At 41.9% G+C, this 576716-nt stretch overlaps 8 protein-coding genes across 16 annotated transcripts; 6 read left to right on the top strand and 2 right to left on the bottom strand.

Annotated features, from left to right (window-relative positions):
* Window positions 1-108311: 108311 nt before the first annotated feature.
* sec24d (SEC24 homolog D, COPII coat complex component) lies at window positions 108312-475717 on the bottom strand. 2 transcript variants are annotated; one of them, XR_011585946.1, is made up of 24 exons: window positions 475632-475717; window positions 474312-474518; window positions 473470-473572; window positions 473090-473226; window positions 472592-472885; window positions 472123-472244; window positions 471602-471713; window positions 471138-471265; window positions 469412-469550; window positions 469107-469222; window positions 468131-468255; window positions 465944-466135; window positions 465536-465629; window positions 464591-464707; window positions 464191-464361; window positions 463459-463555; window positions 463220-463365; window positions 462989-463127; window positions 462228-462346; window positions 461890-462069; window positions 461422-461613; window positions 460754-460843; window positions 459575-460391; window positions 108312-108322 (listed from the first exon to the last, which is right to left on the bottom strand). XR_011585946.1 is itself a non-coding variant. In XM_070854889.1 (23 exons), the coding sequence occupies exons 2-23, from the start codon at window positions 474460-474462 to the stop codon at window positions 460251-460253; spliced, it is 3105 nt and encodes a 1034-aa protein (XP_070710990.1). In that variant the 5' UTR covers window positions 474463-474518; window positions 475632-475717; the 3' UTR covers window positions 458317-460250. The 2 variants fall into 2 exon arrangements, 1 of the variants encoding a protein (XP_070710990.1); XM_070854889.1 differs by lacking the exon at window positions 108312-108322 and having other exon boundaries at window positions 458317-460391.
* ppargc1a (peroxisome proliferator-activated receptor gamma, coactivator 1 alpha) lies at window positions 145869-183452 on the top strand. 6 transcript variants are annotated; one of them, XM_070854883.1, is made up of 13 exons: window positions 145869-146063; window positions 148840-149019; window positions 162710-162904; window positions 163877-164002; window positions 165219-166554; window positions 167452-167497; window positions 167705-167778; window positions 171167-172397; window positions 174140-174232; window positions 175240-175360; window positions 177211-177335; window positions 177661-177812; window positions 180164-183452. In XM_070854883.1, exons 1-13 carry the CDS (start codon window positions 146016-146018, stop codon window positions 180265-180267), a joined length of 3831 nt encoding a protein of 1276 aa, XP_070710984.1. In that variant the 5' UTR covers window positions 145869-146015; the 3' UTR covers window positions 180268-183452. The 6 variants fall into 6 exon arrangements, with proteins under 6 accessions (XP_070710984.1, XP_070710985.1, XP_070710988.1 ...); XM_070854884.1 differs by having other exon boundaries at window positions 177214-177335; window positions 180164-183451; XM_070854887.1 differs by having other exon boundaries at window positions 162713-162904; window positions 165219-165570; window positions 180164-183449.
* LOC139223013 (cytosolic beta-glucosidase) lies at window positions 285303-288620 on the bottom strand. Its single transcript, XM_070854938.1, has 5 exons — window positions 288560-288620; window positions 287919-288143; window positions 287004-287806; window positions 286358-286481; window positions 285303-285520 (listed from the first exon to the last, which is right to left on the bottom strand). The coding sequence occupies exons 1-5, from the start codon at window positions 288612-288614 to the stop codon at window positions 285303-285305; spliced, it is 1425 nt and encodes a 474-aa protein (XP_070711039.1). The 5' UTR covers window positions 288615-288620.
* On the top strand, window positions 291592-319635 carry adgra3 (adhesion G protein-coupled receptor A3). Its single transcript, XM_070854857.1, has 19 exons — window positions 291592-291797; window positions 299843-299914; window positions 304885-304956; window positions 309989-310060; window positions 310204-310275; window positions 310485-310645; window positions 311450-311663; window positions 311780-311944; window positions 312674-312875; window positions 313054-313203; window positions 313758-313916; window positions 314032-314199; window positions 314379-314586; window positions 314787-314995; window positions 315105-315229; window positions 315663-315786; window positions 316310-316455; window positions 317044-317139; window positions 317886-319635. Exons 1-19 carry the CDS (start codon window positions 291592-291594, stop codon window positions 319324-319326), a joined length of 4062 nt encoding a protein of 1353 aa, XP_070710958.1. The 3' UTR covers window positions 319327-319635.
* Window positions 406260-455512, top strand: kcnip4a (potassium voltage-gated channel interacting protein 4a). 2 transcript variants are annotated; one of them, XM_070854491.1, is made up of 8 exons: window positions 406260-406410; window positions 446747-446871; window positions 452447-452516; window positions 453079-453149; window positions 453828-453935; window positions 454870-454974; window positions 455093-455155; window positions 455240-455512. In XM_070854491.1, the coding sequence occupies exons 1-8, from the start codon at window positions 406353-406355 to the stop codon at window positions 455285-455287; spliced, it is 648 nt and encodes a 215-aa protein (XP_070710592.1). In that variant the 5' UTR covers window positions 406260-406352; the 3' UTR covers window positions 455288-455512. The 2 variants fall into 2 exon arrangements, with proteins under 2 accessions (XP_070710592.1, XP_070710591.1); XM_070854490.1 differs by lacking the exon at window positions 406260-406410 and adding an exon at window positions 429940-430051.
* A 1195-nt stretch (window positions 475718-476912) lies between the features above and the next one.
* On the top strand, window positions 476913-495544 carry LOC139222533 (synaptopodin-2). Of its 2 annotated transcripts, XM_070854318.1 has the most exons (5): window positions 476913-477103; window positions 483941-484092; window positions 485231-486027; window positions 487777-490739; window positions 494800-495544. In XM_070854318.1, the coding sequence occupies exons 1-5, from the start codon at window positions 476996-476998 to the stop codon at window positions 495397-495399; spliced, it is 4620 nt and encodes a 1539-aa protein (XP_070710419.1). In that variant the 5' UTR covers window positions 476913-476995; the 3' UTR covers window positions 495400-495544. The 2 variants fall into 2 exon arrangements, with proteins under 2 accessions (XP_070710419.1, XP_070710418.1); XM_070854317.1 differs by lacking the exon at window positions 494800-495544 and having other exon boundaries at window positions 487777-492800.
* A 3258-nt stretch (window positions 495545-498802) lies between these two features.
* Window positions 498803-506482, top strand: LOC139222932 (myozenin-2-like). The gene is made up of 6 exons (XM_070854841.1): window positions 498803-498982; window positions 499654-499743; window positions 500589-500755; window positions 502656-502791; window positions 505146-505329; window positions 505939-506482. Exons 2-6 carry the CDS (start codon window positions 499662-499664, stop codon window positions 506162-506164), a joined length of 795 nt encoding a protein of 264 aa, XP_070710942.1. The 5' UTR covers window positions 498803-498982; window positions 499654-499661; the 3' UTR covers window positions 506165-506482.
* A 14537-nt stretch (window positions 506483-521019) lies between these two features.
* LOC139222814 (inactive ubiquitin carboxyl-terminal hydrolase 53-like) lies at window positions 521020-545224 on the top strand. Its single transcript, XM_070854691.1, has 16 exons — window positions 521020-521692; window positions 523624-523716; window positions 523904-524038; window positions 525389-525499; window positions 526554-526636; window positions 526852-526936; window positions 527183-527329; window positions 528947-529096; window positions 531457-531625; window positions 532919-533065; window positions 534317-534463; window positions 536369-537158; window positions 538190-538257; window positions 542760-542826; window positions 542914-543647; window positions 543745-545224. The coding sequence occupies exons 1-16, from the start codon at window positions 521549-521551 to the stop codon at window positions 543819-543821; spliced, it is 3147 nt and encodes a 1048-aa protein (XP_070710792.1). The 5' UTR covers window positions 521020-521548; the 3' UTR covers window positions 543822-545224.
* Window positions 545225-576716: the final 31492 nt, after the last annotated feature.

The following is a 576716-nucleotide window of genomic DNA, read 5'->3' as shown; positions in this document are numbered from 1 at the left end:
GGATGTGTATGAAGACTTTGATAAGAAGGAGAACACCCTCTGTTTCTGAGCCAAAGCACCATACAATGGAATTCTCTTTTATGAAAGTCCAAAACAGAGGTCAGCCTTGCACTTTTCTGCTCCCAGAGATGATGCTCACATGTCCACTTGATGAACAGAGGCTTGGAAACTCATCATCCCTATCAATCCCTTTCCTCCTTCAAGGTTCCCATTATAATCAAACCCCTGAAACAGATCAAGGCCCAACCCAACTTGTTTTCTCCCTTCAAGTCGATAAATCAGACGTGCCTCCTCGGCCAGTGGTCACTTAAAGGCAGCTTGTGGACAAGGAGAGAAAAGTAGCGGCACGGTGTGGCATGTCCTACAGACCATTCAGCCAGAATGCAGCGCCTGAGCCGTGAAGTGTAGCAAGCGACACACTTGAGTTGGATCTCCGCCTCACAAAAAGGGGAGAGAAGGCTGCTGTAAACATGTTCGCCTGGCGAAGGAGTAGAATGGGGCTGGAGAGTGATATAAAAACTGAGTACTGAGCCACAAGATTGGAAGAGGGGATTTAGGAAAGAGGAGACTGTGCTTACTTGTAAATGTACATACTAATTTTTGTTGGATTAACACAGAGTTCAACAGAGGGGGAGGTGCACCATAATTTACAGCAGGGCAAAGAATAATTCAAAGTACTGCGTACCTGCATTCTGTCAAAAGGGGATCATTTGTTTTGCTCCATCCAGTGACTTCAATGGAGTTAAATCTGCCAAGAGGTTAGGCTGTTACACAGCATGCATCTGTTTTGTCTGCGCTCAATCTCCCCATAAGCACAAATACAGATGAAGTTCTTTTATGAGCTCACCGAGTGAGAGGCACCCATTGTCTCTGTATGAGGCTGATTCAAAATGGCCGCCCTCAGCACTCAAATTGATCATAATTGTATTCCCAAACTCTTGCTCAGCGGGGCATTACATTTTGTGTTATTGACTTTAAAAACACATTCAGCGATTCTACTTGCAATTTCATTACACCGCTGTCACTTACCACTCGGTGAACAAAGCATGCCTGCAAATAAAATGTATGAGGTAATTTTCCAAATGCCACTTAGGAGGTACTGCTGTCTGAGCGATGGGCACGTTTAATTTGGGCACTTGCTTACTGCAAATCTGGTTATGCATAGGCAGCCGTGCACATTTCATTAAAAAAACACAGGAGACTTGGGGTGATTGCCCCAGTGTTTTCACATCAATACAGAAACCGCTGGCCAGGCCCAGGTAATTAAGCATTATAAATGTTTGAAAAAAGGAAATTCTTTATCCCTATTTTGGTGTTCAAAGGGAATGCCGGGTGAGTGCAGAATTTATGAATCATAAATCATGCTAACAAGAACAATTACCTTGCACATTCACTTCCTCGCTTCTGTTTTAAGTGTTTGTTGCCTTCCCCTCTCCAGGGTGTCCTTCCCACTGCCTGAAATGGGAATTAAACTGTGCCACGGTGCCTATTTTGGCAACCTTGTGTCAAACCTGTGGTGTCACCGCTTTTCCATTTTACACTGGCTCTACAATGGTTAAACCTCTCGGCTCTTCTTTTTGTTTTTAAAGAAGGGAACTGGAGCATGATAGAACTTGTGCGGTGTGTGTGTGCGTATATGTGTGTGTGTATATATATATATATATATTTGTCTTTTATTCTTGCAGAGATATTTGCTCATATCGTCTGTCGGCTAAAATGAAGAGGTCGTGTGCGTTGATGACAGGGTTAGAGGGCGGTGAGCTGCTGGGGGTCACTGATAAGCACTTCAGAGAAGGAATAACCACCCCCAACCCCACTATCCACCTCCAGCATCATCACCTCCACTATTTCCCCACTACAATTACAGTAAAAAAAGAAACTAGGGTACATGTGTATTACAGGCTTGGGCACATACAGTAGAACGTGACTTATAGCAGTAAATTCACTGCCATCCACAAAGTGTGAAGATTAGTGATTACTATGGCGTGTGTGCGAGTGTATGTTCTCTGTCTGCACATTTGATGACTTTGAAGGATACCGTGTTTGTCTGTGTGCAGTCTTCATAAAGGAGAGTGGAGCGACAAGGGCTTTCTGAGCCCGGCAAAAAGTGCTGAAATGGGCCATATTGATCGTCAGCGAGGGGAGTCAAAACAATCACCATGAATTAAACTCCTCAAGGTCTTAGGCAAAGGGGATTAACAAAATTATCTGGCCCCTATTCTGGCCATTTATTGCCGGTGCTGGTGTTGACAAAAGCCTGGAAAGGCAGCGAAAGCAGACGAGAGTGAGGCAGAGGGGGAGGGCGGTAATGAGGGAAGCATTCTTGATGAGAAACTAACAACAATGTAAACACAGCAGATAAGTGCTTTCTTGGCCCGGCAGTATTGATCATGAATAGGCTTGATGCTCAACTTTACAGGGTGAATTGTATTTTCCTGCTGGGTTTTGATAGCCAGCTGTTAACACACTGAGCAATTACTGACTGCGAAGACTGCTTTTTTTGGTTTTGTTTGTTGTGATGAGAGGAGGGAGGCTACGGTTAAATGTGTAGCCTCATTACAAAATGCGTGTAAGTGGATGTGAGGCGCAATTAAAAAGTGAAACAAAGCCTTTGTTTCAAATCATCAGCAATGAAACCCGAAATTATCATTAGCGCCACGGGTGTGTTTGGTTGCAAAACGTTCTTGAATCAAATGGTTTGCCTCTGCTTTTTTTTGGTGATTTGGCCTTTTTTCCCCTCCTTCTCTCCTCTTATTCGTGGACTTGACGCAGCTAATTAATTTGCAAATTTTATTCTCAATAAAGTGCTTACAAAAAGATAATTGTGACTTTATTAACAGTTTCTTGGGCAGCAGATGGTGTTCTGCAGGCCTGCCATGTTGAATTAGTGATGACGCCGTCGTTTTATGTGCTCTCTACTGTGGCAACCCATAAAACTCCTAATTAAGGCTACAAATTAATACTACTTCTTCCCAACATTATACCCAGCCATTTCACCCTAAATTTGCGTAAACAAATGCAAATATACAGGTAAGTGCCCCATTAGTATGCGTCTTTCCTCTGTTTACAGTAGCTGCATTTATGTAAGGAATCCCTGTTATTACCATCATTTGTTCTATATTAAGAGCAATTAAATGCCTATTAAAGATGCCAAAGCATTTGTTGGCTTGTTTGTGCTCAGCATTTATAAGACATGCGGTTCCTCGGAGCCAAATCTCAGTAAACTCCATCGACTTAATCCCTCCGATGTTTTATTAAAAACAAATTATGTCTGACTTCACCGCCGGTAATCCAGCGCATCAAGTATTGGTAACCGCCTGAAGGAGAAGTGCTTGCATTTTAATTAAGAGCCCAAGTAACGAGGCAGCAAAGTGTGCGGATTAGTGTGTTTACTCAGGAAGAGCAGGAGACAAAAAAGATCTTCATTTCATTTTTTAATCTGGTTTTGGATCAGCTCCAAGTGTACAGTGACTTGACATATTTGAGGAATTGAGCCACTGATCTTATTTGGCACAGAACAGAGACCTGCTAGGTGTCGGAACATCTTCTGAATTTGTCTTTTTTTGACGCCCAGGTCCTTTTTATGACATTTTCCATTCACACTGCTTCATTTTGTTTACTTCATTAGATTTATTTATTTAACGTAAAAATATTCTCACACTAATAGTGTTTTATAAAACTCTTCAGACTTGACACAAAAAAAAAAACCCTCCCCCACACACTGATGTCATGTACTTGAAACCTTGTGGCACTTGTGTCAGATGGAATTTGAACCTGCATTGAGGCTTTTGTTCTCGATGGCTGTTTCTTGATCAACCGTGGCGAGAATTGTTCATCACTTTTGACAAAAGCTCTGCCCAATGAATAAGTGTAAATATAAACATGTTGAAATTGTATAATAGCTAAATGCTTTGGTGTTGTGTGGCAAAGCTCGCATTGAAATTTGAATTTTGCATACACCTGTCATTCATGTCAAGTTTTGACAAAATTGCCTCCACAAAAGATCCACTTACTAGCTTTATTGGAAGCTTTCTACCATATCTCAGTCTTGATTAGTGAATAAGGTTTGTATTGTTGAAATGATGTTGGTTTAGTCGTTCTTGGCCATGACTGAACTAGTGTCACGTTCAAATTATTTTGTGTTCATGTTAAATTTTCTTAAATGATCATGTATAGTTCCACAATTAAATTCCACTATTTGATTACCCTCTATTGTGTGGTCACACATTTTTATATACTAACAAACTCAAGCCTCATAAAACACTAAAGCTCTTTTTTCATTTGTATATGTAGTGAAACAATCAATTATATTTGTTTCAAATGAAACACGATCAGCTGGCACATTGCACCACACAATATATCATAGTTGTAGTTTACTTCCAAGGGCCTGTCACAATGGCATTAACACTTTAAACACCTGAAATGTGAATGTAGAACAATATAAAGCCACCAATATATGCTGTTAATGTTTTGATGTTTCTTTATATTGAGTTTTTGATGTTTCTTTATATTGAGCTTTTCTTGGCACAGACACCGTCCATTTTGCGCTAAGATGGAATCAGAAAGCTGCAGAGATTGGCAGATCCTACCCTTGAGTAGCTCTGCGTACATACTATAATTGACATACTCAGACATAATCCCTTGTGGGACTTCCACACTGTTCCCAGACTTCAGTGGGAGATTGCTGCTTCTTGAAGAAGTCATGACCACTGTTTGATCAAAGGGGCTCTGCTCCCAACGCCCACTGCTTTCTGCCAGTGCTTGATCTGGATCGATGCAGGGGTTAGTGTACAAAATCCCCAGCTTCCTAGAGCTCTGAAAACCCACTTTTGCCATTCAGAAAGGGAAGTCATGTTAAGTTCATGTGCACACTCGTTCTCATGTATTTCTTGGCCATGTGGTGTTTGCCTTGATGTGGCACCCTCAGCAATGAGGCAGTTTTGTTGTGGAAGAGTCTTTTATAGCAAGACAAGACTCTATTTCAAATGTAGATTGTCTCCATCAACTGACTGTTATTAAAAAAAATATTGGCCAAATGAATCAATCATGTTCCTTCATGAATGCAGCAGTTTATTTTGCCTCCTGCCGTGGGATGTTTGATACCGCTCTATATGCCCTTCTGCCTGCAATCACAAACCAAATAGTTCTAACAAGCATTTTTATTGTTTCTCTTAACTTTCCTAATAACAGGCACAAAGCCAGACTTGAGTTCATATAAATGCTTCCTATTACCGTTAAAAATCTGTCTTTAGCCCAAGAACGCCAAACCAGCTCAGCTCGTTCCTTTATCAGCTTACAACCAGAGTTCTCTGGGTGCTTATAAATCCAGTGAATATTGTTCATTGTGAGTTTCCCGTCTTACCAAACAAGAATAACAAGAAAAGGCCCATAATTACAGAATTTACTGCAGTTTGAGAACTTTACTCAAAACTTTTCCGTTCCCATTAATGAAAAATATGGTAATTAGCTTTTCATACTGTCTCATACATTGGAGGTTGATACAACTTATTCATGACAGCGAAAACAAGAATTGCTGTTGTCTGTCCATTTTCTTTTAGCAGTGTTAGACGGAAGCAGGGGCTCAACTGATTTGAACAGCAACTGAGCCTTTGCCTATGTCTCCCTTTTGGTGCGATACCCACCCCCACCGGATATGAATCAACAGCAACATTAAGTGGGGTACTGTGTCATCAAAGCGCGCGTGTTGAGCCGAAAAGATTCTGAGGGGAACACAATCAGGTTTCAATGAAGGTTTTATTTATTCCAAACAAAATCGAATTACTCGGCCTGTTGAGTGACATTTATGTGTGTGCCACCTGCAGCGCTGACATGTTTATGAAGTGACTTAAGTTAAAACAAAAAATACAAGCACTGGTTTTGTTCTGGAGATGGTGAATACCCTCTGAACCTAAAAGATAAGGCTAATAATGTTCTTCCATTTTTTCTTATTGTCAGCAATGCCTTGATTGTTCAACAAAGCTTGATTGTTCTTATTCCTGTCTGCCGTGGTCTTCCATTGTTGTTCATAAACTACATCAGCCACTGATGGTCTGGGACATGTTCCTTTTTATTTGAATGAAAACAATGCTCTATGTGGCAGATTTTTTTAATGAGTTTTTTGACAGTATTGGTTGTAATGATGATTTTAAAATATAACAGTCGTTAAAATTCAGAATAAATATCCAAAGCCAGGATGCTGTTATAAAATGTGATTTATTACATATGTGATATATTACCTAATTTAATACAGTTTCGTTTTCATTTTATGTGCTATAGCAGACTATAAGGCCAAAATTAAGCATTGAAAAATGAAACCCTGCTGTGTAAATTGAGTGAAAGAAAATGTAGAATATTGTAATGTGAAGCTGGAAGTTCCCAACTAATGCACTACTTATCCTCATTTAAGGGATTGTTGTGAAGAACTAAAGTACCCGTTTTAGAAAATTACTAGTTTTGTTTTAATGAAAGCACTGTATATATTTGTGATGTTTTCAGTAAGAATTAATGGCCTTGGGGCTGAGTGCCACAGACAGGGTAGGGAAGTCAGAAAGTGCTGAGAGACAGACTAATGCATTGACTTTTGGTCTGCTAGTGGGATTTGTTGACAATAAGAAACAGTAAGACTAAAACTAGCTTTATCCTTTAAATACACCTACATCCTGTACACCCATTTAGGTGCGGTTGGTCCCCTGTATGGATTTATATAGTATTTTGTTTCATTAATCTGCTTCTGCTCTCACACCCGCTTCTCCCCTCTTGATGTCACAGCTCCCAGTAAATGGTCTCATGTTGTTAACAGACAATTGCTCATTATCTACCACTCCTCGATCCAATTCTTGGGGATTATTCCTCAATTAAAGGTTATTTCGCCTCTTACTCGAGGTGATGTGGCCCTGGATTGAACCTGCTCGAACGCCAGAGGATAAGCGGATGACCCCAGAGAGAGAGAAGAACAAGTCTCTCTGTTTGGCCTCTTCAGCATAAAAAAAAAAAATACGATGATATGTAGTGTAAAAACACTCAGGCAGCCATTCTATAAATTATATTTAAATATAATGGCTCTGTTAACACTGAAGAGGCAGTGCTGGTGGCATTCCTTTAACAATATGACTGTATGGGAGCTTCCTTACTAATGAAGAGGTGGGTAGGAGTTGGACGCGGGCGACGTAGCACAGCGAACAATGTGCCATTGTCGCCGCAAAGGCTCGGCTGTCACACGGTGCTCTGATCATTACTTACCCACAGACGTCCAATGTCACGCACAATATCCCCAGGTTTGCCCTTCATAGGTTGTTGTGCATCCTCTGATCGCTCCAGCTTGCTTAATGATAACAGGCAGCAATTACACTCACATGCCTGCACACTCACACACAAACAAGCTTGCACACAGTACTGTACTGCAGGAAAACAAACACATTCCCCACCTGCCTGCTCGCCTTCTCCCATAGCCTTTTTGTTTAGAAAGGAAGATAAATATCCCCATAATAGAAAAAGCCTGCCCCCGATGCATTTTCAACAGTCCACTGCTTCAATACATGTATTTACTTACAAGTCTGAATTTATTCTCTGCCCACTGCAGTCCGATTTGTTTTGAATGGTAAATGAAAAGATCTCTGGTGCTATTGTGGCAATATTTTAAACGCTTTGCCTCGCCAGCACACCTACCAATGAACTTTGTGTGCGAATTGTTTAATAAATCAGCTGCGGGGGTGATGTTGTAGAGACGGGTGGTTTGGGTGTGCTGCTAGTACTGCACAATGAAAAGAACAGTTTATAAATTGCAGTCTCGTCCGTATGAAAGACCCCTACAATACTATCCAGCGCTTAGGGGAGGGGATTAGAGGAGAGGCCAGGATATTATTCACCCAGGGTGTATGAGTTGACACTGTACTGTAGGAGTGTGCAAAGTAGTCACACTATCGCTTTCCCAACTAGAAACGTTGGCAGTATGCAAAGCCATCTTTTGAGCCACAGTTAGATTTCATGGGACTGTATGCATATGATGTCAGAGTATGGATATCAGGGGACATGACTGAGCTGGAGCGCTGGTAGGGTGGCACGCTTATTGAGATCATGATTATAGCTGTGTCTAAACTCCGGTCCCTTTGTGACAGAGCCATTAGCAGGCTGTCACACTCTTCAGCGCGCTCTATGTATGTGACCGCTAATGCTAATACACTGACTGCAGCTCACATTCACAAACTAGATTATACCCTACACCGTGGCGTTGACCCTGGACACTTTGATACTTTTAGGGAAAATGCAAGTAGCATGAAATCATTTTTTAAAGTTTAATTAGTTGCCATTTTTGGCATGTATGTTTTTGCTCAGTGATGGATCAGGTGTCATACATATCCATGCTTGCCTTTCCACTGTGCCTCCACATGCTTGCTCGCATGCTTGCTATTACTCTACATCACTGGTTTATACAAGCTGGGCTGAGCATCACCAGGCTGCAAAGTCACATTGCCAAATTGATTGCCCATTTAAAAGGATTGTGGCTTTTACAAGGTTTGGCCTCCTTCAGTTGAGTGCAAATCGAGTGCCACTATATTAAGTGGTAAGACCATAGTGCTGATAGATTACCTTTGGCCACTCTGTTTAATTGTTGGACTTTGTTGGCAAACCTGTTAAAAGAAAAAGGGGGGGAAAAAAGGACAGAGCTAAATCGAGAATGTTAAATATTGAAGTGGTTGCCGGAGGGCTAATGAAATTAACAATGCAAGTAAACAGCCTCCTGCAAGTGCCAGTGCCACATCCTCCTCCTCCTCCTCCTCCTCCTCCTGTGCCTCGCTTTGTCCCTCTCCCTCAGTGGCTTATCATGAGGAGAGCTTGAGGGCTGAGTGTGAGGTGGGAGTGTGTGTTTGTGCTCACAGGTACCCATGCATGGAGGGTTTAGAGAGGGTGATCCAAGGTCAGAAACCCCAGTATTAAGACCATCTCCTTTCCACCAGACCAGATCTCCACCATGCTGCATCAGCTCTATAATATCGTTAACCATAATCCGCCTCCCTGCCTTTACCTCTGGTCAAACCGCACAACTGTGCTTTAAGGCTTCATAACAAAGCTGAATTTATGTATTTCTCTTTCTTTATCTGAATACTTGTTTGCATCCCTCTTGCTTAGATATTTTCTTTCATCACATTGAAAAAGATGAACAATTACAATATGAAGCTCCCTCTGAAACCAAGTTGCAATATTCTGGCCGATAACTCTGTATGCTTTCTAAAGACTTCAAACAACACTGATCATAACTGCTTTTCTAACAATTTGCTGTAGTAGAGAGATGAAGCGCAGCCATGTTTTCTTATCTTTGTAAAGGCTGTGATTGAGCAGTGGGAGAGCTTTGACAATTGTGTTACAACTTGAAATGGCCCAGTGTGACATAATTATGTCAGCGCGGGCTTATTTCTGCTGTTTTCTCAGATGGAGATGTTGTTAGCTGTTGGGCAGCTAGCTTGGGGCTTGGCCCTTCTGCATATTTTTTCTTTTTTTTTTTTTTTTTTAAATTAACACAGGCCACATGCACTCGTACACACACACACTCTCTCTCTCTCTCACTCACTCACTCACACACTCACACATACACACACCTGGAACAGATCCACAGTAAAACCCCTGGAAGCCAGGAGAAGGAGCTTATCCCCATTACACATTCTTCCTGAAGGCAGCACTGGACAGCTGGCACACATACTGTACAGTGCACATTGACACACTCACATACAGTACACACACAGACATTGATCCACATGCGCACACTCATTCATCCTTGCAATGCCTGCACACTGGCACGTGTGCACACTTAATGTAGATTAGCACAGAAACTACATTCAGATCCAGTTGGTGGTTGGTTGGCTTTGGACGACTCCCAGTGGAGCCTGGGTTGGAGGGTCCCCTTGGTCCTGAAGAGGACAGGCTCAGAGCAGATGTGCATCTCGGGGGCTCGTTCCTAAATCCTGTTCGACTGCTGCACCCGTGAAAAGAGAGAAGCTTAACAAATCAATTCCTGCCAGATTAATCTGCTTTTGCATTCTTTTGTCATTCTCACTATTGTTTTTGGTAACACTTAACACGAAGATGCAGAGAACCTTGAGTTACCAGTGAATAATAGCAAGTCAGGAACTAACTGTTAATTAATCATCAGCTAACAAGTAGCTCATAAGTAATGCCTCTCATCAAGGACCGTACAGTAGATAATAAGTTACTAGAACAGACTGCAAGGCACAATATTAATAGATCAGCATGCAATGAATAGTTTAGAAAACTTTGTATTCTTCCTGCTGAGCTCAAATGAAAAATTAATCATTAAATGCCTTTTGTAAATGTTAGTTGTAGTAATTGTAACTAATATTCCCATCATTTCTCTTTGTAACATTTTAGTTATTGAAAAAGTAATTGAAAATCCTATACTCAACAGCAAAAGGAATTAGTTGCATTACTTATGTTACTTCCGTTATTTAGCCCAGCTCTGCCTTAAACATCTCCAAATCCTCCACTCCCTCACATATGTATTCTGTATTGAGCATGTGTAGAAATAAAAAAACAAGATATTTAGGTTTAGTCTACATTTCTGAGGAATTGACTGACCATTTACTGACAGCTAGCGAAGCCATGGTGACAGCATGCTGCACTACAGAAGTCTTGTCCTCACAGTAAAGCTGCAGAATTCGCAATTCCAAACAAAACGAGGCCAGACCAAACCAATAGATTTCTTTCCACTACTCATTACTGAGTCCTTCAGTAATCTGTAATCTCATTTTCAACTTTCCCTGGACGTGTACATGGCTTGTTGTGACTTTTGACACACATCAACAGAAAACAGATCTTTACAAGTGAATGTAGGAAGTGCAAACACAAAACGCAAAATTGCATAAATACTCAGGCTTAATAAGTCAATATTTGGCAGCAGTTACACCCTTCAGTCTATATAGATAGGGCTGTGTCATCTATAAACATCTTGATGCACATCTGACTACTAAACTACTTGTTAGTTATACATTAATACATTATATGCAATCATATATTAATTAGAAGTTATTTTATCATTCCTTGGTAACTACTCAGAAATGCATGTTCCTTTTTGAAAAATGTTACTTTAGTCAGCCTGTAAAATCTGACTTGTCACAGATTTAGAACTGTACATTATATTTTTCTCTGTTTTCTTCACACTTAAGGCCATTAGATTCACACTTGGGGACACTGAATTAATCACTTCAGTGCTGCAATTAACAGCTACGAAGGATGGAGGCTTTTTACTGACCCACTGTGCTCATGCACTGGGTTTGGCTCATGTTTGCCAAAGAGGTAAACAGCACTTCAGCCATACTGTTTCTTTGACGCCAGCCTTTTTAGCATCCTTCTCCACCACTGGTGGCAACCATCTTAGCAGGCTGGGATCCAAGCCCCCTCCAGAGAGTGGACTCTTTTCTCGAATATGAGCATGGGATTTGGTTTCACTAACAAAGCCGTTTTCACAGTTTGTTGTGGTGCACATGAATATTCATGCATTATTGCTTGGCTCTGTTTGTCCTCATAAAAGACACAATGATTGTTACTTTTTCTTTTTTCTTCTTCCTGTGTTCTTCCATTGTTTCATGAGTAGTGGTTAGGCCGGTGGTTAGATTTCATAGGGATGATGGAGGTAGGATTTTATTTTTCTAATATTAATTTTTGCATGGATATTCCTAAGCCAGTGTTATGAGGGGAAAATATTTGATTCTTTCCATTAATTATCCCAGCGATGGCTGCTGATACATGTCCTGAACATTAGCTTTGCATTTAAAAGTGTAGTTGTCCTCTTTTTACATTATAGCTGGCACACTGTTTGTAGTTGAATGTATTTGGCACATAGTGATCTGATCTTTTTTTTCTTTTCTTTTACTTTCAAAAGTACCTTGAAGTAAAGTATGAGAGCAATAGTATAAATATTCCGCATCAAGTATCAATGATGCTTTGAGAACACGCCAACTTTATTTACATACCAGTTTGACAATATAAGGTGAAGGCTTGAGCATCTAAAACTTCATTTTAGGTCATTACAGTAAAACTGTTTGTGACTGCATGGCTAAATGAAAGGTGATGAAGGAAAAATTGTAAACATGTTTGGAAAACTTACCTTACCTACCCAGTTGCATCACTTGTTTTTGATGTACAGTGTGCAGTAAAAAGACCATGTTGTACATCAGGGGTAGTAAAAGAACAATATCTACAGCAGGGGTAGCCAACCAATGAGTTGGCCAAAGGACTTGTTCCAAAAATAGTATGAATGTGCAGTAGTGCTTGGTCTGAAAATAGCCTAAATAGTTAAAATTGGCAATTAAGGCTAAATGTAGAAAATAAGTAATTCAACGCTGCACTTAACATTTTAAACATCCATTTCTTATGAATGTGTAATGGATAATTCTCACTCAATTATTTTATGCCAGCTAGCTAGCATGGTATGTAGGTATGTAGCTACGTTGATGAGCTAATAAGGCTGTTAATGGCATATACACAATAGCAGAAAAGCGGAAGAAAAAAAAGTACCACTTTCACGTGCAGTGGGAGGAAGAGTTCTTCTTCACAACAACAGTTAAAGAGTGTGCGTCTCATTTATCTCTCGATGCTGCCGATGACAGTGGCACAACATAGAGATGCAAACCCCTTGTTCAAAGTTGAGAAGAATTAGCCTGAAGTCATCTTCATTAAATTTTATCATTTCATTCTGATATTATTCTACAGAAATGTAAAGAAAATTGATATTGTAAGACTTTCAAATGTTGAAACAGATTAAGATTAACAGAAAAATCATTACATTTTCATAGATATCTGCGTTTTCCTATAACCACTTGGTTATTAATAATATTGTAAGGAATGATTATCAGTAATCAGTGAACACAGTCATCTTCTAACATATGTAGCCCATTAAATGCTTAATAATCACTATGTAAACGTAAACCAAGCACATTTATATTATTCAGGAAGATTTTATCATAGTAGTACACTCCACCCTTCAGGTAGCTCTTCATTTCAAAAAGATTGGTGACCCCTGATCCACAGTATGCATCAGATGTGAAATTTTCTTAACGTCTGAATTCAAACCGGAATTTAAATTGCAATCAGCATGTCTTAGACTGTCTTAGACAGAGAGCCAAAACCCTTAATTCTTGTAGAAAACAGAAAAAAAGGCTCTGAAATACAAACCTTGTCCCCCATTTTCATTATTTTGAAAGCTGAGTGTGCTGCTTGTAGGTGGTGATTGATTTTTTTGGCCCCTGCTGTTTGTGTAGCTCCCATGTCACACTATCTGTCTTTCTTTGTAGAATTTGTTTTTAAACTGACAATGGTCAGTGAAGGCAACACACCCCAAAGCCTTGGCCTTGTATGTTTATCAGCTCCATAAATGAATAATGAACAAATGGCATTTGCCTACAGCACCTTATTTGCCCCATCAATTGGTGTTGAGGACATTTCCAGGCTGTAGTACCAACTAAATAATGGTAACTCAAGTGTAAATATCAAAGGCACTCAACATGTGGATAAGATTACCAAATTCTGATGTATTCTTTTTTACTTCTTTTTATCATTATCTTTTTTTTTTTAATCATTTTTATCAATTTCTCATCTCATATATAATTCCTTAGTAGGCTGCTTCCATAAACCACTAAAAGTTTTAGTGTGACCGAAGTCGGCACAAAACTGAAACATGGAGAGTTGGATGAAATTTGATTCACCTCATCCTTAAATGGTGAAACATTGAAACTAGACTAGGAACACAGATATGATTGTATTCTAGTAAGAATTAATATGTATAACTTAGTATTGCATCAACAGATCTACATTTTACACATTTACAAATTTTACAATGCTAAGGTTTTTAAATTTGTTGACTCCCGTAGTGAATGCTATTTGTTTTCTGTGTCTGACTGTGTGGGGTTACAAGGTTGAGTATGCATTTGGTCTTTGAATCATGCCAGAAAATATACCTCCGGCTGGTTGAAAGACTTTATGGTGATTCCTCTTTTTTTATACACGCCCTGTAACCCCCCATTTCCTCTTTCTCACTCACCTCCTCTGTTAGCTATCTAGCTCTGCATTACCTTCAGCTGTTTTTAGTCAGGGATTAACATAGCATTAACAGCTTACATCGTTTTCCTCTGTTGGTCTCACTCTTTGTTTTTTTCCCTCCCTTCTCCCCAAACCTTTTACTTTTCAGAGTTAAAATGGAGGATTTGATTTTTCATGCAAAATCAGAGCAAAGCCAAAATGAAGATGCCAGTTACATTAAGAGATATTCCACAGGGGGCTGGAGGCGAAGCGCGCTGCTTTGACTGAGAAACAGTGAGGCACTGCACGGCGCCCCCAGAGGACCAGACTAGTGTCTGATGTTGATTTAGCTGTAGAGCGCTGGTTATTCCTGCACACCACAGAATCCAGTTATAACAGTGTTGAATTAATTTGGCAGGCCTCTAAAGAGAACTGAAGTGACAGAGGAAATTAAAAAAAAAAGTTTTATTTAGATTGAGGTAGAGGAATAAAGAAAGAGTGGTGCCGTTTGGAGCCATCAAATATGAGCATTTCTTTGAGCAGATTTTTGAGATGCACATAAAGTGGATCTCTGTGCAACATTTATAATTTTAAGTGTGTTTTAATAAATCACACTTTTAAGTAAGTAAGTAGTTTAAGTAAGTGGAGCCCAGTCCTGCCTGCAGCAAAGCACAGCAACCTGGATTTTAAACTCTTCCACTGCATGTTAATCAGAAACTAATTTGCATTTTCTGATTACATGTGCACCGAAAACTGCCCTTATTTTTTTTTTTTACTATAGTTAATAATACCAGCTTTAATGATGATGCTTCTGTATAATATTTGCAAAAGGCAGGGGAAGGCCCAGTGCTTTTACTGTTTACATTCATAGCAGGCTTTGCAAAACCTGTTCCTTTCCTGCTGTGTTCTTACTGAATGTGCACCTGCTGTAGGTATTTTAATCCATTTCTATTGTTCTAACATACATTTTTAGGGCAGGCAGGTATGCAGCTGTAGGATTGTTTAAAGCATAGCTAAAGAATGCTGCCGATTACGTGGGAGTCTGTGGAGAGAGGCATGTGTTGCCGTCAGATACCAATACTGTGTTTACTATAGATGTGCTTCAGTTTTCTACACAATAGAATGTTGGATTATTTTTGCTCCCTAGTTTTAACTTGATTTGGTGTCATTTATGTCTGTAGCGCTTTAATTTTTCCTATCTGTCCCGTCCTTTAAGGTTGCTTGCATGTGCGTATGCTTTTTACAGCCTGTTTGCGTCAGTGAATTCCAACATAAGCTGTGTTTAATTGCTCTTGATGCACAGCGGGTAAGGATCCCCCGGGCCAGGCCTGTATGCTTGGTCGCCCAGGGAAGACATCTGCCCCATCAACAACCTCAATGCCACAAAACACACATCCCCCTTGTCCTCTTCAGCCACACTGAGAGCTCCTGTGGGCCAACATTATGTGTAACGGTTCCCCACAGAATCTCTCTTCATCGACTCTGTAACACTCAAGTTAAACACTTGAATTACACAACCTAGGAGTGTTTGTACTGATTAAGTGCAATTACAAGGTGTAATTAATGGCCTTGAATTGTTAATTGTATGCGGACCTATTTCCTGCTGTCACTTAAACCCTTCCTTAGTTTTTTAATATTATTTCCCTTTTGTTAGTGTGTGGGGGCAGTAGTAGACTTTAGGTAAGTAGCTTTTATATGAATGAACACGCTGCAATTTTTAAATACTTCAGCCTTTTTTTAATACATTCGTGATTTGTACCCGTGGTGTGCTGTACTGTATTTGCAGTGCAATTTAACAGCAGGCAGTGTGATGTAAGGTTGTATTCTATGGCAATCGTGGCCCTCTTCTGGAAACCTCCAGTGACTTCAAAAGCAGGGGTCAGAGGTCAGTGGCTCTCATAGTCCTCGACAAGCTACAGCTGATTGCCCTTGTTTCCCTCAGGAAAGCTGAATGCCACAAACACAGCTCCCCATGAGAAAACAAATTGGCCGCCCAATGACTCCTGTCATTTTGAACACACTGTAAAAGCCTGAATCACTGGCTGAATCTTTATGGACACCAAGTCCCTGCTCCCTGAGCTGGAGGGCGATTCCAGTACTGCACTGGGAAATGAATTGAGATGCATTTATCATTCAGGATTGCGTGGAGGTTTGTCAGATACACAGACAGAGAGAGAGAGAGTGTGTGTATCTATGCGTTAGAGTTTGAAAACATGGCATGAAATGAAGCATCTGTCTTTCTCCCCGCATTGCTTCAGGGTGTAAAGAGACATTTATAGCAAGCAGCGAAGCAACAGTTTAGTTTGTCATGTAAGTTACCGCAACCCCACGATAAAGTCATTACTTCAGGGCGCCAACCCCCTCCCCCATCTTGTCAAAAGCTACACAATGTCCCTGTAAGCACAGTAGTTTTATATGGCATGTACCAGGAAATAAAGTGCAATCATCACACCAGCAATGCACCCGACAGGAATAGGTTCCAGATTCATTATGACAAGATGAAGCTGCATGCCTTTTTTTTTTTTCTTCCCCTCCTACGTCTTCGTGCTCAAATGGTAAGTCAATTTGTTGGCTTTGTCAATCCCAGGGGACCTTTTTGAATGTGTCACATCAGCGTTAATTGCCGTAGACATATGAAACAGCAGCCCCCTCCTTGCTGCTCTGCTGCTCGACAGCCCCCTCCCCAGCGGCAATGACACTAAGTGCACCCGTGTGTTCCTCTCTGCATGGCTCCTCTGAGGATGTATTCTAAACAGGCTTTGACAAGGCGACTTATGTTATAGACTATGATGATCACCTTCTTCCCTACTCGACAAGACAGACATTTTGTCAGTAAACAAGGTGGAAAGAAAAAAAAAAAGTCCTTGTGTTATCTGATCCTGTGGAGTTCAGCATATTACAGGGAAACTGAAAGATGAGTTTCCTTGGCGATAGCACAAAGGTCAAGAAAAGTTTTCAGTCTCAGGAAAACGGCCTAAAAGTGTAGAGATGTGTAGGCACAAGCCCGGGGCCGGAGCCATGAGAGAGAGAGAGGGGTTTTGGGCTGGCAGGGAAAGAATCATGTACCCAAGCCATCATCACAAGACAGAGGACTTTCTTCACCTTTTAATTAAACATGGAGGAAACAGAGTGGCGCCAGAGGCCCAATGCCCTTAATCAAGCACTGTAAGGTCAATGGAAAATGCGGGAGTACTACTAAAATGGAGTCAGTCTAGATGGTAGACAAAGTGAGAATGAATGAGTAAGACAGGAATGTACAGGGCTTTTAAGAGCTCAGATTACTGTGGGTCGTTTGTGAAAATGGCTGCATCCAGCATATATTAGTGAGAAGAAAACCAAGATGCAGAGAAACAAGCTGAATTTTTGTGTAACTGGGAGGAAAAAAAAACTGTCTTCAAAAAATGTCATTTGACCAAAGTTAAACACAGACTCCCCAAAATAAACACTGTCTCTGTTTTTCTGATCTTGTGAATGCGGGAGCATTAATAGTAAATACAGGGAATAGTCTGTGCCGATAGGGCCAAGCACAGAGCTTCTAGAGACAGCAGGAGAGATTGTACACTGATGAAAAAAGGGTGAACTATCCTGCCGTAAAACATAAAGAGATGGTATCTGGCATGGTGTACAGGAATAGGCTGATGGTTCCGGCCGCTGTACAACTGTATGTATGTGTTTGGGAGGGGTGTGCTGTGATTTATTACAATTTCAGGGCGCAGCAACAAGTCAGCTGTTAGTGTTTTGACCAGGTGGCCAGGGACAAAAAGGGCATTCCCCCTCGAGAATAGGCTAGGATTCAAACTGTGTGTGTATGTGTATGTGTTTGCGCATGTGTGTATGCAAATCTGTCTAATTTAGTTGTCTCCGCAAGGACACGTGGAATCAAGCTGCTCTTTCGCAGCCTACAGCGACAATTGCACCGCAGTGCTGTGCATACGTAGGGAATGGCATGCGGCGGCCATTTCCTCTAAATGTGTCAACAGGATGCTGTTCTCACACTGTGGCTCCCAGAAGATTGATAATGAACGATTGGCTCATTAACAGAGACTATTAGCCATGTCCACATGTGCAGTCCCATGAGTGGGTAGAACACTCGCTGAATGGACACACTACAATATGAAGACTAATTGCCTTTGAAGACGGAGTCTGTATTTTCTCCTCTAACTCTCCTAGGGCTCACAGGCGGGCCTTAAGACAGCAATAATTGCTGCAATTTTCAGTGTCATTTACTCATTTCCAGAGTGACATGAGCATTCCAAGACTTGTTCCTCCACAACATGTCAAGCTGCCTCTTCTCTTTGTTTAAGCCTTGATCTGAGATCATTGAACCTGGTCCTTGCTCAACTTTGAATGCACAAGAAACCAACATGAAATCATTTATTTTCAGTTTTAAAGCTGCTTATGAGTTGGCATGAGGATATTTGACAGTTTCCAAACAGAGGGACATAGAAGATAAAGTCATCTTTGGCAACTCCTAATGAAGAAGTTGCTTGACTCGCTTTTGTCTTTCAACACACTGAACAAAAATATCTGGAATATAATATAAATGTCAGCACATCATTTTAATTGTATATTAAATTCTTCCACCATGTCACACAACCTTTACAGCAATCTCACATCAAATTTTACCAGGAAAATCCACCATCCCCTTGGTCTCACTGACTTTTTCAAGAAAACCAAGCCTTTGTTGTGTTTGTGCCAAGCTTACATGCATTCGACCTCTGACTCAGCTGACCCCCAGGAGTCAGATACTGAAATGCTGACAGACGAGCAGCACTGGGAGATTAGAAAGAAAAACAGGGAAAAAAAGATCTCTGCTACAGGCTTTGTTTATGGGTAGCTGGTATTGCCATAACAACATATGGCCACCAAGCTGTAGATTCACTGCGCTCGGATGTGCATTTGGTTGGTCAATATTCCCTCAAATGACATTGGCGGGTTTATTGTGTGAGGAATTAACCAATTTGTAGAGCTGAAAATCAGGCTGTTGCGCAGTTGTTTGCTGTAATGTATCGGTACAGAACCAGTTGAGAGGTTTGAACAGGTGCTCAGTGCTGGAGCGTGTCATGCTGGAGCTAGATGGAGCTCCCTTATTACTAACACACACCATGCGATTACAAATATAGGGAAAAGTATACCTGCTGGTTCAATGTGGTAGAAATGGCGAGCAATGTTGTGACAAAGCATTGAATCAGAGGGGACGTAATGTGAGAGATCTTACTAAGAACTCAATGTAGCCTTCTTTGGGTACAGATTCTATACCAGGTTAGCAGACAATGATTTTGGCTTACACAGCTTCACCTTTTAGATGAAAATTTGGAGGGACTGTAACAATTTATTTAGCTTTCTGAAACTGACAATCTGACATTAATGCGTACTTAAAGCAGCGACTGGCCAGGTAAGACATGAGAGGTTTTATTGACTGGCTAGGTACACGAACATGACAAAGTAAGCAATAGAAGTGCCACACTTTGCCTACTAGGCTTTGAGGAGTGCATCAACAAATCAAGGCTGTTTTGAAATCGAGAAGTTGCCATTGGATACCACTGGAAAAGCTACTGGGATCAGATGAGACCCAAATATCACAAATCTTAGAACCAGACTGGTGGTTATGGATGACTGTTCTTGAACAGAGCCTGAGCCTGCCCCCCCATCCTTGCTCCCTAGACAGTAAAGTGTGGAAACAGGACTTAAGCTTGCATCTTTTTTCCCAGTGTGACAGGTATGATAAATAACAAGTCATGTCTTGCCAGTATGATATCAGGTCTTTAGAGAAAAAAGGGCATTTCCCTTCTTTCTTGTCTGGAAATGACTGAGAGTTAGAAAAGGCAACTCTGATTTTCTGTCCAAATTCTCAGTGACGGTTTGGACACATGAAAAGACATCTTGCTGCGTGAGAGCAGGAGTGAGACGAGACCTTGTCGTCTTGAAGCCCCCCTGTGGTAATTTATGACGTCCATTCGGGGCCTGTCATTACCTCTCCACCAATGCTTTCTTCCCCCGTCCATGAAGAGAGACGGCGAGATAATTAATGCGTTTGTGAGTCCTCGCACTTCCCTGACACACTTGACTCCATTTAATAAATGATGTCCCATATTTTCCCATTCATTATAATGTCATTAAGACATATTAATTCCCCCTGCTGCTTTAACCTTTTAGCCCACGTTACCACAGTAGCCCCTCTCCATGGCTAGCCCCAGTTCCTTGTTTTACACCTCTCACATGTTGTACCATTTAAATTACAGGGTCCTCCATGGGCTGTTATGCAATAAGCCCATTTAGAAATAAATGAGGACAACACTCGGTGGCGAATACGAACACTTGCACAGAAAGCAAGCATTTCAGATGTTTTACAGAGTGCATGAAAGTCAAACTTGAGAGACCGTGTTAAGTGCTTTCAGCCTGCAGGTACAAGGAGAGACTCCTTGACAAGAAAAAACTCGGCAACAGTCTGTTGACCCAATTTGAAGCCCACACTTTCATGGAGCAGATGTAAGAGATGCTCTTTTTAAACACTAAAATGTACAGTGTTAAGATGCCTTTGGCAACACCGGGTCTGGTGGTTATGAAGAACATTTGTGATTCATTACCCTGGACAAGGATGACTCTACTGGAAAAAAAGTCGCTTTTAAAGAGTCATTTACTCCCACTTACATGTTCAGCGCAGTCAGTCTGGTTGTACATGCAGTAGAGCAGATCTGCTCATTTCCCCGCAGTGATAAATGTTCTTTTTGGATTCTCTTTTGGATTGCCTTCATACAGAGGGAAATCATAGACCATCCATCGGCCCAGTGACCTGCCAAGTGTACAGAAGCACCTTGCACACACTCACAGCAGAGAGTATGGAAATCTAAAAGGGGTGGGGTGCCTTGAAAAGAGAGTGCTAGTGTGTGTGTGTGTGTGTGTGTGTGTGTAGCTAGCTTATGCCCTTGAATTGGCCTGGGACCACCAACGCTTGACTCGTTAAACTGCTCATTTATAACAGGTGGGCAGCATTAAACACTGCAGGTCCAAAGTCTGATCTCCCATTCCCTATTCATGCCTTAATCATAGCCGACTAAAAACCTAATCTGTCTCCAGATCAGTGGCCAGGGACCCATTTTATCTAGCCGCGCTAAACATATTGTGCAGAAGCCCATTTGCTGTAAATTGCAGCTATTAATCGTCAACTCAAACAGGCACCTTCATTGTATTTGGGCATATGAATACAATGAAAGGTTCATTCAGGAATCAGGTAAATTCAGGTATAGTTGTGACGCCCTCACTAATAAAGGATCTGGTGCAGTACATTTATAAAATGTTTCCTCATTATTCCTCAGAAGGTGGCAATAAACAATTAATCACACATTTTATATTCTGTGTATAGCCAGAGGCCAAACATTTCCCCAGCTATTTCAGGCTGCTACCTTATGCATGTTCCCTATTTTTGGTCTTTTGTACATTAGGAGAAAAGTTGTGGTCCCGTCTGCACCCCCATAATCTGAAACATTCTTCACTACATTCAAGGACAGTAGTTACTACAGCATATGAATCCTTTGCCTTGGGTGTGCCATTCACCAGCCAGCCCAGTGCAAGATATTACATCTTTTCTATCGCCGTTATAAGGAGAAAAAAAACCTGCTCTTGGACACCTTCAATTAGAACCTAGCCATAATAGTTCTCCAACTCATAACTCATTCTGTGTTAGATATAGTGCCAAATCTCATTTTATACTGTCTGATAGACTACTGTGGGATTTGAATAACGTCTTTCCCTTGTGTTCTGGCACTACCTCAGCTTCCTCCAAAGGCTCTAACATGAATTTTCATCTGCAGTCTTTGCCCCAAATAGACGCTCTGTACTCCTTCCTTGTTGTTTTCTTTTTAGCTGTCTATATCACAGTGTAACCACTAGCATTCTTTATACAGCTTGAAAATACAAGATTTATCTATTTTATCTCAATCTGTGTGGGGAGTTAGTGGTTGAAATAGACACATTATCTGTACCTTTTTCAGAGCCTTTGCATAAAAGTTTAATTGCAAAATGGAGAGACTGGCGAAACTTTGTTGTGCAGACTAAACACTTTTCATAGACTAGTCTATTAGAATGAAGATTTATAGAATTTATAGATTTATAGAAAATAATTATTACAATCATCTTTAATTTCTCAGACTGTAGATCCACAACTTTTACAGTTTCAAGACCAGACCTGTTATTTAAAGCACTGAAAATGTTGCCCCATAAAATGAGCCCATACTCTTTCAGCTCCACAAGGTATCACTTGAACCACTTGTGGTGTATGTGAAGTATACCAATAAGCACACTTGAAACAAGTCGTCAAACGTACCTTTGGCAGTAACAAAATTGAACATTTAAAAGTAAACTAAGTTTGTCAACTTCTTGTTGTCAAGTATACTTTAAATACCTAAGTTTGTTACTTGTTTCCTGGAGGACACTCCTTACACATTAGCTTTTCTGAAATGTTTAAAGTGTCTCATTACTATATAGCCTTAAATTTAGAAGGACAGAGTCTGTGTTGTCCTAGAAATGGAAGAGTTTTTCTTCCTTGACTAGAAATGCGCTTCATGTTTGTTGCAATGCTTTTCACTCAGGCTTTTGACAAAATAGCACCCCTTGTGACCTAGTTTCAATAGACCTCATCAAACTCTATACGCTTCCTTCACATGAAAACACCTCTACAATTTTTCCACTGAAAGAACACTCCCAGTCTGCTGTCTGGTGTTTCTTATTTAGACATTCCCAGGATAATTTTTGTGGGAAATCTGTACACAATGGCAAATATGATTTCAGATCTGTCTCTTGCTTACACAGAAATAATCCCATATGTCAGATCCATTGTTTGGATCGCCAAGGTGGCAGTTGGATCCCCCGGTTTTTGGCCCTGTGTAGTAAATTTACTTAAGCCAGATTTCAGAGAGTGGCTGTATATTACCCACCATCATTCTGACAGAGGTGTCTCCCTGCATTTTATGCCTTGTTGTCCATATGGGGCTATGACGCAGTATTTGGTTCTGCCCCACTGTGTAATTTATCCGAACTCCAAACTGGTACCATACATCACTGCATGTATTATTCATGGCTAATATGTTCCCCGTAAATGACAGTAAATATACTGGTGGGTGTGAAGAATGGTTTGGCAAACTGCCTCACATTAGCTACCATCACACCCCCCCCTCTCACTCATTAGATTCTGCTGTTTTGTGGCAGTTGCCTGGTAGACAGCTGGACAATCCCTGGATCTTCTGTCACTCAACTGTCGCCTCAGTGTTTTTTGCCCAAAGCGCATTAACCCTAGCAAGACTTCTTTTCTCCCACTCTATTCATTGTAATAGTGTCTGCAGCATCAAACTGCATGTGCTACATTCTCACGTTACAAGTGACTCAGGCGTGAGCAAGCTGAGGTTCCTTTTGGTATCCAGCACAAAAGCTTTGTGCCACCTTCATCCTGAATGTTCCATGTGTGCGTGCGTGTTTGTACGCACATGTGCATGTGTACATGTGTGCATGTGTGTACATGCTGCATCCAGTTTCAGAGGATCCTTGACATTATCACGCAGCCAATAAAAGACCACCTGTTCCAGTGTGCTAATCTAATCTGGCCTTGCACAGACTTGACGGTATTTCTTCCAGTGTCACGTTCCATCGGGGCCCCCTCCACCACTCCATGGCAAAAGCCGGGCCGAGTTGTTAACAGAGCACCCCTGACACACAATGTGACAATTTCACGCCCAGCCCCTAATCCAGCTGACACGGCTATCGACGCTCCTTTAATTGCCCTGTAAGTTTTTGCTTTTTTTGAACATGTTGAGGAATAGAAAGCACCGTCAAATCTGTTCCTGTGCCTCTGCTTGTCTGTCAGGCTGGCTGTCACCTTGTTATGATTAATGTATTCCCAGGCATGCACATTTTTATTCTGGGAAAACACACCTTTCTTTAGACGAAATGCTGCTGTGAAGTCCTATCACGTTTTCTCTCGCAGAGAAACCCGATATTGCACATGGCAAATACATATTTCAGAAACAACTACTTAAATTCATCTTTCAGGGTGTTGAATCAGCTTGTCTCAGTTTAATTCAGTTTTCTCTCAGGGCACTTTTGGAGTGGAGTTGAAGTGTACCAAATTGAGATATGGATTTTTCTGTCTCTTTGAGCAAGAAATAAGATCACTTGAAGAGTTTGTGAGAGGCGGGTTAGGGATCATATGTGTTAAGTTGGAGATTGAATTTTGTCTTTTGCACCTTTTTACACAGTGAGGCATGCACATAGTATACCATGCATACATTGCATAGATATTCTGCACGAGTTATTGTCTTGCATCTGATGCTTTAAACTAAATGTTAAATACATACCTTAAAAGGCGTCTACATCCATTTTATTACAAAGGCATACAGTCTACATTATACTCATTTGATTGAAAAAAAAAAACACCATGCTAAACTGTGTGTATGATAAATGGTAGTCTTGTGGATATAATCTACAAAATGCATTCCTTTTTTTTTTTTTTCTAATGTTGCCATGCTGCAAAATGCACATTTCTGTATAGCCAGCAGCCACATTGTTACAGGTAAGTATGATCACAAGATAGAAAATATTGCATGTATCAGACCATTTCAGCAGCATTCATTTCACATCCGCTCAGAAAAAACACCCATTTGAAATGAAGCCTGTATGAAGCGAAACAAGAAACAGAACCTCAGATGGCTTCACCAATCTCATTCTCACTGGGGGTCTTACAGGGGCGACTAGCTACTCCTCCCCGAGCCTGCTAGCAGATCAATACCAGGAATCGGGCCATTATGATCCTTTTGAAAGAGCTACGTGCACAATCGATATGTTATTATTTTTCATCTGCTGGCTGTATTTAATACCCTCATCATTATTTCCCCTTACTGAACAGGGAGGAAGCTATTCCGGTCCCAACTTGAATCATTTTTTTGGCTGTCTGGGACTGGTCCTCATTTACATGTTTGTGGAGGTATATGTAGTTGTGCGCTCCCTGTACATATTTATGTGAGTTTTGTTTGGAGTCCTTTTAGGATTGCTTGTAGGTTGTTAGTGACAGTGTGTGGTCTCTTTGGCTCTAGATGAATATTTTGCTTCTGATGTGAAAACATCCTGAAGAACTAGAGGATTAAGGGACGATGGAGCCACCTCTGAAGATCGTATAAAGTTCACTTATTGTCATGAACTACGTTTGTGATATGCATTATTGGTTTTCTCATTTGCTTTAAGCAAAACATCGTGACTGTCCTTGACTGCTGAGGATGACTGACAGCTATGACCAGAGGTTAACTGAGGAAATGAGATTCAACATAAATGGCCCTTTAGTGGTCTATGTTTAATTCAGTACATAATCTTTAATATCCTCTTGGACTTATCATGTTTGCAAGGGCAGTATGGAATCATGATATACGAGTTACACTCCATGGTTTTCTTTAATCTTTATGGGGAATCGCAGCAAGATCAAATGTGCATTAACTCTCCTGCAATAAAGCACTTGATGTATGCCAAAGCTACCACGAAGCAGGTGTGATCCGAAGCTCATGCATGACACATGCTGTGTCCAAAATGTATGGAGCGAATTAACCGGTAATACTCATTTTAATATAAATGAGCTCTCTCATAATGATGTGAAGGTTCCCTCAACACAGCGGGAGAATGGCGTGGGGAGAGAGAACGGAAGGGCCCAGTTAGCAAACGACAGTTTGGTGATAAATCATCTGTAATTAAACACTTTGGAAATATACGGACCACAGCAGAGGGTGGGGGTGGGGGGGCTGTTCCACGGTAGGTGGGTGGCGTGGTTGCCCATCCTGGTGGCCTGTTAATGAATGTGAAGGAGATGATTGGAGGAGTTTGTGGTTGAATCTTTCTGATCAGATAGCCCGGAGCTTAGCCTTTGTGTTCATTAATCAAAGGCGTGTTCTGATAGATCTCTCTTGTTTTACCTATTAAAACCTCCTTTCTATATATTTAAAATTTGGCAGAATCCAATCCCAGGTTTTTACTGTGTTTCTCACTCCTGGTGAAAGATTAATTGCTCTCGATCAAAGTCGTCAAGAGGAAGCCGCACCAGGCGTAATAGACTCAGAAGCGAATGGCTTTCTTTATATGGGGTGGAGGGAGCTCCAGGTTCCTATTATCTTGTCTTTCTTGTTCCTGGTGCAGGAAATTTAATTCTTTACCATGCTTTTTACTTTCTGCTGGTTTGGAGAACAAGCCTTCAATGTCAAGCGGCGGTGCGGACGAAGGCTGAACATGGAGCGCTATCACAAAGTAGCAATTGAAGTGGAGGCCATAGACTGGCTTATTGGGAAGGAGTATAAATCAGAGAGGACAAGTGACAGAGATTAATGCCAGCCAAGCCCACGAAATAACCCTTCCATCCCACTCCAGCCTCACCCTACAACAACTTCCTGATAAAGCCACCAATGTGACACTACACAAGGTGCAATAATAGAAATGCATTACTCAAAAGCCCTTTGAGACATGTAGATAGGAGAACGGTGCCAAAGAAGAGATGTAGAAGACTACCTGGGCAAAATAATATTTTTATGTCCTTCATAGGACAAATGGTGCTCCTTCAGACAGTAAGAATGAGTTTAGAGGGTTTATGGCCCCTATCACAGTCACTCTCCAAGCGGATGTTCATTATGTGGTCATATTTATGATGTCCTTTAGTAGAGGCCAATTTCTGTGATATATTTTAAGTAAGTATCATAGGTAGTTAGGCTGTTGCTGAATTAACAATGGGAAACAATGGGACAGACATGCTGGCTAACTTAAGCTAGGTCTTTTACTTTAATCAGGTTCAATTAATTTGGCTTCAATAATGCTGGTCTTTGGGACTCTTAATCGCTAAGTATTTAATATATGTTTAGCCCAGATTGTCAACTTTTCCAATATGTGCACAAACTTAAATCCTGCTTATTTTGTTACATAGCATTGCAACGTTTGAATTTTCTTTTTGAGCCTTCCTGACTGACTTAATGTACCCACCACTTTTCAGCAACCTGCCTCAAATTTTCCTGTAGGTTATTTTCTGTGATTAAAATATTTCCCTCCTCTTGTGCTGGATTTAGACAAATGCCCTGAGAAAGCCTGCACAATTGTTTACTGCCTAGTAAAACTGTAATGTGTAGGCAAGGTTCTTTCTCTCCTCTCTCTAGTCTCAATGCTTTTGGGGTTTTACTTCAAAGTCCCCTCAGCTCTGTATTTTTTGTATCATTCTCATGAATCTCTCCTGATCATAATCTGATTTTGCGGCTGATTTATGTGCAACAGAAAAGGAGAAGTGAGTGGAAGCTTTTCACTGAGTAGCCTGGCAGCGGGATGCCGCCACTGGGCAGCACGCAATCAGCTTGAAAATGAAGTCCCATGTACTCTCCCTGTGCTCAATACACACAAACACGCGCAAAAAATCTTCCCCAATGAAATAAGACAATACTGCAATTTGATCCAGCAAACCTCTCAGCTTACCTTCTCTTTCAACTTCTCTTCCTATTCTCTTTTATTTACAGGGGCTGTCTCGCCCCCCTGACAATCCAGATCCATCCATTATGTTCTTCCACTCTTTAATTTGGTGGGCAAATTTAATTTCCAAATGAATACCGTGCCGTTTTAATGCAAGCCACAGAAGATAAATGTGCTTTTGTGCTGTGCGTGTTTGATTGCTGACTTTGAAGAAGCAGCCTCTTTGTGTTGAGTGGCTGAGAGACTGACCCGGTAGTCCCAAGCTGCTGTGAGATGAGATATCATGGGTGTTACTACTATGTCATAGGGCTGTACGATATCACCATATACTAAATTGTGTGACTGTATTGTGCCCTATCACTTATTTAATTGTGTTTCAAATCACACTCCTATTTTTTTTTTTTGCAATTCAGACGAAGCTTTGCGTTCTTCCATACGGCAAGGATGCAGGCAGGAAATTTGCACTAAGGCAACTCAAACAATCAGGGAGGAGAGGAACTTGACATAGTCGGGTAATTCCAAATACGAGAAGCACGTTGGCCAAGACCAAATGAGGAGCTCGTGCCTAAAAGAGAGACTACTTCTGTTGCATGGATGTGGTTTGGGTAGGAAAAGTCTGACATGGACCAGAAAACTGTACTTAGCCAATTATGCTGTAGACTGGTCCCCTTAACAGACACCAACACCACCAACATCTTTTACCACCTATGCAAGCATCACGTAAAACATTATGGAGATTCTACAATGAGAGTCACTAAAGCACAGTTGATTTCTCAAAACAAACCCAAGACTCAGACGTTACAAGAGGCTGAGTAATTAACATTTATTTTTGTCGAGTACAAAATTCTAAATGTAATCAGAATTAGGCCTTTCCAAGTAGTCATTATACATAATCTATTTATTCTTATGCTATATCATAATATACATCGTCTTGATATGAAATAATATCGGGATATAAGAATTTTGGTCATATCACACAGCCCTAGGCGTTGCTGCTCACAATCATACCTGGTTGAATCAGACGTCCTTGTCCTTCTGCTTAAGCAGCTTAGCGTGCTTTGTGCGGCCGTCAATCATGCCCGTAAACCTTAGAGGAGTTCTCAGAATTGTTTGGATCGTTTTTTTTTTGTTTGTTTCTGACAAGCAGCTCAGTGCATCACAATGGCAAACGTGGGTCAGGCAGACTGTCATCCAGTGTGTGTCTGCTCAGAAATGAGGAGAGTTGGAGGGCTTGATGCAATGCTAAGGGCATGTACTGTATTACGTCTGTGGTTAATATTAATACTGCAGTTTAATGCCATGTAGTGAACTAGGAGCCAAACCTTAACTCATACATGTCGTTGTTGTATTGTTTTATTTTTATTGTTGGACAATTACACTTGTCACATGAATAATTGAATAATAATAAAAAAGATTGTCTCTATTTGGAATTGTGTGTCAGACCTTATGTTCACGTTTATAGAATGACTTGTCAAGTATCACAGACATAGCATGTGCCTTTCTGTGGTTAATGCTTTAGACAGAATTTTTTCCCTTTGAGTTATCTGGGCCCGTTGCCAGAGTGCTAGAGAGATTAATTTATCTTGTTTGATGAACTGCAATTGTTGATAGAGTGGAGAGTGAAAATGGTTTAAAAAATCTCCAAGGTGTAACTTTCTAAGAGTGCTCTAACAAAGCGAGGCGAACAGAGACATGCGGAAGGCCCAGCGCGCTCTGATCATGTCGGCGTCGGCAGGTTTGTGAAAAGGCATTAATTGGGGAGCATCAGGTTATCAGGCTGAGGAAAAAATCTCCACAGAAGTAATCAAACCTTGATGAATTAAAGGAACGTGCTAAGCCCTTGTGTCCGGCGGTGATAGAACTGACCCTCAAGCTTAGCTGATAGCTTTATTCTGATAAAGAATTAAACAAAAAAACAACACAAATCCAGGCTTTATCAGCATCAGCATATTAAGCATTGTCGAACGAGGATAAAATTGCAGATGGTGCCAAAAATGGAACAAGGAACTTGAGTGGAATGAAAATGTAATCACTCAAACACTCAAAAGGTTTTGGAGAGGATCCTTATGTAGCCCACATGCTGATGATCTTTGGTAAATTATGTTTGTCAGACTTAAAACATCTTAGTGGTTGATTTGATGGCTTGATTGACTTGATGAAAACAGCGCAATCTATGATAATGGGAATCGACAATATTTTTGGCAAATACATCCCACTAGTGTAGAACGTTTGCATCTAATTTGTCTTTGTGCTGATACTGATTGATGCACACTTCAGATGTATCATGTTGTTGACTTTATACTGCTGGTTAGACTGACATCCTAATCTTAAGAGAAGTGACATTCAGAGTAATGAATGTAAAGTTTTGTTTCTCCTTTATTTTCCTCATTATGTCCAGTTTGCCTGCACTGTGGTATATGCCACTGCAAACTCTGTTGTTGGCACTCCCTCTTATATAAAAGATGTCACTTCAGTGGTGCCACACATGTATTCTCTTTTTAAAAAATGTTTCCTACCTTTTTTCTTAATTGTTAATGGCAGTTCTCCCCACACTTCATTTCTGATTGCTGCTTACTAAACTATTGACCTAGCCGGGGTTAAGTCAGCCGAAAGCTATCTGCAATTTATCAGAAATCACTGGACCCCTTTTAATAGTGTCAGAATGCCACAGACTCTCTCTGCACAGCCTCCTATTCCAACCAGAGGGAGTTTCTAGAGCAGCAACAGAAACATGATACCTAACGAGCCTCTCAGCCATGAAAACTGCCAATTATGTTTGATGTGAGTGTTCTCACCAATATAAATACAGTATTGTTCAAACACAACTTTTCGCATTTTTCCCTTTAGTGTTTCCAAGTTATGCTGTTGCAAAAGACAACCAGATCAATGCTACCACTAGCTGCTAGCTACTGTAAAAAGCAAGAAACAACCATAACCATTCCAATTTGAACCAGTGGAAGAGTGTGTCCTAATAGTGATAACATAAGCAGTTAGCTTACCAACCCCTGGCAACAAGCTAAAAAGTCTCTTTTTAACCTGCTACAACTCATCCTCCACTCCATTTTTTATATTCTATCCGGTATGTGTGTATGTGTATGTGTGAACTGCTGCTGACAACAATGTGAATTTCCCCACTGTGGGATAAATAAAGGCTTATCTAATCTAATAAATCCATCATCAAACCCTCTGGTCTGAGTTATGTCCATAAGCTAGACATAACTCCATGAAGTGACATAACCAGATACTTTGTGGAGCTTCACTAAGCTTGTTTATTAGTTGGTAGAGGCATCATCTAGTTGTATTTTCATTGGGCTTTTCCTATAAAGGCTCTACAGTATAATTCTTTATATACTTGTGTTAATTTGTACCTTGTCTTCGTGTGGTGACGCACTTCCCTTGTACCATAAACAGACCCTTCATGTTTCCCATGGAAATCCATCACGGTGAAAGGCAAATGTGCATAGTGAAAGCCAGGCATTTAAGGAAACATTCAAAATGCAGATGGTGTCATTATTCTATAGCCAATACACCATCCCATTAACATTAACATTAAGTTTAAGCAAAAAGTTGACTACTTCCTCTTACAGGTCTCTCTTACTGCTACTGAATATGTTCAAAAAGCTTTTTGTGGCACGAAAGGGAGCCACACAGTTTGGTAAGTCAGTTTGATAAATTGCCTTAAGTGATGTCACATGAGGCAGTGTTGGTTCGGGCTGAAGACTTTAAGTTTAAAAAGGAGAAAAACCTGGAGTAGGTGTGGATTGAGAAATAAATGAGTTTACCGGACCCAATCCTCACCCCAGTTTGAGGCTAGTGGGTTCTGTGGTTCAGCTGTTAGTGACCTAGTAGCATTGTTGGTAATGTAGGTGTCAGGCTTTGAAAAGGAAGAATGCAAGGGTGCATCACTGGTGCATCACAGGGTGCAACAGCTTAAGTTATCCCGTGATGATTGCTCTAACATTGTCTAACATTGTTAGACATAGTTAGATAAGCTAGTTAACTTGGGTTAGGAGAGCAATCAAACTGTTATGTCCACATACATAACATGAGGTGAATAAGAGTGCTATGATAAGAAGTACAAGATGTTTTCCGTACCATAACCAGGTAGTTGGGTGTACTTTTGCCAAGACTGTAACCAGGAACTTATCAGTAGAAAAAATGAAAAACATGCCGGTTAATCATGCTGGTCATTGCGGAAGACACTGATAAACAACGTATTTTGTTGTTCAGGTTTCAGGACTTGTTGGTTGGATGAGGTGATTGGCCATGTCGAAAGTACAACTGTCAAGGATTGAGCTTGGCAAGAGCCGTTTTTCTTCACCCGGGCACGTCTGTTAACAGAGGCCTGCCTTTAATTGGCTGTGGGATGTAATTATCAAGGTTCAGAGGTCACGATTGTACAAGGAGAAAAGACCAGTGGTCGACACTCTACACACTCATTTATTGTGACACTTTAACCTTTCTTCATCACACATGCTCAATAATTCAGTCAATCTTTTCTTGTATTTTTCCTCAAGTACACACTTCAAGTCGCTCAACTCTAAAATGCCAACCCAACAACATACCCATATCTGTTTTTGCATCTTTAATATGTAAGGAAACCTTGGGATTTGCATATTGTTTTCTTCTTTCCTTTTTTTGGCAACACTAATGCCAGTGAGTGTTGAAAGTAAGTCTTCATATCGGTCTCATCTTCTCACCACACGTATCTGAACACGAAGAAAGGAAGTGAAGGACATCAGGCAGCCAAAATCATCCTGTTTTTTATCTAATCTCTCCATCCAATCTACCTATCAGGAGTGCCACAATCACTGGAGGCAGCATTTCATTTAAAAACAAAATGCTTAGATTTAATTTCAAGCTCTTTCAGGGAGATGATGTGCCAATACATATGCTCACTATCTGTGTCAGATCTTGTGATGTTCACATTTTTTTTCTGCTGGAACTTAACTGGGATGTCATGCTTCTATTTCTTTCCTATAAAGGGCTGGAAAAGATTGGAGGGAGGAGAGGTAGAGAAGAGGGGAGGGAGGAAGTGGTTAGCGAGTGGATGCTGGCGTTCTTGCTGCGCAGGCCTGATATCATTAAGGACTCTCCATGCGTTCTGCCTTTACTGAGCTCAAAGGGCATGTTAGCCCCAGGTTCATCAGCCAGCTATTGTGTGGCGCCGGCTGAGAAAAGGCTGCGCAAGTGGCTCTGAACGGCCAAGGAGGAGGAGGGTGCGAGGGGGGACACGATACAGGCTGTGTTTCCCATTTACCAGCAGGGAGGGGGTTACACAAACAATTCAGCCCGCTTTCCCACACATGTACATGCAGACCTCTCTCCTGCACTGCCTTATTCTCTCTTTCCTCCTCTGTCTCACACTCTCCCTTGCAGTTTAGCACTCAGTATATTTCTGTCACCCACTCAATATCTCTCTCTTTCTCACTCCTCCTGTTTTCTGGCCCTCAGTTTCTCTTTTTACCTCTTCTAAACAACACCCCCCCCCCCCTTCTATTCTTTCCCTTCCATTTCTTTGCTGTGCTGTCTCTCCCTGCCTCTTGTGCTGTGTCTTCGTCCCCTGATTAGATTTGGCCCCGGTGCTATCTCATTTGGCCCCCGTCTGTGGCGGTGTGCTGCCGTGGCTCGCCGAGTATCCTGGGAAGGCTTTTCGTCTGTGTCGCGGCAGCCGTAACCACGTTAGCTGTGCTTAGGATGTCACCGATGGTTTGCCTTACAGACATGCATCCGCCTGGGACCACTCTCAGTCCCATAACAGTCTAATCGCGGCAGTAACAACAACAACAACATAACTGTATACACAAAGAGACACAAAGGTCCCAGTTATGAACATGTATGCATACATATCTTTAGGTGCAACAAATGATGATGGTGATGGTAAAAAAATCTTCAGATTATATTTCTTCTAATTTACAGTTGAAACCTGAAAGATATTCAGTTTACTGTATATAAAACCCAAAAGCTGCAATCGAGCAACACTTATTTCTTGATAAGTAACTTTTACAAGAATGGATAAGTAATCAAAAGTGTTGTCAATCATTTCAATATTTTGCTAATCAGTTTAATGACTAGTAATCATTTCACTGCAATTTTGTTGAGTTATGCTCTTGAGGCATGTATTTCGTTCTCTGTGAGTTAGAGTGTAGTGGAATTAGCAGAAAGATGTTTTGTCTGCTGTTTGGTCTTGAGATTCTGTCAGTAATTAAAGCACCACCGGAGGTAGCGGAGTGCTGATTTGATGAGGGTTGCCAAAGATGAAGAGAATGGGCTTGATACAGCAAAAAAGACCATTATATCACCAGCTTATTGCACTATTGTGCATTCCTCCTATGGGAGCTGGGCTTGTGTTTTTTCCCCTTTATCACACTCTCTCTGCTATCTCTCCCTTTTCTTGCACGCTCGTTCGCTCCCTCTCTTTCTGTTATACCCCCTTCACAACCTCTACTCCAGCAATAGAGCCTGTCAGCGCTTTTTACACTCTTAGTTGTCCCTTTGTTTTCTCTCAGTTACTGCACTTTCTATGTCTTTCCTTTTTCTATAGCACAGCTGAAATGTCTAGTAACCTTACAACAGTCGCTGGAGCTAATTTATGTCTTTTTAGTCTTGGCAGAAGTACAGCATTGAGGAGGGTTTTTTGTCTTATTGCTCTTGTCTTATTTAACAATTATAGCCTGAATTTCAATGTATGACAACAACCCAAAATGTTTGAACTAGACTGAGTATGCATACATGCTATGTTCCCTTATCTGTATGATTAAAAGCTGCATGTATCACCAGCCTAGCCAAGAATATATATTTGTTAATGACCATTTCAGCTCACTTAAATGTATTTTCTTCACTCTACGATTTCTCAATTATAACAAACCTTCAGTTTTTACTGAATTCACCTCTTGCAACAGTCTTTTTACTCTTTTCTCGTTTCTCTATCAATTTTTTGCCCACTGGATATCTTTCCCTCTTCCTCTGCCTTTAACTCTCTTGTCAGCTCTTTCACTCTCCCTCTCATGTCAACTACACCTCTGTCAAACCTATCATTTTAGCTTCCTCCTCCTCTCCTCCTTCTCTTGCTCTCCTTTTCCTTCAAGCTATTTTTTTGCCTGTCTAATTCTCTTTCTCTTCTTGTGCCCCTCTCTGTGTCCAGTTATCTGTTTGCTCTGTCAACTCTTCCTCCATCTCGATATCCCTCTCTCTCTGCCTGGCTCCCTCCTTCTATCTGCGGTGGTGTGGATGTCCTGGCTCTGCCTTCTGTGGATATTAAGCTGTAACAGGCAATGCACTGCGTTGGTCTCTGATGTATGTATGACCTGCTTTCCGCCAGACCCAATCTCCAGCAGCCAACCTGCCTGCCTGCCTGCCTTTTCTGGGTTAGCCCCTGCCAAGAGTAGCAGTAGTCTTAGCCTGCATCCTGCAGCCAGCCTCACGATGTCAGTGAGGAAATAACACTGAACTGGCAATGTTACACCGAGACAGCTTTTATCTAGATACTTGAACAGGATTTGTAACTCTGCGTGCATTTGTAAATAGTAATGACTTAAATGTATGCAAGAAAATGTTAACAATGTGTGACAATACTACTTGTATTATTTGCTGTATAATTATATCGTGCAGAGAGAAGCAAATTATTCGCTTACTAGGAGAGCAAAAGTACATAAAATGTTTATCATTTCTCTTTGAAGTGCTCTCTTTCTTCAGTCTCTAATTGTTCCTCTTTCTCTTGCCCCCTCTCTCACTTCCTTTGTTATATATCCTCTAATCTTTTATTTTCAAAAAAAGGAAAAAAAACCTCTCTTTTCCTGTCCCCAGCACTTTTTGTTGTTGCTGACATGCATCTGTTTAAATTAGAAACCACTATGCAGTCCTCAGAGCAACCAATCACTTTGTAGTGTACAGAATGTGATGAAGACCCAGACTGGCACACGGGAGGCATGTACGAAAACATACAGCCCGTCTACACAGTGGGTTTATTATTTTGGGCTGAATACATCATTGCCTTAAGCATATCTAAAGATACAAAAGGTTCCTTCCTCTCCTCATGATGATCTGCTCTTTGTTGCTCAAAGCAAGATGAGCTGCAGGATGTTCGGTGACCTACTCCTACTTTCAGCCAGTAGGGGGCATACTATAAGGACACCCTGCAGCTACCCCGCAGAGGGTCATCTGCTGTACCAAGAATCCCGTGGGGACCTTATGTTGAGTTCTTTCCTGCCGTCTCTCTGTCAGGGTGGCCAGAGCTTGCCCATGATTTCACCTCCCTGTTGTTCCTCCTGCATCCCACTCTGCTTGCATTGTTGTGCTACAGAAAATAACGTGATCACCTGGGGCAATACACAGCTTTGTTGATCAATGAGACACACAAGACTTTTCAGAAGAGGAATAAACTCAAAAGCATGGTGTGTTGGGAATTGGGGACTGGTATTCATTATTTTTCACGGGTTTTATAGAAGCCTATAGAGTACGTACTCTCTGAAAGTCACTTTAATAGTGACATTGCACCACAGTGTTAAATCTGCCTACATTTTGGGAAGCACAAGTTATAATTATTATTATAATAATAATTACAGTGAGTAAATCTGCAGAGAAAATATTATGTTTTAGCTTACCTTAAGTTGGTTTCCTGTTGGATTGTGTAATGCAGACAATCTCAAACTGTGCTCTCCATTAACCCTACACCTACAGATACAGCTGTCCTATTCTCTAACCCCACCCCCAGAAGGTGTCAACAGGCACCTGTTTTGTATGCCACCATCCTTCATCACCATTCAATGAAGATCTCCAACAGCAACATGTTTTTCCCCCATTTCCTTTAATCCAGCGACTGAGCCACCCACTGGAGGGAAACAAGGATGAAAACAAAGTGGGAGAGCCAGGGGTGGCATCCTGTGGTCTCTCAGTCCACTGGGAACCAAAGCATATGTTTCTCATGCCGCTTTTAAGTTACATTTGTTCCATATGCCATGAACACATATCTCCTTGTGAAGAGGAGGTAATGGATTCACTTCAATACATTTTACAGCTGTTGTAAGTCAGTGACTTACACAGCACTTTTGTTTTCACTTGCACTTTGTAACAATAACCAATGCAGTGCATGACAAGTACATTTTTCTTCTACAATTGGTATGTTATTTTGTCAGCAACATTGTTCAATGGGCCACCGAAACTGACAGTCTCTTTGGATCTCGAGCTCTTTGCATGCCAATCCTGCAATCAGTGCCTGGCAGCAGCATAAACATGCATCTCAGATGCTCATCTGGCAGTCACAACACGCCTCCGCTGTGTTTTTCATATGGCAGTTGTGACTCATAGCTCCAGTGACCCCTCTCCCTGGGGTGTAGCTAACATGATCTGTTCATCCCAACACAGTCCTGATAAATTTCTTGCAAACTTGCTCAGATGGCACATGATGGTGGTGGGAATGGGGGGGGGGGTCAGTCCAAACTGATGCTCCCGAGGGGCCTTGCCTGAATGTAGGAAGGCTGAGCTGCTTCATAACAAACCTAGAGCGGTGTGGACAAGATGGAGGCAACACATCAGTGTTATTTATGGTGTACAGGAAGATCATTACGGCCGCTTCAATCTTAGCCTGATGGATGTCTCTAAGTGCCTCCTCTCTTGATCTTTAATGGTACCTTGTAATCAATGGAATACCTGACCCCTACTGGCCCCCTCAACTTAATCCTCCTGCCATCTTATTTTTTTAAAGAGGGGTCCACGTGGATTGAGTTTTAAAAGGAGGTAATTAAACCAGTGGCAGCTGAGAACTTATTATGCCGGTGAAAGAGGAGCTGCCTATATGTTGGCCTGCTGATCGTTCAGAAGTTATCTTTAATCCCCCATAACATTAAAGGCTGGCCATTCATCAAGTCACAGGGCAGCTTTGTGCACTGAAAGGTTCCTGTCGCTGCCTTTTTTCCTGGAACATAATTGAAAATTTTCCCCCTCTCTTTCAGCAGCACTCTATGGAGCACTTCACCTCAAATCGAAAACAAACTGGTATCAATAAATTATGGCAACATCTCAGGATACAGTAAATTAACTGTTGCTTTAGGGCCCTATTTCAAACTCTTTCCTCTGCCCTTACAAAATAAAATTGTGAATATCAAAGCTCATTGTTTTTCGGTGAGTTGTAGGCCCACTTGAAACATTTATCCAACTCATCGTAATTATAATTTTGTAATTAAAACAGCGGTCAAGTTGGGAGATCATGCAGAGGTTGCCGCTGTTGTTTAGCTGTATTTCCGCTGGCACACAATCATAGCTGAAATGCCAACGGCCACTAAAAGGATGTTTTCATGCTTTAAATTAGAATATTCATAAGCTGTGCAAATGGGTGGGATTGAAGAGTATTGTGCTCTCTAATATGAGGATAAAGGGCATCGTTTATTGCAGTGTTTTGCTGTGGAGCTCAAACAAAACAGAAAACAGTATATGATAACTATTCAAATTGTTTGTTTAGAGACCTTGATGATTAAGAAGTGCCAGCTTTTTGCCCTTTAGTTTTTTCATTCTCAGTTAATAGATCCGTTTTTTTAAATCTGTGTCTTCCAGTTTTTGTTCATTGAACGTACTTTACAGGGTTGGGTGTATTGGGTGTATGACCTGGCAACCCACCATCCCCTATTAAGCATGCAGAACAGTGTTACCATTACCACTGTTGTTTATTCACATGAGAATGCTAATGTGGGAGACAATCTGGTTCAGGCGAGGTCTGATAGAACATGACTACCCCGAAGCTATATCTCCAGTCAGATGGGGATTGGGACTAGGGAGTTCTTCCATGTTCCCTTTGTGGTGAGTAACAAATGTTTCTGCTGCTGATGTGGTAAAAGCTTTTCCTCCTTTGTCACCTCCGCTCTTGGTTGAGCCGTGGCATCCCAGTGCTCCATCACGATACAGTTTGGCCTGGGAACCGGTGACCCATGTTATTGGTTGGCAAGACTTCTTCTCTTGAATGGGAGTGGGCTCTTTTCCAGCCTTCTCCTCTAATCCGGCAGCCTTTTCTGTGTTTATCAGTGACTCATGATGAAAAAGACCCATAGGTATCGGCGAACTGTAGGTGTTGTTGAGGAGACAGCTTGATGTATTGTGAAAGCTGCCTCTTCCTCTCAGTCTTTTTTGTATTCTCACCACTTGCCAAAAAGTTTTAGACAACATGCTCTTTCACTCTTCATCAACGTGGAGTTGGGCCAGAGAGAAGGAGAGAGAGCGAGTGAATGAGAGAGAGAGAGAGACAGAATGTAAGTGAGAGAAGTTTGGCGGCTGTACAGCCATGAAATACAGCCCTCCAGCGGTTATTGCTGCAGTAAAGGCAGATACATAAAATACAAAACAGAGACTGGCGTGTCTATTTATGGACCAGATTATCGGTGCATTAATCAGCCCAGCTATTTGGCACTTGCTGTACCAACCCCCAGAAGCCCGGGTTACCAAAGTCTTAGGCTGCTTTATGGGCTGCGTCAGATCGATGGGTGATTCACTCGCACGCCAACATTCAGATTACTTATTTCTGAAACCACAAAACTCTACCAGTGCCTATAGTACACTTATTTTGGGCAAACAAAATAGTTAAAGGATAATTCTGGATTTTTGGTGAAAGGATAAGCGGGTTGTACTACAGGCTAGTTTTTATGTTCAAACAATATTGGAGCTACTCAGGGGCTACCCAATAAGTGAACATGCTTTAGTTCACTCCTCCAATAGGGTCAGGAAAAAATTTGACACAACTTTCTGTCACTGTAAAACATGCCTCCAGTCCAATGGAGTCTTATTCACTTTTTGGTGAATTTCAGTCTTTTCCTCTGTGTAGAGGCCAGAAAAGAAAGGCTTTCCTCCTAAACAACTGTGAAGAAATTAATGTTCTACAATTTTGTCTCTCCAAGCAAACCAAAAAGTCAGAAAGTAAAAGTATTGCATGGCGATATGTGCAGTATGGGGAGAAAGGGGGGTTGAAATTTGCTGAGATTTCAGATTGTGCAGATGAAAGCACCACCGATACTGTATATTAAAGATTTATTGAGTTTATGTGGTATTCATCTGATTCCTGAGAACTCAAAAAACACTACGGATCCATGCGTTTAGTTCAATTATTTGAAAATGTGCAGAAATAGATAAATTAATAGAGGAAGAGGCACAGAGGCTGCATATACACAGGGACATGATTTTCATTGTTAAAACAAGTAGTCGGACAGTGAGCAAACAAACGTTTTAAAAGTTTTGCAATTTTTCAAGCAAACGATTTTTTTGTAGGAGCTTGGAACCATCTTGGTAAAAACAATCTTATCACAGATAGGACTGATGGCCCAAACCATGGAAATAAGACCTGAACTGTAATAAACTGAAATAAATTCAAAAGGTTTGTTGCAAATAATAGGAGGTGTGAGTTAATGGGCCTTAAGAATTGATGGGGTTAATTTCCCTCCCAAACCAGCTCTGAAGCCTTGTCCATTATGTGGCATTGTTTAGGCTCTGTCAGTCTCGCACCAGTCTCCTCTGTCTCTCCCTCTCTTCTTTTTCAGCTCTCTCCCAGCCTCTATAATATTATCTCTCTCAGTGAGGCTTTGGGCTCTATCTCTACTAATTAGAATTTAATGGACCAAAAGTGATTGGTGTACTTCCAGAAATAAAGTGGGCTATTCATATGTAAAGCAAACAAACAGTACTTGGTATAGAAGTATTGTTTGGGTGCGTCTCTTGCCAGAGTCACAATGACGCAGAAACTAGGGATTATACTAGGCTAAGAAGCATATTTAAATGCATGAGTTTTTTTCTGTTCTTTTATCACATTTATTAGGAGCAAACACATAATCTCTGCAATTGAATGTCTTGTAATTTTTCTTCAGCATATACTTTGCTTCCTGTCGTGTTTGCTTGACTTTGCTCTTTTTTTATGCTATGGCCCCTGAGTGGGTGCCCATTCCAGAGACCCTGAGTAATCATCATTATAAAATGATAAGAACCGTACCCTGACTGCTCCCCGTGGAATGAAGCATAGGAGACATTTGTTCTTAAGGTCTGCCCACACAGTGGTCTCACTGTCTCACACTCTCATTAACACTGTCTCTCTCACTCTCATTTTTATTTTCTCTCCTCTTTTCTCTCTCTGCAGTTTGTCTAATTTTCTCCCTGTGACTGTTCTCTGCCTCTGTAACATTGCCTCACTGCTCCCCTTTCCTTGTTTCACATACTAGCATAACTGATGGCTCTAATTTGTGTACTTTAAAGGGCCAATTCATAGAAGGTACTTAGGCTCGATAAGGAAATTGAAATGAATGACGGTAGCCTTATCAAAACCCTCTCCCTCCCTTCCACTCATCCCTGGGCAAGTGAGAGGTTTCATTGCATTAGAAGAACACCATCACAGCGAGAATATAAATGCAAATCTAAATGCCTCGACGCTATTGAAGGGCCCTCTTTATAGAATCAATAATCATATGCAGACTTGGTGCAGAGAGACCAAGAATTACTACGGGGAATTGATATACACAAGGTTGTTTACATGTTGCTGTAAGGGGGAGGGTGTGCACACAGGGACCGGAGAACAAGACTGCTCACACACCGACACCAAAAGATGTGCATAAACACAATTTTGTAAAAGGGTTGCAGAAAATATAGATTGTCACTTGCTTTAATTCAGCCATTAACAAGATACAGCTGGGTTGTTCTCAGAGTGTAAATGATGCTGTCCAATTTTCCATTAGCTTGAGTACATGAACCAAGATACTTGTACTGTATAGTGTCTTGCTTATGATGCATAGGCGTTGTACACTGTTGTGTACACTGTGAAAAAAAATGCAAAAAATCTTAGGTAATCTAGAGAAATTTGCGACTATCCAAAAAAACCGTGGCTAAGCAAAAGTGACTTGATCAGATTTCTAGTAATTAGCATATAAATCAGACCACAACCAAAGACTTTGTGGCCTTTTAAACTGGTTGGTGTTTTGATATGAGCAATGTCATAAAGATAAAGATGCGTGACACTGATAATTTCTCATTTAATTGCGTGAAAATCTCAAAACAAGGCTACAGAGAAGAATCTGAAAATCTTGAATTGAGAAAAGTTTTTTCTCCCTTAGGTCTTGTTCAGATTGATTTCAGCACTGCATGAAAAAACGCAATCCTCCCATTAATTTCAATGAGACCACTTCAGTGGCACAGTGGGGATGCTGACGCAACCATCCAGACAGAGAATGAAATGATTGTTTTCATAACTTTCCAGAGTTGTGACAGCTTAGTATCAGAACTTGCTGTGCAGTGTTTTGACATCTGATAAGCTTTCAAGCTCCTGGATATTTTACTCATAGTGGCCTTTTAACCTGCAGGAGTACCTGGAATGCAAGGGACTTTGTGGAGTTTGCATGTTTGCTCTGAGCCTGCGTGGCTTTTCTTCCACATTTCAAAGACATGTAGGCTAATTTGCAACTCTGAATTGCCCGTCGGTGTGAATGTGAGCATGAATGGTTGTCTGTCTCTGTGTCCGCCCTCTGATTGACTGGCAACCTGTCTAGGTTGGATCCTGCCGCTTGCCCAATGTCAGCTGGGATCGGCTCCAGCTCCCGACACCCTTCAAAGGATAAGCGGGTGTAGCTAATGGATGGATGTATTAGGCTGTTGCTAATTAGATAAAATGAAAGACATTCGTAGTGTTGTTGTCTTGACTAGTTTGGTCTGATTGTTGAAGAGAGCAAAGCCATCTCGTCCTCTCTTAATAAATGTTTGGAACATTAGTATGACAACCATGTTATCCACTTCCCAGACATATTTCTCATTAGCTCCAAATTAAAGATAGATTATCTTAGAAATTCTTACTAAGACAGATCAAGATCAGTTACCTTGAAACAAATTTAATAACCTAATGCAAATGATGCTTGACAACATTATTTATCCTGGATGTAAAAAGACGAGATCTTGTTATCTTGAACAAAGATACTACAACTTTCTTAAATCCCTTTTTTTTTTTTGGCAGTGTTTGGGTATATATTGCCATGTTCAAAGAGCCAAATCCCCTTTCTTCAGGCAAATAATCAAGTAACCCCTTAATGCCGTGTGATATCTCTAAATTTATCAAGGCATTGTCGGAGCATATAGGTCTCAGCACATATCTTTATACAGCAGTGTCTAGTCAAGTGCAACGGCATGTTTTGACGCCCCGGCCCGGCTCAGCACGGCCCAGTGCCCAGTAATCACTCCGCTATTGGAGGGCTGGCATCAGCGGCTGCACCCTCCTCACCCCCACCCACAGCCCAAACAACAGTCAGAGAGCTCTTGACAAATTGGAGCGAGTTAGCCACTCCTCAGTTCATTGCACAGCCCTGAACGCTAGCGAAACAACAACAAAATATAAAGGCACATAAAAGACAAAGAGAGCATAGTCAGTTTCTATCTCTGCTGGCTGTCTCCTCTCCCCCCTCTTTTTCTTTCACTCTCTTGTTCTTGATCCCCGTACCCTCAGCGCTTGTTTCTTTCTACCTCACGCACAGACACAGTCCTCAGAACAAGAGGTGTTTGCGCACATCTCTGCTCTCTTACTGTGTCATGCTCAGAAATCAATCAGGGGTTAAGCTCACACCTTCTAACGAGCTCTTCTCAGAGGTACGCCTCAGCCATGTGCTCGGGGCAGCCTCAGCCAAAGGTGCAAATGCCCTCGAAACACAGTGCAGAGCTGGGGAGACGTGCACTGAAGAAAGAGAGTGGATTGGAGAAATGAGAGGGCAAGTTGAAGTCTGATGGATATGGAAAGGGAGAGGGTTTGTTCAGGCAGAACAAAAGGAAGGAGGGATGGAGACAGATGGAAGAGAAGGAAGCAGGGGTGAGGGCATTAGTCAAGGTGCTGGGCCCCCCGCCTCCCTCCCGCAGCACACAGGTGTGTGGTTCACCAGCCTCTCATTAGATATGCACCTGGGCCCTAATGGTGAAAGGTGTCGGGATGAACTGGGTCAGCAAGGGTGCAGTCTTTTCACTGAGGAAAAGACAAACACATTCCCTGATTTATCCTCATGCAGAACCAAAAATGATAACCCATCCTGCAATATTAAGTGCATCAAACAGGAGCCATTTTGTTTTGAAAACGCTCCCCACCCCAAGAAAGTCAGGAGAGCTGTTTCTCTTACCTGGGGTTTATTTTCTTGTAATTCGTTTTATCGTTGTTGTTCTGCACCTCAGCCCAGCTGTTCTCATTGAGACTGGCAATTAATGTAATTTATTCTTTTGTGAGTTTAATGGCCTTAGGTGTGACCGAGACACAACAACAGCAGAATGAAAAATGCTGGCTGCTTGACAAAGGGTTTTTCCGGTCTGGGGCTGAGGCCTGCACAGGAGTTGCTTTGACAAATACCGAGCCCTGGGAACCTTCATCTCACAGTTGGAAAGGAATTCTCCCAGTAAGCAGGCACCAGCCTTGTTCTTCTACTAAAATAAGACAGGAAGGATTAAAGGCGAAACACAGGTAACACTTGAGACAGCAGAGTATCTACTGTTAAAGTCTACCGTTTTCTTCCGCTTGGCCCTCCCTTCTTCCTCTCCACTTCAGTCTCTTCTTGCTTGCTTCCGCTGTCTCTTTCATTTTATTTTTATCTGTAGATGAGTGACTATAGCTGTCAATGTTTAGACCGGGTTAAAACTTTGAGAGACATAGAAGATCATTCCTTTCATACTGCCTTATCCCTTAAACCGTTTCTTACTTGGCAATCCGGTGTTGGCCTTCAGTCTCAAAAAGTTATTTATTCCACCATTGTGTGCAGTGTAAGTATAGGTGTCAAGTGAATAATATTGATAATAACAGACTGATATTGTATTCAGCACGTGTTATGACTAAATTGTATAATTATTGACAGTGTATGGCTACTCACTGTCACATGATTGTCGAATCACTGTCACGCTCTTCAAAGCTGTTGTGTTACCGTAATTGCTGCCTGGATGATCGTAGCGCTGTCACCCTGAAAGAGACCCGTCCTATCACCAGCGAAATGCATCATGGGATGAAAGTGATTGCTCTGCATTGTAAGTGATTAGAGTTTGTCTAGACGTCTCAGGGAGTGATTGGATTGATTTGATGCCAGGGAGTAGATCGGACACTGGCACAGAATCACTTTTAACCCTTCGCTCTGTCAGGATTTACACTACTGATATTGTTTGGTTTTTTTTTTCATAGTACCCTGCTTACTTTATCTAGTGATAGTTCTATTTTTTCTGCAAAAAGCACACATATTTAGCAGTATTGGTAGCAGCATCATTAAGCAGTAGTAGCATTAGGTTGCTGATTAATAAACATGGCACATTAAATGTAATATCTATTGTCTTATCCTTAAAGAGGTCTCCAGTGAATGGCTGCTTTGCTGTTAACGTTATCGTAGTTTGTTAAGTCTGCACTGGATATAGGACCATTAGTGAAGTGCCCTTGGCATGTCCAGATTAATGCTTCAAGTGTCTATAAGACTGTGTCTGGTTGTTTCTGGAAAGCAGACGAGAATGCTGCCAAGTGGCTCACACCCAGCAGCTTGAAGATGTTGGGTGTCATAAAGTGTACTATACTTTAAGCTGAAGCACCTCAAAACAGGTCATTTAACTATTGCAATTAACATTAAAGTCATCCTGTTCCACTTCTGACACCATGTTCAGAAATGAATTAGAACGTAGCTGACATCCTTTTATAGGTTAAAAGGGATAATTTACCTGATGCACACATCGGAGGACTCTATTAGGCCACTTGTAAATCCATTCATCTGTTTGGGGATGACTCATTTCCCATCCTGTGCGGCCATAATTCTCCCTACTTGCCAATCAAGCACATGTTCCACTTTAGTGAACGTGTGGCTCTCATTTTACCTTATATTACATTCTACAATGTATCCAGAAGAAAACCAGTGCTGTTTGATTCTTCTAAATGTTCTAATCAGGTTTGTCAAATAGCTTTTTAGTGTGAGAGAGTGATCAGAGAAAAAAATCTGTAAAACAGGCAAAATCTGCACTGAAAAAAACAGGATGTTTTCTTCCACTTAGCTCATTTGTCATGCATGGAACAAAAGCAGAGACGGGTTTCAAGGACAAGGTTTTAGACACGTCTGCTCTATTGATTGGTTAACGAGCCTGCATTCAGACCACTTCCACATCGAGGGGTGAGCGCCGCACAGACACAATGAAGCATATTTCCCCTGTTCACAATGCGGGCATGCAGCGGTCGGCTGCCTGCTGAGGAAACAGGCCCACACTCAGGCCCTCTGCCAGGGGAGAGGATAGAGAAAGGGAGAAGAGTCGAAGGGAACACAGACAGAGAGGAGGTGTGGAATAAGGATGGACACATGGAGAGCAAAGAGAGGGGAGAAAGGAGGAAAGTTTAAGGGAGAGGGATGCATGGAGTGCAGTGAGAGAAATGGTAATCAAGATGAAGATGGACTGAGGCGGCATTGGAGGTAGTGGTGTATCAAAAAAGAAGTGAGGGGACAAGGGGGGATTGATGAAGAGGAATTAAGACAGAACAAGGAGAGGAGGCTAAAGTATTTTGCAGATGGGAATTGGGAGATAACTCGTTTGCACACAATAGTAACATAGTCTGGAAAGAACACTAAAGGTTTAGAGATGAGAAAGTTACTAAAGGCAAAACAGAGCTGAAGTAAATGATGCATAAAGTGAAAATGTACAAAGCAATGCACCCAAGAGGAGGATAGAGGACTCAGAGGTGACTTCATTGTAATGGATTTTTGACCATTATAATCAGTGTCAAAAAATGTCAAACTTTGCAGGTTCTCAAATGTGAGAATATGCTTCCTTTCTAAAGGCATTATGTTTGTGACACATTTGCAGAAATTACCCTCGAGGCGTTCCTGAGACATTGTGCTGAATGGAATGGATGAATGTAAGAATGAAGAGAAAAAATCAAAAACGTCCACTTTGATTTACGGTTGAACCGAGTGGAATTTGGTGGTCAAAGGTCAAGCTCACAAAACACCTTTTGGGCCATAATTCAAAAATTCATATGCTAATTATGACAAGACTTCACACAAATGTCTAACAGGAGAAAATTATGAAGTGATGACATTGTATATCCAAAAGGTCAACAGTCAACTTCACTACGACATCACAATTTTCTACAAAACTACTTTTCTGGCCATTATTCAACACCGTAACTCAGGAACAGAAGAGGAGATTGTGACCATATTTCATATTTGGTCAGATATTGAATTGGTGACATTAATCTTGGGTCTGGACAGACGAGGACGTAAACTGCAACTTGACTGCTTGGTTACCATGAGATGCTAAACCTCGTCATCCAGACCAACTTAATTCATGAGAGACAAAGGGTCTGATGACTTCCTCCGTAAAAATACAGGCACAAGCTGATGCCTGTAAATATTATATTGATGTATATTATAACATTGAATGATCATTCCCGAGGCATTAACATGTAACATGTTTAAATGTTGTAGGTGGTAAAGCTGGAGCTAATATCAATTATTTTACATTTTGTACATTTTGGGTGGTATGATCTATCTTGTATGCCACAAGCTGGTCAGGTATTCAAAGTATTAATAAGTAACTTTAGTTGTTGAATAAATGTAGTCGACTGGAAAAAAAAAAAATCAAAATTCTGCTGTAAGTCAATGGTAAAAATTTAATAGACATATTTTGCACGTTGCACTGGCTCCCTTCTCTTTCTCCAGCTTTCTGTTTCCTTCACCCTGAACCCATTTTACCCCACACCACCTACTGTCCTCTCAAGTCTTTAAAAATACAGTCCATCTTGTGTGCTTGCCTTCATTGCATGTGACACACTCCTGTTTCTAGCTCTCGCCGGTTAGCTGCACTGTGTCCTCCCTAGGCTTGTCTAAACTGTCTGCCTTCCTGCCTGCCTGTCTGTCCATCTGTCTGTCTGGAGTCTGAACTTGTCCTGCCTGTCTTTTTCTGTATGTATCTTTGTCTTTTTCTTCAGCTTCGCCTTTATCAGCCTGTCTCTGTCTATTTTCTCCCTCCTGAGTGTCTGTTTTTATTGTCTGTCACTAGCTGTCTTGTCTCATCCTTTTGACTTTTCTGATTGTTCTTTTTCCTTGATTCGTTTCGGGTTGAATCAAGGACCACCTCCCATCAGCATTGCTTTCTGTCATTTGAGATGAAAAGTGTTATATTAAACCGCATCAAACTTGTAGCTCATACATTTTTCTGCTACTGGGCAGATTTTGAATGGTCATCTAACCAAGAGGGTTACCGTGGCTTGAAATAAAGCATAACATCTGGAAAAAATGGCAAACACATATGTGACAGACAGAGAGGAGAGACAGTGGGGGAGAGAAAGCAGGCAACACCACAAGACTTGATTTGTTTTCCCCTCTCCTTCCTCTGCAGGCGGCTCACTTTGTACTATAGTCCTGGGGAAGGGGTCATGAGCTCAACTCAACACTCAGCGGCTGACCTCTGTTTTTTGTGTCTGATGGTTTTGTGCGCCTGTGTATGGACCACACAGCAAGCTCTCAGCGCCCCCACCTCGCTCCTGTACTCAGATCTCATTTTCGTGGGCCGTAAAACATTGAGTTGTTAAATTTCTTTATGCGTCCTGCTCCCCTCGCGCCCCAAGGGCTCCTGGTGCGTTTTAAATTGAATGATTGCCTGCAGCTCTCAGATTGTTTAACCTCTGCAGTGGCACCAACTCCTCTGTAGGACTGTATTTTTAGAAGTTTTGCTCATGTTTCCCCTCCCTCCACCTGAGGTAACACGGCGGAAAAAAATGAACGATGGCCGTTTCTGGGGAGGTCCTCGATTGCAGCTTGCTGCGCTCGACATCGTTAGCTTGCGTGTGTGTGTTGTGTGTGTGTGTGCACACTGACAGCAAGGAAAGAGAAAAAGTGCCTAGAGCTGTGCATGCACGAGAAATGGTGCATGTGTGTGTGTGTGCAAGCACGTGCATGTGACAATGACTACCGCTTCCTTATTTATGACCCTCACCTCCGTCCGGGCGGCCGATTTGTCGGCGGAACAGAGGGAGGGTAGGCATGAGGGGAAAAGAGAAAAAAAAAAGCAATCGGGCGATTCTGAGGTGAGCGCTGTTCTGAGCCCGTTAGCTTTTATGGCCCACTAAAGAAGAAGATAGAGAGAATGAACATCCTTCCTGTCTTGATTGACTTCTCCTCCTCCGCTTCCCTAGCTCTTCCACAAGCTCCTTTTTCGCCACTCTCTTAAGTAGCAATAATGGATATTCTCATATCTACCCTGGAAGCATTTCTCCAGGCTATAGGAAACCAGCAAAAATAAGTACGACAAATTACCTCCAATAATCATACCTGCTCTATGAGGTTATTATTGTAGATTTAAACAGCTAGACTTTGATGTCACACATGGGGAGACGGCCTCTTGGGCCTTATCGGGTAAGCCAGATATGTAATAAAGAGCAAGTAAGTGGTAATTACACACTGATAACTTTGGCAAGGACACAAAGAGGTTTTGATGTGAAGTTGTAAATGTGACATGACGGCCATGTCCTGCAACAGCGGCGGCAACTCTCTCTGTCTCCAGGCTTGTAAACCTCCTGCAACCGCTGTTTTGTTTGGTCACACTTTTACTTGAATCCTCATTAAGTCTTATTAGACTTATTATAGTTCCAATGATGTGATGAAGATCGTTACAGTGGAAAATGTGACTTTGATCCAGTTTTTCTGTTTTTCTTTTAGTCCCACGCCGCTTGTGTTATTGTGCGTGTTTTATGCGATGTATGCACATCTCTGGGCCACTGTATTTGTATTTATCTGCAGTTTTTGACAGCATCTTGTGGGTTTGTGGCTTATATGAGTTTAAATTGCCCCCCATTCCTACAGTATGCAATATACGAGAGTGCAGGGGAAAGAACTCGGGCCACGCTTGTGATTCAATGTGCACACCCCCATGGACCAGGGCTTAGGGGAGTGCATGTGCTGATGAAAAAGTAATGTACTGTGTCTGCAAGGTACTGCTTGCTTTTCCCTCTCGCTTCTTCGACTCCAAAACCTCGTCTCCCATACCAACCTGGGACCTCTTTAGCTAAAAACAGCTCCCCAAAATGCTTTCCTGTCTGATTGTCTTCGTCTCTTGTTCTTTTTTTCTATATTTCTGGGGGAGAAGGCTGTTTAACATATAATTATGAATACAACATTAATGGCATAAAAAAAACACGAGTAAGCATAATATTTTCACAACTACAGCCAAATAATCAACAATTCTATAATCTTCGAACATTTATCCCTCAAGTGTAGCTAATCTGGAAGAAAGAAAAACTTCTCTCTCTCTCTCTCTCTCTGTCTGTCTCCCTCAATTATCTGGATCCACATACTTGAATAATCCACAGTTCTAATTTGTGTGCTTTGAGGGGTCAATTCATGGGAAGCTCTTCTGGCTAAATTGAAAAAGTGAAATGAATGGCGACAACCTCATCAGTATTGTTTGTCTTTCACTTACACCCTACACTACCCAGACACTTCCCCTAAGAGTGCCGCTGACGAGAAACAGTAGCCATATCTAAGAGTGTCACAAGTGAGTCACTTAAAGTAACAGCAGCCCTGTGATTGATGTCCTCTATGTGTTTATGTGTGTGTTGGGGGAAGGGTGGGGTGGGGTGTAGGAGTTAAAAGTGGGAAGGCAGAGGGCAGACGAGGGATTGATATCGCACAAGAGAGCGGTGGGCTAGGTGAAAGAGGAGAGGAGGAGTGGGTGGTAGCAAGGGACTTGTCCCGCAGCAAGTTAAATCTATCTTTCTCACTCCGTCTTCAACCACAGCCCTTCTGTCCTTGGATGCTGAGTGCTGACTCGGCAGGGTTTGCCTTTGTCCCCCTCCAAAAACTACCAAGACTGCAACCTTATTACAAAAGTTTACTCAAGGACTTGGTGTTCACAAGAAACTTTTTTTTATTTAGACTGTTCACTTAAACAACAGTGCTGAATGAAAATGTAGATTAGACAAGTGAGATCCAAACTACTGTCAAAACAAAGTCATCTTTAATGTCTTGGTAAAATTGACATATGGAAAAGACAACAAATCTTACTGAGACTTCAGTGGTTGTACTGGATAAGAACTGTACCCAATGCTGCTGCTAATTTATGTCTCTGCTTTCTCCTTTTTAATATCACCATCAGTTAATCTGCATTGTTCTGCAAACATGATCCTTTCCCAACATTCTCCCAACAAACCATTTCAGTTCACTTCCACAAGTCGCTTGCCAATTTCCTTAAGCATACAACAGTGTGGAGCTGTCTTGAATTCATATGCTGCGTTATGTATATTCAGCATCGCACTGTCTCCATGGGGAGTCAAAGCCCATTTGCTGGCCGGGCTCGTTTGGCAGTCATGGCTCCAACACATACAGAACAGCACATTAGCATAAAATCGGGCACATGCGTGTGGCAAAGCCAGCCAAAAGAGACATAATTGCTATTGACAGAATTAACAAACACATTAAATCCCCACATTAATTAGAAAGTCAAATGTAAAAACTGTCAGGAGTGGCAGACAGCTGTCATCCATCATCTCTCTCATTGGAGTTTCATGGTAATTCATTTTCCGACGGCTAATTTGCTTCATTTTGCCATGGACTTAAAGCACAGCATGTTTTAATTATTGTTTCCCCTTACAAAGTGGTCACTCTCATAACCCTGGCTACCGTGGAGCAAATATGGTGCTGTGGTCAAGTACTGTGATGACCAACCAGATTAGCTTGTCAAGGCAGTTTAGCCTGCAGATAGCTGATTGATTTATTATTTCTCCTTTTAGACGGATGACAGTTTGAATCACTAGGTGTAAAATAGACATAATCACACAAATAAATATGTCTATTTCAATCAATGATCAAAATGAATACAAGATCAGATCAGGTGTCAATAAAAGCAGAGCCATTGTACGTTTAGTATCTTGTAAATGTCAAATTTCTTGCTTAATTACTGCCTTTCTAATGTCATTTATTGATCATTTTTTTCCTGTCTTCTCTCTTCCATGTTCCTGTTTGGCACTGGTGGACATGAACATTGAAACACCTTCCTGTCCATTTCTTTTCTCAGGTAGTTAATTTTTTCTAATTTCTTTGTCTTTGTACTTGTATTGTCACACTGTGTAAACTGCATTTGAAAAACTGCACAAAAGTTGCTGAAATTAAACTCAGAAACAAAAGCAGCTTAAAGAACTGGTCAAACAAAAGCTTTGCTGTGCTTATTAGTGCATTAGAATACATTATATTACTAGTTGTGCTGCTATCTTAGCCCAGCTGTTACATATGTGGCCCCGACCTTTAAGGAATTGTAGTCCTCAGCCCTCTAAACACATTGGGATTCACACACATGGACAATATTTCCCCCACAATGACTTGTAATGCAGAGGAGAAGGCAATTGCAATGAGGAGAGTATTGCTGCCCATCATTTACCTCTTTGTAACCTTTGACACCCTCCCAAACACACGTCTACAATACTAAGCAAAGGCAGCGCCACAGGGGATACGTGCGTGTGTTTGGGCTCACATGTAAATGCATGTTTACAGTGTGTATGTAGGTTAGTGGTTGGTTGGGCGCACCTGTCCTGGAAGTGTCCCCTCAGGTTGACGGCCACTCTGTCTACACAACACAAATAGTGCAGGACACCTGGTGACCCACAACAGCGCACACAATTGATCTTATTCATGTGTACCTGTGCTCACTCTGTCTGCCTCCTTTACTCTTTCTCCCCCCAATCCCCCCGTCTTTCTCTTCCTGACCTTACATGGCGTCCCTTCGTCTCTGTGTAGTCAAAGGAATGGCAGTCAGCACATTGATCCCTCTGTACACAGAGGCCGTCGCACCGGGCATGCTAGCACACTCCTCCTGTCAAGGAGGTTAAGATCACATGTTTGTTGGAGCTGAACCTCCATCGCGGAACACGTGCTTGGCAACAGGGCTGACCTCCGACAACACGCCTGTTAGCCCCACAGAAAGCTTAGCTGCCACTCATCTGATTGTACATGAGACGTTCTTTTGCTGATGATAACAATACAGTTTTTTCACAGTTTCTATTGGTCAGTGTGCAGCTTATTTGACAGTATAAATGTTGCTCTACTAATCTCTCACTTTACTGATATGCAGGAATTAAAAATCCACCTGTTTGTCTTGTCTTGTATTGTATTGGATTGTTTTTCTACAATGTTGTTTCCACACAGCACCAAGGTGATGTCATTGTAAGTGAAACAGACCCATATTATTGACGAGATGGTCGCTGTGATGTCAAAAGAGATGCTACTGGGATACAGCGCTATAGAAATGATGAATATTTGAGCTACTAATCAAACTTGAGTGACCAAATGGACAGGATGTAGAAACGGTGTTATTACCTTTCGTAAATATTCCTCTGTTCATCTCTTTCCTTATTAAACCACAACATGATTGATTCAGGCCTGCATAAAATTCCCATTGGTCGCTGCCAATGATAAAGTGACCGTATTTTTCATTTGAGGACTCCCCAGACGTTCGCCCTTTGAGAGAAAAGGTGAAAAAAAATCTCAATCTCTTCCCCTCTCAGAAAGATCCTCTCTTTTCATCCTTGCTCTCTCTTTACATGTCCAATCGTTTATCTATCCGACGCCAAATTCATTTCAATTAGAGCCTGTGCCAGCTTGCTCCCTCTTTATCGATTGCTGCCCCGGGCAACATGGGGCACAAGTGCTTTCAGACCACCACTGCTATCTTCAGAACGCACATGCATGACTGGCATGTGTGTGTGTGTGTGTGTGTGCGTACGCACTGTTTAAGGGCTTCACCCTGGTCTTCGACACAGCGGGCACCTTCGCAACTGCGATCAACAATAAATATGAGCAGTGGCAAACAATTACCCCCTTAACGAGGGATTAATTGTGTCAAGATGGAGTGAGGTCAACACAGAGGTCGGTTAACGCCGTACATTCCTAATGTGTTTATTTTCATTAGTTAGGAACATTAGTCTTTCCCTTAGTGGCACCACTGTCCATTGATTTCCCTCCCTTTGTTTTCCAGACACTGTATGAGAGCGTGCGCGCCTCTGTGTATGTATTTATGCACATGCAAGTGTGCACACTGCTCAAAGTAATATTATGAGTGCCTGAGCATAGAGCTGGCTATTGACTCTCGCCAGATCAATATTATAAATGCCTTTAACGGTGGCAGTTAAACTCATTTGTCATTTATTGGTGATGGTAGCGGGGGGGCGACAGTCCTCAGAGAAGCGACAAATGTATCAATCTACTGCAGCACTAACTTCCCTTGCCGGCCTCTAAGTGTGTCATCATCCAGGAGTCATAACTTGAGGCAAAGCTCTGTCATGTTCACTGACGACAAGTGATTAGGTGGGACAGTGTTGTGGCGGGGTGGGGAAATGAAAAGACTGGTCATGTGTTTCTGGGTGGTAAAAGTGAGGCGGTGCACACAGAGCTGCCACTGCTGGTCCCCTGTGGCTGATGGAGACACGCCGTCTGCGTGTTTACATTTGATTTGTGTACATGTGAGAGAGAGAGAGAGAGAAAGAGAGAGAGAGAGAGAGAGAGAGAGAGAGAGAGGGAGCACGAGGAGGCAGCGGGTTGAAGGCTCGCTGCGAGGGGAGCAGAGTAAAGCAGGTCTTAAATTGAATCACTTTCTGGTTGCTGGAGTTGACATTGTTTAGGCTGTATCATTGACAGGCTGTTGTAAAGCTACAGTGAGGCAGGATAGATGCTGGCCCTCCAGGCCTGTAATGTATTGCATGCTGGGTAATTCACTGCCATTGTTCGATGTGACAGAAACAGTGGCCACGCAGGATAGAACTCAAGGTTTGTTTCCATTACACTTAGAACACATTTACCTATTAATTTACATAAATGGATTTTGGGGACAGTAAAAGGCTTTTATTCATTCAAACACAAGTTAATTTAGTTCCAACAGACATAAAAACATTTTTACAGCAAGGAAGTTGCATTCAGGTCTACCATCTACATTACCATAGACATATGCACATTTTCTGCCTTTTGTGTTTATTGTTTAAGTCAGAAAACTTTCTTCAATTGTTTTGGAATAATGGGACATAATTTCATCTCACAGTGAGTAAGGTAAAAGCATGGCTACCTGTAGGTATGGACTAAACTGAGCCAGTGCTTGTTGTTGCTATCTGTACACTCATAACATGCAAGATGATGAAATATATCGTGTACAAACGCCTGGCGAATCATGGAAACAGTGATAAGGTAGACCAATAATTCATGAACAGCCCACAGCATGTTAGTGGCTGCTGGCAGGGAAGCAGTTTAAGGCAGCAGTAGTTTAAACTAAACAACATAAGTGAAGGTGGAGCTGGAAATGCAGTAGTGAGGAAAGACCATTCAGAAAATCAATATCAAAATGTTCCTTTTGGTTATTCTTTCCTCTCCTGGTTTGCAAGCGAAACGTGTGCGCCTGAGCATCCTTTAAACCAACACGGAGCGAAGATTCACATTAGTGTCTACTTATAAACTACATTACTACTACTACATTTGTAACACAGCAAAAGGCTTTGACCCTTTTCACAGCAAACATTTTGAGTCGTGAAAGATGTAAATAATTACATTGTCAGTGAGTGAGCATGTACAGGTTCACCTAAAAGGAATCTGACCATCAGTAATGTTGTGAGTTCCACCTCTGCTTTTCCTGCTTTGACAAGTCAAAATGTCAGCCCAGAAAAGGGTCTATTCCGAATCCTGCCACTAAACTTTCAAATTCATCTGCCTGGAATGCTTTTGGTAATGAGGTAAACTATACATAGATTAAGATGAATGTGTTAAACATCCAAAGCCAGCAATATGGGCCTTATTTACAGACAAGAGATTGTGTGCCATCACATGCTATCATGTTGATACACTTAGCACATGTTGATGATGATGGCATGTACTCGTGCTGTTTCTCACTTTGCCTTCCATTCACACTCTTGTCGCTCCTATACAGCTATAAGGAACCTGACCTCTGTACTGTGCAACACACCCCAGGCATCTAAACCTCTCTCCATCCACATCTGTGTGTGTGTGTGTCTGTGTGTGTGCTGCGTGCATGTTCGTGTGTCACTTTGTCAGGATGTGAACATTTTCACGTCTTTGCCAATGAGAATTGGCACTGAAACTTTTTTCTTTCATGTCAGAACATTGTATATGCAGCATATTTGTGTACGTATATGTGTGTGTACCTATGAGCACAAAATGTGATCTCCAGGGATCTTTCTTCTCCTCACCCTCCCCTCCTCCTCCTCCTCTTGGCACTCTCTTCGTTTTCCCCTAAAGCTGTAGCCAGCTATTTATAGTGAGAAGAAGGGAGAGACCATCAAAGCTGGTACCATATATCAAAGCCGATCCGATCATCTCCACTCCTCTCCCTCCACCATGTCCTCCTTCCGAGCTCTGCTGTTCTAAAAAGGGAAGGCAGGGAAAGCCCCAGAAGAAATCCTGCTCCCGCTGCCCACCAGAGACCTACCGGTGGGAAAAAACACTCTGGAGGGGTGGAGGAGGGTGGGAACGTGTGAGAGAGAGTGCGAAAAGTGAGTGACTGAGCGAGTGGGTTTCCGCGTTTACGCTTGCATGTGCACAAACCTAGGTCTTTCTCCTCTGTTTACGTGGATGCGTGCGCTGGCTCGTGGGTATCGGCGGCCCAGGGGTTTGATGTGTTGATGCGACACGACGCTCATTGTCGCCACGGCAGCTAATGAAATTACAATGAGATCTGGGAGGCCCACAGTGGGCAGGCCCACAAGGCGCCAGTGCCTGAATCCATATTAAACGAACTGTTTCCCCTCCAGCACGCACCGCCTCTTCTGTCCTCGTCCTCATACAAACACATAGCGAGGGGAAAAACAAGACTAGCACTCCACAGAGACATGGCATCTAATGTCGAGAATCTAATGTGGCTTTAATAGGAGTGCAGCCTGAGTTAATTCACAGATGTTATTGAGGTGACTGCTTCTCTTTTTTAACCTGCTGCTGTTGACATCGTAAGATTGAAGTGACGCAATCCAGGTTTGATTCCTCCTTAAAATGTTTGAGTTTAGTGCCTGTTGAACGTTGCTTCAAAAATAGAGTACACAACCTACTTATCTTTTATAGTTGTATTTTGGGAAAAACTCAGAGACAAAAAAGCCAGTAATTTTGGAAATACCCAACAAAATATATTTTTCTTAGCCCATTTGGGGATGCGGATATGAGGTTGTATTCATTTATTTGTTTGGCTGGTTTGTTATCAAGAGAGACCAGCTACAACAATGCCTCGTACCCTAGGAGAGGAGGAAGAAAGTTCTGAAAAGTTCAGTCTGATAAAGCAAACCTCAAAGCATCCTGCTCATCTAAAGTTATAGCACCTACAATGTGCTGTATGTATATTTTTATTTGATCAGCACTCCATCGCAGTTACATAACCATCCCCTTTCCTAATCCTAAACAGAGATTTGAAATCTTAAATGTATGTACAATAGATTTGACATGAAGTTTATAGTGTAGTGTAGTAGTACAACAGAGTACACACAACTGTGCAGTACTTATATACAGTAGAGTCCTGTGGGACCTTGGATCTACATGGTAAATCAGATTAATATAGTACATCAAAAACTTGGACATAATATTAGTTCCTATGCACCTAAGCCCTATAACCGCTAGCTAGTCCATTGATTAAAACATTGTAATGTTCAGTATCAAAGACAAAGCAAATGTCGCAGTTGCTTAATTTTTATACAATGTCACTTTTGAAATTCAAAGCAACACATGAGAATTTCATTTCACCTAAATGTAGCCTTTGATCATTTCAAGCTCTAAAGAAACACTCTAATATATCAAATCCTAAAATCCTTAACATATGACGTCTGGCTTAAGATTGAAAATCCTATGTTCTTAACAACAGTTAGAGGTATTCAATATGTACCAACGCAGTCATTATTCAAAATAAAAGAATGTGCATGACTCTTAACAATGAAAAATAACCTCACCATCCAATTTCCTCTAAATCCTAATCTTTCTACACATATACTGTAATCTGGACACCCAAAAGAAATCCTGCCATGAAGGTCAAGTCATTCATTCAAAAGCACATCAGAACAACGGACACCTCTGTGTTACCAAAAAGCACGTCTGACTTTGACTTCACTCGCATGACTTTGCAGGTCATGTGACTGAAGTCCAGACTTCTCAGCAGTAGCTCGGCGGTCCGTAGTCCTGTATATGGGCTTTATGCTTCACTCATTTGCAAATGAGACCAAATGCAGACCAAGCACAATGAAAGGTGTGGCACATCGGTGTGTGTCAACTGGGCGTCTCATCGGACGTGTAAGAAGCAAATGCGACGCACAACTAAAAATCTGAATCAAGCATTATTATTATTGCTCATATTGAAAGTACTATGCACTTTGTTGCCACTTTGTAGTTTAAATGAGTAGCCTGCTGGAGAGCAGCAGTACCTATTGGCTTGCAGAAAGTGATGCTAACAGCACAGGTCATTTTAGGGTTAGCCGAATTCTAGATACAAAAGCTTTTGTTTCTTTTTTTTTCTTAGGGCGAGCACAAAGATGTCTGGAATATAATATACAGTGTGTGTTTGTGTGTGTGTGTGTGTGTGTGTGTGTGTGTGTGAGAGAGAGAGATACAGGTGTATAAATATGAATGTGTGTGTTCGGCTCATGTACTATGCTGTACCCTACAGCAATTACATTGTCTGTTTATCTCAAAGCTTTACCTGTCTTTGTTGTACCTCAGCTTCCCGGGCTTGCCAGGAATGCCGTGATGGCTTTCCCTGTCTTCAGTTCTGCCTACAGTGACTTCTGACAGAAAGAGATATATTCCAGCACAATACTAACATGCATGTATGCTTTTGTGGCTGGTCTCGTTATAGTTGAATATGCGAATGTCTGTGTTGAATATCTTTTACCACAAATGGAGCTCTGGCTTCAGTTTAGGATACAGTATGCTTTCTTTGCGTCCTATAAAATTAATAAAACCATCTCATATAGAGCGACCACATATCTTAACTGAGAGCAAACTTTGGCTTTTGGGAAAGCACATGACAGAATAATTCTAGTTTCAGTTTCCTCTTGCAGATCACATCTAGATTGTAATTCTGCTTTGTATGCCCGTCCCTAGAGATTGGCTGATTTCGATAGCCTCAGAAATCCCTGCACATGCACAAAAATGTGCAATGTGATGTGATTTTTTTTTTTTTTCTAAAGAGTTGGAGTGTCTGATGTAGACATTTATGAACTCGTGTGGAGAGATTGCTCGGAAATAAGATTTTCTAAAAGAGCCGAGGAGGTGATAACAAGGAGGCAGAGGAGGAGAAGGAGTCAAAATAAAGGAACCAAGGAATAACAGGGGTATAACTTCTCTGTCACACTTGCATATAGGACAAAGCTTTTTGTTTAGTTTAGCTGCTAGTTAGAGTCAATCCTTTCAGGTTCTGTAGTATTTCTCTTCCTTCTCATTTTCCTCCTGCTCCTGTCAGAGCTGTGTGTCTTTGGGGTCCCTGCAAGATGCAAAAATCATAGTAGAAAAGTGTTATTTTTAGATACAGGGCCAATTAATGTTGTTGTTCGGGTTAAGATTAATTAACAGGTCTAAAATAGAAAATAAAAAGTCAATACCTGCATATCCTCGACAACATTAGGCTCTCAAATTGTGTGTGTGTGCCACCGTCTGCGAAAGGAAGCAGCATCATGGACCCTGGATGCAATTAGGAGCCTGTCAGGCTGGTGTCAAAGGTGCACACATACCCACCCGTGCAAGCCGCCCCCCTCAACACACACACACACACACACACACATGCACAAACAAACACGTACGCACAAACGCACCTGACTCCTGCAGACTGATGACAGTGTGCACCCTGCGAATTGCACGCTCTATGTGTGTGGGAGGTGTGCATGCCTGTATATCTGTCTGTGTGTTTCTCTGCATGTGCACGTACAGCCTCACACATGTTGAAATATGGCTCCCATATTTCACTGCACCCACAGCATTTGTAAATGCCAACTGCTTTCCTGCATCCCCCACCCCATCCCTCTCCTGCGATTGGACCATCCCATGGAGGCTTTGGCTTTTAACAAATTGAAGGAATAATCCACCAGGAATGGGGGGGGGGGGTTGACGGGTGCGGGAGCACAGTGAAATGGCTGCACAACAGAACCCCCATGCCTCCAAATATCAGGAAGATATTGTAAACAAAGACAGATGCTCCAGTGAACTACATGGAACGGAGGTCATTTTTTTCTGTGTAAAGATCTTCCTTTTTTTTTGAGCCAGCTAGAAGCCCTGAATTGGCCAAATTGAGACAGCAGCTATTTGTAGGGTTTGAAGGTTTTATGTTGTGTGTATGTGTACAAAGAGGGGTTTGTGTCTGTTGGTGGTACCCATAAAAGCACTTTTATCACAAAAGATGATGGGAGACAAAGATCAGATAGGTGCCACCCTCCCCCCCGGACATACCCCTCTACCTTCATCTTCCTCTCTCTGTCTTCTCCTTCCACGCCCCTCGCCACACTCTCTCAATCCCCTGAACCGTCACAGTAAATGGCAATCCTGGAGTAAATTTATAACTGCCACTTCAGCTGACAATCAAATGCTATCACTAGATTCTCGCTGTCTATCACTTTGGCCCCTGCGAGTGAGGCAGGAGAAGTAGGGGGGGGGGGTGAGGCTGTGATCAGGGGCAAAGGAGGGCTGAGAGGAGGTGAAGCTGGCGTTGCCTATCTAAACTGTACCCGATCGATGGGAGGTTGTAAGGAGTGCTCTTTCTCCGCCTCCTCCTCCTCTCCACCTGCCCCACCTCATTATACCACGCGCTCTTTCTTTCTTCCCTCTTGCCATTTTCTTTACACTGTTTTTCTCCATCCCTCACAATCTCTCCCTTCCCTCCTTGTCTGAAACTGCCTTCCCTTTTTTCTATTCTCCTGCTTCCCTTGTCCCTGCTTCCCCCTCGCAGCCTCTCCCTGTGTGGGCTGGCCCATGTCAAGGCCTCTGTCTCTCGCCCTCGTTTGACATGCCGTTCATAATGGTCAGATGGGGGAATACCACTCTCTGCATGTCTCTCTCCATCTTCTCCCTCCTCTATTCTCCTGCTCACCCTCTCCCCTGTCAGAATGTCATGCTGTTGCAAAATGGAGAAAATCAATTGAATGTAAGCTCTCTGAAGGCTGTCTGTATAGATAGAGCGAGCAGATTTTTCAGGCATAGACGGGTGTATACATTTGGATGGATCTGCGTGTGTGTTTGTGCATGCATGTGAATGGAGGGAGGAGGAGAGGAGAGGAGAGGAGAGGGAAAAAGGGGGGGTTACTGACAGACTCAAGCTGGGGACGTTTGTCGCCGCTCGTCACTTTCCCCGTCAGCCAGCGGACATGACAGCCAAGGCGGGTGAGAGGCGAGTGGCTGGCTCTCAGGACCCGAGCAGGAATGAGCACAGAGTGACAGATGGCTCCTTCATGCTCAGGCCATCATGATGGGACTGGGAGTGGAGCGAGTACAGCGATGGACAAAGAAGAATGGCGGAAAGGGGAAGGAAGAGATGTCTTGTGACAGTATCAAAACCCACCAGACACTGTAGACACTCTTCAGCAGTCTGTCTGTCAGCTTTTCTTAACAGGGTTTGCCACTGGCTCAGTGGTGGAAGTACCAGCGAAAACTTGATACAGGAGAAAGGGTCTGATTCATGATAGTGAAAGCATACCGAGTTCTCTCTGAAACAATGGCTAATTTGTGTGACAGTAAAATACGTCAAACTGGATATGCAAATGTTTCTAATCATACATATGATACCCGATTGCAGATTATTTCTTACTAAGTGATACTTTACCCAAAATCTATCTTTTGAGGATTAAACATTCACTCCCTTCAGGCTTGAATGGCCTCTGATGTTGAGCTCACGTGCTTTGTATGCCAAAACATCCACCTCAACTTTGACTTTTCCCGACAGCATAACGATGTCTTGCTGCTTCCATCCGCATTCATTTTACAAAACCAAAATATGGCACATTTAGCCAAAATATTTAGCTGTGAGTGACATAAGACATCAAATTAACTAATATACCATGATGCAGAGTAATTGGGGTGTTGCTTTTGGAAAGCAGGATACATTTTCACAGGAAAGGTCCCTAAGAATGGCTTTGGGCCTGATTGAGAGATTAAAAGTAGTTGCGACAAAGACTGTAAAATGGACGTTGACAGTTGCCTTTGAGGATCACTCACCCACCCTATCACTCCCAATTATGAGTGGAGGAGGACAAAAGGAAAGGACATGTTCTTAAACTGGGCATCAAGCCACATGTTGGAGCCTTTGGCGGGGGAGAGAGCTTCTAGTGACATTGCAAACTGACACCTACAGTACATCCACTCCTCTGTACCATGATCCAGCTGCTAGTACGCTACCACTAAGCTCTCAAAATCTATGAGAGTGTTTGTTGAGTGGGTCTTGTATATGCATCTGAGTGATGAATGAGTTGTAGCGTTTATGGCTTAAAATGTCTGAAAATTATTATAGCAAACGCATAAAGAGGAAGAAATAAAATTACATTCACTTCTGGCTATCAGAAATGATCAGTATTTATAGAAAACAGGATTTAACAGCAACTGTAATATTCCACACACACAAACAACAGAATCAGATTCCTTATAAGTCACTTACTAATGCATACATGTGACTGAAATGTGTGATGAATGACAAAATGAAACCATACTGGACCATGTTTGTTCAGTTCTGACTTTTGGAGTCAGTGCCCAGAATGGAAAAGCTTGCAAGATTTTCCAGACTAGGCCTTCGGCTATTTCCTGGATCCGAGACAGTTCTGCAAGGTGAGGACATTGCAGCAAAGAGGCTCAAAGGGACAACTTCAGGGTGACGAAAGAAGAACAAGAGCTTGGCAAGAGTGTTACAGGAATAAGAGAGTTGGTCTTTTGGGGGTTTCCTGTCGTTATAGTCTGCAGGGGGGCCTGTGTGTGGAGCCAGTTTGCTCCTCCCATGCCTGCTTCTCCTCTGTATCAATTATTTTCTTTATGAACTGATGATAAACAAACCATCTCACCACATCTAACTATTACATATAGGTGCATTTGACCTCTTTAACAGCTGAAAAGACTACTATGTTAAACTGGATATTATAGATGGTAATTATCGTCTCCTCATTGCAGTTTGTCATTCTGACAGTGGAGGTTTGCAACTAAATTCAACACATGCAAACACTTATATGAATATGCATATACTTTTATTCTATGTAACCTATAATAAAATCAGTGATATTTACACATGCATATTAACTTTCCTCATTCACTTAACTAAATAACAAGACCCCACGTTCCATCTTTATTTCATCCAGATTAGCAAATAGGTGTGCCTGGTTCTTCTTGTTCAGGCTGTGGGATTCCGGCATCAAAATATGTATGTTACATAACACAAAACACAACACTTCATGTTGAATATACCACAGTATACTTGTAATTACAGACTATATCAATTAAGTCATTTATTTGTGTATTAGAGCACTTTTTTATTAGAGTACTTTGATTCCTGAGTTCAGTTCAGGTGGCATAGTGTGACTTGCCAGGTTGCATTTCAGTAGGTGAGGGCTGTTACACTTGACTAGTTGGTCCCTAAACCCTCCTTTAATGTCATGTTTGAGTCCCTGCAGTGGTTGTTATGTGACCCAGAGTCATGTAGAGTAAAAAGGTTTAGGGGGAGATCCTGCTCTCTGTGTTGGATTCAAAACTGTACCGTCATCCAAAAAAGTTTAGTCTCTGTACAGGTGGAGAAACAGACGGGATGCAATTTTGAAATATTTGACATGTAATGACAAATAGTAGAATAATGTACCCATGGAGAACAATTAAGCAAAGGAACAACTAAAAGTGACTGACTTCTTGACTGAGTTACAGAAATCCAGTAAATTGGACTGATAACAGGCTTTAATCAAACCAGGTAACCAGTAATCTAAAGTAGTATTTAAATTCTGGGTGGCACTTAAGGGGCTTTAATCATAAATAACACACCATCAAGGAAGGGAAATACATTTCTAACACTTCCAGGCAAAAAGGCAAGAACTTAAGATAAAAGACACACCATGAAAGCCTCTTTTCTATTTTGATTCAGGTCACTGAAGGCGAAGCAGAAACAAAACAGACACACACAACCTTGTAAGACAAATAGGTTTTGTCATCCCCACAGAAGGCTCCCTTTTTGTCAAAGACCCAGAGGCTGCGGCTACGATGAATTGTGACATAGCCTAATTCCTTTGGAATTGCAGTACAGTCGATAAAGGAGCAAACGGTCTGGCAATGACCTCCAGGATAGTGTTATTGACCTATTTTGCATACACACTGGGTGCGAGAATGGACAGGCGCTTTATTTGTACCGTTATTTATTGGCCCGCAACATGACTGTAATGCCTGTCCAGGGACTCGGCTGGAGTGCAGTTATAGATTATCATGATTGCTAGTTATTAGTGTGTGTGAGAGTGCATTTGTGTGTGTGAGGCACACAAGCGCACACACACACACTCTCACACAAGGGATGACAGATTAGTCAGAGCCTTTCTGTTTGAATAAAGAAGACAGAGGCAGTCTTGTGCAAATTGTTATTGAAATAGTTTAATGCCAGTCGAACTTAACTTCCAAGGACAAAACTGGTCCTGCTGTAGCTGATGGTTAATATATAGATATTAAGTGTATGTATGTACTGTGTCCATACTGTCTTAAGACATAATTACAGAGTGAAAAGTGGCAAACATTTACCTTGACATTCAGTTCTTAGTGTGAATCAATATTTTGCTATAGCTAGATAGGACTGAAATCCAGACACACAGCTCTTTTTCCTCCATGGCCCTAACAGAGACACAAGGCGCAGGATGGAGAGCCATTTATTCAGCTACATGTCACAATGCCAGATACTTAAGCCATGCACTTGTTGTCTGTGGCACTGAGATGAACCCTTTCCTCTCACATTGCAAAGAGAGCAAAAAGACAGGGGCCACCCCTCTCCATCTCATCCCTTTTTCATTGCCTTCTTTCAGCTCTGAATCAGCATCAGTGTTGCACTTAAGAACACTTCTTGGCATCAACTCAAGGTCCTTTTTGCCTCAGTCCATGGAAAGTCGCCTCTATAGTGGGCCATGTAATTTACGTTGACACTGGTATTGACTATATTTAACAGACTGATGAATGGCAAAAATAAATAAGACTTCCAGGAGAGCCCTGCGGGCCCCCACAACAATACGTTGTAATTAGGCCTTCAGAGAATGAAAAGGCTAAAGTCATCCACAAGCAATTAGCTGGAAGTTTCAAAAGGAAAATGGCAAAAAACGTACTTCAAAAATAGGGCTAAATCTGTTGTCAGCATGCAAACATCATTTGTGTGCAGTTTGTTGGATTTCTCTCTATTTGAAATATTAATATTCATCATATCAAGTAAATCTGATAAATTAAGGCAAGTTGAAATGGTAATTTGCTCCCTATTTTACTCTGTTCTTTTCCCTTCTTCCATCTAAGTTTTTGCAGGTACATGGTATCTCCGTGGGATTAATTGCTCATTATGCAACTCTTTTTCATATTTCACGGTTGAGAGAATATCCAAATTAGCTTTGCCATCAAAGTTCACTTCTTTCACTGGGGCTTGAATGACCACAGAGTAGGACAGCACACTGAGCCAGTCAGGCACTTGTAACTCATCAGCTGGGCGGGACAACAGCTGAAGACATTGTCCACTTCTTGGCCCTCTGTTAGTGAGTTGCATTGGAATGAATTGTTTTGGGGGAGGATGAGGCAGATTCATTGAGATTGGGGCATTCAGGCCCTTGTTATTATGGAGACCATTTATTTCTTTGTAAATTAGAGTTTGGCTAAAAGCATCACAGGGTACTAAATGGACCCAGTCGATGCTGGTCTGGTAGACTGAGGGAAGGGCAGCAGGGTGGTAGGGTTGCGACTGAGCGGCAGTTATTATTCAGATGTGGACAGCACAGTGGCGGGTGTGCTGGAATCGACCTAATGGGGTGGGAAGGCGCAGTCGATGACTTTCTCTGACGCTCGGCTGCGCTGATATCACTCCTTCTTTTCTCTTCTTCCACCCTCCCCCCAGCCCGCTATCCATCCACACTGACGTATTTTGATGACTTGTGTCATTAAAGCTCACGTCCGCTGAGGAGGTAATTAGCCAAAGTATGGCATTAATCAGTGGCCAGAGCCCCTTGCGTCTGCCGGGGTGTCTGGGACGTGCTTTTTGCAGCCCCGTTGGCCTCCTGCGGCCCCCTGTTCCACACATGGTGGGCATTAACCTTCGGAGGCTTGGTCATTTATCTATGACGGGCTCTTGCTCTCTTGTTCACAAGCTTTCTGTCTGTATTTCTGCCACTGGAAGGACCCTGTAAATGCCAGCGCTGCATGGTCATCTGTAGTGGGAGTGGTGGAGCATGCCGAAAGGACACAGAAGAATGTAGCAGAGAATACTTTTGTTGTTTTTCAGCAGCTGTTTTAGACAAGCTACCAAAAATATTTACTAGTTTGAGCCATAAAGATGTGGCATTGTTGGAATTTGTCAGCTATCTCTCACCTGTTGCAGTCTCAAGTGGATTATATGAAACTTTGTACATACGGAGTGGATCATGTCTTCAAGAAACAAATGCCTTCTTTGACAGTGCAGTTTTGAAGCCCTCTGTAAGGGCAACTAAGTGAAGTCTGTTTAGTGTTGACCGATGGGTCATTTCTCTGTCCTCCTGCTCATCAGTCCTCCCAGGCAAACAAATCACCGCTGCTTTGCCAAAACAAAATGGCCTCCATCAGTGCGTGCACAGTGACATCTCCATCTGCTGTCAGACAAACCATTAAAAGTGCAGGGCAGAATTTCAGCCCTGTCAGTGCATATAAAGTCTCTCATTTCTCTCTATCAGCACAGTCTACCAGTTCCGCACAGTAGAGATAGACTCAATCTAAAAACGGACTCCCATACTGAACATTTTGATTTCATTACCACCCGCCACTGAATATTCATATACTTTTTTTTAACTGCTGTGTCAAGTCACACCTGGAACCAGCAGGGCGTCATACATTATTCATTAGTGAAAGGCAATGGGGTGTGGTCTAATAGAGTTTACTGGGGTGCCGACAAGCTCGGTCTCCACTTCCTGATTCATTAATGATGCATCTTCTCCCACCAGTGGTGTCGAGCTAACCTCCCTTCCATGCGACAAGGCCCTGGGGTGCTGGAGAAACTGTTCGGCTCTCCTCATTTAATTGTTCTTGTGCCGACCTGACCAGGAGATTAGCACAAGGAACACGACGCAGGGAGGGAATACTACCAATCCTGGATTTCACTTTTTAGCCTCAGCCAGTCCAAATCCGCTGCTTGCTGGGGAATGGTGCACTGAATGTGATATCTGCCTAGATTAAAGAAGGCTCCTGCACAAAAAATCTGAACGCAGATTTGACTGACAATATGTAGAATTATAAGAGAAAAATAAAACATGTAAAAATAAAGACGGCGTACACAGGCAGGGCTGAGATCTTACCCGGCTTGTGGTTTCTTGACCTCAAGACTTTCAGTCCATTCATAAATGTCTAATCAAAGTACAAAGACTTTATAGTCAGTGACCAAGATACAAAATTTAATTTGGCTTTAAGAAATTACACCAGAATACTAAATCAATCAAAGACATAAAAATACTGAAACTGGCAGAAATAGGTTTAAACATTTAAACCTGACTGAGCATTAGATAATCTAAGAGCTTAATATAAAATGTCACTTGATGTAAAATGAAATAAGTTTTCTCCCATTGCTGGAGTTGTACAAGGGTTCAGTATCTAGTGATGACAGAGGCAACAAGAGTAAATAACCAGTGATCAGACAGCTCTTTGAACACTTGATACCAGAAATATTCTCAGCGGGACAGCATATACAGATATGATTTGGCCTACTCCATACTTCCTCAGTAAATTAGCACTTTCTTTTCTTTTATGTCTGGCAGGCAGCGATCTTAAACTTTGCAACTCATTATGGTTAACTATGCTATAATTCTGCTTTAGGTGCAGACACTTTAATTGGCTGAGGCATGTGAGGCATGACACATTATTCTCAGAAAATGCCTAGACTCAGATCTTATCACCTATTTGCCCATTGCCCTGCCACAATCTGCTCTTACCCACCACTGGGGAGAGCAGTTCCCCCAGGCCTAGATGGCAGAAGAGATCAGTATTCTCTCTCACTGTGTCACACACATGCCCTCCCTACCCTTGATGGTCACATGCCACCAGAAGTATCTAACATACATAGAAGGGTTATGGTCCCGGACACTATTTTAACTGGAAACAACACGTCAGTGTCTTCAAGGAGTATCAAGGATTTTACCACCATCTGTCATGAGCTCCTGCTCCTGACCTTTTCACCCTAGAGAGACAAAGGTTGCGCTGTGCATTAATCTCTTAGGTATTAAAAGCTTTGTTCAGGGTCCCATTCTCATGTCAGACCTGAACACCATAGCGGAGTTGTAAAGCCAATGCAAAAGTGCATTAAGCTGCATTTCCTCTTTAGGTTGTACGATGCTGATTTGTTCAAGAAGTCCGAACTTTACTCTTAAAGGAGCTAACCTATGTGTAAGAATTTTATTATCAACAGCGTGTGAAGAGAACAGTTTTAACTTTATGTCAAAGTATGTATATTGTATTACATGTTTTGTGTTGCAGAGATATCTACTGAAGTTAGCATACTAACCAATTAACCCCAGCCTGTCCTGCCTAATAATAACGTTACTGCTTTCAACCTCAATGGTGCAGAGCTACCATCCGCGGGCAGGGAGAAAGGGAGCAGCAAGCACTTAACCCACAGACCTCAAAGTAGTGAGGACCAGGCAGGGGTTGCTCTAAAGCTACGACTCCCATGCTTAATTCAGAAACTAGCAAAAAGTGATACAGTGAAATGTATATGTGTCTTTTGTTGGGTAGGTGGTGTTAAAAGTTCTGTCACACACAGTAGTGACTACTTACACGACACAGTCCCTTCAAGGTAATTGTACCATCCACTCCTGCCTCACACCCAACTACAAATCATACTGCATCTCTTCTGTGGAGCGGTTAATATTCCAGAAGAGCAGGATTATATAAAACAGGATGTGTCACTGCTTATGTCTGCCCCCATTTTGGACTGTCGGAATCTCTGCAATCCATCATAGATCATTGTTGAAACAACGTACAATGATCAATGGTGTCAGAGGACAGGTGAACTTTCTGCCAAAGCAGACTTGAATTTACTTTGTTTATGCAAGGGAATCCACCATTTTTAATAAATCCTAATGGATTAGTCTTATATGCTACTGTTGTAATTACTGGTATGACTGGGATGTTTTAATCGGCCTTACAGATATTCTAGGCCGTAGGTCAGCTGTGGACGTTGCCGCTTGCCTGTTCCAACTTCACTCCTCCTTCCCTTTCAGTTCAAATTTTCATATTGTTGCTCATAGTTTCTCTGCTTTAAGGTTAAACAGAACCATTGCATGGTTTAGTCATTATGCTTTTCTTCAAGTTGTTTGACATCAGACAGCAGAATAACGCTTATCTGCTAACATGTGAAAAAGGTAACATACATTTTTTTTGCATTTACCTGACCTGTCCCTCACAGTGCAGAGTGATTGTCCTTTACACGTCTGTCTGCCCTCAGTCCCCCTTTCCTATCTAAGATGGAAGTGGAGAGGCACATGTAGGTACCCAAGAGTGCTGCGATGCTAACTTTATGTCTGTCCTCTGCACCCCCTGAGACTGGGCTTTGTTTGAGCAGCGGCTGGCTACTCAATCAAAACCTGACCTTTTCTTTCCTCAGACATCTAGCGCACCAAATGCACTATTTTTTTTTCTCTCTATTAGCCATTTCATATATTCACTCATTTTGAGTACAGAACTGCTACATCTATACAGAGGAGGAAGAGTAAAACAAAATGGCTTTCAATTATTGTGGTATTATATCAGACAGGAGGACTGTCTTTGCACTTTTGACAATACAGTATAGAGACCCAGTGAAAGAAATGAATAGATGAATGGAGAGAGGGGGAGGGGGCATTATTGATCATGTTTTATGAGCTCGGCAGTCTGACTGGTGAGGCGACGGCGAGAAGCTGCCACTTGTGTTTTTGTCCCAAGATCCTCCATCACAACACTCATGTCCAAGGTAACAATCAATCTATCAATAAAAAGCAAAACAAACAAAAGGCAGAAAATGATGCATCACTATAACACCCCCTCCGCTGGCTGCAAACAAAAACAATGACAACCAAATAGATTTGAGCAAGCACGCGAAGGCCCTACTGCAAACAGGGGTTGGAGGGTGATGACGCTGGAACACAATTCAGCCTTATCGCATCTCGTAGGCTTCCCTCCCTGAAATGATTGTTTCACTCAAATAAACAGATTGAATATATCATGCATCCTTGGTGTAGATAGAAATAAATCTTTCAAATCAGCTTTTTCTTTTTTTTCTTTTTTTTTTCTACAAAGCAATTTCTTAGCGTGCGTCCCTCTGACTGAGGAGGCCGTCTCTCATAAATTCACTCCGGCAAGTGCATAAATCTCCGTTAGAGATAACATCAGGTGTGGATTGACGAGAGCTGGAGAGCAGCAGGGACATGGTAAAGTCTATGCATGTTTCCACTGCGGGCATGAGTCTTTCCGGGTGTGTACACATTTTCTAAGCACCTGAGACTATTTATTGTTTGTGTGCATTTTGTTGCAAGGTTTTATAGGTGCATCTGCTGTCTGTCGTTTATTTTCTACCTTATACATGTGTTTGCAGGCTGTGTGGCTGATTTATACCATTGATTTTTAACAGGTGATTATCCACCTGCCACAATGCAAATGATCTGTCCTAATTTCTTAGTGGACAGCTCGGCCTCATCTGCACTTGTTTTAGTTTGGTTGGGATGAGAGTGTCGTTTGTCCCTGATAATACATTTAACTATATTCAACTTTGTCCAGGATTGTCCTGCCCCATTTCTCTATTAATCCCCATCATCTCTCCCACACTCTCATCCTCATCCTTTTGTCTCTCCTTTTCTTTTCTCTCCCTCCAGCTTCCTCCCCCTTCCCGTGCCTGCCTCCCCCTTGTCCCTTCTTCCTCTTTCGTTCTCACTCTCTGCCACCATGCAGCCCCGCGGTTACTTTCTGACTTGTGTGCAGTTTAATAATCATTAGGACGGAGCCCCTAATGAATAAAGTCACTCGGACTAATTGCATCGCAGTGTTTTAAGATACGAGAGAGCGTGGAAGGGAATGAGAAAAAATGAGAATGTGGCTGTTTAATAGCTTGTTGGCTGAATTTTAAAGAGGTAATTAGATGCACTTACAGTAGGATGACCACACACCGCTTGTTTGTTTTTTTTGCAGTACATGATAAATCTTTTGGTTGATGAAGCGAGACAGCGCTAAGCCTGGGAGAAAGAGTGTGGTTGAAAACGGAGAGAAAAGGAGTTGCGCGATCATTCTGGTTGAAAATTAGACCACCAGGAACAATCGGCGTATTTGACTGGGTTAAGCATGACAGCCACTTGCATAGATACATATTTAGCAAGTCTGTGACCACAAAAAAGACGCGTGTTTTGTTTCGTGAAGTGAATTCTAAAAGTCCCCATTACTTTTGTTTAGTCGTTTAACTTGCAACCTTTAACAGCATCAGTGTCGAATGGTCCAAAAGATCTCAGTTATGTCTTAACCAAATACATGTGGGGATTATATGACGTAGTCAAGCACATACACTTGCAAGCGCACATACACACTTCCATCAACCTTCAGTAAAACCCCAGTTAAACCAAGAATTGAAAGTTCTGTCCCCACAACAGAAAATTGTAAGCGTTGTGAGGTGAGGACCCTGTCACTCTGAATCAAATGTATTAGTAGCCACCTAAGTGCAGGTGGACAGGTGTAGCTTAGCCCTGGGGCGACACAGTGTCCTGGAGAGAGTGCATGCTAGCAGAGCAGTGTGTGTGTATGATTGTGTGTGTTTGTGTTGTTTTCCTCCAAACACTCTCAAAGGAGAACGCAGGTGTATTGATTTTCAGCACTAGCCATAGAAGAGAGCCAGATATTGGCATTAAACCCTTTTGACATGTTGCTCCCAATGAACACCACATTGTACACTTGATGTGACACACAAGTAAAGGACTTGTGCACAAGCTGGGCTCTGGATATCATCAAGTATGTACAGTAAAGACACGTTAAGTGTGCACATGGAGCAGCACCCCTGCAGGAGTTTCTCTCTGAGCTCAAACACAAACACATCCACTGCTCAGATTCAGCCAAAGACAAAAATCACTCAGACTTCAACAAAAATATACACACCCAAACATTTTTATTTATCACACCTGCGAATTGTGCACAGGCGTACCTCCTCACCCGATAAGCCAGGCATGCAAAATGGGCTGCCTCTTCACACTAAAACATGGCCCAAAGCTTATTTCTCTCTCTCTCTCTCTCTCTCTCTCTCTCTCTCTCTCTCTCTGTGCCATTCATCTTTTTCCACTATCAAGGCATTACCAATTGGAGGAAACTGATGTTTCCTCTTGCTTCACATCCTGGCTAAATTTCTTTGCCCTTTGATGTTTCTTCCTCAAGTGGCGACCCGTATCCCTTCGCTAGGAACGACCATCATGACAAATACGCACGGATTTCAAGTATCTTTGTTCCCTAGCAACGGAGGACGATATTGTCCCCCCATCTTCATGCAAGCAACCTCGGTTTCACTAGCACCCTGATGAAGGTAATGCCCCCCATGTGAAGATTGCTTCCGAGCCTGACAGGGCATGAGAGTGGGGGAGGTAGGGTTACTGCTGGGTTTGAGTGTCCATCAGGGAGATGATGGGATAGGACAATGGCGTGAGGGGGTTGGGGTTATTGGTAGTTGTTGATGGCCATTTGTCTTCTACTTAAGGAAGCCGATATGTCAAGAGCTACAGTCTACCACTACCACTTACTACCCCCTCTTTCGCAGGTGCTTTTGTTTCATTCCTCACTCTGAAAGGGTTAACCCAAATTGGAAGGAGACATGTTAGCTCATGTACAGATAGTTTTGGTTTTATTTGGAAAGATTTTTAGATATTTGCCTCTTACATTTCATAGGGACTTCTTTCTACCAAAGAAATATTCCCTGTGAAGACTCAGTTGGCATGTGTATCAGCTGGTGTTGCACTGTATTGACACAATCAAATTATTTTCATAGGCAGACATAATGGCAAACATTCTGCCCCCATAGTATTTAGATAGGGTCACACATTTTGATTGCTATTATCAAAATATTAACACAAGTTCATTTACATAAGTATCTAGGTCTTCTCGGTGCACAAGAAAGCATTCCGATACACCTAAAAAAAAAAGCACTGCTTTAATTTCTGTGCTTTAAGGACTATACTTGACCACCAACAAACATCAACATTGCACAAATCTGTCATTGTAAGACCCTACACTAACACTGATGAGTCACTGTTCTTGTTAATGCACACATTCACAAAAACAGCTGCACATTGTAAAAAAAACATCAAATGCACTGATTTACATTACCTGTTTTTCACTTTTTTCACTCTCTCACTATGGCCTATTTGTTGCCCTAGAAAAAAAACCCAGAATGCCATATGTATAAGCATCAGGGCCAGTGTTGTTGTTTGCTCAGCCCCCGTGGCGAGCTCTATTTGAAAAGACTCCTTACAACGGCTAGCTGCCATACTTTTAGCCCCAGGAGAAAGGCCGTGGAACATACAGAGCCCACTGTGGGGGCCCACTGTAAAATGGTGAAAGGCAGACCACCTCAAATACAGATGGGTGTTTGTGTTTCAGATTGTCATTTGCTGATCATATGCTGGGTGTTAGCAAGTAATTACAGATTAAGGATTTGTTTAAGGGAATTGATCTAGTAAATGTGATTTGTATGCATACACGGGAAGAAGGGGGTTGACACATGTGCACATTACGGGTTTGTTCACATGAGCCGTGAAGCAGGTGGTGACAAAACAATGGACAGAATGATCCTCCTTGTAGGTCAAGAGTTCTCTTGTGTCGCACTGGTCCTGGTCATGCGAGCGGCCCTGCATGCATGGGCCGGCCAAACATGTGCAAAGATCAACACCACACAAGCAAGCTTACCCTGTCAGTTATGCCAGACTCTCAGTGTCCTCTTACCAGTGCTCATTCGGGATACATTGTGAGCTACCTGTCATTACAACCCAGCAACACTCATTTAACTCCATCTGTTGTGCTACTCAAAATTGATATTGGAGGGTTTATTGTAATTGGTGCATTTAGTATTCACATGGAATGATCAAGTGGAGGTGTGTTTTGATAAAGAATGTTAATGCACATAAGGTTTTTAATCTTCAGACATACTGCTGCTAAATGGTTGTCATCTCAAAAGAAGACTTAGGAAACAGGGACACAGTTGTGCGAATCATTTTGAAGTGATACCACCAGTTAACTGAGGTGGTCAGCCAAAGGGTGGAACAGCATGTGATTGGTTGCAACAACTTCAGGCCATAAAATGTGATCTTGTTTGAGCAGTTGTAGCCTTTAATTCCATTGCCCTGAAGACTAGTTGATAAATTGAGCTGGTTGCCTTAGAGAAAAGTGGCAGTAAAAAAGAGCATTTCTAATGTTTTCATGGCAAAAGGAGGCCCGCCTGTGAGAGCCCAGAAATAAAAACAACCCTTCCTTTGTTGATATCAATTACCAGGTGACTGTTAATCAATTGCACTGACGGCATAATGATTTGTTGTCAGATGTTTGAGGAATGAGCAATGGCGGCCTGGGTTGATTTTCTCCCTTTCTCCTTTTCTTTCTTTCTTCCTTTTGGGTTCCGGTTGACATTTCCCTCTCAAGACAAAGACATAGTGAGGTAAACAGTCTCCTCTTGGGTTGGTTTCATCTCCATTTGGATCCCCCTGTTGTTGGGCAACTCTTTCTTTTTAAGTAACAGAGGAGAAGCTGATTGTTCTTTTGCTCTGTAATTTTCTGCTGATGGGCTCTGCCAGCTCCGTCTGCAGCCACAAAAGCCCGCTTGACAACTCGACAATTACCGCCACTCAATCGGGATAGAAATGCTGCTGCCTGTGCTTGTTGTTGTTGTCGCACTGCTTTTCCAGCCTTTCAAATCACACAACATTAAATGCATCTGGATGCAGATTCAAATGCGATTCAGCATACTTTCTCTAAAAATTGTGTTATGCTGCTATGATTGATTGGTTCATTGAGGCACAATAACGATTAGGATAAAAGGCTGCTCAGAAATGCATCTTTGTAACACAGACTCAAAGTTAGAAAAAACTCCTGTTGCTGATATGTTCGCTGAGTGGTTTCCTTCATTTCCTGCTTCCTGATATGCAGATAGAGACTCTACTTTATGGTTAGTTAGATTTGATGAAATAATGGGGCTTTCAAACAATATCGTGTGACAAGGTAAAAACAGGTGATCAGGATACTTCCACACGGATCACTTGTGCTAGTAAGGGCTCAGCTTCTCTGTCACTACTAGATAAACAATTTGGTTGTCACTATCGTTCCAAAACACACATGTATTACTTTTGAAAGTGCTGTACCAGTGGTTTCCCATGATAGACCTCAAGTTTGACTGGTCCTCCTCCCTCACACTGTTCCATTATGCTGCTGTCTCCAGAGCAGGAGCATAGTTCTATTTGGAGCCCAGCAAAGCTCTCTGCTAATGCCCCCAGGGATGCAGCATCATATCTGGCCAGGAGCGATGCAGAGACGTCTAGTGGTGGAGGCTTTGTGGCTTGCCTTTTACCAGCACATCTGGCTCCAGAAGATTAGTGTGCTACTGGACCCCAGGAAAATACACATCACGTGTACTTAAAGGAACACAAAAACAACAAGCCTTGGAAATGCTTTCCAGAGCGGTTTGCTGGGGAAGAAATAAAGCCCTGCCATAAACAGATTTGAGTATGTCAGAAAATGAATAGAAATATAAATGTAAATATGCAGAATTAGATTTTTCAGAGAACAGGGAGTTAATCAAGTGGAAGTTGCTTTAAAAACATGCCATCCGTTGCCTGGGGTTCCTCTGTCGTCTCACTTGCCCTCTAATGTCTCTCAGCACTTTAGGCTTTTAATGCGCGTCTTTGAAAAATGCTCGTCTGACCAGCACATCCATTTTTCCTTTCCTCCTTAATGACAATTGTGTATTTATCTGTCCCTGGTTTGCTGCAGCGTTGGTAAATAATACACTCTAGAATGATGAACAATCCATCGTTGGACATGTTACGGCAGCCTCGTAATGAACTGGAGTCATTTGTGTGGCAGTAATTACACACTCCTCTGATTAAAGATGGCTGTGCTGGATAGTATTTGGGTAATTATTCCCTTTTGCTCTATGTGATAAGCTCATAATGTCCAGTCAGGGGGGTGCGGGGAAGGAGAGGAAGTTAATGACATGCTAAGGCTGGTTGGAGTGAATATCCAGTCGCTTTTCCACAATCACTCACTCCCTTGGCCTCTGTCGCCCCTGCAGCACGAGTGACTATCTTTATGTGTAGTGTCCCAGCATGTCGGCACTAGCCGGGCTAAAGTAATTGCTACCGAAATGGCCTGGTTGCACTGAGCGCCTCGTTATATGAATGCTAATGACAGCTAGCCTTAGCTCTTTGGGGTTAACACTAACACGTGACTGCTCCACCAACAATGCTAATTAAAGTCCGTTTTTTTCCCCCTCTTCTCCCTCTAATTCCATGCTCCATGGTTGACCTAATCCCTCTCCTTATCCCTACTTGCTGTTTGTAATTAAGACTTGCCTCCCTCATCTCTCTATTTAGCCACTCTGTCAGCTCTGCCTGTTTTCTCCTCAGCCAAGGGCCTGCTTCTCCTCCAGCAGTGCATACCTTGATTTTCACTCCAGAGTGGCATCCTCTCATCTCGCCAGAGGTTATATTTTCCTCAGCCCAGCCACACCCCCTGGAACTACCTTCATCCATCAACCGCACACACACAAACATCCAATCGGTACAACAGCATGACCCCAAAGACACAGTAGAGGCACAGGGGAGTTGAGAGCTAGTGAAGTTAGTGATCAGTCAGCTTCATTTGGAATTTTTCTGGCATTAAGAACTCTAAGGGCCGAGTAGAGATGGCATGTTACCTGTCACACCGGCTTCCATGTTCACCTCAAAGCGCCGAATGCACCAGGTACCAGATACCCCTGCTGTAGAGGTCATTGTGTTGTTGTTGGTGTGTGTTGTCTTGAGCATGTTTGTCATCTCCATGTTCTGTATGCTGTTTGAGCTCAGGGTTAGCATGTTGACAATGAAGGATCTAAGTCAGCCAGGCGCGAAATGAGAGAAAGAAGGTAACCGCTGTTCCCCTAACAACGATCACGCCACAACCCTAGACCTAACATTTCTTAAAACCCTATGCCACAAAAGGGCAGAGAAGCTGTGGGACAGTGGACTCCCTTCAACATATATGGTGATATAATGAGTCTAAAAGAATCAGAACAAGGTTAAAGTGAGGTGATTAACCCCACTCTTTCAGTCTCACCATCTCATCCCCCACCAGTGCTGCAGTCTTCCATTTACAGACCGCTATCACAGATGAATATGTCCTCATCATTAGTCTTACATTGCAATGCATAGAATACATATTGTTCTAGCAGGGCTAGAAATGATGCACCTCATGCTTCTGGCCCATAAGTGCCTCTTAAATACAGCAGTTGTTTGACTATTGGAATGCTAAACTGAGCAAATTGTCCGCTTCCTGGTTCATGAAGTTGTGCTCAGTGCTTTACCTGCTCAGTTGAGGCCTGTACCAAAGCCACTGGAACACACAAAGCAGGTTCAAATGCAGTTTCATATGGTTGCCCTTTAAGAGTTGGAATAGTGACAACCTGCACCGTTTTAACTCAAAACAAACAACAAAGAAAAAATAAAAAGCCAGAGTAAAGACCAAGACAGAGACAGCATCCTGCCAACAGACCAGAGCCCAGTGCCCACAGAGGGGTGCTGTGGGGCGCCATCTCAGACAGAGAGCGGCACAGGGAAAAGCAGAAGAAAGCAAGGCGAATGGGCAGTGAGAGGTGGCCCCGGTTTATCGGCTGCGGCAGGCTTGGCGCAGCTTCCCAACGCTCTAGGGGAGCCCAGTGCTACCGTTTTAATGAATGTAAACGAGGACGGAGGGGACTTCCGTTAATGCTTAGCAGCGCTTCGGAAGATGCCAGGAACAGGGGCTCCACAAGCCATGGCGGACCTGGCAGCGGCCGTGGCACATGCCCAGGAGAGAGGCGCCAGGAGCCGTTTGTTTGACAAGGCCCAGAGATGGAGCTCATGCTAAGAACAGAGGGGCTTTGTAGTCAGGGCCAGATATGTTGGAGCACAGGCAGGCACACGCACTCACACATATGGAGAGAAACACAAATACACATTTGTTACACACATTTGATGGACCTACAAGCTCACAGAACACATAATACACAAGGTATTTTTTTGGCATTCTCACACAAGCATGTATACACAAAAATTGCATGAACTCTCCGATCTACTGATATACAGTCATATCACACGCTTACACTAAGGGTAGAAAAAAATAGAAACAATAAACTCCACTGACAAGCACACTTACACATGCTGTTAATCCCTCTCTGTGCATGCACAAACACACAGATGCACAAAAACCTCTCCGGGCTGTGGTCATTTTCCTGTCATGATTTAAACAGTTGTTCCAAGGCCTCTTCCAGCCACTCATCCACCGCTACTCCCCATCCCCATCCCCCATTCTTCTTCTTTTTCTTCTCTCTCTCTCTCTCTCTCTCATCTCGCCGAGAATGAAAGTGACATTTTTGAGCCTGCATCCCTCAACTCGCACTCTGCCGCGCTCTGGCTTGACAGCGGCACATTCAAGGCAGTGTCAGGCTGAAATTATACTGTCTGTGAAGCTCAGTAACGAGGCAAGGCATACACATGCGCCGAAGAACAAGCACACCCTGGAGCTGTGAGAGTCAACCTTCGCCTTTTGAAGAGTGATGAGGAGTAGTAAGAAGAATCAAGTGGATGAATGAAAAGGAGTGTTTGTTTTTATGCCACAGTTTATGGAGTCTGTTTCATCTGATATTTGAAGATTGCAGGTTCAATACAAACGCTTGCAGTCTTTTAATTTACCACAAGTGCAATTTCCCTTTAGTGGTAACACTTTGATTAAACCAAAAGATGGGGATTCGATTTTGATATTGTGTGCCACAAACATAGCTATCATTTCAAAGGCAAAGATATTGAAAACAGGTGTAGTGCTTAATTAAAAAGTACTTAGTGTGTGCTTGGAACACATGCAGTCTCCAGGAGAACAGCTCTGCTAACTATGTAAATGAGCCAGAGGATGACATCACAGTTAGCAAAAGGTCAAAATACTCCACTGAGCCTCCAGCTTCACATCACTGACAGCTGACACTGAGGCGACCCTCCAACAGCAGGAGCACTGCTTTGTCAGTGCGGTGGCTGCACATCGCTGACTGTCACTCTCAGCATTGGCACTGCTGCTCGTACAACTGGGATATGTTGTCAAAGGTTGTGTTCATAACTCAAACTACCCTCTTGACCTTAATTTGATTAGGAACAGTTTAGAATATCTAAAGGTGATGGTGATATTAGTATACTGGACACAATATTTGTAACTGTACAAAAACAAATCTGAGCAGGAAGTGCTCAAAAAGTGGAAAGTAGGACTTCTCTCATGGCAGGGTAGCAATATCATCCTAAGGAGGTATAGTGTATGTGGCTCTTCCTTATCTGGCAGTGAATGTGCTGTTGAGTCATTCCCTTCTACTCTGACTCAAATCATGTGCCACATACTGCAGGCTAACCTTAATGGAAGATTCTTACTCAATCCTCTACCCATGACGAGCACTCTCCCCGGCCAGACTGCAACTGCTACTGACACAACTCGTGACACAGCCCAAGAGGGAGCCAAATGTAGGCACAGGGAAGGAGATAGGGGCAGATACAGAGGAGGGGCCAGTGCATACCATGTCTTTAGCCTTCTATAAAAAACAAAAATCAGTGGCGTATTTCTGCCGCCATGGAAACGTACCTTGTGACAGCACCTGCCCTCTGCATAAGCTGCCCCAGCCGTGACCTGCGGCATTCCACGTCAAGCCCGAAGCAGCAGGGGGAACAAGTTAGATTAGACAACGACATAGAGAGACAGGAACATGAGAGAGATTACGCACCCTGGGATGAGGCTAGAGTTACAGTCAGCTGGATAGGGGTTAGGGGGTTTGTGATGGTGGTGAGCTTGGGAAAGTGAGTCGGACTTCTACTAGAGATAAAGTCTCGTGTTAGGAAAATGGGGGACACTTGAGTCTAAAGTTTCCATGGATGAATTAGTCAGCTGGCGTAAAGGACATGTTAATGTTCAACGCTAAAATCTGCACAGTGTTAAAACTGTTACAAGGGCCATCACTTCAGGGGAATGACTTCTGTTGCTATACAGGTTTAAATACAACAAGAATGGTGAGAAACAATCACCTATACATGTGCCAGTCGTCCTGCAGACATATGATATAACTATTGTTTAATGTGTCTATTTGCCAGAAAATATCTGGAAACAATTTATATATAGCCAGAGTGAAGTTTGATTGCCTTTACCTGATGTGTTATTGCAGAAATATAAACTCTCCAAGTTGTTTTGCTGCATTTGCACTTGGCTATTCAGTCAGCTCAAGACTCATGAATTGGCTAAGTGTATGTATGTGCCCCCACCCAGAACCTCCTCTTGAAACAGATTGTTGAGGCTCTACTTTCCAGAGAGCGGATGGAGTTTCAGTCCCATGACTGAGCTGCCAGTGTGGAATTGGAACGCCAGCTAACATTGGTTGACTCTCTTCCAACCGCCAGCCCTCACATTTGCCTTTGTGGGGGGTATCAGTTCCTGCTCTGCTCTGCTTGTAGGCACGCAACACTGGCCCTCCACTCCTCCTCCTCCTCCTCCTCCTCCTCCTCGCACTAACACACACACACACACACACACACACACACACACAGGCACACGTCACCCCTGTCTGCTTTCTAATGATATGTCCTACTCTGCCCCTGCAAAGCGAGACCATGAATGGGCTGGAAAAGTGGGGCCCCACAGAAGTGTGTTCCCCCCATGACGTGTTCAGCAGGAGGAAGCTTGAATGGGACAGTGGCATGGAGAGGCCAAGGGATTAAACTTTTAGGCAAAGAAAGAATTAGAAGAACATTAGGGTTTCAGGCTTCTTGAATGCGACCTTGACACACTGTGAGCATTTACATTTTATCCAGCCAAGAGATGTTCTAGTGCTTTCAGTTCTTCAGCATAACCCTACGAAACCGTCTGTGTTTTTCTGACAGTGCGGTAATTGATAACAATTCTCAAACGCTCATAAGTTAGTGTCAAACCGATGCTCAATGGGAAAGAAAGCCAACATGCTCAATCAGTGCGTCCCTGGGATCGACACTGAGATGCAGTGCACTCCATTGCTTTTGACAGAGCGTTCCCTAGTAGCCGCACAAGTCAACAGAGTTGGAGCTGGAGAAGCTTCAGTGTTAGCGCTGGGGATCTGCCCTTGCCCTTGGTGGACGTGTGTTTAAGACAGGCGGGCAGCTGTTGGCGCCGGCTGGAGGAGCTGCTTTAGAGGCAGGGGTCCATCCCGTAAATGGAGCCGTGCGGTTCTGATGGATAAGCACATCAGTTCCCCTCCTGCAGGGTCAAACAAATGGAGGGTAGCACAGAGCCTGTATCACTCATAATGAAGGGAGCAAGGGGTGGGAGGGGTGGAAAGGACTAGGATAAGGAGAAAAATCTTTTCTTTTTCTTTTTTTTTCTTGGGCATGCACAAAGTTTTAGAGAAACGTGATTGATCACCCCCAAGACCGAAGATGGAGAAATAAAGGATGCAAACTAGAAATTAGTCAACAAAAATATCATAAAAGACACACGTGAATTGTTAATAAAAAAATATATGAACCCTTTGTTTTTAAATGGTACTTTTGTAATTCTCCGTTGCATAACATATGCTATATTTCCACTGAATTCAGCTCTTCACTCGTCAATGATTGTCATTTGGATTATAACAGTGAATCATTGCCACTAGTGAACTTTGGATCCTGTAAATAAACACTGTAGATAAAATAGTATAGCACATGAAAGCCAGATTTTGCATATCATCCACAAAATTTATTTCACTACTGTTAAATATTATCCTTTGGCTGAAGACCTTCAATCCAGGGAGGAGAGATTAAGTCAAACTATATGGAGGCACAAAGTATGACATGTCAAAGGGGCAGCTATAGATTATAGAAAAACAATCAACCAGGTTTCATTGTTAACTATTTGGCATCATAGTTTTTGTAACTGAGTTAGTTTTAAAAACCGTTTTTAATTTAGTCATTTACTGAATTTCTGAAAAGATAGAATAAACACTCGGTATATGGTGGTCCAGCAAGTAGTGCTCCCCCTGTGCTGACAGTGAGACAGTGATGAAGAGGAGACATCCTTTCCCTCCAGCCCATCCCCCACTCTACTGCCTCATTTATCCATCCATTTCTCCATCCCTGTATTCTAACCAGCCAGTAATTCATGTTGCATCATCGGGCTCCTGTCTATATAAATCAAGAGCCCCATCTATGAAACATATCTTTTTGATAAGGCTGCCTCTTCATCAAGGTCTTTTGACGCTCCGTTACTAACCATATTGATTCGTCCTCAGATTATTTTCGGCCACATGAGCGTTTCTATTTTTTCCCTCCTTTTTTTTTTTTTAAAGCATGACAGAAATGGATCTATGATAATCATATTCCATCTGTGACACTGCGCTTGGTCCATTACTATACACTATCCTTGCTTAACCCTGAGAATTTCTCTCTCTCCCACCCTCTCTATCCAATCGTACCTTAATTGTGCTGTTAGGGAAGCAGAATCTAATTCCGAAAAAAGCATCTACACGCTTACCCTCCCTACTATCTCTCTTTCCATTCTCTGGCCCCCCAGCTCACTCTCACACACACACACATGCGCGCATACACACAAACTTTGGTCGACGGCAACTCCTAGAAAGCAAACAGGCCTTTGGCTGGAGGAGCCAGATAGGAGCTGGTTGGCTCCCACCAATCCTTTATCTGAGCCAGTGCTGCACATCAATAACACAAACACCACCATCCCACCTATTCCTCCTCCTTCCCCTCCCTCCATCCTCTGTCACCAAACACCCTCCCTCCCCTCCTCCTCCTCCTTTCCTTCCAGCTTGTACTCCTCCACTTTTAATCTTTCAAAACAAAACGGCAAAGCCCCCTAAAAGAAACTGCATCAAGCTGAGAAAGTGATAAAGCAGTTTTTTTTTATTTGTAAGAGGTGTGGCTGGACCAGTGGAATTATTTCCACATTTCAATGTGCTTTTTTAAGGTACCATCCTGGGTTTATGCTAATAACCTGTTGATCTGGGCTTCTGCTCTGTTTGGCTTCTATCAACTACGACTCCACTGCACAGAAGTGGGTAGACGGCCATAAACAAGCAACCTGAACATCAGTCACACAATACCTTTTAAATGCCGTTGTGTTATTCAGTTGTGTGCTTTTGTTGTGGTATGTGATTCTCACTTTGATTGTGCTTTTTGTGTCCTGTGCTGCCTTTTTAATATGATGAAGAATGGGATCATTTTTCATCCTTCAAAATGGAAGAGCGATAACAGCATATATTCGCCCTGAAATCATCTGGAAGCAGCTCTAATTGCAGTCAGGTTGTTTGATCTCTGTGCCCAGTATCCAGTGAAACTCTTATTACATGCTAGATAGCAACAATGTGAGGATTTTGTGCGTCTACACACACACACACACACACACACACACAGATGAATCACTGGTTGTTTCTGCCTGTCTTCTGTTTCTTTGTCTTCACATAATGTGCTCCTGTTAAGAGTTTTAGCTAACAAACCTGGCACATTGCTGGCCCTCAGATAGAGCAATCAGACAATTTCCCAATACCCTAAATTTTCCACTACACATTAACTTGTTTTTTGGCTCAGTTAAAGTGAAAATTCCTTAAAATGGCGTGTGCCTGTGCGTGCTCATGTAGCCTTAGGGTGTTTGCCTTAGGGGGGATAAACACTACAAAACTTCCTGCAGACTCCTTGCACTTGCAAAAAAAAGTCATGTCCCAGCCAAATGTGCTGCAATAGTCCCTGAAAGCCTCTGAGCAAAAATGTGGAATTCCCTTTAAAACTGTGTTGCATAAATTAAGTATAAAAGAAATATCTGTGCACTTTATACAGTACGAGACCTTAAAACCAGGCACCATGCCACTTATGGGCACAAGGTCTCGCTCTAACTCTGCTAAATCAATAGTGCAAGCAAAATGGCACACTAATCAACATTCCATTATTGCTATTTGCATATTTGATCCAGGATTTGTTCAATGGATTATACATATTACCTGCATGATGTTTAATTGCCTTTTTAATAGACTCTGTGATTAAACAAGGAAGTCGGGATAGGCTGGTGGAAGAAACAAAGTGGGGGCAAAAAAAGCAAGTGCAGAGAAATCTTATTAGAACAAGTTGCTTGCATCTTCCGGAAGAGCGTCTGAAGGTGCCGGAATGAAATAAAGCAGAGATCCGTCTTGTGATAGAAACAGCAGTGGCTGTTCAAAATTCATTCATTTGCCTGGTATTTGTTTAAGGAGATTGAAGAGGAGGCAGCTTGTTCCCGTCACAGCAGAGTTTTATATCTTATCATGTTTTGACAGATGAGGGGGCGTGAGGCACTAGAATGCACACACGTGGAGTATTGTTGCATTGTGGGTGTGCAAATGACTGAAAGTTTATCTTAAATGTAAAGTTTTACGTTACTTTGGAATGAGGGTGAAAGCACATGGTTGCAGGGAGTCTTACCCATAAATACAAATACGTAGCATATAATCATCTTCAGTGGTATGCAACTGATCACAAAAACACATGTCACGCAAATGTGCTTTAGTGGCTGTCAAAACTGCTTACCTGACTTTTTTTTTTTCTTTTTTGAACCCTTAATCACAGTGAAAGAACAAAAGGGAGACTGGAAGCTAACAGTTACTGTACCATTCAGGCATTAAGACAGAAACCCAATGCAGCAGCCTATAAGCACTGACAATGGACTCTCTTAAAACACAAACAATGGACTCTCTAATCTTCAGTTGTATTAGCGCCAAGCTGTAGGTAACCCAAGTGAAGCACTACAGAGTTTCAGAGTAGGCTGAGTGTCTTATATGTCAGGCACCACAGTGCATTTGAGGTTGTGTGTGTATATTTGATCGCGCATCTCTATAAGGTATGCATTCTTTGGTATCAGGGCAGATGAGTTCAAAGTACACGCTTTCTCCTCCTTGTAAAGTGAACAGCCAGTTTGACATATGGGTGTTCACGGCTTAGTCCAAAGGTACACGCAACCATAGTCACATTGTACACACATAAGGGGAAATGTGGCAAAAGCACATTGGTACATTTTGATTACATGATCGCACATTGTGATCTATCATGTGGCATTTCCCTAACAAGGCAAGGTTAAAAAAAAAAGTCTGAGTGAGGTCACCCTCTCCTATAGTTAGCGGCCAGTCACCTGCTCTCATTAATAAGGAAATTAATGTTGCATTCCGTTTCAATTAACCTTCCGTGGCTACAGGAGCAAGACTGGGAGGGAGGCCCAGGCACCCGTCGAGGTCAAGGTAATTGAATCAGAGGTACTGAGATGACAAGGCCAAGGAGTTGTTGCTATGGTGTTGGGGGCAACTGTTAACCCATCATTAGGTTGGAGGTTGAGACTGCTGTGTGTCAGGTTGTGTTTGTTGTATCTCAGAGATGTGACAGTCACCATCACTGACATCAGCCTTTGTGAATATCAGGTAGCAAATCAGGCGTTTGTCAGGCTTGACTGTTGGCGGTAGTAAATCTGCATAATGTCTGGAGGTAGTTCATAGAATGCTTTAGTGAAATGTTAAGCAAATGATGGAATGAGTTTGGGACTGAATGGTGAAAGCAAGAAATATGGCAATCAGAAGTCTGGTTCTTAGCTGCCTGGTGTTTGTAAATCACATTAAAAGAGGGGATTGAACAGAAAGGTACTCAACCATTTTATTCGCTATAATGATTATCCCAGGGATCGACACTGGTGATCATTGCCATGTGCAGATGCACCTCCGTCATTACAACTCTACAACCCCACCTGATAAAAATTGCATTAATACACATGACATTTTAACTTATGTTGTTGGAAAAACATAGCAAGGAATTACTTATACCCAACGTGTCTGCAAAACGTTAGCTAACAGTATATTTCATTGGCAACTAAAGGACAATGTCAGCGAAAAGCACTTGGATGAGATCAGTACTGGGACGCTGACGTGAAACATGAGATGAAACGCATTGACTATTAAGATATTTAATGAAAACCACAATCTGTCCCTCACCTCAGGTTTTTTTAGTTATCTAAATTTTGCTTGTGTGGCGGTAGATGGAACCTGTAGTGCATCTTGATGCTTTGTACAAATCCCCGTTCCACCACTGATGACTTCTGTGCACTACAAAGATGTCACACTTCACGGATTGGAAAAGAAACAGTGAATGTAATCCAGTTAGCAGTGAAGTTTTCTCCAAAATGTATTTGTCAAAGCAAATTAGTCGCATATGTATTGGTGATACCCATTGTGACCACTTCTTTGTGTATATTTCATGGGACTATTTCTTTTTTAAACTTGCTCTCATTTTGTTACTGTAAGATTGACCCTCCTTTATCCACCTCTCTGTTTCGCTCACTCTCTCTCTCTCTCTCTCTCTCTCCTCCGGTGTGTCTCTGATGATGGTTGTCTGCTCCTCGAATGCGCTGCTGAGCATTGGCCAACAGTAAAACACACCTGGGTGTGTCCAACCATCTGATGAATGACCCTGCGGCTGGCGGTCGGATCGATACAAAGAGTGTGTGTTTGTGCATGCACGCGCCCGAACGTGTTGGGGGGTGTGAAACGAGCAGGCGCATTCTGCTGAGCTGGAAATCCCATTAAATCCCTGCTATCCCACACACACACACACACACACACACACACACACACCCACACGAACGCACTTGCTTTAACACACTACATCCTCCACTAACACACATTAGTAAACACACCCACTTGCTATCTATGTCTTTACTGACACACACCAGCCCACACAGAACACCTTTCACAACTGTGGACCCACACACACACAACACAGGCTCTAGCTTTGTTGTAAGAGGCCAGCTATAACTCATTGCTCTGCTGTACTGTACCAACTAGAGCGATGAAAAGCTGCTGCTCTTCTCTCACTCCCTCAACACAACCAGGCAGAAGCCTCAGATCTTCTCCTTTTTGTCAGGGAAATGTCAAAATGCCTTTAACGGCGGCACTCAAGCTGCACAATATGTTTGTTTGTATGTGTTGTGGCGTAGTGATATGGATACTATGACTCATGTCTCTGCAGGCGCTCAGCAGGTCTTTTTGGCAACATGTAGCTGTGTATGTGTGCAAGTCTGTGTGTGTTGTGTAAGCAGCCACCTTGCTGCCCTTATGCCTGCGCTGAGAGTGTGAAGCATTGGCATTCGAAATAATCTCTTTCTATCTGTCTCCGTGTGCTTATCCCCCCTCACTTGATCCCTCCATTCCATCCTTGTCTCTCTTTCTGCCTAACACCTTCAATCCACCTGTTTCCCTCCATCCTGCTTTTGTGCACCACACTCTTTTGTCGATCTCGCTTCATCTGTCATCTCTCCCCTCTTTCATCCCTCCCTCCATCCGGGGGCCTCTAGCGTGACATTCTATCTCTGACACATCATGCATGTCCTGCTCCGATGATGCCAGCGCACTGACAGATCAGCCACAATGTGTGTCATCTGGCTAGAGGAGAGAAAGAAGCAAGGGAGGGGTGGGAAGGGACAGATAGACAGGGATGATGACCCACTCCCTCCATCGCCAACAACTGTCCAGTCAAACCACAGACAGTTGTGTTGTCTACACTTCCAGAGGTGGCCTTTTGTTGTGACTGGAGCATTTTTGAATGTGGATGTAGTACAAGTATTGTCTTTGTGTGCTATGTCTGCTACTAGGTATCCATGCATATTTTCATTGCAAGATTAGAATTCTTATATCAGAAGGAACTTCACAAAAGTGGCTGTTAAATCTGGCGTTTAACAGTAAAACACAACATGCATGGGGAGTGAAAAACACCTTAACATAAATAATGGGACCATATATTGTGCTTTTTTTGTTATTGTTTACTGTTGCCTGTCATTTTCTGAAGTGGTTACCCTGGTCACTCCCATCACTATTTCCACAAGGTTGCACACATATCTAGCCTACATAAAATGCTTCAAAGTTAGCCCACAGGTCTCTAAAAATAGAGAAATGATCAATTCCAAAGCCCTACATGTCTTTGACACAAAGAACGCACGCGTAACTGTATGTGCAACAAAAGACTAGGATCCATAGGAGCTGCAGTGTTCCTCAACCCCCACATTGCCAAGTTGTTGGATGTACAAAACAATCAACATGGCACTTTTTCCATCTGTGTGAGAGTGGGGAAAAAACAGGTTTGTTTAAATGTACTTAGAAAATTTCACAGCAATCTACCCGGTAGATTATGAGAAATTGTTTGAGCAAAATTTACATTTTGGCCTGAGGGTTGTATGGGAGCAATAGGAAGCCTCGTGGTGTTCCTGAAATGTGGGCTGAGTAGAGGGCAACACGCACACCACTTGCTCTATCTCTTTTGCAGTGCAGGGAATCAAAATACCCCAAAATACATTCCAAAGAAAACAGTCGATTGCCGCACATATCCTTTTGACCTCTCCATTGATTTATTGGAAAGTCAGTCAACGTTTTGGTCAAAAGGACCATTCTCAAATCAACATTTGGGTTCTCAAGACATCCTAAAATGTGGTGCATAAATGTATGATTTGAGATATTTCTAGTTTTGTGCTGAAAATGTGAGCTGATGGTGAAAGGTCTGGTGGTCATCAGATACGTAGGGATTAATCCTCAGTTTACTGTCAATGTTGAAGTTTTTTGGCCTGATTATGGCATTAGATGAGATGATATGGGTCAACAAAATTTCCATCCTGGGCACCATGAAAATTTGCTCTAAATTTCATGGCAATCGGATAGATAATTGTAATAATATAGCAAAAATAGTACAATACTATTGCAGCAGAACAGCTGGTTATATTATATTTGTAATGTCACTTTATTTGAGAAGGGATAAAAAAAAAAAAGAATCATGTTAACTCCAACTATCCAATTTAAAAGGACGAACCCTGGCTAATAAAATTACTGATCAGTTTGATCACATCACTGTCCCGTTAGCTCTTGAAATACTGTAGTCTTAAGTGACTTGCTGTGTTTGTCCTGACGTCTTTCTCTCCCTATGCTTCCATATTGTTCCAGTATGCGTTTCTGTTTATGGAGAACTTAATCAATTAATGCATGCACATGTGTATCCTATACCACAGCACACATGCATACATACACACAGTACATGCATACAGGCAAGAAATTATACATAATGCATATGCAGAATGCCAGAGCTTATTTACCATGCCATTGGCCACAGCCTCATCTCTGACCTCTTTAACTGCCACTGGGTCACACCAGCACTTAAATGCCTGTTAGTCAAAGCAATCCTATCAGTCATGTCACGCAAAGATGAGGGGCTTAAAGACCTTCCTGCCCCCATCCACCCCCCCTCCCTAAACCACCTGGCCTTGTGTAGTCTCTTGAATCCCTACATGATTCCCAGGACGCAGTAGACACTTCCCCACGACAGCTAACCTGGATCTGAGTAAACCAGTTGTCTTACTGCCATTACACTGCACCTGTGGAGCCTGGCATGTAGTCTGCTTCTGTGACGCCCTCCTCACTTACTCTACCATTCTTGCCTGTAGCTATCTAATGTTGTATAACCTAAATTAGCTTAGTGGAGCTCCCACAGTAACAGCAGAGACACTAATGGTCTACATTTCCCGAAAAAAGATCAAGCTGTGCCAGTCTTGAACTGAGCCTTGCTACTACAAGGTGCCAGGATTGCCTACCACACTGTACTATTCTTTATTTTAGTTATTTTATAAACTAATTATTTTAAGCTATACTTTTAGTAGAGCCACCTTAATTGCCCTGACATATTTTCAATATTGCAATCATCATACTTTCAACAGAACATCAAAGCAGCATATATAGTGGAGACAGAAACACTATCCCCTCTCTTGCATAGCGCGGATAACTTTAGGCTGATAAAACCTACTGTTATTCTAGGAGGGATAAGTGGTTGATTGAAAGAATCACATAATATCCCACAGATTCTAATCCTCCATCCTACATTAGCCTGCACATATAACAGTTTACTTGTGGGACATTAGGGGTTAAAAATGTAGGTAAACCACTTTACCATAGCACCTTGCATAATATGTTTGTGTGGCCTTTGCAGTGAGCCGTTAAACCTCAAGGAACTGATGCATTACGTTTCAGAGAGGCACAGTTGTAACATGTCATTCTGTACTGTGCATATTAACACACACACACACACACACACACACACACACACACACACACACACACACACACACACTCAAATTTACCACTCTGCCCCCACCATCCTCTCCAAAATCACACAGTGCATAACTTGAAATGCTTCAGCCTTGTGCAAATGCAGATCCAAAAATCGTTTCTGTTTAATACTGCACTTTGACCATGGCCTGGAGTGACTGTACTTTCTCTCCCCTTCATCCCCCTCTCCTTCTGTCCTCTCTCACTATCTGTCTCACTCACTCTCTTCCCCTGGAGCTTGTTCAGTAGTAGCCCGGACCCCTTCGCTCTTTTTAAGCCGACTGGATTTGTGCCTCCATAATGAACTCAGTCAGTGCAAGAGAATGAGCAGGATTAATCCAGCCAACGGCAACGAAGGGATTTGATGATGTCATCCGTATGAATGAACCAGTTAGCGGATTATTCCCTCCGAGGTGGAAGCGATCCAAATAAATGAATGTGAACGCTAGGGCAAAGGGCGGAAGAGTTGGAGAAGGAATATTGAAAAGGCAGATGTGGATTGCACTCTGGAAACAAAAAAGGAGATGAGATGAAGCGAAAGACTAGGAAGGAAAAGATAGCAGGGTAGGACAGAGGAGAAGATAGAGACACAAAGTGAAAAAGTGAGGGTGAAAATGATTGATGGATGAGCCAAATCAGTGGAAGAAGATATAGGTTGGTTTCAGACCTCTGTCTTTCCATCTGTCAGGACAAATGGCATTGTGAGAGGTTGGTCTGGGCAGACAGTGCTTAGTGGGAGGTGTCAGCTTTGAGCTATGGGAGCTCTGGAGGAATCTGTACCGGAGACCCCAGCTGTGGCAATCACTGCTCAGTGGGCCGCTGGGCCAGAGCAATCAGGCCACCAGCAAGCCATCAGCTGAGCTCTCTCCCTTCTGTGTGCGTCACCCACCTCTCCCATCATCCTGATCACATACATGTAGTTCTGCAACTGTGCACATAGCAGGTGAATTAAACACCTGGCATCGTAATCCATCTCTAGTAAGCATCGTAAAAATACATTTCAGTTTATTTGAGAAAACTGCCCTACAAATCATCTGCTCAAACAGAAGTTATGTCCCTAAATGTCAAATGTAAATACTTTGCTTTGCTTGTCATTGGAATATACTTTAGCACAAATATTTAATGGGATGAAGAGGGAGTGCGGCTGTCATAGTTTCCACTTGTACATACAGTTTGTACACACACAAGCTGTCATTACGAAAGTGTGGAAGTCAGCAAGCAAATGTTTGTGCAAACACTCAAAAATAGCACAAGAAAAGTACATTTTTGTACCCAAAAGCACCATACCATTTATCACAGACGGACCATCACAGGCACATGCAGTAATGGTCCCTCCTGAGACCAGATGTGTACCTGCTGAACCACCATAAATGGGTAGTTTCTGATTGAAGGTACCACTTCAACAATAAAGTAAAGGCGTCTAATATGTCATGGGGTAGCAGGCTATCTATTCACCATGAATATTTGATATTATTAAGTATCATGTTTGGGTAATCCAATGCAGAAAGCTTGAAGGGTTTTTGATCCCATTGAAATCAATAGTTGGAGTGAGTTTAGGTTGCACCACGGGAAGAAAAGGGCTCATCAGGCACTATAGCGATACTTTTTGTCCAGGTTTGCCAAACACATCAAATATATGTAACAAATGGGCCCAGACACCGCAAATAAAAATAATCCTGTCTCACAACAAATTGGTTTATTCTCCACCAATACCACCTTTAATTTTAGAAATATTAGTCTCACTTTTGATTATCATCCTAATGTCAGTCAGCTTGTTAAAAGCATTGTCCAGCCTTGTTTTACCCTGTTAGGCAGAAGCTCTAAGATCCGGCCCTTTTTGTCTCCCTGGAACCTGGAAATTATCATTCATGTATTCGTCACATCACGTCTAGACTATTGTAACTCACTCTGCTCATGATTAAGCAAACTCAACCTATGAAGACTTCAGTTAATTCAAAATGCCGCTGCCAGAGTCCTCACTAATTCCAACAAAAGAGTACATATAACCCCAATTTTAGCTTCATTACACTGGCTACCTGTGCATTTTAGAATCAATTTTAAGATTTTAATATTCACTTTTAAGGCTCGGATGGGACTGGCCCCTGAGTATATCAGTGAATGTTTAATCTCATAGCGTAAGTGTAGCCTGAGATCCTCTGATAGGTTCATTTTTTCCATTGTCCAGAGAGATCAAGCAAGCCACATCTTTATCCTCTTTTAAACCTCTTTTTTGAAAATTAACTTTAGCTTAATTCCTTGCTGTGTATTTGTAATAATCAGTTGTATTGTTTTATTACTTTGATATCTAATCATATACTTTTATTTTAGTTTATTCTTACTGTTATGTTCTTTATATAATGCTTTTCATTTCACTGGATATCTTTATTTTGATGTTGTAAAGTGCTTTGTAATTATGTTTTGAAAGGTGCCATACAAATAAATTAGATAAAGGGATGAACCTCTGTGTGCATTGAAGGAGCCCCTCAGGTGAAAAGCAATTGCCATCTTCACGTGTATTGGAATAAGTGCATGGCTTTCTACATGCTCCCCTGTAGAGCAAGTTTGTACTGTACATAATTTTAAAATTCAGAGAGAGAAAGCTGCACTTTAACCCACCATTGCAAAGTCCATTAAAACGTGTGCTAAAACTCTAAAAGAAAGTTCTAAAAGAGACTGATATACAGATGCATATTAAGAATGCTTTCCTGCTCTTTCCCTCTCTCCTGCTCTCCCTCACTTTCTCCTCTCCCCTTCATAAAGGTCCTAATGAGTTGTCGGCGGAGCTGAGGCAAGACATCCGTAATGTGCCATGAAATATGTAAGCCAGGCCTTTTGGAAAGTGTCTGTTTCATGCCCCCTCCTCTATCTCTTTCTCACTAGGAGAAGGAGAGGAGGTTCCTCTTCTCTGATTAATGTCCACGGCAATGGCAGCAGGGGCAGGTAAGGGGGCGAGGCACAGCCCAGTGTATGAATCCATACCGACACTCTTCCTTTCCCCCTAATTAGATTATTGGACTGATGAGGTAGCACCAGAGATTAAGTCCTTCATCAGTTCTGAGAAGGGAGGGAGGGAGAAGAGACCAGGGGGAGGTGCACCATCCACTCTTCGTCCTCACCACATCCACCCGCCCACTCATTCCCTCGGTGCTTCTCAACCACTGTAAATCTGCAAAGCAATAGCAAGTGACCAATGAGGAAGTGAGAGGTTTCAAACACGAGTGTGGTCTTTATTAATCTGCCGTACTAATAGCTCGGAACAGAGCTGCATCTTCAGTAAAGAATCAGAGTTACTATCTACCAGCTGCAAACATGTAGGAGCAGAATCAAATCGTGATTTGTGCACGGATGTATGTGTGATTCATTTTTACCTGCTTCCTCATACCAGGACAGGCAATAGACTTTCAGCAATGAGGGGTCATTGAACACCTTGCATAAAAAGGTCCCACTACCCCTTGGCCTTAATTTATGGGCTAGACCTTTCTGGTTCTTTTTATATACGCCCAATATACATTCACCCTCTGCAAACTGACATAAATCCCCCCCCCACCCCCACCCTTAAGGCTCTGGTATTTTAAGGCCTTGTTTTCAAAGTTAGAATGGCAAGCTCAGGGCCAAGCAAGGGAGCCGGCTCCTACCACTTTCATGTTTTATGACTCCAGGGTATTTCTTTTTCTGTGTTTCAGCAACTGCTGAAAGGTTTGATCTATATGGCTGGAAACTATATGATCGGACAAAACGTGTAGAAGCTTGAAATTGTACTTCTAGATCAGATCTCTGGGAATGTACCCCTGGTGTTGTTGGAGGGATAACATGTATCAATGCTGTTTCATGCAATGTGCCGGATCTAGCAACAATTTGTCCTCAGCCTCAACTTTTCCAGCTACCAAGCAGGCTTATAAATTACCACTGGCTGCGTGGTGGAATTTTGGCTTTGCAGCTCACAGAGTGACTGGCAGCCACCATCTCACGCCGTGCATAAACTTACATGTACAAATGTGTGCTCTACTGGCGTGTGCACAGCTGCTGGGGAACTTCATTGGGGGGATCGGAGCATTGGAAGTTAACAACTGCAGACAGCTTCTAGTGCATTTACCCTCCCCCAGGTTTCAAAGGCTCCTGCATGCACATTAATGTTGTGCCTTAACAGTGAAACTATATTTGAATTTAAAAGTGGCAGCATACATGTCATCGCTTATGTGTGTATAAGAGCATGTGAGCACGTGTAAGAAAGTGTCTATGGGTTTGCCCTCTTGCCCTGTCTGTTTTCCATGCCACAGTTGGACTTTGGCCAGCACCCCTCTTCCTAAAATATTCTTAGAATTATGACTCATGATGACTCTGAAAATAAGACCCTTGATGTGTTGTCGCACCTCCCTCTTGATTGCAGTGTCACCATTTTATGAGAGTGTCTATTTTTATAGAATGTTGCAGTTGGTGTGCAGTTGCCAGAGTCCAGATGACAGGTCAGGTGATGTCCTTGGCAAACATAGTTGAAACAAAAGGTGTTAGTGCTGATGACCCAAATCACAAATCATTTCATCTACATGTGGTAGATACTGTACTGTACTTACCCAAGCTTAGATTTGAACATAAAGGTTATTATTTTTGGAATATGATAAACACATAGCATCCCATTGTGGTCTACTGCTAATAGTTTTTCATTAAAGAACCTTACACCTTCATAATCAGCACAAGTTGAATTGGCCACAGTGAAGTCTTGATCTACAGTGATCCATGCAACATAGTTAAGGATTTTTTAAATCCAGTTGTCGTGTCTCTATGAGGCTGCAAATTATTTATGACCGTTGTCAGACAATGTGCCTGTTTTTGTGTATGTGTAGTCATTTGGTTGGAGGGGATGCCGTGGTGGAACTTGCTGGATGATTTCCAGAAAGTTGTCGGGTGTGTTTTTCTGTATTTACGGTTTGTGCGTGCACTCCCATGAATGTGTCCTCTTTTATTAGGGCAATATCTGTTTTTAGATACAGAATTTGCCACAAATAGGGAGCACTATCTCAAGGACCGTGCACTATTTTAGAGAGAGGTCTGAATTTAAGTGTGCATGAGCGTACATTGTTTCCTACAATGGAAATCACTGTAATAGCTATAGTTTAAAATGAGTATTGTTTGTTGGCACCTATTGTAGATTGTTTTTCCTCTTTTGTAGTGGCTTTGTGCCTGCAGTTGATTGGCTTAGCAGTGTGCCAATTTGTCTGTACCAACTTTAAAGCTTGTTTTCAAAACACATGCCACCTCTGAAGAAACATATTAAGGTTTTTGTCGAGTTTAATTTAAGTTTTTATTTTTCACTATGTCCTTACAGTCTTTCCAGAATAATGTCTGCCAATCTCAAGAGTTGTCAGGATCTAAAATACAGCAAATGTGCAATTTTGTCAGTGGTCAAGGAGCTTACATGAAAAGCAGGCCTTTGATGTAAGTATAGTCTTGAAAGTGTGGAAATTGTGTAGTATTTGGGAAAGGAAACATTAGCATTGTTATTAACTTCCAGTATTTGCGTCCTTACTGCAGAATCAGAAAATGTAATGTGTTTGTCGGTAGGTGTGTTTCTACGTATGTGTCTAACTATTTTTGTAGGTTATTAGGTCAGAGGGGACGAGTTCGTTTTGAAACAACTGGAGCTTCCCTGGAATATTTCCCGGAGTGTGTGTGTGTGTGTGTGTGAGAGAGAGAGAGAGAGAGAGAGAGGAGCATCTTGGATGTCAGCACGCCAGTCCGTGAGTTATTACATGGTGACAATGTTACAACACCTCGGTCCCTTGTAGCAGGCAGCACAGCGTCCAGCACAGTGTCCAGATATGGCCAGGGTCAAGTAAACCAATGCTTGTGGTTCATCACCGCCAAGCTGAAATAGTATATAGGCACAATTTTTCTTGTAGGACAGAACGTGCTGTGCATGTTGGATCAAGAAAACGTATGAAAGGACAAGAGGTCATCCAATACAATGGATTTCTGTTTGAGTATGAGTGTGCCTGCTTCTTGGACATCAAATTTACAGATTTTATATTGCTTTGTTTCACAAATCAACCTTTTTTTCATCGGTCTGGCATGGTGGATCTAAATACTCCAAAACCCAGTACTTAGCCCGCATAGCATTGGAATGGAGGTCAGTTGGAGGCTCAAATCAGAATCCAAAACTGAGCTGATTTAATAAAATGAGGAATAATCTTTAGCTTCAGCTCGGCATTAGCTGTGCACACAAAAAAAATTTAAGCAAGGTGAATGGGATTTATTCTAATGAAAATACTCTATTGGGGATTGTAGTGGACTTCTCTTGTTACGCTTTTATGTACACAAGCTTGTACCTTTAACTTTAAGGAATAAATATGGTATTCTTGTCTCTTGTACTGATTGTACTGATTGTACTGATTCACCCAAGGCAATTTCATGCCCAACCAAGCCACAGAAGAGCTCTAAACGCCAGATGCCTAGCATGTCTGTATAGAAAATTAATGCTTTGCTTTTGACATGAAAATAACCTAACTTTGTAACTCTATATTGACCTCTCCACCCAACAGTGCACATGGTTTTAAATACACTTAAGAGGTATGCCCACACAGTGGAAGAGTGTATTCAACAGCAGAACGTGAATGGGCACACTGAGGCCTCGAAGAGAAGAAATCAACTTTTATTTTATGCAAATCCAAATCAGGCTTTTTATGTCATTCATTCATAGGTCCTGACTGTGTGTTTTGTAGCGTAACCGCACAACATGAAACGTGGGAAAAGAGAGAAAGAGCACTCTCCCCTCCGGCGGTGTCTCTTGGGGAAACATGCTGCCTAGATCCATGGTGAAAATAAAGGAGTACAGGGAGTGTGTTTTTTCCATTTGCTACCCCCCCCCTCCACTTCCGTCTCCCACTCTCCCCAGGGTTTCAATTACTGTCTCCCTTCACCTCTCATTAGCGCAAGCAGGCCGCTCATTCTTAATGCTCACACACGCACACATGCGCAAACACACGCACAAACACACAAACACGGAGTGGAGCACACATCTAAACTCAAATGGAGCATAGTCAGGTGTACCACGCACCAGACACACACCCCGCTAATTCTTATATGTTCCATGTTGAGCGCTGTAAACACGGCGCTGTGGTTTCCCCTGTGTCTGTAACTTGTGTGAAAGGTGCTACTGATAAACACCAGTTCCCTTCCATCATTCATATTCATCATTTTCTATCAAATTCAGAGCATCTTACCTGGAACCACAGAGCATCTTGCATGATTGATGGTGTTAATTATCGCAGGCTGATGTTTCACTTTCTTTCTCAAGGCGGATAAAGTTCCAGCAAAATAGTGAAACTTATGTTGTTGCCATCACTTCATGCATCAGACTTAAAACTATGCTGGCATCACTTAATACCCCTTCTTTATATACTACTGATTTCCCATTTTCCTACTTAAGCAGTCAATTTTCCCCACATAACAGACATTCAGTTGAGCGAGCAGTCATCAATGCTCAGAGAACCAAAGTTACTGTTTTGACCGACACAGATGAACAGGGATATTGTGGTGGATATAGCCACTTAATCTCAATTTAACACATTTTTGATGCAGTAACAATACGTTCAGGGTGATATAAAGCTTGAAATTTGAGGTAAATACATGAAATACACCATCCTCTGTACATTTGTGTTTACCTCTACATTACCGCAGATGACCCTGCACGTCATCCTCACGCAACTCTCAGTGGCCCCGCATCCCCACATCACTCTAGTGGACAAGGAAAAGGGGTCTGGTTGAGACATCTGAGTTAGCCAGCAGGCTAATTCTGCTAATACAGATTAGCTCCCTTGGGAACTGCTGTATTGATTGGACAACAAAGGCTTGGAGAAAAACGCTCCAACATTCAATTATCCACACCGATAGACATAATTCTACTCCTCCCTCTTTTCCTCCCTCTCCCTTCCCCCTCTTCTTTCCCCTCTCTCTCTCTCTCTCTCCCCCTCCTTATTCCTATTTCTTTACTGGAAGAATCAGGGAGGTCAGAGGAAGAAAGCAGACATACATGCGTGTGTGTGTGTTTATCTTATTGTGATCCTATCTTTGATTGAGAGCAGGGGAGTGTTTGGGTGTTTTTGGTCTTCAGCCTCTCTCTCTCTCTCTCTCTCTCTCTCTCTTTCTCTCTCACTCTCGCTCTCTGTATTGCTTACTTTTATTCAAATTTCCATTGTTTGTTTATTTCAACATTTACAGATGTGATTTCTAATGTTCAGGGGAAATTGTGTTAATTCCGCTCCTATGCATCAAGTAATGATAAGGATATAATGTCAACATGTGACATATGCAGTCCTGATTTCCCTTGAGGATACAGTTGTAATGGACTGTCTGTGTGTATGTATGCGCATACAAAAATGTTAAATGGGAGAATGAGGGAATGATGTTTTTGTGCATTGTTGCATGTTAGTTGCATTCTAATCAGTTGAATATGACAGGATGGGGTTAATACATGCAATTAAGAACATTTTGAAGATAGTTTGCCATATGAGGAACTGCCCAGGTTTTTGAGATGCCGTTTTAAGGGTACTTTAAGTATTTTATTCAACACTTTTAAGTTCCCTCCCTACTGTTTCCCCACCTCAATGCCAATACAGTTTAAATAAGTCATCCATTTCCTGTGTGTAATGTGTGTGTGTCTGTGTGTGCTTGCAATGCGTCAAAATCAACTGAGCATGTTTGCATCGCCATGGCTCTGCACCCTCTTTACACAGTCGCAGTGCTAGCCCTCACTCATTAGCTCCCGCCGTTAAAGCTAACTCTGATTGCCTCCGGTCAGAGCTGTGCGCCAGCTCCTATTCCTCGGGATGGGAGGCTGAGAGGCGAAGGCTTCTCATTTCCCGCAGCCAATGACACGTGAAGGCGGCGCAGGTAACAGATGCATCCGCAGAGCATGTATAAGCACACGCACGCTAACACACACACACACAAAAGTTTCTGTCACACGCACACACCCGGGTCATCACCATTAGATGAGCGTGGCGGTGCCTGAGTGAGTGAGGTAAACGACTCATGATCTGAGAGAATTATTAGCTAATGGCTGGAGCATGTGGACAGGGTGATCTCTCAGAGGGTTAGGCAAAAAAGGAGAAAAAGAGGGAGAGATGAGGAGGAGTAATACAGCAACGCAGCTAGAGGAGCATAATCAAAAGAATACTTGCACACTTGGATCAGCATCGTTGGGTTACATTCATATGTCTGTCACCTAATGTGAAACTTGATTGGTCTCTCTTTTCAGAAATGACGAGGCTTATGGACAGGTTAGAGCGTATTCTTACAACAGAGGTTGTCATATTGCTTGTGCCTAATTCATTACCCATTACAGAAAATGTTAACAAAGCATTAATGAGCTGCTGACTTCATCATCCTAACTTTAAAGAACGATGTCAAGGGAACATCCCGTCCCACTTTGTATGCCATTTCAGTCTTCTGAGCAGAAATATGCTACACAGCAGTGTTTCCTCATAAAATCAGTTTCATCTTACACCTGATATGGTTGCGGCTACAACAGTGTAAAGCTAATTGTAATGTACTTCCATGGTTTGTACGCAGTTTAATTGCTTGACAAATATAGCAAGGTTGGTAGATGAAGGTCTGCTTGGATTCTTGCAAAAAAGAAGTGCCTGATGAAACACAAAAACTGTTTCTCTTCAGACACAAAGGGAAGGGTGAGGTAAGCTGGAGGATGGGCTCAGGGGACAAAAAATATCGGTCAGTTGGTCCACCACTTCGGTCCACCCTGAAATATTTCATCAACTATTGGATGCATTGCCTTGAAATTCTGCACAGACAGTCATGGTCCCCTGAGGATGAAGCCTACTGACTTTGATGATCCAGTGACATTTCATCCAGCGCCACCAGTAAAGGTCAAAGTTTTCACTTATCCAGTAAATATCTCTACATCTACCAAGATGGATGGATACAATTGTTGGTATAGACATTCATGGTACCCAGACAATGTATCCTAATGGCTTTGATGATGCCTTCACTTTTCATCTTTTTGGCATTGAGTAGAGATGTCCTAAGAATTGGTACTTATTGGTACTATATTTTTAATAGATCAGCACTAACTAAAATGAAGCTGACCAAATCAGACCTTCTCTTTACTGTACCTTACTATGTGTTGCCCACCTCTGCCTGCTGATGCTGCAGCTGTCTTTTACAACAGCCAGCCTCTACAGTGCAGAATATGGGAGTGAAACATAATGTGTGAATGTGACAACTCATTTAGGTAAATATAATCATTGGATCCAACGTGGATTTGGCAGATCCCCAATGTCAAAGGATCAGGGCCTAAAAAACTTGGGACATGCCTTGTTTTAAGTAAACTGTGTCAACAACTGTTACATTGATTGCCATGAAACTGGGTACAAGCACTTCTAGTGCTACTATGCATAACTAAGATGGTGAATTCGGCAAACGTTATACCTGCTAAACATCAGCATGTTAGGATAGTCCTTTTTTCCCATGGTGTTCACATTAATTATGACTCAGCAGGCTGCTCAAGTGGGACCAGTATCACTAGAAGTTGCACCTTGGCCAATAGCATTTTCATAATCTGTTTTGTGGCCCCCTTCACTCTTGGCTTGAGCCAAACAAAACCACTCCAACTGGACAGAGGTGTCAGTCCAGCATGAAAAGACGGCACCTTATCACACTAACGCATCACCCCTTTCACAACCACCCAAAAGTAATTTCAGGGTTAGGGCAAGGGAGCCAAGTTGTCCAAATGAAAAGGCCCTCGATGAAGAGAGGAGGCCATTTTCCCGAGAAGCCGAATTGACTGTTGCAAACAAGAGGCATGACCGAGATGAAATTGGCTCACCTGAATCCATTCCTGGAAAGGAGGGGGGGAATGGAGAGATGAGAGGAGGGTGAAAGCGTGACAGAGACTGGCAGAGAGAGACACAAGAAGACAAATGAGACCATGAAAGAGAAAAAGGAACGGGTGCGGGTTCAGGGCCAGCAGAGAGGAATAGAGATGACAGGAGAGTAAAAGAGAGGAAGAGGGGATATTATATAATTATATAGGTAGAGGATGGAAGACTGAATTTTCCCCTCAGTGTCATTCATGGTCTTATCTTAACCACAAGAGTTGTTATAAAACCTTTGGTGAGAGTAATATCCATTTTACCACAGTCTCTAAGCAAGAGCCCCCCACCCTCTTCATCATAATTAATAGAACCTCATCCCAGAGTCAAAATGAAATATTTACAACTCATCTGCTGTGTGTACTGGGTGAAATCTATTCATGCACATTCATATAGTCATATTACTCTGATCAAATCAAGGGATTATGTTTGAAAACGTTATCTTATTGAGATAACTGATGGTTTGAATTTTTGCTCTGTGTACCAAACCCAAAATTCATTGTGTAGATGCAGCCATTGTGTGTCTCCTTCCAATCACTGTCAGTCTTGAAAGCTGCATATTTAAACGGATAGTAGCCTTGATATGACCAGAGATAAAAGCTGGTGTAAGTATGATGCAACTTTTTCCCCCCATCTCATGATCATAATTGCACAGCATGTTTCTCAAATGAATTTAGAGTCTGGAGTCTCTCCTCAGCAACTTGGAAACTCAGTGAAAGTTTTTGCTTGGCCAGTAGCAGACTTTTATAGCCTAGCATAATTGGGACCATAAACCTGGTCTGAGCCTCATTCAATAATGATTCCTTGCTCCAAATACCTGCTGGCCTTTAGCAGAATATTACTTATTAAGCACTCCAAAATCTAGCGGAAGTATTATCTGTAAGGTCAAGCGTGGAGAATCTTTCAGAGAGGCAAGGCTTTATGAGCTCGGCTTCTCTTACATCTCTACGCATTGCAGATGGCATGCTAATGGGAAGTGGCTACCATTCGTAGGTTGTTTGTCCTCTCCAAGATGCAGGCAAATATACGTTTTCTCTCTTAGAACCATCTAAAAAGTGTCCATTGCCTCTTATTCACTTACTTGTTCCATGAAGTTCTTGTCATACCTTGTTTCTTAGTATAACTGTTGATTGTATTGTAATGATGCAATAACCATCTTGTTTGCTTTAAATTTCCTCTGAAGTAGCTTTGCTAGCTTTGTATTTTTTTCTCACTGTGTTCAACAAATGTCACGCATATCTCTATACACTTCTAGTAGATCACACTTATACTCAATGAAATATTCAAATCCAAGATGCCATTTTTATAGCTCAACAATTATGTCTGTGTAATTCAGTCCAATGGAAACCTTTACTGGATATCTTGTGCATAATTTATACACATTTCACTGTACTTTGATTTATTTGCTATGAAAGTGAAATTTGAACAATGCTTATCTCCATGTCATGTTGGCACAATGATGGACTAGACTGCATGAGGTCTACTTAAAAGTAGAGCAAATGGACAATGTGGTTCACAGAGCAGAGATATAAAGGGACAACCCACAAGGAAAGTGATTTTTGAAGCATCTGTCACTCATGTAACATGTAACAGAACACATCTTAAGTTTCCATTTGATTACATTTAACAGTCCACACAGATGCCAGGACACGGACATGTGATGCATGGGACTTCTTTTCTTTGTTCTTTTTTCTCTGCTGCAAGCATAATCACAACTGGCACTTGTCCAAATCACACAAATCTTCAAATGGCTACATGTTGCAAATGTAACTATATCTATTATCAATTATGGGCTTCAGGTTCACAATGAGTTTTCCGGCATCACTATGGATAGATTTGCACTGCCGACGATAAATGATAACAAATACAATGATCAATCCATGAAGATGTAATGGTTTTCTCCCTGTACTCTTCTCATGGAGCCTACTTGAAAAGTACTTTGTTCAGCACATTTCAGATCCCTCTCAGGATCCTTCTTAGGAGCTTGACAAGCAGCTGTTTCTGAGGTTGAAAGGAGGTTAAAAACGGTGTAAATTGAATGTATAGATGCTTCACTTCGCTTGTGGACTCCCATTAATGTTTAACCATCAAAGCGTGTGCTGGGTTGTATTCTCTAAACACGCCATCCCTGCTGAAGTGTCTTTAAGCAAGGCACTACATCCTTTTACAGCTAGAGGAAGGCTGTTTTATAGTGAATCCCAACTTTTGAGTCAAATTCCTGTTGAGGATCAGAAAGTACTGAGAGAAAAATGACACTAGCATCTATAAAACACAATATAAATTCATAAATTTGCAATTTCAGTTCTACTCTTTGTTTAAATACAATTCCTTCCAGTTCTTGATGGATTCTATTTGTTTGATTCAGGAGCACACACTCCCACACACCCACACACATGCATGCACACACACTCCCCGATGCAATTCACTAAAGAATTGTTTGAGATAAATCATCCCTGGTGTAAGCAGGGTTTCATGTTCAGAGGGTAATGTGTGTTGGTCTGCCTTGTGACTGTTATACTATTTCCCTGATTGCCTCATGCTCCAAACATAGTCATTTGACATTGTTGTGTTGTATCCCCGTCTCAAGCAGAGTGACGGTGGATTTGCTTGATTTCTTTAAGACAAGAGTTCAATCATCCCTCCAATCCCACAGTGTCACATCAGATTTTATCACACAGGATATTCAAGGGTATGCTGTGTGATTATCCCCTGACAATACAGATAAAAGCTCTCTCTCTCTCTGTTTCCCAAACACATTGCTCAAAGACACACACACACACACACACACACACCCATGATACACAGTTTTGAAGGCTCCCGCGTGCTTGTATATACACCCACACACCCGCAATGAAAACCAAACCTTTAATGGTGTATAAACCATCCCCCCCATGGGTCAACAGAGAATACAGGCAGCCCATGGAGGAGCAATTGTTTCAATGCGGGACCCGTAGTGTACCCATTGTGATCCAAGGCCACTATCATCTGAGAGACGGAGAGGAGAATCATCCCTGAAAGAATGCCACAGATCGCTTCCCCACCCTCGGCTTCCTCTCCCGGGAGACTGGCAAAGAACAAGGCGAATCCATCCGATCGAATGTCACGCAAATACACAGCCCCCACGTCCAGCAGTCCTGTGATTGCTGTTGGTATACCCTGGTTATTGACCCGTGCTGTGTGTGATGCGTGAGTTCCTGAGACTGTATGTTTAGGGCCGTGCATGTGTATGGGTGTGTATTGTTTGTTTCTGACGGATTGGAAGGCCATCAGGCGCTGAGCTGACCCTATCTCCAAGGCTCGGAGGCTGCATGGAGAGATCAGAGCGAAAGCCAAGCCCACTGTCTCCTACAGAGATGGAGGAAGGATGTGTGTGTGTGTGTGTGTGTGTGTGTGTGTGTGTGTGTGTGTGTGTGTGTGTGTGTGTGTGTGTGTGTTTAGAAACAAGATGACATAGCCCAGAGCCCCTCTGCAGCCGAGTCCAAAAGATAAGAGAGAAAGAGAGATGGGCAGCTCCACAGATGGTGGAGAGCTCTGGTGAAACTGTTGGCGTGCTTAGATGTGCGAAGGATGACACTTGGTCACATGTATATGCATATTTAACCACATAAATCTTGACAGAAACTTAAAGTCAAATGCAAAATAGGGCGTCTAGTCACTTCAGGCTGACTTTACAACAAGGTGATTTTACCTGTTATTTAAATAATTTAAAGGCTGAGCCTGACTTTATTGTATATATTTCTTATTATCATCAAATCCCATAAACTGACCAAAACCAACAATGTATGTCTGTCTCTCAATACTTTCTGACTTGTTTACCCTGTCTGTGGCACTCAGCCTCAAGCCCATTCATTCCAACACAAGACACAAATCCTAAAAACAAATCACAAATATATATTTGAAATTATTCAAATTCATAAGTAATTTCTTTAAAAAAGTTGGGGATTTTAGCAAAAGTTTCCAAAACAGGAGTAACAATCAGAGCTTTATCATTAATGTCATAAGTCCACATAGCAAGCAAGCTGCCAACCTGTGTCCATGAAAAATAGTGATAGAAATATGGCGACAAGAGTGGATGAGACTAGTGCAGCTATACAGGTTGTCAACTATATCCTCCCTACTTGTGTGCTGCAGATGTACAGCACCCACACTCATATAACCGGATTTTATCCATTAAGCTAAACGTACACACAAACATCTTGCAGTGAAAAGTGACTGGCACCCTGGGCAACAGCTGCTGTAGGCCTGAGGCTCCCCTCACAGCGCTGTCTAATCCTTATGCAGGTTAATCCAACTCTGACCTCCTCTAGTCCTCACTGACCGATCATATCTCCACCTCTTCCTCTCTCTCCCCCATACGCTCTGCTCATACAGTCATTTTCAGCCACCCTTGTCTCCCATCACTCGCAATCTCTTTCTCACCATCCTCCCTCTATCCCTTATATAGCTCTTATCTCTCTCTCTCTCTTTCTCTCTTCTACTTTTGACCCCACCTTGCTGTCTCTCTTCCTCTCCCCACCTCAGAGTTGCCTTAAGGAGATTTCAAAGCCCATTCGGCAGCAGTTCTAACTGCCAAACTGATGGCCAGATAAAGTCCCCATTTACCTTGTCCTCAGTTTCCCATTAAAGCCCATTTTTGGGGACCATAACTTTAGAGGAAATGGGACGGAGCGTGGAGAAAAAAGAAATCAGCCACTCGGCCACCCTTAAGCCCTTTTCGCTGTTTATTTGCAGCAACATGAAGGAGGAAAGGAAGTTTTTAGAGGAGGAGAGGAAGGGAGAGAAGTAGAAATAGGACTGAAAAAGGTGACTTGAAGTGTCAGTGGCCCTGTCCCCATAGGAAGGCATTGCAGTGCGTAGCTGCACCCTCGGGCAAGGTAGCTTCATTGGCAGCAGAGATGGATGATCCGGAACACTGTACACTGTGTGCGTATAGAAGTTACAGTCTTTTTGCCAGCACAAGGGCATAAGGCACTCTAAGTAGCTCAATTAAAATGTATATTTTCCTCATTTACTGCCCTCCTGGGTGAGCTGGAAAGATGACAGTAAGGTTTTCTAAAGGTTGCACGGGCCGTTGTGCATGAGGGCATTTTGGCAGGTGAGCGCATTTAAAGGGGCATATTTTAGGGCAAAGGCAGGGGGTAGCTTGCTTGTTGGCACAGATATATACCGTGCAATGGTGCATGCCACATGTGGTCCCTAGAGAGACTGGGAACGGTGCCAGCCCAAGTTGGCACTGTCACCTTCAATGACTTGGGCATCACTGCCACCATGGGGGGCCTTTTTTTTTTTTTTAAACAATTTATTTGCTCCCAGGGGATTGGCACATTTAAGTAATTATGTGTTACAGTAAATTATTTTCGCCCATTAAGAGGCAGGATTTACGTTTACTCTGAAAACTGATAACCTGAAAGCATTGCTGAAACTTTATTAAGTCTCACTCCACTGAAATGTGGCTCACCTTAACCATATTTTAATTAACCCATACAGACGAGGCAGTGTACACGGAGCACAGTGCATTCCACAATGTAACCTCACAACTATCTTGTGTGTTCTACACTCTGAATAATTACACTACATTGCATAGTTTGAATAATGACATAAAAACATTGCCTGAAGCAAACAAGCCTTCCAAATTAAGTATTTGTTGAAAACGTCTCTTTCCCGTCCAAACGTTTTACATGAGCCAAAGCTTACAGCTAATCCAGAACCTTAACCTGTTGCTGTCTGTCGAGCATGTCAATGACCATGTGTGAGCTTTTGCACCGTATGTCTATAAACAGAAAAAAGCTTGCCATTCTAACTGTCAAGAGGGAACCAACTCAAGCAGCTGAGGGTAGTCATAAATATTTGCACTGAAACCACAAGGCCTCATGATGAAAACCCCATGGAGTTCTTTTTTTAAGAGACAGATACAATCATATCTGTGTTGGGTTGTTTCACACGATTTTAGCTAATATTTGTTTGCGTTGACTACCTACCTTTGTGCAGGCCGAGTGCTCGAGCTCAATAATGCTTTGGTTGGTTTGGGAATTAAACTAGAATCTCGGACTACACAGCAATCGTCAACCCATCAACCTGTGACCCAAAGCATTGAACTGAGTGACTAATTAGGATCAAGATCTCTATTAGGTGTTGAAGCTGTGTGGTCTGTTTACCCTAAATGTAAATTAATTTGTCTTTAATGACAAAGTCAAATAAGAACTTTACACACTTCTGTATCAAGTATACTGACAATTGAAAAAGGGTAAAAGCAGTGTAAAAACCATTATTGTATCATAATTCCCCAAATAAAATCTATTCCCAAAAAAATGAGAAAATTAAGGCAAAGAAAAATTATGAGTGAAAGGATTTTTATTCCCTGGAAAACTGAGAATTGGGATGTATGTAAGGTGCCGCCACACTTTATCAGAAGGATATCATATATCATCATATTTTATATACTTTGTTTACATGGAGGTTAGACAAAGATCCAAATATTGTATGTGCTGGCTTTTATGTGAAATCAAAGCCCTCCCGCTCCGTCTGCTCAAGGTCCTTTATACCTTATTATTCAGTGAGATTGTTATTGATGGCCACGATTTAGGTGTGAACAAATACCCAATACCCACAAATAATAAAATCAACCTTTCTTTCACACTCTCTTTCTCTGTCCCTTCCCTCACCTCATGTATGCACATATGTAGTCATACCCACAAATATAAATCTTACCTGGGTCCCTTGGTATCAAAGGAAGACTATATTTGTCCCCTTGGGCTGTTTTTCTGTGCAGTGCAGCAATCAAGGGCCAGAGAACTGGCTGTTAGTCCAGGATTAAAGCCAGCCCTCTCCACATCCATCAGGGGATAAGGTTACACACAGCCCTGCTACTCAGGAGAAGACAGACTGTAGCTCTGTCTTTGGACCAGATTGATCCTCCGCAGCAATTTTATAGATTGTAGGCAGTGGAGAACTGGCTTTTTGAAGGAATGCTACCCCTACTTCTCAGTTAGTCAAAGAACAGACATGGATTCTCTCTGAGATGCACATGCTATTTACTGTAAGTCTGGAGGTGTTAGGTGAGGGAGTCAAAAAACACGACATGACATACTTTTTTAGGGATTTGGAAACTTGAGTAACTACAGGATCACATTAATGACAGGTTCATAATGGATGCCTCTCCAGAGTTGTATTGGAGACCAGGGGTTCCATTACTTTGGTAGTTCGTGGGTATTTATATGGGGATTATTGACAAATGACAACCCGACAAGAGTTTCCTCCAATGAAATGTCAGTCAAGAAAACTGAGATTAATTTGACATTTTTGCCTCATTAACGAGATAATTTGTTTGAAATTTGTCCACTTAACTGAAATATTCTTGAGGAAAATAGTCTTTGGTCCTGGTCAGCTCACATATCTGCAGCTATCTTTCTCTGGCAGCTTTTTTTTATTCTTTTACCGTCCTCCGCCTCGCTATCTCTCTGTCCCCTCTAGGCCTGGGAAAGAGGGATTACCGCTTGTTGTCACTGAGCACCCCATGCTAACCTGAAACAAGCTTGCTGTATGATAGACCTCCCCTTTTTTCCTTCCCTCTCTGCATACTGCCACGTTGCCCCTTTCAAATGGAGGGCAAACCAAGCAGATAGCCTGGCCTTATCTTATCCTCATTCCCTCTTTCCCCCTGACAAGATGAAGAAAGAACAAGGCGCTGTAGTGGGGGAGGGAGAGGAGTATCTGATGCCTTAACACTGTCTTATAGTGGCTGAGGCTCAATGCGTGCACTGGTTGCGTGTAAGCACTTCTAATTGCACACTGGGTTGAATGTCCGATACATTATGCATTGTGTGCATAGATAGCTGGAGCCTTTAAATGTAGGAGCCGTATATACAAACTAGCACGCGCATGACCATTCCATGTAACATCTCCCCCACATGCAAGTACTTGCTCTAGTTGAGGGATCTACACCTCAGGGTGTTCAATGCTTAGAAGGCCTCTCTCACCCCCTCTACTTCTCTTTCTGTTACCCCGCTCTTCCTTTGCCTTTTTTGTGATACATGATTGATCTATGTGCTGCTGGACTCAGGTGGGCTGTTTTTATGCGAAGCATTTCTCAGAGAAGGCTTGTGCTTTAAATGATTTATGGCTGCGTGCTCTTTTAGTGCAGGTATCTCTGTGCATTTCTGTGTCCTGGCATGGCTGCATGCGTGTTAACTGGCATGTTTGCAGCACTTTTGCATCATAAAACATATGAAATATATAACGAAGGTCAGCACGAACACAGTGAGCTCAAGGAGCAAAGATTGCTCATGGAAACAAGAAAATTTAATAATGTGGACAGAGGTAACATAATGGACACTAGTCAGGATTTGAAATGTATTGCCATAAGAGCAAAAAGGTCCATAGTTCTAGGAAAGAGCTTGAAAACACAAATGAAATATATGGAATTCCTCAAGGCTCCATTGTAGGCCCAATCACAAACCACCGGAATCCAATCTCAGAATAATAATAGGAATTTCTCTCAGCTTGACAGGCAAGTCCGGCAAGTCTGGCAAGCTTAAGGTTGAGAGAGTTACTGCGATGTAGTGCAAAGGTCCTGATCCACATAGAACACTCCTATCCATTAAAAACCTTGTCAAAAGACCACTTGGTTCCCAACAGAGCCAGCCAAACTAGGGCATGATTCTCACTTATACTGACCACCCGCTTTTTGACAATCTGCCAGAGAGAGAGTGAGAGACCCTTTAATGTAGGCCCCCAAGCCCTGTGAATGAGGTCAATCCATTTCCTGGGTGTGTATGTGTGTGCATGTGAGGAGTGGAGGAGGTGAGAGTGTATGTGGGTGGGTTTCCCCATAAGTGCCAATTAGTGGCTAAAGGTATAAGCATCAGTCACAGGAGAGCAGGTGGAGTGCTTTTGGAGATATCTGTATTAGATTTGTGATTCACATTTTCAGCATTTCAGTGAATTCTGAGCTTATGAGAACCCTAACTGTTTGATTATCTTTTTTAAGATTATTTTTATGGCATTTCAGGTTTATTGGACAGTAACGTAAAGCAAAAGCAAATAGGGGAGAGTTGGGGAATGGCTTACTGCAGAGAGTGATAGCTAGGCTTTAACTTAAGATGCCAAACTCAGACTCATAACCACACTATATAGCCTTATTATCCATTGCGGCATGAAGCAATCCCACTGTGATGATGTTTTCCTTGAGCCTACAGTGCCTCTATGCTTTTTCAAACTAAATTATCTTTGTGACTCCCTTCTCTATCTGTCGGTTCCTGTCTGTCTGTACACGCTATGTGGAACATGTAGTCTCTCTGAGCATTCAATCTGTCATGACACTGCTACACTTCAGTTCTGTTTTGGCACTCCACTCTCTCAGCATGAGAGAATAGCCACTCCCTCTCACTCTGTCTTCCTTTTTGCCTCCTTGCTTCCTCTTGTTGTGTTCCCTCCATCTCTCCCTGTCACTGTGAATCTAACGCCTGCGAACACAGACAGCTCAAAATGCACCACAAATAAGAGTGTTGGTACTGTATTTATTGGCGTGTTAAAGGAAAGGGGGAGAGGAAGGAACCAGGGGTGAAAAGCAGTGAACGCTATGATCAAGTAGACACTAAAGACACAGACATACACACCAACTACATTCCAAGTAAATGTCAGCCTCTTTGATATTCTGATGGTTCACCCTGATTTCTCTAAGCAGATGATGCGTGGCCACTGCAAATGAGAATATGTAGCAAGCACGTACTATTTTCTCTCATATGTCCTGTTAATTCAGCTATGAGGGAACACAGAGCCAAGTTGGGCCACTTTGCAGGCAGACTTGTGGGACCCGCATGAAGTTTTTAAAAAAAACACTTGCACCATCCACATAACTGTGGAAGTAAGAGCAAGTGGAGATGTAAGGTGTGAACGTTAAAAGGTTCACAGTGTAGGTGAGAATCAGACTTATTCAAATATAAACTTGTAATAAATTGCCTGGTTCTTCTCTTCTCTCACATTATATAGTGTAGGACTTCCACAAGCACGAGAATCACATTAATGGTTAGATTTTAGTTAAACAACACAGCATATCATGGCCGAGACTGATGGTATTTTTGTTGTCTATCAAGTTATTTGCTTGCCTACGTGTTCGTGTGTTTGTGTTTATTTTCACCGTACTAAAAATGCCTTGAAAGAAAAATTAAAGCTTCATCAGCATATTCACTATAAGGGGAATGGTTTTGGTTGAGCATCATGTCACTTCACCATGTGCCTAATTGTTGATTTTAGTTTAGTTAAATGCCTTGATAAGCCAACATGGAAAATAAGTCCTTAAAGTTCTCTAAAAGTCATATACAATTCGTTAACAATCTTCTTCCTGTGCAGTTCATCAATCTACTTTTGTATTTTGACATTTTTTTTTAAATGTTGTACTTTTTTACTTTGAAATCAGAGTCTGGAAGTGGCTGCCAATGTTCTGCCAATGCTGTAGATTGCTTACTGCCACCAATATAATGTCTCAGATTTACTGAAGAAATTGTGTTAATATGTCTTTATGCTTGTTAACCACAGTTGGAAGTTAAAGGTACGGCTGTAGCACTGTCAGGCTCCCAAAGCAATACCAGCTGCTTTGTTTTATTTTTGGCTTTTTTGCTCAAAAGATATTGATGTTCACAGTGCACATGAATAATTGAAATAGTGACATGATATCTTTTGGTTTCACACAACACATTTTTTAAGTTTCTAACATTATGACACTTTATATTTTCTTTCATTAATAGTTAATATTCTTAGTTAATATTCTATTGTCATCAATTTATAAGGCTGCTTTGGTTTAGATTTTATGTCATGTTTTTGTTGTTGTTTGCTGAGTCCTCCAGTGGTTCATAGATATGTTGAAACTTGAAGCAGCCTTTCACTGAAAATATCTATAAAATGGAAGAACTAAAAATTTAATGGAGATTCTGTCCATTTTGGGGCTGTTTTGTCTTGAATGTACTGTAAACACTAATAACTCTTTGGTTTGCGTGTGTTAACTTGACTTTGCTTTGATTAGCTCCATAGAGCCTGTATCTCACTAAATTTTGCGTCACCACATCATGAGTGGAAATGGGTCCACACCCATTGCCAGAAGACAATTATGAAAAATTGAAAACGGGCTCAACATAGATTCTACCAGGCATCTTTTTTTATTTTGCTATCAAGATGTCAGTGTTTGTAACTTTACACAATACAAAGCTTCTTGAAATTAAGAATCAGGTTACACTCAAGCTAGCTAATATTCTGAGTGTAAAGTTTTTTTCAGTGCCAATCTGCATATTCAGAAAAAGATTAGTTTATGATCTGAGAGAGAAAAGAGAAGGATCACAGCAGGCAGCTGATAATGCCATTGGAACTTCAGCTTCCCTTTGCCCTGGTAGACGTTGCCAGACTGCTCTCTGCACCCCCCGTATCTCTGTCCCCTGCCAAAGTGTCACATCACTCACTCCGTATGTTGCCAAATATTTGTGCGCGCGTGTGTGAGTGCATGAGGAGGGGGGTCTGGATATTAATTCCACCACTGTGAGACAGTCCTTTCGCTACCTTTTTCCTTCTCCCTCTTTCCCCACCTCTCATCTCTGTCTGGCCCGGCTCTCCTGAGCTCAAGTGAGCCAAAGTTCAGCTGAAGGGCAAACTGACTTTACAGTAGTAGGCAAGAGAGTCATGTGTCTCACTGGGGCTGACGGGCTACACTCCTAATTGACCCCCCCCTTCTTGGACACACACACATACTCAGTGATTTTTTTTTTTTTTATCTGATTCCATTCCACCAAAGCTGGTGTTGACAGCACAGAGCGGTTTATGGGAACAGCACGTCCATTCTTTCTAACGCCTCCTAATCACTGGCACTCCTCCTCTCTGCTAAACCTGAGAGGGGAGAAATGAGGAGAGACAGAGGGAGAGAATCAAGGAGTATGGAATGAGATAAAAAGAGGAAAAAAAGCGAGGGCTGAATGGCAGGGAATACCTGCAAAGGAGAGACAGGAGATTGTGAGAGACAGAGGAGATAAAGAGGAAAGGAAATGAACATGTCCTATTAGTTTTTTTTTGGGGGGGTGGACATACATTATGGAGTAATATTTAGGTGGGGGATAGCGTTGGTGATCAAGACCCTGTCTGTTTCTGTTATCATGCCCCTTCTCTGCTCGCCCATTCCCCATCCTGAAGCCAAGAGGTAAAGCCAAACCACCAGTCAATCTAAACAGATACAATAGCTGCAGGCCAAAACAATGCACAGAGGAAAAGAGAAAAAAAGCAGTGTAAGTAGGCAGAGATTGGGACAATGCGCGAGGGAGGCTGCTGTGAATTGCAAATGTGGTTTGGATGCTGATATGCACATGCATTGCTCAAACACACAGAGACACAGAGACACACACACACACACATGCTGATGATGATGGGAGAGAATGACATGCTGAAGCTAGGCAACGTGTGTGTACATGGGATCATGTTTTCTGTCACCCAACACACAAACATGCACACTCTTCACATGCACTTGTCGTCCACGTCCCTGCATATAAATGCACATTTAGCACTGAAAGAAATTTTGAAAATTGAGTTACTGTTTAAAAGAATAGTTTGACATTTGTCTCCCTTGTGCTCTCTTGCTCTCTTGCTCAAAGTCACATGAAAAGATTAATATCAGTTTCATATGTGTACGTACATTTGAAGCCACACCCAGCAGCCATTTAGCTTAGTATGTAGAATGGGAGAGGGGGGAAACTAGTCTAGTCAGTTTGGCTCTGTCCAAAATCCGTTTACCGGCACCTCTAAAGCACACCAATTAACAACTCATTTGTTTTTTTCATACAAAAGCCCAAGTGTAAAATGACAACTTGTGGTTTGAGTGACTTCCTGGAGTCCTGTCGTCAAGAAATTTGAAATGTTACAGAATATGCAGCTCTTAATTCAGGAATGCCAGATTTTGTCACAAACTATTTCTTGCCAAGGTGAAGGCCTCTCTCTCTCTCCGACAGATCTCGAGAGAGTTATCCATGCTTTTATTGCGTCTTGGTAAGACTGTTGTAATTCTTTGTATGTGGGTGTAGTACAGTCATCTGTAGTTCGCACAAGATGCAGCCGCTTGCTTCTAACTGCCTCTTTTCACTGGCATTCTCAGTTTTTATTGTTTATGTTCAAGGTTTTAAATGAGCACCACCCTATCAGGCAGAACTCTTACATCATCATACCGCAGTTAGAGGTCTGAGGTCGACCAACCAGAAGCTTTTGGATTTTCCAAGATCGATGCGCAAACATACAAGCAACCGAGGTTTTGCTGTGGCTGCCGCTGATCTCTGAAACAGCTAACCTGTTCATATAAGATCTGCTCAGACCCTAGAAGTTGCTGCTGAAGACCCACCACTTCACAGGGTCTTTCAGTTCAAGTTGAACTTGACACCTTGACTTATGTTATTCTTAGCATGCTCACTGTTTTCTTTTACTTTTATTGCCCTTTATTATTTGCATTTTTTTATCTTGGTATCAAACCTTCAAACAAAGAGCAAATGAGCATATTCTGTCCAATCTAAACAGGCTAGTTTTAAGATTAATGAAACACAATCGTACCATGCAGTGATCCCATACCACATTATATTATAAATTGAAAAAGTAATAACAATAATGCAAATAACATTATATCAGTGTAAAGAGGCATATGACTTTAAACACAAACACTCGTGATTCAATTTCCAGAACATTCCCAGCCACCTCAAACTTAGTGACAGATTCATTAGGCTGTATGCATGCACACTGATCTCATGCTGATTCCATGGCACGCAATACAATGGTTTGCCATCGCTAATCTGGCATTAGAAGCCAGGCAGCATATTTTGCAGTCCTGCAACGCAGCTTATGTTCTCTCAACAGGGAGTCGAAGGGTTCTGGCTGTGCTTCCTCTCTGTTTCTCTGTATCTCTCTCTCTCTCTCTTCCTCTCTCTATCTGTGTCTGTCTCCCCCACTCTCTAAATCACACTAAAACAAACCAAGGCCAAAAATACTGCAGTCTTGCATTGTTCCTCCAACTAATTACAAGGCAATGCATGCTCAACCTTCATTTATTAGGGACAAAAATAACACCAAGATAGAGAATCACAGCACTCGTTTGGAAAACATGGTGAGACAAAAGGGAGTTAATTAGGACATGAGAAAAAAGAAATGGAGAAAAAGTGAATGAAACAAAAGGCAGTCATCAAAACTATCCCTTCTCTCGACTGTGCTGCATGAAAAGGGCATGTCAACGAATGACGGTTGTGGGAAAAAAAAAAAAACAAGTTTTGACTGATTTCAAGAATTTGACAATTTTGACTGGCTGATCATCCTTTGCTAAATAGGAAATTTTTTTTTTTTTATGGCTCATGATTTTCAAAGAGTGACAGTATGAAAAGTGAGCGTATCATTAATGAAGCCTGTATTAACAAGAAAACTGCAGACAAGAATCTCATCTTCTCCTCCCTAACAAGCGGCAGTTAATTTGACTGGCTATCTCCCCAATTTAATCTCCATTTGCTTGTATCTTCACTCATTTCTATACGTCACATAATTGATTAGTTGGACTAATGGTACATGGGTCTGTGTTTTTTAGATGTTAATCTGAATGAAACTGAATACATAATTCATAACATCACATGAAATTGCACATGAAAATTATGTGTGTAGAGCTTTGAAAAAGAGGGAAATGCCTGCATATAAATGTGAGCTAAAGTGCCAGCGTGTTTGCTAGTGTGACCATTCCCTGTATCAATTATTCAAACTGACAAATGGCCACAGGCCGCCTGGTGTTTTGGCCAATTACAAACGGGCATACTGCGGGGCTAAACAGGGCCAGTTTTTTGCCTTGGGCATTTCTCCTGACGCCTCTCACACAGTGTGACAAGTCAGGACCCAAAACAGAGTCATCGCCACAGGTGGGGTTGCCGCCTGAAGTCGACCAAAACAAACAATCCCCAAATGTCAAAAGTAGTGTGGGTTGCTGTATCAGTGTGTCCATGTTTGCTACAAACAAACGTGTGTGTGCATGTGCAGTGTGTGTCACACTGTGGTGCTAAGAAAACCATGGGCCATTTCCATGTGATTCAGTTGGTGTGTGTGTGTGTATTGCTTTCCTCTTTTCTCTCATAACTGATATTTTTGCCGTATCATGACATTTTCGGGAGCATACCTCAAGGCCTGTATTTATGTTACAGTGCAGCTACTTTGTATGGGTAACAAGACATATGCACATTGACATTCTAATACACAATAACTTGGCAAAGAGCTGAAGTTTCATCCAGGAGAGGAAAGAAAACATGTCTTTTCTTGAGCAGATAGACCCAGTCTAATCTGATTGGCTGGTCACGTTTGAAGCTGTTGTAAAACGTCCAATAAACACACACCTTTGACCGCATAATAGTTGATTTAAATATTAATGCACTAGCCAGAAATCATCTCTTATGTCTCTACTATAACTATATTGCTCTGCGGGACAATAATAGTTCATACAAATATTACAAATCTAAAATAAAAGATTATGTTCTTTTTATATTACATCGCATTACACTTGTTACTTTGGCTTTATAGAAGCTGTAAGCCACAAGAGGCCATGCATTAAATTTATTTTAGGACTGTTTCTCATGGCGTATTGCTCGATTTTGATCTAAATTCTTTACCAAGCAGGGAAAAAAGACAAAAAAAAGAAAAAAAATCATCCATTCTCACTTGCGGTGTCTTCACTTAGTCTGCATTAAGCACCTCTTTCCAGCCCACCAGCTCTGGTCAGGTTTCGCAGTTGGTCCCTTCTATCCATAACGCATGGATTTGCAAATGAGCAGGGGATGTGGGGTGGGAGGGGGCGTGTGGCGGGATCACTGATCTCATTTGCATAAAGACCCCTTCTGTGCAGTGTCACTCTCATCACCTCGCACCCAGCCTGTGAGAGGGAGAGAGAGAGCAAGAGCGTGTGGGGGAGGTGGGGGGAATGGGGTGGGAAGAAGAAAGAGAGGGATCCATCAGTCGTTCTGTGAGGCGTGGGAGTGGGAAAGCGTGGCCTGTCATGAATCACCTCACATTCGACATCACAATGGAGTGATAGGTCCAAAACAGCTGGCCCTATGATCAGTATTGATTTTTCTGTCCTCCTCACGGTATGTGTGTGTTTGTGTGTGTGTGTGTGTGTGTGTCAAGGTTTGTGCAAGATGAAATTTCTTATGAGTGAGAGAGATAAGTGAGAGAGTAGGCGGGGAGGAGCGAGTGTGAATGATTTTCTTCCCTCTCACGTCTAGTGCTGTGTGATTGTGTAATTGGCTAGTATTACTCCACCTCCGTGTATGAGTGCACTGTACGTATGTGTGTTCATCACTCCACTATAATGTTTGCTCAAGCCTGGGCCTGGTGACGTCTGTGGGAGGTTAGTTCTCCAAGCCAAACAGCCTGTTAGCCAATAATTCAGACGGACTAAGGCCACTGTGGACTTTTACCACAGGGACGCTCAACCCCTGACCACCTACGAGCTTGCACACATGACTGTGCATAAATGAGTGTAACAACTCCAAAACCTCTGTTTGGAGCTTTTTCCCCACTGTTCATCTGTTCTCTTTTGAATTTGACTGTACTGTGGAGAAATGTCGTAGGATTATTTAAGATAAATTGTCACCCAAGGTTCAAAATTAACACTTGTCATCACCTAAACTATCACTTGTCGCCAGTCTGCTGCTAGCTACCGTATTATTATTATTATTATCGTTAATTATTATTATTTTGAAATAGGGTAATTGTGGTAGAGAGTGAGGAGACAGAGGAGGATAGAAGTTGATTAAAATGGTTAATTATCTGATAGCTTTACATAATCTTCAAATTCATATTTATGATGGACCCTGAAGTACATTTAAAAGCAAAAACTTCAATAGATACTTCTTGAGTTGTATTCAAGCGTTAATTGAGTAAGCTTTAAACAATATATTAAAATATAAGTATTACTAGTGACTCTATTTAAATCTGATTTCAACATAATTCAATAAAACAAACTAATGTAATGCATTATTTTTGCCAGTACAAAATAAGCGTCTACCAGTCCCCTTGGCCAGTGAGAGCTTATCAATATTTATATAAACACAATATAATATCTCTATTATGTCTTGCAGTGCCTCAAACTGCTGCAGGCTCCTCCAAAAAAAACACCAATTTTATTTTACATGTACATGTATTTTATTTTTGTAATCATGCATTCATTTTTCTTTTTAGCTGAAGCTAATATAATGTTGACATCGCATGGTTGCACACTCTGGGTAAATGCACTGTAAATGATAAATGACTAATTGCCAATTCCCTTCTCAGTCCACTCAATGGCTTTCATTGGAGTGTATTGACTCAACTAGTCTCAGTCTGCCGGCTGGTAGAAAGACAATCCCTTCCTGACACAGTCTCACACACACACACACACACACACACACACACACTCCCACGCACACGCACGTGCCGTAATGAGTAACCCCTGGTGGTCGAGGGGTCAAGGACCTTGTGTGTGTGGAAGATAGACTCAACATGAGGGTTAATGACTGTTGGAAAGACAAGAGGGAAGTACACATGTCACTGTCTAACCAAAGGAAAAAACTTTCTGCCCTGTAGCAGGGTGTGTGTTGAGATGTCAGAACTGTTGCCTTCACAGCTGTTTTGGAAAACAACCTTTTCTCTCCTCATCTCTCTGCTCATGATAAATTAATAGAACAGACTAATTTATCATGATCTTCTGTAAGTGAGACTAGCACAAATAGTTTTAGTTTCTTGTGAGTCACACACTTAAAAACGCAAACAAACCTTTTGTCAGGCCCCTGGAACGCAGCAGGGCTGCTGTGAAGAATAGCTGTCTTAATTACGGCCAAGGTGAGATGTGAGGTGGCCAGAACTGTTCAGAGATCCTGTGTTTTTTTAGGAAGCAGAAAGAGGGAAGGGTTTGGGGGTGGCATGTGAAGTGAACATCAACACGGAGCCCAGAAATAAGGCTGAGACCACCTGCCCTCCCTCAGGCGACAGATGAACCAACATTGCAAGGAAATGTCTCTCCTGTGCTCAGAAAACAGTCCAAGATTCTGGCGCCAGCCTCTTGCTTTTTCTTGGCATTGCAGAATTATCAGTGTGATGCTGATGTGAAATTCTGCTCAGAAAAGTTCAAGCATTTAAACCATATATAATAGGATTACACTGTGTAGGGTCTTAAATCATTCTCCATACCCAAGCAAGAGTGTATACTATACATTCCCTTAATACATCAAACAGAGGAATATGTATTCTTTGGGACTACAAAGAGAACAATGCTATCCCTGCCACATCTAATAATAGCTCAATTACCATATCCTTCAGGGCTGTATCTATGGGGAGATGTGTGCTGGCGTGTGCAGTGAGATATAGCATGAAACATTGCTTAGCGTCATTTGAAAAGCAGTCATCTAAATAACACCGGCACAAACAGACCTATGATACTTAAGCGGTCCCTGCACACACACCAGTAGCACATTCCCTTCCCGCCCTCCTCAAAGGGTTTGTCTGCAGATTTTGCGACAATGGATGCGCTGTTAACCGGCGCGCCTGACTGAATGTTGAAGCCAACGCAGTTGAGGCAAAAAAGCCATTGACGTGGCCGCCACCATGCTGGAGTGCAGACTGGGTCGAGACAGAAAAACGGAGAGGACAGAAAGAGCACCACTGTCTGTGAGTCTTGTCAACTTGGATTTGATGAGTTTGTCTTTGTTTTGCTTTCTCGGAGCAAACTGTGCAGCGTTTATCGGATAAAATGGGCTCAATCTGAGCTTATCTCCACGGCTGCTGAACAGCTTTGTCACATTTCAAGATGCCCCGTCCTGATGGAGTACTTTTCTCACCCGCTCCTCCATTTTTTTCCCCTTCTTCAAACAAATCAATACCCCCATAGTTTAGCCTTTCATAGGAAAGATTACAGAGAAATGGCTATTAAGGGCTTAGCCTCTATCACTTCTCCCATCTCAAAGCCACTTAAAGACTCTGGCAGTCTTGGGTTGGGATCCGGGACCCGGTGCCCCATCGCACTGCAGGGGTAGTGAAAGAACCTGAGGATCACTGTGACTTCAGAGATGCACTTCCTACTGTGTGTGCGCGACCGACTTCACCTCAGGCAAAGAACTTCGATGGGACGTATTCACAAGCACAACAAGAAGGACAGACAAAAAATGGACAAGGGCAAGAAAAGAAATATTACAGAAATTGGCTTTTTACCGTTGTTGAAGTTTTTACTGAGTCACCAGACACTTTTCATTTCACTTAGATTGACCACTCCTTCAAAATGGCTTCTTCCTCTATCGTGCTCTGTGTGTGACTGGAATGAACAGTAGGTTGTCTGCCCTAAGCAACCAGGGATTCAAAATAGCCACCACAATCAGCGCAAATATGAAAGGCAGGCCACTGCTGCTGCTGGCCTCTAAAAGGAAGCAGCCCAGGTGACTGAAACAAGCAGGCACCCTCTGCATATATCTACTGAAGCGCTACAGTAGCACTAATGCTAAATGTTGCCCAGGCCTCTCAATCCTTGTGCTGAGTTTTACTTTATTTTTCAACACACAGCAATAGCCTTTAAGAGTTACTCATGCATTGGCAGCGCTCGCTGTTGCTCACACAATTAGCTCTCCGCAAAACGGCTACATCAGCTCTCGTTTTCTTGCAAAGTGATGAGAGAGAACATGAATAGCATATAATTAGGGATGTTGGCATTGCTTCCTTGTCTTCTAACTGTTTGTTCTATAGTCTTCTTTTCACGAGCCTGAAAACCACAACGTTCATTTGAACAAAAAGAACAAGATTTGTGTTGTTTTGGAATAAATTGCTGTGGCTTATTTGCTCAGTATTTCTGGCACTTGTGATTGGAATAGTATTGTGCTCTCTCTCTTTCTCTCTCTCTCTCTCTTACTCTCTCACTCACTTACACACTTAATCCTCATGATTTAAAGTGCAGCAAATAGGTTTTTCTCCCTCTTTTTCTCATTTTCTCACATAGAAAATGTGTTGTCAGAAATGAAGCATAAATGATCACCACCAGAAAGCAGTGAGGGGTAAAATGAAGCTACTGAACCACACTCATGGGCGGGATTAGCATGCAGTCAATCATTCACTGATGTAGTCCAATGAACACTCCTCAATCAATAAATGGCCCTGCTCCCTCCAGGTGAAAACTTTTAGGGCTACTACCTCCAGTGACCTCAGCACCCATTTAAAAGACTAACCTTCTCTGAAACCAGCACTTTGAAGAGTAATGTTGGATTATTTATGCTCAAAAGAAGGTTCAGTGTTCAGCACAGGCGTCACGCTAACTCTTATTTTGAAATCATAAGAAATAAATCCACAAATGTCTACATCAAACAACACCTTGACATATGCTGTTTGTTGTGTCTGGGAATGTCAAACAGTGTGTGAGGCAATGAATATATACACCAGTTGCAAATATGTGTGCATATTGTGTTTTACAGCAGTCAAGGGTGACCGAAATAGCTTTAACATCAATAAAAAATGTAATGTGAATATACTGGGTTGGGTTGAGGAACACAGATTGATTTGTGTACCACCTTTAAAAGACGCAAGGGTGACATGTACTTGTTGATGTAATTGATTGTCCCTTTGAATTCTCTTATCTTATCAAGCTTGATTGATTTGGTCAGCAGTATTCTACATGGTACAAAACAACAAAGAAAAAAAGAGTTATTTAAGATTTAATGGAATAATTTAACATAAGGACGCACGCATATCTGCTTTTCTACTTTTCTGTCGAATTAGATGACAAGAATGATGCCACTCTCACGTCTGGACAGTAAAATATGGAACTACAAAAAGCAGATGATAACAAAATCCTCCTATCAGCATCTCTAATCTCTTAATTTGTACGTTTTTGGGGTGCTGGCTAGTGGTTTATTTTATGTTCGTCCAGAGCCAAACTAGCTGTTTCCCTGTTTACATCCTTTGTGCTAAGCTAACTTCCTGCTAGCTGGAGCTTCGTATTTGGCATACAGACATAAGATAAGAAAAGGTAGAACTTTATTTATACTGACATGCTGGCTGTGGTGATCTCCATCTCTAACTCTCAGCAAGGAAGTGAATGAACGCACATCCTCAAATTTCAGACTAGTCCTTAAAGCCTTAAAAGAAACATAAGGCAATGGACACAAACCTTCGCTTTGCTTCGCAAAAACAAAATACAAAAGGATTTGATTCCGAGTGAGACAGCAATGGCTTACAGTTGGATACATTTCTGCATTTTCTATAGAGATATTATTGAAAATGCCTTCAAGTTATGCACAAATTCCCCAGTAATCTTGAAGGATATGCATTTTGAAAATGATATTTCTGTATGCAGCTCTGTATTTCAATTGAAATAACACTTTGGTTAGCGACCTTTTTTGGTAATTACATGCTAATCAGCTCATTGTCTTTCCTGTCTTGTCATTGGCATTTTAGATATAGGAAAATGTACACATGGAAGGTTTCTGCAGATGTGTGTGAGGCATAAATGTACTGACACTGTGACAAGAATACAATAGCTGTCTGAAACTAAAGCCCTGCTATGATTATTTCTACAATATTCGACTTCCCAGCTGAAACCATACCATTTTGATCCAGCTCTCTCAGATGGCAATATAGAGCAAGTCTATGGAAAATTGTGCCCTAGAGCAGTACACCACACTACTGTTATGGCACCCACATTTAAGATTGGTGTTTGGGTGCGGGTGGGGGAGAGCTTTATGGGCAGTTTTACAGAGAAAGTGAGAGGATATCTTACTTTGGACAGTTTTTGAGTGAGGGCAATGTCACAAAGTGGTTGCAAGCTGGGCCTGAGTTGTTGTGATCCATGATATTGCCAGATTTAACGCTATTTCCAGGATGCTTAGGTCACTGTTTTTCTGGCATTTTGCAATCCTGGCTCATCTCAACCTCTGAAGTGTGTGAGTGTGTGCGTGAGATGGAGAAAGCAAGGAGGAGAGTCATGAGAAGTCAGAAGTGAGGTGACTTGACTGTAAATCTCCAGACACATGCATGCACATACATATTAACACTACAAATATCCTCATACTTTCAAAGAGATTTCGCTATACCAGAAAAAATCCAGTTGGTTCGCTCTTTTCATTCTTTCCATCTTGGATCTTCCCCCCTCTACCTCTCCCTCTTCCCTCTCTCTCTCACTTCATATCCCCTGCTCTGGCTGCCTGTGGCTCTCTCTGGCCGGGGGTAGCCAGGAACACGAGTGCTGTGATATGGACAGCTGGTCGCTCCATCTCTCAGGGCCCCAGAAGGTGTGAAATCTGGGATACCTTTCATAGCACATTACCCTCATTTTGGCAAAAAGAGAGAGACAGCACAAAGCCAGGAGAGCAAAACAGAAGGGAGGCAGTTATTTATACTGGAGTGAAATCTCTTACTTTTTTAGAGGACCCTGGATCATGGATCCTGTCATCAATAGTCCTTCATTGACTAGTTTTCTTAATTGATTGAGGGAAAGGAGAGCTAATATTTGTCATTTTGACATGTCCATTATGGCAGTGCAGCCTTGTCCACTGGAGCTTTAGATGTGTCAATAGATGAGGATGAATTGCAAGTGAGCTTTGGCTGACAAGCATCTGAAGACCCATTGTCTGGTAATAGGGTCATTTTGAAAAAATATCACTATCCACTGCAACCGCTGTTGTTGTTTTAAGTTACATGGCCAATTTGCAAATGACAGCTTTCAGTTGTAGACCATAAATATGTCAACTGGGATCATATTTTTTGCCACAGTTTGTTCTTCCCCCTCTTGACATTAGAGTGAAAAACAGTTCCTCACCTCGTGTCAAAGATGCTAGAAAGGTGAAGTTATTTATTGTACCACTGCTCTTTGAAGGCTGGTTGAGAATGGCATCTGAGCGAATTCAACAAGTGCGCAGGTCATTTCAAGTGCCACATAACAAGTTCATCAGCTGTGATAGTTTTGTTGTTTTGACAAATCTGGAAGCTGTAAGACGCAATAGCTAGTGCCATTTTAGAAAACATGATAACGTGATAATATCTCTTCTGTATGTGTTCACACTTCACTTTTCATAATGAAGGAATTTGATTCTTGTGTTTTGCAAACCCAGATCAGATCCTTATTGTGTCAACCCCCCTGCTGAGAAGGAGAAATATATGGTCTCATATACCAGAGCCAGTGGAGAGGGAAAATGCAATCCCATAGTGAGCAAATAGATGATGATGATTTATCCACCCGGCGACACATCCCCCCCACCCACCCCTCGGTGTTCACTCATTACAAAAAAGATATCAGAGACAACGTTGGTGGCAGAGAATGCCAAAAGGGGAAAGAAAAAGGGACCAAAGTTTGCTGATGTGTGAAAGCAGATAAAGTCGGGAGTAGCATTGCAACTTTCCCTTATCTGATGGTGGACCTTTCTAAATGTATCGGGAGCCTCCTTGGCTCAGTGGCCGTCCAGCTCGAGAGAAACTGCACAAAGATTCTCCCGTCGATACGGTCAGTCCTCATTCGATTAGTGCACCCCTCATCCTCCTCCTGTATTTGGATTAGTGGTCGGACTAGAGCGGGTGTTGCACATGTACCAGAGCTTCTGCGTGTTCCATCCGCAGCTTGTCAGTATGCGCGAGACACCGTGGATCAGTGTTTATTGAATCATTTTCCAAATAGGGGAAACGATAATTACAAGAAGTGGCGGCTCTGCACATTATGCAAGTGCTGTGCCATGACTTTGGAGCCAAACGGGTCTTCTTATTAAAGGCGGCTGGGCCAGCGAAGCTCCTAATCTATTTCCAGGATTTCCGAAGCTTCAGCAATCCAGGGATTAGACGTTTTCTCACAGATTTAGACCCCTCTCCTCCACCCCCACCTCCTCCTCCCCTCCACCCTCTCTGCTCAGGGCCCCCTCTCTCTCTCTTGCTCTCTCACTCTCGTACTGTTGGCGTCTGCAGTTTGTCAACTTGAACCCTTTCCATTCTAACACATTCACACACACACACACACACACACACACACACACAAACTCAGACATATCCTTTAAATATGGAACACACTCTCACATGCCTGTCTCTGTGTGTGGAGTCATGTGGGCAAACGAATATGGACTTTGCGATAGCAGTATCAAAGTCACAGGACGCTAACCTGCCTCCTGACATTGGCGCATGTTGCTAAACGATGTGCACAGGTAGTCAAACACAGCATTTGTGCTCACTCGGTGACACGCCTCTGAGGCCAATATACAGTGCTGACCTGCCACAGGCACCCACCACTATTTTCTTTACATGCCACTACCAACAAAAACACGTACAAATGAGCACAAACTCACAACTGCATTTTGTAGAGCAGACAAGATGAAACTCGTAGTCCCTAACACCTCATTAAATCACAATTTTTGTTTTTTTGCATGAATTAAATAAAGGGAATAGAAAGTGTTAATTAGTGAGTGATTGAGAGATTCTAGTTAGTTGATTTTGTTAGCTTTGCACATAGCCTGGCTCGTCGTTGTCCCGTTACCAGTACACCTGTATTATACAGTCATTTACACTGACACATCAAATGAGTCACTAGAAAAGATAAGAGGCAAAAGAAAGTCTTTTTAACATGGGCCGAAATTGTGAGAAAAAGACGAGTTTTCATATTGAACTGGCTTTATGTGGGTGTAGACTCATGTTCAGTTTGTTTGTCGGTCCTTTATTTTCTAGTTCAGTTTAGGCAGTCTTGTGGGGAAATCTCTAAGTCTCTAAATCTCAAGCTATCACATCATCCCTGTTTACTAAAAACGTAAAGAGAAAAAAAAAGTAAAGGTTAAAAAAAACAATTCTGCACTGCTAAGGTTAGAAAACAAATGATTATTATTGTATCACACTAGCCTTTATATTCTTTTTTCATGGTGATATTTTATTGGTCACTGTGGGCACCATTTTGCTAACTAATCATTGGTGTTCATTACACAGTGGATTTAGAGGTAAATCCAAAAGAAAATAGGTTCCCCAAAAGCTTAAAGACTCAACAACACTACTGTGGAATATAATTTCAGAGGCAGACAGCTGTACTCAAACTACAGGGGTCAGAGAATGTGAAACATGGGGGACAAGCGGCCTTGTGTTGGTTACTGAGGTGGGCGAGAGGTTTAGCACCGGTTGTAATCAGCTGCTCTCAAGCTGTGGTCCGGATGTCACAGTGAGACAAGTGAATATAAATACAAACAAAGCCATAAATATGAGCCCGCGTGCTAACACACAAGCAGGCACATGCACGCAAATGTCTGACAAAGATAGATACATGTACATTGTCAGGCATGCCCGCTGGTACACATGTGCTACATGTTTGTCGGAGTTGTTGTAAAATAATGCAAATCAGCATGATTTGCTGTCACACTCACATGCATGAATTGTCGCACCATAGAGTTATCTTTACTCCATTTCTCTTTTTAATGGGATGCTGCTTCAACCACTTCTCTTGTCTTTTCATTCGTCACGTTCCATACTTTCTGTCTTGGCGACTATCTCACAAACGCTCAAACAAATCTCATCAACCGGCACTCAGCGAGTCGTGAGGCCGAGGTGTGGAGCTTTTCGGTGAGCTTTTTTTTTTTGTCACTTGGGGGGTCTTGAGTCACCGCTGTCAACAGGGTCGTGGTGTTCAAAGTGCTCTCACACCTCATGGGTTCGGGGAGGTGGGGTTGCAGGGATGGGCCTGGACATTTCCACCACCTACTGCTCTCCAAGCTAATCATGGAATGACTAACCCACACGGCTTCCCCGCTTGAATTGCAGACGCACCTTCATTGTAGCTTAGAGCACTCCCAGAAATGGTCCAAATGAGATATTGGCTGCCATAAAGGTTCTGCTTAAGTTGACACTTTCATATTCAAGGCTATGAAGAGGTTGAATGTTTCTAAATGGAGAAAGTACACAGTTTATTAAATGGAGATTTGAGAACAAAAAAATGTTGAATAAAGATGAGAAAATGTGGAAATAGGAGGAATACGGGAAATTGAGCTGCAGCTGTAAGCCTTTGGGGTGATAAGCTTATCTTGGGTTGAACCATTTTAATTTAACAGTTGAAGCAAACAAAAAGAATATTTGATAAAATATTGCAGAGGTAGGCTGACCACTTTAAAAGGGGGGCTATGGCATAGTCAGACTTCATATAACAAGCTACTCCAGGGATGCAAACTGAAAATGACCAGATGAGACAGTTACACACACTCTTCCCCTTCGCAGAGTCCAACCCCCTGCATGGCGCTCAGGTGGGACGTGGCCTCGGACGAGACATGTCATGACTCGCCTGATGGGATCCATGGAGCGGAATAACCAGGTCCGACAAACAGTCCCCCACCTCCGCCTGCCAGTTTCCCTGTTCCCCCTGTTCTTCTGAGCAGCCCAGACTTGACCAGCCATGGGATGTTGGGGAGGGACCGGGGAGGGGGAAGTTTGGATTAGACCTGATCCCTTCAGCTTTCAGCACAAGCTGGAGGAAGGCTGGAAAAAGAGGCATTCTATCAGCGAATTAAACTAAGATTCATCCAGGGCTTATGTGATTAAAAGGGGAAGAGGACAGCATCAATTAACAAAATCCCTCCCCAACATTTTCGCCAATATTTGTTTGAGGACGTGCTGTCTGCGATGTAAGCCCCTTTTGATGCTGTGCACAAATATTTGGAGTTTATTTCACTGGGGCTTCTCATAAAAACATGAGCCTGTGGCTTTTAATGGGCATGGGAATTTAAAAGAACACATTACTTGGACATGTTGAGAAACTGACATGTTTACGCCTAGATTATACCGACTAGAAATAGCAACAAAACAGACATATTGTGTCAGTTAACTTGACAATGCTATTTTCCTATCTGAGTAACATTCAAAAATCCATCTGTAGCATTTGCTTCAAAAGAAAATCCTGGCTTATATTCTTCAGGAGGCAGGTTAACTCAGAAGACCTTGTCTTTGTGTGTCACCTCAATATGACCCCTGCTGAAATGTCACAGCGTGAGGGCTGAGCCATCACAGAGAAAGGATTTTATAACACCTTTGTATACAGTGTGTCGCCATCTCATTAGCCCTACAATATGGTGATCTGACATCCCTGAGGGCTCTCGCCGCTCCCTCAGACGTTTGTAATCTCGGTTGACACAACTCCCCCGTTCATTGTTTCTGGCACCATTGTTCACCCGCCACATCATCGACTAGATAAACCACAGACATGTCAGTTACAATTGGATCCCCCTGATTAGCTGAGCCGACAAACACACAAATAACAATCGAGCGTTCACATGAGCATTATTAAAAACCACACTTAAAAGTCACATGCAAACAAGTGGCATCTCATAGCCGTGGCCTTATTACTGTACAAGTGCATCCTTAAAAGTAGCTTTTTCGACTATTAAGCCTAATTAATTGGCCTGGTGTGGAAGGGCGATAACCACTAAACAGCGATTATCGGCCAGCGTGACACTCAATAAAGAGCCACTCTGCACACAAAAGCCTTGGCCGCAGTCGACGGCTTGTGGCTGAGAGAAAAAGAAGAAGAATAGAGGAAAGGGGGAGGAAGTAGGAGAGGAGGAGCAGAAAAGGGAGGAGTTAAACATGAGTGATGGAGGCAGGCAGTTGTTAAAACAGATGTGGTTGGAGTGATGCTGAGAAGGGAAGAGAGGAGGGAAAAAACAGGGTTGAGAAGAGAAAAGGGTCCGTTATCCCTGAACCCCAGAGAGTGGACTAGAGTGTGAGCAGCCAGATCAGAGGGCTCTGCCAGCCATCAGGGGGTTCACGCTAGTGTGGCTGCAAAGCACAGGCTTCTAAGACACGCGGAAGTGGCCCCTGGATACATGCTGGAAATAAGATGTTACAAACAGGTTTTGGGTATGGCTTTGAAAGCCCTGAGCTTCAGCCAGTGACGACTTTGTCAATCTATCTTGTTTGCTGACACGCCCCAGCCTCTGTTTCTTCCACTGTGTATTAAACTACAGACAGTCTCTATTTCATGGTTTTGTTTTTATCTCTTTTTGGCTCCTGTACACACTCGCCCCTTCTAACCTGGATACATTTTCAGAGACAAATCCTGCCACGACTGCAGCAATTCCAAATTCATTTGGGTTTGATCAGTCTGTCCATTTGTTGCAGTAGAGGAGGTGTCAATATTGTCTGTTTTTAGTATCACCGGTGTGAAGTGTGTTTGCCATGACAGGGTTGGATCGACACAGCAACAGGAAACAAAACAGAATCACAGTAACAACTTCATTTTCACCCGCTGGTCACTGTTAATGAATTTGATATTTCTCTGCTGACATCAAGCACTCTCTGATTCACTGTGTTAGTAGTACAGGCACTACAAGATGAAATGCAATGTGGCAAGTCCACTTTGAGTAACCCACCCACAAACAATAGGGCATATCAGACTCATTAACTAGTACTAACACAGGTTAATTCCTACCATTGTTACTGGAAGCAATCTTACATTGCTGCTGTTATTAGTTGAGTATTTGCTGCTGTTTGAATATGCAGAAACAGTGCACAGTTATAACATCATCAAGAAAACACATGTCCGATCTATTTATACTGCATATACTCTGTTATTGTTGATATGGTCACTCATCAGCACCAAGTGAAACTCTGTCTACTATTTGTTGCCAATTCACAAGTCTCAGCAGATCATCTCCTGCTTGTTTGCTGGCGATGTGGGAGTTGTCAGTTCATTGATGTCAAAGAACTGGCAACACTGTTATAAAGTAATCACTGGCAGATGCCGTGTTCAACTCTGTCGCAATGGCTGCTCATTATCAGGGGTGTTACAGAAAGCATGAAAAACAAGTCTCATGGCTTATCAGTAACTGCAAACAACATATACACATAATGAATCTTTGTCCCTGAATATTACTGAATACACATAATAAATCTCAGTTAATCTCAGCGTTACCTGATTTATTTATGTTGAGAGAGTGAGACATACAAGTCTGCCTATATTGTTTCAGAAGCTCGGGTTACAAGTCACTGCTTACCACTCTTCCTCTACTCAACGTGTCCATGAGAACATAGCTGAGCTTGAACCACCAAAAGCAAATTCTTTTGTAAAATACTCTTCAAAGCAGATACATTGAGAAGTGCTCGTCTTGCTTGAGTCTCGTGTGGATGGGGAAAACTGAGCTTCTTGTAAATGCTGACATGTAATCGTCATGTGATCTAGCGTGAAGCCTCTAGCTCCACTGGCCCTAGCCATCAGATATCAACAGCTTTCTATTATTTTGGCATTTCAAGGTAGCAAACTTTGGGAAACAATCTTGGGAAAACGACATGAGCAACACCTTTTTGCAACAAATTTCAAATGTATCCACATTACTGTGGAGGTGGCATTAAGGGACCTAATGTGTGAAAACTTAGGGCAGGGGGTGACACTACAAATGAGCTTGATGATGGAGACTAGTCTGCATATGAACGGGTCATTAGGAAGAAAGGAGGTACACTCCTTGCAGGATCTCACACTCCATCAACAAGCTGAGGCGTTGCCTGGCGCAGGCCCTCATTTTGCACAGGGCCTTCTCAAACCACATTCATCCCGTGAAGGTGTTTGCCAGGGACATATGGGCCTTTCATCACCCTCATTCCCTCTGTTTTAGTGGGCTTTTAACAGCTCAGTGTGAGACCACCTTGAAAACTGATTCAGGAAGGAGGAAGCTGTTTCTCCTCGAGGTACAGTGTTCCTTTCTATGTTACTTTAATTTGATAAACAGAGCACAGACACACAAGAGTGACTAGCTGCATGTTTGTGTGTGCATTTAACCATGTTTTCAACACATTCAAATGCAACCATGTTTGATCCGTGAACTAAGAAGAGTGAGATGGATTATTTCAAATCAAGAGAAGCTTGCCTATGATGCTAACCAAATAGAGATATAACAAAAAGACTTGCTCATCAATCATTTAAAAAGAACATCTAGGTGACATTTTCTAGTCATGGGTCTGTGGGTGTGTGCGCTTTGGTCTGTGTGAGTATTTGCTGGTGGGGTGTGTGGGGGTTGTCGGGGTGATGTTGAACAAGCCCAATGCCTCATAGCCCCTAGAATCGTTTTCCTGTTTGCGATTACATGCGCATCAGAGTCTAAAGCAGCGCTAACTTTCACGTGATGTGCTCTATGACTCTGGGTTGCCAGTTCGGCAGATACCTCCAGCCTTGCTGTGCCAGGCAAAGCCAGTTTCCCCAGGCTTCATATTTATTAGCCCTGATGTCTGTGTGCTGGCGTGCAGCCGAGCGAAAGCGCAGCGGACGCAAACCATGCTTGACGTGGCCATCTCATGTGGAAGGCGAGAGTAAATAAGATTCCAGCAGGGAGGAAAATGCACAATCATTGCCTGGGAACTGGGGCCTCCCATCATGAGATTTATGCAAACCTAGGAAGGCTCCTGCTTTGACTCTTGACTGAGGCTGAGTTAAAGTCCTTGCCCAGTTAACCATTCTTCAGTGGTTAAGAATTGACTTAAGGAATTTGCTAGCTTAGGTTAGACCTACGTATGTTCGCTTACACCACTGCAGCTTGTGCTTCAGAAATCCACCACTGTCCTCCCCCTCCATTCCTAAATGTCAATCTCCACAATATCCTCCCAGTACAGAAATGTTGCCCTTCAGCATGACTGCATTCTCTCAGGGAGATATGTGAAAAGACACAAGGAAATTCACTGCTATCAATAGAAAAGTGTCCTGTGTTATTACAACACTGTGTGCACTCAAGTACAGGCTATAACTTAATCTTCGTGAGGAAATGGTGTTTGGGGCCTGGGAGAAAGGTAATTTGCAAGTCAGAATAGTTGCTTTAATAGAGGACTTGAAACGAGGTTACTTGATATCGAACAAGTCAAAAAATCTGGTTTCCCGAGCTATCTTGTATGAAGACCATGCATTACTTAAAATAGCCAGCAGAAGGGCCAATCATAATACTTTATTTTGAGGATGTAATTTTCTCATGCCTTGCCAGTAATTAACCTCCACACAATAAGGTATTGGAAGCACCACAGACACAATTCCAGCCCCACAGTTTGTTTAAAAGACTGGGCTATATGATAGGCTGTGTGTGACAGGGGAATGGAGGAAGAAGGAAAAAAGGAGCCAAGATTCGACTTTATCTTCTGCAGGGAGCCTTTTCTTTTGCATTCTCTGCCTGGTTTTATTCAAAACTGCTGTTTCTTCACTTCTGCTGAATTGGGTTTTGTTCCTGGCTAATTCCAGCCCGTCTCAGTCCAGGGCTCGTGGGAACTGCCGCGATCGCTTACAATCACTTCAGTCAAACACCTGGGAGATAATTGACTGGGCTTCGGTCAAACTTGTTTTTTTTCCCCTCTCTCTCTCTTTCCCTGAGTCTTCACAATGGAGACAAAGAGCATAGGCACAAAAAAAGATCAGAATCACTAAATCCATTCCCAGACAAGGCACTGTATAGATGGTCCGAGAGCCAAATTGCCTTGCCCCAGTCTGGGCCAACTGAATGTGAAAATGGTTGAGGAACAGTTGTGGTTTGAGCTTGGCAGTCTCCAAGGAGATGTAGTATTGGAGAACATAGCAGTGCAAAAAACATAGACAAATGCATTATCTTTTTCATACCTCAACAAATGCTCCCAGACCCCAATTCCCAAACCCGGAACCTGTAACATAGCAGAATTGTGTACAGTGATTTCTCATTTGTGCAAAATTTTGCACCCTGGCAGAGTGATGTCGCAGTTGGCCGAGATGCAAGAACATTTAAGGTTTGTCCTCTATGTTACCAACTGTGGCTTATAATACAGTAGGTGCTTGTCAATTTATGTTGGAACATTACTGAACTTTCTGTGTGTGCACGTCTACATATTTGGCCTGGTGTACATACATTTGCCTCCACCAACACAAAATGATCAAATCCTGTCATATCTAATTTAGTTCATCACTAAAAAAATCAAAATTATTACAGTTGAAAATTGTGATTGTGAAAACTGTGTCAGCATGTCAGCATGTTTTTTGTTTGTTTTACACGTGAGGTGTTAAATTGGGATAGAAATTGACACACTAAAAGCAGTTGAAGGACACACTAAAAGCAGTTGAAGCTGCTGTATGAACATCAACAGTATCCCCTAGAATTTAAATAACGCTGGTGCAAGTTGGCCAAGTCAATTATTCCATAATAATATCATGCTCACTGCCCCCAGATTTGATGGCACGCATTTCTGTTCAAGAAAGAAAGGGAACTAACTAATCTTTTTTGAATTAGTCCATGGTAGCAGCAGGAGCAGCCATTAAAATGACACTGCTATTAGTCATTATACAGTGTTTAGACTTTACAGTTTCACTTTTAAACATAATCATGTCCTAGTCTCATTATCCATGGGAAGTATTTATTATGAAACAATTCTGCAGTGTGCTCTTATCAGTGAATGCAACTTAGTGAATTCATGTTATTGACTCGCTAATCTTATTCAAGGTCGTGATCCACTATAAATAAAATCCATAAAATGGAACCTTGTAAACAACAGTGGACCGAGTTGAGTTCTTATCTTACACTTGGCAGCACAGCAGTTCTCATACATATAGAAAATGATTTATCTTCCATACCATGTGGCCACCACCTGATGAGAAATCACATTTTAGCATGGAGGTGGTTATATCCTTGGCCTGTTTACTCCAGCTGCCTGTGGGGCAGAGGGTAAATTGAGGGTAATTATTATTAGGGTATGGAAATGTTGACAGCTTAACATAACCGAGCCTCCCTTACTCGCAAAATGAGTCACAGGAACACACAGTGACACAGTAACTCACACCTGTTTATTCTGTATGGGAGGCACTCTAGCATGGACTGAAGTCTCTGGAGTGATTTGACGTTGTTTTAGAGGATCTGTTGTCCTGATCCGTCTATTCCTTCTCGTCTTTGGACTGTGATGCCACTTTGTAGACAATGTATCCTTTCATTATGAGCTTGACCTCATTATCCATTTATGTGGCTAATGCTGTTATCCCTTGTGGCTTGGCATGCACATGGAAAAATAAATGGCTATAAGTAATTCTGATATGACCACTGTTACGTGCTACAACAATGCTCTGCCAGTATCAATCCTTACCCTCTCTGGCTGCTTTATTGATGTTTTCCCAACAAATAATTGTGTGGACCAAAAAACTATCCCATTCACTATTAAAAGCTATACCGATGAAGTCAAAGAGCTAACAAATCATGATTTCATCATATATGTGCATCCTGTTAAGGGGTTCTAGCAATGGCACAAATCCAGGAGCATTTATATGTGCCAGCTTTAGACCTAAGAAGAAAAAAAAGTTGTTGCTATGAGATGGGACGATGCAAGCTATGCTTTCCATCCCTTTGAGCAATCATCAAAGTCTTAAAGAGTCTGCACATGTGATCTCTCTCGACGTTGTAACCTACTCGGGTTGCAGTTGAAAGCATGCGCCAATGGCTTGCATCTTGGCACTTCTCCTTGAACCCCCTGCTATAAGAAGTTCATACAGCAGGCATAATGATGTCATGACAGGCGCAGTTATTGGATGTCCCCCACCTTGTACCACATCAACAAGCATGTTACCTTCATAGTCCAACACAATCACCCTTAATTAGCTACCTTTTATGTTGGGGTCATGCATGTTGAATTACTTGTACATTCATATTATCACAGTAGCATTTGTCTCCACATATTAGTATTATGTTAGCTTAGTTATGTTTCTATCATGATATGCTTATACCTGATTTTCAAATCTATATTAGGATGACTGGTGTCTTGAAATAAAAATTGATACCTCAGAGATGATTATCTGCAACACTGTAGATAGAACATGAACAGATTTTCTTTCCATTATCAGGCAGGAGCAAGATTAAATCATGTCATCTTCCAGTTCCATATCTATCTTAGTGCTATGGACTACATCCTGCCTGTTCTCATATAGGGCTTGCTGGAGGAATTTTTTCACATTTCTGGCCCATTACGCTCGGGTGGGCCTTGATGAAGCCAAAAGTACCTGCTTTAATTGCTGTGTTTTATAGACTGTACACAAGGCTGCCCTCGCTAAATACAGCATGCTTAGATTAATGGGAGCGTTCAGCGTTAGTGCATTTTTAATGAGGACTGGAGGCTGCCAGACTACTTTTCTATATGATGAGGCACACTTTCCCCTTCGTTTGTGACACTGGCACGATACGTTGTGGCGCCCCAGTGCCCGCCAGCTGGTATCCAGTGTGAAGCCAGGAGAAAGCTGGTGTGCCTTGTAAAATACATCCCACCCAGCAATGACAAGCAAACAAACAAGGCACTCTGTTTGGGACATTTTTTAGGCAAGCAGTGCAGCTTGAAATGCACTGTCTGTGATGTAAATACCCACATTCACAGACACACCCACACACACAGATATACACACATACAGAAAAAGCACAATGCACACAGACGGTTCGGTATTTTTCCACGTTTGCACACAAGAGTGCACCTGTTGTTGCTGCAAAAACACACATAAGCATGCACGCACACACACACACACACACACACACATATATACAGAGCTTATCAAAGAAAAACAAGAGTTTACAGCCTGATATGTGACAGGATACAGGGTGTGACCCTGATTTACATTTGCATGTGGAGTGCAATGGAGTACAGAGAGTAGAATCGGCAGTCAGCAGAGAAGATAACCCCAAACATTCACTCTAAATTTATGCCAGGATCCTATTCCCTCTCACTGAATTAATGCTTTAATCTCTCCCTCTTTGTTGCATGTGTACTTGGGCTCAGGGTGTGTGTGTTTGTGTGTGTGTGTTGGGCAATGGGAGGTTGGGGGTGGGGGATTATATTTCTCAGCAGCCACTGTTTTAGTAGTTCTTTTGGAATGAAAGAATTTACCATCGAAGTCCGGAGCCTAAGAAATTGCACCTTTTGCCATTTCAGTCTTTCCTCTATTCAAAGTCACACCAATAGTCCCCATCAGTTCTGCTGTCTTTGCATTTCTCCTCCACAAAGAAATAGCTAGTATTCTTTAATGGAAGATTACCTTCAAATGCAAGCTTAAAAGATTATGCGCTTTCATATATGTCTTTGAGGTCCATTATTCGATGTCATTTCTTGAACGTTCAGTCTTCTCCCTCACTTTCCCATCTCTCCTTCTCTTTTGGTTGTCCTCTCATTTATCTGTGTGTCTTTAATTCACCACTTTATCTATTCAAATAATACTCGCCTGCTCATATTGCGCACTGAAACGTCCTCTTTTCTTGCCAGACACCTATGTCAAATCTGTGACTTAACACACTGCATCTTTGATCCTGCGGCTCACTCTGCATGCAGTACCACCAACATGTCTGCTGACAGACCATATTCATAATTTATTCCATTCTGAAATGAAAAATCAAACGAGTGCTGGGGAATATTCATTTTTCCCACTGCTGTCCTGCCACCTGACTCCCCGCTTTATGAATTATTTTGAATATTGGTAATGATGTCCTGTGTTGGTAGGCCATTACAGGAGAGGAACTTAATTCACCAATTGTTAATTAATTGCTTCATTCTTAGCAGGAGTAATAAAAATGCTATTAAGTAAAATACCTCTATCATTAACCTAACTTTGTTAATATGGGTATCAGTGGGGCTCAATAAACAAAAGCTGTAGTGCCTACCGCCACACAGGGGTAATTAAAAATGCACTATCATTAATTATATTGGATGGTAGATTGTCCAATGAGTTGGAGTCTTGTTGACTATTCCCTTCCCAAGCAAGAGCTTCATCAGGCGCTCAGTGAAATCACAGCTTTTTCATCAGGCCTGGACTTCCTGCTGTTTATATCCTTTGTACAAGTCTATACATATAAACCAAATATATCCTGTAGTCAGACAAAATATGTACTATCTGTACTTTTTAGCCTGCAGTAGTGTGTTTGCTTTTATAATTATACAACCCTGAGTTGGAGAGATCTGTGCTGCTGTATCAGTTGATGCCTTACTGTTGAGTCATAATGCCGCATAACACGCAGCCCGTCTCAAATTCTAACAGATGAAAGACGGGAATTATGCAAACTGCTCTAAAAAGCAATTGTCAGGTTAAATGTGCACTGTCCCAGCTTGTACAAACAGATGAGAGAACTGCAACACCTTTTGGAATTTAGTGGAAGATCCGTTTTTTGGATTTGGTACTTTTCCTCAGAGGTATGACATACACCTTGGGCAATAAAACAACAGGGGTACAAGCAGCTGTAGTTGTATGACTTGACTGATTAGACTGATTAAAAGTGAGAAAAGTGCAGTGAAACAGTGGGGGGAAAAGTCTTTATCTGGAAAAACACAGGTTTTGCACTTTGTTGTGCATTGTCATTAATTATGTGTATACTGTAGAACGGAATTCATCGGTGATGACTAAGCTGCACTAAACGGATAAGTAAGGTCATATTTGCTCATTTCAAAGCCTTATTGCACGAAGAACAAATGACTTCTTTTAACTATCCGCAAACATACCAGAGAGTAAACTGCATTGCTGGAAGAACTTCTGTGTTGCATCAGTAAAAACAGAAGTGGGAGAGCAATATTGTCAGTGATGATATTAGCTTGTGAGATATTCTCATTTGTTTGTTCATGAGACAGCTATGACAGCTATGAACAGGCGTTGAGATTAACAATGCCAACTTCATGTTTCTCTGAGCTCGTTGTTTTCTTCCACTTCACTATCTCCTCCATCCCTGTTTTCCTACTTTTTCTTTTTCCTCCCTTTCTCCATCTTGTCACATTTCTGAAAAACTGGCGGCACAGGCGTGAAATTGATGTGATGAAAAACAACTGGGATATCTCTATGAGCCATTTGCTTTGCCGTTATGGCCACCCTCTCTCCCCTCAGCGTGGCTCTAGGCTTTCTGTTGCGATTGGGGGCATACTGCAAATTAGCCAGCAGCTATCTAAGGTTACCAGCCAAGTGCATCACTGACCTCACACCCTGCCATGCTCACCCCTACTGGAACCAGCTCCATACTCTGCTTCAGCACAAACTTTGTTTCAGTGATGCTGGGCTTTCTTTATTCTGAGAGCCTCTCAGAAATATGTATGAGCCATAGTAATCATTTTCTTTGGCACATCTTTAATATTCCCGAGTTAACTGAATTTATAGAGAGGAGGCGGTGCAAGTTTGCCATACCTAATGTTGCTCCTTAAGTTAATGTAATTCTAAATTGCCTTTACGCTGACAAATGGCTGTGAATACTCTAAGTAACTATGAAATAATAACAAATAGGTATGCGTCTATGCCACGTGTTAAGATAGAGCATCATACTAAAGCTTGGTGGTGAATTTCCTTTTTATTACTGACTTTCCTAACAATCGAGGAAATACAAGGTGCAAGGGCAAATAAGAAAACTCTCCCCCCACTCATGTACATCCTAACGTCTCCCTCATGAGCCATGAAATCGGGCTCTGACTTATCCCGGAGCCTCACGTTTACAAGGAGAGATAAGGGCAGTTCAGACCTATTGTTGCAGCCAGCATGACCCTAAACATGAAAGGGCATCTTGGCCATCTCCCATTGTGTGCAGCTACAGTATATATTGAGCTGCATAAACCCATTCTTTTGTGTGAAGTGAAAAGAGAGTGGCCTCTTCATTAAGGAAGCGAGGACGTAAGTGACTTCCTACGTGCATAAATGAATACTCAAGAAAGTAACTGTGTCATCCTGGATGTGGATAAATGAATAAGTTGCTGAATGCAAACGGCAGTAAGTGGGTTAGCATGTAAATAAATGAATAAGTTAGCAAATTAGTGTTTAAGTGTGTTAGCATGTAAATAAATGAATAAGCGAGTGAATTACAATGTGAGGGAGTTTGTCGGGTGAATAAAGACGTTAAGGAAGTGTCAGCAGTCCAAAGGAAGTTATCTCTCTGAATAAAGCCTGAAAAAAGAAGACACAGTTGTTCAAGCGCCGCTTGTTGCGGGGCGGCACGACGAGTACAGCTGCCTCGTGCAAGTCATATTTCCTCATGTACAGATGACATGCCAATTACTTCTTAATTACATGCGTCATCTGGACCAAAGTGCCCAATGCCAGCGCTGATTAATCCTGTTTATTGTGGCAGTGATGACAGTCCCGGTGGACATGGAGCACCACAGAACACACAACAAGGGATTATGTTGGAGAAGGCTGAAGGGACAGGACAGCCAGGGCAAGGGTTGACCGAATGCCTGACAGTTAAGCTCGCGCTTGATTTCCACCATTGATGATCAGATATCATAAGAATAAGGGATGGAAATCATTTTGTTTCCGGAAAGTGGAAATGGCTTGAGGCATAACAACATTTGACTGAAAAAAAAACAACAAAAAAAGCTTCAGTTGCCAAAAACACTGACATTGCCTACTGGCGAGGAAAAGCTTCGACATTATTGCTCAGCATAATCTACAATATGCTTACGCACACTTTCACGTTGATGGACGGCTGCCAAGTCATTTGAATATCATGTCCAGTTAAAATTCCGATTTTACACAAATCAAAACCAATTACTTTCTGTCATCTTCACATCCGTATCTCATTATTTCTTCCCATTTAAAATTGCTAACAAGGCAGAGAGTGCATTTGCAACACAATTTTACTTCCCAAACGTGATAGTCATGACGGGGCAATGAGGTCATGCTAGCAGTGGAAGAATCTGTGTGTGTGTGTGTGTGTGTGAAAATCTAGACCTTCCTGTAAATGAATACGCAGCACATGTGAGCCAGATACCCATCGTAAGCAGGCAGATCTCAGACCGTGACCAGAGTATGCGGGGGAGGGGAAGGTGGTAACCATTAGATTAACACTGAGATAGTGGACATGGTAGATGCGGCGCTGGGAGGCCAGCGGGGACAGGGGTCAGCCCCAGCGATGGGGACGGTGAGGTGGTTTATCTTCACGAGTGATGCAATAGGTGAACGGCTCCGGAGCCTGGCAAGGTGGTTTCTAGCCTCCCATCGGCCTGACCCTTTGTTTCAGTACACACTTCCTGTCCCCAATCACTCCTCCTCGTACTTAGCTTCCATCTTCCGTCCCCTCCTTCCATATCTGCCTCTAATTCATTCCCCGTCTTTGTCCAAATCTTTCTATCATTCACAGCGGCTCACTCCCTCTTGCTTTTGTTGCTCCCTGTCACACTCTCTCTCACCATTAGCTCCATCTCCATCCATCTGTTCCTTTTGTCTCTTTGCTCTTGTTCACTAGGATGCCTTGGCAAAAATGGGTATTGACTGTGCCTTCTCTTTCCTCACATCCCTGCTCTGCTTTCCTTTTTTTTCCCATCACTGTGTACTCCAGCAGTACATGTTCCTTTTAGGAGGTGATGTGAAGAGTAGTAGAAATGCACCCTGTAAGGGGAAAAAAGGTGATGATACAATCAGTTTTATTGTGCCGTAAGGATTTTTTCAGGCTTGTGGTTATACACCCCGTATGCAGGCTGTATGAAAGAATTGCAATTCGCATGCATTTTTTCTCTCTCTCATTCCCCTTTTCCTTCTCTTTTCATTGCTCAAAATAATTAGACTGCAGTCTGGACTCAGGGGTGTAACGTTTCTGCTCACGTTTCCATGATACAAGAGTAAAAGAAAAAAAAACTGGTTGTGCTGCTCCAGAAATTTCTACCTGTGTGTCACCCCCCCCCCCTCCACCCCTCCTCCCTTCCCTGATGCTGTTTTAACGTGGAGTTCCACAAGGCACAATGCACTTCAGCTGACCTAATTCTTCCCTGGCGCTCTTCCAGTGCTAAGAGTACATAAGGACTGCGCTGTCAAGGTATTCAGCCCTGCCTCTCTATTATTTTAGAAATCAAGCAACATCTGTTGTGCTGTGGGCCCTCCTCGTGACTCACAGGAGGTCTTTGCAGTGTGCAGAAAGATGCACCAAAATTCGCCTGTAGCCAGTGATGAGATCTAATTAATGTATTTTTCACATTCCAGAGTTCATTTTGACTTCTACTGCTGGTTAGTTTTCTAGTCAAAACATGCATCTTGTTATATGTCTTCAAAGTTGTTGTTCATAATCCCAACAAGATGTAGTAAGCATAAGCATGTCAGAAAAGTAATAGTAGTAGTAGTAGTAGTAGTAAAGGTAATTTCTTTAATGCCTGTATATTACCTAGATGACACTGCTGCACACATGATTACTTTTACGGGCCATGGCTTTTGGCTCCGTAAGTTTAAAAAGTGCCTTACAGAATATTCGGCAAGACAAGTAGAACTATTTTCCTGCTTCCTTTCAGTAGAAAAATATTTAACTGCATCACCGCCATAGAAGTGCATCCCATCTCCTCTAGTTACATTGCCAGGCATGTGGCATCTGTTGGAGTTTTACAGCAATTTCTAAGTTTGGGTTTGTAGCATTTTACGTACAGGGAATGTTCAAGTCGTATTTATGTATGTGTGTTTGCAACCCAAACCCTCATGGTCCATAAATTTTAATATTCCTTGTGAGTGCAATACCCAAGCAAAACACAAAGTGCCTCACAAGTCCCTGCCCAGAGCGCTAGTTTAGCACAGTTCTCCAGCAAGACGCATCACACACCAGGCCTGTGCTCACAGCTCACCCTCTTTCTGCCACCACTTTCCACATGCATCTTGCATGACTTGCTGGTGATTTTAAACAAGCCCAATAACAGCCTTACAACACACAGCTCCGACGGGAGACTCCGACTCGCATCACCATGTGACCGTGATATTATTCATCTGTGGCAGGGGGGGCAAGGCTGCCGCTTTTCTCCGCCTGCTCCAAAACAGAGCTGGAGTAGGGGAGGGGAGGGTGGAACCGTCCTGTGTTGCGCCCCAGGCTCCTTTTTGTGTTTACCTGCCCCTGCATGGGACTGATGCTATTTTCAGTTCCAAGGCTCAGCCATGGCTAACTGGCCCTAGCCTCTTCATGCCATTTGCCTTAATAATGTAGGCTGGACTCTCTGCGGGGAAAGTAGCCGCCATCCTGAGAGTGGCTAAATGACACAGTGGAGTTCATTGATGGAAAGGATTACACGCTTGCATGCAGGGCGGCAAGGCGACGGGCTCTCTGAAGGGCACTACAAAGAGAGGCGATGTAAAATCTTCGCAGGGGAAGAATGCTCTAGCTTACTGTATGTCAAAGGGCGAGCGCTGGCATAATTTGTGGCGTCACACTGTTTATCTTGTGGCCTATAATGCATGAGTTAGGAGCCTATGGAGGCCAAATAAATGTATGGACTGAGATGGATCCTTCTGTGCTTCTGAAAAGTAAGGGATAGAAACGAGTAAAGAATGTGATGTTGAATATTTCAAATAGGAGAAACAGTTTTATTATGACATATTAGTTTATTACTGGGTTCTTCTAAAGCAGTCCTGCGTGATCATTCAACACCACATTAGAACCTTATATTGGCACTGTGTATCCGCTTACATTTCCTGTACCCAGTTTTGCATGGCCTTACATCCTATGTTATTGTAGAGCGTTTGGCTATTGTGAAATGTGACCGCTTCCTCCACTATCCCCTAATAAGGAGAAAACAATATGACTTGTCAAGGGGACCCCCCCCCCACCCCACCCCATCCCACGACTCAAAGATCTGAAAGCCCATCAAATGACAAGCAGGAGAACAAAGCATAAGCTGTCTTTTAACCGTCCCCAACAAGAAATGAATATATGTAGCACTCTGTTTTACCCCTGCCCTCAATTAATTCCTATGAATCCAGCCACCATGTATTAAAATGGCCAGATGCTAGGATAGATTCTGTTGGGAGCAATGACATGCAACAAAGTGATATGAATCATCCCCCCACACTGTGCAGCAGCACACTCTCAGAGGGCCTGTGACACAATTTATGGAAAAAAGGAAAACCAAGACACAGCCACTTGAGTATAGATAGACTGTCAAAACCGACACTTTAAAAAAAAATAAAAAATCACACTGTATTAGAATTGAACATGTAACCATAATTTCCACCACAGGATCAATACACATTCAGCTCTTGGACAGAAATGTTAATATCGGTTTCAGTCTGAGACCAGAAATGCAAATCTGAGACTCTGTACCATTAGTCAGGCCACGTTGAATATTCAAACACAGATAATTATCTGTGGATTAGCCCCGTTTTGGCTTTGAGAGCTCCACTTGTCAGCTGACTCTTCGGAGAAATTGTTTAATCATTAAGACCCTTTGCTTTCTGAGAACTGCCAGCAGCACAACCCCGATTCAAGTAAGTCTAATTGTAGTTTGTCCACACCGAGGAGCTGGGTATATTCCATGTGCATACAGAAAAGTTGGCACATTGCATTATTTCTGAGTTGTGAGTCATTTAACAATTAACCAAGTCACTTTTGATTAATTTGGATTTCAGGGGTTCCTTTTGAAGTATATTTGCCTGCAAGGTTATACTCTGCAATTCGCAATATGCAGAGCCTCAAGAACACGGTACGCATCAATGGGTGTGAACAACTCTTCACACTCCATCCTATAGATTCAGCCCCCTTGAGACGTGATATCTATAAGAGCTGCAAAATGCGAGGGCAGTGTGAAAGCAAGACCCAAGGCCATTCTTTGGAGCAAAATGATCGAACACGCAGTGATGCTGGTCCCGTCGTTGGCAGTGCTGTGGCCCAAATACCACCTCTGATGCAAGCTACTAAACATTATCTATTTCTCATTCGGCACCAGTCTGTGACAATCTCCCTATACTTATCTGTTCATTAGCAGCTCTCTACAACTGAAACAAAAGCTGTGGCATTTCAAAGAGTACCTGTGTTTGAGCGGAGCTGTAAAACCCCCTTTTTTTGCTGTAGAAATGATTCTTATATCTACAAATCTCTACCAGCGCATACATAAATATCCAGCCTCTAGCAAGAGGGTGCTGGCAGAAAAAAGAATCAAAGGCCATTCAAGAAAGGAAATCATAACATTATATCTATATTTAGCTTCCGTTGTCTTAATTGGCATGAAGAGTACAATCAGATAAGCCTTTTGACTGTGACTCACATGCCGCTTCAGGAGAGGGAGAAATATCATTTACCAGCATATATCTCCTGCCAAGATTTTTTTTTTCTTTTTCTGTTTTTGGCAAGTCTGTGTTCATTATGGCGCTATTACTCAACTTGTGAAGACCCTATCAGAGCAGCAGCTACTGTACCTGCAGTTAGCTACATCTGTTGGACACATAAACCCCATGCAGAGGCTGAGAGGTTAGTTTAACTGCACTCTCTCATCACTTAAATCCCTCTTGTCTGAGTGTTTTTTATTTCTGCCGCAATCACAAAGCCAGCAACCATCGAGCTCCATGTCACTCCCATGTTGCCCCTATATTTCGCTCTCAGTGGTACTGGTCCATCTGGGCTCTGTGAGGTCACTGCACACGCCACCTGCTCCGATCGGGTTTCGCCGTGGCTTCTGGGTAGCTTCTCTGGGCATGCACGGAGAGGCAGATGTATAGATTTAGTGGTACAAATGCCCTCGGATACCCATAAGCATAACAGACGCACATATAACGTCTTAGTGCACACACTGGACAAACACTGGCATGCTCGCACACAATCTGTACAATTTACGTCTCCAGTCCCAGAACCTTTTTACTGGTTTCTGTGCAATTTTGTGTTTAATGAGACTTACTGTATGTGGTTCACTAATTTAGGGAGACAATTGCTCCTTGCATGCTCAGGTGGACTTAATAGGCTTACACGAATAAAAATTGGATTGGGAAGTCTCTTTTGACAGAAATGTATTGTCAGAAGCTAACTTGGGTTTTTCCTGAAAACAATGTCGAAACAGACAAATAACTCTCCTGTATCCTTTTTGCATATACTATTTTTTAAATATCTCTGCAGCAGTGTAGGTTTAGATCAGCATGATTCATACAGAAAATCCCTATGAGGCTCGTGATGATTTCCATATAGACTGATGTTTGTGTTAAATGTGTGATCGGAGGAAGACAATAACATTCCTCCTGCAGTGAGCCCGTCAGTCCGCCCAACAGAAAAACCACATTGTTTGAAATGTCCACAAAGCTTCTGTTTTTATTTAACGGAGGTTAGTGTTGCCTATACACGTCCTGTTGACACTGTATACATGGTTGATACTGCCACCTGTCCTTTTTATTGCCTGTGAATGGACAAAGAATACTTTCCAAAAGACTGAATTACCGTCTTTGATATTCTACACGACAAACATTTTAGGTTACAGTCTCCTCTGGAGTTATTGCAGGAAAGGAGCAAACAATGGAAACTAATTATCATGTAAATGGCCGATAATTTAATTAAACATACATATTTTCTATCATTAGTGCTCAGGAAGACCTGTAATTACACAACTCAAACTTTAAGGGTGATTTAAATCCACTGCAATCCCCTCACTTTTTATTTAAAGAGATGTTTTACCTCCAGGTTTTTTTTTTTCCTGCAATATGTGGTCTGTTTGTGCGTGCGGGGATTTCGATGCGCATTCTCGTATAGGACAGCCATGCAAAGTTTACTAACACTTTGTTTTGGTTGGGTCGGGGGTAAAAAAGATCAGGTTTGCTCAAGTCTAAGGTGCCATAAAGTCCCATCTGCTCCCAGTAGATCAAAAGCGAGGAAGGCATGGGGGATGACTGATGATGGGCAGTAATTCTGTGACAAATTATCAGAGGGCGTTCGCCAAAAAAGAGCATTGATCCTGAATGTCCATAAATATTCTTGACAGTTTCCTAGTTCAGTGATTAAAACCTACAATACAAAATTCACACGGATTTAGCCAAGAGATTTGTGCGCATTTGACTTCACACTAATATCAATTTTAAGGTCACTCTATTTATTTATTGAACAATTTGTCGCTTGTTTTTTTTTTTTTGGAATATTTGTGTATTTTCAAGTATTTACCGTGAGTATCTAGATAAATAGATCGTGATGTGGTGTTAAGATGGACATTTTTTGCAGTGCACGGAGAGGATTTTACTATGTGCGCAGCCAGACTCCGCCTGCTCACCGCGCGTCACTGGTGAGTAGTGTGGACGCGGAGTCACTCCCCTGCCTACTTTTAATAGCTTTGTCATGTGATGGAAAGCAGTTGTAAGACAGGTGCCCTCGGTTCATTCTCGGCGAGGGGCAGCAGTTGCCTGTGTGAGAGCGAGTGGGAAGCGTGTGTGGATTTCTTTTTTACTTGATTTCTTTCTTTTTTTCTTTTTTCTTTTTTTTTTTCTTTTCCGGGCCGTCATTCAGTGGCTGGATGGCGTGGGACAGGTGTAACCAGGACTCGGTGTGGAGAGAATTAGAGGTGAGCGCATCTAAAAATCCGACTTCTTTTTCATCTCTCTAGCCCTCTGGACTTTCTTTTTGCCTGGATGGACAACACTGGCTATCCGAGACAGTGATTTCCACATAAGTCTACGCTCTCTTCCCCTCTGCTGCTGGTGCTGCCGGTGTAGTGCGCGTCTGGACACAGTTGAGGATGCGGGGAATATACAACACGGGGATGTGTGACAAGTGGAGGGAAAGTGCGGAATCTCCCTTTTTACCTCAGTTAAAGCTGTAGTTGTTGTAATGCGTGCACAGGCTCGGGACCATTGCTCTCCTCATAGGATCTCTGCTCAGTCGGAGTGAGTGCTTGCAAGCTGGCGGATATCTCTCCAGCCGCGGACTGTACGCGCTCCGGTGCCGAGAGGGTTTTCATGCAGAAATGACTGAAATGTCTCAAAGTCAGGTATTGCGCTGACGCATGAAATCCAGCGACGATAACAATCCCTTTGATGTGCTGTGGCGGGATAGCGCATGTTATATTCCGGAGCAAAGGTTGTCCACACAGAGGGACCGCTATCTGGCATTGCGCAGGAGCATCATAATACTAACCGTACCGGGCACGTCTGTATGCCAACATCCCGGCTGGAGGAGCGTTGCACAAGGCTGGAGAGCAACATTGCATCCGGCCAGACGTGATCATTTTACGTTAGTGCGAATGTAATTCCACCCTCCATGTAATTGGCTCTAATTCGCTCCCGTTGTCTTTTTAATCTAGTTTACCTTTTCCTCTCCGTCACGATTAAAGTGCACACAGACACTAAGGCACATCAAAGGGATACTTATTCGTCCCCTTTTCCCTCATTTTCCGAGTCCGTCTAGCTTGTTATGGACATTTAGGTCTACCTGGCTATACTTAGATACTTGTCTGCATGCAGGAGCTCAGTGATGCTTCAGGAAGGTTTTCACAGCACCTACATGATGTGACCGCAGTCTGGCTGCATATTTGTGCTCAACCAGGCTGCGTGATGAGAATATGGGGGGAAAAAGTAAGGATCTGCTATTTCCGACCGATTTTATGGATTGATTTTCATTCACATGCGCACCTTTGCACTTTAGTCGCCGCTGCATACACATGCTCCGTCACTTTAGCCAGGTAAGCCTCAGAAGAGAGACTTTTCGCCGTTTAGACTGCGATAGTGTTTAGTTGTCTGCCTGTGTCAATCCAAGAGATGCACGCGTTTTCTTGCTCATTTTACGAAATATGCACGTAGACGCAATAATATGCGATGAAAGCGTACTCTTTGAAAGAGAGAACTGTCATCAAGGACCACAGTCCTTCCTCTAATAATCTTCCCCTAGCAGGTGCTTTTATGTGCGGTGCGTGCGTAATTCAGTGGAGCGCTGTGGTGCGTCCTGATTGTCTGTCTGGCGGCGCTATTTCATTAGTTCACCAAGAAGTCCATAAGATAATTGGACTTAGGACGTCCAGCCTCTGAATGTCCTAACATATTTGCCACCGTTTTTTTTTTCATTTCGTGCCTTGTCACACTGGATCATCACAGAGGGAAGCCTAAGACGCAGCGAGTCTGTCCTCGTCGCTGTTGCGGCCGCAACATAACGGATTTGTCTCATCACAGTCGAAGTCATCGTGTATTCGTGTTGGTGCGAATCCGACGACAGATGAACTGTGACACCGGTGTCTGGGCGGTTTTTCCTACTTGGCACAGCATCCGTCTCTGAGCTTTGCCCTGAGCCGAACCCGACTCTCATCCCTCTGCACTATGCGAGCCAAACGTCTCCCGGCTTCGCCCGGGGATATATATCATATATCTGTCTTAAGGCCATCCCGTAGCGCTCTTACATCGGCTGACGCGTTGTCAACAAAATTAGGAGCGTGTAGCCTGTTAGCCAGTAGACATAAAGCTGTGCTCTCAGGCTCGGATTTGCATGTGCACAGTCACAGAGTGTAAACACGCCTCCACTCTGGTGTGTTTGTGGCTTTTAATGAACACTGACTGTCGAGCTCAAAGTTTGTCCACCTTGCATGGAGCGCAGAGAAAGATCTGCCTGACTGCTGATCATTTTAGCTGTTGGTTTCCTGCCTGTGGGGTTTCATACTGAAATGAATACATTATCCATAATCATGAGTATAATTTTGCTGGGCAAAAACAATTAATACCGTGCAACATCAAGGGGTATGGACTCTACATGGGGTAAATATCTATCATTTAAAATGATCCTGCAAAATCAGCCAAGTCTTGTAAACTTGTTGCCCTCTTCGTCTGCTAAAACACCTTTTCACATCACCCTGTTGATTTCCAGTCCAGAGCCCCTCTTGCAGCCAGTACAGAGCAGCTGATTTGTGTGTGGAGGAAGCAGGAACAGCTGCCCCATACAGTACACATTGGCTAGATTACATAAAAGTGGCTGGTGCATAACAAAATGTCAACAGGCAGCCTTTGGCAGCACGGAGGCCACCGCCAACCGCGGTGCTCAGGGAGCGATGGTGGGAGGACACGGTGCACTGCAGGTCGGATAGAAGCAGAGTGGAAACAGGTTGCAGGTTTGCATGTTGTTGTGGTGCAAAACCAGCTGACTGAGCTCGAACTACGTAATCATTTGATAAACAAATGTATGAATTTCCTTTGTTCAGGACTAAACAGAGGGTTTTATGAAGACTTTTGACTCCTGTCCAGATTTTGATTCCCCCATTGTTTTCAAACTTGGCACAAAGAATTCAGTCTCTGATTTGCATATGAAAGAGATGTGATTTTCTTTTTCCTGACCATCCTTGTTGTTCTCTTTTTCTCCAGTGTGCTGCCTTGGTTGGTGAAGACCAGCCCCTCTGCCCAGATCTCCCTGAGCTTGATCTCTCAGAGCTGGATGTCAGTGACTTAGATGCAGACAGCTTCCTGGGTGGCCTCAAATGGTACAGTGACCAATCAGAGATCATTTCCGCTCAGTACGGCAATGAAGCATCCAATCTATTTGAGGTAGGTAAAGCTTACATTTGTTTTTTGTCACAACATCTATATATTTTTGTATTCATTACTGTCACCTGTATTTTTTCTTCATTGCACGTGATCACTTACAACATGGCAAGTTGCTGTTTCTCAGCGTTATGGTGCCAAGGAACATCTTTGCGTCCATAGTATTTCATGATATGCTCTCCTAGGGGTCAAAAGTGAGCAGGAATACTAATAAACCCTAGCAAACACAACATGCTATCACACCCTTGAATGCAAGCCAAACAAAATGTACAACTGTTACCAGTTTACAAACATGCTTTTGCATTGCTCTGAAGTACAAAAGGGGAGATAAAGTGAAGAACGATAAGCCCAGGAGGACCTTTGTCCCCTTGTTTGGATCCTGGCCGTGACGGTAGGCTCCCTTATCAAAACTTTGAGCATTTATTTGTGTCCAGAGTCAGTAATGCGGCACACATCTGAAAGAACACTCTGGTAGTAAACTCTGGACACAGTGGCTATATTGCAAAACCCTTCTCAAAGGTTGCAGTGTAAAACTTTAATCTTTGCTTCCCCCTCTCTCTCCCCTTTTTCTTACTCTTTGTCTCCTCCTATCCCTCTCTTTCCATCTCCTCTCTCTTTCTGTTCTCACCCGGTGACAAACGAAGTCCACAGAGGGTGATGATCTGGCCAGGGCCATAAAGCCATCGGTCTTGGGACTGAGTTCCAGTCCCCAGTTCATTATAAGCCTTTATCAGTGCCAGAGATAGACAAGAAAGACTGAGATTGGATGCTTTAGCCTCGCCTCAGGAGGAAAAACCCTGTCTGAGAAGACAGTGCGTGTGTGTGTGCCTATGGCCTTGTCATGTAGTCACGTTCTCAGGCTGTCTGTTGTGTGTTTTGTGTGTGTTTGTGTGTGTGCCTCCTCAGTTGTCTTGCAGGCAACAGTTGATAACAGACTAAATTCTTTCCACGTTTGACCTCCTCCCCACCACCGCCACCTTTTTCAGAGTCTCTTTATATCACCACACATTCTACCTCTGTGGACCACCCCAACACACACACACACACACACACACACACACACACACACACACACACACACATACACACACACACACACACACTGGAAGGGGGGCTTTAAGTACTAGCTGGTGTGACCATGGCTCCTCTGTCGTCTGAGAGTGATATGGCTTGCAGCCACTGAGTGGCTCTGGGGATGGATAAAAATACCAATGAGAGAGTATGCATGTGCTTGTGTGTGTGTGTGTGTGTGTGTGTGTGTGTGTGTGTGTGTGTGTGTGTGTGTGTGTGTGTGTGTGTGTGTGTGTGTGTGTGTGTGTGTGTGTGTGTGTGTCATTATAAAACACAATGGAACTTAGCACCCACTGAGGACCCTGATGAGGGAACTAGCTGTGAGCAAGAAGCCGTGTGTGACTTCCAATGTGGGAAAGAGCTTGTATTTGTGTGCCAACACGGGCACATGCTCCTGCACAGCAGTGCACATGTTTGCATCCACATGAATACTGTACATTGCAGTAAGCAGGTCATGTTTTCTCACTCTCAACAAGCCAGTAGCTATTGTATTATGCTGAGGATATGGAATGGCTTTTAATCAACCAGGGAAAACTGGGGGTTCAAAGCAAGCAATACATTTCCCTGACCAGGTTTTTTTTTTTCCATCTTTGGAAAGTTTCAAGTCACCATATGAAGTGCTCAGTTCATCATACGGCAGGACCCAGCTAATCCTACTTAATCTGACAGGGGAAAGTTTGCCGCTCGGCAAGGATCAGAAAGCTAGGGCTGCAGCTGTACTTCCTGCACCCTCCTGATTGGCCTCTAACACAGGGCAAAGAAGCATCCAATCAAAAGTTGAAGATTAAAGAACATGTTAATTAATGTTAACTGGCCAGATTTAAAGCCTGCGAGTGTACTCTTTATTTTCTTGCATTTTCCCTTCCTGTCTTACACACACTCACTTAACAAATCAGCATGCATGTGGTTAATGAAAAAGCAGGTAGCAGATTATCATGGCTGTCCTGAGTAACACGTGTAACAGCTGCATGCAGCTGTCACGCAGAGGCCCCGCTTTTTGAAAGTCCCCGTCAAACAACACGCTCTCTGAAAGTCTGAACCGGCTTTCATTAGTTCAAGTAAGTCAACTTTTGAAATGATTTGCAGCACAGACAGAAAGGTTGCAGTTCCATGTGACCAACAGTAGCAAATGAGTAAACAGAGTTTGGTTATACAGTACAGTTGGGACTGGAAACGTTGTCAAATCAGTGAAGGTCTTACCATTTACACCCTGTACAAGTATTGTGTATCATAAGTGTGTGTATGAATGCGAAGAAGCCCATGTTTCTATCTGTGCATGTGCTTGTGCTCTGTTCTGCTAGCTGTCCCCTGGCTGGCCTTTTGCTCCATTCCCTGCCACTGTCCTAGCTGTCCCTACACAAAATGTGGAGAATGGTACACCATGCGCCCCATCCTCTCACCTCCCCCCCCCACACACACACACACGCGCACACACACACACACACACACACACACACACACACACACACACACACACATAACAGCTATCGCTCCTGGCACAGTGTGTTTGACACCTCTTCAAAACGGGCCGACCGTGAAAGTCCACAGTCTATTTTGGGCTGCAGTTGTTAAGGGGTGGCTACTCCAATAAGTTCCCAATGTACTGCCAAAGATAACAGCATAGAAGCGTGACCCAATGTCTTTTTAACTGCAGGTCTCCACTTAGACTTCATGTCAAGCTTGATAGAAATGTTGGTTTTGGCTTACTGGGATGCAGCATGACCCCGCCAAACGTATACAAATAAAGACATATACAGTTGGTGGTAGTGTCCGTCTGTGTGATTAGCAAACCGGCACTGACTCCCCCCCGACATGTTATCACTGCTTTACCCTGATGATAGATGGACATGGTGGAAAAAGGGACAAGGGCAGATAGAGAAAACTGAAACACAGGGAGGTGCAGAGATGGACAGAAAAGGCCAACAGATGACAAGACAGAAAGACACGGTGACAGATGGGTAGTGAAAGAGACAAACATATAGAGCAGGCGAAGCTTGGACTTGTGCCAACACAAATCAAACCCCATGGATTGGAAGTTAAAGGTTGTGGGCTTTGCAGGTAGTAAAATAAGATGGCCAGGCTTAAAGCATTACTCAGATATTGTATAGGAGCAGGCTGTGAACGAATGCACGTGAGCGCACATATGTGAGCAGTGTCGGTCCTGCAAACTCTTCATATTACTTCAACAGGATATGGTGTATGATGGCATCGCATAAGGCATTATGGTGCTTTGTCTTTTCTTGTTTGTGCATTTTTGGACAGATGCTCGGGCGCTTATTCTTAAGCAAAGGCAGATTAGATTGGTTGGGTCATCTTTAGCAGGCTTTGATAAAACATGCTGCGATGAAATGTTTTCCTCAAGCCGTCCCTGCAAACACGTGTAGGCACAGATTAGCTCCCACACTTGTTGGTGATAGACGCTCCTATGAGCTGAAACAGGAGTGCACGCAAAGTCACAGACCCTTTGAGAGGAACTGTCACGCCCACATACACACACAAACACACACACACACACAGACAGCAGAGACCCTTATTGTCCCTGTTCCTACTCCCTGCTGAGTGCCGGTTGCGTTTATTTTGCAAATTTATGCTGACATTTGAGAGTACACCACCCGCACCAGTTCACCGCTCCAGCAAAGGGTGTATGAATTATCATATTCCACTGTATAATATGATTTTCTCAAGTGAGTTTTATTAGAATACACCATACTTTCCTCATCTCGACTTCCCTTCAGTTTTTGCTGTGCTGATACATTGTTTGCACTGTCTGATGGAAGAAATCCTCCATCACTGTCGAACTGAAGGCAAACCGCACTTCCAGACCCGCGGCGATGCTGTTTCAAGATACACAAATGAGAGGGAGCGCAGACAACTAGGCGCAGACGTATAGTAGAGAGATGCAGACTTGGGCTGTCCAAGCCTGTGTCATCTCGGAGCGTCTGTCAGATCCACTCCACAACAAGAGCTCTCAACCCGCCGCCCCACAACACTGTGGGCTCTGCTCTCTGCCATGCCTTCCCTCCCTTCCTCCCTCTGTCTTTTTCGCTCCCAAGGCAAAGCATTTGTTGCTGGCTGATGGGAAGTTGAAGCTGCAGTAGCTAAACAAATATATTCTGGCCCCCAACAATTGCTTCTGGATAGAAGGGGTTGGAAGGAAGCAGGGAGAGAGGAGGGGGAGAAATAAAGGGAGAGGGAGCAGGAGGGGTGGATATGGCCAAAAAAAAGCCCCCTCAGGGAATGTTTGGAAAAAGAGCAAGGGAACATCCTTTGGTGTGGCGGTGGCTGCTTGGCTGCCAGTCTAGCTCTCTCACACTCACACACACACACACACACACACTCAACCCACGTTCCCAGTGGGCCGCTGCTGCTGCTGATTGAGGCATGGTTTGGTGTTCCTGCCCCAGCTGATCCCCTGCCCCCAGTGGATACCCGTCCCTCTCATTGCATCAGAGCCACTGATGTGTACATGTGTGCGCGCGTACGTGTGTGTGTCTTTGTGTAATTGAGACACCATGTTCAAAGATCAGATAGTGGTCTTTTCTGGCTAGACACAACACTTTCATTGCTTTCTGTTTTGTGTGTGTATATTGGGTGGGAATGACTATTTTTAGTACCTGGGGTAATCTCCACTAAGAGCCTTTCAGGGCTGTTTCACTTAAACCTAGCCAAAACACTAAGCCAATAATCCACCGCCCCCCTGACTGATACTCTCACACACACACACACGGCAACATGTTGCAACGATGCCATGCGATAAGACCAATCTTCCTTGTAATATTTAATAGTGTACCCCTCGGAGTGGGAGGAAGGTATAAACAGTGGATTCCTAGAATGCTTATATACTCTTCCCCCTTATGCAATGAAAAGAGACAGGGGAAGTACAGGATGGTGTTTGCAGATAGATGAGATATATTGATCAAAGAGTGACAGGGAGAGGGGTACAAAGAAAAGAGTGAAAGTGATAGCCAGTAGTGAGAAAACAGTATGAATAACAGACGAAAAAGGGAAACGTCGACAGGGATGGAGAGAGAGGGAACAGGATGAGGAGAGGCCTTCAATCAGTGAGTGCCATGATTTGTGGTGAAGCGCTATCAGTCTTGGGCGATATGCTGCTTCCCCTCTCCAGGAAAGGCCAATCAATCCCAGGTGTGTGTGTGTGTGTGTATTCTGTGCCAGCATGCCCAGCAGTGGCTCGGCCAGCCCTTCTGCTCTGGTAGTTTGCCATTCTGTCAATCTGTGTTTTGTAACACAGCTTCCAGAAAACTTTGTTGATTTCGAACAATAAGTCGTAATTTAGAGGACAAAGTATGTATCTTGGCAACAAATTCAAAAACTTTTGGAAGGGGGGGGGGACTTGATACCGAAAAGAAAAGAGGTGTTTCGCTGCCCTCTCTGGTTGAACATTGTCTGAAGTCTGCTCTGGTGCACTTGTAGTCTCACCTGACAGTGGTGTCACGCACTACATGTGTGCATCACTGCAGCAAGGTGAGAAGTTAAACAATAGAGGTCAGCAAAATCAAGATCAGCTTGTGTAAACTTGCACTTCAAGTTAGCTCTGATTAGAGCTTCAGTCTAGAATTCAATGTTAGTGCAGTTCGAGGGTAGGGCTTTTTCCAAGAGAGCTGTGAAGCTTCCCGTGTATGAGATCAGAGAAAAGGCATTTGATAAGTACACCTTAGTCTTAAGCATGTTTCATGTGTGTGTGTTTAATTTTTGGACCTTTAGTAAATTCGACAAGTTGATTTTAACTTCTTTGGCCATGTGCCCTGCAGTCTCGTACTGTACGTGTGAGGGACTAGTTTTCCCTTGTCCTTTTTAAGAGCTTTGTCATCCATGCAGAAAAAAACCTCCCCATTTTAACTAAGCTTTATGATGTGCACTGCATGCTTATAGCTCCAGCTTATTTCCCCCTGAAGCATTTAAGTCTGCACAGGCCTCAAATAGTTCAAGAGGCTCTCTGAGGCTCTGCTGATGCATGAGTGACTGGATGCTTGGATGACTCACTTGCTGCCCAATCAGTAGCTTCCAAGTCTAAACTGAAGGCAGTTTTAACAGACACTATTTGGTCACAGCAGATATAAAACATTCCTTCCACTCTAGTTTTTTCTAAAACAAAAATATGTTATTCAGCATAGAAAGTAGAAGTCTGTTTCATGGAAATGGCAGTGTCATAAGTTTATACCCACTCCTAATTCACTCTTGCAAGTACAAATAACTGCACGTAAACATGACAATTTGGCATTAAAACAAGCATGTTTTTTAAGTGATTTGTGGAATATGTGTGTTGTGAAGCTGTGAAGTGTTTCCGGGATAAATCTGCTGCATCTGTCTGCCATGACAGTGCTGTTGACCTCAGGAAGTCAACAGCTCTAAAATTGTCTGCTTGTTAATCAGCACTTTCCAGAAGACCATTTCCAGGCTACACTTTGACCAGCCAAAGCTCTTTTCATATGGCTGGGGGGCTGTGTTGTGTAATAACTTGATGGGCAGATTGGGAAAGGATCTTGAGTGTTGGACACTTTTCATCAAGTGGACACTGACCATTGATCGGTCTGTATTTGGCAGATATTTGACAGTCTAGGAGCATATGCAGGTACGGTGGGTGTGCTCTGCAGAATGTAAGCCGTGAAGCAGAGCCTATCCAAACTAAAGGTAACATGATCAGTATTCCACAGTGAATAGATCCTAGATTAAGATGAAATACAGCTCAATATTCAATGTTGATTCTACAAAGAAAAACCCTGAGCTCTTTCATGCCCCCTCATTCTTCCTCACAGTATCCCTGCTTTATGTCAACGAGTTGGGATTGTATCGACTTAAGTGTACAATTCCTTTGATGTGTTTTCATTTCTTTACATGTAAAGATAGGTGCATCCCCGCATCGTTACCACTCACACAACATGCAAAGGCTTGTGAAGCCCTCCGTGTTAGAGCACTGCTGCTACACGTGCGGCCCATACGCATACGGCACTTGAAAGTGTGCAAGAAAGAAAACTGCCCAGATAACATGCTCACAAAGTCACAGCATGGATAAGAGGCACACACACTGCAGCGGCAACCTACTACCTGGATATAGGAGCGACCAGGCACTCGCTCACGCACACAGAAGTCAAGGTAAAAGATAATGCGTTTATTTAGTAATCAGCAAATAGCTTTTATGCAGTGGGTAAGTGGTGAAGCTTGTGAGGCCTTGATAAGATCGTTTGCTTTCAGGTGTTTCCCTGTCGCACCGTGTATGGCACAGAGTGCAAATTGAATAGGGTGACCTTTTTTGCCGCAGAATCAAATTGACTGCATTTCCCCCAAAAGATTCTGCCATTTCAATTACCATAAATTTGTGATATTGCGTCCCCAGTCATATGCACAAACACATGCTCGCAAAGATGTGGAATAGAACAGTGACACAGAAACACACCTTTTGTTTGACACACTGTAGACCACTATATCTTGTCCACTGTACCCTGGCTCTTCTCACGCTGGCATCTTTCCGAGGAAGACATTACTGTGACAAATGAAACGCCACAGACCCTCTATGGGCTTGGCAGGGCCTGAAAGGTCAGAAGCTGTATTTGTGTGCAGGTGTGTGTGTGTGTGTGTGTGTGTGGTTGTAATTGTGTAAAGGTGGTGTCAGCAGCGGATAATAACATTGAGCCCTCGGTGCGAAAAACAAGAAGTTCTGGTCCATTCTGCTCTCCTCGCAAATCTATGTAAATGTCAGAACCAAAGTGACCAGCCTTCTGTGTGCGTGTAATTGTTTTATGGATAGCTATGCTTGACTGCTGATGGCAGTCTTTCATTCCAGCCAGGAAATATGGCAGAGTCCATTTAGCAAGATGACGTTGGAAACAGTTTCTATGCTCCTTTTTTCTGTCTCTCTCTGCGCTCACTCGGTCCCCCTCCCTGTGTTTCTCCAACACATTATCAACAGTGTAACAGTATGTTCAAAGGCCCCTTGCTTAGTGATGCACATTCAGAGCTGCCGACTTAAGCAAATAGCTATTTGCATGCCATTAGGCGAAAAAAGCAGAGGGAAGCACCATTCTTCATCCCATCTCTGCATCTATCTGAATATTCCTTATTTGAGGCTCCAAATCTCTGCTTTTCTCCCCCTCCTGCTGTGACCGTCAAAGCAAGTCAAAGTCAGAGCAATCACAGCAATCAGTGCTACCTCGTGCCAAGCCGATTGGGAAGTAGCTGCCAAAATAAAAGAGTGAGTGTCCAATCATTATGATGGTGTGTTATTCTGTGGTGTTAGCAAACGGTTGCTCGGACCATCTGTTGGACGGCTGGGGTAGGAAAACAACAGCAGCTTGGGGAGGGACTGGAGATGGGTAGGCTCCACCAGGACATACCAAACCCCCATGTGATCCTGAGGGTTTGTTTGAATAGCTGTGTTAAAATGTGTGAGCAATAGGAACATGTGTGCATGTGTTTAAATGCTGCGTTTGGATGGAAGTTTTCATGAGCGTAAGGATGGTGTTTCATTGGTGGTTTACGTTGTCTCTCCAGCTGCTTGTCGCTCATTTCAAATGTTTTTGGTCGTGCGTGCTTTTGTGGAAAGGTACATCACTGACTGCATGATGTTTGACCCAAAGTTAGACAGAAAGGGCCGGATGGATCTGAGGGCAAGTGACAGCCTCAACTGATCTCAGCAGAGGTGTGACAGAGTTCAGGTTAGTTTTAGCAACAGCAGCCAGCAGGGTTACCAGTCAAAAGATTTTTCTACAGAGAACTAGAAAGAACAGCACTGCTAACATCCCTTGGGTAGGTGTCTCAATCGGATCTGGCCTGTGTCAGGATGTGTAACAACAGTTCTCTTTCTCTCTTTGGCTCACACACACACACACACACACACACATCCTCTCACTTTCTCTTGTCCTCTCTCTTTCCTCCATCAGCTCATCTGATAGTGCTCTAACAGTCTCAAATGGTTCCCAGGAGATGCATCATCTCTACACACACATCCTGGTCCTCATTGATGGGTCGAACCGTTTCCTCATTGATGTATAACTCACGTAGCCTTCTAAACTGAGACAGACATCTGGCATGTAAATAGTCAGCTTCTGCAACAGCACTTCTTTATTCAGACAGCTGCCATTTTTGTTTAAATGGACGCACAAAATAGTGAATGCCTGCCAGGGTGAAGGGATTATCACAAGGCCAGTTGTGGTATTATAACTAAGTAGGCTGGAGAAGCCTAAAATCAGCTGCTTGGTGCTTGAACTGGACAATCTGCAGTCTGCATTTAGTGAGAACAAGATTCAGCAACTTACAGCTCAAACCAACATAATGAGCCTGTGCATGGAGTGGTGACATCAGGGGAGAGACAGAGGGGCTATGCATCCTTCTGATGAATAAGGAGACATCCCATTGGTCACCAGTACTGCGACTTTTGATTCAAGAATATGCCGATCCTCAATAGCTAGTCCATAGGATAATTTGCTCGGGAAATTGTTTTAGAATAACAAGATGCTCCATTAACTCTGTAGTCAGATGGAAAACGACAAGAGCCTTCAGTTTCCTGCCATGTATTGCAGAGCCAACCACAGCCCTGACCACAATGGAGGTTTAACATTTAGTTTTATGATTTGGAACACCGTCAGACTGTGTCACCGCTGCCTCACACACACAGACACACAGAGGGACTTAACAGTCTTATGTATGGTTTCATCGTTCCGTATAGGCCATAATCACCCTCTCTCCATCTCAGTAAGCTCATGCTAAATGACCAGACGTCTCTGGCGGCTGCCATGATTTGTCTCTCCTCTGTGCATGGTGTCGTACCTCACCCTCCCTGCTTCTCTTTCCTCCCTCCTTCTCTGCTCCCATATGTTGTGCCTGTGTGACCGGCCGACGTGTCAGGCCTGACTAACGCCTTAACGGCAAGGCTGACGTTGATTTATTTCCTCTGAAATCTGGGGGCCAGGGGTAATAACACAGAATGACATTATTTGTTTATCAAATCCAAGGCTGCTTTTCTTGGCAGAGTCAAGATGTGACGACTTGATACCACCCCCTCACCCGCCATGCACACAAATACCCCCCACAATTTCTGATTGTGCCATGATTAGAAGGTCTGGCTAGTCGCTTAACCTCATCCAAGGGAACGTTTTTGAAATGCGACAGAGCAGAGAGCATAGGGAAAAAAAATAAAGATTGAGATGAAGCAATGCAATTAAATTGTCATGGCGCAGATTTAACGCCGCCACACAATTTGGGGGCCAATTTATTAAGAATGTTTTCTGTCTGAACTAACTGGATACTGTTTCTCTATCTGCAGAAAGAGAGCAGGAAAGAGTGAGCAAAAAGAGACAGTGAGAATAAACAGCACTTTAAATACCAGATGACCCATTTAATGGGAGATATTTTATCTTCCCACATCCAGAGTGTCTGCCACATGTTCTGTCCCTCATTTGAAGATAACAGCAGCGCTGTTTAGTCTGTTGAAACTTCATCTTGGTGTTATGCAGTGATCAGGTCTATCATTCTGGCACTTTCACAACACATTTGGTTCCTTTTAACATGTAAATGATGCATTGCCCTGGAAAACTCGTTAAAATTTGATCCCCGGCAAATTTGCTCAGGAGCCTGGAATCCTCAAGAAGCAATTAGCAGATTTAATTTGGCTATTTGCCCCAGTGTTCAGAAGTGAGTGTTTGTTTAAAACAGCACCTTCACCTTCCGTTATCAGCTGTGTGAATAGTATCTCCTGGAACACAATGCTGTGCTGTGGAACTCAATAAAAGAGTTAAAGGCAAGGACAACCTCAAAGACAGCCTGCCTGATAACAAAAGGGCCTCACCTAATAATGAACAACTGGAGTTGGCTTTCTTTTCTCCGACGTGTGGAAGCTGGGGTGAAGGAGGGGGAGAAGGAGCTCTGCCAGCACTTGCCAGCATGTTTTATGGCTAATTGAAGCATTTGGAATAAAACAGCCACAAAATGGCACCCTTTAGAATTGCAGCGGGGTTAATATATTGTGATCCCACAATTAGCCCAGGATTGTTAAGATCTCTTTAATTCGGTGAGGTCCATTAAGTGGGACGGGCGAGAAAGTGCTCCCATTGAGACAATTTTTCTCTTTTCTCTTTGTTCTTTCTGCCCTCTTTTCCTCTCAGCAGCTGCTGTAGTAATCAATATAAGTGGACACGGCCGTCAGCAGGTTGCCAGGTTATCCTGCCGTCGCCCCCTTTGGGTGCTATAGCTCCTGAAGTCCACCCACACAGAGATTTTGTTTATAAATATACAAGGGGCAAGAGAGTCATTGGGAGTAGATTGACTTTGGTGCAGAAACTCTGCAAGGTGTGGTCCTTAAGCTGGCATGGAAAAGCTTGCTCTCCTGGACAGGGGTATTAGATCATGCTCTCTCCAGGTTAGAAATGATCACTGAGGTTTGCTCTTTACCCCAGTTTCTCAAATCCCCACTTGGCCTATGAGTGCCTCCACTAGAGCCACAGAAGCGGCTGCAGCATGATCGTCACAACTCAGGGTTTTACAAGTGTCTCTTTCAGAATATGAGAGTCCCTTCTGGGTTATCTTCAGGGATACAGTGTGCCAGTGGGAGCTTGCCAATTGGTAGAGGTTTTTGAAACAGGATTGAAATCGCTACATTTGAGCCTGCCACAGCCTCAGAAATTCCCCAACCCTCTCTAAACCATGACATAATGAAGCTTGCACAGCCCTCTCAACTTTTAATGCAACTAGTATCACAGCGAAATATAGACTGCAGTTTCTACAGAATGTATAGGTTTGAACTTTCTCTAGAACAGTGAATAAAGCCCCACCCAAATACAGCATTGCTTGAGTAGTTGGTAAGGTTGGGCCTAAACAGATGGCTGGCTCATTAAAGACTCATTTGTGATAATCTAAAATGATCCTACTTTCAATTTCTCATGCGAGGATGTATATTTGGGCTAAGAAAAGGCTCTGGATTTATCAGCAGTTAATACCTTTCCGCTTAGTGCTCAGGTAATAACTTGGGATGCTGGAAAATGGTGAACATTTCAGTAGCATAGGGATCCAGCACAGTGGATTTGAAGCTCCTTGCAAGTAATTAAACAGCATGCCACCTCATACAGAGCAATTTCCTGCAAGGCATTTGCTTGCAATGCAGCACGGCCCCAGTCTACGTCGTGTTATCTCCGTGAAATATGTCCCCTTTATCATTTTTTAATAATGACTGAGTGCTCATGTTGTTAGGAGAAAATCTACTCAATGAATATCAGATTAACATTTTCCTCGCTGTTAGCTAGCTAACTGAACGTCCGAGGTATCTGTGTCATCTATAAATTAAAATTTGGGGGTGGCATTAAAATGGCTGCTATCTCAATGGTAAATCCAAATCTGCCCCAAAAGTGCCATCCATGGTGGGTGTGTAATTGTGTAACATCAGAGGGGGAGACAAAAACAAGTGGGTGGGTACATTTTATGCATGTGGGAATCTTGAGTCCAAGGTATATTGCTGGTTTCTGAGAGGTTGGTGGCCCCCTTGGCATAATGATGGCCACACACCATCGCTGAGTGATGATAATCCTGCCATGTGCATAAAGGGATTTGTTCTTGTTGGGCTAGCCACAGAACGTCCTGGGGTGACGATGCTGTTTATCTTTCCGCTGTCTTAAAGTCCCCTGGGCTTTTATGGCCCTGGAACTTACAGTTCCTGTGTGTCACTTGTCACTATGCAAGGTGTGCACACACACAAACACATATACCCCTTTGTTAAGCAAGCTGCATTCCTCTCACTCTTAATATCTATCAACATACATGCATTCTCTCTATTCTTGTTTTTTTTCTCTACATACAAGCATAGTTATTATCCCTAGTGAATCAGCTATGTCAATAGTTTGCAGCTCACATCCCTCTTCTCCCCTCACTATCTATCTCTTTAAATCCATCTCTCTGTCTCTTTATTTCTCACACAGTTATAATCTCCACCATGAAACAGCCAGCTGCAGCAAGCACACAACTCCTCTGGTACATCAAAGTGTAGCTGAGTGGCAAGAACAAGCTTTATTTTTCATGAAATGTTGATGGTAACTTCCCGCCCGTTGTTAGCATCAACTGTCATGCCAACATTTTAAATATATCACATTTATTCAGCAATAGCAGGTAATTCGCCTTATCTGAGGGTTTCTTGCAAACGTCTTGTTGACAAGCCGATCGTCTCTCAATTCTGTGGGGGAAGATTGAGGAGAGTCAACTTCCGCTCAGTGTTTCCTTTACCCCCACAAACCCCTGCATACCGCAACACACCCCGACCCATTCCTGTCTTCCCTAGATACTTGGTACTTGTCAGCCCTGGTAATGGGTTTCTTGGGGGAGATATTATTTTGGTCCAGTAAGCTGCGTGCTTAAAATATGAGTGACAGGCTTGACTCACTTGCACAGGGAGAGAATTTTGTTTTTTAAAAGGCTGCCAGAATAGAGCCAGCTCTGCTGCAGCAAAAAATTGAGAAAAATTCTTCCCACTCTATTAACAATGAAAGCCTGCATGCAACCACCCACCACCTTGACTCCTCTGGAAGAAAAAAAAAAAAGATGCAACTCGTCCTGACTAAAATGTCCTATTTTTCCTGTCTCTCTATTTTCCTGTCTCTGTGTTCCCCCTTTTCCCCCTCCTAAGAAGATAGATGAAGAAAATGAGGCCAACTTGCTGGCAGTGCTTACAGAGACCCTGGACAGCATCCCGGTGGATGAGGACGGATTGCCTTCGTTTGAGGCCCTGGCAGATGGGGACGTGACCAATGCCAGTGACCGGAGCTGTCCCTCCTCCCCTGACGGCTCACCACGCACCCCAGAGCCTGAGGAGCCTTCCCTGGTAAGACCAGCAGCCTTTCTGCCATTACCTCCACTCTAGGGTCAAAGCATGTTATACCTGAGACATGACCTCCACCCTGCGCACATTGTTGCGCTTTTGACGGTCTATGGCAGACACAAAATAAGATTCTTCGACAAGAGTGGGCATCAAATGTGGCTGATTGTCTTTTAGATTTTCATAAATGGCAGTTCCCAGTCAATTTGACCACATTGTATTTACTGTATGTGCAGTGAGAGCATGCAGAGTTGCAGATGCAAGGAGGAGGAAAGTAAATGGGATGGATCAGTGTATTTGCAGCTCAGTGCTAATTACATAACAGTGCTATAGTGGCGCCAATTCAATGATATGAGCAATGTGGTGGGGCCAACTATGGTTGACACAGTGCCACAGGCCCTGAAATCAAGCCGGCACATAATGAAAGTAAGGGAAAAAAGAAATCCATCTCATCTCGTCTACTCTCAGTGGGTCTCAACTAATCCCCCTGTGCCCAAGTCATCTTTTTGGCAAAAAGACAGGCCTCTCAATGAGAAGTCAGCTTACCTTTGTGCTGTTATTTTTACACATAACCATACCATCTGGGCATTTCTCTAGCTGAAAGGCTTTGACCTAAAATGTTATGTTATGTTCAGTTATAGTCCATTTTATTCCATGCCGGTCCTTTCCAAATGACCTTTAGCCACATGCCCGAGAGTGTTTATTCAATCACATTACAGAAGCCTGGCTTTGTATACACAAAAACACCTCCACAAGAAAGACTTGTCCTGTCACATACTATAAACTGCTTAAAAATCTCTAATCTTTTAAATATGCCAGTGATTTTATCTTGTCTTTTACTGCAGTGTTGGTCTCTTTTGGCTCTATATTTATAAAAGCACAGACTGTCTAATTGAAAGAAAATGGTCATTTGCATAACTCACGCTTACTTCCCCCTCCTTCATTACTTTCTCCTGTTCTGTTTGGGTCCATTCGCAGCTGAAGAAGCTCCTTCTGGCACCCGCAAACTCCCAGCTCAGCTATAATCAATACACAGGTGGCAAGGCACAGAACCATGCAGCCAGCAGCAACCACCGGATCAGACCACCACCTGCCGTCGTCAAGGTAGGGACACACACACACACACACACACACACACACACACACACACACACACACACACACACACACACACACACACACATACACACACACACACAGACAGCCTTTCTGCTCATTTCATTCCTGTACCCACATTTTTTTGTCAGTGTTTGTTTATCTCTCTCACTCTGTCCCCGCTCTGTCTTGTTTCTTGCTCTTTCTCTCTCCCTCTCACACTTTTCTTGTTTTGGTGGCCGCCTTTAGAAGATGTTAGACTACTGCTCTAGTCTACTATCCCAGGGGGCCATCTCGTAATGAAAACAGGCTGATTGCTGTTGGGCTTTCCAGGCGAAGCATCGGCACCGTTGTCTCATTAGCTCCACCACTCATCCGCCTTGGTATGGTGCCTCATGAAAAAAAAAAAAAAAGCAGCGACAGGCACTCTTGCGGCGAGATTGATGCCTTTAGACGACAAGATCAAAATATCAGACTTGATGTTCTCATTAGATGGCTCTCAAAAGGATTTTTTTCTAAAGGGGTGAGGTTGATTGAGATTAATTTTAGTCAGTGTAAGTATCATAGGTTTATAAATATGAATAAAAAAGTATGTGATTTCAGTAATCTTCACATTTCATGTCAGAACGTGACACGCTGTCTCTTAACTGTCATATGCAGCTTACAGCACTTGATCATTGGTCTTGTTTGGGTATAATGTCTGAAATCTCTATTTGTTATGCTTTCCGTAGTGCTGCAAATCCTCTGAATGTAAAAAGCATCTGTATGTGATCATATTGTGTGGAAAACACAACACAGACACAGATTTGTGTGCGTACTATGTTTGCACATGCAATGCGTCAACCTTCCTCACAGAGTCTATTTTCATACCCTGCCTTTGAGTCATCCATTTCTGGAGCACAGTGAATGAGCACTCCCGGAGGAGATGGTGCGCGTACAGAGTAGCACGGTGGTGCTTCGAGGGCCACGCAATTAAGATGATGGGCGGACCGCACTCCCACCATCGCCTCCCAGACATTTGGGCAACCACTGTGCTCAGGCTGTCTGGCTGTCTGAGTCGATCTTTTAGCCTTTCTCTGGCTCCATCTCTTTCGCCTTTTATTTTTGTGCCAAATAAAGCACTTAACATTTCTCGCAACTGAATCAACCGCACCATACTAACAACAGTGAGCAAAACTTTTTATCTCTAATATTTTCTCTCTCTCTATCTTACTGTGTTACACAGATGGAGAATCCCTGGAACGGCAAAGCAAGAGGGGGCTCCAGCCAACAGAACCGCCCGGTGAGGCGGCCTTGCACTGAGCTGCTGAAATACCTAACGGCCACCGATGACATCCTGCTCCACACCAAAGCCAGTGAAGCCAAGAGCACCTGGGGGGGTGCCAGTAACAGGGACAAGAGTGGCCTGGGTCTTGGTGCCTCTTCCTCCTCCTCTTCGCCATCCTCGTCATCCACCTCCTCGTTCTCCTCCCTCTCTTCCACCTCTTCTTGCTCTTCCTCCACCACCTCCAAGAAGAAGTCAGCTGTACCATCTCAACAACAGCAGCAGCAGCCGCCGCAGCAGCATCACCAGCGAGGTGAGAGCCGGGCTGCAGGCGAGTGTAATGTGGCTGGTGTTGGGGCTGGGAAGTGGCAGCGTTGCACTCACGATGACGGGGTTGAGGAGTCGGAGGGTGCTTCTATCCCTGTCGGCCACAGAACCTCCACCTGCGGCCATGCCCGCCCCAAACTGGAGCACGGGCCGCCCAGTGAAGAAGGAAGGCCGCCAGGCGATGTGGGCCGCCTGGCCGCCGCTAGGTTTATTAGGTATATGCATTCTTATTCCCTCCCTCCCCGAGAGGCGAGTCACAGCTGTGAGCATTGCCGAGAGGCTGCGGGCGCCACTCAGGCTAGTGAGGGCTTTGGCAGGCAAGGCCGTCGTAACAGTAGTGGTGCCAGCCATGCACCACCTAGGCACATCACAGTGACTATTAAGAAAAGAGATGAGAAGCCGGGGCACCCCTTACTTAGCCAGCTGCTCACCTCCAAACAGAGGCCTGCTCAGTATCGAGCCCACTTACTCCCATCTAAGATCACCCTTTTACCCACCACTCAGAGCAAATCAGCAGGTAAGAGGTCTGAGAGCCCAGTCCAGGCAGTATCAAAGGTGGAGGAGGAAGAGTTGCAAGGGACCACTGATTGTAGAAACCGGGCAGTAAGTCAGGTTGAAGGGCCTGACTCAGGGTCCCTGTTGTCACCTCTTGCCTTAGACCTAGAGAGCTGGGTTAGCCAGCCGGACCCAGAGCTAGACATGGGCTTTGGACTAGAGCTGGGGTGGCTAAACTATGGGGAGGATGTTGACCATGATGATGCTGATGATGATGATGATGGTGTTGATGCTGATGATGATGACCATGTCACGGGCAGCCCTGCAGCGGTGCTCTCACAGGGCCCACCAAGCCCACTCTTCCCAGATACTAGAATTGCAGAGCCCGCCCCTCCCTTCATCATACAAGGGCAAGGGCACCCACACAGGCAGGCACTCAGCGAGCACCCCGACGACCAGGGCCACCCGTTGTTAGGTAATCATGACTGCATCCCCCCCACTGGCCTTATCTCTGCTCTCTCTTCTCCCTCTCCTGCTCTAACCACTTCCCAGTTTGACTTCACAACTAACCCTTATTCTAATACGAATCTAACAGTCATTCTGAGGGCATAAACAACAATGACAACAAACAGCCTGCTAGCCAATGCTTTTTGCTAGTCCCGGAGGCATTCTTTTAAATTCAAATAGAATGAAATTTTTAAAAAAGGAGGGGGTGGGAAAAGGGCTGAGCCTTGTCTTGCTACTGTACGTCTTGTATTCATAAAGTCGACCCTTGAACCATCTTTGGCTGATTGAGCTGAGTGTGCTGAATATGTACATTTAGACTCAGAGCCTGGTGCTGCTCTTTAGCGTTGTGCTACTAAAGCCACGTTCCCTTAGCTGGAGCACAAGTCGGCCAGAGCCTCGGGCAACTGCACAAGCTTCCTTGACTCTCCTTTCTTCCTTTTTTCCCCTCCTCTGCTGTTGGTGCATGCGATTATGACTTTATTGTCCAGGGAGGGGCTCACCCACTGTCATGTGTCTTGTTTGTGGCATCGTCTCTCTGTCTTTATTCCATTTCGATCTATTTGTTGTCTTGAGCAGGGTATGTCTGTGTCTAGACACCTGTGAAATACGCACCATCACTTCATCCTGCCTCACAGAGTGAACAGTCTATCCTAAGAGAATAAATTGTTAAAACGGGGTCAATCTAAAAAGTTATGCCTTACACAATAGTGTCAATAGAAAGACTTTTTAATGGGTGTTTTTGTAGGAATAATTGCATTTAATGAGCCAATTTGAGATTAACTGTTGCAGAATGTGGACCTGTTCTCTTCTGCCATGAGTGTTATACCTAGATCAATAATTACCCATGCTCCTTTGTGTTCTGCAGCCAAACCAACCACCTTGCCACTTCCTTTGACCCCAGAGTCTCCAAAGTAAGTGTGAGAAGTTTTTCCACATTATTCCAGGCAAAAAGCAGCAACAAGCAACAGAAAAAAGACAAACCCAAAGAAAACTATATAGACTAGAATCCAAGTTGAGGCATTTTTGTGACTCATTTTCATTTCTTAGATCACAAAAGCTTCCAAAGTCATACTTTCACCTGAGAAGTAAATTATCCCACTTTTTTTTTTGTCTTTCAGTGACCACAAGGGATCACCGTTTGAGAACAAAACCATTGAACGCACATTAAGTGTGGAGATTGCTGGAACCCCAGGTAAGCACACGTTTGAGATTATTTTATAAACTCTCACTTCCCTATTGTAGTTAGTAATGGGTTAACTCTGGCTCCAACATCTTGATAGTTCCATCACAGTTCAGAGTTCAAGGTGAAGGCATAGGAGAACATTTTTATGTGCCTGAGTATTGATTAGGCTTTCCAATCTCTTCAGGGTTTATTAGCAAACCCCTCCCATCCTCCACCACCTCCACTCTCCTCCCCTGTTACTGAGGAGTTAATATGCTTTCCCTCTTCCTCTATCAGATCCTAATGCTCTATGACTGACAGCTTACTTATCCCACACATCATAGGAAAACTGAAATGGTGGTGATATTGTTTTAATTGGTTTTGCAGTGTAATTCAGTTTTGCCTGAATGGTCTGTGCCTTCCTTTCCTTAGCTCCCTAGACATACAGGCAATTAGATCAGCTGACTGGGGAGTGATTTTCCAATGTTAAGACTTATATGCAAAGGGTGCTGTTTTGTACCTCATTATTGATATCATCCTTTTTTGTTGTTGATTAACAAAGCATCAACTACATCAGAAGAAAGCTACAGGCAAAAAGGTATTACAAGACAAAAATGAGGAGACTGAAAGCAAAATGTACAATATTGTATCGCTCTTTCTCCTTCTGTGGAAATGAAGTCAGTAATTACACACCTTCTCCCCCAGATCAATCATCTAAGGTCAATAAAAACAAAATGGCTGCCATTTAGCCTCTCATACTATGTGACGTTGCCCTGGCCCCTTCGGGTATTCATTTACTAGCAGGGGAAATGGTCCTCATGCATACCTCATGTCTGCCCCCTGCACCCTGTACTTAGCTCATGTGGGGGATGGAAATTTGTGGCACATCAGACCCCCATCAGTACCTCTGACCTTGGTCGAAGTGTTGTTTAACCCTTTTGTGTAGATAAGCTTTCAGGGTCAAAGGGGATTCCTGTTGAGACCCAAAGAAAGGAAAGGGCAGGTCTGCTCAAGCTTCGGGGCAATCAAGTATGGTTAATATTTCTTCCGGTTTTACTGCACATGAGTGAGTTCAGTGAACTGTGGCCAAATCTGGGCATCCGTTTTGTTGCCCTGCTTCCATTTTACAAGCACAGTCAAATAAAGTCCTTAACCTGACTTCACCATCCTGCACAAATTTAGGATTGAATATTAGCAGGAAAGTCATTAGTTCAGAAAGCTCCAGGTTACTGAGCCCCCTTCCTACTAAGGGATTAGCTTTTGAGTCTCTTGCTGTATGAGACAGATGGATATAGATCCCAGTAAGTGGAGGTGAAAGCTTTTAGGTCCAGAGTTACATGTCCTTTGCAGATTTAGAATAACATTCCACTACACTAGAGATTATGGTGGTGTTACTGATAACCAGATGGAAGTTAGCCAGGTAGATGGCTCCACCCTTGACCTTAAAGGCAGATTGGCGACCCATTGATGGAACTTTCCATGAATTGCTGCCAGTAATATATTGTTTCTGTCATAATATTATTACGTTTGTGATTAGGTGCAGTAGTAGTGGCAGTGGATCTCTCTGTGCCACCTTGTTGTCTTTAATTACTATATCTCATGACACTGGGGTGGTCTGTGTGTTGCTATTTGCATAGCTTACCACCAGATCAACTCTTTAAGCATGGAGTTATTATTCGCTCCGAGGTCTCTTCCCAATTTACAGCTGGATGAGAAAAAAGATTATAAAACCCTCCTCTTTCTTTCTGTCTTGCTCTCTCGCTCCATCGTTTTTTTTCTCTGGTGGGTACATGATTGGTGTTTGCGTCTGCAGATCATCCATCACTAGCAAGTTTGACTGAGAGGCACATATTTATCTAATTCTGATTTATTTCACACCCATCGCTAATGGCTCCTAGTTTATGACCCCACGCGCACATTGTTTTGGACAGATGGCGCTTCATTGGTGAAACAGAAGTTCCTCAGGCATTGTGTTGCTCCTTCTTTCCCCTCTCCTTTTCATAGCTCATTTCATTGGCGTCATGCATATGTATATATATATATGTCTACATCACTATCAGAACCGAGAGAAGGATAAGAAAGAAAGGAGAAAAAGGGGAAGAGGAGTGGGGGTTGCAGTCCTACTTACAGACACATCCAGATAATAAGTAAGATGATAAGCTCTTGGATCAGACATTCCAAACACAGCAAGCGGTTTCAGAAACTTGCATATTTATGTATCGGGCTCCTGCACTCTCTTTTCCAAGCTGTCTTCCCCATGCATACTCTAACATTGGATTTGATACTAATAGCTGTCATTTGGTGCATTTCACCAGCAAGGGAAGAATGATGTGCATTATAAGAAAGGCAAAGAAGAGGGGAGAGCGTAGGTGTTTCAAAGTGCCTGAGTTTGACTCCACTGAGAGACTGTTAGTGACGAGTGTGTGTGCGCGTGTGTGTGTGTGTGTGTGTGGGCATATTTGTTCTGTGCGAGACAGAAACAGGATAGGATGGAGAGGGAGAAATAGAGATTGATCCAGGGAAGTTGGCAGACAGGAAGAGAGAAAAAGGGAGAATACAAGTCTAAAGGAGAGGAAAGAGAGAATGAGAGTAATGGTGGCGGCTGTTTGTGTGAGTGCATTAACAATGCTATAAAGTGGGCTCATCTCAGGACTTCCCATATAACTGCCATCTGTCTGGTTGTAAATCTGTAGGAGGCGGGAGGAAAAGATGGGGGGTGCATAAGCAGTGGGGGCATGCCATCTGAGAAGAATGACAACCTATTCGCTAGTACTTCCTGTGCTTCCATGATATAGCAGACATCTCGCCATGCCAGCATCACCAGGCACGCTTACGTGAACTTTAACAGTTGTTGCATATCTGCTACATTGTTTCAGAGGAGCGGGAGATGGTTCTGGACAATCTTGCATGGCGTCATGTCAGTGATTGTTCTTTTAGACTGATAAAAAAGGTCTTTGGTGTTATTCAGATGAATTGGTTACTGTCCAGTGCAGACATTTATGTGAGGCAGGCAGAGATATGATACATGTACTGTAATTTTTTCATCGGATGCATTACGTTTGTCCTCTACAGGGTTTTGTGTTATGTTTTTTTTTCATGAAAAGGGATCTTTCCAAGGTCAGAGAGGAAGGGAATGGCAAGTCATCCATATTACAGCACCACCATATTAAGTTACACCAAGCATTACATTAATCTGTCAAGATTGCAATAAAATAGAGATCAGGATTAGGCCAAGTGAAAGTGAATATTTTAATCAGGCATGTATCTGTGTCCACTGTCCATAAACTGACCTGGAAGTTTATAGATGAGAGGGGAGAGCAGAGAAAGGGGGATGTTTGGGGAGGTTTGCATTATGATTCCATTTTCATTTTATTGCCCCCACCTCTCCACCAACCGCTGTGTCTTCCTCCCTCTGCAGGTCTGACACCACCTACCACGCCCCCACACAAAGCCAGTCAAGAGAATCCTTTCAAAGCATCGCTCAAAACCAAGTTGTCTTCATGTTCCTCCTCAGCCTTGGCATGCAAAAGAGCCAGACTGAGCGAGTTGGGCCCCGGCGCTCTGGCCCCGGCCCCAGGTGCCTCAGGCGGGGGCCCTACCAGGAAGGGTCCCGAACAGACTGAGCTTTATGCCCAGCTGAGCAAAGCGTCCACCACCCTCCCTTACTCCGTCACCCAACACACAGTGGGGGGTGGCCTTGAGGAGCATCGCAGCACTAGCAACAATAAGCGGGTGGCACCCCGTGGCTACAGTGACCATGACTATTGCCAGGCGTCAGCTAGCACTAAGAAGGACGGCGGCACAGCCACTGTTACCATGACTACAGCAGCGGAAATGACGGTCACCTCAGGTGCCACTGCTGCTCCCATGCCTACTGCAGGCAAAGTGGATGATAGGCATTTCGAATGTAAGGACTCAGCCATGCCACCACCCTCTTCATCACCTTCATCTTGTTCTCCATTATCAGCTTCATCTGGTCCTTTGGCTAAGCAGGAGAATTTTGCCTCCATGAAAGGAGAAGCAGCTCGGGTCCGGGGGTTAGGAAAGACGACCCTTACACAAACTACGCAGAACCCCTCACAAGAGGCAACTACTGAGGGGAACCAGCAACACCTCTCTGCCATCAGCCGGAAGCCCCTGTGCGACCAGGAAATCAGAGCAGAACTCAATAAGCACTTTGGCCATCCCTCACATGCCATTTATAGCCAAGGTGGCCAGGAGAGAGAACCATGCAGCAAACCGAATAAGGCTGACCCTGAGTCCCTTGAGGAGAAAGAGGATGGCTACTATTCCCAGAGGCTGGCTGGTTCCAGCTACCTGCACCCAGGGTTCCTGCCCTTCCACGAAGAGCTAGAGCTGGGTGGGGGCCGTGACAGTCGCTTCCTCTATCCATGGGAGGGCACCCCTCTGGACCTACTCTTTGAGTGCCCCCCCTGCTCTCCCTCCTGTTCCCCACCATCCAGCTGCTCCCCTTCACGAGGTTCCGTCTCCCCACCTTCCTCCCTCCCCCTCTCGCCCAGCAGGCCTTTTTGTTGGACCAGCAGCGGGTCCCGTTCCCGTTCTCGTTCCCACTCTGGCTCCCGCAGCTCCTCCTCACACTACCGGAGGCGCTCCCTCTCCAGCTCACCCGACAGACGCCCCTCCTCCTGGTAAGTCATCTCTCTCCCTCTCTCTCTCTCATACAGACACACACCTCCTGCTTCTTTTGGATGAGCCTTGGCTGCTCCCCACCCATGCACTTTAAACAGGGCTCGGAGCTGGCAGGGGATCTAGCTTAGGAGTGTAAAACAGGCCTGATCAGTTGTCAGAGTCGGTGTCCAACAGGATAGACCCTGGAGACTCTTAGCATGAGTTCTTGACCTCCTGATTGTCTTTGCCTTGCCTGGACTAAATGCAGGATAGATTTGGCAAGCCCTACACAAGGAGATTTAACAGGTGAAAGTGAGGTGGAATAGATTCTAACCCAATTGCCTGCAGTTGTTATAAAAACAAAATTCTGCCTTTTAAACCACCTGGCACTCCTTTACTCTGAACTGACAATCAGGAAAAAAGATTGGTTGAATGGGGTGAATGGCCTCCATAAAACAACACACAATGAACAAAAAAAGAAAAAACCCAGAACATGAAACGTGCCAGAGGCACTGGACTTTTTAACAGTATGAGTTTTAATCTCTAGGCAGGGAGTTTTATTTGAGTGTCTTCCTAATGCTCACTCCCCTCCTCACTCACTCGCTTGTTCGCGTGCTCCTGTTTTTTGTTTGATGCCGGGGCTATTGTTTTAAGCGGCAGCTGTTGTTTTTACTGAGTGGCAAACCCTCTTCTTTTACACCCTCGGAGATGAAAGCCAAATCCAGGCTGTGGGAATGTAGTCTCAAAACCCCTCTCAAAAGAGACTCCTATCATCATAACTTTGTGTGAGAACTACATTTCCCATGCTTCCCTTTGATCAGAGCCGAGGGGGTTTCTGTTGGGTTCTTTTGGTAGAAGAACAGAGGTAAACCATAGTTACTAAGAGGGATGTGAGTAAATTCAGTTTGTCAGTAGTAGTTCATTGAGTGTCTCACAGTGTAGGACTCCACTGCAGTGACTCAGTTTGTTTGCCTGATTACTTAAAGGTCAGTTTACTCCACGGAGCCAAGAGAGTCGCTTTGTTCTGTTCAGGCCCTTGTTCTTTGCTCTGCACCAACTTGCTCACAAATTATACAGTAATAGTCTCAAGGTATTCAATCAAAATCTGACACTGACAAGCTTTCTGAAAATACTGGGTGGGGATTTGAGTTATGAAAGCGAGAGAACAAGACACTTGTTATATTTTCTTGCGAGAAGAGATAAATAAAATTTCAGCAAAATAATTCTCGAAATCCCTCCTCTCTGTTTCAAGTTTCACAGCATGAGATCCTCGATCTTTCCAAACTGGCACTCCTTTGCTTCTCTGAGCTTCCCAAACTTCTCTCCTTCCATAATTCAGGTCTTCCTTCTTCAGCAGCACTTCAATAATTAAGCATCAGAAGCTTAAGGTGTGCAGGAGTACAAGCGCTACAGTCAGGCCACTAGTGCTTACAGTATTGACCTTTTCCTCATGCAACATAGATAGCAGGTGCATGTACATGCTAGCTCAGGTGTGTAGAAAAGTTCTGTAGAAAATAATGCACACTTTCTGTGGCCGTGGCTTAGATTGGGTCAAGGCCAGGAGCATACATTTTATCTGCAATTAACCCAGTTTCTCCAAATGGATCTTGTGAATATCAGGGAAGTTAATTTGGTTTCCAAAACTAGGAACAAATCAACCAACACATTACAAGTTTTAACAGTATATAGTATGATCTTTTTAAAAAAGATTCTAATGTGAAAATGACATTTCCATGTTTCACATTTTCTCCTTTTCCCACAGGTCTCGTCACAACACAGATTCAAGCACTTTTCGTTCCAGGACTCACAAGAGCCCCCACCCTCAGTGTCAATCTCCTCTCAACCGCAGGCCAAGGTGATTAATTTAAATGAATTATTTAACCTCCATTTTTATATGTCATTAACCTTTGTTTAGTCACATACTTTCAGGTTAGGACAAATGTTTATTCTTAGCAACCGTCTGGTAAAAACTCAAAAGGCCTCGTTATGGTATGCAAGGAAGGATGGCGGAACAAAACTAGCAGTCATGAGAGACGGATGCAGAGAGAGTAACTTTTCCCTGTCACCACTCAGAAATAGTTTGATTTCTCTGTGATTCACTTTTCACATGAAGACTGAGGCTTTTTTGCAGTCGGTTCCATACACACAGGTGCCCTGTGACAAACATTCAAGGCAAATATGTTTAATTGATCATGTTTTATCAGACTAGTGACAAAAGAATCCCAAATCATACTGATGCACACTCATACTTCACTCATGAGTTGACGCTCCCAGCTGTATAATGACGCTTATTCAACTTAGTGCCTCTGTAGTTTTCCATGAGCCACTGCAGAGGGGACCATTTCATATGCAGAGCGGTACTGGCACAGTTCACAAAGAGAGAGAGCAAGACTGACACCATCTCAGTGCTCCAAGCTGATTTGGCACCCACGGGCCTAATGACACCCGACAAGCCCGAGAGTCGCTCATCAGTCGAAAACTTAACGGACACGTCTTGTGCTAGTCTGGGGTGGGGGAGAAAGTTGCACTTTCCTTCTTGATGAAGCCCTAACTAAGCAGAAAGTAATGACATGTGAAGTTGTGCTGACAGTTGCAGCTGCCTGGCTCCCCGACCGCGCTGCTCGCCGGCACTCCCGCGGGCCCATCCTGCGGGCTCCATAATCATAGCGATGGCAAAGAAACATCTTATTAACATGTCTATTTCCCTTCCTTTGCAACCCTCCTCTCAACCATCAGTGGTGGGAAAAATAGTGGACTACTCCTTGGTGAATACTGGCATTGTTCCTCATAAGCGTCAACAGGGACGGCGAATTTAGAGGACGAGCTAGAACAGTGACGTCATCTGTACCCTTTCGTCTGCAGGTACGACAGCTACGAGGAGTACCAGCACGAGAGGCTGAAGAGGGAGGAGTACCGCCGGGACTATGAGAAGCGGGAGTTCGAAAGGGCTGAGCAGAGAGAGAGGCAAAAGCAAAAAGCAATAGTGAGTTAACTGACACCAAAGCCATCTAATTTCCTCTATCCGCTTTTTTTCTATGCTTGACTTAACGTCTTTCTTGCCGATGCTGATAAAAGACCACATGCAATCACTGCTGTGGCACATGTACAAATTCCCACAAACACACAGAAACCTCCCACAGACACGCACACACATTACTTAGGATGAGACAGCCTGCAGCCCAGTGCCACAGTGTCTCCCTACTGAAAGAATACATACAAAGTGAGTTCCTGAATGATTCAGGCGACAGGCCCTTCCTCTTTATCTCTGGGTTGTGTATTTTTAACGTCTCTGTCATCTGGAAACACTGTCGACTCTTATTAATCACACCACAGGGGTAAAATGTTAAAATAGTGGAAAACAGAAACTAGGAGAGCAAGACGGGGAAAGGACAGAAAAGGAAACGGCCACTGATTCTCTTGAGCTCTTTTCCTTTTTCTGTATCTATTTCAAAACAGAAAATTCAGCCTGATGCAGTGAATATCACATTTCTCCCATATCTCCACTCTCCATGTCTCAGTGTGAAATGACTCAGGTTTCCAGCGGGGTAACGCCACTACCACCCGTTGATAAAGCACACATTAAATGATGCAGTAATGCAAACCTGGCTTGGCATGCATACATTTTCTGAGATGGAAAGACAAACAATTACGAGCAGAGAAGCTCAAGCTGTCAAACAAGGTTTGGGAGGCCAGGGATGTGAAAGCGTCTCCCTCTGTCTGTCCGTCTGTCTGTCTGTCTCTCTGGCTCTGTTTTTGCCTCATTCTCTCACTCACTCACACACCCACACACACAGGCAGCCCTCAGGGTGCCATCAAGAAAAGGCAGCCTATTTATCAGTTGTCAGCAACTAAACCCCTAATTCAGCAAATACTTTTTTTTGTCTCAAACAGTATGTAAGCATTAAAGAGAGCGGAAAAAGTATAAAAACGGTAATCTGTAGTTAATTTGTATTTTTCTCGGCTACTTTATACAAGTCTTGCGGGGCAAAGGTGAACTTTGAGTTTAGCACCAGGCCACTGATTTACATATTTACTGCTGCCCTCAAGACAGCATTCAAAATTTCAACTGGCCTCAATGGACCTGCACCAGTAATGGCAAGTAAATGAATGAATAAATAAATAATACAAGTGATATACTATAGCCCAAGGCTTGTGCTGCATTATATGATTAGCAGATGCAATTAAACTACTCAAAGGCTGTAATTGCAGCCTGGTGCAGTTTGTTCCTAAATTATTCCACTATGACCCCCACGTCCTCTGAGGTACAAGGAAATCCATGTTTTTTTGCCCTGTGGCTCACTGCTGCTGCTCTTAATGCTCCCTCTGTCTTGGATATGAATATCCTTACAACATTAACAGACCTCTCATTAAACAACCATGCCTAGTTTGCTGTGTACTGTGAGTTTGACTCCCAAGTCGGAGAGAACGAAACAGGCTTTTCTGATTTATAGCTGAGTCACCTACAGCTTTATTTTTAGGTTGCACAAAGGAAGAAGCAGCCCCAAACTTAAGACATGGCATCATTTGATAAAAATCACTCTGCCTCTGGTTGATGAGTTGCAGAGAGAAAAAGGAATTGTAATGCCAAGGCAGACTGAGGGCACTCTATCTGCAACTCTATCAGATAACAGGAAGGAAGCTGAACCAATCACAGTGGAACACAACAGGCAGACAGGGGAGAGGGACAAAAACGGGGGCCTGAAGTCAGCTGCAGTATCCACAGGAGTGATCAAGACCAATTCATTAGGGCTCGGTGAAGAAAGAGAGGGGAAAAGGAAAAACAGACTCCCCCTTTTAATCTCCTTCCTCCGCTCTGTCTCTCCTTTTAACAAGCAGGAGGAGAGACGGGTGGTGTACGTGGGGCGACTGAGGTCCGACTGCACCCGGACAGAGTTGAAGCGCCGCTTTGAAGTCTTTGGCGAAATTGAAGAATGTGCAGTGAACTTGAGGGACGATGGGTAAGGCCCCAGGACTTTCCTTGTGCTTGTGTGTGTGCATCTATACGGTAGTCTGGGATTAGTGTAGGGGGGGTAGGAAACTCCTGTAACTGTTAAACTTAAAGCAAAGGCAAGTGTTGAAGGTCTAAAACAAAGACAGAGCTTTTGCAGTCTCAGAGCGTCTCCCGATCCATCTAGTTCTAGGCCTGTGGAGCCCGAAAGATACACTTTTATTGATTCTCTTTTGCATATAAATAGTGTGATCGTCATCTAAGACAAGGCCCCCTGTTCAGTTATTGCTGCCCCACAGCACCACTCTGACGTATCATTTTCTATTCTTGACCAGGGACAATTTTGGCTTCATCACGTACCGCTACACTTGTGACGCCTTTGCCGCCCTTGAGAACGGACACACCTTACGCAGGTCAAACGAGCCTCAGTTCGAGCTGTGCTTTGGCGGACAAAAGCAGTTCTGCAAATCACATTACACAGACTTGGGTAAGTGCAGCTTTGTTGTTCCCTCCATCAGCCCCCTGCAGTCATGCGGTATATTTGCGTAGCTGGGAGGACTGTCAGTGCAAAGAGAAAAAAAGGAGAACTAGGGGGGAAATCAGACAGCGAAAAAAAACAACCTTCCAGATCAAAAGAGATCCATCTCGGAGCTCGTAACAATTCCTACAGCCCTGAATGTATCCACGGGGCATTCATGGCTCAAAAGGGCAAAGAGAGTTCAGAGGTCGGCTTGTGAACATACCAAGAATAGATCTCCATTTCCTCCCTGCTAGTAGCCGTAGTATCTTAAGGAAAACAAGACAGGCTCCATTGCTCATGTGGACACGGGATGCTTGCTTCTACTTTGTTGAAATGAAACGCAAGACATTAGGCAGAAAGACAGCACTTAGAGGCATGTGTGCAGCTGTATACAAGATGCGTTCTCATCTGCTGTTGAATATATGTGCGTGGGTGTGGGAATCACTTCAAGAGCACGGAGGAGGGAGGAGTAGAGATGAAATTACGCGGAGAAAGACGAGGCAGAAGTAAGACAAGAAAGAGATAAGGTGAGGAAGAGGAAGGTGGGAGCAAGGTTAAGTCCCAGCAACCCCTCCTCCCTCTAGAGTGAAGTTCCATCTGTTGCCAGCTGTTGCGGCGTTGAAAGGAGGTAGAGTCTTGATGTGGCGTATAGGAGCCGGTCATTTACATAGAGGGAGGGGCCACTGTGGGAGCGTATGCACTTATGCATGCTGCTGCCTGTGTTGGGAGTCAGGGGTTTGTGGCAGACAGCACTATAGCAGAATTCATCTAAAGTAAGTGATTCCATAGACATGAAACATGCATGTATGCAGCTGATGTATGTACATAGCCTCTATATTGATCAAATACATAAATCGCAGGCAGAGATCTGTACTCAAATGGATGCAGCTGAGAGTTGAGTGACGCATTTGATAAATAATGCAAGATGTCAATGAAACTGAGGCTTTTTCCTCTGGCATGATGCCCCACTTTTAACATGCGAAGAAAAAAACTTTGTTCTCCTTTGTTAGTTGAAGTTCTTCGATTTGCGTTAATTGTGTAAATTAAGCCATGTTGAAACTGAAGCGTAAGATGCCCCATTACGTTAAGTGTTGCACACCCACAAAAGATCAGCGCCTCCGTTTGATGATGACAAATAAGATCTGTATTGACTCTTGCATCGGCAGCCAGTTTTCCTCTTATTTACCAGCAAAATGTGCGGTCAGGGTTGTATAATGCACCGCTACAGGAGGGTCAGTGGGTCACCTGAGAGAAAAAGAGCACTCTCCTCAATAAATGAAGTGGTTACTATACATTTTCAAAGCACATGCTTGGAGCCATCAGCTTTAAAAGAGAGGACATGATGAGAAATTGACACAGAGAACAGTTGCTAATCCTAAAGCCTTGAGGATAGACATTATGCCGAGATTGACTAATCAGTCTACTGAAATGGAAAGGCCTTCATTCGACCGCCTCTTTGTCAGGAACAGGCTATTTTGTCGTCCCCATACTGATAGCACAGGATAAAGAGACTGAGAGGAAGGGAGAGTCTTATAATAGTGTGGTATCCAAACCTCTCCCTCAATCATGTAGGCTCCCACTTCTTTTTTTTTTTGTTTTCAGAGACACTGTCCATTAGTTTTAAGTAGAGCGCCGGGGTATTTTTCATCCCTCAAGGTGCGCAGCATGACACAATCCAGCCCTCGGCCATTGCATTAGATCACAACTGGCGTCTTCCAGCTGCCACGGCCATCCCCATTTCTCAAAGCTCGCAGAGTGTGCTGCTGGGCCCTTTGGGGGCCCCATTTGTGAAGCTGTCTGTTGGCAGAGATAAGACACTCTTTATGTATTATCAAGTTGATCAGGAAAAATAGGACACATGAGAGATGGACGGAGAGAAGGATATGCTTTCACATCTGTTGCCTCTGAATTCACCATTTGAATTCTTTGGTGACAGTTAATCGGTTGCTGTGTAAACATGCACTGATGGATTGAGACATTTTCCATTCCTATAACATTCATCCAGCATATAACCTCTCATAAAACGTCACCTTTAAGTCTGACTCTGGGCATTATGCTTCTTTTTACCCCATTTTCATGATTTTGTGGAAATTTGCCAACCTTACTCTTACTGTAGCCAAAGTCAGGGAACAAATTATGATTATTAGATTAACACTGAGCTACACATGACTGAGCAATAATGGTGTAAAGGCAGCATACTCTGACAGTTTTCTGAAAAAGGTTTTCTGAGAAGACGCAGGTGAACCTCGTTTTATGTGCATTTTCAAATAACTCCTGCTCTGCTCCACACTGACCACAGTCCTACGTGCTGCTTTCAGACTCCCATTCGGACGATTTTGATCCAGCCTCCACGAAAAGCAAGTACGACTCCATGGATTTTGACAGCTTGCTGAGGGAGGCCCAGCGCAGCCTGAGAAGGTAACCAGCTCAGTGGCACCTGCTGTCTGTCACAAAGAGGGACTTCTGATACCTCACTGTTGTTTCTCGCTCCTTTGACGACGAGACTACCACACGTTTTACACTCTATATCATAGAGTATATAAGAATAAGTCTATAGACCTATATCAATATAAATGAATATATCAAAAATAAAGTTTACATGAACATAGCTGCTGAAGAGCTGGGAAGAGACATTGCATTCTGGGAAAGCCAGTGAACCCTCAGAACGTGGTGCACAGGTTTGGTGCACTCTACTGCTGTACAACCATCGGTGAAAGAAGAAAAGAAAAACTTTGATGACATTTTTTTCTCCAAGCACTACAATGCCCACAATTCTTTGGGAGTGAAAACATGCAGCTTGTTCAGCCAGATTTGTTTTCTTTTGCTGTTGACTTTTCTTTCTTTTTTTCTTTAAATCTGGTGTTTGGATCTAGTGTTACATTACAAACAAGAGTATAGGGAATTGTATCTTGGAGGTTAAAATTCTCAAGGTAACATTGTTGTCTACATTTTAAGGAGAAATGTAGCCGTGTATTTACAAATATTATAAAAAGGAATATTTTTATTTTATGTACATATCGGATAAAGTTCTTTATTTGTTACAGCTATGCACTGTAAAAGGCAGCCTTTTTTAAAAATGAGGAGAAAATTTCTTAATTCAGAATGTCGATCTGTAGTAATTACAATACAGTAAAACATATTGTACACCTACATGATGTTTAGAAGACATGATATGATTGTAAAAAAGAAAAAAAGATATGTCCGACTGCTCATTTTGAAAGAGCATGTGAACAAACATCCTTTTTTAAGTTATTTTATTGGGGAAAAAAACAGTCAACCATGTATAGTTTTATCTGTTTATAAAGTTTCTCAATCAGTGTTTTTGCTTATACAACCAGTGTAAAATGCATTTTTAACGTGTTTTTCATGATTGTAAAAAAGGTACCCCTTTTTTTTATCAATTCATTATTTTGGAAGCAATCACAGAACATATATATACATATATACATATATATATATATATATACATGTACGTATGCTTTGTATGGTTTTTGTTTTGATTACCTTGGTGAAAGAAAATACTGCATTCAAATCTTTTCAAATCAGTACTAACACATATTTATCTATTTATTTTAATATTTGAATCAAGAATATTTATAGACTCCATTTTACATGGCGTACCTCATGAAATTTATTTCCTGTTTATGTTGTCCTTTGATTTGTGTTATTTAATTTACAATCACTAGACAGGGTGTACAATAAATGGTCTGGTGGGGATAATGTTACCTTCTATGCCTTTCCAAAACAATCAAAACATTCAGCTAATCACTCCAGCAGTCTGCCCCTCATCACTTTACTGATTTCTGTCTCCACTCTTAGTCAGATCTGCAGCATGTTTGCTGGTTTTTCTTTCCACACAGAAGCAGAACATGAAGCAATAAAATGATTTTGCAGGAATTTTGTTGTACCACTGTAAACACTTGTTGTCACCGCTCCACTCACGCTTGATTATGTGAATGCCAAACAAAAGTTTACAATTTACTTTTTCTGAATTTTTTAAAAATCTATTTGATGTACAATATATATATATATACATATATATATTGATGATACTACTACTACTATTCACAATAATTACAAGATGATTAATAATAATAATAACAATGATAATAATATTAATGAAAGAAAAAACTATATAAAAAGCAATAAATTATTTTTCAGAGTTGTATTTTAGCTCCTATTGTTGTGTGATTTTTGGACTTGACCCATTACCCAGTCGCTGGTAGCTAGGATGACTCCATTCCAGTGTCTTGTCATTTCATCACCGTGACATTGCCCTGTGCGGTAAACACTTGATTGTCCTCCTCCCACCTCCTGCTCTTCCCTTTAAGATGTAATTGAGTCTCTGTGATTGTAATGCACGCATTACCTTGTGACATCTGTGCAAACGTGACTGACTCTTAACCCCACCCTGTGTGTAAAATGTGTCGAGTTGAAACTGTTTGTTGTGTAGTGCATGGCTATTACAGGAGGACAGTGGGGAACGTATATTCCACTTTGGATATCTGCCTCTCAGCTGTCTTAACTGGCAGATTTTAAATGACATTCTATAAGCCTAGAGAAAACTACTCAACAATGTATCGCATGCCGCACTACTTCCCATCACCACGCCGCCCCTCCGCACACCATCGCCCCCGCTCACAGTCCAGATATCACAGTGCCGTCGACATGACATAAAAGGTAACCTTGCGGTTTCTGGTTCAATTAATATCCCGTTTCTAGCGCGAGCCAAGTAATGAGAGAACCAGCTTCCATCACAGGAAGGAAAAACCTTTTGTATGAAAGCTTTGCTGATCACAGGCTTCCTTTCATAGAGTTTGACTGTGGAGACAAGAAAAGCCTAATTTTCATGATGCAAAGAGGCAAAAATTGGTCGAAGGAAGGATTAAAAAAAAACCCTTTACCTGTGTTTTGAAACATTGTTTTACTTTTTTGCTGTCTGTATAGCGTTTGGGTAATGGTGTCGTGTCCCATTTGATAGATGTGGCTTTAATCATTGTAATTAAAAAAAATGCTTTGTAAATTGCCTAGAGTAGCAATATATTATAACACCTTATGGTTCAAATTTCAACTGTGGCGGACTTTTTAATAATGTGACCTATTGAGGACTTTGCCACTGCTTAAACGTTTGTTGGGTAATCATGTTTCTTTTGGAAGGACAATATGTGTACGAGCAAATGTATGTACGCGTGTGTGTGAGTTTGTCATTTTAGACAGGTGTGTGTGTTTCTGGAGGTGAATGTGTGTGTTCGGGGGGAGGGGAGAGGGGGTCGCTATGGGTTGTTACCTGTTTGTGTCCTATCCACGTTGCCTTCTGCCAAGTCCTTACCAATGCCTTTGTGGTTCTACCTATTGTACGACTTTCTTGTGAATTTTATTTTTTATGTGCAATTCTCATCAGCCTCACCATGCCAATAAAGGGAAATGTGTTTGAAAAAAAATCTCCTTTTTTTTTTAATGTCTTCCCTATTATCTTCCTTTCCCTGTGATGAATGTCCCTTCATCAAGCACTGTTGTACCACTTTCAGTCGGCGCTGTGAAATGATTATGATTTGTGCTCTCTCTGATTACTATCAAGGAGACACCCTTGAAGTTTTTTCTTAAAAAGGGAGATTTGAAAGTTATGAAAACAATGTGTGCTGTAAATGTGGATTCACAATAAATTCATCATCCCTCCCTCCTGCGCTTGTATATCAAAGTGTTGAATGAAAGCTGACTGACGCAGGAGAAATGACACAAGCCCATCCTCAGCACATCTGTCTCTCTCTGAAGTTTCTCCCCTAATAAAGAAACTCAGCTTAATTCAGAGCAACTTCCCTCTTTGATATTCATATCACCTGGGAAAGAACACTGTAGTCTTTGTCTGTGTCCACAACTTGACTCCACACCACGAGTCTGCAAGTTAATTAAAAAGTTGGGGGGAACAATTTCATTAAGACGATGGCGAGCTATAGTGAGTTGATGGTGTGCTTGATATTCAATGGGGCTTCATTATGATTATAACACCCCCCTCTTTTTCTTTAACACACACACACACACACACATCTTAGCCTGGGAACTTGGATCACACCAGGAGCTTCCACCATTTTACTGGTGCAAAGAGAAATATGGTTAGAATGTGCATTAAACTTTAAGGTTGGGGGTCTGATTGTGTTTTTTATTAAGGCCGCTGTTTAGCCCCGGAGAAGAGAGCGGCTGGCTTTCATTTTGGCTTGGCTGCCGCATTACAGCGGGAGGTCTCCCTCTGCTTGGCCTTTCCGCAGAATGAAACTGTCCCTGGAAATCTCTCTGCTCCCTGTCGGCTTTTTCTCTCCCACCTCTCTCTCTCCATCACGATAGGATGGCTTTTTTTATCTGTTATGTGTCTTTTTTATTATTAACCACTAGATAAGCAGCTATCTCTACTCCAGTTGGAAGTAAGTGGTAGCCTTAGAGATAATGGGGTTTGATGGGGCTGGGCTCTCCGTGGGACAAACACTGAGATGCTGCCGCTGAGTTGTGTAGCTCTGTATTTTATTTGGCATCTAGCTGTGGCTGCTGTGTCGGATGCTGTTGAAACCCTGAAAATGGCACTCACTATTCAGCCTTTGTTTCCAGCGATGTGACAAGAATGTGTAAATGGTTTGTATTTTAGTGGCCAAGCAGCGGAGAGCAACTTGAAAATGAAAACCCTGCACAATTTTGGCAGCTGTTTTATGAGGGCATCATCCTTCTCCTGCCTGCCAGGAGCACGTAAGCAGGTTAGGGTGTGGAAGAAGCAGTCTTTAATAATAAGATTAGACTACCTGAGACTAGTTAATTAAAGCCTGTGGGGTGGAACATGAGCAATCCTACCGGTAATTTACTACCAAGAACACTTTTTTTTTAATTCTCAGCCTAGCACAAGATACATCAAGAGTGCAAATGTCCCTTCTGTATCAATAGAGAACAAGTGACGTTGAAGCAGCAACATTCATCTTGATTCTATCACAATAATTAAGCTGAGGTGACACTGATTGTGTCTGACTACAAGCCTGGCAGAGAGAATAAAAACAAGACGTAGGATTAGGGAGCTGTTGGCGATGACAAAATAACATCAAAGAAGTGTGATGCCAGGATGTGATGCTGCATCGCTGAGTTTTTGCCTCTAGTGTCCCTTCAAGGTTTCTCTTTGCTCAATCCCCCAAACTCCTCTTCGCTTTCTGTCTCTCTCGCCCTCTTGTAACCTTTTATTTATAGAAAATTTCATATAAGCTGAGTGTCTAATACTAATCTGTTGCCAGGCAGAATTCAACGCTCCTGGAGTGCTCGAGTGAAGCAAAACCAAGAAGACTTTGCCAGAAGTGGACAAAGAAGCCAAATCTTGAAACATCATGATATCATGACTGCAATAGCTGCAGGCGAGGAGGCTGTTAATCCAGTCGGATTGCATGTACAAACCAGGGATGATTGGTTAAGTCATATTGCCTGTGGTGTTCTCTGGCAGTGGTCACATGACGCAGTGGCTTTCATTTGATCACAAGAAAAATAAACATTTCCTGCGGCGGTTTCTGGACCCATCATCTTGAATGAAAGTCCATTGTGTCCCATCATCTCTGAAAGTGGTTTGCTTTGATGAATCAGAACAGAATGAGCCACTAGATGTTGCCTGGCTTCCATTTATTGAAACGCTGCTTTGTTAGCGCCTTTTTTTTTTCCTACCAGCCTTCCATCGTATGCCACCTTATGGGAGAAGATAATGACTGTGCTATTAAAATCACTATCTCCCTATCCGGCATTCTAGTTTCAGCAGTTTCTGCTGTTAAAGAGTAATGAGGAACAGAAGGACAGTATTCTTCTTCCCCCCAAACTATCAACTTTGGGGACTGAACGTATTCTTCGCTAGATAATTAATGGCTACAGACAAATGGTGGTTGATTGAGCGACTCATCCCTCTATTTTCAATCACCATCTGCTCTGTGTTGCTGGCAAAAAACAATGTTAATTACCTCAAGTGTGCCCAAGACGTGGCGTATTAATTAGAACAACAAAAAAGGGAAACCTAAAAGATTCCAGTGTTTTAGTATTTGTGATGATGTGTGTGTGTGTCCTTATAGATTTTGTTGATGGATTAGCATAGGAACATCCACAATTATCAGAAACTGGCAATCATTTGGTAATTTGGCCAACTGATCATTCAGTAACAGATCTTTGTTGCCTTGACGGCCTTACGTTTACCTGCTTTCTGTGCCTTGAGGCCATGGCCGGCCTTTAAGAATGCTGGAGCTGGCAACTCTGTGCCACACAGAGGGGACGTCAGCAGAAAGACCAATCTCCACTGTGACCGCAGGGACAGCCAGCTGACAGAGAACGTTAGGGCTCCGGATGCAGACGGCCAGGCTTTTTCTGTGTGCGCATCACCTGACCGAAAAAGGAAGACGGAGAGTGGAAAGAGACGAAGCGGGACTGACTCGACGTGACAAGGCTGCGACGGTGCTCTTTGGGCCAAAGCTGTGATGGCACCCCTCAGACACTCTGTCCCTTCGCTCCCAGACTCCAAGGTGCAGGTGGTGAGACGGATCCTGATAGGCCCGGAGTCACGGCGCCGTCGCTAATGAGCTGATGGGGAGAGCAACATGTAAATGTGATGATGAGAGCAGCGTATCATGGGTTATTATTTGGCAATCATGGAGTAGCATCAATAACAATTAACAATAATTTCCATGACAGCAATACTTAATGACTTCATTCAAAATACTGACAAATCAAATATGCTTATTTCCTTCATACAAATGGGTCGTTTACAGTCTGTTACAGACTAAATTAAGAACATCAAGTACTGCAAATACAAAGTAGCATGAGATCTGTATTACAAAATGACTTAAACTTCAGTACACACAGACAAAGAAACTCACTCAAATACTTCACTGCTGCCATCATTCTTTAGATCAGTGGGCCTAAACCTTCAAAAGCAATGGCTGAGTTGTGAGCAGTTTAATCAAAGAGTTATTCCATTCTCTAAGACAGGGGTGTCCAAACTACGGCCCGCGGGCCAACTGCGGCCTGTGGTCCAATTTTCATTGGCCTGCAGGAAATTCTAAAAATGTATTGGAACACGGCCCACACATGGAACTTGCGCTGGACTGTATTGTACTTCTTAGTCTCACCACTAGGTGGAGTAACTGTCTTGAACGAGGCAGCTTCTCTATAAAATGAGTAACCGAAGAAGAAATTTGCTACAGGTGACCCAAAATGGCCGAATTAAGGAAATGTAAGAGAGCAAGTTAGTGTTGAAAGTTTCAGACGTGGTGTGCGATGAGAGCACTTTTGCATTACGGAGGAGCTGCTTGATGTTAGCAGTCTAAAGAGCACCACGACGGGTGAGGATGTTTTTGAAGCTGTGCCAGGTGTAGTTGGCATGATCGGAGTTAAATGGGACGAGCTGTGTGGAGGTACGATGGATGGGGCTCCAGCTGGGATAGGTGAGCGCAAAGGAATCTACGGTGTCTGCTGAGGGGCAAGAAAGTGGAGGTAAGGCTGTTAATTCGAGCACCAGGGCTCTAGCACAGACTATTTCAAGCTTCCCTCTCTGATGCTGATGCTGGTGCTGGGGGGGGGGCATTTTTAGTGGATCTCACTGATCACCTGAACACACTGAACAAGAGCCTACAAGGCAAAGACCAGCTTGTACCACAACTAATAAATGAAAGCCCACTAATGGAAAGGCTGTTTTTTTTTCTTGAATCATATTCAGTTATCAAGCAGAATTTACTTACATTTGATTGATTTTGCCAACTTTAATCCACTAGAGGTGAGGCGATATAAATCACCTCTAGTGGATTAAAGTTAGCAATATAGCTCACTTCTAGTGAGTGGCCCAGCCCTTTGTATGTTTTTCTGTATGTGGCCCTCAGTGAAAAATGTTTGGACACCCCTGCTCTAAGACATTTATTTTTCATTTTAATATTTTTTAGATGCCTGGGGATGTAACACCATACAGGAGTTTAACAGGAGTAACCGAATGTTATTGAAAAGTCCAAAAAAAGACCTAATTAAAAGCTCATTTGTTCAGTTTTTTTTTTTTAGCTCATCACCACTTTTGGGGGTCCCAACCCTCAGTTTGGAGCTATCTAGTTTTGATGCTTGTTATCTAAACTGTCCCATACTAGTTGTATCTCAGCCTCATAATGGCTCCATTCGAGCGTTCTTGAAAAGATGACTTGGGAAGAAAGAAAAGCTGAGTGCTCTCTCCCTCTCAGTCTTCTCTGCTCCTTGTATTTTTTTCAGAGTGGTCCTGGTGGATTGTGGAGTTGTGTCTAAATCCAGTTCCCAGCTACTTAGCCCCCACCCAACCCACTCACTCCAACACAAGGGCTGAGGAGAGCATCTCTCCCCCCTCTCTCAGACCCCGGCTTGAACCCATGCATCACACAGCTAGCCATCACAATACAGTAGAATGGCCACATGGACAATTATTGTTTGTTTGTGCTATTTATGTCAATGTACAGTCTGCAGCAAATGGCTCCCTAATGCAATCATTCATTCTTGCCATCCTGCGCTCCTGTCCATTAGGCTAATGATATTCTGAAACTGTCCTGGGTTCCCTGGCTGTTGAAATTATGAATGTGAGAAGTAGGAGAAAGAGGAGAGACCACTGCTTAATTGGAGGGCTGTGATCAAATTCCAGGGTCTGGAAACATCTGCACTGTAGTGCTGTTGAGCAACAGACAAAGTCCGTGTGGCTGCTCCTGTAATCTGACCAACATATGGTATTCTGTCCCTCATATCAGTTCAGAGAGTTTGTTATAAGACAGTTCATAGTTTTTTGTCCAATAATTAATCTAGCAAATGTGTCTTTATTGGGAATACATTGACCGTGGTAAGCGCTGCCACCTAGTGGTCATATAGCGGAAGTAGCGAGTGCGTGCGCTTGAGAGACTGAAACGTCATGGAAGGAAAGTTCTGGTGTGTCCGTTGACTCATTCAGCCGTTACCCCTTGAAATGGCATAATCTGTAAGTTTGAAATGAAATGACTTATTGTTGATGTATATTAGTGCCTTATTCAGTAAGCAGTTGTCTTCTTACATGTCTATGGAGTCAGTTGTCACTTAGTATGGCAATTATTGTTAGCTAGCCGTTAGCTCTGACTTGCCTGTTAGCACAAATCATAGTAGCGTATAGCATTTAGCATGCTATTTCACGTACTATATCCATCTGTTGCTAAGGTTATGACTTGGGATCGGTTATGTGCATGTGGCAATGATGTTTAGTGTGTTTCCTATGCATTTCTACTGAATCTAAACTCTCTGTATTCTGTTTCTGTTATTACAGTTTTACAAAAAAGAAAAAGGGAATAATACAAATGGTACATCAGTAAAGCATCTGAAGAATGTTACACGGTCTCCTGAGTGCTTACTGAAGCCATTTATGTTTAGCTCGCTGCATAGGCTGAATAGTCACATTTAGCTGAGGGCAGAAGAGTAAAAAGATTATCTACACTTCAAGTGCATCGTCGGGGTCCTGAGACACCACTCCAGCGACAGCAGACATGTCCAACCACGGAGACACCTCACAGCTTTCCCAACTGGAAGTAAGATCAGAGTGCAGATCGACTGCATCACGCCGGTCAAGTAGCTCAGCAGCTAGCCTAGCTGCAGCACAAGCACGAGCCAACGCTGAAGCCGCCCGGGCCAGAGCAGACTATGCTAAACGCCAAATAGACATGGAGGTCGAAAAGGCACGCATCGAGATGGAGAGGGCCCGAATGGAGGCATCGCTGAACGCCCTGAGGCAAGAGGGAGAGGCTGAAGCAGCGCTCGCAGCAGCGAGGGTCTTAGAAGCTGCGGTTCTGGACCAAGCAGAGTCTGTGGAGCTACCAGACAAGAACTTTCCTGCTACAATGGGCGTGGCTGTCAGCCGCACTCAAGAATATGTAAATACCCACTTCCCCAATGACACAAATATGAAAGGTGAGGTAAAGCACAATAAAGGACAAAAATGTGATGTAGACAACACTCACATCATGGGGCCAAGCACGCTAACAGCAGTTGCATATGCAAGTGACCCTGCCAACCTTCCACCACCTCATTCGTCCAGTCATATTGGAGTGGATAATATCCCATCTCCATCACCACATCGACAAACTAACATATCAGACCTTGCTGCTCTCCTCTCACGTCGTGACCTTCTGACAGCAGGGCTCACAGTTTTCAACAATAGGCCAGAGACTTATATAGCATGGAAATCTATGTTTCAAAATGCCACTGAAGATTTAAACCTGAAATACAGTGAAGAGCTTGATTTACTCACCAAATGGCTCAGCGGTGAGTCTCTCCAGCACGCCCTGAGAATCAGAGCTGTTCATGTTAACAATTCAGAAGCAGGTCTTCAGCTTTTATGGGAAAGGCTGGACAGGAATTATGGCTCATCAGAAGTAATCGAAGCTTCTCTGTTCAAACGCCTGGAAAGCTTTCCCAGAGTTGCTCCGAAAGACGCCCACCTCCTACAAGAGCTTGCCGACCTCCTTCTAGAGCTTGAAATAGCAAAGAAAGAAGGATATCTGCCAGGACTCACCTTTCTCGACACTCCAAGAGGAATAAATCCTATCGTGGAAAAGCTCCCATACGGCCTGCAGGAGTCGTGGGTCAAACAAGGGTCAAAATATAAGAAAGAACATAAGGTTCACTATCCGCCTTTCTCCTACTTTGTCCAGTTTGTGAACAGCCACGCTGAAATGAAAACAGACCCCAGCTTCATGCTACAAAACTACAGCACTGCACACGTGAAGGTGGACAAGCCACTAGTGAGACAAACACGGTTCAGAGCCCCAATCACAGCAAACAAAACACAAGTTGGTGCACCCAACAATAAGTTAAATGCTCATTCTCTTGACCCCAACAAACAGTGTCCAGTGCACAAGAAGCCACATTCACTCGCAAAATGTAGAGGGTTTAGAATGAAGACGCTGGATGAGAGGAGAGGTCTACTCAAGGAGCTCTCAATCTGCTACAAGTGTCTCTCATCAACAGACCACAGGGCCAAGGACTGTAAAGCCGTTATTCACTGTTTAGAGTGCAACAGCGACACACACATTTCCGCCATGCATGCTGGGCCACCCCCATGGACAATTACAGACCCTGACACTCCACCAGAGGCGCATGGCGGGGAGTCAGGTACCCCCAGCCCCACGGTGACCACATCCAACTGCACTGAGGTATGTGGACAAGGACTACAAGGAAAGTCTTGTTCTAAAATTTGCCTGGTAAATGTGTACCCCAGCTCAGCCCCTGAAAAGAAAAGGAGGATGTACGCAGTTTTAGACGATCAAAGTAATGTATCACTGGCTCGTTCCCACTTTTTTGATATGTTTGGTCTACATGGCGAGGCCTTCCCATACACAATGAAAACATGCTCTGGTACAATGGAGAAAATGGGGCGCAGAGCTCATGGTTTTGTCATCGAGGGTGTTAATGGAAAAGTGTCAATGCCACTGCCAACACTCACCGAATGTAACCAGATTCCAGACAATAGGAGCGAGATACCTACCCCGGAAGCTGCAGCTGCTCACTCTCATCTATCTCATGTAGCTGCACAAATACCGCCACTCGATCCATCAGCTGATATTCTCCTCCTCCTAGGCCGAGACATAATTCGGGCGCACAAGGTTCGCCGCCAGGTAAACGGCCCCAATGAAGCACCTTATGCCCAACAGCTCGATCTTGGGTGGGCAATCATCGGAGACGTCTGCCTCTCAGGAGCCCACAGGCCCACAATGAACTCTTACAAGACAAACATACTCGACAATGGCCGCCCCAGTTTCCTCTCTTCCTGTGAAAACAAAATCTACACAAAGGTAAAGTTCACAGAAGAATGTCCCTGTTTTGAGGGCACACAAGCCAAAGATGAGCTGGGCAAACACATCTTCAAGCAAACAACTGATGATGATAAACTGGCACTCTCTGCAGAAGACGAGTCATTTCTGAACATCATGCACAGTGAGTTTGCTAAAGATGAGGCAAATAACTGGGTGGCTCCACTGCCTTTTCATCACTATCAACAACGCTTACCTAACAACAGAGAGCAGGCTCTCAACCGCCTCATGTCGCTACGTAAGACATTAAAGAGAAAGCCAGAGATGAAAGAACATTACGTGGAGTTTATGGAAAAGATCTTCGATAAAGGACACGCAGAAAGGGCTCCTCCACTCAAACCCCATCAGGAACGCTGGTATCTCCCACACTTTGGTGTTTACCACCCCCAAAAGCCAGCTAAAATCAGAATAGTCTTTGATTCAAGTGCCCAGTATGAAAATGTGTCTCTCAACCAAGTGCTGTTCAAAGGTCCAGATCTTAACAACAGTCTTGTGGGTGTGCTCCTCCGCTTCAGAAGTGACCTACATGCTGTGATGGCTGATGTGGAGCAAATGTTTCACAACTTCATGGTCAGAGAGGACCATCGTGATTATCTGCGCTTTCTGTGGTTCGGTGATCACGACCTGGATGGAGAAGTGGTCGAGTTTCGAATGACAGTCCATGTGTTTGGAAATTGCCCATCACCCTCAGTTGCCATTTATGGACTCAAGAGAACTGCTGTGGAAGGAGAGAGAGAATACGGCAGTGATGTGAGAGAATTTATCGAGCGCCATTTTTATGTAGATGACGGGCTAAAGTCATTCGCCTCTGAAATGCAGGCGATCGACGTTCTTCACAGAACACAAAAAATGCTGGCTCAGTCTAACATCCGACTTCACAAGATTTCGTCCAACAGTCCTGTAGTCACCAGTGCCTTCCCAGGTGAAGATCTAGCTGCAGGCCTGCGGGAACTCGAACTCGGACAACACTCCCCGCCCATGCAACGCAGCCTTGGTCTGGGCTGGGACCTGTCCACTGACCAATTCTCGTTTCAAAACGAAATCACTGACAAGCCTTTCACCAAACGCGGCGTACTGTCAGTCATCAACAGTTTATATGATCCACTTGGCTTCGCTGTGCCAGTCAGCATTGAAGGCCGCTCCATCCTGAGGGAGATTTCAACTGACATAAGCGAGTGGGATGCCCCACTACCAAAAGAGAAACAGGAGAAATGGCAAAAATGGAAAGACTCTCTAACGCACCTACGACAACTCAAGATTCCCCGTATGTATACATCCATGTCACTATCTGAGGCTCAAAGAAAGGAAATGCATGTTTTCTGTGACGCATCCACAAAAGCTGTAGGGGCCGTTGCCTATCTGAAACTCACAGCCGCTAGTGGACACAGTGAAGTTGGCTTTCTCCTTGGCAAGGCCAGGCTGGCTCCTAAACCAGATATCACCATTCCCAGACTAGAACTCTGTGCCGCTGTGCTGGCTGTGGAAGTGGCAGATATGGTCCAGGAAGAGCTCGACACCACAATAGACGAGGTAAACTTCTACACAGACTCTAAAGTAGTACTCGGCTACATTTTCAACGAAAAGAGACGCTTTTATGTGTATGTCCATAACCGTGTAGAGCGCATTAGACGTTCTACCCAGACCCACCAATGGCACTATGTACCCACACATCTAAACCCAGCCGATCATGCCACACGAGCACTGTCCGCCGAGCATCTGTCCCACTTTACATGGCTCAGCGGACCCGCCTTCCTTGCTGACTCGGGCCAAGGTCAAATACTGGAAGAGTCCTTCAACCTCATTAACCCTGAAAACGACACTGAACTGCGTCCGGAGATTGTATCCTGTGCCACGTCCCTGTCAAAAGGCAAGCTCGGAACTGCAAGGTTTCAAAGATTCTCCAATTGGAGTCATCTGTTAAAAGCTGTCGCCAGGCTGCTGCACATTGCCATGTCTTTTAAAGGTGCTCCGGAGAGCGCATGTCACAGATGGCACAAATGTAACAAGCACATCACTGAAGAACAACTTCAGCGGGCCAAAGTCACCATTGTTCGTGCAGTACAAAGAGAGGTATATGCAGATGACATCAGGCACATGGAACAGGGTGAGTCCGTCCACAAACAAAGCCCACTTAGCAAGTTAAGCCCATTCATAGACCTAAACGCTGTTCTTAGAGTCGGTGGTCGGCTAACAAAAGCTCAACTGACAACAAACGACAAACACCCTGTGCTCATTCCCAGTAAACACCACATAAGTCAGCTCATAATCAGACACTTTCATGCACAAGTACACCACCAGGGCAGACACTTCACTGAAGGCGCTATCAGAGCTGCAGGTTTTTGGATAGTGGGTGGGAAGAGAGCCATCAGTAGTGTTATCTTCAACTGCGTCACATGCCGCAGATTAAGAGGCAAGCAACAAGAACAGATCATGTCAGATCTACCAGAAGACAGAACGAGTGCAGGCCCTCCTTTCACGTGTGTGGGCCTAGATGTTTTTGGTCCATGGCCTGTCACAGTCAGAAAAACAAGAGGCGGTCAAGCAGAGGCCAAGAGATGGGCAGTCATCTTCACATGTATGAGCACCCGTGCCATACACATTGAAGTAATAGAATCAATGGATACTTCGTCTTTCATAAATGCACTGCGCCGCTTCTTTGCCATCCGAGGTGCTGTCAAACTGCTCAGATCTGACTGTGGCACAAACTTTGTGAGCGCTTGCAGAGAACTCCAAATTGACAAAAAGGGCTGTAATAACAACAAGATCAACACTTATCTTGGAGACAGTGGCTGCGAGTGGAAGTTTAACCCCCCACATGCCTCACACATGGGCGGATCTTGGGAACGCATGATCGGCGTTAGTCGACGGATCCTAGATGCAATGCTGCTGCAGCGTGGAAACGCAAAGCTCACACACGAGGTGTTAGTGACATTCCTTGCGGAAGTCACTGCGATAATTAATGCAAGGCCACTTACGACAGTTTCCACTGACCCAGAGCATCCTGAGATTCTCACTCCTGCCATGCTGCTCACACAAAAAGTTGACACGCCTCCAGTACCACCAGGACAGTTCAACGACCACTATCTGTTTAGAGCTCAATGGAGGCGTGTACAGTACCTGGCCAACGTCTTCTGGGGACGGTGGAAGAGAGAGTACCTCAGTGGACTACAAGGTCGTCGAAAGTGGAGGACGCCAAAACCCAATCTACAAGTCGGAGATGTTGTCTTGCTCAAAGATGGGCTAGAGAACAGGAATGATTGGCCTCTCGGGCTGGTATCAAAGACTTTCCCCAGTCAGGACAACAGAGTAAGGAAGATCGAGGTCAAGGTTATCCGCAACGGCGAACAGAGACTATACTTGAGACCCATTAGCGAAGTCATCTTGCTGGTTTCGAAGGACCACACCTGAAAGACTCATATCCTATGATAAGAGTGTGTTCGGTTTGTTAATGTGACATCTTACAGATGTCAGACGGGGAGTATTCTGTCCCTCATATCAGTTCAGAGAGTTTGTTATAAGACAGTTCATAGTTTTTTGTCCAATAATTAATCTAGCAAATGTGTCTTTATTGGGAATACATTGACCGTGGTAAGCGCTGCCACCTAGTGGTCATATAGCGGAAGTAGCGAGTGCGTGCGCTTGAGAGACTGAAACGTCATGGAAGGAAAGTTCTGGTGTGTCCGTTGACTCATTCAGCCGTTACCCCTTGAAATGGCATAATCTGTAAGTTTGAAATGAAATGACTTATTGTTGATGTATATTAGTGCCTTATTCAGTAAGCAGTTGTCTTCTTACATGTCTATGGAGTCAGTTGTCACTTAGTATGGCAATTATTGTTAGCTAGCCGTTAGCTCTGACTTGCCTGTTAGCACAAATCATAGTAGCGTATAGCATTTAGCATGCTATTTCACGTACTATATCCATCTGTTGCTAAGGTTATGACTTGGGATCGGTTATGTGCATGTGGCAATGATGTTTAGTGTGTTTCCTATGCATTTCTACTGAATCTAAACTCTCTGTATTCTGTTTCTGTTATTACAGTTTTACAAAAAAGAAAAAGGGAATAATACAAATGGTACATCAGTAAAGCATCTGAAGAATGTTACACGGTCTCCTGAGTGCTTACTGAAGCCATTTATGTTTAGCTCGCTGCATAGGCTGAATAGTCACATTTAGCTGAGGGCAGAAGATATGGAGTGTAGGAAGCGGATAGCAACAGGAGATCAATAAAGTTTCAAAAGAAGAGGTTTGATGCTGTCTGTGCTTTTTATCATTTCAAAGCAGAAAACAGATACACATTGCCAGTGACATTAACTCTCCAGTTAAAAACCTCAGCTTCTTTGAAAGAGAAATCCATCTGAGAAATAAAATAAATCCTCAGCAGTTAAAGCAGCAAAAAATAGGTTCATTTGTGCAGCAACAAAAACATGGCTGAGAGGCCTTCAGGTCAGTTAAACAGACCAACAGTCGACCTCCACGCTGTCTTCTCTGTGAGGCTGTAGGCAGGCAAATCTAAATGCTACCATCAACATGCTAATATGCTCACAATGACGACATGCTGTTCATCAGGTATGTTGTTTACCATATTCACCATCTTAGTTTAGCCTGTTACCATGTTATTTTGCTAATTAGCATTTAAAACAGTACAGCAGAGGCTGATGGATGTGGATGGATGAGGGATGTGATTGGTTTTGCAGGTATTTGGTCTTTAGGATTCATCATCTGGGAACCATGAACGCCTGCGACAACCTTTGTCCCAATCCATCCAGTAGATGCTGATTCACAAGATGAGTGTAAACTCTGAGCTGCTGGTGCCGTAAGAGGATAACTCAGCAGACCACCAAATACCCATTCAACAGTAATTCAGATGTTTCCATAGAGCTATGCAACTAGCATGGCTAATATTTATACTCTGTGATGTAACCAATATTTGACTGCTATTTTAAATACCTACACAAATACCAAAGCTGAGTTTCCATGGCTGACATCCAATCTGAAAACAGAAAAAATGAATTTCAGCCCCTCTGATTCTCTCCTCTGATACAGAAATAGCATCAAATCAAGGCGATGTCCTGTCAAATTAATTACTCGTTATCACCATATATCTTTTTAATCCTTATTTTGTGGGCACCATTAAAGCTGAAATGCCAGTGTTATCCCAAAGCATTACAGACACATCTTGTAATGGAACTTTCCTCTGTTTGGACTGTCAAAAATCTCAGCCCAAATCGTCCTGACTTAAGTGCATTAAAATGCACGGACAGTCAAGCTATAATTACTGGGCAAAAATACCCCATGCCTTAATCCACATGGTAATAACGCAATTAAAGTGGTGTTTCTTGGACTTGGTAATCTTCTGTGACAAGGCTTACAATTCAATTAACCCCGTTTTAACACTTTGTTTCAACTTCCTGTGAGGCTAATTTGCTTTAAACTTACTTCAGTTGCTATAATTATGCCTTAAGAAATGTCCAATTTCTGCATTATCAGTTGTTTATGTCAGTGAAGCAGTGACTTTCAGTGGATGGGATCTGCTGTTATCCAGCAGGATGCCTAAAAGGGAATTTCTTGAGTCTGGCTCCTAACAGAATGATAGCTTTGTCTTTTCTTATAATGTTGGGCTGGTTATATTGATCGCTACTGATGTGTTAGACTTGTTGCACTCATACAAATTGAACCGAACTCTGGAGCTGAATACAGAAAACAAAACTCACCTCTAAAGTCCAGAGTGAAATATTTTTGGATTTAGAAATTGTCTTTTTTTTTTTTCTCTGATTCTCTGCTCTGTAAAGTTGGATGCGTCCATGATGATACAATTTCCGATAATCTCATAGTACAACCAGAGCTGCACTCCTCCTGACATCTACCAAAGCCAGCCACGGATCTAACCCATTTAATCACTCCTTTCTTGTTCTCTTTCTAAGCTCATGCTGGCTGTGACATATTGAGCCGGCAAACTTTCCATGTTCTCTTAGAGAAGGTCATTGGGCCAGGCCCAATCTAGCCTCTGAAACTGAGCCAAGATTTCCACTGCTGTCGTTCAGATTAGTATTAGACGTGAGCGCCTTTCCTAAGCAAATCAGACAGTGTGAAGGACAGAACCATTCTTCCATCCAAGCACGCCTGCTTCTTGTTAAAGAGAGACAGGGCAATAAGTTGTAGGACAAAGGGAAGTTTGTGGGAAGTCTTCACATTTCATGAATGCTTATTTTTAAATGCCACAAGCCAGTTTGTCATGATAATTGAGGAGCAATTCTACTGCTCTGACTAGACCTGTAGAAGCTGTGGACGTATGTCAGTATATGAAAAAGTGGAAAAACACAGGCAATATTGTTATAGTCGTGAGTAATTTGTCTTGTGAGTATGTTATGAAAGCTTTTAATGTTAAATGTTGGTCACATGCTTGTTCCAAGAAGAGCATTTTTATAAGTAAGTGCCGATTGATATTTACTTTTGGGATATATACATAGTGCACACCAGAATCACTTGTTCCGCCAAGTATAATCACATGCAGGAATTTGTGGGTGACGCTGGTGCAGCCAGGCGTAGGCTGGATTGAATGCAGACACATGATACAAGGACAACAGGATCTAACATTCGCTGCTAAAGGACAAGACAGGACACACAGTGCTCGGCGCAGATACGTGAGCACAGCACACTATGTCTGCATTGTAAATTTGACACCGTTTGGATATAAAAACGCGACATACTGTAATTCAAGAGTTTTGTTGCGAGCGTGAACAAATTTGGTGGGTGAATTGGTATCGATTCAGCTCCGTAGCTCTTGGAAGGACAAACCTGCACCTGGGCTCAATCAGCGTTGATTGGAGAGTGGCAATATGCCCACATGCACACAGCACAGCTGATAGGACACACTACCCAGTTCTGCACAGGAGAAGTTAATAATCAAGCTTAGCTTGCGCCTTATGCTTTCCCTTCATAATTCCATATTAAACAGAAGCATGACATGTCTTATCTCGCACATCATTTGCATGCTGGAAAACCCCACATGATCAAGACCTCTAAGTAAGTTCTGCATTTATGTGATTTTTCCCGCTGTGGGTAGCCTCACACAGGGCGAGGCACTGTTTTGCAGATTTGTGTGGCTTAATTGGAAATTTTGTGTCAGTTATTCAAGTCCCCTGTTGTTTGTTTGGTCTTGAATTACTGCTTTCCCTGATTTCACTGAGGGGTTCAATTCAAATTTTTGCTTTTATTTTTTCAAAACCCTCCACTTGCATTTGCTCTGGCGTTATTATACCCTCAGTCTGTAAGTGCTGAGCAGAGAAAAGAGTTGGGACAAACATTTGGGTTGCAGTGTTCCCGCAAGGCAGGTTGGTTTTAACCCTGTTTGACAAACAAGATTCAATAATTCTATATCGTCACTATAAAATTCCAATGAGATGAGAAGTTTTGAGCAATGTGGACCAGCTATCAGCTTCTACCCAACATTTGTTCTCCTCTCTTTGCTCGTTTGGCTGGTTGTTGCAGACTCCCTTTTTAGATCCCTTGTCTGCGGACTTGTTGGCATGCCGACAGGATGGCTCAGTTCTGGGATTATGTCAACGCCTTCAGCAGATGCTATTGCATTACATAAAGAGATATGCCATGCTGGAGAGCTTCCACTCACTCCTAATGTGTGCATTCTGGCCACAGGCAACAACTTCACATCCAGTCCTATCACTGACATGGCAACTAAGGATTCTGGGAGCGTTCCCAAAGCTGTGTTGCATCACTTGTCAAAAGGTAAATTCTGACTGAGTTACTTTAAGTTGTATTAAGTGATCAGTGGCAGACTGGAGGCAGAAGGACTCCTAAATAAACTCTAAGAAACAAGCTTTGATGTATATCACCTTATCGGATGCTTGGGGCTAACACATTAACAAGACGGTGTGTTGAATGTTCTCATTACATGTCAAATTTTTAGAAGTTTCTATTCAAGGTTAAAGCTCTGTTATCCATTATGCGTGCTTGAACTGCAAATATCGTCTGAGAACCTGACAGTCAGCCCACCCGTCTGCAGAGCAATGCCGCTCTGTAAGCTTGCACCTCACTGGTTTGTTTGTAGGTGCTCCAACAACTTCTAAATAAGTTAATGGGCCAAACCAGGGCCAGGGCCTGTTTTAGGACCAGTGGGTATCGAAACCTTTTTAAGTGTATGCATCATGCAGGTGTTAAAGGATGGGTTCACATTTCTTCAAGTTTATTGTAACACAATACTCGCATGCCAACATGTACATTGGAAGAAGTCCTGGTTGCTGTAACCTTTCTCCTCCTAGTAACAGATCGGAGACAGAATCTACAGTCCTTTGCAAAACTACATTCTGAAGTTCTACTGAAGCTAATATGAGATTCAGCATTTGAATTAAAGAAAGATGAACTGTTCTTAGTACAATATTCCCTCTTTGAGTTTCCCAGGACAATCTTGTCTTGCTGAGCAGTGTAGGAGCAGTAGCGCAGAGAGGGAATTTCAGTCTACAAAGACTGTAACTTTGAAAAATACCCACTTATAGCTCAAGACTGCTGAAGCCTCATGTAGCTTTGGATTAACATGGATAAGCACATTTGCCTAGTTTCTCTCCTATCTTATTGGACACTGGAAAACACATTGGGAGGACAAGAGGAGCATCGCAGCAACTAGTAATTGTACATATAGGTACGTATGAGTATTGTTTTAATGGTGGTTAAATGTCTGAACTTGTACTTTAAGAACAAAAAGCTATTCTATAGCTCTGCTTTGTGGTGCCATGATCTTGATGAAAATGTTGTGTATTAGCATGTTAAGTTTCACTTGACTCTTTTGTTTTGCACAAAAAATATACATGCTAGATCTGTCACTTGTTCAAAAACAAAGTTAGAACTAAGATGTTATTTATCATTATTAATCTGAATGTAACCCGTGTAGTCCTAAACTACATTGTAAAATTATAGATCAGTTGACATTATTATGAGGCAGGTGCATTTTACAATGTTGACAGTCCTATCTTTAATTTCCAAAGGTGTTTTGTGCTGCTTTGTAGCTAGAATGAGGCACGTCCTGCTGCACTTAAACACTCAATTTTGAATTTGAACAGGTCATTACAAATTGAATATTTAATATTGCCCATGCTTGAACTGTAGTTCATATTCATAATAAAAAGTGACAGCTTGAATGTATGCGCACTCCGAAAATGCCAAATTCTGTAGTGAATTGTATTTTCTCACACGTGTAAGCCTTTCTCTCAAGCAAATCTATTTCGTCCAGGTCCGATATCCCAGTGGAGGCACAGCAGGCTGTGTGACGGCAGAGAGGAACAGGGTGGAGCGGCTATTTTTACCTGAAGCCCAGGGGTGAGCTCAACACAGAAGGTGAAGCGGGAGGAGAGTGGAATTTGGGCAACATTTGGGAATGTGAATTGTGCAACGTTAATCATCTGGACAGCAGAGACATTAACTGTGTATGAAGCTCGGTCTCTGGACATTGAAAGTACTGTTCAAATACTGACAGAGGGAGCGCGCGTGTGTCTGTGAGAGAATTAGAAGCAAAAAAAGGACGGGCATGTTGTATTTCTGTCTGAATCTGGGAGTAAGAGAGGACATGCGGTAGTGTAATTGTGTGTGTATGTGTGTGTGAGGACAGTGCCTGTGCTGAGGTGATACACAGTGCCCTGACTTACTCCTGTAGATGAAGTGCTCTTTGCTCAAAGCTACACACCCCCAAAGGAATAGACTGTGTTTTCCAACTCACTTTTCGGGTTGGGAAAACACACTGATGAAAAAGGATGAGGCTATAGCAGCACACTCAGTCTTCGCGGCAGCCCCCGTCACACACTAACATCATTACAATTTCAACTCCAGTGCCTTCTAACAAAACTCTGCATATTTACAATGTGTGTGTGTATCCACTATTGTCTTGTTAAAATTTTTACAATGGCTGCTGAGCGCCTTCGCATACTGAATGCAATATTGTGCCTTAATATGGCCCAGTATAATGCCTACAGATTTAGAGAGTGCTGATACGGCACATTTCGCGGTGGAAGCATCTGAGTCGCACGAAAGCGGCGCGTTCACCCCTGAGAGAGCGAGGGGGCTCACCTTTTGTTATTATTTTCGGAGGCGCCGATTCGTGCTGACCTACTTTGGGAGCAGGGATTGTTGAGGCACAGAGCACCAATGCAAATGAAATCTGTTGCTCCCTGCCTGTTGGATTTCAAGAATTTCCAAGCACATGATGCAATTGGGGAAAAATGACTAGGTGTCACATACTTATTGCACTTTCATGGATACTGTCATCTTTTTATCTGCTATTTTGAAGCTTGTCTGGACTCTATATTAATATACATGATTCTAGATTTTTTTTTTTTCTTTGGCTGCTGTTTTCTTGGAAAGATTATTAAATCGGTGGCCTCACATCAGTTTGAATTCTTGACATCAGCCTGCCTGGTTTACCTACAACACCTTACATAAACCTGCTCAGCATTGCAAATGACAGTGATCACACTGTGACTTGAGTGCGACACTCCACCTGCTTGACAGGTAGCTGTCAAGAATACCTGTCATTCTGTCAGCCACACAGCCTAGCCACTACCATCGACTCCGTGTTTTTTTCTTTTTTTTTGAGGCATTTTGGTCTCCATGGTTGTACCGCCGCAAAGAAAGATGAGGATACTGTTTCTCTTAAAATTCAGTCATTTTGATGGGCAAGCACCATCATGCACTGCTGAAGAGATTGCGACCAAAAATCTCTATAATTCAAATACTTTCAAGAATGTATTTTTTATATCTCTCTTTTTCCGAAAGGTTCTGTTATAAGGAAATGTTCAGTTTTTGTACAACTTACTAAGGTGCATTTGGATATGATTTTACAAGTATACTGTGTTCTGGGAAAAGTAGTTGAAACTATAAGGTCAGGTGGGTTTATCTCCACAGTATGTACAACAGGGTCTGTTCTGACTTATCACCTCTTTTATATACATGCAAATGGAGTTTCTTTTGAATAAGTGACAACACCCACATGCAAAAGTAGCTGTAGCTTGACAGTATCTTTTATTACACACCGTAATTGTCGACACACAGCTAGCGAGTGGCCATTTTTTTTGGCAGGACAGAGTCTGAACCCAGAATAAATGCGGTGTGGCCTTTTGTAGCCACGTGTGAAATATGATTTGGTGAAGGATGTCATTTGAAGGGGCCCAGCTCTGCAGTTATGACAGCCCCCGAGCACACTCTTACACAGTCTCACTGTCTTTTCCGCCGCCTCTGTATCGCTGCATCTTCCGCTATCTTATCTATCCTTCACACATTCTCTCACACCTTTTCTCTCGCTCACTCTTCGCCTCCCAGTGGCTCTTTTATTGGGCTGCTTTAAAGCCAGATGTTCCTGTGCTGCAAGGATGAGGAGGGAGATGGGTGGGGGGGGGGGCAGTGGCGAAGGGGAGGTGCAACCAAATGACTTGTAGCTTCAGAGTAGCTCATTCCCAACACAATAGACTCACTTTCTCTTCAACCCATCTCCCTGTTTTTTTCCCTCCATATCTCCGTTTTTCATATCCTCCATTTTTTTTTTTTTTTTACCTCATGCCTATTTCGTCTCCAGGATCTTGCACGCATTATTCAGCCAAAACACACCCACATACACAAACTAACTTTCTCTGCCTCCCCACTGACTGTCATGTAATGCAAGCGACCTAGTTCTAAGTTGAACCAGCCATTTGATTTGAATTGGGAAAGAGGCTGTAGATGTGATTCAGGCTGTCTTCAATACCACCGCACGCAGGAGATAAGAGGTGTGATCTCAGTGGCCTGGCCCTGTTTTCAAACCCAGATAATACTCTCTCAAAATCAGATTCCCAACAACGGCACACTGGCCCCTGTAATTGTCTGCACTTGAGCTGCAGTGGATTTCTCCTGCACTGAACTTTTGCACAGCGTAGGGGAATGAATAATTCTATTCTTATAACTGAAAACTGTCTCAGACACAATGTGCTTTTTTATTCACCAGAATTTCTAAATTGGAAATGTCAATTTGCCCAGTCCTTTCTCTCTCCTTGACTATAATCAACGACAGCTCCTATTTTTGCAGATTATACAGACATCGGTGTAAAGAGAGGAATAAAAATTGCCGCCATGCTGAGTTTACGCCTGACAAACAACATCCACACGGAGATCTGACACTGCAATTTGCACTTACACACAGAGGCAAATCCTAGCCTTATTCAGATACATTTCCAGTACAGGCCTATTTTGCAAATCAATCATGCAGCACAAAATAGTGGCGCAGAGACTTATATTTTCCAACTGCCCAGAGTCGGAAAGCAGAAAAAAGAAAAAAGCTGTGATGTGGCAGGGTGTTTATGGAGAATATGAATGAAGGTAGCATGCAGCTTTTATGCCTCCTAATAAGCCCCCAAGGCTGGGGAACATTACGACTCTACAGTTTTACAACCACTGATGGTCTGCTCAGAGATGTACATTGTGCCACTCTTGGTTTTGTGTGTGTGTGTGTTGGGTGGCAGGGGGGGATCAGACCCGTAGCTGTCTACTAAAACGATTCCCATGAATATCTGGCCATGAATCAGGCTGCCAGACTTCCTCTCACATGATACTCCCCACAAATGATATGCTTGATAAATACAGAAAAGTGTGTGCGTGGCTGCTTGTGGGTACATGAGTGCGTACGCATGCTTTTAGGGTTCATCACTGCAAATGAATTGGGATCTGACAGGCATTCCAATGAGCTGCTATGATGGCGTGATGAAATCATTAACCCTCACTAAAATTGCGCTCACATTCAGAAGATGTCTTGTAGTTGGTGTGGGTGTGTGCATGTGAGGCTCAGTGAGAGTGTGCAACTCAATCATGTCACGTGACGTTTTTGTCGTGGGTGTGTCTGCACAAGCGCGCGTGCCTGGCATGGCGAGGGTGCAGTCCATCAGCAAACCAACCAGGGAGAACTGATGCAAGTGCGTGAGCAAAGGTGAGGAAGTGATTTCTCCGACACACATCTGAGATGAGGTTTGCAGCCATAACCAGGCGACAGCGTAGGAGCTAATTCAAAGTTATTGAATTATGCTTGTGCTGCATCCTCATATGTAGTGCTCTGATTTCGGATTTTACAGATGTATGTTTTTCACCCCCCCATTCAATTGCAGCTCACAATGTTTATTTGTATACAGAACCTACATGAAATTAAATCTATCTAAATTAATCTAATTCAGACCATTTTACTTTTACTAGTATTCGGATAACACCCTCTCCGACTGTTGGAGTGCTCTGTGTGTCAAGTGGACAGATCATAATGTGGCTCAGCAAGTGTTCACTAATGTGTCCTTTTGAGACAGGCGCTGCTGGAAAAGGGGGAAATTGCAAATAATTTTTCTGATTCATAGTCGGTGACTGTGGAGTTTGTTCAGTTTTTCCTGAGTTAAGCGGTAGCATCACCATTTAAATGCACCTCAGAGCGAACATCAGCTGCTACGCTCAGCACTGATTTGCTGACTGTCTTCAGGTTGGTAGTACATTCATGCCGTCACGCTCACTTCACTACAAATTAGTCCATATATGCATATAGCCCAGAGGCCTCTTATACGGTGGCCTTGAGGGTCAAAACTCCACCTTTTCACAAAACACAACATTTCAGATAATGGGTAGGAAACAAGGTGTTGTCCCACCCTCTCTCTGTCATTTACAGTTTATACAGCAGATGTCTAAAGGTGAGGTGGTGCAGGATTGGATCAGCTGGAGGAGAGCACTAAACTCTACCCTGCTGTGATTGGTTGTTTCACCAATGATGGTGACGCTCTGGGCTTGTGTTGATGTTAGCTACAGGGAAGTGCCGAAAATGGCTAACTGGCCTTTGGCTTCATTGAAAACACCCACTTTGACAGGTTGATTTCCTCCTCCTCCTCATTCTTCATCCTACAATGCCACCATTTCCAACTGGAGTTTGTGCTGGATAGGCGCTCCATCGTCTTCTATCAAGGACACTGCTGAGAGAAGTACAAAATAGAAATAGGACATGACATTGAACTGTTGCTGGGGTTCTGTCCAATCAAGAAGTGTTGTCCCACCGTTACTGTAATTGAAAATGTTGTGAAATGAATAGTATTACCTATGACATGACTATCACATTATGATATGATGTTCTTCAAATCTCTCCGATCTTTCTAGGATCAACAGATGGTCTATGGTGCAAATTCACATGACACAAAAGTTGAACACTGAAATTATTGCACACTTTTGATTTGCCTCTGCAAGCCATTCCACTCAAATGACCTGGCATGGTCATTATAAATAATGGTGTGACTGGGCCCTAACAGTATATTAATTATTAGGCTAACCAGCTAAGCTTACTGGAAAGCTCATAAATTAAAGAGAAAACTCCAGGCATCTGTGTGACTCTTTTAATTAACATGAAGTTTAGAGTATCTTTAGGTGAGCCGCTAAATGTTCATCTTGCCCTCATCATATCCATCATGTGAAGCTGTGGGAACTGCTTGTGAATATACCTAACGAGACTATTTGGTATGCACAACATTTTACAATGGTCTAGGATGACTGGTTTTAAATTGTCATGCCTCTCTTGTTTTTGTTGTAAACAGGCAATGGAAAGAAGTGTATCCTCATCAGTCACCTTTAGTTTCATGCAGCTCTTGTTCTAGAAATGCTTAAGTCATGGGCTTGTTTTACCAAGACAAGGCTGAATAGTCTGTGTGCACTGTCAAAATATTTTATACTGGCTAAATTTCTACATTTTTGTTAGGGCAGAACCATGGGGGCAGCTTTATCTTTGGTATACTGATGAAGTGACTAAACTCAGGAGAAAAGGCAACAAAGCAGGCATTAGAGATATTCCGTCCTGGACTTATCTAAACAGCTTTGTATAGCTAGCACACTTCAAAGATGCTGAATGCATTAGTTTTAGGGGGTGTTATTCAAATTTGTTGATCCCTTTTGGCCCTTCATAAGCATATTAATAGTATTTTGTCACACAAATGGCTTCTGGTCATTGAGGCATAATCAAACAATGAATTGCAGTGTGCCACCATAAACGGTTTAAAGCCAGGACAAAACAATGTAATATTTATGTGTTAGAGCCATTGTTCTGTACTGCATTATACTATATGCCTGGTTTTTACTGTCTAGCTTATAAATGCATAATTATGGCTGTTAATGACAGTTGTAAGTCCTTAATTTGTGAGATTTATGCATACTGTATGACAAAGTGAAAATATGGTGTTCATTTTTCCTCTTTTGTATTAACATTTGGCCCATTAGCTTCATATAAGAGTTCCAGTAGCACTCTGATGAAAAGAACTATCTTGTTCTTTTTTTCCTTCAAAGTAAATACTTTGATGTTTTAAAACCTACTGAATATGAACCACTTTGATTTTAGGTATAAAACCCGCCTGCAGTACAATTAGCTGCGGCAATGCATATCTCCTAGGACATCTGCTAAATCGGCACCCAGCAATTTTCCAGAAGGATTGCACACAACACATGCTACAGTGTGCTATCAGTTAAATCTGTGCAATTAGAACCTGAGCGTTCCCTCTTTGGTAGACTCTAGAAGTGAATCCATTATTTATGCATTTTAATGTTGGGTAGTGCTAATTTACAAAAGTTTCATTAAAAAGGCAACAATAGATTAACCACACAGAGAGATCAATTTCTTAAAGCATCCATTTGCAGTATTTAGAAAAACTGGAGGGTGGTGTTGATATTCTGTGTGTGTGTGTGCATGTGTGTTTTGTGACTAAAGCTACCTCCAGGGGCACATTTCAGACTAAAGACCACTTAATTGAGGATGGGGACAAAATCCATGTCCCCAATTGGGGGGGGGGGGAAGCTGATGGGTCAGGGCAATGCAAGTAGCGGTTAAGTCACCAGGAAATTGATGGAAGGGCGTTTTCACACCTATACTTTATTGGCTCTGGTTCAAATCGGGGGCCAGTTTGTTGCAGTGTTGCCTACTGCCTTGAGTTTGGTTTGTGCTCACACAGCTGCATTTACAAGCAGACCAAAATTTGTGATGCGTGAGGAAACTGCTCTCTAATTGGTCAAAAGTTTTATGCAGGAAAACTCCTGGAGGTAATCGAAGACTAAAAGAAGAGCAGACTCCGGTTCTGTTCCAGAAATAGATCAATGCGTCACTTCCTATTTCACAATGGAGGGACAGCTCCGCAGGTTGATCTTGGCCCTAGTCATTGTGTGTTACATCATTTCCATTTATCTCTGAAGGCAAACGATACAGTTTGAAAATGAGGTGTGGCTGGAAAATAATGTGTTAATGCACTGGAGTCGCCATAGGCACATATAAAGACAGGTCAGGAACTAATGGAGAATGCACAGCTATGGGGCCAGTGCTTCGTGTAGTTTGGTTTGGTTCGTTTGTGGTGAGAACATGGTTCGACCCGAGTTTGTTTGTAACCAGAGGTCCACCTCTTCAGCAAGGTCTTGGTCCGGTGGTTCTGGTGCGATTGTTTTCTTCACACCTGCCTAAACAAACTGCACCAAGGGGGTAAACGCTCCAGGGTTCGATTTAACAGAACTAAACAAGGCAGGTGTGAAAACGCCCTAAGTCTATATAATGTCCCCAAAAGTGACCTAAGTAAGTGTGTGTGTGTGTGTGTGTGCTTACATTTGCACAGTATGAGATTGTTTAGATCTACTGTGTGTATTCTCTCTGTGCCGGTGTGTAAAAGCGTGGATGTTGTGTGTGCTGGGTTTTTGGTTTGCCTTGCTGCTACGATACTCCCTATAGGACCAGAAGGCCTCCGCCTTTGTAAGAAATGGCAGTTAGGAGATAATGCTGAGCACCACTACACTGCCACCTTGCAAACAGCACAGGTACAGGTATATTTTAAAAGATTTGAAAGGAATGCCTTCACAGGAGGCAGATCAATACAGGGTCACAAAGCTGTTCTATACATTTAGTTTTGTTTACAGCAGTGGATGTGACAAAGTCATTAATTCAGTCACTTATTGTCATACTGCAGTCTGACACACAGACATTCATTCTACATTTGTACTAATGTATAAACACTCAGCCACAGTCACATTTCTCTCTTAATGCTTCCCAGAACATACCGGCCGATATAATCGATGGCTTTCTAAAAATATTTAGACTAAAAAGGATCAATGCGAGAGATCATTCCCATTCTACTCCGATATGTATACGCAAATAGACCATTGATGGTATTGAGTGCCCTTAGGGCTCTATGGTTATGTTGCCTTGCTGTCGAGGTGATGCTGCTGCCGGAGTCGGCACGTAAAGCCACTACTACTATATCTGGCTCCCCCTGCTTCGTGCACACAGAGAATTTACATTTCATAATGCAAGGTTGAGCTTGTCTCTTAGAATATAAAACCTCGGGCTTAGAATAATGCCTGTGAAAGGCGGCGCGTGCCCTGTCAGAGACACTTTCCTTTGCAATGTGATTATGTTGGGAGATTTTTCTCTGCCGCAACTTTCAATAGAGGATGTATTTTTCTATCTACACTCTCGTGCCAAACTTTCTAACGCTGCTGCTGTCAGGTCGTTTGCATTAGGCTTTCTTGTGAAGCCATTTGATCGCTATCTGACTGTATTGCTGCACATAGGGATGTTAAGCAGTCGGGAAGTGTCAGCTGCAGTGTGTTGGTAGCACAGCAAATGACCTGATTTTTCCACTTTTTGAAAAGGATGCTCCTTTCCCTTTTCACTAGGCCCTGTTCCCCAACATTGACTGTGCTTTTTTTTTTTGTCAGTTACATTTTTCATTTCAGTCCAATGTGTCGCTGAATTATCAGTCATGTTATATCAGTAACACAAGCTTGTTTAATTTTGTTTTATGTTGGTTGCATGAGGTTATGATCGGATGAAAGGGATCCACCATACCGTGTGTGTGATGTCTTTTCTGTCGTTCTGCCTGTGATGTTTGGGTACATCAGCTGCTCGGTCAGGGATAGTGAAACCAGGTTTGACAATTGAATCTGCTGCACTCATCTGTAGGTACGTGTGACTATTGGTAAATATTGATGTCTGCAGTAACTGAGAAATTTCACATCAATGTTTTGCTGATTATTTTTTTTATGATTTTACTGCTTCTCTGTTTTAACTCGGCTTATATTTACCAGCGAATGTGGTTGGTTCTCGTCAGGTGCGGCTGGGAAGGTAAAGTACCATCCACTGGAAGGGGAAGAGTGGCGGCAGCTCACCATGCGGCTGCAACATTCGTTTGTTTTTGCCTCTGCTCAAGTTATTTTTGTTGAATTTCCTGGGTTCATTTTTGCCTCCTTTTCATTAACAACCAACATCATCTGCCCTTTATTTGGGGTGGCAGCCTGATATATGATTATAGAAAAATCTGTTCTGTTTCTGTGGTTTCAAATCCTTGAGAAAAGTTAAGTGTTGCTTAATGGACTTAATAAGATTATGGCAAGCCCCAGTCTCTCTACCACTATTTTTGTGTCTGACTTTCTATTTCCTGTCTCTGTCACGCATACACACATTAGTGCAACGTTACTACCTGTGTGCCATCACACAAGCATTCCCCCAGGACTCATTATTCTATCAATGGCGTATTAAATAACCGTGAAGAGAACAGTGTCTTTGTGAATATATGTGCTGGAGTGACTCCCATGCATTCTTCAGCAAAGATAAACAGACAAATATAATTACTCCAGCTCAGTGTGGCCATAGCCTGGAAACCACAAACTCTCGCTGTCAGCTTATCACCGCAATGGGTGGCTAAATGACACGGGCACTGGCATGTTTATTGTCATTAAAGCTAGACCATAAGAGTTTCTCACAACTGGTAGCATTGTAGACCAATATTCATGAATGAGTCCCTGTGTTTGTAAATTGCATTCTACCAGCAACACATGAAGACAAATGTAAGCCATTTGCACTTGGGGAACATGATGTACATTATGGCTGACTGCGTAGGGCAGTAATGCAACCAAATGTGATATGATAATGTGAGGATTATGTATCATAATTCTATTTTTATGAACACTGGTGGAGCTGGCTAACTCTGCCCTGCAACTGGGCTCTGAACTTCCACGGATTCAGCGGTTAGTTTGGATCAAATCTGAGCTCACAAACCCTCTCGGGAGTGATGCACAGCATTCAAATGAACGTGAACACATGCTGGAAATAAACATTCTAAATTCACATGAATCTAAATACTGATTCAGGAGCAGGCTGAGGAAGAGGATGAAGTCAAATTCTCTGTGGTGTAGCTGCAGTGATGCATTGCTGGCCAGTTGTGTTTGCACATGGAATGAAAACCGAATTGTTAATACAGTATGGACCTCCTGGTGTTCGAGACAGGTCATGGTCATATATGATTTAACAGTATATGGAACATGTGACTATAAAACCTCCATGCCTGCCTGAATTTGGACAGGACTCCATTGATCTTCTTCATCATTTCAACTCATCCCATCACTCGTGTCCCGCTAACGGGATTTGTCCAGCAGTACATTGCAATGTTACTCAAATGTGCTCTCATCAGCAGGTTGGGAACTCAAAGATCATGTCTGTTGCAAGGGGATATATGGAGGGTATTACAGCATGGAATTAACCAGCTCCACTACATTGCTTATGACTTGGCTTAGCTATCTGGGGGCACTGCTCTGGCCGAGCCATCCTTCCTTTGGAGCTCCATAAGCTAACTGGCAGTTTGGACAGAGAAGCCTTTTTATTCCTTGATGCCCTCCTGACCCCTGTCTTCCCCCACTCTACCTCCTGCAGGGAATACTGCAGTTACTAGGCAACATCAAGGGGAGGGGCTGGCGCCATTACAGCGGTCAGCTGCGTTACACCCAGTTATTATGAAAGCCATATACATGATATAAATAAATAAGTCCATAAAGTCCTGTCCGCAACTGTAAGACTCTCAGTCAAGGAATAATGTCATTCTGTAAATTCCCTTTTTTATATTTTCATAATATTGTTGGTAGATAACAGTCAACCATTTCTTTAGTGGAGGGTTATCCCAAAGTGCATGTTATTGTTAAAAAAAAAAAAAAAAAGCATTAAATAAAAATTATGTTTTGGCACACCCCATTGCTCCATTTGCTTCCCCCATTAAATTCACTCAAATTCACTCATGTAGGACAAGATTTCTAATTGCCGTATTTAATGTGTTAATGATTTAATTATTCTTTTAATTAATTTGTTACGACTAAATGATTGACTTAATTCAAGGGCTCTTGCCTTGTCTTTGGGAAGGGTGGCGGCATAGGCTTCTGCAGATCACTTACTGATGCTTTTCTGTATCAAATATCGGGACGAAAAACAGGAGAACAGGGAGAGCAAGGGAGTGATGTAACAAATGAATGCACATATTTACTCCAGCAACAAAATTAATAGGCCACATATTTTTCTTTGCAGGGTGAAGTCTTTCATAGTAAGTTTGCAAAACAGTCCTGTTTATTAGAAGACTGACAGAGAAAGCAACTCTATCCCCCCCACCCCAGTGAGAAATGACTGTGGGCCTAATCTGAAGTAAACAGGCTCTCAAGGCCTCTTGGGGGGGCATTGTGGCTTCTCAAGCACATCAACAACCCAGGCCTCAGCATCAAAGGGATCACCATTTTTAATTGAAATGCCTTTTAATGTATAATGTAGTTCATTTATTTAATTTAGATTCGATAGCCACGGAAAAGGAATTGAGCTGGAAAGGTCAGACAACATATAAGTATTCCAGAGCACACCAGCTCTATTAGTTTTTCAAACAAATCTACCTTCGCAGACTATGAAAATGTGGCGTGAACTTTTTTAGGCGGCTGCAAATTGCCTCAAAGTTTTATTGATGATAGAGGAAAAACCTCAGTTGATGGATAAAGAGGCTGCTATTCAGTATGCGAGGGATACAGCGTACTGTTGAAGAGATGCTTTTATCTCCCTCCTTGCAGCTGAGACCCTACATTTTCTTTATATGTGCCATGTGCAGCTTGTCAGCAGATGTAAATCATTGTTTTACTGTCAATCCTCAACACTTAGCGTCCAAGCCTTTAGAGCAAGGGTGCATGCCATTTGCATGACATTTGATACATGTTGATTACAATGATCGCTGGTGCAGTTTCTTTGGGGCAGTGCGAGGGTTGAAAAGTAAGATCGTAGATGTAGCACAGTGGTAGTTTATCATCTGCAGCGTGAATAAGAAGTTACTTCACATATGTCATCAAGGTGTCCCTGAAAGAGGCTCAAAGTCTGATTTTCTGCTCATAATGTGTCACTTAGCTATAAGTACATATAGCCTCCTTTAAAGGAATAGTTCACATTTTGGGAAATGCACTAATTTGACTTTTTTCCAATTCTCATATTATGTAATGTCTGTTAAGCATGGGGCAATTAGCCTAGCTTAGCATAAAGCCTGTAATTAGGAGAAACGGCAAGCCTGGCTCTCTCCAAAGGTCAAAAATACACCTACCAACAAAGTTCACCCTTTAGCATGTTCTGCCTCATCTCTTTAATGCAAACACAAACGATGTAAAAATGAGTTTGTGGTTTTAGGAGTAAGATGGTGTAGCTGTTCCACAGTAGTCGCTACAGAAATAGCTATAGCACACACTGTAGCGTGATTACCGTTAATTACATTACTGTTTGCAGATGGATTAAACTGAAAACAATGCATGGTTTATTAGTGACCTTTAGAGGTGGGAGTTGGAGAACTTTGATGTGACACAGACACGAGAGAAACAAATTATTGCTCAGGAAACTCCAACTTCTTCTTTGTGATTTCTTGGTGAAGTTCAAGTTTCTTCAGTTCAGTGTTCCGAAGTATTTATGTAGTCCTTTGCTACCAATTCAGTGGTTCTTGTTGGGTGAAAAGCCTCTTTATTGCTGGGCAGAGGATCGCTAACAAATCATTACTTGCAATACAATTACTTGCTTGCAACCCAAGACCACTCAAGTGTGCCCGTATTGGCCTTGCTTTTCTGTATTTCTCACAACCTAGTGAGCGTCTCTGCACACTGTAGCTAACTTGCTTGATGGAGAGGCACAGGATGTAATCTGGGATTAATTACTGGAATTCAGTGCACCTCGCCGTGCCTCTCTTCTCCTGGCGGCTCTGAGGCATCTGGTGGTGTCCAGGCTAATCTGGATGACAGTGGATTTGGATGGCAGCTGGTTGATGCAGGTATCACTTAGCGTATGCAGCACCATTCTGAACTCAGGAATGCGTGTGTGTGAAGCTTTATGGAATAATTGTTGCAGGTATTGTATATTAGCAGTGTGTGCAGGTGCATTTAGTTGTGTGTGTGTATGTGTATCTTTTTGTGTATATGGTTTTGTATTCATGCAAACACATTTTTGGTCAAGTGAGAGAGTAGGTGAGTAAGTAGCAAGTGGAAAAGCCTGACAGGAGGCCCACGCAGGCTGTCGAGCCACGGGTGTTTACAGTTAAAATATTTGCCTGTCTAGGGGATCTGAGAAGTGGGAGATAAGGCAGAGACAGGCCCTGTCATGAACAGAACTGTCTGTCTCCCTCCCACCCAAGTCCTCTTTATTAAAAGAACATTGATTTCTCATAGCCTTTGATAATCCCCCCCACCGGAGTCTAATCAGAACACATCAAATGTTTGCCACCAAGGACAACCACGTCAAAAAAATTCCTCGCTCACCAGCTGCCTTGTTTTGCAGCATCGCTTTACTGCAGCGCGTGTCAATGCAAGGAACAGTGCAAGAAAGTATTTTGTTTTTGGAGTAGCCTAAAGTGACAGTCAAATCAGCAATCTTGGGCTTAAACTCACCTATTTTTTCAAAAGCAAGAACTTTCTTATAGCTGCTGTCATTCCTGCACAAATTGAAAATCGCTGCTCTTTGCTCTCTCCAGCAGAGCGTCTCGCCTTTTAAAATGTATGTGTTTACACATTATGTGTGTTTAAGAGTTGGTGCGCTCATATTTGTGCATGTGTACAAAAATACTCACTTCCTACCTGCAAAGATTTTATTATTTTGCTGTGTTCCCATGGTGACAGGGTGGTCCACATCAGGAGTGCGGGGAGGGTTAGAGCTGTAGCTCAAGCAGGCATCTGGGCCTGTCTCCCAGTTGTTGGGTTGGGCCCCTCCTGGGCCTGGCGATGAGCGAAATTATTTTTAATGGATCTTCATAAAACCATCTGTATGAGCGCACCTGCACACTAGAAGGCTATCGACAAAATGATTATGACCGCAGGACCTAGAAATTGCTCTAAAATGTGTAATCATTTTGTTTGCTGTATTCACAGCCTCCCCTCTCTTTCATGTATCCGTATTCTTTGGGCCCAGTTCAACAAAGCAAGGTTATTTTCCTCCTCTTGGGTCTATGGCCTGCACGATTTCCATTTAGATTTGAGGCAGTGTTTTTAACGTATAACAGGTCCCTGCTCTGCATTCAACGATACTTCATATTAAATGTCATGCAAATGGGTTGTCTGACCTGGCCAGAGGTGCATTCTCTGCAATAAATAAAGGTTAATTGTGGATGTTAATTTTCCACAGATTGTGGATATAATGAAGCTGATTTGCCATCCAAGTTCCATAATGTCCAACTATCTCTCAAAACAGTGTTGACAGTGGTTGGCAGGAATTTTGGCAGCCTGATGGATGCTAAGTGTGCAAACTGTTGACTGAAAAAATATACTTTACCCTATACCACCCAGTTTATTACAACTGGAACTCCTTAGATACAGAAAAAAGTCCATTAGCATGTCTTAGATTTGCAGTCATGTATTTGAATATCTTTTATTTCTTTTTTATCTCCTACCCAAACCATAGATCAATCTACCACTGTGCCCCTCTTTATATCATAATTTCAAATGCTGAAGGGACCCGACACAATCTTAGCTGACAGGTTCAACTGTTTCTACCACACATTCCCCTGTTACTTCTCATCAGATTTGATTTGTATGAAGATATAGCTGATGTTTTATTTATTTCTGCCCTCTGAGACAACCCGCAGGTACCCTCTGGGTGTCATGATTTATACGCACTGAACAAAAACAAAAAAAAAGACAGCCACTGTCCTTGCACCTGCTGGCATATACTTTAATGAAATTCAATGAGATGAAATTTAGCACAACCTCTATTGGGGTTGGCCATATCATTTTGAAGTGCTTCATTACAGCAGTGGTGGTGGCCTGTGGGATATCTTCATTTGGGATCTGGCATGCCTCATTCATCACTGTAAGATAAAGAACCAAAGGCCACAGTATCTGCTGCAACACTGGCAACTTTTTGTTTTATTTAGTCACACTAGTTGCATTACTCTTTGACTTCTGCATCTGATCAAATCTAATTAAACTCACAGTGACGTGACCGTAGTGAACAAAATGAGGTCTTAAAACACCATCACTGGCACAGAATCAGTAAAAACGGTTACGGCTGTATGTTAAAAACAATACTGTTCCATTACAGCTGCTCACGGTTGTGTGCGCTGACTCCCGTGGGTCCCTTTAGGTAACTCGTTGAGGTGTGTGCGTTCATATGTGTGTCAGATCTATGAATGTCCCACCAGATTATTATTGTTTAGAGCCAGATGTTCCTCTGACTGGAGGATGAGGGAGAGGCGATGAAGACGAGAGACAACCAAATAATGAGGTTTGCTGCATCAGAGTCGCCCCTTTCTACTGCTGTTTCACTCACTCCACGGTGCAGTTTGTCACTCTGCTGTGAGTTTTGTCTGTTTCTGTAACTACACTGTGCCTCTTATCTCCCTCCCAGATTTCTCTTTTCTGTTTTACTACTCTCTCTGTCTCCATCTTCTTCCACTGAGTGTGCCCCCCCCCCCTCCTCTCGCTTCTACTGATGTGGAGGCAGATGCTTCGGGCCCCCAGAAGGAGAGCGTCTCTGATATAAAAAGGCCTAATGAATGGGAGCCGCCTGTTTGTGTGCCTGCCGCCAAGTAGTGCAGCTGCAGAGGCACTGGATGGCACAAACAAAAGCCTCCCCGTCCCCTTCTGCAAATCCGCTGCACAAGCCAGGATGTTGCACGTGTGCGGCCTCAGACTGAGGCAAATGAGTAAATCCATAACGAGACCTAACACAAAAACAAACAAGTGGGCTTTACTCATTTGTAACTCTGGGCTGAAGGGCCAATGCAAGGTGAAGTTATTGATGCGACAAGGCCACAAGATTATTTCCACAACCTCAGTGTCTGCGTGCTGTAACCTCACACTGGGGTAGCGTCTCTGTGCTAAATGTTCTCACCATTTCCCACCTGTGTTCAGTAGCTATTTTCAGTTAATTACTCCTAATGAATTTGTGTATCCTTATTGTCCTCTAGAGCACTGAAGAGTGGTCTCTTGTCAGAGAGTGAAAAAAAAATCCAAAAGCTATTTTGTCAGTCTCTAATCAATCTCCCAGGTTTTGATTGATGTCTGTCTGGTATACCTTTTCTCTTTTTTTGTATGTGGCAAGGGAAGTATTGTTTTTTTCCCCCTTTTGTTTATTCCATTATCTTAAAGCTTTGTTGGGGGTGTAATGGAAGCTTAGAGGAACAGGTGATGGGGCTAATTAGTCATTAGCAAAGAGATTAGGGTCCCAAATGACAAGTGCATGCTTTACAAGGTCATAATTTGATTAAAGTCGCTGCCAGTTGATGGGAGAAGCTACTCTGAGATGATTAACTTGTCCCCCCATTCCTCTGTCTCTTCCTCTCCACATGCCACCAGGATGATCTCTAATTTTATCATACATATAGAAATGAGAGCATGTTTGTCAGTTCATGTGTGACGGGCTGATGTACCACAACCTGGGCTGAGTCTATTTCGCTGGTTAAACAGTCTTGGGCCCTTGATCATTTGAGAGGATGATGGTCTACACTGTGAATGCTAGTCGATCTGTCTGAAGAGTTGGGTTTTTTCCTAAACACACTGTATCCAGCACAATGATGGTTTCCTGTAGCGCCACACTGTTGAACGCTTGTGTTGCCTTTCTTGTTGTATGTGTACTCCTTGTGACTTGGCTCTTTGACCATATCAATGACAGGAAGCTCATGTAGGACCTAACTAAAATAAAAGGAATTGTATTCAAGAGAGATTAATTTAGTTTAATAAATGAAATGTACTCCATACAGGTACAGCAGGATCTCTGTTAACAGTTTGTTTTATACCTTATGTTCGTTATACCTTTTATGTTTTCACACGTTTGATTTTAAATTAATGAAATGTGTTAATTTCTGAGCTTCACTTTGGCCTCCTGTTTCCAGTCTTTATGCTACACTAAGCTAATCATCCTCCAGCTCTAGCTTCACACTAAACAGACAGATATGAGTACTGGTATCTACTGGTGTGTTTAGTGGTTGTTTATCATGTGGTAAAATTGAATTACTATATTTATATAAAAATCAGACCACCATAGACCTTGATGTCCCCAGTTCACATTCAGTTCCGTTGTCATCCAGTTCCCCAACTCTCTCAAAGTCATGTTATTTTTAGCTTCAGAAATTTGCAGCTTTTGTGATCTAGAGAAACCGGCCTGCCTGCGTCAAGACACACAACTGTCCACAATGACATGAGTCTTGATGCTATGGCGGATGAGGGTTTACACTGAAAACAACCGCTTGCTTTGACATGCTTAATGAGCCACTGGTGAGCGCTGCCCCCAAACAATCGTGCCTTTGATGTATCCTTATGACATGTGGATGAAATAAACCATAAGTAATACTGTAAGCCTGAGCACAGTTGCATGTGCTGAAGCAAATGAGTTTGCATTCGCTCATAAAAGAATGTGACGACATCAATTATGTTTGGGTCATGGGGTCAGAGCAGCCTTGAGGCGCTGAACTCTAGAGAGATGACTTCAATTGGTGTTTTAAAGCTCACAGGCAACACGCTAACCACAATCCTCTCTGAGCAGAAGACATGTTAAACACCTTTTTTGTTATTTTTCTCAAAAAGACCAAAAAGAAGACTGTGACACACCTCTGATCGATCGTTCGTAGGCAAGGTTTTTTTGCTCAGTGACCCTTTATTTTTACCTCATGGTAACCACTACTTTCTGAGCCCTAAGCTGTCAAACAGTGGATCATACTTGACTGACTTGTAGTGGAGTTTCCAGCACGAACATTTCCAAGTGTGCAGTTCTTAGTTTCATGTATGTGCCCTGCCCTTCACCTTTCCCCCCGACTCACTTTCTCTCTCTCCATTGTTTACTAGTTGCTGTTCACTGCAATCAAATATTGATAGAGGTCAGTGGCAGAGCAAAGTCACCCCATCTCAATTTTTAATGTATAATATAGTACCACAAATGGTGTTCCCTCCACTTTAAAGCTTTCGAAGGCAAATACTCCACTATCAGTCCCATTGGTTCAGGAATCAGTTTATAAATATGTTCCCCTCAGGTCCATTGAAAGCCACACTGCAGCTTCATATGTAGTGAACCATGCCACCAGTGAATTAGAAATACACTCAAACCCCTTCAAAAATCGAAGAGAGTCAACATATTTCCTCTGCGCATCCTAAGTGGCCTTTTGGAGAAAGTAATAACCTTGAATAATCTTGGAAAAGAATGAGAAAACTGGGCAGAAATAGGCTAAGGAGGCTCAGAGAGGAAGGTCGTGGTAGTAAAGTGACTACGTGTCAAAGAAGTCATGACTGAGATATTGAGTCCATCTCATTTATGTTTAATACACACATGGATGAGGAGTCAAATTGGAGATGTGAGGTCAGTTTAGGCAGGTCACTGAGCACTGGAGACCGCAATTTAAAACATGAAAAGGGAGACAGTGTGTGCATGTGTACTGTATGTTTGCATGCATGTGTGAGTTCAACTACGTTCTCCTCAGTTGTATATCTTTGCATCCCCTTGTCCATACGCGCTGTTGTCTTCATATACTGCCCATATAACCAATATTTCTTGTCTTTTTTACAACAGCATGGAGGTATTTTTAGGAATGCACCACTAAAGGGTCCATATGTCTGCTTTTTGCAGCTTTTCTCTATATATATTGTGGCAGGGGCTCGTTTATTTTTGCTGCCCCTGGTGAAGAAGCAATGGCTCCTTGAGGGTGTCAGTCGCCACAGCTTTAACAAATGAGCGTATGTGGAATGAGCTATAGGGCCGGGTGCCACTCCAACAGATGTGGCTTAAGCATTTTAATTCCCCGCCACCTTCTCCTCTTCGCACATGTGTAGACACACATGTTCAACATTTATGCCATCTCAAAAATGGAAACAGTAATCAATAGCAAGACAAGTACACTGATGAGGGACGATGCCACCACTATGACTGAGCTGTGGTCTGGGTTAGGAAACAAAAACACTTGCTTAAAGGTCCCCTGAATATGCTGCTTTAAATGAGAATTTGTGTCTCATATGGTTTTTCCACCAAAACGTTCAGTTATCTTGTTAAATTCCTGAAATTCTCCATCTTCCCCACTGAAAAATCCTCAATGTATGAATATGGTACCCCTGGGCACAAGATGTGTGATGATACTCCAATGAAAAGTCATTTTCCAAGTGAACTGCCATAGAGAGGCTTTCAAAGGTAAGACAGAGTATCAATGAGAAGCGATCACCAAGGGGACTCGGGTCTCCTGTGGCTCTCTGAGGGCAATACCACAATCGCTTATTTTAGACGCAGCTTGCCTCTACAGCACACGGCGGGGTCACTTTACATGCAGGACCAAGCCATGAAACTCAATCCAGCACTCAAGAAATGGGAATAAAGTGAATTAAGTGAATTGACGGTCTCATGCCTCTTTTGCCTGAAAGTGGCCTTTTTCAAAGGGTTAGTGATTCTGCCCTTGGAGAAAGCACTGTCGAGGGGAAGGGTTAAACATCAGTCATTTGGAGTTCTTACACAGGGATCATAACACGGCACCAAATGCAGTACGAACATCTTGGATCAGACGTGCACTCTTTCTCTTGAAACTGGATTTTTTTTCTGATCAAGTTGCAAAGGAAGGTCAATACCCAGCACATAGATGATGTTATCAGCTCTCACACGTGTCTGTTATGGTTCATTGATTTGAAGAACATAATCACGGTGCGTGGAGAACTTGCTCCAGTACACTTACAACATTTGATTTGGGATAAGAAGCAAAAAGTATAGAAATTTAGAGAAGCAAATTGATGGTTAAAATGTTTTATTTTGTATCATGCATAAGAAGTGACTTAATCTGTTAAAAATGACACTTGATGAGCTCTTTTCTAATCTGCTGCTAAATGCTTCATTAAACGGGAAAGAAAGCACAATGCAAAACAAGCTGATGAGCATTGCCGATGAAGGGAGAGAATCTGTTTTTGTTGTTTGCTAGAAAAACAACATAATGTGATAAAAGGTTTAAGCCAATGGAACAAAACCCCTGGATTTGGAACTGCAGAGAAATCATGTAATGCTCTAAGATTTGGGTCCTTGTGTTGAGAAGTAAACAAAGAGCTGCATTGAAAGATGACAAGAAAATGAAGAAAGAACAACTGAAATAGTTAGACACTCCCCATTTCAAACATTTCTCGTGAGAAAATAGAATAGGAAAAAACAACCTCTATTTCTATCTATTGGACAAGCCAAAGGCACATCAACTATTTTTTCTCCCTTCTCCCCATCGTCACTGAAAGCAATCATTTTAGAATTGATTTTCATGGCTCAGAGAGAAATAATGGGAATTCTTTCTAATGTAGAAATGTATGTGTTCCTTTTGGTTAACCAGAATAGACCATATTTCAAGCTTGTCAGTTAGAAGAGTAAAAATACCTCTCATATTTTGCTCAACTTTTTCCTCTCCTCCTAAGCCTACTGTCTAAAGTGACAACTCATCATCTCTAAAAATCAATCATATAATTCTATATTTTCCAGGCCTCTGAAAAGATGGAAGAAGTTTGGCTCTTTTTAACACCTCGGGTCCACATTTGTCTATGTTTTGAGAAGATAAAATGGCACGCCAACCAGCAAATCATTCTTCACGGTGGCGACAGGGAGGGGGGGGATGACAATTGCCTTAACATGCCCCAGTTAGCACTCACCCAGTACATTCTCATTCATCCCCACTCACACACACAATCATGCCTCGTTGCTATGCAGCTGAAGTGAAATCTACATGTCCATCCGCGGCACCCACTGACGCCCCACTGTCCAATTTGAAAAACTCACTTCCACGTGTTCTCTTCCATTTTCCAGCTATTGTACAGGCCCTTTTCACACACTACAGCTCACAAAAACAGAGTCAGTCCAAAAGCAGCAGCTCCTCTCCCCTGGATGAGCCCAAATCCATTTACCTAGGGTTTATCCATCAGCAGCTGTCGAGTGTGTAACACCCTGCCCAGGTGCCATTACTGTACCATTACATACCAGATTCCCCCAGTTTATTACCACTATAGGAGCGTGTCAGCTATTATTAATGATAGCTCAACCCCTGCCGATGAAAGAGACTATTGATTGACAGAGGAGTTGAGGAGGTTGAGGATTGCCCGGACATTACCTGTATTTTTTTCTGGATTTTAAGATGCTGTAGCTCCTCAGCAGCGTTCTGCAAACTGGGACAAAGTGTGCTCTATAACTTACACAGTTGCTGCTATTTCAAAAGTAGATTTGCAGCTGAGATTCAGGTCAGCAACATCTAACACAAGGCTCCTCGCATCTCTGAAAAATAAGACTGCACAGATGTGGAGGCAGATTGGAAAACCTGATCTAGTGGAACCGTAACAGTGGTGAATTTGATCAGATACGTACATAAACACAGAGCAAGCTGCCATTCATTTAATCTCTTGCTGTAACAGTGCACAATGAACTGCTAATTGTCATTTTAAAGGGCCATTCCTATGATTTAGTGTTGATCTTCCATAATCTTGGAAGACTTACAAGAAACGGATTTTCAAAAAAGTTGTCAAAATTGAAGCAGCAAAAGCTGTAATGTCCCAACTTTTATTCTCAGTCTAAAACCCCCAAAACCCTGGATCCTATATTTCCCACAATGCAACTCAGTGATGTTTTTTTCTTGGTCCTTTCTGCCTAGTGCACATGTTCTACTCCACACCCCTTTGATTTTCACCAGTCCTCACTAAGTGTTTTCTTTCTTTTTTTGTTAACATGATTGTATACGTGTTTATGTTAATGCTACATCTTGAGCAATGTCAATCTGAAAGCAGAGGGGGAGATAAAGGGGGTTTGAAATGCCAAGCTGCCATGACACTTGCACAATAAAGCAAGATGTCAAAACCAATTAGCGTCGGACATGATGTGATAGGAGGGGGAAAAACTCATCCCAACTCATAAGCCTTTTCATCAGTGCCATGCTTTGTTAAATTATCATCAACCAATGTCAGGAGCAATCTGCAAGTAGCCACTACCGAATCCTGATGGGGGAAAAAAGTCTATTGGTCCTCATGTTGACCAACGGAATATCAATGAGCACTTAGCAACCAGAAGTGGATGAAAGAGAAAAGGAGTAAATGGGGTACAGAGATGAGCAAAGAAAATACCCAGAAGGTCTCTGCAGAGAGTGTTTGCATTTCCTTTCCCTGACAGAGCAGAGGGACGACTGAAAAAGTAAACAGACTTTGTCTCGCAGCAGCAAGAGAAGTTTGGTGACAACCCTTGCCTTTATCTGACAAGCAACCCCTAAAAAAATCCTTTTCGATAAGGAATAGAGGTATGTATTAAACTGTAAAAGGGGGAGAAAAGCATTGCGCTGAGGACAGCAAAGTGGGAAAAGTACCATTTCTCCATTAAAAGGACACAAGAGATGGAGAATGTGCCGTTTCTATCCCGTTGTCTCCATTTTCCTTATTTGCTGTTGTGGAGGATCAATGATAGTGTACAGGCGTAACCTGGCAAGGTTATTTCCTCAGTATTACTGTCTTATCAAACTGAGTGAAAACTTGTTGGTTCTGTCTGCAAGCTCAGCCAAGCGCTGGCTCACGAATGCTGACGACTGTGATTGCTCGTCTGCCGAGAGGTCATCTCGCAACGCAGGGAACATTTGGTCCTTGAATATAAGACATCTTTTGGAGGCAAAATTGTCACTAACAACTTTAGAGGATGCACAGCTATTTGAAAAACAGAAATATAACTCTGTCATACTACTGCCGTTACGAGTGTCCTTTTTTTTTTGAATCAGCAACGCAGTCATGAACAGATTAGTGAGCAGCCATCTTAGCCATTTTCAAAGTAATTACAGACAAGTTTAAGTTTTTAAATTGAATGTGACATATTTTAAGAAAGACGTTTTAAGCAGATTGATTTGTTTATGTAAATTAAAAGCAAGTCAAAAATAGAAATGGCATCTTGATTAAATTAGATTCTGGGGAAAAATAATCCCAAAGAATGGTCGTGGACCTTTTTTTAAATGTAGCTTTGAGACTCTGGAACTCAAATAACAGAACCTGAATACAGAAAATGATACTGCACACTTTTTATCATTGGATTACGTGGATACTGCATGCAGTATGGCTTTACTGGGCACTCATGTACACAGAATGCTTTAGCATATATTTTTACAGTTAAAAGGGTATAAAGATAGACACTTGTATCAATATTGGTATACACTATATGTTAATTATATATGGGTATGTATAAAAATGTTTATGGGAATTTTTGATGATATGGAGGCACTAACTGTGTTCTATATGGGCATGATTAAGTCAGTAAGTCAAAGTATATGCCACATACATGGATACATTTTGTTTGTTTTTACGGTCAAGTGTATAAGGAGCTGAGTTTCCGCAGCACCTTTTACAGAGACTGCTCCCATATCTTTACAAAGGCTAATCCTGATCGAATGAACAAGTACGAAGATAAATGTCTGCACTATAACGAGTGACGCCTGGGCAAAATACAAGACCTCAGTTCTTTTAAAAGGCATTTCTTGTTGATTATTGAAAATGAAGGCTGCCTGCCAAGAGGTTCAGGGGCTTGGCTGCTGTGCTGACATGGAGTGGTACTATCGCTCTCCACTGGGGTTGTGCTGGAGTTTCCTGTGGTATTACTTAAACATACATCTTTGCCCTGACAGGCTTTTTGTTGTGCCAAGGCCTACGTGTGGGAATACACTGGCTGCCTGATCTGAATTTCAAATCTGAATCAATTATTCATTTATGACTAATGCTGACTAATTGTGGCCTATTTTTCTCTTTTATACTAAAAGTGTAAAAGGATGAAAGAAACACCATCCAACTTCTGTATCCTAGGAAGGTGCTTTTCTAAGGAACCTAATCATTGTTTTCTTTCTGTGGCTCTGTATTATGAAAGTCAATCTGAAATGGACTATCCATAATTATTTGCCTCACCATCACATTGGTCATGACTTATAGTGCTTTGTACCTGACAGTGAGCCCTAATTTGAATTGAGCCATAACTTTTTTTTTTTTCTGTTCATCTGCTCATCTCAAGTCTTGATATTTTCCTCAGAAAGTAGAACAGGTGTTTTACTAATGGCCTGGCATTCAACAGTTGGCTTATATGGTGTCAGCTTCCCATTGAGTTAAATGGCACTCATTGTGCCCTGTACTTTTAGGGGGGCATCCTCTCTCTAACACATCCAACTGCGTTGCAAACTGTTGTAAAGAGCCAATCCTGTATGTAACAACAAAGAAAATGGAGCTGTGAGCCATTTAGATATTCACTTGTTCATTAGACCATTAGCACATTAGTTTCATGTGTGCTGATACTAGATATGACTATAATGGGCTTGATTGTGTTGTTTTCATATAAATGGATTCAGTTAGTTGGTATTTTTGTCTGTGGTTTTTGCATTTCTAAATGTTCCCATGATTCAGATACTTCAAGCTGTTGAGAGTGTGTCATTTAAAATGCTCCAGTCACATTTGAACTGCATGACAGATGTTTGAACGACATGCCTCAGCCTGAATGGAAGGATTAAAGCAGTTGTTTTTGGAGGAGTGCCATTCAGGACCCAGTTGGGATGCATTAACCGGAGTAAATTTGTGAATTGAACACCATGGGACACAGAAAAGTTGAAATTCAAGTGCTCAAACAATTAAACTTTTCACAGTTTTCTAATTAAACATCTTCTGTCACCTATGGAAATGATTTGAACACATCCCAAGACACAATATATACTATATCAGTAAGTCAGGATTGCACGTGTTACATATATGGTGACATTGGTTCATTGGTAAGCAGATGACTGAATGAGATGCAGAGAAATACACGCCAGGGCAGGGGCTGGAGGTGGGGGAAAGTGTTGGTAAGGGGGCACTTGTGTTGCTCAGGGGGTTTGGAGGGCAAGACTCTGTGGACCACAGCCATTACTTCATAGCTAATGAGGAAAGAGGAGGGCATCTCCTGTGGCATGTGTACCCCATGTGGATGGAAGCATTGGCCGTGCAAGGTAATGACACAGTAGGATCGTGGCCTTAGGCAGTCCCATTGTGCTCTTGTGGTCACAGTCCAGGAAGCAAGCGTCTCTCAGAGAAACATAAAAACGGAGCCAGTTCCTATCTGTCCAGTTACTAAGTCATCCATTTCTTGGAAACTCAGCAGTCAAAAGGTTGCAAAGTCCTCAGCTGGCAATTTTGGCCTGCCCTTCAAAACGCATGCTGCCCACCAGAGAGTGTATAAACACACACTGTATGTCTGGAGGTATAGACTGTGTGTGTGCTTATGTGTGTGGTTGCATGCCGCCTCCGTGCGTCAAACAGCTCTATTTGAGGTGGCAGGCACAGGTGCGCTAACGGCATGGCAGGCTCCAGCAGGTTATTGGCCGACAGATGGAGCGGAAGGCAGGGTGTGCTGGGGGGACAGGGGCGACTGTAGGGTGGAGGGGTGGGAGTTGGAGGAGAGGGGGGCGGCAGGGCCGCTGTTGGGTGGGGATCTGCCAGGAGTGGCAACTGGCATCGTCTAAGCTTTTCATACAGTCTGCACGACCTGAGCTTTGTCGCATGCAATAAAACCCTGTTGTCTGTCAGAGATGGGCAACAAATAAAGCTAAATACATTTTCACTGACTGAAAAACACAGAGTGCCTGATTAATTTGAACTTTTACTACAAATTTAGGCTCACAAAATTATGGGGGAAATATAGAACACATAATGATACATAGCCAGTCAGTATCTCAAACTTTAAGGTTGTTCCAGTTACGAGTCCTGCCTCCAATTTATTGTTGTACATTTAAACCGGATTTAAAATGCCATAAAATTGCGAAAAAAGGCATGTTAGGGACTGAAAGCTACACCATAACCTCTTAATGCTAGACTATAAATCCACCATTACAGGGATGTTGACTTAAATTCAACATACCAACAAGCAGCTTCCACACTTGGAATAGATTAGCAGGAGAAACATTACTTTTAAGACTTTATCATCAACGTCTTTACCATTAAATAAGTTATGTAATTACCATTTGCTTCACTGACAGTGTTCTGCTTGACTAGAAATGTTGGGTCCCCTGGTTGACAATTAATCACATCTTTGCCAATCATAGCAGTGGCAGCTATGTGAGCCACAAAGCCCTGTAATCTGACAGCATTGTGCCTTGAAATGAAAAAAAATATATGATCATTAATATTAATACAGAAAAGAGTAGGAATAGGGTGTGGGAAAACAGGGATGTCGGAGGTTGGGCAAATCAGCTCTTATCGAGTTTAATACTATGGCCCCTCTGTAGGGCTCATATTTTCTATTAATCTGCACCGCATGAATACTAATAGTGCTGGTGGCTTAATGGCCCTGCCCAAATCCCTGTATTTGATTTCCACTTCTCAAAGTGACCTTTTCCCCATGCTAATGGGCTTACCTGTGCTAGATCATGTTGGAGCATGAGAAGGGATGGGTCGAGTTCGCCATTTCAGCTCATTCCATTTAAAGGAGACGTCCACATTTTAGCCTTACACTCAAGTGATCAGACAGACAAGCGCACACACAGACACACAAACACAGGTCTGACACTAGTCACCGGGTACCCCACCTTTTCATCTCATTTAGCAGTATATTATGAAAAGCCAGGAAGCAGCCAAGACATAATGACCTGCTTTATTCCATTTCTGGCGAGCTGGCCAGGAAAGACATTCGGTAGCACTCATTCCCTTAGTTGGAAATTATCACCTTGTCAGGAAAGGTTTCAGTTCATTTCAAGATTGAGGTTTGGAAATACAGCAAAAAAAAAAAAGACACTCAAAAACATCTGAATAATCCTTAACTGTTCCTTAGCCCCGGAAGAGCAAGATTTGGGATTGGTAATAATACAATAAATCCTTTTTCGCCTATTGCACTTTTTGTTAACCAGCATTTCTTCATTGTCTTTGTGCAGATTCTTATAGTATATGTTGTCTCATTGCTTCCCAGTGGCAGCCCCGATGTACATTCTTTATTGTGTGGTTATAATAAATAGCTCATGATGCATCTTGTTGTGTTTGAGTTTGCCACTGATATACCGCTGTTCTTTGCATATTCAATTAGTTAATTTGTTTGTGTAGCACACGGACATACAATGCCTTACAAGGTTATGCGCAAACAGGCTCTAGATGTACTGTACAATGCTAATTGGCTCTCTCTTTCACAGCCTACACCACACATTGAGTTAGCATCTTGCACTTTTGACCAACATCATAATTAATAGAGTATCTACTACAGTCCTCTGTCAATGCAGGGATCATGAGAGGAATGTATATTCTGGGTAGTACAATAACAGAGGTATCAGGCCACAGATCCATTGAAAACAATTTTTGAAACATTGTCAGCTGAGTATTAAATCTCACTATGAACTCTAAATGTCTGATTTTATTAGTCCTCATGCATGATAACAAATACCCCATGTTACTCAACAGGACAAATAGTGGCATCATCTAAGCCTTCCTCAGCAGCAGTAATTGAGCTACAGTTTCAAGAATTAGGCTGGGTGTTATTACTTTATCTTTTAGCAGTTAAGTGACTGTATTCAGTCAGTCAGTTTGCTGTATCCTCTTAGACTCCAGAAACAATGAAACTGCCTTCTAGTGTTGGCTGGATGGGATTATCCACAGATTAAGGTTGGCAGTTAGCAGATGATGGGAGGGAGGGTGAGGGGAGGGGATAGTTGAGGGACCTCTGAGATGAAGGCAAACAGGGCTCTTGGGGTCCAGATAAGATTGGACAGGTCAGCTCCAGTTGGGTGCCGTGGTGAAGGCCCAGGGGAGGAGGCCTGTCGCCACTGATAGATGTTTGTTCGGCTCTAAGGCTACATGGACTTCAGTGAGAGCTGATGGAAATGGCAACATGCACCAGAATACAAACACACACTCGGATGTCTCAGATAAATTGGCCTACTGGCTGAGCGGCCCAAAACAAAGCACTTAACTTAACTCAACTGTTGTGAGCCATTTAAAGAGGCAGAAGAGCTGAACTGATATATCATTGTTTCAGTTTTGGCAAGAACATATTTTTCGGTTTTACAAAAGTCATACATCTATGAGTGATACTGTTTTTTCTCCTGCAACACACTGACACTAGTTCAGCTAGACAGACAATTGTATTGAGGAGAAAATACACATGTAATCCATCATTTTAACTATGGTAATAGGACTAAATTTCAAATATCTCCAGTGCAGAAATGTTTTAATACAAGTCAACTCATAGCATAGTTATTCCAAACTACCTGTATGTCCACCCAACTCTGAATGTTCCCCATCATTTTTGCAATGGTATTTCTGTCCAACCTATTTTTGACCTTTTCACCTGTCTTGGAGCTGTGGGACTCAGGGCACATTATAGAGGTCTATCATCAGGAACCTACTCTTGGCCTCCTCTGTCTCTCGTTGTCACATCGCAGATATGTGCAGGTGTCAGGACCCCAGGGTTCTGTCAGTGACAGAGCTGTGTGAGCCCCTGCAGTCCCCACAGACTTCAGGGAGGGTGAAAGGGGTCAAAAATGTTCCAGTGCGCCACTGCTCTCCTCTCTAAATGGATCCCCTTTAGGGTCTCTCAAGGGATCCTTCATTTCCTTGCCTGGTAATAGAATGTAAGTAGGAAGTTGGATGGATGGGCTACGTCGTTGACAGGATGGGATGTGGCGTATTTATGATGCTAGTAGAAAATCACGGCCCTTTACAATTCAGCTATCATCTCAAAATCCCTGCATTTATGTGTAGGATGCAATGGGATGTAAAGATATATGGCAGAGTCAAACAGATTTGCTCATTCAATATTAAAGCATTCTTCTCCGTTATTGTGTGTTGTGCAAATCAGATGATATCCTTTTATGGTGGATCTCTCTAGTCCTTATAGAAGCTGTGCCCTACAAAGGAGGAGGTAGAAATGGAGGGTGTGGTTCTCTGTGTGTACTTGTCTGTTTCTATTTGTACATTTTTAAATTTAACCTACATGTTTGACGTAAAGTTTGATATTTGGATACACTTTTTTTTTTTTTTTTTTAAAGATTTGGGACATCTAGTTCATATAGTCCCACGCACCATGGTAGTAGTATCATGTTTGATTTTATCATAGTCAAAAACTAATGAAACTAATTTGAGCCTTGGGGCAAAGTATAAGATGAGAGATGAACAGTATCCTTTGGGACAGCCAAGCAAATCTGCTAAAATGTCTGCTGTTGGCTGATCATTTTTGGCTGTTAAAACTACTTGTTTTAGTTTTTGGTAAACATACATATTTACACATTTTGGGTTCAAAATCCTGGGTGGGTAGAAAAAGTTTCAGCATTGATTGGGTAGATTGCCTCAGCCAGGAACAGGCTGAAAACAAGCTAAAAAAAGCACTTTTGGTGGACATACTTTGACTGATATGGTTGCCCCAAATGATTGCATTGTAGCTTGTTCATCGTTGAGTCAGCTACTAGACCAACCAGCCATTTTGAATGCAAAATGGGTAAAAATAGGACTCAGGTTTAAAAATATTAGAGTTAATCTTTAATAAAAATGAGTACAAGGGATTGGCAGAGCTCAAGAATTTAGTTGGTTCTTTAATTGAATTGAGATGAAAGAATAAAGAGGCGCAGCAAGTTTATTAATAGGTTTTACCATGTTTTTACCTATGGTGTGGAGAATTGAGCACATCTTTCAGGGACAGTTGTGCTCTGTCCTTTTCCTGGATTACCTTCTACCTGCAGTACAAATAGCCAAGCTAGAAAGCCTCCAGTAAGTAGTCTGTGATGCCTTCAGCTGCTGTCTCAGTCTTTCAAGTGACCCTCATGGTCCCTTGAGTCTCCCGTATCATTGAGTCAGCAACTCATAACCAGGGAAGGGGAAAAAGAGAGGGACAAGGGATGGTTCGCAGCGGTCACGGATCGTTCTTAATAGTATAATGTAGTAATCAGTACACCTCATAAAACTTGGCGTAGGCTACATATCCCTACGTCAACATGCAGTCTTTTCTAAAGTCTTGTAGAAGGCACAAATTTTAAGTCTATACAGCTTGGTCTTGGCCCAATTTCTTCTCAGCTGGTATTGGTTCAGCCCAGGACTTGATCTAAAACACAGCCCCCCAGGCACAGGACAGGGTCAGTACAACCCACCTAACCTTAACAGCCAAGCTCTAAGGCCTACACCCATCATCACCCTCATCCACTTCGTGTCCACTCATTTTCCTGTTTTCTTGCTCTCTATCTCCTCCACCTCTCACTGCTTTTCCCAGTGTCTCTGTCCTTCTTTAAGCATACCCTAGTTTTCCCTGTCTTTCATGTTGCCCCCCCCCCCCAACATACACCTCTAACTCTCACTTTTTCCCCTCCAAGGCCAGTCTTCATCACAGCCCCTCTCACAGCCCACTCATCCATAGGACCCATCCATCACTATCACGCAGGAAGAAGGTAAAGGGAGGGGAGCAGACATGTGAGCAAAGACAAGAGAAGGAGGAAAAGACATGCACAACATCTACAAAGGTGAAAAGTCAGATGTTGGCATCAGACAGGAAGACGGTGTGAGGGGGGAAGCAAATGGAGATATGAGAAGATGACAGAGAGGGTATATGAAACTGGGACACAAGGTGAAAAAGGTATAGAGAGGTAAAGATCCACTTTTGGCAAGACAAATATGGTAATATGTGTATTAAATGGGTGATCTCAGTCTGTTCAGGTTCCAAGATAAGAAAATAAGTATTAGTTTGAGAGGGCCTGAAAAAATCACTACCCAGTGTTGAAGGTTTTGACTTCTATATCTGGCTTTGTCTCCTTGTTTGTGCTCGGGGCTGACCTTTTGACAGGGTGCTCCCTCTTTTGTCGAACGCGCCACAGGCAAGGCTAGCAAAATCAGCCCGACACCAAGAGTGATAAAGATGTTACACACTGCCAGACACTTTCTGAGAGACGTACGATTATTTTAAAGTACTTCTACCTTGAGACAAAAATGTCGGTCGATAGGCCAAAAAAAAAAATGCCTGGGAAGACGGAGCAAGTTGGTTGAAGTGGAATCAAAGCCAGGCACCGGGTCCCAGCACCATCCTCCAGCTATGCCTGGAGGCCTAAATGTCTAGCTGACAATGTCTATATCCGTCAGTCAGAAAATAATGGGCTTTAGAAATCGACCCCTGCGCCTTGAAACCTCAATCAGCTGAGGAGGAATTTATGCAATCTGACAAAAATTGATCAGTAATAGAGGAGGCGGCCTTGATTTTTCAATCGGAGTATAGTAATCATGTTGTGTATACAGTATACCATTTATTCATAGTATTTTCTATGTAACCTGTATCGCAGATGTTAATGTGTGCGTTAGGGTAGAGGGTAAGATTATGAAACCTTATGATATGACTTAAATCTTCATGCCAGAGCTCATATCTTCATATTGGAATGGTCATAAAAATATGTCAATAACGCAAAGCTATCTTGATAATGTGATGAATTACAGTGTAATCAGTATGTTTATTAAAAATGCCATATGCCTTTCGTTGTGTGGCTGCCTCTCTATCTTGTGTAGCCCTTTTTTTTTTTTTTTTTTTTGTCTGTTTTCAATCTCTTCTTCTTTTCAGAGCCACAAATATAATTAATGGCAGAGCGCAAGGAAGCATGTTACTGGTTTATGGATTTTTGATGGTAATCTTCTGGATTAATTATGTGATATATGTGCCTTGTTAAGGTAATCGGGCTCGGGTAAATACAATGCATGAACTTTGATAGCGAACTGGCAGGCGTTTCTCCCCTGCCTCCCTAAATCAATTTGCGCCGTTCCCCGAGTCATTCCTGCATCGCTTCACACAGAGATACTGCCAGGTATGAAGGTTGCACGTTTTCTGAAATGGCCAAAAGAGGGTCAAATGATTACAGTGATTACAATGATAATGGCATGGTAAAACCCATGCAATCACTCATCAGCTGTATTATAATAGGCACCTCGCACACCAGTATGTTTAGATGCATTTATACTGTAAACTCACAGTTTCATCAACATGGAAATTGGATCCAGGGGTGGGATAGATATCATGCACGTGTGGAACAGACAATTCATTTGGATGAAAATGGGCTGGAGTGTGTGTGTGTGTATGTGTTTGCGTGGGTGCATGAGTATTTGCATTTCTGTATGTAAGATCACAGATGAGTACGCAAATGGCATCTGTGTGTTTTTGCCTGTGAGGTGAGCTGGTATGTAACGGGAGGCGAGCAAGCTGGCAGAGATAGTAAAGAATGCATCGGGACTGTGGACACCCAACCAGCGCCGGCAGACAGTCAATCTTCCTCGCCGCATCACTGAAAATGCCACTCAGCTACCAAGGTTGTTTAGCAAGTAAACAAGCCTCTGGCCACCGTGCATCCAAAGGCATATATTTCCCAAGGAATAATGGCCAGGCAGAAGGGGAGAAGGTGAATCGGGCATCCTGCCGATCTCCCACATAGCCAGCTGATAGGTTTTGCCCCTCTTTTCACACATTTCTCACACCTACACATGTACACACACAAATAGATATATGCACTCGCACCAACCCGTCTCCACACACACAGGTCATGGTGAGGAGGAAAAGCAAGGAGATATTTTTTGATTCCTCCCTTCCTCCAGGGTCCCTGTTGACAGCTTTGATTTGAGTGCTGTGGTGGCAGAGGTACTCCCAGGGCCTCATCTGTACTAGTAAATCACCAAACCGCACGTGTGTGTGTGTGTGTGTGTGTGTGTGCTTGTGCATGTCTGCAAGCATGCACAGGACAGGACATTTAACAGCGTGGATGAATATGTGTGTTCAGGGTTTAGAGTGTCTGTGTGCTGCTGTCTGTTGGTTTGCTTAATTTTCTTCTGTATTCTCCTAATGATACCTTGAATGAATAAGGAACATTAAGCTGCGAAAAAAGTGATCAATGACTCTAAACATTTACATAAGTGTGTTCACATATGCAGATTTCTCAGAAGTTGCATGGACCTTGTGATAAACATGATTTACTCCCTTTTAACCAAATTAAGCAAGGACAAAAGTGGGACAGCTTCATCTCATAGATACACACTGATGTAGAGGCACAAAATGGATTGATCTGACAAAGCCTATTTAAACCAAAGCAAGTCCTTGCTGATGGCTGAACATGGCTGCATGGTGTTTTCTAAGCTGGGAGACCCATGAATTAGAGCATACTATTTTAAAACCAACAGGACAAAACTGAGTCATGTTTTGTGTTTTGAAATTGGCTTCAATGTTGTGTGCTTTTGTGTGTGTGTGTGTGTGTGTGTGTGTGTGGGGGGGGGGGTTGTGTCTTTGTTTTTTGCACTTTCTGTGATTAGAGGAAATCAAATCAGATCAACATTTCAATTTTAGTTTAGTTTTCTAGTTAGAAAAGTTCTAGTTCTTAGTTAGTTCTATTCTTATATCTATATTTGTATATAGCTTCCTTTTTTTTTGCTGCTCTTACTTATATTCTGTATCTCTTTTACAAAGCTGACTCTGAGAAACATACACGGAATTCTAATGTACCTGTTCTCAGTTGTACAAATGGCAATAAATTCTATTCTATTCTTTAATTTGTTTTCAGGTAAAAATGTCCCCACACCCACAAACCAGGAACAGGCATGTTCCCTGTCGCGTGTCTTTTCTGCAGTGTCCCCAGCCAAACAGCAGCATTGTTAGCGATGAACCTTGTTTCTCTCCCTTGTACTTTCTCTCTTTTTGGTCTGGTAGTCACTTATTGGGACTTCAGGGGTTGAAAACAGTCTTAGCTCAGACACAGACACATACACACAAGAAGCATCCGCTGCCCCAGTGGAGCTCAAGGCCATTCACACAGCCACTGGGCGTGCTAGAGACTCCGATATGGCCTAGTGGTGTGAGCCACACGTGGCTAGCACCATTGTCTCATATTAATACACTATCGACCCGTCAGACATACTGTGTCAATGGAAGGTGCTGCCACACCAGATTTTTCTGTGGGCTGTATTGATGTGAGGGCACCAGAGGAAAGCAGTAATGGATACATAGCCGGCAATAAGAACCTCAGTCGAGCTTGGAGAACAGAGGATGAGGGATGAGGTTTTTTTGTTTTTTTTATTTTTTCTCATCCCATAATCTTTGAGCAGCTCAAGGGTCCTATAGAAAGCATCCGTGCAGTCCTGTTCTCAGGCCAGGAGACACAGCCTGGGATGTCCACTGAGGTTTAGGGTTGCTATTTCAGTTTCTGGGCATGATGGATTATTTCTTGTGTCTCCTCCTCCTGTCGCCAGCCATGCATCTCAGCCGCCATACTGCTTTGGCAAATATGAATGTATATGTTTATATTTATGGGTTCAGATATAAAAATGGGTGGGGGTGAGGGGAGGTTTATCTCAGCACTTTGCCATCCCCTGACGCCTTCTCCATCTGTAAATATCTCTAGACAGCCATGTCAGGGATTTATGTGAAGGTGACAATGCCAGAACTAGCTGTCCAACTGTTTCAGTCAGCTCCATATCAGAGCTGTGTGGAAATAAATGGCATGGATAACACACAAATTCTTATAAAAGAATTCATATTGTCACAATAGCAAGACTCATCATCTTAGTAGTCACAGTATTACTTTTGGATACATTCTAATCGCATGCTGTATATTAAATCAGTGTTGCATTATGATCATAGTCGTCGAAGATTTGGAATTAAAGCTCCACTGATCAACATTTATTATTTTAAAAATCACAGAAGATCACATGGTTGTGTACAATGTTAAAGCTGACGCTCATCATGAAAAACAGTATTCGGCTATTTACTTGAGAAGCGACTTTTTGCTCACTTGCTGTGAAAGTAACATTACTTAAATAATTACCCATCAGAAAAGGTATATTCACACGTTACAGTATTTTGCATTTATTGTATCTGATGCATCTAAAAACAGTAAAGGAGACTAGATTTTAGTTTGGAGGCATTTACTGACCATTTACATATAGTTTAATATAAATATTAGTTCCAGTGACTGCATGCACCCTCACACACCTTTGAAGTTCTTTAAAAAAATAAAATAAAATAAAACAGATAATTCCTTATTACGGGCTCACCAGTGGCTAGCTAGCTAGATAAAATGCCTCAAAATTAAAAAACGACATTGTCTTCCTCGTAGCTGTTTCCAGCGAAAAAGCTTTGAGAAACCAACTGCACAAACAGCTTGCCTAGATGTTATACAGTAGCTGTCTGTGTTTTATAGGCTTTTCCTTTTTCCCATAGTGATCCATAATGTCCGTTTTATCGATCTCAAGTGAAAAACAGGAAAAGCAATGGGAACAAAAGCTTGGCAGGTTAGCATGCAGCTCTGAGAGACAAACAACCATGTTCCCCACATCTACAAGTATCAGAAAGTTGCTTAATGCATACACAAGCACATACACAGCTGTCCAGCGTGTGACAGTCCCTCAGTGTGCAGCACGCTGACTAAGAGAGGTCAGTCGTGCTGCCAGGTCAGGACTCTGTAACCAAGTCACAGTCTTCTGGGATGCAGGGTGATGTCCCATAAGAGCTGACCTAAAAGCTTCAGGTGGCTTACATTCCCAACCGTGCTTTTTCTGCTGCTGGAGGATGGATCACTAGATGGATGTATGGGTGAACAGATAGAGGGACACAGCGGAAAGAGCCGACAATTTCATTTCCCATCTGCCACGTTAGTGCAGCATCAGCAAGCGTTTCATTCCCTAACCTATTTTGGTCTGTATTCAAACTTTTTTTTTTTCCTGCTGGATATCTCCCATATCAGCATGTTTCAATCAGTGTAAACAGAGGTTAGGTAGATTTTGAGAATGGGCATGTGGCGTTTAGCCCCCATGTGGCGTCACCCATCAGACCTTTCTCTTAATCTGAAAGGCCGAGTGATGAGTCAGCATGAGGATTGAGGTGTTAGAGTGAGAGGTCTGGCTTATCAGGGTGTCAGCCAGCAGCTGGGGCCTCCATGCTGAGAGACACCCTCACTTGCATCAGGGAAGAGGATTGGCTTCATTAAAACATCCCAGGATTGGGTGACATCACTGGTTTGGCCGATAAACCAGCTGAGACCAACTGTGGAGATGTGATAAATGTCCCATATAACAACTCAAGAGTAAAGGGGAACTCTTTAAAGATGGGGGGGGGGTTTATGTGAAATTTTGTCTTCGCCATGCAAAATAGTTGAGAAGGAAGTCATCTGTGTGCAGTTTATTCCAAAATGAATCGAATAGTTCTGGTTGTACACCTATCCCAGGAGGACGCAGTGGCCAGCAGAACTCTCCTTTTTCACAAAATGAATTCAATCACTTTAATGCAATAATTTCCAGCACGGAAGCATCATTACCGTAAAGGCTGATTGATACACTGTCCAGGCAAAATGGTGGAGATACAAGGGGAATAAAGTCACACAAACAGACAGCTCATTAATTTCCCCCGCCTGTGCTCAGGCCTAGCGACCTGAGTTTTTCACACGGCGCTGGGAAATTTACTGCTTTGACAGACTAACCAAGCGCGCTCCTCCTAATTTGTATCAGCTCAGATTTGTTTTTGTTTTGGCGTCATCTTTATTTTTTATTGCAAATTACAGAGTGCCCCAAGTAATCTGGTGGGTCCGCTGAATGCTAATGAGCTTCGCACAGGACCTACTGTTCAGGGAATATGAGCTGGATGTTTATGATTATTGGAACTTTTCTTCTCCGTTTTCTTCTCTCTCTCTCTCTCAATCTTCTCATTTCTTCCTCTGATGAGCTTCCTGATCATCATAAATCCTGAGACAGCAGTGTCCCCCGAGCAGAGCTACTGATCTTGTAATCTACTGTACCTCCCACGCGAACAGTTTTAGTGTAAAAGGGGGAACGCTTCTATGGAGGGTATCCCAGAAAGGTCAGGACATTTTCAGCGGAAACAAATCTTCCACAAAAATTGCAAAAAGAAATGAAATATGTTCTGCTTGCACAATATAGTTGACTTGAGCTAAATAACAATCCACTGCATCCTTACAAGGTTGTCAGGTTGTGATGAATGCAATTGTACAAGACTGTGCTTTGAAATTCCTCTTTATCTCCCGTGCAGTCAGTGTAACAGTCCTTCCTTTAGCAACTAGCACAGGCAGCACTGTAGGTAAGGCCGGTTTTTAAAAAGAAACACTAATGTCATTAAATCACTAGACCAATTTTAAGTGGTGGGGACTAATCAAATGATTCCAAAAACTTGTCAAGGTTACGTGGACAGATGCAACGGCAAATTAAATTTCACACTGTGGCTGTTTTAGGGAAGATTGAAAAGCACTAAATAAAGTTCGCCTCACATGCAGCTGGTATAATCATCACAGCTCATGCCGGCAAGAAATGTGTCACACTTGTCTGAAACCCTTTCTGTAATAATGTCCATCTCTATTTGAAATAAAACTGTTCCGTAGCACTAGGGGTGTGAGTTACGATACACTACAATTTAAAGCCAGTTTAGTATGATTGAATTCTGCTGCGATTTACTGTCCATTCAGCTCAGATTTGGTGGGATTTGATGTTTTACTTGTTCTTGGATTAACACATATTCTAAACTTAGTACTGTCAACAACACTATATGGTTGATGTCCTTATAAACACATGAAACATGCATGTATGGTGTCAGTAATTTCCTTCAGCTGGGGAGATAGGCTTAACTAACACTAAATGTCTGCTGTGAAAATGGCCTATCCAACACGGAGCAAAGCAATAGTTTTTCAACTGCTCCAGTTCATTTCAGACGTTAATTTTCACACCCCAACACGGCAGCACAGTCGATACAGTATTTAAAACTTTGTCTGACTGTCTTTGCTTTAAATGCAAAAGGTAGGCATGAGAATTAAAATCAAATCCTCCCTGAGGCTTGTCATAGCCAGTAATACTGTATTTGTTGTGTTCACAAAGTGCAAAAAAAAAGGTGCACCTATTACACACTCTGTGACATCACCGAACGAAGCAGGTGACACAGGGTTTCAGATTCACCTGCGAGATTAGGCGTTTTGGAAATGTTAATCTGTGGAAAAACAAACAAGAGTCGACCAGGTCGTCATGTGGGGAAGGAATTACGCTGCAAGTAAGCCGGAGTTTGTTTGAATGAGATACAAAAGTCCTCGTGCTATTCTACATGACGGGCATGCCTGTGTAAACGTGCACATGTGAGGTTTTGTGTCATTGCTGTTGCACACGTCATTAGTATGCATGGGGATGTGACTGATGACTTTCATTAACGCGAGTGAACAAGGATTAGGCCCCCTTCAGTGTTGCCTGCTTTCACCTTTACTTTACTCTAATGATTTTCCCCCTATATCCTTTCCTCAAGGTTGACCCTGTCACTCCAGCTCTATTTCTCTCTTTTCCTTCCTTCCTTCATCATCCCCACACTCAAACGCATAGCGCACATATGCACACATACAGTACACCGTGCATGCACATTTAGCAAGGACCCAACTGTGTGTGTGTGTGTGTGTGTGTGTGTGTTTTGTTAGGTAAACAAAGCCTGGCTCCTTTTTATTATCAATGAAGCATAACCAAATCAATTTATAAACAGCCTTATCTGCTCACAGGAACGCGGGTAGCCCAGGAGCGATTAACTCCAACAGCCGTTAACTCTTTGCATACAAAACTACCATCGCTAAGCTATTTAAGCGATAGGGAAAGGTGGGCAGAGGGAGCGAGGACTGAACTTCATTTGTCCTCTCAAGTGTATGTGCATGATTAGCTCCGAGTGTGTGTGTGTGTGTGTGTGTGTGTGTGCGCGTGTGCAGTTGTTGGGGAGAATTCTCCATGATGGCATGTAGGTAAATGCAAAGAGGTATATGCTGAGAGAGACAGGAGAGGAAGAGTGAGCGCGAGTGGAGGAGGGGTTTTGGGGGAGGGGAGTGAATTTCGACATGTCATTTCTGAAATTGAGTTTTGATAACTGACAATTTGTTCAGCTAGTGAAATGTCAAGAGTCCAAAAAGATTGATGAAGTGCATAATAGATGTCTCAGATTGACTCTCCGCTGTGGGCTTGAGTCCCACGCACGCATCAGACCACCGAAACGATACAGAAATGAGATCTCTCACATACACACAAAGACACACGGACAAACACACACAAACAGATACACACATACTTGACTGCTGGAGAGCACCTCTGTTATGGAAAACTGGTCCACGTCAATTTAGTTGGGGTAGATGTGATTTCTGCCTGAATACGGAAGTGTCACTCAAATGCTGGTGGCCACAGACTGAGGACGTGTAGATTTAGTAGGAGGCTGAGTTTTTGCTGTTATCCTCTATGTAGCTGTAGTGATATAAATGAGACCACATTAAGGTAAGCTGTGTTTTACTACTAATGTGTTGTGCATAGTCTTCATGCACCCAAAGACTGACACGCCACAGGTTCTACAGCTGACAACTTGCATCGACTGCCGCTGTTATATTGTAACACGTATCATACAGAGGTATACCTGTGCACAAGTCAGAGCGCTGGGATTCGCTTTTGCTCCCAGATGTCGCAGTTTTTTTAGCAGGAAACAGCCATCAGTGAGTTCCCCCGACTGACAGTACAGACGTTTGCTGTATCGACACCCACAGACTGTGTGTGTGTGTGTGTGTGCGCACAGTGTCTGTGTACTGTATGTGTGACAGCTCAGACAGAGTGATCTCCAAACTTGGAGGAACTCCTGTGGTTTCTCTTATTTACTTCACTTTTCACTCCCGTTTCCTCTCTTTGCATAATGAAGCAGAGGAGGACTGACTCGGAATAACCACATTCTTTCGCACGTCACAAATACATCGACCAGACATTGAATCCAACCAATACTCACTCAAACTTTTTCTTCTTTCTACAGCGTTTGACTTCGTTCTTGAAGTATTTGCTATAACCCAAAAGCAGAATGCATACGGTTATACAGTCTCTATATCTGGCAAAACATTGAATGTGGGGGCGATCTGGACAAACTGCAAACATAGAGACGATCTTTGAGTGACACAGTGAGCCATATAAGCTGTTAACACAAATTAAACCAAATTGCTGCGTAACATGTTCAAGAGTCAGTATTGCAGGGGGCAGTGTCTGCTTTGTTTTGTCAATGTGTTTCGGCTTCACTTTTGAGGAGTTGTCATGTTGTCCATCTTTATATACAGTCTTTGGTCTAAGCACGGCTCCAATTATTTATGTAGATACTGTATTTAGACTGAGGTGCTCCACTTGCTAATGGAGGATGGGCTTCTACAGAGCTCTGCAGGATTGCAGATTAATCACGGAGATGGTGAGACAGACTGATTGCTGTAAGGGTGCACCCATTTCAGTTTAATGTCCACATTCATGAATGTACAGTATGGGCAGTCATAGATTTCAGACTTGGATATGGATTAAGTTTATCACTAGACCTTAATTGTGTTGTTGCCCACTTGCAAGGAAATACAACACATAATGTGTAAAAAAGAACAGGACTTTAAGAGTACTTTCAACTGTCTGTAGTCAGACCAAGGGAGAATAACAAGTCACAAACATTCAGCAACGTAATCTTAGTTGTCTGATAAAATGTGGGAGTGTAGCAGTAGTACCTTGACTGCAATTTTAGTTCTTTCAGGAATGCTGTAGAATACTTATAGTGGCAGATAACCAAAAGTGTGAGTGACTCCAATTGAGAGAATTTCAGTTATTTTCACCCCATTCATACGTTTTTCTCTTGTTTCAAGATGAATGAGATTTGAAGAGACAACGCTAAATCAACTGACATATTTTTTGCAGTGCGCAGACATTTAATAACATTTGCAGATGTAGAATTTGTTGCCCTCAGACATTTGGTTCCCTTCTTTTTGTTTTTATGCTGACAACCACACAACATATTAAAAGAGACTTTACATTGTGTGTTGGACAGATGTGATAAACAAAAATGATGCAGCATAGGAAAAGCATCCCTAGTGGCCTGGCTCCTGAACTCCCTTCACACATTTGTCACTGTCGTCAACATATTTCACAATTATCCACAACTGATAATGTGGGTAGACACTCAGTAACTTTGAATTAAAATTTTCTGAAATTTGTGTAGGCGTGCTGCAGTAAATTTCAAAGACTTAGCGTGGAAGCAAAAGTGTTTTCCAAATGTAACCTCCCTGAACGCACAGGAATAAGCCAAGACATATCTCTTCTGTATTTGCCTAGCTCAAGGGTGTGACTCACAAAGGTCATGCATGTCATTAGAATTAAGGCATCAATAGATGAGATATTTTCACAAAGGTGACATTCTCCCATTCCAACGTAATTAGCCTCATTTTTATAGCAAGCAGGTCACTTAAAAGTCAATTCCAATGATCACGCCAATGAATCTTTACACCAGGTGATATAAACCTGTGATGCTGTGGGTATGAATCCCCGGTGCACAACACAGCTAGCCTCAGTAATACCTGACTTTAGGAAGAGGTCCAACTCTTCCTGTTATCTTTGGGTGTCCTCAGTGCGTTGTGTGCATGCAGCGCTCCAATAAGCCCTAAGGATATTGGGAGGCATCCAGGAAATATATATCTGACATAACAAAGGAGATCTGAAGAGCAAAAGCAAACGGCCTTAACGGCATTGAAGACTTAACTTTATTTAGTGCATTTCTTGCATTAGTTATAGAGTCACACTGATGTATACTGCATACTGACAAGATGTTAATTATATATTATCATATCAACATAAAAGGGTGTCTCATGGAGGCATTTAAACGTTTTCACTATTACCTTAATCACCTGCTTAAAGCAACACAGCAACATGTTACCAGTCTTACCTGATTTACACAGATTAACCAGTTAAAACCATTGAAGTGGAGTGCTGGGCTATTTGATGATCTGTGACAGTGGCTCCCAACCTTTTTTTGCTTATGACCCTTAAAAGAATAGTGTAGTATTTTGGGAAGTTTATTACTATTACGCATTATTCACTTACAGTTATGGGGTCTCTGCTGGTTGTCTGGCAAACTCACAGTGACAAAAGACAGTCGTGTCACTTTTACACTGCAGAATTTGTAGGCCCGCATGCTAAACTAAGACCCATAGGGTGGTGATTAGTGAGTTTTAGAGGGGTTGGAAGGCATTTTTATTACCTTTTGGACATGCTAGCTGTTTTCACCTCTTTCCTGTCTTCGTGCTAAGCCATAACTCTTGGCAGGAAAGAATGCAAGTGTATCTCCCAAAAAGTTGTACTATCCCTTTAATAGACAGCAATATTTGTTTGTGACTTCTTGTGATAGGGTGTGTGAGTTGAGTATTTAATTTCTAGAGGCCTGAAAAGGTAAAACGGCAAATATAATAACACATAAACATTTTATGTTGGTAATCCTTGTGCGACCCCTTAAATTAAACTCATGAACCCTTCTGAGGGTCACGACCCCTAGGTTGGGAACTACTGATCTTTTATAACAAGCTGTTACTTGTATCTGACTGATCTAAACCTAATAAGAAAAACTATGATATAAAATATGAACACTATTAAAAATATCATGCCGATCGAACATATTGGTGCTGTTCATTATGTGTTCATTCTTTTAACAAATGATCCCTTGAGAATATGGGCCAGTAAGAAGTGAGCTTCTATCTGAGGCCTCAGTGTCGTCCCGATTTGTTCTACTGTATGCAGAGTGTATCTCCTGCGTAAACACACTATTAGAGTTTAGAGCACAGGGGCTTGTGCAGCTCCTCTTATCTGCTAAGGATGCCTCTGATGGCTCCTGATTGAAATGCCAGCTCTGAAGTTCTGTGCTCAGCCACACGTGTAAACGCCGCAACAGAATGTAACTTATTCCCTCAAAGCGCTTGTTTTCTCTCCCCAGGCAACTGGAGATTAGTTAGTTCAAATTCTGGACGGGTGCTTTTTGAAGAAAGCCGTTTTCGGGGGAGATGCGCATGAAAAATTGGCAAGCAAGCATTAATATGTATAATTAATTTTGTTGTTATCCACATATTTGAGCAACGGAGGGAGAGGAGCAGACTGAATTCTGAGCTTGTGCTCATAGGAACCCAGGGACAGCATGTGGATCATTTTTAACATTTACATTCCAATTCAATTTGCTCAACTGGAATTATCTGGCTCCCCTTCTTGGTGGAGATTAATTCAGTTTCCTTGTTGTTCATTCCTAAGTTTAATAACATAACCCAAAGGTATTTCTTTTTTCAGCGAACACAGAAAATTTTGTGAGCCTTTTCTGCATTATTTTTGTCTCCTTGTAGATTTCAAATTTTTGCGTTCCCTATACATGAATATATTAAAAATTCTCACACACACAGTGAGATTATCAATATGCTCACATCTCAGCCAGCAGCCTCAACATGACAAGATAATCAGCCTGTAGTAAGAAAGAAATTATGTTCTCAGAGTTCATCATCACAGATCTTTAAGTAGACGCTGCCCACGCTGCAAACACACACAGACGCAAAAACATACGAGTGGGGAAATCACAGGAAAAATTACCAGCAACAGCTAGTGCATCTGCTCTTCCTTGTCATCTCAATCAGGATCAATTTGACACCTGCTCGTTTCACCCTGTTACCACACAGGAATTCACAGACACGTGCGCAGACCCGGTTTCCAGGTGTCTTGTGGCCTCCGCAGTCACCATTTGTCTCATGGGTGGCTTGAAACGTGCCGGGGTCGCTGGTCTCTTCTCTGCCACCCCCTCATCACGATAATTAAGCTTTCTCAGCCTGCTGCACACAAATGGGGAATTTCGCCAGCTCCTCCAAGTTGTAGAGATAGTTTGCAAATTGCCTCTGATTCGCCACCTGATTGTGCTATGATTATGTTGTCACTGGATGCTGTGATTATGATGGCCCATAATTGCTGGTGTGCATTAGCTGCGGCACAACGCCCCCCCGATCTCTCTGTCTACCTGTCTATGTAACTATCGACCTCCTTTCAGTCCATAAGTCTCACTTTTTTCCCCCTTTCTGTGTCACTCTGATTCAATTTCTGTCTTTTACATCGCTAATTCAGACAAACACTCAGTGATTTTATTTGTGAAACGCTTTGATGTGCTTTGATGAAGTTGTGCGCGTTTTTTCTGATGCATTCTTTGAATGTAATTAAACCTCTTAACAGTCATTTCATCCATGTAGTTAATCTTGAAAATAGATTTAGTACTGAAGTTGAGTCTGGCAGGGCTAGCCTGAGAATAAAATTGAACTCATTCCCAACCAGCATCTTCCCAGGACACCTGGGTTGTTTAGCCATTCAGGCAAGGTGTGTTTTTGTGTGTGTTGCTTGGATGAGATGGTGGTGGGGGTGTTGTTTTACAAGATGTACAAACACACTTGTCCAACGTGCATGCATATGAAGTATCTCCTCATGGCACAGGATTCTCATTTTCATGAATGGCATCAAGTCACCTGTGGCAAGCCAGCAGAATGTGCCACATCTTGGCGCCGGGAAGCCATTTGTTTGGGTGGTAAAACAGAGAGGTGTTTATTTGGGCTTGTTGGACTGACAGTGTCCCCTGTCAAAGCGACGCTTCAGCTGTCAGCATTTGAACAAATGGGGACTAATTTGCATCTCATTAATCCCACCTTTCCTCCCAGCTCCTCTCGAAGAATTCTACTTTCTCCTCCTCCTCAGAATTCCCTCGCTGTTTCATGCCACATTACTGTCTTAAGCCAAGCTCATTAAAAGACAGCACTTTTCTTGAAGTCCAGAATCACTCTAGCTGTTCTCACGCAGTGACTGATAGACATGTGTTTTTGCTCTTTTCAGGTCTGGAGTGCTTGATTAAAAAGGCATGACTTGGCCCCTTGATGAGCATATGGATTAAAAGCGCTCAGTGATTGCCTGGCCATTCCCCCCACTCTAATTGAAAGCCTAATGTGCACCAACCGCATATTAATTAAAACCAGAGGTTATAGGCCCTTGGGGCACACCATTTAGGTGTCTCATTAAAAATTAATAACCTCAATTAATTATTATTATCGTGTTGTGAATCACGTCAGCAAATAAATAAGACAATGGTGCTGTCCCCCCAACAGAATGAGCACTTGGTGGGAGGGGGTAAACACAACCCAGACCAGTTTTTAATCAGAGAACAACCAATGTGTATTTACCTTGTCCTTCGACAGTGGTCATAATGCATTTGGCTCGTAATCAATGATATAAAATACAGGATGAATTGGGAAGTCAGACCTGTGTAGAATGTAAAATGGAAGAGTATATGCACTCTGAATGTCAAATCAGTCTGTATACAGGAAAAATACAGCTATATAAGGGGTTTTACCCTTTCAGGTACCTTCAAACTTTTTGTCCTACGTGCAGATTATCATGCAGAGACGCTCTACTGCAGATGTAGCGTGTCAGTCAGAAAATCATAAAAACATTTTCTATTTTAATAATCATCCTAACAGGAGGCATGCCAAACTGGATTGCAGTGTGATTACACAGATCTATAGAAGATTTTGTGTGGTTTAAAATACATACAATTTACCTGTCTTCTTTTGCTATCAAGAGAGTCTTATAGTGCATATCAGAGCACAGTGAAATCACAAGCATTTATGTAGAGATAAGAATAAATTCCCCTAACTAATCTTACAATAGCTAAGAACAAAGGCTGTAACCAGAGTAATGGTTGTTATGCACCAATTTCAGCAACTGTTCAAGCCAAGTTGTTTTTAAGCAACGCTGCACAATGAGCAACACTGAGCAATGAAAATATTAATGCACAATCTTAAATTCTGATGTACTCCAGAGCTTGTATGTCTACTTTAAGATTCATCCTAGAGGAAAAGTATTTGTAATCCCTAAGATTTCTGTCCTGGTTGGTTTGGTAACAGTCATGGCGACAAGTGTGGGTTGGGCCTAAAATTCTGGAGGCAGCAAACACTTATTGAGCAGACAAATACATCAGAACAGAATCTGGTGTATCAGTTTACAGCACAGCCAAACAGACTCGCATTGCTTTAATAAAGCAGTCAGTCAATAATGGCCTTATCCCATCATGACATGAGCAACTGTAAACTGATTCATGGTGCACACAGCGCATGTAGTTTTCCAAACAACTGCATGACACTGTGGAGTAGTTACCTCTTGAGGTGGTGGGCAGCTTGTAGCCCGCAACTCTTACCAGCTCACTGTGGCTGCTCCCTCTTGTTCCATTACTGCCTTGCAAAAGTTAAAAAGGATTCTCTGTAAATAAATGTTTTGTAGACACACTCACCTGTATGGCAACTATGGTTTCTTCACAATAAAAGCAACCCCATGTTTCACTAGTTGGCAGCCAGTGGCTTTGGAGGGATTTTTTCGTTTGGACCCTTTCAAAATCTAGCAACTCTTGCTAGTTTCTCCAGTGTTGCAAATCTGCAACTGGCAGGGTCGCTCCTGCCTTTAATGTGACGCAGCAGCAGTAGGATGCTCCGTTTGCATTAGCAGTAACTTGATACAGCAGATATGGAAAGTGACCAGTGAGGTTGATATCAAGAAGTTAAAATTACACTGGATTACATGCATTTATCATTTCCTGTGAATCTCAAGTGCATGTGAAGGAAATTTGAATCCAGCACAGGACTGGCAGACACCAACGTGAAAACTACTGAATAGTGAGATAATTAGACAATTAATTAAATGTAAGTATATTAAATGGCTGTTGCTGTTGTGTCAGAAATGAGATATGATTATAATGTGAAGAGGTTATTTCAATTGATTAGTCAGGACAGTAATATGTTGTATGACGGCTACTTTAAACTGAACAATTTTAACATTTACTGAAAATGCAATAAATCCAATATTCAGTCTTATCCTCCACATGGCTTCTATGAAGTTGTTTTGGAGTTAGACTATCCTTTTCCTGGCCATGTTGCGTGTGGTGAAACTAAGCTGTAAACTCTTGAAACTCATTTATTCATTTATTAGAAGTTATACCAAAAGATCAATGCACATGAGGCCTGCAAACGTGCTGCAGGTTTAACCCTTAAAACATCCTCTGAGAGTGGTTTGAGGTTGCATTTCTCTCTTTTAATTCAGACAGAACTGTGTATGTGGTTTTCTCGGACACCCACGGTCCTCATCTTAAATGTGTCTGCTGTGCCGAGCTGGTCATAGCTTATCGTGAATAACGTGCAGCGCTCTGTCTTGAGTACATCAATGAATTTAGAGCGTCAGACACACAATAGCAAATCACTTGCATGCATTCTGACACAGCAGCAACATGGAACATAACCACAGCATAACTGCATCCTTCAAAAGATCTCTTACAAACAAGTCATGTCCACAACTTGGAGATTCTTAAATTGCCATGACTCTGCATTGTAATTCTGAGAACCAACTCAAATAGATCGATTTTCCCATATCACTGAGCATTGATATTTTATTAATGTAGACTTTGGATTTATGTTGGAGCAAGGCTTTTTTTTTTAAATTCTGTGGGAATTGTATTGGATCTTGGTGGAAAAAGCCTCTTTTCACCCCAGTTATTTTATTCTTTACCACCTGAGCGTAACCTATGGCAGGGCGCCGAGATGATTTCCATGCATATATATTTGATTAATGACATGCCAGCATCACTGTCAAGTCCAATGCCATTCAGCACTGCCAACTACAAAAGAGTGCTATCACCTTGCAGCAGATAATAGAACAGAGGAAAAGAGAGAAGCTGCTGGTCGTGCTTAATATAGTGATTTCTGCATTGTTTTTTATAGTTGTTAATTTCCCCTTTGAAGTGAGTAATGATCACCTTACTTCACAACATTATCATCATCATACCTGTCAGCCTTTTTGCAGCCTAAGATGTTCAGAATGAGCAAACACAAAGCATCTGTTTACACTGTTTTTGTCTAGAGATCAAAGACGCTTCTGACTGCAAACAAGTTCAGCAGATGACACAAGGTGCCAAATGTTTCCTCAACATCAGATGGCTTCTCCTGCAATCCATATTGCATTCTAGGCCAAACCTCCCAAACACCATCACAAGTATTTCCCCTGAGGGTCCTCCCTCTCCATTCATAGTCGAGAAACATCCCCTGGCCGAGGGCGCACCCCATGAAGTTAAACGATTTTGAAGAATTCCAATCATAACATCAGAGTTTTGTGCTACAGCAATCCAAGAAACAAGATAGAAGAATGGGCAAGAGTGGGATGGAAAAAAAAAGGGATATGATGGAGGGAATCGAGGAGACGTTACAAATAACGGCACAAAGGCGGGGCTGCTGTTGGATTCCTCATAAGAATTATTCAAGGAGAAATGGCACCTAGCCTTGGGGAAATCAGCGCTGCCCTCAGCCGGATTACTCCTGGCACAATCCGGACACAGTCTTGTTTGATGTCCCCCACCCATCCGTCTTGTATGTAGTCTTTTATCTCACTCTAAAGTAATATAGTCTTCACTGCAATTCAATAATGGCCCAGCCGAGCCTGTCAGGCTGCGTTTGCCCGTTATCTCACAAAGGCCTGTCCACTCCAGCAACGAGCCACCCGATATTTGTGTGTGTGTGTTTGTGTGTGTGTAAGTGATTTCATCCCCAGGGGAGGGACCTCATGCTTGTGTATGTGTTTGTGTCTATAAAAGAGAGAGAAAGAGGGAGACAGGAAGAGAGATGCCGAATCAATTGATGTGTGTCTGCACCATGTGGCAGACAGAGGGGGAAGTGGGGAGACAGACGGTCTATTTATCCCTCAGTGTGTTTGTATGTGTGTTTTGACCGGTTATCCTACTTGAAATCTAAATTAAGAAATAGCGCGGGTGATGGGGCAGATGCTGTGGCCAGCACCTGTGTGTGTGTGTGTGTGTGTGTGTGTGTGTGTGTGTGTGTGTGTGTGTGTGTGTGTGTGTGTGTGTGTGTGTGTGTGTCAGCTTGTCCCAGCACAAGTGAAGGGTTTTTAACTCATTTCCTAATTGGATGAAAGGGGCAGATACGGCCCAGTCTGACCCAGGCCCTGCAGCACGACAGTGGGAACCTGAGTAATTTACCCACCGAGTGACAGCTATACTGACGTGTTCAGGTTCCTCAGGACAACAACAGGTCAGCTCGTCTGCATATCCCAAATTGGATGGATGCTAAATAGAGAGATTTACTGACTGGGACAAAAAAAAAAGACTTCAGGAGGATTGTTGTGCAGAGTGATATGTAAGCATGTGCCATTACACAAGATGGATGGAGGGAAGCATTGATGGATAAATCATAAATACACCAAATGTATGGATATCTACATCGCACAACATCTCTGCATAATGTTCCAGGCTATTTTCAGTTCATGTCGGGCTTTAAATGCATCTGCATAAGCAAGCAGCTTTCATTTACCTCACAGTCACGGGGCATCATGTCCCACAGCTCATTCAGCGCATGCTAATATATGGCTGCACAGGCCTCCCCATCATAATCACCCATAACACTAAAATGAGACGCATGACAGTAAATAGCAGTCAAGCCTTACAAAGACTATTTGGCATGGGAATGATTTTTGTTGCTAGCAAACACTTCAGATGCCAATAAATCAGACAGATTTTTGATATATTAAGCTGCTTCTTTTATTGTCATGCCTCAGTGCAGTCTGTGCATGCAAATAAAGAGATATATTTACTGTACATATGGATAGGAGAGAGAGAGCGGCAGAGGAGGATAGGGAGAGAGGGAGAGCGAGCGAGAGAGAGGCTGCTCCAGAGTCAGATTGCAAATGATGAGTGATTTGTTTTTTCAATCAAAATAGAGAATTTTATTTAGTAGCTGTAAGTGAACAAAGCACCTTTTTGCCATGCATAACAAATAACACAAGACTGAACATGAACAACATTCCTCAGCCATGTTCTTCACAATATGTTATTACTTTGTCACTGTCTACATTCTCATGCACACTGCAAAGCCCTAACACCAAAACAGCTTTATTTGTCATACGGATGGCCAATTTAGTCTAGGTCTCCTGCTGCCTTAATGTTGTCTCCTAAAACATGTCAGCACTATTAAACATGCTGAACACGGAGCAGCCATATGTGCACAGTGTGACACACATAGCGAGGGTTTGCACATAGAACACGGTGGTGCTAGCATCTGCATGGAGGAACGCGACGGAAACACCCCGCTGATGCAGGGGGCTCTGAGGGGTCAGCTAGACTTAATTGCACTGAGGGAACATGTGTGCTGGTCCAAGCTGGTGAAGCCACTCTGTGAGGGGGGCGGCCATCTGCCACCCTGTACCTCTAAAGCCTAAGGACCAATTTGAGTTTAGTAAAGGAAGCGACAACGCTGTCAAAGGACACTATTTCAGTACATGGCTGATCCTTGGAGGCTGCAGTGCTCATGTAGGTGGTGGGGAATATTACTTTTTGGATCCAGATAGCAGTTTGCTACTATTAAGTGGGATTTCCAATGGCCCTCATTTACCTGCATTCAGACATAGAGCAGAGGGTAGGGACACAGGCACATGTTCTTGCAGGTAAATTGTAAGGCTGAAGTGACCTAGAAAGTATACACAATTTGTTATTGTATTAATGCATTTTGGTTATTTTGTTTTGTCTCCTGGTTTCATCACATTGCATGTGTACCTTGTACTTACATATAATACAAAGTGCTGTTGTTTTTCATTAATTGCAAACAAAATTTGGTAGCATCAGTGATTCCAATTAAAGCTACCCAGTGGAGTTTTCTTGCAAACAAGCATTTTGAAATCTCTCGGTGCATTACTGCCACCAGCTGTCACTCAATGCAATAGCCTGAAATTAACAGCAGAATAATGTATTGCATTGCTGTACAGTTACGTGAGTATTCTTGTGCTTGTGCACAAAAACTCCACAGGGTACCTTTTAATGGCGCATGACTAGAGCCCCTGAAAATCTTGCTTTAAAATCTCACCTTGCTGCAGGCCTGCTACAGGTGCAACAGAGCACATTTCAAACCACACCCAAGCACACCCATCAGTGATGCTGGGTATTTCTGGTATTTCGTTCATCCTTAAAGTGGGGAAACAGTCATCTTCCCGCAATGGCACAGAAACCATGTTGCGCACGATCAAAGCACATATAAATATTCATATATGCACTGGAAGATAAGTGGGTGGTCAGAAAGTGTTTGCGTGTGTATGCCAGATGAGTGTTTGAGATCTCACATCATTAAAATGGGTATAGTGGTATAGTATGTGTCATGTGTCTTGAGTGTCACCACACAAATAATTCGCTTATACAAAAGATAAAAATAAAACCAATGCCTGCTGACTGAACTGAACTTGGACCAAGCGCACCAAGCTTTCTACATTTAATTTCAGCTGCAAGCGAAAAAACAATATACTGTCCAATCTATAGCATGTCCTGAGTAAAACCCAGTACCAAACTTTACTGTGTATCTTCACATCCTGTGTGTCTAGCAAGGCTGGTGTTTGTCATGCTGCATACAGCAAAAGATGGTTACTAAAATAACCATCAACAAACTAAAGATAACCCTTTTGGACACGAGCAGACACAGCTATGTGGACTGATAATAAGGGGTGCAAGTTGCCAAGTGCCAATGCCACCGTTGCCGGTGAAAGCTTGCATTCTGACTGCATGTCATTGTGTCTATTTTTACACTGCACCCTATTCATTAAGGCTGATGACTGATAGGCTACTTTGTTGGCAGCCAGCGTCCAAAGTGTGATGCAATGACCTTGGGTCTGAACCAGGGAGACAGGACTCTAAATAAAGAGCAGGTTGCCACTGAGCTGAAGAGCCCGTTCCACAGGCCTGAAGTCAGAGCGTTTAAGCAGCGGCAACACACAGATCAAGTACATGAACACTTTACAGGTGTTCATGCGGAGAGGTGGCATGTGTGATTGATGTGAGTTAAACTGCTTTGACTTTAAAAACTCACCAAGGTGCAGTGGTAGCACACATTAGTCCATACAAATAGGAAAACAAGCAAGATACTTCATCAGCATTAGCACACGCTCTGCATACAGTGCACATTTTACACGTGTCTTAACAAGACTCATAATGCGATGTTTTCAGTCTTAAATTAACATTTCAGTACATATTTGACAAAATAACCTTCAATACATGGATAAGTGCACATTGCCTATTGTGTTGTCAAATATTGCCATGTTGGCAAAATTGGACTGAAGGTACATACTGGCGGTCTGGCAGTAATCCATCCGTCTGATGTGTCCTATTGCAGGCCAACACCATTCTATTTCTTCATACGGTGTTTACACCAGCTGCAGCAATCTGAGATACTCTTTATCTAGTTATATTCATATTATAAGTTTGCCGGTAAATGTTCTGAAAGCTACTTATACTCTGGCTTAACTCATCTTTGTGAGCTCTTTTTTGTGACTTTATGTCCAGTAATCAGGTACAAAATCTTGCACGACTGCACACAATGGACTCCAAGAGAGGGGAGTTGTAACCAACGGGACTCTTCGTGTTAATGTCTGTTTTGAACTGGGAGGCAAGAGTCTGAATGAAGGCCTTCACTTATATCACATCACTGCCCTCCCGCTTCTCTATTTCCACTCATATTTCCCTGACGGTCCATAAAGAGACAGCCATTTGAGAGGGTGCATTGATTTCTGGGCATATCTGGTGATAAAATGCGCTTCTCCGCCCGCAGCTCCTTTAACTACCCAATTTGAGGGCCCCTGATTTGGCAGGGCCATGCAGGAACTGTAAATAGAGCTGTGAATCAGAAGGGAGTAGGCAGGAAGTGGGGAAAGCATCTTTATTAAAGACACATACAGACAGTAGGGGCACAGATCAAGCCAAAAAAAGGTTCCCCTTATGGATTTCAAGCCTTGCTGCTGTTGGGCGGAAGATAAAATGTCCACAAAAAGACAAAGACTGGGCAGCAGACTGTCCTGTAGTAATAAGCTACATGTACGCCATTTTATCCATCTAAGCAGAACTGTTTCTGTCCAGATACTTTATGTGTTTCTCCAATATAAGTAAAAGTTCACATTTTCTGCTAAAAATTTGCCCTTCACCTTGTGTTTGCTTCAAATTTCCGCCAAGCTGAAGGCGGCTTTATTTTCCAGCCTTATTGAGCTGCCGACGAGAAAAAGGGTGTTACTTTAGAAACACTCCTGAGCCTGCGTCCCTTTCTGGCCATTAATGAAGCATTGTCCCGGTCGCACCACTTTATCATGATCTATGAATCTCTGATTTTGATGCAATAGAAAACCAATCACTTGCAGCGAGTCTCCAGGCAAAGCATTAGTCATCATGTCTTTGACACCACCTAAGAATTGGGTCATTCTTTTAAATTAAAAGCACTCATTTGTAAATATACACTTGCAGACAAAAAAGACACACTCTCTTCTTATTTTGATGTATGACGAAATAAAGCAACAGTGCTCAGGTGAATTAATGCCTGCCCACAATGCTGGGACACTCTCATGCTGCACCTGCGCAAGGAAAGTGAAGGGGGGAGGGATGCGGATGATTGAGCACTTTTGCTTGAATCTGGCATTTGTAAATTTGTATTCTTTATTAGGATTATTTGTCTGAGCCAGTGCATCGTATTCACCACATCAAAGCACACATTAATGGCCAGCGCTGCAAGATGCCAATAAGATGCCAATATATCCTCTCTCTTCATTCTTCTTTATCTTATTTTTCATTAAACCTCTCTCCTCGACATTATTCAGGTATATATCTTTGTTCTCAGCTGGAGAGGCTTAAGTCAAGAAACTTAATCTCTGTTGCTCAATAGAGAGCTTCTGTCGTCTGATGGGGTCTGGCGGTTATTGAGCACCTGGGGTGTATTCAATAAACCTAAAGTTTGTTCCTGCTTTAGTTCAATAAAGGAGCACTCCGTATCAATTTAGCCATGAGATATGTGTCTCGCATAACTGTCTGTGAATTGCCACATGCACAAGCAATGACGATCGAGAAGATAAATGCATTTTTTTTGACTGCATTCATGTCAAGATAGAAGGATTTTTACAGTTTTCAGTCAGTGGCATCAAAATAATATTCATTAAGCACCCATTTGTGATGTGCTTTTAGGAAGGGAAAATGCACTGCAACACATACAGATGTCAGTGGACAACTTTTAAAAGTAGTGTTTATCTAAAGGTTTCTGCTGCAGACTCACTTTTATTTCTTTGCTTTTTGTTGGCACCAGCAGTCAAAACGCCATCTAAAACTCTAAGCTGTCATTATCTTTCAATATCAGGTCCAATTCATCTTGACACCGGGTTCTCCAGCTTATCCTTAGTCCCAGACCCAATGAGGGACTAATCTGGTTATTTCTTCCCAATCGATGACGCCGCGCCGCCTTGGCACACCTATCATTAAGGCTGTCTCAGTGAGTGAGAGGAAAGGCACCAAACCTCAGGAGCCGCGCACAGGGCCTAAATGCCAATGAGCTTGGCAAGTGTTTTAAGGTGGCCACAAGTTCAGCCGCTGTGTGAGCTTATTGTCCCTGGGGGTGAGCCAACAGTCACCACACAGTCACAATAGGAAAACCTCACACTCTGAGGTAGAGCAGGAAAAGACCATTTCCTCCTGCTGACAATTATTCGACACTGGCAAGGCTCTTTGCTCACTCCAATAGGGCTGCTCTGGGATAGCTGTGAGTGTAACAGTGATATTTGTAGAGCTCATTATTGACATGCGGGGTGGCAGGAACGACCATCTGAGTAAAAATGAGGAAGTGAGAAAGAAAGGGGAGGGCAGCTGAGGCAGACGTTTACGGTTGTGCCGCCGTACAGTATGAGGGAGTTGGGGAGTTAGCGGCGGAATGCTAATCGGCCTCTGGGGCGCTGAGCCGCAGCAAATCAACTCCTCAGAGCGGATCATGGCCCAGGCTGACATTAGACCCCCCCCTCTCCATCCAGCCCCCCACCCCTCCACCTCAACCCCTGTAAAAAAACACACATTCTCATCTTACTACTCGCAAGGGGAGAGGAGGTGGTGAAGGAGTGAGGGCAAGTGAGTGGAGGACAATGTGTGATTTTGTGTGTGTGTACGTGTGAGACGGGATTCGAAGAGAGAGTTACCGTAGGAAGGATAAGGTAAGGGAGCCAAGCAGAGATGCAGGAAGCAAGAACAATACAAACAAGAAAAGGCAGATTGGGAGAGATCAAGGAGGGAAAAGCTAAAGTTGTGAAAAACATTTTGGACATCTTTCCAATGGCCTATTATAATCCAATTAACTGTTCACAAAGCCCTGCACCTATTTATTACTCTTGCTGCTCCTGCCAAGCTTTCCATTTTTGCACGGCACATATGCAGTTTACAGTAACGACTCTGGCAGATTCACCACTCGAAATTCTCAGTTTCTTGTCATTCTAACATAACCCCATTTAGCTGCTTGGCTTAGATGGGTGGACAAGTAAGAGAGTCGCTTTGAATGTTACAAGGAGAAAAGGATGAAAACTAAAGCACGTTTCTAGTGACCCAAATCCAACAGAGCAGGACAGAGTTGATAAAAATTCAAAATTGCACACAGTGGACGGGCTTTTAGTCAATGTAAACTGTACACAAAATGTATTGTGAAAAGCCGCTGGCTTTGTAATGCTTGGTTACTACTGCAGTAGTCGGACACTTTAACAGCTTATATGATACAAACACACTGTTTAATCCATTCCTTTCACTTTTGCTCGGCACCTTTGGTTTTTTGAGAAGGTTAAATCCCATCCAGACTCTCTTATTACAGCCCCATACACACTTTTTCAGCAAGAGGAGAAATCCAAAGCTTGACAGGCCTGCTGTTCCAAGTCACGGTCGCTAAGCTATGATTGGACAGTCTCTGTTCAGGGGAAGAGTTTGGCCAGTGGTCAATTACCTAATGGCTTTCTCCATAATTGTTGTATACCTTCTCTACAATTTTATTTGTTCCCCAAAAAAGATTGTAGGACATCCACTCACCAAAAAGTTTATTTTTTAGTCAAAGGAAAAGGAGTTGGAGAAACAGACGAAGGGGAACAAAATCATTGACTCGGGCATTGGATCCAAGGTTGGTGGGAACACTATTGGGACTCCAGAGACGTAGTTCTGAACCATTTAATCATCTCTGAGCCTTTGTGTTTGCAATTTTAATCCATTGTCGTTTTCTTAAAATCAAGGACTTAATGTTGCTCAATTCTCCTAACGTCCACCAGCACCAGGGAAAGGTGATTCCTGTCGAAACACCAAATCCTTGTGACGAAGGTGATTTGGAGAAAGTGTGGCAGCTTGATCAATTAGAGTGATTGCAGCGCTTTGTGTTTTTGTCCGGCATGACACTGTCCAGCTATAAAGGCAGTTGGAGTAGGACTGTAGCCTGTAGTTTCGAAACACACACTTTATTGCGCACACAGTTGCCAACAATCAAAGACAATGACACACAAACAAATTACTTTGCTCTGCTCCGGTCTTTCAGGAGACGTGCTTGCATCAGCATGCTGAGCCCACAGCATCTCTTTTCACCTGGGAGCTGTGTTGGACCACTGAGGTGTGGTAAGATACTATACGCTCCAGGGCACCCGTGACCTTTGAGTTATGGCCGTCAGAAACTGTATGTGTTTGTGTGTGTGTCAGGGGTGGAGAGTGAGAGAGACAGAGACAAAGGGGCAGAAAGACGATAGGAGGAACAGAACGTGTATGTGCTTTTGAGATTCCACTGACAATGTAATTGCAAATGACTTTTTCTGCTAACTAGCACGAGAATCAGTTTTTGTTTATAGCTGTATCTACACTCTGAATGCCCTTACCTGTATGGAGGCTCAGTGCCCTTTTCTGAACTATAATCATATTCGTACATCGTGTACTGTTCTCTTTCACAAACAGGCTGCTGAGGAATACACAATTGTGGTGGCTGAGCATCTCTTTGTAGCATTCAAGTACATCACAAGTGGGGTTACTTTAAGAACAGTGACATAAGGACATTAGCACCTTCGGCATGCAGAAAGTCTCAAAGAACAGTGACCCAACTTTGTAGTTTATTTTAAAGGGACACACCAGTTTGTCCTGCTCCTTTTGTCGCTTTCATCGCTAAATAAAATACAAACTAAACTAAACACAAGTGTATTTGTACGGACTGTCACTTTAACATGCATCACAGTTTACACACAGACTTGTTAGTTCATCTTTGACCTGACATCGCACGTTGTCGTACGTGAAACAGGCCCATTTCAAAGCTGTTTGTCATTAGCAGTTAAAATTTCTATTTTTTCCGTGGAACTCTTTATCCATTTTGGCTTAAAAGTTGTGGTTCAGTGTTATTTTTTTCTACCTCGGAAACAGCAGGACCATTCAGTAGCCATTCTGAAGCTTTTGGGCATATCTCATGATCTTCCTCAGCAGATAGTTTGTCCAGTATCCTATTGTATCACATATTTCTGTAGTGGTCTGCACAGTTTTCCTGTGTAATAAGGGTATCAACCTTACCTTAGACAATGTGCTAAACTGCTGGCTTGTTTACTGTTTATGCTGCATCTGACTCTGTTGGGATGACGCTGCCGTGTTCCTAGTTCTCAGAAATTAATTTGGCGAACGCAATTTTAATAAAGAGAAATGTACCTTTTAACTACCGTGGCAGAGACAAGTATTTACATGTCCTCAAGTAACATTTTTTCTATGTATTTCTATACCTTTAATGTCATGCTCCTTCGACACATTTACTTGCTTGTGAGGATTTACCTCAACAACAAATGAACCTGAATAATATCTTTACCAAGTCTTCAGTTTGTTCTTGGTATATGAACAAGGTAAATAAATTCCTTCTGCACAGCATCATCAGTATGACTTTGACTACTCTGGAAACATGAATCTGTCTTATTCCTTTGATTTTCTGTTTGGTGTTAAGAGGCAGTGTAGTAAGGCTCCACAGGCTCCCTGAAAGTAGTTTATGTTTTGTTACTCCCACGCACACAAGAGCAGCGACCGTCTCCCATAAGATGGAGAGCAATCTGATATCTCTGCAAGCCTGCTTCATTTAAAATATGGTAAAGCCTTCTGCTTTGCTTCTGAGAGATGCTTTCTGTCTCGTGTGTGTGTGTGTTTGTGTGTGTGTTTGTGTGCTCCTAAGACTCAGGGATGATGCATAGACTCTGACACTTTGACAGATGAACAGATTTAGAGCGCTCGAAGGACCCAGCCTGTTCAATAGAGGCAGAGGCGAGAGTGCGAGTATGTTAGGTGTTTGTGTGTGTGAGTGCTTGTTTATAAGAGGCTGCTAAGATTTGCTAAATGTACACTTTATTTCTAATCACTGATGCATAAAGTTGTGTATAATGGATAGGGATATACAGATGTCAGTGCCTGAGCCAAAGGACATATTCTTGCGAGCAGCAAGGTCATCAAAAGCTGACGTGTAGCAGACTTCCATGATTTCAACCAAGATGGGCATCTTGGTTGCCAGCCATGACTACTATTGTCCTCATACGTGCCTGGACTCAGGTGCTATCAGGCTCTGCTTGTCTCATATGATATTTTTTCATGGACTTCATGGATGCAGACGGTTTTCCACGTACTCAGTGACTTTGCCTGTCTTTTACCCAGTCCAGTACTCCTAGAAATTAAGTCCAAAAGGATCAAATTGCAGCCTAAGTGTACCTGACTGCAGCTCAAGACATAGATAGTTAATTAGTGTCTTCCAGAAGACCACAAGACACGTCTGGGTCCAAATTCCCTAATCCTAGCAAAGGTGACACAGTGCCGCAGCACAGCCACAGCCACACACACGCACATACACACACACACACACACATACATACACCAAAAGAATAAGAATAAAAAAGCTCTTGCATCAATGAGTCGTCATGCCTACTTTTCTCCCCCGGCTATCATGCTCCAGTCCCCGTGCCCTCATCCGGACACAATGTTCTCCTGTCGAAAACTGCCGAACACAGACAAAACGCGCACTTTGTCTGCCTAAGCAAATAATTACTCCGATTAATTAGCCATGCTGCGGATAGCTGGAGGCAAACATTCCATTAAAAAGAGCTAAAACACAGCAGAAAATAGCTCTATCGTCACCACTGGAGGGTGCTACTCCAGTGACCTTCTCTGACAAGGCCTGGGAAGGTGGATGATGTATAGGAGGAGCTGCATTTGGACAGGAGGCGCTTTACATCCTCTTTCATTTGACTTGTTGCTTCTTTTACCTTTGAACAGAGCTAATTTAAACTGTGTCATTAGAATGGATCAGATTGCTGGATGGATGGATGTTAATCTCTAAAACCTAATCCACTATCCAGGTGGAGCAAAATGCTATAGATCTATTCTTTTGCCAGGAATGCCCTTTTAGCAGCTGCAGGTTTATCTCAACTCTTACTACATTTGTACACTAATAGCTGTACTATTGTCCAAAAATAAGCTTTTTATAGAAATTCTGTGGGCAGGGAAAATGAATGTTTTTCAATTTTATGATGTATGAGAACAGCTTTTTTTTTTTAAATTAGTTTGTTCCCAAATTATTTAAATGTTGCAACTTTACTTAATCAGACAAAGTCAGCTACTAGTTGCTAAATATAGTGGAGCATTTAGCAGCTAAAGAGCCTGATTTTCCTGTCAGACATTGGTGGAGACCAAATCCAGGGCTAAAAGGAGTGGCCAGAAGTATAGTTACAAATGAATGCTAATTTTGCTCTGTCTCTTTGATATGAACTTAAGCAACTGTTTGTTAATATCTTTGTCTATATGTCATTGTTGTTTGTACAGCGTGTCAATGCCCCCATGTGGCAAAAAAAAATGAACCAGTGTAGGTCTAATATAAAAACTGGTTGTCAAAAGCTGAACTTTACTGCATTGAAGTGAGTTTTAAACCATGGCCGCACTACAATATGTGAGCTTAAAAAAATGTATTGCAGGGTACATGCTCAGTTCCCTTGCATTGATTTTAGCAACTCCTAGTTTTAATCTGACGTTTGAAAATGTATTCAGAACACACTGTGTTGCCCAGGGAGACTACTTAAGTTATTTACCCAGTAAATTTGTAGCATGTTAACACACAGTTTTGTGGTTTATCTCCAACATTAAGATTCCATGCCTTCTGTCTTTTAGCAACTTGGCGAGGCTGCCTTTTGTATATTACTGTGCATAAATCTGTGAGTGTGTACATGAAGCATCTTCAACATGCACAGTTTTGTGTGTCCACTTGTTTTTAGTACACAAAGTTAGCTGATCACCCCCTTTCTTTTTACCTGCCCTTGTGGTTTTTCCAGCGCTGTCTGGCACCATTACCCACTGAGCGACTAATGAGTCTTACAAATGTGTATTATTTGCATCAAAAGACGGGGACAGAATTCAGTGGCGCGACACACCAGTACCTTAGCAATGACAGGCAGTTACGGGTGGGGCCTGTTGATCTGCCAACACAGAGGAGGGGTGGAGAGAGGAAAGGAAGCGTGGTGATATTTTTTTTTTCTGCACAGCAACAGTAATTTATACCAGAAACTTTTCTCCTAACTCTGTGCAGTGAATGCTATTGTGTGCACATTGATCTTCTACCTGCCTTTTGTTGCAGCCAGTTTACAGCGCACCAGTATACACATCTGCATGATACACCTCAATATGTGTATTTTGCTCTTCATGCTTCATGCATCTGTGTGCACAGAACATTTATTCACATGTTTGCATATGTGCTTAATGCTCTCAAGCACTGTTCATGTCCCCCTCCCTGCTTTCTACACACATTTTGTCCTGTGACTATTAGAGGTGGATTGGGACTGACTAATGGTCTTAACGTCATACAATCTTAATAAACTACTGACCCCAAAGCTGCTGTAGTGGTCTGAATTGGGGACCAAACACAGGACCATCACTGTAAAATACATGATTGACATTGAGGAGGCTCTTAGAGACTGAAAACTACACCACCCCCTAGTGGATCTTGCAGGAACACCAACCTATTTCACCAGCCTGGTATGTACAGTATGCTTGTCTATCTATTTGAACACGCGCCTTGTAACATGAAGCAAAGGGCTTTAGTCACCCAAATGTATGTGTAGACATGGAGAGGTAGAAGTGTGTCTGCGCCTCTGTGTCCCTGTATGTTCACTTCAGCAAGTCTTAACTTTCTGCATCTGTGCTTGTTACTGTGTTCCACTTTGGGGTGAGTCTACTGACAGCTCACAAATGATACTTCCTCCCTGTGTGTGGGCAGGAGAGGAAAACAGTCCAACTGCAGCATGTGACTGCAGTAATTTCATTTCTATTTTCAAATGAGTTTTCTCTTGTTTCATTTTGCACCATTTCTATGTGCTCTGTTGCTGATTCATTTTGTTATTATTGTTCGCTAAAATGGCTTGGACATTTCCACGTGCAATTGTACACTGATTGTACAGGAGCAATGAGAATTTCATCTGCACCTTCTGGTGAAGTGCTGATATTTTGGACTTCCCTCATATAGCATTCACTAGATAGTAATGGGCTTTAATAGTGGAGTTTATATGTCAATTATTCCGATGCTGGACACACATGGCTGGATCCATCCTCACAGGGGGTCAGATACCTTCATCTGAAGAAATCAAATATTTGGGAGTCCAGTAGGAGCATATCACCTCCTTGGTGCCACACCACGGGTGGTTGAGTAATGTAACCAAATATATTCGCTACAGTGAGGTGCTTGGCAACACTCGCCATGGTTGTGGCAAAGGTAATTTAGGGCTCTAACAGGTATGACATAGCAAGGAGTGGATGTATGTGTGCGTGTGTGTGTGTGTTAGCAAGGGAAAGGTTAGACTCCCCTCATATAATGAACCATGAGGCAACATCTGGGTTTGTATAGGTCACCTATTGCATATAATCAGGTGTCCATTTCTCCTATCTTGTTGTGTATCTATTATTTTAAAGACAGACATGACATGACAAACTGAAATCCGCCTCATGACTGGCTCTCCAAGTCAGGTTTGGGCCAGTGGGGCAAACCAAGGATAGAATTACTCTCTCAGCCCATGTGAAGGGACCTTGTGAAAAGTAGATAGGGCCAACCCAACACCCATCCCCTCTCCCTTTCCTTCCCCCCTCCTCTCGATCCATTAGATGGAGCGCTTCTTACACCCGCAGGAAGCAGCAGAGGCCGTCTCGATAGCATCCGCCATCTATTTTATTTTTTCTTATTCTTATTTTTCAATTTGGTGGCTGGGGAAAGGTCAGGATTAGTTATCGACGTGGCTGTGTCTAAGCCAGAGACAGGGAACCACAGCCACTGCCATGGGTCCCCTAAAGCCATTTTCCTCAGTCCCAGCAGTAGCCTAATCTGTGTGTAGATGTGGGAGTGCATGTGCACATGATTGTGAAAGCACCTGTGTGTGTGTGTGTGTGTGTGTGTGTGTGTGTGTGTGTACATTTGCGTGTGCACCCCACATGTGTAGTTGTGCATTTACCTACTGGAGAGTAAATACTATCTGTGTGCTGTATGCTTCGAGTGTATCTGCATTTGTATATGTGCATATGCTTGTGCATGTGTATATTTTGCCCTACATAATGTTTCTTGGTGGATAAGTTCTCACACTGTGTACAATGTATATGCATGCTCTCACAGAGTTGTATTTGCATGTATTTGCACAGAAATTGAGGGAAGCCGTGCAGCGTCTCACCCGGCAACTTAGCATTCCAAATACATTTCCATTCAAGAGGTTCTCCAATGCTGTTGTGTACAATTTCGGTCAGTTTGTCAGCTCACTCACTGGCTTTAGTCAATGAGTGAGCTGACAAACTTAAGACTGTTCCTTAAGTCTAGTCTTATCTAGTCCACCTAACTGATTGCATTCCACTTTCCTGTACCATCCTACTTTTCTTCTTTTACCATCTCCCATCCATTCCCAAACCAGCGGTGATTCCCTCTGTGAGACACTGCTGTCTCACAGTCCCAGACCTGTGAAATGATGATAGAGGAGCATGAGCCCCTTACCCATCAGTCTTTATCTGCCCTCCCCCCATCTGCCACCACCACCACCACCGCCTCCTGTATGCTAGACTGAGCCCTGGTTGTGGTCACTCTGACGGTGACGGATGTTCCTGGTCGGACAGGGCTGGAGACCCCCCAAAGTCATCTCGGCGCTGGCCTCAACCTGCTGGCCGGGTCCCTTAGCAAGGCCTCTACAGGTTAGAGGTCAGAGAGTGATGGAAGGAACTGTTACAGAGTAGGAAAGGTAGAAGAGGAAGAAAGAGGAGAGTGTTGGAGTGGGAAGAGAAAGTTTACCACATCTTCCTTCAGTGCTCTCAAAAGGCTTTATTTCCTCTGTGTTCCTCTTCTCTAGCTGAGTTTAAGCTGCTGGAGTAGTGCGATTTGTTTCATGTCATCAATTTATTTTGAGTGGTGCATTGCATTATTTAGATGATGCTTATCCCACCCTCAAAATCATTATCTTTTCCAGACTGGCACAGAATAGCATCCGTATCTCTTGTGCTCATCAAGGCATCTCATTTATTAACCAAAAGGAATTCTGAGGAGAGGAAGATATGCAAGAATGATTAGATGCTCAAAAATTTGATGCTATCTGTCAGCAATTGGTTTTCCTTAATCTCTCTGTAGCTGCTAGATCTTTAAAAGACATTAGCCACATACTGTAAGAAATAAATCAAACAAATGGATTAGCAGAGCTAAATAGTTGTCAGGAGCCTCACAAGGCCTTATGAAGACAGATCTGCCTCTTATGGAGGCAATCAGGTATGGAACTTATCATAACAGAAATTAGGAGTGAGACCCATTTTTTATTCCACAACCCAAGGCTATATTTCCATAAAAACTAATGGCCAAGTATATTATTCAACTATACTGACTTATGTGCTGGCTCCCCTGTATTTTAAATACACACACACACACACACACACACACACACACACACACACATATATATAATGTTAAAATTGCCAAGATTAATGTGGTGCTGCATTTTGAGATAAGGTAGGGCAGGGAAATATGAACAGTATGCCATTAATGTGCAATGCCCTTCGCACTTCTTGGCACAGGAAAAGAGAAAGTACCCGGGGATGGGAGTGGTAGTTGATTTTTATGTATATGAACAGATATACATTTCATAACAGCTGTGTTTTCTCTGCCTGTGATCAGCTGACAGACATACACAGTGTATCCACCATAGTCTATCCCTCGACTATAGGACACATGTTCTAATTTAGCTTGTCGTCCCTTACTGACACTTAAGTCCCTCGACCATCTGCTATTTTTCATGAAGGGTAATGGGACAGTTAGGGTAACGCACACTTAGCTCCGTGGTTCATTTGAAGGCAAGTTCTTAGTTGGAAAAATTAGGGAAATTTGTGAACTTTCACTTAAAGGGAAATTTCTGTTTTTGTTTCCTACTTAGATCTGAATGAATTGTTCTCTTGTTTGCCACTTAGAACCATGCAACAAGTCCTAAACACAACACTGACGTATTATCACTTTGTTATGTCGAACAAAACAGTCTATTTAAACATCTGGAAACTTGAGCATTCATTCTGACGTGTGTTTCTGACACCTGGCAGATCTAAGTCCAATATTCACTCTCATTTTTACTCTTTTGGTTTGGTTAGCCAAACTAATTTTGAAGAAAAACAAAGAAGAATGGTAAAATACTAATAATTCACATGTGATAAAATTGATTTGTCTCATACACTCATATACTGATCCATTGTCCATTGTTTATGTCCATTGTTATGTTTCTGAAGTGGAACTAATGTTCTGTTTGTGGCATAATTTTTACGGAATTAATTGATGGACGGTTTACCATCTAACGTGAGTGGATGGCTCACGGGATTCTGCTATATTGCTTAATTACTGACATCTGAAGCCGAAGCAGACAATCGGAGACTTTCAAAGGACTTTCAAGAACACAAGAGCCTCTTTTCATGACAAGCAGCCAACGAGGTATTTTGTTCTACTTCACACTTGCATAATTTTGTACTTTCATTTGGTTGCTGTATAATTAGCTAACGTATTTTGTTCATTCACAAATATAAAGTTCTCATGGCATTATAGTGTTGAGAGTTACAACTGGTGACACTTTACAGAACAATAGTAATTAGTGTATCCTTAATGACTAGGTCCCATAGACAAGCCCCGAAGAAGCGAGCCAGTCTTGGATGCCACTTTTACATAGTGGCCAAACAGTGTAATTACAACAGCGTCTGTCACTTGGTTCCATTGGGCCCAGAAGACTTTTTCCACAGACTTACATTGTGTAAGTGACGCCTTAGAGAGTCACAACCGCCGCAAAATGATTCATTTCACCATCAGAACATTTTTAAAGTCAAGAAGAGCTGCAGGATTCAATCATTTTACCCATGTCCATTATAGTGGAGGGCAAGCTGGCTCACCAGACCCAAGACGCTGGTGCGCACGCTCCATGGGCCCAACAATGCAGAAGATCCAGGTGCTTTTATACTTATACCTTTTTGAGTTCATACGCAACTTTATGAGCAACTTGAATAGGACTGAATGCAGCTCCAATTTCAACGCTATATCCAGTTCTCTTAATACATCCATGGTGTAAAACATCATAGTGGGCAGTTTTTAAGTAGTCCCTCTTAACTTCATGATCGCAATGAATAGCTACTGAATTTTTACAGAGTAATTCACATTTCATTTTTTTAATAACAAACCAGAGACAGCAGGATGCTCAAAAATTTGTTTTTCAAAACAGGCTAAACCCTGGCTTTTTAACAACCTGTCTGCTTGTCTGGCCACTTGTGTTTTTTGCCCTGTCGGATTTTGTTTCACCGGTGTTGCTGCTCTCTGATCATGATCACCAAAATTACATATTTAAGACCCAGAATTTTACTTTTAAAGAGTTCACTTCCTTAAAATCATAGACACTTATCTGGACACCCACTGCCTGTGTGTCCCTGTATGTGCATTCCAGAAAAATACATTTTAGACTTTCCTCATTCTGTATAGTGACCTCTGGATGGATGGAGAGAGCAGTGAATGTTGCACAAAGTTCTTGACTTGTATAGGTCATGTATTTTACATGTAGCTCTGGCTCAGGAGTACATTTCTCCCATCTCGCCGTGCATCTGAAGATGGACACGCTTCTTCCGCATTCCCTCGAACCCTATGCAGCCACCGAACACAATGATGATTGTTTTTGAGAGTTAAACTGCAAAAGGTAGACAGTTGGCATGTGAAAATGTCATCACTGTAAAACTCCCCCCACTCGGAAATGGGAAAGTAAGGAAAAGTGGTGGTGGGGGGGCGCACAGCGAGCCAAAAGGCCATTAAAATCTGCGATCATTTATTTCCACTCCCTCGTCTAATCCATCTCTCTGGGGAATGGTTCTGTCCTTATCCACCCAAGGCTACCAATCTATTCTCCTGTCTGTCTCCATGCATCAGAATGAACCTGTGAGACAGAACAGTCAGACATGCTCTCTTTCTCTTTTACCCTTCTCTTCTTCTCGTCTCAGTCTCTCGCTGGCTCAACCCCCTTTTCTGATTTGTTTCCTTTTATCTCTCCTCCTACTCTCTTCCCCTCCGTCTCTGATTGCTCCCGCGTCTTTCTGTTCTCACCTTTCCTCTCCCCCAGCGCCTGTTCCTTCCTCCCTCTCTTCCTCTCTCCATTTCACTGTGTCAGAAATGTCTACATGAATCCAATTCAAATCATATCCAGAAAAGAGGGAGCAACAACAAGACTTTGTCAATGGCAATTTAATCCATGGTGAGCAAGGTGTATGTAATGCTGTGCATGTTCCAGGAGGCTGTCTGATTGCATTTGGATTTGTGCATATCTGGTTGCTGCTCACTGCTCAGAGAGAGGAAGAATTACACAGAAAAAGACAGCTGACTCATTTTTCACAATATACTTTAATTTCTCTTCTTTGATTTTTTTTTTTTTTTTTTTTCATATTAGTGCGGATTTTTTTCTGAGAGGAATGTTTATTTAAGTTTTGATGGATTTGTTTTGCTCAAAGAATGAGTGTACTTGTGTGCATGGGGAGGGGAGGGGGCGGGGGGGTCCTTTCCTCCCCTCCCTCCCCACCCTAACCTTGTATTTTGGGAAGATAACAATGAGGGGTATGAAGCATGCAGCTCATCATTCACGGCCTCACTAGTCATGAAAATCAAGAGAATAAAAGTAGTGCCTCAAACCAAGGTCCAATTCCCCATCAGGCCAGATCCCCAAGGTTAGCCACACCATTGCGCTGTCACGTTAAGAAATAAAAAACTCCCGTCTGTCTCCCAGCCCGACACAAACGTCTATTGCTAATGGCCACCACAAAGTCCCACTAAACATCGAGTGAATATTTATAGACCATTAATAACCTATGTGTAAACCGCTAGTGTCACCAACCGGGTGAAGCAGATGATGGGGAATCATGGTCAGGGCATTAATATTGGCTCAGACTTCCCAAAGGTAGATAAATGGGCTTTAGTATACCAGACTTGTGTGCACATGGGACTGGCTGCCAGGAATCCCAGACGGAGAGGTCTGTGATCTGAGCCCGTCCAAATTCCAGCGACATAATTGGTGTAATTGTGTGATGAATTGCAGCCATTTAGTTTTTTTTTTTCCACTATCTGCAAGCTTCAGCAATTTTCTTGTAAAGGTATATTCAGCTGAGTTCGTCGGGCATCTTCTTATAGTCGAGTTGGGAGAGGGCCGGGGCAATGTTAAATATGTACAATTGGGCAAGTAATTAGATTAATAAGTCCTAAATGAGCTCCAGGCCAGGAACTGAAACCCAAAATCCCTCATCCTTTGAGAGTCTGGAGTGAAACACATTACAGTATCTGTTCAAAGTTCAAATGGAGCCTGAAAAAAAGTTTTTATGCTGTGCTTCCTCCGCCTGGTTTCTCCCCCCAACAGACTTAAACTCCCCCTGCTCATCTCTCTGTTCACCAGACTAAGAATGAGATGTTCAGGAGAAGTAATAATGAAGCAAAACTTGTGAAGCTCTGCGAGGAGAAAAAAATGAATGAGATACGAAAAGGCCCTTTAGAATTACTTAACTCTATTCAATCTTTGGCTGTACAACTAGCATGACAGATTTTCACAGATTTGGGCAGTTACAGAATGTCATAGATTCTTTTTGTACCTGAGGCTTTTATTGATTAAAATGTATGGACCAACTATGCTAAATGTGACTTGAGAGGAAAGCCCAAGGAAGCTACAGAATTTTCCTCTGTGAGCAACAGCACAGGGTAGTTGTGAGCAAGTTACGAACAAGACTAAGACAACAGCCATGCTAGGAGCTCTGTGAAGCTGTACTGGCAACATTGATGTTTAGCACATATGATGCTTATCATGTTCACTGTCACAGCTTCTTAACATGCAAATTAGCACAAAGTACAGCTAACGCTGATGACAATTATTTAGTTTTGTAGGTTATTTGGTATTTCATGCTGAGGGAACATGAATGTCCGCACCAATCCATCCAGAAGTTATCAAGAAATTACAATCAACACCACAGCTGTCAGTCTTAACTGTGGGGCAAAAAGAAAAAAAGTTAGCTGAGGTTCACAGAAGTCATTAGGATTAACAGTACCAGAACTATAAATGTTTAGTGCCAGTCCATTTGGTAAATGGTGAGGTAATGGTGAGAACTTTCGGACGATGACGACCACCAAATCAGAGGTACCTTAGATCTGCATTCTTTCTAATGGCTAGGGAGGCCATTAGAGCCTGGCTCCAGAACAAAGTCTGATTGTATGGGCGTATATGAGAATATTACTCCACTTCTCTCTTGATTTATTACTCAGTAAGCATTTTCCTAATGAGTTTATAGTCTCAATCTCTAGTTTCAAGTCATCTTCAATACAGCATGATGTTCATTTGGTAAAATATGGTCCCATTTAGAGTTAAGTAGACCATAAAGCAGGATATGGTTTAGAGCAGGACTACCTTGTGACTAACCGTCCAGAGGCAGGTCATGTATAAACCTAACCAACCAGAGGTAAGGGGGAAATGCAGTGCTTCCAAAATCAAGATGATGATTGCTTTAAATCAAGATGGTGATTTTAAAAATGCCAAATTCGAGGCATCAGATGGCAGACTACAAACCAATGGGTCATGTGATGAGGGCTATTTTCACTTCTCTTGCATAGTCTATGGTGGTTGAGGGACAGGAAAAGTAAAGGAATCACCAAAGTCATCCAGATGGGGACCTGCACAAAATGTCCTGGCAATCTTACCAATAGTTGTTGAGATGTTTTGGATAAAGTTAGTAGACAGACACACCTATATTGCTATCCCAAGAGCCACATGGCTAAAAACACAAATCCAGCCATGTATGCCTTAGATTTGGTTTCTATCCATCCCTTACACTCTTGATATTTAATTGTTTAGTATATTGTGGTCAGGTTTTGTATGCCAGTATCATTTCTTTCACACTAAAATAAGACTAGTTCATTCAAGTTGAAATTGTCTGTCATGTCAGCAAATGCTACCACTCCCATTCAGGATCAGTGTTCCTCTACCCTCAAATGCAAGTGTTTGTCAACATGATTGACATCAGCGCTTCAGATCGGGCTAATTCAAAACGCTCACTATTGAATTGGGCGAACCATCATTATATCCCTGAAGGTGGGAGTGTAATGAACCTTTTCACCTCCATTAAACCCGAAAATTGGTTGTAGAGCCTTTTATTCTCCAAACATCATAACTTAACTAGAACTTTTTGTAGCAGGGGAGAGGATTTTTATAACGCTTTATATATTTTATATGGATCGCACATTTTAATTTCAGTTATTTCTACACTCCTGATTTGATGGTGCGAATTGAAATTGGGGTTATACTGTGGTCACATATATGAGCCCAGCATGAATTGTCTTTTGAAGATATATATATTTTGTTCCACCCCCGCTAGCAGGCTGCCTGTGTCCTATAGTGGAGAGTGAGTACAATGGGACAAATAGAGCTTTAGCAGGCTTTAGAAACATGAAAGTACTGTAGGAGGGCCCCAGCTCCTTGGGGGTCCCAGATTTCCTTCATGAATGCAAAACAATATAGCGCAGGCATGTGTGTGTGCGCGTGCGTGTGTGTGTGGGGGGGGGGTTGTTGCTATAATCAAAGGCACCTCGTACTCCAGCTCGTTTCCCTTCGTTTTCCCTTCTTCTTCTTCTCTGACCTGACATGGATTAATTACAGCCCTGCACATTTTACACCCTGCTGGAACTGTGGCAGAGAATAAAGAATGGTTGAAATGTGAGCCCACTGACAGGGTGTTAGAATGCTGAATTGCTTTGTACTGCACGTGAGGCACCTCTATTGCCTTTGCAGGGACCGTGTTTATGAGGCCCGACTCAGAGGTGAACTCCCAGGCCTTAAAGTGACAAAATGCCCTCACTTAGATCAAGACAGCCACAATGCTTTATGGACTACACAGGATCTGTTCCATTTTTGTCTTTCACATGCTGCGACTCGATCATATCAACCTTATCTTGAAATTACAGCATGCCTCTTAGGGTCTGTCACTACTGTAATACTATGCAACTTGTTTTTGAAATCCAGCAGGGGACCAATGTGACATGTATTAGATACTCAGATGAAAGCATGCAAAATTTCTGCTTATAAAAATACGCACTATAAGGCATGCATTTTGGGAGGGCAGCATTAGCAGACGCCTCAGCCAGAATCGGCCTGGCGCTGCCAAGGAGGTGTCAGCAACAACTGGCAAAGCAGGCGCCCTGCCAGCCCCGCCTGGCCGCCCTGTCTATGAATGGTGCTTTTGTCAAAGGTGGCAGTGAGGACACTTGAGAGGGCCGCAATTAACACTACCTAAAATTAGAACACATGACCCTGTGCATCTGGCCTGTAAGAAGGGCTTCTTGCACTTTTTTAAGAATACATTATGATTTTAGACACGTGAGAAAGCAATCATTTTGACAGGCTCGTGCACAGGAACATGTATATGGAGGCTGTCGCACATCAGAGGCCAGTTACCGAGTCCACTCAGGTTAACTGGGTGGGAGCAGGAGAAGCGAGGGAAGCCATCTTGGCTCAAAGTGACCGGTGGATCAATGCACTAAAAGGCAGAGCCAAAGGTCAAGCTGCTCAGTGGCAGCTCAGGGATTCACTGTGACAGCCACCAGGATGGGGGAGAGCCGCCACCTTCATGTAACCACACACTCTATAGCCATATATTTAGACCACAGACATCACTTTTAACACACCACTACTCTCGCGTTTTGAAAAAGGTTCTAAAAAGTGAGCATGCACAAGTGAAAACAAAAGTGCCATTGAGCCAGAATTTTGACTTTTTTTCACGCAGCTAGATTGTAAAAAATGTTCATTTAAAAAACATTTAACACATTTTTGTCAAACAGTACATGTATTGGTCACCCAGGGGCTTTCAATCCCCTTGAATTTTAAAGACAAACTTATAATATATTACCAGTTTGTCACAGACAGGATGCATGAAAGCAACAGCAGCGCCTCTCCTCTCTCCTCACAAATGCTATGCTGGTTCGAGGACAGAGCAGTTGACATACTGGACTGGACACCTGCTTTGAATACCACTTCTGTTGAGTGGCATACTCGGCAGACCAAACACAAGGCCGCAGCTTTTATAGCGGGCAAACTGACAAAGAAACATCCTGTCCACAAGACCCTAAACCTTCAACTGTCAGTACAGTTGTTTGGCACGTTCAGCTTTAATCTTTTATCCGATGTATTTCACTGTATATTTCATCCCTCTTCAGACATGACTTCTTTTCATAATTTTCACCTCCATCTTCTGTCTCTTTCATTTTTTCCCCCTCTGTCTGTCTCCCTCCCTCCATCAGCCCGTCTCTTATTTTCCTCTTTTAGCAGACTATAATATCAAAGTGTCACACAAATCCAACTGAATTATAGATTTTCTGAGGGGTGTGTTGGTGTGCTTGGCAGTGAGATGCAGTTATAGTGGGGAAATAAACAAGATGCCCGCCAAATTGAAAAGAGGGGAGTTCCCCTGCTGTGCATTCAAATTGGTCGGCGCAATTTGACAAGCCACTGTCGTGCACTGTCTGCAAGATTAGAAGGCCCTGAGATGCTATTTATTCGTGTCCGCTCTTTTGCAGGATATTTTCACTTTTGTCCAGTGTTTATCATCTATTTCCTCGACCACCGCTGTCACCCTGCAATGTTTTTATAGCGAACTTCTGTCAGGACGCACTATCTTGATGTGTTCTTTCTGCATCATTGTTGCTCCATAGTACTTGACGGCCATGTTGTAAAGTTGGATAATGTTTAACATTGAACTGTGGCCATTTCCAACTTATTTCACCAGTAATGTGAAGGGTTAACTTTAACTTTTCAGTGATCAGCAATGAAATGGTGTAAAAAAAATAGTCTGGTGTTCTAAGTTTTTTTTCAAAAACAGTTACATGCACTGAAAAAAAAAACAATCAACAACATTACTCTCACACAATCTATTGCTTATTCCTCTAGTTTTGAATAGTGCTGCATGAAGACAGAATCACCCCCGCCTCCATGCAGCCTCTATTTTCCCCAGGATCACTGGACGCCAAGCAGGCAAGAAAAATGACCAGCATGCTCTCCTTACTCCCCTGAGAAGTGAGTCCTACACACAGGGATGTGGCTATTACTTATCATCATCAAAAAGTGCTTGTTTGGTGATAATAAGGGCCTGGGATAGAAATCTCAGCTAAAGGGAGGGAGGGGACTACCTGAAGTAGCAACGGAGGAATCCTTCCACTGCTTACCCAAGCATTTTCTGCCTCTGTAAAACGGAGGGCCAGCTCTAAGACCCAGCTTAGCCCAGAAATAGAGGAAGATAGGAAAAACTGTTATTAGCCATGGTTAGAGGAACAAAATAAGATAAAGAATAACAGACAACAACTTAAAATGTGCTTACTGTGCAAGACAATCGTCAGGGAATACGGGAAGAGAGAATTATAAAGCATTAGGTTGTAGCGTCTTGCCTTTATCTAATATTCTTGTGTCTGTAATGGTAAACATGAAAGTAATATCACTTCCAACAGGAAAGCTGTCAATTTGCGAGGCCCACCTTAAAGGACTTAGAGTAAAAGGCTTTTGAGTGAACAAGCTTTATTGTGTATTATATCACTGTGTATTCTGTCCCCACAGTATTCAACCTGAAGCATGGTCACATTGCTAATAGCAACATTCAGCCCAAAGGGAAAGTCGCAGCTCATAAATTTCCATCTACCCTTTTTTATTTTGCAGTGGGTCAGGAGGACCGTGTACCCTGGGGGAAAGCAGGACAGCTCACAATTCAACATGAAACATAACTCATGTCATGCTACGTCGGGAGAAAGTTCATGCAATACATAAATTTAGGGTCATATGTTACAGTTCCAGCAGGGGTCACGCTCGATAATAGCCCCAATTGCGATGCAGGGCTAGCGGGCCTTATCTGTAAAAGTTCTCGACAGTGCAGCGCACATTTTCTCGCCTCCCTCTGCAAGCGGTTCACGTTCCTTGTTTGTTTTATCTATCGCCATTCAGCTATTTGAGTTTGACACCAGGTTCATGACCACTTCAATTCACCTCCTGGTATCTGATGATTCCGTCGCTCACACTCCGCTAATGTATTCTGAAGGGAGAGGGAATACGTGTTATGGAAAAGGCACACGTCCCATCTCATTGCAAGGTCTTCTCTGATGAATCGTGCCGCAATGAACATCTCAGCTTTATCAAAGGATGCTTTCCATCTTGCTAGTGTGATTAATCAGACAGGGACTTTATTGTTAACACAAAAAGTCACTACAGATCACTGGAAGCCTCATAAAATCATATATTTATTCTGTTGATGAGACGAGACCTCTGCATAATGGGGTGAAGCTAATTTTTACCAGGTTGTTATTCAATGTCGTCTGTTTTTTATTTTTTTTGTAGACGTTTATTTTTTGTAAATTAAAGGGTGAGACCAGCTTGTAACAAAAGAAGAAGACTTTCCAAGACAGATTTCCCTTTAAAAAAAACTGAATGGAAGTGAAAAACGGGAAAAGAAAGACTAGATTTGAGCTGACAGAAATACCTGCCTTGCCACAAGCATTTCTCCATTTTGTGCAGATCTCTCTGCTGGTCACAACCAGTAAAGCTATACCTGTAGGACAGAGGGGAGGGGGTGGGGGGAAGAAAAATTGAGAGAATGAAATAAATATCTATTTAAAAATAGCCTCTCAGCATGGCAAGGAGAGATTTGAAGATATTATCCTCAAAGGCTGCTGTGAGTGAGGCCGGGAGAAGGGAAGGCTGTCTACAGTGAAATATGAAAGGCACATACTCCCTGACAGCCTATGGCTTTTCCTGATACTGCCAACACCAGCCCACTGGAGTGATCCATAGACTCTTTGTGGAGACTTGTGATATAAATGCTGAGGGCTAGATGTTGAAGATCCTCAGCTCTCTGCCGCCCCACCCTCCCTCGTCATCCTTCGCCATCGCCTTGCCCGCCGCATGGGGGGAATTTGTTATGTTCCCTCTCGTACGCCTGCCTCTGAAATATCAGGACGGCGGACGGGGAGGGTGGGGGGGGGGTAAGTCGACTGACTTGTCCTTGTCCCTTTTCAATTTGACAAGGCAAGCAGCCTTGGGGACTTTCCAGTCTATTTTCAAATTGACCATTTATAATCAGTTTTCTAAAGGAGAAAGAGAAGGGGTGGAGAAGTCGAGCCGGCCCCGTGTTGTTGTGGAAGGTATAGAGCTGGGGGTTGGGAGATGATAATATAGCAGCGTGTTGTCAGATGTGTCAGCAGGTAAGATGAATGAAGAATAGGGAGTGGGTGCATAAAAGGGAATGCGCAGTGGGGAATTGACCTCTGTTCAAAAAAGAAAAGGAGGGGAAAAAAAGAGAAAAAAAATCTATATCCGCAAGCAAATAAACATATACAGCCTCTCTCAGAAATATGCACCACCTCTCATTGAACCCAAATCTGAGGAAAAAGTTGCGCTGGTAGTGGCTAAAACCTTCCAGGAAGAAGAGGCAATCGTTGTCCATTTTTTGACACCAATGTGGCTGCATATATCAGCACCTGCAAGGTCAGGCAGACTCGGGCGTGGCAACCGTGGCGAGGGCCCCAGCCCGGGAGGCGTTACAGCGTTCTGTCACACTGCTTGCTCCACCGGCACCACACAATGACATTTCCACAAGATGGCTCTTCTGAATTATGCGGCCCAGCGGAAGGGTAAGAAGGGAAAGGGTGAAAAAAAGCTCATTTTCTGGGTGTCTGCTTCCGACCTGAAACCGCTACTTGTTTTCATCAGCGCCTTTTGCCGCTTATGCAAAACGGTGTGTAGGGTAATAGGGGAACAATCAAGCTGGCCTGCTGCTCCTGTTCTCCATTCCACAGGCGCCTCTCTCTCTCTTTGGGGTGGAACGACACTGTGTCACCTCTACACTGGCCCCCATCCTCCCCAAATTAATCCCAATTTGGCCATCAAGCACGGGGCCGTCCAAAGGGGCAGGCGGAAAGTAATTGACATTCTCAGGTGCATGAGTTTTGTTTATGTAGTAACGCTGAGCCAAGGCCTTTCACCGTGGATGACAGCAGACCCGGTTTGCATACACCACTTGATTCGGGAGCCCTGCATGAGTGACTGCTCAGCAGCCCGTGGCCCTGTGGCATTTCAGCAGAGGACATTTCAGTAAAGATCACCTCAGGTGTCAAGCGGCTTGGAAGGTGCGGGCGGCAGCAGGAGGTCGTTTGTCCAACGCATTGATTACACCGTGACCCCATCGCTCTCTAACTATTGATCCATTCCCCAAGACCCCTATACAATGCCCATGCCACACTGGGGAATTAGAGCTTAGGTGTCAATGTGGCCTACCCGTACACAAAAGAATGGCAAATTTTCAATAGGACGTCACACATCACTATATGAAATAAGCATTGTGCAGGCCACTTACTGCCGAGGTCAGTCCAACAATTCGTCGAGTCCATTTTGGTTATTGGGATTTCATGAATGTGGGGAGGGGGAGTTTATAAACACAAGAGGATGCTAGGAGCAGGAAATGCCCGTAAGTCATTACAGGTGGGGGTTCTGTGTGTGTGTGTGTGTGTGTGCTAAAGTGGGGGTGTTGGCGCTCGTACATGGAATACCCTTTTCTAAAAGCTTTCCTAGGCAGATCTCCTGTGCCTTTTAGCATGTCACCCAGGGCCATGAATCACCATTACAGCACCAACATTTTTACCTGGGCACCTCTAAGGCTTTTTCATTAGGGTAAAAGGGACCCCAGGCAGACATGGACAGGGTTGTTGAGGGGGTTGGCTGTGTTTGTGAAAGGGAGGGTCAGGGATTTGGGTTGGGTGGGTTAATTACAATAACAATGGGGGCGGCCAAAAAAAGAGAAAAGAACACACGCCATGGCAGGGCCGAGCTGCTCTCATTTGTTTCAATAAGGTAAATTGATTCCTATGTCCTCTGGTGCCATTTGCATTGCATCCATTTAGTGCGCGCCTCTCATCCCACTCTCCTCCCACCCTTCGCCACCTCCTCCTCCCCCTCCATTTGCTTCACGTGCAGAGGGCAAGACAACATCGATGCGGACGCATTGATCTTCCCGGACAGCAGACGCATGAGAGCACTCACACATACATCCACATGCATTCATATATCCCACATGTGCATGGACGCGCATACGTGTACATGCACACGTTGAACACACATGCAGCCACTAATGAAGATATTTGACATTCAGGATTTGAGACTTCCCCTGTCATCTCCAAATAATTACCAGATAAAACCTCTGCGGATCCCTATACTTTTTCTCCTATGTGTCAAATTCTACTTGCTTGCCAACTACAGTTCCACTTTACAAATATCCTCCTCCAATGCCTCATTCCCCCACCAATAACACAGTCTGACGACAACTGGTTTAGACGAATAATAAAGCTATGTGTGGCAATTCTTACAGTCTGTTGAATTTTTAACCGCACCACATCTTTTTGTTCGCCCTCTATGCCACCCAACTACACAGTGCCAACCTGCTGATTCCAACTTTCTTTTCAGTGTCATGCTGTCCATGTGACAACTGATCCATCTCACCAACACTGTTCCTTGCCTGGCTGCTGTGCCCAATAGCCCCTGTACTGCTCACAGGCACGGTCAGTGAATGCAGCACTGCCCACTGGCCTCTAACCCAGCCCTCAGTCAGGGTGGTATCCATCTCGCCTCCCTCACTGCCTGCCTACCAGCCATGGACCCCCCCCTCCTCCTCCTTTGGTACAACACACTGTCTGGTGTTAACACATACACACTCCCAACCCGCACTACCATCATCAGTCACCGTCGGGGCAGATAGCACTGGCCGTCAGGCAGATGAGTGACGACTGGGCCCGTTACCTGGGTGCCTGCATGACAATGGGCCTGTGGGCTGAGATAGAGAGACAAAAGCGGCAACTCTGCCACAGACACGCACGACACAACACTCCAGCTGATCTTTATTGTCTGCTGTACAATTAACTGTCAACCAGTGACATGTAAAGATGTGCTATACAATGCAACCCCACTAATTGAATACTGTGTGTATGTGTGTCTGCACAAGTCATCACTACAAAACTTTTCACCTGCCATAATTAGAGCAATAATCTGACACTGGGTTTGATCACACATGCAGAGCAGTCAAAATACTGTCAGCATTGATCCAAACTAGCTGAAATCAGGGGTCTGTATATCCACATAACAGGGAACAAAAAGCGGCAGCATAGCAACGTATCTAATCCAGTCATTATTGCAGTTTCAGCAAATATTTATCTTTTTATACTTTCACAGCATCCTTCAAGATGACAACACTCCAGAGGTCTTATTCCTCAGTTAGTACTTAACTTAGAGAATACTTTGCAGAGCAAAATTGCTACCAAAGGTATCGGAACCACCTCCTTGAATCAGCAATAAGCAAATCCTATTAAATCCCTTTTAATGGGGCCTCGTTCAGGCAAATCCTGACTGCTTGTGAACAATATGAAAATATAGATTCTAATGACTTCAGGGAGGTGGAAACACCTTGCATATTAGACTCATCAATAGTTCTTTTTCCTCCCTATCCTGATACACTTCTGCATGCTGCAATTGTGGGATGGTCGCAGGGCAGGAGGGCAAACCTGCTCTCTAAACCTCAATTTGCAGGTTTTCACAAGCAGATGTCGCACCTAAGCTTGTGTTGGACTCCCTGGCACACACAAGAACACTCAAACATACACGCCCGGAGTACGCCACAAGATTTATAACAATAAAAGTCTCCCCAAAAGGCACTGAAACGCACCAACCATTTCGCGAGCAGCCTTGAACTCTGGCTGATCTGCTATTTGTTACCTCGAGCACTTGGCAAAACAAAAACGGCTACAGCCCAAACACTTGAAAGGGCTTATTGCTCATGTTGCCCACAAGTTCAGCGCTGCCTGCCTGAAACAAACCATCACAGTTAAGCTCGCAAGATAACAAACTGAAAATACCTTGATCCAATTTGAAACACAAGCTTATTTGCTGAAGTACAAATGTTTAAATTGGTAATACCAGCAGGTAATTATTAAATTCCCCCTACCCGTCCCCTGCAGAACATTTGTATTGCATCTGGAAACACTGTGAGCACAACAATTGAGTCACAGGTTTGGGCACCAAAGGATGATGATTATGGTAATCCAACAATGCCAAAGCTCTATTGTATGTCACAGATTTTTGTTGCAAACTCATGACCTTATTAACCTTCTTAATCCTCAACTGGGTTCTCATGATAAGGGGCTTACTCGCACACGCAGGCATGCACACGCACCCAAACACTTTCACTTTGATGCCCGGCAAACACTTTAGAAGCTACATCCACCTGTTTTATCCTGCACACCTGAGGTTCTCTGCATAATATCAGCAGAGGCCCTTGAGTCATCCAAGACAATTAACGCTCTCCCTTAGATCAACAGCGGGGAAAAAAAAGTGGATGGCGGCGTTTGGAGCAGAGGGCCCTCCCAGTGTAGGCACATGAGAAAGCAGGTCTGATTGGTATTAAGTGGTGAGATTAAAAAGCCATCTCATAAGTCAGGTCAGCTGGTGTTCATTTGAATGCATTACCAGGGTCCGAGGCTAGATAATTCTCTCATTAGCGCCACTCAAACCCTGAGTGACAACGCGGGTGAGAAGGGAGCATGTCGTACAACACTTAGAGTTAATTAGTCCGTGCACACTGTTGCTCTGCGCCCTATGCGTTCACTCTCTTGCAATGGCCTGAACCTAAAGCGTCTGCAGTTAATCAAAGATGAGCTGCGAGTTTTCCAAAGGAACCACTTGTGTTTCAGCATATTCCTGGAAAATTGGCAACTTTTCCGAAATAAATCTGAAAAAAAACACTAAAAACTGTAAATGTGACATGTACAGTATTGTCACTAAAGGTCTTTTCTCTTTGCACAAGACTTTAAATGGTTGAAGAAAAATGTTTTTTATTGCTACTTACTAACTAAGTGATCAAATATATTCCATAGGTTATGGTAACAATATATTCACCAGAGTCATTGCTGAAATAGGCATGTCGACATCGATGAACTGAACTTCAGCTGGGAAAGAAACTCAAACTTTCAGATTACCTGAATACCAATAAACCAAAGACAAAACCCACAATGATCTAAAGGAACATTGGGTATTATAACGCACATAAGAGCAAAACACAAAAAGCAACTCTCCAGCTCTCTCTAATTCCCACAAGTTGTTTTGATTGTACTCACTTTACAGCTAACATTAGCTAGTTGCAAGAGACAAGCATGGTGCAGAGACTGGCAATATGGGTGATGGCGGACTGATTATCTTACATTAGGAATTCAAAAGTTTCAGACCAGTGGCAAATGTTTCGTGGTCAGGCAGTGGTCCATGTCCCAAGGGCTGAGGACCAGCCATCTAAACCATTTCATTTGGAAGTTAAACCGAAAGTGAGCAAACCCACAATCTACTAATCCCTTACTGTATGAAAACTGTATGTCAACCAGAGTTTGAGGTTTGACCGGCGTGTATGCACATGTACAAGTACAGTGGGTCAAAGTTACAGCAGGAGGATGTTCTTTAAGGTGGAACATCTGACAGTGGGGTGACAGCTCATGATACTGCTGGTGTTTCTTGTTCTGATGCTTTTCTGACGTCTCTTAAACAATGTTGCTGCGTTTCCAGATCCAAGCAAATCCAAACTTGCTGAGCATTATTATTATTACCAATGCAAATGATGGCCAAAATGACAAAAACAAGAACCAGCTTGTTCGAAGGCAGAATTGGCACAGTTTTGATTGAAGTAGGACATGAAAGGTCGAGGTAAACGTGGGATGAAGCTAATACTTAATATACTATACTTGTACTGCAAGTTGCCCCTTGTATCTCCTTCATTATCTTCAGACAGATAAGACCCCACAGGTAACCATTTTCTGTCTCTAAAGTTTCAGAGGAGATGAATTTTTCACTCTTTCTTTGCTGATGACATTGTGTTTGCATATTGGGAGCATGAGGTTATATCCACGTCATTAGTCTCTCTGCTTGGATCCAGGCCTGATAACTACACCGCCATCACACTTAAATTCACTTCAGTTCTAAAGGTTCCATAAATTGTCTCTTTCCACTTTCGCAGTTATGTTCACTTGCACTCCTACCACCGTTCCCATGAGACACGGCGCTCGGCTCATTGGCCACCACACACACGCACACGGAGGGGGGTTCTCTCTTGCCACCACCACTGGGCTTACCCACCACACACACGCAGACCCTGAATACCAATCTCTGCATTTGCCCCACCCCCCCATCACCACCCCCAGCTGAGCGCATGGGGTTAGCTGAATATTCTAGGAGCTTTCAATTTTTCAGGCAGGTCCGCGAACCCCCTCCCATCATGCGGCACCATCACACTCAAGGGAGTTAGAACTTCAACAGTCGTTAGCAGGGTCATCTGCAGTCCCTCAGGGAGGAACTTAAAAGAAAAAGATTTGAATTGCCTTTCTCTCTTTTTATTCCCTTTTCATCTCCCCGCTTTAGCTCTCTGTATGGGTCTGTCATAATTCCACTTCCTGTCTTCAAGGCCTAGCAGTATTCATCCCCCTCAATCTTGTCTCCACCGCCAAATTCATCAATCAAAGACGAGGTCCTCCAAAGCGCTTTTTATAGCGCCGATGTCACGCTTCTTACGCCACTGTCAAAAGTGGTGACAGAGCTCCAAACGGCTGGTTATCCACTTGTATAATGTACTGTAGTGCTCACACAGGATCAAATGCTGGATGTGAGGAAAATGGCTTCCAGCTGAAAGAGAAAGAGAAGGAGGGGGTTGTGAGGAAGACGGAGGGGTGGGAAATGAGAGAACATTTCTTCTTCTAACTCTTTTGCACTAATGTGAATTCCCAGTGAAATGTCTGGCGAAGTAGGTCAATGGGATTTAGAAAGTTTGTGCTGTTTTTTTCTTCTATTTCTTCCCTCTCTCCTCATACTCTCTCGTCAATGGAAAATGAGCAATGCGATTAGAAGAGGGAAAGATGATGAGCTGCAGAAAGTGAGTGGAAAAAGAGCAAGAGAAAGAAAGGAAAAGACGGGCTGAGCGGTGGTTTGGGCCTCTCACGGATCCCTTACCAGCTGACTGAGAGACCCAGACAAAGAGAGTGAGAGGAAAGGGAACAGAGAGATTTGTATCTGTGCTCTAGAGGAAGGGAGTGGCTGATGTCTCTTCATCTTGATATTGAAGCAACAATCTAATTATACAATTTCTCCAGGGAATATGCATATGAGGGTAATCAGTAAATAGAAAAAGGTAATTATTTGCCAGAAGTCATACCCTTTGCACCTGTAAGCACTGCATTGATACACAAGATTGCACTTTTCCTCTAATTCACAATGAAGATAGTTTATCAGCAGCTAAATTATTTAGTTAATTTATAATAAGTAAATGAATTTCCCAGTTATTGAATATTTTATAGTGCCTGTCAAAATATAATGAGTAAAGTTTGGCCAAATACAAATGGGCCTCTCTTGGTAATTTGCCAGAATGTTCCTCGGGGTAAATCTCCGCCAGTGAATGTGATTGAATGTTACAATTAAACGTACTAATTCATTGTCAAAAGCAACTTATCTATACACATGATATATTTGGCGCTTAATTGGAAAGCACAGTTAGAAATGGTTTCTCCGGTGACTTTCTACATCATGGCCTAATCAGAATAAATTCTGCCTGCTGTAATGAAATGAAGTTGAATATTGGTAGTTGGGCTATTAAAGAGAGACTTGAGGAGTGAATTATTTAAATGCTAATTAATGTTTTAAGCTTTCCAACCTGCAATAGGCAGACATTATTCCTCAGTTCCCCACAAATGGCTAATTCCAGCATGCAGTAAGTGCAGAGTAACTTCTTGCTCATATTTCATTCAATCAATTCAGCAGCGGCGGTGGCTCTTTCACTCATGCAGCTGCCTCTCGCCAGTGATGGAGGAAGATGGAATCCATCAATACTGGGAGACGGTCAGTGGAAATACTAATCTTTGCTGGGAATTCAGTTGCAATTCGGCTGCATTGATGAATCATGGGAAAGTTGACTGAAGCCTGCTTTAATCACGATTTTGTCTCTTATACAGGTATGAGAACTTACAATTGTTTCCTTTCTTTTTACCACCAAAGTTTTTATGAACACATTGTTTGATTGCGAATCAGTTTCCCGCCAGTGTCTCCACCTGAGGAGCTGCGCATTACATCTGTTTGGCAAATGTTTGGTGTTTTGTGGTGTGTCGCCATCATTCTGCAGAGATTTCACGCTCTCCAGCAGCCTCTGACAGAGCCACAGATATTAGATGAACTTAATTAGCGTTGAAATAGTGTGAGACGTGGTTCAACTTTGTGTTCAAAGCAGCCTGCAAAGACATTCTAATGCGAGCGGCAGTAGCATTATTCATGTTTCCACAATAGCTTGTTATTCATCATAAGACAAAGGAGAATCTCACTCGGCTTGACATAGATGGAGGAGGGCCACAAGGGTATTACTCACATCTGTTGAAAACAGTATGCACAGCCAACTGGATGTCACGATACACCATGCTTATTAATGCAAACAAAGTCTCCCAACACAGAATATAAATGACATTTTCCTTCACATCAGAGCATAAATATTAATTGTGTTAAATCTATGATGTATTGTGGTTAGGGAGCTGCTTTAGTTGTTTATTGTTGCACCAACAGGATGCATTTTATTAATCAAAGCAGCACATCATGTGACACCATATTGTGAAGTGCAGTTCGGCACACACTAAGCTGTTGAATTCAATGTTGTAGTTCCCTTTAGTACCACAGGGTGTCACTGTAGGCTTACAAACAGGTGACATCAAACTGCTCATCCTTGTCTCTGCATGGGTTTTACTGTTGAGAGTCAAGATCGAGCTGGTTTTAATTTCCTTTAACGTGAATGATCTGAAATATGCCACTTTGTTATAGACACACCTGTACACACTAATGTCAAAGCCTAACATTCAATAGGGCTCTCTGAGCCTTGTGGATCTACTGTGCATTGTTCAGCACCCCATGTAAATGATCCTACCTTAACCACAGTAAGCACAAAGAATCAACATAAGGCTTTTCGCCTTGTTCCCTCTTTTCTTTCTTAAAGTAGAGAGTTTGCACAGCTGCCTGTGGAACACAAATGGCATTACAGTCTCTCACTGTGGCAGGACATCTGTTGCTTTCAGCTGGCATGCCTTCTGAGTCTACTGGAGTGTGCTTTATGCAGCCTCAAGGCATTATAATTACTGAGTTGACTATGGTAATTTTTTTTCTCCTCAAATATGAACGGTGACGTGGGACGGGAGTTTTGTGTCAAATTAAACTGATGACCACATGGACTGTATAATGTCTGATGTGTTTCACCTTGTCTTTCAAATAAAGTAAACTACAATACACAAACTACTGTCTCTGTGTGTCCGCCCTGTGATTGACTGGCGACCAGTCCAGGGTATACCTCGCTTCCCGACCAAAGTCAGCTGGGATCGGCTGCAGCCCCCCCCGAGACCCTCAAGGACAAGCAGCATAGACAACAGGTGGATAGACAATAGATAAACTAGAGTATTAATTTAACCTTATCTAAGACGTCATGACACTCAGAACATTTAGTGCAAATAAAGCTGAGGTGCTTTGAGCTATTGGCTATTCTGACAAGCTTTTGTCAACTTATAATTATTTGTCTTGGAACTTTGAAAGTAAACAGGGATAAACCTCTCTGTCCCAAATTACATTACTGTATTGTATTATTTTCAAGTTCATAGTCACAGTCAGCCAGTAGCACTCTTTGCATGCACACAGGCACGTAATATTGCTGTTATTCAGGATGAAACAACTATTAATGTTTCTTTTCATCACTGACGAGCAGCACGTTCACACACATCCTTCTGCAGCACTGCGAAGCGGCTATAGCAGCTTGGTCATACAGCTGCCTGAGTGAGGAACTCTCCCCTCGCCATAAACCTCCTTGTACAGATTGACTGGGACCTGCGCAGGTCAGAATACTAATTTGCAATCCATTGAATCAACACTCTTCACCAATGTCCTCACATCCCCTGCTGAAGTCAGATTTTCTATAAAGTCTGACAAGTCAGCATACTAGGCAGACTTTTTCCTTAACATTTTCCAAACTGTGAAGAAATGAATGTGCGAGTGAGACAAAAAAACTGTGCAAAAACTTTCAGAATGCATAAAGAAATTAATCATTTTGCTTTTATTCATCCACCTTTTCCTCTGGATTTACCTCCTTGTATTTCTTGATTATCTTTGCATACTCCCCTCCGGACTGGTACATGGTTCGTCTTAGCTTTGCATCTGAGAAGTCCACATGGAACAATCCAAAGCGGACACTGAATCCATCGGCCCATTCAAAGTTGTCCAGCAGTGACCAAGCAAAATATCCGCGGACATTGACCCGATCCTCTTGTATAGCTATACAAGAACGCAGAGGGTTAAAACATAGAGAAAGCATGTGATTTTGCAGATTTGAAAAGAGTGAATCAAGATTTCTGAAGCAAGAGCATGACTTATTCTCAACGGGAAGAAAGTTTAGTTTAGTACTCGTCAGCTGAAAGCATCTTTGCATGTGTTTTCTAAGACTGCCGGCCTTAAACAACAATAAAATAGACTGCTACGCCATATGACAGAAACCATGAATCCTGGAGCTCCTGAATTTGGAAGATAACTTGCAATATTCCTGGCAATAAAAAATACACAGATTGGCCAGATGGTGGTGCCAAAACAAACAACTTCACATTTGGGCAATAACTCCCAAGCCTTAAGGCCTGAAAATAAAACACTAAGAATTTATTGCACATGCAGATTACCCAGATTTGATCACTTAGCGATATACATAAATATCCCCCAAAAATTGCATCCAAAATAACAAAACTTGAGCCAAAGAAGAAAATTGTAAGCCTTTGCCCATAGTGCACAGATGGAGTTGTTGGGAATGTGCAAAACAAAACTGAGGTATTACTCAAATTCTTGGTGCTAAAGCAGCCAATCTTTGCATCTTAGATTTATGACATTTATGCCCAAATACAGGAAGGGTGAAGGTGTATCAGTCCTCTTGAATAGCATTCATTTTCACTAAGGACAGTTTGACAGGCAGGTGATCACTGGCAGCTGCAGGACTGACATAAAATGTTATGTAGAATATTTTCATAATGCTGAATTAAGATAATATTTTGCCCCACTGGCTTGGACCCTTCTACTGTCTGCTAATAGCTATTTGCTTATATCCATTACAGATTAACCTGCCATTACCTTTAGCCACTTCCAAGATGGTGTCCTTATAAAACTCTGCACGCTGGACATCCTCAATTTGCAGCGGGCCCACCTGAGAGAAGCCATTCTCTGTAATGTAGACTGCCGGGTTGTTGAACGTATCCTGGAAAGTCATGGGGCAAATATTATTGTCAAACAAGGCATCTCAGCTGTCAGACTTTCCAAGGAGAGACAGATTGGTCTACACTGAGCCGTTTAGCTGCATTTCAACGGTGCCGAGCTCAAACTAATGGCCTGTGACAAGTCACAACAGCAGGAAATTGCAATAGCAAACACTTTTCAGCAAAGTAACTGTTTCATTCAATGTGACAGCACTAATGAAGCATCAATGTGTTTCTGGAGGTGTTAAAAGGAGATTACTGCATACAAAATCAATAGCAAGACACTAAACAAATGTCAGAGTGTTCCCCTCGTCTGGTTGAGGGTGATTTGTCTTCTTGTTGGTCAATTCAGTTTGATGCCCGGACAAAAAAGAAAAATTACTTCACGTTTCAACTGATTGAATTAACAATCAAAATAAAGGATATATTTAAGCATTGTTTGAGGCTCTTTGTAGTGGTGTTGACTTTGAGCTAAACGTGACAAAGAAAATGACCCCAAATGATGAGATGAGCTGTAGTTTTACCTTGATGTACTTGAGAAGTTTCCTTAAGCCGTGGGGCACGACAGCGAGCCAGGACACACCACAAACAGGCCAGGACGGATCCAAAACATCTTCTGCATCTCGGTCGCCTTTCACACTCAACATGTTTCCACAACCTCCTCCTGGCTTCACCTTACGAGACGTATAGTAGTTCAATGCAAAGAAGTCTGCTGTGCCCAAAATGGCTGGCTCATCCTTTGAGAAACTTGGCAGCCTTGAGCTGCCAGTGCATCCAAACTTCTTAGTTTGAGCGTCAATGGCGGATCTCATTATTTCCGGATAATCTCCAGTAACAAACACAGGGCAGGCAAACCACCCCAGAGTAAATGCAAGGTAGCGTTCAGTGGCGGCGATATCCTCCGTGCATTCTGCACGTAGTGGCTCAAGCCAGTCGCTGTTGATGGCCAGAGACACCACACCCTCCTGCTTTGCCCTGTAGAAAGAGTTGTAGCTGTGCCAGGCCATGGCGTGGCCACGCAGCATGTTATGGCCCACGAGGTAGGCAGCTATCCCCGGTTCTTTTATCCCAGGGGCGTGGATGCCGTCCTCGTGGCCCAGTTTGGCGCACACGTAGGGCTCATTGATGGTGATCCAAAGTTTGACTCTGTCGCCAAACGTCTGGAAACAAAACTTAGCGTAGCTGTCAAACAGGGTCGCTATACCCGGTGACTTCCAGCCGCCCTGATCTTGGAGAGCTTGAGGCAGGTCAAAGTGGTAAAGTGTGACCATAGGTGATACACTGCAGGCCAGCAAATCATCAATCACCTTGTTGTAGTATTGTACACCTGTTGGACAAGTATACAGTGCTGTTGTTAATAGCCAAACCATTATACGAACTTGTCCCATAATGGTGTTTTATTCAAATATGGCATGGCTCTAATGGGGGTAGAGAAATACCTTTTTGATTGACATGTCGTGTGGTCCCATCAGGCAGCAGACGTGCCCAGGAGAGAGACAGGCGATAGTGTGTCAGTCCGAGCTGCTGGATACACTCCAAGTCCTTGTCCCACAGCTCGTAGCTGCTACAGGCCACGTCTCCATCCTGCTCCCCAAACACTCTGCCTTCCTCGTGACAAAATGTGTCCCAGATACTCGGTCCCTTGCCGTCTGCCTGCCAGCCACCTCAATGAGCACAAATAGGTTGTTGCATTTCATAAAAGTCTGTAGGATGTCATCATTAAAAAAAAAAAAAATCACAGAAATGTTTCTTTGGGGACTTAAAGTGTGTTACACTGTATTAATTCTAAGTATCTTTGGATAATAAACCCTTTAGGATTGTCTTCTATTTCAAACATTGTTGTGTGTAGATTTTTGTAAATGAGTCAGTTTTACATTAGGTTGTGCTTGTTCAAAGTTACAACACAATTTGACCACAAACTAGGGCTGTTAGTTATATTTATGATATCAATAAGGTTTATTTTGAAAAATAACGAAAGCAATAATGTAACTACCCCAGACTGCAGAAGTGTCGGTGACAGTGTGTCCAGTTCACCCACTGCACCCAATAATTCATCAATCCACTGGTTGTATTTACGTACCTTCTATTTGATACGCAGCAGTTCCGGCTCCCCACGCAAAGTCACACGGGAACATGTTTCTTCAGTGTTAGGACACTGAAGCAAAGCAGCCACAGTGACTCACTGCGTTACGTTTATCTACAGTTAATTTCTCAAGAGCATTGTTTATTTAAAATGGTCGTTTTCGCGCAAATTGTGACAGCGCAGTCGTAAATATCTCACGACCAGGAAAGACTCCAGGATGTGACGTTAAGAGGCGTCGCGCTTTTCACGACACTCAAACAAAAGTAAACATAAAACAAATAAGCTTCCTATTTGCTTCATTTTGGTCCTGTAGCGCCATTTGAATTTTGTTAAGAACTACTCATTAACAAACACAACGTGAGCTACAGGGTTAATTCCTTCCATTTTACCTAGAAAAGTGTGTTCACGACCTTGCAACTACAAATTACCGAGGAGCACTGAAAGCAGCACTTGAGTTCCTGCGTGATAACGTGGTTTGCGGACGTCAGGTTTGCGCCTCGTGCCCGGACAACTTGTAGTTTCTGGTGTCACTTCACTGTGGAAATGTTATTATGACGAGTAGACAAGATTATATCACAAACCACGAACTACACCAAATGTTCAGATTAATTTCAAGTTCAAAATAATACGTGAATTATATTTATTTATATTAGTTTGGCGTCATAAGCATATAGGATATAATAGTTTCTCCTGCTAGCATAACAAATGTGTGCAACAAATATGTAGCAAAGTGTTACAGTGGTTTTATGTGATAGACTCTAATTTCAGTTTAAAAAGTGGAGAAATTCTGTGTCCCTAGATACCAACATGCTTTTATAACAGTCTTTGAGGTGATGATGTATCACACAAACAGTAATGTTAGTAAAATGGGAATGATTTATTAGCCTTATAGTTATTGTGTACCTTCTATTCTGCTGCATAACAATTATGTGCTGCTCTGGATACAGACAAAAAAGGTTGTCAAGCCTGCTTGGTCCAGGTTATGAATAGAGGGACTTAGTGGAGGTGAAAGCATCACAGCCTGGAGGCTCCCTGGCCTGTGATCACTTCAGTGCTGTCCTCTGGTCCACTTTCCATAGAGTGAAGTGGCTCACTCGGCCTGATCATAACAAAGAAAATGGATTGTTTGCCAAAGGGCAAACGAATCCTTATCAGCTAAATGTCTTCCACGTACAGCTACAAGATACAGTTCGATTTTTGCCCCTCATGTGACTTAATCTTTCATGCCTATTATGTGGACAGCAAAATAGGACAGATATTTTATGTACAGGCAACCACACAGGAGAATAGGTCAGTAGCAAAACAAAACATGCTTTCATTGAGTAACAATCCTGTATTAAAAAGTGCACATACCGAAGTACTGAAATTATCAAATGAAAATGGGTACAAAATCCTGAGCGTGCGGAATTTATGCATTTCTGTATAAGCAGCATTTTACTGCAGCAGGTTACTTTCCACGGCGACGTTCTCCAAATTTGATTGACTAATAGATCTGGATTTAAAGGGCTTGTGCGCCTTACTGTTATTAGTGTCAGCAAATACACAGCTCTAGTTATTTTCTTTGGAATTGTTATTAATAACTGTCACTATTCCTTTAAGACAAACTTTCATTTTAAAATCATTCCTCAAAGTAACACCAAATCTTCAAGTCACCAAGTCACACCTGACTTTTAAACTGCTGTTTTAGGATCTAACAGAAGTAGTGAAATATAGCCCCCTTGTGTTGTGGATGTTATTCAATTTGTGTGCTGGCACTCCTTGTTGTGTGTTAATTAAATGCCTTGCCAGAAGCTGCAGTATAAACTAGGTGAGATTAGAGACACATTTTATCATCAATCTTGCCCCCCTTCTTTGTACTTTGGATTTGGGTCTAACTTTATACATGTTGTTGGGTAGTGGTTATGTCTCTTATTCTGCAAAGGTATTATTAACTGTGAAATGATTGAGAAGTAGTGCAGTGCAGAGCAAAAGGGAAGTAGATTTCAAAAGTAGCATACAATTTAAATACTCAAGTACTGGTGCCTTAAAAATATATTTGCTCAGTACTTGTGTACAGTTACTCTCCACTACTGAGGCCTGATTAGAGGTGAGGCCACTGCAGCAGTGCTCCTTACTTGTGGCAAGTCAATGGACATACCTCTGTTCGGGCTTTTACTCTGAAATGCGGACCGGATGTAGTTCTAATAGAGTCTGACTTGACAACAGTGGATCCCGGGGCAGGACCGTGGGAAGAGGACTTCCCAGTGGACAGAGAACTGGCCCTGAATACTTTCCAAAGAAGCCGTGGACCTAAAAGAGACCCAACAACCACGCGGGGTACTTTTCTTTAACCACCATAAACTGTTTTAGTGAGTTTTCCGCGTATTTGCAGGACACTTTGAGCTGTAAAGGAGTTGTTGTAGCGCTTTGTGTGTTTTTTTTTTCTGAGTGATTTCCTGTTGGTGTTTGGAAAAGAAGAGAGGAGGAAGTTCACTGTTTGGAGTAGCTATATAGTCTAAAGTACTGGGAAAGTAAGAGAGTGTGTTAAAGGAAAATAAAAAGAGGGAAAAGGCTGGCTGCGCTTCCTGAAGTTAGTGCTGATAACCTGGGATGAGAGCAGCCGCCTCCCGTGGAAAAGAGCACCGTGTGAAGTGGACCCACGCTACGGACAACAAAGAAACCCTCCCTGCGAGCGGACAAGTTATTCAGTGAGCACACTCGGCATTTAAAACTTGTGGAGTTGGAGGAAATGAGCACCGCGCCAGGATGGAAAGGGAATTATAAATGAGTGGGCAGGCAAACAAAGGAGGACACCTCTGTGGGACTGAGCACCGCCGAGCGGAGGGGAAGCCTTAGGAGAAATGGAGGAGGAAGCCTCGCTTGAGCCAAACAAGATACCGGGAAAGGTCTCGTTTTTGTCTTTGTCCGGATTTCTGGTCACCTTCTCATAACCAAGCTACTCCGCAACGAGCACCCGTCCGCCCTGTGTAGCACCGAAAAGCCTCGCTCGCCTCGCCGATGCGGCTGCGGCTCTCCGGCCCAGTGTGAAAATGAGGGTGGATCTGTCGCAGTTGTTGCTGGTTTTGCTGCTGTGTGCCGGCGGCGGCTCCGTGGTGTCGTCCGATTGCAAATCTTACGATGAACGCTCGAAAAGCGGTGGGAAGAGCCAGCAGTCCGACAGGAAAGTGGTGTGCAGCAACATGGAGCTCCATCAGGTGTTACCCCCGGACTCCCTCCCCAACAGGACGGTCACTCTGTGAGTATGCAGGATTTAGCATCGATCCCAGCCAACTAAACCACATTACTCACATCTCCAAAACATGCTGACACTAAACTAGAAACCATTAAGCTTCAACAGGGTTAAGCCACTGCTGAAGCCTCTGTGTGAACTCCATTACTTCTATTCCCCTTAGTGTCTACTTCTAAATACTTTCCTTGGTGTCTCTGCAGGGACCTGAACATGTTTTTCTTATTCTTGAAAGTACTAAAACTACAGCCGAGCTTCAAAGATGGAGGGGATCCTAATCATAATCTAAATAGATGTGATCAACTTCCATGTGGACTACTTTTTTTCCCCCCACAATATAGTTTAAAATAAAACAAAGAAAACAAGATTAATACTGTTTGACAAGTGCACTTAGGCTTCACTGGTGCTCATTCCATGTCAGCCATACATCAGTGTTTCCCAGTTGCATACTGTAACAGTGTAAATGTAAACCCTGCGTAACAGTACCCGCCTGTAGTGCACTGGCTCACACACAGGAAGATATTTTGGCTACTAAATCAGTGCTCACACAAGATGCTGATCATATCTCCAAGGCTTTTTTACATTTGGCTGAAATACGCCATCTAGTTAGATGTAGTTTGTGTTGTATTTTTCACTAGGAACTTACAGATACAGTCTTTATATGGAATTTTAGGTCAGTGCTGCCGCTGTTGACGTAAAAATGTTCATTCTCAATTCTAAGGTTCGTACAAAGTCTTTAAAGTTTGGAAAATGCTTAATTTAGCTGTTTCCAGGGATAGGAATATGCTTAAATTCGACTCCTTGTAAACCAGGAAATGTTTGGGAGTCAGCACTCGCCAGCCAATCACAGCCACACAAGTCCTCTGTTGATGCCTTACACTGTAAATTAGCAAATGTCAAATAATCCTGATCAAAACAATCCAAAAAAGTAATATGAACAGCTGGTAAAATAAAGTGACGAGTACATTAATAACTGGGTATAAAGGAATTCTGTAAACTTGATTCCCACAGTTGCATTTATAGTAACATTTTTAAATGTGATGATTGTGGCTTTGAGAATCTGGACATTTTTGGCGTAGGTGCCTTAAAAGTGCTCGAAAAGTGCTTGAATTTTCTCCTTCCGAAAGTGTACAAGCCCTGTCATTCAGAAGCAGCAGCTGTGATTGTACGTCCTCCTCTACAGCACTTCAGCCATCAGTGCTATTGATGCAGTTGTTAGTCTCTGTGTGTGGCGTCTCTCACAACCTGTGAGGATGGAACACATACACACCACTGCCTGAGCACACAAGTGGTTTTTCCTTACACGCCTGCTCATGACCTCATGGACTGAGGTCATAAAACGTTCCTGCAGATTTTGGAGGTCTTTGCTGTATTACCGTGCTTCTGCGCTGACTCAGTCTTAAATCAGACCAGATTCAAGTTGAAGAACTGTCTTGATTTTGGTTTGCTGGAGAGCGCTCGACAGAACAGAGCAAGCGACAACAACAAACGCAGCAAAAAGGCAGAAATTGAAAGTTGTGCGTCCGGTGCACTTGTGCTTTGTGGTGGTGGTAAGCAATGTGGGAAATATGAGAACACCGAGGCAGGGTGCAGGAGGGGAAAGCAAATAATAGACTCCAGGGAGGGAAAGAAAGATTGGCTGGTAGGGTTAAGTGAGTGTGCATGTTTCAACCCGTTGACCACAAATCACATATACAGGACTTTGAAGCGCTTGCCAAAGTTAGAGATTTAGATTTTTTTTGTTTTGTTTTCTAGGTCTGCTGTCCGTACATATTGGCAAATTGATTTGTATTCTTTTCAGAACCGCATTAAAGTGCAATTGCAGAGTTTTGAAACACGTCTGTGATATCATGTCTCTGCTGGGACTTGGAGTTCTGGTTTCTGTTTGCAGTTCTCAATAAATCCAAATTAGGCCAGCGTGGTGCAGCCTGGGTGGAGCTGAGCACCTGGCAGCCACACAACTGAGTGTTATGGCCTGCTCTGGTCTTATCAGTCACAAGTGTCCTTCCCTTTACTGCTTCTGCTCGCTCTCAGTAACAGCTCCAGCCCATTGTCGGGCCAAGCTAAGACATCTTTGCTCTTAGTTTTCACCATTGCAGTTCTTCCTCTGTAGTATATTCTGAAACCAAGCAGCCAACCACAGAGTGGACAATCAGCTTCCTATTTACAATGTGCGTGAAAGGTGAAGTAATATGCATTTTCAGGCCTGTTTGTATGGATGGAGATTAATACAGCAGTGTTGTCTGTATGGAGGCACTTATGCCTCTGCTGTAAGTAAGAAATATCCCTATTAAACAATCTGATCCTCATTACCTTCCTCCTCATGGTCTGGAATTATCCTAGTGTCCTCTCAGATGATTATATAATTATAAAAAAGCTCTCTTTTAGCAATGGCCTGCTCTAAAGAATGTCTGTACGTCTTCCTAATTGTCCTGGTTCTTCATCGCATGATCTAACATTGAGCTTAAGCACTTTTTCCTGTTTCGATAGCCTCCAGAGAACGAGGAAGATAATTTGAGCGCAGACTTCAGTCTCCATTTTTTTTTTTTTTTTCCAATTGTCGTCAGTGGGTGTTCAGTTATGGCCTGTGAAATCGGCGAGCCCACTCATTAGGAGTGGTGGTCCAGTTTTAAGGGCTCTCCCTCTCTCTCTCGTGGTGGGCCGGCTGTGGCCGAGACACAGCTGGTCTGGACTGCGATGAACGGAAGCCGGGTCTCAGCTGCTATGAGGAACCTTTCTCAAACCTGAAAATTACCAGCTATTAGTTATCCTTGTTAAACCAGAGCAGATCTCCCTATGTATCTGCTCTAAGGACACTATTTGATTCAAGAAACTGTAGATTTTATTTACTTTTTATGCAATGGGCAGCCTTGTGTTTCTTTTTATTTTATGGATGCTAAACACTTTGCCACTTGCTACACACTGGGTTTTCTTGGCTGTGTTCTTGGAATATCATAAACAAATAAATGTGGTTTTAAAGGGCTTGAGCACATAACTTTGGCAGCAAACATAACTGCTCTAATTAGTTTGTTCGCAGTTGTAATTAATTGTCCCTTCTGCTTTGACACAAATGCACAAAATTTTCATTTTAAAATCATCCCACGGAGTAACACCAAATGTCACACCTAACTTTTTGAAACTGCTCCGTTGTAGGAACTCGCTAAAGTAGCGACCGGTGGAAATGCATTGCCTTCGTTATGTGGATGTTATTCAATTTGTATGTTGGCACGCCTTGTTGGATGTGTTAATTAAAGGCCTTGCCAGAAATGGCAGTAAAAGTTAGGTGAGATTAGAGACCCATTTCATTCATCATTCATACTTGCCCCCTGTCTTTGTACCTAAGAGTTCCTGTTTTCCTCTTCATGGGTCTGAATTCTAATGAACAAAAAAGAACAGAGAACATTTTAAAAAGAGATTAGAACTACAAGCACTCTATGGTGAACTTGTTGAACCACTGGGATCATTTTGTCTCCACGCCAGAAAATGTATCCCAGATACTCTCACACGACTGGTCTTACTCTTACCTCATCCTTTATTTTAACTACACCTGTCTGTACATGAGCAGTCTCGTAGTTAAGTGGCTGTTATTTTATCAGACTTAAATGATTGCTGGTTCTAGTTTTACCCAGAGACTGAACGCATGTAGATACTCAGTGCAGCTCTGCTCTGAATGCCTCTCTGTAAAGAAAAAAAAAGAGTGGCGCATTCCCTGCATTTGTGCTCTCCAAATGATACCGCATGCCGAAGTAATCCGAGAGGAAATGACACAAATGTGTTTACAGCTGGCTTCTTCTCCCACATAGGCCGGCGCGGTGTCAGTGCAGGCCTCGGCTAAAATACGAGGGCTCTAGTGTAACCTTTGCCTGTCATGGATGGATAAATCAGGCTGTGGGAGTTGTTTACATGGGTGTGTACATGAGCATTTATTTCTGTGTACCTGTTTAAGTTACAACAGCCTACATACCCATGCAGACAGGAACTGACTGTGTTTAAGCTTTCCGTACTCACCCAGCTCATATTTCAATACAGGTCTTGTTTGGTGTAATCATGTCCCATTCACAGGAACACCTGGGTTGGATAGTGCACATAAGCACACCTGGTTTTGGCCTCTACAGAGAAGCATAGGATTAATGTCAGGAGGAAAGAAGGGATTTCCTCCCGTGCTGGAGGAAAAGCGCGCACAGTTTGATGACACATTTGAGTGCTGTAAACTCTTGTTTCACAGCGGTGCAAACTGGCAGTTAGGGTCCTCATCTGGTTTCCTTGAGACTTCCTTCGGTTCAGGCTGGTGAAGAATTTGCCCTTTAGATTTCTGATCTTATTGTAATTGCAGACACATCGTACTGGAATGCGCGATCAGTCCTCATGTCCATCATCTCGCATGTTGATTCTCCTCAACATTCGAAAGCTACTGAGGAGCCTTTGAAGCGCTTGTGTAACTTAGACCACAGGTGCCTGCTGTCATGCATGTCCTAAGAGGATTTGTTTTTGTTGCTTTCCAGGCAAGCCATTGGTCTAAAGGAATGCTCTTGTGCTCTTCACAGTAGTTCTGCAGTGTTTGGAGCAAAGTCCCAAAGGCGAGGCACTGACAGCTGCGCATTTAGTCAGTTCACAGCCTTTCATTTCTCAAACCTGTTGAGCTTTGACTTTGCCAGGTTGCCCCCGAGTCTCATTTAATCCCAGACAAGCAATTCAGTTTAGTGCATAGACATGAGCTCAGGCTGTGCAATGCCTTCTCGTCTGTGTAAATTTTACTGCCTTTATCCTGGTGTTTGCATGGTGGATCATTTTTCCACTCAGCCATAAGGTGAATACCTTGCTTTAATGACTTCGCCTGTTGGATGTTGAAAGAGGATATTCCAAGGCCTCCTGCACGACTTTCAAGAATGAAGGGGCAAAAAGAGCTTGTATGACAAATGGCCTTTTTAGCTTGCCTCAATGCAGGCGAATCCCTTTAATGGGCTTTATATCATCTCACTTCAACAAAAATCATGATCACATTTTTTTTTTAACCTTTTAGTGCCCATCTCTCAAAAATAAAACCAAAGTAGTAGAAAAATCTTCCACTTGAATCATTTGTGGGATGAGAAAGTGCTGGATAACCACAAGCATTACCTTGGCAAGTCGCAGCACATCAGCCATTGGACCAGTTCCCTTTTCCACCTGAGCTGAGGCCCACGTTTCCATCCACTCTATTCAGAGGAAGTCACTCTAGAAGGGTTTTTTTTATGAGCTCAGCCGCAGCCTGAAACTTATTTGGAAACCGGCTGAAGAGTTACAGCTCTCTGCTCTCAGGAGTTCTTTGTCTAAAAGCCTTCTGAGCATACAGAAAGTGTTGAGAGAGAACATCAGTTGGCTTTGTCCTTAAAACGCTATGTGCCTATGAGGGGAGTGTGGAGTGGCTGGCCATTTATAGTCCTCCTCTCGATAATGTCCCTACAGCCATAGGTGTATGCTTTCGAAGGTGTTTTTTTTAAGTGAAAAAGAGGTCAGAAGTACCTTCAATAGTGTCATATTTGCTCACATTGAAGGAAAGCTGAAATCTGAGCCAATGCATTTTATATTACTCTTCCGGTTTCAGAGACGGCGTTTCCACAAATGTCGTTGAGATTTATAGCATTGGTATCAGGAGACAGGATGTGAGATTTGGTAGGATCCCCCTGTAGCTTGTTCCTGGCTTGAGCTCAAGCAGGTCTTATCTATGCATCAAGATAAGGGAGACTCCCCACCTCCTAGCTTGAGGCCTAGCCTTCAGAAGTTCCATAGACAGTTCTGTAGTCTGGGGACCTGAGGCTGACGTTCAGAGACTGACAGTAAGGAAGCAGACGGTCTTGTTACAGATGTCCTGAGGGCGGTAGAGATGCTGGCGGTTAAATGGCCATAAAATGCGTGCAGATTTGAGGATTTGCTATGTTTATATTGCTGGTGTAGCCAGCAGTGGTATTTCTTTCTCATTAATGCAAATGCAAAGAAGGCTAGATGTTGCAGCCGAAGCAATTTCCAACATACCGAGGTCACACTCCTGTCATGAGGAAGAGGGAGGGACAAGGCTAGTGAAGGAAACAAAGAAGGGAGAGTTAGGAAGACTGTGAAAAAAGAGCTCATGACCCTCGGGAGAACTCTTTCACACATTTGTTTTGACGACCCATAGAGTCACAAGGCTAGGAGTGTGTGTTTATGCAGCCAAACTTGAATGACTCCCAAGACGCATTGTTTTAAATTCATAATCTTTTGTGTAAACCTAGTTATACAACTTTCCATGTAATGTAACCTCACATTACTGACCTTTGTAAATTGGCTTACAATGCCATATGCTGTATAAAGGGCGATTTAATGCACTCTCTGGATTATGTGGCCACATTCCTACATTCATGGTAAATGCATCCCATTGGTATGCTAACTATTCTTTTAATATAAATGAGGCTTTTGTGACTGCAATCTTGGGAGGACGACCCTATATCATCAGATCATGTGGACACAGGCAGTGATAGAATTTGCAGCCTTGTACATCACCGTGTTTTAACATCTGCCATTTCAGCATTCAGAAGCCTGTGAAACACAGGAACTGTTTGTGTGCGCTCTCTCTCTCTCTCTGAGCGGCAGGGAGCCAAGCAGCAAATCTCAAATGAGCCTCCACTGTCCAACCCTGTAATAAAACAACCCCTCAACACCCCATAATGACTCCAATCTGGCCCTGGGTTGTGGGTGCCACTAGCATGTATGTCACCCACCACATCCCCTCCAAGCTGGCCAGAAACATATGCTAAGTCCCTGCTTGGGTTTTCTGCTGGGAGTTAAGGGTGATATTGATTTCCTAAACCCTTTGGGACTAACTTGGGAGAAAGATCGGAGCTCTCAGGGACTTGGGCACAGAAAGTGGATCTTTACTTTGCAGCTTTGACTGCAGTAAATCACCTTGTGGAATAAACTGGATAATAAAATCTGGTTTATTCTGGTTTATTGCCCAGGGAGGAAGTAATCAAGAATTCACACTTGGACTTGAAGGTTTTCTCAAGCTTGTGTATTTTTACAGCGAAAAAGATGAAAACCGTGGTAGATTTTGTTATTTAACAGGATGTGTACTTGTTTCTTTTGAGGGAGTACCTCAGGCTACTACTTATTTGTTTTTGTTTTTTTATTTGTTGCCTCATATCACAATGCATTTCATCCAGAGTTAGTTGTAAATAGGATTGATAATTTCTCTGTACATGATACTTAGCTTTTCATACCAGTATGTAGAATTAGTGTTTTTTTCTTAACGTCCTTCCATAAAATACTTTTGTTAGTATCACCCATCTGGTTACATGTTTGGTTTGGTTTAGTATCGTATAAGTATCATTTCTATGGCTACATTTAAGCAAACCTTGTGTTTGATCAAAAACATGGATTTCATATCGTTGGAATACATTTACTTTAAAAAAGAGTATCACCAACGAGTCGTTGCAGCTGCACATCAGATTATGATTCGTTTACCTGTTAAAGTTAAACGGGCTTCACGGAAAGATCACACTTAATCTTATTTTGGCTACCTGTCTCGAGAGGGCTCAGATGCTGCCAATTTAACATGAAAGAAAATACTCGACTGAATCTCAAGTTGTTTTTCTTCTGATCTCTTCCTGGCAGCGGGGAACATTCTGGGACTGGAAGCTAAGATTGGCTAGGGGAAAAAAGAGCGAACCTCATGTAGCGGGATGGCACTGTTCCACATGGTCCTTTTGAATCCACTGTTACAATTGAGATAAAACACATTCAGTGCTGATGTTTGGAGTGCTGCAGCTGGTTTTCTATATGACAACTATTATTGTTCTGCAAACATTAGGCTAAATATAGGCCTGCATTAAATTGGATTAGTGTGATAAGTTGACAGACATCATGTAGCTGCCAGCAATAACGCAATCTATCAGCGATGAAAAATTATTAACATGTTTTTTTGCACAGAAAAGGACGTTGCACAGCATGCATTGTACTATAGTGCTTTTTCTACTCATGATGAATGTAGTTTTGTTGTTTACTCTTTTCTTTTGCTTTATATTCTCATATTTTTCTCTCCACAGAATTTTAAACAACAATAAGATTCAAGAACTCAGAAATGGATCCTTCTTTGGATTGTCGACTTTGGAGAAATTGTAAGTATTATTATGTTTCCCTTTTGTGCTAGTGATTTCAGTCGCACTAATGTATCAGTGCTGACAGTCACACTCAAACTTTGTCTTTGCTAGTGTTTCCAGGGCATTTTAAAGTACTTTTGGCAGTGGGAATTTGTGCTTGAATTAAGATTTACACCGTTAGAAAAGAAATAATCTGAGCTCTAAAAAGTGATGTTTTCCATCTTGCAAAGCAGATGTTAAGGCTGTATGAATCCCTGAAATATCACCAATGGGCTTCACAATGGCGGGGCTGTCGTTGTCAAATTCTTTCACAGTATTTCACGTTATATCTACAAGCACATTAGCGCGAACCATCCATCACTCCACAAGTGAAGCTAGGGCTAGTGCAGCCGGAGGTTTGTAAAACACACATTGGCCTCATGCCAGTGGAACATCCAGGTCATAGAAAATGAGTAGGCATCCGCACAGCACTTAGCCTCAGCTGAGAATATCAGTCTATGGGGGGCTGAGATGGTACTAGAAAAGGCTAATTATAGGTATGGCCCCTAGGCTTGGTTGTTGTCTGCCTGGTGACATACTCTCAATGTACAGCTGCTTGAATATTCTGGGGATGGGGCCCACTTTAGAGGGGAAACCTCACTGTGTCCCCAACATACAGTAATACTAGTATATAATACAGGCTGTAAAGTCTCTGTCCTTTTTCTTTGGTGGAAACCCTTTTTGAGAGAAGAAACTGTGGTGAAGAAATTGATTCTAGATGATGAAGACATTTATGTATCTTCTCTGAGATTCCTTGAACAGCAGAGAGATGTCTTCATGCCTTGTGACTCTGGCTTTGGAGATTGGAATGTCATCGCCCGTGTTTCCTTCCTACAGAGATTTCAAGAAAATGGCTCTGGGCCCGCACATATGGGCCATGGGTGATTTATCACTCTGGAATGGCTTCATGCAGATAAAATAACCAGACCATTAATGGCCGTGCTTTTACCCAAGGCTACAATAACACATGACTGCATTGATATGGAATTCTAAGGCCATGTATCCCCCGTCATTCTTCCCGGTCTTGTTAAAAAGAACAGAAATATAGCAGGTATATGAGGCCAAACTGACCACATTTAGCCTTGTGGTATCAGTTTAGAAAGATGGTTTTAGGTTGAAAAATGCCACCAGTTCTCTGATATGATTGGTTGCTGGTGTTTTTCTGGGCCATGCTTGCTAGCAAAATGTCAGTTTTTGCAACTTAAGACAGTGGCATGCAGCATAGACTGAGTTTGTACATTATCAGGATAAAGCGCCTGCAGTATTCACTTCTTGTTGTGAAAAATTGTCTCCCATGGCTTTTCTCGCATTCACTCCCATTTTAATAAGTCATTCACCTGCCAACATTGCTTATAGATTTGCAGGAGAATTCCTTGTGGACTTTTGAATTGGGTCAGCTGTTAGTTTTTAGAGCTCAGACCTAGAGGGTAAACAAGCGGCTGTGTGCTCAATGTATTTTTAAAGGAGAAAAAAAAAGTTGATATTTGTGCTTTGCCAGTCGATTTGGTTGGAAACGTTGTTCAGCAGAGCATTGCATCAATCCACAGGCAAGTTTTACCTCCAAAATCAGTACCCATTGTGCCTCACAGACCCCACCCCACCCCTGCCCTCCCCACCCTCAGCCAGTGAAGCGAGATCGCTAGACGGCTTTCTTGCTTTTGTTATTGTAATCAGGCCAAGCCAGGGCCAGAGGTGTCAGCAGTACGAGTCCCAAACACACACCGCATGCTGAAGCCTCTCCCTCTCTGAAACGTTCCTGCACCCCCCCCCCCCCCCTACCCCCCCGCTCCCCCTCCCACCCTCCTACCTTCAATCACATTCCCCTTTTCTCCTCAAACTCTCAAGTTTGTTTGAATGCGCTGAGGCTCTCCATCTTGCCTTGCACCCCTCCTTCCTCCTGCCTTCACAGCTTTTTTTTTTGTCCACAAAGAAACTCTCCCTCATTTGGACTGCATGTATGCAGTCGTGAAGACTGAGACAGCAGCAGGCTGTGAGTGCCAGAGAGGGGTAGAGAATCGATTACGCCTATCCGGCACTCTGTGTGAAATTGCAAAGTAACTGTGGAGACCGCTGTGTTCTGTCAGGGCCAAAGGTGCCCCTGCTTGGAAATAAGCCACACAGAATCCCCATTATCACTCTCTCATAGAAATAGGAGCCAAGCTAGGCGACCGTCACATGCTAATTCCTTACTAAATCCGCTGCTGTGGAGGAATGCCTATTGTGGGAAAACAGACCAAGGATAACTGCTTTAGTGTGCAGAGTTTTCTAAGGAATTGATTGTTAACTATTCATGAATGGTGCTATACCTGTGGAAGTATGCATGTAAGCAAGTTACCCATACATTTAAAGTTAGTTTGTAACGAATGATGTAGTGCTGCTTTTTCTTACTGCACATTGGAAAGTAGGACACTAACAAGAATCTAATTTGCTTCACCAGTGAGATTAAAGTAAGACTGCGTAACTTTTTTTAACACAATCTTCCTTTTACAAATGAAAAGCTGAAGTCATAAGCAATAAAATGCACTCTTGCACAGTTCAGTGCGCTCAGTAGTTTAGTTGCAACCTTACAACCTTAATTATTCTGGTATGACCAGAAGCTTGTGGTGACTAACATTTGCAAACTTCATGTAGATATCGCTGTGTAGTTGATATTACTGAAGTAGTTAGCTGACTTAATGTATCTTTTCCCCTTTGTGCTATATTTACATAATGTTTTAGCATCTTTCAGCATGCCAGTAGTTTTATTGCAAATGTAAAACAAAAAGTAAACACACCATACCTCACTAGGAGACATATTGGTAGACATTCACGTCACAATTGGAGCTATTTTTATTCGTGAACCGGAAACTTAAAGTGTTGTTATCCTGTAGTTCCCAACCGTAGCCAGAAAAAGTTTCAATGGGTCATTTTAAAGTGAGACTATGCACATTTTGTTGAATAGTGGCCATAGTGTCCTCAAATGACAATAATGTGCAAACGATAAATGTGGAAATGTAACAGCAACATAAATGTATTTACATAAAAATAAATGAATGTTGATAACAAATTAGTATCTAGCTCGGGTTTGCTAATATTAGACACTAAAAGTTACCGGCCTACCAGACCATATAAGGCTGTATGAACAAAATCCCTGAAAGCACTGATTTGAGAGGTTGTGTTCTATCACGAACTTGAAAAACAACCTCGATTAATCTTTACTCCGCGTCACATGAGTTTTGATATTACTCTAATAACACCATTAGAAGGCAGTATATGTGCCCCGACAAATGGCAGCAGCTGCAAAACCACCCTTTGGTTTGGAACCAGTTCAAAAACAGATCTGGAGCACATGAGGAAACATTCAGCCAGACTTTTCAATTTCAGCATGTTAAGAAAACCTGGCATTCTTCTCCCCAGGGTCATGTGTGATCGGCGGCCTTTGGAATCAGAAGTGTAGTTATGGACGGTCTCTCTCTGACTGCCCATATTTTATCCACAAGTATTCAAACATCAGAGCTACAGTGTTCTTTTTTGTCATTAGTGGTAGTGATTACTTTAGCCAACTCTACAGGTTTCCCACTATGACTGAAATATGAAGACCACCTGAGGATCAGAACTTTAGAAAAACAAAACTTCATTTGCTTTTGTTTTTATTTTATTCAAGTCATGTCAAAACTTTTACCACAGTAAGTGTAAGCCTCCTGTTTAATGACCGTTAACGAGCATGTATGTGAGAATATCGGCAGCATTGAATGGCATTGGTGACATTGTTCTGTTATTTGTGCAAACCTAATTTTGTGGCTCGGACATGTGACCAGTAAGTCAAACTGCAGCAGAGGAGCTTTTGTCTTGACCCCATCAGCTCATTCTGAACTTGGAAACAGGAGGAGATGGCTGATGGTGTTTGCGTCCTGCTTTCCTTTCTCTCAACTGCAACAATTGTAACTCCAAGCAAAGTTTACACAGAATTAGATTAGCCTCAGCAACAAGCAAATTAGTAGACTCAAAATAGCAGTTTGCGTATCCAATACGCACTCCTAAAACTGGTTGTAAGGGTGTTTTTCAATTCTTTATCCTGCTCTCTCATTCTTCTCTCAACAGCCCTGCACAGAGAAGCCAAGACTGCTAGCTCACATCAAAAGCTTTAACAAGCAATAGATTTTTTGTCTGACTTATCTATGGCCACCTACCCACCTTCAGATGACAGCTCCTCAACATCAAACAGTCAGAGTTACCCTGAGGCCCTTTGTGTGGGTTCAGGTGGCGACTAGAAAGCCTCCTGAACCTCCACTGTAATGAGTGACTAGGCAGTGCCAGCGCAGGTGAGCGCCGCAGGAATTCTGTGGCCGCAAGCCTTTGAACCGCAGCAGAGGGAGGTCTGTGTGTGTGTGTGGGGGTGAGAGCACCTCGGGGTCAGGTTGGCAGCGACAGCGGAGGCCATCAGGGTGGAGGAAGGTGGAGGTCTGCGTGTTCGAGTTTGATAGAAAAAGAAACACACGCAAAGTAGACTCCACTGTGTGTATTGCAGCCATATTATTATGGACGATAGTGAATTTGTATCATTATGTGCTAAGGATGGTAATCTGAGTCTTTTCTTGACACTTTGACACTTTGACTTGATTGCCTTGTTCATGCTTGCATGCTGAAATGTCCATTTCAAAGGTCCCGTGGTTAAAGTGGTTTCCATGGAATTGGAATATTTAATGATGAGCCTGGAGAATACTGAAACCTAATATTTCTTTCAGTTTTAATGTATATTTAATGTATTATTAATGTATAATTAGCAGGAAACACATCCTATGAGTTCTAAAACATGCTCTTTTGTTGGAAAGACAGAAAATATTAATATTTGAGAAGCTGTTGAAGCTGTTGATCAGTTTTCTGTTGCTAGGCTAATGATAGAGTAATTGCTGCAGCTTTACTATTTTGTTGCTGTTTATGACCTGCAATTCTTGTTTTCTCCCCCACAGGGACCTGCGGAGTAACTTGATCAGCCGTATTGAACCAGGTGCTTTCCTTGGATTGCCAGCTCTCAAAAGACTGTGAGTAGCGGTGCAGCTTCTGCAGCTGCACTGTCTCTTTCATGTGGTTTCTGCAAGTGTGTGTATACTCTACATTCACACATTTAGTCCCTCTGGGATTTCACTGAGGTGTTCCCTCATTATTGCATTCAAAAGATCTAAATTCTAGCTTTTTAAAAGGCAGTTTGGAGGGCTGCCCTGTGAGAATAGTGGTTTCTGAGTATTGTGAGTGAAGAGACGCCTCTTGTTCTGTTTAAATTTTTGTCATTTTCAAGTGTGGTTAAAGTTGTGTTTTGCAAAATGTGTTTCAGTTCCAAACCTTTTACAGTCTTGGCTGTACAGGCTGTATGTGCAAGTTTTATGTTCATTAGTATTTAGTCAGACTGCTTCGCTGCTTTCTGGAAAGACTCTGGTTGCATATATTGTGTTTTAAAGCAGCTGTTGTTTGTGTGCATCTATGCAGTGTGCTGTGCGTGTTCTAGCAGGTCTAGCGTGTATCCAGTGTCCATAAGGGAGCATGGTCAAGCAGCAGTCTATTTCCACTGCCTTGTTTTGTCTGGCTCACTGCCAGGGACCACAGCAGACAGCACGAGGCCTTATATGCTTTCACACACTTCCCAAAAAAAGAAGGCAGCTATATAAATGTGTGTGTGTGGAGTCTGTGAATATTATATGACAATCATTTTAATATGCAGAGAATACACGGAGTCCATCTGGGATATGTGGTGCGTGAGTGTGGGAGGTCAGAAACTCTGTACGTAATTGTATAGTTGTGTGTTTTCTCTTTGTGTGTGTGTGTGTGTGTGTGTGCGCATCACACAGAGCAATAACACAGCGTGAATTGGAATCATCCGTCAGTACCCAGCCGCTGCCAACACAAACTTGAGCTTGGCTGCTGCTGCGGAGCAATAAGAGCGAGACAGGAAGGCAGTCAGCTCCTTGGCTCAGACCCGGCCTCATTCGCCCCCCCTCCCCTGGTCCTCAATGCATATTCATGCCACACTCAGATGGATTCATGCCTGTCTATATGTCGTCTGCATATTAAAATGTTTACCCCACACCCAAGCCATTCATTAACACTTTATCACCACAAAGCGACGTGCGACCTTACGTGGATATGTGTGTTCCAGAGTACACTTTGGTTTTGCCTTGGGGCAACAAAGTTTAATTGGTCCCACCGCCCGTCTCACTTAATTTCAAAGGGTAGTTGTCACTCGCTCCGCTGTGAAAGGGAGGGAGCACAGAAAAGAAAAGATGAGCAAAGGAGACGATGAGGTAGTGCTGGACCCTGGGAATGTAAACACAGAAGCCCGACATCAAGGGTTGGCATTCATCACTACACATCCACCCTACTTTTTCCCCCAGTTTTTGTAAAATAGGAGTGAAGTTAATTGGCAGCAAAGAGTGCATAGAAATAGATTTTACCAGAATTTCTGTCATTATTTGACATACCTTTGGCACACGATTCTCTACCTTTCTGTTTGTCCTTATCTTTGACTCTACTCCAGCCAGTCTCTGATTTCCCTCCATCTGTGTGACTACTTCCCACCTCACTATTGAATAATTAGATTTTTTTCTCATTTCATGACGAGCCATTTGGAGTGCCTGTCTATCTTAGAGCAGTGAAGGGGACATTTATAGAAAAGGCTGCAAACCTTTGGACATATGGGTTCTGCACATCAGACATTAGTTTAAAAACATAGTTACAGTGAGGAACATGATAAAAAAAAGATCATGTATGATGCATCCATCCAGCATCGCTGTGGTGCATCAGTGGGACAAATTAAATGCTGAACCCTACATTTAAAACCTACATCCTAGTTTTCCACAGGGAGACATTCGTTAACTCACTGCATCAAATGGGTACTTGGTCAATTTCCAAGTTGCTTTGTATCGATATAATGTGGGTAGTATGCATATGAACAATGCCATCCTGTCGACATTTGCCACCTTTGAGGCTCTTGTTCGAACTACAGATTGTACTACTGTATTTTTCTGTTTGCCTGCCGTAAGAAAACGATTTAGTTTGATGCTGGAATCAGACGCTCGGGGCTACTTATGATAACAGCATATGGAGGGGGACGAGGCCAACAGAGCCAAAAGTCAAGCACCGACAGCTGGTGAGGATAGCGCCACAATGCATTCTGGTTATTGTAGATGTTCTATCTTTTGAGCAAAAAGGAATAGCAGCACCCATTTTCTCTGGTCATATAGACTGAATAGAGAACCCAGTTTTATGAAAAGACCATCTTTCCAGCAGTGAAATACTTCTTTTGCAAGGTGTTTGAAAAAGTCATTCATACACACTTGGTGGATAAATTCTCTTTTCACGTCAGTTTTCTCTATTTTGCACGCAAAGCCTGCATGAGAAAACATTTAAATTTACGTTTTTGAAAAGATTATTCTTCAAATACGTCCACAGTGGAGTTTGCTTTCTTGTGATTTTCAGTGGTGCTTCTCTTAGACCAGTGTCCAGCTCACTGTTATGTACACATATATGCCATCGTTGGCGTAAAGCCTTCCTGAATTTATAGAAAAACCAAACTGCTCTTCATATCAGGTTAAAACCAGGCCTACAGATGAGAAGTCTGGCGTCTGATCTAGAAATAGTCAGCTGGTCCCAGTTGTCTGGGTTTCTTTATTGGCGCTGGAAGCTCGGGTGTAGGGTGCTCTGTTGGTTACACCCTCACGGGGAAAAGACAAGTGTTTCCCATACTTCACTATTCACAGTGTATACACACATTTTCCACACAGTTTTACACTTATAAATATATGCAAACATGATGTACAACACAAATGGATTTTTTTGGCTCTGGCTTCAGCCATTTTTACTCTTCATTCCACCAACAGTCCCTGCTTCAGGGCCTAATCACATCGGGCTATTTTTGCTTCTTGTTCTCGTATCATTCACAACTGGAGCACTGCACTCAAACAGTCCTCTGTGCTGTTAATGTGCGACATGCCTGTGGTTGAAAGACGTGTTTGAGATTAGTCGACGACTAGAAGCAGATGTGGAGTAGAGACATAAGTCAGTAATACACAGCCAGACAACAAAAGTCAGTAATATGTGGATGTATTTGCATTATTCTAAATGGGTTATGACAGTTATACGGATTCCTAACATGGTAACGATGAGTTCACAGTGTTCACCATCTTGTCTTCAGTCCCATGATGTAGCTGTAACTCTAGTATTTGAATCCAGGTGATAAAGTGAGATGAAAGTACGCCTTCAGCAAGGAGAGCCCCCTCCCTCCACCCCTTCACTTCCACTGTGTTATCCCTCCCCTGACACACAATGCTCCCTCAAATTGGCAAGCCTGCAAAAGGCGGCTCTTTCTTCTCTTCCAAGTGGAACTTATAACCTCACACAGTTATTTCCCCAGCTGGTACCTTAAGGACCAACAGCAATAATTACATAAATGCTCGGATGTTAGCATATGCCTGACAGTCATTTTCCAGGTAACACTTTGTGTCAGTATCGCATTCCTCGAGCACCCCAGGATACAGTTTAGCTGGTGGGTTGAGGTAATGATCTGTCTTTTTTTTTTTTTTTTTACCAAGGCTCTTGTTTCTTTACTTGGCACTTTTCAATGATTGGATCACTCACAGAGGAATATGTGTTACAGCTATTGTGAAGGTGCTGTGACTTTGAACCTTGGTTGCTTCTAAATGTTATCTCTCTGGGAATTTAAAGAGCCTAAAATGTGATTGTTGGATAATCGCCACGTTTGACAGTTTATTAAAGCTATTTAGGGTTAGCTTTCAGCAATTTTAAAGCTGCACTAATAATTTTTTTTTTTAAATCAAAAATGGATCAAATGACTGTAACATGAAACGTCTTGGTCACAGACTCACTGAGAATTATCACCCATCTCTGCAGTTACTTTCAGCCCCACAGAGAATTTTAGTGCCTCATTGTTTTGGTTTTTGGGCTCACAAATGTACTGTTTGGTTCAGTCTCTCAGGCTCCCATGAAGCTCCTCTCTAGAATCGGCTGTTAACAGCAAAATCACTCTATAAACCCACTGCACGCAACAGCCCACCATCAAACAGCTGACAGACACCATTAGCAGTTAGCCAGTGAACAGAGTGAAGCAGCTAATGATCAGATATTCCCCTCAGGACTTGGCGGAGACCAAAGCAGAGCTACAAGGAGAGAGAATATTGGATTTACATTCTTTAGGTGGCCAGAAACACAACTTCAAACGAATTCTTCTGTGTCTGCTCATTGTGTAAATGGGCAACTGTTTGCTATCAAGCTGGCCACAAGTACTTTGTAAGGTGATAATAAAAAAGTGTTTTGCTGCCCCCAAGTGGCCAAACATTTTAACCATGTTTAATCATGTTTTAATCATGGTTAATGAAAACTTCAACAAGATGTTTCGTGTAAAATACAGTTTATGGGGTCGAAATCCTCAGTATCAGAGGATGGTTTACCCAAGTTTACCTGTGAATATTCCCCTCTTCGCTGCAGTGTGTTTACACACTGGTGTAATTCACAGATCAGTCTTTTCCATGTTCAGTCCTGGACTTGTCTGTGTTTCCTTTTATAAGGCGTCAGGAGTCTCAGGCACTTCCATCTGATGCTTGCCAGAGACATCATGTCAGGTCACATCCAGAGGAAAAACACACATTTTTGACATGTTTGACATTAATCTTAGATGATTAATCATCTCACAGTGTGTAACTCTGCCTTTGATGTGTAGGTTCCCCCGGAGGCCCACACAGACATTATCTAAAATGACCCTGAAAGCAGTAAACCTGCCAGGTGAAGTTTTGGGCTGTTTGCCTCAACCTGTCCCTGTTGAATGTTGCTCTTTTTCCTGAAAAAAAACCTGCTATGCTTTATCTCAGCGACTTTAACATTTTACAGTACGTCAACTCTTCTCATGATAGAATCTGAGTTTCATGGCTTATCTTGCTGTGAAACATTCCTGCTCAGCCTTAATGCAGCTTACTAAATGATGCTCTTGTAGGTCCTTGTAGCTGCCGTGTTGTGTTATTTCAAAAATGTGGAAGAAATAAACCAGAAACCTCTTTCTGTGTGTAACAGAGACTTGTCCAACAACAGCATCGGCTGTCTCAATGTAGACATCTTCAAGGGCCTCACCAGTCTGATCAGACTGTAAGTGACTTGTATTTTTCTGATTATATGAGTTGTGTGCTAAGACAGGCATTTCTACAATCTTATCTTTGAAGTAAACGGGGACAAATTATCATTGCTTGTCCTTTTCTTTTTCTTTTTTAATTATTTTCCTTTTTTTTCAGAAACCTTTCAGGGAACATGTTCTCTTCATTGGCTCAGGGGACCTTTGACAGCTTGGTGTCTCTGAAGTCATTGTAAGTATGATATGAAATCACATGCATGTGTGATTGCAATGTTTGTGTATCTATAATGAAAATTACCGCAATCAAATGATTAAGTCATAAAATCTGACAGCAAAATTAGGGCTTTCCATCAGGCAAATGGCTGATTGTCAGTGAGTTTGATATTTGCTAGTTCCCCACCACTTAACCTGCCCCCCTTGTGTGTCTCTATACTTCGACAGGGAGTTTCAGACCCCTTACCTGCTGTGTGACTGCAACCTTCTGTGGCTGCTGCGTTGGATCAAAGAGAAGAACATCGCGGTCAAGAACACCAAGTGCTCCTACCCGCAGTCTCTCCAGGGCCAGCTCATTACCCCCCTCAGGCCGGAGCTCCTCACCTGCGGTAGGGACACACACAGCTGAACAAAAAAAAAATAGTACGCATACGTGCAGAGATATGACTTAGCACAAAGGTGTCGCCTTAAAATAATAGTTGTTTAAGCACTCTGAATCTGAGTTATTTCAGTGACTGATGTCACTGATGTGTCATCTGTCCAGTCTCTCATTTTAAAAGGTGGAAATAAATCACGCTGAGCTGTGGCACAGATTGTAATGTCAGAACAGTGCACTGTCTCTTTAATTTCTCTGTTTTGGTATCAGTGAGGCTGCTGGTGTTTGGGGAACAGGGGCTTGTGCAATGACACGGGAGATAAGAGAAAGGCTGCCCAGGCCAGTGCTGCCTTTGTTTGTACTTGCTCACGTCTTATCAGTTTGGCACTCATCGCAGTGAGGGATTATGAAATACATGGCACAGATCTAGCAGGAGCCGTGGCCTGACATGAATGACAAATAGCACTAATGTATCCAGAATTCAAGGCACTGTTTTCAGGTCCCTGTGTATCCAAAAAGTGCCAAGACTAAAACAAAAAGGCATCACGTCCAGAGTAAATGGACTAAAGAATTATTAATTATTTAAGATTACTTTTCTGAGCTCCCTCCCTTTCACAGCGAAGTGAGTGACAGCTACCCTTTGAAATTAAGTGAGACGGGCGGTGGGACCAATTAAACTTTGTTGCCCTAAGGCAAAACCAAACTGTTCTCTGGAACACACACATCCACATGAGGCTGCACATCACTTTGTGGTGATAAACTGTTAGAATGAACCGACTACCTAACTTTCTTCCTAACTCCTGTCTGTTTTCCTCAGATGCTCCACTTGAGCTGCCTTCCTTCCAGCTCACTCCGTCCCATCAGCAGGTCGTCTTTCAGGGGGACAGCCTGCCGTTCCAGTGCCAGGCCTCCTTCGTGGCCGAGGACATGCAGGTGCTGTGGTACCAGAACGGCCGCATGGTCAAGCCCGACGCAGCCCAGGGCATCTTCATTGAAAAGCGCATGGTGCAGAACTGCTCTCTGATAGCAAGGTATGACAGTGTACATCTTACTACCAGCCTTTTTAGTACCAACAACTCAATTTCCTCTTTAGGATAAATAAAGTATTTCTGTCTATGTCTGATTTTCTTTCTGTGTTTCCCAACAGTGCGCTGACCATCTCAAACATTCAGCCTGGTTTTAGTGGGAACTGGGAGTGTCGGGTCAGGACGAGCAGGGGCAACACCACCAGGACTGTCGAAATCTTCGTGTTGGAGAGTTCTGCCCGGTACTGTGCTCCCGAGCGCGTCTCCAACAACAAGGGAGAGTTCAGGTTAGTGTACGGACTCACACGGAGCTACTCATTTCTACCAGTCGCACTAAGAATCTATCCTGTATGAAAGCCTGAATTTTATGCTAGATGTAATGTTGGCATCTGGACTACAGCTCTTGGTGTAATTGAAGTGCTGTAGTCTACACACACAGTTCCAACCATTTCACACTTCCAGTTGTTTACATTTTTACAAATAACTGGTTATTTGGGCTTAAAACGGCTTATTGAGCATTTTAGAAAGTAAATTAAATTAGCAAACAGTTGGTTCATTCATTCATTAATAATATGGGTTTTTAATTTGTTCACCTGGCCCTCTAATTTGCCAAATTGAATACTTGCATATTTACATAGATCCACTCTCAGGAGTATAACATGTACGGCATGCTGTCATGTCAAGCACTGCAGCCCCCTCTTGTGGTTGAACACTCACAGGCCACTTTATTAGGTACATCTGTTCAAGTGTTCATTGACGCAATTATCTGATCAGCCAGTCACACGGCAGCAATCCAATTGCGTTTAGACACGTAGACATGGTCAAGATGATCTGCTGAAGTTGAGGCCAAGCTTACTTACTTGATAGTTTCTGGTTTTAATCATTAGATTACTTTGATTACTGATGTTACACACATTATGGCGCTCTAGACACACCGTAAGGAGAAAATGAGGACATCGGATGTATCTGTTGATGAGGAATGGAAACAGTTTGACTCTTTATTCGGCTCCTTTCAGGTGGCCGGGCACCCTGGCAGGTATCAGAGCCTACCTGCCCTGCAACAGACTGCCATCAAGCGCAGGCACCTACTCGGGCAGCTCAGGTGACGAGCAGCGGGCGTGGCGCTACTGTGACCGCGACGGGCTGTGGGCGGAGGACGACTACTCCCGCTGCCAGTTCCAAAAAGATGTCACAAGATTTCTATATGTCATCAACCAGGTCTGTGTCTGGTTGCTGAGACTGTGATTTTCTGCCCATTCACTGTCCCGTCTTTCTCTGTGTTTGTATGTTGATTCACTTATCTGAGTTCCTCTTATCCTCTCTGCTTCTCCCTCTTTGCTCGGAGCATTTCAAATCAGATAGACTAATTCTGTCTCTCTCTGTATGTTTGTGTCAGATGCCTTTGAATGAAAGCAACGTGGTGGCCAGAGCTCGCCGCCTGTTGGCCTGCACAATCGATGCTGCCAACTTCTCAGACAAGATGGACATTATTTTTGTGGCTGAGATGATTGAGAAGATCGGCAAGTTTGTCGAGAGGTTTAAAGATGTAAGTTCCGACTGCACTTATTTGTCCCAAGAACCAGAGTGAAGCACTTTCTTACAAGTTCACAGTAGAATGTGGCGCATGCAGTTGGTGTATTCCCCCTTTCAAGGACAAATGGATTAATGCTCAACAGCTGTTTGTTGTCATGTTGTTTAATTAGAAAGGATGTCCTGTCACGACTTCACTCACAGCTGCAGGCCAGCAAAAAGAAAAGTTTTACTGCTGTTGACGCAAAGCGCTGTAGCTTTCAAGCTTATTAAAATTTAGTTGGGCGACACCGTGCTTGAAATGTGTTTCCAATAGTCACTTGTCTCCCACAAGCATGTGTTTAGTGCTGCTGATATAAACAAAATGCTGGCCGAGCATATTCACTCATGTTTCCATTCAAGTAATTTAGAATATGAGCTGTTGAGCTGCTGCTACATGGAGTAAGTTGATGTTATGGGGCCACAGAAGTTATAATTACAACATTTCTAAGTCAGTGCCATGAATTTCCCAGCTGTTGAAATCATCACTGTGTGTATATCACTCATGTCAAAATGTTTCCCGTCTCCCAGCTGGGTGAGGTGATGGTAAGCATGGCCAGTAACTTGATGCTGGCCGACGAGAGGGTGTTCTGGATGGCTCAGCGCGAAGCCATGGCCTGCTCACGCATCATCGCCTGCCTCCAGAAGATCGCTGTCTACCGTCTGGCCACAGCACAGGCCTTCTCCCTGGTTAGTCGCCTCACCAACACTATGAGCCCTATTTGCTTTGTGGCACATATTAGAATATAAACGTTTGTTTTGAAATAAGTTGGATCAAATTTCACTCTTCCTATTATCCTTGCAGACATCCCCAAACATAGCACTGGAGGCTCATGCTGTTAGGACCAACGACTGGAACGGTATGACCTGCATGTTGTTCCAGAGGCCCATCCCAGAGCGCACGCCCGGACAGGACCGCCAACTCACCTTCAAATGCAACACAACCAGCTCCTTCTCCAGCATCCTTCACAAAGTCAGCTCCCACAAGAGATAATTAGAATTTGTTTTAGCAGATTTTCTTTCGCTGATTACAGCTTGTAAACACGTAAAATCAACCTGAAATGTTTGACTCAATCAAAACAAAGGATAACATCTGGCGGAGACACATAAAATGTTTGGATTTTTACCTGATTTTATCTGTTGTACCTTTAGAGCACCGTTGTGGAAGCTTCCCTGCAGCTTCCTCAGTCTCTGTTTACCCAGACTGCACTCCCTGGGCAGACAGAGGACACAGTTTACAAGCTCCAACTACTGGGTTTCCGCAATGGCAAGTTTTTTCCCTCCACTGGCAACTACTCTCAACTGGCTGATGGAGGGAAGAGGAGGAGTGTGGCCACCCCTGTCATCATGACCAAGATAGGTGAGACATCCTATTTTGGTGTAGTCCTGAGTGTTTTCGTGTGCGTTTTTTTTTTTTTTGTGAAACTCCAATACATAAAGTAACCAAAATTTGACAGCACAACCAGCACCAACCAGCCATTGTGCTCAATTAGGACACATTATCACACAATAAGTTGACAGGGTGTCAGTCCTGATATTGATGTCTGTGTTTCCCGTCAGACGGCATGGCCGCACATGTCCTGAGGACGCCCGTCAACATCACCCTGCGGCGGTTTGCCCGCGGCTCTGACGCTATGTCCGCCTCCTGGAACTTCAGCCTGGCGGGAGGCCACGGAGGCTGGCAGAGCGACGGCTGCCGGATCCTAGGCCATCATGACAACTTCACCACCATATCCTGCAACTCTCTCGGCAATTACGGGCTGCTGATGGTAGGTTGGGTCATTCCTCATGTTCATTGTATGACACAGACAAGTTTGGCCACCATAACAGAAGAGTGATAGTGAATGTGGAGGGTTTATCACCTCGTCCGTCATGCAGGACCTCAGCAGTGTGGAGTATCTCTCACCAAGCATCCAGCCCCTGCACCCAGTCATCTACGCCACCACTATCATACTGCTGCTTTGCCTGCTCACCATTATCATCAGCTACATCTACCATCACAGGTAAGAGATTACCTCCGTTGTTGTTCAGTTTTTCTTGTTGTAAGTCAATACTGTGTTTCTTGTTCTCGATATTTACTGCCCTGCAAGATTCATGTCTGCTGGTTCTGCCTCAAGCCCACATTAATTATCTGCACATATCTTTTTTCGTGTTTACTTAAATTGCAATTAATCATGTTGATGTTGCTGCCAGACTTTTTCAGTTAAAATACAAGTTTCTCTCTTTTCTCTCTGCCATCTTTTCAACAGAAAGTAAACTGGTGGCACACACTCTAAATGAACAAATCATGAGTCTAGTGCATGTAATGATATCAATTAATAACAGCGTTGTAGGCAAGAGACTAGAGCTTCACTGTCTGACGATCAGAAGGGCCTGCATGTTGGTAGATGGCCAGCAAGACGATAATTCTGTGATGTGTTGTTTCTCTGACTCCAGGTCTGTCCGTGTGAGCCGCAAGTTTTGGCACATGCTGGTCAACCTCTGCTTCCACATCTCCCTCACCTGTGGAGTCTTCGTAGGTGGCATAAACCAGACACGACATGCAAGCGTCTGCCAGGCAGTGAGTACACACCGGCAGCACTCAGGCGTTTTCCTCCAGACTCCGTAGCCAGCGTGAACAAGTGCTTTGCATGTTTTCAAAGAAAAAGTTGCCTTTGGCCAAGTTCCCCCTGCTTGTAAAACTTGTGGAAACACAGTAAAAGATACGTAGAAAGATACAGTAGAATGTGTCTATGACTAGAGGCGATCCTGCACCTCCCCTCGTGGTGTGTTCTACTGAGGCCTATTACTTATTCATCTGTCATTGCACAAAGTGCCTGCATTAAAGATTTTGGCTGAGAACTTTTTTGTTTATTTATTTATTCCCCTCTGGCATAAAGATACATCTCATAAGGTGGCTTTTCAACTCAGGCTGACTATGACATACTGAAAATCATTATGCCATTTAAAATACTCCCACAAACTGGATTCTATCATTTTTTATTTTGAATGGTGAATCAGGTACACTCTATCATTCTGGCACAGAGGATTGATTGCATTTCTTTTGCTTTAATAAATGCTATGTATGGTGCAATCTCTTCTAGGTGGGCATCTTGCTGCACTATTCGACTCTGGCTACCGCTCTGTGGGTGGGCGTGACCGCACGCAACATTTACAAACAGGTGACGCGCAAGGCCAAACGCTATGAGGAGCTGGACGAACCTCCACCACCACCGCGGCCTATGCTGAGGTATGATAAAATACCACCAGTCTGTCATTGCCTGGGAGTAAATAAGTGAAGAAACCCAAAGTTAAACTTATGTTGTCCTGCTGCTGCTGCGATGTATCTTGATCCACATAAGCATCCAAATCCAGATAAAATCATAGACAGACATAAAAGTCTGTTCTCATGTGGTCTTTTTTAAATCAGCAGTTGTAACGGCAACATAAACTACACCTCAGTTTCTAACTATTAAGGAAATGTTTTTTTCAGGTTTTCAGAATAATGTTTTAGACATTCAGACGATGTGTGATCCCTCATCTTTATTTTTATTAGCAGGTAAGATAGAGCAGGCAGCATTTATGGTGTGGCTTAAGATGGGTGTGTTTTTACACAAATGTTGTGAAATGACATGTTAGGCTTACATACTTCATGTACTGTTATACTGTACTGTTGTTGAACTTTCTCCCATTGTAAGTAGTCATGTTTGTTGGTGACCTGCCACATGGTGTCAGTGTGGAGGCCTAGAATACCATCGGACCTCTGTGCCCACATCGGGCCCACTTCTACAGACAGACAGACTAAAGCAGAACCACTTCTCTGTGCTTTCTCCGAAAGGTTCTACTTAATCGGCGGAGGGATACCCATCATTGTCTGTGGGATCACTGCAGCAGCGAATATCAAAAACTATGGCAGCCGGACCAGTGCACCATAGTAAGTAGTCCCTGCAGAGAAAGCAATTAAAGCTCCTATCCCGCAGTTTGTGCTCATGCTAATGCTGTGTCATTTTATCCGGACAACGGTGTTTAATAAAGGAGCTTCCAGCCTCAGAAGATCCGTTCCATGCCGTCCCCAGGAGGGGTTGGCTTTAGTTATCGACCGGCCACACTGTGTCGCTTTAGTAAATAATGGATGTTTTTATGAGGAAAGGAAAAGTTTATTCCCTGAAGTTCTGATTATGGATGCCTATTAATGGTGTGTGCATCCAAGCAACAAGCAACTGCTGCCAGTTTACAGTGAGCTCCCACCAACGCCACCCCCACCCCCGCACCCCCTACAGTGGCAGCTGTTTAGATTGTGCAACGTGGCTGACTAATTGAGAAATCTGGACCCGTATCTGTCTGAAGTCTTTGGAGTTTAATTAATTTTGTGCAAGCAAGATGAATCCAGCATGTGTTATTAAATGTAATGGGACAGTTACTGTAAAAATTGGGCACAAAAGTTTTTCAAAGAGCCATTTTAACTTTGGGAAGTCAGAAATGACAGTGACAGATTAAGATGAGGAGATGTGTTATTGTTTTAATGAGCGCTGCTGGCACATTTCCCTTTAGGAAGTGCTATGTAATTTGAGTCATTGCTAAAAGATGATCTTGATATAATTGAGGAAAAATCTTAAAAGCCACGTCTACTATCTTACCGTATATGAAATGTTTGATTGGTGTTGTCTCTTGTCCCTCTAGCTGCTGGATGGCATGGGAGCCCAGCATCGGGGCTTTTTACGGCCCAGTGGGGTTCATCATCTTTGTGGACTGCATGTACTTCCTCAGCATCCTGCTCCAGTTGCGGCGTCACCCTGAACGCCGTTATGAACTCAAGGAGCCAACAGAAGAGCAGCAGCATCTGGCTTCAGCCCACACTGACACCGACGGTCCCAACAGCCACTGCCCCCCCCTCACTCTGCAGCTCCAGCCTCACGAGGCGTCGTCCTCCATCGTGTCTGCTCCCCACACTGTGCCCCTGTCGGCCCTAGAGAATGAGCACACCTTCGCTGCTCAGCTGATGGGTGCAGCAGGGGCGTTAGGGCTGTACGCGGCCCTCTGGGTGTTCGGGGCTATGGCTGTGTCACAGGACCACCCCTTTGATTTAGCGTTCACCTGCCTGTTTGGGGTGGCCGCTCTGGCATTGGGGGCGTTCATGGTTGCGCATCACTGTGTCAACAGGCAGGATATGAGGCGCTACTGGTCCCAGGTTTGTTGTTCTGGGAGAAGAGCATACTCTGCACAGGAGGATGTCCTTCTGCCTCAGCCAGGCGTGGCAATGGCATCCACAGCGGGGTCTGCTGACAAGGCTGATGGGGAGTCAGCAAAGTGTGGCCACAGCAGTGCAGACTCCTCTTACACAAATAAGAGCGCTCCAAGCATGCGCAACTCCGCCCATGGCAGCAAGCTGACCAATCTGCACGCAGAGGCAGCTCAGTGCAAGTCAGCCTCGGCCCCGGTGACCGCCAACGGTGCAGCCGTTCTGGACAACAGCCTGACCGAACACTCACTAGACAATGAAATTAAAATGCACATAGCACCAGTTGAGGTGCAGTTCCGCCCGATGAACAACATCAACAATCCGGCAGCAGCCACTAACGGACACACGAGCAGGCATCACAAAAACAGAGCACGGGCGCACAGGGCGAGTCGGCTGACTGTGCTGCGAGAGTACGCCTACGACGTCCCCACCAGCGTGGAGGGCAGCGTGCAGAGCGCCCCCCACAGGCGGCACCACCATTATGACATAGCAGCACGCAACAGTCGACGGGCGGCCTACATGGCTTACAGGGAGCGGCATCAGAGCCAGCTGCAGCAGGACAGCAGTGACAGTGCGAGCCTGCCACGCCGCTCCCGCTACGTGGACAAAGGCGGTGGCGACACCCTGGGGAACGGGACAGTGGTAACTGTAGAAATGGAGCGGGAGGCTACTGCTCCCACGTCTAACTCAAGTAAAGACTGCGGATCTGTAAAACAGCCTGGCAGCACAGAACTAGAAAGCCAACCAAAGTCATATGGGCTCAACCTTGTCACCCAGAACGGTGGCACAGTGAAAGAAAACGGACAGCCAGTGCCTTTGATTAACACAGAGAGTTCAGCCACTGTAAAGACTGGCTTGTGGAAACATGAAACTACCGTGTAGCGACAGTTTCCGTCCCAAAGACTGCATTGTGATGTGATGTGCTCTTGCCTTTAAACTGTGAAATGCCTTTTTTTGTTTTTCGATAGTACATTTTTTTATGTACAATGAAATCATTACTGCCACTGAACTGTCTTTGTAGATATGTTTTTGTAAATGCTCTATTTTTATAACTTTTGATCCAAACCTTTTTATTCCATCTAAGAGTTCTGTATGTGAGCCTGCATGGTCTGAGCTGTGGCCCTGTGCATACCTTTACCCCGGGGATTTTTTTTTTCATTCTCTAGTTTGTCCCAATAATAATAAAACAAAAGTTCTGTTTACCTAATCGAATGTTTTTATTCTTGTGATAACACTCACCATCTTCTCCCGGATCTCTGAAGCCAGTGCAAAGGTGAGTCAGAGCTGTTTTGTTTCTAAGAATTACTCTCGCTGACAATATATGACAAGCTGGTAATTGGGTTTTTCACTGACCTTCAGGTGGCCTCAGGTTCCTTTCTCCATGGCGGAGCAGCACTTTAATTGCAACTGGCTGTGGCTTTGGGCTCTATAGGTGTTTTCTCCCTGCCTGCTGGCAGATGTGATGAGTGCAGCGTACATTCTGGGCTCCCTCTGACTTGACGCCTGGGTTTTGATTGACGGCTAACTCACAGGGCAAGTGAAACTGTCACGAGAAGAAAGGATAATGAGAGGAGTGCATCTTCTCCCTCTTCCACCTCTCTCCATTCTCCGACAGCCAAAGTGAACGGAGTCCCACTCGTAGCCTGACATTGCTGGAGAAAGCAGCCGACAAAAAGTATGATTTGACTGCCGAGTACTCTGGGAATGGATTCTATGGATGACGTTCTGCGTCAGTGACTGCCATGTATCGGACTTGGCGGTTGTGTCAACAGTCACAGATGGCTGTGAATCAGTTCTCTGCATACGTGAGATAGTTGAACACTGGTGGAAGAAGCATTCAGATCCTTTACTCGAGTAAAAGTACCAGTGCTGCAATGTAGACACACTCCATTACAAGTAAAAGTCCTACAGAGCTAGATACATCACAGTACTTCTAATGTTGATACTTCAAATACATTTTGCCAGTAATACTTATGTACTTTTACTTAGGTGGGATTTTAAAGAACATTTTACTTGTAATCAAGTATTTGGACATTGTTGTATCGGTACTTTTACTTAAACCACTGAAGATAACTAGTAACCGCAGATATCAGGTAATTGTGGAGTAAAAAGTACAATATCTTACTCTGAAATGTAGTCGACATATAAAGAGGCGGAAAGTGGAAGTACAAGTACCTTAAAGTTGTACTAGTTGTTGTAGTAGATCTAATTAAATAAGACATGTACTAGTAGATGTGATGTCATAAACATGCCTTCGTACAGCAGTCTTGAAATCTTGAAGGTCATTTTGCAAAAATATTCCTGCAATTTTCCACGTTCAAGAAATGATCAGTAATTGTCACCTCCTGATCATCTCAGTCACAGAGGAAGCACAGAGTCCTCACGGCTCCAATAGCTCTCATTTTTCATTAATAGCATATTAATAAAACGCATATTTCACACAGGCAAAGATGTATTGCCCAGCCATCTTGGATGTGACAAATTACAATAAGACTTTTGAATTATGTAGAGAGCAGTTACGCCTTGATTAGTGGCAGCCTCACTGATTCCCTCCAGGCACGAAAGAGTGATCTTCAAATAATTGCCAAGGTTCTTCACCACTGCCAGCAGTGAGAAAGTTCAGCTGAGGATGTCGGCGAGGACAGGAATGACAGTTGGAGGATGTTTGTGGTGTGTGGGGGGGCGGGAGCTCATTAAGGCAAATAAACTGATAGTATCTCTGCTTTAAGATCACAGGGGCACCTTGGGCAGAAATCGATAATAAATTAAGATAAAACAAATGAAGTCATTTAGATCTTTTCTTAGCCTCATTCAGAAGTCTTAGGGTCAGATCAAACCTCTCTCCGAAATAGAATCATATTCAAACACCCACAGCACCAGCTGCTGATAAACAGTCTATTTTCAGACGCAGTGATGATCCCTCCATGATGTCTCATACCTTTCCACCCAGCTTCCACTTAGTGCGCTCTGTGGAGCATATCTGAGCACAGTCCTTACCAGAAGGCCCAGGGACGACCAACGTCAGACAAGTGATGTGTTGTTTACATTTTCCACTCGCTGCTCGTGGCGCCTGGAGGAAGCATCTGGCTCTGCTGAGGAAACGTGCCACTGGAAATGAAGATGGATACTTTCTGGAAAGTAAAGCCATCTGACTGTGTTGGTTGTAATTAGGTGGCTCTGGCTGTCCAGGGGAACCAAAATGTTTTTACCTGCGGTGTGCTAATTGCCCAAAAAACCTCTGAGGCCTGACATATAGATTAAAGCATTAATTAGCATCCAGGGTTTGTGATGATCACCAGCACTGTCAGGCAGCTGTCTGCGGAGATAATTAGTGAATTTATGTAGTTTGGTAAGTTTATGTGGACTTTATTTAAATACTTGCAAATGAGGCAAAGTCACATCAGTATGCAAGCTGTGTTTAAGCTAAGGTCAGGGCTTTTGCAAGTGTTGGCATGTAAACACATACAGTTACATAATACTGCATTTTAAGACAAATGCATGATCGCCAAGCAAAAACTGCCAATTGTCCTTCACAAGGATACTGATACTGATTATTAGTATTAGTTTTTTTTTCTTTGTATTTGAGGAATGTTTTTGCTCATCATTTCCTCAAAAATGGCTCACTCGCATCCTCACCGAAGCTACAGCATGCGACTGTCTGCAGATTTGCATTTTGCGATGCCAACATGGGTTTTATGCTGATGATGCTAAAGGGAAAGGTTTAGGGAAACTAAATCGGAATAAAGAAACTTTTCTGCCCTGCTGACTTTCCTGGTTATGTATGTGATTCAAATAAGTGCCCAAAAATGATGGTAAATGCAGATTATTCAAAAGAGAAAGGAGGAACTCTGTTTTCAGGCGGCGTTTTCAGGAGAAAAACACTTTGACTAATAGTCAAAGCTGATGGCTTGTAGTCTTCTTGTAGTCTTTTATTGTCCAGCTGCTGGAACAAAGAACATATTTCCCCTGTGAGAAACTCCTTTGTTCCTGAGCTGCGTCTTTAATATGGATTATCGAATGCCCACTCTCAGTTTAGCCAACTTCTTTTTGTCCTCTACTGCAGCTGCTCACACTGTCTCTGAAGTTCAAGCTCACAGGTGACAGTCCCATGCCCTCTCAAAGGCAAAACTAGAGTGTAATACCTCTTTGTATTACACTCTGAGATCCCCTCTGTGGCATTCAGTGTATGCGTGAGTACAATGAATTCCTTACCTTTCTGTCTTATTCCATTCAACCTGATTAAGGTGTCCAGAGGACTTCTTGGCAGTGGAGCTAGCTGAAAGTGCCATCCTCAATAATGGTGCCGCAAATCAAGAATCTGCCTGCATCGGCTGGGGATTGCAATTTCCTCCTGTTAAATGACACAAGACTGCAAAATCAGCAACAAGTTCCACCTCATAATTGACTCCTCTCTTACAGTGTGGAGTGCTGAAAAACATTCAGCCTTAACCTGCAGCACTTTCCTCACTCCTGCAGAGTGCCTGGTGAAGAAGGTATTGTGCTCGTTTTTAACTGTGTGCTTAGATGAATCAGAGTGATGGAATTCTAATATCGGCACAGTCTCCTCATTAAACACAGTGCAGAGACCTTGTGCAAACCAAAATATATCACAATTAAACTTTGGGCACCATCAGAGAGCAGGACGGAAATAGATGCTCATTTGGTGATGCTGGGGGGGTGTTGTGGTGGGGAGGGGGCAGTGTGAGGAGATGAGGGCTCTGCTACTAGTTGGATATCATTAGATCAGAATATTAAATGTGTTTGGAAATAGTTTTTCCAAAGTGAGACTTGAAGTCATTTCAAATGATAATTCCCTATTAGGATTCAGCCCAGACTTTAATAGCATTTTAAAATAATACATTTACTGTCTACAAGACTGAAATTAAAGTTCTTGGTTGTGTTTAATATTCTAACTCAATTTTTGTCAGAAGAAGGTTGAGTCACTCTCAAAGTCACTCACAAAGCTGTCTTCCTCTTTTTTTTTTTTTTTTCTGCAAAGATACACAAACACACACATATACACACGTGCTGCCATATAATGATGACATCAAGCCATCTGCAGAGCTCTCCTGCCCATGTGTTGGCGGGCCTGTGCTCTCATTAATGCCCTCACATTACCATCCATCTACCTGTGCCAGTCTGTCTGAGCAGATTTTGGCTTCATCTTTCTGTCCAGGTGCTCTGTTATTTATAGCCTCCTCAAAAACAGCATCCGTCATTGTTCACGGTGACAGTTGCAGACAGGAGCCCTCACACACACACACACACACACACACACACACACATCTAGTAAATTGAAAGCTGTCTATTGGAATGCATTTGTCTCGTGCGCTCGTTAGAGGGCTTTAGATGAGGCTCTATTCCTTCATGGATGGAGGCGAAGAGATTTTCACTCACTTATTTGTGTTAAAGAGGTTATTTTGTGCTCTTTTTTGACAATAAAGTTAGATTTTGACTGATCCAAGTTTTTGGATTAAGTGTTTGATATCTAAAACATATAGAATTAATTCATAATAAGTAGATTTTGTTCTAGTGGTGCAGAGCTAGACCTTTAGTCTTTAATCTTTGTGCTAAGCTAAGCTAAGCTAACTGGCTCCTGACTGTAGCTTTATATTTAACCCTTGTATGGTGTTCAGGTTTGTGGACCCGATTTCATCCGTTTTCATGTTCTTTATCAAAAGAAAAACTATACGATTAATAATTTTTTCAGACTCATCAATATGAGCCAAGGCCAATGAGTCTGAGTTTGAAAAAATAATTAATCATATCATTTTGCTCTTTATAAAAAAATGAAAACGGGTCCCACAGACCCGAACATCATACAAGGGTTAATGGGTAAATATGGGACCGATCCTCTAATGCATTTTTCCACCAGATAGCAAGCTGGTGGGCTTCACAAAATGCTTTGATTTAAATGACAAATTGATAAGAAGGTAAAATGAAGTAAATGAGGATGCTACTACTTCCACATCAGAAGCTACTGACAGGTTGCTAGAAAGACATTTTAAAGTGAGACTAGATGAGTTTTTTATTTTTCAAAATGTTTTTAAAGAAAGTTCACACTGATGGTTTCACATGTGAAAAGTTACATTTACAAGCGCTAAAACACACCCTTGCTTGCTTCAACCCACTCAGGGTTTTTGCTTTGCCAGCCTTACTTGGTCTGGTATGACCAGTAGCATATGGTAGCTAATGTTAGCAAGCTTTGCACAGATATTGCTGTGTAACAGACATCACACATTATGAGTCAGTTCACTGATTTTATTGCTCCTCTTATGGTATTGGTGCACTACATTTTAGCATTCATTGTCAGCATTTATTATAGTTAAATGGGCTTGCTTTAAGGCAGGGGTGTCCAAACTACGGCCCGCGGGCCAAGTGCGGCCTGTGGTCGAATTTTCATTGGCCCGCAGGAAATTCTAAAAATGTATTGGAACACGGCCCACACATGGAACCTGCGCTGGACTGTATTGTACTTCTTAGTCTCACCACTAGGTGGAGTAACTGTTTTGAACGAGGCAGCTTCTCTATAAAATGAGTAACCGAAGAAGAAATTTGCTACAGGTGACCCAAAATGGCCGAATTAAGGAAACGTAAGAGAGCAAGTTAGTGTAGAAAGTTTCAGACGCGGTGTGCGATGAGAGCACTTTTGCATTACGGAGGAGCTGCTTGATGTTAGCAGTCTAAAGAGCACCATGACGGGTGAGGATGTTTTTGAAGCTGTGCCAGGTGCAGTTGGCATGATCGGAGTTAAATGGGAGGAGCTGTGTGGAGGTACGATGGATGTGGCTCCAGCTGGGACAGGTGAGCGCAAAGGAATCTACGGTGTCCGCCGAGGGGCAAGAAAGTGGAGGTAAGGCTGTTAATTCGAGCACCAGGGCTCTAGCACAGACTATTTCAAGCTTCCCTCTCTGGTGCTGATGCTGGTGCTGGGGGGGGGGGGCAGTTTTAGTGGATCTCACTGATCACCTGAAGACACTGAACAAGAGCCTACAAGGCAAAGACCAGCTTGTACCACAACTAATAAATGAAAGCCCACTAATGGAAAGGCTGTTTTTTTTTTTCTTGAATCATATTCAGTTATCAAGCAGAATTTACTTACATTTGATTGATTTTGCCAACTTTAATCCACTAGAGGTGAGGCGATATACATCACCTCTAGTGGATTAAAGTTAGCAATATAGCTCACTTCTAGTGAGTGGCCCAGCCCTTTGTATGTTTTTCTGTATGTGGCCCTCAGTGAAAAAAGTTTGGACACCCCTGCTCTAAGGGCTAATCAAGTTTTATTTCTGTGCCTGGTAATAATCTCAATGTGGTTTTCAGGTTCAACAGAATGTTTTGAATAGATGAAAACCTCAAACTTTAGGCACACTGCAGTTTATATGATGCCTTTATTGCGAATCAGGTGTGTGGAACATGTGAGCACCAGGTTCATACTTTTCCTTTTTTTCTGCTGCATGTGATTCATGCATATTCCAGAAATAAATATGTCTAAAAATATTCATCACAACCAAGCTCAAAGTAGCTGCTTGCTCTAAAAAATACATCACAGTCGATTTATAGAGAAGCTCCTGTTGTCGAGAAGTGTCAGCGATTTTCCCATAATACCAGCTGAACAAATGGCCTCCTGTTTCATGATTTCTCTATTGTCTGTTTAGTTAAACTGAACTGAGTGTGTGTTTTACAGTGAGTAAGAAAACTCTATCCTTTGTGGTATTCTTGGGAGACAGTTAAACAATCCTTTGCAAACTCTCCTTTGCTGCCATAAAACAGATGTGCTACGTAAAAATGTTCTTATCTTCAAAACAGCTGACAGTTGTCTTGGCTTCCTAAGAGGAAGTCTGATTTATTCTGGCTTTATCCTTTCATCATGGGCTTTATTGTTAGCTGAAGTTTGCTTGTTTCATTGTGGAGCTGCAGTATGAATGAAAAAAACTGTGGTTGATTTCTTACTGGCTACTTTACAGACATATTGTTCTGTCCAGCAGCTGATATCTTGTTTATACTGCAGTTTGCTTGGAAAAGAGAATTCTTTGCACTGAATGTGTGTGACTTCCATCAAGTGTGTCTATGTGTTTATTTGTCTGCAGACTCACATTTTATCAGACAGCGTCCCGTCCCCGGTATTTGGACTTGGTGCAGAATGAAACTGTTTGTGGCAACACTGTTAAAGACCCCTTGTGATCCCCGAGCCACACTTTGGGAACCACTACTTAAAAGTTTAATATGGCATGCCAAACAAGCCATACTGTAACAGAGACCATAAATTCAGTTTATGCCAGTGAATTGCTGTATGTGTCTGTGGACAGTGAGTGTGTGATTGCAGAACTATGAGCATTAACATGTTTCTTCCACTCTTCTGGGAAGGATTTCTGCAAGGTTTTGGAACCTGGCTGCAGGGATTTACTCCCAATAAGCCACCAGAGGTCAGGCGCTGTTTGGTGATAAGGCCTGGCTCACAGTCAGCGTTCCAAGTCATCCCAAATATGTTGGATGGGGCTGAGTTCAGGGCTCCGTGGAGGCCAGTTTTCTATCCCAATCTGGAAAACCATTTATTTACTGACATTTAGGTTTGTGAACACAGGCAATGGCACGCTGAAACAGGAAAGGGCCTTCCCCAAACCGCTGCCACAAGGTTGGAACCACACTGTTATCTAAGGACAACACTGCGTTTCAAATTCTAGCCCATACCTACTCCGGATTATGCCTCTTAAGTATAATGTAGTGATAATCCATGAAACACACAAATTTGGGCTGGCAAAATAATAAAAAATAGCCCAATAGACCATGTGGACAGAATATGTGGACAGTGAAAGATGCACATTGAGTTCCAAAATGGCTAAAAGCAACTCTCGAAATCCTTAAAGTAAAACAAGTCTATGTGGACAAGCTCTATTTGAGATACCTTTTCAGAATAATTGATTAATCATTAATCATTGTCACAAGTTCCTAGAGTCCAAGGTGAGGTCCTAAAGACGGAGAAGCAAATCATCACATTGTGCTTTGTTGGAAACAGCAAAACTCGTTTTAATAATAAATTATATCACTGATGAAGTTACACATCATGACGCTTTAAGCACAAACAGTGGCCTTTTTCTTACTCTCTACAGACAGTGACACTCATACACTCACCCCCACCATCTCTCACACACGTGTGCGCGCTCCCGCCGAAAAGCGCGCGTACGACTAGCGACCCAGCACTGTCTGTCAGTGTTGGGAGTTAATGAGCAGCAACTAGTACCACCAAGTGAGCGCCGAGGCTGTCCTGTGGCTGCAGCGAGCCTCCTCCGACCTCCAAAGTCCACACACGGAAGGAAAAACAAACAAACTATGGACGCAAAGAGAGTGGAGACCATTTCTGCCCGGGTGGATGCTGCTGTTTCTTCACCTGGTAGGACTGTGGTCGCATGTTAATTTGGTGATTCATGGGTTGTGTTTGTTCTTGGCATGGAGAAAACCACAGGCAAAACTCCTAGCAGAGGAATTACAATTTAATGTTACCTTGCTCATCGGTCAAAAATGAGAACCTGCTGCAGTGTGGCTTAAATTTTGGGTGGTTATTGGACCACTAATTGATTCGGCTTCTAATTAATGCAACAACAAAGACAACATTTTGATAAAATGACAACTTTTTAATTTTTCACGCTAACGGCACCGTCCTCTCAACGTTCACATGATCACTAAAGCGGATGGGTGGCGTTAGCAATTTGACTCAACTGTGGAAAAAAAGTTCAAATTTTATGTAGCTTTCGTGATTAATGGGTCATGACTATTACCGTTCATTTGCCTGTCGAAAGTATCGATTTATAGCAGACAGGCAGTGTCGTCGCTTTATGCTACTAATAGTAAAATTTGAAAGGCAACATTAAATTGGTATATTTTCAATGGAGTTTGGTGCAGTTGTTTCACATGTCAAAGATGACCTCGCATGCTTCTGCAACATACATTTCTAACGTTTTTGAGGTGACTGTGGAGTCATGTCTGAACTTTTGCCTTCTCTTGAAAAGAAAATATGGTCGATGGTCTTTGTGTGGGGGTGACTCTGGCCAGTTTGGGCAAGAGCATTTTTTGTTCTTCATTACTGCTGAATGATTTTAGCTACAGGGCATTGACATTGTGTTTAGGCAGGTGAGGTTTAGAAATCCCTGTTGCAATAAAAAACAGTTATTTTCACCGCAGCAGTATCTGCCAAGGTAGCTTGCTCATTGTATCCACAGAACTTCTGAGCCTCCTTCTAATAAGTACATAATGTGTCTATGATGAGTATGTGGGCATGGGGCATCAGGAAAAAAAACCAACCATAATGGATTGAGCTACACCAATCCTCTCCTGGGTTCTCCTCCACCGTACTTGGCCAGCATCCAGAATACTGATCACTCAGTTATAGTCCATAGGTTTCCTCTCAGGCTCCTCACTGCCACTCAGAGCCAGAAGAGCGGTGAAATGCTCATCATTCCTGGCTCATGTTAATGTATGTTTGCACACCTAATTGACTTCTAATTATGCTTTGTTAAGGATATGAGTCATACCTTGAAGGTTTTAAACATGTTTGAGCTATCGAGAGGCATTCCTCTCAGACTGAATAGACCTTCAACAAATGCTTTATTCAATTATGTCTCTGAAATTTAGATTTCCCAATAACCCTTACCCACAGCATGAAGAATGGGGAACAATATTGCAAAAATAATTGCAAATAAATGGTTAAACGCACGCCAACTAATGAGGACATGGAGAGTTTGAAAAAATGCCCCTGAAGGGGCTGAATAATCCCGATCATGGATATGGGCGCTCAGCGTATTCTGTTTTTAACCGGAGTGAGTCATTAGTTGTGGTGAAGACATCTGACTGTTGCAGTCTCTGTTATCTCTGATTTCTCAGTTAGAGGATGCTGCAGCATTGAAGCATAAACTTTGCTATGATCTTATGTTATTGATTGCTGCTCTGTGCTTCTTTTAAAAACATGGATGCCTGTTAACTTGGATTTGTGCTTATTCTGAAAAGTTTCACTCGTTTACTTCTAATAAGTTACTCATGGTCTCCCTTGCTTGCTGTAATTGGTATGCCTGACCAAGTTTCTTATTGTTCAGGTGGCTCAAATTTCAGCTGATCTATAGAGGGTCGGTCAAGGTGGCTACAGATATGTGCAGCATTTGTTTCTAGCTTGTATTTAATGACTGATCCCTGATGGGAAAAACCAAATGATGCCACTAACGTGATATTTCTTTCTTAATGTGCTCTTCAATGCTTAATGTGTTTTTTTTTCTCTTTCCTCACTCCCTGAAGCCCCGTCACGTTATCCCCAGTGAGCACACACATCATAGTCCACCCCCAGAGAAATCTCAAAACGTAACGTTCGCTCCCAAAAACTGCTACAGCCATCCAGCCATGCGTCGATCCTCCCAAGAGCTGCTTCCTTGGTGCAGTGATTCTTTGCATCAGTGCCTTGGAGCTCTATCAGATCACCATTGCAACTTCTGTCAGTGCCTGCCAAAGGCTTCCCTAGACATTTCTCTCTTTTAGTACCGCATCCCTGAGTTTCACAAAGGCGATTTATGAAACGCAGCCCCGCAAGGTTTATTTTTCCGAATGAGGTGCTTTCAGCACCATGGCTAGCTCCGGCTTTCGCACTTTACATAGCTGAGAACAAGCTGTGTCCGTTGTGGGCTTATGGTAATGAATGTCCTCTTTTTCTTTGTGTCAGTGTGAATTATCATTGCTAATTATGCCTCTCATTGTATATCCGGGGCCTCGAACAGTGCTAAACAACATTAAGCAATAAAACAGAAACAGTAAAAATGCTACCATGAGGCATTACCTCATAGCTTTTGAATCAATGCTTCATTTACGCTGATTTTCTTTTAATTACTTAGGCTCATGCTTAGCTGTCTACATGCATAATATTATCCAACACAAGTAGTTGATAAATGAAAACCAATGCAGATTATCAGTCAAGAGACAACCCAAGATATATGCAAAGTTAGTACATGAGTGGGGACAAGTGCGAGTATATGGTGGAGAGTTAAAGGTGTAGAAGGTCAGTCGCATGTAAATCTGCCTATGCATGATTTAACAAATTACACTGAGAACAAACAGACCTTTGTGAAATAATCAATATACTGATGAATCTGATTTTACTGTTTGAGCCAGTGAGTTATGCTCTTAAGCACAACAGCATTCATTCATACATCACAGAGTCATCATAGTGACTGCAGCATGTTATGATTAAACACAGCCACTTTCTGTATTTAACATTGGTTCAGTGACATGATTGTGCGCAGGAAGCCAAAGACTGCAGCTGATGGTAACTTAAAGAATATAAGCGTGGCTTTGAAAAGCACAGATGGTTATTTGCATGTGGGCTGGTTTCACTTCCGAATGTCCCTGTGCGCTGTCTGTCCTTAGATGTCGGCTTTGAGCTTCCATGGTGTTGAGAACTGACCGCATGCGGTGTGTGTGTGTGTTTGTGTGTTTTCTCAGCATCTGTCAGACAGGGGTCCTGAGATCACAGCGAACCAAAGGTACAGACTGAAGAAACTGCTCCCAATCTGTCACACAGCCGAACGGTGTGTTTTAGCCTTTCAGACGAAACTTTTGACAGTATGCAGCACAGGATCGCAGATCTGAAAGTTTTTCTTTTGAAAAGTCTTTGATTCTGCAGAAGATGTACTTTTTGCTTTGTCAGCAGAATAAATTATAGTGTGAAGGACAGATTATTCGAATTAACTCATTTAAAGTCAATGTAAGGACACAGAATTGGACGACATATTGTTTTTAAGAACTGACAAAATGGCATCTTCATAAAAGTGCGATTCTTGACAGCAACTCCAACTTGGTGTTATTTTTTGATTCTGAAAATTACAGATGTTATTGTGTAACTATCTCTATCTGTCTCGCTTCCCACCTCTTGATGAAGAAAATCTTTTAATGGTTTGCACTAAAGAAATCTGCAAGGATCACAGATTTTTGGGATCTGTTTGCTTAGTTTTACAGTCACGTCACTCTATAAATAGATAAAAAAACAGTATGACTTATTAAACAGATCTGGCACATCAGACAGTCTTAATAGCATACCAACTGCTGTGCAGCTAAGTGTACTCCTTAGCGTCAAGATGGGACCCAGAAAGAAGACTTAGTCGTCGGTGGGTCTATTTTCTTACCACCTGTGTGCTTCCTCTCTACTTGTGGACAAAAAGCCGGTCTTTGGTCACATCCAGCATTAATTGCGCCCTGAACTTCCCTGCTCGTCTCCCGAGCACCCCACAGCAGATTTTGTTTGCTTTGGATCCAGCCTTTGTTTTTTCCTGCATGAGACTGGGTGGGGACCATCTGCCTTGGGACTCAGGCCAGAGAAGAATGAAGGGAAGGAGAAAAGGAGGGAAGAAAATAGGGCGAGGTGAGGATGCAGGGCACAGAGAGGGAGAGGTGCTGGAATACAGCGATGGATAAACAGAGAGTGACTGAATGGGATGTAGAGGGGAAGCTGGTGGTAGGAGGGCATTAGTGCCATTGCTGCAGATATAACTATAGGGACATCGGAACATAAGGCGCTTGTTTATGATTGCTGAAGGCGAAAAGAAGTGGACTGTCTTTCATGTTTATATTTCCACCCGCAGGCTTGTTTATGCCACAGATCCACTCCATTTGACTTCCTTGGATGGAGTGCCAAGCAGCCGTTGCCAACTGGGTGGCAACGCTTGGCCTCAGCTTGCAAACATGGCTTTGTTTGTTTGTGCCAAGGTCAGATTAAGGATAAACCGCATCCCCCGGTGCCCAGAAGAATAACAGAAAAAAAGACTTTGGTCATCTGACTTTTCTCACCTTCCTGTCGAGGAAGCTTCTTCAAAAAGTTCTATTTCTATAAAGCCCTGCGTGCTACACAAAGCATCTCTGAAGAAGTGTTTGTGTGACTGAGAGTTAAGGAATTATTTTTCAAGGCCAAAGTCCTTTTCATTTGTGGTTTTATCCGGACGTCCCTCATAGTTATTTAATGACGTTCTTTGTTGTCTTTCTGACAATAAAGGTCTGGGATGAGCTAATTGGTTTTTAAGTAATATGATTGAATATATAGATACATAATGAAAGAACTGATCTCCTTGCATTTTTTTTAAAAGCCTGACTTTAAAGGCTTGTGGACACCTTTGTTTCTTGTAGACAGGTGCATAGCAGGAAATGTCCAAAGCCAAGACAGAAGAGCGCGCCGGCACATTGTCCCTTTGCTTGCAATAAACTTTACTGGAGATACAATATTTGGGTCCCTGCCTGGTACGGGTCGAGGGAGTTTAAAAAGTAAAGTTTATTGTAGGTAAAAGGGCAGTGTGGGAATAAGTGAGGGAGGCCTCTTTTCTATTTTTAAAAGCTGAGAGAAGGAATATAGAGGATATGTCTTTCTGATCTTTAGTTATTTTTAGGTTAAACAAGCCTTTAACATTTTATCTCACAGTTCAGCATCGAACGGTTGGTTTGTTCTGTATGTACATTACTGCCTGTAGTTGCTGATGGACTCTTTTATAGCATTTTGCATTGTGGCATCTAGCAGGATGACTTACTGCTCTCTGCTCTGGAATCATAAGTTGCAGATTTGATCCCAGCCTTTTTTCCTTTTGTGGCCCTTTTAATGAAAAGTTCATGCGTGATCATCACGTGAAGCTGTTTTCCTGCCTCAGAAATGTTAAAGGCCTTAAGAGCTCTATGCTGTTGTCAACTCTGCATTCGATCATGTTATGAGTGTTATTTTGCTCGTTATATCATCTCTGCTTTTATTTCTTTGAGATTAAATATCCTGGCACTTCACAATCTTATCTGTGCCAATTGGTAATCATCGGTATCTATCACCATGCCTGCCTGAATTATTGTCATACTACAAATAAGCACAAACAGTACATGGCTGTGTGCTTTTAAAATCAGTTCCAACTTGTGAACTTTGTCACATCTCACTCCCCCAACATTACGCTCCACTGTGCCTCAGACCTGAACAAAAAACAAATGATGGAACTACCACTAAAGAGTCAGCCTGGTAGATTGAGTCTTTCCAAAGAGTACTTGATGAAATGGTGTCAGAGCTCATCAACATCATACAGGCCATATGTGGAGGCAGGCTTGGCATGAGTGGCCAACTGGAGGGTCCGTCTGTCTTTCTTCTTGTCCCAATGGGGGCTCAAAAGCCTATTCTGGGATTTAGTCCCTCGAAAAAGTCCATGCCCTACTGCCAGCGCTCAATATAGACTACACAATACTAAACATATCTTTCATTCCAATGGGAGATAATGGCAAGTAAAGCATACAGATGTGAGCCACATGCCAGCCTGAATCCGTCCTCTGGACCTGAAAATAGATAACAATGCCTGTCAGTAGGCTTATCTACGCTTTAAGTCTATGGGCTAAAGTAATTATCAGTAGATGTTTTTCAGTGTTATATCAACTAACATTCAACCTTGGAAATCATGGAAAGAATGTGTCTGCTGTATGGTAGTGGTAGCGTCCATGCAATGTGCTAGGCTGACACCAAGTGGTTATACAGAGAAAATGGTGCCTCAGTAGTAAAGAGTAAGCTTTTCACTCACCATTCATCCAAGATATAAGCTGCCTACAGTGGACAGATGTCCTTGCGCTGTTTATTTCTTAGTGTGCCTTTTTATCTGTTTTATCCTGATTTATATCAGACGTGTGGAGAGCAGGTCAGATATAATGTGGTCAGACATGTAAGATGTCAGTGACAGCTTTAATATACCTAGAAAAACACACACATACTAGGTTTGGATACTGGTGATTTACTGAAATTGATTTATTAAAAAATTTGTTGAAAATGTTCCTGTACAGGATAAAAATCCACTACAACCAAGAATAATTACCACAATATAGTTATTTAAAATCACAAGTAATCACAATGATCACAACAGAGATTGTCCAATCTATTTTCAAAAGATCCTCTGAAAGCTCATTCCATGCTTTTACAGAATTAAGTGTTAAAATGTTAAAGTTATTGCAAAAGTGGATGACAACTTTGTTATCACATATTATATGAATAAGCTAATAAACCTCAGCCATGTCTTCTCTGTGTGTGAACTAGAGTTGGTAATTGTACTTTTCTTAACCTCTCTTCATAGGACATCTCTTTCAGATCAGGAATTAGTTTAGTTTTTCTATATATTTTATTTTACAAGGACAACAAACTGAATACAAGCTGAGATCTCACCAACGATTTATACAATAGAAAAATCGATAGATAAAATGGAAAATTCTGGAAAGTTGTTCTGATTATTGCCAGCATACGGTTTGTAATTTTGTTGGTAATTTGTATGGTATACGTTTATGAAATTTAAGTGAACTATCAACCACAACACCTATATCCTTTTTCTCTTCCACTTGCTAACCAATGCTTACGTTTGTCTGGATTTGATTTCAGTGACCACCTGTCACACCAAATACTCTGTTGAGATCTTCTTCAGGATGTGCTGTATTTTTTTTTTACACTTTATGTTATATATTCTAAATGTTTTGCATCGTCTGCAAAGAGACATACATCAGATTGTATCATTTATGTAGACAACAAAGAGTACAGGGCCCAGCTCAGATCCCTATGGAACTCCAGAAATCACTGGTTTCCATTCTTCCATTCTGAGTGACACCATTTACCACCTCCTGCTATTTCCTGTCATGTAAAAAGTCCTGTATCCAGTCTGCAACTCTGTCGTTTATGCAGTTGGATTTTAGTTTTGGCAACAGATGGAACTTTTTTGAAGCTGCTTTTCTCACAGTTTCACAATTAATCTGTCAATTATTTTCTCTATTAATTTCTATTATTCATTAAATGCCCACCACAATTTCCCAGAACCCAAGCTGATTATATTTAAATTGCTTGTTTAGTACCACCAACAGTATGCAATGTAGGTCTATAGAAGACTAAAAAAAACAATATTTCCAATTTAGAGGCTGCTTCGAAAAAAAAAGATTTAAATAATTAATCAATGATTAAAATTGTTATTTGACCAATAGAATGATGGACTAATTGTTTCAGCTCCGGACACTTTCTCTGATTTTTTTTGTTTGTTTTCTTATAAAAGCTTAGTGTGGACTAGGTAATTATATTTTATGGCAATATGCAGAACCTACAATTAAGGATTCAGCTGTTGGAAGTCTTATTAATATACTTAAAGTTAAGACAACAACAAAATTCCTGACTTATATTTTGAGATTCTGATGATGTAGTTGGCAAAGAGGTATTTAGGATTGCTCGTCAGTACTAGATTCGTTTTCTTAAGAATCTGCCTTTACCGCAAATGCTTAGAACAAGTATAGATGGCAGGTAACTTTCCTACATTAGTCATGCGGTGCCAAAAAATTATCTTTTCGATGAGCTGAAAATGAGAGCATCCCTAGAGAAAATGAAAGTGACCTTACAACATAAACCTCTAGATAGGCAATATTCCTTTGTATGCTTCACTGCCACAATGACACGCATCCTTACACAGAAGGTGCCCCAAATCCCTCTAGGTGCTTGTATATTCACCAGTGCAGTGTCTCTGTACACGCTGACCGATAAAGAGCCACTGTTATCTTCAGATAGCAGGCGCTGCGGCTGAATAATTTATGGAGGCATTCCAACACATTGACTCAGAAAACGACACACACGCAGAGGGCAGGGAAGTGGTAAAAGGTTCGACGTATGTCTCTGGAGGTGTGTGTGTGGGTTTGTGTCTGGCTTTGCTTGTTTGAAAGTGTGCATATTCGAAGACGTGCACTAGTGTCTATACAAATAATTTTCTCATAGCAGCATGTGCTGTGTGTTGAATTTCTCTTACTTTTTCCATGTTTTTGCTCTAAACCTGGCTGCCACATTGGCCATAATACCACAGTCCATTTAACAAGTGGAGGGAGAGAAAGCAGGCAAATGTGAGCGGATGGACTGTCCATAGTATTCATTTTCATTACGCCGAGTTGCCCTCTCCCAAGAGCTTTGTCAATTACCCATTTAAAAAGTGCTGAACCTTTATTCATGCAACAATTACCACTGGTGCATAATTGAGGCATGATAATGAACAATGCTGTGATTGACACATAACTGTATCAGCAAGATTGTTAGGTGGTTATCGCCGCCCATTTTTCATTATCTTGTGTGATCTTTCGATTAGCCTTTAGCGACTGAAGCTGTTGATACTTGCATTTTCAATAAACCAGTTGCATTCTGGGGCCGCTTGACTCCTCATGTACAACCAGACTGGGAAAGAAGCTGCTCTAAGTGCAAGGCTATATAAAGAAGATATGGAAACCGTTACTACTGTAAATCTGACACTGATCTGGGCTTTCTCATTGCCAGTATGCTCTCCATCTTATCACATTACCCGGCCATGGTTCAAGAGGTGATTGTATCGATTTCAGGGCAGCTTAAGGAAATAAACGAATGACCACTGCTGTCTGCAAGGACAATGGAGATCTCGTGTTTCAGAACGAGAAAGAAAATAAATCCACGATACACTGATACATAATGTGACCTCACCTAGATGAGCCCACATCTTTAAATACTGCATTGCAGTTTATTTAATCCACAGGGCTGATTCCCCCCCACCCCATGCATTCTGCTAATTTTAGCTGCCACGTTGGAGGACAAGGTCGCGGTGGGTGTGTGCGCGAAAAATTAGGAGGCAGAGAGACAGCCAGCCTAGATGCACATAGCCCAGTGTGTCGTCGGTCTGGCACTACTGTGACTTCCAACTGACCAGCTAACACTGAGCCACAGGGTTTCTGACCACCATGACATTGGGGCTTGGCAAGAACGATGGCTGCAGCTCATTTGAGGCTATTGCAACAGAGAATAATGAGCACGAGCATGAGATTTATGGCTCCAACTTGTGACAGCAGCTTTTACGGGGCTCTGCAGTGGCTGTAGCCATTGTGTGTGTTCAAAGCTTCCCTGGGGGTGGGCTGGGATGAGGCAATCATTAAAAAAAAAAGTTTAGAAATCCTAAAATGTAATGTCTCCTTCTTTGTTTTGGACCGCTTTATTTATACTTTTAAGCTAGTTTTAACAAAACAAAACAGCCAAAAAACCCGGAATATATTCAGATTGTGTTCTTTCTAGATTTGATCCACTTCCTCTCTCATCTTATCTAGGGATGGGAATCCAACATTACAAAAACATTAGAGCCACACAGGCAGGCAGTATTTATTTACATTTTTTTTGACTAAGAAAAGCAAAATGAAAACAAATGTACAAATGTGTACAAAATATTCTCATTTCATCCATTTTAGATTCAGACACTCTGCTCAAACTGCTACAAACCGCTAAACCTACTTTTTTTTTCTACACAGAAAATTGATTAGGAATCAATAAAGAATCGTTAAGCGATAAGCGGAACTGATGATGGCGTTAGAATCAATAAAGTTTGATCAGTTCCCTTCCCAAATCTTAATTTAGATTTCATTACAAACTCTTGTAGTCAATGATTACATGTAGGCCTAAATAAATGCTTTATTTTCCAAAAGATAAAACATATCAGAGACTCGACTCAGCTCCTGCATCCCTAACCATTCAGATTACAGTTGAGTAGTAAAGGTAATTAATGAGCTCTACTTACTAATGTGGTGGGGAACATTCAAAACATAAAAAAAACTGAATTAGTGTAACAGTGTGTCGCTGATGCTGCTGAGCAGCAAACCTCTTTGCTACGGGTAATGACTTCTGTAATGGGGTATTGCATTATCCTCACAAGGTTTATGGACAAGCAGAGTTTGGTTCAAATTAGCCTGTTGTCCTGAAATGTGTGTCCTCCATCACTTGATACTGAGGCAGCAGAGTTGTTGATGTCACTTGAGCTTTTCCGAAATCATTCGGTCATAAAGGGACAGAGGATGTGAATGTGTAGGGGGTTCTGTAAGGTACAATGGAGTGTGATGATCTTAAAAGATCATTCAAGATTAGTAGAACTGCTAAAATCTGGAAACACTGTCTGATGGGGCAAAAAACTCAACTATTGGGACGAACAGACAGGTTGTACGCAAACCACCAATGTAGCTAAATTAAGAGTAAGATTCACATTGTAAGAAACAGGAATTATCATTTTACCCAATTGCAGTGTGTATCCAGAGAAACATTGCTGACAGCAGAACTCTCTAGTAAAATCTTTTGGGACATTAATTATTCATTGTAATGCAAAAACACAACTTAGGATGTATATCCAAGTGCATTTTTAAAGATGAGACCAAGAGTAGACCAAGGAAACGCACACAGAAATGGAAATGACATGATAATACTCTCAATTATTCAGGAAAAAGTTACGTTTTTTGTGTTTGGGGCTCCAGGCTGTCGTGGTGTCTTTGTTTACACGTGAATGATGAAATACTGAAAGCAATACGAAGTTGTTTTGAGCAGCATTTTTAAAAACCCGCTTTTTTTTTTTTTCATGCACAACAGCCATCCAAACCAAAGCAATGGTAATCTCAACCATTTGTTATCCGAGAATAGAACTAAGGGGACTTAACTGATTCCACAATCCATATCAGCAAATGGCTTCTGACTAAATCAATGGATGTCGTAGATCGAGCAACATGTAAGAGTTATGTGTGCAAATGATCCACAAACTAAAATTAGTATCGCAGCACCTAAAAATCCATATTTATATCAATACTCTGCCTGCCTTTGCGCATTTGTTAACTCTGTTGTACCACTGTTGCTGCTGCTAAAAGTTGAAGCAAGCTTGGCTGCCAACAGTTGTATCATCATGTCAGGGTGGTTTTGAGCAGGAAAATAATTAGTTTTGTGCAGTGCGTCTTGCTGCTGCCGCCTTGAATGCCACTTCAAGAGAGCTTTCCTGTCTGTGCTGGCAGCGTGGGACCACAACAACCCGACCAAACTTCTCCAAAGCACTCTGAGGTGCTTAGGCTTCACTTTGCTTCACCAAGTGTTTACTGCCTGTGCTAATGAGCCTATTGTACGTAGATGGCTTGACTTTCTGCAGTTGGTGTATGTTCTTGTTGGGGGTATCGGTTACCTGTGGGGAGCCTGTGTGCATATGCTGACTGCTTTTTTGAGCATGTTTGCTGCTGCCGTTTACCTCTGTACGTAGAAGTTGGACTGATATGATTGTGAATTACTTTTTTTAGTTGCTGAGCATATTTTTCTTTTGGTTTTTTTGATGATGTTGCCTGTTTTGGGTGATTTCACCTTGGCTGGGTGCAAGCTCAAGTCTGTAATGGAGGGTCATGTTGTATGTTGGCTGTATGTATGGAAACATGACTACCTTCATTCAGAGATAGAAGAATATATAATATATTATATATAATAATAAATGTGACGTGGTTTTTGGTAAACTAATGAATGCACATGGAGGATAGTTAAAGACTATTTGAACTCAAACGCTGAGCCCCTGTTCTATTGCTTACACTCAGCTGTACTAACTGTGAGCTGGTGCTCATTTGCTTATCACTGCTACATTTCATTGGAAGAGATTGTTTTGTTCTCGGGTAAACACCAACGGTTGCTACCTGTCCGACACAGAATAGAGTTTGTATCCAGTGCAGATTTTGGAGGGTAAATTCCGTATTGTCTCCCTCATGCTGATCTTGGTGTGTGTTTTTCAGGGAGAGATGAGGTCAGAGCCTTGACGCCAGGTTCTAACACTGTACATACTTAGAATTTAATGTAACTCTAAATCCATTTCACATGAGTCGGCTGTCTGAATTGATTTCAGAATACATTAGAGTAAATTCTTTCTGACATAATCGATAGGTGTCTGTGTTAGAGGAACAGTGAAGATTTAAGTGTGCAGTGGATCCATAAGCTCAGTTGTATAATTCAGACACAAGCCACATAACACCTAAAAGTCTACATTCAGCTGCAAATGTACGTGAACTGTATTTCAGTCATTTTTCATAGAATGACTTGAGCAGGACAAACAAATGTAGTGGAAAGTGATTGGATGGGAAGATTAATCCACCCATCCCCTAGAAACATGCAGATTTGTTGAATGCTTAAATAACTGTGTAAAGATGTTAGGTAAAGGTACAAGCTAAATTGAAGTTTTTTTCTGACATCTAAGAAGGGCGGTGTTGTAATTAGGATTTAACAGGCTCAGTCATGTCATTTGAAACAGCTCCATGCACTTAAATGTACACAGATATACAGTAAGTAAATTCACACTTCAATTAAAACACCATTGTTATAATTTACACCCTCCTGTTGCGGAAATATTTACCAGAATTTTGCAAAAATCTGCCCTGAAAATGGCCATATTCTTAGCGTTTTACTCAGTTTTACAGTTCTAAGCTGTTGTACAGCGTCAACGTATGGATGAAGTTCTTTAATACCATTTTGTTGAGGCTTACATCTGCATAAATACATTTTTGACTGTTTGGGGGCAACAAAACGAACATGGCTTTGACATGTCACCTGATGATGTTGTATTTACGTACGTATATGAAATAACATAAGCGTACACTCTCTATTTAGCTCAATTTTGGTCTCTCTCTCTCTCTCTCTCTCTCTTCAGCCACTAAATCCTCCATTATGTTCACCACCTAGTTGCTAACGTTGTGCGCATGTTTGCGGCATGACGAATAGTTGAAAACAGCTGCATGCTGTGTCTGGAAAGGAGTGAACCAAGTGAGAGTGAACCAAAACAGTAAAAACTGCAGGTCATAACAATGTTTTAACAATTTGCTGAAATGGCTGTGCTTGTTAGTATGAGTGCCTTTCACATACATGGAGTAATTTACCCCATTGTCTATATCAAAATATTGATAGGCCCATAGCAGCTTTAAGAAACTCTTAAAAAAGTGGGATTCACTCAGAGGTCCGCTGTACCTGGTCCTGACTGGTACTTGACTACGGTGGCCTTGTATATCAATGAGCAGCGACATCCTCTTGAATATAAATTATTCATCATATTGGGGACTTTCAAGCCTTTCCCTCAGTGCCGAACAACTGTTAGCACAGAATCCATACCATCATACCGTAACACTGCAACCAATCTGTTCTCTCGTTTCAATCAGGCGAAATGTGTCGGCCTGCTGGGAAAGGATGGCTCTATTCCCAGCTCTCTGTCCAGGGCCCCCCTTTGTCTTCTCAGGTACAGGATATGCCTTGCTCATCTCAGGGGAAGCAATTAGATTTAGCTTCGCTGTCTCCCCTTAAGCACAACCATCTATCACTGAAGGGTAGATAATGTTATGTGCATTTAAATATGAGCTTAAGTGCATTTGGCTGATGACCAGGGACAAATCATTTGCATATGATGTATGTAAATGTATGGCACTTACTGTATGTCCCAGCATAAATAAAAAGATTGCTTTGAGCAATGCTGACAAAAATTCCCAAATTCCACACTACATATTCTGGGAGACATTAACACAGTAACAGTAACAGTAGAAATAAATTCAGGGTAGTAAAGTCCATGTGTTTATGGCTGTGCTGTGCTATACATTAAGTACAGAGTAAAGACATACAACACAAGTATCTGACAATAATGGCTGTCTTATAAATCAAAATGATAAACAATTTAGTGCTCCCAGAGATCAGAGGGCAGGATCAAGTACAGGACAATGTTCCATGAGTTTTTTATGGATATTTCTGACTGGCATCGAAGTAGGACTGTGCGCATGCTGATACGGTTCTTGAACCGTAAAACTTCTTGTGGTCTTTCAGGCTGTGAATGATAGATGGTGAAAACCACTTATTTTCTTAGAATTTCGTTTAACTTTTTCCCTGCTGTGTTCTTGCTCATCTTTATATTGAGGTATGCTTGAAGGACTTATCTCATTTAGGCTTTTTTTTTTGTGGAAAAGATTCATAGCTGCCAAAATGTAGTAAAAAATTGATCACAAAAATAAAGACTCTTAGTAAGGGCTGAGTGTTTTTAGGAACAGCAACATTGATCAGTTGATCAGTCAGCTGTTCCACCAGTTTTGACAATGTATTGAAATATCTCAACCACTATTGGATGGATTGTCATGAAATTTTATGCACACATCCAGGGACCAAACAGGATTACACTTGCTGACTTTGGTCATCCCCTGATTAATGCTACAAGCAGGTCAAATCTTTCCCATATTCAGTGAAATATCTCAACACAGATGGGATATTTTGGGACAAAATTTCCTCAAGCTTGTTTTGAGTGATAATGGTGGACTGCTCCCTCCGAGTTGGGAGTAGGTTGCTGCCCCAAGCGAAGGAGTCGAAGTTTCTTGAGGTCTTGTTCGAGTGAGGATAAGATGGAGTGGGAAATGGGTGTAAGGACTGATCTGGTGTCAGCAGTAATGCAGATGCTGTACCAGACTGTTGTAGTGAAAAGGGAGTTGAGCTGGAGAGCCAACCTCTGGCTTTACTGGTTGATTTGTGTTCCAACTGTCACCTATGGTCATAAGCTTTGGGTAATTACCGAAAAAAACCACAGCGCAGACACAAGCAGAACGACTTTCCTCCACATGGTGTGTGGCCTTAAAAATAAGGCGAAATATTTTGTGTCCAAAGGAGACAGTTGAGGTGGTTTGGGCATCTGGCTGGGATGCCTCCTGGGCGCCTCCCCTTAAACTTCACCTGGGCATGTCCAACTGGGAGGAAAGCCCAGGGCAGACCCAGAACTTGCTGGAGGGATTATACGTGTCTCATCTGGCCTGGGAACACCTGGGCATCCCCCAGGATGAGCTGGAAATTGCTCTGGAGAAGGACGTGTGCAGTGCCCTGTTTAGCCTGCTGCCACTGTGACCTGACCCCAGATAAGCAGAAGAAAATGAATGGATGGATGGAAGGATTGATGGGTTTTGAGTGAAATATCTCAACAAATAGTGGTTGGACTGTCATGTAATTTAGTACAGATGTCCTCTCTCAGGATGAATTGTAATGTGATTCCCTTCTACTGTTGAGTCAGATTTTTAATCTGTCGAGGTACCTGCATGTTAGTATTGTTACAGTGTGAATGTTATGCTGATGCTGCAGATACTTTCAGTTTCAGTGTGGACACCTTTTTGTCTGATACCATAATCTGATAAGATATGTTTTTCTGCAAAACCATTTTTCATTTAAAAAAAGACCTAAAGATGTTATTGAGAACTGGCTAAAGTTTCTGCTGAGACGAGCTAAAAGACGAGCAGGGTGCTCTGGATGGACGGAGGAAAGTTTGAGGTTCATTTTCATTCATTTTGCATATACTACCTACATTTTAATGATATAAAGCTGCTTCAAGTTTCTCTTAAAATCAGTCAATATTTCTGTAATCAAAGAATAAGTAAAGGGTGATATGAGTCTGATTAGACATTAAATGTCACCGTTTGGTAGTTCACAGTTTGGTGGAACTGGCACATTTTAGGAGGTAACTAAAAAAAGCATTGAGGTCTAAAATTTTAGTTTTACAACCTTTAGCAGATGGCGCTAAATTTAAACTATAGATTTCTCTGATTATGCCCCTGATGTCCTATTGGAGGGAGTGGGCATGCAAAGTAGGTGTGTGTTGAAGGCTTTCATGTGTTTTAAGAGGCTCAAGGAGGATGATCAAAGGGACTGACAGTGAATACAGAACCACCAGCATCTCTGACTCGCTCCTCTTCCTCAGACACTTGAATAAAAAGACCTGCATGGTCCTCTAACTTGAACCAAAAGCCACAGTGTCTTCCGTTAATGCTCTCTCATCATTCACTCTCTCTGCTCTACAGAGCGGTCCCCGCTCTCCTCTTCCTCCTCCTGTTCCTCCTCCTCCCACCCCCCTTCACACTCTGTTGATCAGCTCAGGGAAGGGAAAGTGCTTGTGTGAAACCTGAGGATCACTTGCAGACTGAGGAAGCAGAGAGAGCGTGCACATCGTGCTTTAACCTGCAAGGTAAGATGATGCTCAGAGGGACAATTGATAGCAGTCCTTGCATTAGACCTCAATTTCTGTCCATTGACGGGTATAAATTTGTGATTTTGAGAGCAAACCAAAAGCCCTCCAGTCAGAGTGGCAGACTGATGTGTGATCTGTTGACGTCTAAAAGTTCTGCTCTTTAAATGGGACCTCAAGGGGGATTGTAATCATAGTGCTGAACGAGGTAGGGTATGGCTGGGTCATTTTTTATTTCTTAGTGTCATAAGATCTTATTTGTTTTACTCTAGCATGATTATCTGGAGACAATCAGGTTGTTTGCTGGATTCATTTGAAAATCTAGGAGTGTTAGGCAGGTTGAACATGGAGCATATTTCGTGATCTTTTTCCTTTTAAAGGATCATTGCGCGTGTTTGCATATAGGCAATCTGCATGGTGTATTTACTTTTACTATACCAGAAGTCCTAGAGGAGCTGGAAGAATAACTTGCCTTCTTGAAACAACAGCTCAGACACATAAGACAAGGATTTTCCAGTTCCAAAAGGGCATGCTGAAATGTCTTGCATTTCATTATGGCCATGCATAACTGGGGGCGAAAAACACGCCAAATTAGCATATGTTCTCAGGTGTATTGCCTAAACTTGTGACAGTCTGTTTTGCATGCTGCAGTCGGTGTAGCTAAATGTGTTTGACTGTTTGGTCACCATTGGTCATCATTTGAGTAATGAGGCTAATTCTAATCACCTGTGTGTATTTAGAATGACATTTATTGCAAACTCACAGTCCTTTGAGATGTTACCGAGTAATTAGGCTTGTATCTGTATGGAATTTACATAGGTCCTGTCAAATAATACAACACTATATTTCAAAATAGAGAATTTCCAACCATGTGTACACCAACCAAGAGGACCCAGTGGAGGGAGGACCTGCAGCATTTCCGTAAAGACCATGGCTTCTCCAAGAAAGTCCTGCTCAACTGCTGCTTGGTGCGACGCATCATCACTTGGGCCTCCCCAAACCCAAAAGGTACAAAAACAAACAAACATGAGCTGTGCAGATCCACAACGGTTTACTGTATGACTGTGATTCAATTACCTGTTAGATTTCACAGTAACACCATACGCTTAAATTAGCCTGAGATCTGAAGAGATGAAAGTCCAGCATGTACTTAGTCCAGGCGCCGTTCATACGGCTCACACCATTTAAAGCATATGAATGTGGTATTGATCAGTGTTCCTTTCATCTTATAGGAACCAAAATATATGACTTTGCTCAAGTGAAATATTATCACCATGAGTCACAGCAGACAGCTCCAGTAAATCAATTCACTTTGCACCTATATCAGTATTGATTACTTCTCCGGTTGTATATTCACAATGGCCATATAGCCATATAAAGTAGTATTTATAACTACATTTCCTTGACACTGGAACAGGGAACATGTCAGGCAGTAAAATACAGAGTGAAAACACAAGGCTGTCTTTGGCCAAAGTCACATTTCAGTGTATCAGAGCTTGAATGAAGCACCCTTTCGCAAAGGTTTCCCATAAGATATCTCATCGTCTCAGACCAAATCACATGTGCGTCTCACCCCTACCTGACCGCCGCCTCAGCTCTGCAGCCAGGTCTCTCATTTGGTCTCATTCGTTCTATACAACCACTGACTGACAACCTCTCTCAGCTTTTCTGCTACTGTCCTAACTCGGTATCTAAGCCAAGTCTGTTGCTGGTCAGTGGCTCTGACTTGTTTTTTGGCTCGACCTCACTGTGCTTAGGTTTCGCTCACTGATCGATTCACTGACTCACGTGCACTAACGTGCACTTGCGGCGGTCCTGATGGCCAAGAACTGAGAAGCTTGGATTACAGCACACATAGAGTGAGTGTACATAGCAAATTGTTTTTAAATGTACCAAATGTCATATAGAGAGACTATAGAGACTTTAAATAAGGAAATTATTTCAATGTTATTTAAAAAAACATGCACAATCTTATTCACATTTGCATATAAAGTGTAGGTATAGACTTATTTAACACGAGACGATCGACACTCAGGCACCATTTTTCCTTGAATTTGGCTTTCTTGCATAATGACATATGCACTTCATTGTTCAATCAGCATTGGTAATGAGAAAAAGGTTTTGTTATACTGTATCTTGTTTATTTGGCTGCAGTACAAGTTATGAATGCAGGTTAAGCTTCCAGTGTCTTTCCTTATCTGTTTATTGCTGTTACACTTCCTTAGTTTCCATGGTTGTCCCAAGCATTACCATAAAACCTCAAGCTTTTTGTATGGTAGGTGCTGTTCCACATTGATATGGTTTGTCAGATGAATATGTGGGGTTTGGATATGATTTGGGACACTTTTAAAAGTCATGAATGTCACCGTAGGGACTAAATGACATCTGCTGTAAAGATTTTCCTTCAGGGTGAAAAACAACAACACAAGGACTCCAAAACAGCTGTTCTTGCCATGAATACGAGAAGATGCGTTTCCATCTTTTGTAGAAAATGGGAAGCTTTACTCATTCAGTATTGATTAGATTTGGGCAGGTGCAGTCTCTAGATCACATACTAAGTCTAGTTTTTTTTTCTTGTACTTTGTATCTGTTTGTGTGTTCAGTTTGTGTGCGTGTAAATGCATGCGTGTGCGCCTGCGCAGACGGCTTTAGAATTTTACCCTCTAATAACATGCGAGCTGGCAGCCACAGCTGAAGCCACACAAGGACCCAGGTGTTCCTGTCAGGCACATTTGAATTATACAGAGCATTTTTCAGACTTTCACTCCTGTCACTGCTCCTTTTTCAGTGGAAACTTGCTTCCTCCATCCCAGCACAGCCTTCATTTTCATACCGCCTGACGTTGTAGCTTGAGCTAGATGAAACAGGAACACAATGGTATACTGCAGTAAGAAAGCCATTAACTTTTTACCATAGCATTGCAGCAAGGGAGTTTCCTATCTTTATTATTAAGTATAAAATTGAACTTGCAAACTCAAAAAAAAAGTTTCTTTGTCTAATGTCTATTTTCTACATTTAATTACTGTATTTATTACAAACATCAAGAAAACCATGATTTAGAGAGCACAGATTAACAATCATAACGATAATTTAACTGTTATTTTGGGATTTTTAGCCTCTCTCTTAGCATATGGTTGTTCATAGGTGTTCTTGTCATTAGACGCCATCTAAAACCTAATAAAATTATCCCCTGCAGTTGCCCAGAATAACCTCCCAGCACGCACCATAAACCTGCCAGGTGGCAGTCGTACCCTCCGGATGTCGGAGCAGTGTCCACAAAATGAGCATGCACACTTTCGCAGGTGCTTCTAGAAATACACGAGCCCCATGTTGTGTCCACGGGACAGACGTCTGCTCTGGGACAGCATTTTACATATCCCTGCTGCCTCTAAGACGCACTCAAATGGGTCAGTCGTTTTATCCTCTAAGGGAAATGATGACGTACAGTACTGTGTTTCTAGCCTGTTTTTGGATTAGATCTCTATGCAACCAGTTCATCATTCACTGTTAAGTGTTGTTGAACAAAGATTACATGAAGAAAGTTCACTGACTGTGTCCTCAACACCTCTGTATTGTGTATTCATACATATCATACTCAGATACAAGTGGTAGATATATATGATATGCTATGTTTAGGTTTTACTTTGTTAAGAATGTACTGCAATTTGATGCAAGAGTTGGGATCTATTTTTTTTTTTTAGCCCATTTCTATAATTTATCTGAACTTTCAATAAACGCACCTTATTGTAGAAATCCATCACTGTACCTCATCTGTACTGCCAGGAGAGGGCAGCAAGCCACAGATTAAATGAATGCCTGTCATGAATGAACTATTTGCTGCATTCAGAGCAGCTTGGCAGTGCCTTGAATAATATTCAATTCTGTCAGTTTAAGTATAAAGTAATTTAAAGTGAATCATTTCATTTGGTTATGACAGTATTATATAGCATGTATCACTGAGCATGTACATCGTTTGCTGCAGCAGTGCCTGAAAAACATCCAAAGAGCAACACTCAGCCTGGAGGCCATTTAAAGATGACAAATGTTGATTCTTAATAATGCAGCATACTGCAGTTGTTTACCTGGCTTATATACAAGAGTGGGCGCAGTATCAACACCAGAACAGTCCAATATAATCCAATACAACAATCCTGCAGGACAGCACCCCCCCCACCCCCCCTAAAAAATACATCATGTCTTTTAGCACTCAGGTGGTGATAAATTCTGTGAATGCCTGCACTGCAGTAGTAATTCAGTGGGCCCAGATGCTCTCACTGTAGCTGCGATGTGTCTCTTTGCCGATAGAGGCACAGCATTACAATATGATTACAAGCATATGTGAATATGGATACTACAATCGCATTTCTGCATGATGATTGGACATCCAAGCCATAGTGTAGAGTGTGTCAGTGTTCACCAGCAACAATATCACTCATGTGGGATTTGTCCGCTTACATTAAGAACAGAGAGCTGTTTGATTAGTGTGCTGCTTTTTCTGTTCTACTGTTAAAGAAGTAGGGATCTTATGAATTGATCTTCATGCTAGATGCTATCTATCTCTCTATTTCTCTATCTATCTCTCTCAGTGTGCAATCTCAAGGTGGTGGGACTCTGCCATTTCCAACTTTAACAAGCTACGGAGACGAGTGGGGCGAGCAAACACACATATATATATATAATATATGTGTGTTTACTCGTCTCCGTAGCTTGTTAAAGTTGGAAATGGCAGAGTCCCACCACCTTGAGATTGCGTTTCAGGGTCATGTCCTTCAAACAACACAGAAATGGCCTGAAAACTGATTCAGTTAGTATGTTGGCCAAGTCAACAGCACTGAATCCTCTTGAGGAAGTTGTAAATTCAATGTCACATGTTTTCCTCAGTCTATTTTTGTTGTGCTGACTAAAACCTCTGGCTTATTTAATTCTACACACACAGTAAGATGTGATAATTTCACATCTAAATCCCACCGCTTCGCTACGCTGATTTGAATTTAATTGCTGAGTGTTTTCTCTCAGTGTGATACCATATCCAACAGTCCGACATCATGGTGAGAAGCATTGCTAAAAGGACCCACAAACCTTGAGAAATAGTGATGCTCTATTTCGGAGGAACTGTTAAATATCATTAAGCGACTCCTAGGGTGCCCTTGATGAATGTAATTCTCTCTAGAAGGATTTTTTTGAATCAGAAATTAGAAACTTGCCCGTAGTTTTAAGTCATGTGCCTGCTTTCGGTAGAGCAAGCCGCTTTCCATTTTAATATATTTTCCCACTTGGTCAAGAGTACAGGTCCCCGTAGATCTGAGGTGGAAATCGAAAAGGCAATGATGGATTGGAGGGGAAGTTGAGGCAGCAAGCAGCCTCTCAGTTCTGAGGAGAGGCGAAGAAGAGCGATTGCCCAGGGACTGCTGGCTGGCTGAGATGCAGACATGTCCTACTGTTGTCATTCAGTTGATTCATATGTTGTGAAAGCGATTGCTGGAGGATGAGGGGGAGAGGATCCAACAGTGATATCTTTCCCTGGTATTAATCTTATGCATGGCGCTGGCTAGTGCTGGTGATAGCCAGAGAGAAAATAGTACACGTGTCGTTTGTTCTCATGCCGTGGCCAGCATGTCTTACATCTGTGCATACTTGCAATCTTGCATATTTTTCACTTGCTGAGCCACAGATGAATTGGCAGGTTAGTTATATTTGGATGGATGCTCCTCAAGGTTACAGCATTTTACAGCACACAGACTATTGGTGAATTTTGTGTTAAAATGAATGATTTTCACTGCAGGAAACAAGTTTAAATTCAGCGCTGCTTTGTTATTAACAGACAGAAAAGCTTTCGGCTGGTCATTGTGCACTGCAGTTAATACTCCGCCTAACAATTCTATAAATGGCTCAAATATCACCCAGCCAAAGCACACACAATTCGAGAAGCACTTTCCATTATGTCACACAATAGTAAGCCTGGCGTTCTCTCTCTCAGACTTGGCCACGACCCGCAGCGCTCTGTTGATAAACAGGGATTAGTAGCTAATAGCCAGGGATTAGTCGGAGAATAGGTGACCCCAGAGAACCATGTTGTTTGTAAAACACCTTAAAGTAACCTGTTGACAGACAATATCACTCACACCCCGTCCTGTCAACTGGATACAGCTAACTGAGATGCCGGGTGGTTCAACACGTGACAGTGTCATCGCTGTAACCAAGCTGTGTCCTTTGTCCAGACTATACCAGGAACTCATTCTACACATCATTAAATATGCATTGTTGCCACATGCAGGGTTTTTTTCCACAGACTTGAAGCCACATGTGTCTCCTTTGCACAGCTTTAGTCCTGAAAATTCGTTGGTTGATTAAACAATTAGTTGCTCAACAGAGAGTCAATCGACCATGTGATCAATTGTTTAAGCCAGTTGTTGAAGTATTTTTGGATTAATTTATTTATCTTTTGGCCTATAAAAGGTTAGAAAATAATGAGAGCCATAGTTGATGTATTCAAATAGCTTGATTTGTCCAACCAGCATTCCTGTAAAAAAAAAAAAAAAAAAATCCTGGCTAAATAGTCAAAATCTAAGTAGCAGAGGCAGAAAGGTCCTGACATTTATTCACTAGTTTAAAGTTTAAGTTTAGAGTTTAAATCAAACTCCAAAAACACTGCAGTGTAGATTTTCCATAATCTGATTACATCCTTCCTTAGACCCTCCCTGCTTGATAAATGCTCACGTCTATCCACCTCGACACTCCTAGTATGTACCAGAGGTTTTCTGTGTCCCAAACTGAGACAACCCTGATGACATTAGCATGATGTCATCAAACCCCTGTCTTTGCTCAGGTTTAACGTTTACCCTCAAGAAGCTGCAGCTCATTACACGGTCTCATCACCTGTTTAGTAGTTGCTCTGGAGCTTTTCCTCTGAAACAAGGTTCCCAGGCAAAAGCAAGAAAAAAAGCAAAAACACTTCTAACTGACTAAATGGACCTTGGAAAGAGATTGTTGTCTCTACTAAATATGTTTTGGGTTGGACAAACAAACCAAGCAAATTGAATATCTTGTCTTGGCTCTGGGTTGGGTATTTTCTCTATTTTTCTCACATTGTCTAGACAACCATTGATCCAAAAATAATCTACACATTCATAGACGATGGAAAAAAGCAGTTAGTTGAAGCCAAGAAAATCTGTGTCTCCCGCTCCATTAAACAGCGAACAAAGTCACCTGATGCTGCTACCAGTGGCCAGAGACGTAAAGCCTCCTAATCAAGCTACAACTACAACTTTGTTCTTGGAAAAGTTGGTGTGAAGTTGTGAATGTCATTTATCATCAGCTGCTTCTGCATAACTTATCCTTAACCTGGCTACCTTCTTTTCCTCACACGTCCTCCTTTGTCCTGTCGTCTGCTGGTGATACAGCCGTTTGCTGGTAACCTACTTCAGTCAAGTGTTTGTATTCTAACAGCGGCCCGGGCCCTCTATAAATAGGCCCTCCTGATTGATACCCGGTACAGTGAAACCTCGTAAGCCTTTGGCTGCTGCAGGGTAGAAATGACTTTCTCGTGTCTGTGTCACTCTGCTTTAACACACCTGTCCCTGTCACGGTCTAATTTATCTCCCCTGCCTGTTTGTCAGGCTGCATCCAATCAGCGGGCAGAGGTTCACTGGCAGGCTGAGAAGACCACGCAAGTTCATTCATAGTGCCCCTGAGATAGCATCTCATAGGTGTGATGTATTTAATGTTCAACATGAAGGATAAACATCCACGGCTCACTGTAATTAGGATATCTGGATGTTTTAATGTTTTGAGTAGAGTCATTTTAAAGTGACCTATAGTATTTGTACATGAGTAACGAATGAATACTGCATTGTTTTTACAGCTGGTGTGTTGGGTTCCCAATAAAAACGATTGGAAGTGAATCGATCATTGAACTTATCGTCTAAGGCCATCTCTATCCCAATCTATTATGAAACCTTACGTCGACTGAGCATTTTGTCATAATGCCAAACATGTCACATGACATGTTTGTGACAAGTCTAACACAAGGTGTGGGTACTGTCCCAGATGGCTGCATCAACCTGTCACTGTGGAAAGAAACCGAAATAAGATTGAAGTCCTACTGGGAGCATCCCAGTGAAACTGCAATCCCACAGTGCACCTGTCTGCAGATTGCTCCCAAATGACAGGCAGTCGCTCTGTGTATGAGGATTGCACAAAAGAAAAATTTGATAGATAGATAGATAGAGATATATGTGTGTGTGTGTGTGTGTGTGTGTATATGTGTGTGTGTGTGTATGTGTGTGTATGTATATATGTATGTATATATATATAGTTGTAAGCTGATTGTAATTCTGGAGCAGTTTGTATATTTTTACTGCAAATATAGTAGTCATGCTGAATAAAGGAGTGGGTTTACATTTGTTTACTCTAGCAATTCTATTTAAGTAAGTTTCTTAAAGGAGATGCATTATGCTCATTTTTACATTCCATCTATTCATTCTTGTATTTTGGGGTCCTACTAAATATGCTTACATGCAGTAGTGTTCAAAAAACACATTATTTTTCTCATACTGTGCATTACTGCATACAAATTTAAAGGTGAAGAAAGACTATTAAAAAATAAACAAAAAAAACGCCATCTGTCAAAACAACTCAGAACGAACTGTCTGGTGATAAGAGTTTTAAAGCAGTTCTGTGGCAGGAGGATGTTTGATGTTTATAGCTTTGTTAAATGAGATCATGATTTTGAATGAGCACCAATCATAATGCATTAAAACTAATCCATTAGGAAGTAAAAATTTTGATGGGTGTAATATTGAGTCAGTATTCAAAACAGGATGTTATTGTACAAGAGTGTGAGTTGGATAGGCATATAAAAGTTTGTTTTACTGTGACTACCTCAGTTGGTCTTCTAACCTTTGCGTGAGCTCTATTTGAAGCGCTCTATTTTTACGAATACATACTGTATTTACTTTGCACTCCTGAGTCAGACCAAAATGAATAATTAAATGATGCTTACTTCATTAGGAAGGCAAATCACCACCCCGGTAATAGAGGAGATGGGCTGGCCTGTGTGCATCTCCTTGCTGTCTGTGCTGTGTTCTCATGTACACTGATGCAAATGGAAAGTCATTTACTGTTGCCAGATGTCTAGGGTAAAAAAAAATGTCTGGAGCTCACAAACTGAGCAAGAAAGACTAAAGCAGAAATTGTTATAATGTGAAATGGAAGACTTTTTAGGTCAAAATGCAGCAAAAATACATATCACATTCTGGGAGGCTTTGGGAAAGTAAGTCCTGCCTTCAAGGGGGTTTTAATGCTATTGCCGTTTGAATACTCAGTTTTGTCTGTTTGGAGCTCTGTTATGTGCCAATACCCTGCAGATGAGCCTGTGGGACTAGTTAGCAGTGTTATATACGGTGGAAATGGAAGCAACATCTCAAGCCCAGCCATGCAGACCACTGTAGCCAAGAGGGACATGTGTGAGCAGATACACAGTGAAAGGTGAAGAATAGAAGACAGGGAGAGAGACATTTGAGACAATAGAGAAGTTGAGACAGAAGGAGGGAGTAATTAGCAGGAGAAACAGTGGAAGGAATAGATAAGGACAGCACCGACTTAAGAATGGAGACAGAGACAGATGGCCGAAGGTGGAAGCTCTGTCCAAAATGCCAGTGAAAAGTTTTACAGCTCAAAGCTGGCAGGCTGCAATAGAATGAAAACCTGCTCCTCTGAGACACAAGCAGAAATGTGTTGAACAGACTGGAGACTGGAGTCTGCAGCAGCTGGACTGATAAAGCTGGACATGTTTGACAGTTCCTCAACTGCTAGTTGACTTACTGTCTTTAATCCTAGCGGTGGGATTAAAGTTGAGTCATTTTTTAACCCAGAAGTATTTTAAATGTAGCATCTTGGACAGTTGAGTTCAGGCATCAACTCATTGCCCGGAGAAGGTAAATTCTTTGGAACTGAGATTGCACTCAGAAGTATAAAGGTTTTTGTAAAAGTCCTAAGGAGCTGTTGTTCAGCCTCCACTGAGCTTCTTTTGTTATTTGTGTGTTTGAATCTTTTTATTGAACGTGTCCAACATTGCATTTACTTGTAAGAACGAGGACAATAATGTGCAGATACACATAATACACAAGACGATACTCACTTAAATTTGATCTATTGGACAAACTGATTTGTTTTACCTGATAATGGTGCTAGATGAAAGGTGAGAAGACCATTAACTTTATTACAATTTATCCTGAGGGGAATCCATCAGTTGTAGGTAGTTCACTTAAAACCACAGATGTGAACCTGCCGGTAGCACTAGAGGAAAAAGTCACGCGAGTCATTATGATTCATTGCCAGTGAACTATAAATTTCAGTACAAAATTTTCTGCCAATCCATCAAAGATGTTGAGATATTTTACTTTCTAGTGGCACTTGAGTTAGTGGATCATGAAATCCATAGGCTTCATCCTCTGGGAACCATGAGTGTGTGCAAAATGGCAATTGATCCAATAGTTGTTGACATATTTCAGTGTGGACCAAAGTGGTGGACGGACCAACATTACCGCCCTGAGAGGTCTGCTGCTTGCGTGGCTAAAAAGGGTTTCATAGAAAAGCTTTATAGTATTCCTTTAAGTAGGAAATTGGTACTAAAATTATGGTTTTAATTTAAATTGTTTTATAGTTAGACTGAAACACACTATCAGTTTCCTTTCACCAGCCAGTGCCTCACGCCTTGATTGACCTTGGAAAATGATTTATCTTGTGCTGTAATAGACCTTGCTGTGAAAGAAAGCTCACTTTGTTACCTTTACGTCATAGTCAAGGTCTCTCTCTTTCTGGACATCTGGAAATCGGTGTCTCATTAGTTCCTTGGTAGCATTGAACCAATCTAGAGCATTCTTTTTAAATGGCACTTCTGGTTTTTCTCACTTTCACAGGGAACGAGGTTGGGAATTTCTCACCCACGCAGCTACACATTAAGGGCAACCTCTATATTTGTTGCTCCACTAATGGCGCCAGGCCCATTTGTTCTCACTTGAGGGGAAAAAATCAGGAGTATCAGTGCTCCCAGTGGATGAGGCCTATCCTTCTTTAGTGACTGTTGTAGTTTTTGCGTATTGGTCTATTGGCAGATGCGCACCCTGCAGAAATTAGGTCAACAAACCACACCAGGCCTCCTGCAAGAAACCAAACAAAATGAGGTCATGGAAAAGAGAAGGCTTTCAGCTGGCCTGCAGAGCTTTTTAGCATGGCACAATATACGCTTTGTTATGACAGTTAACTCCCTCTTAACACTAACAGAGTCACTGCCAGAATAAATTGTTCACATGAGTTCTTGCTGTGTTTGTTTGACATTATGGAACCTGCTTAAGTAACAGCACCTATTATGGAGTAATAGTACTTTTTCATTACACTCATTGTACTCACTGTAGCATGCATACCTGGATGAGTGCAACATGTTAAGAATCTTTGAATTTATGAAAAGGACTGTTGGTCATCAAATAGATGGTTTATATTAGTAACAGTACATCATCAATACGCCCCAATACTTGTGAAAAATGTCCTGACTGATCCAGGATTGTTTACAAAGATACATGGACTCTTTTCCAGGAAATGCTTGTTGAGGGAATGGCACCTTTTTGTAAAACAGAGGGCATTAGCCCACCACATAATCCCCTTGTGATGCATTTCCTCATACTTCCAGGAGTGCTTACTGGCAATCTACTTCTACTGATGAATTTCAAACGTGATGGCCTCCCAGTAATTACAGCACTAATGATCATTTGTACTGCATGGTGGTGGGTGTAATTTGCCCATTCCCATGACAGCGACTAAGTTGTTTTATTTTCTCATCTTCAAGACACTCATTCAGTAAATGGCTTTTTGTAAGAGAGAACAGTGTTGTGCCCCCCAGTGTTAAAAGGTTCAAAGGAAGCCTTCATGAGAATCTGCAGAGTAAGTTTGTTGATCGGATTAGTATGTAATATTTAAACTATAATATATTTATTTTCTGCCTCATCTCCAGCCTTGATTCCACCATACAGTATTTCACATCTTTAAAACAAAGAAGACGCCAGTGTTGCTACCTGTTAAGGGTTTGTGAAAAAGAATGAGCCCCAGCTTATGTTGCAGAATAATGTAATTCCCCCACAGTAGTAGGAGATTGCTACTTTGATTTGCTCAGTGTGTTTTGCTCTGGGCTAGTTAATAATACAGGTGACCACACACCAAATCGTAATTGTTCCCAGGGCACTCTGAATTATAGTAGAAGTGACTTAATGGCAACTGTGATTTAGATATTGAGCAAGGTTATTACATTCTAAACCTACTGTAAGTACGAGGCCTCCCATTTGGATTATTGTAATAATGTAGGGCATACAAAGAATGTTTTTCTCTTGCAAATGTGTTTTCAAATGTTACGCAGAATGTAAAATATTCGCTGGCTTTGGTACCTGAGTTGAATTTGGCTGTGAGTTACTATAAGTGAAGTTTGATTATTCACACAAACTGTGAGCAAACATTGTTAATGATCTTGTGTTCAGTAATGACAGTGGTTTACAAAAACTAATCAAGGTAGAGGGATCTCCAAATAAAAAAATGTTCAAGCACATGTAGGCTTTTTTGAGAAGACATTTGATGTAAATAAATCCACCATTGATGTGCTTATGAAATATTTTTGGATTGTTAACATACTCCGCATATATATATATTCACATTTTTTCACATTTTGGCTCTAGGGATGACTAATGTTAGTTGTTTGGTTGCTCCACAACTTTTGTCTAGATTGAAATATCTCAACTGTTGGATGGATTGTCATGAAAACATTTGATTGATTTTAATGGCTGAACATTTATTGTCTCCAGAGGATGAATCCTTCTTATTTTTCCTCTAAAGCCACCATGAGGTTGACATTAGTTTTTTTTTGAGTGCAGTGTCTCAACCGCTGTCGGATGGATTGATGTGAAATTTGGTACAGACATTAATTCCTCCCTAAGGATAACAAGTAATGGCTTTGATGATCCCTTGACTTTTCCTCTAGCACCAACAATTTTTTAAAGTTACGATACTAATGATCTTCTGAGTAGCCTCAGCTATTCTTGGTGCTAATTCGCAAATGATGGCATGATAACACACTAAACTAAGGTGGTCGTCAAGCCAAAGATTGCCCTCTAAACATCTCCATGTCTGCACTGTTGAGCATTTAGCACAGCGGATTCTAAAGCCTTACAGGGCAGCTGCCATAGCTATAGACTCCTGCTCAAGTTGAATGGTGAGTTGAGATAACATCTTTACTGCAGCTGTTGTCCACTCTGACTTGTCCTGTCAGACAGGGTTCAGTCATGTTGCGTCTTGGATCTGTGTTCTGCTGTGTAATTCTGCCTTCACTCCTTTTTTTTTTAAGGGTTCCCTCAGTTGCTACAATCTCTACATGGTCCATAAAAATGGCAGTTAGTGGTCCTCTGTGTGTTTGCTCTGTGTTATGAAATAAAAAGCAGGCACACAGCAGTAAATCCAATGTCCCGCCTCATATTTCCTCCTCCTCCATCAAATCTCAGGGCTACCTCTACCACATTATTAATGAACCAACTAAAGGTGGCCTCGGTGAATTTGATCCCGGACACTATACCTCTTATCAATGATTTAGTGTGTCAGGATTAATGTTCACATGCCATCCAAATGCTGAGGCCATTGTTTGGCTCATGACTTCAGGTTTTGTGGAAAAATCTGTTTTTTTGCAGGCTTTACAAGAGGGAAAGAGGTAAACAAAAAAGACAACATTTTCCTGGCGGTGCTCGAGGTGATATAAATCCTGTGCATGTACATTGGTTTTTACTGGCTTTCATCAGCATGTTAACAAGGACTCTACCCCCTTATTGGCTGTGCTTAGCCTCACATTCAGTGCTCCTGAGAGATTGAGGAAAGACAGATTGGCTCCTAATCAAAAAGATTTACATAACCAACTCCCATATGATTGCCACATGCAACTAGAATTGTGCAATTATTTGAAAATGTATCAAAGTAACAGTATTTAAAACAAGCATATTCAAATCTTGAGAGAATGAGACATTTCTCTTTCTCTGAGGAAAAGGTGTTTGATGCAGCTTCCCAAACAGACTGATCTGCATGCTGAGTGCCTGGCCGGCATATCAAGATCGATGCCCTAGAAAAACTGTGATTTTATTCAAACCCAAGATTTGCATCTTTTTCACACCATCAACAACATTTAGAGCATTTCCAGGCTAAAAAATGAAAATATGGAGAAAAGGCTGTATCCCTTTGTACCACGATTCATCACATTGTCGGTGTCAGGCAAAACAAATGAATTGCTTTTGGTGTCAGTTTCTTGTGACTCTTAAGCCAGATTTAGGAGTCAGTGAGCCAGACGCCATGATTTTTTTTTCCTAACATATTCAGCAATTCAGTATGCTACCCTTTTGTATTCTGTCGGATTATTTTGTGTGTTTTGGCTTGTGATTATTTCCAAAACAATATTTGCAGTTGCATCACATCCATCCTTGAAATAAAGGGTGTTTTTGCAATATGAGAACACGTATTACAGCTTTAAAATGAATTTCCAGTTCCCAGATGACCTCAACAAGACCCTGTTCATAATTATATGTCCTACTCGTGACCGCTGAGTTGATATAAGAACTAGAGGTTTCAGCCATTATGTCCTTGTAAAAGAGGAATGGTCTCGCTCCAAGAAGGGAGCAAATAAAAGAACCTGATGCTCTGAGACATTACCGTAACATTCAATACTGGACCAATGCCATTTCAAATCGAAGCACTCCATAGTATAAATCCATAAATTAGATGCCATCTACATTTCCTTGGTGCCATACTCTGCCCCTTTTTCCTCATTCAGTCACCTCCATAAAATAGTTTGAGATTCATCATGTCTGTGTCTTTATTGCGCCATCATATTTAAAGACCTGGCTGCCCTGAGGAACAGTAAATATAGGGGATCATTATTGTTTTTGCTCTTGGTGAAAACGAACGTTGACCTCCTCACTCAATCAAACTGAGTGATGAGGTCAATGAAGAGAGGAGGAAGTTCATTACGGTCTCAGGATTTCAAGAGTTCATTACTCAGACATACTGTGATTTCCTTTCTTCTCTCCTCCGTTGCCAGTCTCTCTTTCCTGTTTTCACTGCCTTTCAGTATTAGAACTATACTCGGTGAGATCTTAAGTGTCACCACAATTTTAAAAATGCCTCCAAAATCTCAGGGAGAGGGGCAAAATATGCAGCCAAGATTTTCTGAGTTGGTAAAGGTGAAAAAGATTTGTAACATTAAAAACCAGCATTAGTCATCCTCGCAGTATGAACATGCCAACTGGTGTTCCTGACTGTGTAGCGTAGGAGTTGTCGTTATCTCGGGGTTTTCTTTTACCCTCACGTTAGTCTCCTCACTTACTACTCATCTAACAGACGGAAGCCTTGTGGTTCTCTGATCCAATCTCCTTTATCTGTGCTGCTTCCAATGTCATGTGCAGTTTGTCTGAACACTTCTGCAGCCGCTTCACTGTAAAATCTGGTGCTAACAGTTTTTTTTGCTGTTTTGTTTTAGAACACAGAAAATAAAATTTAAAACAGGAAAGGGAACGGAATCAATATTACACACTCTGTAAATGTATCAGTTTAACTAAGGACTAATAGGAAGAATCACAACCCAAACAGACTTGCTTGCTGTCTTGCTTGGTTAGCTTAAATACCAATTAGTTTCCCATTTAAATGCACACGTGCAAAAAAAGGGAAATGCAAGTTACTGTAATTACGGGTCTTATAATTGGATTCAGCTTCGTCAAAATACAGGACGCTAAACTTGACACAAATGCAAGCAGGATTGAATCAGGACTCTATCAGGTAATGCGTCATTCTCTTCTGTGTTGTTTCTAGACTGACAAACTCACAATGAGCCAGTTGGTTAAAGTTAAAAAAGTTAAAAAAAAGAACAAATTAAGAGTACAGTTAAAGGGCTGGTGAATTGAATGTCTCCAAAAGCCATCAGAAAATATTGAAAAATGCCTAATATAAAGTCTCAGAGTCAATGGTGACACATTGAAATTGATTATTTTATCAGAAGAACAGTTTAAAACGTTTGGTCAACCATATGGCAAGGAAAAGCATCAAATCTGCAAATTCAAGGAGCTAAATGAAGAGAATGTTTGACATTTTAGCTTGAAAAATGACTGAAACAATTAATCAAATCTAGAAATAGCTGCAGATTAAGTTTCTGACATCAACTAATTGGTTAAATGACTAATTGGACATACTCGGCTATAAGATTATATGTACATCAGCTGAGGTAGAATGATTTCACCAACCAAGAATACAGCTGCATTCAGTTTTCATGTAAGCTTGATAGTGCACCTCATCTGTTAAAGAGCACCCACCAGTACTAAGTGCTGCTCTCTATTGGGTGAAACTTTCAAGCATCACCATCACCAATCAGTGATGTTCAGTCAGGTCTCCTGCATCAAGATGCATTAACTTCTTCACACTGTAAGACATTCAGCCTGCTTTGCTGTTTGATATGCCCACCCATTACACAGAAGGTCACCTGCTCTGCTAACAGATTCAGAAAGAGCTGTCTTTGGTTCAGAGCCAAAGGTGAAGAGCTGCCTTAATGACGGCGCTACAGCTGAAATGGTCCAAATCAGATTTTTTTCCCTTCTGTATCACACAGATTGCATTTTTAGTGACAGCATGAAGAAAGAACCTCACATTGAGTCTGACATTTTCAACTGTGATTTGATCCACTTTCACACATGGTCACATATCTGGTTGGTACAAGAGTAATCCAAGAAGTCATATTAGAATTCATACAACTTTAATGTCCCTCCAGCACTTTTTTTTTGTCATGATCCCATAGTGGCGGTCTAACATACGCACTGTTGGCAGTACTAGTGAGACTTTGTAAGGTGGAGGGACAATGAGGTGTTGGACCTCATAAGGATTTAGAGAAATGCTTCAAGCTAAATTCAAAGCCCCTATTACAACAGATCTGTATTTGAAAGCATATCAAAAGGAATTCGTGAATGGGATCACAGGTGAATGATGCTGCAATGTCACCGCAAACCCAAGAGCCTTAGGGAGCAGTTCAAACATCTAAAGAATTCAACAAAAGAAGCATTCATGGTTGACTTTGAGCGTGAAACCTTTTCAGATTGGTATTAGATATTGCCTGAGCTGAAATAATAGAAAACATCAGATCTCAAAAGTACATCAAATTTGAGCATTGAGGCTTGCAGTGTGAAACTAGCTTTTGTCAGCAGGCATTAATACAAGACCTAATGCCCCTTGGAAAAGAGCTAGAAGTCAATTTTGCCATATCAGAGCCTGCAATTAAAACGCAAGTAAGAATTAAGAAAGCGTTTGTGGAGCTGGACCAAGTTCATCTTGTCTGGTGCTAAAGTTTCTCTCAGAAAAGAAGAGTTTTCCATTGCAGATCTCCCTTCAGCTATGTGTGACTGGACATACAAAGCGAGTCGCCCTTATCAGTGTCTTCTTAGAGAGCCTTCATCTCTCCAAATAGCCCCGGCAAGATACCAGAGTGGAGATAAAATGCTGCCTGGTCATCTAAGGAGTAATGACAGAGATACTGTGTACAGTACTGTGTTCATGCCAGGAGAAAAATGAGATTGCATTTCAGGCTTCACTGCGCTGTTAGAAGTATCCCATCAGCAGATTTATAATAAAGGGGATTATATCAGTTTTTCGTAATGACCTTTTCAAAAGCACCTCTGTCTAATTCTAAAGAATGGTAATGAATGCCAATGAAGAGTGGCCGCAGACTGAGTGAATGCAGCCTGATAAGCATTTGTACCGAGCACAATTTCAAACCTGCCATATGTTCAGTATGACGATCCATTATGCATACACACACTGTATCCGAGTGGTCTGTAAAGTGCATACAAATGTGAAAATAGATTTTAACATGAGGGGGCATCCCATATGCTTTTCTGCTGTGCCCTAAGGGAGCAGTTGTGCTAACATTAGTACCCTGATGTCATAAGCAATTCATTACTGTCATCAGATATCGACCCGGCTCTTATCTGCAGTGACACCCTGCGTTGTCACAGCTACCGTTTGCCTCACGATTCCGGAAAAAGCACTGAATTGTTTTGGCTCAAAGTGCAGCAGCCTTTCCCTCACAGAAAGCTGATGGCCACTTTTATCATTTTTGTTTTGGGAACATCTCGTTGGGTAATCAGGGCTTTAAGGTGATGTGTGGAATGAAGAGGTAGTAGCGAGTCTTCATATGTGCTTCATACTCTGTACTAACCATGTAAAAAGCCTGATCAGAATTCCACAATACGGTGTCATTACATAAATATTTGGACATTTTCTTTCCCTCCCAGCACTTCAACTCCTTTAATGTCACTAATATGAATATCTTTGGGCTTTATACTTTTGGTTGTGCAACAATTAATTTGGTCACCATTGGCTCTGAGGTTTATTTTTCATTATTTCTAAACATTCTATAGGAAAAATGTTTAATCATCCAAAAAATAAATGAATTGCAGATTAATCTGAATGTAAATTATCATTAGTTCCAGCTTCATTTATTTTTCGCATCCAAAGAAGCTTGAATGCACAACTGCAAATTAATTAAAAATACATGACCTTGGTAATACCTCTCACGGCAAGGTACAATCTGTTGCTGAGCTAGTCTTGGTCAGCAAGAACAAATGACTATCACTGCTCATTGATTGTTGTACGGTTGTTGGTACTTACAGTATATTGTCTGAAGCCCAGACAGGCTCAAACAGCATTACTCTGCTTCCCTGTGAGCTCAGCCTTCATCTCAACTCCCAGAATGCTAACTTGATCTAGCGGAGAAGACGCAGCATCGGTCTGGTGTTTCATGAAGCACTTTATCATCACCAGGGTCACAGATCCCCTCAGACATTGTTGTTGTTATGCTCTTAACAAATCGGCTAACGTTTTTCTTAATGGCAGCTTAAGAGAATCAATCAAGCTCTTTCCTAATGACAGCACCTGGTGTGTTTTATCTCTCTGCAAAGGTTTCTATAGCAGCTGTTTGGCTTGATAGCTTTAGAGTGTCCTGTATCTCCTGAGGCTTCTCTTCGTTGCACAGTCCAGACCCAGTGTTTAAAGCCATTTATTGTAGGAAAACATCCTTTTACATTTTGGACCACAGGCGTAAAAACCTTCCAAATAATTCTTGAGAAGAAGGATTTTTACAATAGTTCAATTCACTTTTACTTTGACAGCCATGTTGTGCTTTTGAGCAAAACTATAATCTATCATCTCTAATTTCTCATCTCTCAGGCTCCTGTGGGTCGTGGTTGTGGTTCTCCTGGCTTCCATGAATCACTGCTGCGGATCGGTGGCCACCGCCCCCCCCTTAATTTGTATTCTTGAATTGTTGGCTCTCTCTCTTAATTATAGAGTTTGGTCTAGACCAGCTCTTTATGGAAAGTGTCTTGAGGTAACACTGTTATGAATTGGCACTATACAAATAAAGGTTGATTGATTGATTGATATAAACTTAATGTAGAGATATAGAGAGCTACATTGCACCCGTGCCCTGACTTTATGAGGTTCATCCTAACATTAAAAGTTTGAGCCAGGCATAAATGGAAAAACCCCACAGCAGAGGTTTTTAAAAAAGCTGGACTTAATGAAGATGAAGTATTATGGTCATTAAAGGCCAGGTGCTGAAAAATGTATTTAATTTCATCTTGCAGCATTTGATCCTGGTTCCTACCTCCTCTGTCGAAGTGATATGGATTCAGAGGTCGCTGCTAAAGCACAGTTCAAAAAATGTATTTTCTAATTTATTTATTATTCTGTTGTATGACTGTCTGCCTCTCTGCTCTGAGAGTGTCCCAGTTTGCTGTCATTGTGCATGTTTGGCAATGATGCATCTTATTACCACCTCATCCTTGAAATCGTGTATTCACTAAGCAATTCTGGGCAGAGAGCCTGGACTTAACTGTTCCATTTGAAATTGCACATATCACCCTTGGTCTACAGTATATCTACTATTTCTCGTTATTCTCGTGAAATCAGCTGCAGTAGAAGTATTTATGCGGGCCGTCTCTGAGGATTTATTCCTATATAAAACACTGAACAGGACGGATATTGCAGTTACAGTCTGCTCTCGGCTTTCTATGTACTCAGCAAAATGTCCTGCACTGTATTGCTGATGAGTTTTTGTTTCATTGCATGTTTTTTTTTTTTTTTTTTTTTTATGGAAGTGATGGTGCTTGGCTGTTGGACCACTGCTCAGTTGCACATTGGCTTTTGCTAAGTGTTGCTTTTACTATAAATGCAAGGTTAAATGTTCCACTAGACTGCAGTCACCAATGTGACAAAGGCGGACGCAAAATTGCTGGACAATCTTTTCAGCCTCTCAAATGTGAGGATTTGTTGTTTTTCTCATTGCTCTTGACCCTTGGTCAGACAAAACAAGGACTTTGAAGACATTGTCTTGTGCTCTAGGAAATTGTGATTAACATATTAACATATTGAAGTCCTGTCTACTGTTGGCATGGTTTCCACTCATGTCAATAAATATGGCATTTAAAAAAACTAAATTTGCCATATCTCGATTCACAACAGGTAAGGCAATTCACGACAGGTAAAGGGTGACATCCGCTCTATGGTGTGCAACCACTGGTTGTTTATTCTGACCTCTGTTCCCTGTGCTGGCAGCATATTGGCACACTTGCTTACCAAAACTCAGTTAAGATGGCTGTTGGTGCTGAATACTGCAGATAATCTGTGTGCATGCTGGTGTTCAGCGATATGTTCAGGTGCTGGAAGACACTACGCTTAGTGCTTGTCTAATGATAGCCTGCAAATACTATGCCTGCTGGGTTTGAGGCAGACTTTTGTAGCTTTGCTGATAACGAGTTTTCTTGTGTTTTGTGTTGGTGGAAATAACAGTTTAATTGCCTTGATCTCTCATGTCTGCTTCTCTAATGATGCAAATAGCAGGAGTGTTATTTGATAGTAAACTAATATATATTCATAAAAAAAAAATCTCCTTAAAATAAAACAAAATAACTTATGAGTGTCCAGGACCTCTACAGCTAAATTGTAGGCACTGGATGGCCAGTTGACAATGGATGGTGTCCTACTCCACTCAGAACCTTTTTCTGGATGATGTCAAGCAGGGGAAGGTGAGTAGGTGGAGCACTTATCCAGAGCAGTGAAGCGCACTCCACTGCAGATGGCTGCTTTATAGATTGGGGCTCAGCTCTTGATGTCCTATTTAGTGGCCACATTCCCCAAAGCTACGAGTTTCTGATGTGCCCCGATGGAGATGTGTCATGCACTTTTGTTTTTAAGATTCAAAGGTGGTTCTCCATTCGTGTCTCCAGATGTGCTACACGTCACAGTGGTTTGAATTTCTGATTCTATCTTGCAGTTTGTGGATTTAATGGAAGACATTTTATAGCTGTTTAGCATGCCTACACCTCGCAAAGGAAGCATGTGGTAGTAAATCGCGCCCCTGTGTTTGATGACAAGCTGCTCTCTGCAATTTTACAGCCGATCAAGCCGCTTGCACACAGTAGGGGAGAAAAAAGCTCACAGTGGTAATGGTGGCTCTCACCCCTGGGCACCCACAGTTACTGTTTTCTAGATGGATCAATATATCTGTCAACTTCTCTGAATGGAGCTTATATCATGTTACTCCTGTCATTGCTGCTGGGTGCAACATGAATGAGCTTATGTTCCATCAAAGTTTGGAAAGCCAGAAAAGTTTCTTTTAGATTTTGGATTCTAGAAGATGGGGTGAATGCTAAAGGGTAAAATATGGGGAAATGCACCTGCATCTTTGGCTCAGATTTGAAACTTTGGATTCTTTTTTGTTAGTAAAATATTGAAAGACGGACCAACTGAAGCACTTTCTCACTAAAGCCAAAACGTCACTGTTGGCATTATATGGTGCACTACTTTGATTTTAGGTTCCTCTTTGTGGAAACAGAGGTGAAATGAGTCCAAACTTCATCAAGTAAACTCTTCTGGTAGATTCAAGTGCTCTTAAGGACGGAGTGTCTGGCCAAATCATTCTGCATCAAGGCTACAATTACTTATGCAATACTTTGATGCTCAGTGACTATATCTGTCTGTGCTTAAGGGATGAACATGATAAATATTTGTTGATGAAGATAGTGTTTGAATTGGACCCTGGAGGCTGCAGACACAGTTGTGTAATGTGGTGTATGGTTAGGCTATGCACTCAAATGCCCAGAGCATCTGATTAACCAGAAAATCAGAAGCAAATTTATAGTTATTACATGTACTGATTCTTAATCAACACAAAATATTACAATTGTTTCATAAACTCTTGAGTTGGAATCTATGAATACATCTGCTTAGTTTTTTTTCTTCCTAAACTCAAGATATCAGGATTTGTTTGTTTTGACCAAAGCTTCCATATAACTCATTAAGGTTAAACATAAGTCTTGTTGAGAGATTTTCCTGACTGTATATGGACTTGGTATGTGGCGATTTGTTCCACACATCACACTTCACACTCAATGAGGGTGTGGGGAGGCCCTTAATTGTGATCTGCGAGCTACATGTAGGAAAAAATAGGGCTTTTATTGAATGTTGTTGCCTGTAACAGAGTGTACCTGAATAATGTTGTTTTGGTCGGCGGGCATTTCCCAGTCATTCGTATGAGCAGCAGGCCATCTGTTCACCTTTAGAAATAGTGAGATGGCAGACCTCTCAGAAGTCATTTCATCATGGACACTGAGACATGTGTGCATCGTGTGACCTGAAAATACTCCAGTGTAGCTACTCCCAGGCGCCTGTATGCCTTTGTTTATCGGAAACATGGATAGAAATGGAGACCAGGGCCTAGATGACAAGTGATTGAGTTGCACACATGTTGAATATTCTCAGGGGGTCAGTGGATGGGTGGGGCTTGCAAAAATGGACCAAATGCAAGTCTGCATGCGTGTATGCACAGAAATGGGCACAAACACACACTTGGGGATTGCACATGTATCCTAATGGACTGTTGGTCTCTGAAGTAGTCTGAAGCAACAACTATAGCAGCCATATCCTTCGAAGAAAGAGGTTTGTTTTTCTGCTCTAATGTAAGCTGCAATTGTGGTTGCATGTCCTGCCAATTAGCCTAAGACCTACAGCCAAGCAGCACATCAATAGTTACATTTTTGATGTGGGGTTACAGGTTATGTGAGGTCTGGTAAATCCACTATGTAGTATTCTGGACTACAGTGCAATGTAATGGTAGCATATGTATACATATACATATATGCTACCATATGTAGCATATGGTAGCATATATGTGTGTATGTGTATATATATATATATATATATATATATATATAATTGAAAAAGCAACTCTTCTTTAGCAAATGACATCAACAAAACAATTTAAAAGTAATCGTCCATTTTAATTAGGCTGTCATGTCCCCAGCCAAACTTTGTGAAAGCAAGTCATGTCACAAAGGCACTGCTACGCCCCACAGGTACCTTGTAAATTATTCATCTAATTGAGACACTGTACTAGTTTTCTGTGCTGCTGTGACCCAATAAGAAGTTTCCCACAATACTTAAGGTCCTTGAAATCTTAATTTTTTTTTGTTCAAGCACACTTTTTACTCCTGTCGGCGGAACAATCCCCTCGCTGCTCATTCCTGTCCAGAGCGTGTTTGTGTGCTGGTATAACACTCCGACAAGAACTCCAAGGTCAGAGTCTGCAAAGACTCCACATGCAGCAGGATTCACAAAAATAGACCTGCCTTTCTGCCAAGTGACCTGTGGAATATCAGCCCCCTTTTCACAGCAGATTTAAGTCCTATCTTATTTCATACTTGCGCCTGTCAGCCGGACGGATGCTTAATAATGAGAAAATGTGCCTGTCAGTGTTTTCTTAAAGCAAATTCATTGCAACAATACGACTGGAAACAGTTGGAGGTTTGAGTTAATGGCAGGCTTTTCAGATGGGAGCGCTTGGCATTGATAGATGAGTGCAATTGAGGTACAGTATGGGCTAATTAGTTGAGAAGATGATGCACATGGCTAGTCTTAACGTCATCACAGACGCAGGACGTAGCCTGTCAGTCATTATTAATACTGACCTTGACATTTTGTTATAGGAAATCTCACCAACCTGGGCTGCACAGCTTTTCTCTCTACCCTCCTACTATCCCCAGACTTTATTATTTCTACAGTGTATTTGTCACTCTGTCAAACACTTCCCTTATCTGTGCCTTAAGAGCTCATGGTGCACCATTAACGCCGTCCATTACTGTCATTCATTGTTTAAACGTTCAATTACACATAATGCGGCAGGCCCATAATGTACTGTCATTGCTGATTCATTGGTGGACACTTTCCCCTTAATTCTCCTTTATTTCACTGCTCCTCCTTGTGTGCTTTCTATCTCTCTTCTTCTCCTCCTCCTCCTCCTCCTCCTCCTCTCGAGCCAATCAGGCCACACCTCCATGGCAACCGTCAGTGAGTGTAAAACATCCACAGATGGTGCTGAGTAGAGCAAGCAGCAGGCGCACTACGAGATCAAGTGTTGGAGTGTGTGTTTGTTTGTGTGTCAGAGAGAGACAGAGGCGGAGAGACCCATTGGATAACCACTGTATTGTGAAGCCAACAGAGTAGTTTCTAGTAACACAGAAGAAGAGTAGTTTGCTCAGAGGAGTTGCAGGAAAAAGTCAGAAGAGGAGGAGTGAGTTTTGGAGGAAGAAAAAAAAGAGACAATCCCCCCCACCTTCCCCAGAGAGCAGGAGGTAAACCGCTGGTAAGCAAATATTAATGGCCTGACAAAAAAAAAGCACACAACATCCCTGTGTTGACCAGACAGCCTTACGGTGGAGCCGCGGAACAGAGGAGCCGGGATATATATCCACACACAGCCACACACACGCAAGACGTGCCCCCCTCACTGCTCTCCACTCACTCATGATCATCACTCCCGCCACACGCAGACACCAGGGCCGCGCTGACACAGCCACAGGAGTGGAGAAGAGAAGAGGACACTGTTGTTGGACTTTGTCAAAGTAAAAACTCTTCCTTGGATTTTTTTTTTCTTTTACCCTGAAGCCAGAGTCCTCCTTTTGTGCTGACCTTTCCAAGCCCCCCTCCCCAGGAGCAAAGATGAGCTGCAGGAAAAGGTGCAAACGAGAGATCTTCAAGTTCGCACAGTACCTGTTCAGACTTGTCACCGGCACACTCAACACCGGTAAGGCTCCTGCTGGACTTGGAGGGGGATTTCTCCCTCGTGTCTCCATTTGTGGCGATTCTCTTAAATCTGCAGAGATTTTTGTGTTCCCCTCTTGGCAGTTTCAAACTTCTCCACTTGATTCATGGTTTGATAAAATTAGCTCATTACTAAGGCAACATTTGACACATGGGTCTCTGTTAGGACACTTGCATACCATCAATGCCGCACAGGATTTAGGTTGTGTCTATATTTATGCCTGCAAACCCTGCAAGATCATTGTGAAGATTTCCAGAATGGGCTTGAATTTATTAACTACTCTGCATCATAGTTTGTGTGAGTGTTTGTGTGTGTGTGTGTAAATTTAATGACACAAGAACAGACTATGTCTATAAGCAAAGGTTTAATCATGAAAATGAAAACAAAGGGCTGCTCATGCAATATTTGGCTGTCAAAAGCAAGTATTAAAGTATTAAATCAAATGTTCTTGTTTACATCAGTTGTTATGGGTTTTAGCAGGTCTTAAGTTTTACATTTGTTCGAAAAAATATGTGAAAGTCAAACACAACAGTAAAAATAATGCGGAGCAGTATACTGATGCCCGGTCCCTCTGAAATCATCCTCACAAGTTGTTGCACACACAGCATTATTCATCACTACAGTTTTTTCATACCTGTAACATGCTGCAAATCATAAATGCTTTTGGTTTCCCTTTCGTTACGCATGTACACACACACACACACACACACACCCACACGCACACCAAGAGCTTTTCTAATAAGACAGATAATGAATCAATGGTATTAACTAAATGAAATCTGGGATTATAGTGGATTACCAGCAGATTACTCCATGAAGAGTTCAATACAGGATAAAGGTTATCAGCCGTAGCAAGCACCCATCACTGCCACATATCGCTGCTATGCATCAAACTGGTGCTGTGGAATATTTACATTTATCAATAAGGCTATCAATAAGACCTTCTCTTATAATGTTCTAATGAGCTGTACAAATGGTGTGACTCCACTTGTCGCATATATTTACACCATCACCTTGCATGGCTCCTGTCTCGGTCTTGCATTAACCGAGCTTCGCTGTCATGTAAATTGTTGATTATCACACTGCATGAGTGAGATGGTGCTAAGCCCCAGAGAGGTGCTACATGAAAATGCTAATGAATCCCCACATGCTTCTGAACATGTGAGACTTACGATATATTTTTTTCAAGTATTGGCTCCTCCCAAATGGTTTTATGTATTGCGAAAAGGGGGGGCTTTGAAATGAAGCTGCTCACAGTGGACATACAGTGGAGAATATTTCCATACAGCCATGGCCTACTTTCTACCGTCTCCTTGACCTTCGAGACAGAACAAGTGGGGAGGATGGGAGGCAGCTATGGAGGAGTCCCTCCATCACTGGGCTTTCCTATTTAAGGTGTAGGTGGCTTTAGTTTTCCCATCATACTGATAAATATAGGTCTTAAGGAGATACCAAACTTGGAGAAATCCTTCTACTGTATCTACCCAAAGGAGTCCCTTGTTGGTTTCCATAGCTACTAGCAGGTCATTTAGGCCACACTGCAATTCCCACATGGTCATAACATGATTAATGTATATTCAATTGTAATTGCCTTTAGTGTCCTCAAGGCTTTGGTTGATAAAATGTGGCATTACTTTACATGACAATAAAGGCTCCAGTGTTTGTTTGGGTGCAAAATTGTGATCTTTAGTGTCAGTGTTGGTACTTATTAATTATTGATCATGTTAAATACAAGGCTCGACATATTTCCCTGTGGATAAAGCCCAATTACTGCACTACTAAGAAACATTCCTCTGTTCTGACCACATTGTCTGAATATTAGTTTGGTTGCTATTTTGTGAACCACAGCACAAAAAAGAAATCGTTACTACCAGTGTGTTGGATATACAATCAGCCCTATGATAAATGCTGAATTAGTTGAATTTTTTTTAATGTATTTGTTGAATCGCATTTTTTATAATCCTAGTTTGGGACGTATCTTACAGCTACAGTACAAACCACAAAAGTAGAGAGAGACATTATACGTATCCAATTCCGAAACCCTTCACCAGTCATTCAGTCCAGCCACACATTTTCCACTTGAGTGGATCTATTTCGCCATAAACACACATATTAACTTATCTTCCCCAGTCTGTGCTGCAGATTAATATAAATGGCGTTTGACCAGAGCAAAGCTGGCTCGGCCATATTTGGGTGACCAGGGGAAAAGAATGATAGATCGAGTCAGTTAGCAGGCCACGGGATTTTAATTGAGATGTTCATTGTCCCAGAACAGCCTCACAGTCAGTGGTTCATTGATCACTTAGTTGCCAAGGCCAGCACAAACACATGTGTAAGGCTGAGTGTAATATAACCTAAGGACCCTCTGCAGATTGTGCTGTACATTACATCTTATAATGTCATGAATGTTTTTTGTCTATACAGCCTTAAAATGTATCTATGAACAAGATGTTAAAGGTCTGAAGTAGATAAGACAAAATTTTGATGTCTCCAGTAGTCACAATAAATTGTTTATTGATCAAAACCGGCTTAACGCACTTGCACAGCAACTGTTTTAGAGATACCATGGAGACTGTAGGCCACCACTCATATTCTTGCCACCAGCGCTGCCCAGTAGGCCTTGAATTTTCTAGCTGTCGAAGAAGAAACTTGGGAAATGAATCACGGATGCACATTCTTCCAGGTTATAAATCCAAGCAGCAGTGTCAGCACATATTCAATCTATTGGAAAAGCAGCAACATATTTGTTGCTCACACCAGAGGAAATCGTCATCTATTCCAACATTTCCAATACCGCCTCTGTGACAGTCAAGCAGGCAGAGCTACTGGTCCACTAGAGTATCCATCAGGATCATTTAGATGTCCCAAAGCTGGGTGATTTATGCTGCTTACTTTTAAGTGACACATTTTCAATGTCTATTTGTTGAGAAGTCAATACCCTTAGTTGTGCAGTGAGAAGGCTTTATACTGTCTTTTCTACCTCTGTTCAACTGGATTGCATTGTAGCACACACTAAATCTGCCATTTGCTCCAGATCAGAGCAATACTTTTTGGAATCTTTCACCACATCTTCGCAGCTCACTTCTTCCCCGAGTGTTGAGCTGTCAGTCGTCTCGGCTTCTCTAATGCATCATCCTCTTTTTCTCATCAGGACGGGCTCACATGCTTGTACTGTAACTGAGTCCAAGCATATCGTTAGAAATCACAGCACATGCCCTCTCAACCCCTGTGCTCACTTTATATAACCCTAAAAGTTTCCATGCTATGCTACTATCCAAACTTTGATAAGCGTCTGAGAATTTGAACCTGCTTGTATTGATTTCACGTTGTTCAGTAGATTCAGCTTGTCAATGCAGGTGTTTTGTCTTGGTGGAGATGAATAATTCCTTGGCTGAGTTCTTTATAATGGCACAATGCAGAACGAGTGTAATGTCTCTGAGCTTCCAAATGATTATATATTGGGCGCAGAGGGTTGCATTAAATGCCAAACAAGCGTTTCTTTTTGCTCTTATCAAGGTTTAATGGAATTTTTTTTCCCCCATTGCCCCTTGTATATTTTCACTGGCCTAGCAGCCAAAAAATGAAAATGACTGTCTTTCCTCCTAACATTGAACAATCAAACTGCTAAGTTACGTAAAGATACAAACATAAAATCAATGGACTGTCGAATGAGTTGAATATCACATACTGTACCATATGCAAACACAGACAGTAAATACATCAGTAGGATCAAGAGAGTGAGAAACAGATGAACGGCTCAAGATAGATTCAAACACTGGACCATTTTGAACTCTCCATGTACACTGCTGAACTGTATGAGCTGTACAGTATGTGAGTCACATTTTTGCTACAGGGTTTGTATGGGAGTGTAGAGGCTTTGCTTTTACTCTGGTGGGCTTTGTAGTAACTACGTATAGCAGACACTCACAGCGCACAGACAGACAAGCTGTATGTCGGCACAGTGTTATCAACACTATTGTCTGTCGGACCAGTCTGCATGACCGCTGATAATAGTACAGTAACAGACTGTCAGCTGAGCCTTTTTGCCACCTGTGCTTTTGAGCAACCAGTAACCAATAACAGACTGCTAAGCGGTGGTAATGTCTGACTTTGGCTACCTTTGGTAGACATATTGAGTTAATTACCTTTGGGGAGCAGTGGCTCTAATTAATTGCCATCCCCACGCCTCTTTCAGCGAATTACAATGTATTTCATTGGACACGTGACTTGAAACTGATGAATCTGATTTTCTAAAATGCGCTCATATTGCAGATTCTGATTGGCCGTCACTGTCACGGATGGACTGGCCATTCAACTTGCCCCTCATGAACTAACGGTTCCAGGCCATCGGCCCATGGATTATGTTCCTCTATATCATTTTTAATGCCAAATCAACTAAATGGGATTTCCTCGTTTGTTTCTCAACAATGCAAATGATGCATGTTTACCAGCAGTGTTTGTTCCTGAGATTTTGTGCATTTGAGTTCAGGTCCATTATTGTCTGGCCAGGACTGCAGTGACAACAGGGCAAGCAGAGAGACATCCTTTGTCATGGAAATCTTGCCAGCCCTCTCCAGCTTTCCTTTAGCAGTCAAAAGTTACTTAATGAGTGACTTCTTGATGGTTACTACACACTAGCTACACACTAGTAAATACCACAATGAAGTGATATAGGGGTATAGACCATACCCTCCCCCGTCTGCCTTTAAATAGGTGACTCTGACTAAAACTTGACTCATAACAGCTAAAAGAGCCAGACCTCAATAAGTTCCTCAAAGAACAGATTCCCTTTTTCTATGAATGAACAACCTTCACGAAACCTCTCCATCAATATTATGGGAACCTTATTTGAGAGGATGCGTCATATCTTTCTAGGCTATGAGAAAGAAAAGAAATCAGGCCGAGTTGGCGGATTTGGAACAACAAATTAATCATTTGGATAAAGATCATGCTGCACACGCCTCTACAGAAATGCATAAGAAATGCTCTCTCTAAGGTACAAATACAATCAGTTGCTTTCAGATTGAGTTACCCGGACGTTTGTTTTTTTACAACAAAAATATTCCAAGGTCAACTTCACAGGTTATTGGCTAGACAACTGAGGAAATTGAAAAGTGACAATAAGCAAGGTGAAATCAGAAGATGGTGACATATTAACATCTTAGAAGGACATCAATCACAGGTTTTGATTTTGTGAATCAGTGAACTCCTCTGGGGTTGTAAAGACTAATTCAATGATACAGAAGTTTCTAGGCAGCTGGAACAAGCGATCCTTAATCATTGAGACAAAGATCTCTTAAATCTAGATCTCGTAAGTGAATGTTATATGTCCTGAAAAGGGAAAAGATCAGCTGGTCCTGATGACCTGGTGGATTTTATTGAAGAATTTGCGCTGTTATAATGTAGCTAGGTCATACTTTAACACAGCACATTTGGATCAAAATAGCAAGTGAGGAATGAGCTCCTAATGAGATTGGTGCATTGATGAATCAATCTTTGACAATAATAAGATAATTCATAGCACTAGACACACTTGAAACAGACTGAATCTCATTTCAAAATCAAGTCAATATCCACATTCCTTCCAATTTCAGGGTATTCCTCATTTTTCCCATCTACTGTGTATTGAAATTTCCTACAATGGAAAGATGTGGTTAACTTGTTTGCAGACAGGAGTTTTGCCTCCTATAGTTGTCTTCAGGACCCTGTGTTGACTGGTGAACAGTCCAGGGTGTAAACCGCCTCACGCCCAGTGCCAGCTGGGATTGGCTCCAGCTCTACCGTGACCATTAAGGTTAAGCGGTAAAAATAATGAATGAGTAAACCATCAGGTCCAATATGGTCTCCATAAGAACAACTTCTTCAGATACAAAGCCATTCCAGAGAAAATAGAGCCGGGATTCTTTAAGATGGGAGGCAGCTGTTATCTCTACTCTATAACTTGTTGTTATTCATAACCTCACCTTCAGTGCAGGATGTAAAAACATGCAGGTAAAAGAAGCTGGATATGGAGACAGGTAGTGATCTTTGGGATAACACTCGAGAGAACATACACAAGTGCTCCACCAACTCTAGGCACTGCCTTATTCAATGCAAGATCATCCACAGACTTCATTACAACAAAACAAAGTTCCACAAATGTTTCCATTTGTAACCCCACTGTGTGACAAATGCCATGCTGAAGATGCCACTCTTCTCCACAACTACGTTCTCCGTGCCAAGTTAATTCATTTTGTATTCAAAATCTCGACAGATATGTTGCATACAATAATGGCACGTGACCCACTTCTGGTGGTGCTTGATCCAATTCGTTTTCCCTGCTTACTAACTGCAATTGTATGCACTTATTGTACCAAAGAAACTTATTTTAATGTTTTAGGAAAAGGCAGGGTTCCACTTGTCAAATTATGGCTGCGCCAAATAGTAAAACTTTCCTCCCTGGAGAGAATATGGTTATCGCTATTAAACACACTGAAACTCTGTTTCTAATACACTGATAACTCAAAGAGAATAGCTGTAATATACAGATTGCTGAGAAGAGGGGAGGGGTTTGAGATAAGGGGATAATTATGTGTTTTCACATTTTGTTTCATTCTTTCTTCTTTGTCTTTTTCTCAAACTCTAAAGTGAGGACAAATTGTAATACTAAAGCTTTTTTTACGGCCACTTCCTCAATAACAAAGATTTAAACAAGCACTCAAAGGTCGGCATGTCCTAGGTCAGCTAGGGGTCTACCATGTGCCCCACATGGCTCTTCTCTCCCTGTAGGAGCAGTGGCTTCAGTTCAAGGTCCTTTGATACAATTTAGTCTGAAGACTTGGAATCATATCTGTTTTAGAAACTACTTTAGAAATAAACCTTTGGATCTATTGCTTAGAATAAGTGGTAGAATAATTATATAGAATTATTGAAAAAGTTTTTAGGCTTCTATAGTTCTACAGTAATTATAAGTTGAAAGAGGGTCTTATCTAGGGCCAAAGAAACCAAAATCAAAGTACATTAAGTGTTCTCCTTCAGGGAAAAAGTTTGCTCATGTGGTCTGTGTGAGTTAAGATGTGGATGCACTCATCCAATCCACAGCCACGTGACAGTGCTGTGAAAAAACTGTGACTTTTCAGCATGTTGTTGGGAGCACATGTGTGGGGGCCTGCCCAGTGACGTGAGGGCCCGTCTTTGTTTCCCTCTCTTTGGTTTTCTGATGGCTATTAGCAGGTCATGTTCCACCTGCCCCACAAGGACACCACGTTCAAAGCCCATAATCCCTGACCAAACACTGAATATTTGATACTCACAGGCAGGTTAGGTTGGCATCATGTCTAAATAGCAAGACGAGAGTTGCTATTTAACACTGCTTGTCTTGACTGTGGTTTAGAGTAGATGGTGTAGTTGTTATTGTAGAGCATGCATGTTTTGTTTTTTTTTATAGATAGTGATAAAACGCTGCAAATGCACATTTATTATAAGCTAGTTTTAGAAGTTCATAGCTTCTTTACCAATAAAGAAACCAAATAAATTTGAATTTGGGCATTAACTACCAGCCTTTGTGTCAGTTCTGTAATAATTCAGTAAAGTTTATGGACCTTTGCAGACCTGAAAAATAAGCAAAATGAACAAGGAAACAGTATTTCATTTTAATTTTTGTTCTGCAGCTGGCTTAGAGCTTTTCTCTTAAATTTAACACACTGTCCAAAAGCATTTATTTTTTCATGCTTTTCCACAAAGTGGTGTTTTCTCTTGCGGCAGAACATTTCTCCCATGATGTTTGGACAGGCACAACAATAACAGATGGCTAACCATGTTGCATAATGTTTCCTTTCACACTCAGTGAACTAACATGACATCTGCTTGATTCACCTGACAAGCATCTGTGTGTATCACGGTCTGAAGTTTGATGTTTGTGTTCATACCGTGAAAGGCTTGATTGCTTACTTGCAGTTTGCTTACAGTCCTATGATGTGTCGAACTCCTTATATGAAAAATATATCATCTCAAAGTCATACCGTACTGCAAGTTTGGTCCAGTTATTTCCTAAGTGGTCAGTGAGATTCTTTGTATCTGGAATCAGACAAACCCAACAGACTGCCTGCTTTGCTGGCAGGCAATAGAGCAAAGCCACAGAAATGCAGAGGCAAAACTGGCATAACAGAACAATTAAATTACCAACATCCAAAAGGAGGTTTAACAATGCTGACTCTTTGTGCTCAAAACTTCCTTTGAGAATACTTAAAAACGGTAGTTTTTGTACACCCTTCGTAACCTACTGGATTTTCATATGAATTTCACAAATGTGTAAGGACGCTCTGATCAAAATTTTTGGGGCTGATCACCGATCGCTGGATGCAGTACACCGATCACTGATTACAGGTCACAGGGTCTGTTTATCATGTAGCATTATTTATTTATTTACATATTCTAAAAAATATGTATATTAAGTATTAAGATTAAGAGATGAGAAAGTATCATGAATTGAATTATCGGCAGGCAACATCTGCAATGAATTCTGCTATCTCTTAGAAACAACTTAAACCACAGAAGTCTACGCTTTGTTACTGGGAGCAGCCCCATCACAGTAGCCTCTGAGGCTTAAAGCAAACATCAGCTCACCATGCTTCTGCTCTCCTGTCCACCAGGATATAACGGCGGTCTCATTGTCGCCGGCCATGGCACTAAATTTTGCACAACCTATCAATCAAGCCAAGATTGAGCCAAGAAGACCGGTCAAACTATTTAGAACGAATAGTGGCTGATGATAATGTTGCTGATTGATCTGAGTACAAATACAAATATGTGAGAGAAAACTAATGTGAATCCAGACAGTCTTGTTTCAGTCACTACAGAGTGAGAAAATGCAGTAGCTTCACAAGATGTCTTACACAGCCTGTCTTGTAGCAACATAAGAGGATGTTGTTGTGATCCACAACATCAAAGCGCCTCTGTCAAGGCTCTTACATAACGGAAAAAAGGAGAACCAGTATCAGTGTCATCTGGTAACAGCTTTCTTTTAACCTTGCACCATGACCTTTCACCATGACCCCTTTCCCAAGGTTCACTGCCTTTAGCGAAGGCAGAAAGAAGACATTTGACTGTGATATCTATATCCATATCAGCTTCCTGTCAGGCCCAGTTCATGGTGTCTTTGTTTCACAGTGCCCCTACCTTCTGGTTTCTGGTTTCTGCTGCTGTGTTGAAGCACAGATTCTTTGGCTCTTTCGGTCAGTGCACTCATTGCTTGGCTACATTGCGAGCATTATTGGAACTTACAGTTGATGTCGTACAGTAGCTAAACCCCAAGCTGGCCCACTCAGATCCTTCTTTGCCTGACTTAAAAGGAGTGACGGGCTGTCAAGGCCTTTTCAAATACTGCGAGACAGTCTGGCCTAGTTTTGAGTAAAAGAAGAGAGGAAACGTGTTCACTGAAGTGGAAATTGAATGTCACCGTCTGCAGCTCTCTGTCAAACCAGAGTGAAAATGTTCTTTGACCTTCTTATTGTTGAGGTCAGAATTGGGAAGTGGTTGCACATGAATTATTGCAAGGTTAAATAAGCTCTGGATCCCTCGAACCTCACTACTGCTCTATAGACGTTCCCTAAAATCACAAATGTCTGTGCCGATGCCGCCTTTGAAAGAGCTTCCTTGCTTTGCAGAGAAACCCTTCTGTTACTCACCATCCCTGCAATTCTCTACCTTGTTATTAATTACTCGATGTAAAATGAATAATTAGGTAATGATGAGGTTGTCATAGAAATGTCACCCTCATAGTTGAAAAGAGTGATTAAGGCTTTGCATGTCAAGGGACTCCAGTCGGAATTTTAAAGGCACAGTGATTTAGCATTGTACATCAAGTACAAGTTTGGGGAGATTAAAATCAAAACAGCAAAAGCCAATATATTCTGACTTTTAGAGGGTGTTCAGGTGGAAAACACCCTTGTGTGAAAACAACACAGTTGACTACGCTGATGGCGCCGTTTTGTTTTTCCTGGCGAGAAATAAAATATAGTCCGGTAAGTCTAGTATGAGTAACAGATCCATTAGCTTGGAGGCTTTTCCTAGAGTGTAGAAAGCTCCCTCCATTACAACAAAAGACATTATACAACTGTTTTCAGAGGCTGTGTAATGCTCCTTATGATGACTAAATTCGACCTTCTTGTGTAAAATTGGTGGATTTCCCCTTTAATCAAATTGAGAGGTTGGTGAAGCTGTTGCAGCTCCAACAGGTACATTAACACATTAGCAAAAGTTGAGGTTTTTGTGCTTTTATCAATCGCCTGTGTCACCACCACAACATCCACTAATCCCCTTAGGTTGCCTGGATTTGATTTCCCCTCGTTTTTCTTTGTTTGCATTGTATTCCATTGGCCTGTGGTTATTTTGTGCCACTGTCCATTTACATTCACCCCTGGTAGCCCGTGTAATCAGTTTTCCCATTTGTGCTAATGTTTGTGAGCGAGAGTCCTCCTGAGTGGAAAGAATGGCTGGGTTATTTTTAGTTTGGTGAGCATGGTTGAGTTACAAAGCTGCTGTGTACGAGGCATTACTGTGTTGAATCTAGCAGGAAATTCACCTCCGCTTATAGGTATCAGTGAAAAAACAAAAACAGAACCAGTGGTACGCTGTTTTCATGGTTAAGTTAGATATTAATAGGAGGAAGGAGGCACCCTCAGTGGACCAAAGCTTAACGGCACAAAAAGACTGTCAAAACAAAATTTTGCCCTTTAAGATTGCAGACTATTAAGAGGAGTCTTAATTTGTTTGGTTTGGATGTGTTTTCTTTGCTCATCGTTGTTATCACCTCAGAGAATTGCTCTATTACCCCAGTGCTTTTGCTATCTGCTCCGACTCGCCCTCAAGTGATCATTACTATTGTTAACTCAAATTAAAAAGTTTTCCCCGCTCTGCTATCACCTCTCCTCCTTGCTTGCCCTTTTTTCCAACCACATTATCATGCTTGTTGTTTCCACATTACGTCTTTATTTCTCTTTTCTTACTCAACTCTATCTCCACTCTCACGCTTGTAATCACTTAATTTCAAGACCCCATCGAGGCTCTTTTGTTTCACATGCTGCCTACTGTCAGTTGCCCTGGTTGTGTTTTCACAAAAAGTGAACCCTCTGCCCCAGACGCTCTGTGATACGAGACAATGTTCTCTCCACGCACCGTTAGCTGGCAATTACTGGGACTGCAGCCCCACTCCTGCCAACAAAAAGAGACTCAATACACCTATGAGGGTTGGAGTGGAGCCTCAAAGTAATCAAGAGGCGCTTGGTATCATTACTATGCGCTCAGGTAATGACACAATGCACCATGCAAGAATCACGCATAACCCGTGTTTTTAGTGTGGTGGCAAGGTCCGAGAAAGTGCTGGCAGTTAGGTCTCCTATTGAACATTGATCATGTTTTATTGAGAGACTTTTCTTGCTGCAGTCCCGCAGGAATCAGGGTTTTTTTTTTTTTCTTTTTTCTTTTTCATATCTCATTTTCCTCGGGGCTGTGCGGCAGCACTGATGAAAATGGCCGTTCTCAGATGGTTCCCATGTCTTATTTGATTGGTTGCAGATTGAAATTTCAAACAGATCAATCTCGCTCACCGAAAGCGGAGCTTTGCGCGAAATGTCAAACGGTTGGATAAACTAAGGCAATGAAATGATGGACAAGAGGCAGGATGCAAATGATACCCTGCATTATTCCTGCAAACTGTAGCTTTTGACATTTTTGGTGTGGAGCAAAGTGTTGCTGCTTTTTCTGTGTGACCAGAATGTGACTGTAATTGTCACTTAAAGGCTGCTTCAGGTATTAATAGTCTTGTAAAAAAAGCTATTATTATGTTTTTTTTTTCTTTTAGCGGCTAAGTTATTGAAGCTCCCTGTATCAGAAAACCAAAATGTGTGTGAGCATCATCTATCAAGGCAGGTGTAAACGGTGTTTTACTTTTTAATTACATGCTGTCAGCTTCTGTCATTGTGGAGCACATTTATTTCTTACATTGGTGTCATTGAGTAAGAGTCAGCCCTTCATGTCCCCAGCTGGCCATGAGAGAGCTTCATAAAGAGAGCACACACACACTCACACACACACTTACACTTTCACACACACGTACAGCCCCATGGAGACCGTATGTGTACCATGTTGCCCTTGTTGTTAGGTATACCACATTGGAATCTGAGGCACTGCAGTGTGAAATAGCTGCAGTATGGCATCAGTATGCACGTTCTTTGTCAAAAAGGTTGATTTCAATCAGCTTGTGTTGCACTGGTATATTTCTTGCATACATTTCCTCTCTGCATTGTTCATTTTTTCCACTTTGGGATGAATTGTGTGCACTATAATCACATGTTTTCCATGATTTAATTTAATTTGAATAGCCTCCATGGCCACAGCTGCTCCAGAGGCCAAGCAGGGAAAATTAACTCGCTCCATAATGTTTGTTTTTTTTTAGTTTTTATTTTTTCTGTGTGTCAGAGGATAAAGTGCTGTTGTGTGACCAGAATCTTGCTGCCCACCCTCGGCACTCAATCCATGATCCTGACAATATAAGCTCCAAGTCAAGGACACTACAACCTATCCACACATTACAGCCTGGTCTGTGAGAGTCATGGCCAAGATTGAGCTCAGATACATTTCCCCCATCAACTCGCCACACCTCTGTTGTAAACTGGTGTAATCACTCACTCTCTCTGGCGCAGCTCGTCGTGGACGGCCATGCAGAAAATGGAGCTCCTTCTCCATCATTCTGGGGACACATCCACCCTTGGCCCCATTACTTACCTGGCTAACTCTGTGTCAACACCAGGCAGGTGTAAACAGGAGGGATCTCGGCTGTCTAACATCACTGTCAAAGCGTAACGGCGGAGCTCAAATGCCTCCATTAAAAAGCAGAAATTAATTGATAAATTAGCATGGCTGAGCGTAATGTGGTATAGTGTAACTACTGTTTCATTAGTATGTGTAAGGTGGTTGTATTGTCAGTATTTTAGCATGTATGTGTGTGTGTGTCTTCATCTGAGAGCACAGAGAGAACACTTTAATTAGCTTTTCAAATAACACTAAAGATTACTGGGAATTAACACACGGTTTTACCCCTTTTCCCTTAAGTAGCTTTAAAAAATATGTATCACACTATCACATATATTGTATATTCTTTATCTGCTTCTTTACTATTTATTGAAGCGATGTGATGTTTACACTGAGTAAATGATTAAACTCAAGGCTCTGTTGAGTTGAATGGTTCATTCTTGACTTTGGAAACAATTTCAAATCAAGGTCCACTTACTTGCTTGTTCAAAGGCGTTCAACTGTATCACAACATCGTGGAACTGTAAATGTTTTTAGGACTTCAAGGACCTGGAGCTTGATAGTTAACTCTTGACATCTGAAACAACAGTTGACAAAATTGTCTCCAATCAGTGCATTTTGCTGCAATTTTTGCTAAATTTGCACAACCCTGTGCACATTGTGGAACAGGTAATGCAGACTGCCAAGCTGTTTCCTTCAGGAGTGACACTGCAGAATATCTTGAGCAGATTAATTGGTTGCAACTCAATGTGTGAATGTAGCTAAGAGTACAGGGGGTGATGTATGACACACTGAGCAACAGAGCATCCTCTGTGGGAGCAAGGTGTCATTTAGAATTTCTCTTCAGTCTCCTGTATTTTCCACGCACCACCGCAACCATTGCAAATTCAATTTAAATGCAAAGCAACACAGGAAAAGGTATTTGTGTTTGCCATTTACAGTACTTCTACCTCAGCATTCACTGAGCTCTGGCCAATACAGCAATGGTCTGTCTCCTCATGAGCACTGCCCCACAGATCACACTGACCGACCTGTGACTGGCTGCTTGATACATTAGATTTGTACCTAATAAGGATGGATCACCCTTTCGCTCTTGTCCCTCCTCTCAGGTTCTTGGCCCTATTTTTCCTCCTGCTGTCGTTTTCCTTCTCTTCTGTAATTTAACGGTGCCCCCAAAGGAAATCTGTGCCTTTTCCTCTGATATGTTATTCCCGTTAAACTGATTGTAGTGCAACTTATAGGAACAGATCTACGCTTATATGTTATTATCGAATAGTAAAATTGCATTATTGTGGACTATTAAGTGTCATTTGTTGTCCCGATAATGGGTTTGTAGGATGATGGATGGCATAAATTTGATGGCTTGATTGATTGATTTAATTAGTCACATGCTATTAACGTAATGATTTCCATAACCCCCTTTTGAAGCGGAAAGGTCGGTCTGAAAATAAACTGCCGGTTGAATGCAAAGCCACAGGTTTTCAACCTAACAACAGAAGGCCAAAGGCTAGCGTATATGATGCATATTGTACCTCTCATGGGCAGTTACAAGATTGTTGTAGAGAAGGTTGCAAGCCTTCTTTAACCAGGTCACATCAGGCCAGACCGTGGTCCGTCAGGTTAGACAGCTTGAGGGCAATGCAAACACGTACATATTTGTGGCTTAGTCTGTGACAATAACTGCATTGGTGACATGCTGGGGTGTTACTGGGCAGTCAGATCAAAAACAGCCCTGCATTTATAGAACACAGCTGATTATGTTTGGGCATGTTGCTTCATGTAGCAGTGAGTGACAATGAAATGCAATCCAAGAAGGGCACTTTGAGTAATACATCCTTGTGTTTAAAGTCTATTCAGATGCCAAAACACTGCAAAACAGTTTATAATACCACAAGGAAGGATTTTACAGCTCTGGTAAGTTATCTCAGCTGCAGGATGTTCATTAAAATGAGACAAACAGAATCTACACAGGGAAAGAGTGGTTGTAGTAGACACTCTTGTTCAGGCTGGGGATTCCTGTCGTGTAGTGTACACTTCTAATCTCTTGCAGACAATAAAAAACAGCTTCCTGTTTGTGGGGAAAGAAAGTGTAATCTGAGCTTTGCTAGAGCAAATAGAGTGCAGTCAGTGAAGCAGAGATGGAAAAGCTAAAGAAATAAATAGAGACGCAGACAAAGCAATATTTGCTTCTTGTATTTCCATTCTTGTCCTTTGTGAAACGTGTCACTTGATGCCAGGGAATGAGCCAGAAAAACTATTCTCTGAGGTGGTGGCTTCACTGTAGAAGCCAACCATTCTTCCCTGCCAACATTAACAGACAAGAAAGAAAGTCAATGGAAAAACCATGCTTTTATTTCATTTTAGCTCTTTAAACTCTCTCGACAGTTTCTAGCAAAGAAAAAAAAAATAGAAATATGCATGATAAATGGGAATTACACCTCAGTACAGCCACAGTACGATTATTTATTTTGCAGCTCTGTACTGGCACAAATGAAATCGAGACAATCTTAAATATAATGTCGTGACGCTTTGACAGAGACATAGGTTTGGCATTTGCAAACACAAAGAAATGAATAAATATGCAAAGGTCACATTACATCTCCAGGTCTTTGTGGTAAATGCTGTGATGCACCATTTCATTGCATCATTCCAATAAAAATAGTTCTTGAAGTGTCCCCATCTTGAGATTAAACTGTTTATCTACTGAGGCAGAAGATAAGTTTGAACTCAGACTTATTTGGCATAAACAGGCCTTTAGGGTCAGTTCAAGAGTTTTCTTTTTAATCATGTTATGTGACTGTGACTTCCCACAACTCTAAATCACAGTTGAGAGACACTGAAAGAAATATTTCACTGTTGGAAAGATGGTCTCCTCGTAAAATTCTGCAGTCGATGCAGTAGAAAGGTGCAAAAGTTTGAAAACAGAGAAAAGGGCTGTGGCATTCCTTTTTGCTCAAAAGTTAGAAAACATACAACAACCAGAATGCACTGCACTGCTATTATCACCGGCTGGTGGTGCTTGATTCCATACGCCGTCATTCCTCCACATTATATTCTGGCCCATATATGTTATTTTCTTACGCAGACAGACAGAAAATGCGCAAGTGCAGGCTGTAGTTGGAACAACAGCCCTAGAGCCATTTCAGTGCCTGAATGTATGAGGCAGAATGTAGTCTTGGATATGGTTTTCTCATTAAGCAGAGCCCCAAAATATCACACATGAAGATTCAGATTCCTAATGAAAACTGGAGTCCAAAATATGATTAAGCGTTGTCCAGGCATCAGACATCAGTGGGCCGTCCACTGCATGAAAAAAGTCAAATGCAGGCAAGGAAACTGTTACAAACAGCAGACTTTTGTAGATTGAGACCACAAATTTTACACTTTACTGACGTGGATACTAACTCATATCTTAAGTAGCCTGCAGCTCTAGGCCAGTCAGCAGTCGAAAGTGTGTAAGAATTTTCAGGTCTTCCTCTCGCACAACATTGATCCACATTTCAACTTTCAGTCAGTCAAGGTTAACTTCATCTGAATGATGAATTCCCAAAATTCACCTAATTAATGCAGCGGTCAGCAAAAGAATCAAAGTGAAATTGTTTAAAAGTATCATGCAGTTAATAATGGAGTTCACTTTGGCTTTAGTGAGAAAATATTTAATTGAAAATTATTATCCTATACTTTTTCACTACTTGAAATGAAGTTGTTTATTTAAGCAAATTCTAGTCTCCTAACTCCTGCTGTCTAAGCTATTTGTTTGTATGCAGATATTTCAGAAAAATGAAATTCTATACTGACAAGATTAAAAAATGCAATTACTTTTCCACCATGTTCTATAACAAGGAAAACAAAGAATTCATTTAGGGAGACGTTTAATAACATCAAGTCCTGAAAAGAGAGAGCAGTCGTCGAACAAACTCCATCACACAACCATTAAGCTGCTTTTTGACAGTTAATAGTTGGATGCATGCATCAGGCTTACTGCAATGATACAGAAGATGAATGAGCTTAATGTTACTTTGTGGTATAGTAGAAAACTAATATCATACAGAGACTATATGATTAATTGCACAATTTTAGTGGGTACTCACTACTGCAAGCATGCATGTTCCTGCAGAGCGGCATGTGTAGATTGTAGATCAAAATCCTCGGTTTAATCCTGACTGCATATGTCAGCATGCCACTTCCATTTGAATTAAGCTTGAGCAATAGCGTATGAACCAAGTAGCAAATGGGGTCTTTTTTCAAACAAAGTGCCTTCCTCTTTACTATTTACTAGTATTGCATGTATTTATGCATGTGTCTAGTGCATAGTGTTAGCCTAGCTGTAATGATATCAGGATTGGGATTAATTATTATACCCATGTCTTCTTGCAAAATTCTTAACTGCGTAAGGGAGAATCACAGTTCAGTCAAATTAGCATACTTGCCCACTTTTAACATCTCCAACCTCAGGATGGTCCTTTATGAATTTTTATTAGGGAATTTTCATTAGCCTCCTGATTTAGAGTCTGTCACTTCACTTTGTCTGCCTGATGATCTATGACTTCGTACGGTAAGGGCAAATATTGAGTGCCAGTGTTCTCTCAGTGGCTGCAACTGAAGCAGGGTACTCCACAATGTGCTGATGGAAAGTGCCATCAAAGACGTGGCTCTCTGTGGGAGGCTGATATTGTCTGTCATGCAGGGGTGGTGGTGTGGGGTTTCAGCGTGGTACAGTAGGAGGCTAGATTTCTCTGCCACGTTTCACACCGGTATTGTCTATGTAATCAGACACTCGCGGGTCTTGATAAGGTATTATGATAAGGATTAGTCACTAGCAACCACTTGGTCTTAAATCTCTATTACCTGATGTCACACCACAGCACATTTTCCCCATTTACATTGATTTGGAGCAGATTATGAAGCCCGACATGGTGAAATGTGTTAGCAAACAGTCACCTATGTACACATCAAGCAAACATGGCACAACGTCAGCATTTGTCAGTCGTGCTTATGACCATCTGGTATGATTTAGTTGTAATCTCTCCCTGTTACTCCGTTTTGGTCTCCACTAAATCCAGTTTGGTCGCAATTCTTTGTGCGTTCGTTACAATGAGCGACAAAGTTCATTTTACAGGTAGTATTTTTTTTCCCATTGTATATATAAAAATGTAGATTAGTGCAGCTAAAAAGCCAAGTGAAATGAACACCCAACACCATTATATGATATAGATATAGATATATAGATATGCAGATACAGGTTTTATTTACTCTGGACCACACATCATGGTATTGAGATCAAACATAGAGCAATACAGTAGTACAGTAGTATTTTCCTTTTCAAAATGTTACAGTGCTGTGCTAGTGCACATTTTAACCCGTGTGCACAAATGTATAACACATAGAAATAGGTACACTTAATCCCATGTGTTTTGAGCAGTAGAAAATGGTAAATAATTGAAAATACAGTGAATCATTGCTCATGATTCACCAGACCATGGGATGCAGAGCATTTCAGGCCTGGAAAAAACATGTCCTTACATGTGACCTTGAGGAAGCCACGGGTGAGAGTAATTAGGTTTCCTTGGTGTAAACTAACCCATGTAGCTGCAGGATACCAGAGGTTGAATGTGAACAGCTTTAAATCTTTTCTTTATGCTCTATCTGTTGTCCCCTTTCTGTCTGAAGCTTTACCTTTTCAGTGTGACTCATCTCTTGTAGTATCTGTTGCTGGTTTGTGGAAGTGATGGCGCCAAGCTAAATGAGTACCTCCAGGTTCATGTTTAATGGAGGACCCAATTACACATGAAAAATGGGTCTTGGTCTGTAATGGCTGGCTAAATCCAGAGCCTGGAGCCATCACAGCGAGAAGCCTCTAAAGAGGGAAGACACAACAAAGGTGATGAATTTGCTTCTAAAGATGCTACATGATATTTTGTGATGAGGTTTTCTGAGAAGATGTTTCGAGGTGCTTCCACAATGAAGAATACATTCACAGCATTGTTATTGGAGGAACACGCCGTTGGGTTTGTGTGAAATTCCATTTAGCTTGAAACAGATGGGCATGTTATAGATTGTTCACGGTGTCTGCGTGTTATATGAAAGGATCTTACTGGCATATCGAATGATGCTTTCAGGAGGTTGTGCTGATTAAGAGATTTACTTGGCCAAGTTGCAGTGTTAATTCTCTTTGGATCACAGAGATTAGATAAAGCTATTGCAGAAGAGGATCTATTGATTTTTGTTTTCTTAGTGCTCAAACTTGGAAATCTACTCCAACTTGAACACTCAACTTCCCTAGTAAAACATTTGAAATAGACATTCCCATGTCTGCCAAATTAATTTATCTGTTAATTTAAGAAAAAGCTAAACATTTGTATCCATGTGAAGCAAAACTACACTGGGTGTGTCACATCTGAAATACTATGCTCGAAAGCAGTAACGGCAAACTACGTAACAAGCACATTCTCAAACAAACGGGGGCTCATTATTGATAGTCAGTGTTGCGGTGCCCAGCAGCACAAACAGGAAAATACACTCAGTCATCAGCGAGTACGCTCACACAAACAGTCAGGGAGGAGGCAACCGGCGCGTCACAAGGAGATCACATTTCCCATCCAGCTCCTTCCCTGCTCCATACTGAGTTCTGAACCCCAGCCCTCGAGTGACAACCAGACAAATTGGTCTTGAAGAAGCCCAGAGGCAATCAGAGCACACCACTCTCCCACAATTACTTGTCCTTTAACAAAACGATCAATGTGCTCAGCGAATCTGACTGTTGCAAGCTGGGACATGCTAAAATAGACTCTCTGGTTGGGTGAGTAAATCTCTGGAATAATGAGAAGGAGAGAAAGGTTCTAATGGTAACTTTTGGATACGAAAAGCTACTCGGTGCTCTCAGCTTTAAATGTCCTCAGGCTTTTACTCATGACCAAAAAATTTTGGATTTTAGGGTAAGTCTTTTTCCAGTCCTTAATGACAAGAAGACAAAAACACATAAGAAAACACCAACCACATACATTACAATAAGAGGATTGTCTGAATTTAGACTGTTGGACAGTTAAAGCACACCATAAATGTAGTTTAAGTCCCACAATGACTGACCCAGACAGCAGTAGAAGAACAGTACCTTACTGCAGCCTCACTGTGTAGTCACCTCACGTGCTGCTGCTCTGATTGCCTACCACTGTTTTATAACCCTTGCATGAGTATAACCTATGCTAATACTGATTGCCCCTGCTTTGCAAGTCTGATCAGTCAACCATAGCGTTATAATGGCCTATCAAAATAAGTGATGAGAAGGGCACTGGAACTTGAATTATATTGACTCTGTCGTGTAAACCTATAGCTCCCGCATGTTTGTTGACCTTGTTGGATTTTTATAATGTCCTTTTATGATCCCCATATGCAGGGGGTTGTTTCCACTGTTAACTCAGAACTACCAGGATTGTTTTCCATGGCAGGTGGTCACTGCAGAGGCTTCAGAGAGCCTTTCACTGGGACTGTGAGTGGGTTCGCGTCGCTATGGCAAGGCTGCTGCTGGTGCATCAGCTTTGACAGAGCAGTGCAAAAATACTTGTACATTTCAAGGGGACTTGGCGCATGTGTGGGCTGTGCCAATGCATCTGCCTGCCATCATCAGCACAGAAAATGTTTGGTTTTATGTACAGATACAATCTGCCACATGTAGTTCTAGTGTTTTTGAGAAAACTACCAATTTCCTCTTTTTATATAAATGAGAAAGTAATGTATTTAGTCATTCAGTCAAGAATCATATCAATACCATATAAAAACCACAGTTTGGCTGCTAAGTTTCCTCAGTCTGCAGTTAATGGGTTTACCATTCTGTATTTGTTACGTTAGATCTATATGTGAGATCACTGAAAGCGCCTCTGCTGATCTCTTATTCATGACCTCAGCATGACTCCTCATCTCATGTCAAGCCCGACACATACAAAACACACAGGCTTCATGTTCACTCTAACCTCACGAACACACATAGGAAAACTTGGCCTTCGCCTTTTTGCACCTACTCTTAACTCACTGCATACGTTCAGCCATGAATCACTGACGATTTGTGTTGGCACCAGGATTTTATTGTGTTTAAATTCAATTCCCCACTTCTGGCAAATGGAAGAGTGTGAATAATTGATGTGTAAGCCATGTCCGAGGGCAAAGAATAAAAGGGAGAGTGTTCCTGAGTGAGGTTTACAATCCTGCAGGCGGTAAAGGAGATCTTGCTATGAAGGATCCTTTTACAGGTGGGAATTCGGGGTAAATCTGTGGTTATTGCAAAAAAAGGCTGGCTCTGCTGAAGCTCAGCTGCTTAAAATTAAGTTAAATATGATTTTTTTTTTATCCAGACACTCAAAATTTTGGTGTCAAATTCAGGTGGAAAAGATTTTAGATAAGAAAAACACCAGCAAAGTAGGTTATCTTTATTTTAAACACGTAAAGACAAAGAGACAAAGAGAATTCCTCAAAGAATATATCGCTCTCAAGACTATTCCTCTTTGTATTATTCACTCAGAAGTAGAAATATCCATGTGCACATTTCTCTCTAATTGTTAACAGTATTCTTTGTTAGCACATTCAAACAAGCTACTTGAAAAGTTGTAATCTCACATAACTGGAGCACATTGTTCCATAACCAGAAAATCCTTGCTCTCGTACAGTACTTAAATGTCTGGCACACAGAAATCAGACGCGAACTGTAGCTGTTTAGAGAACTTGCTCCATTTTTGTTGCTGAGCCATGAAGATGGGAAATGAAATTCATCGATTGCCTATTGACCCCAAGCCCAGATACAGAACAGCGCAGTGACGCCACAGCCTGACCATGAAATGTGATTTTATGACGCTTGCGCAGCCTGCACTGATGAATGCAGACTTTAACTCTTTCTGCACTATTTCAGCAAAGCTCGGCGATTGAGAGATTATGAGATGTTTAGCACAGTTAAGAGTAGGAGTTAAAGTGATGCTTAAGCATGTCACAATGGCTGTAGTACAACGCCACCGCAGCTGGAAGGGATTCAGTGCTTTCATCAAGGATATTTCAGCAATGCAGACACCTGCCATAACAGGGACTCCTCCAGTTGAAGGGCTGTCTGCTTACGGCTGCAACATTCTAGAAGAACATTATCGAACGTGAAAACCCAAATTGCTGTTGAACTGCTGTCAAAATGAGCCGTAAGCAAACGTCTCCATACTCAGTGACTTGAGCTCTGTGTTTCTTTTTCCTGACACCCCACACCAGATGGGGGAAGCTTGCAGGATGCGGCTTCAAGCATGAAATATGAGGAGATACTCTGTTTCGGTTGTAAGCCTGTGCGCTCGTGTCTTGTAAATACACACATTTCCTCAATTCATCCAGAAAATGAGCAGAGGAAAGGCAATTAATTGGAAACATGCTGCCCAAAGAAACGGATGAAAAATGAAGTTGCTGTTGACCATTAGCAGACGATGTTTGATTCAGCTTAATTCAGCTGATTTCGGTTTCAGTCTGAGCAGTTTTTTGGTGTCAGGATTATCAACAAAGTTGTCCCTCATGCCTGCCACTGATCTCACTGACACACTGTTTCTTCACACCCCTCTCCCAGTGGTCATTCCTAGAGAGCAGAAATTTGATGGGCTATGAGCTGAGGCCATGGCAGAGGCTTGCTGACTGATGTGTGTACTCCACCAGAAATGGATGACACGGTGCAGCAATCCCTGCAGCATTCAAGTACCAGCTTTCAGCCATTTCTCCCTTGCCCAGAGCACATGCAAATCTGAGCTCAGGACGGAAAACTCACCTTGGGTTGGTGTGTATTTGTGTGTGTTAGAGGTGTCCCGCTCTCTGATGGTCAGTGTGTGTACGTTTGTATGGTTGCACTCTGCTGTGGCAAATTTTGCTTCTCTAAATTTCCCTGTTACCTGAAAATGAACATATTAAACCTTTAACTGCGTTCGCTTGTACCGCTGTGACGAATGCATGCTAAACAGCACTTGCCGCAATTTGTGGGGGCCTCGCATTAAAACTGCACTGAGGCTTGTAAAGCTGCTGAGTGGGTTACTATAATTGACTCCAGCAAACAGCGTAATCGAAATTAGTTGCGTAATTGCAGAGAAATGGGGTGTTTTCTAAAGTTGGGCTCTGATTTATAACTGTAACCATGAAAAATCTACAATAGAGCAAGTTCTGTCACGGCCCACAATGCTCTGGTGCCTGGCTTGGAAAATGAATCCATCCCTCAGATGAGTGGTGGAATTCAGGAATGTATTCACCTGCTTTATTTGTCACAGAGTCGGTGGGTGGAAGCAGAGAGGGGGAGTACAGTGAATCTGAAGGAGACAGCCCCTACTTATGTGTGTGTGTGTGTGTGTGTGTGTGTGTGTGTGTGTGTGTGTGTGTGTGTGTGTGTGTGTGTGTGTTTGTTGCATTACATTAATTTGATGGCACCACACAGGCAGACCACACAATTCACTGCACCAGCCTGACAAGTATCAGTGAAGGCATGGGGAGAGAGTGGCATGCCATGAAGAAAATAGTTAACTCCATAGATGAGTTATTATTATAGACCGGCTCCTGGGCACAGACATGTAAAACGCCCCCAGCCCCCCTACATGGGAGGAAGACCCCCCGAAAGACTGGGTCATTTGTATTCGTTTCCTGTCTCTCTTGTAGTCATTTGTCATCAAGACATTCAAGCTTTTAACCAAACTCTGTGAATTTCCAACAAGAAGTGTTAACAGTCACTTCAAACAGAGGTTCTGGCCCAGTAATCATCCATGATTTTACACACATAAATTGGCAAACCTTTTCATTTTTAGAATTGCTCTCACCGCATGTGCACTCACATCCACATATGGATTATCAATGAGCCATTACTGCATCACTTAAAGACTGACCCAACTCATAATAGGCTATTAACAACCACAGCTGCTAGCGTCAGTGTGTTGATGCCGCGGTCCACCTGACGTCCTCCAATGATTTCTGTACCATTAACTGCATCCCTCAGGGGAGCATTCAGTGTTTTACATTCACCTTATGTTAAACCGAAATGTCTCAGGAAGAAGTTCGCTGTCAGCGCTCAATATTTGCCCGGCAGTGCATAATTCATACAAACATTTCTGGCAGTTGAGTTAACTTCATGTAATTTTCATGAGCAGGAACTTCTAGCCTAGTTCTGTTACAGTAGGTGCACTGTGGATGAGCTGGTTCTGGAAATAACTTTGATAGGGTGAAAGGTCAGTCACTAGAGTATCATGTGGAGGTGGATTTAAAGGTTATAGAGTTATCTTAATAGAGACTTTGACCTTGAGAAGAAAGCTTTAGCTCTGCGGTAGATGAGAGAGACTATGTGTACATTAGCAGCTATGCAGCAGAGGATTGCTTTGTGATTAATTCATAGATTTGTGCCCTCGGTTATGCATGGCTTGCACTGTATGGCATGCTCACATCGGTGGTTTACCTACTGTATCACCTTACACACCTTTGTCATGTCTGTGGTGTTGTAACCAAATTAAGCATAAGGAAAGGTAATTGATCTTTCATGCTTTTATAGATACCTAATTGCCTAAAGTATATACTATTTCTTTTTAGTACATCTCAGCCGCCATTACATTAACATTCAGTAATTCACATTCACATCCAGTTGTACCCTTTTACTTTGCCTCAAGTAACTTCAGATTTGGAAAAATCCTCTTATCCTACAGTGTCGCAGCATCTGCTCTATCGACACGTTCCAACTCTTCGCTGAAGCCGCAGCACATGATGATGACGCTGAGTAACATATTCACGTTTTTTTTTCTGGCTGCACCGTTCCATCAAATGGAGATATTCAAGATGTCTTGTGCATTATTTTCTGCACATTTCTCCAAAGTTCAACCCAGCGTATCTTTGGGGTCTCCATCAGCATTCAAAATAAGCGCTGTGGGTTGTGTTTGCGTTCGGCTACACAGTTTGAGTTTGTGTAACCTCATTTCATCCAAGCCGGCGGTTTTTTAACCTGAGGTTTGTGACCCTCAAGGGGTGGCAAGATTCCATTTGAAGTGGGTCTTTGAAGGAAATTACAGGGTAAAAGCGAATAACAATTCTGCTGTACAAATGTTTATTTTTATGACTTTTGTCACTGTTTGTGTCTGCTGTATCATATATAGTTTTGCATCTTGTACCACCTAAAATGCTTCACATGAGGGGAACAGCATTACAGCTGGGCTTCAAATCCCAGTACTTTTTTTTTTGACTGTATGGTGTCAATTTTAGGTCATTGCATATAGACAACATCTAACAATCGAAAACTTTAGGCCCTTCCTTTAGACACATACCTGTGGCAAGGGAGTGTGTACACATTGTTTTATAGAGTCTTAAGCCAAAAAGGGTGGGACACAGCTGTTCTAAGCAACAGAGGAAGTTGTCGTTTTGCTGTTTATTACCCTCTCCACATCCAACTCCACCATTGCGGAGATATCAACAATGCATTTGGCAGAGAAGCAGTTGTTTTTCCTTTGTCTCAGCATGTTAAGAGACACCAACAGCATTAATCACAGCGTTTGTTCCCCACTGTTGGTGCGAAGTGTTTGCAAGTGAATTTGCCTGACAGGATATTTACTGTAGCATCCACTTGGAAGACAATCTGTGGCTTCAGCCTTTATTTCTGTCAAAGCAGAATAGGCACATTAGTGCAACGACAATGGGAGATAAAGGCATTAGAAACTAATGAGAGAGCATTTCAGTGGTGCACTCATGCATAATGTACTGTAGTCTTAGACCAGTGTGAGTTGAACATTTTGTTTGAGGTAGGTTGATACTTCAGCTTGCAGATTGTACATATTGATTGGCTTCTAGTTTCAGATCAAATATGCGGAGAACCACACACAAGCCACAATCAAGTATTTTAACGCAAGCCGACTTTGGAGAGGCGTGAAACAAAGACACAGTCTTGTATCCCCTCTCAATTTACAAGGATTAATGACCGAAAGCTGTTGGCTTGAGCTCAGCTTTTAAATTGGATAGTAAGCAGATCGTTTCAAGGAATTCTCTTCTAATCTCATTTTGCACTGCTGCTATTCACATTTTAATCATTTGCTTGCCTTCCTACAGTATATCAAACAGTCGATTTACTCTGTTATTAGCAGTCCTGGTTCCACCATACATCACCACCACTTTTTCTCAGCCCCTGAAAGTGAACTGACTGCCAGCATAACATGATGAAACGCATGCTGCAACTTCCCATCACTGACAGGTAATCTGGCCTTGATGTGGGAAACATAAGAGAGGAGGTGATGCGTTGGTGTTACCCTAGCTGCTGGCACAGGTGGCGTTTGGTTACGGACAGCAAGTCTGTGTGAGAAGATGTCTCGCCATTAACCTGGGGAAAAGGGTTTCCCCTCCACTCTCTGGTTTATTAATAGAGAGCTGATGCATGTCAGGCCGGGTGGGGGGGTGGGGTGGAAGGGGGGGTTGAGTGTTAGCATCATTGACACGGTTAGTGTTTCACTTGTCAGTGTTGGTGATGAGCTGTCATCAGAGCTGGCCTAATAGATTTGAGATGAGATCCGGGCTCGAGGTGGTGGATGAATGTGTCATTCATGGTACTGTTTGCGACCCCAGCACAGCCAAGGACCGCTCAAGACGTGCCCATCCAAGGATACACAGTCGTGTTTCTCAGCTGGCATTTGAACTTGTCTTTAGATGAGCAGAATGCCCACAGAGACGCACTCACGCAGCGATGGCCCGTAAAGCAATCCCAATGTGACATATTAAAAGCATCGCTCATCACCACACTGACATTTTTTCTGTCACATATAGAACTTAGTTGGCTGTGACCACTTTAGCTTTGAAAACACTGTTAGGGGATGTACTTAAGTACAGCATATTGCATGGCATTTTGATACACTGGCTGTGATGGTAGCTTAAACCCCCTCAGGACTGAAAAAAATATGACTGAAACTAGAAACTAGGTCTATAGAGTAAAGTATGTTTTTGATCAAGTTTTTTGCGTATGTACAAAATATCAGAAGATAGTGAAAACACTCATCAATTAATCTACAAGTTGTAGCAGCACGAAATCAAACCATACACACTTGTGCAGTGCTAACTGAACTCCTAAGGTCAGACCTTGAAGCAAGACTGTGTAACTTTTGAAAGACTGAAATAACTGTCTTCATAAGCAATAAAATCTCAATTGCTCATTTCAGTACACTCGGGGGGGTTTTACTGTTACGACCAGTAGTTTATGGTGGGTAATGCCTGCAAACTTAAGGTAAATGTTGCTCTATAGTGCACATTAATGAGTCAGTCTACTGGCTTTATGACTCTTCTCCACTTGTGCAATAGCTCAGCGCTTTAGCTTATTTTTGCCTCATAATTGTAATCCCACAGTGACCTCTGTTTCGGAAAAGTATCATAATGCCACTTTAAAGGTTGTTTAGCAATTTAGTATTACACTTCCGTGACGTTGTGGAAATATGGTCCAAGGCCCAAAATTGCTGGATCCTACACATCATATAACTCAGCTACTTTTTATTAGACTCTCCTTGTTTGTGAATGTTATGTCTTTCAAAGTCCATGCCCCTAGTTTTTAAAGCGGATATTTCTGTAATAGATTTGTGGTCTCCAAACCCAAGCTGAGACGATACTAGTGACATCATGAATAGGTCAGGCATGACTAAGCTGCTGCAGAGCCACAAAAGGCAATACAACTGTTATTAGAGGCTAATTAATATTCTCCACGACAAGTAAACTGATCTTTATATGTTAATTGAGCAGAGTGCCTGTCACGACAGCTGCCTCAGTTGTTTTATTTTGCTCAGTCTGCCCCTCTGTTCCTGCCTCCAGCCACTTCCCACTTCCCCGGGGCTCATGCATTTCAGAGGAACTTTCCAGACCCGCCATTCTCCACCTGTCCACTACATGACCTTGGACTTTCTCCCCCAATCCTGCTGACCTGATTTCTACATTAACCCAACCTGCCTACCTATTCACACTCCTAAATCATCCCCACCTGCTGACACACCTGCCTCCTATTATCTCATTCTCAGTCCTTCAGTGTATATAACAAGCTGACCAGCCCTTTCTCTTTGCCAGATCGCCATGTTGTGCACATGCGTTCGAGCCATCTGTACCTGTTCCTCTTTTCCTGTTTCCGATTTTGTGCCTGGTATCTGCTACCTGTGTTTTGACCTCCTGCCGGGTTTTATTTCTCTGGATATGTTCGCCTGTTTGGGCTGCCGCCTTGTGCCACTGATTTAGTGAAATCCTTTTTCTTTGATTCGATTTGCATTCCTACAGTACCTGGGTTATGTCGTGCTAAAGTGGTGTTATAAACCAGAATTTTCTTATTGTAAAATGTTCTCACCAGTTGCATATTTGCATAATGCCAAGACAGCAGCCTATGCTTTCAGTCAGTCAGACCAGAGGGAAAAACTTAGTGGTGTTTTTGCTTGTTTTATGGTACTTGTGCTCCATTGGAGAACAAAAGCCTCATTACAAATTCTTTATGTGCAGGGACCACTGCTGTGCTCTTTCTCTTACATGACCTTCCACTATGGATAAATCCCCACTCCCTCTGCTGAACAAGATACTGTATGTGACTGAAACCGAACTTTTGATTAAACTGTGCATATTAAATAATACGTTTTAGAGCTCGGTAGAAATTCCTCCTGCAGAGGACTAAACTGCTCCCGTGCTATCTCAAACCGAGCACAATTGGCTTAGATAGTGTGATGAATGATAATGCACAGTATACAGTATTGTTAAAATGAAGAGGATTGAGGAGTAATGGTTATTGCTGTAGGGGTTTAGGAGCGCTCAGGTTGCTTATTTAGCGTTATTTGTGCCCCCAAATAACAGCGGCAATCATCACACTGCACGCACTGTACCATGGAAGGTTTTATTGGGTTCATCCTCACATCTCAGCATGGGTTTCATAGTTTTTTATTTGGAGATGAATCGGGCATGAGGAGTTATGATTCAGAGTGAACACTGCTCATTACATGCTGTAATGTAATATCCGTTGTGTTAAGAAGCGATGACGGGGTTTGGTTAGGGAAAATAAAACAAGAATTTTTATGTCCTTGCAGCTGCCTCTCCCGATTTATTGCAGTTGTGTTGTGATTCTGATATGTTTTGACCTACCTGATACATTTCACTCCTGATTGAGCTAAGAAGCTTCATTCTTGTAGCTCTACTATAAAGCTTAGTTGTCAGTTTGGACACTTTTCTGCATCCTGTACGGCTCAGTGAACACTGATTTGAAACGGTGGGCTCAGTGTCACACAGACAGCAGCTACATGTCAGTGTGTAATAAAAGAATCTGACACAGGCCGGGCCTAAGGGGTGCACAATGGCAGCAGGTGGGGCTGCGCTAATGACAGATCGACTCCAGCGGGCGCCGCTGAGACTCACGCCCAACTGTAACTGCCTGGCCAGCGTCCATGTTGGACAGCCCCGCATAACTGCTGGTGCAGGATGTGAGAGAGTTCAGAATCTGTGTGCTGTCTCTTTACTGCAGTCAGACTGCAGTAAAGAGGAATTATTTGTTGTCCATTGTTTATCTGTAATACAGAATTTACCGGATGTGCTTCATTGTGTGTCAGAACAACTTGATTTAAATCATGACTCAGGCCAACTCATGTGCTTTTATTATGGCTTTAGGGAAGTTCTGTTCTTCGATGTGTCACTAAAACCTAGTGCTGAGTCATACAGATTTTATCTTTTTCTGTTTAGTCACCAATCGTTCAAAGAAAAGGGGTGGGGGGTATATTCCTGTAAGCACACGCAGACAAAACAGTATTTATTTGTATACATATCACAAAAGGCACTGAAAATACTAATGGTGCATATCAAAGCCCTGCACAGTCGAGCTTGCCAAGGCTCCCTTGTTATTTATTCTGAAGTAGATGTCCCAAAACAATTGTGCTCCCTCTTTAGACATTGTGGGCAAGAGATATTTTCTCAGCCAAGAGATACAGTGCCAAACAAAGAGTGGACTCACTGGGGTTCAATAAACAGAAAAGTGGCCGAGCTGCCCTGCTTGGCCCAGTTGCGGAAATTAGACTTTTGTTTTCGTGCCACCATTTGAAGGGAAATAACCTTTTCACCGGACTGCATTTGACTGTGATTGATGGCAGTTGGATGCGGTGCACACCACGAAGGCCGATGCCCACTGATTCAGACCATCTGGGCAGGTACGGTAGCCCGTTGTGGCTGCAGCAACATATTAAACCAGTCCCATGTTGATGGTGGAGCTGCGTTGCAGGTGGAGGTGTAGGAGATGCTTTGGTGACTGTGCACTGAAAATAAAGAGCTGAGTGTGAATATACTGACAGACATTTTTATCGTTCCATCGTTATTGCGCTGATTGTTTTTGGTTCGCGGCCAAGACATTCTTCATATAAGACATTAACTGCACAGAGAAGCTTTCGTTTGCAAACTCCCTCACCTGTCATCCCCTACTGCTACAGTGTGGCTTTGAAAGTATGCTTCATAACAACCTCTGTGCCCACTGTGTGTCTTTTGTCCTCTAAAGACCGTTCCTAATTAGAAACAGCAGGTTGCAGATTCTTTTTCAAAATGAGCATCTGGATGTTGAGTCGTCTTTTGCCAACTGCTGCTTAAATACTCTTGTTTTGGGAGGGCACTAAGTCTTAAACTGCGTTTATCTTACTGTGATCTGTACTTGGATCAATGACTGCTTTGTCTGCATGTCCATTTTTAGCATTAAAAAAGCGCTTACAGCATATTAAAGGATAGCTGTGAAGCCATTTTTCTGTTTTTCAATAGGCTAAACAGTAGCAGACAATACCATTTCCTGTATTTCCTCTTGTAGTATCTTCGTGCTGTTCATTAACAATTTTCACATTTGGTCTCAAGCTGATGACTTGCCACTACAAAGGCTTAATGTGACCCATTTTTCTAATCCTCCATTTCTTCTTTTCCATTTTATTGCCCCTTTAAAAAGTGCTGCTTTGCTCGTAGTTCTTAGAGACACTCAGGAAAATGTTCCCGGAAAGCACTGACTGACTTTCCTCAACTCCCAGCAGCCATCAAACAGACCGGATCATCATTGCCTCGTGTGACGTGTATTTACACTTGGATTCCAGCATAACAGAAAAAATCCAAATTTATTTTGGAAAATGAAAGATTTATAGTTTGTTGTACAAAGAGTTTGGACACCTTGCAGAGTGCTTTTGGCAGGCCGTGTGTTACGTCATGGAAAAAAAAGCAAGTCTGCTCTCTGTTATTTACATTGTTCTTTTTCTCAAGGGCCCCTAATCTTTGTTATAAAATCTATGTCACATTTAATGTCCAGTCGTCCAGAGTCAGAGTGGTCTGGATCTAAATACTGTCCAGATAGGGATAATGGGACCAAAGCATGCATGCTTTTAGCAAAGATAACATGGGATTGTTGTAAACAGCTCAAAATTGAAGTCGACAGTCTCCAAGATGTATATTTGGACATATAGGAAGCTGTTGTAGCGCTGCTTTGGTTTGTCTGGATAAATCATTTGTGCCCTCTATTGTTCAGAACATGATGGTGCAGTTTTTCCATTTCTCACCTTCGACGAGCTGTTACTACAAACACAACAAACAAAACACACCTGATTAGGGGAGATAATTATTTTGTTTCCTTTATTCTATCTTGAATGCAAGCCTCAAAAATAATATATAGTGATGCTAAATACAATCTAAAAATTCCAACTGCCTGTAAATTGTGCCATTTGATTACAGATTGTATCCAGGTAGTCACTCACATAGACGTTCCTGTTCCTGTAGTGAGGTTTATACTGTGAATGATAAAATGAAATGATTAAATGAGTGCAGTAAAGTGTATTGAGTTTAATGAGGAAGAGCTGAGATGTCTACAGTGCTAATGTGTGTTTTTTTTATAATTTCAAAAGCTTCTCTCTCACATTTTGTTCATTTATTTGTTTGCTTGTTTGTAAAATTAGGGGCTTCCTTTAAATGTGGGATCACCCTGCTTTTAAGAGCTGATAGGCCATAGTGTGTTCACATTGTACTATATTACCATAAATGCCCATTTTATCTTTCCAAATACAAAGAAGAACATCGCCATAACTTCTTTCCGTACATGTAGTGCTTTGACAACAGTAATCTGCTCTTATTTGATTTGTCTCTATGGTTTATCCACCCATATTGTTTCCTTTAGCTCAGTGTTTTTTTTCTACAGTAGTTTGAATTAAAAGAGGACAGCATGAAGGGCTTGTCTGGAGTTGCTGGTGGGCAGCCACAATCTGGTCATCCCTGTCTGCTCGTTAGACGAGGATAATGTGACAAATTAATCAAACCTCCTGTGTCCGTTCCTGACACTTAATTTATCAATTGACAGGAGTTCGTCCTGTCTTATAAGAACATGCTCCTACATTAGTATTATTGATCAGATGTCGGCTGTCTTGCTTGTATGTGTCACTCTAAAACACACTGTTCGAGCACTGGGACATACAGTAACTTGTGTTATAGTGCAGCTAAATAAGCTTGAAGCTCCTATACTTGAAGCACCAATTTTTTATTGTTGGTTTTTTTGCTTGTGTGTATATCTATTTCTTGACAGCATCATGTTGGTAAATTTACATGGATACTCTGATTAGCTATAGCTACAAAATACTATGATGCTTGTTCAAATGATAAACTGCTTGACCTCTCTGTCATATATACATAAAAGTCTGCAGTGTGAAGGGAAACAGGACCATTTGGAGATTCTTTTAAAACGCTGACAGAGATACTACGTCTGCACATTGTTCTGCTGCCACTTAGTGGACAATATAGATACTGTTCCTCTAGAGATAAAACTAATGATCCTTGTAGAGAAACTGGGCCACTGCAGTAGCAAATAGATTTTATATTCATAGGTTTATATTAATATACACAGCCAGCAAATAAGCGTGAAAATTCATAGTAAACCAATAAAATAGACGTTCACCATGTGAAGGAGGTAAAACTGTTAACAATCAGTGCATGCAGTACAAATATGATGTCAGATATGCACAATGAGCAGGAAAACATAAACTTCATCAGAATATTTTCAAATTAAAATGTACTGGCATTAACAACATGTACATTATTTCCAGATTAAATAAGTAAATAATGTACATAAGTGTTCATAGATACAGTGTGCACTGTTTCAGATGCAGAGATGTAAATGTAGTCGAGGTGAAAAATCCTGTCAATTGACTAATTGGTAAAATGATTAACATTTCTAGCTCTTATCCAGAGAGATATAACCAGAAGCTCCTTGTTTGATGGGATTACTTGTTGAAAACATTTGTGATGATGATGATGATGATTTTGTACTTAGGGTTTTTAGATTAGAGTATGTTAGAATTACATTTACAGTACAGTAACTGGTTTCTCATGCAAGTTAAATATAATGTAAAGAGCAAGATCACCTACCTTTCTATCTATCTATCTATCTATATCTACCTGCTTAAGTCCTGTGTTCACTGCTGCTAGAATTAAACAGTAGAGCAGAGATCTGACAGAAACATCACAGGAATGGGGAATCGAATACTACTAATAATACTGTTGATGCAATTTACTGTTGTGGTCAGTTGCACTTGAAACAAAAGATTCCCAAAGTGGTTTTTGATTCCTTGCACCTTGTGCTCTGTTCCATGCAAGACCATGCAGGTACCTTAACATGTATGAAAGTGACAATGGCTTTATGAAAGTGGAAAAAGCTTTCAAAAGGCTTGTTCCAAAAATATAATCATCAGCAGTGTCTCACACAAACCTCCTGGCTTGGTCCTCACCTAGAGCTTCTAAACTCGTCTGATTCATCGCTCTCATGCATCGACTGCTGTTCACAAGCTTCCTGTGGCGATGGCTCCACTACATTTCCATTTCCCTTCGCACTCCGTTAGTTCAAACGACAGTGGGGGCAACTACCCACCTCTGGCTCGCCAGGCTGTGACTGAGTCACAAACACCTACAGACTAACGGCCTTCTAATGATGTGCTGTATATGGCATCACATTGAATATCAGAGAAAGAGAGGAGCAAGAAAGTTTATGTAAGGTGGCAGGAAAAAAATGCATGAAGCCCACCACTTAGGATAATGGACAGCCATCTCAAGTGCGTCTGTAGGCAGCAGAGCTCCTCTGTGCTTTAGATGTACATGCATTTACATTTTGAGCAGATGTTTACTGGAGGTGTTCAACATTGGTTCTTGAAATGACAGGGCCTAAGTGTTGTTGGCAATCTGTGCATGACGTGAAGTGTTCTCTATGCACTTAGATTCTACCACAATTTCATTATTTGTGCTGCCATTGCAGTTTCTCTCTCAAATCCCATATAGTTAATCACATTGTTTTTAGATTGTTTTCCTCAAGTGGTGTGGGATAAGCCTGTATGTGGAAATGATTTACCCCAGAGACATTTGATTATTCCTCTCTATTCTCTAGAGTGTCTAATTTAATGAAAAGTCATTACTGCTCCAACATAATTAGGCTACCCTTTAAAAAGCCATGCTCAGCTGATTTGGACTGATCTTCAAATTGGGGCTGCGGCTTAAGGGTTCATACTAAGTGCCACTTATGTCTAGTACAAGTTAGTTGAACTCAGATCTATGACTAGGATTCCCTTCTATATACATACTGTATGTGCATGCATATTATGTGTACATTATGAGTTGTTATGCTGGTGATTACTCCCACTGAACTGTCCAACATGTTGAACATGTGCGACTTAACTTAAGTTTAAGTTGAGATACCATTCTTAGATCTTAAAACCTCATGTAGAAGACCACATCTGTGTCATTTGTGTCTAGAAACGGTCTTTTTTTTCCCATGCATTTGTCTTCCTTGTCAAAACCTAGTGCCTACAATACCCACAATGCCCCAAAATGTGGGTGTGTAATGCTAACACAGTAGCAGCTAATGTAGCCCCGAGCTGCTACCGTCAAGCAGAGATGACGACGTGCTTCCTCACATCCCCATATTCATTTTAAAACTCGTAGCCCCAACTGAAGCCTTTATCAGAAGAATTTTTAGAAGAAGTTTTCAGAACAGCCACCACATTTTCCAGCCTTACAAACCAAAGCAAAGTTATCTGATCAGGTGCAGGGATGGTTCATGTTTATGAACCCGCATGAAGGTGATCAACTTGTATCTGTCTCTACAGTGTATACTATTTAGAGTAGCATCTTTCAATTATAAATCCCTGTCAAGACCCGCCTTGTCTGAACACAATGATAGAGAAGAAATAGTTGGCTGGAGTGAATATTGTCGTACAAAGCTGAATAAATGGCGTGAAGTAAATAGACAATGCTTGTTGACTTCAAGAGTCATATAATCTGAGTTATCTGCCAAACTTTAATTTTTGTGTGGACTTGTACTTTCTCGCTGTATCAGTTACTGGGGTCTTAATTCAGACACAAAAGCGTTAGTATAGTTTTGCCTCAGTGCAGTAAGTGCTTATTTTCAAGGTGGTTGTTAGTATTATAATCCAGGTGTCATGTTGAAATAATTGCACCCGTTGCTGGTCAGACTCCTTTAGAAGAACCCAATTACAAAGGCATTGGGGTGCACAGTGGTGATTCAAAGGTCGTTGACCTTCAGAGTGGCCACGGTCACTCTTTAATGTGTATGTGTGTTTATGTTTACACAATTTCTATACGGCCTATATACCGTTTAGAGAGCTTGCCTCACTGTACGTACCTTACCCTCTATCTGACATCTGTGGGAGGCCTCTGAGCAACAAAGTACACCCGGCTGACAGGAAGCAGGTTAATGGAGTGGGTGCAAATTGGTACTTGATTGCAGTGGTTGGCTGTTCCGTTTCTGAATTGGACTGCTGACACACAGTTCATGAAATGAATTGCACGTGGGTGGCACAGGGAGGGGAAGTATTTTTCATTCTATTTTCCTCTTGTGATGTGTCACATCAGGCAAGAATCTGCATGAGGCGGTATTTTTCTCCCGCTCTGAGCCAAGGATGGAGAGGCAAAAGATGTGGGCCTTAATACGATTCTTAACCCGAGACCTTCTTACCTCAATAATCCGGAGGATCTTCCCCAAAGTCGCTCTGAATCTGCCAAATAAGCAGCCGCAGGATCAACTCTGAAGAGCCAATCTTTTTTTTTTTTTATTGGTTGTATGAAGGGATTGGGTATAACTTTCACATGGAAGCAGGAGATTTGCTCTGTGGTTACAAATTCTGAACCTGAATTTCATAAAGACATATCCTTTCTCACGGAAAATACAATGTTCCTGGAGTGCGTAGGGGTCAAACTGCCATTCCCCTTTCCATGTATTGTTTGTTTTCTCCTGGCTACATGTATGGCTGACAGCATTTGCATCTTAAATCTGAGAGATTAGATTATTATTGATTTAAACTGCAATGCCTTCTTGGGTTATGTCAGTTATCATCTGGTGATTTGAGGAAGTGTTTTTATTACAGTGGCTGGATAGTTTTGTCTTGATTACCACAGGAATGTCCCTCTTCTCTCATTACACTGTTAATAAAATGGCTTGTCAGCATTAGTGGGTAGAAGAGACGCTCACTAGTGATTGCTTGTACATAATTTAAATATTTACTCCAGCCACTGCCAGCCTCAGCTCTTACTCAGTGTCATGGATACGGCATGGTTTTCTTCTCCCGTTCCCAGAAGGAGATGTAGTTAAAAGGCAGCCAGTAAGGAGAAATGGTTATCTACAGCATGAGCTCTCTTGCCTTGCTCCAATCTCTTCCTCCCAGAGTGAGGAGAGATCTGCTGTGAAAAGCGTCAGTAGCACTCTGCCCAGCATGCTACTGGCTTCCTCTCCGAGCGCTCAATTAATCTAGGTGCTCAACTGGTACAAAGTAGCTTTTACAGAGCAGGGCACAGCTAACAAGCTCTCACTTCAGAGCGGGAAAGCAGGGGAAGGGAGGGGGGCTGCAGAGCATGCGCGTCAAAATTCAAAACTCAACAGAGGCACGCATGTTTTACTCCCACTCCTATTGCTCTTCGTACTGCCCACCTAGCCGGGGTGAATATAAGGGGAAGTTTGGACCAGAGGACCGGATTTTGCATGTAAGGCTTCCCAGCATCTCTTTGTTTTATTTTTCCTCCGTTTTCACTCTCAAGTGTGGGAGTGAAAGTGTGTGAGATCTAGCAGGACTTCCAGATCACTAAGCGAGACCATGGGGGCTTTAATGGTCATCTTCTCTCTGCAGCCGAAACAAAGACGCAAGACGACAGGTAGGCTCGACGGGAAAGGGAGGAGAGAGTTTAATCAGATACATTTTTCACTAGTGAGCAGCTAGATTAATTCCCGAAGAAGAGAGGTAAAGATGTGGGATTTTTTCTTTTATGTTCAGCTTGTAGAATTGAATTGGAATTAATACACTTGCACAGGTAAATTGTTCCTTTGTTTTCAGAATCCTTCTATGTCAGTCTATGTCTATTCTGGACTCAGGCATCCTGAAAGTTGCCTAGTAATCTCCATTTTTTCTATAATTCCATTAGAATTTATGTGCCATGCGAGCAGTCCATGAAATTGACTTGAAAGTGGCCACCTTTTTGTAACCGTTTCAGTCTGAACTCCACAGACTTGCTTGACTTTTTCCATTTGCTTTTCCCAATATTGATTTTTAAAGTGGCAGCACACACACACACACAGAAACACACACACACAGCATGCCACATCGACTCTCTGCCAACGCAGTCGCACAAGCTTATGTTACATCTCTGTCTCCCTGCGATAATGTGCTGATCGGCATCACCGTCACAGCTTGTCACTGTAACAAAAGACTAGGAAGTCCAGTCTTTATTAAAGAACAATGAAATATTTAGTGGGTGGCCAGAGAAGAATAACTTTTCAAGGTTATATTTGGTGTAGTGGGAGAGAGACAGAATGGATGACACTTAAAGTACAGTAAGTCATATTTCACTGGTGTATTGTGTGAGAGCTTGAAAGCAAAATGAATGAGGGGCTCTTTGTAACTCTCTCAAGCAATAGATCACAGAGCAGGCAGTTGTGCGCACTGTAAGCATATTTCACAGGGACCTAGAAAAGAGAACATGGGATCCAGATACACACACATCCTTAATACGCATGTTGTGGCATTGTATTGCCATGCTTAATTGGGGAGGGACCTGACATGTATTGTTTTCAGCTGAAGGAGCGTGTGCTTGGTAAATATAAGTCATCGCAGCAGTTGGTGGTTGATAAGCTATGAATGATGGGACTTTTAATTTGCTTCCAGTTGACTCGTTTTCAGATGAAAAATCAGAGGCTGTCACAGGATTGTAAAAAGCCTGCAGGTCTGCCTACGTACCTGCCTACCACATATTCTCTGACTATGAAGTCACTGCGCATGCCGAGAGTCTCGACAGGGCTAAAGCTAGTGAGCTAGTCACATAAAAGGGGAGTGGGTGGGACACGTTTTCTGACGCTCTCCAGCGTTGCAGACCCTGCCTTTAAGTGAATTGTCAAAAGACAAAGATGTATCTTAATTTCTCAAATATGAACTACTTTTTCTCTGTTTTGTATCATTGTGAGGTAAATATCCTTGATTTTTGGACTGAAGATGTAATTTTGGTCACATTTTGTTGACTGAACAAATCTTATAATGAAAGGAATTATCAAAAAGTTAATTCATAATGAAAATAATTGTTCGTATCAGCTCTATTAGTTTTTGCATTTTAATGCACCAATAGTCCAGCAGCACAAACTTTCACACTTACATTCTCAGAGAAGGTGAAATGTTTTGGTTTTGAAATATTTTGTCTAATCATGAAACTCGCCAAATGTACAATGTAGTGCTCTTTAGACGAGAACAAATAAAACATGCACTGTCTGAGAGACCTTAGTGCTACTCCACTACCCACTCTAATGCTTTCCATTAATTTTCATAGCAGCACTCATCTACATGACAAGAGATGATGGTCCAATAAGCACCCATAGGAACTTTGCCCTCCAACTGCTTTGAGTGTTCCCACAGTGTTCCAAATGTCCCAAGGATAAGAGACATGCCAGCATCATTATGGTGGTACTCACTGATGTGTTTGGCCTTGTTGTGCTTTCTGTCATTATTATTTTAAATGTCTTGCCTGTTTGCTTGTCATCAGGAGATGAGTTTGTGTAGGAGTGACATAGGTATACTCAGAAGTAGAGCTCCTCAAATGAAAACAGCAAAACATTAACTCTGACTCAGGCTACCAACTGGTACATTAATGTTAATGCTGTTTTTGATGCTGAAAAGAGTACAGAACTGTATTGAAATGTGTTGAAAGTCTGTCCCAAAGCACCATCGGTCATTGTCACGAAGCTGAACTAATGAGTAATAGAACTGAGAAACAAAAAAGTTGCGATGTTCACTGAGGTCTGTTTTCTCGAGCTAATTTTTCGTGACGTTAACACAAGGGGTGATGTAGATGTCCAGTGTGGTTCTTGTTGCTGGCCCCGTCTCCTTCCAGGCCGTCTGGTGTTTACAGAACCGAGTGGAGACTTTGGCCGACCACAGCGAGAGCAGCTGTCACTTTTGGGGGTAGCCATGCCACCGATCACCATGCTCGCCCACTGCCAAATCTGATCACAGGAAGAATGAGGCATTATCTGTTTCTGGTGAAAACGCAAACATTGGGAGCTGACTTCCATACTCCTTAAATAAGGGATCTCTGAGCTTTGGATGCCGGAGCTGAGTATAATGGCAGCAAAGAAATGTATTTAAACTGGAGTTAACTTTCTCTGTAAGTTCTAATACTATTTTGGAAAAAGTAAAAGCATATTTCAGACACATTCAGACTAATCTCTGACTAATTCTTATTTTCTTTAATCTCAAAAAGACTAAAAGTTGTAATGTATGAACTGTATTCATTGAAAATGTCTTCGTTGGGGGAAAATAATTACTCGCAAAAACCATATGCCCAAAGCACTTTGAATTGATCTCATTAATTTTTTCCAGCCCATCTGTTACATTCAGCATTTTTCACAGTACTACTCATCTCAGTCAGAAGTGCCGGATGGATGTCACAATGTGACAGAGATTTTAAGGGGAACAGTTATTATGCACATGGTTCTTTTAGCACTCTCGTCTCACCTCAGGTAGTCTATTGATCCATATCACAGTGAGAAGTCCTCTCAGGATGCACAGTGGTCAGTAGTAAAGGTACATAGTGTTCACAGCTATACTCTGATCATCTCACTCTTTCCAACATGTACTTCATATAAGGCTTACCATGCATTTTAAAAAGGCAAATTGATGAATCTGTAGTGTCCCAATGGCAAATTATCTCAAAATGAAATGGATTTCTTCTCCCCACAGTGGGAAAATGTCAGTGATTTTATTAAACCACATCGCGTGTAAAATACTTCAGAAGTCCATATTCTCTGATATGCAAATTTACAAAGGCTACACTTACATGAGGAAATGAGGAGGGGTCACCTATACAGCTCCCAGTTCCCTCTGGGTGTCTTTTTTTTCTCCTTTGTTATCAGCAACACGTAATCTCAGCCCTTTTCAAAGTCACTGTGTCATTATACTGTATTGGTTTCTCTAAATTAGCATTTAAATTGAAAAGCGAAGACACATCGGTTGGCTTTTGGGCTGCAAGCTTGTTTTGGGTTTCTTGTGGTGGCGTGGCACTCAGTGCAGCAGTTTGTTCTGTGAAATTAATCACTCCATTCCTACAAGACACAGTGACCAGCATTAGGAGGACTCACTTAGTGCTGGATTGATGATCAGCATTCTCCTCAGAGAAGCTCTGCAGGTGCAGAAAAGCAGGCTTACTGGAGTACAGACAGTGATGTTGCTCACAGTGGGTCACAGCAGTGCATACTAACATCTGCAGAGCAGCCGAAGATACTTAGTGTAACCCCGGGGTGCAGTCCTCATTTGCTTTTACACCTCCTTCCTCAGGAGGATGATTCTACAGATGATTCATTTACATTCAGAAACTCAGGATACATCAGCACATTTTAGCATAGTTTAGTCGTATTCAAACATAATGTTATCTAATGCAGGTGCTCAGTAAAATGGAATCACATGAAAGAAAAGATCAGATTAATGATAATTAATGATGCAGCATTTCTGCCATGGACCTTCGTCACGCAGTAAATTCATTATGTGAGACAAGACGTTTTTATGCTAAAGCCACAGGCTGTATCAACCAATCAGAATGGGAAATCAAATGCTCAAACACCTGAGACAATGCAGTCCACATCAGCAAAGGATTAAAACCATCCCTAAAATGTGGCAAACATATGCAAAAATCAGTAGAATAAAAAGAACGAAATTAAAACAGAAACAAAATGAGATTTTTGTCCATAAATGATTGGATAGATAACTTATGAGATGGACCATGTAACCCTGGAAAATAGAATTACTGTCAGGAGAAAGTGAGAAGGCTAAGTAACCCTGTAAGTAAATAGTATTTTAACGCACTAATAGTGAAAATAGTATTTAATCTATTCTCTACTTGGTTTTGACTTATTTATGATCTTCTGGGTTCCTTCCATCGGTTTCAGAGCTTTGAGTTGTTTCTTGCTTTTTCCACTTGATGGCAGCAAAATGAAGCAAACAAGCTTCCTGCAGTCGGAAGAGATGAAACATTTTAACGGACAGTTCTGCACAATCTGTGCTAGTTTGTAAGATGGTGTGAATGGACTTGTTTTATTCCAAAGTCTAACATGTATACATTATCAATCTAATGAATTATGGTCATTAATTGTTTTAGGCAGAATAATAAATCAGAGTACTCTCATTTATCAATTCCTTATCATAGTGGTCAGAATGGCACCAGATGCATGCAGTTTATTCACGGAAACTCTTTCAGATAATTTGATTTACTCTTCATTTAGGACCTGTCTTGCATAGCAGAGCCCTGAATGCCCTTTGATATTGTTTCCATTAAAACAAAGAGTTTGTTTGATTTGATTGTGTGTGAGTTCTTTATATTAGGTGATGCTCTCTTTCCAAGAAAATGTCTTTAGACAACAAATTTGTCAGCAAACTCATTGTACCATGATCCATTACTAGGAATTTAACAAGACCCAAATCACATTCATTTGCAATTAACCATATTATTTAAAGGTTACAGGCCACTGGGGCCTTCTTCTGTAATTTCTCCAAACAAATGGAAGACATTAATTTGTTTTAACGCCATGTTGCCACACTGCACTGTGTCTGAAGATGGCAATTCAATTGTAACTAAATTTAACTAAACATAAGGGAACAGCTTCTTCCTTCCATCATGTTTATTCATTTACATTAAGAGGAGGTTTTAACTGCAAGCTCACCAATCACAGTTAGAATCACTTTGGCCTAAATATAAGAAGACAGAGGAGGGCTATTAACATGGCTCATCCCTTATTGTGAATACTTGTTGAGAAATTGCACCAGTTGATTGTACATTTCATACAGATGCTGTAGATGCAGGAGATAGTCAGCATTGGTAATTCAGTCTTTAAAGACAAACAAGTCTCTAATTGAAAATCTTAATTGTTTCAGAAAATAATTCCTTTTAGTTTTAGTGAATTAGTGAGTTGAGTATATTCTATTTGATTGCATTATATTATCTATATTGCTAATGCAATGCATGAGCCAGCTCAATACTTTCCTACCCAGTCTGTCAAAGGCTCTCAGTCCACTTCGTTCCTACAGAACATGTAGATCTGATTAAATGGTTCACGCACATGTTTTCATTTTTAAAGAAGGCCGAATAATTTAGTTTTTAGCAAATGTTACATTGTAGTTTGTTAGGGACTATTTTTTAGTGAGTATTTATAGCATCAGGTTCATGTATGTAGGTGTGAGTACAAAAAACTACCGTGTCCATGTTCATGAATGAACATGTCACATAGTGTCTACAGTGTGGACCATTGCGTCTGCCAAGGAGGTTCAGTTTACGGTGCCGTTTGATTGTCTGTTAGTCAGCAGCAGAAAATGTTGGAGCAGATCCCGATACAACCACAAACGAGTATTGATAGTGGATCTGACTCAAGAGCAAGCAGCAAAACGGACCAAATTTCTAACACCAGTGTCTATGGCACAGTGAGTGGTGTGGTGCTGCAAAACGCACAACAAAACATTTTTTGACAGAGTTCTTGGAAATATATCAAGGCATATACATGCAGTGGTTGTGCTTGCAGATTTGCATACCATAGAAGACTGAACTGTTGGCCTTGGTAAAGGTCTACACTCTCTGAGTGCCCTCTTCGTTTGGATCATTTCTGGAGCAGAGGGATAAGAGATATCAGGCTTTGGCTACACAGGCAATACTTATTAGTAAAATAGATTCACTGTTGTTGTTTGGTTGTTTAATGGGATTTACTCACAATTAGCCATAGAACTTGTGAAAGTCATCAAGGGACAATCAGCGTCAGCAAACTTACATCCAGTTTTGTTTTCAAATATGAATATGTAATAAACTCTTATCCAATTTACATTGTTTGTGTATTATCATAATCATTATCATAATTATCACAATTCCCAATAGGTATCAATGACTCACCAACTTATTTAGATTTTGGACCGATGCACTGCTCATGTGACACAAGACAATGTACTTCTCATGCAGCAGGTGCTGCAGACTTCTCTGCCACCTACAGTAAAATTTGTGCTCCCGTCTTTAACCAACGCACCACAATGCTCTGCACTGGCAATTACCTTCATCACCAATCACACACTGATTGATACAGCATACTGTGTGCTGATGACATGCATAAACCTTGATTATTTCCATTACCATTAGCCAAGGGCCTTGATTACTCCCTATGCAAAGTTGAGGTGATTGGAGAGCAGATGTTGGAAGGTAGAGGAAGTTTCTTTGAGATTAGGTCATGTTCTGATATTAGTCTTAAGTGCACCCATTGCACAAATAAAGCAAAAAGTAAAGTCTCCCATCATTTAAACTACACCTGGAAGTTCTTTTCTCCTCTGTCTCGCTGCATCTTTTGCCTGTGAGATATCTATCACGCCTTCTTCTCACCTTTACAACTCCTGTTCTCTAGGTATTTCCTACGCAGGTGTCTACCCTGTCATGTCCAAAGAAAACACACACACACACACTGTCACTCATACACACTGACTCTCGCAGCTCGGGAGCTATATTTGGCTGTTGCTCAGCTGCCACAAATAAAGAAAAGTAACTGATAGTGGGCTAAATGAGCTGCCCAATAGCATGCGCGGCGCAGAGGTTGTTTCCATGGTAAATCGCTATCCTAACAATTCCCTTTGAGCTGACGGGCAGTGAGGATGAATGTAGGATCAGTTCCATCCCCAAGAGGCCGCCCAAGGGACCTTATCTGTCAGGCGGCTTTTTCGTCATAAACTAAACTGTCATTCTCTCTCGACAGGCATGCACAATTGTCTTGGAACGATTATCCTCCTATGTTTTTGTGGTGTTTCCAAGATGGATACATGCTGTGCATATAGGAAATATTTAGTTGTTTGGGTTTTTTTTGGCTCATTTTGCAAGTTTGATAGAAGTCACAAGCTTCTTTCATCTGCTTTTGGTAGACAGATGTCATAAGTTTATATGACCCATTTCACAGACACATCCAGGTCATACTGTAAATCATGGAAATGTCTGTTTTAGTATCTATAAGATGGGATTCAGTGAAGGAAACATGGATTTTCTAGATTAGAAAGGTGGACTGTCTGAGCATTGTTTTTCATTGTTGATGTGTTAATATACCCCATCATGTTTGATAGTGGACAGTGAAAGCAAACAGTGCTGTCTACTGAGAGAATTTTGAGACACCAGATGAATACATTTCCTTTGTCTCGAGCAGCCACCTGCTGCTGACCGCAGGCACATTTCAACTTGCAACCTCTGAGTCCTTTGTTCTCTGCCGTGTTGTCTTTCTCTCTGACCTCTCCCTTGTCATCTGCCCCTTAAGGTTTCATGCTTTATTTTAAGTCCAGAGGATGTTGAGGTCACACTTGCGGGTTATTTTTCGAGCTGACATTTTACACTGATCAGTCCGCCCACAGCTTCTTTATTGAGTCTCAACTCAATCATACCTGTTATTAGTTAGAAATATTGGAAATCTTTTCACATCACTGCTCAGGCTAGAGTTGCAAGGTGATCTCTTTGTCAGTGTAATTACTACAGCAATTGTGCTATGATTTACTGCTATTATTTAGACAGAAATCAGTGTTTGTGACAACCTGTGTTTCTAGGCATATTCATATCTTTTGTTCTCTTGGGAGTATAGAGATAATGTGGGGGTTATTATATCTTCACAGATTGTCTATCAAGTTTGTGTATCCTATCCTACCTGTCTTATTCTTGCATTATTATGGAAAACTGACAGGGAGGAGATGCTGCCTTAGATGTGCTTATCATTATTATTATTATTCTTAATTCACATCTGCAGAAACTGTATGTCCATACATATCTTGTGAATTGTGGATATAAAGCAGATCGTGTGAAATACAATCCGATCCAATTTGTTTAATGAAACATGGAACCCATCATGGATCATAAAAGTCCATGCTATGCAAATGCTAGAATGAAAACTGTCTGTAATTTAGCATTGCTAAAACACATAATTCATACACATTGTGACCTCTAATTAACACAGGTATTTTCTACGCCCCTTTATAATTATCCTCCAAAGACAAGTGGCCTTTTGCCCTAATCAAGAGGAAAGCTTGATTTTATGGTTTGTTATTGTCAGACAAAGAAAGAGGAAATAAAGGTATACAGAAATATAGGTGCACAGTGGACAAAAAGTAGAACCCACATTAGACACAAAATGATTAGATAATTAGCACATCTTCAAGAAATACAGATTCATTTGGAAAATGCCCTCTGAGGCTGTGAGCTATCAGCATGCTAACATGTTCACAGTGGCAATGCTAACATTGATGGCATTAGACATAAGGTTCAGAATGTGCCGAATTTCATGGCAGTCCTAAATAATTAAATGCCAGTGCATGTAGGATTACAGTGTGCTGAATAATGACTCTGTCTTCCATTTGTGCTGTGCTGAACAAAAAAAGTGACTTTGGTTTGTTTGACCTTTACACACCCCCAAACCCAGACAGACAGTGCTCAGTATGCCGCTCCACCTGGTGGATCACCACCATCTATTATTCTCCTTTTTTTTTTTTTAAACATTCTGGCCATCACTTCTCTTTCTCTTTGTCAAAATGAGCAAGTTTATCCCCTCCTCTCCCCTCATTCCTCATTGCTTCTTTCTTTTTTCCATTCAGTCCTCACGCCCCCTCGTCTTTATCCTTGCCATTCCATCTCCCCCCTCCTTCCTCTCTCTTCCACACACCTCCTCACCCCCTCCCTCCCTCCCTCCCTCCCTCTCTGACTTGTGCCGGTCTCTCATCAGACCCAGAGATGCAGGGCTCTTAAGTGGAGTTAAATGGCCTGCAGACAGTGCTGCATGCTGAGCTGTGTGTCTTTGGCCATGGGCAGGCAGTGACCCGTCCAACATGTTGACTATGAACTTGGAGGGACTGGAAATGATTGCAGTGCTGGTGGTTGTGGTCCTCTTTGTTAAGGTGCTGGAGCGATTTGGTTTGTTAGCAGCCGGCTATGACGGTAAGGAAACATCCTTCCATCCATCCTACGTGTTTTTGTTTTTTTTTCCTCCTTTGGTAGCAATAAACCACTTGTTGCTGCCCAAGTTTAGATTCATAGAGTGAAGTTTGTTGGGACTTTATACTGTCTGAGGCATCTGCAGTGGAGGTTATCATCTGTTGATTTTTATGTTAAACAATATAAAGACCAAGTGCCCACTATGTTGTTTAGTCATAATTCTGGACTACCACCTGTTACTCTTATGTTGGTTAGAACATGTGATAGTACCATGAGCAATAAAAGCTGCATTCCCATTGTAAGGCTCCTGTCTTTCAATCCTGTTTCAATTTAATGTGTTCCATCTCTGCATGATTCACCTTAATTTGCTGCTAATTGGCTCAGCCCACATGATGCAGACCAAATATTATAATCTGACATTATGCTTTTAATCGTTCATTATCAACTTCTCACTCCACCTCAGCATCATTTCAAACTTTTCCTTTTACATCCAACAGTCTTGGTTGCACCTTGACACTTTGCCTCCACTTGGATAGTTTGTTTATTCAATTTGAGTGAAATTAGATTGGATGTGAACGCTAGCATCATCTGTGGGTTGGCTAACTTGTTTATCCAAATGAGAGTGAGACAATTGAGGACTGAATGTAATTGTGCAGCAGCTGGTACCTTGAGAACCTGGTTCTTAAGCGATGAGAGCTGGGAAGTGTCACGATGGCATTTGCTTCTCTGTTGTCACCTTGGAATGAAAAGGGTGAAATCAAAATGTCAGGGTAGTATGCTGCTCCTTTTGGAAGATTATCTTCTTTTTTAAGTTGGTTGTAAAGGAAGGAGTGAGGAAAAAGTGTGTTTTACTGATGAAAAGTCGGCACAAAATCATGTCGCTGCAGTGATTTATGTTCGCATAAATGCAGCATATTGATTGCAGTTAATATGAGAGACGACTTCTGCTTCGTGATTAAACTTTGTTTTGATTTCCACTCTCTTTTCCATGTTTTGTAGCTTAGCGGAGAACAATGGTTGAACCTGTGCCCACTGGAGATGGGATTCTTTCCCCGAAAGTGTGAATCTAATATTCAGGAGTTGGATCTCTCTGGTACTGAAGACCACCTGTTATTTATATGCTCTACTTACAGTACAGGCTGCCAAGCTGTTTGCCTTATGGCTGCGCAAACAAACATCCTCCAACCAGCCAGATTAAAAGAAGTCAATGATAGTGTTGCGTGTTTAACGATTTAAAGTGAAAATGTTTGCTTATTTTACTTGTTTTTAATGTTTACTCTAAGTAAAAGGTTATGAATGTTTTTCTTTCAAATTGTGCCTCCTTATTGGTCTTCTACTGTAGTGATGTAGTTCTGGTTTCTTGGTGTAAAATGTTCAACTCCCACTTAAGACATGCAAATGGCAACAGTCACATTCACACATGGGATTGTGAAAATCCCACCAAAGCTACTTTCCTGTGTTTTGTCTGAGTCAGGACAAACTGATATGCAGTTTGTTTGCGGTGGTGGTGAAGGTCTTCTTTTTTGCTGAAGTGGCTTCAAATGTTTTTTTTTCTGTCCTGATTTGAACAATATTTTGTCGCACTTTAAAAAGATGAAATGCATAAATCCCTACATATTCTTGCCACTATACTGCATAAAAAATGAATGATATTTTAAAAGTAAGGATGCACCGATACAGATTTGTGTACACAAACTTGTACTCATAAAACTGCTCCTTGTATAACAGCACCTGATACCACTTTAAGTGGCAGGCTGGTGACACTGTGTTGGCAGTTGATAGACATACTGTCAGGTCAGCAGCGTTAAATCTGTTTTAGGATGGTCAGTGATGTGCGAGTCGACCCATCGGATGGGCTTGGGTAAGCTCACTAATACCAGAAATATCACAAGTTAAGGCAGGTGGGTCAAAACCTGTCAAAACATACTGAAGTTAATAACTTCTAGAAACATTCTGTGCAATAGTCCACCTTAACACTGTCCTGTGACATCTTGGCACCCTGACCCTCCTGACACTAAGCAGCAGCAGAGAGACAACTGACATGTAATTATCTTGTAATGGAACAGTATTGGAAATGGTGTACTGTAATGGTATTATTAAGTGCTTGTATAGGTAGTCAGTATTGGGATGTGCTTGATGTATTTATACCTGTTAGTGTCGTCTGCATTTAAAAGATTGTAGATCTGAGCTTTTGTTCAGTAGATACATGGGGGCAAATGAATTACACTGATAAAATGTTCAATCAAATGACTTATGAGAAAATAATTTTGATTAAATGCTTAATTGCTTTTATACTGGAAACATGATGATTGATGGCATTTGGGAAACTTGCCTACTGATTTTTAAATCCACTCCATGCCAGAAAATTAATTTTAAGCCGAACTATTACATTCCTTTAAAGAAGAGGAAAGCCCTTAATGATTGTAAGAAAAATATTCAAATTTAGCCTGATTTATTTTGATAAAGAATAGCTAGGATGAGTGACTTCTTTTTTTATTTTTTTTTACTTGAGATGTTAACTATTGCCTAGTAATAAAAATGGATCTTTCCAAAAACCAATCCACCAAGCAACAAAATCCTACAGACAGACATTTGTAGGGCTGCTCATTACTCTGTGGTACTCTCCCAGTGGAAGGCTGTGGGTTAAAAATAGACTTGCAACACAGCCGGACGCAAATGGCTCTTTTCAGTCTCTGTGCCTCTCTTCAGTGGCGTGACAATGAGTGACAGTGGTGTGCCACCAGCGTGACAGCTCACAAGAGCAGCCTTTGATATGGCAGTTTTTGCATATTATTCCCATGCTGAGGTGTGTCTTTCATCAGCCAGGAAGGGATGTAGCAATTTACGTTATCTTCAACAAATGACTTTCTTTGGTACTTTAGTCCACTTCCAGCAAATATATGGTTGAACAGAGCGATGTTTGTATTATGTGTTGTGTTTGTAGAGCCATAGATATTCATTGTTACAGGTTTTACTCACTATAAATCCTTGCTGAAGCGGCTGGGCTGTGCTTAGGGATCAGGATATACATTCTCTGTTCCTTTTGACTCACTAAGTATGTGTTTTTCTCAAGCAGAATGTGCTACACTGGTGTGATATAGAGCTGTGATTCCACGGAGCACATATGGCACGTGGTTTTATGTTGTTAAGCAGAGAAGGGGAAGTGAACAAGACATTCAAACTGCTCAGGGAGACATATGTGACGATTTGAACAAAGGCAGAAGCTGCATGGCTTCAACAATATCCTCAACAACATCCCTGTTTATCACGAAAACCATGTGGCTTTGATTCATGGAGGAGGCTCATATTTTCCAATGTGAATGAACCATGGAGTAAAACATTTTTTGCATCATAATAATATTTGCTAAAACGATATCTTAATGCACATGGGCGCTTTATAATACATACAGTAGTGCTGTTGAAAGAAATCATGTGAAGGGGCTTAATCTTTGGCATGCCAGCATCCATGCTATGTTTTGTTTGTTTGTGTTTTATACTTATGTCTACTCACTTACTTCCAGGAATAATGAAACAATATGTTACAATAGTTATGTGTGCCAGAAATAATAAAACACTAAGCTGGGAGCCTTACTTTTATCATAACAACATAAAAGGATACATTTTACATTATTTGCACAAATGATAGAAAAGACAAGAAAGAAAAAAGCTAATATGTTTTGGTTCTCCGCAGATTAAACTTTGAGCTTTTCCAGCATCCTCTTTCATTGATGTTCATGTGAGAGTTAGGAGTTGTGCCAGTAGAGGGGACCAAAGCTTAAAGTCAGCCTCAGTCAGGTATTGAAGTGAAGAGAGAACATCACCACAGACAGGTTGTTTTTTACTAAATTCATGAATTGATAGCAGTTCTGTGTCTTTAAAGCTGTTTAAATGTCCAAAATTCTCTGACATTAACAAATACTAGATGATTTGTTTGAGTACTAATTTATATTACACGTTTAAAGACACTGCAACATGGTGCTTCAGACATCCTGTGACCCCTTCAATAAATATTAAGAACCAAATGAAAAAATGTAAAAGTAACCAACAAATGACAAAATGTGTTAAGAACAAAGTGTAAACTGCAGAGACATCAACTTGCAAAAGGATGGCTGGAAGGTGTGAGCACAGTTTAAAAAAAAAAAAAAAAGGCACATGGCTTCCTAATTGCTTGCTTTTTAAACATCTGTTAACTGAGCCCGATCCTGCTTGTTACAGGCTGAGAGTGAGATACGGCACCTCAGTGCAAGAGGTTCGAGCTAGTTTAGTAAGTTCCAACATTGCAGGGATGATGTGACAATTCCGATTACATTTCAGAAGTCACTGCTGTCTATAACGCAGTATAGAAATGGGAAGACAAGAGAGAAGCCAGTGTTTGAATGCAACAGCTTAAATAAACTTGACAAATGTGAATCTTGTTCCGTTCTGAAATGGTACATTGTTGTATTCATACGTACAGTTCAGAATCAAACCCATCTGTTTACTTTTTTAATATTTGCTCTATGAGTCGTGTTCATGTCAGCATTGCTAATGCGGTCTTTATATCTACAGCAAATTATTGGATATTATTCAGTGAAGAAGTATTAAAGACTATAATTTATTCTAATTTTTGATAATAGCCCAGAGTCTCAGGCAAATATTACAAGCATCGCGTTGGGCCTCATAGCTTTCTACTGAATGAAACACTGTTAGTGGTGTTTCCACAGGTATTAGCTTTACTCCATCATCAATTGCAGCAATGATAAGGGAGCTACTAGAGACTGATTTTCTCTGCAGGCAGCAGACTTGTAAAAGGGCAGATTGTTTTCTGCGTTGATTGAAAAACACTTGAGTTAGAAGCGTTGAACTGTACGGTAAAGCCACATTGTTGATTATGAAACCTGTCCAATCAGTACTGTTTGAGCTGCCTTGCTATGCTTTTAGTGAAGGTGATTTAGGATGCCCCCGAATACATATGCTAATGAATAATTTAAGAGTGTTTAGAACAACATGACCCTTAACCTGCGTACATATTGGACATTAGTAGAGTCCGTGTTCAGCCTCTCCTTTCCTGATTCACTGAGCATTTAGATTGAGCTTGTCTGGGTGAACTGATCTCTCCTTCTGTCTGCCGTCTTGGAAAAGCTCTCCAATCATCCCACCTCTTTCAGCATGAGCTCTTTTAATTGCAGTAAGGATTTGCGAGTTGTGCATTTGTTTTTCCCAACTGTTTGATCGGTCCAGAGCTGTTTGGCCATTTGCCAACAGAAGAAAGTTTTCATGGAGACTTTAAAGCTCCTACCATGTCGGCCCTTGTCTGGAAGTACTTTTTTCTGTTCATCCCATGTTTCTAGTTGAGGGAAAACGTAGGCTTTTGCTGTTGGTGTTCTCTCAGTTTGTGCATTCCTGCAAACTTCTCACACATTATTTTGCCACCTCCCAATATAACAGTCAGCCTGATTGTGTGCCACACAAAAATATGGTGCTATTTATTGTTGCAAGGTTATGGTGTAACTTTCGCCCCTGTTAGAAAAAACTAGAGAGTACTGCTGTTAGACTATAGATTCTGAATTCTCATCATGAATAATTAAAGGTTAATTGTGTTAACATTCATATTATCTCATTGTTATCGTGTGCTAACCTATATAATAAAATATACCGGCACGTCTTTAAAGGACATTATTATCTATCACATTACATTGATTTACATTTAAATTTAACATACTGGAACATTATTAAGCCAGTCATGGTGTGTAATTTCCTTTTTTTATTTTATTTATTTATTTTTCAATCTGTGCTTTTCTCAAAGGCTCATTAAAACATGTGCTTTATTCTGCTGCCTGCTCTGCTGCTAAGTGATACCCTCCAATAAATTATTTTTTCTCATTTAATACTGTTTTGGCCAGGGATGTCTCCATACAATTATCTGGAATGACACAGCATTGAATACCAGAATATTGAGTAGTGGGAGATTATTACCTAGACCAAACATTGCCTCAGGAATGCCTCTTGCCTCGAATATTAAACAGACATGCCAGCTTAATGTGGACTTTTTTTTTCATTAACTTCTACATCATTTATCCTGACTTGAAGGGTGAAAGTAAATAGTTTTTATTCTTTTCTAATCATGAATCCAGATACAACAAAGTGGAAGATTATGTTTGCCCCATAGTATGTGGCAGTGTAAGTTTTAGGTTTGAGACTGGATTTCATTATCTTTTAAGATCAAGATCATGGCAGCCAAAAGTCAGATTGGTTGCCTGTTTTCAGTGCATAATACTAATGGATGGGAAACAAAAGGCAGCAAATAAGACGACCGTTAGCAAGTAAACATGGATATGACCAATGCAGCTTTCAAAACCTTCGAAAAAGACTTAGACTTAGACTTATAGGATACACACAATGTGTTTTGGTGAGTAACACTGATTGTAGAAAGAAACTTTGTTTACAAGAAAAACTGCATGGGGGAGCTTTAAGCTGACTTAAAGCTGCATTCTGTTGGACAGAATGTAGACACAGCGAAAAGCCTCATTATATTGGCTTAGCCAGTTCTTACAGCTACCTGCCATAAACATCAAGCTGAAACAGAGCAACATGGTCATCCCAGTGGAGTCCTCATTCTCCCTACCAGTTGAATGTAAGCCCAGTTTCACTCATGTTTTCACTTTGGTTCTATCCATCAAATTGGGATCTCTTTGGTTATCTAACTCAGTAGAACTACGAATGCTTAATAAAGTTAGAGTAAGATTTGTGTTTTCAATAAGCCTGGAAATTGGACAAGGCAGTTGCATTGTTATATTGCCAGTGTTTTGACTTGATCCCTAAATGAACACTTTGTGTTTTTCTCTTCATAAATAAACACACTACTCATCACCTTTCCATGGTTCCCATGTTGACCAAGCAAAAGCTCTCTCTCACATACGGCTTCAACAGTTTTACACCCAAATGCATGATTCCCTTTAAGAAATATCCTCCTGTATCGATTTCCTCTCAGCGTTCGTTTCTTGCTGATGAGCTATGCTTCGCATATCTCATCCTGTGGACAGTGGCTCCAGTTCTGCTGTACTCTGTCTGCCGTTTTATGTCCCCCTTGTCCTCTCTCTTTTTATTGTTCCTGTTAATGCATATTCTCCATTGACCTTTGCACTGGAAGTTCAGTTTGACTGGCACTTTTCTGCCGAAGCATAGCGCGCTGTAAATCAGATGACAGGTTCACCATGTGAAGGAGACTTCTGTCCTGCTCTCTGCCTCTTCATGTTGTCCACGGCCAGCTGTCAGACAGCTCTGCCAGACCTCATATGGCTAAGACACGGAGAAAAGCAGGTAAATGTTATCAGCTCCAGCACACTGTCCTGAGCTTTGTGGTTCTTCCCATTTGCAGACAAGGCCATTGACTTTTCCCTTTTACACTAGAACTAATCGTCTGGAATGAATTGGGTTGCTGATAACAATCTAGTGGTCCTGCTGTAGGGAGAAGGCAGCATGTCTGCTGAAAATGAATGGTATTCACTGAGGAAGGTTAGTAGCCATACTGGGCTTTCAGTGTAATTTAAGTGACGGCACAAGGAAAGGCATTAAGCAAAGATTTTAACATAATAAAAAACGGTTTAATCATTCATCCCCAGGCTGTTGTCTGAGCTTCAATTAAATGGATGTTCTCGTTACTCACAATAGGTCTTGCTATGATCACAGTGCATTAGGTCGTTATATAACCAGGGTTACACAAAATGTAACTCTCCAATCTAGTTGTATTTCAGTAAAAGACTCTGAGACTTTCTGAGGACATCAACTACACATATTTGGTTGTCACCTCCCCTGTTGTGTCTTTATTTAGCAGTCTTGTTATTCCCTCATTGTTTTGTGTTTTATTTTGTAGTATTCTTCTCTTGTTTCTGTTACCTCCTGCCATTACGTCTTCACATGTTCCTTATAAGCCTCACCTGTCACTTCTTATACCAGCCCTGATTGGTTGTTCCTGGTCAGTTCATTTCAGTTCATGGTTGGTTTCTGTTCTTGTGTGTTTCTCGTTAGCTTTGTTACCTGTATCAGAAACCTTCATCCTGATTTATACCTGTCCCTGCCTGCGAGGTGCATTCATATTAAAATCATTGAGGATCATCCTCTGCCCGTGTCTGCATTTGGATTCTTCCCCTGCTCCTGGCTACCAAACCTGACAATATTCACTGACTTGAGAAAAGCAACAAATCCTCATTACTGAGAAGCTGGAACCAAATATTGCTCCAGAAAATTGACTTAAACAAAATATAATAGTTTCACATTAATTTTCCATGGACAGACTAATTGAATTATTGTTTCAGCTCATCTGGTGTGAAAGCCCAGTTTAGGGTTCAAGTACTGAATTTTAAGCGAACATCCTGAACATCCTGCCTATTGCTTTTGAAAATTGGGTCTCCCATAGGAAAACTTTTTAACGCGATTGGATGAAACTAATTCAGGAGGAAAATGATGAGCAGAGACAGTGCAAGCTCATGTGTTTATTACACATCCTACCATGAATCATCTCGGCAAAAAAAGTCATTCAAATGGACTGAATGATGTTTCCCAGACGAGGCTGAAAGAGCTGAGTCATACTTGTCAATACTTTCTCTTTCCCTCTATCATTTAGGTGCTGTGTACTGGCCTATAAGGCTTGAGGTTAAAGGATTGAAAATTGCAAATTCTTCTAAATGCACGCATGCATGCATGCACACACAGCTAGCAGGGTGAGCCTGCTTTATCCACAAAGTGAGTCCTCAATATCGGCGTCACCCCATGGCATGCCATGGCTGATTGCACATGCTGCTTCACTGAGGGTTGCCCCGGTTCACGGCTTATAATTGCCTTCCCCTTCACAGGTGCCGCTTCAGTAAATATGACAGCCTCATTTTAATGTGCCTTGGAAAACACAACCCAAACACTAATGCTGCTTTGCATACCTGAGCAAATCGCTGCAGGTGTCGCCTAATTATAACACCCACTTGTACTCTAAGCTGATCTATAAACAGCAGGGACAATCTCTTCGGCCCTTTGCCCATCCACAGATCTGCATCGATGTGATTGATTGCATCGAAGCAGATTCCCCTCTCCTGGTCCCGTACTTTCACAGAGGCTCACTTTGTGCCTCAAGAAAGATAACACTTGTCCAATACTTAATGGAAATGTTGTTCTCGAGGGTTGTTTGGTACGCAGCGTTTGTCACTGTGTGGGAAAAAAAAATGAATATATATCCAGAGGTTGTTACATTCTCAGGAAAAGACTCATTTAAATTCCTCCCGCACCTGTGGCGTTCATTTTTGTTCATCACAGTTTTACTGTTCTAAACAATTTACTGTATTTACTAGTCTAAACAGTTTGGAAGGAAATTATTAAAGTGTACTCACCACTATCTTACTGCAGTGTGGATAGGTAGGGTTTTTTAGTTAAGGGTTTTTCTTGTTTTCATGTGATAGATGGATTTTCGGTTTGTTTTTTCTTGCTATACATATATATATAATATTTGACATAACCACTGCTGGTGAGACTGATTCATTGATCTCTACTGTTGGTCATGTCCTCTGTGTCCACTCTGCCCAGACAAGTAATGATAAGATCCTCCCTTTGCGAACAGTGAAGATGGAAAGTGGCGAGACAGGTGGCAGCAATGAGTGAGAAAAATGTGTAATCCTTCCCAAGATCAATGACCATCAGTCTACAGAGGCAGATGAACAAAGAGGCTGCAGGTTTGTCCCTCACACTTATAATGTTCATTACACAGAGAGGGAATTTGGACAACAGAGATGGCGACACGCCAGACCTCAATGCAGCCTGACATTTCAGACTTGGATCAGTTTGAGATACCACCCGTCAGAGGTTATGGAGGATGGTCTTTGAAAAAACTCCTCACTGAAGACATGATGGCACTTGGCGATTTGGGTTGTGCAAGCTGTCATCAAGTGATTGAATGATTGTCTGTGTAGCCATGAAAACTCCCCAAAAGGAATTCTTATTCGATAAATGGTTATTTTTCTCATTAACATACTCACCTGAATTTATGCAGCAATGGAGAAAATGCTTAGCCTGTAGAAGACCAGCTTGTTTTATTGAAAGGCATGTATCTTGTTTTATATAAACACATGAAAAGTTACGTGATGAAATGAAATTCCTCTCAGATATATTGTTATTGTTCAAAATCTTGTGACTTACAAAGCCATTTTTCTCTTGAAGAAAAATATGGTCACATAATAGCTGCAAGAAGTGTCTTTACTTTCTGCATCCCCACCAATTACTTAAAAGAAGACACGAAAAAGCCCACGACATGAAAAAAAAATGATTTATTTACTTGTCCCCTTCAGCCGTCATTTACTGTTCCAAATTAAATCAATTTGAAAGTAATACATCACATGTAAGTTGTGCTGTCTTTGAATGGTTCATGGTACTTTTCATCAAATATTCAGCATAGAGTGACTGCAACACTGTACTGCTGTCACTGTTCTAAATAGCCCTCCATACAGCAACATTCAAGGGACCCTGTTTTACTCAAATGTTTGTTTCACATCATAATGATGTCAACACTCCCATTTTGTCTTTCAAATACAAAATTGTTTTGAATTTACCAAAACAAAAATAGCCTTGTTAGGTCCATAAATGCTAAGTTTTTAGGTTCCCCGTCCATCAGACCTGCCATGCTGTAAAAGGGTTGGAGTGGTGATTGTCCAGAATTTGTGTGACATTTATGGAGCAAAGAGTGGAGTGTATTATTTACCTGTCAGCAGCGTTGATAGAATCATAGCTCATGTAATAGTTGATGGGTGCTCCGTGGCACAAAAACCCCACCCCTACTCTTTTTTTCTCATATATCTCACCCCCTCACCTCCATCCTCACTGCTTCAAATATTTATTGGCTGGATACAGTATCTCTATGCTGGAAAAAGGTTATAGTTGGTCTATTATTTCTACATGTTTTATTAACCATCGATCTATGTGGGACTGTTTGGAGTGCTAAGCCATGGCAGAGTAAGGCCTGAGGCAATGCATCCCCATGGCTTTTGGAAGCTTTGCTGCATTCAGGAAGCTGAGGCCTCTGCTGGCCACGGTGCGTGTGGCTTGAATGGCTATGTGATGCGACCGTGGCTTCATTGATGTAATGCCAGTGCTCACATGTTGGCAGCGCTGCTGTGAGCTGGATGTTGCAGCCCAGGAGACACTGAAGCATCCAACAGTTAGGGCAGCTTATACTCAATACACTGCGCTGTACATGACAGCTGGCTAATGCTTTGAACCAAACCGGCAGTTCTCCCTTGTTGGAGGCTATTGACTTTGATTGACTTACTACTGTGCTACAATAACATTTGAAAATGGGTTTTATTCCATTTAGCATTTTAGCACTTAATGCTTTCTCAAAGTAATGATAATTTGTTCTCTAGCTGCTGTCTCTAGGAGTGATTGATTTTTCTGGCCACTTGGGGGCAGCAGGAACAAGCTGACATAATATCATCGTTAAAGTTGATGTGGTGAACATGTTAGCAGTATGTGAACACTTGGTTACTTACACATCAGCAGACACACAGTAGCATTAGGGGTTGTGTTTCTTGCTCATTGATGAGTTATGTTAATTGTTCACTCTTTAAGTACTATTTTTGTCTCTACCAACTCCAGAGAAGAATATTTGGCGCTGCAGCAGCTAAATGCTCCACTATGTTCACAAGCTTGTCGCTGACTTTGCTCGTTGGTTGGTGCTGGACAGGTAGTGTCCAATGAGTTTTTTTAGGGGTTCTTTCACTGAAAACAGCCGCCTGCTGCCTCTTGAACATCGATGAGAACACACAGAGTGAGCTGAGGGGGAGTTCAAAGTTGGGTGATAATTCTCTGTTAGTTTAAATGTTAAATCTGGAAATCCTGCTTTATTGGCTGATGTCCCTCAGACAAAGAGAATCTGCAGGCTAATGGACTACAAAATGGCAGCTTAGGAAAAAAGATAGACTCTGCAGACACTCTTTACTGGAACAAGCTAATGAACAAACTAATTTCCCAAACAGGAAGCATATGTCACTATATTGATGTCTAAAAATACTCTTCTTTCTTTCTCTCTCTATATAATTCTATTTTAAGTACAACACACACACACAAACTGTCTTTGGTTATTGTAGTAGTACAACCTTGTGGCCATGTATCATACTTCCCACAAATCCCTGCATCTTATTGTCACTGTATTTTTCACTATCTATGGATGAGACTGGCGTATGAATGACTCCTCACATGGCCAGTGGCCACCCAGATTAAGTAGGATGTGTCTGCGGAATATTATTTTCTTTTTTCAAATGGCATCATGCTAAATTATTCACACTTTTTTTTTTTTTTTTCCTTTTAAAACAGAATTACGTCCCTCATTTTCCATTCTGTGTTGCTCAGAAAAGAGCAGCAGCAGATGGACTGAATGTAAATGAATGCTTGCGAGCCAGTTCTTATTGAGCATTTATCACACAGCAATTCACTAAGTGTTCAACAACTGACGGCACTAAAATAATAGACTGCTGTGATGGTTGGGATTAAGGTGGTTTTGTGCATTTACATCAGTGATAGATGGCTGACTTCAGTTTAAATAGATTAAAAGCAGAAAAATCACACATTTCTGTTGCTCAAAATAGTCAATTTACTCCTGGTTAGAGTTTCAAATGAATGAATAAAATTCATGAGTGTTTTTGGGCCCTTTGAGCATGTACGTAGCCAGGTTAATCATGTAGTGCTGTTTGCTGCAATGGTGCGTTAAATTATACATTTTGTAAATGAAGTTCAGTTATTTCAGACACTGTTTTCTATAGATTTATTTAACAATGGTGGATTATAATGACTATGACTACACAGGGACAGTAGATGGTGGTGTCTTCACTCATTTGCTACAAACACTGACTACATGAATCGACCTCAGTCTCTTGCACACGCACACACACACACACACTCTCACTTTGTTCTCTTCATCAGTCTGTTACATCTCAGTGGAATCAAACTCCTTTTGAAAACAAGCGGTCACATTTAATGAAGCGGCTTGAATTGATTCTATTTTTCCTCTCACTTTCTATACTCTTACATTGCTACATAGACTCCCCTCACTCCCTTATTCCCCTTACCCATCAAGCCCTCCTAAACTCAGCCTTAGAGGCCTGGAGGGGCAGGACTGACACATAGGTGGACAAATTTATGAATTTTCCCTTCTGTTGCCGTTACAGTAGCAATTCTTTTTGATTCTTCCCATTCTGGTTTTATGTGTGGAAGCACTGGGGTTCTCCCATAGCTTTAATCCATTTAAGAAAACAATACCATAGTATGAGAGATTTATTTTGTCTGTTTGATTGAGATGGATTTACAATGACCGCCACATAAGAAAGCTATTGTTTTGTCTGTGCATCCTGCTTTTCTGAATGGAATTATTTTTCCCTCTTTTCTTTCTCATCATCTTCAACTTCAGTCCTTAATATAGCCTAGAAATAGCACTATTTTCATGATTTCATGATATGACTATACCGTGGTAGTGTCTAAACACAAACATGCAGACAATAACACACGAAAACCGACATACGATTAAAATGCATTTAAATATCATTCAGTGCTGCATTTGCATTATAGGATTTTTTTCTACATATCTGAAATGAATGTGAACATGCATAGCTTATGAGAGGTTGTGCATCTCCCACTGGAGCACCACACCTCCCCTCTGCCTCTGTCTCATCCCCCCTCCCTCCTCACTCCCTCACTCATATCCACTCCCTCTCATCTTCCCTCCCTTTACTTTGCAGTGAGGCAGTCAGTGCGCCTGAAAGAGCGAGAGCCACAAACTGTCAGAGAAGAGCAGAGTTTGCTTTTCCACTGCTTTCACATGTCTCCTCATTTGCGAGGAGAGGAGAAAAAAAGAAGGAAGCATTGAGATCAGCATGTGCGGACTTTATTCCTCTTCGAGTCAGCTTTTTTAAATTGTGATTGACTCCTCAAGATCAGAGAGATCCTTAATGACTTCAGGCTTCTCACAAATCTGAGGCCAGTACTTCTTGCTCTCATCCCTTAACCTTGCCCAGACTGGATTTAGGGAGCGTGCAGGCAGTAGGCAGGTGCCAGGAGGCACCCGGCCCGTGCGTGTGGGCCGGTGTAGCACTGGAGTGGGTGCAGGGGAACTGGAGCGCAGGGCCGGGTGGCAACACTGGTCCTGAGGGCGAAGAGGCCGGCTCGGGCTCCGGGTTCGGGTCGGGGTATGGTGGAGGGGAATGGGCAGACGGTGGAGCAATGCTGAGTGCGATCTGGGAGACCGAGGGGCTGCAGACAGTGGGCATCGTGGTGCTGGTCTTCGCCTCGATCAAGCTGCTGCACCTCCTGGGGCTCATCAGCTTTTCAGAGGGTAAGACACTGATGGAGACTGTGGAAGAAATGAGAAGTAGAGACAAAATTGCTTTCTGAAAGATATGTAATTTGTCATGAAATTTGCTAATGCATTTTCACTCAGTTATTCCTCCTCATTTTGCAGCTTTTGTACCCTTGATCCATCAGTGTTACTCTTGTTTCAACAAACTCCTTTGAAACACACTTAAAGTTGCTAAGACAGCAATTTGAAAGCTTTTATAAGTTAATTGAGGTCATCATACCAAAGCAGGAAAGACTCAATGACTCAGAAAAAAACAAATGGACTGTCTTGTCTTTTGAGTTGACGTTATAAAAACAGAAAATGGGACAGAAATGTGTGAGTTTGTGATGTGACTGGAGTGAGAAATTTCTAGAGTTAACAAATGAGAGACTGTTTGTCATTTTCAAGCCTGTGAGTTCTTTATTCTTGGTTGTGTCACGGTTATTCCTCTGTTGTTGCATACATAGTTTGTCAATGTGTCATGTTAATTACCTCAACATTTACAACTTCTTTGGGTATACGCAGCTCATAGTGCACTCGATGCAAACCTGTCATACTCTACTAGGTAAGGGCACAGTGAGGCTCACTGTACACAGTGAGGGTCTGGCCTAAATAAACAGTTTAGTTTGGACCTACTGCTGTTGTCTCATTAAATAAAGTAGAGCAGCGTAGTAAGCAATTTGAGCTCAAAACCAGCCCATCCATCAGACTTCTGTTTAGTAAGCACGACTTATTGTCTAATTAGGTTAATCAATCAGAGGTCTCCAATGCTGTGTGCGTATTCAGGGAGAGGATAAGAAAAGTGATAATGTGTAAAAGTGGGTAGCTGGAAAAAGCTGACCTGACCTGAGAAAAGTGTTTAGATGGAGCGCAGAGTTGTTGGCGTCTCTGGATTGGCTCTGGATGTGTTATTTCAAAGGCACATTGGAGCAGTGTTTTCTTTGGGGAGAACTGAGAAGCTCATGCCCTGCGTAACAGTTTATATGCTTCACTAAACAGTGGCCAGTTGACACTTGCTTTCCCAAGCATTAACTAATGCAGCCGTCATCATATTGACTATTTTCCACAGTGATACGATACAGATGTCCAACCAGCGTGTCGAGCGCTTTTTGCCAGTCGATGTGTTCTGTATTCCACACAGGTGTTTGAGAGTGTAATTACAGAATACAAGAAAACAGAATATCTGCTGTCTGAGCCCATGGTACCTGACAAGCAGTCAATACAGGTATTGATGTTGTGATGCGTTTGAAGTCATGTTCAGGAGGAGGAGGGTGGCATGGGGGGCAGAAGAAATTGAACATAAGTGAAACCTCGAGATCACAGATCATATTCACACTTGCAGTCTCAGCTGTGGGTAATTTGGAGACTTAAAATTCATGTAAACTGCATGTTGTTTTGGGCAGATTATAGCTGAAACACATTATGTTCTATCAAGCCTCTTTTTATTTTCCAGAGCCTATGTTGACAACAATTGCTTGTTTTATCCAACCAGCCCATAGTGCAAAACTCAAAGATATTATTTTTACTATATGACATAATGAAAAACAATGTTTATTCTGTCATATAAATTCAAAGCCCCTGCAAAACTATTTACTTAATAGTACTAGTAATAGTAATAGTACTTAATTAAAAAAGGAAAGGAAAGAAAAGAAATCATGGTATTTCAGAAACTCCAACAAGCAAATGGTTGTCGTTTATGCTAGATAAGACCTAAACAATTAATTCTCATTGCATCTGCTGCTCAGTTAATCAGCTCCAGGTTTCGGACTCTAACTCTATGGTGCTGAGATCAGATTCCAGAACCTACTTGCTGTGAAGCGACAGATCCAACCACTGAACTACTGCACTGCTTTGCTGCTTAGCTTTTACACGAACCCAGCAGTCACAAGAATGAACCTTGCTCATATTTTTATAACATAAATCCTTTTTGCAGCTGTCACCTTCTGCAGCAACTGAAAATTGTTTTTCACGTTTTTATTTCATATAAAACCTCTAAGGAGGTGTTTCACTGAGCTTGCACGCTCTGCTTAACATTCATACAGTCAGACATATTCACAGCTGGGAGCTGCCCAATACGATCACGGCCCTCCACTGCTGGCCACCTGAGCAGCTCCACCGAGGCATCTGGGGAATAAAGGTCTTGTTTTAAAAGACTGCGTGGTAAATGCTGAGGGAGTTTCTCAGCTGCAGATCTGCGCTGGCGACTTTTCAGTTGCAGGAGAGGATGCGAGCAGAGAGCGCAGTCTGGATGGATTGTGCACTGCTCTTTACTGTAGCGTGAGCTGGCAGCAAAGAGAAACTAAAAGCTTTATAAAGATCAAGTCGTGGCAGACCATACATTGCAAACGGAGGGGGACTTGCCCGGCCTGCAGGGACCGAACAAGGCTCTGATCACTTGTGCTGCAGATCGTGAGGACTTCAGACTTGAAAAAATAGTTTATTAACTGCCATTGGCATGCGTCCATGTTGGAGAAACATAACAAGAAGAACAACAATCATTGCATCAGCCAATGCACAATCAACAGAGCATTGTAATGTGAATGTGAGCAAGGCAGCAAGGCCTGGCGAACAGCACATAGGTAGCCAATTTCAGTTTAATTATGAATGTAGCTGGACTGGTGTTTTCCTGCTAACTATCCCAAGGCTTGTATTTGAATTTCACTGCAGTTGGCAAAGTATGCCTCCACTTGGCTAGTAAAATGATGTAATGTCCTCTTGTTAGAAATTCTTTTACTTTTGTAGAAATCTGGACCGTCTTTTGTTAATTATCTTCACATTCAAATCTTAGTCTCATTTGCTTGGCTGCTTGAGGCATAACAAGGATCGAATTTCACTTTTTGTGTCTCATACACACACACGCCCTGATCCCTTTCACACATATGTACATTTCTACTTACGCTCGTACAACACAGAGCCATTAGTGCAAAGTGCTGAACAAAGCCTCATAGGGTGCAGACTAATCAGAGTGTCACACAATGATAAATAATTCTCTGGTTCATCCGCATGCAGCAGCACCCCCCAACCCCAGCCCAGTCACAGACATTCACAAGTACACCATTACCCGAACAGGGATGGAACGCTGTGTCAATTTGGACCCGCTGTTTGCTATTATCAGGAGGGAGTGCAGAGTGTCTTAGCCCTGATATCCATCTAACAAAGTTCTCGTGTTGTCTTCGTCCTTGATGGGGATTTATGGCCGGGCAGCAGAGAGAGTTAGTGTCAGCGCTGACCTGGACCAGTTTTGCTGTTGACTATCTGTTTTTACTTGGAGTTATTAACAGGTCACGGCTGTGGCTCATCAACATGTTGACGCAGAAACAACTGCAGTCAAGCCATACCTTATCTATCACAGGGCTGCAGAAAATAGTCCAAACTGTACATCATCAGTCTGGCTCACGCTGGGAGCTGATAACTTGGTGAGATGTCTCTGTGTGTGTTTTGAATACTTTGCCAGGTGTTTATATGTCTGCGGACAAATTTTGCGTCACAGTCGTGTTAGATGCTGTCACAAAACTTTACAGGCTGAGTTTGGAGATGGGTCAGGTCTGAGTAAATCCCATCGGAAGTTGGAATGTCAGAAGTAGTGAAGGCTCATTGTCCCCCACCCACTTTACACCCGTTGCCCACATTAATTTTAACCAAAGACTATATAATAGAAGATGCTCACAGGTCTGAAAAGTGAAGCCAATGCTGAAGTGCCGTAAACCAAAAAGGAGGCCAGATTGTATGTTCGTTGAGAAAACTATCCTACTTCTCATTAGGATCATGTTTACTAAGGTAATAAATCAACTGAGTTTATGGTCTCAGTTACTAGTTTCAAGTCCTCTGCAATACAGCGTGATGCTCATTTGGTAAATTGTGAACCCATTCAGAGTAACATCCATCAACAATGACCATTACATCCTTCACAAAAATATTATTTAAGGAGGAGACACATTAAACCTCTACTTGAATGTGCCTAACCAGCCTGCTTTACTATTTCATTTGTTTATTAATTATTAATTAATTATTGTTTTATATTTATTTTAACATGCTGCAATAGTATTATATGGGATTCCGGCAATATGACAGTATACATCACGAGATACATTTTTACCAGTATTGCAGAGCAATGAGCGACACCATTTTTTGACAGCATTAAATTTTTCTGTGATTTTTGTACAAAAGTGAGGACCTATTTGACTTTTCAGGTATTTAATTTACTTGGTTAACCCCACACCAAACATTCCTGTTATTTTTATCAAGTGATTTACCAGATATATTGATAGTATGATGCCTTTACAAAAGACAGTAAATCTAGTAGTAAATCTAGACAGGGAGCAGATCCTGCATGTTGTAATTCATCAATAAAATGTGTTCATTTTCCTGCCTCCAGCTATTTTTAGCAATGCTAATGCCTGATTCGGGGGATCACACTGCTGGTCAGTCACATGTTGGTTCAGACTTAAATATCTCAACAATTGTCTCCTTTGGTCCTTTTGGTTTTATTCAAATTTTGTTTTGTAAAGCACTTTGTAACTTTAAGAAACGTTCTCAATAAATAAAGTTTATTGGTATACTCATTCATGTCCCCCTTACGGATTGGAATGATAATAGATCCCTTCAGTTTTTGTCTAGCGCCATCATCAGGTTACATTTGTCTCATATTTTGGTTTCGCAAATGTTAGCAAAGCTAACGTGTCGAACTAAAAAGGGAAACATGATCAATATTACCTGCCATCAGTATGTTAGCAGTGTCATTGTGAGTGTGTCAGCGTGCTGACATTAGCATCTAGCTGTCGTTCAGTATCAGGAAATGCCACTGGAGGAATGTCAGAAAGAAAATTGTGTTCGTTTTGAAACCGGTGGCAAATCTTTGTGTTTGTAGACAGAGACTTTTAAAAATCAAACAAGCCTGTTGAATTTTTATGATGCGAAATTATGAATGACCTTTCTGCTGTTGTTTGGTGGCATTCAGTTGTGATCTAGCAGTTCTGACGGGCCTGTCATTGATAATCACATCATTTGGGTATAAAGCTGTTCCCACTGTAGAAGTCCAAGACTGATGGTGTTAGGCATAGTGGTCTTCAAGCCTTAATTTCTTGTGCAGGTATTCATGGTGTTGTTTAAAGTAGGCCACCAGTGACTGATTTGAAACACTGTAAAATATTGAAGTGAGTTCTTCATTTTGTTAAGTGCAGAAGTGTGTACATTTCCAGTACACACACCCTAGTTTATGGGCGGGGTATAAAATGCGCAGCATCTTTATTGGATTGTTTTCTTTGTTGAGTCGCACATCCATCATCAAAGTCGAGTCAGCAGAAGTGTTATGCATCTTTTTCATTATTTCAGATGACTGTATTTAAGATCTGTCCAGTTAATTTAATTGGCCATGTTTACTTGGGAAATAAATCTTAATATTACTCAAGCAGACAAGTAGAATTTAAAAGAAACAATGACTCCATTAGAAGTGAAGTGTGAGACATGCAAGCTCCCCTGCAAGCTGTAATTGTTCACCCACTTACCAATCCATCTAAAGGACAATAATCAACTGGTCCAATTACCCTTAGGCTATTTTCCATGATGCCTATTTAGAGGGGTCACATGATTGACTTAACCTTTGCCTGAGCGTCCTAAGTTATAGATCCCTTTGGGGTCTTTAGAGGGATGAAGAAGGGCACAGCGGAAGAGCTTATTGAAAGTAAGAAGGCCGCCTGTCAGTTTAAGTCAGGAGAGCAAGGACAAGTATCACTCAAGCAATCAGTTTCGATGAAAACATCACAGATAATAAAGTCTGATAGAAGGAGGATGACACATGCGTCTGAGCCAATGATTTGATATGGATGATTGCGGTGCTTAAAGGCTCCGTGAGCTGGAGGCAGATTGTATTGTTAAAGATGTATCTAATTAAATGACCTCTCTAGCATAGCGCAGGGACGCAGTAAAATGTACAGTGTCTCTAAAGCACCAGCTTGTGATATCGTCTGATGAATACAGTGTCCTGTGATGTGAACCACAAACGCTGTTTAAGTATGCAGATTGCGAGGATTTTATTCAAGGAAAATGTTGCGCAGTTTAAGTGTTATTATGAATCACTCCTTTATAAACCTTCAGTTCTCTCTATAGTTTTTAAGCTGCACATGTGGTATTTATTTTTCAATCAAGGTTATATATATATAAAAGAAGTCTAAGTCTATATCCAGTATGCTTATTCAGTGTGTTCGTGCCTTTAATTAGCCAACTAAGTGAATAATCTTGTTGCCACATGAATCCAGCAACTATATTTCCCATAATTAAGCTAAGGACATAGGTTCTCATGCATAATGCAATAGCTCCTTGCCAACAGTATAGCTAATTACAAATTTTGTGGGGGGGGGATTCTGCTGGATTGAATACACCAGGCTTTATAGTGCCTTGTAATATCCAAAGATGAAAAGAAATGGGTTTGAATCTTTTTCTCCTTTTTTTTTACACTCTGTCTCCCTGGTTCAGAGTGATCTGCTTTGTTTCTGACTCTGCCCAAACTGCAGGAGTTCATTCATCCCTTCTGCTGATTGAGGATAAAAATCTGTGATGGAAGTAAGTGGCGGAAATAGCCTGGTCTTCCTGCAAACTTCATCAGTTGGGTGCAGTAATGTAAAGGGAACTGGTACAGTAGGATCGAAAGTGCTGACTTGTAATTATATAGCGAATCTTGCTCATTACCAGTGACTTCAATAGTATGTCAAAATCATTAGCCGCACAAAGCTCTGCAAGTTTTAATTTGCACTGAGTCTGAGGAAAATACCATACATCATAGGCTGCGGGGCTAGTCAGTACCTTTTCTAAATACTCAGACATAGTCTATTGTAAATCAAACAAGTAACTGATGTGCAAAAGATCCAGAGATCCAAACAGGCAACATAACGACAGATCACTTTACTTGTCGTAGTGAAATTGGCTGGTGTTGCAGTCCATGAATCATTCTGTCACAAAACTGGCAAGCTCCATTTCATTACAGAAGTGAGTAACGCCTCATTGTCTTAGGAGAAATAAAGTAAGCAAGTTAAAAGGTAATCAACCCTCCAGGCCAATTTTGTTGTACTTCTGGTGATTTTTTCAGTCTCAAATTGAAACAGATGCCATATTGCCCCTATTTGGATATTTTGTTGTCTTTTGGCTGATCTGGACTATATAATGTATATAAAAATCTAGTTTCAGTCCAAAAAGCTTTTTTTTAGGATCTCAGGCGGTTTATGTGAAATATAAACAGTGCTTATCTTGTCAGAATAAAATCCATAAATCCATTAACGCACTTTTCTGGGTGACTGGTAGCATCAGTGTGAGTTTCCTGTCTGTGACTGGAATACAGATGACTCACTTGGAAGTGAGTCATAAAGACGTTCGACAGTATTTTTTTTTTTCCGCCATGAAAGCTCTAAACTTATAAGCTGAAGTATAATCTTTATTACCTTATAATATTTAAACTGATTGGAGAAGAAAGGGCGGAGGACTTTTCCTGCCAATGCTGGAGCACGGTTTTCTTTAAGACAGACTATTATTGAAACACTTCCAAGTGACAAATGATTGCAATTAAAAGCAAAGACTGCTCTTTCCCCTAGATTCTAATAAATGCCTCGGCCCTCTGATAGTGTGTCATTACGGCCAGTGTGAGAGCATGCTCTTCCTCATAAAGAACCTTGGCATCCAGTCCCCAGCGCTCCAGTCAGTGCAGTCAGTCACATTCAGTTCAGAACAGCAAAGGACAGCATTAAATCTGACGTCCATCTTAAGGCTGAAAAATTAGTCTGTGACTTCAGGACACTGACATTTCTTATGCTCAAATTGAACTGATCATGACCACTGTAAGTGCATGAGCCAAAACATACTGTTGCAGATTGCAAAATGGCAGCAGGTGACAGCTAATGCATTCTTTTTCGCTAGTAAAGATCTACTGTACTTTGTGGTGCTTTGCCTTCTGCCTAATAATATCTAACCTGAAGGGAATAATCAAGGATTCAGCCCACTTGGCTGTTTACACAGCTCCATTCCCAGTCTTCTTGGACTCAGATTTATTTGGATCATTGACAGCAAAGCACAAACCTTGATATAATTTCCCAGGATGAGTGTCATATCTAGTTCATAGCTCAAAGGGAAGATTTAAAATGCAAAACAGTGTTTTTTATTCAGGGTAGCTGGACAGACGGTCACTCTTTGTGGTCTCAATGATGTGCCCAATCGGCTTTGTTTTTAAGGGGCCATTCAGTGACCCTGCCTTCCTATTCGTCCTAAGTCGATTTCGCTACTATTTTTCCTGCCTGCCATAAGGAACTCGAGGCTGTTTTATTAAATAATAGCAATGACATATCGTCCTCCCAACCCCAATCTTAGGGCTTATTTGTATTTGGGCCCACCAAATGGGAATAAATGGCAGATCTATATTCACCTCCGTCATTGGCCATGTGATTTATCTGATAGAAAATGAGCCTGTCTCTTTACACACTGGGGACTGTGTTTGCATTACTTTTTTTTATTGACTTGGATCTGCAGATCTAACACTTGCAAAAGCAGAATTGTAATCAGCAGATGTCCACTGTCGGCAGCTCTGGTATTCTGGATGTCGGCTTTAATTTGTTTTGGAGCATTAGAAAATATTTGGTGCAACAAAGGAAAATTCATTACACCTCAGGAAAGGCAAGGTCAGTCTTTGCAAGGGAGCCAGACATTTTATCTTCTGTCCTCAGGCAGATCTGGATATGCATTCATTGTTGCACTTCCATTCACCTTTTTCACTCATTTCACATGAGTTGTTCATTCGTCATGTGTCTTGAAAACCATGACATCTTCTAAAATGCGCCCATGGCCAATCATCTTGCCCTGCATAAACTTTTACTGGCCCTGGTCCATCGGGCATTGGGTTATGTTGCACCCTGCTGTTTTTGCATCACACTGTGTATTAAATTCCTTATCAATCTAATCTTAACATGCTGTATGAAAGTATTACATCAATGTATTCTCCTTATGTTTTGTGTTTTAAAGATTGTCATCACATGTAAGCAGTTGTGTTGTTGACTGAGGCATTGCTTAAGCATTAGCTTAAATCAAAATAGCCTCGAGACACTTTGTATTCAGCTAAGAGGAAATTCATTCCAGTGGTGTTGGTGTAACTTTAGGCGAGCTGGATGGACTGCTATCACACTGGACTTTTTTTCCCTTTGTTTGGGAGTCACGCCAACATGGATAAAATCCACCAATGACCAGGCTGCCAGACCCTGCTCATCTGCCGTCCTCGTCCCCTGTCTCGCTGGGTGTAATTTCAGTTAATTGCTAGCTGCCAAGTGCCTGTCACATTTGTCCCTGTTTCGCTGAAAAACACATGCAGCCTTGGGATTTAAACACTAGAATGAGGTGTTAAAGTGAACAGGCTTTCTGCCCACTGACCCAATAGATATTTAGCCTACAGTGGTCTCTTGATCCCCTGGCTTGCTGATTGGCTTAGATTTAATTTCCATAAAAGGCTTTTTCCTTCTGCATTTGTATAATTGACCATATGGCAACATGACATCATTGCTAATACCGAGTTGACCTTTCAAAAGAGTTATTGACCAGCCTCTGTGTAGCACGTCACCAATCATTATCTTAGACCTTTGTATTACGCAACCAAGCAAGCAGTTTTTTTCAGTTATACAGTTACACAGATAGGCTATGGTTGAAATGTGCCTTAATCTGACTCTGTAGTTGCAGTTAGATTGTTGTCAGTTGTTCACTCTTCTATCCGTCCATCAGATCGTAGCTTTTGTAAATCAACATAACTTATTATATTGTTGAAGGTATGGTTGGTATCATGTGTTGACGGGGAATCATGATGCAGGTCACTGACCCACAGGCACATGCACAGCACCTGCCCTTTTGGGTCCTGACTAAATATGTGCCCTTTTTGCATGACCAGGTGCATGATCCTGTGTCTGTTACTTCGGGCGCGGCCATGGTGCACCGAGATGGATGAAATTTCCTTCTCTGGGTGGTTGGAGCCTCAAGATGTCTGTGCACGTATCACAACGAATCACTAAGTCAGGAAAATAATCAACCTCTGAGCTCCAATTCTCTTTGGAGCAATTAATTACTTCTGAACTAGGAACCAGTTTGGACCACAACCAAGGAGTCACATTAAAATGCAGAAAGATGGAAGGGCAGCACTGGCGTCCACTGCCAGATAAAATCACTCACAGAAGGGACTTGAAATGTCCTAGAAAATGAAGACTGATTATACTGTGCCTAAAGCAATAATAAAATCAAACTGAAGCTCAAGAATTTAAATTCCAATTGGACTTGAGATCCCTGAGATCCTAAATACTACTGTCAGCTTAACGCCTGAGAATAACTGTCTGATCATGTCTAGCAAATACTGCTTTTGCCTGCCACTGCAATCACCCATACCTGTTTTGTGACTATGTTTGCATATTTTTCCCTTAAATGGACAGTGGTAGACACAGTGCAGCCTTGTGATGAACTCGATACCCCAAGATTGGCGGTTGATTGTTCTGTGTTGTCTTGCCAGGACTTAAAACAGGCTATATTAGGAGTGGGCTCAGGTTGAGATAAGATCAGTTAAGTTTGGTTCAGGTGTTCAAGTTTGTCAGCAGTGGTCTTTATCAATAGGATCACAAAGAATACTAATGATGTTGTTGATGATGTGAAGTGTGCTTGAATCAGAGGGTTTATGTTGTCTATCCCCCAGTTATGTTGCATTGCTTTCCCCTCGTCTTTCTACTGAACTGTTTAAATGTCTTATACCTGCTAAACATCACCGTGTTTCAATTGTCACTTAGCTCCAAGTACTTCGGTGCCAAAGTGCAGCCTCACAGACCAGCTAGGTCTGTGAGGTTTTCAAAACCAAAAAGAACTATGCTTTAGCTTTTTCATTATTTAAAGGGGTTTTCACATTACCTTTGTGGCAACAGGCCTTTCTATTCCAAGCAGTGAGTGAAGCCAAGAGACGTCACTGAGGCTCATTCAATTAGACTAAGTTACCAACTGTAACACAGAGCCACTGTCCAAGTGTGGTCAATGATCTTCAGACCACTACTGAGGCTGGAAAGGCTCACATGCTGCGTGCTGCTGGGTGTAACACTATCATGTAAACTGTCAGAAGATAAGTTGTGCTCCCTCGGAGTCGTGGCCTACTTTCGTTCGCCCTGCCTTCTTGGTGCCTTAGCTGGAGCCAAATTGTATAAGTTAAGACCTCATGTCCGACACACACACACACACGTACAGAAACACACACAAACAGAAGCTCTTGCGACAAAACACGTGGTGGTAGTATCTCACACGCAGATGAAGCTACACTATTTTAGCCTGACGACACAGGAGAAAAGCTTGCAACAACCGAGAGAGACAGTGACGAAATAAAATGCAGGGGCTGTTGAATGCCATCAATGCCTCATATTGAAAATGATCCTGGCCAATTTCACACAGATTAAACCTAGACTAATTTTATTATGAATCTCATACTGAGTAAGGGGCTCTCTCCGTATTAAATTAATCCATCCCATGAGAACCCTCAGGCCAACGTTTGCCTCTGTGTAGCACTTACTGTACATACACCCTCATACCACCACAAAAAAGCAGCAAGCTCAGCAGCACCTTTCATCAAACTGCGTGGTTCAGCACAAGAACTGAAGATTTATTGGTATCAAGCAGCCATGTTCATCCATGTTCAACTGAAAACATTTTAGTTTCTACATGATATAGATTTATCAAATATTTATTAGCCACTTTTTTTCGGTTCATGGGTCTAATTGATTTAGGGCCAGTGAGGTTTCACCCTCTAGCTTGACTTAACCTTTGAAATAAATGACTCCTGAATCACAAACCTTGAGGGAGTCTAGCAGGTGAACTATAATTGATCAGTCCAATCTCATTTCGGGGGGGAATATTCTTACACTTATTTTCAGGCTTTAAGGGTTCTTGTGCTTTTGTCGGCTCATTGATGAAGAAGATACTGTGTAGTAGACCATTTTACGGCTATAGTCTACAAAGCTAGTTACATGATGTCTTGAGGTAATTACATTTTGCTGAGGCATTTTTTTTATCTATCACCCTCATAGGGCATTCAATCTAATTTCCTTGTATTGCCACAGGATAAAATGACTAAGTCACCTCTGTTACTCATAGGTGTTGATGAATTACACTTCTGATGAGCTGTACACTCAGCTACAACCTGCCATCATGGCAGCAGTCTCTCTACAAGCTGCTGAGGTGTTTATTTTTTTTCGAGGAAGGCAAAAGTGTGGCATGACTTTGTGTGTGCACGTAATGACTGTTCAGACTCTCCAGAATCCTCCATTTTTGCTTGATACTCTTGATTCTTCAGGACAACACCACCCATTTAGCAAGACGGTAACCTTTGACCTTTGTGGGTAAGGGCACCAGGGCGCAGCACAAGCTGCTCTCTACATTTTCACACACATACTCAAGTGTCGGATCCATTTTGTCAGTAAACTAAAAGGGCAAACATTAATCAGACATCCGTGACTGCATGCTCTTTTCCTGCCTGATTAAGCTCTGTGTCACTCATACTCTTTATTCCACTTTAGAGATCACCCTTTATTGCCTTCATGCTCGTTCAGCTTTTCACCAACAGTCACACTTTCAGTTCTATCAGTGACAGTGCAGATCATCTGATTTTATTCTTTCTAACCTAATGTTTCCACTACATCCCAAACTTGTACATTGCTCAGGTGGGAAAAAATACACTGAAGCCCACCACTTTGTCCTTGAGCATTAAGCTAGAAAAGATGTATCTGGTTAGTACAGTATTTTTTTCCCAAACTAAAGGCAGCTTGCTGTCGAGAAAAGCAACATCTGTCTAGTTCAACCTCAGCGAGGGCACTCAGACGTCTCTTCTCCTCTCAGGAAGAGAAGAAGTGTCAGACAGGTAACAAGAACGGATGAGAGCTCTACTGTGTCTCTTCATCCTCTAAATCTCAAAGTTATTGTGTCATTATAGAGGGCGATATGAACTGGCCTAAAGCTGGTCAACAAGACTTAAAAGAGTCAACAGTGTCTTGTATGAGATCGTTGTTGTGCATCATAATGTGTATTATTGTGTACATTGTGCCAGATCAGAGCCAAGAGCTTTTAACCATCTGCTCTATAGCTGTGCTGTGTTTAACTCTGCACACTGTGAGGGTGAAAAGGCTGAGAACACATGGGATTTCCACTTTGCAACCCTTCTGTTGGGTCCGTGCAAGCTGGGTGAAAGAGGGTTTGGCAAGAGATGATAGGAAATCTTGCTTTTGGTCAAATGTGGTCAAAATAAATTCCGCCTCAAACATGGTTTTTGCTGTAGTAGATATCATGAATCATGAATCACCACTGTAAATCTAAAAATATCCATACAAAATAGTAGAAAAGCACTAGCAATAACATAGACAGTGACTCTTGTGCCATCATCAGGTCCAATTTTGATTGGTCCACTACTACATCTGCTATCAACTTCAGCTCTACTTTGTGTTTAGTGATTGAAATGTTAGTGTGCTAACATGTGAGACGATGACAACAGTAAACCATCTGCCACTTTAAACCTTATACCTGTTTGTAATTGCCAGCATATTAGTGTGATCACATTAGCATTGACAGTACACTGCTAGCATGACTCTAGACTCTTATTTTATTTCAAGATGTATTTGCAGTTTTTTTTTTTTTTTAAGGAAATCCCGTTTCTCTGTAATATAATTTACAATTTGGAAAAAGTGGACATTTTTCATCAGCTGATCTTGATCAGTTTTGGGAATGATTTTGGTATTGAACAGACACACACACACACACACACCAACCATTTTCAAGTATAATTATACTTTAACACCGGGCCATTCCTATGCCCACAGACAGTTTTCCACTGGACCGACATGATGTTGCCAGACCAGGTTGCAGATTTATGATGCAATTTTTATAGCCTTTATTTTCCGTGATGCAATTGTTACTACCGTCCCTTTATAGCCCAGCTTTATAGAGTCCTCTTACATCTCCCATCTTGACGATAGGTTGACTAGTTAAAAACATTCCCTGAGCTCTACCTCTTCTACCATTTTTAACCATGATTGCACCCTTGAAATTAATTGCGTGTTTGCGTGATTGACAAATGGTTTTCAGCACACGAGAGCTCGTACTAAAGCCCACTGCTGCCATCAAACCTCACACTAAATTTTTCAGAATAGCCCAAAGCAGGAAGGGAAATGGGCTTGTGAACTTATTACTTAATTACTTTCATACTCAGACGGGAGCTGCAAATAACGTAAGAGAGTTTTGTCTGAATTGGGGCCTTCAATCAAACTGTTGGATAGGCCCCTTTAGCTTACTAGTCATGTACCAAGCTACCTTTGTTAGACACTGACAGGAGCAAAATACACTTTTGTCATGGAGCATGCTTGGCTGTGTGTGAAAAGAGCTGACACCTGATGAGATATTAAATTACTTCCTGCCATGAGGTCGCAGGCTCCATATCATATTCAGAGCCTGTCTTTTACACTGATGGCCTGCATTGTGCAGGGAGACTTGTTAATAAGTAATGTAACCTAGTGAACTAGTTGCAGGTGACTTGCAGTGATGCCATATTTAGGCAGCCTTGAACATGTACTTCACTGTTACTTGTTAAAACGTAGATGCACACAGAAAGCAAAAGAGGGAACATTTATTTTCATCTCACTGCATATATTGCATTTTTTTTTATCCATGCTAGCAGTGTGCCTCTATAGATGAAAATGAAAAGTGATCCATATTGAAATATCTCAAAAACTACTGGATAGATTTCCATGAAATTTTGTGCAGACATTCTTGTCAGATCCTAATGACTTCAGTGATACCAGCACATCAAAGTTGTCTGGTAAAATATCTACTTTTTGCAAAACAATTGATATCCCCATCAGTCTCTGCTGTACTTTGTGTACTTTGGGTTGATTAACAAATGTTTGCGTGCTGAACATTGTACACTTTAACATTATCTGCTAACCATCACCATGTTAATATTGTCATTGTGAGCGTGTTAGCATGCTAACATTAGCTTTTAGTCAGAAGCACCATTGTGCCCGTGTGCAGTTTCACAGAGCTTCTATCATGGCTGCAGTGCAGAGTCTACAGTTGTGTCCTTGTGTCCAGGTTGCTGTGCTTTGGGAGTTTATTAAATGTACATCGCATCACATAATCATAATTTATGGTATGTTTAAGTCATCTCTTGCTGCCTTTTGAAGCCACCTGGTGCAGCTTTAAACTAATACAGTCCAATACTGTGTTGTTGTCCTGAAGAAGCTATGAGGTCACCATATGCCCATATGAACTTTAATTGACCCTGGCCTCCTGCATGTCCACTTTGCCCAGAGTGTACTGAGGCTGGCTGTTGCCTGGGTAACCGTAAGACCTGATGCTGTATTTCCCAGGTTACCCTAGGATTGTCCACAAGCGCGGGGTGAGAGCTCGACTCATGAGGCTCTTTCCATGCTCCACAACCAAAAAGTCATCCTCCAGTAATCAAAGCAAGTGGCTCTTCCAAGGCTCTGTCCTTCTCTCTGTCTCTCTCTGTCGTGGTTGTTTTGTTGTTGCTGTCTCGATGCTTTTCCTACCTGTGGCTTTTCCTGGTATGGGCACATAACACTCAGTATCGGCTTCAGTCACACTGAATATAATTGCTGGAGCTGGAGTTCAGCTACAACATTCATTTTTAGAAATATGTTTTCAGTATTTCACTAAGGGGTTGTGGTTTTACAGTTGATTATAATAATCCTTGTTGAATGTGTGATTTGATGTGTTGTTTTTATGCAGACTAGAATGTATTTTTTTTTTCCAGAATCCAGACTTTGATTTTCTGCATTAATTTTGTCACAGCTGAAAGAGTTTTTGCACGTTGCAGAATATCGCATTCGCATTCATACACTGAACACACAAATGGGATGTCTGGTGTTAAACAAGGCATATAAGCATGAATGTAATAATTACACAGCTGTACCTCCACCACTGCTAGACTACTTTGATGATGAGAATGAGATCAAACAGCTATTTCATTTCCTTATAATATATCAGTTAACCTCCCACATGAATACAAAGCATTAGCTCCATAGCAGCAGGTTAATTGTGGTCTGTCAGAGGACATGGCCTTTTGGCTGTGGGCCACAATAAGACCCTTGAAGCTAATGAGGCATTTAGACACTGTGTCACACTTCAGGTATATGAGAGGCCCTGCGCCAACAAGTCAAACACTGTACTGCGAGGACAGTGCAGTCGATGACAGGGCCCAGACAGCATCTGCCATCATTACTGGCCCATTATAAAGTTTCACAGGGTTCAGCTGAAGAGGCTCTCTGCCATGAGGACTTCGTACTGCGATCGCAGTAACACTAATTACCTCTGCTGTAGAAGAAGAAGAGGGCGTTAAGATTTTTGTTTGGTTTTGTGAAGTAACATTTGCAAATAAAAGGACATGATACAATTTAGAGGAAAAAGAAAATCAATTCATTGGATTTTCTTTGTTATTGGGAAGGTTGCCTAGAATCTTTTGTACCAAAATATGGAGAAAGAAGTCTAAGCAAATGTCTACGTTTATGTGCTTAGCTACTGCTGACTTTTGGAAGCGTATGTGGGATATGTCAAAATCTAGCCTCAAAAATGCTCATTTTCAAAGGCTCTCACCAGCATCTGTTCACGTCTGACCTTCCCCCCCCTCCTCCTCCTCCTCCTCTCCAGACAGTGTTGAAGATGAGCTTGAACTATCTGCAGTCCGCCATCGCCCTGAAGGCCTGGAACAGCTTGAAGCTCAGACCCGTTTCTCCCGCAAGGAGCTACAGATTCTTTACCGCGGCTTCAAGAATGTAAGTGTCAAGGCCGCCGTGCAGCCCGGTGCCATTCCTAATGCACGGCTCGGTGGGGGTTGTTTTTGATGCCGGACATCAAAAAACATGTTTTCCTTTGATTTTATTTGATTTATTCTTTTTTACAATTTCCTACAGTTGGCGGGGATGTTCAAGTCTCTGCAGCTGCACTTCCCTGTAGTCCTCATCACTATTCAGCATCTACTCTGCTTGTGCGGCAGTAAAATAGTAATCAAGCACTTTAGGATTGCTGTTTTGCTGAATCATCTACATCTTTCGCTAAATGTTATCACATCCAGTTGTGCTTAGCACAGATAATTGAAATTTCTGTACCTTGTTCACTGTGCCAATGATAATTAGGCCAGATCTCAAACACATTGTGGAAGAGGTCAAAGTCTTCCAGAGCAGCCCATATAAAACCACCTGACTTCATTGTCACCTCTGGTGTGAGGCGTAATGAGATGACCCAGAATTAACTCAACCCAAATTGTCTGGCAATGAAAGAGAGGAGGACCGCGCGAGTCCTGTGATAGTGGAATTTCCATTGGGCTTCTGTTTCCTGTTGAGCGTGCACTGCGCTCCAGCCAAGTCCCTGCAAAGCCTGCCCATTAGTCCGCTTCCACTTGAGACAGAGTAAGAGGTAAGAAGTGTACTAATGAGGCCTTTAATTTGTGCTGCACAATCCTCTGACGCTGAGGGAGAGAATATTGCATATGTTTAGACAGCCTAGCTTTTTTTTTTTTTTACCTTACCGATCTTGCATTTTATTTTTAGCCATGCTAGTGGAATGGCTCTAGGGACGGTCGTGTCTCAGCAATGATTTCATGGATTATTATGAAATTCTGTACAGACATCGATGTTGCCCAGAGGATGAGTCCTTCTGACTTTGGCCTTTTATGTAGCACCACCAGCGGGTCAGAGTTTTCTCTTTTCCAGTGAAATATCTACTACTACAAGATGGATTGGCAAAGATTTTTGCCAAGAGACAGAGATGATGCATCTAATGACTGACCCCTCAGTTTTCCTCTCTTTGCACAAAAACTGACTGCAATCTGTGATGTAACAAGTCTAAGGATTAACTTCCTTTTCATCGTCATTCAGAGTTACTCATCACTGCTGTATAATAAGACAGGTGTTCTAGTGGCAGAAGTCCAAACTGAGAGAAAGAGTCACTTAAAATACAGATATTAAACAGCTTTTGTCCATCATCAAGTTATTTTTTAACTGCCAGGGTCAAAGAGCTCATCTCTGTCTTGCCCCAACCTGGTGACATTGGCAGAATAAAAGCGAGCTTTTAGGGCCAGCCAGACTAATAGGAGCTGGCAAGACTCCCAAGATGAGAAATTTGGCCCTTTGTCCTTGTCGTCCAGGGTTTCGAAGCAAATCAAATGCCTCTAATGTGGATGGCAGGATGAGGTCATTTGTCCTGACAATAAACTTGTCATTCACTTGTAGCACAGGTGGTTAAAGTGGAGCTTTGTCTTAGATCCAGCAATATGTCTAGAGGGGAACAAAACAAGACCTCTGGCTCTGGGTCTTACTTTAAAGGTGGACTTTGAGTTAAGGTCAGGTGAATCCATTGTTTCATAAATCCCTTGACCTCAAATTACAGGAAATAACACAATATTGTCCTCACGTCTAGTGGGCTTTCATAGTTCACAGTCCGGGGCATTGCCTCTGGCATTAGATTAAGATCCCACAGTTTCTATTCCATCAGCAATGATGCCTCTGTTCACAGGTTTATTTCATCCTCCACCCTGCTTATCGCTGCATTGCTTCACAAGTCTCAGAAACAAATTTCGCAGATTGCATTTGTGATTTTATTATCACGGATGAGCCAATTTTACAAGCATATCAAATGAATGCAAATACATGTTCTGACCTCTATTTCCATCTAATGACATTGGCACTGAATAATGTGTAAAACTGAACAACATGCAAAGGCAAGTGGACAATGACACTCTGATTTGTTATCACTCTAGACAGCATGCTACAAATATTATTTCAACCACTGTTGGCCCTTTATATTGGTTTTGGGTTAGAGGTGGATAAAGGGCTATACAAATATGAAAAACTAGAAAATAAACAAATATAAATGTGCCATGACCATAACCTTGCAATTATAAAAATGTAGAGAAGAAAGCATTAACATCCCTGTTTGCTAAGATGTTTTGCTAAATTCCTTAATTCATAAATGTTAAATATCCAAATATAAATGATTGTATGTCTTTAATGGGGTAATTCATTCATCTGTCAGCGCTTCACTGATGCAGAGAAAAATGTATTGCAAGAAAATTGCTTTCCCAAAAGCTTGATATTAATGACTTATCTAAAGAATGGAGTGTGAACAAGGTCCTGACTTTTAGCTCAGCAAGATCAAAGTTTATCCTGACGGGACCTTAAGGCAGTTCAGGCATTAAGTGAGTGAAACTATTTCACTGAACTTTAAATTGAATTGCAGGGGCAGTGTGTTGTACGTGATGATAACTGGATTACACACTGGTTTCATTCTCACTTGAAAAGCTGCCTCCCTGGCCAATGTCATTGTGAGGCTGAAAAGTGACAATAAAATACAATCAGATGAATTCTGCCATCAGTGTGAGGCTTGGTTGAACAATCACAAAGTTTCGCTGACCTTTAATTTTCCTACGGGTTTGTGAGCAAGGTTAAAAGAAGAAGAAGCTGACTTGGAACACAGCCATTTGTATATTACTGTCACACTCAATCAGTGTGCTACGAGTGTTGACAGCTGTAATTACCCATCTGTGTACACACACACACACACACATACAGGTGTGCACCGGCACTACAAGCAAGGTGAAATTGCATGTTTAAAAAATCTCCCCCTTCTCCATTCAAGTACTTAATTACATGACATTTCCTTGCACTACTTGAGCAAAAGGTTGACTGTTGACAGCCCCTTCACTGTGGTGTAGTAGAACATAAACAATGCTCTAATTAACAGAAGCTCTGCTAAACAACAAAGAAAAACTGTCTGTGTCAAACGTACAAAGATGCTGTGGAGTGAATACATTTCATGTTCAAGGTTTTCTCCCAGCGCTGAACAACTTTGCAGTCTTTATAACTCTGAATATAACTCTGAATTTCTCCAGCAAACTTAGACATTCAATGGAACCGTTTGAAATGTTGGGTTCTTCTCTTATTTGCTGTCTTGCCTAAAGTTAAATGAGGAGACTAATAGCACTCTCCTAACACTCATGTCTCCAGGGAGTCACCGAGCAAAGCTAAAAAATAGTTCACCTCACTGTATTTACACCTGTTTTTGGACAGATTAGACTAATTGGATGCTAATGAGTGACATTTTAGAGGCACTGGCAGGCTGATTCTTTCTCTTCACTTCATTATCAGGTACCAACACTTTGGTTTATGATCACATACCTGCAAAACTAATGACATTCCCATAAACCTCAGCATGACTACATGATAACATTATACCTGCAAAATTTCTGCTTTTTACCATTGTCGTTAGCACTGCTAGCATGGAGCTCAAAGTTACAGTTGGGTGGAGCCAGGCTAGCCGTTTCCCCCTGTTTCAAGGCTTTATGTTATGCTAAGCTAAGTGTCTCTGGCTGTCATTTCATATTTAATGCACAGGCATGAGAGTGTTGTCAATCTTCTCACCTAACTCTCAGCAAGAAAGTAACTAACTTACTGATTACTCTGTTAAAATCTGTTTCCATCCACTTTGTATTTCCGCAATAATATTCCCCAAAAAGGCAAAATCAAGGATTTCAAACAACTTGTCACTTAGTCTGCCCACCATGGAGAGTCATTTTTTTCCCCCATGCTACATCATTCGGATTTATACATTAGTTTAACAGCACCACTCACTCCACACACTCCGAGGCTGCATCAAATCAGGTCGCAGACACCAAACTACAATATGGAGACAGACTTGTGCTCATTCTGTCTCCCTAACTTCCCCACAATTCTTGACCTCACCTCACCCCACAAGATATGTAAGTGGGTCTGTGAAACAACAGAGGAGGAGTGTCGGGGGACTCATGCAGACAACCTTGCAGCATCCTCTTAGAATGAAACACAAGGAGCCTGTTTTGAAGCAAGACAACAAGGTTTCATCTTCTCACAGCTGTTTCCAAAAGTGGCTGATCAGACGTGGTCACAGGAAGGAGGGAACTCGGCGCGCCCTCTGATTCTTACTAGGCTGCTCACACTGAGGAAATGATTTCTCTCACATCTCATCATCCCAGAGAAATGGAGCAAATAAATGGCTCCAGCAAACTCTCTCGACTCAAGCTTCTCAAACAAATTTTAAACATCTAAGTTTCAGATAAAGGTTAAGGAAATGTTGATGCAGATGAGTTCTCCATTTTTTACAGTTAAAACTGTATCAGAGAGGTGTTCAGGTTATTGTATCCACCCCATGCGCAGTCCTTCCTTATCCTATCCTTATCTTTGATCTCTTACAGCCTCCACTATAGCCACGCTTTATTGTCTTGTACGAAATACTCAGACACGTGTGCCTCCTGGTTACAAAATAGTCTATATAGGTGGAGCATTTCCTCTGTTCCAAAGATTCAATATCCTGCCAGAGTGTGCGATGTGCAGCTCCCCACCAAGCAGAAATTGAACCTGCAAAAGCCTTATCATCACACTGCTCTGAGCAAGGTCATCCAGCAAGTCTTAAGTCGCTCTTTTCTTTCAAAAGAAACAAAAGCACCCCTCCCTGCTGGAGGTGTTATGTAAGAGTTTTCAGTCTTTTCCACTGAATGCTACCAGACAACCACAGGTGGGTGACTTTGAATGGCTGTGGACAAGATATCTATTGAAGTTTGGATTGTCTGCAGTTTGAGTCTTTATCTATTATATACAGTCAAGGGTGGAAGTTACAAAACCAAAATGACAAATCCTTGATAGAATAAAATGTTGCCGCATCATTCCTCAATAGACACTCGAATACAATGATCCAGACATGAACTAGCAAATAATTAATTGGTTTGAAGTTATAGAGTTCACAACAGTGTATTAACCTACAATGGGCCCAATACAGCGCTGTTAACTTGGTAGGTTTCTGCCTACAATGGCCCTGACATGCCATCGTAAAGAATAACTTGGCATTAAAGTGTCATTTCCAAGGCAAGGTAACAACTTTAACCACCAGAGCCAATATTTCTGCTACTGTTTAATTGCTCTGTAAAATTAATTACTTTCTGTTTACTAAGGTGATGTTCGGCCAAACTGGAAGGCTTGTTTTAGTCCAAATGTTTAAACCCCTGTCAACATGTTTTAATATATAAAAATAGTTTGTCGTATATTGTTTTTCCTAGAAAAAAAATCAAATAAGAAACAATTTCAAAACATGTTAAAATGATCTTCCCCCTCATTGAAAACCCCAGAAACCATGAATATGCAAATTCGACTTATTTTGTCTCCTTCTAAACCAAAAATTGAGTTCAAGATTCCGTCACACTAGTTTAAGTAGTTTATTTATTGGACCATGATTGGCACGACTCAAACTCAGATTTATGGCAGGGACTTAAATGTAGGAGTCTTTAATATAGATGCTTAATGGCCTGTACAATTTGTCTTCCAGGAATGCCCCAGCGGAGTCGTCAACGAAGAAACTTTTAAAGACATCTATTCACAGTTCTTCCCGCAAGGAGGTTTGTGTCATGATTTTATTCAGAAGGAGCCCACTGCTTTGTTTTTGCAGCTCTTCCAGCTGCTTCTTATCTCCTCTGTGTGCTGGACAGACACAGATTGTCTTTCGCTGAGTACTTTAAGTTAAACTTCCATCCAAGAAAATTTGTGTGTGTGTGTGAGAGAGAGAGAGAGAGGGTTTTCGGGGGGGTGGGGGGTATTTCTGCAGCATGCAGTTGCTTGCTGTTGGCTCTCATCATTATGCAAAGATTCTACCGAGGAACAAGAGAGAAAACATTAAGAGGCTTTGATATATCTGTTCAGAGAGAAGAAAGGCAGACCAGTAAATATAAAGGCTTACCACACAGGAAACAATGATAAAACAACTACCTCCAAGCACAATGTTCTCTACTTTTTATCATGAAAGGAAAAGGAGCATTTTTTCTTTGAGGTTGTTCAGAAAAGCTTCCAAACTTTCCTTTGAACCATGTTCTTGTTTGCAGGAGGTGTTGTTTCAAGTGTTAATTGAGCTGTAATCAGGGCAGATGGCTTATGATTTCATGTGTGTGCTTGTTCTCTCCATAGATGCTTCAACATATGCACACTTCCTGTTCAACGCATTTGACACAGACCACAATGGCTCTGTGAGTTTTGAGGTAAGCCAAGAGTTGTCCTGTTGCTACTGTCACAAAGAATCACCTACACGGTGCTGCAGCATAACGCCTAAAGTAAAACTGTCGTACGAAAGCCCTGTCCAGGACTGAAACTTCCTGCTAAATATTTTTACAACTCCAACACTGCAAGCCCCTAAGGCATTACACTGGAGCATTATGTAACATGCAACCCCAATCATTTTAATTTAGCCCAAGCAAGTCCACTTGAGATGCTATCAACACGTGATTAATATTTATGAAGGGCATATATTTGCTTATGAGGACAGAAAAACTGTCATTATGCCAAACCAGAGCTTCACCAGCTAATGTGCAGTCCATTCTGCTCCAAAGTATGGACTCCCCCAGGGCCGGCTCAGATTATGAGTCGGCTAATAATTTGAATAACGAGGTATTTTTGATTTATAATGTCTGCGCTCTTGCAGTTTCATCACTTGCTTCCAATTAACACCAGACGTAATGTCCTTGCAGAGAGAAATGTTGATGTATGAAATCGTCTGAAATACTACCTAGATTTTTATGTACCTAATGGATGTTCTTCTTTCTTTTTGTACTTTTTGCATGTTTTGTTTCTCTTGGGTACATCCTGGGTTGTTTACACAAAGCTCTTTTTCAAATGTGTATATTTTGCAAAATTCTCAGCGAGTCTTGTTTTCACTGCAGGATTTCGTCATGGGCCTTTCTATCCTCCTGCGAGGCACAGTCCAGGAAAAACTCAACTGGGCTTTCAACCTGTATGATATCAATAAAGATGGATATATCACTAAAGAGGTGAGATGTCATGAGACTGAAATACCCAAATATCCTCCTTTTGATGTCGAGTAGATTTCAAGGCAAGAGATTTTGCTCACCAAAATTCCAAAATACATATTGCTGTCAGTGCTGTGCAGCCATGAGAGGTTTTGTTCAGTTTGTCTCAAGTTTTGAGATACTTGTCTCTCACATATTTGCCTTCACTCCAATATAATTGAGCCGAATGAATTTGATTTGTGGTGCTCCCAGAACTGAAGACTAAAGAGTTTACAGCATTTTTCATGGTTCTGTACTTTGTTGAACTGGTGGCCCTCTGTGGACTATGAATGTCTGTACAATTTCATGACAATCAATCAGCTTGTTCAGTCTGGACAAAAGCTGTGGATGGACCAACAGCCGCTGCCAATCCTGGAGCCACACCACTAACTTGTTTTCCAAATGTAATTTTTCGCTGAATACTTGATTCTGGTCAATTATGACATTCAATGGTCTGTTATTTCTGTACAGCAGACCGTTGCCATGTATAACAGACTGATGGACAAGTTCTGATAGCAGAAGCAATAAAATCATGTATGTGTTCTTTAGTACCAAGCCATTTAACAAGCGGGATAATGTATATGAATATGTAATGTATAGCAAGCGGTGGTCATTATTGTAAAACAAACCCCACAGGGTGATGCGGCTTCCTCCCACAGTCCAAAAACATGCAGGTCAGGTTAAGTGGTGACTCTAAATTGCCCGTAGGTGTGAGTGTGAGCGTCAGTGGCTCTCTATCTCTATGTGTCGGCCCTGTGATTTACTGACAACCAGTCCAGGGTGTACCCTGCCTCTCGCCCAAAGTCAGCTGGGATTGGCTGCAGCCCCCTGAGACCCTTGAGGATAATCGGTGTAGACAATGGATGGGTGTTTTCTTTGTAATTCGAGCAAACTGACCCTTTTCTGTGTGTCATAGGAGATGCTAGACATCATGAAGGCCATCTACGACATGATGGGAAAATGCACATACCCCGTCCTCAAAGAGGAGACGCCTCGTCAGCATGTAGAAGTGTTCTTTCAGGCAAGTGTAGCGTTGGAGTGTAAATGTCACTGGACTGTAAATGTCCGTCACAGTAAAGAAGCTTTAGAAAACCTTTGTTTGTTTGTTTTTCATCCTTCCTTCTCTCTGCTGGCAACAGAAGATGGATAAGAATAAAGACGGAGTGGTAACCATAGATGAGTTCATCGACTGCTGCCAAAATGTAAGCTGGATATCCCGACACATGTCTCTCACTGCTGTTGGCACGCTTGCATTTTCTCATTACGGTGTTTCTCTTTGTGTGCAGGATGAAAACATCATGCGATCAATGCACCTCTTTGAAAATGTTCTTTAACTTTTGGCTGGCTGTGGAGGCTTTGGAGGAGAACACCATCTTTAGCTTGGCCCACTGACTGACTTGGACTCATACTGTGTACAGTGTGCTATGCAGACTTTTGACCGTAGATACAATATTGTTCATTACTGTGGGCCACAAGTAGGAATAGGTAATATGGTGCGAACACTCTGGAATTAGTTGCCCTTCGAACACTTTATTGAATAAGTATTGGAACTGTGTTACATAAAGAATTGATAGAAAGTCAAAATGAGCTTTGTTGGACTTTCACGATGAAAATATTTTAACTTCAAGGTTGATTTCCACCATCTGTCTCCGGAGTGTCTTTCTATGTCTTTCAAACTACCGAAGAAGAAAAAAAAAAGTCCTTCGATCTGTGTTGCAGCCTTGTTTTATTTACTGCCAAGTGAAATCACTGTGACTTTTTACAGCATCAAAAAAACAACAACAACAAAAAAAAATCTAATTTCTGTCTCACATCTCTGATTTTGAGATTTCAAAGTGGGAGTCAGTTCCAGAGTGTTCTCACCGTGACTTAGTTAACCATTGTGGTCTGTATTTTTGTTCTTTAAAGGATGCATTCAAAGAGAAAAAAACCACCCCTTGTACCATTTTGAATTGTATATACTATAGATAAATCATTAGGTAAGAACTCTATGAGAAACTTTTCAACTTTGTTCATGTTTACTTGCCAACTAGAATGAGACAACACAAGGATTGTACTGATGTCAAAACCGGACCATGAAATCAATGGTTTGTCTACAGAAGCACACAGGTAGCTATATTTACCATGAGTATAACGTTAGATGATGATATCTTTGTCATAAGATAAATGCTGCTTTTAGTGTATTTCATTGAACCCTGTGTATGTATATTCCCTGTAAAGTAAACCATCTATCTGTATGTTTTTACTTTTGTTTTAGAAGCACTGTTTAGGGGTTTACACTGAGAGCAGTGTCTGAGGGTATTTATATGGTATTATGGTTATTGTACAAAGGATTGTCAGTTGTACAGTATTAAATCAAAGTTTGCTCTCGGGTGGACTTCAGGTCTTTAGGTTTGTTCATGTGATTCACTGTTTTTAATCAGAGAGGGCAGAGGGGTGAACACTGTAACTTTGTATTATACTCATTATTTTTGGGTTGTGGCCTAATACGCATCCTGCTGTTTTCCTCCTCCTCGTCCTGTGGGCTAAAGTCCAGCTGCCCACACCTGTTCAGCTTGGTCGGTTCCTGCTGTCCGTGATCAAAGCGTTGCTTGGCACCGAATGTGAGCAAACACAAGGCATGTTGGGTAGGAGTCTCGCTTATTGACTTCCTCTTGCTCGTTGAAAACTACTGGATCACTGAGAGAAGTGTCTGGACATTATGTAAGTAAGTTAGCGAGTGTTTCAATATCACTTTGTCTGTCTTCTTTTTTTTTTTTTTCACACTGACTTGGATATTGGGTACAGGAAGTATCCATTTAACCAGCGGGAAATCTAGCATATACTTGAGAATTAGCTGATTTTTGGTGAATATTTGGCAGCATTTGACAATTATTCATGTCGTTCATAGCGTTTGTCACTGCACTGTATTTCTGGGAGTAGCAGCCACAAACATAAGAATCTCCATGATGAGGCATGTTTGTCGTCCATTAATTTATTTTAAAAAATTGCACATTTTTCTCAGTTATGTTCTTCTTATTCATGTTAATGAAGATAATGTGAATATTTCCATGAAGAAAACCTGCCATTTTCCCCTTTATTTCTGTTTGTGTGCCTTACTGTTTGTAAAATCTTCTGTTTATGTTTGGTCGGCAAGTTTTGACTCCCAGAAATATGATTATGAAAAATAACTGATCAAAGTTTTGCCACATTGCCCACTTCTTACCATATCTGCAGTATGTCCCAGTGGATGTAGACTTTCAATAACAAAGCATTTCTATATTTCTTCTGTAAATAATGTCAAAAGCTCTAAAGTCAGCGGTCTCTGACAAAAGTGAAAAAATAAACGATACACCTCAAACTTCCAAATTTGTTTTAAATGGCTTAATGCACAATAAAGGCTATAGAATACTATGTGTTGTATATGGTATCTAAACCACTTCAGTGTACTATAATAGTGCTATTTAGGAACAAAGTAAACTTCACTGTTGCTTAATACACCTGAGAGGGGGAATGTTTTAAAGCACGTCATTGATTCTCAGCTAATATATTCTCTATATTATTGAGTCGTTCAGCTATGTTAATACTTTTGTAATAGGTGCCACATTACAGATTTTCACACTGTAAGTTTGTAATTTTCAACTTCAATTGCGAACAATCTGAGTTTAATCTTTACAAGTGTAACTTGTGATGTTACGATCCCCGTGCATGTTAGATTAGTTTGACTGACATACTGTAAAAAGCTTCATGATCTTTTCTAGACGTCTGCAGAAGCAAACCAGTTGTATATTCAGATATCCTAGTTCCTGTTCGCCGTGACCGTCAGAAGCAGTTTACTGACCGTTGCATAAGCAGATCTCATCGTGGATCAGAAAGCGCATTATTCTGAATGTCCCTGGTGAAGAGGAGTCATCTGACGCCCCCCTGTGGTGGCAGGAGGACAACACACACTACTAAAAAACACTTTTTGTTACCTGGACAGGACTAAAGATCATAAAACAACAAAATAGTGAATAATGTTTGGTGTGTGTACATTGATTTTAGTATTCATTTGTACATAAAGTCATTTTAGTGTAATTGTAAATTATCCCAAACTGATTCTTGGATGCTGTGACAGAAACTGACCACCGTTCAGCAGACTGAATGTGTAAAGATTAGATTAGAGCCTCCTTAGATATAATACTATAGCTCTGGCATGTAATGAAGTATGTCATTTAAATACTGTAGTAATAACGACTGTAGGATAGTAAGGATTTACACTGAATAGATCTTCAAAAGCAACACACAGAGTATTTCAACAAACATTCATGCTTAAAGATAACTTATCTAATTCTTTGTTGTGTTTTCTGTCCTGCATAAAGCTGAAAAAACTGAGCAACAAGAGTTATGTCAAGGATTTAATTCAGATAAAGTTTGTTTAGGATTTGGAATAAAATATACATGGCACACCCAGCTATGTTTCCACAAGTCTACTCAAAAAAACAACCATCCATCTCACCAGTTAAACTGAGCTCACTTCTTCTGACTTAAACTAGTAAGGTACTCAAATTACCTGAGATAAGTTTGCATACAAACCAAAAAGATTAAAATCAGCCACAGACCTTGAGGACATATTTATATTTTAACATCCTTTTTTTTTTAAACAACTATCATATCAACTTAAGGCAGATGGTAATATTTTGAAAACAAAGGTTTGTATTTCATGTACAAAAAGAGGTTTTGTAGGCCACACATACGTAGAATCATACACTATTCATCAAATGCATACATGAATTACACAGAAGCAATTACCTCGATTAAAAACAAGCTATGTGATACAGAATGGTGCCGTTACTGTGCTGAAACTCAAGACTGGAATGTTACATATTATTATAACAGACAATTTTGGCAGATTATTGTTCTTAGTGAAATGAGATTTTCATTTAGTTGGTGAGCTTTTAACAGAAGAAGTCTGCTGGCCAAAGTCCTGACAGAGGTGAACTGCATTTAGTTTCTGTTGTTGGAAAACATTTGTCAAAAGGAAACGCTCAAACAAGAACAGATGGCGTTTTTTCCCTCATTGAGTTGTTGTGTGACAGTTTTGGGGGAAAAGCTCTTCATTTGGTCCCTGCACTTCTTCCATTTGGTGCCTGTCGCCATCATTAGTGATCCACTCAGTATAACCTCAGTACAAATTTAAATAAACCTCCTTTTTTAGTTCCATTTCTGATTCTCTGAGCGAAGGAAAAATGCGGTCTGTTTTTTTCATCAGAACACGAGTTGGTCCTTGTGTGTTTTCTTTTTATGTGGAGCAACAGCTGTGGCCATTTCATTGTAATCTCAGAACACCAAAACAAAACGTTTTCTGCGTCACTGCACGCTGTGAAGATCAACTCTCTGCTATAAATGGTCAAAGAATCAGATTTTCTGGTGGGGGCATGTGTGAACCGAATGCCTTGAGTCACTCTTGGCGTGATGGCAGGAAGAATTTTCATTTTTGGCAGCAGGGGGGGGTTTTCAGCATCGTTTCTGCGAAATTATGAAATACCTGATACTTGGGATACACTACATAATGTTTATTTTAGTACATTTTCCACTAGGACAGCAAAAGGGGGATTAAGTATAGATTAATCTAAGTCTTTTAAATACTGTACTGCTTTTACTGTTTAAAAAAAGAAATGAAGATTTTGAAATTAGTTACTGAGACTCCTTACATATTCAGTCTTCATGGGAGAAAGTCCTGTTTAACAAAGACTGGCAAACTTTATTGAGTTTCAAAGGGAGCATCAACAGTATTGCCCACAAATAACCCCTTGTCTTGACCCTGTTGATCTACAAAGTTAAATGACAAAGACCTTCATTCAATTGACTGCACAGTGGAGATATGTTGTATTGCTTATGCCGGTTGGCTAAAAGCCAAACTGCACTTCAGCGTCAGGCACTGATGTCATTCCAGTCTCAACACTCCATCACGCACATGTATCTGTGCAGGAGAAGCTGAATGTGTTGTCCGTTTAATTTCTCCACTTTTACTTGGAAGTTCTTCAAGTGACAAGTGGTTATTTGAAGGTCATACTGTGTGTGATGCTAAAGGGTGACACAAGCATGTTGGAAAGGCAGCTTTGGACTCTCCGGGTGAGATCTCAAAAGGCTCTCCCTGCTCCCTCATTTCTTCCTCCGTCTTTGGAAAACGCCTCAAGAGTTTCTTTCTGCGAACTGTCCTTAAGATCAGATGGAGCCAACTGAGACTGACCCTGTGAGATTTGTGCATGGTCCACTGGATGCTGTGTTTCTCCCAGGCCTGTTTGGAGGGGACACTGAAGGAGAGCGTTGGGGGGGTTAAGTGAGCAGCTGCCTGATCTCTCTGTGAACGTAGCAAAGGAAGTCCATGTAGGAAGCTCCACCGTGCAGGCCTTTATCCTCCACCAGGAGCTGACGGAATAACATCTCTGGTTTGTCCCTCTGCCTCACCATTTGGAGCTGAGAGGAAAAATAAGGGAGCAAATGTGACCATTTTCTAGTCAAAATACAGGTTATACATCTACTAGCTGTGACACACATTACTTTAAAATGTACCCCACTTGCTTTTCATGAACTGTCAACATGATCTGCATTCTTGAGTTGTACTTTGATTACAGTCTATATCACAACGTAGCAATAATAAATATAGTATAAGGCTGTTGTGGGAGAATGTAGTTACATACTAACTCCACTAGAGGGAAGCATAGATCCTTCCTCTCGCTTCACTTTCTTCTTCACTGAGTTTCCTCCACCAAAATGTTTTCTCTCCAGTTATTTTGTTTTTTTTGGGGGGGAGTATGTTGCTTCTCCAATTATCTCACCTTCATAGACTTTGGCCTCTTTTCAAGCAGGTCATTGATGATGGATCGGACCTTCCTTGACAATGGGCTGTCCAGCTCTGGCAGCGCACACTGAAAAACACAATTCAAAGGTTGGTTTAGAAAATAAAATAAGGGTTATTAAGTCACTAATATTGGTTCAACAAATGTCAATACATCATGATGGGTTAATTAGCTTTGACTTGACAACAATATATGGTGAAGTTGTTACTTTTCCGTTAAATACTAATACTGCCTACTGTCTGCCTACTTTGACATATTTCTGCTCTGCTTCCTTCTCTTATGTATCAGTACCACATGTTGAAGTGATGTTTGACCTCTGGCTTGAAAATAAATGTCCATCTTTGAGCTTTGTGTGAGGTTTTTACGTTTTATTACCCTATTGTTGACTACCTCATTTTTATGGGTTAAACTTGTGGAATTGATCTTTTATTTGGATATATCAAATGAGTCATGCTGAGTCATCAAATCATGGCCAGATGACAGCTTTCTCAAAAGTGGACCTGTTATTCCCTGGCACCTCCAGACATTCTCTCATCATACTGTAACACCTTCAGGCACAACAGAGGTAAGAAAATGTCTCTAATATCTCCAAAAACCATTTCATTTGGTTTTTAAACATGTTGAGGTCAAAGTGCTGTTATTCTGACCATGTGTGCTTGCAGGTGAGCGAGTGAGGGCAGGTTGAAGATGTCCTGGATGAGGTCTGGTGGGCTCGCTTGGCCCAGCCACAGAAACATGGAGTGGCCGTTCTCCAGCAGGAACATGCCGGAGTCTGCCAGGCGCTCCTCTGAGCAGCGCACCGGAGCAGGCACGGCCTCGACGCTAACGTCCATGTTGTGCTGAAAAAAACAACACATTTCTAAGATTACAACATTGCCTGACATTTCCCACTGAAATTGGAGAGTTCACACATTACCTTTTTACATCAAAGTGCATCATGAATTTGACTATGAAAGTGTCTAAAAGATTCAAAATCCTTCTGTAACTCATCCACCTCCCTTGATGTACAAACATGGATTTAAAGAGAGGACTCAATAGGCGACACGTGTTCGAAAAGCCAGTGAGTGTCTCAGAAAAGTTACGTTACAGTCAGTGTGTGTGAGTTTGTGTCCTACCAGTGGGATGAGGCGTGGGTAGAGCAGAAGCTGTGACTCCTCCACCCCCATGGCCAAGACCGACAGCCTAAAATGGGCTCTGTCGTCTGTTGAGAGCTCTGTGCTGCCAACCAAGGGAGCAGTTTTCATCAGGCTGTTCATGTAGACTGGGAACACCTTCATGGCATCAGGTAGGATCAGCTGCATATGAATACAGGCATAAAGATGTTACTTTCCAAGAGACGGCATACATATAATAGATGCATAATAAGATATGAATTTGCAGACACATCAATCCACCAAATCAAAGCTGAAATTCAGTAAACTTCATTCCAGGTGCTGTCCTGTCCTGCACTGACCTGGCTGGCGGCAGAGGGGCTGGCGCAATTTTTCCTGTAGCAGGCCAACATGTGGGCTGTCTGGTTGACCAGGATCTCCCTCACATTCTTTAGAGGCTGGTTCAATATGGCACGGTAAGCTGAGCGGGCATGAGAAAAGATTAGTGAAAAGACAGAAGAGGGGGAGGAGAGAACACAGAAGCCTAACTGGCAGCTAAGGATAAGAAGGTAAGTCAAACGCATAGGATGAAAAATGAGGGGGGGGAACAATCGGGCAGGGGAAGAAAGAGCACAAGGGAGCTGAAGGGTAGCAAGACCAATGGAGGAAGGCAAGTACAGGTCAGTAATACAGCTGTGCTTAAGGCTCGCCATGTGCAGATTACAGAAAGGCTCAGTGTCATCTGTATTTTATGTAAAACATATGGTCCTTATTTCCACAACTCAGCCTTCTTTTACTCATAAGTCTGTGAGCATTTGTAGATTATCAAGTGATGCATGGGGTAAATTTAACAAAGGTCAGGATGACACTGCAGTACATCAGCAGGCTACGTCTGCACTACATTACACCCCCGACTACAGAGAGATGACTGGAATGACTCCCTCCTGAAATGATGGACTTGGATTCATGGATCATGGGAGGAAAAATACATATTTTCAAAAAGATAGTGTAACAATATGTGCTTTCAGTGTGAACGTTAAGGAGAAAATGGAGCCATGAGAGTGGAAAAGGCCATCAGAGAGGACCTTCAGTCCAGAGAAGTGAACAAGGGAGAGAGAGTCACCTGATTTGGCAAAGAAGTTGATGAGTGAGTCAGTCTCACAGCTCTTGTACAGCTCCGACAGCTGCGAGCTGCAGTTCAGACTGAGGTTGTGGATGCGGAGACGTCGCTGCCCGCCGATGGTGGTGTACAGCAATGCACACTGGGAAACAGAGTGCAAACATACGTTATAACTACACCTAAGGGATTGGACTTTTTTCTTAAACTAGGCAGATTTTGACACAAATGACATACCTGCATGAGTGCCCCCGTCTCCTCACTGAGCGTGTCGTCGTGCTTTAACTCGACGGTCACAGCCTTGTCGCAATCCACGGCTGCCATCTCGATGTCTGTGGTGTTGTTCATATAGATGGCACCAAAGAAGTCTGTGGCTCTGAAGCCTGAGGGCAAAAATAGACAAAAATGTAAATTAGCAAGAGACATTTCCTCACAGTACATGGGTGATCTTGGGTCAGTCTTGTACTATTCCTTACCTGTGCTGGTACGGACACGCATGATGGCATCAAACCCGATGTTCTTCTGCACATCTTTCCTCAGGTCTCTCAGGAAATGCTCCCCATCGGTCTCCACCTGATAGCATGGAGAGCATTTAAGTCATCAGCTAATATTGTTTGTGCTTCAGCTTTAAGCAGCAGATGGCAGTGTTGTCACAATTTGGTCCCATGCCAGTGATAAGTAGACTGGGGCTCATAAAGACATTTTTGACCACAAGTCATTTTGGCTACTACTGAGAGAAATGATTTACTGAAATGTCACTTTGGGCAAAAGTACAAAATAAATTAGACTATTTAGTTTTATGGAGTGATAAAATTCTATAGCTGTGGGTGGCAGATACTGTTATGTGTTAAATACCTACATCATACTGTTACTTAGTGTAGGTTTAGGCCATGTCTGTCAAACTGCATTGTGCTGCCTCACTATGTGCTGTGTTTGTACAGTTTGGAGTAATTTCCCAAGCTTCTTCCACCATTCCTGTGGGACAGGTCTATAATAGACTGTGGGTACTGAGCCAGAGTCGTTATGTGGATACGGCTAGCTTCTATTAGAGCTACATTAAGCCTTTGCCTGTGTATTAAATTGTGGCTACATAGCATAACAACAAGAAATAAAAGTGTCCGTACCCTTTATGTGTCTGCTTGCAGCATCTTTGTGCGTGTTTGTTTTGAGAGATCTGTATGAACTGTAAACAGGCATGCCTGTTGTACCTGGAAGTTGTTGTACTTGTAGATGGAGCCTCCGGTGTGTGAGGGCACATCAGCCATGGTTGCCAAGTCCAAGTACTGGCTGGGGAAGAGGAAGAGATCCACACAGCAGCCCTGTGCCACACACTCCTTGGACAGCTGCTCATAGACTCCTTTCTGAGGCTGGAACAGGGTCTGAGGAAAACAATGACCAAGTATTCAAATTGACATCTTGGGGTTTATTGGGATAGGAGGGATGTATAAAATGGTATGAACCCCTCACAGGAAATATCACAATATTCTACTAAATAGTAAATTACATTATTATAGTACTCTGCTTTTCCGTATTCTACATCTGCCAGCAGTCTGTACTTGGAGGCGAAGCTGTAGAATGTAAGTTCACTCAAAGTAAAAAGCTACTCACTTTCTCTTTGTCAGTGTTGACTAACTTTTTGTCATCCCTGTTCTTCAGTTTGCCCGGAGCCTCAGCAGTGGGCATGGAGGAGTGGAAGATGAAGAGCTTTCCGCTACATTCTGCTGCCTGGAGGGGAGAGAGTGATGAGAGAACGAAAAGATCTCCTAAAGAAGATCACTCTAAGGTGCATAGCGTGCTTCTTCCTGACATGCTGTTTATAAGCTTTACAATGAAACCATGAGGTAACTCTCGCAGACGGTCCAGTTCTTCTGATGATAATAATACACTTTATTTACAGAGTACGGCCCTGTGTTGCAAAATAAACTGATAAAGAAAAGATAAAGATGTAAGTAATACCCCAAATAACAATAAGAACATGACCAGGCATGAACAAATAAATAAATCATAGGACTCTTTGCTGAGACTTTGCTGTTGTGTAATGTCACAACTGCTTCCAATTAAAAGCTGTGTGTGAACTTTTCCTTTACTGTTCGCCAAAAGACTGACCTCATATCACTGGGAAAGTTTGTTGGACTTTTAAGTAAACACAAACATATCAGGAAGAGAAAAAAGAAACTTCACAGGGTCGATAGGTTGACTGAGTTCAGATGTCAATGCCAAAGTTGGGGTGAGCGATGCATGTAAAATATTTTGACAAACTGAAACAATCTTGTGGGGGTGGGTGCAGTTTCCCGTTAGTTTGGATTTAATTGGTTGGATTAGAAAAACACATGTGTATTGGCTGCTACATTTTACTGGAATCAGTGAGTATAGGTGCTAGACTGAGAAACGCTGCTGCTAATCAATTCTGGCTTGTCACACAGGAAGCTTTCAACTGTGCTTGTGAAATCTGAATAGTTAAGATCCAAGCCTACAGCAGCCACATATGATTGCAGGTTGCTGTAGGCCCTCAGTCTCCCACTCCTTGTTGACAGATGTCACCCTGTGGCTAACCTTGAATGCCTCCACGCCGGCCTGGATGACAGGGGCAAAGACCGTTTCACTCTCGTTGGTGTCTGCAAACATATCAGGGATCTGGTCCAGGAGGCTGAAGAGGAGAGGGACAGGATTAAGGCTTGGTTGTCATCTCACAGCCAGCTGACCTGCAGTCGACTCTTCTACTGTATTTTGATGTAGTCGACCATGTCTGATTGAATGTGTCCCAGAAAAAGACTAAATATTGAGTCAGTTAAGAGCAATATTTGACTAAAACCAGGTTAACCTCTATATCAAATTAAACAGTTTCCCGTCCAGTGATATCAAAATAAACTAACATTTTGTTTGTTAAATTAAGAGAATTCTCTGGATGGGACATCCGAGATGAACAGTTCTTCCACATATTCATGAAAAGTTGTGTCTCACTTGGCGATAACAGCCCTCGACTCCTGGTAGTTGACGAGAAAGCCGTCGAGCAGCGGGACAAACATCTCAGCTGTGTCTGAAACCACCATCATCTGGGGCTGGGCCAAAGCGCTCTTAACGTTGTAGAAGTGGAGCACCTTGTTGTAGGTGACAAAGCCGACCTTAATCGCAGAGCTCTCCGTACCTTCCTCTCTGGTGAAGGAGAGAGAAAAAGCATCTGTGAATTCCAGGATGTTTCTATAGTAAGTTAGTTAAAATGGTATTTACAACCGCTGCATGTATGCAGTGTATGAAATCAATTTTGTCCGAGACGTCATAACTCTGTCAATTATCCGTTGTAATACTGCATGACTGCCTTCAGGGCCTTTTGTATATTTCTACTCTAACAGTAGCAAAGAAGCTGTTAGTTCAAAAGTTTCTTATTATGGCTATTCCAAGAACTGTTTCACCAAATAAAGGGCCATTTGCCAACCACGTCAGCTTGGCAAGTATTACAGATTTACCACATCCAAACAAATGTTGGTAAGTGAAGAAAACAACTAAACCAATTTACTTGTGAGTCATGCCTGCTGTTTTTTTCTCTGTAGGAAGTTTTCTGGAAAAAAACTGTAAAGTAGTACTACTTAAGGGAAATACATCCCTTTCCTTGAAAGGACTACTTCATTTAAACCCAAGTAGACATTTACTTATTATACATTAATTACTGGAAGCTTTATTCTTCATACAGTATTATATTGAATTGTATGGCTGCCTAAAGAGAAATGTAATGTTTTTACAGGTTCTGCCGACCTGCCGTACACTGAAAAAGAGACTTTATATGTCTTTTATTACAACTGAGCATTGTCTGCTTTCACTTTTCAATTTGTACCAAATTACAGATTGTTCTCCTGGAAACTTATCATGAAATTATAGAAACATTTCTGACCTGTATTATATATCCCTACATAAAACATAAAATGTAGATATAGATGTAGATTCTGAGTGTAGTAGATAAGTGCCACTAGAGGAAATAAGACCATGAAAACTTGTGACATTTACCAGAGCACTCTGAATTGGGGTATGGAACTAGAAGCTACCTTGAACCAAAACCATCATATTCATTTAAAAGCATTCTTTACTGACACTGCCTACTGCAGTTTGTAGGTCTCTCTTCTTAAATCAGACAGACACAATAAGGAACATGTAAAGTGGCTTAAAATCGTTAATGCAAAACATTCACCACAGGGGCTGTTGGAAATAACAGATAAAGGATGGATGAGTTGATTTCGCTCTCTCTCATACCAGACAGTGAATAAAAATACCAGTGATGATAAAAAAATGTCCACGTCTGCATTTACTTAAACCGGGCTGGAGCTTTATCTTGAGTGAATTAAAAATGCATTTAGCAAATACTGCAGAATTACACGAAGCATATAAAAATGCAGGGTGTCCAAGTGCTTTAATCTAGTGGCTGTAAAAACAAAAGTTAAGATTCAAACACAGCTTTAGAGGGAGGCTTATCTGGAGTACACTTTAACTAAGTGTTTTCAGGATGATGTCATGGCAGCAGACAAATAGGGATATAGTGCTGCTGGCACTAATGAGATTGAGAGGGGAAAAGAAAGTTATTATTATTAAAGTTATTTTGGTAGTAACCAGGTACATCATCCTCTCCTCTCCATGATAAATCCAAAGCTCGCTTCCGGAGTAATGCTGACCACAACGCCAGAGCTTTTTGTTTTGTTTTTGTTTTGGATGCCTTTCAGAGATGAGAGCCCACACTATAATATTTTCCATTTTTGGCAGCCTTGGCGCCCTCCCTAACAGATACACACCATCTGCAAAACTTCATGCAAGAATATTCAGCTGATGAGAACAAATAGTTGGCGGGTGTTCAGGGCTTGAGGGAAGTCCTTTTTTGGCAAGGTATAAGTTGAATGTGAACTGCTTTATTAGCATTTAGGCTTTTAGGTGTATTTCAAAGAGATTCTGGTACACTGTGTTTGTTGAGGATATGGTCCATGTGGAAAAGAGGTGATGGTAGAAGCTCTGCAAACCTAGCCTGGATTTCTATTAGTGGACAGGAGTCTCTTCCACAGGGCTCCACGAGTCAGTGCAGAAGATACATAGCAGCTGGTGTGGCCGACAGTACAAATCATATTCCTGTGTGTGTGTGTGTGTGCTTTTTTCTGATTTCATAATATGTACCTGGGGAGATTCTCCAGTAGAGTCTTCAGCTCATCACATATCAGTTTGACCAGTCCACTTTTAATGTTGTTGTAGGACACGTCAATCATAAAGATGTAGGCAGGAGGATTGGAGGGCTTGTTGTTCTGTGAGAAGAAAGCAGCAGGTGAGATGAAGTAGTGGCTATTTTCAAATCTTGTGCAGCATAAAATACCTTTTTCAAAAGGAAATTAGACAAATGTTCCCTGTGCAAACCCAAGCTAAGAAAACAAAGCATTACTATTTTCAATCCCGTACCTTTAATTTAACGTAAATCATAGCATATCAGCAGAGGGCTGTTTATGTTATTAGTTCTCAAATACCAAAGATGCGACCGTTTGTGTTTGCTTTTAACTTTGGGAAGCTGTTAGGACACCATGACAGTTTTAAAATACCTGAATGGAGGGCAGTGACAATGGAGTATGTGTGAGGGGGATTGTCGTTAAAACACTGTTATGTTTCCACAGTTACAATCCATGACAAGACACTCACCTTGCAGGCTTTTGTTTAAGAGCTGGCCCGCAGAGGCTGTTTATAAGTCTTAATAAACAGAGCAGAAGTAGGCCAGCGGAGTGACTCAGCTTTGCCAGCTTGCTCTGACCCTTTAATGTTGTTCTCAACAGCCACAGCCTCCATGGGGACATGCAGTTGAGTGGCATCGTTGTCTTTGTAGTGTATGCAAAAGAACTGAGCTGAACTGAACATTCAGTTTTCATATAATCGGCTCATGGTGAATAATGTTCAGTGCCAAAAGGTCAGACAGACTTCTGTGACGACCTTCAAGTTGAAGTGAAAAATGTTTTACACTTTTGGTGGTAAATCATAGACGTGTAAACTCTACTTTTACACCAGCAAACACTCACTGAATATATGTGCGTCTCTCTGTTGATCCTCTTAATCTACTCAGCATAAAATTGTGTATTGAGTAGTAGTCAACACATGTGTTGTTGTCCTGTACCTTGCAGTATTCCATGGTGGCTACAAACTCGTAGGACCCCAGGGACAGCTCAGGCCTCTCGTAGAAGTCAACCCTCTGACCCATGTGGTTAAGATGTTGGAAATAGAAGGCTGGCACTAGGGTAGGTTTAACAAAATAAAACTGAACATAGACCTTTACACAATATATTTAGAGTTTAACATTTACTGATGTTCTTTAAATTGAATTAAATAACTTTCTTTTCTGATTTCAGAAATTAGCATGATGGTACTTTTTCTGGCTGCTTAACATGTTTGGGATGACAGCTTTTTATTTTTTTATTCTACCTTCATTGACACAGTTGCAGAAACCACACTGGTAGCGACGACCTCCATCAATAAACTGCATGTAGGGACACATGTAGGCCTTGCATCTATTGCAGCGGATTGGACCTGTCTCCCCATGGTTCACAACATACAGAGGAGTCTACACATGAACAGAGACACAGAGAGACATTATGGTCAAGGTTTTAACAGCCGTTCCCACATTCAATCCATGTCCGTGTAAATTCTGCTTTGGCTGCAGCATTGGTGATTCCATGGCACCCAAACAATACACGCTCCTCTTTCATATACAGAACATTTATCTATCTGGAATGTAAATGCTTTGCATGAAGCTGTTTAATATATATACCACAGAGGTTACTGAGTTCCATATGCAGCCCTGTGGATAACAGTCTTAACACTATTAACTTAAGTCTCCCTGCAAACTTTAGCACAACATTAGTTCAAAATGTTTGCTTCAGATGAACTCATCTACCATAAAACACACTTAGACAAGACAGCAAGTAGGTTTATTATTAGACTAGAGACTAGAGGAGGGTGAAAGTGTTTACATTATGTTAGGGCTGTTTACCGAGTGCAAAGAACAAAACCTGTTGGATGACAAAACAATGCACAACAGCATCCAAGCACAACAGCATAATCTTCTGAGTTATGAACAAACTCAGAGCGTCGGTTTAAGTTTTACTATTCTGGTATAGCTGTAGAGTGCATATGCTCCACGTTGCACTAGACAGAATCCAATCTGAGTACACTCAAGTTCAATTCCTTTTGAATGAACCCTCTTTCTTTTTCAGTGGTCCCTGCGGACCTGACATTTGTTAATTAGTCTAAAACCAGATGAGCAAAAGCTAACATTGCCTAAAAAGGCCAATGGGTGCCTGGGACAAGGCGAGTGGAGGAGGAAAATCTCTGAGGCAGGATTCTTGGATCAAATATGATCCAAAAGAACGTCATTCACAGGACAAATTAACTTCTTTAGCACACAGAGACATCGATCAAAAAGGAAGTAAATTTGGTAGTTGCACATACTACTGTCCCAAAGTGACAGTAACATTTTTTTTAAAAATTTTAATGTGCCAATCTGTATCCTATAGGTAAAGATTTTAGTAGGAGATCATAAACACGCCATGTGTCTCAATTTAGGCCTGAACTACCTAAAAACTTTCTTATCTAGATTTAGTTTCTTAAAAATGTAACTCAAACGAGAGATAATGTGAAATAATACGTTCTTGTAAGTTTCATGAGTCATTCTTGAGATGACTAAGTACAGAAATGCTTTGGCGTGGGATGGTTTTTGTGTCTAATGTTTGTAATACATTTAATTTAAGCCCACCTAATAAGACCTTTTTTTGCTTTCAAATCTCTGTATGGAAATGCAAAAAGTGCAGACTGATAGAAAATATGTTCGAACGATTGATGTGTTAACATATAGAACAGGAAAAAAAAAATCAACTGGCCACAAAACTGTGTCACAGCCTACTGAAGTGATGGATGCTTCCCAACACAAGGCCGCCACCGCCACCAAATAAATTCTCAATCTATGAAAGACACTGATGTATATCTGCATTGATCATTCCCCAAGAGATGGAGCACACCAGGAAAATGTTCTCATATCCAGTTTGTCTCTCTTTTTTGGTTTATCTTAGCTGGTGATTATGTATTGTTGATATTATTTTACATTTTGTTTTGGAGCAACTGGCTTTAAGTTATATGTAAAACCATGACTTACCTCATTCTTTGGCAAACTAGCAAAGGGCTTAATGATGGTAGCCAGGGGTACTTGGCACTGTTTGGCCAGATCGGCGGTGCACGGTAGGGAGTAGGTGGTGCAGCGCATGAATCTGGGACTGGCATTGCCTGGGATAATCAGAAAGAAGGAGTCAGTGCTGTTGATATAATGACAGAACAAATTTCTGTTACCATTCTCTTAGGAAGAAATGTGAACTGTAAGGCTCTATGTTTAATTTACCATTCATAGAAATCGTCAAAATTCTCAAGGAAAAAGCCCATAAAGTTTACATACATATCACAAATGACATAAAAATTACAGAACTTGATGTGGTCAACATGAACACAGTAAAAGATAATGATACAACTATAGGGTTAAGTGGATGCTCACCCACAGTTGCTACAGAACATCTTCTACGAATATTTTGTGCATGTGTGAGAAGTTTAAATGTCATTATAAATCACCTTGGTCCTGTACTGTGAAGTCAGTGGTGACCAGAGGAGGAACCTGTCCTCTGGTGTTTGTGCTGAAGACCTGCCCCCCTCGTTTTACTTGGTCATCCCCGATGACTTGGGTCTAAAGCAGACGAAGAGAAGTTATGCATTAAGGGACAATCTGATTCCTCTGAGCTACCATGTTTCTAAAAACGTCATTAATAGCTACAGCTTAACCACATGGCAAATGAATTATACAATGTTCCTCTACAATCTTCCTTGATTATATGACCAAATGTGAAGACAAATGAATATCACCCACCATTTTTCTGTAATCCTAGCCCCTTGGCTTAATCCTTTTACTTTATCCCAACATATGAATAATGAAGTTGTATAAAAATACTCAGTAATAATAACAAAAGAGAAGCTGAATGCTTTTGCCAGGCACTGTTTGAGGAATGAATACGCCGCTGGTTCAGGACAGAAAATGTGGAATGACATATGTTATACGTGAAGGTATGCAGTCCCAGGAGGATTAGTCCTCTACTCACTGTGCTGGGAATAGAGTCAGGGTCCAGTTTTTTCTGAGGTGGTCCCGCCAGTCCGCCTGGTGCTCCAGGGAAGGCTCCTGGCATGCCTGGCTGGGGTCCCGCCATTGGTCCCCCAAACTGACCTGTACATTAAAACAGAGCATCCTGGCTATTAAATGATATTTATTAGCTACAGTGTGAAGTATAGAACTGGGTGCAGCATTTGTTAACCAGATATGAGCTGCAGAATAAGTTCTGATCTAACTGCTCCAATACTAGCAATGAGAACGTACTGTTTTCATATTCATCAAAAGGTTTCCCACCAGACTCTTACAGTATTAGAGAACTACAAACAAATTAGCTCTACGAAACAGAGCAACCTAAGAAGCCTGAGGAACTAATGCAATCTTATGTCCAAAAAGCTGTAATATCCCTTTAAGAATACCTCTTCTGACTGCTGTGAGTTCATCTTTTTGTGGTTTACAGTTACCTGCTTGCTGTGGGTATCCTGGTGGACCAGCAGCTGCAGGACCAGACTGCTGGAACCCTCCGGGGCCTGGAGGAGGTGGCCCAGTGAAGGGCCTGCCCATGCTGGCCATTGGTGGGCCGGTCATTGGCATGCTTGCTGGGGGTGACTGTAGTGGGGACATCGGGGGTGACATGTGTGGTGACTGCAGGCCTGGAGCCATCTGCGGCTGGCCCATTGCTGGAGGAGGGCATGGCTGGAAATGCTGCTGAGCTACAGAGCTTGTTGGAGGAGGGGGGCTCTGCATGGGACCTGGGGCTGCACATTTAAGACACAAGATGAGAAGAAGAAGAAACACAATCTGGTGAGCATCGTTTTTCTAATCCCTCTCTCATCTCTTCTACTGAAATATTACAATCAATAACACTGATAATTTGGCTCCTCTAGTTTGTCTGATGTTATGTATGCCACACCCTGTTGTATGATCTGTAACAAGTATAAATTAGTGAATAGCAGACTTACCATAGTTACCCAAGTTCATAGCACTCATCTGATTGGTGAGCTGCTGTGCTGGAGGCGGAGCTGCAGGGGCCATGCTGTTGTAATGGGACTGTGGAGGTTGTCCGTAAGCACCTGAAGCAGCTGGTGGAGCAGGGTACCTGGGGAATATAAGAGCAGATATTATTATACAGCAGGAACAGGGTAGTCTCAAGATGATGTACTTAATACCTGAAGCATTTTTTATCATGCAGTATGAAATTATGCACACATGGTCCAAGCAGATCTGGTGATTCTAATCCTGCTGATGCTAATTCAAAAAAAACTTTTCACTTAATGAAGAGATAAAGTAAGAAAACTGCCTTAGTTGCATAGTCAGAATCTCCTCATGAAAACTGTGTTACCTTTGTGGGTGTGCGCCATTCTGCTGGACATTTGGATTGTACTGAGGGGACACTGCGGGTGGAGGGACGCCGGCAGCAGAGGAAACTGGTGATTTCATCATACCTGCAGTGAGTACAAGACGCAACATGTACAATATGTTTGTATGATCTTCACTGTGTCAGAGGATCAAAGTTTTGATAAAGTGTATTCAGATGAAATAAACCTTGTCAAGGCATCTGAACATGACTTTTACAGGAATGCTACAACTAGCTAAGCGTGCCTGATCAGAGCTCATTGCCTGTCATGGCTCTGGCTACAGTGCTGTCCGTTGTTTCGACTGTCAACGGTGGTTGCAGTGAATATCCACATTGTTGTCAAGAAAGTATTGTGGTTTCTTTGCTTTACAGTTTCATGTGCCTTGACCTTCTTTTCTAAAGATGTTAACTATGTCAGTAGTTCTACTGACAGTCTAGGGACTTCAAAAGTGTGCTTATCTTCAAATCACGTTGGCTCGAGTTGGCTTCAGCGTAATGTGACATTGAAGCCAATGAAGTTACTGTATCTTTGCTCAAGCTGCTGGTACGTGACACATGTTCTATTACACTCGTATGGCATGTGAATTATCTAAAGCCACAAATTCACTCCATGACAGATCAAACATAATGAACGATAGCATACAAAATGTCCTCATATTCTGCAAAGCCTGTACTTCAGGCCTGCTATTTAAAAATATTAATAATTTATATAATTAAAGAACAAATTAACTGATCTTGCTGGGTGGCAAGATTGAATTTGTTCGACGAAAGCCTGACAACTATGTTATTTAATAAGCAATCTAAATATAAGAGTAGATGTCCATTACCTGTTGGTGGAGTGGTGAATGGCTGAGGTGGTCCCCCATAGTGCCCGTAGAGGGGCTGAGCAGGACCAGTTCCAAATCCACCCTGGTAACCCCCCATCCCTGGCTGGGCCTGGGAGTAGGGTGGAGCGGCAACATAACCCTGCTGACTCATTTTGATGGGATCGCTGTTACTGTCTTCTCATGCCAGGATGAATGAGCTTCAACAACCTATTGAGTTGAAAGAGTGGAATTTAACAGTTCTGCTTCATTTTGACAAACAGAGAAGTTTACTGAGCGTTTTTCTCTTTAAGTAGGATGTTGTAAAATGTAAACAAATGATACAGAAACCAATAGAATATCTGGTGAAAATCTGCTATTTTTGTACAGTCTGCATCCAGCCTGTCAATGTAACACATACATATGTCTTTCATAAATCTAGTGTGTTTACAAAGCTGCACCAACAAGTGATATTTGACCCCAATCATCAGCAGTCTTGTCACTTGGACCTTTGACATTGCTTCATGAGAGATAAGAGAGGCCTTTCCTGACTAATATCATCTTCAAGTGACTACATGAGCTGTCTGTTTTTGTTTTGCTGTCAAAACTACAATTTAGTGACAGTAACTATAAGGATTAACACTGCCTATTGATTTATTTACTAAGTCTGGCTAGATGAATACCCTCATAGGCCTGGAATAGTCTAAAGTTTTGACCTACGAGCTTTCAGTTTTGCTGCCATCTGCACTACAATATGAGTAATAGAAGAAATGGGACTGTAGACTTTTTCAGGGTGTCAAACATTTTAAAACCAGTTGAACTTCGGCACAGCTGGGTCAATAAAAATAACAGCTGTGTACTGACAACTCCGCGAAAGCCCGTTATTACTAAACAATAAACCAATTGAGCACATTTATGATTTAAAAAGCTTAGAGCAAAATAACCGTGGTCTCCTGATCAATAGTAAACTGCGTCTGCCACCTCCGAGAGTTGCCACGTCAAACACCGTTATGATGGCTAAAACCTGAGCATCTTTGTCAGTCCTTCAATTCACAACCAGCTGGACAGACACACATGTGTTACACTTTGTGGTACAATGTTTTGGCATGAACACGTAGCTGGACGTCTTGTAAAAACAGCGCTTTAACGTGACAGCACGGCACCTCGTCCAGTGTTGATCACATATTGATAGAAAACATCTTGCTAGCTACGCGGAAATTACTACAAAGTTAGTCAGAAGTGCATTCACTTCAAACGCAGATAGACAAATGAGGGGGTTACTGAGACCAGAGGACACGTTTGAATTGGCTATACATGAGTAAATATTGTCGTAGAGGTATTTACCTGAATACTGGGCAGAGTCCTCCTCTCTTGTATGTTGCCCTCAATGGGAGCAGAGTGCCACGTCAAACTCCACCAAAGCACCGGTCGCTATGTTGGTTACGCGACCAAAACCGCTAGTGTCAAAATGTAGAAGAAGACACAAGGTTTCCGGTTATATATTTCAAAATAAAATCACCAGTGATGAAAAACGCTTTTATACGATATGAGGGACGCAAACACAATACCTATTTCTTAGACTTTATGTTTTAATAGCTTTAGGAAACAATTGTGGTGTTCTGTATACCCAGATATTTGTTTTAAAATGTTGCATTGTGCTTTTATGTTGAAGAGAAAGCAGCTGACTTTCTGGTGTCGGTGGGTGGGGTTTTATCTAACTTTACAGTGCCGTGTCGTGCCCGGCGCTGTACGCATGCGCGAAACAGAGGTAACCCATACACGTCAGCACACGGGATGTGGACCTGTGCTGTCCTCACACTGCATGTGTTTCATCACTATCTGAGCACATCAGCTTTCACTTACACATGGACAGCAACACATCGATGAGGACAAACCGATAACAGATTCCTTAAATGTATTGATAAGGCAAATGGTAGCTGAAGTTATATTGCCACAAAAATACACATATGGGGCTCAGACACAAACTGTAGATGCATTTACACTCTATAATTACACAAATAATTACAGTGTTTGTGTTTTAAGAGATAGGCTACACTCAATATATTTAAATGGGCTTTTTGCAGTGTTAGAAACAGCATAAGATCATCCTGCAGTGAGAGGAAATGTAGCCTACAGGGAATTGAGCAGTTAAATAGATAAATGCAATGCCAAAATAATCAAATACACTGAAAATGTGTATGAGATTTAATTGGTGGACAAGTCATACAATGTCGTGTGGGTAATTTGGAATCCAGGCTGCAATAGCCTAGAAATAAAATGGGATCGCATCGATCGCCGATGGATTAATTCACAATAACATTTCTATGACACTGTGGTGGGCCTGGGGATATTTATGTAGGCTTCTATGACTTTAATGGCCTCTGCAGAAGTTGCATGATATATGATAGTTTCCAAAGTATCCTGGAGCCGCTCTCCCAGGTGCAGTAGGACGCCACAGCTCGGGGATGTCAGGCAGACTCAAAGAATCCAGGCGCTCACCATGAAAAAAAACACCAGTTGCATGGGACGCCTGCAGGCGTGTCCGTGCGCCGTGACGTTTCTCGAGCGGGCTGGACTCAGGGAGTACTCGGATGATGGGGATTACACAGTGATGTGGTGGAGGTGGTTTTTGGGAAGTGCTGCTGGTCCGGCTGTCAGACAGCTCGATGATCGCGCTGTGGAAGTTTGGCTGAGGAGCTGCGCGCAGCATGGGCACCGGGGATTACATCTGTGTAACGCTGCGTGGTGGTGCACCCTGGGGATTCACCCTGAGAGAGGGAGAGGGGGACACCTACAGACCTTTCATAGTCTCCCAGGTACTTATATATCCGTCCGTCTGTCTGTCAGGTGTTACTTTTATTGATACTAAGGTCTTGATTTGAGATAAAACAGGATCAAGCCAGAGTTTTATTACCGATTAGTCATCGGGGAATCCTGGGCTCTTATTGCAAACATGATAGAAATAGTCTAATGAAAGTGTTTTTTTTAATATTATTGAGGAATTCCTGTAAATTCCCCCACCTTGATTAACAAGTACCATATCGTTCTGATTGAGTTTTGCTGTTTAACTTAGTGAAACATTTTAGAGTTCAACAAACTCTGGCAGGATAGAAGTTACTCGGAGCAGTGCATGTCGCTGCATTTTTGTGTGCGTTGGCTGTGTTTTGGTGCGAGATTCCTTCGGGACCCTTATATGGTCAAGGCCAAGAGAGAGTGTGAAGCTGAGGGCAGAGTGATCTCTCACAAAGTCTTGAACGAGAGAGCAAAGCATTATTCAGGAGAGTAACTCAACCGACCTGGAGAGTGAAAGGTATGTGGGTTATGTAGGGATGCCTCATGCAAACAAACACACAAGAGTCGGGGAAAACTAAAAATATGAGCATCCTGATGTCACTTTTCTTTTTTAAAAAACATGTAAATAGGTGAGAGATAGAAAAGTTTGACCAAATGTAGGTTATGCTACTGCCGCTTTGACTACATTTGTTTAGCCTGATAGTGTGGTAATAAACCTTGTAGGTAACAGTAGAGGACTTTTCTTATGATGCCCAGCAGGCACTCCTTTACATATTATGACACCACGCTTTGAGACAGTATAGATGAATAATACTGCTCATGACATTAGGCTGTTATTTGTACATCATTTGCATGTCAGTTCCTCATATTTTTACCTGTTTGTCATTTGTAGTTATAGCTATTCTGCTGAAATGGTATGAACACACTCAATGTCTCTGCCAGTAATCCTTCAAACACACTGTTGACTCCTCTTTGCTTCGTCAAGTGCGTGTATTCATTCATGTCATATACTGTACAAGAGCCAGATACTGTTGTGTTGCAGTAAATCAATCTAATGTAAAAGTGTGTGGATCACAGAATAAAGTCAAATAGATTAGATTTCAGGTTGGTTCTCATAAAGTGGCTCTTTATTCACTGTTATCTTTAAAAAGATACATTTAGTCTTGAATATGTGAAACACTAAAAGATAAAAATGTGAGATGAATGCAGCTGATCCAATACTACCTTTAGATGTTTTACTGTGATGTAAATGTGCACTGAGTGAGTTAACGCCGTGTGCCTTCACTGCCTTAAGAGCTGCTGAGACTCTATATGGTATAGCGACGCATGTTCACAACTACTCCAGCCGAGCAGATCCCTCATCAGCTCGTCCTCCGCGCGGTGAACATGTAAATGTTTTTCTTAAACTACATTCCTGCGACATCAAAGCTTCTCCAGACGAAAGCACTCTGAGAGCATCAATAGATCATTTTAATGGTAGACGCTTAACTTGTTTCAAACAATTGGAGCCACAATTCTGAAGTTCATTAATGAGTTTTATTGTGGATTTTTTTAGGACTACAGATATTATTTCCACTTTTTTTTTTTTTGCATTTAATAGTCTCGTCTAATTGAGCAAGTGGATACACATTCACTGAAGCTTCAAATGAGCTCATAAACATCTGGTTAGTTGTTTTTAAGAGGCGAAAAGAAAACACTCATGGTTGGTTCTGGCACTTATTGAGTGCCTTATCTTAGAATAAAAGCCTAAATTAAGTGATCTTTTTTTATAGAATTTATACAGTAGGCCTCTCTGGAGGATGCATCCATTAGTATAATTAAAATGTATATACAAAATGAAATAAAAGCTACAGACACCGTCAAGATGTAATCGGGTATTTTAAACAAATTCCCATAAATTCACAGCAACCATCCAAGGGTGATCATTGAAAAATTATCCAACATAACCCTTACAAGACAATATGCCAAAAATTTGCAGCAACAGTGAGATTTTAATAAAACAACTGTGAGAGATTCTGTCCTCTTCCCAATATGGAGGAACACCCCCCCCACACACATCTAATGTCTGTGTCGGTTTTCGCTTGAAACTTTGCTGTCTAATTTTAGACCATTTTAGAGTATTCTTGCTTCCAAAGTGTTCTCATATGTTACATAAGAGTCTTGTGAATACACTGCATTGAAGTGCTGGCCTATTAAAGTGAAGTAGCTACATATGATGCATTTGTCTCAGTCTTGAACATCTGGGTTTTTTAGTCCATCTCATCTGGAAGGCATAACTCTAAACATATCTCCATACTCTTCTCATAGGAAGGACAGAGGGCAAAGTCTGTTAAATGTCAAAAAAAACAAACATACCAAGATTATGACAAACACTCTAAAGCTAGAGGCTCTCCTGTGTTTGATAAAATGTGTTTTTATTTTAAAGCTTCTGTTGAATGTGGTGGAAACTGTGTTTTGTTTCCTGAGAGAAAGTGATTGTTCAGTGTACTGACAGGCAGTACAGTGTGAGGGCACGGGGTATCCACTCTTAAAAGGTTCTGTCCTTATAAGGGAGGCAGTATTTTTCTTCTCATTTGAAGTCCTGGCCTGAGTACAAAGTTGATGAGGTCACTTTATTTTTAAAGCTACAGAAACTGCATAATGCAAAATTTTACAAGTCGTGACCCCTAAACACACCAACGCACCTTAAGAAAACATGGAACAGTTTATATCTGATCTATGGTAACGGCTCATTTTGGACGTTTTGGCAAAAAAACACTTCAAATATTCAACAGACAGATACAAAAAAGAGAAATTGCTTAAATCCTGCCAACCTGAACAGGAGACATTTCGGCCTCCTAATTACTAAGGTATGCCATGTTGGTATGTGGAATGTCAGCAGGCATCAGATCAGATATGGGAGCACAGAATGACAAAGCAAATGTAATCTAAATGCAAGTCTGACACTTTTCAAAGTCCGTACTAATAAGGACGAATCCAGACCTCATCCCATTGAATTATGTTCATATCTTGAATTAAAATTCCTCTTATTCTGGGTTATCTTGCCCTTCACAGAGCAAATTGGCCTCTTGCTGCAGATGCTTCAGTCTTAATAATGCACCGTAGGAACCTTATTAAGTTGACAAGCAATCAGAAAAATGCAGCTTCTGCATTCATTCAGTGCAGTTTTCCCAGAGTAAACAGAGTGTGTCACAGCTCCGTCCATTACTGGAGTGTTTGGCATTGTGCTTTTCAGCAAAACATCTCCATCCTGAGCCTGGGAGAAAGCAGTGACTCAGATGATGACTGTGCTGGTTTTCCCCCGTTTTCTTTTTCAAATCATCTCAACAAATTAAGGCCACTGCTCCAACGGCTGATGATGTAGTTGTGATTTGCCTGGTTCTTCATGCCAGTGCTACCCAAAGTGAGGCCCAGTTGGACTTTGGTGTGACTCAGCAGATTATGGAACAAAAAAAAGATCATTTTCTCTGCATCATAGTGTTTAAACTGTAGTCCAGTCATGGGTTTAACACATTTTAGCATGTTAAAGTCCTGTGATGGTTACAGTGACATCGTGATTTATATATCTTTACATTATATTGCACATATGATAAATAACTGTCCCATAAAAAAAACATGTATCTCCAAAACCTTTCACCTTTTTTTCAACATAAGTACTTTTCAAGTTACCAAAATGGTGTCTTTATAAGAAGCCATAAAGGAACTCTAAATCCTGTAGTTTATCTTAAAAATACAGAGATGCACTGTTCTGTGGACAGTGACAGACATAAATATTGCTAAATGTGTCTATGTGTACATTTCATTTTATCCCCTGATGCGTTTATCAAAGTAAACACCTGTGCTTTTCAGTCATTTATGGATCACATTAACTTGTATTGATAATGCATTATCAATATTATCAATGTATCTATGTAGGCTTCTTTCCAAATTAACTGTACTTCACAATGAAAAGAAGAAGGTGGGCAAAGTTGCCTTGACTTAAACTCAAGGAAAAATTAAATAAATGTGACTAAAAACTGAAAAGAAATGTTAAGAAAATAAAAAAAAGAAAAGAAAAAGAAAAGTTAATACTCCACACAAGAATAGATGAGTGAATAAGTATCCACCCACATGGTGTGAGCGCTACCTGTAAGGCAGCTGGAAAATATTCGCCTGAAATGTAAAAACATAATTGCTTAAAGCTGTGAAGGACAGGAACCGCCAGGAGCTATGTGGACACATTATGCAGGCCTGTGTTTCCTGTGATTTTCTGTTGTGTTTAAGCCTATTAAAAAGGTAATTTGAAAATGCGAAACCCAGGATAACACGGGGAAGTTGTCTAATCGTGGCCCCACATGATGTCAGTTGTAAATTCTGATGATCAGGACAATGGTGATTTTGGAAATGACTTTATTTGACAAAACTCGCCAACACTGTGTATGTTCTTCTCCTCTGACACCTACAGCAGCGTTTATTTGTTATTCCTTCCTACACATTTACTAGAGACTGTGTCGATCAAGACTGAAACACTAGGTGGTATCTGCCTCCTCTGAACAATGCCTGACTGTCTGTGTATCTTTGCGTTGCGAGGAGAGACATCGATAAATGTTTCCCCTCCTTTTTTGGAGCACTAGTGGTTGCTGTGGAGTTCTAAACATCATCCTCCCGGTAGTGAGGAGTGAGTCCCGATGGACAGGCTGCCTTATAGGGCCTGTTTGCATACTGTTAACTCTTAAAAACCCAAAGGTCTTTTATCTGAAAGTTAGTAGCTCTATAAAGTAACTCATAAAATATTTTTGTATATACAGTGAAGTAGACTGGTTTTATTGTCCAGGATATTGCTCATGTTAGTTTCAACCTTATGCGTTTAAGGTCCTGTGTCAGATACGCAGCTAAAGCGCTCCTTATATGTATATGTTGGAACTTTTGAGTGATGTAAAAAAAGGTATGTTTGCTTTTGAAAAACATGTAATGAATCAATAGTCAACAAGCATCAAAGGTAGGACTGATTAATCTTGATAGGTGTTAATATGGTCCAGGCATTGCAAATCACTAAATCTATGTTTTGGATTTGCAGCACAAAGGAATAGGTATTTTTGGACATAAACTGCACTCTTTCACAATGCTTATGTCAATGCAAAGATTCAGTAGTAAAAGATGTGTGTGCAGCACCATCTAGTGATAATACTGTTTTACTGCATGTGGCTCAGGTTTGACGCTTCTTATAGGAGATGGTGCTGCAAGAGGTGATTGGTGACCTCAGTTAGTGTGGAATTCCAAAATGTAAAAGATATTTGTGAAACGTTTTTTTTTGTGGTTAGATTATAGCAGGATTTCATTGCAGTAGTTTGAGGATTTTTAGATATTTTCCAGCAATAAACTAGAGAAGAGAGGAAACACATTTATTGTACGTACATTTTACATTTTGTGTCGGTTTTCTTTCGGCTTACCTTTATAACTGTATGAAAATCCAGCAGGGCGCAAGAAAGCAGCATAGACATTCTAAGTTTTGTGTTGTTAAAATAAACAAGGAGCTGGATAACCACAATTTAGAAATGCCTGAGCTCTGAGCTCGTAGCAGCGCCATAATTTATGTGGCTGCTACTTGCCAGGAAGGTTTTCTGGGTAATAGCAACTTTAATATAAGAAACCTAGGAGACTGTTTTTGTTGTGATGGTGTGATGAAATAAATCAACTTCAATGAGAGTGCTGCAACAGAGGTGGAGGGACATTAGCATGATCGATGGCAAAGTAGCACAGTCATTTACTCATGTTCAGTGTCACCAAAGGTTAACCTCTATTGACTCCAGTGTATCAGAAACATTACCATGTAAATCTGTATATCAATCATTTTGGGGAATTAGCCAAGACAAAGATAAAGATGCATGACCTCGTTATGGTGATTGAATTGACTTGTGGAACATTATCTCCCAATATTTTTAGATTATTTTCATGGCATTTTACCTTTATTTTAAAGTTGAAAGACATTGTGGAGGTAGTATTGGTACATTTTGAAGTTGTTGCAAATCTCAAGAAAAAAACATTTCAGACTGTATTTTTGTTGTGTTTGTAGAATAGCTTAACATATGAGAGCATATCCTCTAATTGCATGGCGCTGAAGCAATAATTTATGCCCCCAGCTGTATAAGTGGCCTTTTGTGCAAAATTTATGGGGTATTTCTCCTTATTAAATCCTCTTATTAATGAACCATTTTATAGGCCTCGGGAACCAATTACAAGGGAACGAAACCATCAGTCATTAGTTAAACTCTATAAAGAGGTGCCCTTTACATGGATCTGTACAGAGCTGGCCTTTATTCCTGGGGATTGTAATTTTATTTGTAGAACACTGAATGTGGTGTAGTGCTGAACATAATCCACTCTTTATTTACACAAATTTTCTGTTTTGGTTACATTAATATTATTTGTTGGCTGACTCTTGCGCTTTAGAAGAAGACTTTCCTCATATCATTGTCATAAGAATGTATGTATAAGATGTATTTTTGCTTCTTTTTATGGCCTAAGATACCGATAAAATACTACTGTCTTGTTGATATGTGATACTGACTTGGGGGAATAGTTTTTGTATTATACCTAAGCATCAACTGACAACATGATTTATTTGGACTTTCTGTAAATAGCAGCACTGCGATTGCTGGCTGCTGTTAGAGGGCACTTCTCACACTTGGGGCATCCCCACTGTAGGGCTGTTCAGGATCTAAAGAAGTCTAAAGAAGTACATTTGTGGTTTTGGGGTCACTGGAAGCTGAGGATACTGATAGTGAGAAGTTTACCTCTGCTGACGATGGACACTGACCTGATCTGTGATCTGTCATATGTTCTAGTGTTACGTCCTCTTACTAAGATATTGTCACCCACAGGTAGAAGAAGGTGGTCGTGCCTTCCTGGCTGGAGTGCAGGGGGGTGATGAAGTGGTGTCACTCAACGGAGAGCCATGTGCTGATCTCACCCTTTTACGGGCCTTTGCACTCATCGACACGTCGATCGACAGTCTGCAGCTGCTTGTGAAAAGGTAGCACCACAAACCACCCATTAAAGTAATGACAGCGAACTGGTACCCAAATGAAATTAAATCTGTCAATTGCAAAAGTATTTGAAAATGTCCGTCCACTCAGATTCCCGAGTATATCGATGTATCAAGACAACTGAGCCATGTGTTACTGTAGGTCCTTGGTCCTTCACAACAACAATGCAAAATGATTGTGGCACCACTGTATTAGCATTTAGATAGCATGTTGTTTTATGACCTGTGCCCTTTTGTATAGTTCAGTGAACCTCAGACTGTGCATATGTATGCATTCGTGTCTGTGTGTGTATTAGTGAGTTAGCCATGCTGACCTTCCAACTGGCTTGGCCAATGTGTTACAGATTTGTGTGTCTGATTGACATGCAGCTGCTCAGCCATTACTCTGTGGGTGTGGCCAGTGTGTTTGTCAGGGTGACATGTCCTCAGATATTGCTGTCTGTGACTTAATGTGCCCACATGTAAACTGCAGCAGGATAGGGTTGTTTTGAAGGCATATCAAAATTTAATCTAGTTATTGAATCCAGTCGTGTTCTTTGTGGCTGTAGCGGGACTACAAGGATAGTACAGTACTCGTATTAAAATTGCTTATGTGACTGCATTACTGTAGAATCGAGTCTCTGTAGACTTGGAGAGCAGATGACCTGATCTTGTGGCTATCAAAATGTATTATGATATGTCATTCTTTCCCATTTGGAGAAAAGGACTAGTCTAGTTTAATAATTGCAGCCAGAGATGATTACATTATCTTATGCTATTCATTACTGACCTTGAAAGAGGAAATTAGGCAGAGCAATGTTAAAACATGATTACATTCCTCTTCAGTGACCTGGCCTTTTTATCTAACTAGCTATATGAAGATTAAATATACTTTGACAACTTCAGCAATTGGGGACAAGTTATACATACTCAACAATTCAGTGACTCCATTTCTCAGTGATGTTTTGCCTATTGAAATGGTATTGTAGAGCCCAAGATTTGTGTGGACATTGCACCTGACAGCAAAAAACCAATGCCCTGTTTAAAGAGAAAAGAACTACAGTAAACATTTATGATCAACGGTGGTTATTGAACCAAGAAAACTGACACCACTCATTAATTCCTGTTCTCCCCTCTCCTCTGAAAGATACTGCACCACCCCCACAGAAGACTATGAGTCAGAAGAAACATACTGTGGTGAGAGGGACCCTTCTGGTGAGGCTTTAGAGAGCACCACCCTTCACATCTTCCCCACAAAGCACAGGTCCCAAAGCCCAAGGGAACTCCACATATCTGAGTCCCAGGATGAGGCCTACTATGGGGAGTTGGACAGTGACACAGAGTTTCCCAAGGGACCCCAGCTGCTCAGCACCCAGCTACATGTTCCCTCATCTAGTGATCGGAGAGCCTGGGAGCCTGTTTTTAAGGAAAATGACGAAGAAGTGCGGCGGTGCTTCTCCCCTGGGAACATGGTCGAGCTTCAGGTGTCCCTGTCTGAGCAGATCTTGGACGACATGGGCTGCACCTCTCTTGGGAGTGCTTGTGGGATCCAGGGAGAATTGTCAATCAGAGAGGCCATAGAGACAGTCCACACCACCACAACATCGCACGATGTGCTATACTCTGCCAGAGAGCCGCTCGGCCAGCATGGAGTGGTGCTCAGCTCCCCTTCGATGCTGGGACAGGTGGAGGTCATTTTGCAGAAGCCAGCAGCATCAGGAGCAGGGAGGGGCATCCTGAGTGTGGGTGGCCCCAGGGTCAGTGGAAGTGTTGGATCCCAAAGCGAAGAAGGAGAAGACGGAGGAGGGCACTGCAAGGGAGTTCCTGGGTCTTTTACTGTCTCATTTGGAATTCCTTCAGAAGAGGCAACACCAGCAGAAGAGCAGGACTCTGATTCTGAAGGGGATCAAGACAAACCCAATAAGCATCACGCCAGACACTCCAGTAAGTACCTGTGGACCATTTCCATTCATACTATGTAGTATTGTCCTGGTATGCTATCTTTCTGTGTGTATGTGTGTGGGTAATGAGGATCTATTCTTCCAAGGGGAATCTGCAAGCTAATAGGTCAATACTAAATTGCATCTGTCAACAACACATGTGCATTCCAAAGCCTGATGTCCAGTGTGTGTACTCAAAATAGTATGCGTCTCTCACTAGAGTTGGAGGAGGGTGGTCATTCTTTTGAATGAAAGCAGAAACATCCGGGTCTAACCTGAATTACAACAAAATGAAAGTGATAGTAGGGAGGCACAGGCACAATGGTGGTGACAGTCAGCAAAGTTTAAATGTAAAGAATTAAGAGATAAAGAGATTAACAAATGATGTTAACCACATGTGAGAAGCTGCTATACTGTATAAAACATCTTAAATCGTCCATTTGAAGAGGCTCGATGATGAATTTGGATACTGAGGCGTTCCTCTCAGCTGTGTTGAAGACATAAATATAACACCAGCACGCTGATGATGCCTGCAGAAGTGGCCCTTTGACAGACACCAGCATGTGCTCCCTAGCCCGTTACCTGATCCTTTCAAACTGAGTGCTTTAACTGAGCTAAAAAAGTGAGCCCGTTGCTCACTCCCGCTGTCTCCTCCACCTTCAGGTTAGTCTTGCAGGAATATAAAAAGTAAGCCTACTTATTATCTTATTTCAACCTTGCAATGTTGAATGGTTTGAGAATGGGTTTGTCTTGTGGTGTCTGTTATCGGATTGGCCTAAAGTGCCGGCAAATGTGACAGATTTAAGAAGAACAGAAGGTTTTTAGTGGACAGCTTGTGAACTTACAGATAAGGTCTTGTAAAGACGCTCTGCTCCTGGTGAATTTATTGCATGCAGGCTATCTTTAATCCTTCTCAGCTCCTATTCCTGGCTACTTTATGGGGACATTTTAATCTAGTTCATTGTCTGTGAACAAATGAGGATATTAGACATGGATCAGAGAATTTCAGAATTGCTTGAATGACCAAATCTGGAGTGATACAATCAGAAATGAGGAAAAGTATATAGCTATAGCTCGATACACATTAGTTCCAAGAACGTATGGGATGAAATGTTTCTCATGTGAAGGAACCAGTTATCAGCTTAGTTTACTCAGTGTACTCAGATTAGTTCAACAGTGCGTGTTGCATTAATCGTATTTTATTCTCTTGTCATTTCTGCTTCTGGTTTTATTGTGAACATTAGATGTATTTGTAAAGCTTATTTTTACAGAGCGTTGATATCAGTGTACACCATACATGCTAAAATGAATTGCTTTTGTGTTTTGCTTGGCTTTGTTTTGAAACTTAATTTTGTCATGTGTCACCATATTATTTGTGCAGGCTCTATTTTTATTCTTCAGATGAGAGCTAAACCAAAAAGGGGTTTATATGATGAAATGTAATTTTATTTTCTGGCTGACATTTAGATGGGCATGATTTGTAAACAGCTCTCCACATTCATAATTTAGAGTAATTTAGTCAGCTACAATTCTGTTAGTTTGTTAGTTAGTGATCAAAGAGCTGGGGAGTTCAAACAAAATAGTTACAAATGAAGACATAGGAAAGCAAGAAGCTCAAGAAATGATTTGTGTGGATCTTTACTTCTCTGAATGTTATTAGTTCCTATAATTTAATGTGAAATCAATCTAAGAGAAACATTTCATTTGATTCCCCTGTCCAAGACACTAAACTCTCTTTTCCTTCTCTAAACAGGGCTCAGGCGTAGTGAGAGTTTGTCTGAGAAGCAGGTGAAAGAGGCCAAGTCCAAATGTAAACGTATTGCTCTCCTTCTTACGGCTGCTCCTCCTAACCCCAACAACAAGGGGGTGTTGATGTTCAAGAAACATCGACAGAGGGCCAAGAAATACACACTTGTGAGCTACGGCACAGGAGAAGACGAACCAGAGCACAGTGACGAAGAGGACGAGGACAACGAAGACGACACAGTTGAATTTACCCTTGTGGCTCCTAACGGTTCTGAAATAGACAAGCATTTCCTCACTAATGTTCATAGTAGCAAAGGTGTGCTAACTATCAACTGGGACAAGGGTCTCCTTGAGATTGAAAAGAACCTGAACAACCAAGCAGTGATGGAATGTTTGCCGGAAACCAAGGGCAAGGGTGCCCTAATGTTTGCCCAACGGCGACAGAGGATGGATGAGATTTCTGCTGAACATGACGAGCTTAGGCGCCAAGGGATTGCGGTGGAAGGAGTGCTGGGGGCTGAAAAGAAGATAGTGGAGCACTCCTACATGCAGTCCACATCAGAGGGTCATGCTTACATGGATGTAAATATACACCAAAAAAGCCAACAGCAACAACAATACCAGCAATATCAGGAGCAGCAGTATTATGAGCAACAACAGAACTACCAACAATATCAACAACAGTATCAGCAGCAGCAGTATGGACAACAACATTATCAACAACAGCAAATGTATCAGCAGCAGCAAGAATATCACCAAGAGCAACAGCAAATGCAGCACTATTCTACAAACATAAATGGCACAGTCCAACATCAAACCAGTGAAATGCAGAGTTCTTTCAACAATCGTACTGCAAAGCCTTTCTCTGTAGAAAACATGGCGACCACCCCTTACTATCCTGCAGAGAGTGGGACCAATCAAGATTCTGTGGGCCAAGGCGAGCAGATAGCTTCCCGTGATGAGCGCATTTCAACCCCTGCAAGTAAGACTGGTATCTTGTTGGATGCAAGAAAAAGATACACTGGCAAGCCTATGTTCACCTTTAAGGAAGCACCAAAAGTATCACCTAATCCAGCATTACTCAACCTCCTCAACAGGAATGATAAGAAGATGGGTTTTGAGTCCGGACCTGAGGAAGACTACCTTAGCCTTGGGGCTGAGGCTTGTAATTTCCTCCAGTCTCCACGAGTTAAACACAAGACACCTCCACCAGTGGCTCCAAAGCCAACAATCAACCCCAATTCTCCTCCTTGGTCCCCACAGATAGAAGTGTCCAACCAGGACATGCCTCAACAAGCTGAAAATAGTGTATCCACACCTGCTATAGCCCCCACCACAGACACTACCCCTGCTCCAGAACTAGAGCCAACCCCTGCACCTGCCCCTGAGCCCTCTGCCCCTCCTGCCCCCCAGGAGGCTCCTGCCAGCACCACCACAGAGGAACAGCACACATGGACTCTCCCGGAGCCTGAATCTAAACAACAGCCTCTGCAAGTGACACCTCAGGAGGCAAATGGTCATATGAAATCTACACTGCAGCCTGAGCCTGCTCCTGTGACTAGCTGGGCTGCACCACAAACACAAGCACAGCAACAGCCACCTACCAGTTCTTGGAGTCCAAGTCAAGTGCAGCCCCAGGAACCACATCCAAGTCAATCCCAATCACAGCCACCTTGGGTGACACGTCATCCTTCTCAGACCCAAGTACAGCCTCAAACCCCTACAAATACTTGGACCCCTCAGATTCAGCCATCCTGGAGTCAGCCTCAAGAGCAAGCACAAAGCCAAACACATGCTCAGCCATCCTGGGGACAGTCCCAAGAGCAACCACAGTGTCAGCCACAAGTTCAGCCACCCTGGACACACTCCCATGAGCAGGCAAATCTGCAGCAAATGCAGCCAACTTGGGGTCAACCTCAAGAACCAGTACAACAGCAGCCCCAGGGCCCATGGGCACAGCCATCACAAACAGAAACCCAGCATCAACCACCATGGGTGCAACAACCTCAGCAGAAACCACAGGCACAGCCCCCTTGGGTTCAGCAGGTTCAATCAGAATCCCAGCCACAGCCGCCATGGGTTCAGCAACCACCCCATCAGGCGCCACAACAAGTATGGCCACAGACCCAAACACCAGGTCAGCCTCAACCACCTTGGGTCTCAGCTCAGCCTCAACAGCAACAGCAACAGCAACAACAACAACAGCAACAGCAACAGCAGCCTTCAATTAATGCATGGCCTCCCTCACATACTCAACCGCATGTTCAGCCACCTTGGATCCAAGCAGCCCAAGCACAACCTCCCATGCAGCCCCAAGCCAGTTTGAATCCATGGGCTCCAGTGCCTACACATGCTCATTCCCAGCCATCCTGGACCCAGCACCCTTCAGAACATGGTCAGCACCCCATGAGTCCTTGGGCCCAAGAGCAAAATCAGGCCCAACATCAACCACCCTGGGCTCAACCAGTTCCACCACAGCCCACACCACAGCCAAACTGGCAACAGTCCAGTTCAAAGACTCCACAGCAGCCACCAATGAATACATGGCCTTCAGCGCAGACACAGCCACAGACATCAGTGAGTGCCTGGGCACCACAGTCAGAGCAAACACCTATGAATGTTTCTACATCAATGGTGGACACTCGTCCCTCTCCAAAACCTTGGCTTCCACCACAAAATGCTCCACAAAACCGGACCCCTCCACCTCCACCACAGCGAATTAACTCTTTTAACATTGGTCAAAGAGCTTCATCACCTATCAACCCAATGGCCACTGTCCTTCACCCATCATCCCCAGGTTCAGCTTTTGAGATGCCTTTGGTCAGAGGGAAAGGAGCTGATATGTTTGCCAAGAGGCAGTCTCGTATGGAGAAGTTTGTTGTGGACTCTGAAACTGTGCAAGCAAACAAGGCAAGCCGACCAGCATCGCCAACTGCTTCTTTACCAAACGAGTGGAAGTATACACCCAATGTACGTGCTCCACCCCCACGAGCATATAATCCCATTCAATCACCTTCTTATCCCCCAGCAGCAATAAAGCAGCCTCCGCCAAGTAGCCCATCAATCAAAGCCAAGAAAAAAGGCAAAGAGCAGCAAGCACCTGCCCCAAAACCCCTCAATGTTATTGATGTTATGAAGCACCAACCCTATCAACTCAATTCCTCACTTTTTACCTTTGGCCCGGCAGCTGAGGCTGCCAAGACCACTGCACCTGCACCCAACTGTTCATCTGCTAACCCACCTGTTGAAAACCAACCAATTAGATATGAGCAAATGGCCCCTGTCCAGCCAGCTGGACCATATAATGCCCCATTCCCCCAGCAAGCCTATGGAATGTCCATGCAGCCTATGATGCATGATGGCCACTACCAGCAAAACCTAGCTAATGTTTATCCTCCCTCCAGTCCTTACCAACAACCTCCTGGTGGTCCATATCAGCAAGCATACAACCAACAGTATCCACAACCTGCCCCACCTGCATATCATCCCCAAGCTCCTCAGTCTCCAAACCCTCCCTACCAACAGGCACCGCAGGCACCTTACCCACCAGCCAATAGCCCTCCCTACCTGGCAGCTCCCTCAGTGCCTTACCAGCCACAGCTTCCCAGTAGCTACGTTGCTCCTGGTTTTCTTGTAGCTGCAAGGCCTGAATCTGCATCAGGTGGTAACACTGCAGCTGCTCCTAAACCAAAGTTTACAGCTAAAAAGAGCTCAGCTCAGGTGTGGAAGCCTACAGCAGTTGATAAAGAGTGATTCTGGTAGAATTATGACATGTTTGGTGTCTGCTTGGGTCAAAGGGTTGGTGCTCCTGTAGTCCACGGCCAAGTGGACTATTTTGAGCACATAAACTTTTTTTTTGCAATGACTATCTTCACCTTGACCTGCTCTTGTTATTGTCATAAGACAGAGAATGATGGTTTTCAAGCTTTCAAGGTCTGAGAGCTAATGTGAATAGCATCAGAAAAAATTTAAGAACATAAGAATAACAGCGGGATGTAGGTATATCTTACTTGGCACAAACAAGCCAAAATGAAATTGTGTAAACTACATGTTTATAGAAAATTATGTGTATGAATACTTGAAAAAAATCTAAATTAAAAATAAATTACTGCAAGTTTGTGCAAAGGAATCTAAAGGCAATATAAGAATGTAGGGGAGTGTGATGCTCAGTACAAATTGAAAGAAGTGAGTGAGAGAAAAAAGAAATTATGAATAAATGGTGCCAGACAGGGACAAAAGGAAGTTGATTTTTTGAAAAGAAGAAAATGCTTAATCTTGTTTGTTAAACACAGAGAAAACTACTGAAATACTATAAAATAAATAAAGTAAAAATAAAAATAAAGTAGGGAGAAGGGTGGGGTCTGTGGGGTGTAATGATACCAAGCTGAAGGCTAAATTTGCAATGTCAGTGATGTCATAAGCACAGAGATTATGTAACAACACTGTGGAATTTTGAATAAAAGATGGAATATAAAGCAGAACTCCCTACAAAAAGTGACCAGTAACATTGACATAGTTAAACAATTTATTCGTCAGTGACTTTTCCCAATGTCTTTATCATAGCATCTACTGAAGTGGGTTAATTTTATTTTGAGCTTTTTACCAGCTGTTGCATCATGTTAGATACTATATTTAACCTCCCTCATGAGAAGGAGTGCTGAGGTCCAGAGATAGTAGGCTTAAATTTCAACCTGAGCCAGTGAAAGCTATTATATCTCAGAACCTGTTATTAGTATTTTTTTTTCTCAAAACAGAAAAATATATAGTACTGCCCACCTCACCAGTTTCACTCTTCCATGCATCTTCACCTTGTTTTGTTTTATATGAATAGATGATAAGTGAGATACAAAAGAAGAACTATTGAAAGATTAACCAGCCCAGTAATGTTCGCAAATATATTTTTGGTACAGGGCTATTTTCTTCTTGTTCTTCATGTTCTTTTCTTTTTCCTTTTCCTTTGTGTGTTTCTCTTCGTAGTGCACTTTCTGTATGATTCACTGCAGTGCCATTAAAATGTCTTTTATCCTTGTTTGGCTTTCCTTTCTTTTGTCCTTTGAGCATGCTTTTTGGGTTTCTTCTGTTTCTAGTCTCTTTTCTTTTCATCTTGCTCACCACTCCACCTGTGCTGTAAACAATAACAAAGTTATTCTATATTTGCTGAGACAAAAAGTAAAAAAAAATCACAAAAATCCGTTTCTCCTAAAGTACCACAAAATTTGTCAGACACTTACACCTACTATCTTTTTGCAAAAGCAGAAGTTCCAAATGAATCAGTTTTCAACAAGAACACAACATATAGGTAGTATAGAGCTTGATAACATCAGCCAGAAACACCTCATTATCCAAATCACCTACTTTTACAGCAATTGAGGTGAATGCTTGTGAAGCACATTCCTGGAGACTCACTACCCGATGATGCATGTATGAAGGGTATTATTAGATCAGTGACTTCACTGAATATAGGTGACCTCACTGGATGATTTGGAGGTCAAGTGAATGGGGCCCTGCTGTAATGTATATCCATGCTGTGTCACGCATTTTCAGAAAAGGCAATTATATGTTAAGTGGAAGATGGGTAGCATTGACCCATACACACGTGTCTTTATCTCAACTATAATTGTTTTTCAGTGCATTCTGAGGACAAATTTATATTTAAATGGTTGTGTTATTCAGACATAAATCAGTTTAATCGTGTTATTTATGCAATAACATGGAAATTAAATGGAGATGACAACGGATTGTTGTCATAGTTAGTGACATAATAGTAGCAATACATAATAGTTCAGTTACAATGTTCTTTTTTCATTTTATTCAGAATAAGGCAGATTACATATAGATCAGATTAATATCCTAGATGAGTTCGACATTCTGCTCTCAAATGTACTTATAGACCTGGGACCCCAAAGAAAGTCCTACCTTGGCCTTACCAAGGTAATCTACATAAACAGAACCATAACACCTCTGCACATGAAGACAAATTTTGAACATCTGTCTCAGAAATGAAGCATCCCCATGCATGTACACCACCGTGGCCACCAGCTCTTAAACTTAGCTATAGATATATGTTAAATTCTGCAGAACGGCAGCTAGATAAAAGACATGAACAATGTGAGGCAAATACATATTCATCTGAGCAATCGCCTTCAGTAGAATGAAAATATGACCTTAGATTGTCTACTAATCTACTCATACATTCCTATGTCTGTCCTAATCCTGGATAATGCAGCCACAGGCATTTTAGGCCTACCAGATACCTGAGTCAGCGGAGAATTTATTCCCCCTTGACTCATTCAGCTACCTTTACCTTTTTTTTTTTTTATGACTGTGCTCTCTGCTTCTCTCTTTCAATTTTGCCACCTCTTGCCATCTGATGATCTTACACATCTTTCACCAGATGATGGCAGCACTGCCTCTTCTGCATGTCTGTCATATCCAAGAGAACACATCGTCAGAGACAAATGTGCTTTACATTGAGGTGCTTTGTAACCACACGTAACCCTTGGCTGTCTATTCATTCTAATGGAGATCTTATTGTTGGGTGTTTCAAAATGTCACTGTCAGTCTTTCAAAGCGTTGTTGTATGGAAAAGCAGATCCAAAGTAAACAAGCTGGATGTGCTTTACTCTGGGAAGCCTATGCACACTCACAAGTCTGCTGTTCTAAGAAATAAGAGAGCAGTTCACTCTGTTTGCACAAATGCTAAAGTGCTGGGTTGAAGAGACGTTCTGTGGAATTGACATTTAAGTCCAAATAGAGGTTTTAACAGCTTTAAGTTAAATTACTTTGCCAATTATTTCAAGGTTTTACATATTTATACATAAAGAATAAAACAGAGAACTTGGGATAACTTTTAACATGACATACAATGTTAGATGTTGCAGCACTTAAAAGAAATGTGTTGTCAAAGAGCTTCTCTAGTTTTTTACATAGTCCAATATCGTTCCAAATGATTTGATCTGGCCAGAGGGCTAGTCAGCCAAACAAAAATGAACCCTTGCTAAAATAAACATGTCTGGATTTTTCTTTACAGGCACTTGGCAGGAGCTACTCCCTTTCCCCACCAGCCAGAGTACCATCCACAGGCCAGAAGTCAGCTTCAGCTTCTTCTTCGCCTAAGCCTCCGTCTCGGGCCTCCACAACTCCCCCAGCAAGGCAGACATCCTGGCTGGAGCAGGGCCACAAACCCCTTACACCCTGGGAGGCCGCCTCCCGGCATCCCCTGGGCCTGGTGGATGAAGCCTTCGCTTTCCAGAACCTCCAACAAAACCTCGCCTCTAACGTCCGCTTGGCAGCGCAGCGCAAAATGATGCCCGAGCCGCCAGCAGATTGGAAGGCCAGGGTTTATTACCAAGCCCCGAAGAAAACAGGCAGCCAGACTTGGAGCCAGAGCCAAAGCCGCAGTCAGAGTCGAGCTCCGCTGCCATCATTTATGTCCCCAACAAAGAGCACTGTCTCCAGCCTTGTCAGTCATGCTGGTTACAGGTCTCTGCCCAGACAGTGGCAGCCTCAGAGGTCTGTGACGGAGGCAAACTTGGGGCCCTCAGTGTCCTACTCTGAATATAAGAGGCCCTTGGGAAAGCAAACTTACAAGTCTGTGTACACCAGCAACACTTGGAGTTGGAAGCGGTAGGATACAACTCGACCTGTACGGCCTTAAATGAGTGAAAGCAGCAGTGAAAGCATTTTCCTTTTTAATTCATCAATATCTAAACAAACAACACCATGGTGAGTGAGGGGGGTGAACTAATATACAGTGAAGTGGACATTTGGAAAGATTACTACAGTTCTCATGGTTTTGATATTATTACTTTTTTTTAGATGCTTTCTACTTATTGCTGTTGAATTTTTAGTACAAAATTAGTTTAGATGAAATCTCTGCATGCCATAGTCCTATGTGAAAAGAAATGATTACTCTAGCAATGTATGGAGACTTAAGAATATTTCAGCAACATTTAACTGACAACTTTCTTGGTTATTACACTGAAATGGGCCTGTAGTTCATCAGCTGAGGCAATGAGCATGTTGTTTAGATTGGATATAATGTGTGCGAGTAGACATGATTAGGACAAAATAAGTGAGATTTGAGTGGCTGCATATCGATAGCACACCTGGAGATAACTGTAACTGTTGACTGTTCAGTGAACCTTTCAGATTATACAAAATAGGTAATTACGATGTCCAGAGAATAAAGGTATGTGAGGATGCTAAGAGAGAGAAAGAAGCAGTGACCAATGCAGTAAGTTGCAAGCTAAGATTGACTCTTGAATTGTTTTGAGCTTGTGGATGGATTTGCTGTTCATGCAGGTTTCATTTGCCGTGGCAGTACGTACTGTATCTAGCATGCTGGTTCTTGCAGTGATTGTGCACCTTTTTTTTTGATGGTTTTGTTTGATTTTCAATCCATAAAACGTGAGGATGTTTTAAGATCAGAAAATCATTTCACTGTCAGAATACAATTAGTGATGCAGTAAAAGTGGGGCTTAAAAGGAAAGGTTAGTGCCATAACTCAGCATGTTGTGGGCGGACATGTTGTTATGTGAGCTATGATAAGTGAGATTAATTCACTTATTTACCAGGTGCATTTTAATTAGTGCATTAGCATGTGGCCACTAACTACTATCGCAGAAAGGAAGAGGAGAAGTAGATTTTTTTTTCTTTTGGGCACCTGGAAAAGAAAACCAATTGTCATTTTGCAGACCTTTGTAAATGAAAAAATGGAATGCAGGATGGTAGAGGTTTAGTCGGGAGTAAAAAAATTGTCGAAGAATCTTGATGAATCCTAATTATGAAGTTGTTTTATTTTGTTTATAATAGGTTTACCAGGACTTGGAGAATTGCTTCCAGTATGTAATGGGTTTGTGGCTTGCGTTTGGTTTGAGATTTTCCAATAGACTTGTAATCATCTCTGAGGATTAACGCTTGGTTGGTGTATCCACAGAGGGTACCTAATGTCCTGATGTGATTCTCACCAAGCAGTCTCATAAACATAACCAAGATTTATTACACAGCATTGTGTTGCGTCTCTATTGACTCACTGTGCATCCTGACATACTATAGCTTATATATGATAATAACACTGTATTGCTTCCATTCAAACAACACTTATGGTCATAATGCAATACCAGTAATCAATTTCTTTTCTAAACTAATTAAGATATGGATTCACATAAAACTTTTTACAAAATAAATACAGCCAAGTAGCACTATTTCACCAATTGCACCGTGTGCGTCTGCTCTTTGCTCTCTATTCCAAGCATGAAATACTTGGCTCTGGGCCATTTGTTGCTTGCTGTACCATTCCATGAAGCTTTTTGTATGATGTGTTGTCTTGAATAGTCACTCGCTGCGTATCCAGAGGATGGGGTTGGGAGGGATTGGTGGGGACTTGTTCCCATGGTGACCACCAGTTACATAATAACACTGGGTACCTACTGTGGCTGAACCATTAGGGAATGAGAGATAAGGACATAGAGGCAGATGATAAACAGAAATTATTTCCCAGTCAATTTAGATTTTCAAAATGCTGCATGAGTTTCAAATGCTATTAAAAGAGTGGAGCTTGCATCAGAGTATGAACAATCATAAAGCGCAACACATAGCTTTAAAATATGTCATTTTGTGTATAGGGTTTCCTGGCATAGTTTTATATATATATATATATCATAGCCAGTGCTACTTTCAACATCCAACCTTATGCTTTCCTACTCCGCCGGGTGCTGCAAACTCAACCTGCCTTCTTTTATTTGTCTCTTTTACCAAGTAAAGAAATTTATTGGAAGTGAATTAAATTCAGGAAGGTCAATTAAAACACTTCAATTAGAACGCGAGTGAACCCTACTAGGCCTTGGTTCCTCCTATATCACGTCATGGCATTTAAAACAAACAGTGTCTGATTGGTCCGCAGGCCCTGAGGGAGCCATGTTCCCATGCTGGATGTCACTGAATTTATTCATTGTTGGCTGTGCATTGCAATTCTGGAGTGCAGATAAAGAGAACTGCAGCTGACACAACTTTATTTTTGATGTTTGAGCTTTGTCAGGGGTTTCCAAGAAGGTTTTCATCCCCTTGGTGCTTTTCAATTCATGTATATTTGCTGCTGTTGCAAGACAGCAACAGATTATTGCCCTTTGTATATGTGAGTCCTATAGACCACGGATTCCCAACCAAGTCAAGTACCCCTTCATCAACAACACCCATCATGTTCCAAACATGTCCATTTCAACTGATTTTAACTTGGTATTGTTTAACTAATGGAATTAATGTTTAGAGTTTTAGCATTGTTTATCCATTAACTTATTTCTAGCCTATTTCCACTGTTTATCCATAACTTTGACCTATCTATTTCAACTGTTTATACTTTTAGCCATTAATTTCAGCCGTCTATCCATTATCTTACTTTTAGCCAACTATTTCAGCTGTTTATACATTATTTCTAGCTATCTTTTCAGCTGTTTATTCATTCTTTTAAGCAACAAAAAACGGTGCAAAAATGTTTTTTGGTAGAGAACACATGACAAAGTTCCCTCTGCAGTGGGCCAATGTGCAAGTAGATATGATAAGGTGTCATCTAGGGTGCCCTAGTGCTAGGAAAGGGTTTGGAGCTGGTGTCACACCTCATGCAGCTGATGTCTTTTTTTATTTTTTTGCCCCTGCCCCCCAGACAGCTTGAGTCCTCCACTGATTTTGTCTTTTCCTACCATTATCCATGACTTTTAGCCAACTGTTTCTGCTCACTTCTAATTAGTAGGTGTTGTAAATGTGGATATACATTGTAAATTATATTTTATCAATTTAGAGTTATTCCATCTCTATCCTGGCAACTGCAAAAGTACCCTTAAGTACAAGCACCCCTGGTTGGGAATCAGTGATGTACGCCATCCTGTGCTACTGTAATAACACTAGCAGAGACAGAGATACAGCAGTAGTGGCAGTACTCTAAATTTAGTCTCCCCTCTGCTTGCAAACTAAATACCAATGACAACAGACAAACTGACACCCACCCATCCACCCACTCATTCAGTCACTCAGTCACTTGGGTCAGGCTGCAGCCCCCTCCACTCTCCCTCCCCACGACAAACTCCAGAGCTGGTGAGCACGAGAACCCACACGGGTCGCACTACCCAGTCTGACCTCTCGCCTCTCACCTGTCTGACTTCCTACCCTGAGGGGACAGGCACAACTTGAGACTCCCCCCTGAGGGTCCTTCAGGACAGGTAAGCCATCACTAGGGTTCTCCACAGGTGTGCTGTCTAGTTCTAATGTGACACTTGCACTTTGAATCAAGCATGATTCACACTACCACCTACGGTCATTCTGTCTACATCTCCCTTACAATCACATAGTTTGCCTCGTGTTACAGTTGAACTCTACTTCTGATATTTCTCTAACTATTTTCTATAAATATGTTTTTGATGAATGTTGATTTCTAGATGATTCATTTGTTCCATGAGGAAATGCTGGGAAAAGTATTTTGAATTGGATGGAAACATTTGTGTTGCGTTCACTTGGTGTACACTTTGTTCTGTCTCACATGTTTGCAGTAACAGTGCTCTATCTGTGTCCTTTCAGCCCACTTGGGTAATTTCAAACATATTGATTCCCAGACCCCTGACACCGCTGGTTGCCATGTCTGAAGAGCATGTGCTTGGCGTTTAACAGCCCAAGGTTATTTAAAGGGATGTGCTAACTTTGCCCTTTTCACTGCCCCAATAAATTCTATCTGCTTCAGTGGGTCTTTGTGCATAGTGTCGATGTTTGATGTTGGCCAATCGATGGCCTTCCAGCAGCCACGTTGTCTTGCTGTTGTGTCTCGTTGTACAGCTGAACAGGTTGTGCTGATGTGTACTGTCTCCTGTGACTTTTTGCCTCACCCTGGACTCCCCAGGGGCAGCCATGTCACAGTTTTCCACCATGACGACCAGCGAGAGGAAAATGCAGGCGGCAGCAATCTGCAGGGAGGTTCAAGCCCAGGAAGGTAGACATATCATTTCCTCTTCACTTCCTTCTTTTCTAATCCCTCTGACCTCTCAGTTTCTCTCTCCTTCTCTTGGTTCATCCTTTCATTGCTTCTGTTTCCATCTCAGACTATTCTGTTCTTCTCCTCATATCCTTCTCCTTTCACCTCTCTGCATTCTCTTTTAATCACACATATCAACAGATTTAACACCATAACTTACAGTGCACATTTTATTCTCAGACATATTAATTTAACTGTGAACACGAGCACACCTTTCCCAGCACACATATGCACTGGTCACTGCCATATTTACTTTACAGAAGGTATGAGGCCACCATTTAATGCAGCCGTTGCCAAACCTCCCTTATACGACCCTGACTATAAATAAGCAAATGAATACTTTTATAGACCAAAGTAACTAATCCCTTTGTCGTTGTCCTTTGAACACGCTATTTCAGGGTGAGGACAACTGTGTGGCTGGGATAGGGAGGGTCTGAAGGCTACTGACAGCTGAAAGATATTCTGGCAAATTATGTGTCTCTCACTCGGATATAGGCCTGTGACATCTCCATGATCAGCATGCAGTAGGTAGCATGCGGCGCTAACCACAAAACAAGCACTGGACATGAGTGGATTACGAGGGAAAATAATTCCTCGTTCATCATATTGGCAGGAATACCAAGTCAGCAATCCATGTACAGGGGTTTTTTTTTCAGCAGGGTGTTTTTTTCTGTGTGAATATAATTTGTGCTCAATGAGGTTTAATAGGAATATAGGAAAAGAAATTTGTCATGTCAAAACTCTTACAAGTATAGATTGTATACAGAAGCTCTTCAGTCTTTTGTTTGTCTCCTTGTGTCCAGATATAGAGATGGATCTTGGGAAGAAAATGAGTGTGCCTAAGGACATTATGCTGGAGGAGCTGTCTTTTGCCTCAAACCGGGGCTCCCGTCTCTTCAAAATGCGCCAGAGACGCTCGGAAAAATACACTTTTGAGAGCACCCTGAATGAAAACAACAAGCAGCTCAATGTAAGCACAAACTGTGATGCAACAATCACACATTAATGAACAACTTCACTGGATGAAACCTCATCTTATCAAGTCAGTTCAGTCTAAATTGTACTATACTGTGGACCTAGAGCTTGTGGCAGAGGGATAGCTTAGCTTAGCTTAGTTTAGCATAAAGGCAGGGGGAAACAGTTCCTGGGCTCTCCCACTTACTTGTACCTCTAAAGGCCCTCTAAAGCATGCTGTCATTTATTGGTTTCCATTCTTTATGCTAAGCTAACCAGCTCCTGGCTCTAGGTTCATATTTAGCATACAGACATAAGAGTAATATCAAAGTTCCCATGAAGGAGAATAATCTTATTTCCCAACATGTCAGTGTTTTTCCAAATGCAGATGAAGTTAGAGTAGATTGATATAGACACAGCACTTTAATAAAGGGGTTATTATAGCACAGATTGTGTTTTCTATACACACAGCCATCCATTTTCACCACAAAAAAAACATTCGCACAATACCTTCCATCCTGATAAAGTATATGCAGGAGAGATTAAGCACTTGAAGTGTTTATTTGACTTGTGCGGCAGACACGGAGCAGCACAGAATAGTGGTTATGAAGGTTTTCCAGCTGGTCATAAGCAGTTTTATTAATGTCCCTTTGTGTATGGATGGGCAATGTGCCAAGTCAGCATTTTCTTTTCCCAGCAGTACTTATCTTAACCTGACCTGGTCACACATAAAGCAATTTATGCACTAAAGCTCTCAGTAGAATTGAATCAAGATAAACTAACTAAGTTTCTCTTAGTTATATCTAATTAATTAGCAGCACTTGTAATATCATCTTTCATTTAGCTGTGTGTTGCCCTTGTGGACATTTCACTGCCCTCTTGAAGTCCATAGATAAAATAATTATTATGCTCAAGGGAAGTTTAGCCCCTCATCTTTGAAGTGAGAAGAACCCACATACTGAATCTTTGGTTTGTTTATTGCTCAGGGCAACGGAGGGATTTTGTTTCAAGTTGTCAACATTTCCTGAGGAAGTCCTGGAGTAAATCATCATAAATATCTTTCAGAGAGATGAAAGCTGGATGTCTGGGCTGCAGTGAATTTCTTTCCTGGCCACAAAACAATGTTTCTAATGTTAAGGAAAAGTGGACACGCAGACAGTTTTTCTGCTTTTTGTTACTGTTGGTTGTTAACCGCTCTGAGTCTGAATGCAAATCACATTTCTCACAGTAATTCATGTTAAAATGTCAGAAATATATAATATTATTTTTGCCATTTCATAAAAATAAGCCAATGTGCCAGGAAATAGGATATTAGTTGATTAAAACGAGTCAAAATGGACGAAAAGTTCTTCAAGCTGCTGTAATTAATATTTTAATATTAATAATGGCTCAAACGACTGGGAAAGATGTTGCTTGATGTGACAATTGTACATAGACATACATAGACATACCAACTGTTTTGATACATAAATGGAGAGTTATCACCTGTCTCTGCAGTTCCCATCAGCTCTACGATGCATTGAGCATCTCTCAAGTCTTAAATCAGACCTGCACCTTTAGTGTTTTGGTTCGCTGTCACACTCTCATCAGAGAGGTTTCAGCAGGAGCAGGCAGCAGCTGGATGTGCAACTGTTTTTCCAACTTAAAAAGTGCTAATATGTCTGTGTTGTGCTAAAACCTCAGTTTCCTCTGCCCCCAAGTGGCCAAAAAAGGTGCTCAGAAAAATGGAAATTTGAACATCTACATTTCCATGACGGCTGGGGAGGTGAAAAAACTAAATTGACCTTGTGGTGAGATTGTTTTGCCATCTGCCCTTCCCAAAGTCAATAGTGAACTTTCAGGTTCAGGTTCGCACATGAAAACATTTGTTTAACTTTTCCTTTAAGCTCAACTCACCCTTTCGATGTGTCTTATAGAACACAATGGTTTCTCAAGGTGAGAGTGGGAATGCCACAGACAGCCACAGCGGTGAGAACAACTTGGGCGTCAATCAAGTGTCATCTGACACACCAGATACAAGAATGGCACCAAATCCAGACAGAATTGCCCCAGGTAGGAACTGTAACTTGAGTGATACAATGCAGTGGGACAACAATACATTTATTGGCCCCTGAACCATTGCAGCAGAGATATTATGTAGCTATGGTCGACCTTTGATTAACTCTCTTTTTCTGCAGAACCATACACTACTCGTTTTTTCCATTTATTACATCATCACTGAAGTCCAGTCCTGAGCAGAGCATTTTATCTATGATTTTCACTGTTATATCCAGCAAGGTTTTGCATAATTTTGCCATGCTGCACTTCCTCTTTGGTTGTTGAAACATACTAATATATTGAATGTACACTACAGCTCATGAGAAACGGTACTGCTCCTGGTAGATAGACTGTGTGGCTCTCCACAAAGCATGTCTTGATAAGGATTCAACTGTTTTTCATTGTTTGTACTCACGCAGGCTTTGATCATGTAGGAAAACATTTTTTTCTTGCCTGGAATCTGCTGGCCTCAGGCAGAATATGATTACACATTTCTTTTCTCCTTCTCTTTGCCTGTCTCCTTTCTTTCTTTGTCTTTCTATCCTCATCCCACTCCATTGTTTCATGTCTGCTCCTCCACATCTCCCTCATCGTTACAATCAGCGTTGACCATCTTTTTTACCGAGGGGAAGTGTTTCCTGTTTGCCTCTCGTGCCACTGATACCATCAGCTTTGCACTCACATCCTCCCTCGTGTCTCAATTTTGCCCAGTTGACACAAAACCAATACTAATTTAGGGATGAGTGTGTCTACACAGGGGTGGGGTGTTATTTCTGGAGCTTGGGACCAGGCACCACCCTTTACTGTCTGAATGAAGTCACTCCAGCTGTAGCAGAAATCAGGCCAAAGTGCATTAGGTATCAAATGGTAAGAACTCTTAAAATAGCACACTCATGCACCCAGGGGTGCATGTTCCATGCCCCGGTGCTGGTAGCAGAATGTCCTAACCACACTATGGTGATATACAGTGAACGCTTTAGATTAAAACTTTTGTGAGCTTCAATAAGACAGTAATTGGCAGGTACTATGCTGAAGATGTAGAAAGCTTTAATGGCATTTTATAACAATTCATCATTGCATTAATCCAATAGCAGCTAAACTTTCTAAAAATTATGTGCATTTAAATCTTTTTTGTGCCATTTTCGAAACAAGGCATAGAAAAATGTCATGTGTCTTTAGTTGTAAGATCATGTTTTTAGATGTTGACTCATTTAATTGTTTTAGAAAACTAGAAAATGCCTTTACTCGCAAAGGGACGGCCTGCTGTCTGTCTGACTGTCCTTTCAGGGCTGTATGGGATCTCTCTTTCATCTCCACATAGAGTTCACAGAGCTGGGTGTGTAGCAGTCCAATCCCACAAAAATATCAACTGAGCCAAATGTCCAACCACTAGAACAATATTCCATGGCCTCAGAAAATCTTTTGCACAATGTTTTGTAATAGATTCCCCCCAAAATCTGTAAACTTCCCTGCAGGCCTGTTTGGTGTCTCATGCTTCCTCCTCAGGGCAAAACATAAACTCAGGAAGGGGGATTGTTCATTGTGAGAGGTTAGGACGTGACATGACGCCCCGTGTTATGTAATGACCGAGCTTGCGAGCCCCCCTGAGTGAAGCACTGGGTTTGAAGGATAGTGCTTTGGATAGGCCTCTCCCATCAACACACATAGACTACGCGGGGAGACATACATGCAGACACACGCACACACACACCCACACAGAAACACAGAGAATCTGCTCTTTGATTTGTTTTGCTGTGAACCTTAACAAAGAATAAAAGACTAAAGAAAAACCAGAGGATGGTATTGCAGTGTTGCACACTCAGACTGATGTTACTGAGTTACTTATGTATAATATATACTAAATATATACTTTGCATATGGATTTTGTAGTTTCTTTCCATTTTTTCCTTTGCAATTGGACGACTGGACACTTTCACTCACTGAAATAATAATTTCATGTAATACTAATTACTTAAAAAAGTTTAAAAAGCAACTTCGACATCTAACAGAGGTAACAAAAGGTACATCAGTAGTCATAAATCATATGATGAGATGTCAGCAAAGTGCATGCCTTCATACTTTAGCTCACTCATGACCAGCTGATCGGTCTTTGATCATTTTGAATAAAAAGAAATCAAAGAGAAGGATCAGCTTTCTCTGGAATGCCAGTTTGCTTGTTGCTGTTTGGGATTTTCTTGTTTCACTTCATTCCCTGCTATGTGTGGGGAAATGCTCAACTCTGACACCAGAATAGTTTTGGAAAAATAGAGTAGAATTTAAAAAAAAGACCAGAAAAACGATTGCCTGCTCTTTCTTTGACATATAAAAACCCTACTTTCAATCACTGTCTGTGTTGTAAACCCACACAGGATATGGAGGTCCTTTGAAAGACATACCCCCAGAGAAGTTCAACAGTACATCTGTGCCAAAGTCCTACCACTCACCCTGGGAGCAGGCCATCATCAGTGACCCCGCCTTGGCTGACACCCTCATCACCTGCATGCCTGAGCCAGAGCCCCAACCAGATCTACCAGGGTACAAAAGTTTCAACAGGTAACAAACTTACTAGTGGACAGCAAGACATTATACAATAAAAACACTGAGTTTAAAGAAGCAGACATGTTAAGTGAATTATGAATATTTGTTTGAAGTGAGCTCTTGGTAAGCACTGTGACCACAACTAGTGATGTTTATATATTATTTATGTAAAGTTATACAAGTGGGGAGAAAACTGTCTCGGTAAAGTCGATTATATACAGAAATATTTCAATTTTGCCAACATTAGTCTCAGTAAGCTACTAGTTATACCAGACTAAGTAAGGTTTAAGCAGCAAAAGCCCTGAGTGTGTTGAATGGAGCAAAGGTGCTTATAAATTCAACTTTTCATTCTTAAGAGGAGAATTGGGTTACTTCGTTCTTCAAATTTGACAGTCTCACTTTAAGCATACAAATGCTGAGTGAGCAAAACAAGCATTGTCCTTCATCTAACTTGCAATGGGCAAAAGTCTGCCTCTCTCTCTAAGCAGCTATCTCTTAGAACATGTCCCCTGGCCAAAGTCTTTGCTTTGCTTTAATTAGTTGCATCACTTCAAATGTCACTGCAGCGCTTCTCATTAGCACATGACGATGACTGTTACAACACTGTCACTGCGTCACCTCCAGGGTGGCGACCCCGTTTGGTGGCTTCAGCAAGGCAGCCAGACCTGCTCCCATCAAGGCCCTGGAGGTTGAACCACTCCCTGACTACCCTGAGCTCCAGGTGGAAACGTCGCCGAATCGTCCCTCCTTCAACAGATCTGCTCTGGGGTGGGTGCCGACGGGCGATCCGGTGCCTCTCACTGCTGTTTCCCTGGAGCCTGTGCTCATCCCTGAGTCAGAGGACCTTTGAACCCATAATGAAGTCACACAGAGATGCTGTCTATTAAGTTGCTGCAGAGGTTATGGTGAGCAGGGTAACGTTTCGGTCAGCACAGTGTCAGGGTGAGAGAAAGTGGCTTGTGGGGCGTTGCTGGTTCAAGTTACCATGTATGCAGCAGCCTTGGTGTTCCAGGGATGCTGCACTCAAAAATGAATGAATCATCCTGTACAGGTGGCAAAGACACGACTGAAAAAATGGAATTTGATGTATATTAAGTGCATAAGAGTATTTTATCTTGCAGACAACAGTTTTTGCTCAATAAAATGGTGTAGAATGCCACAAGTCCAAGTTATTGTTTTTCTGTTTTTTAATTCTTTTCTTTTTTTATGCTTGAATTTCATTTTCTGCTACTAACATTTGTGATAACACCAATCACACTTCTGAGATGTTTCTGTTTTTGGACATGAATGCAAATCTGTAACATATTCCACAACATGCCCCAAGGTGATAATTTCACAGTGAGTTGGTCTGAGCTACACTGAAGGATCACTTGAGTGAATGATGCTTTCGCCAGTGTGTTATAGTTGTATGCAAACCCATCACTTATCGCATCGTGTGAGAGGCCAAAGATACATGTGAGCCACTGTAACACGCCTCAAGGTTACACTGCCTGACAAATCAAATCTGCTTCACTGACATGAGCGGCTTGACTGATGTGTCTCTCACCTTTTGGCAATGCCCAGTCGAAGGCACGGGATTGATGGTAGAGCTCCCTGATGAGCTGTGCCCACTCTGTATCTGTCTGTGTGTTTATTACTACAGCACTGAGGGCTTCATCTCAGAGATAACAACCTTAAGAAAACAGTCTTGGCCGACTGAAGTTTTGATTACTTGTAGACAGTATTAGCTAAAGTTCATTGGAGATTATTGATTGTGTTGTAGAAAAAAAAAACTGAGGGAAGGCAGAATGATGGCAAATACACAATGACGGACAGTCTTCAGTAAGGAGAGGTCAGATCTCACTGTAGGTGTAGCTGTCAATCACTGTAACTGTGTGCTGTATGTTAGATAACACAGCATAATGATGTATGACTGAGCTTACTTGTCAGATAGGTAAGTTATGGGTCTGGTTTGCAAATCTTGTGATAAATACTGCTTATTGTGGGTTTTGTGGGTAACAATTTCATGTGAATAAATACCTCTTTTGTTATTGTGTTAGTGATGCGTTATTTTGCATTTCTTTTCATGTGTTTTTGTTTTAAATGTCTGGAAGTTATTGAAGTTGTCTATGTCTCCAAAAATGAATTAGGAAATGCCTCTCACTTTTCCGTCAGCCATGTGACCAAGTCCAGCATCAGCATTCCTCGCCTCTGTCGGAGACCCTTTGGAATGTGCAGCTCCCGGTGCCACTCCCTTTTGGAGTCCTGTTGAATTCCTCTGGCCGGCCTCCTCAGGAGAACGGTGTGTTCGGCACACCAACCAGCACTTGACAGTGCCACTAGCTCTGCCAAGAACCACAGTAAATATTGAACAGTATTTGTCAAGGGCAGGCATGAACTCTCTTTGAACTTTGATTGTAGCCATCATCAAAATGCAGCAACGGAAATATTATTGGCAGAGACCGAAGCGTGGGCTGAGAGCTGGGGAGCCAGACAATTCGATTATTAGTCTCTAAATGCAAACAGTTTCCCCTCAGGCGTGTTTTCCTTGGCTTGAGATAGCACAATAGGCATTGCACACTGGATTATAGACTGTGAGGTCTACAGTTAGCTCTGGACAACAGGGTAGTGGTTAGAGTGACTGTCCTGTGCTGAAAGGTTGAAGTTATGTACAACACTCAACCTGTCATGCTTAGTCCTTCTAATTCTGGAAAAAAGCATCGGGGAAAGTGAAGTGATAGCATGATGGAGCCTCAGTGAGCTCAAACACAAGGCAATCCTTTTAGAGGCTGCTTTTGGAGAGGGAGAAACAGCATGCAAATACCTGATATTAATCTAAGGCCGGCGTGACCAATTATTATGTAACAAGAAGCCTGATAAGACGGGAACATGCTGTTTATTTTGTGCTCAACAGGTGCAAAAAGTGAGACAGACAGTCAAACTCAACTAAAGTTTATCCTTTGTCCTATGTTTTATACTGTATGACCCAGCTCAGTCTAAAATTGAGCAGCTGGCCTTCAGTATCTTTATCAGCAGTTAACAATGGACTCTGCTGCTGTTGAATTCACTGTCATGTTTTAAAGCTCAAGTCCCTCGGGTCTCCATGTGCACACACAGCACCGAACACTGAGTGTGCAGTATGCTGCTGACACAGACAACTGCTAAAAGGTTGAGCCACGTGACTAGCCAATAACCCAGAAGGATTTCTGTGAGTATGCGCAGGTCTGGTATGAAAACAAATGTGTAATGAAGTAAAAACTGCAGGGGCACTAGGCTGGACCTAGAGGGAGATGTATGGTTCTCTTAATGTTTTAGCAAACAGACACACTTTCGAAGAGTTCACTTAGATTTTAAGGGGAGTTTATGCTCAAATTTTCCAAAAGACATGCAGGAAATCTGGGATTAACCTTATGACTGACTTAATGTCTTTCTCATCCGATGACACGATGGACACGCCTGTCGTGATAGATGTGCGCAGCAGGTGGTCATTCCCACAGGAGCGCAAGCAAGTGCAAAGCCCAATGGGATATCTAAAAATATGAGTAAAAATAAAACACCCCAGAGGTCAGTAGGGTGGTGTTGGGTTGCTGGTGAGGTCAGGCGAAGGGGGACAGGGCCACACATTCTCCTCCTCAAATACGGTGAAGTGACGCAATTTGTTGAACTATGTTTTGCTCTGAGAACATTTTCGGGGCATGGAAGGGTGGATGACTGCGTGTGTGCATGCTCATCCATAAACAATGACAAGTGAGCTTGTTTGTGGGGCATATTTAATTGGACAGGATCACAATGTAAATGCCAGAATGAATCTCTGAAATAAATAAGGAAAATGACTACTGAGCAATGTGTACTAATTTTTTCCAAGTGCAGCGAGGTTAACAACACAAAAATTCACGACTATAGAAACCAATTAATGGAAGGATGCACACAGCTAGGCTAGTAATTAGCCTGTTTGGACAAATGAACATTGGAGATTGTGTTCCTGTTTACTTGCAAAGGCCCCAGAGACCAATTAGACCTGCGCTCTCTCACAGTAATCCAGCCTCTGACTTTTACCTCAGGGGGCTCATCTATATTCCTGACTGGTCAATATATGTTAACCTCTTCTCTTTGGTTAATAGTCAGTGAAGAATTATTAACTTGCAACTGCTAACACCACCAATAAGTAAACAAACTGTAGCCCTGAGACCTTCAGGTGACAAGTCTAATGTAGCTGGGAAAGAGCAGAGAGGTGCTTTAAATGTTTTTAATGTTGAGATCGGAGAGGAAATAGCCCATTTTTGATGATGTTGTTGGGGAAAGAAACATTAATGTGCCTCATTTTAGTCAATGAAGGGTATTACTTTCCTGAACAGACAGCACTGAGGTGATAGCATGCTTTTTCTGTGCGCTGCAGCTACCGTGGATACAGCAAACACGGCAGTGAAATATATCACAGTCACCTCTTTGGCTGCACTCCAGAATTAATGTAACATGGTCAATTGCCAAAAAATGATGCTTATGTCATCCACTTTTCTGCAGTAAAACAATGTGAACAGTCCTACTTGGGGTTAGAAAGAAGAGCTAAATTACTACAAATGAGTAAAAAGAAAAAGAAAAGCACACAGTCTTTCCTCTTAGATGGACAAAATCTCTCACCTGCTTTCATGTTGGTGATGAGTGTGTTATGAAATGTGCCCTTGCTGGGATATCATACTGTGTTTGTGGTAAACATACTATGATAGCACACAAATACCATTCCAGTGAGAAATATACAATGCAGGCAAGGTGTGCTAAAGTATACTGTTGTATCCTATCGGGGATTCTATGAACTGTGTTTTCTGCTGGCCCTTATTTTGAAATTTGTCTGGCCTGAAGTAATTTTTCCAGATGTCACAACCAAGAAGTACATTGAACAAATAGTCCTCACCAAGAACTGTTGACTGGATTGTTCTTGAGAAACCTGAGGAGCAGTTTCGTTCAAAAAAACTCATCATTACCGGATTTTAATCCCTGGTTAAATATAGCACAAGTTGCTTCAGAGGCGTTGCCTCCCATGGCCCCCATTGTGGCATCGGAGCATGTCTAATCTCTTACGTAACAACAGGGCATTCACCACTGTGTGGTTCCTCATTAGTAGTAATTCAATAGCAACACGACAAATGGTCTTCACAGAAAATATTACAAGCTTTGCTTGTTCAGACATCCTACATTGTGCAGTTTTTTGCAGAAAGTGACAAAAGTACATTTTCATCAAGTTATAGCTTGAACTCGCACATGTACTTAACAAATATCCCGTATTTGTTTTTGTTTATGTGTGTGGTCATGACAGCTTGTGTCCTCATATTACTTTTCATTAGTGCAAGCTGTTTCATTTGAATTATTTGCATTTCCCATGATACCACACACATCAAGGTTTGCGTGCGCGTGCACAAACATGCACACAAAGCAGAGCATTTATTATTACCTCGGCTCAGACAGGAGCAGATTAAGTTTTTATTCTAAATAGACACTTGAATTTTGCAGTTGCTGTTACTACAGCAGATGAGACCAGCAACACAGGAAGCTGTAGCTTTATTTATTCAAATGTTTGTTTCCTTACACTGAACGCCCACTTCCCTATCAGAAAATGTTTAAGGAATGGATTCTTGCTTTGTGATTAATCAGGTTCATTTCTCATACATTTTAACCTTATGTGGTTTGTTTTACATGTGCTTTGGTCTAAAAAAAAAGGACCACCCTCAAAACACAAATTTTACAAAGGTTGCATGGTTTTGGAATTGTTGCCCCACTTTCCCTTTGTGTCTCGGGGCTATAGATTACAGTAGGTATGGATTGAAAAGCCAGACAACAGTGCTAAAAATATCCCACTTCTAATGGCACGGCACATTTGGGGTGAAATGGAATTTTGCTGCTCAGTGACCCAATCAGTATCATCAATGAATTAGACAAAAAAAGCTAGTGAGTTAACTTGTTTCCTCAAAGTTGGTGTGCTGTTGTTGGTGCTGGTGAAATTGTAATAAGGGCAACAAAGGCAAAGAGAGGACGCAGGTTTGTCATTTGAGCTGTGTTTTGCCACTGTGTTCAGCAAATCTCTTGCTGTTCATTGGGGCTTTCTCAAGGTGAGAAGTCAGGGCAGTGGCTCTTGCTCTCAGCGGGACATTTACTGTGTCTCCAGGCAGAGTTGGCAAGTCTCGCTAATTAATCTTAAATTAAAATGTCTCTCACAGTGGAAGCAAACTTGATCCGTGGTTTGCTGTTAGATTTGAATTTAAGAACTATCTCATCTCACCTTCAGCAAGAATACAGATAATCTCATTGGAATACTTGCAAAGTTGACAATACAAGCAAAGAAGTGAACAGCCAAGTGAACATGTCAAGGAGATAAAAGAATAAACCATAGAAAGAATCCTGCAGAAGTAATTCAAAGTGCATGCCAGCCCGACAACCAAGAGCCAGTGCAATGATACAATCACTTTTAGACTTTTGGCTCAGAGTAAAGCAGAAATGCTGACAGGACACAAATTGTCAGATTCAGCGGCTGGATTTCAAGCTGTCCGCCAAGGTCAGAAAAGGAAAGTTTACATTTGTGGAACTTCTTAAAGACCTGATCTGTTTGAGCTGTCTGATCCATAATTTATAGAGAGTATAAGATATTCAGTGGCAGCACTTCAAAGCAAAGAGGCCTCCAGCCAGGGTGGTAATGTCCAACATCATCAATTGAATCTTCTCGATGTGAGCTCAGAGCACCACGCTCATGACAAAATGCTTCTTTTTGTTAATCCTGTCTAAAAACCTATGGCTCCAGAAAAACATCAACCGACCAGAATTCCTCCAGAGGTTTATGGGGTTATTTCATTTCCCACAGTTTGATATAGGGCTACAAGGAGAGTTAAATACATTTAAAGCGAGACCGTTGAAGCTTTCATCACTCAAAGTGATTATTACCACACTCTCAAGCTTTTTTTATATAGAGGAAGCATTATATGTCCCTTGAGGAAATGTGTGGAGAGGGAAATGGCATTGTCTTCTCAATGGGCCCTTTCAAGTACTTCCTGGGGAAAGGCTGGACCACGCTGATACATTGTGACCCCTCACCGCACACTTGATCACTGCATACTGTTTCCGCAGCCTTAACGAGTGACTGTGCTGATTTCTTTCTAAAGCACAGAATTTTTCCTTTAACACAATGCTTGTTGGACTTATGGTAAAGTGATTGGCACCCCTGATTTTACAACCGATTACTGGTCCATGTAATCAAGGATCTACACTGGTTTTAAGATTTTAAGGGTTTTGTAGAAGGTGGCACAAAACTCCTCCAACAGTAGAGATGTTTTAGAAAATAAATGACATATCGCTTGTGGCCAGATGATTAATATGTCCTCCTGTGGAGGCAATCTAAACTATCAATTTTAATTAATATAACTGTTCCAAATAAAAATGTGAGGGGCCCTGAGCCTTGAAGCATGATAGGGCTGTTAAACTGAGTCATCTCTTTCTTCAAACAAAGGGAGAAAAGCTTTAATTGGACATCTCTCCCATTGCTTTTTTTTTTTTATATAACAGGATTAGGCAGATGGTGTTTGGGTAACAAGAGCCTGACATGACTCTAAGTTGTATACACTCATCAGTGTTGAAATGTCATCACTTTGTTGGGGTACACACATAACAACACCCCTAATAATCATTGCCCACCACACTACAGCAACGCATACTTCCTTTGTAAATGCATGCATTCATATATACAATTGGTAGTTTCTGACTTTATTTTATTCCCAAAAAACATTTATTGCCTAAATACAAATGCGTTTTCATTTATTTTTCTATTTTTTTCTGAAAGATAATCTACTTTTAAACACATTTCAAGTATGCATGTGATGCAGTCTTGCAGCAGGAGAGTTGTAAACAAACACTACGCATTGTAGAGGGCTGCAAACTGCAACCCCCTGCACCATGGAGCCACATTAACGAGCCTGCCAGCAGAGTTGGCGCTCTGCAAATGTTGGAGGGAGTGTGTGTGTGTGTGTATGTGTGTGTGTGCGCGCGCTGTGGCAGTGGTGTACAGTAGCATGGCAGACTGCAGTAAATACACTGTTGAAGAGGCGGGGTTTGACATATCAGCTCTGAAAACATCTCTAATCCAGTATTTCAGGTGGCGAAGTCGACCGAGCGACCATTGCTCACTACCGCCGCGCATCAGCGAACTGCAGCAGAGCCGCACGCCTCTTCCAACCGGAATATACATGTAAGTGGACAGAGACGGGCTGCCGAGTCCGAAGTGGGGTTTCCGAGAGTAAAGAAATCCTACAAAAGCCAGAGAGTGAAGTTTCAGCGGCGTGAGGACAGCACTTTGTCTTCTGGGTTTGGTGTTTTAGTTTGCAGCGCTTGTCTCTGCCCTGAAGTCCATTTTAACCAGTGACTCCTCCGGCTTCACTCTTCCTGCCCCCGAAACTAAAAACCAAAACACTCCAACTCTTGCTCTCTCTGGAGGATTTTAACCCTCTCCTGCTAAACCTTTCTCTCCCAGGTGAGTTGCTCTTCGTTTGAGTTTGACGAGTGGCTCTCCAAACTTTCCTAGTTTCTGTGTTATTGCTGGGTGACGTGGGGCGGAACCGTGGCCGTACCTGGAGGACAGGTGAGTCGGAAACCAGGTAGGCCTAGCGTTAGCTGCTGCGTTTAGGGTATGTAGCTTTAGTTAGCACACTTTTTAAGTCACAAAATGTGCTTTGTAGTGGTTCAAAACACCACACGACTTCTTTTGTCATTTCTGACGGGTTATTTTATTGCTATTTTCTTGTGTAATTGTTGCTGAGCGCTAGCTATGTGTGACTTTATCATTAAATATTTAATATGTTTAGCTAGCGGAACGAAAATCAGGCTTAAGTGACAACTCCTCTCATATTCAGTTTTAATTTCAACGCACTATATCCTAAGTCTGCTGAAATATGTGTTTACTGGCTAATACATATGCGTTTTAGGTCATTTTATGAGGTGAAAATATCATTTCTTTTATATTGTTGTGTCACCTCAGGATAAACGAGCACAGTCTAAACTAAGAACCATGTCTCCTGTTCATATTGCGTAATTCTTGCCCACTTCTTTTATATGTGGACAAAAACATTCAGGAGTTTACAGGAGCTCGTTCAGACCCCCTCATGCTGTGCACCCTGTGAACTGGTCTCTCCCACTTTAATTCATTCCAGTGATAAGACCCCTGAGCAGCAGACCTCAGTCCCATACGCACAGTGATGATGAAGCAGTGAGATCATCAGCCCTTAAAACGCACTGCACACTCATCCTTTATGTAGATGCTTGTGGAACATTTCCTTCAGGACCGAGATAGTGAAGTAAATATGGAGGCATGCCGAAGAACCAGTTTTGACAGCAGGCCTTCTTTCGCCTCTTTGTTTGCAAGCACGCTGAGCAAGAGTAGGTAGGAATAAGTGTACTTTTATTAGTCGTTCTGCGTTGATGTACTTTGGATGAAGACCGTGGCATGTGATAAAACCTAACCCAGGGGTTCACCAGTTTAAATTTAGTTTTAAACCGAATGAGTTTACTTGAGGAAGATGAGTGGGAAGAACAACGTTGTTGTTCTTTGGAATCACACATAGTTTAATATTTATTAGAAAGCTGCTGTCAAATGGAGGGACATTAAGGAAGCAATCATAAGAGCGCAGAGGAGGATGTTATATTTCAAACACATTGTATTCAGTATGGGATCCTGGAACATGTGCTTTTGTTCTGCCTTTTCCTCTGTTGGATGCAGTAAGGAATAATGGGTGACTCAGCTTGGTGTGGGTGACCTGTTCAGTTTCACAGGGTTGAACGCGGTGACCGTGTGCTGGAAAGCGGCAAGCCTTTGAGCAGGAAGCCCACACAGGAAACGGCCACTGCATTGTTGCCCAAAGGCTTAAACCTTGTCTGCAGTCCGTAGGGAATTTTAGGAAGTTTCACTGTTTGAATTCGGCTTTCGGCATGCAGTTGTATTGCTTCTTCTAGTACGTGCAGTGGCTACTTGGGCTGAGGCTTTTGTATATTTTCAGACTTTTGTGTGTTTTCCCAGTCTTAACTCCTAATTAAAACGAAACAAACTGTCAGAGCAGCTGTGGAAAGCCAATGTGTTAAATCATAGAAAATCACAACATGGTAGCAACAGTGCACAGGAAATGTAGAGAAAAATATTTATGTCCCAGTGTCACACTTAGTTCACCACTTGCTATTAAAAAAAATAAATAAATAAAATAAAGTGGAAGTACAAGTCTGAGTGGGAGACAGCTGAGAGACTTCTCTATAAAAATGTGACTTCATTCTTACATTCACCACGAGTCAGACTCAAATATGCATGAGTGCAACCAATATGACAAACCAGAGACATGGAAAATATTAGTAATTGTTCATTTGTTAAATGTCACTGTGTCCCAGTAAATGATTATAAATTTGGTGGGCGATAACTGCACATCTGAGGAAATTCAGACAAGGTGCCTCTGGTACTATGAGTACAGCAGACTTTGAAGCTGCAGTTTCGAAGCACAAGCACAATGCGATATGTTATCTTGCTCAGCATTTGTTTCCCCACTCATTAGGATACTTTTTCCTAAACTTCAGCATGACCCCACCAAGGTAATTTTCAGATGTTGCTTATGAATCACAGATCATCTGTTAAATCGTTTCTCAAATAATTGTTTTTGCATAAAAGTTTGTATTTTAAAACACCAGTATTTCTCTGGTACTATGGCAACAGTCTAGTTTAATTTTAAAAACCATTTAATTATGTTACTAGCCAGTAATTCAAGTTCACATGTGGGTTACATGGAAAAAAAACAAACTGTGTGGGTTTCAAGAGTAGGCATAAAAGCGGTGGAAATATATTTTTCTTCATTTTACAGCTGTCATAACACACAAAGTATGACTCATTGTAGCTCAGTTGTGTGTCTGAAAATGTAGTTATTTACAAGTTTTTCGTTTAACATAAGATATGGTAAAACACCAAAAAATGTTATAACTCTAAAAATGGAGGGAAAAAGATTCATTATACTTTGACCTTCTAGCCGTTGGAGTTTGAGTTTCTGCTGAATGTAATCCCCAGTAAGGAAGGTCATTCGTCAACAATAAGTCAGAGTTTAGGAGTAACTGGAGGGAACACTCTCAGTTGTCATGCAGGTGGACAATGCACCAGCTTGACAGAAGGATATATTGATCAGCTTTGAGAAAAAGGTAGACTGTACCTCGATTTTACTCTTACCTTGTCAAATTGTAACCTTTTGGGTGTTTGAAAGAACTTATGATGTACAGAGAACAGTCGACTTAAATTGTGGGAACCTGCAGGCTAAATTGTCCTAACAAAGGCCTCTCTATATACAGTCGAATGCTCTCTTTGTGCTATTCTCACGGTGTGTTTCTGTTTTCACATCTTGTAGACACTGAATTAGTGTGACTCAATTTACCGCAGATTGATTCATCAACTGCTCTTGGCATTACCATATAAAGGAGATCAATTGAATCACTCTTAATGAGGCTATCCATCAACAGATCACTAATAGATAAATTATAGCATCCGACTCCCCGTGCCTTCACACCAAACATGCCTACATCTGACAGACTCGCTAGACTTGTCAAAGGTGCTGATGCACAGCACACTCTTTGGCTGATTGCTTCAAGGTGCTAGCCATAGCATTTTCACTATGACTGTCCAGGTTTTTTGCTTGACAAGTCTGAGCAAGCCTTTGTTTATAAAGGAAGACTGGACTTCCTGTACTGGTGCTCCTGAGAGAAAAAGTGAAATGACTTCTTTTGTTTGGCTTCTACTCAGATGTACACTCTGACTTCTGTAACTTCTGTAATGTGGTGAGAGTGATGTTGGGCTTGTTTTTTTTTAACCTGCTAATAGTTATAGTTATATCTATCAGTGTCAGTTCTCTTGGCAACTTTTTTAATAGTAAAGTTATAAGTGATGAAAGAATGGCACATATGACCGTGACATCAGTGACTTTCGTGCATCATTTAGGATATTAAATGGTTGTTGCTATCTTTAATAATACAGTTATATATTAAGTTATTAAGTTGGTAATGAAGTTATATCAATAACATTTTTTTTTAACACTTAAATACTTTTGTTGTAAAATTTTAAAGATGCAGAGCCAGTCTCAGGAAGTAGAATTCATGGAATCAGTGTCTTTTGGTCTTAGAAAGATGGGTTGAGTTCAGATTGTGCGTATTGTGTGTACATTCATGTGTTCATGACATAATGTGCAGCCTGTTGCTCCTTAGTTCCATCACTGCAGCTCCTGAGAACACACTGTAACAAGTCTGTGTGAATAGATAGAACGATATTGAAATATATTTATAAAAAGTATTCTCATTATGGCTGTTGTTTTACTTTGATAAAGAAGGAACATGTATGCACTGAAAATTAGTTCTTAAGAATTTATCCACAGAAACCTTTGTTCACTTCCACTTACCGAGTCTTTTTCTTCTGTGCATCAACAGCAGAAATAATGATGCAGCTAACAGTTAAATGTTCCAAATATATTCATTATAGTAGCTCTATTACCTTTTCTATCACAGACAGTCAAGGACAGCAGCAAAATAAAATGTCTTAACTATTGTCACACACTTTGTATAGAATTCCTTTTGGTACTGGATTTTTTTCTGCTATTCCTAGTGTTGCTTTTTGTTTTATGAAGTGGTGTGATGTGATATCTTTTATCTTACTGAATATTATTAATATTTTAGCTGCACTCATGACCTTATTTCCCCATGGGGATCAATGATGTCATCTCACCTCTTATCAAAGACACTTCTGTTTATCTGTCAGTGTTGCATGCGATTGAACCCTGCATCTTTCGCATGATTGAGCTCATAGCTGAATTAAAAAACCCAGGGTCATCTGAGCCATGTGTTACCCAGGATCTTCAATGTTGGGTTTATTTAAGCCAGATAACTCAAAGGTAACTTGAGTAAGTTGCTTGCTGTGTGAGAGAGGCCTTCAGAGAACAGTGGTGAACAAAGAACTGACTATCTTATTAACGTGAGCTCATTTTGTTTACCTTTTGATATGAACCCAGAGGGTTTTAGAAAAAAAAAACTTTAACACAGACAAAAAGATCAACCTGAGGAAATGAAAATCAGCCTGAAGAAATGGTCTCACTCGCCTCTAAGACTTGAAACACAAGGGTGTCAACAGCCGTGTTCGCTTACATTAGGTAATGACTTAAATTTGGCTTCCAGACAATATTGTGACCAGCCAGTTGAGTCATTTTCTCCACCTAGGTTCATAAACAAGGAGGCCGATAGTTCTCATGGCTGTATTCATTTTAAGCCTATTATGAGGGATCTGTTTTTGATGTTTGGATAGGCCCTTTTATTATAAAATCATAAAACGGCATCATATGAAATACGGTGAGAATGTTCATATCAGCATAGCCACCTGTGCAGACAATGATCAGTGTCACCTCTGTGGACTGTAACTCAGCCAGTCAATGTCTAAAAATGTGTGCCTCTCCTGCTGTGAAAACACTACATGGTCCCTGTGACATGATGTGGTCAGGCGAAAGGTGTCAAGCTTAATCTGATTAGCCTGGAATGTCTCATTATATCAGGAAATAAAATGAAATGACAGTGAAAGAAATTTTTGTTATTGTTTGGGCAAAAAAGTTTAAAGGAAATTTAGTATTTTTTTTTAAGATGCTGTTTGCCCTTAAGCAACACAGTATAATATTTTAAAATGATGTCACTGAATTGTAGTCAGCAGGTGCCAATTTTGCCCTGACTAAAAGATAGTTTAACATAAGTGATGCTGGCAGTTTTTGAGTGGACCAACATAATGCAATAAGCCACGAGAAAGGCAGAGCCATATTTACTCTCACTGTAGTCAGCAATGTCACAATACAAAACATGCGTTGGGCTCATTCTCCGTGCCATCAAATTGACATTGAATAATGTAGACGTGGATGTGTGCTATTGTTTTTGCTTGCGGGCAAATTGACATGGAATGATGCTGCACGGTCATGTTGGATGTTGGTGTGTTAACTTTCAAAATAGGATTAAATAGCCTTCTTTAACTGTGGGAATTGCTGAATTGTTATGTCCTGGAATGATTGAGCTGTCAAAGTGATGGTAACACAACTATGATAATAACAGTGGATTTAAGAATTATTGTTTTTCCATTTCATTACATGCTAACTAACTGGATGTCCATGTATGCACCTGGAGACAGCTTATGGTGAGACATAGAGATAGTACCAACTTGTCAGGACACGTGCTGTCATTGGTAAAGGTGGGCTGTATAGGTGCAGCATACAGTTTTCCACTCGCTCCTCTAGCCCTGAAACTAATCCGAAAACGGCAGCTCTTAAGCAACTGTGAGCTTAAGTGATTGCTTTGGAATGCTGTTGCCATGGAGTCCAGTTGCAAAGTACAGAGGCAGAGACATTAACATTTACGTTAAGTAGAATAATTCGAACATGACTAATTCTACATATATATACTGAATGTCAGGTTGCACCATTAACCTGCTGTGAAGTTTCATTGTTGCAACATGACCATCCATTGATGATTCCAGAAATACCAGGAAGGAAATGTTGTCCAACTGGTTTTGGCTGAAACTTTTTGTGGTTCTGTAGACTGTCACAAGAGGGAAGTTTCATTGTTTTTGCAAAGTAGGGCAGTATTTTTTTTGTCCCCCACTCTGAATAACAAAATGTTTGAGGTTTATTCTTTGAGGTTGTTTTTTAGGTGTTGGGGACTAAAAGAGGATGAATCATCTTGAATCACACATGGACTTATTGCTCATTGTTGCTCATTTGTACTTTTTGAGTGCTGGAAGTACATCTGATTTGCCACAACTTCAGTTTTCCATAAATTCACAGGACAAGCTTTGATATCATTTAGAACAACACAAAAGAATATCCTATGAAAATCACAATAAACACATTAAAACTAACAGGCTGTGACTATATGCACTTCTTGGAGCATTCACTATTATAATAAGCTAGACACAGCTTCCACTGCCTCACTCAGCACAAACATATTCATCCATCAAACCTCTCAAAGTGGTGCTGCTTTCATAGGTGCATGGTGCACATTCATTGCAGATTTTCGATCTTCCTCTCTATGCTGTTGAAGCTTCGTGGACTGCAAGTTTCATAAATTGAACTGCATCTTCAGTGTTTTGTTATAATGTCATCCACTGCTCTTGTCATGATAAAAATAGGTCAGTCTGGTGCTCTTTTGTAGTTGAGTTTAGAAAAGAATGACAATGCCAGGAAAACTGACAAAATGGGATACAAAAGGAATCTAAGGCAATATTTTTATGTGGAAATTTTAAAATCTGAGATCACACATTGTTAATCAGCAACTTCAGTTTGAGCTCACGTCTGGAGCTACAACTGCAGGCTTTAATGTTTGAAACCCTCTCTTGATCCTGTCTGAGGCTAGCTTTAGTTTGACACGCCTCCGGTGCAAAGGGTGTTTGTATAAGTTAATATATAAGCTTTGGTGACATGTCTAAAAAGTCCAGTTTGCCATCTAACCTAGAATGAGCACAGAAATCATCAGATGTACAGTTGTACTTTATCATTTTTTAGCACGACTAAAAAATTCAAGGAAGCAGTTAAACCAGAAATTCCATAAAACAATAGTGCTCATAGACAAGAAAAAGTAGTGACTGATAATAAACTACATAATGTCATGTAAAATCTCATTTAATCTCATTCTCTCTTTCTCTAACACAGCCTAGTCGTGTTTGCTGTCCAGCCTGGATAAAACTTTAGTATGGATGAACCTCTTTGTGGGACAGTTGACAGCAGCTGAATATCTTCAATTGCATCAGGACCATGTGGCAAAGATTGCTTACATGGGTCTACAATCCTCTCTGAAGGCTTTGTGCAGAGCCATCAAGACTACAGGATGACTGGGGCACGTTCCTCCGCAGTCAAGACGCATCTCATCAGAAGTATCAGACTGCTCATCATCAAAGGCTTCCCGAAACTAAGACTTGGATTGTAATTTTTTGTGTTTACTTAAATATTTTTTTTTTGTTTTGTTTTTGAAAAACCTTCAAGTAGCCGACAAAGTAAAAGGACCGTCTACATGAGCAGCAGAAATGGACTAGAGGCCCATGTGTAGCAGGGCAGCTGCTGCAGCTCGTGGAATAACTTAGCCCCAGACTGTTTGGGAGTCACTCCTTCAGGGGCAGAGTGGTCTAATCCCAGTACCAATCTCCCCTGCCGTCGTCTGACTGTCCCACCTGTCTAAACGCAGACCCCACTATCCAATGGCATGGGTCAAGTTCTTCAGGAGGCCGGGTGGCAATCTGGGGAAATCGTACCAGCCGGGCAGCATGCTGTCTCTGGCCCCCACCAAAGGACTGCTGAACGAGCCGGGCCAGAACAGCTGCTTCCTCAACAGTGCTGTGCAGGTAGGTCCGTCCTGTTGCTTTTTGTGGCTGGATTTCATTCAACATTTCTCGAAATGAGAAACCCATCTGTAATGTGCTGATCAATTCAGCAAGAAAGTGAGTAGTTCAAAGTATGCCAGATGTGAGCAGGAATCAAGGAGGCCCCTGTATCCTCTTGTAAACTCACTGGAGTTATTCTTTTTTTATAGGTTTATTGTAACAAATCATTAATCAGTGTGCCATATTGGAATGCATTATATTACTGTTTTCTGTGTTCCTTTACTTCTGTTCAAAGCTCAATGAGTCCTCAGCCTCAAAAACTAAGATAGAGTTAAATAAAATCTTTGTCTTGTTATTTTATGATAAGAAATATAGTTCTTGTGCAAAGAGTCTGCAGCCATTAGCAGAAAGGTCACTGTAGTTATTAAAATTCATTCAGTGGAGGACACGGATGTAAGGCAACCCATCTGTTATTTGTTGGGAGATGTTAATCCAAACCACAAGCTTGGAGTGACCCAGTGTCAACGTCATGGCGAAGCTATAGAAGTCATCACATTTTGTGGGTTTCATCCTTGAAGGACCATAGATGTCTGTGCTAAAGTTTAATTCAATCCATCGCATAGTTGTTCATATGTCAGGCTGGACCAAAGTGGTGGACTGAGGTGTAAAATTGTGATCTACACAAAAAGTTTTTTATATATTTATATATATATATAGATAGATAGATATAGACACACACACACACACACACACTACTCACAAAAAGTTAGGGATATTCGACTTTCAGGTGAAATATATGGAAAATGTAAAAAGTGAATGCTACAGTGATATTATATCATGAAAGTAGGGCATTTACGTAGAAGCATGCAATGGTGATTTTATTAATCTTAAACTATTTATTGAAAGAAAAGCTAACAACAGTGGTAGGTATACCACAACAAAAAATTTTCGGTGCCTCAATAAATTGGGATGTGGCCAAAGGACGTCCGCTCCTCTCCTTTCTGTGACTCTTCCAGTCTCTGTATCACTGTTACAACCTCCTGATGACACTCTGTGACCCTCTAAGCTCAGTGAACACCTCCGTCTGAGGACTTCCTGTTTGAAGCCTCCAGTGTTGAGGTGCTGCTGATCAATTGTTAGGTGTCGTCTTGGTCTCATGATGTCAGAATGTGAACAGCTCGATGAGGAGGACTGTTTAAATACCAATTCTAACTGAAGCAGGAAATGTATTGGTCGATTCATGGATCAAACCTGTTGTGAATTTTGCTGTTAAGCTTCTTGTTAGAGAACAGCAACTTGTGCAAAAAGTACTGAAACACTGAACAGTTGGACATGTGCATTCAAAAGTTTAGAGAAGGTCACATTAAGTTCACCTGGAAAGGTTAGAATGCATTTTAGGTTCATCCTGAAATTTCACCTGAAAGCCAAATATCCATATATATATATATAAAATCACCCTCTTAAAATATGACCATTTTTGTCGACATTTCAAAGCTTAGTCACTGTCTCAGTTCGTCAGAGCTTCCCAGCAGTTTATAAATGTACTTGAAGGTTGCTTTTGACTATTGGGATACTGGTTGGTGAGTAAGTTCATCATTGCATTCAGCCCCACAGTGAGGTCACTCTCGGAGACTGTGACTCACAGCGTGAGACAACCAATGAGCTGGTTGAAGGAGATCACTACCCTCGGCTTTGTTTCTGTGAGGGAGTTATTCCTCTCGCCCACTCCTCATCCTCATGACCTTGGACACTGTGTCCTTATGATGAATTGCCAGACCCGAGGATGTCAAGTTTTCACACACAATAAGATACTTCCTCCTTCAAAGAAAACTTCCACCTGATCTTATGTTCGCTTAGTTATTTTAGACTGCAAAACTTTACACTGACCTTAGCATTAGAGCATTTCTTACAGTAGTTGCAGTGTAAAGAATCAACCTCTTTCCCTTGTTTAGGTACTTTGGCAGCTGGACATCTTCAGACGCAGCTTAAGGCAGCTACCTGGTCACTTCTGTCTGGGAGAGTCCTGCATCTTTTGCGCATTAAAGGTAGAATACAATCAGAAGCATTTTTAATGGGAGCTATGTTCTAGTTCCAGTTTGTCACTATAAGTGTGGCAACTGTCTGGATCACATATCCAGACTGTGTATTGAGCAGTGAGGGTGACACACGTGCCTTTAATAAACTAAATGTCCCATAGTTCGGGTGCAAACAAGTTCTTGTTCTCCTCTTCAGGGCATTTTCTCCCAGTTCCAGCACAGTCGGGAGCGTGCCCTGCCCTCTGACAACCTGCGTCACGCCTTGGCAGAGACCTTTAAGGACGAGCAGCGCTTCCAGCTGGGCTTCATGGATGATGCCGCAGAGTGCTTTGTAAGTTCCTGTGGCAACCCAGCTGTCCTGAGGGAGGGAGACTCGCGTCTGGGGAGGGATGTGTGTATGTTTGTGTGGTACCCTGCCACACTGTTGGGGTAATGCACTGCAACAAACTGTTTGGCGAGGTCACTGAAAGAGCTTCTGTCCCTCCCATCAAACCCTGCCACACTGCCGCTAAATATCATCATGACAGGTTATATAAGCGCCGGAGTTGTGTTTGAACCTCTCTGGTTTGTGCTACCATATTATGTCGCATCATTTCTGTGCTTTTTAAAGTCGATTTCATACGTCCTTCATCATTTTTACATATCAGTTTCAGTTTTTCGCTCTTTTCTTAGCCAGAGCTTGTTTTTCCAAACTGCAGAGTAATTTTCATGTATTTTTGTTTCAATCTTATTTGGACTCAAACCATCTAATATAAAACTGATTCTGCAGCATTTCTTATCCTTCATTTTTCAACCATGTTTTGTTTTGTCCACTAGGCTTAATTAGTTTATTTTCTTCTCACGATTTTGATCTCTTCTGCTTAATAACAGTATAACCACAATGAACAGATGTATCCTGATATTTTTTCCCGTAATCATTGTTTATCCATGTAGGAAGTCCAATTACACTGGATGGATAAACAAAAAAGAGAATCTAATGTCTCTGGAAGAGAAGTGGAGTATTATATGTTAACACTAGGTTTGTATTAGTCTGAACATGAAGCCACTTTGCTTCTGAAATAAGAAGCTACTGACAAACTACAACATAATGAAGTTAGATGCAGGGAATGCAACTTTGGTGCCTTGTTTCTTTCTTTGTCTGTGAAGTCCCCTCACACTAAAAACTCAACAGTACACTTAAACAAGTTAGACTGAAGCTCATTCACCCAAGTTGCTATCTTTTATAGACTTAATCCTTATTCCCACACAGATCTTTGCCCTTGAGCATTCACCATGTAATGTATTGGCAGCAGCTTTCCTGGTGCAGAATTTATGTGAGGAATTAGCCAGTGTCAGATTAACAGGCTGTGAGGTTGTGCCTGTAACCTTTGCAGGCCTACCTCGCAGCCTTAATATTTTATAAACTCACAAGGTCTCCATAGAAACAGGTGGGAGCTAAAATGGAGTATAGCTTGTTCTTTAAATGTGTTCCTCCTGCTGTCAGGTTTACAACGTGGCTCCTAAAATCCAGCTCTTGGTATGTAACAGTGTGGCCCTGAGTACTGCACTTTTGTTCTCGGAAAAATACCTGCAACAGAGTAAAAAAATGAGTACCCTGTGGTGCCTGTAAACAGGTGGCTTTACAACTACAGAGTTGGAAATATTTTGTCCCTCACCTGACAGATGTCCTATTGTGTCACAGGAGAACATTTTGGAGAGGATCCACCTGCACATTGTGCCGGAGGAGACAGATGCCTGCACTTCAAAGTCTTGCATCACGCATCAGAAGTTTGCTATGTCACTTTATGAGCAGGTCAGTGGGATGTTAGAAGGCAAAAGAAATATTATGCTATTTTACTCTGGACATTGTTTGTTTTTTTTGTTTGTTTTTTTATTGTTGTTGCTGCTGCACCAATCTCTGTGAAAGGTGGTGTTAAAATGTGTTAATTCAGGCTGATTCTCTATTATTTGTCTGAGGTGAGAGGTGTTAATTCTACATGAATTGTGCCTTAAATGTTCTAGTTCATGCAATGTTTGTGTGCGCAGCCTCCACAGCAATGTGTGGACAGACTAAACACAATAGCCAATGTTAGGATTAGGCAGTTCACACATACACACACACACAGCCACACACACTCACACACACAGACAGGTACATGAATCACTGTCTGAGACAGTCGAAATCCAATCCGTCATGTTTTGATACTGGGTTGCCCCAGAGGAATAAGGAGGGTGTTTCTGGTCAGATTCCACAGTGCAGCAACAGCAGCAGTACCAGATAAATCACAGATGGTGTACACATAAATTCTAGCACAACACACACACACACACCACCCTTCCCTGTGTCTGTGATGCCCATCACTGACTCTGTCCCTGTCCCAAACCAGTTCTATCTCGGAATCAAACAGATAATACGCCTTTGGACTAAATCCCTTAGGGGCACAGTCAGTGGATTTTGTTCCACCTCGACTTCAGGGCACCCAATCCAGCAAATATTATCAAGGCCTAAATGAGGATTGCCTCGGTGAGAGGGAGATTGATAACTTCATAAATTAAATTGGATGCCTGATAATGTCAATCACTTGAGTTGGTGACTTAACAGAGCTTATACAGAGCTTAAAGGGATACTGCAGAGCTTTATAAGTAATCACAAGGAAAGCAACAAGACAAGTGTATTATTACAAATCACACGGTAGTCCATCTGATCTCACTCGTTGGGAAAATGACAGGCTGAGTTGATAATTAGTCGTTAACAGCAAATATGCATGCTGAAATAACACCTGTGTCTCTTTCTCTCTTTTTTTTTTTTTTTTGAAACTCTTTTGTGTTAATCACCCTTTTGGTCTCCGACTCTCTTCCCTCTGCAGTCTGTGTGCCGTAGCTGTGGGGCATCCTCCGACCCACTGCCGTTTACGGAGCTGGTGCATTATGTCTCCACCACCGCACTCTGGTAGGAAACAGGCAATATGAAACTTTCTTTGCTTCCCCTGTTGTCATCTGTCCCGCTGCACTCTGTTTTTGCTTTTCACGTCTCTCTCTGCACATTTGTCACAAGGCCGTAGCATTTTTTTGTCTCCACATACCTTAATCTTTATTTTTCTGTCAGTCCCCTTTCCTCTTACTCACTTTCTCTTTCCTGCTGACAATGCGTCTCTTCTTTCTCAGTCAACAGATGCTTCAGCGCAGAGACGAGTCATTTGGGGAACTGTTACAAGCAGCAAGTACGATAGGGGACCTTCGTAACTGTCCAGTAAGTGACCTATGCAAATTGTTTTAATAAGCACATTGTTTATGTTCGCTGAAAAGGCAACATGTCCTGCATAAGATTTTCATCAGCAATTTATCTATTAGTTTTCTACATTATTTGCACAATTAAGTGATTTTTCAATGTTTCTTTTTGATATTAATTTTTACTGACTGGCCTGTTTTGGAATGTGCTCGGCAAAAGTTGCTTTTGGGTCAAACTGCAGTCTTTTTATATGTCTATATTTTCCAGAGCAACTGTGGCCAGAGGATTAGGATCAGACGGGTCCTCATGAACTCCCCAGAGATCGTTACCATAGGCTTCGTCTGGGACTCTGACCAGTCAGACCTCACAGAAGATGTTATTCGCTCGCTGGGGCCTCATCTCAGTCTTTCTGCGGTGAGTCTTCTTTAGCCATCATCTTATGTACATTTTACATTTTGTAGTTGTTTTTTTTTTTAACAGCTTCATTGATATTTTGAGACGTGTTGTATGCGTGTGTTACACCAACATAAGTGACAGGATGCTTTCATTAAAAGAAAATGTCACAGATCTTTTTCAGAGTTGAAGTTAAGGTTGTTAACTTTGTTTTAAGACTTAATTTATAAACAGCTAGAATATTCTACTGAATGTTCCAGATTAAGTTATTAATTATACAACAAGATATAAAATAACTTTCTCTGGACATGGGTCAGTTTGTCATTGTCCTTTTGGAATTTCTTCATTCAAACAGCTGCCATTTCATTTTTCTGCCGTTTTAGAGTCAGTTTGTTTTGGTGCAATCGAACATATGTGGGAAATAAAGTGGGGATTTATTTCTCTGTAAGTCCGGGCCGTTGCGTAAGCAGTCAACGCCCAATGCCCAGTTGGCCCGCGCCACTGATCAAAAAGCCCCTGCTGGCCTTGGTCAGCTTGTCAAAAGGCCCCTCCCCTCATAGCTGTGTTTTCCTGAGCGTGTGTGTGTGCATGCCTGTCCGAGGGAACATGTGGGCTGAGTAGACGTCACTGAGATGGGGTGGAAAACATGTGTTCAAGAATGTTTTTGATGCAGTGTATATATTCACACATTCTTTATTGTCAGTATGCACAAATGTGGGCATGTGTTACTCCTTTTCCATCCATAAAATCACGTCTTCTGTTGTTTGTTCGGTTGTTTGCAGTGTTTACATGAACGTATGTAAAAAAAGTTGGCAAATGACTTATTAAATATTACTCAGTAGCCTGTTCACATCAGTCCACTGTGCTGGATGAGTTTCAGAAGCACAAAAAAAAAAATCAATTGGTATAGTTCAGATTAGGGCAATGCTCATACACTCCACACATTACGTAACTTCTTTATTGAAGTATTTAAACCATTTATTTGACAGCTCCCTCTTGCTCATTTCCAAAGCAGACCATCAGAAGAATCTGTCAGGCTCCCCCTCCCACTAGTGTGCCACAAAGGCCTTGATTCATTAGGGAGTGTTTCATGTGACTTTATTGGGTGTTAAAGGGAGCCCTCCACCCCCATCGTTTGCTTTGAAATCTATTGTTTGAGAGCGTGAGAGGGAGACAGAGAACTGGCTGTGCAGGAAACAGGAGGGAGGAACAAGTGACTGTTTCATCAACACTTTCTCCACATGTCGACTACATGCTGCACCCATATTACTTGAATTTTTTCAATTCAGTTTTCTCGCTGAGATTTTTACATGTTTATGAAAGAGATCAAATTAGAGAATATTGTATATTGGTATTTAGGCCATCAATAAAAACACTGTGGACCACTGTAGTATTAGTCTAGATATGAAGTGCTGCTATGACAGCGACGATTTAGCCCATCCCTTATTCGTACTGATTGTCAAATCAATGCCGGTTCATTCCTTCAGACCTTAATCTATAAACAGATGGAGCTACTGATTCCACTAGCTATCAGCATCATTCACTTGCCAGCCCACTTACTGTAGCGGTGTTGATGAATAATTGGTGTACATATTTATATATTTATATGTGTGTGCGTGTGTGTGTGTTGGGACACAGCTCTTCTACAGGGTGACAGATGAGCATGCCAAAAAGGGAGAGCTGCTGCTCGTGGGGATGATCTGCTACTCCAGCCGCCACTACTGTGCCTTCGCCTTCCACACCAAGTCCTCCAAATGGGTCTTCTTTGATGATGCCACAGTGAAGGAGGTGAAGGAGAGCACGCTAAAGCTGAAATTATTTATATCATCAGTTGTAAATTAGCTCATAGACGGTAAATGATTCACCAACTACTTTGGTGATAAATTCATTGTGTAAATATGAGAATTTGGTGCTTTTCTTTGTTTTATGTAAATGTCAGTGGATTTTTTTTAAATGTTGGACTGTAGGTCTGACATTGTGCTTTGTGAAATTATGATGGACATTTTTACTATTTTCTGACAGAGAAATAATTAGTTATTATAGGAGTTATTGATAATGTATACCAAGCAACACAATGATCACCACAAAGTGTAGGTATAATACACATGATCAGCTTTATCATTATGTTTTTATATATAGAAGAAAATGGCTAACTTTTTTGTATAAGGTTTCCTAAGGATATTTACATGTTTGCTGAACACTTTGGTTTTGTGTACAGATTGACCACAGTTAAAAAAAATAGAAATCCTTATCTATAAAAACGCGATATCATGAGCTGATAAAACGTGGTCTTTTTTGTACACTGAACAGCAAAGACTAGCAATGTCCAGTCCCCTATCTCTGTCACCAAGTCTTTTTATCTCCCAATAAGGGCCACATCGATTACCCTTCCTGAGTGGCTGGGTTGATGAGCCTTTATGGCACTGAAGAGTCCGCTAGCCCCACCTCCAATCCCTACCCCCATTTCTACTGCAGTTCCCCAACTCTGTCATCAGAAAGTACTGCAGTAGTGAAGTGAAGCTTAGCCAGTAAAGATTACTTTACAGATGCCTTCACTGGTTAAAGTTGAAGGGTCACTGAGAATGCTGAGTTGCCAGGTGCAGGTGTGTATGCTGTCTGTGTGTGAGATATTGGTTTTATTTGTGTGTCCGTGATGGTTTTCCCATGTTAGTGGTTGTGTGTGTGTGTGTACAGTATATATGCTGTGATTCCTTTCACCCATCCATCTGTTCCTTTTTTCCTAAACATTAGATCTGTTTTCATGGTGTGCACATGTGAGCATACCTTTTGTCTCACATCCTCACAATAGTCGCTGGGAGTGTGGTGCAGCGGCTGGCTGGCTCTGTGTCAATCCATCAGCAGCTTGTGCTGTGTGTGCAGCCCCCCCTGACTGAGATGGAGGAGCTACAGTGCTCAGTGCCTGCCAAGTCCATACCTTAGTCGAAACATGCCAGCATTTCTGTGACTCCCCCAGGTCCCAGCTGCTAAATGACTACTGTAGTGTGGCTTGATCGCTGCGTTTGCAGTGCATTCAATTCTTTGTTTAATGAGAATGATTAAAATACAGATAAAATACAGTCTTTGATACAATTGTGAGTGAATTATACAATTCTAGCTATAACATGGCCATTGAGACTACTGCATTCTGAATGTCTGGCAGGTGTAAATGTTTTTTTTGTAACTGACTGTCTACTGGACACCTGACACGGATATCGCGGGTATTTGTCCGTTAAAATGAGTGCATCAGTATTAATGGTAGATAATGGCAGAGTTTTGTTGCAAAGGTTGTGTACTGCTGAGCAATGAGCTTGGTTTATGTGGTTAAAATATTTTTAGCATATGTTGCAGGTTGCTGTCAACTTCTTCACACTAGTGTATATTCCTTCTTCAACAATCTGTTTGTTTTTTTACTTTAACATTGCTACTTTTGCATTTCCTTGGTTTTAGTTTGCATTAGTTCTTCCTTACATCATCTTTCTATCTCTCCTACTCCTACCTTCTCCTCCCCCTTCTTTCACCGTCATTTGCTTAATTAAGTAACACTCAAGCATCTGTTAGCCTGCAGCCTGCCTTTGTGGTGCCTTTGTGACGAGACACGCACCTTACACAGCTTAGCTAATGTGATTGTGTGATTTTGCCTCAGTGTGTTATATTCATTTACAAACTAGACCATGCACAACAAAGGTAAAGTAATGTTTTGAATTTTATGAAGCCTGACAGATCATTTTCGGTTAAGATTGGCTTGAGTTGTGACCCTCCACTGGAGCTGGGTATTAGTGGAAAGTCTTCAGTTTGTAATAAGTTAAAATGCTTTTATATCAGATCCCAATTATACAACAAAACTTTTTGAGACCTCTTTGCAAAATGAAAACAGATGGGCCCACGAGAAAGAAAATTATTTTGTTATGTGCACAATCTGTCTGTGTTTCTAAATTGAATTGAACCATAATGGTTTGAATTCCCATTGGGAAAATCCAACATTTTAAACCCTCTTTAATATCTTCACATTGATTCATTCCCAAGAAAGCATGTACAGGACAGATTCATTTTACTCAAAAGGAGTTATCACTGTGTGTTCTTGTGTCCAATGTGCTTAAATCGGCACCTACATTTGCACTGACCAGCTTTTTCTTTGTCTTTTGCTGTAGATCGGCTCCAGGTGGAAAGATGTGGTCAGCAAATGTATCAAAGGTCACTTCCAGCCTCTCCTCCTCTTTTACTCCAACCCTGACGGGAGTGCTATCACAGCAGATGATGCCTCAAGACAAAACAGCAGCCAGTCTCACTATAAGACCCCTGTCAATGGAGAAGCACAAGGTATGACTGTCCAGGCAGGACAAAATCTTTGTATATTTTGTCTGTGCCAACTTTTATACTGAAGTGAGGACCATAATAACGAATAGCTCAGTGATCATCTTGATGATGACATTTAAAAATCCTCACCATAATTAACATCAACTATGTTACTGCAAACGTCTTGTTGGCAACATAGTTGCATTGTATCTGTTAAGACGAGGTGTTGATTTACTGTCCTTTTATGGAAATGACAACATCACATTCCTTTGAGATGCATTTATCTTGGTTATTATTGCTGTTGGATGTTTTTCTTTGCATTCACTGACCATAATCCCATCCCAAGTGACCCATTAGATTATAATGCCACACTATAAAAAAGCCATAAATATGAAGCTGAGGCATGCAGCTACCTCTTTTTTAGGCCTTAAAGTCGTAAAAAAAAAAAAGTGCAGGATGCAGAGGGAATAAAAGAGCGACTGTGAAGTAAATTTTGGCTGTACAAGATGGTTGAATCACAGTTTAGCCAAAAGGTTCTGATGTTTAAACCTTAAAATGCAGATTTAGAGTCTGGAGTTTAAATGTGTGTCTGGCGAGTTACTTTTTGACATATTTTCTTTTGGCCTCTGCGTCTCAGTACGCCCAGCTGGAGTTAAGGGTTTGACTAAGAATACATCTAATTTAATGTTAGGATGGACATTTTAAAAGACAAGAGGATTTTACTCATAAAGTGAAACCTATGCACTGCTGTCGGTTTGTTTAAAAAGTGCCTTTCTCCCTCAGCACACATTTAATTAACTGTAAATAAAAACTCCCATCATTTACAAATCACTTTAAATGGAAATCAAACTGAGAGAAACATCTGCAAATAGAGAACAACTCTTAATAGGACGTGTAGTCTCCGATCATATTAGTTGCCTTTGCAGGCAGTAATGAAAATTTGTTGATGACAACAGCTGAACATCTCTGCTGTTTGGATTATATATCCCTGGATTTGTTTGGTCGGGGAGGTTTTTATCCCCTTTAGAGATCCTCCTCCAACTCTTCATGCTGGCTGTGCCCCAGGTCAAAGCTGTGGCAACCGCTCACTGCCCATCAGAGCCGTCAGGGCGCTGGACCAAACTGGATGATCCTACAAAAACCAGGGAGAACATTGCGTGGATTTTGTAATTGAAACACTGTTTCTTATTTTCAGGTGCAGTCTCATAAATGTATGTTTTGTCATTGTTTTGTGATTGTAGGAAAAAGACAATATTGCATATATGGCCATAGCTTGAAAATGTACTGTTTTAATGTTAATGTTTTTCTCTTCTGTAGGTGTTGACTCTCCAGTTTTAGCCCCCAAAAAGCTGGACCTCACCAGGGAGAATCTGAATGCACTGTTGGGCCAAGGTTCTTTCAAACAGAAGAGCCCTTCGACTTTCAGCAGAGGCAGTGGTCAGACCAGTGGAGGACGGGGACTAGGTAAGAGAGTGGCTGAATGTTGAGAAAGTTTCGCAACTCAAGATGCGGGGGGAACACTATGCAAAGTTTTTTTTTTTTAAGTGAATTGTTCCAACATTACAAACAAGTATCAATCTAAACAAAACTGTGGTTTGAACACACAATATGTGCTTGTGGAAATTAGTATTTTGCAGTGATCAAGAGAGGAAATACCTGTAAGGGAATGATGAGCCATGTTGTGTGGTGGTTGTAGGCTTTTAGACTTGAAAGATATTTTTGTCCACACAGAGTGGTGACAAGCATGGATGGGGCATAGCAACCAAAGGAAGAGATAATTAAATGCTGTAAAACTAAATCTGTTAGTAATTCAGATGGGATTAGGGGCCCTTGTTGAGAAGAGAGGGCACAAGGACCTGCCAACTCTGCACATACTTGGGTAGAAGTGGGGAGAAGAGTGATTTTAGAGGAGTTTTTGTTGAGATAAGAAAATGACTTTAGTGGAAGGACAATGAAACTAAATGTTTTGGAGCGTTGAAGCAGGCAAAACAATGTTTAAAATTGTGTAGATCCTTGGTGTATGGGGTGAAGTTGCATTTAATACGATAAAATGCGATGAGTTTTCAGAAGGGCCTATTGAAATTACTATCATATCATAAACTGTTGAGCATTCAGTACTTTTTGTGCTGTACAGAATGTGGAGTCCCAAAAATATAGTCACAAAAAACACCTGGTATTTTTTGAAACATCATGTTCTCCTCACAGTGATTCCTGTTGAAATCTCAGACAGCTAACAGAACCACAGTATGATCATGTTTTCCAGTGCCATGACTAATCATTGCGTTTCAAAGTGAATATCTGCCAGACGGGGCAGAGAAGGCTCTGCATGGCGATGTTTCCACCCCGCTGCCTTTCCCCTCATGCAGCAGAAAATGTACCGTATACATCGGCACAATGATGTGCTGCAAAGTTCTACTCTGTCTGCTCAATCAGCTACTGCTCAGTGCCTTGGGGATGCTGGGGACTAAGAGGTGGAAAACAGTGACAAGGAAAAGGATGTAGTCACAATAGATATGTACTGTATGTATACACTGAGATAAAAATACTTTTAATGGTGTCTGCTGAATCAGGTAGGGATTCCCACCACTGCAGAGGTTCAACTGAGACAAAAAAAAATAATTGTCATTAATTACATACTAGTTATTTGCCCTCTGTCAGTGGGGAAATTGTGGCAAATTCCCGATGGTGATGCCTCACATCTCTTTTGTTTTGTAGTGAAAATTGGCACCAGCGATCCCAAGAGCCGCCTCAGGGAGATTTCTCGAGAAGTTGCCCAGAAAGCAGGAGAAGTGCGTGGGATGCATCCATCCAGAAGAGAGCCTGATAAGAGCGGTCAACGGAGGCCAGAGTCACGCTACAGAGGTTGGTCACAGATAGATTGTATAGATGTGGACTGCAAATGCAACACGTAAACATACCCATATGAATTGCCAGGCTTAAATACAAAAGGTTGGCCTTCCACTTCCCCAGTCCTTATGTAACCGCCGGTTCGGGAGCAATGTGTCAGAAAGGGGATTAAGTGCTGACGTCTGTTGGAGCCTGCCTTCATCCCACTCTCTCATATTCAGAGCCATTGGTTCCCCTCTCTGTGGTCTACAGGAACAATTACAAACAAACATAGCGATAAATACTGCAGAATTTAATTAGAGGCTGAGTTTAACTCCTTCCTGCCTCTATTTTCTCATGTCTCCTCCTCCGTTTACCCTGACAAACTGAATGGGTGTGTTGGTTCAAATCAGTTGCTTGATTGGTCCACTCCTTTAAATACTCTGTTAGTACATCACTGCTTTCAATTAAGTATCAGTGAAGGGATTATGGAGCACAATTGTAACACCCTTCCAAATACACCACGTCAGCAGCAGTAGCCTCTGTTAGCATCGAGCTCACGTCCCCTTATGATTGAATGCAGTAGGCTAAAGGAGGCTAGTGTCGTTGCCGTGATGAATGGCGAGGCTGGAGGTGACACTACAGTTAATTTAAGTAGTAAGAATTTACCGCAACACAGCTCATGCCCAGGCTAGCACTTTGCTAAAGAAAAAAAAACTTTGCTGCTCATATTGGACTATGGGATAACCCCTGGGTATTTCTAAATGAACTGTATTGATGTAGACATGTTACCATTCTTCCAAATTGATCCACAGCCTTGTGTGCTGTTGACAACATTGAGCCGGCAGCAAAGACTCTCTAAAACATACTCGTATATACGAGCAAAAACGCAGAGCAATGTTTGAAGTGATTTAACTCAGGAACACAGTCAGCAAAATCCAAAGGAATAGGAACTCCATCTCTTGCAGGCTTATTTAAAAGGTGACATTTATATCTAGTATCAAATTCACTTTTTATACTGTAAAACATGATGTTGCTGCCAATCAGATTTACCTGGTCATTTAGATGGTGACTCCAGTAGCATGCAGCCTCTGATTAAAGCACCATCAGCTATACCCCTGTTTTCATGTAGAAAAAATACCTTTTGAGCATTGTTCCCATTATGACACCACATTTCCTATGCAAATTTAAATAGAATTATCTTTTTGATTTTAAAACAGAACTTAAGCAGACAATATAGTGTTGTCCATAAATGTCACTGTCTAAAAATGGATAAATGGATGTGTGGGTGCATGTATGCTTTAGCACAAATGAGCTAGTCTCCAGGAAGGATGTCTGGCCGTATATTTTCAAAGTGGCTATTATGGCTGTAAGTGTCCTTGGACTAGCAGGCACACATCCGTTACACACTATCATGTGCAGACATGTCACTTGTGCATTTAAAAAAAAATACAGACATGTATGCATACACGCACAAAACTACACCCAGCATTAAGGTGCTACATTTTATCATCAGTATCAGCTTGACTGTCTGTACGTGAGCAGGCTTCCCCCCTGTGCAGACATAGTGGAAGAAAATCGACTCCCGCCGGCCATAATTTACACCTCTCTGTTATCTGTGAACATAAATGTCAGTAAGGCTGTTGTCGTCAAACCTTTTGCCCAACCTGCAGCTTGGTGTCTTAGTGTGTCAGGGAAAGTTCATTTTTGGCCTTGGTAACATTTAAATGATACTAAATTGAATGCATTAATTTTTGAATGGAATGTTTTAGCAGATATACTTTAAATAAGTAAAACAATTCTAATAGTGTCTCAATATACTTGTTGGTTAACAGATTGATAATGTTAAAATTGTATTATTATTGTTAAATCAATGTTCAGAATGTGTTTTGCTGTTCTAATAGGTCAAGCTCTCATGAACCTGCCTTTGTTTAAAACCAGATCCAGGTCAGGACAGGACCTACTCCCGCTCCGTCTCCCCTCCAGAGAATGGCTTCAAACAACACCTGGAAACTCGACTGTACAGCAGCCAAGGAAAAGGTCCCACTCGGACTGAGCGAACACCCCACCTTGGTGGACGATCCTCATATGAGCCCCCTCGCTCTCACTCAAGGGTCCAAGTGTTGCCCAGTGTGCCCAGTATTAGTAGCGGTCATCACAGCCGCAGATTAGACCAGCTCTCCAACGGATATGACACCGACAGCAGCCAAGACTCCCGAGAGCGACCTGGAAGTGGGGGGAACAGCCGCAGTAGGTCCAGCCGCCCGTGGAAGCCCATGCGGGAGGCGCTAAATGTGGACAGTGTTATAAGTGCCAGTAGTGGTGGTAATTCGTTAAATCATGAGCGACGGCAGCACAGCCCCCGCAGAAGACCCAGTAGTCAGTCACCTTCCCGTGACCGCGAGCGAGACAGAGATTACACATGGGGAGGCAGAGAAGAACGCAAACCCAAGAGCCTAATGACCATCTATGAGGATGAGCAGAGGCATGAAACTGGTGGCAGCCGAAGCTCGCTGGACTCAGATGGCCGGGGCGGCTACAGCGACAAGGACAGGTCAAAGGGCTCAACAACTCTAAAAATGCGGAATGACAACTGGAAGATCCAGCGAACTGAGTCTGGATATGAAAGTAGTGACAGACTGAGCAATGGCTCAGCAAACCTTGACTCACCTGTGGTAGAGAACCTTTCTTCCAAGGATCTCAGGCCTATACCTGAGCTGCACCTGACGAGGTAAAATGTATAGATAGTACAGTGTAGTTTTTATCAGCCAAGTACTATATGTACTATATATGTTAGAGTGTGTGTGTGTGTGTGTGTATATATGTGTGTGTGTGTGTGTATATATATATATATGTATATATTATTATTATTATTATTTTTATTATATAGTGTTTTTGCTGTGTGATGCCAGCGTCAGAATGCTGCTTTGTCATGCCATGCTGTACTTTCAAATTCAAATTCTCTCAAGGATTGGAATCCCAGAAGCGCAGCCATTGTTAAATGATTAAACATAACAAACAAACTGTTCTAAGAATAGCAAGACCCATTTAACATAAATGCACACAAGGCAGATGTGTCAGCTTTATTATGCTGGGCTGTCATTTGTTAGCTTTGTAGTACAGGTCTTGTTTGGAGATAATGATCCCAACTAGCTGACAACTCCTGAACTCAGAAGGGAGACCCAGCAAATCGCTGACTTCCTCAACTACTAGTGTATTATTCAAGCCTATCTCTTGACAGTATTTTGGTAAACTGTTCCTTTGATTGTTAATTCTTCAGCATATAGTTGTTATGTTCTGTGACTAAGTTAAAGTCACAGTTAAGCCTAAAGACACTGAAACTGTATACAATTTGTAATTTTACTGAAGTGAAATGACTTTGTACTTTTTCCCATCAATTTCTAATATGGTTTATCTGATTACATGTGATTGCAGATCCAAATGTAGGCCTTCAAAACTGCCACCCAGTTAACATAAGTAAAAAAAAAACCAAATGATTTAAAAAAAACAAAAACAAAAAACAATAAGATGTTTGTACATGTGCTGCCTTCAGATGCAAGAAAAGACTGTTGCAAGAATTTCTATCAGATTACACCACTATAAATCATTCATGACAGAAAGATATATTAAAACTGAGGGCATGAGGGTTTATTTCCACAGACCCATCTTTGTCCTTTTTAAGTGGTTGCTAAAAGATCAAGCTCTGGAATATCTTGTGGCAGTCCACAATGCATGAATAATTGAATTTATTTTGTATTTTAGGGATCACTTCCCTCAGAGAAGAAGTGATGATGTGAAGTCTGACATATTGCACTCTTCATTTTCCACTGGTAAGTAACTCTCACACTGCATAATTTATCATTTCTGCATATCAATAGCTTTGTTGTAGCAATGTCTGCTTATCTTTAATATTCCTGGCGAAACAAACATGTATGTACACCGTCAGGGATAATATTAAAGATACGCAGTGGTTAAGATCTGTTATATTTAGACATTTGGTAGAGGGTTCATTTAAACAAAATATGGCAATTTAAATTGTTTAGCTATGTAATGTACACACGTAAATCCTAAAGTAGTCACCAATGAAAGTATCACTCTCTCATACAGGCATGGCCCTGACATTAAAAAAATTCCCCTGCCCAATAGACTTCCGTGTGTTGTAAGGATCTGAAACATTAAGATAGTACTAAGCAATTTCCTTGATTTATTGTTCCATCAGCAGTGGTAAGGTCACAGCCTGATTGAAGGGGTACTGTATGGAAATAAGTGTGCTCTGGTTCCTCACTGGCTAGCCTTGACCTTTTTTCCTCTGTAAAGTTTATGTTATGCAGCACACAGAGAAATGGGCATGCACAGGCTTAAAGGAAATATCAACCCAGGTAGAAAACTGGTAAAGAACTGACTTGTTTAAAATTAAATTGGTTGTCTCCCTTCAGTGGTAAGTGAAAGACTTTTAGCGTTATTGGAAAAATCCTGGTTTGTCCTTCCTGGCACATACGTAAAAGGAGGATAGTGAAAACATAATGTCGACGACTTTGTTAGCTGCTTGCTAAAGTGAATAATGTCTTCTTGCATCAGGAAGTACAGCAAGTTTTAGATCCACATCTGGGGAAGAATCACTTTGGACACAACTACTGTTAAAGAAAAAAAATCTGTAAAAACGATGAGCCTTAAATACGAGTCAAGTTGCAAAGTTGCAGTCGTGGTTATTTTTATCTTCCAGACAGGATGGAGGGAGATTAGAAGACATGAATAGCTTTAGGGGGTTTGTTGCCTTGACACCCTTCATATTCTTTATCCAGCATGTTTGCTATCTTATAAGAAAATATCGTATGAATTAACAAATGTCTTGAAAAATGCCTGACTAATTCCCTCAACAGGAATACACTGAGTTAATCCCGAAAAAGAGGGGGAGATGAGTGAGCTTGTAGGGGCCACCCAGCTGTGCCCAGCCGGGCAGAAAATGCCATGCCTGGGCCTGTCAGAAGGTGGTATTCAAACATGAGGCAAGGAAAATGCCATTTTGTAGCACTGCAGTTATGAAATAGAGCATAGAAACAGCAGCTACAATTGTGTCTGCCCTGAGTTTTACTCTGAGTTGAAAATAGCTTTTACACCAGTGCAGTGAGTTGGGGAAACGAGCAGAAATGCATCGTGTTGAGTGCTGGCCTCGTCATTAGCCTGTGAGCGTCTGCACACGCAGAGTGACTCATGTGAAAGAATCCCTGGCAAAGAGACCAACGCTTCCGTGGCGGGCAGGCTTATTTATTTACTGTCGTATTTTCCCTTTTGATGGATTTTTTTTTTTTTTTTACATTTCTCTACATTTCCATAACATTATTAAGGCTACACCTTATCTGATATAGTCTGTGTTCATAATAGATTGCTCTCACCTACATTTTGTACAAAGGTGTATGTAGGATGTGCTACGTTTTCCTATGAAAAGCACTCATTAATGCTTTTCTCTACTCACTCAGGCTGTTTGCCCCCTAGAGTCTTTAAGGAGATATGACAGTGTCTATTGACAACACACTTAACTAGGTTTAATCCCCTGCTTCCTCTTTGACGTGTAAAATTCCCCCTTTTTTTTGCATTTCAAAAGTAAATGCGAGTGTTTTGAGTTTGGGTTTATTAATTTGATGAAGGCCTTGAAATGCTGAGTTGTCAAACCCATTTTTTAAAATCGGGAGGGGATATTTACACTCTGGTGTCTGCAAATTGTATTGACAAGCTGCAGTAAATGTGTCCAAAGTCAATTTGGCCTGAGTTCAGTGGTGGTAGTCTGGCGTGAGCTGCAGTTTCAGTGAGGGCTGAGTAGATTCCAGTGGTCCATTAAAGTCCAAAATCCTTTCTAAAAGCATACAGATGTGGGCGGTCAGTTGTGAGTAGTTCAGTTAACATCATGACCACAGGCACACATTCTTACGGTTGTCTGTTACATTAAAGAAGGGACCTAAAGTCCACGTCATGGCCCCTCTTAGTTACCTTAATGGTAACCTTCTATCCTTGTTGTGAATAAATCTCATTGAGCTACGTTATACCAAAATAGAAGTGGCAGCAGAACTTCCTGCATGTAACAGTGTTAAAGTTCACGGCTGACAGGAGATGGCTGCACTTCAACCTGCTATCTTGGCAGTAAATCACATGCAGTGAATGTGCGTCCATGAATTAGCGTGTTGAGTCATAATGCTACTTGGCTCAGCCCATCCACTGATGCCATTTAACAAACCAGTGAGTGATGTGATAACCAACGTGTCAGTGCCATGACATGCATGTTTGTATTATGGAGTTTAGTATTCCTATACCTGTGCCTTCACAGCACACACAGAAACAAACACAAGTCCAAATCATGACAATGGACTTCTGGCCACTGTCACACATTCAATTCCTGAAAACTTTTTCCAGGGTTCATTTTTCCTCCCCACATAGTTCAGCTCTTAATGAAAGTCAGAACTGCAAATATGCATGCGGATCTGATTGATGTTGACGAATTTTAAGTACCCCAGACAGCGGAGACATGCAGAGAACTACAAATCTCCAACTTGACAGCCTCAGAACTGAAATGTGTAGACTTTTTGTTTTTTGTCGCGTCAACAAAACTTCAAAGGGCTGTCAGGAAATTTTGCATATACAATTTCTGTAAACCTAGTTGGGGTTAGCTTTCATGGTCTATATAGAGACACATTTTCCATTTCCCCAGGGAGGTTCAGACTCTGGCAGTTGGAATAATTGAAATGATGTCAGATCATTTCTCTGTTCCCTTTAGTTAAATGTCCTTAATAAGATTTCAGGCCCAAAACAGGTGCCTCACTTCAGTGATCTGAGAGATCTGAGAGTGATTTACATTATTACAGTGTCTTTATACTCACAAGTGTTTAAAATAAGAGATGGCTTTTTTTTTTAGTCCCATCAGCATCTTGACTATATGCTGTCCAGTTAACATGGGGATGTCAGGGAAATATTATTGCTCACCACCTTGTGCAGTTTAGATTTTACATTAAATGGCACCGAACCACAGTCTAATCCATGAAATCACAGTACATGGACGGTTTCCCAGGCAAGTGCAGTAGGCCATGTAAACAGCAGGACACCTTGAGTACATCTGTTTCACTGGCATTCGTAGCTAAAGCAGTGATCCCAAAATTTCACCAAAATGAATGTTCTCTGGACACGAGCCAGACCCTGACATTAAAGAATTGATTTACGTTACGTTGAATTGTTTTCTGTGAAATCTTCTGATGTCAACAGTGACTGACATTCTCGCAACCCGGCAACACAGTGGCTTTGTCGTTCGGTCATCCAGCTGCTTTCTCCTATAAGCTCTCTCTTGGCAACAGTTCATGTGACCATAAAGACGAGGGGATTTTCTAGGGAGAAAGTATTGTAAACTGCATCCCTTTTTGTTTTTGAGAATGATATTGTTAGAGTTGCTTGCCAACATTGCAGATCAGCGTCATCAAATTGTGAATTGCCACATGGACTTAGCGGCTTAAAAATGCAATAGTGTTGTGGAGGGGATCTGGAGTCTGGAGTCTGACCCCGGCGTAATTGCATGCCAGCACAAAGGATTTAGCCACTAATGCTTTGAGAGAGCACAGGGAAAAAAAGAGGGTATGCTGACACATCACAGATGGTCCTCAGCCACTCACTCTCTTCCTTGTCCTGTTCGTCAGCTGTCGTCTGTCTCAGGCCTTGTAAATCACACCCACCCTGCTAACTTGGCTAAGCTCCACACCAGCCCCCACCCAGGGCCTTGTTTTTAAACATGTGCTCTTGTTGATCTAATGAGTGAAATCAGCTATTATCTCAAAATGAATGCAGAATAATTAATTGACATCACATCATAACCTGGTTGACCTTAATAGCTTGATAGAATTTTCCTTGCTTTCATTAGTTTTCATATGTTCCAGCTTTTAAATCTGCTAGAGTTCATTCAGGGTCTTTATTGTTTCATTAGTACTGTTAGCTCTAAGCTAAGAGAGCCTGGATATGAACCCAAATTCCCTTTGAGGGGCCATGTTCTTTGGCTGGATCAGACAGCCAGAGTGGTACACGGGGGGCCCGAGGGCGCTCTGCCAGACTAGCTGCTTTGATACTTCCTCTCCCAGCACCAGGCAAAGGGCCTCACCATGACCCCTGTTAGATAACATGTCTTTGCTGGAGAGACACAGAAAGAAAAAATATTGTAGCCGTGTTCAAATAGAAAACCATGACAGATGTTACCTTGCTCTGTGTTTTCACCATCTGGTAGTGATGACCATCAGTTTAGAAATTGGTGTGCTGGTGTCAAAATGTTTTATATATATGCTCATGAGGCTTAATTATCGTCTAGGTGAACAAGGAAGAAAATCTCCAGATCTACAAGATGCAAACATCCTCTCTGGTCATGCAATGCAAAGGTAAAGCAGATCTTTAAAAGAACGCTGTGTATGGTGTTGGTGTATGGTGTGTGAAATACTGAGGTTTGTGTGTTTGCTCTGTAACAGAAGAAGAGCCTTCCGATACACTCCTGGGATCTTAGAAAAGGACAATGGTTTGGACAGCGAACGGGAGGAAAACGTGGATGGCAGCCCCGTGAGCCCCATGCCTCCTTACTTAGCAAAGACCAGCAGTTCTGAGTGGAACAGCTCAGATGACCTTGCTGGACCTTTCTCTGAACAAGAAGAGACTGGCAGTGTTGCCCACAGTGATCCTTTCTCACACAACTATCCCCCACCTTTACCTCCCAAGACCTTTGGCAGCAGTCACTCTGACCCATCTGGTGTCCACTCACAACCGCAGGAAGTGCCAACACGGTCGAGCCCCCGCAGTGAACCTAAAAATGGCTTGTCCCCCCTCTCGCACACCACCCTCCGCCGGTGGATTGAGACACCCGCAGAGCACAGGCTCTCATCCGATGCCAGCTCCAAGTCGGGGTCGTCGGACCAGGACCGGAACGATCTGTCGGCCAGCGAGAGCGACGAGAGGTTACCCAGTCCAAAGCCCGGACGCGATGACGGTACAGACTCCCCTGGTTTGACAGACATGGTTCTTCCGACCACCTACTTTTCTGTGGATAACTGTATGACAGACACTTACCGGGCCAAATACCACAAAAAGCCTGCCATGTACATGAAAGCAGAGGACCATATATCATCAGGAGAGAGTGATGTTGAAGGGAGGGGGCTGTCTTTGCCAGATGTTCAGCCACCAGAGCCTTCCAAAAGCAAATCAGAATCAGGTACTGTATGCCATTATTAATTCTAGTCGGACTGTTTGCTTGACATTTTTACCTTTTTGTCTGTGTTTCTATTGATTTAGTCTGTTTTGTCTCCCAGGCTATTCTACGACTAAGACTACTGCAAAGTGGAACCCAGTTACTCCAAAAGGACTCGATGAGCATGGTTTCCTATGATTGTAACAAAAGCATCAATCAACCTTGTATGATCCAGTGACTGGATGCCAAAAGGAATTGTTTTTGTGCTATGACTGCTACACAGTTTGACTCCTTCTAACAGGGATGTAATTTTGCTCATATAGTTGATTGGACATGAAACTGGATGCCAAAGAGATTGTAAAAAGAATGGCAGGTCTCGTTAATAGCTATGTTACTGTTTTGGTAAGACTAATAAAGCTTTGAATTAAGAGTGAATTTGCACATTAGAGAACAGCAGAAAGGTACAGTGAATCAACATTTAGCTTTTGATCATGGCGGGACTTTTGGAGCTCAAAAGCAAAGTGTAGTCAAGAATGTGTCACAAAAAGCCACTTTATCACACAAGATATTATTTTAATGTCAAGAAAGAACCAGTTTCTTGCAATTCTACTTTTTCTCACTCCACTGAGTGCTTTTATTTGTTTGTTTTAATTACTCCCATTTCAGTGTTACAAGGTGTCTGACCCAATTCTGTTTTCTGTTTCTGACATAATATCCTACCTTCCAGTGGGTTTCAAAGGTAATAGTAGTCACTTAACGTGGGCTGTAGATTTTGGAAGGTAGTCAAACGTACTGGGTGCTCTTATGACACAACACAAAAATGGGTCCCAAGGATCCGTGTTAGTATGAACCTCCTGGACATCCACATAGGTTTTTGGCTGATGTGACCTTGTTGCAGGGCAGTTAAGGCAGGAAAACATACAACCTCAGATTCTTACTGGTACATAGAGATTATTGACCTCTGCAAATAACATGTAGTTCCTTCTTTTGTCTCTCCTTTTGTGACACTAGAGGAGGTACAATATACCACAATATCTCTGACCACCAGTGTGGGTGTCCAGGGGTTTTTAGGTAATGGGTAAATATGTTAAACTGACTGCTTATTGTTTGAAAAGTATGTGGCACATACACTCAAGGCACGTCCCCGTCTCCTCAAATGCACACACATCCCATTGTCTTTATGTATTTACTGTGTTTCATGTCTTTGCACTGTATCTGGTTAATTATTTTTCTTTTCGCACTCCTTACAGTTAGAAACTTTCATTCTTTGTCATTAGCTGAAACAATTATTCAGTTTCCTGTTTCTTAAAAATAGCTTCCATCAACAGCAAGTCTGCACTGATAGGACAATGGACTTTTTTGTGTGTGTGATGGGGGGGGGGGGGGGGTTGTTATTGATGATAACATGTTGTAAATCTGAGTAGTGGGCTTTTGGTTCAAAATGTTTTATATATGCAGCAGACCCTAATGCACAGTGCCTTTTGTATTTTTCTATCTTATGACGAGATTAAATTGGAGCCATGATTTGTACAATTCTTTGATTTTAAATAATTTTTGTAACATTTAATTTTATTTTTATTGATTAACAATTGTTAAATAAACAATTTTATTTAACCGAACCTGCGTCAAGCTACATTTTGTTCAAGAGCACAAAATTAAGAATAAAGCAATGTTGATAAATCTGTTATTTAGTAAGAGGAAAGCTGTTCTGTGACTAATATGCTCATTTTGAATTCACTCAAATAAAGAGTCCCAGCCATAAACATTGTCTTCTCTGAAAAAAATAGTTCTAACTGGAACTATAACGCTGATTATTGTAGTCAACAAATGCTGGGAAATGTGGTGTTTTGCTGCCCTCTGCTGTCATGTGTCTTTAATGCACCTTCAAATATCAAGTACTGGCTACACAACGGCACGCATACTTATTTGGAAAATGGGCATGACCTCTCAGTGAGCAGCAGTGAATAATATTGAATATTTCTGACTCTAAGTGAAGAAATGATGGTGCCATGTGGGATAAATGAACAGAGAAAAGGCATCATAGATGAATTGGACCACTGGCCAGAATAAAGACATTCACAAGCAAACTAAATATACATATTGAAGGGAAGCGTGCCGAAGCCCCAGTCTCTCTCTCTCTCTCTCTACACATACTGTCAAATGTACTACACTAACCGTACAACCAGTTGCATTGCCAGTGGGTTCAGTTATACTGATGACTTTAAAACAAAGGCGTTTTAGGATTCTTGTGTTGTGTGGGTGGTCTAACTTAACGGAAATGGTTTTTAAAGTTTTGTTAATGACCTGAAGCTCCCTGAAAGGTCTCCAGATCTGTCTGATGATTCAGAACATAAAATAAATGAACAGACTTTAGTCATTCTCTAGAGGGAAGTAGAGGGCTTTGCAACCAAAATAAAAGATGCAACTTGATCAAGACATTCACGAGGCCCTTAGTGCAAAGTTCTGTTGATTTAATGTGCTACTCTGTGGTCTGTCAGTGGTCCAGTCTTATTATTGAGATGTAATTCAGGTGGAGAGTGTGCCCTTCATTAAACACTGGTGAAAAACAAAGATCAAGCTCATGACTGCCAAGCAGATTATTATTATTTTTTTTGTATTATTTCTCTCTTGTACATTTTCATTTTCTAGCACATTTCCTCTGAGCATACAGTATCTTCATCCTTTAACAATAACATGACTCACAATAGTTACCTTTACATGATTTTATTGACTCCTCAGTAATGCTGGAAATATCCAACAGTGTTTCAAAAAGACATGAATATGTGGAAATAAAATGGACCTTTTTTTCCCCCCAAAATGGCAGTCACATAACTGACTAAGAAAAACAAGCAGAGAATGGATTTTCACCCCCACTCATGTGCATCAGATAAACTATTTGTTGCTTGTAGAGAGAGACAGCTCACAATACAATTAAGAAGAGATAGCGATTTTTCTTTTTTAAAATGTCAACCTATCCTAGAAAACAAATCCCTCCAATGTCCACTGCAGGAAGAAAAGTGGGAAATGCACAGCATGCGGCGCATTCAGAGAATCCTGACAATGTTCCGCCATTCAGGACTCTGCTCCTCGTTGCATGCTGTGTCTATCATAGTTTTGGTATGCTTAAATCTTAGCTGTCTTCTGGCGCGTGTGTGTTTGCGAGTGTGTGTCTTCTCCACCATCCGTCAGAGTGGCACTGGGCCTGTCAGTGTGGGCTCCTCCTCTGCAGCTGCTGTACTTCATTAGAGGCCATCAGCTGAGCTCAGTGCTCCACTGTCAGAGTCAGACTTCTGTTTTCTCATTTCTCCTCCCTTTGCACTCTCCCTGTTTCTGCCTCTCTCTCTCAAACTGTCCCTCCAGCTCACTCACATCCTTCATCCCCACGATTTTTCACTCCGTCTACTTACCTCAGTCCTTCCTGTCTTGCTAAATTCTCCCCTGCCCTCGCTCTGCACCATCTCCTCTCCCCATCCCCCCTTTTAAGCTGACTTTTCAGGTTTTCTTTTCCTCTATTATTTCCTCTTTAAATCAGCACAACAATTGTGTTTCACAATGAGCTCACAGTTGATTTCCTTGCACAGTAAAAAAAAAAAAAAAGCAGGTCTCCATTGTGCTCTCTTAAGTATACTTACTCTAAATGCAGCATTTCCAAAATGCCTTACTCGTGTACGCATATGAATGGAGCCCAGATAAACCGGCAAACAATGTGATTTCTATCCACTGATGAGATGTGACTATGTAAATGTGATGCATTTAAATAAGCCACCATGCATCTGGTGTTCTGTGTTATAGTTTCCAAAATGCACCAGCAGGGCATGTATATAAGAAGCAACAATATTTGACCAACAAAGTATGCAGGGCTGATGGAAGCTGTCAATCATATATCACTGTACTTCTGTACTTCCCTACCGGTGACAGTAAGCTGATAATCAAATTATGGCCTGTTAAGAGTTTGGATACTTCTTCATTATTTTATGGCACTTTTTTTTTTTTTTTTTTTGTCAAATTTGTTGAGTACATCAAATTTGTGAGGCGGGGCTTTTACGAGGAGTTCTTGAACGCAGCTTTGCACCTGAGTGACGTCACGATGCCGCTAATTAGAAACACCTGGCGCGAAGACCCAAACTGCGCCGACAAAATGGCCGAAACCGTGACCGTGTATGAGGGTAAAAACCAAAAGAAGGCAAGAAAGATAAGTTTTATTCGCCAGTAATGCCTGGGAGTCCAACAGAGGTGTGTTGGACGAAGTGACCCCGGAGTTTGACGAGCACTTTGACCGTGGAAATACATGGAGGACCCCGAAGACGTCAACTAAGAGCTAGCCCCTCCTTTGGTGAGTCATATGTTTGTTTTATTATTCATTTATTTATTTATTTATTGCCTTTTGCCATGCCTTCCTTTTAAAACTCAGCTGGCAATTAGCAATACATATATATATTTGCCATATTTATGTATGTGTATATAGTGTCAGTGACTGAACAGATGTAATGGATAACATTAAAATCAGCATTCCATTTAGTTTGGCTGCTCAAGCATGTCTCCCAGGGACACTAAATGGAACTGAGCCCTGTCAACATTTGTTTCACCTGTGCTTTTCCCGCTGTGACAAGCTTAAAATGTCTGCTGTGAAAAAGGTCTACAGCAATCAGTTTCAACAGATTTAACCTTTAGAGAAGTGGTCGCAAAATGTAATACAAAATGCTACCGTTAAATGCAAATAATGGCAGTCCTCTTAAATGTGATTTGTTTTCCTCTGGCAAGGGCCACAACAGCAGTAGTGTTTATCCCATTGCCTTTGAATGGAACCACGCTGCCTAAGTTTTCTATTAAATCCAGACACACACGTGCTTTTCTCTGAGGCAGCCTCCAGTGGCTTTTGGTGACTGGGTAAAAAGTTTGTTCATGCAGTGCTTGCCCTGCTTCTCCGGCGTAGTGTGAAGCTTGCTGCCTACTGTCCTGTCCAGATAAATGTGCGTGTCGCTGCCATATATTCTTTTTAATGCTGGACAAACTCGGTTTCTTTGGCTCATTGCTGTGGGGAGCAACAATATTTGCAATGAATTCTCTGCTTTAACCTGCAAGTTTATGTTTTTTTTTTTATTGCTGCCAACATCTTTGGCTACGAGGAAAAGGTCTTCACGGTGTCCCATTAAGAAAGGGATCGACAAACTGGCTCCGGTTGTGACTGATTAATTTTTATGTCATCCGTTTTAGTTGGTTAGATTTACTCAGTGTTGCCATGCTTTCCTTGTAGAGGTTCATATAAAACTTGAAATGTCATATTACTAGTTAAATGTAGCTTAACTGTCTCATGCCTGCTGCGAGAACCAGAAATATGTTTTTGCTTAGTGTTTCCACTCTTTTTACGAATGCATTCTTTCTTTCTTTCCCCATACAGTTTCTTCCTTTTTGTTGTGTTTCTCTGATTTGTCTTGTCTGTATCTCTTGCTTAGCAGACCACCCTGCGCTCAGTTGTGTACATGTGTGTACAAACACACACACACACACACACACACACACAGCCCACGGGTTTCTGTTCTTGTTGTCATCCTGACAAGCAGTAGGAACAGGATTATGGGTAGAGGCCCTCTTACTTGGGGCAGAAGAAAGTGTGAAATCTGATTGCTTTGGAAGATTTAAAAAATAGGACCCTGTGAGGTCGGTGGAATTGTAAATATGAGCAGGCTGAAGAAGTATAGCAGCAGGGTGTAGTCTGTTCCGGGGATTTGCCAAATTTTCAGACTTGAGAGGGTGGCTTAATAGAGGACAGAGAGAAGAAGCTGCAGGGTGCATAGGTGGCTATACCTACTTTTTCCCCGGCATCTCTTTTGCAAGTTTGTTTTTTTCCAGCGCTATACTTGCTAAAGGATGTTTGTGATATCAAGATATTTTTGGATCAAAATACTTTGTCCCAAAAACATACAACACTGTTGTGTGACATCTAGCTCCAGTCTCACACCTTTTCCTGGAGTTTTAAAAGCTGCATATACAGATAATAATTTCCCAAATACAGCTGCAATATCAACAAAGCTTCATGAATTATACATGCAAGGTTCTGAGGTTAGACATTTGACACATAGGATGTCTTCTGTGGAATTATCATAATTCATCACTAGGGGGCATTAAAGTGTTGTTTTTCTGGTTCCACTTCAGCCTGAGGCTGTTTGGCAAAGCCTATTTGCCAGTTTCCACCACTTCCATTTACGAGCCTCTTCCACTTACCCGCATGAAACAAAATCACTATAATGACTGCATCGTGTTGAGAAACGGCAGCACAAGAGCAAGAGGGAAGATTTGTCTTTTGGGAAATAAAAAAAAAAAACAGACAGAGCAGAACTGGAGTGGAGGAGGTGTGCCACACCAGCAGGACACACGTCGAGATTAGTCACATAACGCCAGTCTTATTGAAAGGCTGTAGTGACAGAGGTGGCATGGCTGGATGGTTGCAGGCTACGGCACCACATGTTTTGCAGCATCGTATGAATTTTTTTGTTGTACTCTTCTCTTGCTGTATGTCTTCCCATTTTCCTCATTTCTGTCTTCTCTTTCTCTTTATACATTACATATGCTACATTTCCTGATATTTTCTCCTCCTCTGTATGTAAAATGTAACCCAAGACAGTACTCTGTGATGACAAGATGCAGCTCCGTTCGCCTGTGTTTGTTTTTGATGCCTTTTTCAGGCATGTTTGTTTCTCCACACCTGCGCAAACTATCAGCTTTCTTCGCCTGCAACAAATCAATATCATGCAAGAAGGAAGCTTAGACTCTATAATACACTGAAAGCTATTACAAGGGTTGGAATGATAGTAAAATGCACAGGGCAGGAGAGAGACTCAACTTGAAATGTGTTCTTCATTAGTAAGTGCTTGCCGTTAACTTTTTCTGTGTGACTTTTTTGAGTGTTTTTAATTGCAACTTGAAAAATTTTAATCCTTTCTTTAGCTGAGAAAAATGTTTTTCTTTGTGCCCTCCATAATCTTCCTGCTTTTCAGAGGCCACGCTGATTGCATGTTAGTGCTTTGACCCCAGTAGATCCTTTTTGAAAACTAATTTAGAAAAACTCTTCACATCCTTTTTTTTTTTTTTTTTTTTTTTTTGGCTTTGATCGCAAAATCCCCCAAGTTAACATTAAACTGTAAATATTCATGCAAAAATGAGAAGCTGTTGTGTGTTTGAGAGTGATGTGTTATGTGTGATGATGAGTTTGTTGTTGAGGTAGACTGTGAGACCAAATCTGCTTTGATTAGTTGTTCTGACTACATACTGACTACCTTTCCTGCTACTTGAGGGTGTTGTTGATTGATTTTGACTGGTTCACTTAGGTTTCTATTAATATCATTGTCAGCAGCTGAATGCTACAAAATGAAAGGAATGGATCATTTAAACACTTGCCTTGTCCTGCTGTAATAATTTCTCATCAGCCATTTTATATATGTCCATTGTCTTTGTTTTTATTTTGTACTCATGCCGTTTAAGGCAACTTGTCATGCTATGATTAAGTCTTTTCAAAATGTATGCTGGTGTCATACATTTCTTGTTTATATTTTGTACATTCCCCTTCATATGGAAGGGTATAATAATGTAAACACAATTATTTAAAAGATTTATGTCTCACAAATTGATTCCATAAATACTAGGAAAAAAAAATTGTTTTATTTGCACCAGATAATTGATAACAATAACAAGTTTGACATTTAATGTCAGTTTAATGTTAGTGGTGGGCCTTACTTACCTTTTAAAGAACATTGACGATGAAAAGAAAAGATGTTATACCCTTTTAAAGATATTGCTTCCATTCCCAAAATATTTTAAAGGACCACTCTCACTGGATTGCAGTGGCAGGACCAACATGTTCTTTGATTTAAATTTTTTTTTCGGTTTTATAATTTCCTTTTTTTGTTGCTCATTAACAGCAGACAAGCAAAGTGGCCATATATGATGGAATTCCTCGTACACACGGCCATCAGCAGGTGGCAACAGCACCCTCGGTCTTACTGCTTGAGATGATGTGGTAAACACAGGTTCAAGTCGAAGCTTGCTGGATAGAGGACTCTGTGGCTTGTGCCAGAGAGCGCAAATGGGGTGTAACGTATTTTATCCCTGTACATCTAGGAGCGTTGCTTTTGCTGTCTCCCTGGAAACCATTACTGCGCTGCCACTTGCAGGCGGTCTGTCACGGATTCAGGTGGAAACACAGGCATCTTGGTGTGCCAGTGAAAAGGGAGGGCGAAGTGGAAATGGAGGGGAGCGTTTGCAAATGGTTCTGAAGTGTGCAGGCTTAAAAGTGTTGATAACCGCGGATTAGCTCTGCCTTCCCCCTGAAGCCGCTTTAACTGTGTGGTCTCTTTTTCTTCAGCATTTCTTCTTTTGTCAGTACATACAGTACACAGAATTGTATGTGTGTACAAAGAGTATGTGGGTGATGTGTATATGACATGCCATTTTTTTGATTGTTGAATTTTATTCAGTTGTATGATTATTTCGTGGTGTTTGCGTGTCATTTCACATGCTCTATGCATGTTTTAAACTGGTCATTTATATACATACACCATAAACATACTGGGCTGTCTTGTACTTTCAAATGGTTAACATTAATTTTCTCAACTTGAAGCCGTACAGCAAATGTCTTGTGCTAGACTCCAACCTTGAATGTGAGGTCAACAAGGTAATCTACCCTTTCAGTCATTGAAATTATGCTCAGTGTTGCTAAGCATGAAATGGCTTTACAACTTTGTCATTTGTTTGGTGCCAAGGAGGAAAAGCAACCTTATCTTTGACACTTGTTTAAACAGACCATGCATGCACATAATTTGTAATCTCCATCATCCACTCCTCATGTGTTTGTGTGAACAGCTTTGGTTGCAAGGATCAGTTGATTGACATTGTGCTAGCTGACACAATTAATGCTCTCAAAGACATTTAGTATTCAGACTAACAGTTTTTTGTTCTTCCTTTGCATGCTGCAAATTGTCAAGCTTGGTGCTCCTGAGTTCTTAGACAGTCAAAGCACAAAGAATTATTATTTGTACCAAGAGTGGTGTTGCTAACACTGTACTTGCTAATATAAAAACTACACTGTATAGTTTAGTTAGACCATGATCATGAATTCATTATTTCAAAACAAGGATATGTATGTAACAAAAAAAAAGACAATTTTAGATATGGGTTAAGCCAGTACACACAAATTAATTGGTTACATGCAACTCAACCTCCCCAGTAATGGTGCCATGATTGATTGTGCCTCTATACTTTGCTTGAATGCTTTTGGGCGTCAACTGTGCGATCAGAGTTGTCCCTTTCCAAACAGCTCAAATCCCATTGCTCATCTTGAGTACTTCCAGTAAAGAGAAGATACCCTTGTAATCATGCACATCATAAACAACTTAATTTTCATTAAACCTCTTTACGCTTTATGGTACATTTAATTTAGACGGTCCTATGATTAATGTTCTCAGCTGACTATACTTCAGAAGAGCAGCATATACTGCTACCAGCAGAGTGAAGGAATATAAACAATAGGAGCCAAGTTTAGGCAGTAATGCACAACATGTAATAGGAATCCAGAAGATAGAGACGTTGTGATAGTTATGATAGACACAGATTAAAGACTCTTTAGCTGGAAAAACACAAAATACTGATTACCTGTTGGATTACAAGAATTATGTTTTTCTGTGAAACTGGTGTTAGATTTTGAGTTTTGATGCTTAACTATTCAACCATATATTTATAAATTATGGCTGAAGAGCAAAGCACACAAAATGTAAATGTTGTGATTTAATGAGAGCTGCAGTATTTACTGGATTGTGAATAACAGTATTAATCAGATGGTTCACCACCAGCAAGGAGTGCATTTTAAAACTGATATATGCATTGCTAGCAGAGGCTAATGTAGTATGTGTTGATTTAGAGCTGTGTTCAGAATTACTAGCATTTTTAAGAGGTAAAAACCCTTTTGATATCAATGCAACAAGCCGCTTCTAGTGCAGTGCTCATGGCCCTTCTCCTCTTCATCCAACAATGATAATGCCATGCTCATCTGTTTATTTCATAGGAAAAAGTACAAGTCAATATTCTTTGACATTTGACAAAACTGCACACAAACATGTGCATACATGGAGACGGATCACAACCCCCACTGCTGTCATCAAATTAATTCATTTTGGATTTCACAAATATGACCTGTGATTGCTGGTTGTCAGTAGGGGGAGAGGGAGGAGGGGGTCAGTCGGCTGCTGATACATGAAATGATTGGGAGAGTGCAGCGTGTTCCCATTATCTTGTCCCTTGCATTGTAATTATCACTCCTGCTCTTTCTGCACCAATGCTCCCATCTCTCCTCGCCATTGTAATCGTGATTGACTGGTGCGGCGGCCAAAACAGCGCAGTCTGAAAAGGCATCAGACACACATCTCATAACCGCCCTGCCATTTGATCTTCTCCTCCTCCTCCTCCTTCACACTGACTGCTCCTCCATCTCTCCATCTCTCTAGTTTTTTTTTTTTTCAGGTTGAAGGGAAGTGGCAGCCAGACGATAAGAAAACATGCTGTAGATGAGCACAGATTCGACATGCCAGAAGCATGTTATTCGGTGTTTTCTGATTCGGTATGATTGAATATAATTACAGTTTATGTTCAACCCATGCATGAATTGATAATACATGCATACAGTAGTGCTGGGGGCTTCACTAAGGGCTTGGCATGTGACATGATGGGTACACATAGCTCTATTTGCTGCCATTCAAGTTACTGGTAGAGGAGAAATAATTTATAAACACAAACGTGTTGCAGACATACTTTCAGGGGACACTGTCTGCTCAGTTTCCCTCACCTAAAAATTTTGGCCTTAAGTCTCCTCTGTGCTTTGAAATGCCAGACAGAGTCTTGCTCTGCGACAGGTCTGAATGATACACCTTGTCAGAGAGGGAAGTTCATCAGCAGCCACTGAGAGTGCCATCGATTGAGCTGCTCTGAGCCCCGCCAGGTAATGGATTGGATTTATCCCTCTGGATAAGGCTTGTGCTCAGACGTGAACACACATGCATGCTTGCACCCACAAACACGCACGCAAGCGCACACAAACACACAGACAAATTACATTTGCGTTCTTTCCACTTATCTGTGTGCATTTTACACAATCAAGCACCTACACATCATATTCCACACATACAGAGCAGACATTGCACACAATGTTTGTCTTCAAAACCAAAACACACGCTGACAACCAGTTTGTAAAACTTGTGTGACATACAGCAGACATTTAGACAGTTGGGATCAAAGGCAGTGATGTATTGTGAGCAGCTGCATGGATAGGGAAAAAATAAGACAAGGAGATAGTACTTTGATAGATATCGGGACATTTGTCAGGCATCCGTCTGCTTATTTTAGGAGTGAGAGATGAGTATCATCAAATCCATATTTTGAGGAGGAAAAATGGCTTAAACTTGATGGAAGATGTCTTTGATGTGGAAGAGTCACAGCAGCTCAACTGTTTCTTGTGTTTTTGTGGCCGAGCTTTCTCAAACAAATATTAAGCAAATTGTCATCAATAAATCGTTTCGAGAGCCATTTAAGCATTTCAAGTCTCATTATGATGACAAGGGTAAACAGATTGGAAGATGTAAAACACTCAATTAAAATGGCATTTTACTTGCTTCTCTACATTTTAAAGAGGCAATGCATCATGAATGTGTCCAACCAAAGACGAGCATAGTTGAAGAGAGAACTAATTGGACTAATCTTTCTGCCAGGAGGTTTACCTATAATGGTTATAATCTATGGACTGTAATATGATTCAGAAAACACTTAGTGGCAATCCATCTTCCCCTATGCCTCAAGGCAATGGTGTTTGTGTTTGCATGAATATGCACAGATTTGCAAGGTCTGAATTTGCACATCCATTGCAACTGCCATCTTTAATGTTGAAAACTTCCTAGATCTATCCCTTCACAGCTCATGTTGACTGTGTTTATTAATGAGCAAAGCAATGTGGGTAGATGTTAGTGAAGTGTAACTTTGGAACAATGGCTGTGTGAGATTTATTCATTCTTTTGGTAATAATACCTCAACCACCATATGTGGAACACTACCGCGCTTGTATATTTTATGTAATTTGTTAATTAGTTTGAAGAAATCAAAATTTCAATTCAATTTCAATTGTCTATTAACAGTAAATTTGACTTAACGTTCTTTATATGATGTTTTTAGAATACAGATGGCTGTGGTCAATGTTGTGACTGACTTAGAACCTTGATGGCCCTTGCTAATGAGTTTGTGTGGCTGAAGCATCTGTCTGGATATCTAATGTAGCTCACCATGTGGAAAATGTCATCCACCGTCTGGCCTCTAGCCACAGTCAAGTCTCTACTGGCAGGACTAACATTATAATTAGTCTAGAAGCAAGACATCCCGAGAGGTTCACTTTACTTTGTGTTGACCATGACCTATCAAAAGTGAGGTTTTTTTGAAGGAAGGTGTACTTAGTACGTTTATCTTTAATAGAGGTGACAAAAATGTGGCTATGGATCAGATTTATTTGTGCTGCCTTATTATAGTATTTAAGAAATGAAGCATCAAATATTTTTCGCAGGGTTGATTAAAGTAGCGTTACACAACGTGTTGTGAGTGCACTAAAGTGTCTGTTATGTCAGAGCTGCAGTGTGGTGGTTTGTGCTTCACTGAAGTTGTCATTCAGTAATCAAACGTATTATGTACCATGCCATTCTCTGTAATTTCAACTATATCATGTAATTTTAGTATATTGTGTAAAATTCATAAGGGCTGAAATGGATAGTTTTGGTCAAATAATCTTCATCCTTCTCTCTCGCTTGGAGTGAGACCATGAAATTTGCAATTACTACAGTTTGAGACTTTTCCTGGTACCACAAAGCCGACATACAGATTTCAAACTGTTACAGTCGAGGGCTCTTTGGGCACCTTTTCACTCTATGGAAATCAGAAAAACTATGAGCAAATACAGGCAACTCGGCATAAAAGCTAATGAAGCACCCACGTACCCGCTGTCGCAAGGTAATGAGTGTACTTAGCTCTAAGGGAAAGGACATCTCCAAAGGATTTTCAGTGTGTGCCCACTTCCCCAAGTGCTTAATCATGGTGCTTGATTATGAGCAGCCATTAGAAGCCCGTGAGTCAGCCCTACTCGTACACTGCAAGGAATTATGATTGGTTTGATGGAATTCAACATTCTTTGCCCCTGGTCTATGAGAACTTGCCAGAAGATTGTTACATTCCCTTTTGTGAAATTAGGGGGGAAATGGTGACAAATGCACAAAAACCAAAAACTTAGGGAGTCAGAGAAAAAGTGAACATTTTTCAGTTTCTTCTTTTTCAGCTCATCTCAAAACCTCCAAACACAAAAGGTTCATAAAGTTTGGGGAAGGATGGGACAAGGTGGTTGTGCCCAACTAATAGAAATCAATCCCATAAAACTAGTTCTTACTAATTCCATAACTCTAAAAAGAACATCACCAGAACAAAAGCAGAGGTGGCAACAATTCTAGTGTTTCTAGACAGAAATAACAATATGGTGGGAGGCTAAGGACAGTAGGTATTTTTGGGGTACCCTTTACATTTTCTCACGCACATAGACATTCAAACCAGTGCTTGTGCTAGTGACCCATAACTATTCCATGAACACCCTTCAATTGTAAAAAAGGTCAACTCAAAGCCCAAATACAATTCTGCTCAATATTTTCATCAGCACTGGCTCACAATCTCACACCACTTCACCCGTGGAATGCAGCACAGGTGAGTGCAGAGGAGAATGTTGTTCATGTTCAGTTGTGAAGGGCACTTTAGCTGAAATGCTGTATGATGCTGGGATGTGGCAGAATTCAGGAAAGTCCGTCTTGCCTTTCCCCAGTATTAAGCATGATTATACCAAGTCCTTTTCATCTCAGCCATGTTAATAAGGCTACCTGATGAAATTGTTGTTGTAGAAATCAAATACAACATCAAATCTCATCAAAGTCCTGCAGAGCATCAGTAGTTTTTTATATCTTCTAATACAGTGCCTGTGTAATCATATATGTTTTTGTGTGAATAAGTGATACAGTGATCATGACTGAGCTGTCATCGTCACTGCACTGCAGTGGCTGTCACACACTATCTTCTCCAGTCACCTCACCCAGCACATCTTCACCATCACCAACCATTATGTGTTTTTTTTTCACCTCCACCTCACCCACAACCATCTTGATTTGTGATAGAAAAATTGTTTTCTTGGTCTTCCACAGTTGTTGCCATGATTCACCGTAAAGAACCATTGATCAGCAGGCTCTTTTCTTTGCATCCACATTCATTCTGTGCTTTGCATTGACCATTTATCGTTAAATGTGTGCATGTAGAGGGCAGACTGTAAGGCAGATCAACATGTGCTCATTTCCATTTGGGCTTGGGTTTATAAAGGCATATTCTCTGCAGGTATGCATTACGTATGGTTTTGTAAATGTGATTATTTTTCGCTGAATGCCATTTTCGGTTTAAGTATGGATCCTACGCAGTGTTATGTAAATGAGGCCCCTGTCACCTGATACCCATTCTGATACCTTTTTAATTAAGGATATCCGCTGATACGGAGAACTGATTCAATGCTAGCTTTCTCTTTTCTGATAATTCTAAATCGGTATACCTTACTGCTTGAAGCTCATTGGGATAATTTTTGGGTAAGTAATATGAGTTAAGGGATTTCTGTGGTAGCCCACCATTACAGAATTAATAGCTGATGACCCATCTCCTCTCATCATTGAGGATGATACTGATGTGGCTATATAACACCAAAGGGCCACCACACAAATTAGTCAAAGTGTAACTGATTTTAGTAACATCAAGCGTATACAAGTGTATTCAGATATTCAACACCAAAGACAAAACTTCGACAACCTTTCTCTAACTGCTTCTGCTCTTTTCGTCGTTGCATCCTCTATCTCTTTTTAAAAAAAATTTTGGCAAATAAAGTATTTTTAGAACCTTTTTCAGTCCAGCTCCAGAGCCACAAATAGCTGTGCCAAGGAGTGGTAATAATCTCCCTTTGCCTTTTTTAATCCATGATCACTCCTGTTTTCTCATCCCATCTTGTGATCTCTCCATCCGTTTCTCCTTTGTCTCTCTCATCGTGCCACCGTGTCAGTGGGCACACCTGCTTCATCCAGCTGTCAATTACAGCACAGAATTACAGACTGGCACGCAATTAGGGTCCGCCTCACGCACTGGCCCACGCTGGTAATGAGTTTCCCCAGTCATTGATCAAAGTCACAATCACACTCTAGTCCACAGTTCCCCAATTAATTTTCCTGTTTTTGCTATCCAAAGAGCATCTATGTTGAGCTGCCTGAGTGTGTTTCTATATTTATAAACCAAAGCAGTGGAATTTTACACCCAAGAAAATCTATCTATAATCCTATTTCAGTGTTGGGGTATGACTGTTTTTTAACAGTTTCTGTGGAGGGAATTTAAATTTTTCCCATGAAAAGTTATTTCCCACAATTTTGAGGTCAGAGAAGGGGTAGTTAGCATGCTAACCATTTGAGTAACTGCAACAAGACATACAACTGATATCCACATTTTTAAAAATAGGGTTTCAGCAAGTCATTTGAAAAGTATTTTAAAAGTGCATAAATTGCAGCTGCAGAGGACACATTTGCCATTGTACTGGAGCAAATGTCCATATATTTTACTTCTGTGTGTTTTTCCTTATCCAACAAACTCATCAAACTCCTTGGGCTGTTGCTGGAGATCATTTAATAGAGCTCTCATCTGAGAAGGGGTTGTGTGTACATCTACTTCTCATTATGCAAGTGTCAAGACTTGAGTAGTGGGCTTCCTGGCAAATAATAGAGGAATGACATTGCTTGTTTGTTTTCCCTTAGATGTGAAATGCAGTGAAGCAGGAGGGAAATAGGTGGCGGGAGGGGTGGAGTGAACACAAGAGTAAAAGAACAAGCTGAGCATGGTCGCACACAGTGTTCAAAGCCGCCAGGCACAGGTTTCTGTGACTGACAACTTGCTGTAGATGGGAACCCCCAGTCACACTTTCTTGTCCCAATGAAATTGCCTCAGTGATATTGAGTAGTCTTATTCTTCTTTGCCATATTCACTCCATCAGTTATATTGTGCCCTGTCTCTTCTGTTTCAGCTAAGTTATTCTAATTAATCTAGCTAGGTTTTGTGAGAAAATAAAGAAAACGTCAAATGTTTGAGTTTGAAATGAGGACTCAAATCCAGCTAGGATAGCAATCTTGTGGTGAAGACAAGGTAATGAATTAATTTTGGTTCATGGCTCAGTAGTGAGGAGAACTAGGTTGAGTAATGAGAAGAGGAAGCTGTGATAATGGAAATCTAAATGATTAAAGTGTGTGTTTGCATGGGGTGGGGGTAGGGCGGTGGGGACTTGCAAGAGGGTCATGATGGTGTGATATTGAGCAAAATTTGTAGCAAAAGCCGTTTTGTGTTAGTCATTTTTCGGTATCCTGCCTGCAACCATTGACCCATGCAGTAGAAAAGGACATTAATTTAGTTTTAAATACTTGATATCTTCTGTCCTTAAGTCCTGTCCTTGGACAGTTAAACTCACTGATATGTATGAAATATGTTATAATTGTGCCATTGGTACAAAAACGAGTACAATACAAGGAAAAGGACAAAGGCAGAGGAATACTTAATAAAAAGTAGGCCCTATGTGGTGTTTTTGTAGTTTAATTGGAATTTTATTTAGTGTTCAGGACATTATGCGTTTACATGAGACAAAGATGTAAGTGTAATGAGTAATTTCTGTCACTACAGTAAAAATACAAGATTTACTTAAGATTTTGCATATATTTAATGATGATTGAAAAGAGCATGAAAGCATCACAGTTAATGCTTTTGCAAACCTCAAAAAGCAATTACCATGGAGGGCACTCAGTTTATTAGTGACACTAGTACCTATTGTAATCTAGTCCAAAGATATTGTCAAAAAGCGAAATAAAAATCAATCAATCTTTATTTATATAGCGCCAATTCACAACAGCTTTATCTCAAGACGCTTTACATAAAGAGCAGGTCTAGACCAAACTCTTTAATTAGAGAGAGACCCAACGATTCATGAATTCAAAATTAAGGATTCAAGAATTCCCACATGAGCAAGCATCAGATGTTATATTGAGCAACAGTGGCAGGGAAAAACTCCCCTTTAACGGGAAGAAACCTTGAACAGACCCAGGCTCAATGTGGGAAAGTCTCTCATGTTATTACTTAAGATGAGATTGGTCATGAATAGAAGTGGTTACCCCATTTACTCAGTCCAACTTGTATTATCATGATGTGTACTATCCATAATGTAGTTTAACAGCTTTTTGCAAAGTATTATTTATCATAACACCCATGTGACAAGGGGTTTGGCATAAGCATCAAAGCTCGATTGGTATCTGTAAGGTGGCAGGTGGCGTTACTTAGTTGTCATGCTCATGAAAGAGAAGATTTTTGATGGTGTTTATTTGCCTTTTAAAGTGCAATTCATCACTCAGGCTCCAAAGTAATATGTCCTGACGACACAGTGAGTTATGGCTTATTAAATTAAATGGTTTCAGTGGCACTTGTCTAACTGGAAATGACCTCACCCACCATCAGCTTGCTTCTTCTCTTTTGCGGCTGTGATGTATGCACATTACACACATACACATTGGCATAATGTACACACACATAAACCCATACAGTATATACACACACATTCGGCACTATGGAGGTATAGACTCAGAGCAGATATTTCCCTAATGGAAAAGCTCATTGCGAAAAAATAACTGTAAAACCAGCCAGTGCTCTGTCAAACTATTTTACAGTGTCAGCATAAATGTGGCAGTCTCTCTTCACTCTGCAATGAAATTTATGGCCATTGATGACTGATTGCATTTCTCCCCCTCACAGTACTCGGAGCCTTTTGAAAGTAACCCAGCAGCACATTAATTTCTCCAAAGTCATCATTTCAAGTGCAGTGACTTGCTGGAAAAATAAAAACTCAGATGATGAGGGAGCCTAATTGTAGTAGTTCTTATCAGTGCTAGCAATAAAAATGTCCCAAACTCACAATTCATACCTTTTTTTAAAAATCACTGTCTTGCACAGATGGACAGTGTGTGGCGGTGTGGGCATGTGTAGGCTTTCGTTTCTATGGAAGCACAACATGTGTGATGTCTACATCTGAGTACTTTTCTCATTATTGAATCAACCAACGTTGTTGCAAATTAAAGGTCCAGTTATGTCATTATGCTCGGAGGACCAAGAACAATCCAAGTGCCTCAGAGTATTCTCAAGAACATCAATATGCAGCATGCATTTAGTGGAGCCACTGAGGTAGACACAGTGTCTCAAAAGTGTGCCTCTAATTAAAGGTCTGATGTCTCATCTTGTGCCTGTCTTTTCTATTTCTTTTTGTGCCATTCCTGTTGAAGGCAAGGAATGCTCAAGCAGAGATGGACAAAAAGCTTTATGAAAAGACAGCGATTAACCTGTCATTTTCCAGACAGGTATCCATTAGGCTCTTTAATCAAAGTCTATATGGCATGAAATTGACATTTTCAACCCACCATAATGCCTTACGAGAAGCATTGAACTGAATGGATACTGCCCTATATGTCGGTGCAGTTTTAGCTATTCAAAACTGTACTTTCATTTTCAGTCTTGACGCATCAAAGCCTCTAAAAGGCCCTTTGTTTTCCCAGTCCGAAAACGCATCTTGTCTTAAGCATGTTACAGGATGTTGGTATGAGATGCATCATAAGGCCAACAGACAGGTCCCATGTAGCATCAACCAAACCGGTAGCCTAATTCTAAGACTTCTTGCCTGGCATGTTGACTGTTTCACCACACTACAGAGGAATGTTTTGGTGTATAAGCTATGATCTAAGGAGCAGTAATTTGCTCTCCGTCGTCAAAAGGAGTTTGCACTTATCCAAGATTGGAGCCAAAGGGCTTCTTTGCTGAGGGCTTTTCTGAAATCAGCAGGTTGGGTCATATATTCAGTACTATCCACAATTCTCCCCTTCCCTTTCACTACCACTTTTTCCTCTCTTCCCTCACTTCTCTCTTCTGCTGTGTCTGTGTCCTTAAGTCACAGGGAGAGAGAGCACAGTTGTTTTGATGTAGGATTTGATAGATTTGTTTGCTGCTGCATTCATTTGCTCTGTATCAGGGAGCTGACGGGCCGTAAAATGAAAATTTGCCTTAGATTTTCAGCATGACTGTTTGGGGGCAAATGTGAAAGAACTCCCCATGCATTCCAGATACATATTTTTCTATATCTTAAAAGTGCAAGCGTGCATGCCGTGCATGGCAATTAATAATAAGGATTGCAAGGTTCCTACTGACTGGAAATGATGTGGTTCAGATCTGTCAAACTTTTTTTTTTTTCACAAATCCCCAAAACGCCATTGATATTGCCCAAAAGGCTGTGATGAGAAGCTCTTCTAGCTTTACTTATTTTGTTGCTCTTGTAAAAGAACTTCATGATTAAAAAGTGACAGTTATGGATAGAGTCCTGCTTTTCAGGTAATTAGATTAAATTAAAATGCATGTGTGTCTTGCGATGCTCACGATCTCTAATTAAAATGAATGTGATGCAAACAACAGGAAGCGCTTTCTCGTTAGACAACAAGTTGAAGGAGAGAAAGTCAAACAGGCTTGCCTTTTTCATGGCTGAACAGGAAACCAGTTGCAGTTGTATATGTTGAATTTTGTGGTTATTTTTTCTTTAAAAGACAGAACACTTGTGTTGTATATCATGGACAGTGGTAATGGCCTTGATCATGAGCAGTCACCAAGGTGCTTCCTCTTTGTTCATGTGCAGTCGATGCGTGAGGTGAAACCAAAGCAGGGCTGGTCGCACCACAAGGAAGGTGCTCGTGGAGAGCACGACACCCCATTGCTCTTTCCCCCGTGTGCCCAGCAGATGTCACAGAGTGCGTTGGATGATGGAGCACTCTCATTCCGAGTTGAGAGAGCGCTGAAGGTGAGAGTCGGCCAGAGACCCAGTTCTTTAATCCTGGCCGGCTTCTGCCACCTTGTTCAGCAAGATAAATGGAGTTTTGACACACAGTCAGATCACACACTGGCCTGGCTTTGATAAACAAACACTTGTTTGTTTGCACTTTCCCATCTCCTGAAACCATCAAGTGGCCATCGGTGAGAGCCCCAACCAGTACAGATTTAAGATTTATTTATCTAAGGATACTGCTATTTAATGGGTTATGGTAAATCTTAGGTAAAACATGACTGCTTTAGCACAGAAATAATGTTTCAAAGCATATTTTTAAACTATACTATAATGCAATTATATAGTTCATTGACTTAAAAAGTTCAGAGAATTATGGGGGTTGTCATAAACAAATCTGTTCTTCATGACAAGACATGTACAAACAGGCTTTTGTGACACTGTTGGTGCACTTCTTCGTAGTCCAGGTGTTTTATAGACAGGCAAACCATGGGGGGCAATTAGAGAGGATGTCCAACACCTGGGTCCACAAGTGAGATGGCAGCTTGAGAACATTCCAAATGACAATTTCTGCAAGAAGGAGTAAGAAGTCTGTATTTCATACACTTTGAGAGAGGTATTTATTAGAGATAAACCTTCAACAGTCATGTTGCTGCATGTTACTCATGTTTACAAGCTGAAATGCTAAAAAGTAACAGTCCTTTTTCTTTGAGAAATTGCCTGCTCTCTGACAAAAAAAGTAGGAGACGCTTGTCAAGGTAAAATAAATAGTTATTCCATGTGGAAAATGTAATACAATGTGAAAAAAATGTGAATACTTTGGCCAAAGCACAACTTGGAGAAGATAATTCTAGACACTTCAGACTAACAGCAGTGACCAATCAGGAAGAGGCAGGTCAGAGGAAAACGTGTTTAACATGAACTGATTAGCTAAACTACATAAATCTTTTAAAGGGAAACTTCACAGCTTTTCATGTGGATCTTCTAAAAATCAATTTTTACCTAATCGTCTTGTGATATGTTGTAAGGTCCAATTTATACAGAGCAGCTCTCACACCTACAGTCCCCTGGGCACTGTGTAAGCGCTGAAGTTTAACAGTCAACACCACCGGTAATCTTTCTCACTGTACCCATAAATGTGATGGGGTTAAAATAATAGCTATTAACTGCTATGTAAAATATTAAGGATGTGTGTGCAAGGAGTTCATTATTGAATTACAAGTACAGAGTTGTGAATCCAATTAGATTTCTGAGGTAATTGTTTTCCTCCTATTCATGCCTACATTTTACTTTATTCTCATCCATTATATTGTAGTTATCACTTGTGCTTTAGTTTATTTGATATCACCAGTTTTCTGTTATTTACAAAGGTTTCTTAAAGTTGTTTTGACTAATTCAATAACTAAATTAAAGCTATAGGTAACTTGATCTAAATCATTATTTTATAATGTGTACGAGGTATACATTATACAGGATCTAGGGTTTTGCCTATATCCAAATGGAATCAAGAAGACCACATACATTTACTTGTATTTATCAGACTCTAATTTGTTTTCTTTTGTTAAAGCCAAAGTGTATAAAACAAGTGGACAGCCTCTGTTATGTCACCCATCGGTTTCACTGCCGTTTTGAAACCTTGAGTTTGGCATTTAGGCCGTTGCCATCTTGTTTTCAGAATCAGAAGTGACATTCATTTCACGAACACCCCTGCATCTGACTGTCCTGCTTTATTATCAGTTTTACTCTGCAGGGGACCACAATTTACAAAATGAACGACATGTCGTAATGAAGACTTGGAACTAGCAACTGAGACCACAAGGCCACTACTGAGGTAATAAATAATGTGAGATGTAGGGCCATTTCCTCATCGATTTTTGATAAATTCAGATTTCTTTTTACAAACAGCAGAGTCACCCCCTGCTGGCCATTAGAAAGAATGCAAGTTTAGGGTGCTTCCACATTGGCCTAATTTTGCAGACCTGGAAGTCCACTGCTTTTCTACAGTCTTTTAAAACTTTAGTTTTAGTTTGAATACATTTTAATGTAACCCGCAGAGTGAAATGCTAAATTACTTTGTAGAATTGACGTGGGTCTGTCATACCACCTTGTACTCATGATGTTATTTTCCAACATTTTGTCAAACGATGTCTATGTAGGAGGCGGAGCCTGAGCAGCTCGTTGGCAGTAGCTTTAGTGCTCTTTTTGTGTCTACACAGGATGTGTTCAGGCATTGTATCAAGTGTTTTTTCAAGACTGAACACTGCTCTACAAAATGAAAGAAGAAAAATCTAAATTCTGGGCCACAAGCTAATGTGTCAGGAAATATGTGCCATACATCTATTCATTGGATGGTCCCACCATCAAAATAGTGTAAAATCTGAATGCCAATTATTTAGTGCCTCAAATTGATCTACTATTGAGAACCCAAAGTGAATTGTTAATACTAACTGTGAAATTTGACTTGCCCAGTGGTGTTGGCCATACATAACCAGTAGATATTCATCTATCCTTCCATCTGTCCTTTGTATCTGTCTCCCCCTTTCCATGCGTTGTCTTCCCTTCCAGCTTGTAGCATAAATGGATTTTCATGCATCATCTGAGCGGGTGTATTGGAGTTGATGGAGTGAGGAGGATGACACAGATTCTAGTCACATAGCTCCTGTCCTGTACCTTACTGCCAATTCCCATTTCTTCTGTCAGCTCACCTCCCCTTTTCTGGACTTTTCTCTTACCCCTCCTTGTTTGGACAGTTTCCCTCTTATGTGGACTAAACAGTGTTATAATGCATCTGTACATAGCTATGTATAGTAAATAGTACCAACACAATGTGTATAGCAACCTCTGCAGCTACCACTTACATCATGCCCCTTTTGTCTTAGTGTTATTGATGTTAATTAGATTCTACTTCAAAGTTTGGGTGATATTTTGAAAAGACTTTCTTTTAATCTGGGTTACTCCAGCTATGAAAAGCCCCCCTCCCCCCGTGCCATCAGAAAGAATGAGAACTGATATTGTTCCCTTTACCGCAAGTCAGCTTCCCATTTGATTGCTTATCTCTTTTATTAGCTTGATGCTATTACTGGCATGGCTTCTTGGCTTTCATTATCCATTTTTATGCTGCAATATTCTCTTGGAATTGTTATCGTAGGCGAGTTCATCTTGTCGCGTTGTTTATGCGTGATTGATTTGTGGGTTGCTGATCTCGCCCTCCACCCCTTGCTCTGTACCGAATTGGCGGGTCGACAAGGTTACTTATTCACAGATGATAGACATCTTTATTAGGAGAGGAGAATGCTTTAAAACCTTAAGCGCCGACATTTATCTGGAGCAGAGCATCTTACGGCCCAACACCCGACATGCCCAAAGTCATCCATCACGGGTCGGCCGGCGGCCCAAGTTCAGCCCGTTTGCCCTCTCCGTCAGCCTGAAGGACAGAGCCGGGCCAAAGATGGCAGCAAGAGACTGAAAGGAGCAGGGAGTGTTTGCTATGACAGGAGTAGGCTGGGGATAGTTCAGTGCCCCGTTTGTGCTGACCAATACCATTACCATTTTTCTGCCCATCAGCATGGTGCCTTAGGTTTTACTGGAGGTCAAATTATTTTTTTTGGCAAAACAGCTTGGAATCTGATAAACATAAATGAATTTTTTTTTGTGGTTTTTAATGTATTAAGCAAAATAGATGACTTTGAAAATACTCATTATGGATTCTATTGAGAAAAAAGTGCCAGCCTTGTTTACCCAGAGGCCCTAGTTTAAGTCTTTATGCATATATGCTAGTGTAATGAAGTTTTTGCCAAGTAGTGATGGCAAATGTCATTAAAGTTTGCAAAGATGATGACTTGGAATACTCACATTAAGCTAAAAGTGTGGATGCTACTTGTTTTCTCCTCCCGCTGTGTGTAATGGCACTTGGCATCAACGCTTGATGACGAGGCATTTCATTTATCTCTCACTATTTTTAGTCTTTTCAAATGTGTGGCTCTTTTCTGCCGAGGCTATAGTTATCACAATGATCCTTCTCCAGTCAGACTGAGGTGTACATACACACACACACACAAACATTCTTACACACTCAGCTTCTGTAGTTGCTGAGATAGCTTGCTCAGCAGTGGCATAGCCATCTAGGCTCTGTCTCATCGTGGAGCTTTGTAATCCTGTTGGTACCACAGAGGCCCTATAAAGCTCAAACAAACCCCTAACAAACTCACGAGTTAAATAGATATCATTAGTTAGGGCAGGTGGCTTACAATTAGGAATAACATGTTGGCAATGCAGTATTTAGATACTCTAGGGGGTCTTCTTTTCCATTACTAGCTAGGCTGATGGCTTTTAACCTTATTGACCAAAAATTGAATCAGTGTAATGTAGTACTTTCCAAATGAGGGCTGTTCTAGGCCTATTCAAAATTTAAACATTTAACATGGCAGTTCCCTTCATCTTTATTGGCCAGCTAAATGGTCCTTTCCCAGGGCTTTAATTATTCATAGATATTAAAGCTTAAATCCACTGGCTCTTGGGTATGCAGTCGTACGGCTTTGAAATAAAGGTCATTAACATTAGATGATATTAGCTTAACTGTTCAGACATACTTTTTTTCTTTGTCTTGTGGTGCTTAAAATGTGCAGTGTTTTCTCCCAGAATTAAAATTAAATTGTGGTAGTTGGACTCTAATCAGTTGGCTTAGTTTTCAAAACTAACTTATGATTAAGGAGGCCATTTATTTACCTGGATATTTGAAAATTATAAAAATATTTATATGTATACCCTTTTTTCTTAACACATTCACAATGATGAAAGAAAGACAAAATGACTAGGATAAAATAAACATTGGTGTGCTTATTGTTTTTGATGGAAACCCTGTTACAAAAAATGATTTGAGAAAGTGCTAGTGTCTATATATAGAGAGATAGAGATATAGATATATAGATAGGGCTGAACAATGCTGATTCAGAGGATTTGTTTTTCTTGTAGGAGAAGTTCATTTCTTTAACTCGCAGCAGACTTCAGGCTTCAAGCTGGGGGAGTTTGTGTTTTTCTTTCTCTCTTTATTTGGTCTGTCCTCTTCCAGGTCTCTGTTGTGGAACAGAGTGGAGGTTGTGTGGCTCAGGTCCTACCTATTTGTTGACACTTCTGAATTCATATTCTTCACATTTTACAATCTACATGTATCTGTGGTTGTGTCACCATTGTGTAGACTCGACATCTATTGCATGTCTCTCTGTCCTGGGAGAGTAATCCCTCCTCCGTTGCTCTCCCTGAGGTTTCTTCCATTTTTGTTTTTCTTCCAAGATTTTTTTTTTTTGTGAGTTTTTGTTGAGGGTCTTGAGGAGAGAGGGTGTTGTAAACTGTATAGATTTCAAAACCCCCTGAGTCAAATTGTGATTTTTGATTTAGGGCTATACATATATAAATTGATTATTCACGCTTGGCTGCCATTTTACATTAGGGCCCTGATGCCCCTAGTTATGTCAATTTTATTTGTATAGTCCAAAATCACAAATCGTAATTTGCCTCAGGGGACCTTCCAATCTGTACAACAACATACTGTATCCTGAGACCCTCATCCGGGTAAGAGAAAGGATGCCTCTCCCAGGACCAACAGTCATGCAACAGAAAGGGTAGCGATAACAGTTTCGAGGTCTAAATTAATTGAAGAGTAAACACTAATTAAAACTTAAGGTGAAGTGGTGAGCTTTCAGTTTGGATTTAAAGTCCTCAATGGAGTTAGACTGTCTGTTAGTGGGGAGGTTATTCCAGAGGAAGGTGGTCCTGCAGCCAGATGACTCCGGATCTTTTTAACTCTGGAGACAGACAGGAGCCCTGTATTCTGAGTTTGAGTGCCCAGGATGGGATATAAGGTATAAGACTCCTTAGATGATTGCTTACTGTAAATGCACTCAACAGATTGTCTTGATTATTCTGGGAAGCTTAGGGCTGAAATGATTACTACATTACCACAAAATTGTTTATTATGACACTGCTGTTTGGTGACACCAACATGTAACCCTTTTAACTGTAAAGTTCTTGTGTGGAAAAGCATGTGCATGTTGCATTACAAACTCTGTAGCAGTCAGCTACATTGCAGGTATCCCGACAGAATGAAAACATGGCATACTGGGGATTACATTAATAAATTCCAGTACTCTCGTCAGAGCTTCAAAGCAAACATTTACAGGTCTCTCACTTAGGCTCAATACTCCAGTGTGTGTGGGGTTGATTGAAAACCGCCTGACTGCAGGACAGCACTGTTCTATCACTACAGTGAGAAATTATCAATATCGTCACAGCCCCGGAGGAGATTCACCCTTTTAGGTACAGTATGATTCACATGGTGCTCCATGTGAGTGCAGTCTAAAGATGACTCACAAATCTTTATGGGCTTTGATTAGTGAAAACCATGATTGACTTTTCAGGGTGTGATCGATGAGAGCCCTCACTGCTGATGGTTCAAAATGGCACGCCTTCAGTATTGATAAGCACTCATTGGGTAAAAAAAAGTCTACTTGCTGGATTACAGGCAGCATCTACGAGTCTCAGGTAATGGAACTGTCATTCTTCCTCTTTCAGATAAAAATCGTCCCCTCCTTTTCCTCTTTCCTTCCTGCCATCTTCTGCCATATTAAAAGGGTTATAAATTCAGCAAGGTGACGACACCATTACTGAAATAACTTTTCTGTTTTGATTGCTCCTGCAGACAAAAACAGACAACTGCCTGAACATTTAAAAAAAAAAAAAGAGTTGATTTGCATGACATTACCAACATCGGCGTCCTCATAAGCTTAATCAAGTTTTTTTTTTTTTTTTTCCTGTCTTCTGGCATCTTGTCCTGCTTCCCATGAACAAAACTTTCAACAATGTCGGCATCTATGTCCCACAGTTGACATTGTGTTCTCAGCATGCACGTCGAACATATAGGTTGGAATTTGCACAAATGTAAATGTGGCACATTTTTGTTTTTAAAATTAGCAACAATGAATTGGTGTGTCAAACTGTAAACTCCCTCAAGTTGTCAGGTTCCATGATGGCTGGACGTGAATGCGAGGCTGACTTTCAATTCAAACAGTTTATGTGCTCAATATACTGTAATTGCCTAAGTAACTGACTTGTGGAAGCTGACACTTTCCCATAAAGAACATGGTCACTCCTTGCTACGATGAAAGGTACTGTGGAGGTGAAGGGCTTTTCTATCGTCTTTACCATTGGAGCTCTAATTGGATTTAAAGGGTGAGAGGTGTGGGTGGCTAACTGCAGCGATTCCCTTGTGCTGTTTTGCAAAGGGGTCAGCATGACATGTCGCATAACTCTTACTCTGCGTTAATTCCAACAGTTACTCTATTTCAAGAGTAGCTAAGATGTGTGGGATTTTTCATTGACTGTATCAGAGAGATGGTAAGAGAAAGAAAGGTAAAAGAAGAAAGAGAAACAGTGTGGGAGTTGTGAAGAGAAGTGTTCAGAGATTCTCTTAGGGCTGCTGTGTACTCTGGGATGACTGCCAGGTGTACAGTTGACAGAGAGGGACACCGAGAGAATGAAGAGGGGAAACTGAATGAACATTAAAAGCAGTAGAGAAGAACCTATGGTCCCAGTGTCCTGGTTGCCTGAAAGTGTGTGCTTGTGCTGTCAGCTCATCAAGTATCGTGACTGTGTGACCAGGAAGATGTGTTTGATACTAGTCTCTGATTACAGTGTTTTATGTCTCAATTTTGGAGCACCTGTGTTCTGCTAATCAGAGATTAATAACATGCAAAGGCTATATGCTGCAAGTTTCAAATTAGTTTTTCATGACTAAACGAGCCAAAGTGATATTACTTACTGCGCATTCAGTTTATAACAATTTCAAAAATGTTTTGGGTCAAGCAACCACATAGTGGTAGTCGGTGTTTTCCACATTCAGGTGGATGTTTTATTAGAGCAGTTTGCATCAATCAGGTTGTTATCTGGTTTGGCACCTGGCTAGATCAGTTGGTACAACATGCTGTCGACATCCCTGATAAATAAACCTGGAAGAACTATCCATCCCATCTGCCCCTACATATGTCATCTGATGTAACTCACTGGGATGGGAGCTTACACCTTACTGTGTCAGAATCAGCACATGCTTGGCTGCCAGGTGGTTGTAATAAATTCATTTAGAGGCTAACACGTGAATCCTTTTATTAAAAGAGAATGCCAGTTGATTTGAGAGCTTCAATGCTCTTCAATAAAGGAGCTTCATAGTCCTTCCTGGTTGACGGAATTGACAATCAGCTTATGTGCTTAAAAGATATTTAATATTAGTAAACTTTACTGCATTTGCTATTATATATGTACAGAAAATGCTTTTTATAATAAATAAGCCTATCCTCTATGTCGCACTGCCACTGTGTTTTCAATTTTATTCTGTGAATGGTGCTTTCTGTATTTCTTGTGGCATCAATAATTACAATCTAGCAGACACACTGCTTGGTGAGGGAAATTGGACAGTAGATTTTCTCCAAAGCCTTGTTAGAATAGCATTGCTTTTACTGACTTATTGTGGGTAATATAGTCATGCCATTTTAGTCCTGATAGCCCAATAAAACAGTTTGTTGCCTGTCAGTTAAAGTAAATCTAGACCTGTCTGAAGTGATTTCCCAGAGATTATTTGCAAGATGTTGTGTTTGAACCTTTCAGAGATAAAAAAAAAAAAAAAAAAAAATCCCTGAAAGTCTCAGTTTGTAGTCTTGCTGTATTATTATTGAAGTATAGCAGCTTGGCGATACCTGAAATTGCTCAATGTCCAGCTGCATCTACATGCATCACATATGTTTATGATGCATGTATATTCATGAACACATCGTAAATTTTGTCATTCGAGTTTGTATGCCTCTGGATTTTTTGGCTTGTTCCAAACATGTGACATGTATTCATGTCTGTCTGTCCCATCCTGGAAGAGTCCCTCCTCTCAGAGGCTTCTTGAGGATTTCTGCAGTTAAAGGGTTTTTGGGAAGTTTTTTTTCTTATCAGAGTCGGGTTTTAAGTATATAGGCTGTTGTATGCTTTAAAGGTATGATTTGGGGCAATACAAATAAAATGTGACTTGACTCAAAACCAACTGGTGGCGACTTGTGATTGATTTTGTAGGCAATGTAGTTCAGCAGTATGTACAACATTAGTAACAGGATAGGTGCAAGGTGTAATGAATGTCTTCACGAATGAACAAAACTTTATGTTAAGTTTGGAAAATTTTCATTTTAGTTCCCCCAGACAAACAAATCATCAGAAATGTAAGGCGAAACACTTGGACCGTCATCTTAGAGTTGAGGGAATGTCTCTTGTGGTGTTATGTTTCTGTGTGCTTGAAAAATAACAACAGTCTCAACTGGAAATTTTATCTAAATATGCCTTTTCTATTTCTGTGTCATGAAATCTGCAAGAGATGTATTATATTATTCAGCAGGACTGCATAAAAGATTTACGTAGTATACTGCTGGGAAAAGCTATCAACAAACATTGATTAAATATATATTAAATAAAATTAAATACATTAAATATTAAATTAAACAGAAAAAAATGCAGCCGTTGTTCACTTTGTTTATCGACTCAAGCCCTTCTCTAATTCATATAATATGCTTGTCATGACTATGACTGTATCAGGGAGAGATTAGTGACTTTACCGTGAGCTAAACATCATTTATATACATTCTGCATCATTTCAAATGTCACCATATTTAAATAGTGCAACTTATGTTTCTCTTCTTCAGTATTATGCTTATGCCTCATTATCCATCTTATTAACTTATTCATTTTATCTTAAATTGTTTATGCCATAAAGTAACATTGTAGCCACTCAACAGTGGCTTTGTATTAATTCCTAATTGAAAATAAAAGTCTGAACACATCAGGTTAACAATAAAAAGTAGTTTACTGCAAAACATCAACATAAAATGCTCTCATTGTTAATATTTCTGATTATACAGTTTAGTTTATAGATCTCATCCCAACTAATGTCAACTGACATGACATTCCTTATAGGGAAATCCAGATATTTCTTTTTTGAATGCACTGCTTTTCAATTATATCCCCATTTTCCACTCCACCTCAGGGGACGAGGAGGACCATTATGCACCCCCTCACACAAAGAAACTTCCATTTTCCTCCAGACTTTCAATACATCTTAAGCTATGATGGCCTACACATCCTTATTTCTTTTCTGTATGGAAAATGGGGATGATAAAAGTGCACAGGCAATCCTTTCCTTTTTCATTATTTATTTTCACAATATGTGCTCATTACTTATTATCTACAGTACTGGCAGTTATTATTATATATATTTTTGAATAAACAAGAGATAACTGAAATCCCCCATCTCTTTCCACAACCTTGGCCCAGACCTGGAGCTTTAGATAATGAATGCAATTAAGGGCTTGCTGCATTAAACCTGCTGGTAAACAGCGGGTTTAGAGCTGCATAATATTAGACTTATTGTCTGTTTTTAGGGCAGAAGAAGGGGAGATAGGAGACCGTATGCATGAGGGAGAAGACATTTTGACGGAATAGAAATTGCCCGTACATTCAGCAGTTAAGGCAAGTTTTAGAAAAAAGAACTGATTATCACTGTAAAAGTAAGTACATCAATTACATTTTATTTAATTTAGATATCTTGGTGGCACCTGTAAAGAGTTTGATCAGATATTTCTAATTAAGGGTTTACTGTAGTGATTTTGTCACTTGTATGCAATAACTAAAAATTTTGCAGATGCCTATGCAGATTTGCCTCTTCATTAGAATACCACCATGTACTGTGTCTCCATCAATACAATTATAGCTACAGTACTGTGCTGCAACTGATGCTTTGGCCAAATGCAGATTTAAAAAACACCTCTTTATTGGCACTTGTCCTGATTTATTACCAAACATGTACCTGCTGTTTCAAAAGGAAGTGACGACCCAAATTATTTCAATCCAAATGCAAAACACAATGTAACTTTTATTTTTTCTGCATTTTGAAGTACCAATATTCTCTACAACAGGTGGATCTAGATAGCCAACTTGTTAAGTTGACAGCCACACATGACAACATAATAGCAAAAAGAAGTAAAAGAGCTTTCGACACCCGTTAACTATTCATAAATCAGTATGAAGTGACATTGTACACAGACTTTCATGCAGGTAAGGTCAGTTACAGTTCATTGGCTTGCAGAATTGTTTGAAAAAGCATCTTTGCAAATTTTGATGTGGACTGTACTGAACTGTCTGTATGAAAACCCCCAAAGGTATCTATTCTGTCTCCAAAACTGCAGCCATTGAGGGTACTCCACAAATCTTTAGTATATGACATGCCTCCTGCCTTCTTGACAGCAAATAACTTAACTTGTATGTGAACATTTTCAGAAAAAGACAAATAGCACACCAGTCTAAGCCTCAGGCAAGAAAGACCAAGCTAAACCATCGTAGTTGGAGAGCAGCAGGAAAGCAAAGTTTGTGCTTTTGAGATTGCAATGCAGCTTTAGAAAGGTGCATGAATTCGATATGGTTGACATGTGACTGTAGTGGCGTACTGCGAACCCGTTTTATCTGCCATGGATAGAAGCAGTCCTGTGGCATTTCTCTAATCTGTTTTCATTTTCTAATTTCCTGAATGTACCAACAAGGTCTCCAGAGAGTGAGTACTTGTCAATCACAGTGTGGGGAAATATTGTGCTCCACTAAAGTCCAGCAGTAATGCCATAATGCACTGCCATGCACAATAGATAGTCTTATATGCTAGTCGGATCAGTGTAGTGGCCTTTAGTTGCAATGTGTTTCTTTTTTTTTTATTGGAGGAAGCTTACTTGCATTGTAAAGTTCTCTGATTATTATGAAATGACAAGTGGTTTTCTGAAACACAACAAGTTCTTCAGACTTACTATAATGGCAGTTTCAGCGTCATGTTCTAAAGGGCCTTGTAAAGACCTGTCTCAACATACATGCCATACAGTCTCATTCTCAGCCAAAGATAAGTTAGAAGAAGTGCCCTGTAACCCATTACACATCAGGAAGTGATAATTGGCCAGCACTGGATTATGTCAATAGTCCAAAACCTCCCCCCTAACAATTGCAGTTACGGAGGAGTTGTGTAGAATTATAGAGCAGACTGGGAGCAGTCAGACTTTATTAAAATAAGAAGTTGTAGTTATGAATTCCATGTGTCAGAAGGGGGTGCTGGCAGTTGTAACAGTGCAGCTGTCCTAAATCACTGTACAGTTTGCTACTGTAACTAACGACCTGCTGCAAGTCGTTTGGTGGACAGTGATGCAGAGAGGAATATATTGGAAGGTTTTTACAGTAAGTATGGCAGTCATTCAGAATTGTTGGACCCATAAAACCCAGTTATCACTAGGAAGGAAAATTTCCATGCATGTGTCTGATGGCAAAATGAATCTAGAATGAAAGATACTGAGCACTGATATGATATGAATTTGATGTAGCAAGATTTTCCTGCACTACAGTACACAATGCAACACATCACCAGCGGCTGTGTGTGTGTGTGTGTGTGTGTGTGTGTGTGTGTGTGTGTGTGTGTGTGTGTGTGTGTGTGTGTGTGTGTGTGTGTGTGTGTGTGTGTGTGTGTGTGTGTGTGTGTGTGTGTGTGTGTGTGTGTGTGTGTGTGTGTGTCAAGTGTTTATTCTTGAGCGGGAAAAAAGAGTGCTGCCTTGAGTTTGCATTACCTAACCCATTATTGGCCTCATGATGTACAGTAAAAAAAAAAAGAGTATCAAAATCAGTGCAGCAGAACCAGAGATATCGTCTTTTTTTTGTTCTACACAAAATTCTTCCTTGCAACTCAATTGCTAACAGTTTGATGGTTTAGATGTGTCATGGTAGTAGCAGTTAATATAGCACGAGCCGCTAACCTCAAGCAGAGATGTGGAACTGGAAAAGGGAGCTCTCTTAAGATCACTTCTTTCTTACTCCACACCCACATATTCCTTTCATTTTCTTCAGCCTCAAAAGACGCTGAATCATGTGACATCACTTGAAACAGTTTAATGGACTTCACACAGCGTCCTCTGAAGCCACAAGAGGCTTTCTCAAACTTTTTTTTAACAAATGCAGTAGTAGTCCCCAAGACCTATAAACAGACATTAGTGTGCAAAATTTGTGGAGGTCCG

This window comes from Pempheris klunzingeri, chromosome 23, assembly GCF_042242105.1.
Source record: "Pempheris klunzingeri isolate RE-2024b chromosome 23, fPemKlu1.hap1, whole genome shotgun sequence".
Taxonomy (NCBI): Eukaryota; Metazoa; Chordata; class Actinopteri; order Acropomatiformes; family Pempheridae; genus Pempheris; species Pempheris klunzingeri.
The sequence above is the reverse complement of the archived record's forward strand: the minus strand, read 5'-3'. Positions and strand labels throughout refer to the sequence as shown.

Excerpts from the sequence above, each read along its gene's own strand:
- ppargc1a (XM_070854883.1), top strand. The coding sequence starts at position 146,016 with ATGGCGTGGGACAGGTGTAACCAGGACTCGGTGTGGAGAGAATTAGAG. Across the intron at positions 174,233-175,239 it reads CCTCTCAACCGCAGGCCAAG|GTACGACAGCTACGAGGAGT; the intron begins GTGATTAATTTA and ends TTTCGTCTGCAG. Across the intron at positions 177,813-180,163 it reads ATCACATTACACAGACTTGG|ACTCCCATTCGGACGATTTT; the intron begins GTAAGTGCAGCT and ends TGCTGCTTTCAG.
- LOC139223013 (XM_070854938.1), bottom strand. The coding sequence starts at position 288,614 with ATGTTCCCGTGTGACTTTGCGTGGGGAGCCGGAACTGCTGCGTATCAA. Across the intron at positions 288,144-288,559 it reads TGCTGCGTATCAAATAGAAG|GTGGCTGGCAGGCAGACGGC; the intron begins GTACGTAAATAC and ends GTGCTCATTGAG. Across the intron at positions 285,521-286,357 it reads CATCTTGGAAGTGGCTAAAG|CTATACAAGAGGATCGGGTC; the intron begins GTAATGGCAGGT and ends GTTCTTGTATAG.
- adgra3 (XM_070854857.1), top strand. The coding sequence starts at position 291,592 with ATGAGGGTGGATCTGTCGCAGTTGTTGCTGGTTTTGCTGCTGTGTGCC. Across the intron at positions 291,798-299,842 it reads CCCAACAGGACGGTCACTCT|AATTTTAAACAACAATAAGA; the intron begins GTGAGTATGCAG and ends TTCTCTCCACAG. Across the intron at positions 310,646-311,449 it reads GCCGGAGCTCCTCACCTGCG|ATGCTCCACTTGAGCTGCCT; the intron begins GTAGGGACACAC and ends TGTTTTCCTCAG.
- kcnip4a (XM_070854490.1), top strand. The coding sequence starts at position 429,940 with ATGCTGAGTGCGATCTGGGAGACCGAGGGGCTGCAGACAGTGGGCATC. Across the intron at positions 453,150-453,827 it reads ATGGCTCTGTGAGTTTTGAG|GATTTCGTCATGGGCCTTTC; the intron begins GTAAGCCAAGAG and ends TTTTCACTGCAG. Across the intron at positions 455,156-455,239 it reads TCATCGACTGCTGCCAAAAT|GATGAAAACATCATGCGATC; the intron begins GTAAGCTGGATA and ends CTTTGTGTGCAG.
- sec24d (XM_070854889.1), bottom strand. The coding sequence starts at position 474,462 with ATGAGTCAGCAGGGTTATGTTGCCGCTCCACCCTACTCCCAGGCCCAG. Across the intron at positions 473,227-473,469 it reads AATGGCGCACACCCACAAAG|GTACCCTGCTCCACCAGCTG; the intron begins GTAACACAGTTT and ends TATATTCCCCAG. Across the intron at positions 464,362-464,590 it reads TCAACACTGACAAAGAGAAA|ACCCTGTTCCAGCCTCAGAA; the intron begins GTGAGTAGCTTT and ends TGTTTTCCTCAG.
- LOC139222533 (XM_070854317.1), top strand. The coding sequence starts at position 476,996 with ATGGGCACCGGGGATTACATCTGTGTAACGCTGCGTGGTGGTGCACCC. Across the intron at positions 477,104-483,940 it reads GACCTTTCATAGTCTCCCAG|GTAGAAGAAGGTGGTCGTGC; the intron begins GTACTTATATAT and ends TGTCACCCACAG. Across the intron at positions 486,028-487,776 it reads GCATCACGCCAGACACTCCA|GGCTCAGGCGTAGTGAGAGT; the intron begins GTAAGTACCTGT and ends TTCTCTAAACAG.
- LOC139222932 (XM_070854841.1), top strand. The coding sequence starts at position 499,662 with ATGTCACAGTTTTCCACCATGACGACCAGCGAGAGGAAAATGCAGGCG. Across the intron at positions 500,756-502,655 it reads AAAACAACAAGCAGCTCAAT|AACACAATGGTTTCTCAAGG; the intron begins GTAAGCACAAAC and ends TGTGTCTTATAG. Across the intron at positions 505,330-505,938 it reads GGGTACAAAAGTTTCAACAG|GGTGGCGACCCCGTTTGGTG; the intron begins GTAACAAACTTA and ends CGTCACCTCCAG.
- LOC139222814 (XM_070854691.1), top strand. The coding sequence starts at position 521,549 with ATGGCATGGGTCAAGTTCTTCAGGAGGCCGGGTGGCAATCTGGGGAAA. Across the intron at positions 529,097-531,456 it reads ATGATGCCACAGTGAAGGAG|ATCGGCTCCAGGTGGAAAGA; the intron begins GTGAAGGAGAGC and ends CTTTTGCTGTAG. Across the intron at positions 531,626-532,918 it reads TGTCAATGGAGAAGCACAAG|GTGTTGACTCTCCAGTTTTA; the intron begins GTATGACTGTCC and ends TCTCTTCTGTAG.